Here is a 576,716-nt window from a genome sequence, read left to right as displayed (position 1 = left end):
GGCTTATTATCCACCCAAACCTGCTATTCCAGGCACAACCAAACAATTTCTCCAAGTATTCTGAAAGAAAAAGTGACTCCTCACCTTTAGACAATTTACTAAACAATGACAGTAGAAAGCAGCTATAGGACAAAAAGAAAATCTATACTCTAGATGTGAAAAAAAAAAAAAAAAAGTTACAAAAAATCCCTGGAGCCACTTCCTCACCAACAGCCCCAGCACTGAAGACACTTGTCATGTCCACATGGCCATGGCAATTCCTGGCTTTCCCAGGGACCAGTTGGACTTACTGCTCCCTTTGTCAGCACTTTGTTGCACAAATCTGGGAGATGAGTTACCTGCCGGACCCCAGCAAACAGGAAGAAATTCCTTCTCCAGCTGCACGAGCAGCCCAGCTGAGCTGCCAGCTCTGCACACCCCCCCGTTACCAGCTGTGCCATCCCAAAACACATCAGCAGAGCTGGCCATGTCCACACCAAATGTACCCTAAGAGGACACAAACCACGGAGCAAGGTGACTCCAAAAGCATCTCTTCCAGATTTAAATTCTGGGTCCATGGGCATAGCAGCTATTTGCATGCCCTGCACCACTAAGTGTATTAATTTGATGAAACAAGGTATCAAGCATGGTAGGAAGATGACTCCAACTACTGAGCACAGGATAAAGAATACAATTTTTTTCCACTATGCTCCCGAGAATAACTGTTCTCACCAAGATGCCTGGAGAATGGAATTTCACTTTTGAATTGGGACATGTGCCACCCTTTTTATTTCTGTAGCAAGATCCCTTATAGTTTTTCTATAATCAATTTCAACACAACTTTCTGTTCTAAGGCTATTTGTTCTATTTCGCTTTCAGGATCCATGCCTTCCTTGTTTCTGGAGAAACAAAAAGTGTTATTGAATTGGGCACAAACCCGTTTGTCATTTTCTTCAAGTAGGTCGATGATGATTGTTTTACCGTCCGAGATTAATCCATTCTCAAACTTAAGATTTTTGCCCAATACATTTTTCCTTCTATGACACACATATTTAATCGGGTATTGTCATAACATAACTCATTCACCTGAAAATAAGCTACATATACCGACTTTTGTTTTCCCCCTACCCACACCGAGCGATTGGCATTTCTCTTCTGGATATTGTGAGCAAATGTCTATGACTGCCCTTTGTCATGTCTTGCCTTGAGATCATAGCATATCATTTTCTTTCCCCATTTACACCTCACATACTGAGTGCCGTTAAATGTTCAGTCTCCTGCTTTTCTTTACGGGTGCAGTTGGCCAGGACAGAGCGAGTCAGGGTGCTAATTAGTGGACATCCCCCACACTCATTGTTACGGCTTTGTGCCGCAGAGCTCGTAGAATTCCTTGGGTATGGGTTAATCGGTTAATGCATACCTCTCTGCCTCTGCCTACGCCCTCTAGTTTGCTGCTAGCGGCGAGGGAAACCATCTTCTTGGCAGCAGAGGTATTCTTTAGGGGACCAACGCAAAGTCCGAGCTGCATATCGTCTCTTAGAGACATCCCACCTCGATAATTTTATCGTGTCCGTCCAACAAGGTACTTTATTTGTTCTCTGGCACTCTACTCTTAAAATTTCAGCCCTGCAATTTAGTTTCCCACTAACCCCGTGTTGATATAAGAGAACCCACTCTACAGAATCTAATTCAGCAATATTCAATTCAGCGGCAAGTACTAGAATTCCGTCAGTCAAAGACAGCTCTTTTCAAAACACTTAGTACAGAGCCCTTTAGGTCAGATCTCCCGTACACAATGTGTAACCTAAACTTCACAACAGATTTGGCACTTGAAACGAACAAAAGGAAAACATCTGCATCCAGAAACTATTCACCTTATCTGATCTAGGTTGATCATCGGCTTGTTTGGGGCAATTTTATCTTGAGGGGAGGAAGCCACTTTGCGCTTGGGTGTTTCTGGTTTTCACTCTGGAGGCGTGTGTCCAGCCTTTTTTCTGCTGTCCGGACTGCTGTGTCTGTGGTTAAAAGGACAAGAAAAGGACTTTCCCAGTGAGGAGAGAGAGAAACCTCTTTCCAGGTTTTAATGAAGACCCGATCTCCCGGCTGTATTTTGTGTATGGCGAACCCCAAAGGAGCATTTTGTGTGACAATTTCTTGTTTTCGCAATTTTTGTAAATTTTTATTTATTGTTATCAAGTAGGGTTGTATTTGTCCATCTTCTATTTTTGGATGTCCCACTGGCATCCCATGGTCATAAGGCATCTCGTGTAACATTTTAAAAGGAGATAGCCCTGTCTCAGAGTAAGGCATCGTCCCAATATTTGATAATGCTAAGGGGAGATATTTTGGCCAGGACATTTTTGTTTATATCGTTAATTTTGATAGCTGAGCTAGTCTACTAGTACCAGCAAGAATTTATACCTCCCAACCTTTGGTAACTCAGTGAAATCCACTTGGATTCTTTCAAATAGACGATAGGCTATAGGGCAACTACCCCAAATTACCTGTCGTGTCCTGGCTTTGTGAACCTTTTAGCATATCAGGCACCCCTGTACTTCCTGTTTAGCTAATTCATAAATCCCCTTACACCCGAATAATTTCAGAAATTGTTCTGCCAGATCCTGTGATCCCCAATGTGTTTGCAAATGTAGTCTCTAGAATTTTTCTGGTGCAATCCTTAGATATTAATTCCCTCTCATCTAGTAATTTCTACTTACCTTCTTCTAATGTACTTCCTATCTTTTTTTTTTTTTTTCCCCTTCAATCTCTTTTTGGGAGGGACAAGGGGGATATCCCTGAGTCCCCCCTTCTCCGAGTTCTGGGGTACTTACCGTTAGTAGTGCTGCATTTTTTGTTTCTTTATCTGCTGAATTGTTTCTTCTAATCCGAAATTGTATTCTTGTTTGATGTCTCTTCACATGCACGACCGAGATTGCTAAAGGTTCTGGGGGGTCCTGAGGGGGTTTAGAGGGTCCTGAGGGGGTCTGGAGATGTCCTGAGGGGGTTCAGGGAGGGTCTGGGGGGTCCTGAGGGGGTCTGGGGGGCTCAGAGGGACCTGGGGGTGGTCCTGAGGGGGTCCTGGGGGGACTCTGACGGGGTTCAGGGGAGCTCTGGGGGGGTCCTGAGGGGGTTCAGAAGGATTTTGGGGGGCCCTGAGGGGTCCTGAGGAGGTTCAGAGGGGTCTGGGGGGGGGCCTCTCCTCATTTACACAAGTGAGGGTTTCTCTCTGGCTGAGCTAAATTTTGGCTCCAAGCATGGCATTTACACTACTGGGAATAATATCCAAGAAGTCACGACTGACAGGAAACTTCTAATTGACTGTGATGTGATTCATTGGGAGGCTCACACTCTCTGAGTTAAAACAGCATCACTAAAAAAAAAAAGAAATCACTGAAACCCCCAGGCTGTCTGGCAATCCATTGCCCCAGGAGCCTTGATGTGCTGCTGCGATAACCATGGAAATACATTGTGTCATCTCATTTTGTCACAGAAGGAAATAGATTCCTGAGCTCCACCGCAGCCTGCAGGGATGGTGAGGGGGGAATCCCACTTTTCCATCTCCCTCTCCGGCAGGGCAGGGTGGAGATGTGACTCAACACCACACTGGGCACCCCTGGGAGCATCCTGGGAGTGGGGTCAGGGACCACAGAGCCCCTGCTCAACTCTTCTTCCCAGGGGATGAACCTGAGGCAAAACAGGTGCTTGACCCACAGCAACATCAGGGCGACAAAGCTTGCTCTGCTATTTCCCAGTGTATTCTTTTTGGGTTTTCAATACCCCTTTGAAAGCGGTGCAGCCAGCTCAGCTCTGCCTCTTGGATGCTGGCAGGCTGCCAGGCTCTAATTAAGCCTGCTGTTATGTCTAATGCTGGTGGCAGTGTTTCAGGGCACCAGCACCGAGGCTGTGGGAGTGGGAGCAGGAGATGAGGCAGCTGCAGAGCTGTGTGGTGACTTGGATGTTCTGGCTAACACACCAAAGAGTGTTGATTTTATCCTCCTCACTGGTCAGATCAGCTCGTGAGCACAGATCCAGCCAGGCTGTATAAAAACTCCTTTTCCTGCAGGGAAGAGGACAGCTGAGAGCGGAGAGCACTGGTTTGAAACCCCGCTCCTCACTTTGTGGCACAAAAGTGCTGCCAGAGAGCTCTGAAATTCCTTGGTGCCCAGGTGAGTGCCCACAGCACAGAGCCAGATCTGCAGGCTCGCACTGCACTCACCCACAGCCTGTGCCAGGGGCAGCCTGCACCTGGGAATGGGCCTGAGCTGGGCTCCAGCCAGGGGACAGGAGCAGGGACTGAGGAGGGGACAGCTTCAGTATCTCTCCCTGTGCTCAGGTCACACTGCAGGTCAAGTCTGGATACAGTAATTTCACGAATACAAGCCGCACCAATTTGACCAAAAGTTTGGTGGAAACCCGGAAGTGCAGCTAATATTCGAGGGCGGCTAATACATGAACAATATTCTAAAAGCTGCCAACACGGAAGTGAGAGCCCGCGGCAGCCCCAAGCCAAGCTGGAGCCTGGCCGGCCCCGGCTGAGGTGGGAAAACCTGGCAGAGGCGGGGCCAGCAGTGCGGGGGGCGGGCGGCAGAGCCTGGACCAGCAGGGCGGGGCAGGGGGGGCGGCAGAGCCGGGTCAGTAGGGCGGGGGAGCCTGGGAGAACTGGGGCTAGCAGTGCAGGGGAGCATGGCAGAAGCAGGAAGCCCGGCGGGTGGGGCTACCTGGCAGCGGGGGAAGCCCAGCAGAATCGGGGCCAGCAGCGTGGGGGAGTCCAGCGGTGCGGGGGCCTGCAGTGCCAGCCAGGGCGAGGAAACGCGGCGGTGGTGCAGACGGGAGGGGGCGGCCGGCGAGCCTGGTGGCGGCGGCGACGGCGGCTGGCCCGCTGGCAGGGCGAGCAAACGCGGCAGTGAGGCATTGCTGACGGGAGAGGGGGGACCAGTGAGCCCGGCGGTGGCGGCAGCACCACCCGGCCGGCCCCGTCGGCAACCATGAGCGGGCCGAGCCTTCCTGGCCCCGCCCCGAGCCAGTAAACCCCGCTATGCCGTGATCCTGTTACTAATTGGCCAATTTGTGAAAGCTGCGCACGGATTCTCGCTACGAACGAAAGTGCGGCTAATATTCGGGGTGCGGCTTATCTATTGACAAAGACAGCAACATTGTCGAGGCATCGGAAGTGCGGCTTATAATCCGTGCGGCTTGTATTCGTGAAACTACTGTAATTTTGAATTCTGAGACGTTGCAACTTGGATGCACAGACAAAAACTGCCTATTTGAAAACAGCTAAAATAATCTAAGCCCTTTCTTTCCCTTTTACAACTTTCACTAAAATATTTTAGTATCTCTACTTCAAGTTCTCCAGTTAGGATGTTTTAGCAAACATTATCAGAGCTGAGTACTTCAAGAGGTTCATCAGCTTCTATCTTTGTCAATATAACTTTTAAGAGCCAGTGTGTGCACTTTAAGAACCAGATAATTCAAAAAGCGTGAAAGGCTTTAAACCAAATGCCAGATGTCAAATGCCAGCTCCTTCCAGAGAACTTATACTTAGTAGCAATGTAACCAGGGCTTTGTGTCTTAGAGAGTTGATTTTTGATTTCGGGAGCAATATATTCTCAAGTTAAGTCATCAGTACAACCTTTTATTTCTTGTTAATTATATATTTATCTGTGAGAACTGTGTTTCCACGTAGACAATATAATTTGGATTGTATCTATTGCTCAGCGGGAACATTTGTGTCTCTCATAAAACATTGTTTAGGTGCACAAATTTCTGTGACTTTCCCTGTGGACCAATATCTATCACATAGCAACATCTGCTAAGGAATATGCTGCAAAACTGTCTTCATATTTTTCCTCTCTTCCTCAAGATATATTTGTCCACTTCTGGGAAATGAATCCAACATCTTCACAATCAGTGTTACACTCAAAATAAACAGTTGAAAATATCATCCTGCAAACAGGCAACTGGCAGGCATTTTGTTCAATGCTCTGAGTCATATAGTAGAAATAGAGGCAGTACTGAATATAAATTCTCAATTATTTGCAAGTACATATTTTAGCAGATTTTCGCAAGTACAGATAAGCATGCATCTTAAAAGTTCTGGTACTGCTGAATACAAAATTGAATGTCCAAGTATTAACAACTTTGAAAAGTCTTTATTTTCTAGAAAATGCCTTTAACTTGAAAAATATGATAAATCAGATTTAAAACCAGAAAACAAAAAAAGTATATCCCCCAACAGTGGAATTAATTTAATCTAGTTTATTGACTTGGGTTTTTTTAATATTGAGCAGCCCTCAACATAGTTGCTATAGTGGAAGTTACCCTTTTATCTTTCTTAAACATAGCTGGTATCTGATTTCTTGAATTTTCAGTATAGATTTACTCCTCAGAGCTCAGTCCCTTTCTCCTGTGCACCAGTAAACAAAGGTTTACAAAACAAAACAAACAACAAACAAAACTCAAGGGAGTTTTTTGTGGTATACGCACATTTATTGGAGCAAAAAGAGTTCTGATTTCAGAGTGCCTGTTATTAAAAGATAGATTTTATTGTAATTTTTTTAAAATCCAAAGAAGCACTCCTCTCCACATCCTGAAAACTCATTGTGGACAGAAAAACCATTAGTTTAGGTTTGGCATTAAAAATAAAAGTTTCAGAATTTGGAACCTTTCAGTTATCTACACATATTAAAGTTACACCGGGAGATAATTGTTTTACAATTAGCAGCAGCAGTGATATCTGCTGCTTGAATTAATACAGTAAAAAACGTATCCATAGGCTTTTAACTATCTAAACAGAATTAAATTGAAAATGAGGTCTTTCTGCCGGTGAGTCAGTTTTGTGTGTGGCCACATTCAAGAGTCAGCTTAGTGTACAAGTATACGACTTTGTATTCTTGCATGTAGAAACACTTAACCCTCTGTTAAACAGGTTAACATCCCCTTCAGGTTGCCCCTGGAAAGAATTCTGCTTCTGGCAGTCACCTGTCCAAGAATGACTGTAATCTACCTCTGCCTGTATAGCATGTACATTGCAGGCACAGCGTGTCTCATCATCCTGTTTTGAGGAAATTGCAGAACTAACACATGATATAATGTGTCGTAAATGTGTACAGAGTGGTGAGCAAGCTTTAAAGCAAGAAAAATACAACAGTGTCATCCTCCCCCCTGAAAAAAAATAAAGATTGTTCCATTTCATCAGTCACTTTTTCGTTATTCTCCAGGAGTTTCATTCATTAAAAAAAAAAAAAAAAAGTTTGTGTAAAAGCTAATAATCAAGAATCAGTCACTAAAATTCTAAAAATCCTTCATGGGAGAACATTAAACACCGAAATACTTTAGTAAACTGTTAACCTTTTTGTTGTGAAAAACCAATATTAACAATCGCTAATAACTAGAAAACAGTCACCAGCAGCAACAACCAAGAAAGAAAATCAAAAGAGAAGAATCCTTTTGAAAGTTACAGTAATTTCACAACTATAAGGCGCACCCTTTTGGCTAAAATTTTCCCCCAAACCCGGAAGTGTGCTTTATAGTCCGGTGCGCCTTATCTGATGTACAAAGTTGCGACATTTGCCACCCCGGAAGTGCGAACCCGCAACAGTCCCCAGCCAAGCAGAACCCACCTGGCGGCGGCATCAGACAAGCACCAGGATGGAGCGAGCCCAGCGGCATCAGGGCCACAGCCGCGTGGGAGAGGAGGAAAGTGCAGCGGTGCTGCACGGGCAGGGAGGCAAAGCCACTGGCATCGGGGAGGTGGCTGCGCGGAGTGGGTGGAAAGCCGCCAGCATCAGGGCAGTGGCGGCACGGGGCGAGCCTGCCAGCATCGGGTCACCTGGAGCGCCAGGGGACTCCCGGAGCGCACCGGCAGCACAGGGTTCCCGATGCGCCAGGGGGGCACATGACACCCGGAGTGCCAGGGAACTCCCGGAGCAGCGTGGCCCTGGGGACGCTGCACGCAGCGGCAGTGGACATAGCCCAGCCTCGCCGGGTACAGGTGGGCCCGGGGGCCAATGGCTGCCGGGTTGAGGCGGGGCCTCAGCCAGCAACCGCGCGGGGTGAGCTGGGGGCGGAGCCTCGCTGCAAAAAAAAAGGTGCGCCTTATAGTCCGTTGTGCCTTTTATGATCTACAAAGTTGCGAAATTTGCCGACTCCCGGGGGGTGCGCCTTATAGTCTGGTGCACCTTGTGGTCATGAAATTACTGTAAATATTTTCAAAATATAAATGAAAATAAAACAGTGTCAGTATGCAATATATGCTTGCTACTAAGGTAAAAGGAATAAAAATCATATGAGACAATCATCCAGAAACTGACAGGACTGCTTCCAATGAAAAGACTGCATTGCAATCCTTCAGCTGTTTAGGAATGCTTTGATTACAACTTTATATGGAAGCTATGACATTTCATTACACCATATGGTAGTAAGGTGGAATACAACATATGGAAATGCAGTCAGGCAAAGAGGAACATTAAAGAAGTTGTAATAAGTGTATGGTTGCACTGTGAATACCTGTATGTAAGGAATCATTTTGGGTCCCTTGCTGTCCATGCTGAATACACAGGTATTTTATCACTGCTCTTATGTTTAATTGATTTTTTTTTTTTTTTTTGTACATCTGTCAAGTCCCAGTTTCTTGTGTCATTCACCTCAGGCCGTTCAATGTCACTGTTCTGGAGACTCTGCCGGAAAGTTGCTTGATGGAGATATTTTGTCTTCATTTCCTCCTATTCTATTCTCCCCTTTCTTCACTTTCTTTCCACTGGTAGCAGATGCCTTTGCTGCAATACTCTTTTTCTGGTCCCTACCCTCACACTCACACATGCACTATAGATTTGAACAATTTCTAGCAAACAGGTTTTAATGAATATATTGTACATGTGATAATGCTCAATATATGTAATGTTATACTTTAAAGAATTTTATCATTCAAAGTGAACTGGTTAGATATTTTGCAGGTCTTCTCTATGCAGTCACTGCACAAATAAAACTGAGGTTTATTTTAAAATTACATCTGCAGATACTGAAATCTTCGCAACTATCCTTATTGAAATGGAACATCATACAGTTGAAAAATCCCAGTTAGCAGGATAAGGAACCTGTGGAAGGTAAAAGCTCTTTCCCTGTGCAGCAGTATTCTCTGTTGAAGGCAGTGTAATGAATAAACACATAATTTGTATTACGATAGCATCCAAAAGCCAAAAATCCATCCACAACAAACAAAGCTTCAGCTCCCACTGAAGGATTTAATCATGCTCACTCACACAAAGAGTGAATATGGGGAAATGGCATAACATATAAGCAAAGTGTCAGTAGTGTCAAATGTATTTGCTCAATTCTCATAATTGTTACAGTCCTTGAAATGTAGTATGAACAAGGTTTTGGAAAAGGAAAGGGAGAGGAGAGGAGAGGAGAGGAGAGGAGAGGAGAGGAGAGGAGAGGAGAGGAGAGGAGAGGAGAGGAGAGGAGAGGAGAGGAGAGGAGAGGAGAGGAGAGGAGAGGAGAGGAGAGGAGAGGAGAGGAGAGGAGAGGAGAGGAGAGGAGAGGAGAGGAGAGGAGAGGAGAGGAGAGGAGAGGAGAGGAGAGGAGAGGAGAGGAGAGGAGAGGAGAGGAGAGGAGAGGAGAGGAGAGGAGAGGAGAGGAGAGGAGAGGATGGCAGGAATTGACAGCAGAGAGGGAGGGAAGTAGCCCATTATGGATCACTGGTGTTGATAAATATTGCTTTTTGTTTTGTCTTCTTTAAAAGCAAAACATGTACACGGGGCAATTCCTGCCCAGATTTTTAATCATAAAACTATCCATAGGTGGCAGAGGTCGTATTTTTCCTGTGTAAGATTTACAGGAGCAAGATTTCAAAGTGTATTTCAACAGCCCAACCTAGTCATTTTTACAGTTTGGAGATTAGCCAGTTCCTAAAATTGAGCACTATATGTAGGGATTACCTCACCCATGTTGACATGCAGCCAGCACTGTTGGTAAGAAGCCACTTCTTGACTGCAAAATATTTTTAAGATGGGGAAGGAGAATAAATCTGAAAGAAACAATTCCTTTCCTATATTGGCAGAAAGTAGGTTTGAATTTTGTCCATGACATTTGGGTCTTGAAAGGAGAAACTTGACTGTTTTTGCCAGCTCCATATTAAAACAATGGGAGGGGAAAATACCCAGGATTTATCAATAATTTTAACTAATAATTTCAGTTTTCCGCAAGCATTCAGAGAGTTCTTTTTCAGGATTAGGGGAAAATGTGTATACACAGCAACCATCAATATTACTGCCACACAGGTACATTTAGGAAAACTTTTGAATAGAGGAAGCAAGAATACTGATAGCAAGGACTTTACCATATCTCAAATTGTGAAACAAGAACTCGAGATCCATGATGGCTTTTTATTGTTCTATCTTCAGACTCCTCATATTTCATTTCTTTTAGTGTACAAATTAATTAGATCAAAAACAACCCTGTTATGTCAACTCAGGCTACAATTACAATTCCCACTTCTATAAAAAGATTTGAGCTTCTGATTGACAATTATTCTTAAAAAACAACTAGTTCATTGAGTATTAGTAATTGGGGAATGGAAACAAGTGACACAGCTACAGCCCAAGAGAATGATTATTTGCTCTCGGGTCTGTGATGAGTTGCATTAGAGTCTGGAGGTAACCTCCAAAGAGTGATTGCTCCTGGCTTTCCAAAGCTGGTGTTAGCTTCGCCTGGCTGCATCCTGGCCAGCCATCTGTCAACAGAGCCTGTCCTGTTTAGCCTAGCAAAACAAAAGCTGAGAAAGATATAGTCACTCTCTATAAACACTGTGGGGATAAACAACAGAGAGGAATAAGAGCTATTAAATCTAAGGGATGACGTTGGCATGAAAACAAGTAGAAACAAACTGGCCATGAATAAATTTTGATTGGAAATTAGATGGTCTTTCAGCAGAAATACAGTTGTGAAACAGCCTTCCTACCTACCCCTGTAATTGGAGTTATACAGGTTCAGGATTTTCAAACTTGGAGTCTTCTCTGTTTATGAAGAGGATTTTATTATATTGTGTCCAAAACCTAAGTAAAATTATGCCTGCTCTGTACCTAAATATTCACCACTGGTCGTTGCTCCCATTTATACTGCCACAAAACAGTTGGCTTTGCTAAGCCATCTGAATGTTTGATTCATAAGACCATTAAATGGATGCTTTTCTGAACATATAGCTTAAAAAAATCTCATAAGTTTTTAGCACAAATTTGGTGGAGCAGCTGAGGTAAACTAAAATGACTTTGGTTCCAAGTATAGATTATGTCAGATAAGTGGCACTGCAGCTCTCCTTGCATAATTGGTGATGCCCTCACAAGTTAAACACCACCTTTAATGCAGATCCTGTGGTGCTTTAGAGGAGTTTCTATGCCATATAACCAGGAGATATATGCAATTCAATTAAAAAAAAAAAAAAGACTATGGGGGACTGGAGGGAAGATGTACATTCCATTAATTTTTTAGGTAAATCCAAATTCAACTATATGAGACCTTGATCTAGCACAATCGGTAAATTCATGATTGAATACATCTGCAAATAAGATAAAAAGACAAAGCTCAATTTCCTAATGTTTTGGGTTGTGCTTTCTTCATCTCGGAAGAAATGATAAGAGATGCAGATGTAAATCTTGGGCTAGAAGACGGAGAAGGAAATTTTACAATAACCATGAGGTCTGAAACAGTTCAAATACTTGGGGTGCTCTGATATATCCAAATAAAATATATTTGTGTCGAGAGAGGCTGAGCAATTCAGATGTACATAATGAATAACTATTTGTTATAAGTTTCTGTGACCTTTTATATAGAAATAATTTTCGTACATTAACTGCAGGTGAAAAACTCTTTCATATCTTATTTTATTTACTCAGGCAGTATGGAAGAATAGAAGACATGCAGGGTTCCTGAAATAAGAAAATAAGTGCTTTTGATTTGTTTAAACATGGGTTTTCACATATCCTTTGCAATTTCTACTTCTGATCCTGAAAAGGCATTTTCATAGAAAGCTTTGCAGCTCACTAAACTTCTCTTACTTATTGTGACAGTCATCCTGTAACAGTACATCTCCTGTACACATTACATTGGACTTGAAGGAGACAGTAAACACCAATTTGGTACTGACGTATACAGCCCTGAATAGAGAGAAAATGATGGCCAGCTCTTCCGGGAATGACCTTACCTCTTAGTGGAATTCTGTAATACTCTTCAGAACTTCAGTTAAAGCCAATGTTTCCCTCCAGTTATCAAATCAGATACCCTCTGGAAAAGTCTCCACCTGCTCTACTACTAGTGGTTACTTCTTCAGCTGGCAGGCAAAAGTTACATTGCTGACAGGAGTTAAAACTCCAGTTAGAACTGCTAGAAAAAAGCTAAGAGTTAGAGTTGGACCGAAGCACCTTCAGATATGAGTAACTCAATCTTGTGTTACAGTTTCTTACCACACTTAACATTTGCTGTTAATCTTTATCAGTGGGTCCAAAAAAGGCTCTAATTACGTAATTTGTTGACCTCACAGGAGCTAAAAGATTTGGAAACTGAGTTCAGTGATGACTTCACTCTTGAAAAGAAACAAACTTGAACTTACCTGTAAATTTTCTGTCTGGAAATGTAATGGAAATCACTTTTATGTATTAATTAACATGCAAGTATCTGAACTCATTATTAAAATTTAAAATATCAGATAGAAATAAAGGTGCTTAATGGAGCTAAAGGTGTTCTGTGGAGTCAGTTGAAAATATCTGACATTTCAAAGTGACTGATGAAAAGGTCAAAATAATCTTTAGCACTGTTACGTGAGTCCCACTTTTACCTATCTTTGGAACTCACAAAGGTGCTCTCATTTTCCATGATGGTTAGATGGTGCTGACAATCCAGGCTGTGGGGCTCAGCCCTTTGTCCAAACCCTGCCCATCCAGCACAAGGTCCCCTGGGCTCTCCTCTCCCTGCACCTGCTCTGGCTGCTCCCTGGCAGCTGTGTCTAACACAAACTGCCTAGGAAAACCAGGAAAATTTACTGCTTGGCAGGAGGAGATATTTTGTAAAGTCACTAAATAGTTAAGATAGTTTTTGTTCCACATTCCATTCAATGCATATGTACAAGCTATATACACAGAGGAAACTGGAAGGGACAAATGCCGTTGCTCAGCAACAAGAAACTGGCAGAAGCTCAAATACTCCACGTTTCCAGCAGACAATGGCTCTCTGAGCTCACAATCAATAGCATTTGATGCAAAGGAAATGCCCAGTTTATCACACTTGCCATCTAATAACACCTCAAGTGTATTTGTGGCTGGCATTCATAAAAACATATCTGAACTCCAGCTGTTTGAATAATGTGTTGAAAAATTCACCCTTTTTTTGCTTGAAAGCCAGTTACAACAAATGAGTTTGTTATTTGTAGGTATTCAGTGAATAATTTATGAAAACAAATGTCACTCTATAGGTTATTCAAGAGATTCAGTTTAACTATTCATGACCCAGGCTGTTCAAAGATTACTCAAGTCCATCATAAAATCTGAATTATTCTTCTTCATTTGTTCAATAGCCTCTTCCTTTGTGGTTCTTTATATATCACCTTGGTTTTATGCATACATAAATAAGTCTAACATTTTGTTTCTTTTGCTACACCTATTGTTTTCCTGTTTCTTTACTCCCCTTCAGTCTTTTTGTCCTTCAGGTTTTCTCTTGGTCTTTCCATAATTTCTCCTCTCCTCTTCAGGGCTACAATTATCTGCTTAGAAGATGAATTTTCATTATCCCACCCTTCTATGCAGTAAGTTCCTCCTTTGAGGCAGTGAGTTTCTGTCTTGGCAGAGGCAGGCATGGCCCCACAAGCCACCCTAAAAGGTGGAGCTGGGAGCAGCATCAGCACTCAGGAGCTATGGAGCTCTGAAAAGTACTGATGCTAGTGAGGGATACAGCACAGAAAGAGACTGTCAAGAATCTCAATTTCCTGGTGTTGAAAAACCATGGTGATGAGCCCTTCACCACAAAATGAGTTTTACTGTCCTTCATTTTACTAATAGAAACTTGGCCATCGTCTGCTTAATGCTTCTCGTCAAGCTGTGACCATACTGTCTCTCCTGCCTTAGACACCTGTCTTAAAGCAGGGTGACTCCATCTCTAGCACCACTGATTGTCTTGATAGGATATAGATGATTGCTAAACAACTTAAACAAGGTGCCTAAACTTAAGAAATTCAAAGTTGTATGAGATTAATCCCCTCCATTTTCAGAAAGGCACCAACAGCCCACAGTATTTAATTATTTATTCCTTCATATCTCATACTAGTAGTGGAGTAAGGGCATACATTTTAAAAAAAAAACAACCTTGAATTCAAAATGTTGTTTAGCGCTTTATCAGAATCACAGGTATTGAAAAATATGTTAGATATATATATAAGACAGATGTACATAAGGAGCTAAGAATTCTGTGAGGAGCCCTCTTGGAAATTTACAGTGGTGGAGAAGAGCTTTTGTAAAACATTGCAGTGGTTAAATGAAACTTCCTTGTCATATCTGAGATATGCTGAGAGTGACAAAATGTATTTATGTACATATGTTTAATTTCATTTCATTCCAGAATAGCAGAAACCCTTATGTCAATGAAAGAAGAAACACAGGAGAGTAGAAGCAGCTTAGCGTTGTGGGGTTTATATTTTAATGTTGTGCATAAAATTGTCCTAACAAATATGTTAGCGTTTAAAATCCCCCATGTTCCTTTTACCTCTAAAAAATATACTCTTTCCATGCCACTTCCAATTTTTGGTTATTAAATTATCAACACTGGTGGTATTACTAACTTGCAAAAAAACCTACAATTGTACAATTGTTCATATATCAAACACATTTTGGTTTGTGGATAAACAGGCAAAAGAATATATTTTAGAATTTGCTACCTTCATAAATAGTCTGAAAATTGCAAATTATACAAAGGATATGACCTAAGATAGCACTTCTCAGTCTTCATTCTTCGTAAGGTTAAAACAAAACTTTGTTTCCTTGCACTTATAATGAAAAAAACACATTCATATTCAAGACTAGAGGATTTTTTTTATTTCCTTTCACTGAAACAAAATTATATATCTTGAAAAATGTCATTTTTTGTCACATGTGTCTTGGAATTTTGATCCCATATCACCGAAGATATAACCTCAAAGACACTAGGTTACAAAAACAGCTATAGAAAGAATCCTATTAGGTTATTTTTATTTGTTTTCTGGAATGTGTGCCCTTATGGGCTTTTAAAGTCCTATTTTCAGGTTTTATCTATTTCTATAAAGACAGATTGATTAATAGAGAAGACAAATACAAAACTTACATCTGAAACTCTTACTTACCCAGAAAAACGCAGGAGATGGTGCTGGAAAAGCAATGTTATTGAATGAGAACACTTTAAAAGGCACGTTTTATTAGAAGCAGATCTGGGATGCTCAGTATTTGGTTTTGAAGTTTCCCATAGCCAACAAAACACAATAATTACTTGCAAAATCAGTAAGAAAAGATAAACCAGAGTTAGGAGTTTATGCTCAGCATTTCAGGTGCAAAATAACTCTGATTTGGCTGCTTCCCTGATGATATAAAATATTAACTTCTTAATAGAAGTTCATCCTGTTGATTACCCAAGTAACATGCCTATGTTAATGAACCTTAAGGGCTCAGGATTTTTCTCAGAAGCCAGTAATAAATGTAATGAAGACCGTAAATATAAATTGGCGAGATCAATTGATCCAAAATCTTTTACAGGACTGATCCCACAAGATAGTTCTTTTAAACAAAATACTTGCTTGATTTTGTTCAGGTAATTCTTCCTGTAGGAGACAGAGCATTTTTTTTTGTTTTTTGGTTTTTTGTTTTTTTTTTTTCATTTTGGTTTGTTTTTTGGTTTTTTGGGTTATTTGGGTTTTCTTAGTTTTTTGTCGTTTGGTTTTTTTTTTTTCATTTTTGTTGGTTTTTTGGGTATTTTTTAAAGATTCCTAAGAATTATTTCTTTAAAATTCTCAAAACTAACCTTATGGAAATAACAGCTGAAGAACACTGTAGTCCTAGAATATCTGTCATTAATCTCTAGAAAGACATTAATTTGCAAAGACGGAAATTCCCAAGAATGTAGAACAATAATTCCTGGTCACTTGGATCAAATTCTGTTCCTACTGTTTTAACTGGTAAAGTTGACCTAACTTTATTGGAATTATGATTTTTAATATTCATCTGTAGGCTATTAACAAGCACCAGCATGCTGCAGCTTTTCCCATAAATATTCAGATATCCTTCAGTAAAACTCCATATTGTTCCATCATTTGTTTCAAAGTATTTACAAATAATTACCTGTGTTAAGAAACATTAACAACTCCAGGAGTTACAGAGAAATTACAGGAGGCATCATCAGCTTCTTTCATTCAATTCTTCATAACTTTGGTTTCCATGACAACAAAGGAGCCAGCTCCACAAATCCAGCAGCTCATTATTTGAGACAGTTTGCTGCTTTCTCTGGAGAGGAAAGACACTTTTTTTTTAAGTCTCTTGTATGAAATTCATAATTCAGTGGATGAAATCTGAAGGCAAAAGTAATTGAAGCGAAGCCTCTCTTTGGGTATGTGGTATGTCTTGTGAAGAACACTTACTGAGACTTATATTGGTTCTTTCTCCACTCCCAATTCACTGACTTATGTTACCAGTATTTCTTCTCTTGGTTTTCTGCAACAAAATCTGATATAATTTGAGCTCTCATTAAGAAAAAAATACTTGTAAGTAGTTTTCCTTTTTTTTCACCCTAAAGCACAACGTCCAGAACTCTGCAGTTCCCCAGTAAGTGAATGCAAGTACTGTGGATCTCAGCCATGTACAATTTCTCATTATGTTAGGAAATACCTCTTGAAAATGCAACTAAGCAAGATCCCAAGTTCTGATAATAATTTTTTTAAGACTTGTTGATTTTTGTATGTTACATTTGTGAAATCCTTATATAGAAAAGCATTTTGCTATAAGAAGGCACAAATGAAGCTTCTTATAAATGTACATATATGCCCTGGTTCAGTCACTAGAAAAACATCCTTTTAGAAAGGGTGTTTGTGTAGGGAAGAATACGATATGCATATTTTTCACTAGTTCTCAAAAGGTTCTATATGCAGGCAAGGTAAGAGGATATATAAACCAACATGAACATTTGAATCATGAAATGTAAGCCAAAAATCCTTTAAGAAGAAACATTTCTTGCTATTATCCCCATTTAAAATACAGTACCATAATATATGAATATCCAGTTTCAGGATTCAGTTTCAAATTCTTCCATGGGTTTTAAAAGGTCACACTAGCAGTGGTCCTGATGGAATAAGATCTTGTAGGAAATTGTTATTTTCTTCACAGTCTTAGCATACCATTACTGAAGTGAGGTTTATTACGACAACTTTAGAAATGCTGAAAGCCAGACACTTGTTAAGCAGCAAACGTGTTTCTTGCAATGTTGCCTGCATTTTCTAGTTTAGCATAAAACCAGATAAGCTTCACAGGGGTTCAGGTCTGTTAAATCTGTATACATCCACTACCTGTTTTTCCTGATACTATACCAGGTTCTTGGAATCCAGAAGCTTTTACCAAACAATGGGGAAAAAAATAAATCAAAAGCTTCACCACGGAGAAAGTATCTCAAGTATCTTATAGTGGCACAGCAAAGTCTCTCAGCAACAACCAAACCACCAGAATCAAACCAAACGAAACCAGCAAAACAAACAAAAAACCCCTCAAAATTTAGTAAAGAGAAATGGTGCTTGCAAATGGCAGAAGGGTCAGAAGTAAAGCAGATGCAAAGGAATGCATGAGGGAACTGACTCTTACCCTTCACAAAAAAAAAAAAAAAAAAAAATCCCAAAACTATAATGTTACTTGCAAGCTTATTTTCTGATGTGGTAAAGGGCTCCAGTTCTGCTTTGATGGAATCACTACATTAAGAAAAGGCTGATTTAAAAGGGATTCTTCAGGAAGAAATACTTCTGTTCATAAGATGCAACTAAAGATCTGATATACTGCTCTAACTTTATTTTCCCTTGTTTCTGAATGTGATTTGTAGCTGCTGTTTTTTCAATGCTCAGCTGTTTCTGGCTTGACTTCAGCATCCAGACCTCAATCATAAATAGGATTTTCCAACAGTTAAGAAGACTTTATAGCTTGTGATACACACACTCATAAGGTTGCATGTACTGCATGTAGCAAGCCAACAAAATATTTCTCGAGAAACCCAAAGGCCATATATTGTCAGGCAGCAATCTGTTTCCTGGTTTGGGGTTTTTTTTCTAAAGTGTTCAATGCCATGACTTGAAAATTTCTTGCAGTACACACCATGACACACACCTCACACTCCAGCATAATGCTGCTCTGTGCTGTAGCAGGATTGTGGGCAGTAAAAACTGATTACATTACAGGCTATCAGTAACCTAGACATTTTATTATTTTTGACTGAACTTACACTTCCTTTTACTCTAGCGTGAAATCTACTGGTGAAGTTAAATCCACGAAGTAGTAAAATTAGTAACTACATAAGGACTGAGCTTCCTTTGCAGAAGCATGCAGTTTGTTTATAGAACTGAATTTTGTAAATGTTTTATTGACCTAGTGGTTGAATGGAGAAACACATGTTTATTCAGACTACACATTTGTTAACAGTGCTTTGAAATGACAGTTTGGCTTTCTCTCGAGAAAATATTGTTTGGGATACACAAAGGAAAACCGGAATGATATGATTTCTGTTAAGATTGTTAATTTTCTTTTGTAAAGGATACGAGAAAGTTTCGCTCAACTACCCTTGAAGTGAACTGAGGGTAGTTATTGGAATATACATCCTTTCTGAAATGCCCTCTCTGTGCTTCATGAAAGCTGCAGGTTCTACAGAATGTTTTCCTTTCAAAGACTTGACCCTAGGTGTACATCTGAGGTGATGCATTTTTTTTCTCTACACCTGAGGAAAGGTGACATGTTTATTACAGGATGAAATACTCGCTGTGCATCTTTACATACATGGTATTTTCAAGCAGAAGAAGCCTCTAGCTGTAGCTATTTTAAAAGCAGAGGTGTAATAAGAAATCAGCAGTTCAACACGAATTAACTGCTTTTTTTCTTTGAGTTCATAAAAATCTATGTGTTCCTTATTGCAGAGGCAGCCAGGTCTTGAGGCAGTGTGTTTGTGTTCATCTGGAGGTCTAGGAAGCTTGCTTTTACAGGTTAAAAATTACTGACACATCAAATAAAGGGTTATGGTCCACAAGATTTATCAAGTGTTGCAATCGGATCCTTGAACTCCATCATTTCAAGAAATGAAAGACTAGAATGGGAGCAAAAAAGGTTAACAAAAGAAACAGAGGTTGAAAATATAAGATGAAAATCTGATTGCCTTCTAAAGATCAAAATTGTACTTCAAGAATCAATTAAATAAAATGAAGTTAATACAAGCTACTTCATTTATGACTAATCATCGTACTTAAATACATGCTTCCTTTTTAAATATTAAAATATCGGGATAATTATACTAGTACTGTTACTGCTACTATTGCTATGGTTTTATGACAGAAATTTAATTTCCTTCTAGTGAAACAAACTTTAAAAATATCTTATGTTTTCTCATTAGAATAACACTGGTGAGTTTAAAAACAATGGAATTGTTTTTACTTTATTTTCTGGAAGATAGAGCTGCTATGGTATGTTAGCATACAATGTGATAAACAGGATGATAATTCCACAGGGCACTGCTGACCACTATGACTTTTACTTTGTTTGATTTACCTGTTAGGAGTAATGGCCTCATCCTACACTGAGATTTGCCTTACAGACTCTCCTCTTGATTTGTGTAACAGCAAGGAGGAAATCTGGCAGAAAATCCAGCAGTGGAGATTTGATCCAGGGAGCTGGGGGTTTCCTGTGATTTTTTGGGGTTTTTTTAATTTGCTTTTGATTGCTTGGTTTTGGGTTTTTTAGGGCTCAGGCTGCTCAGGCTAAGTAAATTGCAAAGCTAAAATTGTAATAGAGATCAGCTTCAAATGTGTCTGCTTCATTAATTTTTTTCACATTGAAAAAAGACAGAGGCCAAGAAGGCAAGCTCTGCTGACTTGAAGAGGAACCAAAAAGACAATCTGAAAGAGATGCTTTGTTTTAAGGCTCTCTGGAGAAAATACTGCTGTGAAGCTCTGTGACTAAGGGCTATTAATAATAAAAGTGGTGGGAAAATGTCCATGTTCATTCTTTTTTGCTTTGGAAGACAGTAAAACCCCAAAACAAGAAGCATAATCAAGGTATTGACTTAGAATGTATATTCTATTCACTCCAGAGATCTACCAGAAACATCCCATAAGATTATTCATTTTCTGTTCGTCAGGGGCTACACTTCATTTGACATACTTTTGCTCTGAGACTGGCTAAGAAAAGTTCCTCACATGATGGTGAGTGTAAAAAAGTAGCATCTTCAGATTTGAACATCAGTTTTCCTGGTTTCCAGCAGAAGGTTTGCAGGCTCTGACAAATCCAAACGAAGAAATCTTGCTCCAGTGTAGAGGAAAAGTATCTAGATATTACTAGCACCAAGTAACAAGAAAAGTAACATCCTTGAAAATATATGGGCAAAGAAGGATATCATGTACTTGAGAGGTATGCTCCAAGTGTACCATGGTTTCTTAATATCTGTTTTAATACTGTAATATATGCCTTTGTATAAAGAATGCAATTACTTGCCTGGAAGTGATCACTCTTAAAACAAACCGTTTTACAGATCCAAAGTAAAAACCAGACAGTGGAAAGTATGCAGCAACTCTGAGTATGTAAAATCTTGACATTTTAAGGATGTACACACATGTGTATGTATGTACACGTATATGTACGTACACATATAGGAGTGTGGGCATGGACACACAAAACTAGAGTTTTTATTAGTCTCACTCTGCAGGTCAAAACTGCAGAGGTCTTGAAGACTGTGGAATGCTATAGATAACATTATTATAATACTAAAATTTTCATCTTCTTTTTATGAAGGTACAGAACAAAGAATAAAAATATCATTACTACCTACTACTTATCAATCACTCTACTATTTAAAATGTTTTGATAGAATAATCAGAATGTAAATATATCATATCAGATCCTATTGCACCATAAGTGGAAGAAGATGTGCTTAATGTGCAGGCTGAATTGTGTTTCCATAAAGCACAGGGTAAACAGTGATGAATAAACTATATAAAACAGCAGAGTCTCTTATCTGCCCCACTCACTCCTGATGCCCACTAGTGCGCTGGTTCTGCTGGATGCTGTTCAGAGACAAAAGGATTCTCTGCACCACACATGAGACAGCGGAGCCAAACCAGCATCATTCCTGTTACATTCACACCTTAATATTAGCAGATGTTTAGCAGGGAGTGATTTACAAAAACAAGCTGAGATGTCAACTACCTGCCCCCTGTTCCAGTTGACATGACCATTGAAGCTTCACATGGCAGACACTACACTGGGTGTGTGAGCCCTTCTCACCCTGCTTCACTCCAGCTCTGCAAGAACTCCTGTTTTACTTCCTCAGACACGGCTCTTTTCTACAGATTCCAACCACAATTATTACCAAGCACAATTATCCTGAGCAGGTATCAAAGAAATCTCAATCTTTAGAATTCAAATTCAATGATCTATCAGGACAGTGTTTCCAAAAGCCATCTGGAACATCTAACATTTAACAAACATTCATTGTTACATGAAACATTCCCTGTTGTAAATACACGGTTGTTGTTAGAATACTGCTAGAGCTCCAGCAAACAAAGTAATCCCTTCAGTTATGCTTTTCCCCAGGAATTTTTTCACTGTATGTGAGTAATTTTACTGAGGTGTTTGTCAATCATATTATGTAAACACGCTCTTGGTGATTATTTCACTTGGAAAACATCCATTTACCCATAAGACTCGTAAGAAAAATCAAATTTGTAAGTTGCCACAACTTATATATGCTACACATTTAGTCTCTGGAGAGTAACAGTCAGGATAAAATCTGCATAAATGCACAAGGGTACTTTCTCTTGTAAATTTTTGGATTGGCTTAGTTAATCATAAATCTACAAGATAAAAGTATCCAAATTCATAAAGAAGCTGCCTCGCTATTTTACAACCTTATATTGTAATAACATTGTATTATTTACTAGAATGAAGAGATGCCTGCATTGAAGTGTATGTCAGGGTCAGTAGTTTTTTCAAGTACATTCCCCAGTCTGTAATTTGCACGTAACAAGTATAATTGAAATATAATCAAGACATGGTCACCGGAACTCAGCTACAAAAATCTATAATTCTCTGAGATAACTCAATGATGTGTTATCATAGGGTGAAGGATAAGACCAAATATTACTGAGCTGAATATTTTCAAAATAATTACATAAGACTTTTAGAATAATCTTGGTACAGCTGGATAACATTGGGTTTAAAATTTTCCGTGGAAAGGCTTTTTTTTTCCCTTAGAAGCTATATATACAAGATGATATAGATTATTTTAGAAAACAGGATAAAATACTTGTGAAAATATTCTTGTACTTCAGGATTGTTAGGCATTACAAATATAACAGCTATTGCTATTTTTATGTGAAGTATCACTGCCTCTTTTATGATGCTCATTTTTTTATAATACTAAATGAGCTGAATTTATGCACATAAATTAATACTTCTACATTTTCATTTTTATTACATATATACATCACAGAGTTGCACAGATTAATAAAAAAATCCTTTTTATGTTCAAGAGAGCAGAAACAAAGAAGGATAGTGAAATGAATATAAATAAGAAATTGGAGAAAATCAATAGAGGAAATTAAAGGATAACAAGGGAACTCCATAGCTGACAGTAAGGAAAATAAAACTAATTTAAGCTCTATTTAGGACAGAAGGAATCCTACCAATTCTATTTTGGTAAAAAACTGATTTAAAAAATTATAAATTACCTAAATTTTCAATAAGTATTTATACTTACCACTTGGGGAAAAAGGAAAATGGGATACACATTGTGTATTTACCATTTTTATTTAACAGAGTACAAGATGGGTAAGAACTTACTGGATGTCTGAGTCCAGAATGTCATGGGTTGCTACTTGGAGCTAATGACAAGTGGAATAACACGAAGGTCTGTCCTGTCTCGTCTGACATAATTATTAGTAACCTGGACACAAAACTGGGGGTAGCAATTGCCATGCTCAGAGGTAGGACTTAGATCCAGACCTAGGCAGGCCAGAGGAACAGGCAAATAGGGGCAAGGACAAATGGGAATCCTGGAGCTGGATTAGAAGAACCTGGCACCACATTGTATGATCTGAACTTGGGGGCATCCTGACCTGGAGGACAACACTTCCATGATCAAGATTTCTTTGTAATTTACACTGTGTTGTGAAAAGTAACAGAACCAGTAATACTGGAAATCAGTTCTCCAGAGGAAGGAACTTCTGCCCACGTGTCCTTGGGTCAGTGTATAGGCTGAAACCTTCCTTCTGTAACCCCACCTGAAGCTGCCCTCACTCTCCCCAATGGACTGGCCGTCCAAACTTGGATCTCGTGTGACACAGCAGAGTAACCTGGGCTCAGACTGCCCATTAAAGTGCTGTGAGTAGTGCTGTGAAGTGCTGTAAAGTGACAGAAGAAACAACAGTTTATTTTGTTGAAAGAGGGATAGTATTATTAATACAGTATCAATAGTAGCTCAAAGATACAGGAGCGAAAATACCAGCATGAAGATATGAAATGGCCTGATGGGAAACAGCAGGGAGCTTAGCTGGGGTGGTCTGTTTAGTTTGGAACAAGTTGTGAAGCTTCGGGTTGAACTGGCAGTGTTGTCAGTGTTGGTGCTGCTGGTGGCAGACAGCACACTGAAGCAGAGAGAATATGTGGTAGTGTCCAGCCTTCCTCCTTCTGACTGATTCCAGACCGTGTGCCAAGGTTTTTCACACCAGAGGTGGTGGATGCACTCTTATTTGGAATAACAGCTCATTCCTAGCTATCTCTTTTATGTTAAATGATAAGTTTTTGCTTTTTTACTGTAAAGGTGCATCTATCCTGACTTCAGGCTGTCTTTATGCCTGGCTGAAGATGCTCAAGTGAAGGAGACCAAAAGGGGGTATAACAGCATTGCAGCAGCGCAGTAGTCACATGGGTTGACCTTGGGGCACTGATTTGTCTCACAGATGGGTCAATATTTGCCAAGACTACACTTAGTAATTGCAATTCCTCTAGAGACTCTCCACAAGCATTTCCCAGGAACAAGGAGCGCAGAATAGGCATCTATAGACAAAATTACAAAGCCTGACCTTGTGGTACTTGTGCCTCCACTAACTAGAACTGACTATGTGGATATTTCTCAAAACTCTAACTAGGTCTCATTTCACTTTGTTTTTTCTTCCCACACAGTTCTACAGAAAAAAAAAAAACCAACATTATACAAAGTTGCTTTGAGAGACATCAACAGAAGAGCAGTCAATGACAGATGTCACCACCACTACAACTGACATATAGAGGTCCTGGGCTGAAACTGTGTCTAAGGCCTGGAAAAACAGATTAGGCAGGGATTATCAAATCCTATTTTGCTCAATAATTTGAGCATCTTACAGCGCTCCATTAGCAATCCCTATGAACATATGTAATGCATGTCAATACTCTGCTTTTGTCCCTTAACTTCCAGCTTCCTCTGCAAGGTCACTGACCCTGCCGAAGCAACCCCTCCAGCAGAATCACTGCAGGGGGGTGCAGGCACATCCCCTGTGGCATTTTGGGTTGGCCCCCTAACGCAGGGGCTCGCATGGCTAAAAGTATTTGAGCTGCCTGTGACACTGGGGCCACCACAATGCTCAGCCACAGCCGTCAGCACCTGTAGGAGGAAGCTGAGCCCGGGGAAGCTGTGGAATTGTGATTCGTTTCTGTTGCAAGAAGGATTGTTTACTGATACTATTACTGGGGAAGCAAGTGAGAAATGAGGGATTGTGGCCAAGAGTCTTACTTAGCATTGGGTAAGAACATAATGTAGTAGAAAACAAGGTGTTATGCAATGCACAACAGTGGTTTGCAGAACAGTTAGCCTTGCTCAGCTTTCATCTCAGAAGAGTAAAAAAATTAATGAAAGATTCTATACTGCAAGGCTTCAGGGTTCCGTCTAAGTAGCTCAGGAAGGATAAATACATATGCAACTGTTACAATATTGTTTGTGTAACTGGCACGATACGGCCAAAATTTTAAGAGAGCAGCATAAAATAAAAAGTAAGGGATACATATGAGCAATTCAAAAACCTTTCCATTGATTCTCTAGTGCAGACATAATTCTAAATTATAATAAGGAGGTTTCAATGAAGATGTGCCCAACTCAAATAGCTGTCAGGTCTTAAAGACTTCACTAAACAGGGCGACTGGGTTTTGTTCTTAAGGTCCCTTCCTTTTTTTTTTTATATTTGTTGATCTACAAATTGCTGTCTCCTGATGAAATTTAGCTCCATGCCTCCACCCAGTGGGCTTTTTTTAACCAAGAACAAAAAGCGACTCTAAAGGGTGCATGCACAGACACAGTACCAGGAGAAACATTGGTGGTGTGAATTATTTCTTTCCAACTTTTCTGTAGAGTTGTTCATCTGAAATATAGACAGGTATTTGATATTACCTTCTGCAGCTAGATAACCACTAATGTGAGATCTTTAAAAATGTTTAAATATTGTTTCCATAATATATTTGCCATTGCTACAGAAATGGTAATTGGGAAGTATCCAAAGCCAGGCAGCATTGGACAAAAACTTAAATTTCAGAGTAGGGGTTTTTTAATCTAAAAAATCTGAAATTCATTTTAATTTTTAAAATAAATGTGAAACAGATTACAACACTGGCTTGTGATTATAAATGACCCTTTATTTTGTAGTACTTAATTTCCATACTTAAACTAAGAAAAAGTATTTCCTACCCTTTTTTCTTTCCAATTGAGATTATTTATTGATTGCAATGGTACCTCTGCCTTAAACTGGAAGAACTATCCTGGATATATATCCTAAAGAGCTTATTAGAAAATGAGTTCTGTAGATGTCAATTTCTCTGTTAAAATACTCAAGGGATTTCAGATATATGCACTGGTTTTGTAAAATGGTGGTTCATACATACTGAATATTGTCTGCATTAAGGAACACATGTTTGTTACCAGTTCTCCAACTGTCTTTTCTTTCCATTCCTTTCTTTTCTGTGGGGTCTCCAGACTAAACTGTGATGTGTCATTATACATTAAAAAATACAAACTTACAAGGAAGTGCACATTTAATATATCAAAGAAGAAAACACAGTTTAGGGAAACACTTTTATGCGAAGCCAAAGAACAAGAACACATCACTTCCTCCATTCCAGACTGAGAAATAAAAAATACACTTTTCTCATCCCCCACCACTTTAATGATGACACCTTCCTTCCTTCTCATATCAAAATCACTCCAGTATAAACCGCTTTCCCATACAACAGCTCTACTACTCTCTGCAAAGTTCTGTTTACAATTAATTAATACTACCACAGAACTGAAACTAAAAGACAATGAAATTAAAGGATAATGAAAAGCTTTTCAGTCTATAATTAATCTGCAACTGTTAACAGATGAGAAAATCTGCAGTCTTCAGTACAAATTAGATTTTGGTTGAGTAGGAATAATAGCCCAAACATATTAGACAATAATTCAAACTGCAAAGAAGTCACACACTAATCTTGTGTTCTTACATTTTTTACACCACAGGTCAAAGAATCATTTCTGTATCAAGTTCATAATTTTCTAGGAGACTGCACTGTTTTGAGAGATACCTAATACAAACTGACAGACAGAGGTCCTTCTAGCTATTTGTTTCTAGGTGTTTTTGTTCCATAATGTTTTGGATTATTTTACAGCTGCTAAAGGTCTGCGATAGCTTAATTTCACATTTGCCAAATGACATTCTAGGGAAATGGAAAGTCTTACCTACACATCGCAGTTTCAGGGTAAGTTCACTTCTGATCTGATTTTTTCCTCCTTTATTTGGTTTTCAGTTACAAGTTTTTCCTAAAAGAGTAAATATCAAAATTTCACCAAACCAGTATTTTTGGTTTGTGAATCCATATCTAAGGAAGGTAATTACCTATTTTAAAAGAGTTTACAATACGACCCAATAATCTTCAGAGAGTTAAAAATATTTAAATATTGTCTTAGTGTCAAAGTTATGACTATATATTATTTTGTAGAATATCTGCACCTTTCAGAATCAAGGAATTTGGGAAACTATATTCATTTGCATTGTATATCGAGTATTAAATGTAGGTCCATCTCCTAAACAAAATCTTTAGGCTTTCTTCAGTTGTGAATGCTGAAAGTATGAACAATATTCAGAATTAACTTGGAATTTAAAAATTTTATGAAAAACTTCTTTTGGTGTGGAGATTTTTCCTAATATCCATTCTAAACCTTACCTGGTGCAACTTGAAACAGGATTTCTTCTTGTCCTGTCACTTGTTACCCGGGAGAAGAGGCTGATCCCCATCTGGCTACAGCCTCCTTTTAGGCAGTCTTAGAGAGGGATAAAGTCTCTCCTGATAGAGTGTCAAAGGCTTTGTTTTGAAGACTTTGCTGAAGTTGAGTTAGTTAACACCTACACTTTTTCCCTTATCCACTAAGCACATCACCTTAGCACAAAGTGAGATTAGATTGGTCAAGCAGCACCTACTTCTCATACTCCCATGCTGGCTGGGCCTGATCTCCTGGTTGTCCTGCACCTAATATATGATGGCAGCCAGGATGATATGCTCCATCACCTTCCCTGGCATTGAGGTCAAACTGTGAGACCTGTAGTTCCCTAGATCCTCTTCTGGTTCTTATTGTATTAAAAACCACAAAACAAAACAAGAGGTCAGAGGAACAATGGTAGGTAGCTTTTTATTTTTCCTTTTTGTTTTTCTTCCTTTGTATTATTAGCATCAAGAATGTGCTTAAGCCCCACTGATTGAAGGTGTAGTCCATTCCTAGGTGTGTTTCTTCTGAACAGACGCAGGAAGTGAGGACGTGGGCTGGAAGAGCTGCCCTGCTCCCACTCGTGTAGCTGAAAATTGGATAACTTGCTCCAATACAAAGTATTGCAGAAGTGGAAGGTGTTCCTGTGTATGTTGTAACTGCATTTTGTACCCTTCCTGCACTCCCAAAGAAAGCATTTGTTAAAATGATTATAAGTTTTGGCATGATTTATTGCTCCTAGTGCAAAGGCAATTTATCAGCACACCTCCACTGCCTTCAGAGCAGAGAACTGTATGGATTGAGGAGCAGCAGCTCACACACTTGAATGTGCAGCGACTGAAATTACCACAGAATGATACATACAGATAGATATAAGATTGATTTAAAAATAATGTTGACAATAGCAATCACTACCACCTGGACAACAAGGCACGATTTTTAAATAAAAAGTGATTATCTTAAGATATTGCCTGAAAATCAGACCAGTGTTTACAGGTAAGTATGTGTAAGCATGTGAGTGTGTAAATTACATCCCCTTTCTTTTAATCTCAAACACAGTGCAAATTAACTAGTTTTGTGTTTTCAGATCTGCAGCACAATTCAATATGTTGACACCTACAAAATAATTGCAAAAAATACACCTCAAATACATTGATGTTTAAATATCTGTTGGTTTATCAACTACTAAATGTATGTTAAGGCCTACCAGGTAACTTGAAAAGGAACCCTGTCTTCCTCATTAAACTGAAACACTATTTTCCACTGAAGATAACAGCCTTATTTATATTATCTATAAGGCACAAAATATAAAACCCCACCAAAATTAAATAAGTAGGAGAAAAAAAATCATGAATATCAGTAAAAATGTTGACACATAATGAATTCATGCTTTTTATATCTGCAATTTCTACAGAATGGACCATTTTGAGAAACCAAAAAGCATTTAAAAGCTTTAACTGCATTGTCTTACGAGAATTAAATGTATGTGGCTGTATTCACAAGTAAATATTTTAACACATTTCTCTGAGATGACAAAATGTCACATTAACGATCACAGTGGAGTAAAAAATATGACATATTACAGCTTTAAAAGGTGAGGAGACACTGCCTCCAGCAGATACATGCTCCTTGATTCTAAGTGCAGAATGCTAGGGGATTTTTAATTATCATCAGGAAATAAGATGCAAACTGAAAAGGGACACCAAAGCAAAGGGAACTACGTTTATTAAAAATATGGTTGGCTTTAATTTGTTAAAAAGTAGGGTTATTAAATATTTGGTGTTAGTGGAATTTTTGTATCCAAGAACATTGTCTGATGAAGTTTGATGACCAAACGTTTTCACATAACTGTTGAATATGCAGTAGAGTGGATGCAGACTTGAATGTCATGTTGCCAACACCCAGGGATGCTGAGAAAGCCGATTTTGTGCCATGTATGTAAACATGCTGTAAAATTTCTAGAAGCTTCAAATGCTCAGTATCTGTGTAGATCAGCTGTAAAGTTTCCTGCCATAAATCTGATGAGTCTTGGCCAGATCAGATATACTGTGTGCACATCAAAAGCAGAATTTATACGCGCACAGCAAATCCTACATGGTGGATGAGTTTCCTGACAAGGAGATGGCCATCTGTGGAGGGCAGCTTCTTCCATTCCTCCCTGGAAAATTCTCAACTGCAACACAGCAGTCCTGTCACCAGTGAGCAACCCAAAACTGGTGTAGGTAGGAAGCATGAAATACATCAGCCTGAAGACTGTTTAACATACACACTCAATTAGCACGTGAAACTCCTGGGGAAACAAGCACTTAACAGCAGCAGCCTGACTATTCTGGAGGATACTTTTATAAACAAATCTGTAAGTGGTCCTTGAAACTGAGAACAAATTAAAAGAGTCATTGTTAGGTATGTAATTTAAGATTCATTTTAAAAAGAAGTCCATTTTTTATTTATTCTATATTGTATTTAATCTAACTTAACTGGACAATAAAATAAATTGAATATCAACAACTGAATGATAAATTTTTTTTTCCTATAATCTAGCATTATCATTCTCCCATGTTTCACCACCTGAGTCTTCTCAAAGCAATGTAAGCAATGGGTAACTGATTTGTGTTGAGCATTGACTGAAAACATACAATGTGTTACAGTAATTTTAATTTTTTAATGCACTGAATGAGATTTATTTCTAGTTTTATACCAGCATTTGACTTTTAGATTCAAGTGACATGTCAGCAACTGTAGCTCATGTACTTTCCATCTGCCATCGGCAGTTCAAGACCTTGTACTTCATTCTGTCACAGAAAGAAAAAAAAAAGCAGAAAAAGGAAGAGAGCAAAAGAGCAAGAAAAAAAAGGAGAAAATGGAAAAAAAATATAACCTATTTGTTATCATTACTCTCGACCAAAAAAAAAAATTAAGGGCGAGAGAAATCACTGTCATATTTACTCACCACTTTTTGGGTCTCAGAATACCTTTCCCTACATGGTAATACCCCTTTGGTCAACTGGGGTCAGTTCTCCTAGCTGTTGTCTCCTCCCAATCTCCAGACCAGTGCAGCAACATGGAAAAAAGGCCTCAACTCTGAGTACAGTAATTTCACGACTATAAGGTGCACCCTTTTGACTAAAATTTTCCCCCGAAGCCAGAAATGCGCCTTATAGTCCGGTGTGCCTTATCTGATGTACAAAGTTGCGACATTTGCCACCCCAGAAGTGCGAGCCCACAACAGTCCCCAGCCGAGCAGAGCCCACCTGGTGGCAGCATCAGGCCAGTGCCAGGACGGAACGAGCCCGGTGGCATCGGGGCGGCGGCCGCGAGGGGAGGGGGAAAGCCTCTGGAATTGGGGTGGCCACCATGCGGGGAGGGGGAAAGCCGCCGGAATCGGGGTAGCGGCGGCACGGGGTGAGCCTGCCAGCATCGGGTCACCCGGAGCGCCAGGGAACTCCCGGAACAGCGGGGCCCTGGGGACACTGCACGCAGCGGCGACGGGCATAGCCCAGCCCCACCGGGTACAGGCGGGCCTGGGGGCCAATGGCTGCCGGGTTGAGGCGGGGCCTCGGCCAGCAACCGCGCGGGAGGAGCTGGGAGCGGAGCCTCGCTGCAAAAAAAAAACCGGTGCGCCTTATAGACCGGTGCGCCTTATCTGATCTACAAAGTTCTGAAATGTGCTGACTCCTGGGGGGATGCACCTTATAGTTCAGTGCGCCTTATGGTCGTGAAATTACTGTAAGCCCTACTCAGCAGTAACAAAAACTTCACTACCCACCCTGTGCTCAGCACAAATCCAAAACATAGCCCTGTACAAGCCACTGTGACGATAATTAACTCTACCCCAACCAAAACCAGCACATACATTTTCTCGTGAGCAAGTGTGGATTGAACAAATTTCTAAAACAGTGTTAGTTTAATTCATTTTTTTTTCCTTTAATCCACAAAGTGGGATCCTCGACTATAGCTGCTCAACTGACAAATGTATTTTCTCAACTGGGTTGATGGCAACATATTAAAATAGACACAAATGTGGGAATCATTTTTAAGCTCTCTTTTGGGGACTTGAAAATATTAATCTGAATTGCTATAAATTGAAAGCAACATAGAAGAAAACAAATTTAATGACAAAGTTATGCACAAAAAGTAGAACAATTCACACGTTACAAGTTACAAAGCAGCTTTATGAAGGGGCCAACAATTATTTTACCAAGACCTTTACATCCAAACCACTTTTGGACCTTTGGCAAGTTTTATTCTTTGTGGAGAACAATAATAGCCATCCAAATACAGTATAGGTACTTTGCTTTCATGTGTCAAACCTATCCAAGAGCACACAAAACATGCTCCTAGAATAGGCAGTTCTTGAGGCATCAAATACGTCACATGCATCACTTCAGTCCTCCCAAGTGAGTGCGATTTTAATAATCACAATAGCAGGAAGTGTTAGATTCATGGTCAGATGGTGCTACAGCCCATTATACTGAATTCAAGATGTCACACAGGTAATAGAATTTAGGTTTAGAAATACAAACCATTTGTTTTCAAGGTACCAGATCCCTTTCACTCTCAGCATAGAATACATATTTTCAGGATGAATATATCACTAGACAAATGAGATAAATCAAGGCAATAACAAAAGTAATATGGAAGCAAAAAGACATTATTTATTAAAAGTATATTAATAAAATGTCCACAGTTAACTTAAATTATATGCAGGGGCTATGTATTTTGCTGTATTTTCTGAAGAAGAAATTCTACTTGTAAATTTAGATTTGGCTGTCCTTTCTTGGTCTTCTTACTCAGTATTTTATAAGCTTCCATTTTCTTTTTCTTGTATAAACGTTGAGCTTCTTCTCTTTGTTGTTTTCTTTTTTCTGCTTCCTGAAATTAAATATGTAAGATAATGAAACAATTACGAACACTCTCTGACTGCAAAGCTATCTACAAGCAATAAAGTTCATTTTTGTATAGGTACTGGGACTGTACTGCCAATAGAAATTTCTCTAAAGCTGAAACAGGATGCTCTTTCAGCATACATTGCAATCAAAACAAATTATACACCCTCAAGATTCAAGAGAAGAGCCAAACTTTCTTCAGCAGACCATCCTACAATAAGGTTTGCTACTGCAATGTATACTATTTCCTTTTGGTGAAATGTGCTCCTTGACTCTTCTCCTTAAATGACAAACTGGCAAAAAATTCTTCACTTTCTCCTCTTGAGTGCAAGAAAGAAAAAGGTGATGCAGCAGCTTCCATGTGAGTATCTTGCCAATCCAGACGTGCTAGGATACTGGACACCACTGCATGGGATAGGCTGATAGGATATGGGATGTGTATCTGGACCATGAGTTGGGCAGGTTTGTGACACCAGGACAGCATTATCCAGGGAAAATTAATCCAGACCAAACTACTAGTGACATGTCCTCCTTCAAGCAGCAAAGATTGCTGTCTTTACTTTTAAGAGAGATGGAACAAAATCCTAATCAAAAAAACACAAAGCCTAATCAAACTTTCATCTGCAAAACCTTCCATGAAGCACACATGCAACTAAACTACTGATAGAGTGTTAACTATATATGGATGGGCTATCAACACTATATAGATAATCACCACTATGTTATGTTCAGACTTTATCCAACATCTCACACCCCCTTCTCTAGTGTTGTAATTTTATTCAGTAATTTGGGGAAACATCCACAAAGCAGATAATCAGCTTACTTCACTTATATCATGTCCTACTAAAATATGCAAGACATCACAAATCAGACTGAAAGATTGCTTCAGTTCATTTAGATAATTTCTTCTCATAAAGTTTATTCTCTGAAATGCAGTGCCATGCTGATCTCATAAGCAAGCATTTCTGCAGAATGCCTGAACAGATGATAATTTATGGATCATATTTTTGTTTTCCACAGCTTAGATGGCTTCAGAGATGTACAAAAACTAGTAAGAATTGCTCTCCGATATAAAATTTACAGGACATAACTCAAGGGAAGATTTCTGAACAGAAATCTAAGAGGCCTCAGGAAAAAAACAGGCATATGTAAAAGTATGCACAGATAAGCTCTCTCCATTCAGAATCCTTGACTTATTTTACCATAATAACTAATAAAATTTATTCCCCCTTTAAAAAAAAAAACAGAGCAGCATCAGCTCTAACTTTCCTGACATTCACTTCCTATCTAATAACTTTTTCTGCTGTTCAGCATATTCCTGTGAACAACATCCAGTTAAGCTACCAACCAAATGCTTACTTCTAAGCAAGAACATTCATCTTACTTAGACATTACTTACATTCATGTTTTTTCTGGTATTTACTAAATCCTAGCTTTTTTTTAGGCCAAAAGAGACCTTAGAGGATACCGAAATTGTGTCTTTAGGTTTATTTTTTGTTTAAAATCAAGAAAGAACTCTGTTTACGATTTACCTCTTTCTTTCTATCATGCTCAGCCTTTATTTTCTCATACTCTTCTTTTGCCTTCTGATTGGATGTTTTATTTTTAAACTTCTCTTGAGTGACAACTGACCTGGAAGGAAAAGTACACATTCTTGAGACAGTGATTATCATCAAGCACATATAACCATAGATATCACAGCCACTGCAGAATCAGAGCAGTCTTCCACTGCTTTTTGCACATTCAGGGAAGTTACCTACATGCACAGGTTCATCCTTTAACTATGAATGGGTTCTTTGCACTACTCTTACATGATGCCCAACACCATTCCAGGCCATGCATGAACAGTGAGCAAGAAAACACAACAAATTTAAACTTCTTCAATGCCAAATGCCAATGCACCGAAGATCAGAGTGCACACATCTTTTAGTAATGCATACACCTTATCTGCTGTATCTTCACACAGATGATGTTTCCTGAAGCTTAAAGACTGCCTAAAAGAGTTTTCCCCATCATTCAAGCTCCTCAGAGCTTGAAAACCTGAACATACTAGCTTGGAGTTGCATTCTCTCTTTATAGTTCCAACAAATGGAAGCAACTGCAGAGAGACAAGAACATCCATTTGGGAATAACACTCTCTCATGGAAAAAATCCGAAATTTTTTTGCTTTATTCTCATCTCCATCTGGTGGCAATACTGTGCAATGACGCCTCATTGTCTCAAGCACAAATCTAGTTCCCGTTTATTTTTCTAACAACCAGGAAAAAATATTTAAGACATAATGGCATTTTTAGTAAAGCAAATCACCACACTAAAGTCCATGTGAACTGTTAAGACCTAAAATATTTCTTTAGTAATGGAAAGAATTACTTTTTTCAAAGACATACTTTGAAAACTTACTCTGCTGCTTTATTAAGCTTTTCTTCTGATGACACCGAATCCTCTGCAGTCCTGCGCCGCTTCTTAAGCTTTTCTTCCTCTGCAAGGTAAAGATGTTTCAAGTGCTCTGGATAGGTATCAGTAAACTGATCATCCTGTTGTGAATGCACTTGTCTTCTCTTTTTCAATAATTTCCTGTACTGTCGTTCAATCTTTTGCTTCCTCCGAAATGCAAAACCTCGTCCTGAAAGCATAAGAGAAAGGGAGTTAAATATGCCTGCACTAAAGTAGTACCAAACCATTCATTGTTGTAAGGACCCTTTCAATCCATTTTCTTTCCAAACTTAAAAAAGCCACTGTGGCCTGTGGCAATTTGAACAAGGACTAGTCACAATTTCAAGGAAAAAAAGACTGTTATTAGGTTGTTCCCTACTGCAGTGTTGCAGCTTGCACAGATTTACTGCCTAAACCCCCGGAAGAGCATTGCAAACATCCCTACTTAATACCCACTCACCACTACGCACCTTTGCCAATGTTTTCGAATCCAGTGAAAACATGTATTAACATTTCACTTCACTCCTAATTTTGACAGCTTCTAAAGCAATATCAAAATAGGTTCCAAAATAAGCTCCTAAAGGCAATCTCAAGAAAACACTGATAATAACACTGGTAGCAGCAACAGCAGAAGCATGAATCAGCCGTGACACTGAGAAAAAAGTCACTAAATCATCGTATCACTCTACATCAATAATCCACTACATCTTTTCAATTAAATAGTGTTTTATTGCTACTAGTTACTTTCTCCACATGTCCAGGAAGAGCTTTTCTGGAGCTACATTTATACAATCTCTTCTGCTTAAAGGGAAAGCTCAGACATGGGCTGTTTCAGTCTCAACCATTAAAGAAAACTTATGAAAGTTTAAGTTAAACATGTTTTTATCCTAATACCTTATTTTTTATTGCATTAGTCTTAAGATCTACTGACTTTCATAATGTTCACTTACAAAACAGTTTCTAAAGGAAAGTCAAATTAGTTCAAAGTTTTCCTTTTCTTTTCTCCAAAGCTGCCACTTCAGCAAAGCGCTGATGAAGCCCATGCTCTTTTTCCTATTCATGTTTAAATCTGCGTAACTGCCTATCAATAATCCGAATCTTTTCTCAGACATGCTTCCTTTTTTAATACATACTTTTATATGGAGAAAACCCAAAAACCATCCCCACTGGGCCCAGGGGCTGCAATCCCAAGCCCCGGGAGCTCCAGCTCACACAGGCCGCCCCCAGCCAGCCCTGCAACCCCCAGCCCCGAGCCCACGGGCACGAACGCCGGGGGCGAAGATGGGCCGCGGGCTCCGCCAGCCCAAAGCCCCGCTAGGCCTGGCAGGGCTGGCCCCGGCCGGGACACTCGGGTCGAGCCAGCTCGCAGCTGGGTTAAGGACTCGGGTCTCCTTCGACGCCCCCTCAAGCCCACCGACGGCGCCGACTCACCCTCCTGGATGCTGCCGACAACGTTGCGCAGCAGGACGGGTCTCCACCGCCGCTTTCGGCCGGGCCCGCGGGCCGCCGCCGGTCCGGCCCCGTCGCGCCGCTCCGCCGCCATCGCGCTCCCCGCGCCGCGCACAGACACGACGTCACCGACCTGCGCCGCGGCGCCGACGGGCGGCGCGCGGGGCCATGTCGCGGCCGTCGCGCGCGCTCCCGCCCCAGCCGTCCCCGGCGGCGGCGGCGCGGGCGCTGCGGCGCGTGGCGCGGTTCGTGCGGCGCGCGCTGCCGCTGTGCCGCGCGCACACCGTGGAGTTCTTCACGCGCGGGCTGTGGGAGCGGCACGTGGCGCCGCGCCCCGACGCCGTGCTCGAGGCGCTGCGCGCGGCCGGGCCGCTGGCGCGCCCCCTGGCGGCGGACGCGGGCGCGGCGGCGGCGCCGTGCGGTGAGTGGGGCTGGGGGCGCGGGGACACCGGGACACACCGGGACACACCGGGACACATCGGGACACACCGGGACACACCGGGACACAGGCTCACCTCGCAGGGAGCGCGGCCGGCCCGGAAGTTCCACTGCCGGGTCCGGCTTGTGTCGGCGAGTGGCGCTTGTGACCGTGGTCTCGTGTCGTCAGTTCCATCCTGTCGATTTGGAAACGAAACTCCAGACTGTCAGTTTCCTTCACTCTGACTGACAACTGAAGAACACGATTAATATGAAAAAATCCAAAACAAACAAAACGTACGAAAAACCTTCACGAGTGGAAAGATGTAACAGTTCAAGTCCCCGAGTGCTGAAACTGGAGATGCGGAGGACAGCTGGAAAAGGCTTAAACTTTGCTGTGTATCTGTAACAGTCAGCGTGTCTGGCTCGGGACAGCAGCTGTTTTACTTCTGACGAGGTCTATTTAAGAGGCACTTCATATTTTTAGTAATTCTCACGTAGCTGAGGGGGAAGCCAGCTAGGCTGCTGTGTTGCTGGATGTGCTGCAGTCCAAGCAGGAGGGAAATGCACCGGTAATGCTCCTTCAGGCAGGGCACAGAAATGAAGATAAAGCATCTGAGAGCTGTGGTGTTTGGTGGGACTGAGCCCAAGCAAAGAGATCATTTTCAAGTCCAGGGTGAAATCTCTGACAAAGTGCTTAGCTGAGAAAAGCCAGTGTCGTGCCAAAGCGTATGGAGTGTAGATAGCTGTCATACTGTGTTAGCAGTGAAATCCTACGTGAAATGGCATGCGAGGCAGGAAGGCATGTGGAGTCCAAGAGAAGGCTCCACAGAAAGTAGCATGTGCTGCTTGGCATAGAAGACAAGCTGTGATAATGATTTGGGCTCAGAAAGAGATTGAAGAGCTGTGAATTACTGCATCACTAGCAACATTTCTCTGTTGGGTCTAAAAACCTCTCAAAATATTAACTGCAGGACTAATTTTTTAAAGGTTGAGTTCTTTGGGAAAAATGCCACAGAGTTTAGTTGTGCATGGAAAAGACACTGGGTCATGAATTACTTTCAAGAGCCAGATGGAAACGACAGTGGTCTGGTCAACAAGTAAAAGTTTTGGGAAGCAGCAAGGACAGGCTTAATGTTCTTGACATAATGTCAGAGTCAGAACTGATTCAGAGCAATAGATCATGAAACTGAATGTAAATAGAGGCTGGAACAAAACTAATTATTAAATGAAATCATCATAAAGAAAACAGAAAAGGAAAATTACTCTGATTTAACCTGTTTCAATGGGAGGGTCCATGAAATGATTCGAACACCAAGGCGGTGGCCTGTAGAGTAGAATGAGAATCAGGATTTTGTAGATTTCAAAATTGGAAAATAATGTAATAATCTGCATTCAAAATGCATGTTACAGAATCTGATGCAGAAATTACTGGAACAAAAAGACAATTTATGTCTAAAATTAAGCACGTCATTTGAAGAGTATGAAGTTTTCATGCTGTGGCTAAAATAGGACATTTCTTCTTTGGTTTCTGCAGGGATTGTTTCTGCTAATTAAAAGAAAAAAGGAAGAATTGCCCCTTTTTTTCTGACTTTATAGTATGCTATTTAACAGAATGCACTGTAGTGAATTGATGATGAAAATACTTCGTAGTAGAATATTAGTTTTCAGTGAAGATACCTGCAAACATCTATTTACATTTGCAAATTAATGCACTGCTAGCCTGTATTAAAATTAGGAGAGAGAAAGAGAAATGAAGTATCATAGCTTACTTGAGTGCTTTAGTGCTACTCAATAGCATTAGGGAATCAGAAACTGACAATTAGGGATCTTGAAACCCAACATAAACAGAAATTACTCTTCCTTGTTCAAACTCATTTCATTAGAATGACCATATGAAGGATGGAACCCTTCAGAAACTGGTTCAAATACATCAAAAAGCTGACACTGGCCATATTGCATTTTGTTTATCACGTCATTGCTGTAAATTGGACACAGGCACAGAAAAATCTTTGTTTAAGAATTTTAATATTTTACTGTAAATTACTGTTTGTACTGTAGTTCCAACTTTGGGCGTATGAAGATTTGTTTACAAATGTGTAGACTGACTGGTTAAAAGACATGCTAGATTTCCTCTTGTGAGCATCCAGAGTAGAAATGCATCAAAAAACTTAACATTTTTAATATTCATAAATAATACAAAGTTCAGCAACTGCCATTCTGTAGCTTGAAGCAAGGCTTCAGATGCCTTAATGCAGCTGGTTCCTTGATTTTCAGTTGTCAAGCTGGAACAAAAGTTTGGTGGGAGTATTATTACGGGTGATATACTAGCAATCTTGTATGAGATCCTGCTAGTTCTGTCATATTCTTCCACCAGATAACCAAGTTAAGGATTGTTATAGAGCATGGGTATTGCTGCATTGGATTTCAGTGAAGTGAGATTTGTAAGAACAGTAATCATATTTTATGTCAGCTGAAAAAGTGAAATAGATGAAGCACATCCATTTTCTTATCTTTCTGTAATAAATCTTAGAGAAGAGACATTGCAAAGCAAAGTTGCCAGTTCTCCCTGAAAACTGTGGTTTTCTCATCTCTAATACCCTCTGACAATCTTACCCTTCATGAAGACAGCACTAACTAAAGTTTGTTCAGACAAGGAAGTTACTAATGGAGAAATGTGGCTTTCTTTTTAGGTTTTTTAGCAGAGAGGAGTAAGAAGTGCTGTGCAGACAATTAACCATGTTAATTCTGGTCATAGCTTAGACAATATTTATGCTTTCTTAGGAAATTTGTTTGCTGTGCTTGTACCTTTGTGGCATAATATCATAAAAATTAACATGGTTTAGGATTGTTTTCAGTGGATTATAATATATGCATGATCTTTCATTGTGGTCATGCAAGGAAATTAGGAGCATTAGAGCTGAGATCTACCGAAATAGCTGTATCATGTATACATGCCAGATTCAGGAAGGCTAGTGCACTAGGTATGTACTTCCTCAAAATCTACCTATGACACAAAAGACAAACCAGGAGACTTTTTCCAAATCATTGTAACATTTTGATTGCTGGACTGGTTGCCTTTTATATATTGAAATGAATTGAATATATAAAAACTGTTACCAAAATTACGTAGAATTCACAAATAGTTTTAGGTAAAATAGAGAGGAATTACACAATACAAAACAATTTCAGAATGAATAAATTATTCATCCTAATATGTTTTACTTAAAAATAAATTTACATTTTTGAAATTCAGTACTAAGTAATACCAAGATGAAGTATTTAATCATGTATCTAACAAAATAAACATTGGAATCTTAACTTTGGCCCACACCTGATTGGAAATAAAAATTAATTTAATTCTTCCAGTATCAGTTACAAAACTGGAAAGTACGTGAATTGAGTGATTGTGAATCTAAACATTTCATATACTGAACAGCTGCATTCCTTAAAAACAAATCTAGCAGCATATATTGGCAGACAGGGCTGACTAGGACATGTATAATGAGCAAGTTTGTAAACAGAAGAGAAGTGATAATGTTGACTGAATTAGCTTGTCAATTATACTGAAGTATGTCTGCTGAAACAACAGATTTTGTCACATTTACACTGGTTCAGCTAAAAGCAAAATTTGACCTTGGTTCTGAAGGGAGAATACAGCTGAAGGAAAATAGTGAGTTTTTGCACTTAGGGAAGCAAGATTGATGGCTAAGTTGTGTCTGATACTAAGTATTTATTGCCTGTAATTCTCTGTCAGCAGTATTAGAGAGCTGTTAAATACTGTTGACAAAAATATTTTCCTTTTTTTATGTGCAGATGATGACATCTTTTCCAATGCATTTTGTGAAAGCTCTGAGAAGCTTATCAATGTACATTTGTTTGCCCTGGCTGCTAAGTATTATTCTTTGTCTAACCTTGGAGTGTGTACCCAATTAGAAGATGTGCTTGAAGCACTGAAAGGAGACAGTGAAGGAGCAACAGGTATATTTACATTTTCATTTTAATGTTTGCTTATTCACTGTAAGGACTGTAAGAATATTTGGTATCTATAGACCCACCATGGGATTCAGTTTTAAAGGGGATGGGACAGAGAAGTGGGCACATATCTATTTGAGATACCTTGTTAATTCTCTTTGTTTGTCTTGTCCCCGAGTGGCAAAAATCATAGTTGCTACTCATGTTTTTCTTAGAAGTATCACCCTAAAATATGGCAAGTGTTTGATGTCTTAGAAAAAAAAGATTTTAATAATTCTGTATTTTTGGGACTAATACCAATTATATGTGATAAAACAAGAGTAATTTCATTTTCTGCAGTTAAAGAAATTGAATTACAATGCTCTTAAATTGGCATCAAGTTGGACACTGCGAGTCTTACCCCAATTATAATTTTCAAATCAGTTGATAAATTGGCTTTTATCCTTACTTGGGCTGCTGTCATTTTTACTGCAAGTGTGCTATTCGTGGAGTCCTCAATATCTCAAGATTTGTCACTATCTTTGAGATTTCTCATTAGTTTTTAAGAGACAGACTGAGCAGCTCTCCGCCTTCTTGTGCCTTTTATCTCTGGGATGCATTAAAACTCCTGACATTTCTTATCCTAAGTGATAGCACCCATTATACAAATGTTGTGCATCTCTCCCATTTTCTACAGTGATCTCTTTCCAATTTTTCTATTTTTCATGGTTGGCTCCCTAGATTTTTTTCGAAGTGTTAAAATACTATTGCCGAGATACTCTTAATGATTTGTAGTGCATTCCTCTTACTTTCTGGCTTCATTCCTTATGCTAAGTCTTAGTTCATTAGAAACCCTTTTTTCTTCCTTGAGAATGGTATGCTGCTTTTCTTTCCCACCAGCTTTTAGCTATTTTCATTTTTACTGTATCTCATTCCTCATGTTCCTCTTAATTTTCTGTAACTCTCTAGTTCTGTCTTCTTATACTTGAGTTCATTCCTAGATTAACTTGTGTAGCCAAAACTTTGAGGATTCTTTCATCTTCTTGTCATGCAGAATGGAGCATCAAGAATAAGGCAATTGCTGAATATTTTGTTTTCTGTGTGGCAGGAGTGATGCTTGGTTGGGTAACTGGGGCCTGGGTTTGTACTTTTGCAGTACTTCTCAGTTGTACTTCTTGGGAAGAATAAAATGTGTTCCAAATGTGTACAGTAGAATTATAATTCAAAACCTTTGTGCTGATTCAGCAGTAAATATCAGTTAAATTAACTTAATTGAAGTTCCTGGTAATCATTTGGCAGAGGTAAAATACCAACTTATGGATTCATAATGTGCAAGTTGCCAAATGAAAGTTGTGATCTCGTAACTTTAAGTGATTTTAGATATTTTGGACGTACTTCTGTATTTCAGAAGATATGTTTGTTTCCTGACATGCTAAAGCTTGCAAGTTGAAAGAAATGTAGGTCTGAGAAAACTGGCAACTTTATGATGGTGTTGCTTATATTCTGAAAAATATGCATCAAGATAATTCCATTTATGTTTCAGAGGTTTTTAATATGTTTTCTTCTTCTAAGACAAACTGACTTTTGAGTCTATTCCCACAATTTGCATACTTACATAATTCTCTAGCTTCTTTGCAGTCTTAATGTAGATATATTGCTGTCCTTCCTGGGAATAATTGGGAAGCACAAACATTTTAAGCGTGTTGCGGACACAACTACTTGGAATGGAGTTCTGAGTCTGAAAGGTGTTCTGCTTTGCTTTGTAACCACCCAGAAGTGAGGGTTGGATTGAGAGTACTCCACTCCACAGTGTGTTTATGGCTGAGGTAATAACCATGCCATGTAGTGTCTACTAATGAATCCATCTTTAAATTCCATGTGCTGGAATATCACTCTGCCACAGAAGGGTTTTTTTTGAGTGTGTGGTTAGTCCAGTTCCTCACTCTGGATCATGGAATTAAGTCACTGTAGTAAACTTCTGTGTAGATGATGTTGTATGGTATGGACTATGGATTTATACTTTTTTATCTGAGGTATGTGAATTTCCGCAGGTAGCTGGGGCATAAAACCCCTGCACCCTGCTATAGGAGATCTTTAAAAATCTGTGTTAGCCCTGTACTGAAATAGTCTCTCCTCAATTTGCTCAGCTTCACAACTAAAGATGTGGCTATAAATGGCACTACAGAGTTAAAGCAGTTCTTCAAATGGAATACAGGTACTCGTGCTAGGGATTCCCAATGCAAATGAGCAGCGTTTCATTACCAACTAAAACTGGTAATATTAAGCGTTCTGTTGCTCTGTCATATCCAAGCTACTTCTGTAAAGTATTTGAAACCACACTTTATCTTTTTTTTCATCACAAAGGGAGACGGTTCTCTAAATTTCTGATTTTTTTTGAAATTAGTATTTGTTCTGCCTGCATCAGTTGTACACATAATAAGGAAATGTGCATGTATAATTATTTGTTCCAAGGAAGTAATTTTGTGATACTAGAAAGAATTTACACAGTTTAAGTCAAACTAGTATTTTTTTAAATTGAAATGTCTAGGCAATATAAAACAATCCCCAGATACATTTGCTTGCGTTAGTTTTTAATATCTGTTTGGTTTTCAGAATAATGTAGAAACCGATATGAATTTTGCGTAAAAAGCAGAAAAATAAAAGCAGTAATTTTCTCCAAAAAAAGTATCATTTTCCCTGAGCTGAAATATAAGCAGTGTGTTATCCTGCAAAAAGCAGGGAAAGAAGTAAAAGAATGCTTAAGAAACTTTTGCTGAGGTTCCAGATAGAAAAAGCATTATTTGTTTATATCTACATATATAGTTTATTTATCACTTCAGCTTTTCTGGTTTCTTACCATGTTTGAAATACTTGCTTTGTAATAAGTACTCTCTGACGTAGTACTTCACCTAGCATTACCCCATTCAGTCTTTTGAGTTCATAATAGAGAAAAGAGTAAAGGTGCAGAATGTGGTCATTGTCCAAAGTGACAGCGCTGCTTTGGAGAAAAAACAACTTTTATTTCTGTCAAGAAGTTAAATGTCTGTTTCTTCTCGTTCCATTTCTGCTTCTTTTTCTGATGAACCTATCCAGACACAAAAATGTTCAAATATAAACAAAAAGAGAGACCTTTTTTCTTTTTAAATTTTTTCCCTGTCTGTTTTTCTTTAACCTGATATGCTTACAAATTAAGAGCTGTTTAGGATGCTGTATAGATCTTTACAGTTTAAAAGTTAAGGGGATTCTTCAGTGAGATGACAAATACTTGTTTCTGCTATTCGTATTGTTTAAGTCTTTTAGCCTATTTTTCCTTTTGTCAGTTCATAGAGTCTTTATTAGATTTTAAGTATTGTCATAACAATTTATTATAAAAACCCCAGATGTTTAAGAAATAGACAGATCCCTTTGGGTTTGGGAAAAATAGAGAAAACACTGAGTTTCTTATGAGCTCAGTTCAATTCCCCACTCTCTTTTAAAGAAGTAGCAAGCTTGGCTCTGCTCCCAGCATGATCTGATCAAGAAATGAACATGGTTTTTGCCTAATGATCAGTTTCTGGACAGATGAATACAAACTGTGCATAAAACAGAAAATGGGAAAGTATATTAATCTGCCTAGTCTTCTTTCTAAGAGTATGCTCATCAGTAATGATCCAGTTTCTTCTACCATCACTCAGGCTTACCATCAATTTAACTAGATCTAAGTGCACTGCAGCATTGGACCCCTAAGAGAAACGTGTGGGTTTGTCCCAAGGGAGTGACTTCTGAGCTCCTGCTTTGGCTGGCACAGAGGTTAGCAAGTGAATGCTTGATGTTCTCCACAAGCAGTAAACCCACAATGGAGGTTGACTCCATCTCATTAACGCATTGTCCAGCAACACTGAAATGAGTTATTTTCTGCCACAGAGGTGTAACAGTTCTATAACAAATCCATAGGGTAAATAAAGAAAAGGAAAGTTATCTTCCTCTGTATTTTCCCAGTATTGCTCATAACTTTTAGTCTTAATATTGTCAGCAAATATGCAGCATTAACAAACTGTACAATGTGATTATTTATTGTTCCTGCCCTTATATTTCATTGAAAGGTATCTGTGATAAATGAGATAAAAATAAGTACTTTTCAATGAAAAGGAAGAAATAGTACAGTTTTATAGGTTTTTTTTAAGTTTTTTTTTTATAAAACTATACTAAAAAGTATAGTTTTATAGTTGTAGCTATTGTCTAATATCTGATCAGGTATTAAATATGCTGCATCTTAAAAAATCTGAGTTTTTAAGTCTGTTGAATGTTGCTAATTCATCCATAATTCAGAAGTTTACTCTTGTAATATTTTAATGAGTTTTTAATTAAAAATTACTATCCTGAAAATACATAAACAGTAAAGTATATATTAACTTTTTTTATTTCCTGATTGGTCACAAATCCTTATTATTACGGGTTGTGTTAATATATATTTATTTTCCTAATCTGATACAGGTTTCAAACCAGATGAGTTTATGAATAATAAGAAGTCACATGAAGTGCAGGTGATGTCAGAGCTGGTAGACAGCATAGCAAATTATTGTGGGATAAAGCAGGTAAGAAAGCATTTCTTACGGTGTAGGTTACTATGGTACCTTCCAAGTTATTCTCCTTGTTGTGTTTAAATACATCACTTTGATATTCTGTCCATGCTGTTCTTATTTTTCCTGTACATAATTAGAGCTAAAGAAGAGCTGTTTGGGCTGAACTGAAGGACAATTTTGTTTACAAATGTATTATTTCAAAGGAGCTGCCTTTCAGTGACACATAATCACTCATGAGTAATTTCAAAAAGTTATGATGATCCTCTCTGTGTTGAGTAGCTGAAAACTGTTCTGCTTTTTGGACCAGTCCTTCCTTGTTTGTCAGTATTATATTGCTAGCAGTTGTGCACATGTGTCAGTAGGAGAGCTGCCTTGTGTCATGCATGCAAGGGTGTCACATAGAGACCGATGCAGAATATCTTGAGAAATTCTGAAAGCTTCTCTTATTCTGACGCAAGATTTAACTTATTTCTTATTGTTTAATACTGTTCACCTTTATTTAACAATGGATCGAGAGCTATAAATTAGAAAATTAGTTACGATGGTTTTAGTTTGAAAAGAGACCAAATTAAGCAGAGATTTGTGTAAGAGTATGTATGAAATACATTTGGTAGAATACATATGAGGCCTGGACACCCAACACCATTATCACCCAGCAATTACTGCATGAGTTGACTGTTTTGTACATCAGATGGTAGGTTTGTGTGTGAAGAATTGCAGGATTCTATTCTCAAATTTCGTTTTAACTTAAACCTTTTCTTTATATACGTGTAATTATGATTGCACAGTGCATTAGATCACTGTTTCAGTAAAACCTTGTAGAGGTTTATTTATGGATCTGTTGACAAAAATACAAGCACCCCAGCAATACTTGATATTTTTGAGCAGTGTGTTTCACATTCTGTTAGACAAAATGCACCAATACTATTTCTTCAGTTTGCATACATAGGCTTTTTTTGTAAGGTTTTTCTGTGTTAAAGTGTGTTCGATTTAGTATCTTAGGCTTGTGCTGTGGTGAGGCTAAATTTTTCAGTATCTGGGTGAACTGAGTTTGTTTATTCATTTTAATCTCTCTAATGCTGGTAACTGGCCAATGTAGCTTCGTCCTTGCTTTAAACACTGGAGGTGACATGGGGCTCTCAGCACACATTTGATTCCTTTCTACATCTGAGCTGCACTTGCTTTCCATGCAAGGGACTGTAACTGTCAATGGAGACTTATTTCCTCCAGGTCAATATTCCCACAAAGATTTGTAGAGAACAAACTATATTTGTTTAAAAACAAAGGTTAATAAGACATGTGCCCAGATTTTATGGTGGGTTATTTTCTCTGAGTATTGTGTTTTTTAAGTAAATATGTATGACTGTAGTTTAAAATTAATGCACCTGCAGCATCCCAAGTTGCTGTTGCTCCCACCACAGGGAAAGCCCCAAAACTTGGATTCAGCTCTGAGTTGCTGAAGCTGAACTTTGGTTAGGAGGTTATTTGGCTCAGACTGAGTTTAATTTAGATAAGTAAATGATGCCGTGCTTGATAGATTTGGGTCAGGCCTGTGGCATCCTTGGAAACAGAGATCAAAATTCTCAGTCCTGACCATCTGTTTTGTGAGGAACAGCTGACAAAGACAAAATTTCAGGCAGTATTCTTACAGCCAGGATTGTCAAGTAAATAGAGAGCTTTAATTAAGGCCAAACATTACTGGCTGAGACACAGTCAGTTTGTGAGCATCTGCGATCGCTTACAGGAATGGAAGATGGTCTCTCCAGCAGCCGTGTAAGAGGCAGCCACAGTGACAAGCATGGGTGCCCTCCGCAACCCTAAAGCGGGTGTGCCCGTAAACGACCGAAAAATACTAGCAGCACATTTGTGAAAGTCTTGTATTCTGTCATAAGCATGTTTTTTGCCTTGCTTACCTTTTGTTTCAGGCAGATATTAGTTGTTTAAGTATTGAAGACTTTCACATACTGAAAAAGCTATAGGAGAGTACAGTTTGCTTACAGTGCAATAGTAAGTGGTCCCTGCATTTGCTGGAAAGTGGTGTTTCATATAGTTTTCATTTAGATTTAAATAGTTCCTGTGAGATTCAGGAGTAAAAGGAGAGCAAAAACCCTATTCAGAAAGTAAAAAAGTAAAGCCATCTTAATAACTTAACCAAAGTTTCAATGTAGCTGGTTACTAATAAAATCACAAACCAGTCCTTACTAAGTATCTGTCAATACACTGCAATTGCATCCAGTGATTATACATATCAAGTACCTTGGAGTGTCTCTATACATGGGTTTATTTTCTGCTTACTTTTTTAAAAAATTAGAACATTAAATGAAAAATATTGCCGTGTATCACTGAATATGAAATGCTGATATATTAACTTCTTTATAATGCTCTATATTAACTTTTTTCCATTTTCGTCATACGCTATAACAGTATTCATTTGTGCAAAGTTACAAATCCCTAATATATGAAAAGAGCTTTCCTTTTACTTTGGAAAATATAAAAAAGAAAAACCCCCTTCTCAGTCTTTAAAAAGCAATTCCTTTTGTTTTTGTTTTCTTTCAACTTAAAAAAACCTAGCAATTACGAATTTTTAGGAGTTTTTCCTTATTGATTTTTTCCCATACTTCTTGCAAAATAAAATATATGTAGCATTTAATTAAAAAATCTAGAGTCATGAAAACACAACACATTTTACAGCAGCACATGTCCTCAGGGTGTTTCTTTCAGATATTACAGATCACTGACAAACTTGAAAAATTTCACCTCCATTTCACCTCCATACCCATGTTGTATAATGGGCAGTAGAGGATATTGCTCTCTGTTGGTATTTTATAATGTACAATAGTAAATAAGGAAATAAAAATAAAAGCAAAAATGTTATTACCACTATAATTACTTCAATGTTAATGATTTTTAATTTAAACATTAAAGCAAAATAACTGAAGGACTTTTTCTTTCAGTAGTTTGCTGACCCTTTTAAGCACTTTTCCTATCATATAAGTGGAACTTGTTTTTTTAAAGAAGTTCTTGATTAAGCTCTGAAAAGAAGCCAGTGTTGATTCCTCTTTGCTTAAGTGCACACATTTGTTTTATTTAATGTATTGGTCAAAGTTTTCCTTGGAAATTGCAGAATGTGCAGCAAGACTTGGAGTGCGTACCGATGATATAATTCTGCATTCAGCATCCATTACATTTGTGATTTGGTGCTGGGAAATGTTGGAATTTTTGATTGTGCCAGAAATTGTGTTTAAACATAGGACCCAACTCACGGTGGATAAGACCTTTGGAGTTTATTATATCATGGAAATTTCATTTTAAAGTTTCATGCTTGTCAGATATGCTATGGATTGCTTATTACCTTTCCCTGTGTAATCAACAGAAGGTAAAATAGGGAATAATTTAATGCAGTTTATTTGTTTAGTGTAAGATAATTTCTTGCTATGTTTAGTTAACTTTTCCTTTTGTTTTTAAACTGTTCTCCCAGTGCTATTTTAACAATGTGTTACTATTTTCTATTTACTTAAGCAACTTTCCCCAAGCTGCAACTGGTCTCTTCAACCACTAGGGGTCACACTTAGGAATAATTCACTGCCCCCTCTTGGGTCCAAACGCTGCTTTTTATTGAAAAAATTCAGAACTTAAAGAAGTGGAGGTGCACATAGTCTACATAATTTTAACGTCTGTTAAATAAAAGAGTGGGTAAAATTATTCCTTCTACACTTCTCTTTCCTTTCTAGTGTGAGAATCACAGAATGGGTCAGGTTGGAAAGGATCACAGGGATTCATCTAATCCAACCATTCTACTCAGGCAGGGTTGTCCCAAAGCACACGGCACAGGGTTGCATCCAGATTATTCCTTAATATCTCCAGTAAGGGAGACTCCACACTCTCTCTGGGCAGTCTGTTCCAATCCACAGTTACCTGCACAGTAAAGAAGTTCTTCCTTATATTTAGGTGAAACTTCCTGTACATCAGTTTCCACCCATTGACTCTTGTCCTATTGCTTGACAGCACAGAGAAGAGCCTGGAAAGATCCTCTTTAACACCTTCCCTTCACATACTTATACTCTCAATTGTCTGTTTCTGGAGCACATCAGTTAAGACTTAATTCTGTGTTTTAAAGTCAGAAGGTAGACCAACAAAGCAAAAGAACTAAGTACATTGAGAAGTATGGTACTAATAAGGTAACTATTCAATCCATGCTTAAAGTTTTAGGGAACAATTTTGCACTTGAAGTGTGGCTTGTTGCTCATTAATATAACAATTGTTTTTTCTTTTTTCTCTATTATCTAGGTGATTGATATAGGTTCTGGGAAAGGCTACCTGAGTTCATTTTTGTCCATGCAATATAACTTAAAAGTTTATGGCATTGACTCCTCAAGCTCCAACACAAATGGTGCTCATGAAAGAAATAGAAAATTGAAGAAACACTGGAGAGCATATCAGAGTCGAGGAAAAGAAAACCTCAAAAACCAGCGTTTGGAAGAGGCAAATGACAGGCCAGTGGAAAGTGAAATTAATTGTAAAACGATCAATGAAGAGCTCTTAAATAATGCCAACAGTCTTCAAAATCAGGGCCAAGTGATTATCCAAGATCTAGTTTCTTCTTGTGGTTTCACAGAAATGGCTACACTGGAAACCAACACAGAAGCTGAAGCTGATTTATTGACTGGGACACAGTCTCATGAGACCAAACTTTCTGAAGAGGTTCTTGCTATTCTAAATGTTCTTCCTGCTGATGCTGTAGAAGACTTTTCTTCATCTCATAACTGCATGGAACTCTGTGAAGAGGAAAAAGTGCAAAGAAAAATGACATCTCTCCAGACTAAAGCAAGAAAGTCAAGTGAATCAAACCTATATTTTCCATTGACCTCTTTCATCACTGCAGAAACAGAACTAAATGATATCATAACAGACCTGGAGGTTATTTTACTCTAAATATTTACTGTATTTAGATTGTCCATTGTCTTTATATTGCCATTTTAATATGTACATGTTCGCTGAGTGTGCGTAGAGTGCTATCTCTGGTGTAAATTAATATTCTGGCCCAATAATGGTTTTTAACCAGGTAGCAGAAGCATGCCTACCAGATAAAGATTGTTTTTCTATTTTGATATATGTATCAGTCTTCAGAATTTATGAGGTAGATAATAATCAGCTGTCAAAGTTAACAGCATATTCAGTTATTTTGCAACTGTCATTATAGATAAAATCTAATTATTATGGATTTATTACTGTTTACCAGGTAGATGCATATATTAAGCATTGGACTAAAAGTTCTTATTTTTCCAAATTATGTATTTTTGTACTTTTTGTCATACTGGGAAGGCATAGGAGAATTTATTATGTATGGCACTCAAGATGAAGAGTTTGTAAAGAATAATTTTATTTTGACTTTACAGAATTACTTCAAGTTCATTTAGTAGTTTAGTAGCTGGCAGGGTTTGCATCTACATAAACAAGCCCAAGTTCAACTGCCCAAAAACAGTGGCATAAGTCTTGAAACTTTTAGTTTTTATGCCTGAACTAACATGTATTGATTGAGTAGATGCATTCAGACTTTTATAGAATGATAAAAATTTCTCTGTGTTCAGTAGTAACCAAACTATTTTATTCCAGGGTGTAATAATCTCTGATTCAAGACCATAGTTTTGTGCTGATGGCCCTGTAAGTTGAGCTATAAATGCAGCTTAGTATATGAGAGCATGTGGAGCAAGCTCATGTCTGTGTGCAAAAGACACCCTGAACAGCAGGGTTTATTGGTGAAACATATGCCTGTACATTTGCACAGCTGGATTTTGTATCCTCCTAGTGTGTAATTTGTACAGTGTTAAAGGTGGAAGAAATCCTGTATCACTGCCTTTCTTTATATAAAAAAATACTGTCAGGGACCGTGAAAGAGGAAAGCAGAAGTTTTACTGTTTCAGTCATGAATGCACTGTGTAATATGGGTGGGTGAGATAACTAGATAAAATCAGAATGATTAGAGAAAGCAATCTCAGTTGAGTTGAAGGTGTCAATTCTTCTTGATAGCCTGTAGAGTTGAAGGCTCTGGGGAGGCTTTATAGCACCTTCCAGTATACCTAAACAGGACCTTTCAAGAGGGCTGGAGGGAGAATTTTTTAAAGGGCATGTAATAACAGAACAAGAGGGAAGGGGCCTTAAGATGAAGGAGGGTAGATTTAGATTAGGTAGATATTAAAAGGAAATTCTTTATTGTAAGAGTGATGAGACATTGGAACAAATTACCCAAAGAAGTTGTGGATGACACTGGAAGAGTTGAAGGCCAGATTGAATGAGGCTTTGAGCAACCTGGTTTAGTGGGGCAGGGGCCTTGGAACTAGATGATATCTAAGATCCTTTCCAAGCCTAATGACTTTTTGATTTATGATTAATAAATATGTCTGGAATTCAAAGCAACACTGTGTTTACCATATGGATCCCAGCTAATAATGTCAGAACGGAAATACCTTGTTATGAATGGTGAGAAGAGAGAGAATTTTCATGGAGAAGTGGAGGGAAAAGGGAAGTTGCAGAAAAAAAATAAACTAGGAAATAGAATGGGTAGAAGAGCAGAACATGTGACGCTGAACTTCTTACTTTGTGCTGTGAAAGAGAACACCCGTTTGTTGTTGAATATTAGCAGGCATACTGTGAAACTGTCAGTACTGTTGTTTGGGTAATAACAAAGCCTGCTCTTCACCTTATACCTGTATTTAGGAAGTTGGTTTGATTTCAGCAGCTTAAACTAGCAGAAATGCCTTAGGTCCAGCCAGACTTAGAGCAAGCAATCTTTACTAAGAAAAGTAGCAGTGGTACTAATAACAAGAAGGAAGCCTAGGAAAGACATGAGAAAAGGACCTATGCCCAGTAAACATGTAGATATTCCCTTCCATGCACCTGTTACTCCTAGTCTTGAACTTCTGCTGCATCCTGGCCCATTTTCACCATATTTTCCCAGCACTGAAGAGCTTTGATTAGTATTGAAAAATGCTAGAACAGAACAGCAGGGGTCCTCATGGAGTTGGGTATTTCTACCTTACAGCTCACTATTTGCCCCATGTTTAGGTTTTGGAGTTTGTTTTTGTTTGTACTCTTTCAGCTGATGAAGGAGATCATTTATTGTTGCCTTTTTTTTTACTTTTTCTTCTTAGGACTGTATGATGGTGGGTCTGCATACATGTGGAGATCTTGCTGCAAATACATTACGAATTTTTACTGCCAAACCTGAAATCAAAGCCGTTTGCAGTGTGGGCTGCTGCTACCATCTGTTGTCAGAACAGTTTGAAAACCAAGAAGGTAATTCTTCTGAGCTTAACTTGTGCTTGCCAGTTTACATGTTGAGAGTATTAATACCTTTTAGTTAATAACATCCTTGTGTTTGTTCATTTACAGTGGCTTATTTAGTACTGATTTTATTTACTTTATGAGGGACATTCACTCCCAGATGATCTGTTGCTTTTCTGATTCCTGATATTTTTACTGAGATTAGGAACATAAGCGCATAATATTTTTATATGGTTATGATTGCAGCTGTTTTTATTCCATTAATTCACTTTTAAATGTATAGACTGTTTTAGTCCAGTATGTTTCCATTGTTTTGAAATATTTTGTACAGATTTTGTCCTTGGCTGTCTGCGTGCAACATCCCATTATGTTAAGTTGTACATATACAACGATGAGCAGAATGAAGTTTTTGTAATGTAAGGTATTACTCAAAAAAACAGTCATCTGAGTGCTGTGCTGGTCTTTGCCTGTTCAGCCCATCATAAAACAGTACATACATGAGTTTTTCTTGGGGAGATAACCTGAAAATTATTTGTGGATTCAGAATATAGTCAAATTTTCCTACAAATTGAGGGGGGGGGGGTGAGTGTCAATTTTGAGTGAAAGCTGGTATTTTTACTTGAAATTCTGAATAATGTAAAAGATTTGAGGAGCTGGCTTTCCTGAGACAAGTGGTACATAGCTGAGCTGTCTAAATGACCATCTGCTGACATCCTAGGACCTGATCATCATGTCAGTAAATCTGAGAAAGGGGTGGCTTGGCAAGGTTTACTTCAGCTCTTTCAGGGAACTTCACAGAAACAAAGGCCCAGGTATTGCTCTTTAACACAACTGCTTATATAGCTACAGCTCCTTCTATAGCTTCTATAGCTCCTATAGCTCCTTAGACAGCTACAGCACCGCTGCATGCTGACCATGACACATACTAGCTCTTGCTTGCTTTAATAATATTTTCATGGTATTTTTAATTTGCTCTACAACTATTTTAAGAGTTTTTACAATGCATTAGTCTTAGTAATTTCAAAGTGCTTCAGCTCACTCCAAAAGCAAAAGAAGGGAAAATGCAATTGGAATTTCTGTGCTACAGAAATGCAGTTAGGGAAAAAAACCATACAATTACTTTTATGTCAGAGTTTTAAGAAATTAAGCCTTTTCAGGTACTTGTCATTAAGTCTGAGTGTCTGAAACATTTGGCTGTTTCTTACTATTGAAAAGAAGACACAACTTCCTGTGCTAACCATACAGGATTACTTTTTGCAGGCCAGTGCATAAACCCAGACACTACCAAAGGATCAGGTGTGATAACCCTTTCAAATTTCAAACAAACAGATAGATGTGCATGATTAGAAGAGATACTGCAGTTTCATATCAGTATGGAAATGAAGTCAAATTGCATGTTGGAATTTCTAACTGTTTGATTTTTCTCTTTGTGAAGGACAAAATTATTCTCAAAGGAGAACATTTGGACAGAACAAAAGGAAATTACAGTATTCTTTTTCGGGGGAAAGAATACATATATTGTCCTAGTAATGCTCAAAATAATTATTTTTTTACTATTACTTAGAGAGTGCATATTCTAAAATGTATAATGCTGTTGTGTTCCCTTACTAAGTCATCTACCATATGGCTTGTTCTTAAATGTGCAGTGAAGGGCTAAGAGAACAAGGACTGACGGTATCTAAGAGTTGAGATTTTTTTCAAAGGGAAAAATGGGAAAGAATTTGGCCTGTATCTTGTGTCTGCATTTCCTATGCACGGACTTCAAACTGACTGACAAAACATTCTAGAGGATGTTAGGGGACTCTGTAACTAATCAGATGGTATTGATCCATCAATCCATTTGTACAAGCAGTAAACAAGCTCCTCTTGCAGCTGTTAGAAGCAAGTGGATTTTAATACTTCTTCCGGAATGGACTAAATCATAGCATTTAAGTAGCAAGTAACTTCTGGAGGTCATCTGAACTAGATCATGGCACAAGGCAGGGCCAATTTAGATTATTCAATTCAGGACCTTGTCCATTCATGTTTTGAATATCTCCAAGGGCAAGGATTCAGTAGCCCATTTCAATTTTAGCCCTCACCATAAAGTTCTTTTCCTCATACCTATTCAGAATTTGCAGCTATTGTGCATTATCTATTGTCCTTTTCATTTTGCACTGCCAATAATAGTCCAGCTTAATCTTTTTGGTTCTCTTTCCTTTAGGTAGTTGAAAACAGCAGTTAGATCCCTTCTTGATCTTCTCTGCAGTCCTTTAGTGCTCTTGTCACCGATAAATTCATTTCAGTCATTGTGATGGGCTGAAAAGCCCAAAGAAGCACTCCAGATACTCTCCCAAGTGCTAAAAAGGGAGAATAATCACATCCCTTAATCTGCAGGCTTCACTGTCAAGCTTCAGATTACTATCAATTTTCTACCTCTCTACCACCTGTCTGCGTCATATATTTCCATTTTGTCTATAAAGATGCTAAGGAAACCTTTCTGAAAGACTTCATAAAATCAAGATAAACTATGACTCTGCTGTCCCCTAGTCGCTGCATCACAGAAGGCATAGTTTATCAGTGCCTGATGAATTCCTACCAGCTGGGAGGTGTCAACCTTCTTCTTGTTCTTCATGGACCTGGGCATGATTTCCAGGAGAATGGGCTCCATAAACTTGTTGAGACTAACTGAGTGGAGGAGAAGATGAGTGTGGTTTTTGCCTGTTTCCTGTAATCAGGATGGACATGACCCATAATAGATGAGTATGGACTTCATTGGACAACAGTGAATTTTGTGATCCTGAAATGCATCCCATCTGGCCACATGCAGTTGTGTATTGCAGTTGGCTTGTGTGGGACTTCAGCCAATGTAACATCTGCTCTATATAGTCCTTTGCTTGCCCAGGCTCTGACACTGAACTCAGGAAAGCTACTGGCTACTCTAGGCATCAGAGATTGAGGAGACATGAAGATGCTTTATGTAGAGGGACTAGTTTGGATATTAGGAAGCAGGTTTAAAGCTACATCTCTGCAGTGATAGATAGATCTTCCTAAGAAGCAAAGAGAATTGGGCAGAATTTGCTTCAACACAGGAAATTACTTACTCATTTGAAATCAGGCCAGTAAGCAAGGGCTTACCTGCGAGGACACAGTGGGAAGTTCTGTTATAAAGCATTCCACAGTTATTTTATCTTGACTGAGCAGCCTCAAAGTTTTTCAAAATCTGTTTTCAAAATGTTGTTTGTCCTCTTTAAAAGCTTTTTGATTTTCTTGAGGTGTGGACCCTTAAAGTTGAGGTTGTGGCAAGTCCACCTCAAAGCTCTTGCCCCTAGGTAGCACATTTTCCATCTTTGCTGTTTCTTTAATGTAAACTCATAGGGTTGTTCTCATAAGCACAGTTGAAGGAGAGGAGTCAGCTCACAGAGGAGCTGCAATGGACTTACGGTTGCCATAATTTGGTATGGCTGGACAGTATGTTCTTTGGCACTTAAGATTCAATGCCAAGATCAACCTTATTTGAGGCCAGTGCAAAATTACTTTTTCACTTCATATTAACTGGAATTAACTGATATTCATAGGAACAAAATTTACCTATTATGATGCCTAACATAGTGTTTATAAGTCTGAGGTGTTGAGTTGACAAAATATCAGCAAAATGTTACTATGGTGTTTTTGTTGGGCTGCTCAATTACCTTGGTTATCACAAGTTTGGGGTTTGGTTTTTTTTTTCTGTTTCTGAGATGACTTCAGGGAATAATGCATTACATTTCTCACATACTCTAAAAATAGTACAAATATTGCAAGTTTGGCTGACTCAGTTTGCTGTTGGACCTGCTGTGAATACTTTGGGAGCATTTCTGATGAAAGTAGGTGTCAACAGTCACAATCTTGAATAATAATGCAATCAGTATACAGTGTCCGTCTATAAATAAGCTGAATTCATCTGGAAATTTTTGTAATGGGACCACATTTCCAATTACGCTGGGAATAATTTTGGACTGTTAAGATCATGAAAGCCTTTGCTTTGATTTATTAGTAGCTAAAACAACCAAGAGGTGCTGTGTAATGTCAAATTTCAACTCAATTTTAAAAAGTTAAAGCCAGTGTCTCTTAACACCTGTCTTTAAATTTCACTGCTGTTATAAGCAGTACAAAATTCTGAGTTTCAGTTAATAAGTAATATGACAGCTCTTGGAAAATTCAAAGTAGTTTTACTTTGACTCTCTCTTAAGAGAATTGTCTGTTTATGTAGAGATTCTTGTATGGATAAAATGTATGTAGCCATTAGTAGAATTGATTCCTTTGGGTGTTTTCTTCTCTTTTACTGTATTGGGTAGTCAATTACATCAGAGTAGAAAGGATTTTATTGTTTATTAGAGACATTTTACATAAACGTATTTACACTGTGAGCCATTAGGTCAGTTTTTCTGGGAAAAAAATCAGTTTGCTAATGTTTTTTATGTTAAAACAAACTGTGCCTCTGTTCAGGAGATACTCTTAGGATTTTTGGGAGCTGTTTTATTGTACATTCAGCTAACACTTTTTTGGGGCAATGTACCAGCTGGTCTATGATTATCCCTTAACAGAGAGGAACTGAAAATTTAACCTATTTTTAAAAAAAATTTTACTTTCCTTGGAAAGGAATTTGGATTTTTGTGTTCTGATTCTCTTCTTTCCATCCTCCTTACCACCAAACACATCAGTATCAGTCTAAAAACCAGTGAAATTCTTTAGTATTATATCCTCTCTTTTGAGGAAAAAACACATGAATGTTGCTTTTGCTCTGGATCTACTGTTAAGACCCACCACAGAGACAGAGTAACTGAGGTTCTTTTTAATATATCCCTTGGGGTGGACTAGAGTGAAATGAATGACAGGTGTGTGTACATATATATAAATATGTGTGTGTGTGTGTCTGTGTGTCTGTGTCTGTGTGTCTGTGTGTCTGTGTATGTAGGTATATACATTTTGGAACAATTTCATTGCAATTGAAATGTATAATGTAATGAAATGTAGAATTGAAATGAAAATGTAACCATTTTGGTTATTATCTATAGTAATATGACATCATGAAAGCATGAAAATATCACTGAAGAAAATATATAAGGAAGAGAAAGAAATTATAAGATTAGCTAGCAGAGAGGAAAGATATCACCACGCATTATTTTTGCACTTTGGGAGCACTGCACTTCAGATGTCCATTGGTTGAAGAGATGGGCACAGTCTTGATCTGTCAGGACTGGGGGAAGCCACAAAACAAACACTTCAGGGGTTAATATGTGCCTAGGTTCAGGTGGGAATGCCCAGGTACCTCCCCTGTGGGGGGAAGTTTCCACACTTCGGATCATGTGCAGTCTTCAACACATATGATCACAGCATGAAGCCTGACAGAGTTCGAGAGGTGTTTGGGCAATGCTCTCGGGCACGTGGTATGATCCTTGGGGATGGTGCTGTGCGGGGCTAAAAGGTGATCTTGATCATCTTTTGCGTCCCTTCCTACTCAACTTATTCTTTCATTCTGTAATTTGAAATAAGAGACAGGTGTACATGTATAGATACTTTCAGTGCTGGTTATCTGATAGAAGCTCTTTTTGAGGTTGGCTTAAGTACTACAAAGCATAAAGTCCAGACTGTATAAGGATTTCCAAAGTCAGGCCACTGCTGGGTAGAGGAATTCTAAAGCCTTCCAGGAAGCTGTGGAAAGTGGCTTCTCAATAAGGCACTCTGGAAGAAGTCAGCAAAGCTTTTGCTGACTAAACTTTGGCTATTAAAAGCTATTGAACAGTATTCAGGGAACCAAAAGGGTTGCAAAGGATAGTCAAAATTCACATACAGAATTTTATCAGACTTGTGAAATCTGGGAAAGCCTTGACTAAGGTGGATTCAGAGGACAAATACTCTGAAACTGAATTTTCCAAAGGATTACTTACAAAAACGTAATGGCTTTGTATCACTCAATTCCACTCAAATATGAAAAATTATTCACTGTTTCAGGGTATTAGAGTACAGATTATGTGTTGCCTAGGTATATTTTCAAAGATGTGCCAATGTCTTAAAATAGCTGCCACTGGTACCATGGCAACACAGGAAAACACTTCCAAGCAACAGATCAAAAAGCTTAATTTCCTTCCCAAGACATCTTTAGATATTGCTGCATAGGGAACCTTTCCATGTATTTGTGACACAGATAACTAGTCACTAAACCCCAGATGTTTTCTATAAAAAATGATTCTGAAAAAAATATGAAACTTGAAAAAATACTAACAAGGTAAGGTTTACCGATGTTAAATGAAAGTATTACCTGTTGAATTTATTGTGGTATTTTTCATTCATAAATGTAGCAAGAATATATTAAAACCTGGAACCATCTTATATTTGTATTTTTCCCAGTGTGTACAAAGTATGAGGTAAGAATTGAGAATGCCAAAGTTTTAATGCACATAATTAAAACATACTCTAGGTTCGGGTTTTGGAAATTATTTTGGTGATAGTTGATTCTGTTTCCTGGAATTAGAGAACATTTTTCTTCCCCACTGCTCCCTGCTTCCCCCAGCAATATTCTGCTGAATCAGGGGACTGTTTTTGAAAAATGAAAATTCAAGGAACAGTGAATTGCATGGCCATGGCAGGTTTAGTCTTTTCCATGATGGAAAAAGGCAATTTAGTAGCTACTGGTTTTGTTTGGAATAACAGAAGTAGACTGAAAATCTACAATGTTGTGGAAGATAGAGGCTATGGAGAACCTGAAAAAGGTTATTTGTGTTTTAGTACTATGATGAAGTTAACAATATATACAAAGAGACAAAGTAGGGTGAAAAAAATGAGAAGGGTAATAGAAATTAATTTCCACTGAAAAATCTCAGAAGAAAAAATGCCATTTCAATCCATTGAATTACATAATCAGCCAAAAGCAGCCATTAGGTTTAGGGTTTGGATTCAGAGATTCTACAAAGCCTACAGCTCCAGGGCTGGAAAAGGCACACCAAGGACAACACGGTGCTGCACCGATATTGCTACCTCCACACCTTTCTGATGTGGCTCATCCCATGGAACTTAAGTCAGGCTTATTTTTCCCAGTAATGTTAAAGCTTGTTGGTCCTGTTGTTTTATGAAGACTGTATTTTAATGTAAAACTTTGTGAAATAAAATTTGAATATTAGCACACTAAAAATTATAGTATTATTCTTAGAGATGAAAATCTATGGACAGCCTAATATTAAAGGTATTGAAGAAGCTTGTCCCATTCTCTTGAACTTCCTTGTCCTCATTTGTGCACGTACAGAGTTAGCAACTGTGAAAAGGGTTTTACCTTTATCTTACTTTTATTGCCTTATATATTTTTTTATAAATACCGTATCAGTAAAAAAACATGTTTTGTTGCAGTACTTGCAGCATTTTTTTAAATGTGTGATTCAGTCTTTTTTAGAAGTCAGGTTAGAGGTAAAGTCCTTGCTATTTAACTGACATCTCTTGATATTAAACACCAGTATAGCTTGAGTTCAGCTTATTGATCGATTACCTAAATTTCACCATTTTGTTAACTGTTCATGGAAGGAATTCTGATTGGCTACTCTGTACTGAATTATAACAGGATTGCTTCATATGCTGTTGAACACTTGAGCTGTTTACTGTGAAATGTTCCATGATATACTTAAAATGTTCTTAAAATTTTCTAGAATATTTTTTGAGATTTATAGAGTTTAAAACAGCTGTTGTGTTATTAGACAGAAGCACAATAAGGTATTTAGTGAGCTATATAATATTAAGTATATCTGAAACAGTTGCAGGCATGAAAAGAATTCCTAGTTTTTTTAAATGTAGCTTGTAAATATATGAACTTCTTAGCAATATATTAATCCTAAATTTTTTTAAAGTGTGCTTGAGAGCAGACTGAATGTGAAAGAATAAATAGAACTTAAAGCAGTATTGTAGATGTGTGGTCAACTTTTGATATATACAAAAAAAATCCTTTCTAACTTGAAGCATTAGTTTCCATCTCTTTTGCTCCTACATGGCAGTTTCAATAATTTAAATGAGGATGGTGCTTTGACTGATAATCTTTTTCAAAGATTATCAGAATTATGCATGAGTACAGTGCACTGATGTTGAGATTGTAGCTGACAGGGTAGTAACTTTAACTTGAATGAATGATTAGTTTGCCTGGAGGACAGGTTATAAATCGGAAGGGATTTGCTTGTAAAGATCAAGGATTTAATCTTTCTAACTCAGTTTGCAATTTTTATTTTGAAATATTTTAACATACATATTAGAAAGACAGTAGTGAGAATCATACAATAGAAAACATGTCAGTCATTGTTTTCTTTGCAATATAAATATATTTAATAAGTTCTTACTGCCATCCCTGCAGTAGAAATGTCCATGTATTCCATATACTCCATAATTAGACTTGAAGTTAATTAATATTTTAGAACTTGTCATGAGGCACTTAGAAATTCTTAGTACATTCGTAGTGCTGAATCCAATTGCAATCTGTTTAGTCAAATTTCATTTTTATTTCTAAAGAATTTTCTTCCTCCTTCTGCTAATAATCCATAATTAAAATCCTATTCTTAAATCTCAACAGTTCTCAAACCATTATTCAGTCCCTAAGAGCCTTTGGCGTTCCTCAGGGCTAAAAAGAGGGCAAAGTTGAGGTTGTCTGCAAAGGATTCTTGCCTGCTTGCTGTTATTCTCTAGTGGTCAGCTGAGACTGGGCACTTCTTCCAGAAAGCCAAAGGCTGTTACAAGTTGTGGGAAGGGTTCTTTATAATTTTTGCTTTTTCTTTGCTTAACTTCTATGGAATGTATTCTACTTGCATGTGTGTAACTCTGACTGTTGGTAAATTTTCTGCTGTCCCCTCTTTTTAAGCCCATCACATGATTTATTCTGAAATATGCCCCCGTCATCTTCCTGTGCTAAAAAGCCAGGATCTCAGCCAATTTGTGGGAATTTTTTAACGAAAGCAGTAATTCTTATTCATGATTCTAAAAAATCAGCTGACAATGTGTTAATGAAAACTCTAAACATTTAGAGTTTGTGTACATTTAGAACTGAATATTAAGAACATCTACAAAGTAATCTCTGTACTTCAGTTTTCCCACATTTGCATTGGGGTTAAACATGAATAATTGTCTTGTTATTCAAGATACAAATGATACTGAAACTGAGCACAGATTGTGATGCAAATGCTTCTTGGTGTTTTGAAGAAACAAGCAAGAGCCTTTGCAGCTGCTCTTTTCTGGAAAACAAACATTCTGCCTCACAGCAGAATGGTCTTTCAGAACTGGAATAAACAAATACACATTGTTCTGTGGAATGTTTGGAAGATGTTTGGGATAGGATAAGAAGATGATGAGAAGTGGTACTGAAGCCCTGCTGCATGGAATGACTGCTTGGCCTACATCTTGTGATTCGTGGCATGGTGTAGGTATTTGAGTATGTGCAAACTTTTCTCTTGTCCCTTTGGCTGTTTTTTCAGTGGATTTATGTAAAGGACACTCACTTAAAATTACTTTGGAAAATGTGAAATTATCAGAAATTCAGCATAAACCAAAAACATCTGTTACAGAGCAAACATGTTTTTTGTCACACCACCACAAGTGTTGATACTGGATGAGAATGGTTAGGTGTTTCTGCTACATTACCTACTGTTCATCTTTCTCAATGCATTGTGTATTGTGTAAGAGGAGTAGCTGTGCCTTTTTTGTTTCCTCCATATTGCAGAATGCCATGACCAAGTCTGGGGGTTTCCCATGTGTCAGTACTTGAAGGACAAAGGCTGGTGCTGTGGTCGCAATGCTAGGATGTCAGCATGCTTGGTATGATTCCCCTTCCTTTCTTTTTTCTACAGAGAACTTTGTCCAGATGTTACAGGATTCATTTTTTTTGGCTTCTGATCCTGAAACCATGACTTTAATCCAAGAGTCTACAGAATAACATCATTAATGTTGTAAGCATGATGAATTATATCTTAAAAAAATAGTATTGACCTTCCAGCTTTATATATTTTATACTTGCTGAAGGCATGAAAAAATGAGTATTGACAGAAATGTATTTTAAGAGTGGACAGAAAGGCCAAAATTTTGCTGAAACCTAAACAAGGTAACCCCTCAGGATAATAGTTCTTGGCCAAGGACTTAGGGAGAAACAAGGTAATTGTAGAAGGATTGCAATCAGTAACTCCCCCAATGCCTTCATGATTCATAGTATCAAATGTTCTAGCTGTTTAAAACCTGAACAACCCTGCCTATTCCAAAATTAAGAGGAGCTCTAAAATCCTTGTTGCTTAAGAGTCTGGAAACGTCTTTTTAACATTGCACCAAGAGATGAAGTACTTTTAAAGGCTTAGCCTCATCAAGATGGGATGATGAGCTGTTGTCTAATTTGACAAAACAGATAGGTACTGAAATTTTTTACCACTGTTTCAGTTAGAAGACCACTATTCCTTCCCTCTATTAATTTTTAATTTATGGTATCCAGATAAATCACATCAGGTTCTGGCTAGGCTCTGCTGCTAGCTCTGTACCTCCATTACAGACAAGAGTACAGACTAAAGACTCAGTGTGGACTAATGTATTGAGGTTATGTAAACTTGAACTAGCATGATAATTAAATGCTATCAGGAGAAAATATAGGAGGACAGTTGTTTAGGATCCATAAGGCTTAAATGTGTTACCCTTGGCAAAGTAGAAGAAAAGAATTGTTCATTTCAGAATGTAGCTGTAAAACTTAGCAGAAGTGCTTTCTAAAGGGATTTGCCTTTTCTCTTTTTCATGTCAGTGTCATACAATACCAGTCCTTCCTCAGCTGACATATTAGCTGTTTCCTCTTCCATTTCTTTTGGAAAGAAAAAGGTTGGACTGTTTTTCAGCAGTGTAGGAAGATAAATTTTATAAGCAAATGACCCCCAAGAGAGTACTGATCATGCTGTATATATCTATTTTAAATTTCTCAGAAATCACAGAAATTTGGCAATTAAAAAGTTTTTGTTTGAATATTCACAAAAGGCAAAGAGTTTTTCTGTGTAACTGGATACATCTCCTGTTATGTTTGTAATTCTCTACATGCATTTTTCATGACTAGGATTTTCCTTGCCATGTAGGATGTACAAGGGAGCCAGCACAGAGTCACTAAGCACCCATTCTTGGACTAATGGCTGGTTAGCAGAAAGTCTGCTGAGCAATGACACTCAGAGTTCAAATTGACTGAATTGCCAAGAGCCAGAGGTGTTGGGCAAGAGTTCCAGGTTCAGAGCCTTACAATAAGTCTTGGAACCCATATCCATCTCAGCAGCGGCAGATAGATGCTGCTGTGAGAGCTTACGCAGCAAAAGGCAAACCTGAGAGTTGACCAAAGCCATGAATGGAGGAGCTGCAACTGTGTAGACTGTGTTTGCAGAACAGGGTGAGATACAAGATTAGTTCTATAACAAGGGGAAGGAGGAATGGGTGATTGCGTAACATGCAGTCTAAAGGTGATAATAATCTGTAAGTGGTGAGGCAGTTTTGGTTTGCTACCTAACAATGTAGTATCAGATAATCAGATTCTGAGGTTTTGTCTTAATTTCTACTATGATCTCTAAAACTCTGATGAAATTATTGTAGGCATCTTTTTAGCTGTGAAAGAATGTTACATGCTTCTAATTGTTTCTCATTCATTGTCAGTATGCGTCAGTATGCATAAAAATCAAGTAGTCTCACATCTACATCAGCATTTATAGTATGAAGACTCTAGTGAAAAATAATGCACAGTATTTTAAACTGCAGTCTTTGAAGCTACTTTATTTGCCTGTATATCAGCAGTTCAATTTCTCTGTATATAGTGATTAAAACTGATATTGCCCTTTGCACTAGTATTTACTTTTTAATAGTTAAATATGCAAAGAGAATTATTTGTATTTCAGTAGAAATAGATGCCAGAAAAATGCATTTGTTTTTAGCACTTTCACAGAAAGAAATCTGAAATTCTTGTACAATAAAAAGAAAAACAATGAAATTTTCTATTCACCTATTTCCACACAGTTGGATGCCATTGCTTCTCCTATAAATAAACCAAAATAACAGGAGTAGCTGCTTGTGAGTGCCTAAAGGTATTAACACGTTAAAGTGTGCAAGCTCATGTTATGTCACACCATTAATCTTTTAAATGTCATCTCCTCTGACTTTTATACAATGTGTTTATAAAATGTTATGATAAAGAATAAACATATCAGCAATTTAATTCCTTGACTCTTAAAGGCTTTGGAGCGAGTTGCAGTTGGCCAAATGGTAAGTAATATTGTTTATTTTAGCCATTCTAAGATAAAATGTGATTTTCCCCCTTGAATGTTCTTAATCCATGGCCTTTTATTGAACTTCTGCATATCTGGAATCTGAAATACTGGCGTACACTATGTCAAATCCTGATAGATAGCATATGTCGTCATGAAATCACATTTTTATTGCTGTGGTTGTACTTAGTGAATCTGTTTTCTTTTGAAAATTAAGAGCCTGAGAAAAAAAAAGCACAGCTTAAAATTAAAGGCATTAAACTACCCTTCCTAACTTCCTTTGTTATCTTTCAGCTAATACATAAATTCAGTGCAAATGTCCTTCTGATGTCCCTGGTTTGGATCACTCTATCCCAATGTTTTATCAACTAATGTAGAAATAGACATTGTTATGACAAAAGCTTGAACCTGTTAGAAACATCGTCATTCTCATTTTTAATCCCTGTATATTTTTTTCCCTGTGAATATTTCGAATTATTGTTGGGCAAGTTATCCTTAAGGGATGGTGGGCACCAACTGTGGAACTATTTAAAAGGCCAGGCTGAGAGACTTCTTTCCATATTCAGTAAGCCCACTGATCCCAGCAGTCTTTTCTGAATTTTTAGTTTTTTTATTCGGTAATCATTAACTGGTTTTATGTAAACAGATTTTCCATAGCCAAATGTATGAAATTTTTAGGGTTTTTTTTTAGCATAGTGCTTTCTGTGTGGTTCAGACTGCATCTGACCACAGATGATTCAGATAGGTAATTACTCCTTTTGTCTTCAAAACAACTTAGATAATTGTTATTTATTTTGCATATTAGAATTCATATAGTGAACAGTGTGTTTTCTTCTGTTGTCTTTCTTTTCATCAAGAGAGTTTGGGTTTGGGTTTTTTTCCCCCTTGCATTTATGGTTATTTTAGAATCTGACTTGAAAACATAATTTTAACTGGATGCAAGAACATTAGTAAATTGTTGCCTTAAATCTGGTACAACTGATCATAAGCTATACAACTCAGTAAATGGTTAAGGAAGCCAATACTGGTTTTGTTACTCTGATCTTAATTTCAATGCCAATTTTAAATCCTTGCTGTTGTAAATTTTTTTTGCAGCTGCCTACAGAATCATTGTTTTATCGAGCTGTTCTTCAAGTTATTATAGAAGAAATTTATGGTGTCACCAAAAGGTAGGAAGCTCTGAATTCACGGAATACCAACCAAAGATTGATCTGATTCTCTTCTACCTCTGTGTTGTAGAGAAAGTATGTTTTGGAAAGCAGAAGGATGTAGGAACCAGTCTCATCAGATTGTATATACACATCAGTATTAAAATGCAAGATACATTTGCTTATCCTAAATCCACATTACAAATGTATTGCCCTAATTTTACCTGTAGCTGAAATAGGCTGTCTTTGGTACTGGGTACATGGTTAAAGCACATTTTCACCTGAGAACACTCAGCAAATGCACTGAAAACTCAATGCAGTCCTGAGCTGCCCTGTCATGCAGAGGTCCTGGCGGCTTTGATGCTGCAGAAGGAAAAAGGCATTTCTGTTTGTCCTGAGAAAAACTGCTGGCAGCTCGATGGCCATCATGGCTCTAAAGAGCTACTCACTGCCTGAGCCTACACTGGCAAATGCTGCTTCCTGGTAGGAGTGGGATTTGGAAAGCTGCTGCTGAGGCCCTGACATCTACATTTCACTCTTTTATGGCTACAGTTGGATTAGATTTTATCTTATTCTGTGGGATGTATGCCTGTTAGCACTTGAAGCACATCCAGAAGCACACCTTCCAGTTTAATTTAGTTTGAAAATAACCTGTTTTCTGAGCTCTGATACTAGTTCACAGTGTGAGCCAAGGCATGAGAGGTGGAGAAAACTATAAAATTAACTTCAGAAGTATACTCCTGATATAAAATACTTGGTAATGCAAATACCCTTAAAACTTTTGCTAGTTGTAGAGTCAGATGACTTACCTTTCAGAAAGTCAAATTCCTGAAAGAAGAAATGCTTCTTTATTTTAAAAGTGCATAAAATATCACACAAAAAGTCTGCTAAATGTCTGCTAAATTGTAAAGAAAAACTGTGAGGTAGATTTTCCATGTTTTGAAGGAACTATAATTTGGAGGAATAAATTAAGATTATATGTCTATAATGAACACAATGGCTACCTTGGAAAGACCTCTCCCACCTCCTTTTTTTTTCCTGATCGTGATGTTAAATGCCCATCTTCCTAGGAATGATGTAACAAACATAGTCATTAACTGATTTTTAGATTGCATCAGCCTAAATGTTTAAGTGCATCTGAATATTAAATATGACAACAGAAATTATTCTTAGTGAGTGAGGGTCCTTGACAGCTAAAAACCATTAGAACTGCCACTGAGTGAAATCTTGAAATCTTTCTGTTGACCTCAGATGTTAGTTCTGGGGTTTAGATAAGGAGATAGGTTTTACTAAGAATAAAGAGGGAGAAAAGTTTTAAACTAAGATACTCCTATCTAAGGTACTTCAGTTTTTCACTTGGAGGGTGCAGGGAGAGTCTACTTCTTGTTAAGTAATTCAGTAGCTGGAAATTGTGTACCTGACCATATATCTCCTACACTGCACATCTAGAAGAGAAATAATGTTAGACTTAGTCAAGAAAGTGAATTCAGACTAAAAAAAAAACGTTGTGTTTTATTTCTCCAAGATATTTTAAGCACGGAGAAGAGAACAAATATGAGTGGTCTGCTAGGATTCATTCTTCCTGTATGTTTTTTTAAGTTTATGCACATTATTTCAACATATTTTTTTGAAACAACACGTTTTCATCTGGCTTGAAATGCAAGCTATTGAGTTGTGAATAGGACAGAATTCTGGCTTCATTTAAATAAAAATTGAAAGGATAAGAACACCAGGTAACTAGCAAAAGTGGCATTTGCTCAGTCCAGTGGTTGGTGTGAAATAAATTACAGCAGCATTATGATAGGTTATGGAAGTAATGCGGAAGTATAGAAGGAAGTGTTTGTCAGTGAAAATAATAATTTTTATCATTCATATAAGGAAATAAAAAATGTTAGTGAATAAATTAGAAAGAAACTTCAACTATCTCTCAAAATTTTAGGTAAAATAATAACTCTACTATAACCATAATACAATTATACAGTTGCTATGTCTAGAAGTTACTTCAAGTATTAGCTAGATTGTTTTAAGTGGCAGGGGGCAAAAGGAAAATTGTTACTAACTTGGCAGTACTAGCCATCTAACTGATTTATTTCTACTGTTAAAAATATCTGAATTTCTGTTGTTGGATGTATAAAAGCCTACACCTCAGTACTGTGTTTGCAGTGATCGACATGTCGGAAAAACCTTCTCCAAATCATCATCCTTCTTAGATTATGTTAGACGGTCTCTGAAAAAACTGGAACTGGATGATTCAAAGGTGAGTCACTAATTAGTGACTGTATGAAATTGTTATATCCATATAAGTTCTTAAGTCAGCACTACAATGCAATGTTTGAGCCATTGACTTGATTTATGTCTTATATTGCTGTATGAGTATTACATTTGAAGACTTATTACCTTTCGATTAGTAAATGTTAAGAAATACATGGAGATTTTAAATCACTTTTTTAGACAGAGAAAAATAAGTAAATATAAAGTCGAGATTTAAAATCTTTTGGAGATTTTATTTATGTTCTTGGGTGTCATGTCTTAGTCCTACAACTGCTGAATTGGTCAACAGATGGCAACATAGCATTAGGCATGTAATATGTGTGAAGATCACAACGATGTTGTGAGAATGAGTTGTGCCAAGGAGACACTAGAGAGTACTAGACACATTGTTAACAAATTAAGTACAATCAAAGGAAAAGTGGGAGTGGCAAGCATGTAAAATATTTAAGGTAAAGGTTGTTGCAGCCTTCGGTAAAGTAATGTTTAAAACCTGTAGTTAAAATGTAAAATCACTTAAAATTTGCCAGGCACATCAAAGCATGAGCTAGGAGAAACAGGCAAAAAAAAATAAGCAAGTAAATTCAAATGACATCAGAATCATCCTGACAGCATTAGGAAAAGGAATTATGCTTAAAGTGTGCTGTATTTTAAAAGGATTGTTTTAATTCTGTAGTTAGCAAATCACATCTAGCAAATGTAGTTACCTGTTTGCTTTTGTGTTTGAAGAGGCACTAACAAAAGATGTGTTCACCTCACCTAGAAATAAAATTATCTCTTTCTTTATGTCACCCAGAAGCAATAATAGATTGTATAATAATCAGTTCACAAGATCATTGATTAAACTCTGCTAGTGTAGATTTTTTCACTGTTTTCTTCAAAACCAATAAGAGTAGAAAGTTTGTGTCAAGAGGTCTGATTTTAGATATGTTGCCTTTTGCTAAGAAGGGTCTGGATAAATGCAAGTTGCCCTGAGACAAAGATGTCTGTCAACACTACTTCAAGCTGCACATTTATGTGGTTGCTAAAGACCTGATTCAAGTAAATGCTCACTTTTGCTCATGTTTCTGCTCATTTTATGTGCAGCTGGCTGCGTACTGAGGACTCTATTTTATGCTGATATAAACAATATTATTTTTTATTTCCCAGCTATATTGAAATCTGCAACAGCATAAAACCAGTGCTATTTTGGAACTACTGGGAGGAAAATTGTAACTGCTCCCTTAACAGTGGTTCTGACCCTGCAGTTTTCATGGTGGAGTCAGCACTATATCTACACAAATATTGGAGAATGTGTTAAATGCCTCTCTACAGAAAAAAAAAAAAAATATGAGCTAGAAATGTGATGAGGCCTAAACACTCACTCTGAAAGACAACAAAAATCAAAGACAAATTTATGTGGAATTTGTTTTTTAAGCTCTATTTAGAAATGAACAAAAGAGCAGCTGTTCTGCATAGACCAAATGTCTGCTTTGTCTCTGACGGTGGACAAAAACTGATGCCTTGGGAAGAATATAAGGTGGGAGTAAGCTCATATGAAGCATACTTCCAGAATAATCCAAAATGTCTTTGTCATTCACAAAAAAAAAAAAAAATGGAGGCAGTTATTGTCTTAATGCATAAATATATTTAGGATATATTTAAAAAGCAGCTAAAACTTAGTGACACTGTGTAATATGACCAGAGAACTATGAGAAAAAATTGTTTCCATATGGGTCTCTGTTTTACATGTGATATTTTCTAAAATACAGAAGTCAAGAAACTGCAAGTCTCCAGTCTTTTACTAGGCTTATCAGAATATTAAAAAGAACTTCATCTCTATATGATAATAAAAGTAGTGGAAAGGAAAATAGAGGGGTAGAGGCACTGCTTCTAGGAGTCCCTGCCAGGATTTGGTAGTTTGTCATGTGTGGTAAATCTTGCATGGTTTTTATCACTGAAGCTAAATCTGTGCTGTGGGACGCAAACACTCTTCCAAACTTAATGGTTCATGATAAGCATCGCAGCTGCTTCCTTTATACACACCAATACCTCTGTTTTGGATCAAAAGGTAGCCCTGGTGCAATCCAGTCATTTTCCAGTCTGGACAATTGTGGAGGCAGGATAAAGAGTGCAAGTATACAAAACACCTAACCTGCCTTGATACATATTTTTGTAAATGTGTGCCTTTTGCTAAATGCTACACTGATGAAGACTCATCACGTACAATTATCCAAATACTAAGGTTATTTTGACTGTTGATTTTAAGTAAATATAAGTTCTTGAATCCTGCCAATAATTCATGTGAAGAAACCCCTCTGCTTCTTTCCTTTGTGAAATAGATGTGAAGTTTTTGCCTATATGAAGCAGGAATCAAACTCTTTATGAAAAGAGTCAGAAATCAGAAATGAGTTAGAGTCATATAACATAGTAAAATAGTTTTTCTATAAAAAAAGGCATTTATCAATAATTTTACACCACTCATTGTTAAGAATTACTGTTCAAGGACTGAAGTTTCCAATTAAGTAAGCCAAAATAATTTCTTCCATTCATAGTGTTTCTTTTTAGTGTGGAAGAGCCTATCAATTAAACACTTAGATGCAAATCAAATACTTTCTCCTGCCTTTTTGGTACAGGACCATTCTCTTCATACATCTCTTCACCTCAGCAGTAAAAATGAGGTATAAACTGTCACTACTGAATTTCTCACAAAACATTCTCATTCTGTGAGGGCAGAGAGAGGTCCTTTAGTATGAGCATACTGCTTCACAGGTATGGTTATATTGCTTACAGCTTCAGAATTAGTGAAACTGTTCTGTGGGCAATGGATCATAAAATCATAGAAGGTATTTAATGATCACCCCCCTGCTGTGGGCAGGGACACCTTTTACTAGACCAGGTTGCTAAAAGCCCCAGCCATCCTGGCTTTGAACGTTGCCAAGGATGGGGCATCCACAGCTTCTCTGGACAATCTGTGCCATGATCTCACCACTCCCATAGTGAAGGATTTCTTCCTTATGTAATCTAAACCTATCCTCATTCATTTTAAAACCATTCCCCCTTGTCCTGTCACTACATGCCTATGTGGAAAGTCCCTCTCCAGCTCTCTTGTAGGTCCCCTTTAGGTACTGGAAAGTGCTTTAAGGTCTCCTCAGAGGCTTCAATTCTCCAAACTGCACAGTCCCAGCACTCATAGCCTACTGGCCGCAACTCTTTTAGTGCAGCCATTCAGCAAATTCCTTATCCCCCAAGTGGTCTCCAGTTTAGAGACAAGGATGTCATGTGGGATAATGTGAAATGTTTTGCACAAGTCCAGGTAATGATGTCAATTGCTGTTTCCTTATCTACCAATGCTGTAACCCTTCATAGAAGGCCACTGTATTTGAAGGCACAATTTGCCATTAATGAAGCCATGTTGGCTATCACCAATCACCTCTTATTTTCTATGTGCCTTGGCATAGTTTTCAGGAAGATCTGATGCATGATCTTAGACATCGAGGTGAGACTGACTGACCTGTAGTTCCCCAGGCCTTCAGTTTTTTCCCTTTACGAAAATGAGTTATGGATTATGTTCCACTTTTTCCATGGGAACTTCACTAGGCTGACTTGAGTTCTTGAATATGCTGTATAGTGGCTTAGCAGCTTCATCTGCCAGTTCCTTCAGAACCTATAGATGCATCTCATCAGGTCCCATGGACTTGTGCATCATCAGGCTCCTAAGATGTTCTTGAGCCTGATCTGCTACAGTGAGCAGTTCTTCATTTAGTCAGTCCCTGTCTTTGTCGTCTGCAGCTCAGGTGGTGTGGCTGAAACACTTGCTGTTGAAGACTCAGTCAAAAAAGTTGTTTATCTTAGTATTTCATAGGCTGTGTAACTGGTCCCCAGTTTTGGAGAGTGTGCTCATTTTGCTCTTGATGTCAGTCAAGTTTAATTCTATGAGAGCTTTATCTTTCCTAATCTGATCCCTGGATGCTTGGACAATATCTCTGTATTTCTCCCAGACTACCTGTCCTTGCTTCCACTCTTGGTAGCCTTTATTTTTGTTGTTTACTTTGGCCACAAGAACATTGTTCATCCGTGCTAACCTCATGGTATTTTTGCCTGACTTCATCTTTAAGCTTGGAGAAGGTAACTCTTGGGCATTAACCAGCCTTTATGGGCCCCTTTTCCCTTCAGGGCTTTATGCCATGGTAATCAGTCAAGCTGATCCCAGAAGTCTGGTCTCCTGAGGTCCAGGATAATGAGTTTGCTGTGTGCCCTCCTTGCTGCCCCAAGGACCTTGAATTCCACCATTTCATGGTGACTGCAGCCCGGGCTTCCCCTTGAGCTCCACAATCCCCACCAAGCATTCCTTACTGGTGAGAATTGAGAGCATTGGCTCCCCTATGTTATGGGAAGGGAAGTTCTCATCAATGCATTCCTGGATTGCTTATGCCCTGCTGTGTTGTCCCTCCTGCAGATACTGGTGTGGTTGAAGTGGCCCATGAGGACAAGGGGTTGTGAAAGTGAGGCTGCTCTTTTGTGCTTGTAGAGGGTGATACCTGGAGGCCCCTGCACAGGGCTGCAGTATTTGGTCTTGATACATACCAAAGCAGTATTTTATTCCTGATTGTTTTCTTTGTCATAGTTCACTCGGTTCCTATAGATTCTGTGTTGTACAGACAGAGCATTAGGGGTCTCATAGATTTTGGATAAATTCTTTCTATCACAAGATTTCTTTTCCCTTTTATTCTCCGTTTTACCTAATTAACGTGAATGGGGAACCCTCTTTTGGGAGAATGGAGCATTCATCCCTGTCCTCTCTTCTAGAGTAGCTGGCCCCTCTGATACTTGTAAGCCTTTTTTCTTTCAAGCAGTGAGAGAAATTCTTTCCTCTTCAGCTTAGAACATGTTTCAGCTGTTTGTAGCTGCTTTGCAAATGCATTTAAAATGTCTTTATTAACTGCTTAAGGCAGTTAGTGCTACAAATAGCATTGCCACAGCAAAAAGTCCACATACAAGTACTTATGTATTTCTGGAGTTTTTAAGGAATAAAACTCAAAACCCTTTAGATTTCCCGAAGTCCTGCTCTTACTAGGATAGATTGGAAAAAGATCTTTCATAAGGGCTAGCTTAAGTGATTAAATGGAGGAAGTGCTTGCAAAACTAAGGCCTGGATGTGTGTCTGACAGCCTTTGGGATCTATTGACTTGATGCTTTTGCAAACTCCAGACAGTTTAATTTTGAATATTAAAGCTGGTAGACAATACTGAAATCAGAATTTGTGCAAAAATACCTTTTTTTTTTTTCACTAATTGCTTATTTATTATCAGACAAGTTTGTGGGGTTTTTTATATCTGGCAAGTGGAGATAGCTTACTCTTAGCTTACTGTCGTCTGTGCTTGGCTTGTAAATTCTCCTCGTCAGTGATTAGTGGAATATCATAAAATGCCATTTGCAAATGAAGGGAGATAACATGAAGATGACTGTGTGGCTTAAATTTCTTCTTGCTTTAAGAAGTGTTGAAAAGCCACTCACTTAAGACTGGGAAACTGTCAGTAGTAGAATTATGACATGAACTAACCTGAATATAGGCAGTTGTACGGGGAACTAAAAGGAATTTTTGCTGAAACTGAGGAAGAGAGGGACTTTTAGCCTGAGATTTCTTATGATCTTAATGTGTACCCCACAGGCAACCTCAGTGTGAATATCTTGAAATGATAATGAATATCTGGAACTGGAGGTCTTTGCTAAGAATATTTGTAATTTGATATGTTTTATTGTGTTCAGCCATTGGACAAACACAGAGTCAAAGCCAAAACAATTTTCTCCACTTTCCCCTGAATCCTGAAACAGCAATTAACTGAGACTAAGGAGTCAAAAAAATGAAGGTACTACTTGGATTTACACTCTTAATGCATTTTGCAATTGTTGAAGAGTTGACTTTCTTCCCTGTTTTCTTGGACAGAAGAAATTTCATCTCACAGACTTCCTGTTTCCTTTGTTACTTAGGGAAGTACTAAATGATGGCTCAGGTAACACTTGCATAGCACTCTATAAAGTGTAAGCACATAATGCTGTTTTTAAGCATAACTGTTTTTCACATAGACAAAATACTATCTCAGTTATGGTACTGTAGCATTTTACTCTGAAAAGGAGTCCTAAGAGATGTGACTTGTAATCAGTTAGGTATATTATAAATAATGTAGATTGCATTAATTTGAAATGCCTTTTAAACAAAGTTCTAAATAAGTTTGGTTTTAAAGTTCTAAATAACTTTGTTTTCTTAAGTCTCCCATTAATTTCATGATCTGTTTTACATTATTTTACAGTATATAACATTATATTATTTTTGACTACCTTAGTCATAGAAAACTTGTAAAATTTCCTTTCAGTTATGTTCTCCCGAATGTTTTGAACTGATCTAAGACACTGCTCTGCTAGAAACATTGCTGTACAGCTTTCTTGTATTCTCATTATTGTTCCTGATAGTGCTGGTACAAGTAGAGAGAGGAAACATGGAATTGTGCAGTCAGTGCAGGAAGAAGCAGTCCCTTTGAGGTAGCAAAGAGGAATTGCATCTAACAGACTGTGGAATAGCATCCGTAGGCTTCTCTTCTCTGGAGGACATGTGCAGCATTGGACAGTAAAAGAGACTTTCATTCAGTGAAAATACCCTTTAGTCTAGGAAAGGATTCAGCTCTGAAAAAATACACTCTGAAGAAATGTGAATCAGTAATTGCCCCACACCTTGGGCCTGAATATTTTCTTTTCAGCCTCTGCTCTATCAGCATGCTGTGGGACTGCAGTCCAGGGTCGGTGTGCTCAAGTGTGTGGTATCTCACATACTCTCAGAGCTCTGTGAACAGTTGCACTGTGTTCACAACGGGTCAGTGAATCCTGTGGTTCATGTTTAGTGCCATCTCCATCATATGGTATTTGTGGTATATATGGTATATCTATATGGTATTGTTACAGGTGGGTCATTGGAGACCTTGCTAGGACCTCTTGCTTGTTTCAGTTGTTTGAGTGACCACACAAATCTTCAAAAAAAATCAGTTCAAAATAAAGCTTGCACCACCATCACAATGCAAAGAGGCAAGGTCCTATTGTTCACAACCTGATAAAGACCAGAAGACATTATAGCTGTATCAGGGAAAAAATACTGGCCAAAATGAAATGAAGGTCACTTGAGTGTCAGTAATTTAAGTTAGATCTTTGAGTGCAGTCATTATTAAGACAAATGCATGTATTTGAGATTTTTCATGTTCATCATATCAACATCAAAATGTAAGAAAAAAGTTCGGTGCATATATATGAAGAATTTTTTTTTAATATATGCAAGTGAGTGACAACACAGAGAACAGTTTCTTGGTCAGCTTCAGTGACTGAATGGGGCTACCTTTGCATATGGAAGTTCAATTCTTCTTCAAAAATACCAAGGGAAACTACTCCTACTGCACCTTGGGAATAGGAAGGAGAGCTGAAGGTTGTGTTAGGTACCGAAGGCAGGTGGAAAGCTGTTGCAGTTTCAGACAAAACCAATGTAATGTAGGTTTTAGTTGTCTTCCAATAAATTGACCATATGGCTAAGTACCAGCTACCTTTTTCATGCCCTTCTCTACCAATGCTTTTCAATGGACACTTTCTCTCTTTTCCAGCTGAGCTGTTGCATTGAATTGATTTGATCACCAAACTTTTATCTGAGGCACAGTTTGGAATAGTACCTAGTCTATCCATGACAGCAGGATGTGTTGTCAGAATGTGTAATATGCAGGGAAGGAGTGGAAAAGCACATACTTGAGTATGGCAGTGTGCAAGAGACATTTTTGATTCAGTTTTTATTTGCCAAACATTTCACAGCTTGTTTTCTTTTAATTTGAATGCTTCGTCTTGGAAAATAGAGAACATAAAAGAAGCAAAGGCAGAAGGGTTTCAAGATCACATTTTTCCAAATACAGATCTTTATGTCTTAATTCCAAATAGCCTGTAATTTCAAAAATCCATTATACTAAAACCCTATTAATGCTCAGTTGAAATGAAAAGCTTATAGGGCAAAGGTTAAATAAACTCTTTTGTTTATTTCATGACTGATATATTTTAGTTGGTTTGACTGTTTAGAGGGGAAGAAAAACAAAAAGAACTCTAAAATATTTGCACAGCTTCACAGAAAATAAAATAGCAATAAGACCAAAAAGTTCTTGTTAGTCCACATTAGTACTGCTGGATAAACCACTCAACCTTGCCTTTGCAGTTGGGAAAATGTACTTTCTAAATTTAAAAAATATGACTGAAATACTACAAAAGTTTTTTCTGATCTCTTGTTTTAAAGCAGAGTTAGAATTATGCATCATTCCTGAAAAATAATATTTGTCAGATCTTCTAAAAGCTTGCTATGATGAAGATTGACAAACTTGCCAAATTAACCTCTAAGAGAAAATGTTTCTTCAAGCTTTTGGCTAGCAGCGAATTTTTTTTTTCCTGCAATTCAAGCCTATTAGTTCTTGTCCTATCCACTGCAGACACAGTGAACAAACTGTTCCCTATTTCTGGGTGATAGCCTTGTAAAAACTGTTATTATCCCCACTCTCAATTTTGTCTCATTTAGCCTGATCAGTTCCAGTTCTCTGAGTCTTTCTTCATAGGTTATGTTTTCTAGATCTCTGATCTATTTTCCCCTCGCAGGGCGTTTTTTAGACAGTTCATTTCTTTCTTTGAAATCTGATGCCCAAAAATGGATGCAGTATTCCAGCTAGAGCTTTTCCACTGCCAAAGTTGAAGGATTACTTCCTGCAGTTTGCAGGCTGCTCTCCCATACATGTCACAGAATGGTGATTGCTTTTTTTGCAGTAGCACAACTGTGACTCTCATTCAGCTTATGATCTGCTCTGTCTTCCAGACTGTCATTTGCTGCTCCTCATCCTGAGCAGCTGATTATTTCTGCCTAGTCCCTTCTGCTTTTCTGTACAGCATTTCAAACTTCTTCTCTAAGCAATGCTCCAGTTTCTGAGAGTTATTTTAAGTTCTGACAATGCCTTCCTGTTGCACATTTGCAGACTTAGCTAATGTTGTTTCTGTTCTATTGTCTGGATTTTTAATGAAAATACTGCGTTCCAAAATGGACCTCCAGTCAGCAGGTCGTTCCAGTTGCTCAAAGCCTCATTAGGAATCACTCTCTGGTTATAGTCATTCAAACAGTTTTCCCTCACTTTTTAGTACTTTAATCTGAAGCTTGTTTCCTAAATTTGCCTATAAAATTATTATGGGAAATGTTATCAAAAATCTCTTTGAAACCAAAATATATTCTAACCAGTTGTTTTTCTCTCTCATGAATCCTTTCACCCTGCTTACAACTGAAGTAAACTGACCTGTGATTTAGTCTTGATGAATTTGTGTTATTACTAATTTGCTTATCTTTCAGTGGTTTTTAATTCTTTATTTGTTCCATTTTTTCAGTGCATTGAATCTGAAATGTCTGCTCTATAATAAAAGACATATATCTGCTATCTGTCTGACATATTCTCTTTGAGAACTTCTCGGTGACAAGGAGTAGTAGTTCTGAGGTCACTTCAGTCCCTTCTTGGCTCTCCCAGGATAAAGTTTATAATACTCATTTGATTTGAAACCTTGCATATTTTTTATATGTTTCCTGGTTTGTTTCCATATTTTAGACAAAGATTTTACTTCTTTGCAACTATATTAGCCATGTGCTATCAGATGATTCTTCTAATAAAATGTACCAAAACTTCAGTTTTCCTAGTCTTTTGTCATAGAGTCATGGAATCATTTAGGCTGAAAAAGACTTTTAAGAGCAGCAGTTCCAACCATTAACTCAACACTACAAGTCCACCACTAAGCCATGTCCCTCAGTGCCATGACTACATGTCTGTCAGAGCTGTTACTTTCCTGCTAAGTTTGGACTCTCATTCCCTAGCCATGACAGAACAGCCATACTGCAAAATTCACAGTACTGCAGAAGTGCAGGCTCTTTCAGCTCTGCCCTTCCCAGCAGCCTCCATCAGCAATAATACTGGAATCCTGCTTCCCACTTCTTTGGCATGTTCCTTATGTGGCCAGCTCAAATGTCTTGTTCAGTGTCCAGGACTGTGGTCAGCAGATCAGACACATCATGACCTTCAAAAGCCTGGGAATGTGGTGGTCTGGCTGCCCTATGCAGAACATGCTTTGTGAAGAGCAGTCATGGTCACAGCTGCAGGACATGCTCTGCTGCACTGGCCAGCAAGGGCTGAAAAGGCTTTGTCGAGTTCCTGAACTGCCTGTGTAACTAATTCGTCCCCAAATGGCAGCATTTACAGTCATGATGGCAGTGCTGGCACTGCCAGTCTCACATCAGGTCATTGGGAAAAGAAGAGAGGGAACATGAAGTAGTTCAAAGTAAATAGGGAAAGTTGTTTTAAAGATGGGTAATTTTAGGCACAGGGAAACAGCATTATTTCCAGAATCTGTTGGTAGGTTCTGGAATATGAAATACCATCCATGTTACTCTCACACCAGAGTTTAATTCTCAGCTATTTAAATAAATCTCTTGGGCATGGGAATAAGGAGGGGATAATGTACATGGAAAGGAAATGAGAATGTTATCTCCACTTTACTGTGTAATTCTCATTTAAGAATGGCTGGAGCTTTCTGAATAATGAATATATCTCAGTATTTCATGTCAGTGGAAACTGCTGTGTGTGGAAACTCAGTTATTGTAAATAAGAACTGAGAAACCTGCTATTGGAAAATTATTATAAATATTAGGGAAGTGCTAATTTCAAAAATGAAACACGGATTTAATTTCTTAGTTTGACAATGTTTAATTCTAAAGTTCTCTTGAAAAAGTAACTAGAATAACTCTGGTTTCTTTTTTTTATCCCTTGCAGCTCCCAGACAGTTGTATAATGGATTACTATGAAAAGTACAAGCACAGAATGAATGAGCTTGAAGCATTTAATATGGTAAAAGTTACAGGATTAATACTGCTACCTTGCATATATGTGCTAGTCTAGAACAAAGCCCTGTTAAGTTTTATGTGGAGGTGGACTGTCTTACACTGTGGTATGCAATCTCAAAAAACAAAGCAGTTTCCCATTCCATACTTTGGAGCGTATCCCATTCCAGAACTATATTAGGTGTAAGTAAAGTAATAAAGTGAACACATGGAAGATTCTTTTTCAAGAGGGACTATTGCACTGGAAAATGGAATGTCGGTCTCCTTTTAAATCTAGACTGGTCTCCATGCAGTTATTTCATAAAATACTCTTTTTATTAAAATTCATTATTTCCGTCTTTAAAATGGTTCTGCTACATGTAATATTATTTTCTTGTTGGACAATGTCTGAAAACCAACTAAATAATATAGTTCTCTGACTTTATGACATTACATGTATTTTTGATCTTTAATACAATCTGTTTTGAAGATGTCCATCCCATAGGGAAAATTAGTAAGGTGACTTTTGTACAACAGAACCCCTAAAAAATGATTGACCTTCCTGGAATTGTTCTGAGGAAATGTAGCTGTTTGGAAGTGTATTGCCTGTCTTTCCCAAAAGGATTATAGCATCTAATCTTTCTTTCAGTTGAAGGTTGTTCTGGCTCCTTGCATAGAAGTTTTGATACTTCTGGATCGTCTTTGCTACCTCAAGGAGCAGGTATTTTTGCATTCTCTTTTATGATACCTAAAGGCTACATCACTGAAATGAGGCTATTTCAGTCAATTTATTACTGTGCAGACAAAAAATCTCTGTTGTAGAATTATTATTCTCATCATATTTGCAAAAGTATAAGCATTCATTCCATTTAGTATAAACATATGCCTAGCAGATGTTTTTATTTTCAACAAAGCAACAACAGTAAAATTTATGCTCTTTTAATTGTGTGTTAATTACTAGTCAATAGATAGTAAAAAATAAATTAATCAAAGATGTAGCAATCTCTTTTTATACAACATAATGAGATATTTAATAATTTTTAAAAATTTTCGATATGCTAAACAAATATTGTGCTACTAATACTCAGACTTCCAATTAATGTACTTTGGAACATATAATTCTAAAAATTTTGAATTAGATCCAAAATGTTTATGATTTTCTTTTACTGTTTCTTAATAAAGATTAATTAATTTTACTGCTTTTTAATTAAGAGAGAGGGTGCACTTTTTCTAACTGTATGGGTCAGCTGAGGTACATTTGACTAACATACAGCCTGGATATATTTTACAAGTGTAGATCTGGGATATAATAAGCAAATGCTACTACATTTACTCCATGATGACTTACATTATTACACTGTTTCTTCCAACAGTGATTTTGAGCTTGCCCTGATTAACTTGAAAGCAGTGGTAGTACTTTTTCTGTGGCAGTAAACGTTTTTCACGCAAATAATAATTTCCTAGGCGGAAATGGTCACATCATCCAGCTTCTGCTCTGGGCCATGGTCAAAATAAAATTTTAAAAGAAAGTTTAATCTCATTCATATGAACAGCTGTGTTTTTCTATTTTAAACCTTTTATTTTAAGAGCTCCATATTATCATAAGTGAAAACTCAGTTTCTTCTGTCACAGTGGACTTGAAACAACTGAATTGTAGTAAATGTATGCCTTTGTTCTAACTGGTATTTTTTACAGAGAGGCAATTTGAAATAGTTAAATAATGATGTATTGGCCCAAATGCCAACCATTTAAAAATTGCATAGAAATCTGTATGATTTCCAAGATGAGAGATAAGACTTGTTTCATATAGCACTGATTTACCTTTTCTAAATGTAATATATGCATGGATTTTATCTTGTACTGATTGATTCACAAAATTTGTTTAGAAAGAAAAATAAAACTTAAAAAACCCAAATGCAGCATGATGACCAGATCCAGCCAGCCTGATTCATTTGAAAAGTCGTTAATTAGCTTCAGGAGTAAAATTGCAACATAAAACAAGTATGACATGCACCTTCATTGCTTTGCTCTAGTTCAGCCAAAAATCTAAGCTTTATTAATGAAGCAGGTTAGAAGCTATCACTTGATAGCACCAGAAATTAAATTACTTTAAAATACATCCTGTTAAGGGTATCCTTTTGTCACAACAAACTTTCCCCTGATTTTTTTATTAGATAAGTGGTTTTCCTTCTTTGCATTAGGATAATTCTATTTATTTTCAATTTTGTATTTCAAAATATGGACCTATTACCATATTTTAGCTTATAAGTCAAACCCATTTTTATGCACTTCAATCATATGTCGTTTTCAGGAAAACATTGCCTGGTCTGGACTTGTGAAGTTGTTTGATCCTGTGAAGTCCCCCAGATGCTATGCAGTTATTGCACTGAAGAACCAGTCATGTTCTTAAGTGGAAGCAAATTGCGAAGAGGTTGAAAATTCTGAACTGATAGTGCTATTTCCTCCCTTTTATTGTGTTGTATTTAATTGATTCCTCAAGTACAATGTTCGCTTTTCAGATGCAAAGAAAAAAGTGCAGTGCCTCTCTGAATCTTCAGAAATAAAGATCTCCTTTATAAATATGATTGCTTCCTTATGTCAGTTATTAATGTTGAACATCTGACTTTATTGTAAATGTTACAGCCCATACTATGTGACTATTATTTGAAATAACATTTCTTTTTCTTTTTTTTAAGGTATTATACTTGTGTATCCTTTCCCTTGATATTTCTAACCTCAAGATAACCTCAGGTTCTACCAGTCTCAGACTAGTCTCACTTTTTTCTTTTCTGGATTCAGATGATGCAGAGTATAAACAGAAAAATATCCTGTACTGTAAACTAGAGGCTCATAGACTAAATAGGATTTTTGTACAACCTGTTCTTCAGGTCATCAGGACTAGCTTATTTATAGAGCAGCATAGAAGAGCCTAAGTTGCAACTACCTGCAAGAGACAATTTTATATCAACCCCTTCTTCCTTCAGGCATTTTCCTGGCATGCACTTGTTTGCCTGTCACTCTGAAACAAAAATATGTGTGCTGTAATACAGTGGGAGATTTCCCAGTGCTTAAGAATCAGCTACCCTGCTGGGATTTACTCTGTAGTCTTTGGGTTGTATTGGAAAGCTATTATCTGGCCCAAATCTGTTGGGTATAAATTTTTGGCTACCCAAATGAATTGAAACTTCCTAGGCAGTTCCTTGTTGGTTGTGCTGCATTCATGAGTGGGAAATTTATTTGTTGATGCACTTATCTCACTGGGTTGCCTAATTAAGCTTGCAGATTTTCCATCAGTTAAAAAAAGAGAAAAGTTTATTTTCTAAGTCCTAGTGCTTTTATTAGAATGTTCCAGCTTATGTAAAATGTAATTAACTACTAGTGCACAGAAAGACAGGACAACAAATAAATAATAAAATACAGCATTAAAGAAGAAAAAAAAGGGAGAAACAAGACTAGAGGAGAATACACATGGAAGATGAGAATAACAAATTTTTTTTTTATATTAATTGTATAATGACAGTAATTAGACTGAGACTGAGATGTAATTAGACTGAGTAGGAATGGATCCTACTCTGTTGCTTTTTGCAAAATATAATGAGAGCTTTTGAACATGGCTACTCAAGAAAAGAGAAGGAATGTATTTTTCTAACAAGTCACATCTTTCTTGATGTATTCACTTGGAATAAATATTTTGGTTTTATGTCTGTCTAAACTGTTGTAGAAGTCCAGTACTTACTAATTCCATGGTTCCAGTATGAGCTTCTGATATTTGTTTGGTCTGAGTATATTCAATCCTTAGAGCTGCTGAACATCTTCAGTGCCCAAGGAGATGAACAGAAGTTGCAGGTCTGGAGCAGTAGAGCTAAGAGAAAAATGCCACCTTTCATTATACAGAGAGTACTGAAGAAACTAACAGGCTGCTGGAGTTTTTTTCCCAGGAGAGGAATCAAAAGAAAGAAAATCCTTTCCTAACCTCTAAGCATCTGGAAGGAAAAAACCAATAATATCTGATATAAAAAGGCAATCTAAAGTACATGATGTTATAAAGAATAAAGGTGAACAAAAATCCTAGAAAAATAGGTTTTATTATATTATGTTCTGCTGAGACGTGATGACTACAGTACTTTCACGATTACAAGCCACACTGACTATAAGCCGCATCTCCGGGTGTTGGCAAACATTTCGTTCTTTGTCCATACACAAGCCACACCCAATTATAAGCCGCTCTGTCGTTCACAGCAAGGACGTGGGTGCAACAAAGTTGCCAAATAGTAACAGAATCATGGGATGGCGGGGTTTACTGGCTCGGCTCAGGCCGTGAGGGCTCGGGGCTGCCAATGGGACCAGGCGGCCCAGCTCGGTGCTGCCACTCAGCGGGGCCGCTCGAGGCTGGCCACCACCGCTGCTGGGCTCGCTCACCCCAGCCCGACACTGCGCCGCGGTGGCAGGGGGGCACGGAACCCACCGGCACCCACGGTGGTAGGAGGGGAAGGAGCCTCCCCGCTCCCACGGCAGGAGGGGGCAGGAGCCTGCCTGCTCCTGCGGCAGCAGGCGAGGACGGGAGACCCCGCCTTCCCCCCGAGCCGCAGGGATGGCAGCACGGAGCCCCCTGCCTCCCCCGGGCTGGGCTGCCTGAAGGAGGGAGTCCCCCGCCTTCCCCCCCACCCCGCGCTGGCAGCATGGAGCCTGGCTCCACCCGCGGCGCAACAGAGTAAGCAATTTGTAACAATCACACCGTGCCGGGTTTTACTGGCAGGTTGCTTGCCTCAGCACCTCGGCTGCACTTCCAGGGTTGGAAATGTCAGAAAATTATTCACGTATTAGCTGCCCCTGAGTGTAAGCCACATTTCCGGGGTGGGAGCAAAATTTTAGCCAAAACGATGCGGCTTGTAATCGTGAAATTACTGTAATTGTTACTGAAGTGTTACAATGTTGTCATCCCTATCTTATGTGCTGTTGAAAAAGTGCACTTGGGGAAGAAATTGCCCTTTTTTCTATTATGAGTTGGTTCTTCTGCTTTTTCAGACCAAATTCTAAAAACTGGGCATATATGATGTTTAAACAGAGAAAGCACAATTTCCCACTGAAAATAAGGGCTTAAAAGTACTTTTTTATGGTCCAAAAATATCTATTTGAGCAAACCCCATCTAATTTAATCTGAACACAGTCAAAATTGCAAAGGGTGTACAGACTAGTGTTAATTTTATGTGATATGTGTGTAATGTTAGGTACATTCAAAGTTAAATTTTTATTACTATCTTAAAAGAACATTTGCAACAGTTTAGAAAAACAAGCACATCTCTAGGATTAGCACAAGTGTTTGCCTACTGTTTTAAAAAGGTCTGAATAAATTTGCATTCCCTCCCCCAACAACTTCCCAGGCTCTTTCAGTACTTTTCATGCACTTTGTAGTCTATGCAGGCAAAAACAGAGGCAATGTGCTTCTTAGAATAATAACTATCAAGAGGTTTATATGATGAGTTCGGATTCAAGCAAAGTCAGTTGCTGTCTGCTCTCAAAAGTATTTCAAAGGTTTGGGTGCCTGAATACTTATGAGTTATTGTTTACACAGTGGAAAAATCCCTGACAGTAATCAAGATGAATAAAACCACTTTTCTTCATGGTTATTGCCAGAAGTTCTCCGATAAAGTAAACTGTATCCGAAATACGATGAAGTCTTTTGATTGGAAAGAATCTCCATTTTCTTTCAGTGTGACAGACCATTACCTACCTTGCTGTGCTCCCTAAGGAACAGATGATATACCTGCTTTCCATCAGGTGTTTGCCTGATTCTGTTTGTGACACAGCTATGCATTCTCTACCAGATTCAGAGTGTTTTATTTATCTTTCTTAGGCCTGAAACCTGTTCTTAGAGGAGGAATAAGAGTATATGCAGGATATGTGTGGAATGTTAATATTCAAGAGATCAGTGTAGCCCTAAAATCTCCAAGGCTGCTTTTGTGACAAACTTTAATTCTGCAGGTCGAGTGGGGCTCCCCAGGAGTTTGCATTAGGGCTGGTGCTGTTTAACATCCTTGTTGGAGATATGGGCAGTGGGATCGAATGTATCTCAGCAAGGTTGCAGATGACACCAAGCTGTGTGGTGTGGTCAATGTGCTGAAGGGAAGGGATGCCATCCAGAGGGATCTTGACAGACTTGAGAGATGTGCCCTTAAGAACCTCATGAAGTTCAACAAGGCCAAGTGGAAGGTCCTGTACCTGGTTTGGGGCGATCGCAACCACAAACACTGGCTGGGCAGAGAATGGATGAGCCCTGGAGAGAAAGACAAGGGGGAATGGTCTCAAGCTGAAGGAAGGTAGGTTTAGATTAGATGTTAGGAAAAAATGGTGAGGCACTGGAACAGCTTGCCAGAGAGGTTATGGACTCCTCATCCCAGGGAGTGTTCAAGCCAGAGTTGGATAAGGCTCTAAGACCTTGTCTAGTAGAGGGTGTCCCTGCCCATGACGGGGAGGTTGGAACTAGATGATCTTCAAGGTCCTTTCCAACCCACACCATTCTATGATTTTATGATTCTAGATCTTGATTCTTGACTTGTAACAAAAAAAATTTGTGCTGTTTTAGTTTCAAGGGTTTTTTTCTGATTAAATATTAGGCATATTTTATGGTAAATTATCTTCTTCATTGACATTATTCATTACTGCTAAAGTGCTTACTTAATATCTGCTCAGAGTTAACATGCTTTTGCTACATCTTGATGGACTTAAAATCTTGAGACTCTATGTCCTGTGATGGCATAAAATCTGCACAAGGGAAGCATGCTGAATGTATTTGGCTTTGTGACAGCAATGTATCTTTTAAATGACTGGAGTACTTATTGGCTTATATTTACTTTTTTCCTAAAAACTATCCTAAGTGTTTTGTTACATTGTCAGATATCACTGGTACTAAGGGCAAGTGATAAAATAGGACCAGCACCAAAAAAGTCCTCCCTGCTTATGTGTGAACTAGCCAACTTCATTGTGGTGCTTCAGACTTTCCCAGGGAAGTAGCTGAATACCACTCACTGTTATGATATTTAAATCTCTTTATCTCATGCATCTTAGCATTTTCACTGATATCTGTTCTCCTTCTTCCTGATGTATAGTGTAGTGCACGGAAAAGAGAGGAATTCATGCTGGGCTGTGGGCCGTGAAGAATTTTCAGCATTTGTAAGCAAATCAGAACCGAGGTATAGTTGTCCAGACACTTAAACAAGTCACCTAACTCTTACAACTGTGACTTTAGCTCCCTAAGTTTCTTAAGTCCGTTCAAATTTTGAGTTCTAAAATCCTGCCAGATGGAAACATGGCCTAATTCTCTGGGAATCCAGCTACAGTTCTCTCCCTCTCTGAAATAACTCAGATTGGTGCATCTATATTCTGTATCTCCAAGCAACTGCTGAATAAGTCAGTTTCTTTGAATCTGCTTATCCCTGCTTGTTATCTCTGTCAATGTTGTATTTCAGTGTACTTTGAGATAGAGTAAAATCCTTCTGAGATTTAGGATACCACAGAGAAGCTACACCAAAGTTACGCTTCTTGTTGCTTTCTCCCTTAAATTAATTCCTGGTGATCAGTAAGATTAGTAAGCACCAGACATCCTGAGAGGCATAGGCTCTTAAAAATCACTGTGCACAATATCTTCTCTTCACAAGTCCTTCTCAATTCAAGGGCTCTAAAGCATTTTCTTCACAGGAATTCCAGAGCACATTATCATTAAACTCAGACATCTAAGGAAACCCACCAACACAATGAAAATTCACCCCAAACTGTTAAAACATGCTGTTTGTACACCAATTTTCCCAGTATAAATCTACATTCTCTTCAAAGCTGTCTGCAATGTCTGTATCAAACTGGAAACAAATAGATGCTTGTCTCACATTCAGTAATGCTGTTCATGAAATCAGCAGGACAATGACATTTTAGAATAGATATGCCAAACATCCAGAGATTTCTCCTGATACCTCCTGATTTGCTGAAATCCTTTGAACAAATTTTTTCAGTCAGTTCTGTCTGTTACTTACTTCCATCACTACTATCATCAACAGGTGTACAATGTCTGTGGTTTATGTCCTACAGGTGGACCTTTCTCACAATAGACTTGTCCAAACAGTAAATTACTTCAACTAATTGCTAGGAGTGGTAGCTACTCCTAGGTTTACTTATGGATTTTACAGTAAATTTAAGTTGTTTTATCCAAGTGGAATCCTGCTATAAACCATAATTTTCTCAGAAATGTGCATTTGAAGTACACCAGAAGATAGATTCTAGATTACCAATTAAATGCAAAAGAAATTAAAATTGTACTGTGTAAGTGTGTGCTTGGGTAGGAAAGCACAGTATATGCCAGGTTACATCATGATGTGCACTGTTGGTCAGAATTTGATAATTCACAGATACAAAACACATAAACAAGATTACATGGAGAAAATATCTCAGAGATTTGCAGTTACCATAACGTATATTGCTCTTCTTTATAAACCATAGGAAGAAATGTAATTATGTTATTTAACTGGAATACAGGAAAACCGGAACTTTCAGTAAGTCACATTTTAAGCTTGCCTTGCAATTTAGGAACTAGCTGCAAAAGTGACAGTTGTTTGGGGGACAACTTTTTGATACACTGTTCACCCCAGGAAATCAAGTTGTTTCCTCCATAACATTTATTTGTGCCTATTCTATAATCCAAGTCTATGCTTGTTTTGGGGTGGGTTTTTTTGTGTGTAATAGTTGATTGTTAAATTATCTCTTTTAAATATTTTGCAATTACAGTCACAGTGGTTATGTGTAATAAGCAAGGACATTTTATTTTTCCTTGTAGCTACAACAAGATAAAACTATTTAATATGTTTACAATTAACAAAGACTGTCCAAAAGCAAATTATCACTTCTGAATTTAGCTACAGTTTATCTATGGATTAAAAACTTCTGCATGTGAAACCTGTAAAACTCTTAAGTTTTCATTACAAAATTCTTGGATTTATAAAAGTCTCTTTCTTTTTGTATCTTGACCAGTATGAACTTACTTGTGTAGATAAAGATGTTATCAGGGAAACTGGTATTGGGTTTCACATGGAATTTATCAGGAAAATCAAGATGCACTAAATCTACTGAGCCAACAAATCAGATTGTTAGACTGAAGCTGAGATGGCCTTAACACACTGTCAACTCTTTCATGACTCACTGATGAAAAGAGCAAAGCTGTCTGCTTACTGAATAACTTGGTAGTGTCTGGCACTAAAGGAGAAAATTCCAAAGCAGAAAGGAGCAGTAATCACCTCTCTGGATTATACAGATTTTCAGAAACAATAATTAAAATGTACAGTTGTAAATTTATGCTGTTTATTACACCTCCTATTATTAATGAATAAAGACTGACAGCAGAAGCAACCATGCTGTTTCTCAACTATAAATCCTGAATTCGCTTGTTAGTCTTAAAAAGGCTTAAGCCATCAAGAAGACACATACATGTTAAAAACTGCAAAAAGGGCTGTACATTGCTTGAATAAATGTCCCATTTGCTGAGTTTTTTATACTCTGAGGCATGGGCATCAATTCAAAGAACACAACTCACAAAATACTCAATGAGCAGCATATAAAACAAGTTTTATCAATTTTAAGCTCTCCAGTGTTTATTAACAGACTATTATTAGCTAAAATAAAAATGTTTTCATTTCACAGAAATTTTAGTTTTAATTTGAGAATCTGAATAATGGTAGAGAGCCACATAGTAAAAATGCATATCATTAAGGTTATACCTAAACAAATTCTAGATTTAAGTAAAAAATGTCTGCCAACAATGTAGTGAAGACCTGCATAGTCTTTTGAATCACTGGCTAATTTCTGTTGATTTCCATGGGAGCAGGCTTGGATACAAAAGCATCTACTGAAGACAAACAGTGTGGATGATCAAATACCTTTTGTACAAGGACAGTTCCAAATTTACATTTCTGAAGGTGAAGAGATTGTGTACGCTTCTTTATTCATACATATTGAAGTTGAATAGTATAGAAATGATTGTTAATGCTGGTTCATCATTGAAATCATCCTGACATATAGTAAGAGAAGGTTTAAACGGCTTTTTGTTCTTTTTTTAAATTTCAGATAATATGTTTAAATGCTTCAAAACTCTCAGGATTTTCTCTTCTCTCACTAGTCCTTAACAATGAGGGTACTGACTATAGTATCAGATTAAATGGCACGTTTTGTTCCTAAGAAAAACTGAAGTGTCACAGTCTGTACTTTGACTGAATCTAATGGTATAATTCTCATAAACACTATTATAACTGATTCTGTGAATAAAGAAAGTAAGATTTAGCCTTAATTCTTAAAAAAGCCAACACTTGTCACAGTACTTTAATAGACTATTTTCATAGCAATATTTAACTTTGTATTCACTTTTCATTTTCCCCTGTGTTTCCTTTCCTGTCTTTCTTCTATGCAGAAATTTTATAAAATATTGTAAAATGAAAATTTGAATTTATCTGAGTGGTATGTTTCACCAATTAGCCACCTCTACCAGCACTTTGTAGGCAGCACATCCCTTATTCATGAACCATGTGTTAAATAAAGGAATATTAATAACTCTTTCTGCACAGGCCATGAATTCAGTCAAACCTATAAATGTTGATTGTCAGACCAAAATTGTGATTGATTTTTATAATTCCATTTAGGATGTATTTTAAGAATGGATTTCTATAGAAAACATTTAAAAAGTGATTTTATGAAAATATTTTACAGCAGGGCTTGAAAATTGTGTAACTGGAGGTAGAATCTCAGTGGAGAATTAAAATAATATTTTAGGTTGTCTCTAGGGATCATTTAATAAAAATCTTGTTTGTTATGATTTAGCAACAACATAATAAAGTGTAAAAGGCATCACATTATTCATTCACTTCTAGTTTATTTAAATATTACAGCCTTATATGTTGCTAGTTTACTTGTCTTTGGTGAACTGCACCTAAGATTCTGGAAGAGCAAACCAGGGAACATTCATGTTTTTACACATTAGTGTGTTACAGTTCTATTGAAAGAAATAGAAGTGTATGATATGGTAAGCAATGTCATGTTTCTCCATAGAAAAAGCTGCAAAACAAATCTGAATGTGTGCAAGACAAGAATATAGTTCACAGTAAGCATTTAGTTTCTTTATCTGTTTGTCATCAGAAGTGAATGTCAGCTTAATTCACCGCTTTAATAAGTTAAGTTTTGAGACCTTCACATTTTGATTCCCCGTCTCAGGAAAGGAAAGATAGATTCACTTTACACCAGGCAAAACTGCTGTATGTCCCAGATGCCACATAAGCCTGTTAGTCTGGGATTGCCCCAGATTAATTCTATGCTCTGCAGCATCACCCAACTGTGGTGCAGTGCTACCCTGATACGATTCTACTCCTGTGTAGTCCGGGGGAGGAGCATGTATATACTCTGAGCATTATCTGGGTTTTTGAGGCAGGATAAACAAGGAAGAAGGGAAAAGTTTTAATACTCCTGTTCTCCCACCCTTTGCTTGTGTTATGCCTTCAAGTGCTTTGGGCTGAGTTTTCTCTTAGTGTCTAAGGGTAGCAGTGAAAAGCTCACACAGTTCTTGAGGGTCAAGCATTGCTGCTGCATATCTCTTCCATGTAATTGGTGCCTGGGACATGCTGCCACCGAAGGCTGGATTATTCCCTTTGTGGAAGTCAGCCTGATTTGTACCTGTTATGCCCAGTGGCAGAAAAGCATCCTTGTTAATGGAATGCTATGGTCACTTAGGGATCTGTTTTCTGCAGGAAACTGGTGCAAGATTTGCTTTGTTTTCCAGAAGTGACACTGTGCTTTGCAGTATGGTGGGGCATGGTGTTCCAGGTTGTTCTGAGCATGTTTTATTGAAATGGATTTCTTCCCTTGAACAGTGAAATCACAGGCTTGCCATTGAACATTGCAATACATCTTACCATTCTTGGGTTGCCTAGAGGACATTATTAAAAAGAAACAAAACAAAAACTGGTTTGTGTTCAGACAGGTATTTTTATGTGTGATAAATCGTAAGTATCCCCCTTTGTTGGTGAAGACCACATACACTATGTGCATTATAACTACATTTGCATTCTGACAACCCTCTTAACAACAAAATGATCTTCAAAGTGCTTTTCAAAACCTGACCTTCACTCTTGAAGCATCTCCTCAAGGCAACTATCTTTTGTATTATAAATGTAGTTTTTATCTTTGACTTCTGTGGACTTTTCACCAGTTCTTTTTGGGTTTTTTCTTCAATTGAGTGATAATGGAGTGTTAGAGAGAAGCATAATTTTCCAGTTGAAGTAAAAGTTTGTAACATATTTTTTTTAATAATTTAAATAAGATTTCATACAGATAAGAAATCTGAATTTTGTTTTGTAGATACTGAAAAGGTCTGTTCCTATTGCAAAATTTTAAACTTAGAAAGTTTTAATGTCAATATACACAGTCAATATATGCAGTTTATATGGCTTTCAGAAATAATGATGTGCTGAGCAATGTGAATTCCAGTGTTCTGCTTTCCCAAAAACCTAAGCAAATTATTCTAGACAGGCAGTTTTATGTAACAAAAATACCTAATGTTTGATATGAAAGGCAGATACAGACATATTAGTATTTTAAAGTTATTTTTCGGGATTTTTTGTGTCTAATCAATGCATCTTCTGTTGAAAGTGATCTTAGAAGTGTTTACACTCAATTTCTGAAAAATTGTGTATTGTTTGTTGGCTTAAAACGCCAGGCTTTTTACCCCTGCAATTTGTTGCTAAGTTGCCCTAAAAAGCAGACAGGTAAATTACTTCCCATACAAAGCAAGGATGCTTCAGTAAACCCTATCAGAAGAATACTACAAAGCATTCTTATTTTTTGAACTGAATGTCATCTTTCCTTGTAAAAAGAATATTTTTCATTGAGTGTTTATTTCCTACACAGGGAAACATTTCAACAGACTGATTGATTAATTTAATTTTTCACTTGGTTTATGTGAATTCTGATTCTAGGTATAAAGTACATTATCTACTTATATCTAATTTAAACCCTATCTGAAGAGCTAAAAAGCAGCCTGTGAGATTTCTATCTGATTCTGTCTCATTTTTTGCAGTGATTCCTCCCTGATGTGAATTGTACTAACAGATCCTATTTATATCTCATACTTGTTGTCTTGAAGGATACATTGATTTCTTCATGGAACAACTTGGCTTGCAGATGGTTCACAAATGGTATGTAATGATCATTTTACACTGCTTTGTTTTCTGACTGGGTAATTTTTGCAGTAAAGCAAGATCTGTTTGTGCAGACATTGGTTCATCTGCTTATCCTCACTACTTTAGTCCAGTCTAGGTCACGAGGCACTGCATTGTAGTACAAATAAGTGGGACTTATATTCCAGGATCATAAGCTAGCAACAATGACAAATTAAATGTGGATTAGTGATAGTATATGAATTATGAACTGATTTCCTGCTACTATAAGAGCATCTGATCAAAATTAGCAGTTGTGATTACTCACTTAATGAAGAGCATTAACAAAAGTATTAGTGGAACATGTACACCAAATAGGCACAAACAAAGCCAAAGAAATACATTTTTAAATGCACTACATTAAAAAGTTAAAGAAAGTAAACATTTCTGAAACATATTTACCCCAGACTTTTCCACAAGATTAATGTGGTATGTGTAATACACACATTTAATATTTATGTTTGTATCATGATCAAATTTAGCCTGCCATGAACAAATACCAGAGAATCTAGGAAGGAAATTCGGACATTTGGTGCCAGAAGGAACACTGCATGATAGGCATACTGAACATTGAAAGAAAGTACATGAAAAATAGTCAAATATGTAGTGAATCAGACATACCACAGGATGTTTTGGAAACACAGCAACAGCAACAATGGAAACTTTTTAGACTTTGTTTAGCTGAAACAGAAAACAAAAGCAAGACTGATTGAATTAATTAATGAAAAAAAATATGTTGACCATTTGGAACATAGCAAATGTAAACCAAAATAATTGAACAGAATATCATTTAGAATTGTTTCCAGTTAGTGTATCTATTTATATACATACATGTATGCTCAACAGACACAAAATCTTATAAGTAATCATCTGTAATGGGAATACACAAAGCCAATTTGGTGAGCATTAAAGATGTGAGGCTACGTGTTTGACTCAAATATGCTTGAATATAACTATTTGATTTAGCAAAATTATCATGTGTGTACTGTCATGGTGTATAAATACACCCCTTGCAACATCGTGCTCTGAATGGCACAGAGTGATGAATTTCTGTAATTGATTTTACTGTGTCTAGTTCTGTGTTTCACAGTTTTTACAAATATGTCAGGATTTGATGGAAGTGACAAAGCCATAGCAATGTTTCCATTAAGTTTTATCTTCTTTCTCTGTTTTGATTTTCAATTTAATTTTTTCAGTTCTGGACAAGAAAGTCACCTTTCCTTTCCATCTTGTTTTAGTAAATATTCTCACTGCTGTCTATTGAGTATGAGGTGAGGTAATACTGCCATGAAAGAAACATCTTCCCAATTTCAATCTATTATGTCAATCATTAATACAAATCTAAACATTACACAGTAACCCCAGGAGCTTTTAAATTCCCATTTCCCATTCCGTTATGCAAGTCTGTTTTAATGCTGTAATTCTCAGGGAAAAAGGGGTGTTGAAAATCCTTGTTAGCTTTTCTTATAATGTATTTTCTGCCTGCTTTTTTTCCTAATCCCTCCTGTGACAAATCCAGTGTCTGAGCATGTTTTTTTGTATTTATTTGGCATGAGTGAGTCTTTTTGCATTGTTCTTCTGCACTAACAGTGTGAAATACTTATGGAGGAGCTGTTTCTGCTCAGATCTGAACAAAGTCTGCTTTATGCTATCCTATCAGGCATCCAGAAGCCTGTATTTTTAATGGTGAGAGCAAAAAGTGTTATTTATTTGTTTGCTTAATGCATTTCCTGCTTTCTTAACTGCATGGTTCACCTCCAACACTGTTTGAGTTGGGTAATACTTGTTAAATTGAAGAGATCCTTTGTAGCCACTTGACTACAAGCATCTCAAGGAAAGCTGCCAAATGTGATTTCTTAGGGCTGTATCTTAATACAAAAAATACTGGCAAGAGGAAGAAAGGGTTGGAGTTCACAAGCAACTTCCATGTACCAGGAAAGTCAGCTTTACCTTCTGAAGATTATATATGAAGTGTTGCATGTTAGTAAGTTGTAGACAAAAACATTTGTGGCAATATTTTATAATTACTTTTACCAAGGATGCATGAAAGAGACAAGATTTGACCAGTTACAAAGATTTCTATTATTTTGAGGGGAAACAGAGATAAGTAGTTAAATTCCTCAGATCATATCCTTCCTCCAGTTAATGCAGTTACTGAAAGGAGATTTTTTTGAACCTTACGAAAGATACTCATTACATGTAGCACTTCTATATTAGTAGTAGTTCTGTGCATGCTCTTCTTCAAGAATTTATTCTTTTTCTTGAAATATTTTTAGATTTTCCTTTATTAGTATGACAGCTAATCACCAGCCAAATAGTCAACATTCCTACCTGTATTCCTAACAGTCCAGAATTTCTTGTGTAGCCTATGAAAAAGGAAAAAGTGAATTAATGGGGGCAGTTCTTCTCTGTGTGACCTGTATAATCAAAACTTCCTCTACTCTGTGAAAAATATAGGGAATTTTCCTGATCTTTGTACCATTTTTATGGCATGTAGCAGGGACCAGTACATTTTCTATTATAAACAAATATCAGCAATCCAGACTAGTTCTCATACAGTTTTCTTCCCAGGAAGTTAAATTAAGGAATTTTTTTTAATTAATAAAAATGCTCTTTTTATTGTAGCAATAAGCACAGGGGGCGGGGAGGAGGGGGGAGGAAAGGAGAAAATCAACCAATTTGCACAGTATTTTTTTCGCTCTATAAATCAAATTTTGAATGTCAGTATCAAGCCTTCAAGGCATGAACTTTTAAAGTCACCACCCCACATCAACTAAGGAATGTTATAGTTATCTTAAAAGTAAAATCCTTACCTTTGCCAAGAAAGTAAGCTTAAATTTGGTCTGCTAGGTTTCCCTTCTTTCAGATTTCACTGTTGGGTCTACGTACACATAAACATGTGTCATATGCTTCTATATTTTTAAAGTCCTACCTGGACTTTAAAAGTGTTACTGGAAAAGAAAACTGTGAATTCAAAGTGTTGAACTATAGGTTACTCTTGGTCATCTGGAATTGGCTCATGTATGGTTTCAGGTTCCATAAGTCCCTCTGTTAACCTTTGACTTAATCCAGTTCAAAGCATTATGTACACTGTAGATTCCTGAAAATGGAAGTGCTTGACAGAGGCTTATTGTACAAACTCAGTGTGGATTGTTTTCTCCTCAAGAAAACATAGGTTATGTTACACCACAGTAATTGCAGAAGGATGACGGTGTCACCTTGCCAGGTTTCTGGCAATTTTCCAGTCTTCTAAGCTTGCAAACCTCAGGAATCCATTTAGCTCTCCAGAGAATATAAATTTTAGTATTTGGACATGGATTTAGCTCACAACTGAATGTTTCCTGTTCAAAATTATTTTTCCTCCAAAAACAGTCAGAATACCTGTGAAAGTTCAGAGAAAATCTGCAGAGCTGTCTTCTGAGAGTAAGGGAGATGCTACAGGGCCATGTAACAAGCAATGTATTTTTTTTTTTTTAATACTGATGCGTGCTGTAAATCAGTGACTGTCACAGATAATCAGTTTTTCTCTGCTACCACCCCAGGCCTTCTATGTCTGTATATGTGACTGGCTCCAAAGGCATAGGCTTCCACATCTCCCGTTCCATCTTTTGTGAGGTTATCTTCCAGCCCTATTCACTGTAACTCACAGCATACAGCCTTTCAATGCATACAGTGATGAGTGCAAAGCTGGCAGGAAGATGAGCATTAATATGGGATGAATGCTCACTTCAGCCTTTCCAGTTCAGCATTGTGTCTGTATCCTGCTTGCCACTTCACATCCACTCATCTGCATCCTCATCTCTCACTGAGTCCATTGCTTATGCATCCAAGGGCACTGAGGCTTCACTGCATTAGGATGGTTTTATCTAAAAATTATGACACAAAAGATGTTCAGTTGTCACAAAGCCAACTCAGTTCTGGCAAAGCTTGATATCCAATCTAATTCACAGGTGACCACTTGCTAGAATCAAAAGGGCTACATGATCCCTAGAGAGCCCTTCCAGAGCTTTATCTTTATGTCTTTATCCCAGTGTATCATCTTCCACATGTTTTGCTTTCCTTATCAAAGCTAGGAAGAGCAATTTACACAATGTCAGTTTTCAAATCTTCCCAGTCCTCTAGTCAACCACTGAAGCCTTTTGTGAATTATGAAATAAGTACTGGCACTCATAGCAACATTAAAAATATGTTCATAGGTGCTCCTTCCTAGCTTTGACTCTAAGAATACTGAAATACATCTCTATACCTATTTTGCAAATGAGAGAATGAAGACCTGTATAATAAACTGTGTTCTTCAGAAGAGACAAAGTGGAAATAGATGCTCTCCTTCTACAGGTCAGCTTGCTCACTTTTAGGACAACTGCATTCACCTTTTCATGACAGGGCTTCTGAAGTAAAATGTTATTTGGTTAGCCTGCAACTTCCTCCCTATCTGCCTGTCTACTTCAGCTACTTCATAGACTAAAATTACAATATAAGTTAAAGGCATATGTCACAGGAATAAAAAGGATCAGTAGTATTTAAAGAGCACTTTAATACTTCAGTTTGGAAATCAATGTAAATATATACTGACATTCATCAAATGTATATTTAAATTGGCATTCAGACCCAAAGCTATTGTGATGATGCGATTCTGGACTCTGAAATATGTAGGCAGGGAAAAAATTTACAGACTAATGGCAAACTTATTAGAAAATGAAAAAAAATTAAAGTTTATATTAAATATCAAGAAGTCCTATATCATTGTGTATCAAGAAAAATACGCTGTTACACATCTTCAGCTTTGACTGAGGTTCCTTTGTGTAAATTACTAAACTAGCGGGGAGCTACAGATTTTTCAAACCCTTCAAAACCTGCAGGGAATGCATTGTGCTGTGATGAGGCTCATTTTCTCTGTGTGCTGCCAGCTTACAGCTCAGGCACTGAGGTCATGCTCTGACTGCACACTGGAGTCAGGTTTAGAATCTATAGTGCAAGATCAAAAATCACACAGTGTAAAAGGCAGCATTAACACCCTTGAGTGCTCCTAGTTTTTTGAAACAGTATTTGTATGACTACACCTGACCAAGAGTACATTACCGGTGATCTGGAAATGCATCGATCCAGTGTTAATGACTGGGAGATTATAACCTAAAGCAGACATTTGTCAAGCACTTTGATACTTATGCTTCCTAATGGATGCAGGATGCCAAAAAGGAAACAAAAAAACCCCAGGACAGACAGAAAAGGCACACTATGAAACTCACAGAAGTGGAGAAATGCTCTGCTTCATGTTACATGAAATGGGAGAGAGGTGTTCTTAATCACAGAATGAAGAGAGAGGATACAAGACCTTCCGACTTAGAGTGGATTGAAACACCTCAAATTGTGGAGGCTAAGTTTCTCTATAGCAAATCACACTGGAAATCTGAAACAGAAGGTACTAATTATTAGGGGATCCAGTTTCAAATCTTCAAAAATTTACTTGGATTTTTACTTTGAAGAAGTGAAGGTAATTTTGACCCAGAAGATGCAAAAGAAGATTAACTACTGCAATAAGGAAGAAATAAAGCATGTGGAGATGAAAATCAGCATACATGGAACAGTTCCATGCATTGCAATAAACAACACAATTCCTGGCCTTCAGAAGAAAATGCAGACACTGTAAGTAATTACACCACATTGTAAGACTTTACTGGTGCCAGGAGAGAATGAAGAAACAGAAATTTTTGGATGTCATTGCATCAGAAGATGAATTAACCACCAGTCCAAAACAAATGAAACATTTATCTGTTTTAAGTTGGACACAGGTGCACAAGCCTATGTGCAGCCAGAAACCACAATATAATCACTGATAAAAACCCCAGAGTTATTAGAAGGTAACAGTTAGAGTCACAGTTAAATAGGTGTGATCCTTCACTTATTAAGAAAGGAAAAAAATTATGTGGGTAAAAATTATTTGCAAACATCACAATTTCTGAACACCCTCTCCCCCCACCAAAAAAAAAAAAGTCTGTTTTTGCAAATTATCTTCTCAAGAAGAATCATTGTTGAAAGAAACAAAATACTGAGGAAGAGTTTAAGGATACTTTCCAGTAGATAACATATTTCCCAAAGGAGTACCTGCCAGGTCTGACAGAACTGACAGTTCACACTTCCAGGAAAGTTCTGCTTACTGTTAGGGATCCACAGAGGATCTCTTAGCTGGCAGAAACAAGCCTGTGAGCAATACCAGAAGCTTTGTGTTGTGCCAGACATTACGAAAGATACAGATCTAAAACCTCACAATTTAATTTGAGCATGAGGAAAGAAGCAAGGGATGAACATGGTAAAGCACATGGGTAGCCAGCCCCCTGCAAGGGAATGTCAGTCTCCTATAGTTCCCAGAAGCATGTGTAGATCAGAGGAGTCCATGGGGATCAGAGGAGGAGCCTGTGCCCACTCAGCCCCAGCTGGAAGTGCCCCTTTGCCCCACCAGCCAAGAGCCAGAGCTTAAAAATATGGGGTTTGAGGTGGCTCTGCGAGAGGCACATCTGAGAAATGAGTTTGAAATACATAAAGACCCAGGTCTAAGGTGTCAAGAGCCTGAGGGCAAAATCTTTTGGGTTGCCCATGGATACTGAAGATTCATATGTATGAGAGCAGAAACTTACAACAGCTGTTGTCATGGGACATTTCCAAGATATCTGTTTATTGGCCATTCTAGTGAAAAGGGAGAGCTCAGGCCTGGGGGGAAGGTCTGCAGAGCTTGTAGCCATATGTCTACGTACTTCTTGTTGCAGCGGGCAGCGATGGTCAGAGCTCCACAATGTCCCCAGAGAAGGATGTCCTGGTGGCGCAGGCATGTCTGTTGCCACTAAGCGATTTCAGCTCAGTTGTGAGCTGCTGGTGCAGGTGACACTGAAGAAAGGGACAGGAGCCTTCGTATTGGGTTCCATGGAGATCTTTATTCTTCTCTGCGAAGGGCTCCAGGGACGAAGACTGACCAAGAAGGTCTTAGGGAGCAGGGTTTACATGGGTGTCACGATCCACTCAACCTGAGTGGGGGTCGTGATGGGTCAGTCGACCCCAGGGTGCAAAAGACAAACAACAAGGGACTCAAGTTTTCTTCTGCAGCAAGCAACAATGCACTTTATTGAGTGACAACAACTTAGTTTACAGCAGAGGAGAGAGAGAAAAGGGAAATGAAGTAAATGGGGGCAGAGAGAGAGAGAGAAAGAATGGGGGAATAGCTACCAACAGATGGGATGTTGTCCTCGAGTCATCTGTCGATAGATGTCTTCTGTCCGTGGGAAGAAAGAGATCTCAAAAGTCTCTTCAGAAAGTCATCATTTTATAGTCCTTTTCCAAGGCGAATGGCCTCTGGCCAAAAGGTGGGGCGATTTATGGACTATTGTATGCAGAGGCCTATTGCTCCAAGAAACAGGTGCAGGAACAGGACACTATAACCAGTACTATAACCAGTCCCTTGGCAAACATCCACTTTGGTCAGGCCCGAAAACTCCTGTCCAGAGTGAGTGGTGGAGTCCTGGGGTTTTCAGTCTCTGATGATGGTCGTGAGGCAGATCAGGGAATCTTCGGACCAACCCTTACACTGGGGAAAGCAGGGGATGGGGTGGAGCAACAGGGCCAATGATCTGAGTGTTCAGGGGCGGAACAAAGTGAGAGGGCTCATGTGGTACAAAGTATCTCCATACAACTGAACAGCATTGTGGGAGAGTTTATTGCCATAAACTGAAGAGTAGCCCGACTAAGGGTTACCTGTTCAGGGGTGGATTCTGAGCTTCTTGTCTTTAGGACTTTCCCTCCAGGGAAGCACCATGGCCTCCACTGGGCCCTCCACAACTTCTCTTCAAAAAAGATGGCCTCATCCATGCTTTCTTATTCAGAATGTTCCATGGCCCTTTCTCAGGGTCCTAATGGCACCATGGTCCTCAGGATCCTGATCCCCTTCCCAGCGGTGCCCCGACCCTGCCGTGGCCTGGGTGTGATGCCGTGTGAGCCCCAAGCCCCAGCGTGTGCCCAGCAGCTCTGCAGCAACATCGCTGCCCAGCTGCCTACACGGTCCTGCCTGCAGCCCCATGGCTCAGCCCCAACCCCATCTCTAGGAGGGCCCAGTGCCCTGGGATACACTGTCTCTGGCTGGGATGGTGAGATGGGGCTGGAGCCAGGCCCTGCCCTGCTGCAGCCAGGAACCGGCCCCCCACTGCACCCCAGCACCCCAAAAAGCATCCAAGACTGGGATAAATGACACAGCCCAGCACCTCTCCAGGACTGTGGAGACTAAATTAGGAGTTTATCTTGAACCTGTGTCCTCTAATTTCTGCCTACGAATAGAGACATGATCTCTAGTCTAGTTGTGCTCTGCTGGTACCTTACAGGTGGGACAATATTTTGAAGTTTTTTGCTTCATTAACATGATTTTCAGTTACTGTTTTTCAGTTTACTTTCAGCTGGGTAAAAAGAGTGGTAAGGAATTAAACCAGAATTCAACTTTTATGACCAGAGCCATAATCTGTGGGCATGAGCACTTGGTTCATGGCTTGCTGCTCAGCTCAAAATGGTGCAGGAGTGAAAAGAGCACTCTGCCAGGCTTCTTTAGGGCAAAACCAGGAAAGGAGTTGCTGAATAAAGGACCTCATTGAGAATCTGAAATGCATTTTAGCTGGTATCTGAGTGGCTGGAGTTGAAGCTTCTTTTCCCCAGAGGCAATCCTGTTGGTATCAAATCTGAATTTTAGGGACTGAAATTTTAAGCACTCAGGAGATCTGGGTACTACTAAATAGTACCTAATATCCCTTAAGGGATGGCAGAATCAAGCATCCCCATGCATCTGCATCTCATCCTGTCTGTGTGAGAAACTTCACAGACAGGATTTGCGTTCCTTAGTTCTAATACTATTTACTCCTACCCCCTTATTCATTGTAGAATTCCTAAAAAAAAGGTCTACAAATTTTCTTGCGGAAAATTAGCAAGGACTATTGCTGGCTTTTAAAATATGCATAGCAGGTGTTATAATCACATAATAACTTAGTCTAGAAGGGACCTCTGGGGGTCAGTCCCAAAGCAGGGCTAACTGCAAAGTCAGCCAAAAGCTAAGATGAAGAAGATGTAGCAGTGTCCATTTGTCATGTGAGTGGCCAGAACACAGCAGATGGTGGGGATACAGTCTAGTCTTCCTCACATCTCTTGGGCTGCAGAGATCACAACTGTAGCAGAAAGAGAAGGAAAAAGAGAGACAAACACTTGTTTCTCCTGGCCATATTCTGAAGGGACCGCAGGCATTGCAGATGTGCTCTGAGAATGTCTCCCAGACCAGTGCAAGAGTCTTGGGCAGGGGCTCCCAATTCCATCCCTCTAGTCCTAAATTAGATGTAGCACCAGGCACAGACAGCATGGCTTAGCCCTGCCAACAAAAAATACACGTGCACATGCCAGGAATAGGAGCTAGAGATATCAATGGAAAGTCTGTAATGAAAACAAGAGTGCCTACAGAGTTTAAGCAAATCCAAGGTCTGTGAACAGATGCATAGAGGTTCACAGGATTTTTGTACATTGCCACTTACATGTGACCTAAATTTCATCTGAAACGGTGTTCTTTTCTGGTGTCTGCAGAAAAGAGTATATTGTATCTGCCATATTGTTATTGATTGTAAGACTACACCCCTATGTTTATGCAGGTTTGTCTCTGCAAGTCATTAATAACACTTGGTCACTGCACTTTCACTTCCAAATTCTGTTTTCAAATTATAATTTACAGAATAACTTTCTGACCTAATATATGTGGAATCACTTTTGTGAATGACAGCAAAAAAAGACTGCTTTTTCTTATAACTGCCGAATTGCTTGAGATTACGTTCTTCATTTCTCTTAATTATTTTATCATTGCAAAAAAAATGTCAGTTTTTATTGGAAAACCACTAGTTAAAGTCTTTTAAATTGCTTCTGCTTTCTATACCTCTAGCACCTGATTTGTGTGCCCAGAATACATGCTTCATTAGCTCCTTTCACAAACTAAGCCGTCTGCTCTTAATGCAAATCACTTTTTAATGGTCACATTGACTAGATAGGAAATGCTTTTGTTGGAGCTATGACTTGTAGTTAATTAAGCCAATTAGCATGTGGTATAAGCACTTCTGAGAAAACAAAGCCCAATAATAGCTCTCAAAAAAAGGTGGAAAACTTTCATGCAGATAGAAATGCTACAGAAGAGAAAGGGAATGAAGCAAGAGGAAGTTCAAAAATAAATTCTAAATGTATTCACTACTTTTTCTAGTTTACAGCAGTCTCAGCTGATCTTCTATGAGAAACATATTTGTGGGGTTGAAAATCTACTTACTATGTCTGTGTAAGGAGATAAAAACAGACTTTTTACTCAGCAGAGACGATGGGCAATAACATTTCTGCTGAGATCCTGCTTATATAATGAAATTATCTGATTTATCAACTGCACTTTTTACTTCCTTTCAAAAGAAGAGTTTATCTGCTTAACACCAGTAGAAAGTCTCAGCATCTGGCTGTGAGGGTAAGGACTGTCCTTCCTTCAAAGTAACAACCAAAAAGACTCCTGAGCCTTTAAAATGGAAATGTATCCCATTCCTTCTAGCACTATTTCTCAAAGTACTGAGTAACAGTGAGCCATTTTATAATTTAAACACCCTAGAAATATGCAGTCTATACATGAAGTCTTAGGAATAAGTTGCATTGGTCTTTCAGAAATTCTACTAAATTGGGTCCATGTATGACTTGAAACAGGCAATGACCAAGAGGTGTAAGTTATGATACATTATTTTTATGTACATGATACCTGGGTTTCATTTGCTGGGAATTTTCAGTGCTTTTGAGAAACCTGTTTTTGCTCAATGTAAAACAACAAATCTTTTGCATTCTTTCCTAATACAGTTTGAACCTTGTTATTGCTTTGCAAGTTGCTACTTCTTTTATATCCTGGAATGAAACATAATTCTCAAAGAAAAGTCTGATTCTGTCAGATAAAGTAGAAGTTGATTAGGATGCTAAACTACTTAATTGTTATTGGTAGTTAATTTTTATGCCCTTCTAATTAATAAGAGAAAATTTCTTTCCCCATAGAATAATCCTTGATGTTATCATTCAGTTCTGCTGACTTATCTCTTGGCTGATATTGACTTGAATAAAATGGGGGGACTCACTGCACTACAGAATTGTGGCCAATATTTGGTTAATCACTGTTGGTCTCTCAAACCTTACCCATATACACACTTAAATCATATGTAAATGTAACAGAAGTTAAATTTAGTAGCTGACAAGATTCCCTATGTCAGTGTAGTTTGTTGATGTTCTAAGGGACCTTGTATTACGAGCCCATCTACTAGATAAAGTCTTTTCATTTTTAGAAAGTCTACAAAAAAAAAAACTGAACCTCTGTTCTTCACTGAATGATCACACAATGCAAATTAGTTTGGATATTTTTCTTATGATGCAATGCTTCTTGCAAATCAGGATGCTGAAAAATACTGTACTTGTAGTTGTTATGTTACCTATTGACAATGCTACTGTACAAGAAAAGATGTTTGAAAATTCTAATGCACTACGGGAAATTACATTAGGAAAAATAATTAAGTAATTATCAGCTTCAATTAGAAACAGACTTATATGATTAAGGAGAAAAACGGTCTGGATAAAATATTTCAACCTGCTGAGTGAGAAATTAAAATCAGCACAATGTAGACATCACCAACAAAACAGTTCATCATATTCAAAGCTATTAACTCTTAATAATAACACTCTTGCATATCCACACCTGAATTTTTGTGCCAACTGTTCCCACAGTGTAACAGCTGCACATCCAGGTGAGACATGCCCTAGGGTTTGTGTTGGGCAGCTGTAGAGAGTAGATGTGGGCCATCCCTATGAAGTCATTGCTGCTGGTTTTCTCCTTGCACCTCTCTGACCCTGCATTACTGCAAGAGGCTGAGCAAGAAGGGGCTCAGGAGGGTGACAAAGGTCATCAGCCATCGAAAGGGGTTCAGAGATTACGTGAGTCATTACATGTATTTACACCCGGGAACTGGGTGCTCTGACAGTTAGGCACACCCAACACCTGCTGGTTTTGCAAAAAGTTGGATGACTTTTGCACAGCAAGACACACAGCACATAAACAACTGTGTGCTGTTAAATTGTTGGCTCTGCTTCTGTATTGACTGGCTTTAGAGACTAAAGGTTGAATTAAACAAATGTTTTATTCCACTGTGGCTTACACCACTATGATATCTTTACTTCCAGATGTCTGTGTTTTCTAAAGCTTCCTATTTGCCATTAATCTTTCTCTTACAGGCTTTCCAGAACAGAAGGTTTGAGTCAATCTGAAATGTGGTCATAATAGGATAACTGAAGCCATTGGACTGATCATACCATGTAGTTTTAGCAAAAAATCTGTATTTTGTATGTAGCAACACTTAAGGACTGGGAAAGGATATAATATTCTGCTCAAGCCTACCTATCTTATCTATACAGAGGCTGAGGTGGACTGTTTTCATTCTGATTGAGAAGTCTGAATGTGACAATTATTGAGATTAAGATTTAGGAATATGACAGAGGAAATTTTTAATGGTATTTTTCAGCACACTGGCAACAGCTCGCATCCCAGAGGAGAAATGCTTCAGATGCAATTAAAGATTAGTGCTTAATAAAGAATTCTCTTTCCAAAGGAACTGGATAAACTATTGGATGTGCTGACTGCAGAATCACATCATGGACCACAATAACACACAGCAGTTTGGTTTAAAAGAATCAAACAAAACAATCACAAGAAGATTGCTTTTCATTTCATGGACATGCATTTGCAGTAAAACTTTAAAATCTCTCATAGAAGCCTTTTTGGTGTATCACAGACTGTATTTTATTTTACACTGTCAAGCGATAAAAGAAATGGTTTTACTATTCTGCAATTCTGTGCCTTCCGTCAAGAGTATTTTACAACTTTGTTCATTTCAGTTTCCATGAATCCTAAATTTTTGAGTATTCTCTCACTTCTGAGTCAAGAAGGACTACCAGCTGTGACTGATGTGCAATTACCAAGTCCACGTTAGTGATTGAGCTGCTAAAAGCCAATAGATAAAGTGGACCTTCTTTCTAAGTGCACAGTGACCTACATGTAAAGAATTCCACACAGGTTAGGAACCTGAGACTTGGTGAGAAAAAGAATTGGAAGCTGTAAGCTGGAGGAAAATAATTATCAAAATTATTTATGCTCTTACATGCAAACAGTGCAGAGGAACAAAGTGACCAGAAGGTAAGAAAGTGTGTTGAAGACACTGAGCAAGATGCTGTTCTGCTGTTCAAGAAAGGTAGGTTTAGATAATTCATCAGCAGATGGGATGTTCAGATATGTATGTGCATGCACCCCCAAGTTTGGTAATGATGTTATCTAGCTGACAAAACTTTTAAAGAGGTATAGCTGTGACCAGATGCCCAGAAAGATGGTGTGATCAGGTCACATATGGTTGTTTACTTAGTCTTAATTAGTGTCCATCACTGAGCACACCTCACGCCAGGAAGTGTGATATCACCTTTCCTAGCTATTGATTTAGATTAGATTTCTACCTTGAGGAGCTTTCCAGTTAGGTAAATTCTTAATTTAACCAAAAATACACATGAAAAATGTGGGATCAAGCACAAAATGGTAGACACTAATTTAAAATGTAATTTAAGTTCATGATTTTGAGTTAATTTAAAAAGAACAAAAACAAAGAGTGGGAATCTGAAATAACAGTATTCACATGGTTGCAAGTGATTGCTAAAGAATGTGTGGTTGAATAAATTAGTGTGACTTTCTCATGTGATAAGCCACATCACCTAATCTAGCATCATCTGGGATAGTAAAGAAATGCCATGAAGTAGGGGAATTTTAACTGAGAAGATGGAATCTTTATGTACTGACAAACCCAGATGCAATCTACTTTTGTTTTGGGTTTTTTTCAGAAGATAGGCTGAAAAATGGTTTCACAAATTAAACTTATTTTTTTGTTTTCTGGTAAGGTATAAAGGTTTGTCTGTGGACTGAGAAACTCTCTGCTTCCATTTCTGCTCCTGCAGAGTCATATGATAGACATTAGAATACTTTTAAGATCATACTTTGGAGTGTGAAATCATCTCTGGAGAAGATCACAAGGGAAACTTTCTCTTTTTGTATAAATGTATATATCCCAAACAAAGGAATGTAAATGTCTTGCTAGCATTCTACTACTGGTATACAGATGTTATAAATCATGTTTATATTCATGAATATTCATTGCCTAAACAGTAGCAGGCATGAAAAATCTGAATGGGAAGCTTAATAGGAACAGTCTTGCATATTATTATTTATTATTCTTAAAGCAATTTCATTTTAAAAGTGACTTAAAATTCTCTTTTAAAAAAGTCTTTGATAATTATGAACACTTGTATTATGGATACGTGTAGATTGGATATTACTGGAATTTTGGATATTACTAGAATTTTTTCCTGATCTAAGTGCAGACTATCAATCAAAAGTAAATGCAGTGTCTTAGAGCAGTGTTTTTGCACTAACTTCTACAATGTTTTATGGAAAACCCTGAAGGATTCATTTTCTGAAAGAAAGAGGGAATAGCAATCTATCTTGGTTTAAGACAATTTAAAGAGGTGGACGCTCTAACATGAGTTACCTGCCCTTAGTTCCAACCAATCCCCTTCCACCAATAAGGAACAAATACCAGTAGATAAAAGTGTAAAAAAAAACCCCAAAAATTTACTAACAAGCAAAACTGCAACAGGAAAAGAATTTATAATAAATATTATCTAGATAGAAAATTGCTAAATCTCAGGAACTCCCTGGGAACAAAGAGACACCCAAATTTTTGGGATACTACCCCCCGCCGAGATGGCAGCTCCCACTGCGGACTGCACGCAGGGAGACAAAGGGAAAATGGCGGCTGGTCCTGCCCACAAAATGGCGGCTGGTCCTGCCCACAAAATGGTGGCTGGTCCTGCCCACAAAATGGCGGCACACACAGGCGACTGCATGGCTTGAAAGACAAAGGGGAAATGGTGTCAGCTCTCTTCTTTCCCTCTACCTCTCATGATGTTACATACCCTGTGTGTGCCCAGCCTGTGGGCACAAAACTGTGATGCAAAAACACTCCTTTTCCCACTAAAGCCTCCTTACAGGTTCTTTGAAGGAAATGTTCCTTACCTCTTTCCTACTGTGATGATTTTCTATTTTAAGGAAACAAAACCAAGCCAAACAATCTCGCAGATCCACAAGGATACTCTGGCATCAGTAGACACCTTGAAACTTTGTGGGTGTCTCGGTTGTGCCACAGCAGTTTGAGCAGGGAATGCTTAGCCAGGACTCCTGGGGCAGCCTTCTCTGGGGCTGCGGTGCAGCATGGAGTCATCTCAGGAATGCTGTCCTGCCCCAGGTACCACTTACTGACTCTTTAGAGGCGTCACGTATTTGAAATCTCCTTTGGCATCCTACAATAATATTCAGGTGCCCTTGTTATCTTTGAGGATTATTTTATACTGGATGAAACAGGGTGGAGTTAATTTACAGATGAAGGACTAACCTGAAATTAAGCTATGGAATAATTAATGCACCCTAATATCTTAGCCATGTGTGAGTTTCAGTATTTAGAAACAAACTTGGTTTGTCTCTCTTCTTTCCCTGGCTCCCTTGATTTTTGTTTTTATCACTTGAAAAGGGAATAGGAACATGTAGAAGAATAAAGTTAGCAAATGGGGATGTAAAGGCAACATCAATTCTTTAAAATATTTTCTCTTGAACAGAATTTTATTAAATTCTTTTTATTCCTGGGGCTCTACCAACCCCAAATGACTTTGTTCAGGCCTTGCATGACATGAAATGTGCCTGGAAGAGATGTGGCATGTCAGATGTGGCATGTCAGATGTTTTTAATCTTGAATCTATCGAAGGGTCCTAGACAAATATCACAGTCCTAGCTACTGAATCTCACTCAGCAATGGGTGCTGTCATACCTTCTGGGAAAGGATATAAATAACTTTACTGACTGGACAAGGAAAACGAGAGGTAGCCTGGAAAAGTCTTTTGTTCCAGAAAGAGAGTGAAATGGAAGGACTATTTATATTGACTAATGCATTCCCATCTTCTAAATCATCTGTCATTTCAGATTTTGAAGAGTCTGAATGTTGCAACAAAACATACGTGAGTGTAAGTCATGGATTTTGTTCTTGCTGTCATAATTTTATACTGATACAGTTTTCTTTCTGCGATAATACTGGGAAGTGAGAATGAGAGTTGTATAGAGAATCTATGGGATGCCGATAAGCTGTTGATAGCATTTTGCACAGAAAAAATACTTTCTAGCATGTTTCTATGCCTTATTGCATGTTAAATCCTGGAATTTATAATTTAGAAATCAATAATGAAGTTTTTTTCACAAAATGGAATTACAGATAGTATGTTTTATTCAATATGCGCAATTTTCATCTGGGTAAACAACAGATGTGGCCAAACACCTGGAGTTACACTGGACAGCATTTCAGCAGAAATGTTCCAACACTATTATAAATCTGTGAAAGAGGCACACCCTCTTTGATATACACTGTTTTTTCTAGACTCAAGTGGTTTATTGTGCAGCTGGTTATCTGAAACCTTCCCAAAGTAGTCCAAGCTAACATTTCAGAAAAAGGACTCTATGTTTTCTCCATGAAATACTTCCATTTGTTGCAGTGCTGTGCTTTTGTTAGACCTTGTAGGACTGTAGCAGTGCACAGGAAGCAGAGGTCACGGCACATCAAGCTCCACCTGCCTCCAAACTTCGGCTGGGAAGTGGGCTGGGCATCAATTCACATAACGTTGGCTCAAATTAATCTGAAACTCTGAAAGAGTTCTAGTCAGCAAATGGCCGCATGTGGTGGGAGGAGCACTGTAAATGCTGCAGCAGTAATTGACTTCTGGGAAAAGAATACAAACATTAAAATGTTTGTAATTAATAACCATTTCAAGAAGTTTGCCATGAATTGGAAACCTTTTTGCAAACTGTCCTGCTTAACTAATCATCCTATACTAGTCCCTGTAATTTCTCCAGTGCCTCTGAGAGAAATGCAAAATGTCTGATCTGTGCCCTTTAAAATGCATTAATAATAAAGTGAAATCCAAATGTGTTCATTTTAGCTCAGAAGGAAAGCTCAAGCTCCATGCTGAGCACAATTACAAATAATGTATGAACTATCATGATGCTAACTACAGATGTCCAGCTGGTGAAAAAGAGGGTAAGCTGTGTTTGCTAGCACACATGCTTACAAAGTTTAAAACATATTACTTATCTTAATGTATTTTGCCTTCCTAACGGTGCTGGACTTCTTGCTGGTACCACAGTGTGCTCAGCTGCAACTGGGTATTTTCATGGGTAGTCTGTAGAAGTAATGTTCTCAGTCTAAGGACAGCAATATCCATAGGACTTTAATATATCTACAAAATACAGGATAAACTTATTTTGTTTAAGAGGGGGAACTCAATAATTCAAATGTAATAGCCATGAAAATGTTGCTAACACAAAGTTGCCTAAGAGTTAACTTTTCTGAAAATACTGGAGTGAAGCATTTTGTATGTAGTCTCTTGTAGTTCTTTGATTGAAGAGGCTTCTCCATTTGTTTTTCAAACTAGCATAAGATTAAAGAAGAGTGAGTTTTAAACCAAAGTTAAGGTGTTGCTTCATCTCATGAAGATGACAAAAGTGCAAGTGCAGCTGGAATTCTGTCCATAGGTTATGTTGTGTTCTGAGACTGGTGCAGAGGCACAGCAGTCAGGGTGAAGAAGAGGGAGAAACCAACCATGTGTCAGTGAGGAGCCTTGAGGGAGCACTTGCAGAGATACAGATTAAATTTGAGATGTGAAGCCACAGCTAATTTACGAAAGATATTTTAAAAATTGTTTGTGAGTGAAGTGTTTTATCAAAGACAGAGATGATTTCATATTTATTTTGTGGCTGAGAATGGAAAGATGCAAAATTTAATGACTGATAACAGTTTTGTTCCACTCTCTCTGAACTTGTGTTTTCAGTGTCCTTTTTTGGCCATTTCAGTAATCCCAGGTTCTACATGACTGAAACATTCCTTTAAATGAAAGTACAGCTGGATCAGCACAGTCTGTTAACCATCACTTGAGACTTGTAGAAATAGCTGGTGGTATGTCTCCTAAAATAAGAAGGGGGACAACATGTGTGCCTGTTTTTCCACTGAAATACCCTGAATGGATACCTACTGTATGCATATAGCATCTCCACTCAGAGGTTCTTTAAGTGGTAGGCTGTACTGCATACTCATTTGCTGACAGGATAGACAGGAGACATAATGCCTAGATGGGGATTAAAGAAAGACTGGACAGGCTAAAGGAGAAGTGAATGGGTTGGGGCATAGGGAAATGGCATACATCCATTCTAACCACAAGTGTTTTAGGGTCCTGGTATTATTATTTCTTCTCTGCCTCTTTGGGGTTGTATCAGAGTCCGGCAGAGCCAGAGGAAACCCCATACAGCTCAGGTACAATAAAGCAACTTTGCCAGTAAGCCAGAAATCTTGCCTGAGGCCAAAACAAGTAGCAATAGACATAGTCATCTCCTTAAAAAATTGAGAAAATTAATGGTTCAAAAATAGTTCTTTTTTGACTGAAGAAAACTGGGGCTCTCCAGTGGAAGGGCCTGCATCTCTCTCCAAAGAAGTCCTTACCAAGTTGCCTTCTTCTAAAATTCCCTTTTGAGGATTGTAGCACTGAAGGGGATGATGTGGTCCAGCTGTTGTAAACAAAAATTCAAAAACATAACGATAATGAATCCAATGGGACAAATGCAGTAGAATGCCACAGAAATTAAATTACTCAATCTGATAAAATTAGTATTATAAAATATTATAGAACTCATTTCTAAAGATACCTAAAATCAGTCTAAATAACTTAATGGAGAAATATGTCCATTCTGTTGAAGGTGAATGCTAGTTCTACATTGACTATAGCAAGATTTTTCTATAAAGAGAGAAAAATATTAATTCATATTTAAAATGAGCTTTCATCCTTTTGACAGTTCTTGTGGCTGCTTAAAATTTCCTGTAGTTTTACCCTTTCTCCCCAGACTAGATAATATCAATGTATTTTGCATTCATTTACTATGCATTCCCTCTGGTCTATATATACATTATAATATTTGCAGGCAGAACATTCTATTTAACTAGTAATCTAAAGTTTCACAGCTCGCCAAGAAAACTAAAGGGGTTTCAGTGGTGGAGATTAAAATGAAGAAGAAATTCCAGCACTCTAAACTGTAAAACTTTACATCTTACAGCTGCCAGCCGTAATCCACAAGGAGACAGTATTCTTAAGCTCCCAGGAACTTCGACTGGGCCATTTTTTAGCAAGTAGTTTTGTTGTTCCTTCAGAAAGGGAAGAAAAGGGAAGACAGAAGTCCCAAACCTCAGAAGAGCCCTTACATGCAGTGTACGTAGCATTCATGAGGAGTTATTTTGTCCTTGAGTGTGGAAGGATTGTGGTGATTTGATAAGATCTGTTAAGATTACACTTCGCTTGTTATTACAGTTGAAATATAACAGCTGAAATATTACACAGGCTAAGTCACACTAAGCCTGAGAGGATTTTCACAATGTAACATTTACATAAGATAAGGACATAGTGTTACTAGTTCTTTTTAACTAAAATGCCTTCATCCTTCTATTACCACATAATTTCTATCTTAAACGAGCTTTTACTGTAAGATTAAATGTATTTGTTTTTAATCCATAACAAGGCTTATTTTGTTAACCCATTTTATTAATAACTTTATTAAATTAGCGTCAGACAAAATCCACTATGCAGTTAAGATTCTTGAAGTTACAGCTAACTTGGAGAAGTAAAGCATTACATTCAGCACTGAGGGGTGCTGGGCAGCACATTGCTCTGCTGAGACCTTCAGAAAGGAAAACCACATCTTCTTCTGAGTAAATGAGAGGCCCAACAGTGTCCTATTTTTGCCTCTAACAACAGAAGGAGCAATGGAAAACTATTTTGTGCGGGTCCAGGGAAGCCTGAATTTAACAAGTGTGGCAAGGCAAGGGAAAGAAGGGAAAGACACAGGACAACTCTACATATCTGTTTATCATGTTTTGTCCGCCTGTGTCTTTGTGTTGAGAGGGAAAAAAAGGGAAGAAAGAGGCATAAGAAATACCAAAGAATCAGTCAAAGGATAAACCTAAAGATGAAATAGCCACAAATGCAGAGCTCAGAGGGAATACTAGAAGAGAGAGAAAAACACCTTCTGAGTAAAACTGAGTGATAGTGTGTTCCTTGCTAGTGGCTGTAGCTTATAAAGAAATATCTGGATCCAGAATGAGTTTGTTTTCCCAGTGAAAATATCCCAGAGATATCCCTAGATAACCAATGCAAGCAAAATAACCTAGTATTGTACCCTTACAGTTCATCAGTTGTTGGAAGAAAAAAAAGTAATCTTGACAACACTAGATAAGTGCATTAGAAAATAAAGGGACTCTGTAATCTATGTGTTCACTAGTTTTAAATAGTGTTTATTTTTTCAAGTATTTCTTGATTGTGTCTTTAAATTGCACCTTTATTGTTAATTGATCTTGATTTTGTCTGAGGTTTCTTCCATATCTATTTCTATGGAACATATTTTTTGATTGGTACTATAAAACACTTCTGCAAAATGAAATAGAAAACAAATATCTTGTGTTATAGAAGAGCTCCATGAAGACCCTAGACTTAGTTTCCTTTAATTCCGATTCACATAGGTAGGTTTAGTGCTAGTCAAGTGTGCAAGCAGAATTAGAGATACTTCCTTAAACCATTCTTAAAATATTATCGTATCTTCCTCTCTCATTTTCAATGCAGCCATCACTTTATGACTTTTCGTCCAGTTAGAAAAGGGAGGCAAGATTAATATCAAAATCTACTGCTATTCTGTGGTTCTTTTGGTCTGAAGTAAGCCACAGGAAAATGGAAGTAGTAAACACAAGAGAGAATGGTGTCTTATGCTTGTGTTAAGCTGCATTTCATTGGTTTGACCCAGGGATAAGCACATGAAATCTAAGATCCAAAAGAAACTTGTCTATATAATTCTGAAGTTTTCTTTTTGGTCCTGAAATCCTATGAATCTAAGTCCCTTGATAGCACTTTGGAGACTGGTCATTAAAAAGAAAAAACCTTTAAACTGGGCATGGAAGGAGTCTTTTCCCTCTTAGCAGTCCGTATGATGTGGCTATAAAAAAGGTGACTCCACCACCAGGAAGCCTGGCTGTCCAAAGAGCCAGCATTTAATAAAACACATTTTTCTTGTAGCCAGTGAATGAACCTGCTAGAAATGCTCTAATGCTGGAATACAATCCTTTCCAGAAGTCAGATTTTTACACAAATTTCCCATCAGTATCACTCTAAGGGAAGGTACACTGCATTTAGTGTGAGCCCTAAAAAGCATGAACCAAAGTATAATTTGAGTCTCATGTCAAAACCAGCTACTCGGTGAGGAATTATCTCCTGGCAATAGCAGAGAAATATGAGAGACACAGATTTCAAAAGACTTCAGGACAGTTATGCTTTTCACATTTTAATATTTTCTGACACAACAGAGCTACCTTTCCTGCCATCACTTCTCATCATTGAGTTTCTATGTCAGGAAAACTGCATACAGAAGAGCTCTTATCCCCTATCTGACATCATAGATAAAGGGTCTTAAATTGAAATCTCTTAGACCATACATATTTTTCTGCTTAAATATTGAGAAAAGCTCCAGAGAATGCATTACTTTGAAATAATTTTGATAAGGAAGTATAGATGTTTGTAGAAAGAATTTTTAACATTTTTAACAAATTTCTGAGAATTTGGGAAAATACACTTTTTCTTAAAGTTTGCAGCCTTACTAGTTCAGCAAGACCTGTTGAAAGTGTTGCTTTCATAATTGACCGCTTCTACTCAACTCAGTAAGAAGTCATTATTTTTCCATTTATCTTTTCTCTGTCAAATGCAAAACCCTATTCAAGTTTAAAATGTTTATTTATTTCTAGTTATTGTTAATATTACTCTTGATTGTTTTTGGCTATTATTTACACTGACTACATACAGAACTTTTACACTATTGAGATTTATAGTGTGCGAAACTTATGTCAGTTGTGATACCTACAGTACTTTGAGTGATGAAGAGCTATAAGAGGTATGGTCAAGGAAAAGATACTGATAAACTCTGCTTTATTCACTTTATACAATTTAAGGGATAATTTTCTCATGTAACAGGTTCTGTATATTTTTCAAATACAGCCTTATTCAAAATATCTTCAATTTTTCAGTAACTATGTTTCTATCTCCTTTGTTTGATCTCCACAAACTGATCTCATTTCAGAAGTGACCCTGTTAATAATTTTTCATCTTTTCATAGAAGAATGTGAAAATTGCTGTATGTACATTCTGAAGAAGTTCAGAGTGGCATGCTGAAAAGACAGGTAACTGGAAAGAATACCTTCGCAGCTGGCCCACTCCTATTAACATTTCCAGTATGTGAATATCTCTTATTTCTTTCAAATGAAGCATGTTGTCAAGCTAATTGCTTTTATTTTTCATTGCTAATGTTTAATTTTCACTGTTAATATTTCTTCAATCGTTTTTCCAGGGTTATGCATTTTCTCTTTTCCTACAGTTAGTGTCAGTCACCAGATAAACTTGCAGGTTACCACAATGTCCTGGACATGAAAATAGCCTTAGTGCATTACTTTTTTTCCAGTATTACTTTTTTTAGACAGTATATCTTTCAAAAAAATTGTTCTCTCTTTAACTTCTTTTCCTTTTCTCAAGACCATAGTGATCTGTCAGGTTTATAACTGTATTGCACATGGATGCCTCTCCCTCCTTGGTGTTTCATCATGTATCATTTCCAAAAGCTCTGGAAGCGCTCAGGAAAGCTGAACAATATGCCTTTTTTGAAGACTTATTGCATGCAGGTTCTAAAGCTGCACGTATTTCTATGGGTGCTTGAGCACTTTATCACATCTCCCTCTCTTTTCCCTCTTTTAGTTCACCTGTGGCCCAAGATATATTATTCAACACATTTTTATTGGGGCCTATTACACTGACATTTCTAATTTTTTTGAACCTTTCCTTTGATGTTCACTGTGAGATGAGTAGATTTCCTAATGAAATGTACATCAAAGACTTCGTTCACTCATTCATGGATGTTCTTTGGAGAGACATCTTGAAAATTAAATTTAAATTACTTCTGAAAATGCGTAAACTGCAAACTGCTCATCTCAGTGAAAGTTCCAGCCAATGGAAAAGGCCAGCTGGAAGAGAAAGCCAGGTTCAGCCCATGTGAGTGGGAAGATGGAAGGGGTTAGTCAGGCCCTTCCAGAGCCAAGAGCTTTAAGAGATTTTCGCACCCACTGTCATCACTCTTCCTTCTCCCCACTCCCTTCAGCTATTCTTGAGCTTTTTTTGCCTTGAGCTCTTTTCAACCACTGCCACTTTTTTTTTTTTTTCCTGGAACAGCAGAAGCCAGCAAGCCTTACCTGTATTTGCCCCTTCTGGTCATGCTTGCTCTGCCTTGGTCCACCATCATGCACCATGGAGCACTGACCCCTCCACAGCTCACCAGTACTTCCAGCTGCCTTTCTTCAGTCTCCTCTTCCTCACATTCTGTTTGCCCTGCACTGCATTTTCACCCACGCTCTTATTCTCATTGACACAAACTCTTCTTTACATTTCCCCTGGCAAAATAAAGGATTCACTGAGCGAATAAAAATTATACCTGAATGCGTATTCGTGAGAGACAGTGAGAGGATAAAAAGTAAAGAACAAGGAAAGCTACAACAAGGCCTGACAGAAACAAAGGTATCCACTAAATCCTTTTCAGACTGCACTAAGCTAGTGAGCAAGGGAAAGGGAGACATGGAAATAATTCAAAGTGGGAAACAATAGGAGAATAACCTTAATATGAGTGGAAGAATTCATCATTTCATTGTCACAGACTGGTTTCTAATACTACATGGAGGACTGAATCAGGAATTTATATTGAAGGAACATAAATTTAAAGGAATATTATTAAGGGCCTATGAATATGGGAAAAGGGAACATGATAAGGTCATTATTCACCTGGAAGAAAAATGTCTTTAATATTTTGCTTTTAGACTCTGACCTAATATGTAGCACATTACAGAAAAAAAATTATTAATCTTATAACAATTCTAGATAAAGACATTCAGTAGCATTTTTTGCAGGGATGTAAATATTGTAGCTGAAATATAACATTAAAAGGAAAATGGAGAAATGGGCAGATGATTTAGATACACTATTTTTGCTTTATAGATAATTGTATTGATTACTCAATTGCAAGTGACATGCCCAATTATTTTGTTATATTAAACTGTAAGTGCTTCATAAATCTAGAGTGTGAATCGTGGTAATGACACACCCCCAAAATCATAGACTGGGAGACTTGCTAAATACTTGTAAAAGTTGGTTTTTTGTGTATCTCCATTGAGTACTAAAACCAGTTGTATCACATCTTGCATCAAATAACTTCAGTGAGGAACTAGAAATACCTTTATTATCACACAAGGACATTGAAGCTCTTCCATTTTAAATCTGCTAAAATTAAGGTGGGCAGTTCCACATAAAAAGTTGGACAGTCTGACTGTTTGTGGAGAATGTCTGTAACAGAGAGGTCCAAATCTTGTGCCATGTTGATAATTGTGTTCAGTTTCATTTGCAGAAAGTTGCCCTAATAGTGGTAACTACTCATCTTGGTTAAGTTATGCAGCTGCTCCAGTCTGTATGCCTCTCTTTCAGATCATATCTGAGTGGAGGCACTTAATCAGCCTCCTGACTTCCATGTGGACCTGGAGAGCCATTAGGAGATAGAGCTGCTGCTGAGGAAGGGGACCAACATACGCTGAGCTGTGGTTTTGAAACAAAGAGGTTTTGCTGCTTAGGGGTACTGACATATGATAAAAGCACTATTTGTAGTGACGGTAGCACAGAACAAAGAAAGAAATAATGTATAATGGAAACCTCAGGTCATATGCTCATCTATTCTAACATCTGTGAAGGAATAGCCTTCTCTAAAATGCAGGTGGTCCACAAAGAGAGGCATATAAGATGCCTAAATCAAAACACAAGCTTCAGATAATGGCTCAAATAGGTCCCCAGAGGATCTCCCTTACTTGAACCAACTCTGTACATGACAGCCTGTAAAAGGGAGGAAAGAAACACAGATAATTTTACAATGCTAGTTGTGAGAGCTGAGTGTCGCCAGCAGATAAGACTGCTTCAGACCTGCTGTTGTTTTAGGAGAATCCAACACTAAATGATGCTAGCAATGGTACAGATGAATCTTATAAAACACATTTAACTATTAAAGGTCTTGACAAAAAGGCAAAGTAATTCCAGCTGTCCTTCTGGACCACATAAAAGTGATATATGATGTATAACTAAGATATTCATACCAGGTGCAAGTGACCGATGCAACCAATATGACGGCAGATCAAGAATTCTTGTAAATCTCATCAGGAGAGGCCATTTATTAAGGGCTTCAGCATCTCCAGCTGTTTTCTTGTCAGCGGATCTGACTGAATTTCTTTGTTAATAGACCTTACAGAATTTCTGTGATTATCCTAGTCTTTATTCTAAATTTTTGGTTGCAGATGATGAGCTACAGGAAAGATAGTTGAAAAGTTCCTTGACACACAGATCTTATTTCCACCCCCATTTTGGTTTCTATCTGGCTGTATTCAGATATTTCCTGAGGCAAGCCTTTTCCAGCTGAGGAGCAGAACACACCATAGATATTTTGAACAACAGCAGGAAGGTATATGTGGAACTGCTTTATATGTCTCTTTTCACATTCAATAGTGATTCTGGAGAGCAAGAAGATGAACTTAAATAAACTGCATGAATCATCCCTTTCTGAACATGCAGAGAGTAGACTGAGGCATTAATTCACATCTTCCCCAGTGAAGTAAGTCATAGTACAGTCTGTGAAAGCCATGGGCTCCATTAGTTGCCCTGTGTGACTCTGCAGTGACTTTCTCATAATCCTTAGAGAAAGACTTCTCTCTGAACTGGACCTGACCTAGATTTCTACTCCAGTGTCATTGCAGACATCTTAAGACATTACAAATTAATGATAATCCTAGCCAAATTAAGTAAAACAACTGAGCTAGTATAAATTACACAGCGGGGTGAAGAATTAGTTTCTCAAATGATATTCATGTTATTGTTACACCCATTATCTGATTATTACAGATGACACTATTTACATATAATGAAAAAATGTGCTTTTTCTCAGTGTTCAAGTTTGTGTTTTCAGTTAAAATCCTTAGTTATGGGAGTAACCATGAAGTGATAAAGGCTGACCTAGGGTCAGTACACTCTGGGGGATGAGCAGATAGATGACAGCCCTGCTCAGAAGGACTTGGGAGTGCTGGTAGATGAGAGGCTGGACAGGACCCACCAGTGTGCACTGTCAGCCCACAAACCAAACATATCCAATGTATCCTGGGTTGCATCCAAAGCAGCATGGCCTGCAGAGGAGGGAGGAGATTCCACCCCTCTGCTCTGCTCATGTAAGACCCCACCTGCAGTGCAGCGTCCAGCTCTGGGGTCCCCAGCACAGAAAGGACATGGATCTGTTGGAGAGAGTCCAAAGGAGTCTACTAAGATGGTTAGAGGGATGGAACACCCCTCCTTCGAGGAAAGGCTGACACAACTGGGATTGTTCATGCTGGAGAAGACAGGGCTTAGGGTGACCTAATTGCGGCCTCCTAGTACCAGAAGGGAGCCTACAGGAAATATGGAGAGAGAATATCTACATGTAGTGACAGGACAAGGGGAAATGGCTTCAAACTGAGAGTAGGTTTCGATTAGATGTTAGGGAGAAGTGAGGATAGTGAGCCACTGGAACAGATTGCCCAGAGAAGTTGTGGATGTCCCATCCCTGGAAGTGTTCACAGCCATGTGGCATGGAGCCCATGGTAGAAGGATTGGAATGAGATGATCTTTAAGACTGCTTCCAACCCAAGCTGTTCTATGATTCTATGGGTCTATGATTCTAAGACTCTACTCCGGACAGCGCAGACTGTCTGGTGTGAGTGGCACAACTCGATACTGCAGTGACTCTGCCACACCAGTACCAGCCACGGCTGGATTATGCCAGCCGCAGACCACAAGATTTCACAAGGCACAGGCCTGACATGGTAACTCTATAGGACTACAGCAAATAATTTGAAGGGCCTAGTGAAAACAACATATCAATGAATCAGAAAATGGGGCTTTGGAGGCAGCAAGGATAGACTCACTGGACTCCCCTGAAAATCAGTTCTTTAGCTACACTGAAGTAGCTCCACTGACTGCTGAAAAATAAAGGTTAGAAAACTAAGTTGAATCTCTAAGGAACACAAATTGGTATTCTTATTTATTTGGAATTTTTGAAGGAGAGTAAAAATGAGCTTTTTTATATATATAGGGCTGAAACATGAAAAAATAATAAAGAAAATCAATTGAGGTGCAAAACTGGTCTATTACCTAATGTTATTCTAACCTCCTCTGGGACTTGTGGTTCCTGACTAAGGATTTGTTTATAAGCTGGTGATACTTTGCTCTCAATGCTACATCAATATCTGAGCTATTTAAATTAAAGTTAGCTTGCCTATCTAAACATTATATTGCAGTCTTATACATGATGGCACTGTAGATGTATATACCTCAGATCTCCAACATTCAGGTCAGTTATGGTTTGTCAAGAAACTGTTGTAAGAGAATTCACAAGGAAAGAATTGTCTTAAAAATTTCTTCTTTCATTTCTGTTTTTTCTTGCACAAAGGGCAGTCTTGTATTTTCAGTCTGCATAGCCTCAGGCAATTAACACAGTACAGAATAATAGTATTCTATTGAGAAATGAATTACAGTGAAAGGTATTGGAGAGCTCTGTAACCTCAGAGAGCATCAGAAAGTCAGTGTTTCACTGTGGTGTTGCAAAATTCCCCTTCAGCCAGGTATTACAAAGTCACAGTAATGCCTCTGTGAGGAAACCTACCTATTACTGAGCGCCTATCCAGGTTCTCCAGGAAGGACACAGGCCAAGAATCATCTATATGGAAACCTTGAGAATGGATTTAAGTACGTGAAGATCCATTACCTGTATGTTTTCTAGCCATATTAGTAGCTGTCCTGCTTTTGCAGTAGCTTAAAGCCTCTTTGCGCTTGGGGCACTTTGCCCTCCTTCATTTTTCAGTGACTTGAACATCTTTACCGAGGGCAAAGGAGAGGACAGGTGCCCCACTGCAATGCTGCTAATCAGTGCTTTTGTGCATCTACTGACTTTGCTCATTTAGGAACAGGATCATCAGGAAACCAAATGTGTGCTGAAAGCCTAACAGGAATTTGTAGACCTGTTAAGGAAACTACCCAGTCTGAGCATTCACCAGACTCTCTGGCAGTCTGGGACCAAAGCCCCTCCACCACTCCAGTGAGCCCATGGGTGTCTCGCTTGGCTCCCCAAACACCCCTCTCACAGTCAGATCAGGTTTCCTGATGGGTTTAACCCCAGGTTTCCCATAGCAAAGTCTGAGATGTCTCATTCCATAAAGCCATTTATTTACAGTGCAGTAACACAAAACCAGCCTGGGCTGGTGCCTCTGAGGAGAAACCCCCAACAAAAGAACCCCTGGGCTTTTATACCCTCACAGTCTACCCAGGCAAAAGTCTTGCTTTTTCCCTGGGTTCTCGGCTCCTGCTGTGTCTCCCAGTGTCCATCCACCTGCCTGGTACGACCTTCTTTGTGCCATTTGTTAACCAAAGTGTTGGCAGTTCATGACCTCTTATCTCAGGCTCCCTCCCAGAGCTCAAACTGCGTGTCAGCCTGCAGCTTGCAAATAGAGCTACCTGCATCAGGTGTATTCCTCAACAGACCATGCCATCAGGCTGACAACTAAGGTACTGCCACTAAAATTGGCTAAAATCAGCTTGGGCAAAAAATCATTATGTGATCATCTGTGACTGCTGCAGACCCCCTGTGCAGCTTAGTGGGGAGCTGTTTCAGCCAGTCTCATTCTAGGAAAGTAGATAATTTTGTATAGCTCTCTTGTAGATGACTTGCAGCATTTCACCATTTCTGTACCTGGCCAGTACACCTTAGCTTTGATAGATCTCTCTCTGATGCTTTTTTATTTCTTATAACTAGTCTCTAGGGCACACCATAAATTTTCAGAGAATTATTCTATCTCTTTTTCATTTGTCTTTACTTCCTTGTCCCTGCTTCCCTAAGCCCTGTGATTAGCATTTTGAATGTATTCCTTTATACACCTTATTTTGCATATTACTGGCTTTAGCCTGCATTTCTTACTTGCAGCCTTCTGAAGTCACACCAATGACAACCAATTCCTTATATAATTAAATGTAATAAATGAATGACATTCTTGTTTAATTAACAATTATTTTGGTTGGCATCATATAAAGGCCTAATCTGACAATAAAATACTTCTGATTAATTCATTGTCCCTACCTCTGATCCCTACCATTAATTTTACAGGGACTTCTACTGTAGAGTCTTCTTTGAGAACTTGTTTGAGCAAGTGTACAAATTGAGATGTCTTGCAGTGATGAGGCCTTATTCTCATTTTGGCTCAGTCACATACTCTCCCCTCTTTCTCTGGGTACCTGAGGTGTATTTATACTCTGAGCAATTATTTTAATGTATTGGACACAAAATATCTGCCTAGTTATCACCTGTAGATGAACCTGGAACCTTCCTGACCCCTCAGATTATTGTCTATCATCACCTGCAGCCCTTCTCTCTGTCAGAACTGCTAGATTCATTCCTTTTTCCAACTCTCTAAGAATGCCACTGGAAGAACCAGTGGCACTCTTCTCTCAGCAGTCAGATTTGTCAGTATAGGAATAGTTGGCAAAGTTTCTGGTTTATTATAACTTTTTTTTAAAGTATATTTTTAGAACTATCTCTTATTGAATCACCATAGGGCTCCTTGTCTTCAAAGCTCAAGTTTGTATCTCACTGTCCATGCTAGTGCCAAGTCAGAGTGGCTGAAGGATGACAGAAGGGATGTGTTGAAGCAACAGCTCACAAGCTTTTTTGGTCCATAATGAAACCTTTAACAGTCCTGTACTCTGTTCTCAACTCTAACACTACTTGGACCTACAGGTGTCCATCCTCAAGCCCCAGAACAGACACTCATACCTGTCTGCCTGCTTATTTCCTTCCCAGAATAATCCTAACTGGCATCTTCTGTGTCTCTGAGTGTTCAGGAAGGCTGCTCCCATGGGAGAATGGCGCACAAACTCTAGGGCCTCCTGTGAGGAGCTTGCAGGCCAGCTGAGGACAAAGACCTGACAAGGGGCTCTCTAAAATAGACATGGAGAGCCCTTATTAAATGTACAAATACCATGAAGTGTCAGTTGACATCATTGCTCCATGCCAAAGACAGAAAGATCCTTTTTCTCCACCCTCCGTTACAGGGCCCAAGAGCCAATACCCTCACTGAACAGACTGTCTCTTGCTCTCCAGATGTTCGCCCACTCCTGGGCAGTGACATAGGAAAATGTTTCATGTAGCAGGAAGTTTAGTGGTTCCTGCACATTCCTGAAAGCTTTTAATGAGACTGAAGCTCATTAAAACACACCCAGCTCTCACACCATGGGAGCTGAAGTAAGGGCATAAAAAACCAGATTAGTGTTTCTGCAAGCGGGAGGATACACCAAGCCTGGTCTGGAAAAGTGGAAAAATAATTCTGGCGCTACAACATTTAAGAAGTCTTCTGAAGCCCTGCTTGGCTGCACAATCTGAAGAGAGAGAAGTGTGATGGAGGCCTACTTAGGCAGTAATATGTCAATGAGACAGCCTGGCTGTCTGTCTCCTTATGCACAAAGCCTGATATTCCTTTATTCTCCCTCCTCCATCAAATCACTGCCACCACTTTCAGCAGATGACCACTAAAGTCTGCAAATCATTCACTGTGATCTGAACCCATGCCCCTTCTTATCTGAACTGATCACTCTCCTTTTGTTGTCTAGTCAACATGTGCAGAGAGCAGCATGGAAACCAAAGGCTTCTTTCACATGCTGCTTCGTGGATGAAAATGTTCAGATTAGGGAAATTAGCTCACAGATCTTGTCCAGAGGATGGACTTCAAGGGAAGTCAATAAGCAGACTGAATTCTATATTGACTAGGAGGTTCAAAGAGTCTATAAATGTAGACTTGAGGTATTTATAATCTGTTCCACATGGAATTTCCTCTTAGGCCTGCCCTGGACCTATCTCCATGACTCAGACAGAGGACCATGAATAAGGACAGAAAATATTGGGTTCTGCCCTAAGGGAGAAATCTGAGAACATTCACAGTGGCACATGATCTCTCTTTGTGATGAAAGGGCCAGGTTAGTGTACTGTACATTTCACTGAGAGTGATCAGGTGTTCGTGGTACAAGAGGTAAGTGATCAACTAAAACTGAAAATATTTTTACTTTACAACCACCTTTTTCTGTCCTTCCTACAGTGCCTGCAATACCTCCTCCATGCGTTGATGGAGTACACCTCAACTGTCTGCTTGTCTCCCTAGATTCTCAACATCCTGCACCTACAGGAGCAGCTGAACATGGCATATTGCTGAAAGCCTGTCCAAACCAGGGGAGGCCACACCACTCTGATGGGGTGTGAAAGCATCCATTGCTTGAAAGTCTCAAGCTGAAGCCCTAGATTTTGAAGGTTAAATTTTAGAAGGTGTGCATCTTTAATTCCTAAATCTTTGTTCCTGCCCTGGAGGAGACAGTGGATGAAAGCTACTAACCATAAGTCTTGTTTGCTTTCCAAACAAATCCTGGAATTTTAAGCACACTTTTTATTTGTCATATTACTTTAAAGAGTAAGATGAAAGGGGCTGTCTTTATGTTCCCTGTATATCTTAGAGCAATTTGCCTAACCCAGGCAGGAATGTTAGTGTTTATATCCTCTATATTTCACATAGTACTCACTCTGTGGCCAGAGGGTCTATGTATTATTGTTATTTTTGGTTCAGCTTTCAGGGCTTGTATATTGCAAAAAGCATTTTTTCTTTGTAAGGAGACAGTAAAAATCTTTACATTTGACAATGTCTGTGTCTCTCGACTCAGTACACTTTTGGAAAGCCATCTCCTCTGGTATTCACACTATATCATCCTCCACCACAAGACAACTTTAAATAAGATATTCCCAGTCCTGCCAGCTTTCTCTAAACAAAACCTGCGAGTCGAGAATGAGTTCAGTATATGCATGACATGTATTGGCATCGACACACGAATGGGATGGAAGCAGTTAGGGTGATTTGGGATATCCTAGGACACTTTGGGGAGAACTGTGGACTTCTCACTGGTCTTCCTTCAGGGACCTTCATTTTCATTCACTTTAATAGTGCACTTTCACCCTCAGATGATCAGCATTCACAAACTCCAAATAAAGCACTGAAACAGAATGCCTGGGCAGCAGGGTTTCCTATTTCTGCAGCTGCCACAAAGAAATGAGATGAGTAGGCAAAAGCAAAGATTTATTCTCCATAAGGTGGTGGTTTAAGATGCATCTGCCTCTGGAAAAGCCAGTGCATGTCCTTTAGCAGAGGTACAGTAAGGGTTCTGATGAAGGAGAGAGCTGCCTTTGTTTTTATACACAAAGCTAGCCCTCAACCTGATAACAAGAAATGTGGTATTCTTATATCTTTATCATGGCTAAAAGCTCTATTTATTGTTAATATGAGTCAGTTAATATACTAAAATATATATCAGAATTCACATTTTGGAAAAAAATACTACTTGACAATGTTTTTAAAAGTGCCTAAATGAACAACAAAGTAAGTAACATGAAATTCTTATTTTAAGTGTCCATATAATTTAAATACCATTGAAATATCACTAATGGTTTGAATTTTGTACAATGTTTCAGAAGCACATGCCAATTCCCTTTGACCTTAGAGCCTATGAGGCATACAAATATCTTTGCAATATGCATATTAGCACTGAAAACAGAACACCGGTTTGTGGTTTGTGTTGTTGTGAACTTTTATTTACAGGCTGCCTGTCTTTACCAAAAGTTTATCCACTGGTTGCCAGTTTTTTGGGTTTTTTTTTTTTGTTTTTTTTTTTTGTTTTGTTTTAATGTTCAAGCACTTTAAGTAGTTTTGTTTGTCCTCAGTGTAACTAATCTCACAGATGGATTATTAGGCTTGCAGAATTTGTTTACATTTATAATATTTTCTCTCATGGCTGAAACACTTTTGAGGAAGAAGTTTCTACTGAAACACTCTCTTTCTCTATAGAAAATGTACTTGTGTTTTGTTTGAAGGAGGCCACGTGCCCTGGCTAGGCTGCCATGAACTGGTGTATAACTGCACATACAGTACACAATGTACTTTATTTTGGTAATTTTCTTCATCTCTCCCAGTCTCTGCTCCTTTTGTTCCCACGAACTTTAATAAACTGAAAGAGAAATCGTATGAAGGCTGGAGCTTTCAAACCAAAAATGCAGCACTTGAAATGAAACAGTATGATCTCATCCATCCCTAATTTTTAGTGCCTTTTCTAAGCCCAGTAGACAGCTTTACTTTTATAAAACTTGAGTCCTTGTCAGCCTTGAAAATATTATTTATTGACGTTGTCACTTGTATTTACTAGAAGCTATTGCCTCTTGTATATAGCTACACACAATGATTTTCCAAACAAAATATTAAGGTTTCTTTTATGTTGATCAAGAGATCTAGTTCCAAAGTCAAACTATTCTCCAAATGTGCACAAGTGAAGGAGAAGTTTTTCAATGTACTGTGGTACAGTTTTGTACTCCTATACATCTGACATGAGAATAATGTGCACTGGGCTTGATCCAACAGAGAATGGCTTTTGTGTCTGTTGATCCTGGACATTTCCAGAGCCCCCCAGGATCTCTAGTCAAAAAGTCTATTTTTGATTCTAATGGGCGAAAAGTGCTTCCTTCTATGGCTGCAGACTGCCAAATTATGCATCCCATGCTGGCTTTTCCTGACTGGCACTGCAATAATAGCTGTAGTAGAGATTTTAGTCTTTACCTCTAAAGCCAGTTTGGCATGAAAGATTGATAAGCCGATGACTTAAAACCAAATGTAGCATTTCATAAGAGAACACAGGCAGAAAGAACTGTTGATTGTTTTCCCCTTTTGTGCAGTAAATGAAAACTAACTAGGCCAAATCCATTGTTAGGTATCTGTTAAAGGTCTTTTGTTTTCCCATAAATAACCCCTGCAAGTTTTGAAAATGAAATCAGCGATCACAAGAAGGATTTTGAACATGCCACCAGGGCTGAATGCAGTCAGCATGCTCAAGAAATCATTTTTCATGATTAAATCAATGGGCCAGAGCAAACATCTAAAGAAAGGCTGAAGTAGAATAAACCAGCATCAGGTTCCATGCATACAGTCACTTCAGAAAATGATTAATCCAGCAACAATTACATACTTATAGTATCCTGCATATTAAAGAAAAAAATGCTGAAATGGGAAGAGTACTTTATTTATCAAAATAAGTTGACCATAATGTCATAGCTGCAGCCAGAGATGTAGGCAGCAACAGGAAATTGCTGAACTACCCCTGTTGATACCTTCCAGTACTGGATCCAAAGCTGGAATAGATCCCTGGTTCACTGAAGTACTTAAGCATGTGTTTCATACCCAGTGAGTTCAAAGACTTAATCTTGTCCTTAAAGTAAGCATCTGCTTAAGTATTTAAACTGAATGAGGACCTATCTTGATCCCATTTTTATTGGAAACATCCACTTCCATAACTGCAGAATTAGACTCCTAAATAGGAGTTGCAGAACTGTGGATATGGGCTTTAGTCATTCACCTATTTTGCTCTAAGCATGTGTCCTATGTAGAGGTCCAGATTTATCCAGTCTTGGTTAGCTAACTGATCTCTTCTCTGCAGTGATTGTTGACAGTCTGAAGTTGTGCTGGGGGGCTTTAGGTTGAATGTTAGAAAAATGTTCTTCAGTTGTTGGGCACTGGAGCAGGCTCCCTGGGGCAGTTGTCACAGCACCAAGCCTGACAGGATTCAAGAATTGCTTGGACAATAGTCTCAGGCATGGTGTGACTTTTGAGGATGTCCTATGTAGGGCCAGGAGTTGGACTCAATGATCCTTGTGGGTGCTTTCCAACTCAGCTTATTTTATGAGTATTCTTACTAGAAATCTCAGCTGATTAGGATGGTAGAGCCTGACTCAGCAAAATACTTGAGCATGACTCCACAAGCTGGATAATAAGATGAAGTTGGTTAGTGTTGGCCTAGGAATGCTCTGAATAAATACCACTGTTCCCACTTAATGCCAGTCCATTTTCCCAGAGGCCAGCTACAGCTGTGGGGACACAGTTGGGTGGAACAAGGTCATAAGGCTCATGGGGTTGCAGGGCAAAAAGGGACCTGGCATTTTGAAAAGGCTCAGAGCAGAGGCCCTGCTGCAGGGGTGGGCAAGGTGGAAGCAGTGGTGAAAGTGTCATGCTCAGCACACAGGGGTTGATGGGTCTTTATGTAGCCCCATTAAAGTCAATGAGAACGAAACACACACTTTGCTCTGCAGAGATGGGATTACTCATGCGCCTAAAATTAAACATGTGGTTAAGTGCTCTGCTGAATCAGGGCCAGAGAGATGGAAAATGAGCACTGCCAGTACTGATTCTCCCCCATCGTCTTTTCCACACAGCTGCCTCCTGACGCCTGCTGACTCTTTCGTAAATATAGACTGTAGCTATAGTACTATATTAATTACTAAAAGAAACTGGGCCATATCCAAAGCCTCGGCCTCACTGAGGTCTTAGAAAAATCTTCCATTAACACCAAGTTAAGATCATAAAAATGGGATTCTGTAGCATAAGAATGGAGTTGTTCGTAACGCAATGGATGCGGATGAGGTTTCCTATAACAAAACTAAATTAGTGGGAAAATACAGCTACCAGGTAAGTCTAGAGGAAAGGTAAATTTTCTATTGGGAAATGTACATTAGTAAGCTTCTTCTGCACTTTTCTTTTGTGTGCGCTTAGTTAACTTGTCAAATCTTTTAGCATAAATAACTTACAGTACCAGAGAAAATTACGTATGTTTTGTACAGCAGATTTATTATTAACACATTTGCTTATTTTAAAGGTGTGTTAATAATCATTAATCTGGTCCAACACACAAAATAATTGTGGTTGCATCAAATTGTTTCTTCAGTTTTAAAACCAAAAATGCAAGCTAGAGTGGAATCTCTGAATCAGTGAAAATGTCATATGAGTGTGTTTGACATAAATGATTGTTCATTTGACAAGCATCTGGAATTTATGTTACATATATTTGGTAAGTCACCATATTCTTGCATTTCCTCACCATTTTCTGAATGACATTCCAAGAGTTACATTCTACCTTCTTTTAGAATAGGCTATATTTCCTCTATCCATATAGGCATCCCATTGGAAAACAATTGAGGTAAAGCATATCATACAAGAATGTAAGTGATACTACAGATATTATACCTTAATAAACCATGTGTTTTATTTTTGTATAAATTATAAAGCTATGGGTTTTCTGATAAACATTGATGATAAGGCTTTGATGTGCATTTTATTATTCTTGGAAATGTGGGCATTTCTGATTGAAATAAGCACTGAAAAGTAGACAGGATGCAGAATTTTAGGAAATGTTTTCTTCCCTTCTCACAGTGCAACAAACTTTAAAAGATTTTAAAACTGCTTTTCATGTGGTTTGTTCTGCTAAATTAAACAAATATCGGAGTAAAGACCCAGGAATTCCAAGAATTTTTGCACAGGTCATTTAACTTATCTGTTTCTCCACTTGTTACTGTGTTATCGGTGTATTACTGATAACTGCCTTTGAACCAACAAAATAAAATAGAATCAGAATTGTCAAAAGCTTGATGATATTAGATAAAAACTGATAAGTAAAAATAAATTATGATATCAAATATGTACTAATATAATATGTAGTAGACACTACATAGTAATTAATAATAACCAATAATAATAATGTAAGGCACAACAATCCTTTAAAAACCCAGTGTCTTTCATTATTGCCAGTAGATATGGGTGTGCAAGAGAAGATACTCCAGCTACTTGCTTTTTAGTGGAAAAAGTGTGTTGCCAGACTGGACATTTATCAGTGAGGCTTTGTTAGATACAGACTAACCCAGGAAATGCAGAGCTGGGCACATACTTCTGCCATGCTTCAGAAAACCATAAAGCCTCTACAACCATGTTTCAATATTTAACACCTTCTTTCTTGCTTCTTGCCTTGATAATCATCATGGAAAACGCAACCCAAGACACTTGGTCTTCCAAGTTATCAACCCTCACATATTAAATGCATAGATGTTAGGTCTGTGGTGTTTTAGGTGTAAGGGAGCAAACACAAATGTCATACAAATCAAAAAATAATTAATTTCCCTTCCCAAAATTAAAAGAACTCAGACTTTCCAATGTCCGTATCTTGCAAAAGCCACTTTTCTTTAGTTGTTTTTCCATACTTATACTTATCCAGTTGAAATCTGAAGATGGAGTGAAGCAGATCCATGTTAAACTTCTTGCCTGTAACATACAGATGAAGAACACAGTGGCTAAAACTCAAAAAGGCTGCTGTCTGTCAGACTTCCCTCTTGAACAGTAGACTGGGAGCTTGTGCTTTCTTTTTTTGGCTGTAAAAAAATCACCTTAAGCTGAGCTCAAGTAAAATGCATTTTAGAAAATACACTTTTTTTTTCTCTCCAGTATTACTGTTTATAAGAGAATAAAGACTGTTTAGGTTAGGGAATGCAATCCAGGAAAGATGGCAGAGGCTTTTTAGTGGCTGTGACTAGATTAATATTAGAGTGGCTATAACTCTTACATGACCAGCTTACTTTAAGAGATAGTGATATTTGGATGAATAAGCTAAAAGACATGGAAGGAGATAAAAGTGAACAATGCTGCACTGTAGTGAGCACAACGAATGCCCAGGCATATCCTAGGGGACATATTGACCTGTGACAGTTTACTCCTGGCACTGGGGTATGTAATTTATCTCTGCCTTCATCACAATCATCTTCTTCCCCACTTCCCCTAACCATTTTACTATACATATTTTTATTTTTACTCTGGGTGTCATAGAAAAATCTACTGTACAGGACACAGGACTACAAAGCCTGCATGATTACCCATCCCACAAGTAACAGCTCAAAGCTGGAATACCTCTGTCTATCAGTTTTTAGAGTGGTTTCAAGAAGATAAAGACCCTCTGTGTAATGTAGCTGAAGAAGCCATTTAGCCTGGAAGGCAGACAGGACATGTCAATTAAGAATGACCTAGTTTCACTGGACTGGTGGAGATTATGGGTATTCTCTGAACTATGCTGGAAAGCAACCACAAATCATACTGCTCTGCTTAGGAAAACTACCCATGAGAAGTGGAAAAAATAAAGTTTTGTCAGTTTGGACAGCTATCTCACAGAGACAGTCAGGTCTGTGCCTGTGGTATCCTCAGCTTATCAAGCAGAAGGTGCTGAGCTGAAGGGTCACAAAGCTAGATTCAAGTAATAGAAATAAAGAGTGGCTGATCATTTTAGCTTCCTGATAGAGGGAGAGCAATACAAGAGCAGGAAGTATGAGGTAAGAACCACAAACAAAGCCTGGAGGGATGATTTGTTATGGTTTAGGATCATATGAGAAATCTTGAAAGAGCCTCAACAAAATCTGGGTGTGGTAAAAGTGCGTCCTAGCAGAAGGTCTTAAAGCAGGCAACAAAACAATAGCAGGAGTTTCATGTGGTCTAGACCAATGGCCAAATACAGGAAACCACAAAGTGTGCCTTCTGGCAGAGAGGAAAAAGTGCCTGAGAACGGAAAATCGCTGTGACGGCCAAGCAATATCCAGGAGGGACCCAGACACTTCCTCACAGAACACCAGGAACTATGTGGGCGACCCTGGCTCAGTGTTCTCAAGGATGGATCAGGACAGATGCCAACAGTGAATGCAGCATCCCTGGGAGAGTGTATACAAGGTGGGAAAAGCAGAGCAGCAGGAGGGAAAGTTGAAGCTAGACAGAAATACCCATTCCACAGTTACCCATCACACAGAGTGGTCTGTAAGATCAATAGGGATCTGAAAGCAGTTTGTCCTGCAAATGACCTTATGAAGGAGAGCAGCTGGCTAAGGGCTCTCTGTCAGTTAAGGAAAACAGAAGTCTTTGGGATTACATCAGAAAGTGATTGGTGTCTGTAGATGCTCACCCCTGGATCACCATCACCCAATGATGAAGAAGAAAATCCAAGGGTCACACTGGCTGTGAGCCACAGTGGTCCAGCTGCATAAGACTGCAGGTGAGCCTGACAATCCAGCATCTGGGGAAAGAGTAACACTTACCGAGGTGTCAATGGGACTGAACAGAAAGAATCACTAGGTGGACTAGCACAAGATAAACTTGCAGCACATGTGAGTGTCACATGCTTTTTTGGTAAAAACTAACATACTGCAAAATAGAGTAAAACGCGAAACATGTAACCTTGATTTACAAGACATAGGTAACCCTGCTGTTCTCAGTGCACGCAGTTAACCTGTATAACTTCTAGTTGACTTGTCTGGTGGGGCTGAATGGCTGGAAAGCTACAGTGTGGGATCTGCCAGAACAGCCCCACAGAAAAGCATTGCTTTTTTGATTCCTGTTAGCAACTCGTGTTGTCTGAAGCCATGCACGACAGAAGCATTTGGTATTTTGCCAAAGCAAAAAAGAACTGGTGCTTTACCCAAAGTGCTTGGAAGGATTCAACTCTCTTTGTGTTTCATGCATACCTCTACAATGTACCCAGAGCACCATGGAAGCGAAGCAAAATCTATATGTGAGTCAGAGAGGTGACTGACACCGAGAAGTGATGGAAGTCGGCTGGATTTGCCTGGAAAAAAAGGGTGGAAGGAGGGACTAGTATCCAGTCCTTTGCCATCGACTAGTGATAAGGATGGAGTGACCACCAAGGGGCAGCATTTTCTTAATTGTTTTGTCCTGCTGTTTCTAAGATTGTCTGCTCTACTATCCCTATGACACCATTCAGATATCTGAAATAAATAAATAAATGAAGTAGTGGCTGTGAAAATGGCCTTGAGATTCTGTCAACAGGAGAGTGCCCAGCTATGGCCTCTTTTTAGAGGTATAGGGCAGAGAGGTCACAGAATCTGGAGAAGATTTGTAAAATGTCCTGACTTATGTGGAAGGTAACATTGATCCATATTTTACACTTTAATGTCACACATTGCAAAAGTGTGATTAATGAAACAATTAAATTCCCTTGCTTCCAGCAGAGACCTCTACCTTCATTTTGGTGAGGTTTTGTTCAGTACCATAATGTTTAGCTAGTTTAAAGGTGTTCTTTAATTTAATTTTGCTCTCATATTCAAATTTTACAGCAATACAGTGAAAAATTTTTTCACATTGTCAGCAAAAACAATTAGATTATGATCCTTTAATCAGTCATATTGAGAATGAAGTCCCTGATTCAGCAATGCATTTAACTGTGTTTTGAATTTTAATTATGTGTGACGATCATTGTTATTCAGAAAGGTGTTTAGGCGTATGCTTATATATTTTGCTGAACTGGAGCTTGAGAGCAATAAGAAGGCATCTGGCACTTACCTAAGAGCAATCGAGTGTGAGTCATAGTAGTGAAACTGAAGCTGTGGCCACAGAGAGTTATTGCATAGAACAGTCTCCTAATCCTGTACTATAATAACCAAGAAAGAAAAAGATCTGCTTATCTCAGTCTTCAGATTCTTTAAGTGTCTTTTTTTCTGGTTGAAACTGCATTATTTTACCAGGGTCCTTTCATTTCTTGTCAATCAAGGATGATGAATATGGGAATGTTTTTTTTTTCCATCACACTTTCCACTGGACGAAAAATTCCCAGCACGAAGGGGTGGCTGTTGAACAAACTCCTGCTGTAAAAACCAGTTGAAAGGCTCCTATTGATTCTGAGGAAAGCGGCTTCAGGCCCTGGGTGGGCAGCCCTGGTCTCAGCACTTCTTGTGTTGTCTCTGGTAATATGGCAGCAGATCAAGGTCTCACAGCCAGTGACTACCAAATGCTTAGATTGAGGAATCACTTCCCAATCCTAAAGCCTTCTGATAGCAGGCTGCTGCCCCTTTCTATCTGTTTCTTTCTTTCTAGATGTCTCAGTGTGAGCTACCCTAGGATGGCAGACTGTCTCTAAGAACACCTGGCAGGGCTCTGGCAAGCACTGTACTTGGATGCAAGGCATTACTGCTCCACTTGCCTCATCATGATACTAAAGGAAGAATTGAACTCCCTGTCAACTCAGAGTAATAAATGAGTGAACTCCCAGCTGATTATTAGCTCTTTTACCTGCAATGCCCAGGACCATTTAAATCTTACTATGACTGATTAAAAAACATAATGGAAAATTGATTATTTTCTGTGTTATAGGGGGAAAATCAATGCAGATTAAGAACAAGAGAAACAGTGAAAGGGAAGAAATATAACTGCAAATTCCACTGGACTCAAACCCAAAACCAAAAGTATATATTCTAAACTGCAGGAATACACACTTTCTAAAGCATCCTAAGTCTCTGTACTGGTAAAATAATCTCAAACAAACTTGAAAGCAGATTGAAAATAGATGTGATATCTGTAAGTGGAAAGAGACAGTTATCCTCCGCACCTGCTAACAAACACAGTTCCTCTTTTTGTTATGAAATGTCTCTAACTTAAAATACTGCCTGAAAGTAAACTCCGTCATCAATTCATGATGAATTCTTCAGAGGCATTTTGGAAGACACTCTAAACCATTGGCTTTATTGTAGCTTTATTTAGGATTTGAAGAGAGAGAATACTGCAATCAGAAAGGAAGAAAGACAGACAGAGGAAATTATTACCTTTCAACCCCTGTGATTTAGAAAGAATAACATGCTTCTTTCTTGATCTGTTATATTATATACTTACAGAGTAAAATTTGACAATGTGGCATTAAACTGTAACTGCCTGCTGAAGTGATATCATCCTCTTCTGTATACCAGGAACCTCTAGACCTGGAAATTCTGTGCCCTTTCTAGAGTGTATCCTCCCACTGCTTTTGGATTAATCACTGTATGATCTCCTCTATACTTTCCAGCAGAAGTGACTAATGGAAAGGGTAGGCAGCCATGCCCTTACTGCTGTGTAATCATTTCTCTTCATTTAGAATAAAGGTCAAATTTCAAAGCAATACTATTTTTTTAAAATTATTGTTTTTCTAAGTTCCTCAAACTCTTTTGACAAACCTAGGTAAGTTTTCCTCGTTTCTGAAGTTGTGCAGCCTCACATATTTATTCCTTGTGTAAAGGAGGAAAAAAGTTGTTGCTGCAGTGCTCTGAGCTGCTAAAGTACAGCACCAAGGAGGTACTTTTCTGGTGGTGATGAGTGCATATCTGTCTGAGGATGTAGAGCTGAGATTGGTGTTCAGTTTTGGAGGCCTTCCCAAACACTTCACTATTTCACCTGATAAGGAAAGTAGGCTGGGAAAATGCTGGACATTAATTGTGGCAAAGATTTTCCTGTCTCCATTTTGACAACGGGATTAAGAAAACATGATTTCTAATGGCTACATTGAGAATTAGGGATGTTTGACATCTGTTTCTGTAATTCTGCACTCCCTAAATGCTCTAAAAGGCATCCAAAGGCATCAGATTCTGTCATAGGAAGACCAGAAGAAATACCTCTAGGAATATAACTGGGAAGCTGGGCACTGCATATAATGGGTACTGGCCTCCAGAACTGCCTGCAGCAGGACCCTGAGCTCAGCGTTGCAACCCTGTTCTCCCTTTTTTTCCATCACATTCTCTGCTATGTGAGTGGTTTTGTCTATCCACTGCCAAACTTTAAACATCAGAAAACTTATAAACTCAAACTAAACCATTTGGCTTAAAAAGCTGCAATAAAAGTGAACATTGGAGAATGTGAATCAGATAAATGGGTCCCTGTGACAAGAGCTTGTTTTTTCTACTGAAAAATAACTTGTTATTCCATATGTTTTGCCACTGCAGGTTTGCTTTTAGAAAGCACATTATAGAGACTACCAGAAATCTTCTCTGAAGTTGAGTTCAAATATGTGCAAAAATTAGACATTTCTCTTTCTTGGTGTGTATATAAATAACGTTATAGCACTCTCCCCATAAAGTGTATGGCAAAGATGGAGATACATTTACAGACAACCTACCTCAGCCACACCAGCTTTGGTGTCTTTGTACTAAAGCAATGATGATGTAAATTAGCTAAGGAATTGCTCCTCGTTCACAAAATCGGCTCATGGCTCAGCTCCTTTTTGCTGGTAAATTTGGGTTACCAGCAGCACTTTTAGAGCCTTGTTTGGTAGTCCTTTTTCCTGGCTGATGCTGCTTGGTAGCCCTGGGGCAACGCTTATCTGGCAGTATTCAGGACTAGCTTTTGTCAGAACCCTTTCAAAGTTCAATTCTTATTCAACTTTGGAGGGTTGGAATTGCAAATAACCCTTTTTCTTATCTGATTTCAGCCACGGCCAGGGAAAAAAGTACTTTGTGGGTTGTTTGTGGGTTATTTGTACACACAGAGGATTGTGTGGCAGGAACCCTTCAGCCAACTACCATCTGCTGTTGCTAATGGAAACTGTCTAAACTGGCCCAAATTAGGCAAGTCTATGAGATCAAACCATCTGAAGCACGAAGAATTTTCAGTCAGTTAAATTTTCAAAATGGCATTCTAAAATGTGTGGGTTTCTTCCAATCCCTTGCTAAAATATGCTTCTGCAATGTACAACAGTGCAGTGTTGAGGGTGAATCCAGAGAAAGAGGGGGTAGCTCTGAGGTAATGGAAAAGATAGTTTCTTTGAAACAGTTGGAATATGCCCGGTGATTTGGATGGGTCTATATGTTGTGAGTGCTGGGAATAGGCTGCAGAGCCAGGAATCACCCGGGAAAATGTATTTCAGCAATGGGCTTTAATAACACGAGACAACTGAGCAGACCTACCTTGCATGTTCGTGTGATTAATAGCTGTGGTGAAGGGGTAGTGAATAACAGCCTGATGCCAAATGGATATCAATGGGATCAAACCATGCATTTGGCAGGTATAGGAAGGAGCATTCATTGTTGCACACAGAATAAAGGAGAGTGAGGCAGCAACTCCTCGAACCCCCGATAGAGTTCTGGCATGTGAACAAGAATCTGGCTGTAACCCTGCACAATAAGGACCACGCATGTACACATGTGCACACAATTACATGGCATGAATGTAACAAGAGAAAATTGAATATAAAATATTACAGAAAGCCAATAATTCTGGTTTATATCTTTCTTTCTCCTTGATGCATAAGAGAACCTGGCTATTTTTAAATCTGGGTTCTATTTACGTAGCCAGATTTAATGCTTTTTCTTGTGCAAAATATGGTAGGAAGGAATTTAGAATGTCAACATTCTCTAGACCTGTTTATCTCTTTTCATGCCTCCCTTTGTATTAAAGAATAGACACTAGATGATTGAAACTGTGACAGTTCTGCTGAAGATATGACAAGTTATACCAGCTGCAAACATGATCCAAAATCTCTGACAATGTACCTGCCCTACAAAATAAGGATTTAATCACGCAGTAGCCAGCATATGGGAAAATCCTTTTGTTGATCATGGAGGTTGCATCTTTTACTCATTAGCAGATTGAGGAAACTAAATTAAGGCCTTAACACAGGAAGTCATATTTTCCATGAGATGTATTCAGTAGGACATTGTTGTTTTCCAAAAATTCCTAATGGTAATAGAAAGGAATAATATTCTTTTTACCTACTTTATCTAGAAATTATAACAAAAACAATCTCAGGATGATAAATTTTCCTTAAGGTCACTAGAGATTGATCAAAGTCTAAGTTTGCTATTACCAGTATGGAAACACCTTGGTATAAATGGGACAGTTTGGTGATGGTAAAATTTTTGGAAGCTAGAGCTAGGTATATTGTCCAAGGTATACTTTCCCAAGCAAACAAAGTAAGCAAACATTACTAGAATAAAAAATAAGACGTGATTAAATCAATTAGAAAGCTGCTACTTTGCAAAACACACTGAATTCTTTCCTCTCTGCCATCGTGCATGAGAGGGGAAAGTACTGGAATAGAGTATCCAAAGAATTCTATTTTTGGTGTGCACTCTGGAGGTTCTAACTTTCATTTCATTGCATCCTATGGCACACATCAATGTAACTGGAATATAGCATGTGTATGCAACAGCCAGTAGCCAAGCAATCAATTCATTGTTCATAGAGAGTATACAATTCTGTATCATCTGTTCATGTGACACAGCAGGGGAGAAATCTGGGTCACCTGCATTTCCTGAGTCACTGCAGCCACTTAAAAGCTGCAAATGCTCTACTGAACTGACTAAACTTCTGCTACAAATCTTGTGTATAAAAAAACCCCTCACATGTTTCTTATTTCGCATTTTACCATATTTGAAAATAAAAGAAGGAATTGCCTTATCTCTAAATCAGCACAGAAATGTCCTTAAACCACTAAATATGCAGTAATGTGTCTATTTCATTAAAAATTTAATTTAATGTGGCTTTATTGCTAGCATGTGCTAATTATATTTTAAAGTATGGAGACAGAGGCCATCCAAGATTTTAATTCAGGATTTCATGTATATAGAGGTGTTTCTTCAAGTTGAGCAAGCAGATGAGAATAAACATTAATTCCTGCTAATTTAGTTGCTGTTTCTGCTATATTGTTAATTAAGAACCTAGAACTCCTTGAATTATTCTCTCTGGGCTTGTCTATATTGCAGTAAAAATGTCATTCAGCTCCAATATTATTATGAAACTGACTCTGTTTAGAGGGGTTCAAAGGTTTACTCCCTATAATAATTTTCCCTTGTTTATTTAACTCTTGAGAATTGTGCTTGTGCTGGTGTTAGATATGTTTTGGTAACGTTGACATATTCCCTCTGAAATGAGAGTAATCATGGTTTTCCTGGCTTTACTTCATGCTTATACAGCAGGAAGCCAGGATTGTACTGAAGTAAAGAAGTAAATTAGGTTATTCCATAGAAAATCTGCAGGGATTGAGGTGGAAATTACACTTGCGTCTTTGGCTGCTTTTACTCTGCTGTGGGATGAAGATCTGATCTTGCTGCCATAGAGATGTATCATTTTCTGTCCAATTTTCACAGCCAATATCCCAGGTTGTACATTTGAAGGACAAATAAGCAGAAGCAGACAGATCTAGAGTAAAAACTGTCTTTCAACATCTGCATCACAGGGGAAGTGTCAATAGCCTGAAAAGTAGAGGACTTACGGACAGCACAATGATTCGCTCCTTTCTAAGGGAAGGAAGATGACAAGGAACAGATTTTCAGCTGCTGATGAAACTTTTCCATCTACTGGGCAATACAGCTGCCAAGAAATGATGAGAGGCAGGATATGATACACAACTCATACTCCCTATCCTCCACCTGCACAGAATCCAGGCTGTGCACCACAGACCTCTTGGTTATGTTGCAGGCATCCATCTGTCAAGTAGGACTTTCTCAGAATTAGTGTCCCAGGCCAAATTAATCCCTGAGATAATTCCATTGTGTTTTGTCTAAGGAAATATCAATTACTGTGAATGGAAGGATGATCTCATGATGAAAGCAAGTTAATGACTCCGAGTCATGGCTGGAACCTTGAACAGATTCCTCTTCTGCTGTACAGTTCTCATATGATTTGGATAAACTGACACAAATGCCAGTTACCTTGATTTCTGCATATATAAAATGAGGTTAATTCTAATTTACTTCCAGAGCTATCTTTTAAGAATCTGTATCTTTGAGCTGTTTGGATAAAAAGAGCTATAAAAAAGTCCCACCTAACAAAACCAAACCAAACCAAATCAAACCAAACCAAACCAAAAAACCTCCAAAAACCAAAAGTACCATATTGCTATTTTTATAAAGCATGAGAAAACCAGTAAGAGGATCATGTTCTGGGAGATGACAAATAGACACATCTGCATTTAGTAAGTTTATACTGTCAACTTACTCTGAACAAGAAGGATTAAAAACTCTTTTTGATCTCTCTTTGAGCTATCTCAAAGGACATGGGAGATAAATATGCAAAGCAGATTAGGATTAGTTGAGAATGGAGTAATATTAAGAAAATAATCCTTGAAATTCAGAAGAGACTAAAAATTACCTTTTTCTCTGCTCACCTATGAGTCACACAAATGTTCCTGAATGTGTTGTGCATACAAGAATCTTTCCTTGAACTATCTTTTTTTCTCTGTAGAGAGAGTTTGCATAATTAGATTAGGTCAAGTTAAAGATGCATTCGTTTTCTCTCTCCCTCTCTCCCTTTCTCTCCCCCTCTCTCTCTCCAGCTCTGCAGCAATACTCTAGCTCCACTGACTGATGTAAAGTAGGAACTGGTGCCTCCCAGAAATGTACATCCTTAGGAAATATGTTCAGTTAAAATCTCTTCCAAGTACTGATGAAAGTTAGGTATGTTCTTGTTTTTCCTGCATCTGTTTAGTTTTTATTGTCATATTTCATACAGATTTCCATTATATTTTACAGTTTTGGAGTTGCAACTTGTTTTTACTTTGGCTGTCATTTCTGATATTATTATCATCATAACACTAGGAAAAAAAAACAAAAACAATTTCTTAGAGAACATTTCTCTTAGAAATACTGGTGTCTTTGAAGATTAACATGATCTTGTTGGGATGAAAGGAAAACAATAGCTTGGATTCTAGTCCACAGAATCCAACAACTTTACCTCTATGGATCAGTGAGTAATCGTGAAAGAAGCACTTGGCTAAAGCATTCCCCTCTACTCCTCTTTCTCCAATTTTGATCAAGTAAAATCACTTTTTCATTCCTTAGATAACACCAGTTTATTCTTGACTGCACTGGTGCTTCGAAATGCACCAAAATTTGAATTTCTGAGGTTCATTAAACTACATCTTTGGGTATCATTTGGATTGTTTAAAATTAGGCACAGTAAGTCATGACATTTCTTTGATGGCATCTGAGCATAAGAACTGGCAAAAAAAATCTAAAATCCCACTTAATTTTTCCTACAGTAACATTTAATATCCAGTTACCTCATTCTAATCAAAACCCCAGCAGCTTTCAAGGGGTTAGCCTTCCTCTTCTCAGATGCTTTAAGGAAGTTGGCACAAATAATTTTTACAAGCTCCAGCAAATGAACCCAGTGCATAGAAATTGAAGTGTCTAATCTAATCTGTCGAGGGATCTGTACCACATGCATTACTCTGACATTTAAGGTCTCATAGTCAGTGACCAGTTAACCAAATCTGTCACTGTGACAGACATGCATTTCTACATGCTGTGCCGTGACTTAATCTTTCAGGCACAGTTTAGGTGAAATATCTTCTAGCACAGTGACTCAGAGTCCATAACGCCTTCAATGAAGAAATTTCCCAACTGTTATTAAAAGATCATTTTGATTGTTGTATTTGCAATAAAGCAAAACAAAGAGAATTTGTCTACTAAGCTCTCTACACAGTAGATCAGCTGTTAGACTCTGTAACTCCAGTTATCTTTACAATTACTGTTGTTGTTGTTATTATTATTATTATTATTATTATTATTATTATTATGTGTTACTACAACCCTATACCTCTTCCCTGGCACCACAGCCTATGACTTTCTGGAGGTGAAGACTGTTTTTGAAATGTCTGTTAGTGACAGGTCTGAATTAGCTCTTCTGACACCTTGTGGTTCCTGTACATCACAGTGTAAGTCTTGTACAAATCAGAACGTTGTTTGATATCTCCCAATGATATAGTAAAATATAATGTTCATAACTACATGCATTTAATACTTTTAACTAACTCTTAGAAGAGAAGGAATTATTTTATCATTATTTGATCTCTACTCTATTGTTTTCTTTCTTGGTGCTGTTTAACGGGGTCAATAATTTTGTGTTCAATTTGTCTCCAGGTTTCTGCACCGGCTTTTCCTGGCTGCTGCCCCTGGCGTGGCCATGCCTGTGGAGCCCCAGAGCTGACAGGTGGGGTGGTGAGTGCACATGTTGCCATCTGTATCTTTCTGCAAAGCAAGTTGTATCCACTGGAGACAGCTCTTGCCATTGGGAGGAGACTTGTCCTTTGTTTATTTAGAGAAGTGTCTCCGCAAGACACAGACTTCGTGGATTGTTGTAGTGCAGCTAAATCTACTTGGACAGGCTGGTTCCAGTCACCCTGGAGCACTTGGGATGTCCTGGGGAATATTTCATCCTACCCTTTCTTGACATTTGCTTTTATTAGACAGTGCCTGGCTTTGTTAAACTTTTTTTCCTGAATGATCTATTTTGTTTCTAAAGCTTTTCAGCCAGACCTCATCTACCCCAGTCAGTAGTCTTATGTCTCTGAAGGAAAAATACGTATGCTTTTGATAGATAACAAGAGGCTTCTGCCACTATGACTCAGCAGCAATTACACTGCTTTTTATGCAGAGTTTATTAGGATGTTCCAAGGAAGGAGCTGTACAAACTTAGTGCGTGAATTCAGCGATTCCACTGCAGCAAGAAGGACTAAGTCGTGATGACTGGGATCTTGGCAGTAGGTCCAGAAGCATATTGAGAATTGGTGTTTGAAAGGAAGGACCACAGGTCTTCTGACAGAGAACCAACTCCTTAAAATCTAAGTTACTATGTTCAGTGCTTCAGGCTGAAAACTTTAATGCCAGATCAATGTGATCTGCTAATGGGTTCAATAAGGCCCCTCAAAGCTTTAATATTCTGAAAAAAATGCACCCTCCCCCTATGTGTGCAATTACTGCCACTGATGGTGATAACACACTCTCTGAATCTAAGTAGAAGCAGCTGAGATGTTTGTGACACTTGGGGCAGACTTCCCAGGAGCGCTTTAAGCATTGCTTGAAAAGAGGTCTTAATGCACTTTGTATATTTTGAGGTTGCAAAGAACAGCATTAAATAATCACATAGGGGAGAAAGAAAACTTGTTAAAAGCTCCCCAATTTATTAGACACAGCTTGATGAACAGATTCCCATTCTTCTGGGACAGCATGATGTGCCACTTGATGGAAATCATGAGGAAACAGTTACATAAAAGGGCTGGCTAGCAGTGAAAGGAGGCAATGCTTTAAAAACTCTCTATAAAAAACAAATAATCAGCTTGATGGACCCAAATCCTTTCCATAACTTCATGCCTCTATATCCCATGATTTCTGGAAGACGGTTTCAATGCATTATTTTCCACAGCTGGCTTTCCAGTCTATTTATCTGTTCTACTCAAAGCGTGCATGTCTGGCTATACCCATCCCTCCTCTCCTGGGCAGCAGTTGTGGGGCTGTCCCGAGGGAGCACCAGCTTGCAGCACTCCTTGCCTTGGGGTGTGTTTGTTTCCGACCCTCTCTGCCAAGTTTCAGTGATTTTGCTCAACTGTAAGCTGAGCTAAGAGCTCCCCATGGATGTTCACACTGATAGAGAGGGAAATACCAAACTGTGGGCAAGTGTGGAGTTCCCCACTCTGGCATCCCATCTCGTATACAGGTATAGCCCTTCTCTTTCCTATTAATCTGACCTATTCAGCGGGGCTGAGCAAAAATAAAAAAAGGGGGGGAAAGGGAAACAGGAAAACAAAGAAAATAAAGACGGGAAAAGGAAGAAGAGAAAAGGGGAACAGAGAAAAAGGGGAAAGAAAGGAAAATAAGGAAGTCAAAGAGGAAACAGAATGGAAAAGGAGAAAAAGGGGAAGGAATCCCTGATAGCGCCCAGCTGGCAGCGGGACGCGGCCCATCCCCGGCCCAGCCCGAGCCGCCGGTGCCGGAGCGGGCGCGGGGCCGCCTCGGCCGGCGGCGCGCGGGGCGGGGCGGGGCGGGGCGCGGGGCGGGCGCGGAGGGGCGGCGCGGGGCGGGCCCGTACGCAGGCGCGCTGGGAGCCCGGGGCGCCCCACGCGGGCGCTCCCAGAGCCTCGGCGGCGGCGCCCGGCTCGGCAGCGAGAGGGGCGCGGGCCGGGAGCGGAGCTGCGGCAGCGCCGGGTCGCCGCGGGAGGAAGGCGGGAGCCGGAGCCGCGCCCCGCTCAGCCCAGCCCCGCTCCGCTCAGCCAGCTGCGCTCTCGCCGCCGATCGCCCCGCTGCCATGGGGTAGGGGCGGCGGAGCGGGGGACGCCGCCAGGCTGTGGCCGCTGGCGGAGCGCGGAGCGGCGCCCCGCGCTGCCGGGGGGCGCGAGGGGCAGGCGCGGCGGGGCTGGCGCGGGAGGCCGGGCAGGGCAGGGGGCTGTCCCGGTGCGAGAGCGGCGGCGGCGGTGGCAGGCGGAGAGATGATCGCGGAGTTGTTGAGCAGCGCCCTGGGGCTCGCCCTGTACCTCAACACCCTGAGCGCCGACTTCTGCTACGATGACAGGTAGGGCGGGGAGCGGTGGGGCGGGCGGGGGCTGCTCACCTGTCGGGAGCGGAGCTTCGGCCGCCCCCCTTCTCGTGCCCGGGGCGGCGCCGGAGGGTCCCGGTGGCTCCGGAGCTCCGGGTGGCCGCGGCGGCACCCTCCGCTCCCGGGGCTTTGACAGCTCGGACTGGGTCCTCTGCAGCCCCGCGCAGCGGGAGGGGACCCACCATTCCAAGTTGGCATGTCCTGGGCTGATCCTCCTGCGCGGTGCCAGCGGGGTGCACGGCCGCCTCCCGTCCCGTTCCCCCGCTCCGCAGAGACCGAGCGCCCACGGCAAGTTGCCGTCCGCAGCCGGGCTGCGCTGGGTGGCCGCGGGGAGCGGAGCGACGCTGCGCTGGCTTGGGCTGCCCACCTGCTCCTCTCCTGGGCGTACCTGCCCCCCGGAGCTGCGGAAAGGCGCTGTTCCTGGTCGGGGGAAATTCCAATTTGTGCCTTTTCCGGTGACTTAATCTGATCGCATTTAAAACAGATGCATAATTATAATGTACTATTAGAGAGAACAGCACGCCTGGCTAAACTTATTAACAGTCCTGGGGTGATTCATGCTCCATTGGAATTAAACCATCCAAAAAGTGAGGCGGGATTGACTTTGACAGCGTTTCATCAGATTCTCTCCTCTGTGGCCAGAGACCGTCTGCCCCGGGGCCGGGTGGATGGGGGCTCTCCCGGCCCCGTCCCATCCCGGCAGCCTGGCTGCAATCCTGCGGGAGCCGGCAGCTGGAATCCTGCGGGAGCCAGCAGCTGGCCACGCGTGCGGGGCTGCCTGTGCGGGAGGGAGCGAGGAGTGCCCCTGGGTGGGTGTGTGAGCGGAGCGTCTTACAGCGCTCGGGTTCACGGTGCCAGCGAACTCCCTGAGCAGCCGTCAGGCAGGGCTGGTGCCCTGGAGCCTTTGGTGAGAGAGGAGGAAACGCGAGGAAGCACGACGAGGTGGGATGAGGGATGTGCCTGATCAGGAAGATGTTTGCTGGATGAGTTGAGCTTCCCGGCGCGCTGATGGGATGAGAAAGGGTCAGATGTGTCTTTGATTAGGCATTTGCCTTGGAAAATAACCTGCCTGTCCCGCAGTAATTAGTTACTAAACTTGGAATTTTCCTCCCTTAAGCGGTATTACAGTGCACCTGCCGTGTTTCAGATCTGTCACTGCTTCCAGAATACTCCCCCCTGTTTTCAAGGCTTGCTACTATTAAACCTATTATACTGGAAGCAAATGCCAAGTGTTAGTCCTGGTATAGGTCTCTGGCTGGGAACAGAGTTGGCTGCAGAATGTGGCAGTTCAGGCTTCAGCCCTCCAGGTCATTTTCATGTACTTGAAGCCTTGTGAGCAATTAAATGGTTTTGGGTTTCTGTGAGTCTTCCAGTTTTCTACAGTGATTTTTCTTAAACCCATTTTGAAGTTTTGAAGCTTCATTCATAAACAATAAAAGAGAAAAGTCTGCTGTTGCCCTGAAATGTGAGGTCTGAGTTGGATCAATAGGAAGTAGTGAATATTTTGATACAGTGACGCTATTTTAAACCCACTTTTATAGTTAAAAATTGCAGGAGTTGTGGAATATTTACATAACCCTACATAGCGTATATTGCAATGTTTGGGCAAAACTGGGTTGTTGAAGCACAAGCTGTTCTGCAGGCCAGTTCAAATGGACTAGGCATGGAAAGCAGTATGAAGTACTTTCCGAGACTGTTGATGTGGAGGTCAAGGTTACTCTTGATCTTGCCTGAGTGTGCTTTAATGCAGTTAGAAAAAAGTAGTATTTGAGTGTCATCTCTGAAAGTGTGGAAAAGATAATCACACACTGTTTTTGCTAGTACTATTCCCACACTGTTTAAAAGGTGTTTTAAGAGACTACTTTGTTCATGTGTTTACCTCCTAACCAAATAAAGTACTTCTCATCATTGTAGCTAAGATTCAGGCATTGACTAGAGTGCTCTGAAAGCCAGTTAATGGCATATCTGTATGTGGGGTCATCTAATTATGATGTTTTTCAATTGCAGCACTGGAAGGGACAAGACAGAAGGAGCTATTTCATGCTAGTAGTTGTTGAATTAGAAAGGGTTATCTATTCAAAGAGGCAGACTCTCAGACCCAAAGTATTCTTTTAACTGTAATCACAGAATCTTGCTGCCCTGCAGGAGCCAGCTTGAAATGTAACAGTAGAAAAGGAGGTCGATGCTGGAGCTGCAGGACACAGCGCTCCATGTGGGAGATGGATCATGCTACTAACTTGAACTGAACCAAGATTGTGCATTTAAGCTGGGAACCAGCAATGTCTTGTTTCAGAGGGCAGCATATTGCCAAGGTTTTTTTTCCTACTTCCTTTGCTATTATATTGAAATTACATCACACTGTTCTCTTTTTAATATAGTGATCAAACTTACTGCATAAAGGGTGTCTGTAATTGCTTTCTGTATTTTTTATGTAGGTTGGGCAAGATTAAGTGGCATCATAAAACTTCTTATAGCAAAATCAATTTTCCAATGGTAAGATGTAATATTTTAGCAGCAATGCAGCACTGAACCAAAGACTGTATAGACAGTCGTATAACGGACTTGCTTGTAGGGCTTTGACTATGTATCAAAGGATTCAGTATTTTGTTTCCCACCCTTTACCCTCTTAAGCTGAAATAGCTTGAATTTTAAGCCTGAGGAAGTTGAGTGAGCAAATGTACATATTCTTATTTTTTGTCATCAGCCTGCCTAACTCGTTTCCTTCAGGCTAAGCAGATACATTGCACATAATCAGTGCAATACCAATATTTTTGAGCAATTGACTTGTTGACTGCTTTGAATGAAAGTGCTTCTAGTCAGCTTCTAGTCAGCTTCTAGTCAGCTTCTAGTCAGCTTCTAGTCAGCTTCTAGTCAGCTTCTAAACATAAGGGCCAGTGTTTTGGGTTTTTTCTTGTTTGCTTTTTTTCTTTTGTTCTGTAGATGTAGACCTAGAAAACACAAGCTTTTGCCACCCTGGTCCCTGACACTGTAATTCTTACAGACAGCTGTGATGTTTCCCATTTACATGTGTAGATTATTACTGGTAGTTTCACTCCCCAGCTCAAAACCTCCTTGTTAGCTATGAGCAAATAGATGTATTTCCCCCTCTTTTTACTTATTTATTTGAAGCTGAATGTAGCATTTACTAACCCAAAACGAGATGAATGAAGAAAGAGGGGGAAATATTTAATGCCACAGTAGTTCACATTACTTGTTAATAAAGGTTTATTTATTGTTAAGCAAAATCATCTTGAAACTGGTAACAGGGTAGAGAGAAATGCAATTTCTATTACTGCGGATGTATTGAAGATCTTGCCTGTTGCACTGTGTTAAATCCAGCTTGTTGCCAAATTAAGTGAGGGCTAACCTCTGCACGCCCAGTTTGTGTTTAATATCTGCCAGCATTACAGGAGGGACACCCATTGCTGCGATCAGGCTTACACATAGGCATAACTATTTTTGCCTGCCATTTAAACCCCACCAACCCACCTGGCAATTTGGCCTGCAGGTGCCTTACACTGAAGCTGCCATCCTTCCCATGGCCTGTGCTGGCCAAGACAGGTCACTATCAGTTTATAGCTGGGGTGGGGGACGCTCAGTGCTCTGTGTATCTGAGGTCGTGCATTGTTACAGTGAACATGGCAAAAGCAACTTATCTATTGAAGAGGTCCTTTCTTGTAAATCTCAAAAGAAAGGCATACTTTGGGGAGAGAATAGTAGTAAGCTTTAACCTTGTGATACTTTGTCTCAGTGACACATTGTCAGTGTTCCTGTGCAGATTTGTCTGTGTCTGTGTAGGGCTCTTCCATGAAATCTGGTAGCACAGACCAACTTTCTCTAGCTTACACTGCATTTTATTTAGCAGGCCTGAATGGGGCAGCCTTGCTGATGGTAGAAAATATCCATCAGCCCTGTTTCAAAGTTGCTGGGCAATAATCCAGGCTGCTTTGAAAAAATCCTGTTAAATGTTTTCACCCTGTAGTGTCAGACTTGCATCATTTTAAAACAGGCTGAGCCCATAAACATTTGACAGTACCTCAGTTGGGTCTGCCACATGAGATTTAATCTAGCAAGTGACCCAAATACGTGCACTATAAGAACAAGTGTAAGTGCACTGGGGAAAATTGCTTGCCATCTGTCTCCTTGTTGTGTGTGTATATTTGATTACTAATTTACATTTGTGATTTTTATGGCCCCTTTTTGTTGTGTTCTCAAATTTACAGCTCTGAGTACACCTCTCTAGTAGCTTTGAGTAGCTCTGGTTTACAGGTAGCTGCAATCTTCTGAATTCCAGAAGTGAGGTTGGTCATGGGGAGACAGCTTGTGTGCTTTCTCTATAGTGTTTTCCCTCTGCCCCCTCTGCTCCATCTTCTGCCTGCTAGCTTCAAACCACCATAAAGATAATTTTTATAGGAAACAGGAGCTTTAACATATTCATAAAGGAGTAGAGGTAACTTGGAGAAGATGCTGGAGTAACTTAGGCTGTGTAGTGAAGATTTGTAGTTGAGTTTGTGTGGTAGCTGAGTATTAACCAAGTGAACCAGTAACCGATTGTCTAGTGGGATGAACCCGGCTCAATAATAGTCTATTAATACCAGTTATTTTTAAAATGCTGAACATAATGTAAATATGTATTTGGCTTTTGATTTAAAAATGGTTTCTATATAAAAATATATGATGAATGAAACACTTCGATCCAAATGTAAGATCTTAGTTTCATCAAAATATTGGTGGATGGTTTGTTTAGTTTTTTCTTTTTCTTTTTTTTTTTTTTTTCCCATTTGAGATCCCCTAGTATAGAGATTTTAGAAAGCAAAAAAGAAATTATATCCCCACTGACTTTATTTTAAGATTCTTGTTGCATATGTAACACTAACATAAAACATGTCACTTCTGGTAGCTGGTTCAGAGAATAAATTCATGCCTGTTAGCAGACAGAGAGACTCCCTGAGTCACTGATGGGATGCGCCTCATCTGCAGGAAGTTCTTCCAGCACACAATGGAGTTACAAATTCAAATGATCAACTTTCTCCAACATCTCCCATATGTATTCCAGCTGCACTTCTGAATCCTTTAAGTTTGCCAGCGCGAAAGTCGCTGAAAGGCTCAGAAGTATCTCATCTCAATTTGTTAACCATCTGATAGCTGCAAGAGTGATGAATTAGAGCTCCTTTGCTTCTCCCATCTGGAAGTTTGCCTTTCCCTGTTGTTTGCTGCTAGGTTTTGGCTTTTTTTTTTTAAATTCATTTTTTCTATGATTTGACTGAATCAGACTTTGGTGTTTGTTTATGGAGTTTCTTTCTTTAGCTGAAATATTTGATGCTGAAACTGATGCAAGACTTCTGGCAACCTGTGGTGAGAGTTGCTCCATAAACAAAGTTGGAGAAACAGACTAAATCTGAAAGCAGAGATGCTTAGTGTTATTGCTACTTACGTAAAGGTGAATCTTTTCTTTGGGCCAGTGTATTATGTTAGATTTAAAAAAAACCACCAAAACTATATCTAAATATTTTATAGGTTTTACTCAGTTTTCAGGATAACTGGTTTTTTTTTGAAAATAAACCTTTTTAAAATGCCCATTTCCTCCTCTGTTGTTTTTTTTAACCCTGATTTTTTTCTGAAATGGTTTTTTGGAAGGTGGAAGCATTTTATCTGGAGGCCTGAATCTTATGCAGAAAATTCTAAAATAAATTTTGGAATTTCTCTTGATTGTGGAAGCCTATAGTTTACCTTATGGCTTGGCAACTTTTCACTCCTTCTGCTTTCCCGCTTGGGGCAACTGATCATATAAACTCTCCTTATGGTCCTTTAGAGTGAGAACCTGTTCTGGGGCAGGTTAGGTCAGGATGCAGTAGGATTTCATTTCATGTCTGCTAGATCAGGTTCTTATCCTGTCTCAGGATGGTCATCCAGACTTAAGATGTGCTGTTTTTTGTGCAGACAGTCCCTCCCTAGTAAGAGGGTGTAAATTTTGCAATTTCTTTCCCAGTTTCCCCCTCTGCAGAGCTCCATACTAAACCATTTTTCCCCCAAAGGTTAGCCTGTTGGTGAATGAACCTCAAAGAGTCAGAGGAAAGTGTTTCTTTGGGATGGCATCCTAAATATTGCTTAACATGTCAACACTACTGCTCAGTTTGTTACTTCAGGACAGTTGAAACATTTTGTGGACCTGTGAATAGCTTATGACAGACATCTCCAAAGGCAGTGACATGCAGTTGGCTCTGTCTTCAGAGGATGCTTCAGGCTAGCACAGGCTTGCTGCTGTTTGTGTATGACAGCTGATTGTGAAACAAAGGAACAAGCTGGATCACTGAGGTAACAGCCAAGGATCAAGTAATCTATCAATCTCAGTTTCACTTCAAGGAAAAAGAAAATTGGTAAATCAAACTGTTTGAAACTGATAAAATTTTGTGACCCAGCCTGTGTAACTGGGGAAGGTTCATTGATGATGCTTCACTGACCATTCCTGGCCTATTCCTGGCCTCGTTAAGCCTTGAGAGGGAGAAAAAGTAAAAGTGGCTTCCTTGAATACTAATCCTTGTGTTCCCTAGGACACCGTGAATTACTGTTAGCCTTCATTGTCCTAGTGGCTTAGTGAGGAAATTTTTCAAGAATAGTGGCAGGTTTCAATTGGAGGTAAATAGTACTCGTTTACTGTCTTCATGTCCCTTATTTCCTTTACCTCTTCATCTTTTTAATTGCTTTTTGTTTTATTGGAAATATTATGCTTGCAGCATAAGATTTTTTGTCTTTTGTATCTTAATTATTTTGATTTTTTGTTTTGTCCAGTAGTTCATTCAAGTGGCCCATATTAATGCTTCATAAACTGTTAAGAATTGGTGTAATCTGTAAAAACACTGTGGGTATATATACTATCATTATATTATATAGCAGAATTCTGTTGAATGCTAAAATTCGAGACCCTGCCTTTTATGGCATCTTTCTTTCAACAGAGTTGGTTTGCCATTAGTCTGCCACAAAGGTTCCTTAATGTATTCATGGGGGTCACTGTTGACTGCCTCAGATAATTTCCTTCTCTCCAGGATTTAAGCACGTTGGCCTCAACAGCATTTCCAGTCGCATCTGGCCTGGGAAGCCAGAGACTGACAGATAATTGAATGGGGATTTTCTATATGACGGTACAAACCGTTATTTCTAGATGACTGGACTGATCTGTGGAATCCCCTATTATTCACCAACTTGTCAGTAGACCCCAAAAGCCCTGCCCTGACCTCTGACCTGGGTTTCAAGGAAGGACAGGTTTTTCTGAATTTAGCATGCTGTGTCCGGGATGGATGTTTCTGAATGTAATACTACTCCAGGCTATTTTGCTAATGAGAGGATTGTATGATTTTTAGCTCCTACATGTTTTAGTCAGCTAGTCCAGTTCGTGTTCAGGGGAACAACGCAGTAATTGGTAGCAGAACTATTGCTGAGAAGTCCCTGCCAGTGCCTGGATGCTATTTTCATGCAACTTGGTAATTTGCGTACTTAAATCCTAAAAAAGGACTTGAACTCTTGAAACAGGGTCACTATTCAGTGACCAAAATCGTCATGGAAACAAACCCACTCAACAGCAGTCAGTGCCCTTCCTACATCTCTGTCCAGTCTTCTCTTCTCATGTCTGTGGTTTTTTACATATAGCAGTTAATAATTGGAAGCTGGGCTCAGGAGACAGACTCCAGTGTACCACTTCCACATCATTGCTGTAGAATGACCTGCACCCAGTGCTTAGGTGGGAAACCAGTCTCTGAACACTCTCAAATACGTAACTGAAAGATATACCACAGGTGTTTATCTGCAGCCCCAATTTAGAGATAGCATTTCATTTCTGTACATAGTGTTTCCAATTGCTTGGCTGCCTGCTCTAAGTGTAACTTGAGTTAACTGCTTGTCTAAGATTTTTCTCTCCTTCTGATACAAGGGAATGTAGCTCAAAGTTGTATGGCTCTCTGTGAATCAGGTACTTTTATTTAGGAGGTGGTGCCTGGCTTAGTGTGTGGGCTTCCAGTGTCATGATGCACCAGCAGTGCCTTTGCAGCATCCAGCCTCCAATTTCTGTGCGGGAGTATTTCTAGTTGATGCTTTTTAAAATAGCTTTTATGTTTTCTCAGCAACTATTGAAGCTGGTAATGGTTATTTACTTTGATACTAAAAAAGCCAGCATGGAGTTCCAGTGTATGAATAAAGCACTAAGAAATAGTCTTCCACTGAAAATAGTTTTCTAAAGTTGATGTTTGGAGCAGTTTTAAGGTGACTTAATTACTTAGTGTGGGGAGGAAGAAAAACCCCTGAGTTACTGGATGTTGTCCATTATAAAGATCTTTCAGAATTAAGGAAAATAAAAACTTATCTGTAGACAGGGGTCAGCCAAGCCCTTCATTGTGGAATATCACAGTTAAAACCAAGCTCTGAAATCCAGCCAACCAGCATGAAACTGTTTGCTTTTATCAAAGAGCCCCTTGATATGTCTTCATCCAGATTCCAATAGGAGATGAAAAAAGACTTCAGGGGGAAACCTGATTGTGTGTAGAAAAGATTAGGTGTGCTAAAGTTGCCTGTAGAAGGTAGGCAGAGGAGGTCTGTCCCATTGTCATTTAAATTGTAAATATTCAGTGTGTGGCTGGTTTTGGAACCAGGTATGTTTTGGTAATTGCTGTGCCTGCATTTTACCCCTGGGTGTTTCCTAGAGGTGTTTTGTAGCATGCTTAGGGTTCAACCTGCTGTAAGTGAGGCTGTGAGTTGTCAAGTTGGAGTTCTTTACTATATAAATGCCTATACACTTGACAGGCTTTTAGTAGACATTTTGCTTTGAAACATTTGGAGGGAAACTGGGGAGAACTGGAATTCTTAATCCAGGATAATTTGATTTTTTCTTTTTTGTAAATTAATTTCAAAAGTCTGCCACTTCTGTGACTTTAACTATGGTTTCTCCCAGTCTTTTGTGTGTCTGCATAGTTTGATGTTGTTTTCAGAATGTGTTTTCAGTGGTGGACCTCTGAAAAGACATGGGAGGCTCTTGCTGCCCAATGTGCAAAGCAACACATGAAATAATACACTTAAAAATCTTCCTTTTGAAGCACACAACGCCAGTGCCTTTCTAGGCTGTTTAGTAGTTTCTCCTCTGCATACTGCTCCTGTTGTTATTTTTAGTCTTTGTGATATTGTAGCGCTTTGGAAACATTGGAATATTCTTGGTTTCATTTCACAACCTGTCAACTTTCCCCGGTCAGAATCAGTTATGTTTGGCCAACTCCTTTGTTTGAGGGGACTTGTACTGGGCTGCTTTGGGAAGAGGATTAGATCCAGTTGGAAATCCAGATGAGATGCCTGCAGTCACTTCTGGCCATTGGAGTAACTTTCCTAAGTTCGCTATTTCCAAATAACACTGTGGATTCCCCTTAGTAGACTAGAAGGAGCACAAACTATGTCAAGTGTGACTCTGTGGTGGAACTTGCTGTTGTTCTGTAGGTTATGAACCTTCTACTCTACATTCTTCATGCTTTGTATGCTTTTTAAAAATATTCTTTTGTCTTTTCAAATACAAAAATAATTGAAGGAACACCGTGCCTTGTTTTATCTTCTAATTTCCAACAGTTATGTGACAGTGAAGATACTGTCATACCTTCTCTTGTATTTGATCCTGTGGTTTTTTGATATTGCTACTTAGTGTGGCAACAGTGTAATTGTAGTATTTTAATAAGAAGATGAAGAAATTAGTCTCACATTTGAGGCAGGATCTTAACAAGGCTTATTTTGTGTGTTTTACATCAGCACTGTAGATAAAAAACAAATTGATAAGAATATTTGTATCCTGGATTAAGCCTCTCTATATTGGCCCATCTGAACTTTTTGGTGCTAGTATTTAGTTGGTGAATCATCTTGGGTAACAGATAATTTCTGGTTTGGAAGTTTGGTTCCTGAGTCTCTAGCAAAGTTGCTATCCTATATAGCTATAGCTGTTCTGCTATGCTTTCTTTGGCTTTTCAGGCCTCCTTCCAGCTCCCATGCCAAAAAGAAATACTGTTCAGTTCCTGGGAAGATACTTTTAGGTATGGTGTGCTTCTGTTTCCTTACTGCAAAATATTGAATTATAACAAGAATTTTCTTGTAATAAATTCCATGAATTTTCAGTGTATGTGTTTCATTTTCTTCAAACAGTTTCAGTTGTACTTGAGGAAACTTTTAAAGGTCATTTTGTCTGTGGGAGTTGTTTTGTTTTGGTTTTTTTTTTGAAAAGAAAAGAGAGTTGCTCTAGCAAAATTAACATTAGTTGCAGAAGAAAGGTTTCCTTTTTTTAACCAATTATTTGTAATTAAACTTCTGATATTTTTATAATTAAAGAAGAAAACCTAGGCTTTTTAAATCACTTTGATCTGAATTAAGGTTCCAGTGCCAAAAAAATAATTTAAATGCTGCATGGCTGTATAAATAAAACCTGCTGAAAGAAAAAGTAATAAGAGCATAATGAAAAAATTTAATCAAATGGCATTTTTGTGTCTAGCAGCTCTTATTTTGTAGCACAGTTCTTTATAGCTTCTTTGTAACACCAGTGTACTTGAATAAATTTTCTATTTTTGTGAAAAGATTTAGTTATATGTTCTATTCCATTTCACAGTACATTACTCATCTCTTGCATGTAAATCACTTGGCTTGTTAAAAATGTTAGTATTTCTCTTCAATAAACATCACGCTTCTGGAGAATTCTCAAAATATACTTTTATCCAGAAGATGAAAGATTTGAGGACAGAGAAAGGCCACAAAGAAAATGGATCCTCATGTTTTTGGGCTCATGGTAAAATAGCCAAGCCCAAGCTGGATCACCTGGAGTTCTGTCTGTGCTGCTGTTTGCTGCCAGGCACATTCCTGCTCTGCCTGGCTGTGGAAAGCATCTCCCACTATGGAGATGGTTGTGGTGATGTGGCTTATGGAGTATGGCTGGCAGGTGAAGCCTCAGGTGAGTGCCTGCTCCACCTGAATGAGCCTGGGGCTGTGTCAGGATGGGCACTGAGTGATGCTGCAAATCACTGCATCTCTTACCGCTCTGCTTCTTTCCTCCTCCTGCTCATTGTGACGGCAGACTTGTGACAGCTCAAGCCACATCTTTGACAACCTGTTGTGCTGGGTGGTTCCATGGGCTCAAGCCTTCATAAGGGTATCTTGACTATTTTGAAATGACAGCTTGGGCTTAAAGAAAGGAACTTGTTTTGTATATACTTTCCCTTTCCCCAAGAACTGTGAGATGTCTAGATGCTGCTTAGCCAGAGCAGTTCTGGTTTCTCTGGAGTGTGTTTTGCTGTAGCACTCTGCTTGCTTTAATTAAAAGACAAGAGGAGTTGTGGAAAGTCTCCTTCCATGGAGATAATTTAAAGCCACCTGGACACAATTCTGTGCAACCTGTTCCAGGTGAATGTACTTTATTTGGATGGAGTGGAGTGCATCTTGGACTGGATGACCTCCAGAGGTTCCTCACAAAAGTTGCAATTCTGTCAAAGTCTCACTAAATCAGTTTTGTTTAGCATTGAATGAGTAGGTTTGTGTCAGAGCCATTACCCTGATGGAGTTGAGTAACTGGAGTTTCATGCCTGACTGATATTAAAAGCAAAAGGAAGGATTGGATGTCCAGTGAACAAGGAAGCTAGTAGGTCTTCTGGAATTTAGAGCCTGCTTGTAGCACATGACAAAAGAAAATAAGATATTAATGACAAGGGTGATGTTTGTATGTTAATATCAGTAAATCTGCAAGAATTTTCAGGAAACAACAGTAAACCTGTGAGAATTTATAGGAAACTCTTTTCCCCTAGCAGACAGTCAGCTCCTTCTTTCTATTTTTCCCCTAAATGTTCAATTTTCAATCAATATAAACAATTCTGTCTGAGAACAATTGAGGGCTACCTCATTGAGGGCTGGGCAAGTGTGTGGTGAGGTAAGGATCCTACAAAGAAGGAAGGCCTTAAGGAATATTGACTTTTACCTATTTATGTGGCATATGCCTAGTCTGCTAGCTTGCCATACTAATAATTATTAATATTTGGTATTTTACTCTTGAAAAATAATGAAAATACTGACTTTATAGGAATACCTGTAGCATTTTGTCCATATATCACTAAGATAAGTGTTAAACCTATTGTAATTCTGAGCTGTTGTCTTGATGTGTGTGGAAATAAACTACTTCCTGTGTTGTAGGAAAAAAGGTTTGCTGCTCTTTACAGCTCTAGATCTAGCTTCTTGATGATAGTGTTGGAGAAGAAGACTTCTTGGAGCAGGAAATTTGCCTAGTAGAGATCTGCAGGTACCATGGTGATGAGTTACCATACGTGTCTTGAAAGGCTCTGATGCAGTAGCTTGGAGAAAGGTATCACCCTGTTAGGCACAGTTTCCAGAAACACATGCTGTGTGTGATATTTCATCTACCAATTTGTTTCTGTGCTTGGCTTGTTCTGAACATCTTGCAGACTGAAACTCGTAGATTTTGTGGAGGTTCTCTGTGTTGTAGCTTAATATAGGCAGGGGGTTTCAGTTTGTGTTCACACTATGCTCACTAATTGTTAGTACTGTGAAAAAGCACAGGAGTTTATTTTACAGCAAAAAGGTTTAAACCTCAGTTTCTTACTACTGAAACCTATTGTTAGGGTACTGTTTTCTGAATAAGTTAAATGGCTTAAAGCAAAAAACTAAAGAACTAAGACACAGGTAAATGTAAGTGTGGGAAAGATTACAAGATTCCAGGATAAAGAGTTATTTTGTTAATGCCTGTACCTCGGTCTTTCTGTAAATATTTAAGGAAAAATCTAAGTAATGTGAGAATTTTCAGTGAGTGTGATTGAAATAACTTATAATTTTTTTTCCCCTGCTTATCTAGTGTAACTGAATAAATTCTGCTTCAAAATATAAATTGCACTACTAGATCTTATGTGGTCAAGCATCTAAGGGCATCTGTTCTTTGTGTGGCGTAGTGAGTGGGAGTGATGACTGAAGGTTTTTGCTTGAACGAGGCACTGAGAGCACTTTATTTTGCATACTTCTTTCAAGATAAGAAATCGTGGGGAAACATCTGTGTGCAAAGCATGGAAATGTACAGTGTTGTACTTTATATGCTGCTGTATGCTGTATTAGTGGAGAGTATTTGTTTTCAATCTTCATTTTTCTTGGACTGAAATCCTATATAAAGTGTACAAAGTAGCAGAGAATGGTCCTGTTAAGGAAGAGCAGATAATGTCATAACTCCTAAGAATGAATCTGAAATTGTCCCAGTTAGTCCTTTGCCAAGAGTGAAGGACTTTTGTTGTGGTCTATTTTATATTGTAAAATGCAAACGAACCCTTTTCATAACAGGATAGTTGCATTTAATATGCATACTTAATTGCACATCTAACTATATATATATGTATGCACATACACACACGCACAATAAAAGACAATTTTTCATCCCCTCTGTACTCGCATGCTATCTTATGTCTGCACCAGCATCACAGGTCATGGATAAAGCAAAGGGATGGGCCCTGCAATTAGTGACTTTTCCAACAGAGTGATTAAATTATTATCCAGTTATGCCCTTGGGAGTTTCTGGGCTTATAAATATAGTAAGCAGTATGATAATCAGAAAAAGCAAGTTGTTTGTCTTGTGTTTAGAGAGTCCTTATTTATTTAGTCATTGTTCTGAATTGCATCAGGAACTGCTAAATTTTTGCTTTCTGTAGTGAAGGATCTCTTCTGACTTCGCAATATTTGGGTTGCCTTCTATTTTCTGCTGAAGGTTTGAAGTTAGCTCCTTGGGTCAGCTTACAGTATCCATGTTTTAAAATAAAACTAAATGAGGAAGCAAATGCAGAGATTATTTTTCAGGTGTTGCAAAAGAAACTGACTAAACTTTGATGTAATTGAATTCAATTTAGATTGGTTGAATATTACTGCTGTTTTAATTAAAGAATGAAGACTACACCTTACTAATCTGTTATTCTTGTGGCTGCCTAAAATTTATTCTTTTTTGAAGTACAAATGAACAGGTGAACTCTTCTGCTGAACAAAGTCAGTGTTTGTGCTTAGACAATAATGCATTAACTATTTCCTGCAGATTGGAGAGGATGATCTGCTTAGTAATATTCAAAAAGAAGGATAAATATAACTTAATAATCTTCTTTAGTGATCATCTGTTTATTTTGTTCTAACTTAGTTAAAATCAAAAGGAAAGCAAACAATTTTGTAGGTCTGACATGCTAGTAAGAGATAAAATGACAGAGTATGCTTTGGCTTTGCTGTTGGGAATTCAGTTTCACAAACACTTGGACATGTGTTCAGCTTTTCAGATGTAAATAGTCCCATTAGATGAAATCTGGGTCTAAATGGAATCAATGGTAAAACCTGTGGCAATTTAAATAAGGCTAGAATTTCATGAATGAGTTCAGTGAGACTACTTGTATACATAAACACATGGCTGAGTGTTTGCAGGACAGAGGACCTGCGAGGACAGAAGAATAAGGCCTTGCAACACAGTTTGAAGTCTGACCTGTCCTGCTGCTGAACGATGAAGAGCAACAGTGAGGAAGTAGGGAACCATTTTGTGCATAAACAAATGCGGTATATAAAACATCATAAATAACTACAATTCATAAAATGCTTGGTTGGTCCTAAATAATGAAGCAGTGCGAATGTTTATAGGATGTAGTTATAATATGTTTTTATTTTATATTTTTTGGCACAAATCATATTTCATTATTCAGAAAAACTTAGTAGCAGGAGACTTGCTTTTGGAAGAGGGAAGGTAAAATAGAAATTACAGGGCAGCCCTACCGCTCCAGTCGTAGGAATCATGCAACATTTGATAATTGTGTCTACTGTTTTAATCATCATGTATATTAACTGCTTAATTTTACACCACACTCGGTAAAGGAAACACTGTGGGTATTACCATAATTGTGATGGTTCTCACCATCTGAGGCTCTCCCCTCCAGATGTTTCACCAGTTTGCAAATTTGATTTGGAGCTACATGTGCAGCAAAACAACTGTTATATACTCCAACAGATCTGTCTCTCTTTGTGCAGAGCATCTTTGCAGAGCCTAGTTTCACATTTCTTGGTGAGAAATATTATTGAATGACTGCCCTCTTATAATCCTGTGAGATTTAGAAAAGTACAATTTTACAGGTTTTTGAGGGAGTCCTAATTTACATTTCATAACAGACACAGTAATTAGCATGAAGTCTTATGGCAGCTTGACAGTCCTTTGTGCCTATGGAAACAGATACACAGTAGTGCATGTGCAGATAATGTTATCAGGAGCCCTTTGTGCCTGCTCACTTGTTTTACCTGGAGCATACTAAAAAGCTGCAGCCTAATTCTCATTTAAACTCAGCCTGCTCTGTTGTGCAATGAACTTGCATAAAGAGAGAAATGTTGAGGTCTTAAGAAAATAATAGTTACCATTCATTGTTTTGAGTGACCTCATTTTGGCATGCCCACACTGTTTGTCTCTATGTGCGTGGCTTTGAATGCCAGTGACGGGAGGAACATAGCCTCCTAGGTGAGGTCAGATTTAGGCTGTAATGTTTCTTTCTGTCTTTGGTCTCTGTCTCCTCACAGGCAGGTTAGGGCCTTGTCTCTTCCCCAAGTTGGAGACTAATAGTGCCTATGTATTTGGAGAATGGAGAAGAGCATCCGAGATGCATTGTCCTGCTGATTGTGCAATCCAGCTGTTGTTGGGGAATAGAGACAGAGGGGAGACTTGGTGTAGTGGGGAAGAAGGTGGAGAATAAAGCAGCAAGGAGGTAGAAGGTTTGGCACTGGTACAAAACCCTTTGCTGTTGTGTGTGCAGATGACTGGGGTAAATACTTCCATACTTCTTACTCCTTGTTGATTTTTTTTTTTTAAGGTTTAAAGCATTTTTGTTTCAGTCTGATAAGATACTGATGCAATTCCATTCGCTTCAGTTACTTTATCCGGCCATGTAGGGTGCAATACCTCAAGATGCTTTCAGGAACTCTTAAGAAGAGATTTTCTGCCCCAAGGAGTTTTGAATTGAAATGTGTAAGAGGAGCAATGCATGGTAAAGAGGCAGTGTATGCAAAGTCATCCTGTGTCTTAGAGACTGAATAGTGTTTGCAGGTACAAGAGCCGTCTATACATTATGGTGTCAAATAGGAGAGGTCTGGTGAAAGGAAAAGGCAAGGCAGAAGATACAACAAGAGAAAGGTGAAATGAGATACAGACCTTGTTGGCTCTTAGGCATGTGAGATGCAGAAGATCCAAGCCCAGTACACAGGCAGTGGGAAGAATTGCTCTCAGAGTATGGGTGCTGCTGCCTTTGCTGAGAGATGTTATCCCTAGGCTTTGGCAGTCTTAGCTGTTCCTGTTGAAGGAATCCAGGCTGGATCAAACTGCTTAAGCCTGTTTGCTTTAATGGGAGCAAACCTAAGATCGATCACACCATCAGCATGGTCAGCAGGTCTGAAGGGATGACTGTTCATAGGGTAAGGGTAAGCAATCAGTTTAGATAATCTGGTCAGAGGGTACCAGGGAAGCCTGGCCAGAGAGGCCTCAGGAATTCACTCCTGCCTTTCATGGGTTTTCATCTTAATCTTCTAACCTGTTCTAAACTCTCTGTCTCCCTGGGTGGTTTTCTCCTCTCGTTTCCTACAATAGAAAGTTATGAAGAGGTATACCAAAAACAGATGCTGGAACCAAAGGAGGAGAAATAAGCAATGCCTTGCTTAGTAGATTTATGCCCATTCAAGAATCAAGACACAATATGGCCTAAAAAAGAGATAAATTGTTTGGGAAAGAAAAATGGATTAAACAATGTGACTGAAGACAGAGACTTAGCTGATGCTATGCAAAAGCTAGATTGCTACAGAAGCTCTGGTTTTGTGACTGCCTTGTTTGGCTATTCCTCGCGCTAATTCCTAGTTTGAGACAGACGGTGGTGATGCAGAGCACTGCTGCCTTGAGTTGGCCCTTGCCAAGGCTGCTGTGTGTCTAATGAAGCATGAGGCTTTAACCTCATCTTGGCAATAGTGGTTTGGATGGAAGTCTAAGCTGAGCTATCATCAGAGACAAGGCTATTTTTAGGACTGTGTGTATGAAGAAATAGTTGATATTAAGCTAAAGAAAACTCTGGAAAAGTGACCCTGTGCCTTGTGCTTTGAATACTTTATACTGAAGAAGTTTTCAAATCCCTCTCAACATGAGAACTGACTGTGAGTGTAAAATGTGGCACTCATTTATTACCCCATTATAAGATTAAATGTTGTGCATTAAGCAAGTATTCTTTTCCCTGTTTGCTTAGGTTATTGTTTTAGTGGACACATATCTTTAATTCCAGGTAGATAGGGTTTTCTCTCTCTTTTTGGACTTACTCTTCTTTCCTACCATGTCTTAGCTTCAAGGACAAAGGAAAACTTAATTTTTACATTAAAGAAGAAATTATTTGTAAAGACACATTATACTCCCAGGCTTCCAAGACTTGTGGTCTGAAACTGGAAATGTAGCCACAATTAATGTATTCAGAGACCAACTCTGTGTGGAGTTTTACTGAAATGTTTGGTGAATACTCTCAAGAGCAATGACGAAGCTTTATAAGTTTTCATGTAGTTCCCTGTATACTACCTGATGTTTAATATTGGCATGATCTTGCTAGAAATGTATTATATAATTAGATCTATCAATTTACCATGAAAAATAGAATAGCAATAATATCCCCAATCCCTATTAGCTTGTTTGTATATCTCCCTCTCTCATCCTAAACCAGGAAGAAAATATTGAGATCTTTATGTTATTGCCATTTTTTAAAAAATGCCATTTTCTTAGGTAAGAGGAATACTTTAGAAGTGCTAATGGCTATGGCTGTGTTCACCTTTAGCTGATACAGCATTTCTTATAATGCATCTGTATTCTGTGCGTGGTGAGATTGGTTTGGTACTTAGTGGCAGAATTGTTCTACATGTGGTGTGGGAGCAGCATGCTTGCACAGGTAAGCCAGTAGCACCTGCAGAAAAGGTTTTTGTGTTCCCTGGAAGTGCTACTCCCACCAAAGCTGTAGGTCAAGGTAATGCTATGAAAACAATTCAAGCTGTAGGTAGAAAATGGCAAAATTCAGAAGGCAATAACAAGACCTATCATATGTAAAAGTGAAAAAAAAAAATGTATTAAGGAATGCTAGTATTTTTCATAATGATTTTTTCACTTGTTTTGGTAAACTATCTTAAGTTCATGTGATGATGTTGGGAGTTGAGTTATCCCCTTCTTTTCTCTCTGGAATTTTCCCTGTTGTGATGTTAAAAAACTTGTTAGCTACACCCTAGGATGATGCCTAGTGGCAAAGGCGGGTAGGGAGAACACTTCGAGACCCGGGGTGGGGTGAGGGAAGGAGGTTGAGAGGTAGTTGTGCTCTCAAGGGCACTTTCTTGACTGTGCTCATTGGAGGAAGATGTCTGGAGCTGTGACCTACCACACCCCACCATCCCAACGCGGGGAGCCGCGCTTGCTGCTGTCGGCTGCTGCACAGCTGCTTTCTCCCTGCTCCAACCTGCCACCTCTGAGCACCCAGCCGAGCACCACACTCCACATAGTGAGTGGGAAGAGTCCTTCCCCCATCCTTCTCCCACCTGGGCCACTGCCGCCCTCACCCCAGCCCTCAGCAGCTGTGTGGGACCTGCCCTTCCCCACCACCGGTACTGACCACATGGAGATGGCATTTGCAGTCAAAAAGGACTGGAACTGAGTTACTCTTCTGTTTTGTCATTAATTTTCATGGCTGATGTTATTTTTGTTTGTCTTGTAGATATATTAATAAAGAACCGTTATTCCTAACCCCGTATGTTTGCCTGAAAGCCCCTTAATTTCCATTATAGTAAATTGGAGGGAATAAATTTTCACTCTTCATCTCAGGAAGGAGTTTCTGCCTTTCTTGGCAAATACTGTCTTTCAAACCTAGACAGGCAATAATATTATATTTTCAAGATGATTAAGCTGAAGTTATGGAGGCTCTATAAATATGAGGAACAACTGCAATTAACACACTGAGGCACACTTGGACACGCTCAGGAACACTCAGGCAGACTCAGACACACTCAGGCACACTCAAAAACTCTCACACTCAGACACAGGCTTAAACACTCAGGCACCCTCTGACACACTCAGACACAGTCAGGAACACTTGGGCAGACTTGGGCACACTCAGACACATTTGGGCACACTCAGAAACACTCAGACACAATCAGACACACAGGGGCACAATTCGGCACACTCGGGCACACTTGGACACACTCAGACATGATTAAACACTCCTAAACACTCGGGCACACTTGGACACACTCAAAGACACTCAGACGTACTCTGGCATGCTTGGGCACACTCAGGCACATGCAGGCATGATCAGGCACACTTGGACACACTCAGGAACCCTAGGGCACACTCAGACACACTGAAACGCTCTTAAACTCACTTGGGCACACTTGAACACACTCACACACACTTGGACACACTCAGACGTAGTCGCACCGAGGCACACTTGGACACAGGTGCATTCGGACGCACACTTGGACATACTGAGGCACACTCAGGCTCACTCGGGCGCACTCAGATACTCTCACGTACAGGCACACTTGGACACACTCAGGCACACTCGGACACACTCAGATGCTCTCTGGCACACTCGGACACTCGGAAGAACTCAGACACCCTCAGACACAAGTGTAAACAGGCACACTCCAACACACTGATACACACTCGGACACACTTGGACACACTCAGGCACACTCCCACTCACTCAGGCATACTTACGCATATTCACACACACTCAGGCACACTCAGAGATCTTGCTCATGTTTTATTTCTGATTACTTTGTGCTGTGGGTGTTGATGAGATAATGAAAATCTATATCCAGAGCATTGTTGTGGGGAAAGCAAATTGTGTGCAATGTTTCTCACCAACTATAATCAAAGGCTTGACTATTATAGTTAAAATTGCTTGCATTTAATAAAGAATCGCTATAGTGTTTTTGTTTTTTTGGTAATGTATTTAAATCACATGCTCGTAACTTTCCGTTCATGTTTCAGAAAGCTTTTGAAAAATTCTGTTTTTCAGTGTAACTATGTCTAGGAGAAAAGGGATTCGGTATTTCCTGAAGGTAGTTATATTTCTTAAATCATTGAATGAAAATGCAGTGGTTAATGTTAATAAATATTTACTTTGATTTTAAACTTGGAATCATCAGCAGTGCCACCAGCTAATCTGTGAATTTGCCTGAGGTGGTGATGTGAGGCTTTAGAGTGTTATATTTGAAGTTGCACTCATCCATTGATTAACTGAATAAAATTTGCATCTTTAACAAATACCAGCCTATAGCATTCTCTAGGTAAATAGTTCTGCACATATTTTTCAGGAGTATTTGACAATTTTTTTTCCCTTTAAATTGTTTTAACATTATTTTCTTCTGTGTATTGGGTTTTTTCCTCTTTTTTTTTATCTTTAGGGAAAGCTTGTTTTCAATATCAAACAAAACCTAAACCCTATCAGAAAAATATGTTGGGAATAAAAGCAATTTCATATCGTCATAGACCATGAACTATGAAAGTGATAAAAACTCAACTAATCTTCTCACAAGTCAGTATTTAATTTTTTTCTGTCTCCTGGTTTTTGTGATGTTGTGTTTGTTTGTTTTTTTTGATATATCTTTTTTTTATTGTTGTTATTTGCTTTGTCTGTGTTCGCTTATTCTTTCTTTCCTCCCTCACTCTTACATCATGCCTTCTATGGGCCAAGGACAAACCTGATTGGAGCTTGTACTTGTACTTGCAGGAAAGCATCTTCTGTGATGGGTTGGATTCTTTAAATGTCATTACTCTCTTCTCAAAACCTGATATTTTTATTGATTCTTATAATTCATGTAACCTGCTGCCTCTTTTGTAAGTATTTGGTCAGAATGAGTGCCAGGATTGATGTTGGTGAATACTGGTAATGATGACTCTTCTGTATTGCATGAAGTTCTTTAACGCTATGAGATCATAAAACAGAAAAAAAAAAAAAAAGGAAACCATTGTATGTATGTAAAATGTATTCTACTTATCAGTAGTGCTCCTGAGTTGCAGTACGCTCTCTAGGATACCTTTGCCAGCAGGACAGATCTGTGAGAATCTTCCTCTTCTTGGGGTCAGGATCCTCTTTAGATTTGAGCATTTGCAGTCCTGAGGATGTGCTGGTTTCCCAGAGTGTTTGCTGCGGAACTGGTGTATCAGCCTCACTGAAAGCCTTTGGCTTGTCCTCCCCTCCTGCTTTGCTTGGATAATCCTGCAGCAGCTGTCGGAGTTTCCCTTTGATTCCTCTGGCTTCAGCAAAGCTGCAGGGGCACAAGAAACCTGTCCCTGACCCCTGCTGAGCTGGTGGAGATAAGAGCAACATCATCCTCACTGAACCTGTGTACCATTGCCCTATTTCAGCTAAGTGAATGGTCAAAATCAAATCCCTGATTTGATTTCCAAGGATGAGTGACGGATAGTCCTCCCCCCATCACTGATCCCTCAGTGATGCCAACTGCATGTGCCCTGTCCCCAGTGCCCCTGTGGGTGGCGTGTGGAATAGTGATGTGGTGTCAGCAGTTCCTTGTGGTAGCATCCCTGCTTGTGACAGCTAGAGGGGAAAAGTGGGTGTTTGTAGACGAGGTTATACTCAAATTTGATTGAGACCTGCTGTCCGTTTTTGTGATCCAATGCAGAAAGTGTTGCCAGTGGTTATCTGGTTAGGAGCTGAGTGCTAGGCAGCAAGAGATCAAAAATACAGAGCTGCTGAGTCCTGTTTTATTTAGTATTATTTGTGAGGCTCAGTGGAACAGACATCCCTTATTTTAGATGATGTCTCACCCTTCCTGAAAACACATCTCTTAAAAGTTTTGCTTTTGCTATTTTTTAGCTTCAGCATGCATTTGTGAACTAACTGTACTCAGGAAGGTTGCTTTGCCATTGATTCAGTTCTTGTCCTACAAAACATCCCCACAGAACTGTTTTGGAAATGGCTTAATGTATCATCTGCAGTGTGAGGAGGCTGATGGTGAGAAGGATAGGTGATTAAATCATTCCATAAATACTGATAGACAGTTTGAGCACATACTGCTCTGATTACCTGCCTCCACTTTATGTATATAATTTTCTGTTAAAATAATTTATTTTCCTACAGGTAAAAAGATAATCTTCTAATTTTAAATTAATCTGGGCTTAATGTCTATTAGCCCAATCTACTTTCTCTTTTCATTTTAACATAATTTTCCACTCTGCTAGGCAAATTCAATAGTTTTAGCATTGGAATCTGGTACATGAGACCTTTTCAAGTGTGTAGGTATTGCAGATTGCCTTTTCTACAGCTTCCACATCACTTTGTTTAATGGTAACTTTTTCAATGTCTAGAAATGTACAGGGGTGATACAAAGATTATGCCTTATTATTTCAGTCTACAAACATTCATATTTGAGGAACTGGACTTTGCAATAACCCTTTTACCCTCAGCACCTCTGTGCATTATTAATCCCAGCGAAACTGCTGAATGGTACAAGATGGAAATGTATTTTTGCAATGTCTTGTGATGTCATGAGATAAAATATGCGTCTTCATCCCTTGGTTTTTGTTGTTATCAAAATGTCGAAGTTGTGGCATTGATATTAGGTGGCTGGTGTAAGCTTGGCTTTGGTCCTTCTGTGAGGTATCAGAAACTCCTGTCTGAAGATTTTTTCAGCTCCAAAGTCGGCTAGTCTTGAAGCATTTCTATTTGTCCTGCTGCTGGCAGTACTGATCTGACAAGCTCCAGGTGAAAGCAGCAGCCTGAGGTCCCCACTCACAGTGTGCCTGGGGACCTCAGGGGCCACTCTTGCTTCTGGCTGCCTGAGCTAAAACCCAGGCATGAGCATGGGAACCTGCTTAGGGGTGCCTGCATCCTGGAAGAATTAGTACCTAAGTGCTTTTTGCACAGTGCTATGAATACCATCCTATCACCGTTTAAAAACCCAGAGTTAAACAGAGCCTTTGTGATTGTTCCTTTGTGTGCTTCATGGCTTTTTAATTAAAAAAAAACCTAATGTGTTTGTTCTGTCTTCTTTCAAAGCAAGAAATACACATTTATGTATTGGAAAAAGGAGTCTGTATTTTATCCCTTTGCTTTTTCATCTGAAAATGTGGTAGGAAAGAAAGAGATACAAATGCGGTGTTTGAATTAATTTTCCCCTGATTTTGAAGAGGGCTTTTCTCACGTATTGACTGTAGTTTGTGCTTTGAAAAGTGATCTTGTGTGTAACTCCTAGAGTGCCACACAGTCGCTCTGTGAATGCTGGGTGGGGACTTCAGTCAAATCCTCCTTTAGCCATTCTTTACAGAGGCTAGTCAAGGTTTACTTTATTCTACAGTAGATACCTCTAGGTCTTACAGATTTAGTCTCTTATCCAGGGCAATTTTCAGGAATTCTAGTTTGTGGCATTCTTGCTACCAGAAGAATTGCCCAAATATTGAAACTTCTAAATTCACTTATGTTCCTCCTGTTTGAGGAGATAATGTACAATGGGGAAGAGTATTTTTAGCCTCTGTAAAATGCAGTTTCTCAACAGCTTTACTTTCTGGTTGCAGTCTGATATTTCCTTGATTTTGAGGTTTCATTTTTTTCTTTTTTTTTGGTTTTTTGTTTTCTATTTTTTGTTCTGATGTGGGTATTGAGTTTGTATGGGTTTTTCAATTGTGTTGCATTTCTACCTTCCTCAGATTTTTCTTCTTTTCTGTCGAAAAACTAGCTGTTAATTCCCTGTTTTTTTAATGATTGTTTTGAAAATTACCCTGGAACAAATGACACAAAAGTGGTTTTGGTGAGGCAGCTTTACCTGAGTCTTTGTATTGATGTGGCTGGGGACTGCTGGCTGTAATGCAGGCAGACCTACTGGCAGGTGCTTTAAGGCCAATATGTATTTTTTTCTTCCTCTTTTCCAGGTATTTTTGTGTTTTGATATTTACTCAGTCTTTCTTTGTAGTGGTTTTAATTTTGGGTTGCTGAGCAGTATTACTGAGAGTGCAAAGCCTGAAGAGATCTGCTTAGTCATTGCAGTATTTCTGTTAATAGTTGAGGATATATTTGCAAGAGCAACCTTCTGCAGAACACTTCCATTTATTCATTTATTTGTTTTGAAGACAAGAAGGCTAAGCACACAGTTATGTTTGAACCAGCGTAAGTCCAGTGCACAGAGGAAGAACACCTGTGCTTCAGGGTGGGATCTTTCCAGCACAGATGTGTGTAAGCAGAAGTCATAGATACATTTGCTTAGTTTGTGCTTTTCATCAAATTTTGCTTCTGTTTAAGGACTTTTCTCGACCTCTTTGCAGTTTCTTTCCAGAACATGTATGAAGAAGAACCGGGAGGTCAACTCCTGTTTTCAGAGTAATGTACTTTTAATCAAGTAGGGCTATAAGCTCTGAAATTGTGTATGACCTGTTTGGCCTTACAAATCCCTTCTAGAAGAGATAGTCAGCAAATGTATTGTAACTAGAGTCTATTGGAAAAGGTTGCAATCTGGAGAGGAATGCGCAAGCTGTACTTTAAATTTCTTTCCATTAGAAGTTGTCTTTGTTGCAAAGGAAGTAAAGCAATGATTATGTTATGGGGCTGACAGTTTTGCTAATGTTTCATGTTTTCAGAATAATACTTTGCAGTTGTAGAGGATGTTGCAAAATTCAAGGACTCTTACTAATCTTTTTGATGGGACTGAAATATATGCTCTCTCCCTAAAAAAACCCTCCAAACCTCTTTTCTCAAGGTGACAGAGGAATGGACTCCCTATTTCATGGATTTTTCATGGAATTGCAGCAAGTAATTATGTACTCTCTGCCCCTCTGGTGGTGTAAAAAGCTCCACAGATTCTCTAAGCTAGGCTCTCTTTACCGAGGATTATGTGTGTTGGAGTTCTCCCTGCTGCGTTTCCTGCTGCTCCTTTTTACAACTCCTTTGGTGTTGTAAGTCGTCGCTGGGAGGAGGAGCTGTTGCCCATGTCCCATTCAAAACTGCCTTGTTCCTGCTTTATCTCTTCATAGTGAGAAGTGTTACTTTCATCCCTTTCTTTTTTCCTTTGGTCCATACACTTAGGAAATGAGATACAGAGACTGTTGCTCTCTCTGTTGCAGTTGCCTTTGTGTGTTTAAGGGCATTGGACTTAAAGAGTTTTACTCCATGCACTGAGTATCTGTGCTCATAGTAAAATGATGTTAATTCAGGTACTGATGACTTTTCCTTCCTCTTCAAATTCAGGATGTCAGTGAAAGACTCAGGAGTCTTTCAATCTGCAGCTGAGACCATGATACTACATCCTCATCCTCTTCCCTTAGAGAAAGGGAACTTTTGATGTTGGGAAACATGGTGATGCCTTTTTAATTGAATAAAAAGGAAACATAACTGGAGGCAGTTTGTATTGTACTTTTTTCTGCTGTGCATGTTCTCGTGTGTGTGTGTGAGTAGGTGGTCCACAGTGATGTCTGATACTGATAGAATAGCTCTTGCTGTGTAACCCATGTCCGATTTAAAAAACTTGATGTCATACTAGCAGTATGAGCAAGATTTTTTTTTGCTTAACTTAATCTTCTTAAAATATTTAGGTCTAGTTGAAAGTTACTATTTAAGAATATTGCTCAGCGGGAACAAAGATGTGCAGCATGTGCAGGCTCAATGAGTTTCATTACCAGAGAGACCTTCTCCCCTTCTCTGTCTCCATTCATAATGGTTTAGTATTTCAAGTCAAATGTTTTAGAACATTTACTTCTCCTACATGCATGAGAGGATTCTATCTTTTAACTTCAATATGACTGTTTATTAATAACCTTTAGAAATATTAATTTTGGTTGATAAAAAGTGGATACTGTTTTCTTGCGTTAGAGGACAAAGATATTCAAGATGACCAAATAGTGTTGCTAAAATATGCAGAATATATCATGTTAACCTTTGTTCTAAAAATCTCTTTGCCTATATTACTATATGAGAAAACTATCACATAAAAAGATGACAAGGTAGAGAGAGACTAGCATTATTGTTGGTCTACTGTGCGCATCAGTCTTTTTAAAGCAGGATTACTAGAAAAATACCATCACAAAATCAGTGGCATCATCTTTTATCTCCCTTCCCTTCCCTTCCCTTCCCTTCCCTTCCCTTCCCTTCCCTTCCCTTCCCTTCCCTTCCCTTCCCTTCCCTTCCCTTCCCTTCCCTTCCCTTCCCTTCCCTTCCCTTCCCTTCCCTTCCCTTCCCTTCCCTTCCCTTCCCTTCCCTTCCCTTCCCTTCCCTTCCCTTCCCTTCCCTTCCCTTCCCTTCCCTTCCCTTCCCTTCCCTTCCCTTCCCTTCCCTTCCCTTCCCTTCCCTTCCCTTCCCTTCCCTTCCCTTCCCTTCCCTTCCCTTCCCTTCCCTTCCCTTCCCTTCCCTTCCCTTCCCTTCCCTTCCCTTCCCTTCCCTTCCCTTCCCTTCCCTTCCCTTCCCTTCCCTTCCCTTCCCTTCCCTTCCCTTCCCTTCCCTTCCCCTGTTCTAAGTTTAAAAGAAATAAAAAATCCAAGAAAATACCCTGCTATTATATCTGAGCTAAAGTTTTAGCTGCTGTGAGTTAATACATAGCTAGTAAACAGAATTAGGTTGACTCACAACAACAACAAAAAGAGTTCCTTATTTCAACAGGAAGACAGCAGACTGATTTTTAATAACAGCTACAATTACGACAAAGCAAAGAAATCAAAATATTCTGTAGAAACAGGGGGAGTTTGTGGAATTGTCTTTTCCTAGGCGTGCAGGAAGACAGAGACATGATACAAATGAAGTAGTTAAATTAGGTCATGGCATGAGCTTTAGTAGGGACTGCTAGGAAATAATTTGTAGAGTGGAGGAGAGCTTCCTTCCTTAATTGTTTCCACCTGATAGCAGGCTATTGTCAGACCAGGGACCTCTCTGCCCCTTGGAGCAGCACTCTGAATGAAAAATACACTGTGCTCTGCGAGTAACTTGTGTTTGGATAATAGCTATTTCTGCCTGGCTTCGTTTTACAAAGCTGTGTGGAAATGTGATAGAACAGCATTCTCCTTTCGGAATACATGCTTTCCCACTGTGGTCTCACTTGGGAGACTGTTTTTCTGTGTTTCTGTTTTTGTGTCGCTGCTTCTGCTGCTTCAAGCACCATATGTTTTCAAAGTTCCGTATAAAAATTTTAAGTGTTATATTACCGGTTAAAGCACTGTGACTTCTTTGATCTGAAAAAATGCACCCAGAATTTGTTTCAGAATGCAGTGCTTTAGTAGAAGACAAATTAAATAGAGAGTACAGTAGTTTCACGATTATAAGCCACACCATTTTGACTAAAATTTTGGTCTGAACCCCAAGTGCAGCTTATAATCAGGTGCGGCTTATATATGGACAAAGAACAAAAAGTTGCTGTTTTAGTTTGGAGGACAGGTGTCTGCTAAGAAGGGCAGGAGCTTCTCTTTGAAATGGAGAATGTAAACCCCCTCCCTCCAAATTATTGTAGTTTTGAAATCAAGGGGCTTTCAGGCAAAAATATGGAAATTAGGAATAACAGTTCTTTTCTAGGGAAATTAAAATAGAAATACAGTACTACAAAGAAACAAACTCCAAACCCTGACAAAGTCAGAGTACAACCTGACACCCTGTCAGGCAGGGTGTTGGTAGCAGTCCCATTAAATGGTGGCTGCATCCTCCTGCAGTGACAGATGTGATTCAGTTGGAGCAGTGCTCCTGTAGAAGGTGCAGTTTCCCTCCGGAGGTCCAGTGGTGATGGGGAGAAATCCCCTTTTCCTCTGGAGTCCAGTGGAGAAAGGGACTACCTTAGTGTCCCAAAACCTCTGTTTTTATTTTGGTAAGAAATGTTGGGCTCTTCCCCCTGGCCGGAGCAACTTCCAATGGGATGCAGTAATTTTATCAGTCCCACAGTGGGACTCAATGGGCCATGAGCAGAAAATGACTCTCTGGAGGAAGGATGGGTTGTGAAAAGATAAAGAACAATGCCCCATCTGGTTTCAATGGATGGTCCGTTAGCAGAATATCTCCCACGGAGATAAGGATCACTGCCCCCACCCTCAACAGGTGGTGATAGAATAGATACCTTTTATCACACTCTGTATTATAACGTGCGGCTTATAATCAGGTGCGGCTTATGTATGGACAAAGAATGAAAAGTTGCTGGCACCAGGTAGTGCGGCTTATACTCAGTGCGGCTTATAATCGTGAAATTACTGTACTTTATTATGCTCTTGATTTAGCTACTAGGAAGAAGAAAAAGGCTTGCCTAACAAAAAAAAGTGGAAGGAGCAAGCATGCATTTGAAGTGATATCACCACCTGATCTTGAAAAAATCATAATGACTTGTGATGCAACGCCTTGCTCTGTGGAAATCAACTTACCACATCTAATGCAGTTAAAAAATTCAGTCCAGTTTTAGTAGCTGAAGGATAGAATGTGAAAGTTCCTCCTTTTGTAATCTATGCCTCTTTAAAAGTGTCCTGGATTTCTACCTTCAAAATCAAGAGGACATAGAAGTGAAATGGGATAAGCTTTCCTCAGAAATCAACTGAAATGTAGATTTCCAAGGTAAGCATATAGGATTACTGCAGGCTGCCTGTGTACACCTGTTGTAGTTTTAGTCCCATTTAATTTCTCTCAAATGATGGTATTCTATCCTAATTAATAGTTTGCTATGTTTGTTGATGGACTTGAGAATCAAAAATTCAAAATGAAATTGCAGTGATTAAAGATGTCTCAGTGATGAGACTTCAGACTCTCTGGATACATTAGTAAGTGCAATCCCACTGGTTGCTGACAGCCCACTGCTGGTGTTGCACAGGTGGCTTTGTCAGGATGGAACACACGCATTCCTCACATGCATGGCATCCCTGACATGGAGCAGGAGGCAGGCAAATGCCTGCCAACTGCTGGGGGTGCTTCATCTGCCAGAGCTACCCTGGATTCCAGGAGGTGCTTGGTACTAGCTGTGGAATATTAAGCAGGGTTGAATCTGCCTCAGTATGTTGGAATGAGATTGCACATTTCATTAAAACCTAATTTGTTTTTCATGGGGAAATACCAGAGGCTTCGGCAATTATCATACTTCTAAGATTGGGAGAAAGATGCTTGGATGAAATTTAGCAAACAAAACTGTCAGTGATCATTTAGTAACTCCTTTGTGAATCATTTTGAACCTGATTTGCATGATTGTAGCAGACCCAGAGAAACTTTTGCTGCAGTTACTCAGTGATACCACTATATTATCAGCTGGAGGTAGTGGGTATGCTTCTTACAAAGCTTTTTTTCCACCATTTCTGGCCTTTCAGTCTCTTTCTCAGCCTCCCTGGGGGTATTCTGAGACAAGCTGGCACTGACTCAGAGAGGACAGATACATGAAGGATAGTCGGTTGGATGGAAGAGGGAAGTTGGCCTTTTGACGGAAGGATAAGATTCAGGTTTTTCAAATTTGAAATTGCATTTCTTGAAATCTGCAACATTTAGAGACAAAATTCTTTTGAGTTGTTCACATCCCTCATACTGAAGCCTGGATTGAAAGTGCTTTGTACATCTAGGGTTAACAATCTAATCTAGGAATTGAATTGAATCCGTGTAACTTGCATGGTAAATTTTGAAATGCTTGCCAAGTGAGGAAAAAAAAGGGAGGTGGGGAAATTAGAGAGTAAGTAGTGCCAAATAAACTCTAAAGTTGTTTTGCTTTGCTCTTTATTTCAAGTAGAAGAGTAGGAAGCTGAGTCTTGAGTTATAGTGGAAAAGGAGTTTGTGCCTTATAGTATCCTTGTGAAAGTTAAGTATTTGTAAACGACAGAGTTCAAGACTGACAGGAAAGAAATTTTAAATCTGAAACAGCAGCACAGATATTTTTGATGGTGATGAGGTAGGGTGGAAAGTGCTTATGGAGCTCTGTGGGACAATGTAATTTTTGTTCCCAGGCTATGGAAGTGGTTAGCTGTTGCTTATTGTCTGTAACAGTTTGTTCTTAATTGACAAGGTTCCCATCTTGAGAGTTTTCAGTTGTATGCTTATATCTCCTCCGTCTTGGTGCTCTCTAAACAGTTTAAGAAGCCTGGCATATCTCTTCCACCATGGCAGCAGAAATCAAATTGCATCAGAACAATCAGACATTATCAAGTGAGTTGTTAGGAAGTCTCTTTGCCTGAGATACAGCTGTTTCTTGAGCATATGTTATCACAACAGCTACGAGTCTCAGTAATACTGCATGGAAAAGAAAGAATTGTCACTGAATTACTGTTCAAAAGAGAAATAAAATCCAAGTGAGCACCAATCTTCAGAGGAACTGAAACACAGCGTGGCTTGCACTTACTGCCTTTTGGGTGTGCTTGCTTTTTATTTATTCTGCAGCATAGATGGATGACCTGAGGAAAAAAAACAAAACAACAAACAATTAAAAAGGCACAAACCATTTTCAAAGATGATGTTACTGAACTGGCTGGCTGGTCTCTTCTGTGCAGATGCAGTTCCAGTGTGCTGTTGCACGTGTGGGTGCATATAGAAAACTGACTTCAGAAGGTTAATGCTGTTCTTAGTCCACTGTTGCTTTTGTAATCACTTGGTGTGATACTTGGTATCAAAGCTGGTAGTAGCTTTGTCAGTGTGCTTGTAATGTTAACTAACATGCTCCTAGTGGCATTTTTTTAACAATTCAGAGATAATAATTTTTAAAGATATCATCATTGCTATTTAAAAGATGCGTTTGCTAAAAGCTAAAAGAAGAAAGGAAACATAAATGCTTTGAATACATAAATCTGAGCACTGTTTCATTTTAAGCGGTCATAACACTCTACCTGCAGTTTGTTGGTTTCCTGAATTTCAATATCCTTTGGTCTGATCCCTCCATGAACAACTGAATCCTCCTGGCAGCGCAGGGATCTTCTCAAGTGTTGCCATGTGCTTGCATTTCTGCACTGTGATACTGTTGCCTCCAGTAATGTTTCTAAAAACATGCCTCCATGTCTAATGTTCTTGGTTAGTAATTTAACCAATCTCCTCTATAAATGTGATCTTTTTGTTTCCACTTCATTGCTGTGCAATTGCATGGTTTACTTAATTTTATGGTTAACTGACAATCTCTCTTCAAAGGATTTGGGAATCCTTCTACCACTTAACTAGCATCTATTTTGCCATTGTGCCTATATAATGGTGTATGATAATGTAAAGCTGAGGCTCCTAAAGCAGTTTGATTATTCATTCAGATAGGAAGTCTTACCATAAGTCGTTGTTGACAGTGAAATGGAAACGGGATGGTTTTAGTGGCTTAGGTGAATGTACAATCGCTCCAGCATTCTCTTGAGTGTGCTATGAAATGGTTCCCTGTAAGAGAATTCTTACAGAGTACCCTATGACCATATGTTCTTTGTTCTTTTTTTATGGAAACAGTTTCTTGTGAAGACTGTGGCCTTGTATCTCTTACTAGGCAAAAGCATTGTTCTCTCCTACAGAGCAAAGATATAATTGGGGAATGGGTTTTGTGGTGGGGCCTCTGCTTTTTCTCTGTGTAAAGACAGGATGAGGATATGCAGTGCAGAATAAATGGAGATGTGCAAAGCCATTTAAGTGCTTATGTTCTGTAGTGAAGGAAGCATGCAGCATGAAGAGTGCACTCAAACTTAATGGTGCTTGTGTTGTGCAGAATAAGAAAAAAATGACCTTTTTGGTGTAAGCATCTTTCTCTTGAACCTTTAAGTTTCACAGTTGGTGGGAAGGGAAGGAAGCTGCATGTGGCTGCTTCATTAAGTAGCACAGAATGTAATTTTGACTTGTATTCTTGATTTATTGTTGGACACTGATAGTGAGTGACAGCATGAAGAATGCTCTTAGAAACAGAGTCTGTCTCAAACTTCACAGCTGGGCTTCAGCTTGTCTTTAGTATCTGTGTTACATATGTTGGGTGGATGCCCAGGTTGTCAGAAATGTTGGTGACTCTGCTCTCTGCATCTTCATCAGAGCATCAGGAATTCAAACAAGTGATTAGGAGGCCAGCCTGGCTTTCTGACTTCTCTTCCTGCCTTGCCTTTTAGGGGTTTTTTTTGTTGTTTTTTGTTTTTGTTTTTTTTCCTGACTGAAGGCATCCTTAATTACAGCTGTACTCTGCTGTCAGAAGTGTGCTTGGCTAGCAGGGAAGATATCAGCCCAGTTCCCACTTGTTGCCTCCTGCAGGTGAGGTGGGACAGTAGAAAATCAATTACGAGATGAAAAAGCACATTTTAAAATAAACTGAGTAGATGAAACTCCCTAAAGGATGGAAGTATTTGCAGGACATGATGAAGGTTTTGACATTTGCATAATTATATTAACATTTGTAAATCAAATGCGTTTCTTGCGTCACAGTGAGAGTCTGGTATTAAATATTCTATGAAATTTTGTTTAATATTTGATAGTGAAAGAATTTTTTTAGAGCGTGTAATTGAGTTGGATTCATGGATAAACAAGTTAAAAGTGATTTCCATCTGTATTTCTTGTTCCACATAAATCCCCAATTTTCTATGCTCTCTTGAGTACTCTTAGCACTTTAGCAGTAAAACCTTTATTTTACCTGACATTACTACCGATTTCTCAGTGAAAGCAGTTTCTACTGTTAAAGCATCATTCCTTTGTCAGTAAGAATATTGCTTAATTGAATATCCTGTCTGTAAATACTAATTCATGCTTCCAGGTGACCTCCAGGTATGCTTCTAATCTTCTTGTCAGTATAGAAGAGTGTTTAAAGACCAAAGACAGAGGGAACATTTTTGTTGGAGGGACTATGTTCCCAGCCTAGTTACCTGTAGGAATTTTTTTCTGTATCGCTTAGGACTTGGTGTCCTTGATACATGATAGTAGCATTTTCTTCCAATTTGTTTTGCAAGATTGTTAAATTATGTATTCATGATTTGTAAAATGTTAGGCATATATCTGTTGCATATTATGTTTTTATAGAGTTCTCTTATTTTGACAGTATTGTCACCACCAGTAATGTAAGATTGATTTTAAATTGAATCTGTACTGTGCCAGTGAGTAGTGCATCCAATTTGCACGTGAGCTAATCCATTTGTGTTCTGAACTCAGGGAAAATACAACCTTTTCCAAAAGAAGGCTTGATGTCCTAGAATGTTAATTACCTTTAAAATATCTTACAGACTTGTATGAACACCACTTAATAATTATGAGATTTACTTTGAAACAGATGCGTTAACCTCCTTGATACAGGAAGCCTTGCATAGTTCTTGAGCACAGATTTATATAACACTCTTCATCAAGCTAGGCTTCCGTGGATTGTTCTGAGCTGCAAGCACAGGAATCAGCTTTGTAAATGGACAGTTTCACATTTGCTTCAAAGGTGGCTTTGTAAATGAAGTGGTAAGTTTTAGTTAAGGAAGGTACATCAAAGATTTATGTGCTTAATCTTGAAATTGATGAACTCTGATGTTTAAGTCCTTGCAGCATTTTGCTTTGAGAGCCAAACCAAATCCTTGCCAGTGTCACATCACCACTGTTCAGTGTGGAAGGATTGGAAAGTGTCTCGCTAGGAGTTGTTTGGTACGATGTAGTGTCTCAGTCTTCTGCTGGAAATTATGCTTACTAAGTACAATAATGTTCTTGGTGAGGAGAAATAACATGCTATCAGGAAATAACTAAAGAAAACTGTATAGCATACCATATACTAATTGTAGGGGGAGGCAAATTCTTGGCAAGAAATTTAGAAATGTTTCCATTTAAGACTGTAAAGGTCCAAATATTTATTTTTCTTTTCTTCCAAGAAGGAAAAGAAACATTGACTTTTCAGAAATTGTTAAATGTTTTGTCCCATTTTGTAAAGTAATGGTGTTGCTGTTGACTCTCAACTGGTGAATGTAAGCTCTCACCTCTCAGGGATATGATATTTAAGATACTGTGTACTCTACATGTTAGTCATAGTTAGAAGTTCCTATCAAGGAAGCCAGCAAATGAGGAGATAAGGCTGTACTTAAAATGTACAAAAATGATTGTAGACTCATTTATCTGGCTGCTCTGGTACACTCTGCGTTAAAGTACATAATGAATAACTACATCATGGTTCATGTAGGGTTTAACATTCTTAGGTTAGGCTTTTATCAAAGGCATTAAAAGAATGAATAGCTATCGTATGTATAAATCATATGGATAAGCAGAATGTAAAGCAGAAGCAAAGTGTGCTGCACTCCTTGGTGGCTAATCTGCAAAGGATAACAGCATATGTTCCCTGTATGGTTACATAGTTACCCCTTCAGTTTGCATAGGTCCCATTATGAATCTTCAAGCTTCAAATCATATTTCTTTATAACATTTTATTTTTTGTCCGAATTTGAAGTTGTGATAAGAGAATAATGTAGAGTTTTCTCTGGTAATGATGAGTGCATACAAGTAAAGTAATTTCACGATTATAAGCCACACTGAGTATAAGCTGCATCTCCAGGTGCCAGCAACTTTTCGTCCTTTGTCCATACATAAGCCGCACCTAATTATAAACCGCACGTTACAATACAGAGTGTGATAAAAGGTATCTATTCTATCACCATCTGTTGAAGGTGGGAGCAGTGATCCTTATCTCAATGGCAGATATTCTGCTAATGGACCATCCATTGAAACCAGACGGGGCATTGTTCTTTATCTTTTCACAACCCATCCTTCCTCCAACAAGTCATTTTCTGCTAATGGCCCATTGAGTCCCACTGTGGGACTGATAAAATTACTACATCCCATTGGAAGTTGCTCCAGCCAGGGGGAAGAGCCCAACATTTCTTACCAAAATAAAAACAGAGGTTTTGGGACACTAAGGTAGTCCCTTTCTCCACTGGACTCCAGAGGAAAACTGGATTTCTCCACATCACCACTGGACCTCTGGAGGGAAACTGCACCTTCTGCTTCAACTGAATCACATCTGTCACTGCAGGAGGATGCAACCACCCTTTAATGGGACTGCTACCAACACCCTGCCTGACAGGGTGTCAGGGTTTGGAGTTTGTTTCTTTGTAGTACTGTATTTCTATTTTAATTTCCCTAGAAAAGAACTGCTATTCTTAATTCCCATATTTTTGCCTGAAAGCCCCTTGATTTCAAGATTACAATAATTTGTAGGGAGGGGGTTTACATTCTCCATTTCAAAGAGAAATTCCTGCCTTTGTCAGCAGACACCTGTCCTCCAAACTAAAACAGCAACTTTTCATTCTTTGTCTGTATATAAACCGCACCTTATTATAAGCCTCACTTTCGGTTCGGACCAAAATTTTAGTCAAAATGGTGTGGCTTATAATTGTGAAATTACTTAGGAAGAATGTAGTATTGCACTGTGTCTTTTGTTTTCTCTTCTTCCCTGCTCTCCCTCCCTGCCTTTTGTAATTTTTTTTTTTTTTTTTTTGCCTTCTGATTTTGTACTGGATAAGAAAGGATCTTGCCCCATTTGTTTGGTGTATGCTTGGAACAAAGGACACTTCTCTGGTAGAGTTTGGGCATAAAATAAAGCACATTATCAGTATTGATGGATGGTTAGCTGGTTTTCCATGACACAATGAGAACAGTGAGGAAAAGTATCTATGTTTAGTACTGTGCTTTCATCTCCTTTGCTTCACACTAGGGAGATATGATCTTTAGTTTTGGCTGGTGACCTTTCACTGGCACGTAACATTTTGGTCATCAAGTTTAATCCAGATCTAGATCTTGGTCTTGATTTCTGTATTACTCTACTGCTTTTCTTAACCACTCCTTAAATCTCTGGAACGAATGAAGTTGCTCCAAGAAGAGAGTGTGCTATCTGTTAATGGTATTCCTCACCATTGCTAGGTGACCCCTATCACTGTGTATGAGTGCAAGAATGTAGCTTGTATTTGTCTACAAAGTCTGCAAGAGAATCTGCAAATAGGCTCTCGGAAGCAGTTCTCTTCTGCTGCCTGTTACATTGAATGTGTCTTCAGGAGAGGCACCAAAAACCCGGACTACTTGGAAGGGGACTGGGCGTTTGGTTCCGAGGTTTTCTTCATGTCATAATTTACGTAGTTTCTTTTTCCTTCTGACTGGTGTGAAAAAGTCCAAGCTAGCATTAGCTCTGAAGCAGGCTGTGAAGTCATTTTGTTTTCCCAGACTTTAGGAAGAGAAGGTTATGTTGATTTTACTCTCCTTAAACTCTGTTCTCATCCATAGTCAGTGTATTCTTTGGGTTTCTGACAAGGAGCACACCTTATGGAAGAGAATTTATTTAGCTGGTAACCTTTTTCAGGAAACCCTGAAAAAGAGAGCTTTTGGCTATGTATATATCCCTGTACATTATGCTACCTGGGGCAATGTCTGAAAATTACTAGGGGGGCAAAATTTTTCTACTCCCTGAATCTGATTTTGATGATAATAGAAAGAGAATTACATTGAAGCAAAAAGAATGTAGAATGTACAAATCTTCAATTGATACTAAAAAATTAATCAAGAGGAATGGTATTCTTCCTGTGCTCTCCTTCCGCGTCAGATTTTAAAATCTAAGCATTAGAGGCTGTAGGTTGTATAAAGACATAACTGTTGGCTTTTGTACCTTAATTTTATTCTGTTTCAGTTAAACAAACAAAATGAGAACTGATCAAGTCTAATACTCCCTCTGAATTATTGCAAACTTATTTAAGTGACATCTCTGACTGCGCTGATATTTTGATAATATGGAGGTGCTTACAGTCTGATTAGCACATGCAGCATTTTTCTTCTCTCCTGCTGGGAATAAAAGTCTGGGGCTAATAAAATGTTTCCTGACCATGAATAGGAAGGTATAATATTTCTTTCTTGATAAACATATGAATGCTGGTATTTGCTGAATTTTTTTTTGAGAGGTACAGTAAACAGTACAACTTGTGAGAAAATATGCATAGTAAATTTTACTCATCTCCTCTCTTTTTTTAATGGGAATGTCTTACTTCATGAAGAAGTAAGTTTAAAAAAGTAGCTATGTATGTAGCTACCACATAATTAATAAAATAAAATGCTTATTTTGGTTTAAAGAACTTTCTGTTCAGAATTGTCCTGGTTTAGAGCAAATTGGGGAGAAAACCTCCAAAGGGCTTCCCCTCCAGGAGGCAAACTCAAGTGGCCCCTCCCTAGCCGGTTTGGGAAGAAATTTCCTCAGAGAGAAGTGGAGAAAACCTGTTTATTCAACAGGCACAGCACTTCCCAGCATAAAAAAAAACCCAAAACAATACCGAACAATGACACCTCTTGCTGCTCTGAAGAGATGACAAATTCAGAAAGTCTTTCTCCTGTGCCTGGTGGATCGATTCAGTCTGTTCTCAGTCCCTCTGGTGCAGGAAAATGTCGCTCTCCAGGCCCTGGTGGGCCACAGGTGTGAGCTCCTGGTGCTCCCCCCAGGTCCCCAGTCCAGAGCAGGTTCAAATAATCCCAGGAAAAAAAGAAAAAAACTTTCCAGGGAACTTCTCTGTTTCAGTTAGTAATGAAACTAACTAAAAGCAAAGGGGAGCTGTGTCCTGCACATGGCAACACCGTCCAGGAGACAAAGCAATGGAACTCCTATCTCTATGTTTTGAAAACCACCTCAGACATTCCACTGCTTCTCCTTCTCCTTCTCACCCCTCTTCACTTTCAAAGCCAGCCTTAAAGGTACAAAACTTATTTCCGGGCTAAACAGACAAATAGGGGTACAATTCAACATGACAAAGTCACCCCAGGACAAGAATTTATACTTAAAACATTGAAGTAAAAATAGGATAATTTTTATTTTTTTTTTGTGTATGCATCTGGGAATTCTACTTTGCATCTTCTAAAGATGGTAAATAAAAGAAGAAGGAACTAGAACATACCTGACTTTAAAAGTTTGCTCAAAATGTATCTAACAAATTTATAAAGACTTTGTCTTTCCCCGCCCTTATAATTTCCCAAATACTTTTTAATTCAGTTGTGTTTCCATTTTTTTGGGGCTGAGTTAAAGTGATATCCTTTGGAGTTTGCAATGACACCTAATAAGGGTCTGCCTACAACCATGGTTGAATTAGAAAGTGTTGGGAGTCAAGAGACTAGAGGGGAGAAGTGCCCAGCTGAAAGCATTTGAATGAGTAGATTCTTAGCTTTTCATAACAATCAAACAAAAAAAAAGTCATTACATGTTCTTCCCTCCTGGTTATGTAGCTCAGATTCCATAACAATAAAGATTATTCTAGTGTAGCAAGGTCTGCTCCTAAAGCAGCAACTTTCTCTGCTGCAGGTGGTGCTGGATGAATGGGTGGATGGATGGATGGATGGATGGATGGATGGATGGATGGATGGAAATGCAGATGCAACTCAAGCTAGGAAGATGTTTACCAGTCACTCTGTTATCCCTCCCCTCACTGGTATCTGCCTCCTTGAAGTGCTAGTTCCAGACTTTATCAGGAATCCCATTTGGCTTCCATTCACATCTGATCAAATAAAGATGAGAGAGAAATTTACGTGTTTGCTATACTGACATTCTCTTATGGATGTTTGTTTTTGGTGGCTGGCACACTGTATTTGTCAGGAAATTGTCTTTGAAATGATATTTGCACTGAGCACTTGGCATCTTTAGAACAGTATGATCTGAGACTAGCAGCCCTCAAACTTCTTCAGGAAAAGTGAGAACTTCTTCCATGTCTTGAGAAACAGGAGGCCCTTCCCAGCCCTAAGGAAGGGATTAGCGTTGTAGTCAGTGTTTAAAACCAACATAGTTAATAGCTAGCACAGCCTTATGACAGTCCTGGAAGAGGGAGGTTGGTGGTCGCTGAAAAGTGAGTCTGGTTTTGTTCTGATGGCAGCTTGTGGCCACCTCTGCTGATGTTGACTTTCTGTGACTTAAGGAAGGCAGGATGAGAAGAGCAGCTCTGGAAGAGGAGCCCTTTGTTCCCAGAGTCTTCTGGCATTTAAGGTTATGGAGAGCAGATCTACACCGGAGATGATAGCTGAGCAGGAACTGTGACGTTTTTGTTGCTATATTGTTTTTATAGTTGGAGGAGGAAGAGAGGAGGGATGCTTGTAAAAGGTGCTTTCCTCCTAGGGAGGATGTTTTTCCTATTTGATCCTGTGACTACAGCAGGAAGGAAATAGAAGCCATTGAACTTGCAGGAGACACATTTCTCCAGTAGAAAGTTGCTAATATGCAACTGTCAGCTGGACAATCTCCTAAAATGCTGTGCTTCCACCCTGATTACTCCTTTTTCTCAGTGATCAGCAGTTGGGCTGTCAACTTCTGTTTATAAGTCATTATAACTAGCTTGATTCCTCTTTCTGGGGTAGGTGCAAGATGCAGACATGGCTACAGTAGTGTCCTGTAGTATTTATTTGAACAGTTGGGTTTTTGACAAGGGAAGGCAACATTTTTTGAAAAATTCAGAGGGATTATTCGAAATGTCATCTGCAGCCTGTGCCTGGAAGGTGGAGGGAGGGATTATAGGATTTCCTGTAGGTGAACCTGCACATCTGCCTGGTTTTGCTATGGTGAAGATCAAAGGCTATTTCTGGATACATTTTGGGGGCTTTGAAGTGGTGACCTTGCTTGTGTCAGTAAGCATTGCCCATGTAAAGGTTATGAAGGTCAATCATGTAACACAAGACTGCATAAATGAAATGTACATTCTTTAATATAATCACATTGTGCCTGGTCCCCTGCTCTACTCATGTAGAAATCTTTGTTGATGGCCTGGCAGCCTATTCAAATAAGAAAAACAAACCTTTCCTTGCTTTTTCATGATCTCACACAGTTCACCATTTTCAGCTTGCTTTTATCATAACAAAAAGAGAGGTTAATTAACGTACTTAATAATGTGTCTTTGAAAACAAACTTCTAAGCATTGTTCAGTCATCATTTATGGCTCTGAACTTCTAATCTGGTGTTTATTAGAAAATATTTTAGTAGTCTTCCAATTGTTTAATACAGGCGTGTTTGGTTTTTCCTTTTTGAAGGCAGCTTTTAGCAGATCAGTTGTTTTTGAAAATCATCCCCTATTTTGTGACCGAAATTAATTCATTTCTACCTTTCTGCTATGTGTGAAATCAATGCTGTTGGAATGGAAGTCACTCTCTGTAAATGTACTATTTCTTGTAAAGTCCTCTGAAGTGATGAAGTGGTCTAAAACATTTTGTTGAGAAGAGATTGTTTTCCTCATAAATACAGGAAGTAGAAGCAGCATTCTTTCTTTTCAGTATTCACAGAACAGTATCAAAGAATTTGATGTGTACTTAAAAAACAAACATGCAGAAGAGCAAAAACTATGATACAAGGCTTTGATTCCACCCCCCCCCGGGTTCTAGTACTAACAGGCAGAAATAGGGCTCTGAGCATTATCATGTAGGGCTTTACACCTGATAGGAAACATAGGAAAGGAGTGCATTTTGAAGGACAGAATTACTTTGTTGTCTTTGGAATGGTTACTAAGCCGGGTAACAGCATGATTGTTTACAGGGAATAATGCCTCCAGGCTTTAGGCAAAGGAGTGTGAAGGATATGAGAATAACTGGCCCTGGGAGACACCAGGGAAAGACGGAGCCTGTCGGATAGGCTTCAGCATCCCCAGGCATCTGATCCACTGTGAAATTGAGCAAAAATAATGGTACTTTGTAACTCAGGTAGCAAAAATTTAGGATCCAGTGTTGCTGCTTATTACTTTCCTGAAGTGGTCTGTTGACATTTATGTTGTTTCTTTTGAGTGCAGATGTGACTCTCTGGGTCTGTGGGGAAGGCTGGTGGTAAGATATGTATGCATGCTGTTTATTGTGTCTTTGGCTCTGACACCTTACATGTTTCTTATTTAACACTTCAAACTTTTTAAATGGAAATTTTCACTGTGAATGATTTTCAGAAATGGAGCTATGTGATTGCATTAGCCTTATTAATGTTTGTGCAGTTGTAATGTGTCATGATTTTAGAAATGGGATTTACAGCACTGGGGTGAAGATTTTAGTCTTGCAGTACTACTTGGAAATAAATGTTACTAAAATGGTTAGAAAAATTGTTTATATGTTCAGTAAGCATCAGGCTGGAGTTAAAATTACTATTCTGTAAGTGAGAATTCTGCTTCTCCCAGTGTGTCCTTCTAGCTCTCTTCCACCTTTTTTATCTCTCCTCTGACTGCATGTTTAGTATGTTTTGACAATTGTTCCACAGGGAAGGAGTCTGTCCCCTGCTGACCCATGGAAAGCCTTCGAAGCTGGAAGTTACAGCATTCTGCTGAAAGATAAGAGATCATATTTTGAAATAAAAAAAGAAATAAAAAAGAGAGGGGGCTGAGTTTGAGTCCAAGTCTGGCTGGGATCTGGGAAGGGAGTGCTGGTAGCTGTGCAGTGTGGTGTCCTTCGTCATGTTTCTCAGCCTCCATATGCTAGGGAGCCACTGGAGGGATGCTGGCTCTCTGAAAGGAGTACTTCTTGCATGAACCAAAGGAGTGAGACACAGTATTTTATTTAACCCCCAATTTACATATATTAGAAGTGGAAAGGAGGAATAGTTTATACTGACCTAGGGGAAATGATCTGTTCTTCATTTTCAATATGGCTCTGCTGTTGATGTAGGGCCTCTGTCCCATCCTTATAGCAAGCCTGGGCTCTTTTGAAGTCTCTTGCACAGGAATCAAAACATGAAAGAGCTCAGGTAAATATTTTGTAATAAAATTATTAACAAAGACCTCTTACTAAGAAAGTGTTCTTCTATGTTTACGGGTGTGCATGAGGTGATACCACCCTGTATTTCATATAGTCTATGTGTTTGTATGTGTGGGCTCTCCTATTTCTTCTGTGTCACCTCTCCGTAAGTGTCATCTCACTGATTTATGTGTGCAGGGAATCCTGCGCACTAATTCCAGTAGGCATGACACTTAAAATACATTCTTACAGACAACTGACACTTATATGAAAATAATATTAATAATTAAAGTATTTTTTGAAACACTGATTTGAAATTGGTTGGAACCGACACTCAATTAAGACAGTTATGCTGAGAAACTGTTTCCGTATGTGACTTTGAACTAGCAGCTATACACACATTCTACAAAAATACCTATGCTATTATTTCCTTAGAAGTAAACAAAAAAACCTCCTCCTAACCTACACAAAGAGTAAGAGGCAGAGCAGTGTTAGCCAAATAAAGGAGGGTATAAAGCTGGTTATGCTTTCACCATGTTGTCAGTTCAGAGTCTACATGAAAATGGGACTGTGTGGGAATGGCCACAAATTTGTATTTTTGAGATGGAAAAGGTCACCGTTGTGCATTTGAGTGTGAAGGGATGCTGAGTACATTTAAACAATGGGTTGCTAATTAGTTGGTGATAGAGGATCTGATTGTGACCTTGAGCTCTACTGCTGTGAATTTTGTTTTGAGGTGTGGCAGGCTTGAATTAGCAGTTGTGTTAGCGAGGGAAGCTTCTGGCTCAGCATTTGCTTTTTAATGCCAAAATCTAGCCCACAGCAGAAAAAGCTTATGTTCTCTAAATCCCCAGATGATATTTTCTGGAGGTAGGTAATATACAGATCAAGACAGTTGTTCTTGGAGTATCTGCTGCAAAAGGTTGTATGTCAAAAAATGTTATGGATACCTAGAGGAGGCAAGCATGCTATTGCCTGTGTGCTCTGCTAGAAAATATGAAACTGAAGCACTGTCAAAGCCCAAAACGACTTCGAGTAAAATCATTAAAAAAATGTATTTTCACATAAATTCACAATGTAAGGCATGAAAGGAATGTCATGACATCCTGTGATCTGAATTATACTAGGTGCTTCTTTCACTCATTCATCCCTTTTGTAAAAGTGTTAAATTACACAAAAGTATAGTCTAGGGTTATACAACACTTCTGATTAAGTACTTCGCTATTTTTTCAGTTTTTGTTTTTAATCAAGACCTGCAGTCGTGCATCTGTGGCTCCTAGAAAGCTGAAGACAGATATATTTGCTTCCATGCCTAATGCAGAATTTCTGCAGTTGTGATCATTCCCATTCACTTCACTTTTCATCTTTCTTTGTTTAGTGTGAAAAAGAGGTGAGTTGGTTTCTTGAGCATTTGTTTGTTAAAATCTGTAGTCTCTGGGTTTTGGATGAGTTCTGCATCCCCGGTAAAGGACGTTGGTGTTTGGAGGACATGTCTTAAAAGAGCTTGAAGTGAGTGTAAGAGATGGGTTGTGCTTATAAGGGCTCTTCCTGCCATTCTGTCATTCAGAGGAAGATCACATTTTGGTCTAGAGAAAAAGACCTTCTGTGCTATCGGAAAAGTTGAAAAGCCAAATTGTCTTTCCTTCATTTCTCTTGAAGTGCTCCTCAGTGTTCACTTGATCAGCTTTCTGAGGGGAGAGGGAACAGGTCAGTCAGACTGCCTTGTAAGTGCAACAAGTTTCTATTTAGTTGACATTTGAGTTACATTATCTGTAGCACAAGTAAATAAATAATAATAATTGGAGCCAAACAATGCAATTTGAGGGCAAGATTTTATAATCTGACTCTCTACAGGAGAATTGATACATCAAATAACAAACCAATTACACACAGCATCAGGTTATTAAAAAGCCTGATGATATTTGCAGTTTGTTTATGGCCAAAACATAAATCCATAAAATATGGTTTCCGCAGAAAAGTGTAAGGCTGTAAAAGCAACACTTCTATGTAATGTGTGTAGTGTTGTTGCCTTTGCATAGTTTGATTTTTAAAAATTTTTATTTCAAACTCTTTCTAGATTTCTGTGGTGATGCACAATGCAATAATCCTATTGAATCCTGAGAAGGAAAAATGTAGTATTTTATTCACTTTCTACTTTTTTTTCCTTTGGTTGATGTGCAGCTGTAGAGTGGGAAGCTTAGTGGACAATATCAGTGCTGCTCTGAGGACTGCTTCCAGGGGTTCCAGAGAGTCGCAGAGATGACTGTCCTGCCTGAGCCCCAGTCAGCTTTTGCTGCTGGAGACAGAGCAGTGACTGTGTGCTGGGGGCATCCTCTGCTGCCCTGGGCGCTCTGGGAAGCTTCAGGATGTGCCCTGGCTGGGGCAGGGCATGTGGGTGGGGCTGGTCAGGAGATCTCTGGTCAGTATCCTCATTAGGGTGGTTCTTGGAAATGAAAGAAGACTTTGAAGATCTGGGAGAGTGGATGTGTGTTGAACTACACCAACTCTAGGAGCAAATCAAAGCCTGATGTTATCAGTTGAACCATTTTCTATCTTATTTTCATTTCCCCCCCTGTTTGTTAAGATCAGCATGCCTTTCTTTAAAAAATATAAGCATCTCTTAGTGATGAGATTCAACATTGCTGCATAAGTGAGCATTGCACTGAGGGGTTTTCTGCTTGTGTTTTAGAGTAAAATAAATTTCTCTGATTGCTGACAAGCCTTCACTTTTAATTGTATGTGAATAAGGGCACATCAAAAACTGGAAAATGAAAAAAAATCATAGGAAGGGGAAAACTAAAGAACTACTGTTAAAGACATGATATGTATGAAGTAATGAGCCCCCTAGAATGTTTTACAGTATAATAAAATGTGTAAAGGTTTTTATTACAATGTATATTTTAGTTCTTTACAACATAGATTGTCAAAGACACTCAGCTGATATTGCCTCTCGACTCTCTAGTCTGAAACAAATCTGTTAAAATAATTTTCAGTATTAGGTGAGAATCAGAATATCTGTTTTAGCAGGGCTTTCAACCAGAAGCTTCTTCAGAGCAGAATCAGTGCTTGATTACTTCATTTTTTCATGAGAAAAATGTTGAATGAGAGAATACAGATCTTTCAAAATGTGGAAATAGCATTTATGACTGTAATGTAGTCCAATGTCTTATCCTCCCAAATGTCCAAAATCATTTACATCTAAGGGATAAAAATGTTACATTTTGTACATTGAGCAGAACCAAAAAAATGGCTAGAAACATTTGTTGTCAGAAAGATATCGTAAATCCTTTTGGTCTGATTTACTGAATAAATTTTGCTGCAGCACAACACTTCAATATTGCAAAGCTGATATTCTAAGCATTATGAGCAAAATCTAACTTCTAGTATGAATAACCATGTTTGCTGTGATGTGCTGAGATTCCAGAAATCACTGATGCATTGCACTGTCTTTGTCAAATCCCAGGTTAGCCCACTGGTGTGTACTCATGTGATTTCCAGATAAGTAAACTGACTGCTTTATTATCTTGCTAGATTCTCGTTTTCTGTAAAGCTGGCAGAACTGCTATCTGACACTTGCTAAAAAGCATTTTAAAAGGATTTTTCTGATTCTCCTTTTTACCTTATTTTTCTCCTGGGCCAGTACTCTAAATGTCGATTTTAGGTCCTCACTGATGGTGATAAATTTTCATACTCCATCCCATCATCCTGAGCTCAACCATTTGCAAAACACTGCTCTACAACACCTAAGTGCTATTCTTGTGATCTCATGCAATACTGTCCTGTTTCATTTAGTTTCATCAGCATAGATTTTTGAGTAAGCAGATGGCTTAGTCTTCTCTAAGAGTCTATAATGAAATGCCTTGCCAGAAGAAGTTTGTGTTCCACGGTATTTAAATTTGCTGTGATTTAACGGTTTATAAGAGAGCGTATTCAGCTTTTTTTGTGTGGTTCATCAGCAGGGTTTCATTGCTGATCCTCAGACTCATAAATGGAGACCACAATTCTGTTGCCGGCTGCCTTTCAGAGTAAAGCCTGTTTGGCTGACAGGACGCTGGCTCCATGCGTGCCGTTGCTTAGGCTGCTCAGGCAGTCTCCTCAAAAGCTTAATCCTCTGTCTGTTTGGAGGATCTGGATGTATCTAGTGCATATATATATATGCATATATATATGAACTGAAGAAAAATAGCACAAAGACAACATTTTCTTTTGTTATTGCTGCACAATGGATAAATCCAAATAGAATAATTCTAAAATTCTATTTTAATTGCCCAAATAATTATTTTAAAAAATCAGGAGATATTAAGTTTAAAGAGTATTTAATTATTTTTGACTTCTATCATGCCATATTAGATAGTGATTAAATATAGAATTATTTAGTATGAAAATTAATTGCTACTTTTTTTCTTTTTCCAATGTATATGTTCAGTGTTAATTTTTCTTTTGTTATAAAATGGTGAATGACACTTTGAATTGCATTTTTCCCTAGTCTTCTAGAAAAAGACTACTGTCAGTTAAATATTGTTGCAGTATCTTGGATTTTACTGGATTGTGTTCTTGAGATAGTTAAAGTAGTGTTCCATATGAGGAAGAGTGCAGCCAGAAGGTGAAGGTAAACAGTGCCTCCCCTTTGGCCAGTGCCTAGGAGCTTGCATCTGGGGAATTGCATCCAGTGTGGGGCTTCCCAGTGCAAGAGAAAAGTTTATGAAGAAGAGTGAGTCCACCAGAGGAATGTTTGGGGATAAAGGTGTAAGTGCAGGGCAGGAGGCTGGGGAAATTACATTGACTCAAGTTGAAGGTGAGAGGACTAAGGGGGGAATCTGAGTGCTGACTTCAACTCTCTGAAGGAGGGCATTTAGAGGAGATAGATCTTGGACACACTTAGTGGAAATGACAGACAACAGTCACATGCTTTTCGAAGGAAAATTCTGATTAGGTAAAAGGCAAGTAAGTATGCACAGTGTCTGTGGCTAAGCACTGGAAGGGATTTCTCAGGTTTTTTTTGCTCTTGGAGCCCTTAAGTAGCCTAGACTGATCAAGGTGAAGCAAACTGATCTTTCTTCCAAATTAGCCCTGTCTGGTGCAAGGGCTTGGATGAGATGGCCTCTAATGGTCTCTCCCAAGTCGAGTATATGCTGATTCAGTGAGTAGTCCTATGAATGATGGATTTATTATTTTATTTTAAAGTTCTTGTTGCCTTATATACACTGAATAGCTAAGAGAAATTATAACAGTCTTCACTCTAATGTCTGCTTACCAAGGGAGATATTTGTAGTTGAGGGACTAGACCTAATTAATTTTGCTTACCGTTGTCCCTCCAGATTTGTTTGTGGAACTAAGAGAGATCGCACTTTCATTTTACTGATGGACTGGATAGTAAGCTTTCCTGTTTTTGCAACTCCCTAGAGGTTCATCAGTTTTGAATAAATTGGTAACTGAATAGAGCTATTTGCATGAGCAAAGATGAAAAGAAAAAAATATAGAACCTGGCTGTATTCATAAAACATGCTATAGCTGTCAAAGCTGGTTTCTCTCTTTAAGGAACTACATCTGCTTAGACAAACATATTATGTGGGGTTTTTAAAATAAAAGCTCACCATGAAGTTTTCACTCTTGTATTGTCATGTAGTCAGTATTGTTCTTGAGAATTAGTACATTTTTGCATGTATAAAAATTCATCTTTCTTGGTCGTCTCTCTTTGACAGGCAGATCAGGTACATTATGTATGTGGAATAGAAGTGTAAGAAATGTGTAAAAGAACCTTTTAGGGGAAAAGGAGCTTAAAAAGACAGGAATTTTGTTTTGAACATTTCTAGCAGCTAGTATAGTGTTACCTTCGAACTTGGGCTGTTTGACTGGATTTTATTGTTACATTTTCCCTGTGTGCAGCTTGTTGCTTTTGAATTGAATATTTGCTGAGATGGAGGGAAAGTTTTAAATTGGTGCTATGAGCAAACTTGCTTGAGCAAAGCTGTGCCTCAGCAACACAGTAATTTGGTTTTTCAGTTGACTGTGAACTAAATGTGGGGGAAGAAACTGGGAAATGTCATTGGACAGCACTGTTCCTCAGGACATTCCCTTCAAAAAACCGATAGGGCTGGTCATCAGCTCAAATTAACTGTCTGTGATTGGGATTGTTTTCACATGTCCCAGAATCTTGCTTTTTCAAAGCAACTCCCTGATAGGACTATAGAATGTTAAGGACTTTCTTGAGTGTATGTGGAGTGGAACAAGGGATAGGATTGGGGGAAAAAAATACTCATGAATTATTTTAGTATCTTTTCCATTCCCCATATTATTTTTTTATTTTGTGTCTTAGCTGGCAATCCTATTGGTCTCTCTGACTGACCTAAACCAGGGGTTATGTTATTTCATTTCCATCTTCCAAGTTCTTCCTACTTCTCCTGGGCCTGAATCACTGTCATTGTGTGACTGTAAGTGTAGCTCAAACTATACACTATGGCTCAAATATCCTTTCCCCGTTATGTGCAGTTTCTGTGGGTGGTGAAATTAGGAAGCATGTGTGGTGGAGAAATAGTTCTGTAGAAATGAGTATTCATTGGTTTCTATTTCTTCCTTATTCAGTTTGCACCATGTATGTTTTGGGGATAGTCTGGGGTGTGGAGGTGCTAGTGAAAACAGCACTACTCCCTGTGCTCATGGATGAGCACATATGAGATGTCTTTAAAAGCACTGGTGTTTACCTAGAAATGTAATAATGATAGAATCCTGCTTTCTTTCTAAACATGTGTTGAGATCCCTCACAAATATCATAAAACCTCATCTCATTTTTTTCATAGTCAGGCTATTGCCATATAGGCACTCTTCAGCTACCCTGCTTGATTCAGAGGGAAAAAAAAACCCAAACAAAAACCCCAGCAAAACAAAACCTCAAGCAAACAAACAAAACAACCCTACCAAGTCCTCTAGAAACTGCAGACAGAAAGCCTGACACCCAACTTCTGCATAGGGATATCATGAGTGTCCTGAGAGCTCAGTCTGGTGAGAAGAGTGTATAGCAAGAAGGGTTTGGCTATACATTGATGTGTACTCCCATGCCTGCCAGCCATGCCTGTCTACTGGGCACTGTTTCTGCAGTGTGTTTTGCCCTATAGTCATGATCAATAATTTGTTCAATGCTCTTGGTTGTAGATGCTCTTTACTATTAAAAAGTAAAGCTTAACTGTGGATGAAACATGTTAAGGAGAAAACAGACCAGTCATCTCCCAGCATTTTTTTAGCAAAATGGTACACAGTGTTATTTTGTCTTGACAAACTGTCCTTTCTATTTCCTCTTTATATAATTAGGAATGGAGTTCTGTTTTGTTTTATCTGCTTTTGAAATATATTCATGGTATAATTATTTTCTTGTGCATTTCCAAGGACAGATCAGACCACAAACTTAGAAACAGTGCATTTAGGTTATAAAACATATAAATGATGTAATGCATTATTAATAGCATTGTTCTATTAGATAGCTTTCACAGCAAAATGGCAATCATCACAACCACAATTACATGTTTCAGATACTCCAATTTATGCCTTTTTACGAGTGAAATCTAGCATGCTATTCTGTACCAAAAAAAAGCATTAGACTGAAAGAAGGTGTGTATTATTGGTGCAGGTGTCTCTAGGTTATGAATAATGTTAGATTCATTGGTCTTCCTCCTCAATTTAGGGCTCAGCAGTGGTGGCAGGCACAGCTTTGGTGCTGTGAGATTTGTCTCTAGCTCCACTGTAAACTCTTCCTGCAGTGATGAGGGGGCTGGGGATGATGTTGTAACTGAGGATGAAGGTCAACTAAGAAAGATGCAATCTACTGGAAATGGTAGCTTATTTGAAAAGCATTTTTATCCCATAATGACTAAAATGATGGCACCAGATGCAGAGTAGTGGTTTTGAGATTATTTGTATTGATCATCTTTGCTGGTGTCCTATTTTACTGCCTAATAAGTACTGCTGAGCTTTTTTGTCCTAAGCTGATGATAAGATAAAAGGATTGTAAATACTTTACATTATCATTATTTTGAATTTGCGTATTAACACACACATCATAATTACCCTGTTTTTCTATGGCTCTTTGTACAAGGCGAGAGGAAATAAAAAAAAATGTATTTTTCATTTTGGTGTCTGTCTGGACAATAGGATGGATGCAGTAACATGTAATCATTAGGAAGGGCTGTAGATAGCAGTCTTAGAAACTTAGCATTTTTTTCCCGTTGTTCTAACATGTGACCTTTTCATCTCTTTGATCCTTTAAGCTGTGTGCTGCATAACCTTGGATTAGTAGAAGCAAGAAATGCTGTGCATCATCTAATGACATATTTCTTCTGGTTACATCAAAAGGTTAGATAAGATCTGGTTTAGAAAATCTGCATAGTCTGCAGGAATGACAGTTTGTAGCCAAGGATACTGTGACTTCCTTTTGCAAAGAAGGATAAAACTGAAACAGTCTGCCATGCTGGTTTATCTTTAAATGCTTAGGGAAGCCTTGAACATTCTTGAAATAATGATAATTGTGTAAGAGCAGAGCTCATGTGTTCTCCTTTCCTATGTACTGACACTGGAAATACTAGTGAGAAGTTACTGAGGGTTAATATGACTTGTTCACCATTCTCAATTATTGAGAAGCTGCTTTTAATTCTCTTGGTTTTGATAGTGTGGCATTCAAAATACTTCTTGGGTGAAGGTGGTAATATTACTTGTTAGTGTGTGTTGCCCTTGTGTAACCCTGAAGGTAAATGGGTTTAACTGTATCTTGGCAAATCTGGCTTAGTTCCAGGACCATCTGTAAAATGGGAGTAATGTTTTTATGGTTTGGAGATGATACAAAACTGGCAAAGTAAGTTCAAAGATGATCTCCATTTTTAACCATACGTAGTACTTCTCTCCTCTTCAATAAAATGATATTCACTTTTATCAGGAAGAAAAATACCTAGTGTGAGAAGGAATCATTAGATAAAATTACTTCTCTCTTGAAAGGTTAAAAACAATACTGTAGTCCTAGAGAACAGAAATATGCAGGCACTGTGCAGAAACCATCATTTGGGATGCAATGAATTATTTAAAATACTATGTACAGGGGGAGACAAGCCAGTCTCATTCCGAGGTGCTTCAATGGAGTTGTTTGGAGTTACTGTGTGTGGATACAGTAAAGGTAGAGGCTGGCTTTGATGCCAGGCTGCATCTTCTATCCTCTATTTGCAGCTCTTTCCTCCTACTCCTGGCCCAGGCAGAAGTGACACCTGCATTGAGTGATAGCCCAAGAATTGGTGCAGTGTGCTGAAGTGCCCTGCAGTGAAATGCTTCTCCTCTGACAGTTTCCATCAGTCACACATTGGCCAATATTATTGAGTGCGGCAGATCTATGGTGATCTTCACATTTAATTGATGGCTTTTAAGAAATCTGTGCAAAAGCACGTATTTCCACTATACCATGTTGTGAGTGATATTTGCAGAGATGCTCAGTTGCCTCATTCACAGGGTGAGCTTAATGAAGTACAGAGGAGATACCAATGTAATAAAGTACTTATTATCAACCAACAGAATTAGGGATTTGTGAGTATTTCCCATTGTTATAACTGAAAGTAACAAATATATTCTAGAGAATGTGTAGTGATTGTAGTGAGTAACAATGAGATGACGTTACAAATGTTAAACTTCTGTTACATAAAGTTATTTGACAGCTTATCTGACCTGAGTGAGCATTTTCCTTTAATCTCAGAGTGTACCAAAGGGATTCTGCTCCCCTCTACCCACCTGCCATTACTAAATGTCTTATCAGAGATTGATCTTTGCATCTATTAGGAAGAAAAATAGTCATTGTGAGAAAGAAGTTTCCTATAGCTGGACCCTTACACTAGGAAGAGACCAGAACAGCTTTTATATGATGGAAGTATCCGTCAGCATATAGAGGAGAGCAAAAATTGGCACAGGAAAATTCAGTCATTCAGCTTAGAATTTATGTAACTAATGTTTTAAGAGGTAGACAGGATAACAGTTCAGGAATCCAGTTTGAAAGTGTTTTTGCAAAACTTCTCGTGGGAGAAGTGAGGAGGGACTGCTATTTTTGCTCTGGCATTTTAGCAAGTACAGATCTTTAGCTTTGGCATTTCTTACCTTGAAAATCTATTCTTAGTTTAAACCTAAATAGCAAAACTCATATACATGCACTGAAGTATTGGCTATATCCAACATTGAATAAAAGTGCCTACAGTAACAATGGATTTTAAATTAATAAAATATTTAGGATTTTTTTTTCACTTGGCATCACAGCTCCAGTTACCTCAGAGCAATACCTTTTCATCACTATTCACTGTGGATGAAAATGCTTCTGATTCATTGCTGATGTGGAAACTCTCAGTGACCAAACTGCAGTCCAGATATCTGGGGGGTGAGATCAGAATATTTAATGAAGTTTTTTGTTTACTTCAGGCGACTAAATTGTAAAGATGTGATAATTGTTTAAAATTTGACCTTTCATAGAACTAGTGTCAAACCATGTTTATGGGGTTCCTTTAGAGTCCAGTGTACACGTTGAAGTAGAACCTAATCACATTGATTGTAAATATAAATGGTGTTCTTGATCTCCAGGCTGGATGACTGGGAAGAAAACATGAAAATACAGCTAAGACTGTCTACATTTAAAGCGTATTTCCTGTCATACTTATTGAAATGGTACAAATGGTTGAAGTGGTTACAAGTCACTGCTAGTTGTTTTGAGCCAGTTCTTCATCTCTTTTGGCTAGTTAAGGAGCCTACAGCTACTCAATGTGTCTAAGTTCAGTATTTCAATTTAGTACAGAATGGAATGAAAAATATTTCATTAAAATACATATAGCAAGAAAGGAATTCAAGACAGCTAATACTAATTGATGTCTAAAAAGATTTCTGTAAATAGAAGAGAAAAAACATAGACTTAATAATGGGTTTCTTGGGTATTTGTGAGATCATTTGGACAAGTCCTGTCAGGAAAATGTAATGAAAAATGTATTTGGTGCTTCCTAGTTCATCGAGATTGTACCTTGGCAACATTTCACATGATACAAACAGAACAAAACTTTTGGTATGTAATCATTTCGCAAAAAAAAAAAAGAAAAAAAAAAAAAAAAGAAAAAATAGAGTGAATAAGCTTTTTAATGTGCTCCCTTTTTTCAGTTCATTTTTTAGCACTGAAAGCCTTTCCTCTTTCAAATGAGCGTGGAATCACAATTTGATCATATCCTTTCCAAGATTCTACTGTTTAAACAGATGGAGGGAAAAAAAGAAACAGCAAATACAGCTCTTTGCAGCAGATGACTCCAGCCGGTGTGTTTAGAGGAAGTTTAGCTGCTGGAGAGCTTTTCTGTTCTTTTGTGATTCATTGTAGAGCAACCCTGCCTGAAGCACTCGTGGTGCTTGCTGGGTTTTGTTCCTGGGACTTAGTGGTTTCAAGTTTCTTTTCTGTATACCACTGTAACACTGACATGGATTCTGTGACTGCAGGGACCATAAAAGATCAGCATTGTGCTGCTAATCAGGAGGGTATGGGGATGTTTGATGTGGATGAGACTGATTCAATCAAGCAGTTTTAGAGAGTGGTCAGGGTATTTCAGATTGCAAATACCTACTTTTATAAAACTGAAAAAATGGGATGTAGGCTGTAGATAGTTATAGTGTGCTGAGATTATATTTAATATGTGGTCACTTCAAGGCTAGGCAGAAATTCCTGGTTACCTTCCTGTGTGATGGTTTGTCTTACTAGAGCTGACCCTTCACTGCTTCAGCTGGTGTGGTTGATGTTTATCACTGTGGAGAATGCCTGCTCAGAGCTAGTTTAGGACCTTTGCTTTAAGGTGTGGAGTAGATGTTTTTACCTCTGGAACTGTAGCCCTTAGAGGATGCCAGTATAAAGCCTGGGAGTCGTGATATATTGCCCTTAAACATGATACTATTATCAGGGTACAGAACTGTTCTTTAATACTGAAATAAAAACAAGCATAGGAAACACTTCATACTCCTAACTGCATCTTAGTAAAACTCTTTATTCTCTGTAATTTACTTTATTTGGGAGATGCGCAAAGTGATGCAAATACAATCAAAAGACTGTTCTAAGTCATAGTGATGGAATGGGTTAACTCTTACTGTGCATTTTGCTGACAGCTGGGTAAGATGCCATTCAAATGTTAGGCACGATTTTCAATATCACCAGTGTTAGTGAAGGCTTTTTGAGCATTTTGCTGTTCTAAACAGTCTAGCACATAATTTATTTCTTAGTCTTTGGACACCAGGATCAGTGAAAGACTATGATGAAAATAGTGTGAGGTTTCTGAGTAGCACTCTAAAAAATGAAGGTCTAAAATAGCTTCTTATTTAAAATTCTTAATTAAGAAAATGTGCTCAAATTCATCCTGTGATTTAGTTCCCCTCCCCCCTTCCCAACAATAAGTAAATAGCTGCTGTCAGATTTTCTTTTTGCTATGTAACTTGGTTAGATGGATCAATGTCTGTCTTCTGGCTACAGCAACTTCCGTGCTTAAGTTAAGGATTTTACTTTTTTGACAGTGACTTTTGGCCCATAACTCGTTTATGCCATGAGGCTCTAATCTGGCATGAATATGATTCAGTACAAACTGGACACTGAGTTCTCCAAAAGATGAAAAAGTAGAGCTGAGTACAGCCTAAAGAGTCCAGAGCCAGCTGAGTCTTAAAAGCTGAGCTGTTCACTTAGCAGTTGAACTGAAATGACCTCCACAATTTGTGGCTGGGTTTTTTTGTTGGAAAAATTTGGCTAGAATCATGTCTACTGTGAGAGTGTGTGGTACATGGCTGGTCTAGAGGGATTCATCTGCTTTGTATGCCAGTATGTAACCACAAACCATATGTTCTTAGCTATTGAGTACATCTCTTATGGGTTTTAGGAGTTGGGAAGGAGCCATTAGCCTCAAAAAAATGAGTCTGAGATGGGGGAATATCTCTGCAATAGTCTGTTTCATCAGGGGCTTTTGCTTAGTAAGCATATATACCATGTTAAATAAGGATGTGGAGAAATATGTACCTATAAATCTCAGTGGCACTCTGCCAGTTTGACTTGGGGATGAGTTTTGTCACGACTTTTCGTGGCTGTGGAGATTTGGTAAGATATTAAGTGCTTGAGCAGAGAACATCAGTTTAATGTAAGTAGAAATGTTAAAGCATCCTCTTTATAGTTGTGATACATTACTCATGCTTTGGAAGAAGATGAAATCTCCCCCCTACTCATTAGTCTAAATTAATAATCTTCCTGGCTTGTCAATAAGAGGTATAGTGAAACATTGAATGTTGTCACCTTCCTTTAATGTTCTGGGTTAAAATTCTGGTTTGCCCTTCATATTGCAGTGCATACCTGAAAATCCTCCTCTGTTCCCATTACTAAACCCACTAATAAGTTCAGGACAGGTAAGCTGAACTTTTTTTTCCTGTATGACATAGAAGAGACATAAAAGGCTCTGTATAGAAGAGATACCTTTTAGAGGAAATGCTCTGAATTTCTCCTACTTTGTTCCATAGTCTTCATGGTGATCAGTGGAGTAGTTTGGCCTGCATGGAAGAAGTGAAAATAGTTGTGACTTTACCCCTTTAAATATTTTTGAATGTGATATTTAGCTCCTAGGTGCAGTAAGGTTTCAATATACAATATGGCTCTCTTCTTAAATTGGTACAAATTTCTTTATTATGGTAATTTACTTCTGTACATGGTGCATGCTGCATTGTGCCCAAGAATCTGCAAAAAGGTGCTTGGATAAGTGACAGAGTATCTACATATTTTGGGATTTATGAAAAAAAAAACGACTTTGCAGACAGAATTGTACCTCAAGGTCAGCTGTCAGACAAAGCAAATGGTGAAATGGAAGCATTGACAGGTGACAAGAGAAGTGAAAAGTTTGTCTTCATAGCACCATAGTCTACCTTATAGTAGATGAAGTTGCTATTCCTGAATAATGAGAGTGTTGCACCTTCCTATTCCTGGCCCAGACTTTTCCTGGCATATTAAAATTTTGTAGATCTCAGCATGGACAGAAGAAAGAGTGATTAGAGGCCTTTTTTTGTTGTTGTTTTTTAACATTGGAATGAAGAGGCTTATTGGCATGCATAATTTGATAAAATGAAATGGATGAACCCAGTTGGAATAGTTAGAATTCTTGTAGACCATCAGGCTTTTCCTGTTACTGTATAGACCCAGAATATTTACCTTAGTTCTTTTTTTTTTTTTTTTCCCCTTTATTTAATACTCACTGTTAGTTATCCAGAACCAAGGCTAAATAATCTTTGTGCTTATGTGAGAATACCTATTCTTGTTTTCTGGCTTCCAACTTCTGTGTAAAATGTACTGCCATTGTGATTATCAGGCTGTGTCAGTATGGTCAAGGTCTTGTTACATCAAGATTTGTAAATGACTCTGAGTGGAATGGCTGCAGAAGGCAAATATTAGAGGTATTTAATGCTACCATCCAATAATTGAAGCAAACTAATGCTGCTTGTTCACAGTATTCTGTAGATGAGCAGTAAAATAAGCATTTGATCAAAAACTGACAATGGAAAGCAGTAGCCTGTGGGAATGCTAGTCAGTACTATTCCAGAGGTTTTAAAAACAAACTAACATGTGGAAATAATTCTTCAAAGGAAAAGGAAAGGTTGAGAGAGTAACTTAAAAGTTTATTAAAACAGTAAAACATTTGGACTCACCAAATTTCATTTAATGGATGCTAAAATTGTGGCTTAATTTTAACATCTCAAGAGCTAAAAGCACATGTGATAGTATTGTAGCTAGTATGCGTAACCAGGTGCCCACAGCTGTTGTCTCATAAGTACTAAACTTGTAACTCTTCTGGAAGCAGTCACAGTTTTTTTTTTTGATTTTTAGAATTTGGGAATGAATGAATGAATGAATGCAGTTTTACTAATCAGCTGCATTTGTTGATAAAATAACATTTGCTATTTAGTTAGGTATGCAGTGTACAGTAATTTCACGACTATAAGGCGCATCCTTTTGACTAAAATTTTCCCCTGAACCTGGAAGTGCGCCTTATAGTCTGGTGCGCCTTATATGATGTGCAAAGTTTGGAAATTTGCGAACCCGGAAGTGCCATCCGCGAGCTGAGCCGGGACCCGCGGGAGCTGTGACCATGCGGGGGAAGTCGGGAACCGCGGGAACCGCGGCTGCTGGGCGGGGGAAACCGGGAACCGGAGCGGCCGCTGGCTGGGGAGAAGCGGGGAGAAGCGGCGTGGCCGCAGGGAAGCGCCAAGAAGTGCCGTGGGAAAGCGCTGAGAAGTGGGGAGAAAGTGCCACGGGAAAGCGCCGAGAAGCGGCGAAAAAGCGCCGCGGGAAAGCGCCGCAAGAAAGCACCAAGAAGCAGCGAGAAAGTGCTGCGGGAAAGTGCCGAAAAGCGGTGAGAAAGCACCACGGGAAAGTGCTGAGAAGCAGTGAGAAAGCGCCGCGGGAAAGTGCTGAAAAACGGCGAGAAAGCACTGCAGGAAAGCGCTGCGAGAAAGCACTGAAAAACAACGAGAAAGCGTTGCGGGGAAGTGCCGAAAACAGCGCCGCCGGCCCCGTAAGCAGCAGCAGCCACATCCGCCGCCTCGACCCCGCAAATGGGGCCACTGACCCTGTAAGCAACGCTGGCTGCGTCCGCTGCCTCAACCCCGTAAACAGTGCTACTGGCCCCGTAAGCAGCGTTGGCTGTGTCTGCCACTGCGGCCCCGTAAACAGCGCCGCTGGCCCCGTAAACAGCGCTGCCAGCCCCGTAAACGGCACTGCAGCGACCCCGAAAGCGGCACCGGCCACCGCTGCCACTGTGACCTCGTAAACAGCGCTGCCAACACCGTAGACAGTGCTGCCGGCCCCGTAACTGTGCCACTGGCCCCGTAAGCGGCGCTGCAGCAGCCCCGAAAGCAGCACCGGCCACCGCCGCTGCTGCGGCCCCATAAACAGTGCCACCGACCCCGTAAGCGGCGCTGCAACGGCCCTAAAAGCAGCACCAGCTGCCGCCTCTCCAACCCTGTAGACAGCCTGACCGGCCCCCGCCATGACCACGACCCCGAGCCGCTCCGAACCACCACCACTCTGAGCCCCGCCTCGGCAGCCAGCACTGGGGGCAGGCGGTAGTGCCGGCCCTGGGCACGGGGAGTGCACTTGGGACTGCGTTTAAAGGCTACACCAATCTGTTAAAATGTTTCCAAATTGAGCACCTGTCAGTAAACTCCACTACTAACTCGTTACTTTGTTGCGTGCAGCAAAAAAAAAGTGCGCCTTATAGTCCGGTGCACCTTATGGTCATGAAATTACTGTATTTTATTTAGACACTTTCCAGTTAAAACCTCTTGTAGTTTATAAAAGGATAAGTACACAAAGCATTATCTGTCAAAGCAGCAAGGCTGTCATTGCTACCCTGATAATCTGTTCCTGTTTTATAGATGCTGCCCTCTACTTGGCTAGTATAGGCTTTGTTTTCTGAAATTTGGGAATATATCTCAGCGTACTAAAGGATATTGTTGTATGTCCCCTCTGGGGACATGCAATATTTAAAAAAATTGTCATTCTCATTCCCATAAAATGTCAAGATGCTGGTTATTTGGTTCCATATTGAGGTAGTGTAGTACCTGAATAACTAACTTATTTAGTAAACACTGCACAAGAATTACTTCCTAGTTCAGTTCAGCTTTTCATTTTTATATACTCAAGTAAGCATATTAATAACTAATCTCAAAGTTTAAAAAACGAAATGCCTGATCTCTGATTTATAGAGGTCTCAGAATTTGTTTAATCATCTTCTAAAATGTAGGTAAACATGGTGTGCCTCCTGATGGACTGAAGGCTGCTTTTCTTCCAGATGAAGCTAGTAGGCTTTGCTGTGAATTTTTAAAATGAATTTCTCCTGTGATATAGGGGCACTAGTTTTGTTTTTTTAATGCAAAAATAGAAGCAAATAATTTATTATTACAGTATTTAACCTCTTAAAAATTTCTGATTTGCTATCCTGCAATATATGCTAATGTTTACAAGCAAGTGGAGATCTAAGCTTGATACAGTTCCTCTCAATTTTGCATGGTTTGAACAATCATCTTTGCTAAGTAATTACTTGAAAAATTTGTGTATAGTAATTCTTCCTGAAAATATTGGATGAAATATTGGATTGTTTCACTTTGACACAGGAGTTGTATTATATGTATTGAGCTTTTGTGAGTATAAGCAAGTTTTCTTTGACTACAACATCTTACTAACAGTTTGTATGATTTGATGGAGCTTTTGGAGACTGCAAGAGCATTTGCCTGTAGGGTTTCAAATGAAATGAGCTTTCTACAGCTGTTGCCTTCCTCATGCCAAGAGTCCACAAATTAAACTGTTCCTTGTTGTTTTAAAGAAAAATCTTCAAGCATGCTTGTAACCCCCTACAAAACCCCTCTCCCTTGATATTAGCCGTATCTGAGAATGCAAGCAAGATATGTCAAGTGAAAATTAAGAAAATATGATCTTCTGTATATATTTCAATATATATTTAAACTTGAGAGTTGATGTTGAACGTACAAGTCTTGTTCCCATCAGCTGTCTACATTAAATCATGTAACAGCTTTAGCTTTATATTTAGGATGTGGAAAAATTAGTTCTGTCAAAACAATATGAACATTTATTATGCAAATATCCAAGAAGCATATTCTGAACTTTTGAGCTTTAAACTTGTAAGCTTTTGGTGTGCATTGTGTAAACAGGCTCTCCAATAGGATGTTAGGATCCTGGATTAAGAGGCTAGGAAATAATTCATTCTTTCTGGAGACTCCTCTGGATCAGACATTCTCAGAGTTCTTACACATATGGTTCAAGCACAATCTTTCTAAACCTTAAAAGCCTTTATGCTCTTTTGTTTCCCCTTTCCAAATTGTATCTTCAAATTAGGTTAGAATAATTAAAATGAGAGTGCACATGCCTTCGCTGTTCCCATGTGGGCTTTTGTGAAATACCATTGACAATTAAATCCTATATTGTATTTGGACCAATTTTAATTTTATTGCTACGTCCAAATATACATACCTGCCTTACCTCTTCACTTATTAATGCTTAATATATGTGTTCAAGAGGAGACTTAAGCTGTGTAGTTTCCAATTCCTGCTTCTTTCTCTCTCTGTGGATTATTTTAATGCTCTTCATTTAGCAAATGAGGAAAGCAGCATTATTTAATACAGCTCACCCACATTAATTAAGTTGGCAACTAAAGAATTTACATGTTATAATGATGTGCTTGTGTACAGCAGGTTTTAAAAGAATATATAATGAATTGTAATGGAAAAAAAAGGTATGATGAGAACAGGTAATATATGTAGTGGGTGTGCAGTCTGTTAAGACTGCAGAAGGTTTTCCCTCTGAGAATGATACAGTTTCTTCAAGTATTTTAATTTTCCTGTTTTGTAATCTCACAGAAGAAAGTTCTCATTTCTTTGTTATTTGTTTTTCAGAAATACTAATCAATATTGTTTTATACTTTATTACAGCAAAGTCTCATGTAAGTCCAAGACACAGGTTAAATTCCTATTCACTTAATGAGTAAGATTAAATATCAAATAAAATGGCGTAGACATTGAACTTGCTTCAGGGAAAACAGTCTTGCTGGGTTCAGAGCTGATGTTTAGGTACAGTAAACAGTCAGAGCAAGTGAATTCCAAAGAAGGATGGTACCAGGCCCCTTATTCCAGGTTTAGGCTTGTTGAAGTAATGACCTGGAATGTTTCTCAAACACTATTCATTAAAAATCTGAGCAATTATGTCATTATAATAGGATGCAATGAAGAGCACTATCAAATTTTTTGGGAGGTTCTCATCAGAGCTTGGGTTCAAGTCCCAAAGATTTAAGTCTTCATCATGTGCGCTTTGCAGAGAGGGGTGAGCACTGAGCAGGCTTTGTGAGAGGTGGGTGCTTGCCAGGCCAGGCTGAGCCTTGCTGCCTGAAAGACTCATATACTCCTGTTGTTACCTGCTCATGGCTTAAGTTTGAGTGAAGCAGAGAGAGGGAGCTTCAGTGTCTTGTCAGTATTTCAAGACGAAGAGGTATCCTTTTTTCTTTGTTTTGTTGGTTAAAAAAAGGAAAACAAAAAGAAAGGTGTCGTTGGAAATTGTGACCTGGATGTATTCACCAAGTTACTTCCATAAATTCTTCAGACAAACCTTGTTAGAGGTCACAAGGCTAAAAGAATTGTCAGAACTTGAAAAGGAGATAAGGGTAAAAGTAATGACAATGATTTTGATAGTAGAGGAAATTAAATTTTTGAATCCTCATGTTGATGATGTAGAATTCCCTACAAGTTGTCACAGCTTCTCTCATTTAGAGAAGTAAATCAAATTTATGCTGATATTTAAATTTCAAAGCATATTGCACGTTACAGCGATGTCTTTTGATCTAAATGCAGAATATCTGAAACTTTGAATGGAAGTGACACTCCTTGCTGTTACTAAATTAATAAGGAATAATCAACATAAAAGTAATTAGCATCTTCATGTCCTCGGTCTAAATTCAGAGGAACTGACTTGCAGAAACAATAAGAATCAAAACTTCTTCCTGTATGCTGAAGAGCTGCAAATCAAAAGATATAATGCTGAACATACTCTTATAGACAGTTCTTTTCTTCTTTGAGGATCATGTAATGAAATATAAGCAGCTGCAAATACATTAATGTTGTTAGTGAAATAGAATAAAATTTTTACTTGCCTACTTGCAAAGAAGTGAACAAAATCCTTACCCTCCTCTTCCCCTGCAAAAACCCCTCCAAACAGACCAAAACTTCATTATACCTTACCTTACCTTACCTTACCTTACCTTACCTTCATGCAATCTGTTTTTCATGTTGTCTTGGGAACTCTGGATATGATCTGTAATCCGGCCATGCAAACATTTCTAATCTTACAGCTTTATTATAGACTTAGTCTACTTGCATGCAAAAGAAACTTGCCAATTAATTTTTCTTCTTAGGGCTGCAGTCTTTCTTTCAGTCTTCCTCGTGATCGCATTCACCTACTCTGAATTAAATTTAGGACAAAAAATTGAAACTATTTACTTCCTCCCTAGAGACCTCTTGTACAGTGAGATTGATTCTGCCTAATCAGAATTAGGCCTTATGAATTCAAGGAAATACTGTGATTTCAAAACTGGTTTCTATGTTATCCTGAAGAAAAATATGAATGAAATACTGGACTCTGTTCGGTCTGTCTCTGGGCCATAATATGCACAATACAAGTTCAGGGAAAGGACGGGGGCAGGGTGTGAGCAGTCCCAGGGTCAATTTTGTTAAATAAATAAATAAATAAATAAAATTCTGTTTATGGATGTTCTTTTGTAAATCACTTTAAGAAAGGAATGTGTTGAGAAAGCTGTACCAGCCACAGGAGGAATCACTTGTCATTTAAAGAAGCTGAGGGGAGGATTTTCTTGCAGGTAAGGTGGAGGTAGAGCAGAAAATCTCTGACCGTTTAATGAGTTGTCAATCAAACTCTTAGTCCTAGAACTCTGGAAAAACGAATTGTGTATCTTCACCTCTTAAGTAGCTGAGTGGAGCTAATATAGTAATTGTACTGTTGAAAGGAAAGACTTTTCTGAACCTCTGGAAATACCTCCTGCAGTATGGTGATCTGTGATCTCAGGCAGTAATCTTGTCAGATTGGTATGAATGTATAATCATGCCTAATGAAAGGCAATTTAGGGCTGAGATAGACATTGCATTGCCTAGTAGTTGCTTTCTGTAGCTATCAATATATAAACTGTTTTGTGAATGTATACAAAATACTTCAAACATAGAAAGGAACTTTACAATATCATGTTAATTGACCAGTTAATAAAATTCCCCACTGAAAGTGTAGCTGTAGCTTGAGTTCTATGAAGCAGAGAAATGTTTAAACTTATCAAACCATGTAAAAGTGTATTTTCAATAAAATATGCAAAAATTCTCCTTTTCATTTAAAGTGAGTTTGCTGTTTCTTTTCCCCATGTACGATGGATCTGATGTGTGTATTGTATGAACATTTATAGAAACAAATAGTAAATTCAGGAATACCTTGTTCCTTTTAGCTGTAGATGAACTGTGTAATATTTAGGAAAGTATTGGAGGGGCTTCAGTGTGTTGCAAGATGTCTTTGCAGTGTGTTGTGCTGTGAAGTCTTGCATGTGAGATTTGTTTGCATGTACCAGCCCCAGAACTGTCTGATTTACTAAGGATACTTGAAGAGTAAGGATAATTCATAATACAAAGCAGAAAATATCCAAGGTAATGTTATGATCATGATGATCGTCCATGTCCCACATTTCTTGCATTATTGATACATGTTTTCTGTACCTTCTTTCCAAAATAGCAGATAACCTTGATGTCCAGCAGAGTGCCAGTGGCTTAACATTTGTCGTCCATGTGATTTGTACTGGTGAGTCTGTTAGGCTGCTGGCTTTTGCAGAACTGTTTGGTGGTTTTGTGGTGTGAAACGTGTTGTTTTATAGTCTGAACAGTGGCCAGCAGGTTCACTTCAACTTTGACCAGAGCCTGATTCCAACCAATTACCCCAGAGAATGAATCCTGGCACCATATGCCAGTACTGTTACTGTGATAGACATCAAGAACAGATCCAGGCAGCTCTGCAGCTTCAAAGTTAATGCTGTTGCTTTAGTGTTCAGCACTGCTGTCACTGTAGACACATTCTTGTTCCTTGTGCTTGCTGAACTGCAGAAAGGTGAGAACTAACTACGTAGTTAAAATTAGAGGAAACATTTTCAAGAAAAGCACTCAAAATTTGATTCACCTCCAGCTTGTTTGCCTCTCATATGTTTGAGTGCTCTTCATTGACTGAATGTTGTGTGCTATTTTTCCTGTGTAGACCTCTAGGGAAAATTTTAAGTTAACTAAGAGAAACTTGTTAATACAAATTAAATACTTCTTTTTCTTTCCTTGGTTGACATGCCATTTCCCTATCTGTCAGTTGCACAGGGGTATTGAGTGTTTCTAAAGTCTAATTGTTATTTTCTTTAGCATGAGTGCTTTTCAAGCTGTTCTCAAGAGTTGAGCCCCTGTGTTCTCTCTAGAGTAGCTTATACAGCGATGACTTTAAGTTTTAATCAACTGATACTTGTTCTTGCTTTTTCTTCCGGCTCTGGCACTTCAGCACTTGCAATTCTGACAGTGTTTTGGCTGAACTTAGCATGCATATTAGTTTTGTGTGGTCAATAGTCTCTTAGCTGTTTTAAGTTACCTATAATATTACCAGCTTTCACAGGATCCCTGGACATGTTCCTTGCTGTCTTTTGCCTGCTTGCTTACTTCCCCTACCTCAAGTGATAAACAGTATAATAATTTTCTTGGAAAATATGATCCAAACTCCTAAGTTTATCAAGAAATCCATATTCCAGGAATAAAGCAACTGTACTCTTATTATGTGTCTGCCCTATGATGTACTCCTGAAGACATTTATCATTCCGTTTTGATAGTTACTACATGCTAGTTGTTTGATGATGCCATGAGCAATCAATGCTCTAGTCTTTTTTCTGTCAGAAAAAACATTTTGGGGAATGTGAGCTAAGGATAATTGATGCTAGCATGCTACAAAACTGTGTAGGAACTATTTTAATGTTGGAACGCTTCCTGCTTTTTCTACTTCATTGGATCCATAGAAATGCTGGTTCTAAGCATACAAAGCAGCATGTAGCTACATACTGCACTGCCATTGGTATTGTGCGCCACTTGCTTATGAGAATGAGGAGAATAATGTTTACTCAAGTTTGCTGAAGCTATGGCTTCACATAGAGAAGGGAAAGTTGCAATGACCATTTTCGTCTCTGCACTAGGATAGCTTTTGAGTAAAATAGGAGAGTGTTCTTCCTGGGTCTACCCATGTAGTAATGGTTGTGCAGGTGAGCCTACTAAGAGAGGCTGGGAAGGAAAGAGCTTGTTAGGGGTAGGAGAAGAGCCTGTCGGAATATCCCTCCAGTTTTTATTATATCAGCTCTGGATCCTTATTTCCAGTTTTGAGGCATGGATCTCCATGAAAACTCTCTTTGTAATACGCTTGCTAGAATGTCCACTGCTACTGTCAACATTTCCCACTGATCTGCCATTGCAGTAGTCAGCACCAACCCTGTTCTACTTGTTTGAGGAAACACTGGAGTTTGGGCATGGATGAGTGCCATTCACAGTATCTTAAACTTTTGGAAGTTGTTGTTACCCAGGCCAGAGTACATGGCATTAGGAAAACAAACTCGAAGATTCATAATAGTGAAGAAGGACATCATTGTTTCTGTTTTTGTTAAACTGATATACCTGTTTTTGTTATACTGTTTTTGTTATACTGATATACAAGAAGTGGAGGAGGAAGGAAGAGAAATGTTTTATCTGGTCATGAGGATGATGAACAGTCTCCCTGGTATACCGTGGCATCTGAGATTTAAAGTAAAATTCTGGTATTTTTGATGATTTCGCTTGAAAATGAAACAAAATGTCTTGTTCTCTAGAGTCTCAACAGGAGTCTTACCTTATGTATTTATTTTCTCTTTAAACCCAACTGCTGTTGTTGAGCAACTGAAGTGCTTAAAGACAGTGCTTGTGTTGGAGTTGCTCAGTAGCTTAAAGTAGAAAGCCTTGTGTAATTAGGAATAAAAAGGAATGGAATAATGTATATCTACTCCAGTTTTCAGTGAAAATGGTGAGATGCAGAATTTTCTGTCGAACATTAGTCTCTTATTAGGGAATAATACTGACATGCTTGTTCCCCTAATGATACTCTGAGAAACAATTTTTTAATATCCATAATCATATATGACTCTGAGACTGGACTCTAATCTTGTCTCTGAAGTACAGGGGCTTTATTATTATTGTGATATAATAATAGCTTGTCTTCTCTTTGAAATGTAGATTTTTTTTTTCTTTTTTTACTTTTGGTTATGTGTGGTTGAGGTTCTTGTAGGTTTTCCAGCTAGAGCTATTTGTGTAGTTTAAAAAGTGTGAGAAAAGGGAAGTCCATTCTGCCTTGTCCAGTTGGACTTCTCTCTAGTTCCTGAAGTGGTGCAGAAGAGAAAAGAAAGAAAAATTCTTATTATGCTTTTTAACATTGAACAGCTGCTTTTTAAATTACAGTAAATTCACGAATACAAACCGCACTGAGTATAAGCCGCATCTCTGGGTGTTGGCAAATATTTCAGTTTTTGTCCATAGATAAGCCGCACCCGAATATAAGCCGCTTCGTCGTTCGCAGCGAGGACCCGCGTGCAATTAGTAACAGAACCGCGGCAGGGCGGGGTTTACTGGCTGAGCTAAGGCTGTGCAGGCTCGGCCCGCTAGGGGCCGCTGACGGGGCCAGGTGGCCCAGCCCGGTGCTGCCGCTCGGGGCCCGCTGCCACTGGGCTCGGTCACCCCGGGTCGGTGCTGCCCCGCGGTGGCAGGCAGGGACGGAGCTTCCCCTGCTCCTACGGCAGCGGCGGCGGGCGGGGACGGAGCTTTCCCGCGCCCGTGGCGCCGGCGGCAGGCAGGGACGGAGTTTCCCCGCTCCTGCCGCGGCGGCGGCGGGCGGGGACAAAGCACCCCGTCGGCTCCCCGAGCCGCGGCAATGGCTGCGCGGGGCTCCCGTCGGCTCCCCGGGCCACAGCAGTGGCTTCCGCGGAGCTCCTGTCGGCTCCCCGAGCCGCAGCAATGGCGGTGCGGGGCTCCCGTCGGCTCCCCGAGCCGCAGCAATGGCGGCGCGGGCTTCCACCCCCCTCCCCGGGCCGCGGCAATGGCAGCGCGGGCTTCCCCCCCCCTCCCCGGGCCGCGGTAGGGGCAGCCCGGGTCCCCCCTCTCCTCCCCGGGCCGCGGCAATGGCGGCGCCGGGCCCCCCCCCCCCATCTCTCCCCTGGGCTGTGGCAGAGGAGGAAAGAGAGCTCTCCCGCCTCTCTCCCCGCCCCCCCGTGCTGCCTGCAGGGAGCCAGGCTCCACCCGCGATGCAACAGAGTAGCGATTTGTAACAATCGCAAAATGCCGACTTTGCAGCTGCTCGGCTCAGCACTCTGGCAGGCACTTCTGAGGTTGTATTAGCCGCTCCTGATTATTAGCCGCATTTCCGGTTTAGGAGCAAAATCTTAGTCAAATTGGTGCGGCTTGTATTCGTGAAATTACTGTACTATTATTTATTTATTCTTAAATGTACATTCTGGCATGACTCACAAGTGAGTTAGAGTATATGGGATTCATCCTCTTCGCTCTGGGGACATTTGTCTGCATCAGAGAAGTATCGCACATTGTGTCTTCTGCAGAGACTGAGTGCTGGAACCAATGGGTAGCTGTAGATAGGGAGTAAGCCATACTGGCAAAGATTTCTCATGCATGCACTGCACCTGCCTTTACTGTGTCTTGATCTGTCCCAGGCCCTTAGCTGCAACAGCAGTATAGGAACCAAATTAACGCTCTGCTTCACATGAGGGAGAAAAGAATTGAGCCATTCTTGCAGGGTGCTGCAAAACTCCACTAGTGGCTTTCAGATTTAAATCTGTAAACAGCCAATGTGCAATTTGAGTGCCCTAATGAAGACACTGTAAGGATACCTTAAAAAGCACAGTCCAACAAAATATTCTTACTGAGTTTCTGAATGGCATCCATTTTGTCCTTTCCTTAATAAGCGAACATGTTAATAAAATGGTTTTAGAGGACAGTATAGATACTTATTACATTATGTGGTGGCTTCTCTGAAAGACAGATCATTGTTGCAGTCATTTGGATTGTATTTTGCAAGCAGAGCTGTGTTTCAGAAGAAATTACACTGGCAGTCAGCAAACTGGCAGGTGAGGAGTGAAGAAGTGCTATAATCAGTATTTTGGTATTCAACTTGCTTGTGCAAAGCAGGCTTCTATCCAGATTCATGACAACTTTTGGACAAAAAGTTTCAAATTTGTGGAGGTTTTTTATGTCATTGCAAAATACTAAGCCTGTTTTTCCTTTTTAGCGAATCTTGCTAAAGGCTGTCTTCACTCAGGTTTGCGCTTCATTCAATCGCATTCTGGTTTTGCTCTTTTAAAGGTTTGGTTTTGCTGCAGTATAACTTTCAGCATCTGCAAGGACTCTCTATGGATTGGTGAACAATAGGGGGGGAGTGAAACCTTTGCCAGCTCCATACGAACTGAAGCCTACATTTTAAAATGTTTTGATCTTCAGTGCATCCATCTAATGTCAAGGTCCTGATTGATCAGTGCTGGGAATAGCATCAAATTCCAGCTGGTTGTGATGTGCCAGGTAATGATTAAACTGTCTCATTTGGGAAGGGGGAAGGAAAAGGAGATTAATAAATACATATTCTGCAATTCCTTAAGTCAGGATTCCTGTACAGGTGTGGAATAATTTTGGCCACTTACTCCTTAGTACCTCAGAGCTTTTCTATACTGAGGTCAGTGAGGAATGGCCTTATGGGATCCAGCTGTTGTTAGAGAAGTTGGGGTATGTTGCTACCTGTGATTTTTCTGTATGAAACCTGCAGTATTCAAGTCTGACTTGACAAAATTCTGAGCTCTTCTCCAAGCTGTGCTTTTGCCAGCTGTGGAATAATATTGCAAATAAGTTTTTATATGTAACTTAAAAAGCAGAACAATTGCATTTTGTTTTGTGTGATTAGATGAGGAATCCTTCAGTTAAAGACCTGTACTAAATGAATCTCTCTCATATAAATTACATTAAGGTTTTATGCATGTTGTCTCAAAAGTTTTTCTTCAATAAATGCTTTTTAAGAAAAAGAATATTGAATTTTGGTGTTATTAGATATGTTAAATGCAGGTCCTGTGTAGTAAAACTTTAGCTCAGCATAAAACAATGCATTTGTTTTATTTCTTCCAAAAGCATAAAACTAGTAAGTATGGAGCTGCAGATCAGAATGTGAATGTGGTGTGATGTTTTTTAGTGGAGGCGTGAGTGAATTCACCAACAAAATAAGAGCAAGTTTGTAGGTTTCCAAATTATACTTAACTATAAACATAGCCACTTCTTGTGTCAAGTAATAGAAAATAGGAAAAGCAATTATAAAGAAAATGAAGATAATTTGTTAATTAAATTTTTAGTTAGTGGCCGTTGCTCCTCATCCTTTTGCTGCACACCACTGAAAAGAGTCCATGAGATCCTGTCTCAGTCTTGTCCAGAGTAAACACACCCAGCTTCCTCAGTTTCTTCTGACAGGAGAGATACTCCAGACCCCTCATCATCATTGTACCTTCTTCTGGACCCTTTCTAGCAGCTCCTTCAACTATGAAGACTGGAATTATTGATCACGTTATTCCAAATGTTCCAATATTCCAGATTAGGGCTGAGCAGAGGGGGAGGATCACCTCCCTTGGCCTGCTGGGCACACTCTTATGATGCTCCCCAGGGTACCATTGGCCCTCCTGGCCACAATGGCACTGCAGGCTTGTGGTCAGCTTGTCATCCACCAGGACTCTCAGGTCCTTTCTTTTGGAGCTGTTCTCCAGTAGATCAGTCCCCAACCCCTGAGTCCTTCAGTTTAAAGCGCCTCTCACCACTCTGCCCAAGCTGGCTGCCAAAGAGTCTCTTGCCCTTTTTAGGCAGGTCCCATCCCATCCCTCCCATCCTTCTTTACCAGACTACAATCATTAAAATACAATTTCTGAATTTAATTTTACAATCTATGTTCTTCCTTTTCAGTCATAACCCAAAATGCTATTTGGAAAGGTGCTGATGAATTGCTTAAGCCAGAGTGGGCATTCTGCTATTACAACATTTATTCTTTAATTTCTTTGATTGAAATATTTAACACAACTTACTTCTTGCTTATCTTAGAAAATGCTGTGGTTAATTGTCACCTCCATTCTCTGTCTTTTCTCCCACCTCAACTTTGCTTAACTCATTGATTTAAAGATTAATGAAAGTAGGTCTCTTGAAGCTTCAAAATAATTAGAATTTTGCTTTAATGATAGACCTTGAAAAGGGAAGTTAGATGGGCTTTCCCTGAGGTTTAAATTCTTCTCCATTCTTTAAAGCAGCATAGTGCAATACTGCACATAAGCAAGGAGAAAAAAAATATTGTTTTCCTTATTATATGCCCTATTATGTTCAAAACTGCTCCTTAAGGAAAAGCTATTAAAAATAAATTGCATTAAAAATTTTTTTTGTTTTTCAAGACAAAAATGTACTCCAAAATCTGAACTGTTAGTGACTTCTTAAAAATTCCTATCTATGACTGAAATGAGAACTGAATGTATGTTTAACACATTATACATATGGCATGTATTAGGCATATATAGGACTACAAACATAAGTTGGGTTTTTTTTCTTCTTTCCTGGAAGAAAATTTCCTGAAAGTCAGGCACCATGTTAGTTATCACTCCTAAGACATAGCAGGAGGTGTTTCTTAAATTCTCAGCTTGAACCAATAGGAATATAGATCTGCATTTAAATGTTACCATCTCTAGAATATTCCCTGTAGTTAAATACATAATACAGAAAATATGACAGTAAGTAAACAGTTAATATACAGGTGTTATTTTAGAAGTGGCCCCATTGCATTGTTCTGTTTAGGAAGGTTATTCCCTTTCTAATTCATCTGTCTGTAAACAGCACTCAAAAATGTGAAAGCAGTGATTTATTTTAATATGCCAAACTGCTGTTTCTGACCTATATTATTCTGGAACATCAGTTGCCCTAAATTTTTAGGTTTTGAAGTAGTCTGAAGCCTACAATATTTAGTCAGGTCATGTATTGACTTTCTCTGGATTTCCTCTTCAATGTTAATTTTATTTGAACGGTGACTTCAGATTAGACTCTTATAAACAAGCCTTTCTTTCATGTTCCCAAGGCTTCATTTCTCACCTCCCTCTGTGAATTTAGAGTTTTAGAGTTATCTTAATGTTTTGGTCAATTCCTCTTGGTCATTGAGCTGTGGCTCCATTCATGTGTATCCTTCTACTGTGTTTGGAGCAGTGACCACCTGTTTACTCTTACTCTCATTATATTTTTGGCAGTCTCTTCATTTAGTCACTTAATTATTTTGGAAAACATATTAAATGATAATTCCTGAAGCATGCCAAAATGTGGAAGTATTTTAAAAAACACATTATTTTCTTTCCTTTTAACTTAACATAATGTTTTCCTATTTGTTTATAAGTCCATGGCTTACAGGATTAGCAATGCAGTGTATACCTCCTTAAATAAAATAATTACCTGATGTCTTGCTATTTATTCTTCACATTTTGGCAGGGTTCCTTAACGGATTACGAGAAGACTGGAGTCCTTGGTGGAAGTGCTTTCTTATTGGTTTTTTTTTGGTTTTTTTGGGGTTTTTTTTTGTTTGTTTTGGGTTTTTTAAACTCTCTCCAGTTAACAATGGATGATAATTTTTATTCTACATTTTATAATAATCAAAACACCAAATACAGCTGGACTCATAATATCTTTGGTATGTCATTTCATTTCCCATTCAGGGTTTTTTGATGCCCTGCATTCCTGTGTCTTTCACTGGTCTGGCTCTTCCCTTGCTCTCCTACTGCCTTAGCTTCCTTCTCCTTCCCTGTGTGTGACCCTGGTTTTTGCCCTCCACATCTCCCCAGTATACATTCATTTCCCATTGCCATTTCCTGCCTTTGCTGCGGCATTATACTGAGGTTTGGCCCTTTGGGCTTAGAGAAGTTTGACTTGATGCCAGGGAAGCAATGAGAAGTGATGGTCCTGCTGGCTGATGACAGCTTGTTCCTGAGCAAAGCAGCTGCAGGTAAATTTAGTTCTCTGATGAGAGCAACACTTTTTTCTCCCCTTTTAAATTTTTTTTTTCCACAGGGAAATTTTGAAAAAGGACGAGCATTTCATCAAACTTTAAGGAACTTTATGAAATATCCTAATAGTAACAGATTAGCAAAACCAGACGGTGGTGTGTTTACCTCAATTTTACATGAAATTTGAAAAACAAAAAGAAGTCCACCAGCACCAGAGCTTCAATGTATATGTTAGCATCTAAGCAAGGATTCTGGACCCTATTCAAAGCCGGTGGAAAAAATAGGCAATCTGGGCATGACTCGTTTAAAGCTGTTGTTGAAAATAATCGGATGAGTGCTAATTTCTCAAAGGTAGACATCTGAAGTTTGAACTATGTTATCTCACTAGAGAATCTCTTCAGGGATGAGGAGCATTTATATAGGAGCAACAATCAGTAGTAATTTTGCTTTTGGGAAACAACCATCTGAACTTAATATACTCCCTTAAAAGAAAAAATTCATTGAAGTATCAGTCTTTGTAACAAAATAAATCAGAGTAGTTGAATAGGTGCAATTGATTCCTTACACAAATGTTTCTGTGTAATTTCTGTCCTCTATATAATAAGTATGAAGTTTTTTAGGGAACATTTGTACTTTCTTAATGCTCAGCTAATTGGGCCCTTAAATGTAACATAAAATTTTTAGGCTGGAAGTGATGTGGACTTGGCCTCTGTTTGTGGGTTTTTTCAGGTAATTGTAACTGCAAATTAGTGATCATGTCACTGTAACAACAGAGCCATTTAATTTTGTTTTGCTCTTTAGGAACGGTAAGGCAGTGAGGGGGAGAGGAGAGTTTAGAGATTTCTGCATAGCTTATTGTCTACACAGACAAGGGGCTTTGCTGCCCTGTAGCTTCTGTATTGTCCCATAGAGTTTTGGTGGCTTGACCTGCTCTTCAGTCTGTTTGACCCTTGTCTTTCTACTCCAGCTTGTGCCTGTCTGATGCTAATTAGAGAGCTGCTTTCAGCCATGTTCTCCTGAAAGCAGGATGTTGTCTAAAGACCACAGTGGTGGTCCCAAACAGAGTGATCCAACACATTTTCCCAGTTGCCCTCTCTGCCTGTGCTGTGAGCATTTGCCATAGGAGATGCATTATGTAGTTATTAAGCAATGAGGTTAAGGTATCAAGTGCTCAAACACTGTAGCATTGGCTTGCTCTCTGAGTAGGTAACGCATTCAGCAAGGAGCATGCTGATGTCCTGCCTGTCTGTGCTCGCATTTTGGTTTAATTTTTTTTTAAATGTAGCTGTTGTATCAAAACACAGAGAGTGCCATATAAAAGACTATTATGTTGAAGATTCAAATAGTGCAAGACTTTTTGTGTGCTGGACTGCCTTTGCATTCCTTGTAAAAGTAGCACAGAGGAACTAACAGGCATTTGGTGTCAGCACTTCAGAAAATAACTTGAATATTTTGAAGTAGCTGCCTGAATAGAACCAAAAACAATGTATAAATTACCCTCAAATGTATAAATTAACCTCAAACCTGTTTTCTATTCTTTCTTTATTGTGCAGGACTTTGTTAAAACTCTGAATCTTGCCTATAGGACTTTTGTTTTTTGAATAATAAGTATAATGTTCTTATATTGCACCTATCAACTAGAATATCCTGTAAATATATCATAAAATACTTGGATGGAAAACAGTTGCCTAAGTCCATCTCAGTAAAGTTACTGTCGACTTCACAGGTATGTCCTTGGATAGCTAAGACAGCTTGGAAAGCATATTAACTAAAACTTCTGTTTGTAATTTTTTGTCTTTTTCTTTTCATCACGACTTCACATTTTGATAAAGGTTAGTGATGGTAGCATTCACAGACTGCTGATGCTTCTGATTTTTTTCATCTTGTTTTGAGTAGTGTTATGAATGACGTGATAAGTTTGTTTGAGTCCATTATAAATTAAGAACCATTTTTAAAATCCAATCTATTTTGTGTTAGCAAAGGCACAAAAATTAATTTCTGTTAGATTGCTTTATGTATTTATCAAATGAATAATTGCAGAATATCCATACTCAAAACCAGTTGAAACAGTTTTATATGCATATTTGCAGGTGTATAAATCTTGCTTAGTCAAGAAAATAGTCTGCCAAAACATGAGAAATGTGACAAGTTTTGATTTCAGAAATTTTGTTAGTGAGACCTAAGTGATTACTTGAGTTAAGTTTGTGAGCAAAAAAGACTGTACACAGCTCCTTTTTAATTAGTAGCTGTGGGCCTTATTATTTGGGAGTGATTAGACAATGCTAAAAGACTCAGCTAAGATGGAAAACTTACTTTCCTCCTGACTATTTTTAAAAATTCCAAATACTAACATAAAGTGCAGTATGCTAAGGGTGATCATTATTCATAGAATTGTAGAATATCCACAGTTGGAAGAATTATCCACAAGGATGATTGAAGTCAAACTTCTAGCCCTACAGGAGAATCTTAAGAATAAGACTGTGTGCACAACAGCATGGTCCCAATGTTTGAATTCTGTCAGGCTTGGTTCTGTGACCTCTTCCCTGGGCAGCCTGTTCCAGTGCATGACCATGTTTTAAGACAACAACCTTTTCCTAATATCCAACCTAAGCATCTTCTTACACAACTCCAGGCCATTCCCTTGAGTCCTGTCACTGGTCACCAGTGAGAAGAGATGTGTCTGCCCCTCTACTTCCCCTTGTGTGGAATCTGTAGACCGAGAGGAGGTCTCCCCTCAGTTTCTTCTTCTTCAGGCTGAACAGACCAAGTGACCTCAGCTGCTTCTCATAAGGCCTCATCTCCAGACCCAGACCCATCCCCATTTTGATAGGCTTTTTCTGGATGCTTTCTAGTAGCTTTATATCCTTTTTTTGTTGTGGTACCCAAAACTGCCCCCAGCACTGGAGGTGAGGCTGCCCCAGCTCAGAGCAGAGCAGGACAATCCCCTCCCTTGCCCAGCTGTGATGCTGTGCCTGATGGACCCCAGGATAGGGTTGGCCCTCCTGGCTGCCAGGGCACGGCTGAGTTGTGTTCAACTTGCCATGGACCATAACCCCCAGGTCGCTTTTCCATGGCACTGCTCTCCAGCCTCTCATTCCCCAGCCTGTCCTTACATCCGGGGTTGCCCCATCGCAGGTGCAGAATCCAGAATTTGCCCTTGTTGAATGTTATATGGTTGGTCATTGCCCATCTTTCTAATTTGTCACAGTCTTTCTCTAGGGCCTCCCTGGCTTTGGGGAAGCCAACAGCTCCTCCCAATTTAGTGTCCTTTGCAAACCTGGTATCCCTTCCAGTCCTGTGTCCAAGTCCTTTGAGAAAATGTTGAAGAGCACAGGACCAAGGATGGAGCTCTGTGGAACCCCACTAGTGACCCCATTCACTGGCACCCTTTGTGCCCTACCCATGAGCAGTTGCTCACTTATCATATGATATGTTTATCCAGCTGTGTACTGGACATTTTGTTCAGAAGGATCCTGTGAGAGACAGTATTGAAAGCTTTACTGAAATCCAGAAAAATTACATCAGCTTGCTTTCCTCTATCAACTGGATAGGTCACCTTGTTGTACAAGGAAGTAATTTTGACAAGTAGGACTTTACCCCCATGAAGCTGTGCTGGCTGTGATAGATGACTGTGTTGTCCTTCAGGTATTTTTCAATACCTTCCAGGATAATCTTCTCCATAATTTTACCTGAGCTGTTACTCTGTTTTGTGTTTGAGCATAGTTATTATGTTAAATGCTTGTTGGTGTGCTTGAATATTTAGAGAAGTTCTATAATAAGTGGATTGCCGTGAGTCATCTTGATTGTTCTTCAGACTGAAAAATTACTCCATAGAAGAAAAATTACAGGACTAAAACCTTCTTAGGGCAGGTATTGGTAGTTTGTAATGTAGGAGTGTGGATTTCATGTGTGTGCGTTTTATTTCTGGTGTTTTTGCTGTGAGTGATTACTGCTGAGCTTCTGTGATTCTATCACAGCCCCAAATTGCTCTTAAACAGGAAACCTTGTCCAGTCATTTTTAAAAAAGAGTGCTTTGGCTGATGTATTTGGCATGTACCTTGTCTATGACTATAGTTATAAGATACCTTATTATTAAGTGAACAAGAGGAAGAACTGTAATAAAGAAAAATGTCATGACACATAAGATCTCTTCAGGTTTTTAATCACAGTGCTGCTTTTCTCTTACTAAAGCAGTAACAATGTTTTCACTGCTCCATCACTCTCAGGTTTACAGATACCTTCCTGAATGTGACTTTGCTTCCAACCAACTTCATTTTTACCTTATTAAAGAAAAAAGCAGTTAGAGTCTTCTCAACTTGGAATCTGTGACTCTGAACTCTTACTTGAACATTTTGATAAAAGATAAAATACTTCTTGATGTTGATTTCAAAACTAGTATGCTCATACCATTTGATGTAAGGGCTACTTTAAAAGTTTGTTTAAAACTTTGTGATCCACTTATGTGGGAAATGTCCCGGAATGTTTTTCCTCTAAAAGTGAGTAAAGTTATGTAAAGACTAGTGTGAAAATCTGATTTTGTAGCTGACTATAGACTGCCTAGAAGTTGTTTAAAAAAATCCTGGCATTTGAGTATTGATACCCTTTGTAATTCTATTTTATATTGCTACAGTTATGGATGTTGTTCTCATCACTGTTGCTACTCTTACCAAACTGTTGTAGTCAATATCTTCCAAGAGTTAATTCCACCTACTTCACTTTCTTGCTTCTCCAGTGAAATCTGTTCTTTTTAATTTTTGTCTAAATTAGAGAACTCTCTTCCCCTGCTAGTTTCATGTAAGGGTATTGTTTCATTATTCCTGTTGCATCCTGAATGTTTTATTTATTTATGTGTTTCTCCAGTGGAGTGGGGTTAGAAAAGGTCAGTAAATAATTGGGCATTTTCTCTCCCCTTTTTCTTGCAGTAAATCAGGTCTTAATGCTCAATTACTCTGCAACTATTCAGACTATTGCAGAGTAGGTATAAGTCACTGTGCTCTAATTTGGCAGTGTTTTAGACTTTCTCTGTTGGCTTTTCTACCAACACTTCTGCTATTGGTAAAAATGACTGTATGATGCAAGGCAAAGCAGAGTCAAATTTGAGGCGAGGCAGAATCTTTTCTTTAATACCAAATTTCTAAGTCTGAATCTTTTGCTGAAGTGCTGGTGCCTTCAAGTTGTCATGTGCAATGCCTTTTGTATGACTATGGTTAAAATTATTAGTAAACCTTTTAAGCTGAGTAAGTTCTGTGATGTTAATTATCAGCAGCATTTGACTTTCATATTACAGCACTTAAAACCCAGAAAGACTTTTGTATGAGGCAGGTTATTGTTTTTTAATGCTGTCTTGTAGAAATTTTAACCTCCAAGTTGTCATTTCTTTAATAATGGTTGTTACCTTTTTTGTCCCTAATAGGAATGCATGAGTGGTCATACTAGATCAAATTGCTTATCCCTCTTATTGTAATGCTCACAGGAATGAACAGCAGGTGAAGAAGGATGTGAATGAGAGCAGAGGAAAACCTAGTATCACCTTAATACCAAGGATCTGCACTGAATACCTATATTATTAGTGAGTGTTAGGAAGAATAAAGCAAAAACGTCACTTTGTAGTTCACTTCCTGCATACCACCAAATGTTTACACATAGCTGCTCCATGGAATTTTTGTGGGCTTTTTTTTTCCCATTTTGAAAGTTCTCAGTCTGTTGAGCTGCTCCTTACGAAATAAGTTTATCTTTTTTTTCTATCTATATGATTTCTTGTTTCCTTTTTAAGAGAAAAAACAAAGAGAGCATGGGTTCTCTAAATCAATAAATAAATAATTGGGTGCGTACACAGGTATATAGTGTGAGATTTAAAAAAAAATCCTTATATTCTACTTGAAGTTTGTAATAAATCAGCATTAAAACACAAGCTTATGAATATCTAATAACTCCTGAGACTTCTTTTTCTTTTTCATGGGCAATAGCTAGGCCCAAGTCCATTACTTTGTAAATAGGTATACTCAGGGTATGTTCTGCTTGACTAAATATGCATCTATAGAAGATGTTAGGATTTATTAATTTAATAATTTTCATGTAGTGTATAATTGCCTGCAAAATACTCTAGAATGCTTTCTGCAATGCTTCAGAATTGGCAGTAGTTCTTACTATTGGATTTAACCCAGCAAACTTTTTTTTTTTATTTTCACTCTTACTTCTTTTTGCTCCTACACCTGTTTTTCAATAATTTATTAAAACGAGAACAGCAGAAGTACTTTTTGGATCTTTCTAAACACATTCCAATGGGTGTTAAGAATATTTTGAGCCTGTCATAATCTTTATGCCTTTTTTTCTAGCTGTCTTGTTTTAAAAGTAGCATTTTCTTTTATTTGCATCCTTACATGGCAGCATTTTGCTCATGAACTTGTTATTAAAAGCAGTGTGTGGTTCTGGAAATTCTGACTTTTTGAAAGACATCCCCAAAAATGAATTTGTTAGGATGATACCAAATTTTTAGTTTATTTATTTGTATTATAATACATGCATTTTTCTATTTTAATCTTTCTTCTATTGCATTTAGCTCTGTTTGAAAGTAATATATCGGGTTCTCCTTTTGTTGAAGTTTTGTATCAGGATTTAGATCAATATAAATGGTTACTACCACTTTACGCAAATCAAAATGACTCATTATCTTACTTGCACTAGCCATGGTAGTGAACAGATTTTTGAGAAATAACTGTAAACCTAGAAATGTATATGCAGTTTGTCTTTCATGAAGGTACACAGGCTTTATTTAAATATGCAGGAAGATTTACCTCCAGCTTGGTTTTGCTAGGCTTCTTTAGAACGTAGCACAGTGCTGTTTCATCTTGACTAACCTACATAATTTCCTGCCATCAGCATTTTTTCCGTCTCCTCTAGGTCGTTAATAAATACAAGGAACAGTATAAGTCTCAGTACAGCTCCCCAGGGCACACCACTGTTAACTTCTCTCTGTGCTGAGAGTCTGCCCTTTATTAAGCTCCTTTGCTTCCTACCTGTTGGCTGGCTTTCAGGCTATGACAGGGCTTTACTGCTCACTCTGCGGTTACCAAGGTTGTGTTTTGTTTCGTTTGTTTTTTAAACTGCTTCTGATGTAGGACATGTAACCTACATTCAGGACTGCTTCCTTGCACACTGTTTTCTTAACTCTCCCGAAGAGTTCTAACTGTGGAGGGAGGCCATATTTCATTTGTAAGGGCTGTACTTCTTTTCATCCCTGTAATGCTCATCAAAATGCTTTATCTCTCCATGTAGATTCGACCACACAGTCCTCAACATCCAGATATTTTTCACTTTTAAGTATGCTACAGCTTACCCTTCAATGAAAGAGGGTTCTATCAGGAAACCGTAATTCAGGTTGATGTCGTGTGGTAATGAGTGAAGCACCTAGATATTTTCCCATGAAATTGTAGCACTAGTGTCCTCTTATTCTGATGCCTACTAGCAAAGAAAGTGAAATTGTATCTACATAGATTTAAGGGGTTTTTCAGTTGCCTTATTTTGTAAAGAATATACATTTTGTTACATTTTGAAAATTACACCCTGAAAGTAATTTACAGGATTTTAAACTTCCTGAATAAAGAAGCCCCCTTCTTCCTATATGCCATATTTAATCTGGCATACTAGAAACTGTAAAATAGTTTCTTTTATTAATTTGGTGCTATTACAGTGTTCCTTTTATGTAGTATTTATCTTCTATGGTATCATCCATTTGGCTTTGAATTTATTTTCTCAGTTTTTCACTCCTTTCAACAGTTAACATAGTTGCTATTTTTTATTTTGGGTTCATTGCTCCATTTCACACTTCCTCCTGATTCTCTCAAATCTGAGAGCTAAGTAAGCTGTTTGCCTGTTTTAGCTGAGTTGCAAATTATGGAAAGAAAAACTTTTCTGTTTAGCAGCAGGCATAGATGTAGTAAGTTTTATAGCTGATGTGTAGGCAAGCAGAGCTGGGTTTATCTTTGTCTAAAACATTTTGACAGGGGCATTGTCACTGTCAGTTGAAATTCAAAACCGTCAAAATTCTGTCTTCAGTCTGTTTTAATGTAATGTAAACTTCCACATTAGTGGATTCATGAACAAGGACCTTGCTATCATGGGATTTGTGTGCATGCATAGACTAAATGTTGCCATATGCAAACCCCTTACTAGTTTAATATTCAGAAATTTTGATTATTTTGGGGTAGACCATTGATATTTTAAAGCATGATGCATGTGTTGCATACTTGAATTTCTCATCTGATGCTACTGAGATTATAAAATTTTTGAATTTAGAAAAAAAAAATCATGTGGATGAATGGAAGACGGTATATCCTTGTGTTTCATTATTTAAGTACACTGTGGCACCGATTACATGTGTATATATGGGGATATGGATGTGTGGATCACTTAAACTTGGTTTTTTTAAGAAAAGTACTTTAAAAGAAGAAGAATAATGATTTTACACTAAATGTTATGATGGATTGCTCCCTGAAGAGTATGGGGAAAAATAGTTTTGAGGGGGTGGAGAGGGTTTAGTGCTATTTATAACCTGGTAATAAATTTCAATGTCAGAATGCGACTGGGAAGACCTTGTCCTTTGGTTTCATTTGCTTCATTCTTTGTAGGGTATGTTCCTTTGGGAAATACTTAGGTAATACTATTTATTTAGAGTGATTGAGGTAACAAAGTAATTCATAGCTTTGAATTGATAGAATGCTTTGATTGATAATGAGTGCTGCTGCTTTTTGTCTTGATGTACTATTTGCAGTGACATAGTCAGAGACACATAGCTGTTCTTTTGCATAGGAATTAATGTCTTAAATGTCTTAAAGCTCAAAGTTGTTCTTTTTCACCCTCAATTGCCTCTGCCCAGCTGAGGTACCATATTCCAGGTGGAAGCACCCAATCTTCTCAATAACAGTGAGGAAAATGAAGAGGTCTCTTGTCACTTGTACTTGCTCCAGAGTTGTGAAGGGTTCAAGTTAAGAACAGACTTCATTGTGTGACATCTAATGTGATCACACCCAAGAGAAAGACCTTCTGCTGAAGAGATTCATTCAAATAGAGATAGATCAGTGCAAACCAAGTAGAAATAGATTAGCCCAAACCAAATTCTTTACTTTTTTCTGGGATGTTCTACTACTCTTCAGCACTCAGAGGTGACAGACTACCATCATCTTCCTGTGAGTGCAGTCAAGGATGGCGCTCACCTTGGAGGTGAGCTAATGCTTGAGGAGTGGTTTTTCAGGTAGGTACGTGTGCATGGAAGATGCAGATGTTAAGTGTTGATGCTTTCAAATGCTCCTTCAGAAGACCCAAGAGGTAAAGCTAGAGAACGGTTGTGTAACTTGTTTCTTCCCCATTGTGCTTGAATTCCAGCAAGCAGCATTGACAAACCCTGTGGGTGTGCAGATGCTGAACATGAGAATGATCAGTCTGAGCTACCAGGTCATTCTGGTCAGGCACATCCTCACTGCTTGAGATGTGGAAATGATTTTAATTCATCTTTTTTGGTCAGCAGAATTACAAACAAACCAACTTCTCTCACCTTCTTTCTTTATTTGAGACTTGATTCATAGTTCCTGTTTTTTTTCTTTCCTCACCTTTAGTAGTTTGGTGATAGCAGGGAAAGGTGGCCATGCAGGTCTTTATGATTGTCCTTCTTGAAGGAAGATAATTGGCTATATGTGGCTCCAAGCAAGAGGTGACATATACTGAATTGGGCAGGTGGCTGCTGGGGGTGGCACAGTGCTTCTTTCATTTGTTCAGCTGTTAAAAGCTTCGAGGATGGGCATGCCTTCTGTATAGTGCTTGTCTGCTGTTGTTCACTTGCTGTTGCTGTAAAATGTACTTCATAGTTTTGTTTCTGCTGAAAGTTGTCACTAGTATATGCTCATTCACACCTAAGTCATCATGTCTTTCTGGCCAAAAAGTAATTCTGTATTCTCATAATAATAAAGAAAGCAAAAAAAAAAGCATAATAGTCATCGGTCATTTGTTAGAGGATGACATCTTAGAGGTCAGAGCAGGCAAAGAGCTGGCTGCTATATTGATTTGGAATGCCACAGAGTATTTCTTGCAGGCTGGAAGTCATTACTTTTACAGACCTGTTATGTCTTATGTGCTCAGCATAAGCTTACTCTTTTGGCCCTTGCTGCATGCTCTCCTGATGTGGTCCAAGTGTTTCAGACACTGGCTGTACAGCCTTACTTCTGCCTCGTGTCACACACTGCTGATTCACAGATCTGTGACCTTTCACTCATTTACTGGTGTATAGTCCAGATATGTGGGAGGGACAGGGGGGCTCTGTTACTCTTTGGAAAATGTGTTAAAAGAAACAGACTTTCAGTACCAGCTTCATAAACTCGGCATTCCCTTTCAAAGGGTCTAATTTGCCTTTGGCTGAACAGCCTCTCAACTCTGCGTGTTGGGAACCCAAGCATAAGTGTGTGTTTTTTGTGTGAATAGATGCCTTTTTCCCTGGATGCTGCTTCCATGGAATGATGTGTTAGACTTTTACATGAGATTTCTTTGCTGCTTTTTCAGAAATTACTGAGCTGCCACTTCTTCCATAGTCTGACTAGAGAGGTAGGGAATAAACTTAATAGAAAGTTTTAAGAAAACAAAGCAGGAATTTTCAGGAGTGTAACAGGCATAATTCAAGGTAATTATTAAGAAAAAAGGAGTGAAATTAGGAGGGCTAGTACTGATAGTTTTTGCTTACAATTGTAGATTGTTAAATTAAGATGTTATCTGCATGCATTCTGTCCTGCTTTCCATACTTTTAATTTTGTTAACTGGATAGCTTTTGCCTTCTTCCACCTGCTGCTTTTTCCAGACAGTCTTTGAATGTTATGGGAAATGCATGCATCTTGTTTTTGTGCTTGAAAAGATTTTCATGTACCATCTCACTTGGGGTGCCATAAAAATACTACTGGTTTGGTAATTGCAGACTTCAAGTTATTTCAAGTGTGTGGTGAAACATGAACATTTCACTTAGTGGCTGCAGAAAGGGACAAACAAGATTTGTTTTTCTAAAAATAAAAGTAATGTTTTGATATTATAAGTAATGTACAATCCATTGTTTACAAATAAAGGGTGAATATATGAAATGTACATGTGAATAAAGAATACTGTACATACAGGGCAAACTCTGGGTATATATGCTCATTAGCAACCACTTCCAAACTTCTATCAAGTGAACCAGATTTTAAAGGAATACATGGCTAACATGACTGATATTTTGTTATTGTGTTGGTCATAGTCATAGCAGCAGCTCTTGCACTATATATGGTATTTTAGAAGCCTATAAATTACTTTATGAGCTACTAGGAAACAAGAAGTCTTTGAAAGGCGTATTTGGTATGAAATGTGATTGTTTGCAAATCCAACTGATACATTGCTGAACTTCCATTTTTCATATTGCCAGGCTATTCAGAAAAATCCAGATATTTCTGAAACTAATTCATTGACAAAATCCTACTTTCATCAGTGAAGTAAGATCCAGATGTGCACTTCTGTGTATTCTTAACTCTTTTATGTGTCTTCTCAATTTCTCTGCCCTGAAATGTTCAATGGAAATACTAGCACTTAATATTTTTCTTCCAGAGCTATTATGTTTGCCTACATAATAATTTTACTCCTCTCCATCCTCAACAAAATAAAGAAAATTCCCAAATGGAATCCTCTACAGTGATGAATGCCTTCAGTGCAAAGCTTGAGTGGAAGCCCAAACACTGAGCTGCTATTTTTCTTTTCAGCAGGAGAAAAACATGTAATGCCTTAGCAGTGTTACTTGTAGTCTTCCCTTTATTGATGTAATTCCTCTGCATTCCATCAAACTAATGTCTACCAACGAAAACACATAAAGGAAAAAGGAAGCACTATTTGTTATTATTTTCATTTGTCAAGCAAGTTAGTGCTTGTTCTGTCTTCACTTCTTGCATTTGAAACTGAGTTCTCCATCCTACATCATTATGCCATTTTAGCTCCTCACAGTCTTTGTGGCACTCATCATAGCAGCACAGTAAATAATTTTTTAACATTGATTTTCTACAGAGAAGTAAATGGGTCAAGAAGTTTTATAAGATACATCTTAAAGAATTTCTCTCTGTATTTCGGTGATTTCAGTGGGCATTAAAATTCTGGTAATCTGAGTTATGTTCACTACCAGACCTAGACCTGCATCCCCTTTGCTTGATGTGAGCATGGCAAATGGTAATGATGGGTACCAGGCCTCTAAGGAGTGTTCCATTAGACCACAGAGGTAATGAGTTTGGCAAAGCCAGCTATAAATTCTCCTCCAGGTTGGGAGGTTTCTGTTGGTCTTTGGGATATGGAGACACAATTTCATCCTCTTCCAGATGGTTCACTGTGACCTGAAGCTGCAGCAATCAGCTGATGATAAGGGACAAGCTTATTACCCATTTCCCTAACAAGATGTACAGCACATATCAGCACAAGCAGTGAACCAGCAACAAATTAAATAGTTTTACTGTTCGTGACAGAACCTTAATTAATAAAATCTGACTCCGAGTGAGCAATTGTGCCCCTAGGCAGAATTGTAATTAGATGTTTTAAAGACTCATGGTATTTTTTTTCATGCGTTGTTATTGTAATTGTTGTAGTTTTGGTCTTCGGTTTTCATTCGTGCATTCAAGAATGATTCTTGCATTCAAGAATCCTGAAGATCTGAAAACGTAGGGAAAGGAAGCATTACTGATGTGTGATGAAGTGTTGCTTACATTGTTCTTTCTGTTTGTGGCTCATAGGGGTTTTATTTTTTCCCTCTGGTTACTTGCCACTTTATTCCATGGTTGTTGTAGATATTTTTAAATGGAAACTGAGAGTGAAGTATAAAATGACTGAGGGATAGATAAACTGCTTCAGTAAATGGGTCTGAAGATTTTTGACTTGTCTCTTCAGGGCAGGTTTTGCAAAAAGCCTGGGACAAGAGCACTGTACCATTGCTATTATCAAGATAGTAGCATTATTCAAACAACTTTAATTTAAAAAAAAAAAGTACATGAAAAGGCGGGGACTCCATTGAGATTTTAAAATACGGGTTTTTTAAAACTCAACATTGTAAAGTGAACTTCTTTTTAACTTAATAACAGAAAAACTATCACAGAACAACTAACTCTTGAGGTGCTAATATATCCAATTTTTCAAGTATTTTATTTTCATGTGGAATGACAGTGAAAAGTAATGTAATGGAGGATTGGAGGGAGTATTCTAACTATAGTATTCTAGGAGTGCACTAATTGCCATTAGACTATGATAATAATTTTATTTTCCAATTACTTAGATTAGTAATCTATTAATCCTTTTCTAAAGGGAAATTTTACACTGAAAATGAAACTGGTTATAGTCGGTGCTGATATTTGCCATTTTTGGCCCTCTGTCCTGGCTTTAGTCAAGTGTTATTTCTTATAGACTATGATTTATACCTAAATGTGAGAAGTCTCTGGAGACTTGGAGGTGCCAATAAAATGGGCCCTATCAGATGTGGTGGACAAATTTAGACTATAGAAATCAGGTGCATAAAAAGCACCGCTATTAGGAAGGGGTAGTGGAATGTGTGACTTGTCTGAGTGGTGATGGCAGAACCCAGCACGTGTTTAGGTGTCTTCTCAGGAATGGACCCCTAAACAAACGTCTGACTGACTGCTATTGCCTTCTATGAATACAAAACTCACTGGTGGTGAAAGTTACTACTAAAGTCTTAAAAAAAGGAATGATATTCTGAAATGAAGTCATGCCTCTTTTAATGTTAGTGTTGAAGCCAATCATCTGGAACTAGAGATTTAAATGAAATGTGAATGCCAGAAACTCATTTCTTGTACATCAAACTTTGACACTGCTGTAGTAGTACCAGACATTTGAACTCTGAAGTGTATTGACTTCTGCACAATATAGAAAGCCCTGTTTATGTTATCTGGAAGTAGTAGCAAAGAGAATTGAGTTGATTTCCTACTAATTTTCTGAGTGCATATTCAAAGTATGATATTTTTATTTTTGATGTTGTTTTGAAAATGTGAACTGCTTAGTGTAGCTTTTGATCAGCTTGTTAAATGAAGCTATATTACACACCTGTGTCAAGTTTAAAATTAGGTATGTTTCTGCATATTTACTTACTTAGTGTTTACAGTACATTTACTGATCTCTCTGCTGGAGGCATGATGGAAAAGATCAGTAATACCTCTATATGCCTACATGGAATAGTTGGAATATTTTCAATTCTTTTTGGTTCCACAAGTATTAATAGAAATCTTTCATTTGTTGTTCCAGTTGCAGGTGGTCACCTCAAGTTCTTTGTGCAATTTTGGGTACCACAACATAAGAAGGATGTAAAGTTATTAGAGAGCATCCAAAGGTGTGTCACAGGAATAGTGAAGGGTCTGGAGGGAAAGTTGTATGAAGAGCAGCTGAGGTAATTTCGTTTATTCAGTCTGGAGAAGAGGAGACTGTGGAGGTGACCTCATTGTGGTCTACTGATTATTCATGAGGGGAAGTGCAGGGGCCAATGCTGATCTCTTCTCTGTCGTGACAATGAAAGGACCTGAGGGAATGACATGAAGCTTTGTCAAGAGAGCTTTAGTTCTGATGTTGGCAAAAGTTTTTTTCCTCAAGGGTTTAGTCAAGCACTGAAAGGAGCTCTCCACGGAGGTGGTCACAGCATCAAGCCTAACAAGTTCAAGAAACACTTGGACAATGCTCTCAGGAGCATAGTGTAATTTTTGGGGTTGTGTTTTGCAGGGCCAAGAGCTGGACTCAGTGATCCTTGTGAATCTATTCCAATAGAATATTCTATGATTTGAAGTAGTTACATTAGTATATCTATCCTTATGTAAGTTCACCTGGTTTTAGTAGTCCATGTAAATTTAATTGAATTGCCAGTTATGTTTAAACCATGACAATGAGAGACTATTTAATATTGGAATAAATTCTCCTGTTAGTGGATTAAATTTTTTTTTTGTAAGTAAGGCATAATGGAATGTTTAACCTCTCTGTTGGGAAGCCTGGCCAAGTGGAGGATGACTGACAAGAAGCTGGGACAGTGTATAAAAACATTGGTCCTTTCTTGCAGACTCATTTCTTCTGTTGAGGAATTGGCAGTACTGTCCAAAAGTGATGTTTTTCTCCAACTATACAGTTTACTGCAAGGTTGATAAATATTCTTATTGATTCAATTACTTGGATAAATAAATCTATTTCTGTCATTGGTAATGGTTATGTATGCTGCATATAGCAGGTAGATGCTATAGCATGCGTGTTTATTTTAGGTGGCCTTTCACACTTTAAAACTCAGCACTGGTGAAAACCAATCAACATCATATTATTGTCAGAAACTGGTGGTGGGGAGGAAGGAGAAGAGACCATGGAACTGTTAAGGGAACTTCTTTTTCTACTGCAATGAGTTTTTCAGGTAAGGAAGATACTAGCTTCTTCTTGTGACTCAGTTAATAAATGTTGACCTCTACAATATAATTCAAAGTTCACAGTAGTTAGAGAAGTCTTATTGTCCTCTATGAATTTTTGGGTTACAGCAGCCAAAAAGGCACTTATTCCTTGCCCTTTCATTTGGGAACTGTGATTTCGTGGGGGCTTCCTGTTCCCGTGAGGTGACTGCTCTGAGTTGACTTTATTCAGAATTGATTACAGAAACAACTCGAGGCTGTCCGTGCTTTTAGTGTGCTTGTCAGTGCCTATTATTGTGTTTGTCAGGCTTTTTATAGACAGTCTGTGAACTTTAAAAATATAAAATGCTTACATTCATTATGATGAATGGGATTTAACTGAAATACTCTTATTAACTGGAGTATTTATGTAGTATTTTACACTTTTGAAGTGCTATACTAAGATTAATTAATTTTCAAAACACCCCTGTACTGTAGGTGAGAAACTTTGTGTCTAAGTACCATGAGCAGTGCTGAGAATGTCCCTAAAAGGCTATAAAAAAATGACTGAACAGAGATGTTATAAATTAAAAGCTTGTTTTAGTTAGTTTAATGTAATTTGCTAACTCTAACTTTTATTCATAAAGAACAGTAGATGACTGTGCTTGCTCTTAAGGCTCTTGGCTCTCCTGGGAATAATGGGACAGTAGTATACAAGAAACAATCCCACATTTCTTTGCTTCCTCCCCCCTAAATTATGCTGAATGGTTTCTGCATAAATGTATTTATTGTGTTTGTGGTGCCTAGAGAGGGACGCTATAAGGTGTGAAGTTTATACATACATTAAAAAAACAAAAAACCTACAATGTGCTTGATGATAAATCTGTTGATGTAATCAGGGAAAAAGAGATGGTGTGTATTCACAACAGCCTACAGTCAGATGTAAAAGTTTTCTAACCTACTTTTAGGAGCAAGATTTTAGAACTTGCTATGAAGACTTTTTTATTAAGAAGTGACATAAACCAAAAAGGCAGATTGTTTGAAATTTTGATCACTTGCTTAGTAGAGTGTTTAAGACTGAGACTGATCACTGTATTTTACATTATCACTTGGTCTGAGAGGGAAGAACCTCTGACACTCAATCCAACTGTCAACAAGGAAAAAAATATTTCCTGTAAATTGATTAATTTCTAGATTATTGTGGCATTTAAAAAGAAGTGATTTAGAAATAAAAGTTTGTGTTTTTGACAAGGACCATCATGTACAGTAATTTCACGATTATAAGCCGCACCATTTTGAGTAAAAGTTTGGTCCGAATCCGAAGTGCAGCTTATAATCAGGTGCGGCTTATATATGGACAAAGAACAAAAAGTTACTGTTTTAGTTTGGAGGACAAGTGTCTGCTGAGAAAGGCAGGAATTTCTCTTTGAAATGGAGAATGTAACCCCTCTCCCTCCAAATTATTATAATTTTGAAATCAAGGGGCTTTCAGGCAAAGATATGCGAATTAGGAATAACAGTTCTTTTCTAGGGAAATTAAAATAGAAATACAGTACTACAAAGAAACAAACTCCAAACCCTGACAAACTCAGAGTACAACCTGACACCCGTCAGACAGGGTGTTGGTAGCAGTCCCATTAAATGGTGGCTGCATCCTCCTGCAGTGACAGATGTGATTCAGTTGGAGCAGTGCTCCTGCAGAAGGTGCAGTTTCCCTCTGGAGGTCCAGTGGTGATGTGGAGAAATCTGGTTTCCCTCTGGAGTCCAGTGGAGAAAGGGGCTCCCTTAGTGTCCCAAAACCTCTGTTTTTATCTTGGTAAGAAATGTTGGGCTCTTCCCCCTGGCTGGAGCAACTTCCAATGGGATGCAGTAATTTTATCAGTCCCACAGTGGGACTCAATGGGCCATTAGCAGAAAATGACTGGCTGGAGGAAGGATGGGTTGTGAAAAGATAAAGAACAATGCCCTGCCTGGTTTCAATGGATGGCCCATTAGCAGAATATCTCATGCGGAGATAAGGATCACTGTCCCCACCCTCAACAGATGGTGATAGAATAGATACCTTTTATCACACTCTGTATTGTAACATGCGGCTTATAATCAGGTGCGGCTTATGTATGGACAAAGGACGAAAAGTTGCCGACACCCGGAAGTATGGCTTATACTCAGTGCAGCTTATACTCAGTGCGGCTTATAATCGTGAAATTACTGGACTCGGACGATTTAATGAGTTTGTATTGAAATTTCATTTCTTTGGCATGAGGAAGTAATTGTATTATTTATTGTGTAACATTTTTCCCCCAGTGTGGTTTAGTATTCCTTCATTCTTAAATGGAAATAGTAGAATATAGAAGAAAAATAATGGAGGAGAGGGAAATGTCTTCTAATCTGATGTAGAACTGAAGAAATGTTAAAAGGTTTAACCAGAGCAGAATAAGTCTGAAGTCTTACGGCCGAAAAATACTTGAGTCTCAGAAACCATAGTTCTTGAAATTACAGTGTGTAAAGCCAACTTGCCATTATATTGAATGCATATGCATGAAAGCACACTTACAAGAAGAAAATTTACTGTGTGTTAGATTCCTGCTGCTGCTGTAATTTTCTTCCTTTAGATTATCTTTGTTTAGCTAGATGAGTCTTACAAAAGGAAAATTAGTCAATAATGAATCAGTCATGTAGAAATAATCCTTTACAGGAATATTTGTCTTGGAATCCTTGAGATTTTATTTATATTAACCACTTTACCTCCGCAGCTAAAGAGCTTCCAGATACCTAATTGTTTGGACTTGTCTCCTGAACACTATTTTCTAGTGGCTGTTAAGTTACTGTGCCTTTTCCTAGAAGTCATGGCATTACAGAATCCTTTAGGGTGAAAAAGGTGCCTAAGATCATGGAGCCCAAGACCACCGCTAAATCATATCCCTAAGTTGCCACATCTACATGAAAAATGAGTCTAGGAAATTTGGAATATTTTAGTTGTTTGGATTAAAAAAGAAATAATCCCCAGCAAGTTATTTTTCTTTAAAACAAGAACTGATTTACTCTTAAAAGTTGGCAGCTTAGACGGTGTTAATGGCAAAACAAGGAGATGTAATTTTACATCATAATGTCCCTTTGGCAGTGAATTTTGAAGTTCAAAAGGTGGTTTCTGTCATCTGACCATAACCACACTTTCAAAAGGGCCAAGTGACTGGTTAAAAATAACCCACATCAGCTTTATTAAGGGTGCTGAAAAGTGGTGTTCTCTGTCTTTATGGTTCTACCTATTATATCAGTTTTACTACTGCAGAACAGGTACTGTCATGGGAGGCTGAGCTGGTTCATACATCACCTAGAGACTTGCTAATGAAGTTTCAGCTGCCAAAGTCTGCCTGCAAATTAGAAGGATAGAACAGTTTCACCTTGTTTATGTGACTATTTAATATTCTGTTTTGCCTTTTAATTTCTAATGAATCTGCTTGCTCCTCCAAAGCCTTACTCTTGTTTTTATGTTCAACTCAAACTGATTGTCCTGTACATTAATTTTCAATGTTACTGTTTTGAGCACAGTAGATGTACTCCTATGCATGTCTTATTGTGATCTGTGATGTTTAACACTGTATTATATAAATGTCGCTGCAGTTGTAATTAGTCCACCAAACTTTTACTCTTAAATCAAAGGCCATGTAGGCTTCAAAGGGGAACAGTTTGATTTACAGAACCTTATTTGATTTTGTACAGCTAACAGCTGGAGATAGGTAGCTTCTTTTTGTGAGCACATTGATCTGGATTAGAGGGCTATAAAACTAGAACCAGTCAATCATTTTTGCAGTTTCTTTTCCAAGAGAAAGTGCTCTTTCTTTTCTGGTTAAATGGCATAGAATTAAAGAACAGTGACAGATGAGGGAATATGTCTATGTGCAATTCCTCTGTTTTATGAATGGGAGCTATAATTGCAGCTATCAGTGTGGATTAGAACTTCCATTTTGTAGCAGAAAACCTACAATGCCTGAAGACTTGAAAAAGGGGCATGAAGGGAGTTGTCATTGATGAGTAGCTGTAATGTTGTAGAACATGGATTGTTTGAGGCAGGCATTCATTTTTTGCCTAATTTCTGTCCCTGCTGTTCTCCAGCATGGGAAAACCTGAAGAATGAATAGAACAGAGAAAGGTATGTTAGACTGCTTTTAACACTGATGTTCTAGGACTGGAATCCAATGACTTCAAGAGAGAAATAGGAGCAGAGATAAACTGGCTTCTCTTAATTCTAGTTCTAGCTAATAGCTTTGAATTTTCTTCCCATATTGTCTTTCATTCTCTCACATTAATCACGAGTTTGATGAATAGAATTCATAAGTTTGAGTGATTGTTTCTGTGGTCAGGGATGCTATTTCACTGCTCAAGAAAGAGGGTGGAATGAAGCAGTGACAGGATTTTGCCCTACTCAGGCCTGATGGGAACACTCAAGACTCATTGCATGTGTGCTGTTCTCTAAAAATAAGATGCTCTTCTGGAAAGACAGTAACAAATTTTCTCCCACTTTCCCTCCCTTGTCTCAGCTAATAAAATGAGAACCAAAGTGGTGCTTGGTAGCTCTCTATTCAGAAGAGCTCTAAAAGCACCTGGGTTTAGGAAATTAGCTGCAATGCAATAAGGATTTCACTTTTATATGAGGAGCTTAATTAATCATAATAAACTATACAATTTTACAGTATGGAGCTTTGCATCTTCCTCACTGTATATCTGTACCTATAAAAAAGGTTCAAAGGTTATTGCTGGTTACATATGTTGTTCAGCTTCTCTACTGAAATATTTCTGGCTATATTCAAAGAGCAGTTATCTACTTAAGCAAGGGCTTTTTAATGTTAATGACACTGAAGATTGCCTTGAAATATGTACCAAAAATACTTTTACAATATTATATTTAGAGAGAGATCTTTGTGTATTTGTAAGGGTTTCAGAAGCTATGGGTAGACATGCAAATATTTGAATACTTTAATAATTTAAATAATTTTATTTATTTTTCCTATAAAATCACCCTCCTAAAGCCAAGGAGTAATTTGTGTATATCAATACCAAAGAGGAATTTGCTTTGCCTTCTTTCCAGACATAGATATCTGGGGATATATATTTAGACCTGATCTGAATAGCAGAGATGAAGAGGGCTCTGAACTTACAGGGTTCATTTGTATAGGGAGTTTTTACATCACAACAATGTTTTATTTCCCACAGTTGAGAAAACCTGCAACAATCCATGCTTGTAATTTTCTAGTAGTAAAACCCCCAGAAATGTAGAACTAAAAAGCCTAATTATAATTAATTGAAAAGGTTTTCTGTAAAAGCTAGTGGCAGTGATTTGCATAAATTCTTGTTAAGGTGAACAATATATTTTCTTCAAGATACATTAAACAAACTTTAATCAGTTGAGCTTGAAAAACATCACCATGAAACTTCAGTTTAAATGTAATTGCACAAAATCTATTTAAGTTCTGAAAAATTACAAAAACATATCTAAGAGACATCAGCATCCTTTGCAGAGTAAGAAACCATGTAATAAATACTGAGGAAAGGTGGATTGTTGTTCCTGGCTTTAAGTTAATTCCACAAAGGCAAAACATGCCTGGTAGGAAGGAAGCCCAGTGGTGTGTCATATCAGAGTGAGATATCTGCAAACTACTTTTTGTGCTATTTTGATGAAGATAACATAATAAACTGCAGGTATACTACAAGAATCAGTACTTACCACCACTGCCTTATGGGATGAATACCCTGCTGCAGGTTTAGCTTTTGTTTTTTTTCCTTCCCTTTTGAACAGTTAAGCTGAGCTGGCCAATGAAACATTTACACAAATGTCCAATTGCATACATATGTCTCTATTCTGTTTTAGTTTTCAGCATTAAGTCAGATGCAGTCTTTCAGATCCCAGGTGCTAACTGGTTAGATGCATTGTCTTTAGCCTGTGTTTAGTTAACAACTTTTCTTTCTAAGTTAATCCATTTGATGTTAAGGGCTGTGTGGAATTCAGTTTGGAACAACCATTATCTTTTTTTAGCAATCTTTGGAAGCCAGGAAAGGTGGAGTTTCAGGAACTCAGAGTCTCTGCTGTTCTTGGCAATACTTTCCTCTCTTTATTTAAGGCCATAGAGAAAAGACCATTTTTTAAAAAGTTCCTCTAATAATACTAATAATAGTAATAACAGTTCAGTTTAATTAATTGATATTTATTATTGCTGAAAGTTGCACTGAATCCCTTCCTTGGCATTTTGTAAGAAGTCATGCAGATGTCAAATTGAAACTTTAGATGCAGGTACTGAACTATCTAAAACAGCAGTTCCTCAATTGCAGTGTATGTCACACTTGTATAATTTATTGCACACTTTTCAAAGTGACAGTTGACCTGGCTGGAACTGGTACTGCTGTAATTGATACTTGCCAACCTTTGTTATGGTACCTGTTCAAAGAAAAAATCATCACAATTTTGTCCTATTCTAGTACATTTTTCTTGCTGCTTTCTTTTGTTTGATGACTTGAAATTACAGTCTGAAATATAGACATGGGGCATGCATTTGGCAATGGATAAGAATGACTGCTATTAGGAAATACTAAAAACTTCATTCTCTTTATTTGGGTTAATATGACACTTGTTGTCTTTGAGAGATACCTTTTATGGTAGATAGCAATATCACTGCAAGAAAACAGAGAGTAAGTATAGCTTCTCTTATGTGTGGTAACAAGTTTGACACATCTTTCTTCCTGCTCATCCTTTGGCATAGCTTTTTTTCCTTGTAAATTTCTCTTATTTGAGAGACTTCAGCTGTAAAGATTGAAATAAGATAGTCTGATGTTTTCTTGTACTATGAAAACTTCCTTAATTAAGAATTACCAAAAAGTTTGAAGCTTCTGAATGAAATATCATTCATGATTACTTTTGGGGCTCTGAAGCCCAGAATGAGAAAATGATGGGATGTTTCTTCGGTTAACAGAGTGTCCCTAAGACTACTGTTATTTGTGAATGTTCAAATATTAATTTGTTTTTTATTTCCCCACATCATTGTGGTGTTTCTGATAATATGAGTTAGCTGTTGCAGCTTCTTTTTGTGACTCTGGAGAAGAATAGGAAAAAAGAATTTATTCTATTTATTTCAAAACCCCAAGACCCAAAGAATGAAAAAACAAACCCAGAAGACCCCAAAAACCCCAGTATGGTGGCCTAAATTACTTTCTTTGTTTTGTGATAATTATCACCATTATTTCTTGTTTTATTATATTGGACAGTTTTGTATTTCTTTTGGTTGTATAAGGGCTTTTGGGTTCTTTATTCTGCTACTGTAATTAAACCAACCCCAAAATATTGCCTGATGCATCTGTAGAGGAATATACACATTAAAACGTCTCTAGATAAACCCTGTTGTGATGTTTTTCCCATTGCTTCAATTTTCAATGATTTTACATTACGTTTGAAGACGAGCTGGTGTCCCAAGGATAACTGGTGTATGCTGAGATTCAGTTGATTCAGCTCCTTTAAATGTTATGGGAGGTCTATAAGTAATGGGTGGCCCAAAACCCAAAGTCACCATTCTATTCAAATAAACACACAAAGGAAGTATGTGCAAGACCTTTAACTCTTACAGGAGCTTGGCTTTGTGCCATGCTACTGACTTAATGGAATGACTGATTTCAGGGTTGCCTGGGGCCATAACCACAAATAAGCATATATATCTCTGAGGTCATTGAAACCAATTTTATTATTTTCAGACTTACTAGAAATAAGTCACCTGGCTTATTTATACATAAAATTGCAGAATAACAGCCTACAGAAGGGCTGTTTAATTAAAAACTTTCACCTGTTTTGTTGCCCTGCAATATTAAATTAACAGTTGCTTGTGTCTCTAGAAATACAGTTTTATCTTTCTTAGAAGTTGATGTTAAGCATTCACTGTAAGGTTGGGATTTAAGTTGAATGACTTAATTGAAATAAGTGAAATAAGACTCATATGCAGAAGCTCCCGGTTAGGGTGCTGCTGGGGTGGGACTTCCATCTTACAGTGAGTTTGAAAACGTGATGGTGAGCTTTTGGATTTCCTGTGGACTCCCAGTGCCTCTTATGAGCCAGAAGCTATCTCTGTTCCACAACAATTTCTACATGCTTTTGTCCTAAAAGACTAAGATGAAGAATGAACTATAAGGGGCAATGAAGTTGATTTGAACGAGGCGTTTATGACTGATTGCATTCATCATCCAGGTAATTTTTTCTAGAATAGTTGGATTGCAATGTCTTACTCTCTCAGTATTTCTTCAGATTTCCTTAAAAGGACATGGCAGCCCACACTGAAATCTTCATAGGCCTTTGCTGCCACTTTGTCTTAGTGGATGATACAAATGGGTTGTACAGCTGTAATTATTTATTAGCTATGTCATAATTAATTTCTTGGTGTCTTTATGTACCACAGCATGTGAGTAACTTGGGAAATTTATGATGCATACACAGCACTGTATTATTCCAAACAACTAATTTCATGTGGTAAGAAATAAATCTCGAATTCCTGATGATTTTGCAGCAAGATCAATGTAGAGCCTCAGAAAGAGAAGCAAGTCTCGTAGAGCAGAAACTGCTTATTCTTTAGGCTATTCTAGGTTGATTTTATTATGCAGAAATAATACATCCTGGTGTTTTATATGGTCTAGCAAACTATAGTTTTCTTCATTAAACTTTCAATGGTTTACAGTGCCAGGGGAGACAGATAAATAGGGCTCCTGAACTCTGAAGAGGTAACCTTCCGCTAGCTTTGTAGGCAGTAGGTATTTGCTCAGTTTATGTAAAGATTCAAATGGCCCATTGCTCTTTGAATAAAAAATCCTTTCTTAAATAGTACATAAAACATGTGTTTTATATATCATCATATATCATACCATACATCATTGTATATCATATCATAACATATATCGTATCATATCGTATCATATCATATCATGTCATATCATATCATATCATATCATATCATATCATATCATATCATATCATGTCATATCATAGTTTTCATGCCCTAGCAGAAAAGAATCTCAGTTTAAGCTCAGACTTGAATTTGAAACTACTTCTCTCCCAGGTGAAATTCTGCATTTCTCATCCTCTTACATATGGATAGAAGATACTTGAAGAGAATATGTTTACCTTGCCCACAGATGCAACAACAGCTGGTTTTGTTTCTTTTTGAAGTCTGAAACAGCCAAGTGACCTCTCCAAGGCAGCGTGTTCTCTGATTCGTTTGGGTCAGCTTCATTGCACTCAGTTGCATGTTTTTCTCTTAAGCTCCCTGTGTTTTTTCTCCCACGTTTGAAGTTTCTTCTTGCTGTGATCTCAAACAGTCTTCCTGCTTTGGCAAGAGGAGAAAAATTATTACTGTTCTTTGTCAGTACTGGAATTTTGAAAGATAACATACAATTTCTGTTGTGCTCTCACAGACCTTTTTTTTTTTTTTTTTTTTTAAATGAAGATGACTGAAAGAAGCGAACTACTTACTTTTTTAAAGCTTTCATAAACCTTTGTGTGTGATGACTTTTCCTCTGTGGGTCTCTCCCTGCAGAATTTACAGCTGTTGTCTAAAGACCAGTGTTATGAAATACTGTAACCTTGTGTGGCACTCGGGTTTCTCATCTGCCAGGAAAAAATGCAGTCCTCTCTTGTGCTACTGTCAGGGGTGGTTGTACTGTAATATTAGAGTGGGCAGTTAAGCCTAGCAGTTAAATACTGGTTTGATCATCTAGGAGATCTTCAGACTTACCTTTATAGAAGGATACTGCTTTGGAAAGTTAAAGCTGCTTGGGAGAAAAAAAAACCGAACAAGAGCACAGAAATCACTAGTGGAGAAGAATTGCAAGTGTTTGACTAGCGTAGAAAAGATTGGAAAGACTTGAAAATCTGGCATGTTTCAGTTCAAAACTCTCTGCTTTTATAGTTCAGCTTGACTTAACTCTAGTTTTATTGTCAAGAAAGGTTGATCAGTTTTGTGATTCAGGTAATGGCTTCAGTTTACCTGAGTTGCTGTCTGAGAGCCTCCTTGCTAACTGCCTGCCTCCTGATAACTGTTCTAAAAGACAGAAAAGAATGGGGTTTGGTTTTGTTTTTATTCTTGGAAGTCTTAAAAGTGTTCAGAAAGGCTGTAAAAGCTTATGCCAATTGCAGTTGATTGTAAAACCTACTGGTTTCAGTGACATAAAGTGCAGGTTATTCCAATACCAAAGTGAACTAAAGCTAATGTAGCAGAAATCAGAATTTGATCCCGTGTGTTCTGATAACATAATTCCACTAATTTGTCATTTCCTGCCTTTGACTACATCCAGTAAAACCTTGAGAGTATGCTTGATATAAACTTGCATAGAATGGTAGCTGTAAAGCACATTTTTATTCCAAAAAAACTATGATTAGTTGTCTTGATGTCACTCCCAAACTTTTACCTACTAACTGGGTGCCCCTAACCAGGCAATTCAGAGAAAATAAACGCTGCTGTGGTTTCAATTTCTAATGTTTCACAATTACTGTGGCATGTCACAAAACTTGTTTTACTCTTGTGGATCCCTGCATCTCTATAAACTATTGAGGCACAAAGGTGAAACAAATCAGTAAAAGTAATTTCTATCTTTTTCAGTAGGATTCATGCTTTCCAAATGAGTGGGTGCCATCTGCTCTGTTAAAGTACATTTTTGAAGGGCATCCCACAATGCCTTCTGTAAAGATGTTGAAGAGCAGAAAAAGCATACTGCGTTGTTGGAATCATTAAGGCTTAAAAAGATCTCCAAGATCAAGTCCAACCTTTGATGAAATACCACCATGCCCACTAAGCCTTACCACAGAGTGCCACGTTTACTTATTTATTTAATACTTCCAAGAATGTGACTTCACCACTTTCCTGGGGAGTCTGTTTTGGGACTATGCTGAACAGTCTCTCTATTCACTAGAAGTCATTACACATCTTCCTCTGAACAAATGTTGTTTTTAATTATCTGGGTTGTTTTACTTATTTTTGGTGAGAATTTAGTTTTCATAAAAATTGGTTTTGACATAAGTCTGTGCCAAGTTCCATTTTTGCCCTCCTAAAAATATAAAATTATAAAAATGCTTACAGGAATTGGTCTGACATGTCTGTGGCAAAGACTGAAGGTAAAGTCTAACTCCGTCACAAATGCTTTCTAACCAGATTTAAGGCCGTCTATATATTATGTAGGAATTTTGATTAATATGCATCTGAGAAGGAAAAATGCTACATTTATCTTAAAAATTTGGAATCCTCTCAGAAGGTACTTAAAATATTTTGGTTGATTCACTGGCGAGTAAACTATCATCACTGTGAAATGTAAGCCTCAACTGTATGTTAACATTTCTTGCTGCTTTTTCCATCAAGTTAAGCCTGCTTTGCTTTTTGTGTTTCCTCAAGACTATTGCATTGAAGTGGCAGTACTTGGTTCATGATAGTGTAGCTGGACTTTGTAGCTGACACAGAATACATTTTAGTAATCCTCAAGGAGGGTTCCCTTGCCCTCATTATTATTCAATATCTGCCTTTGAATGGGATGGTGACTACAAGCATCATTGACTGCATATCAGGCAAACTAGACTAGGAAGACAGTAGTGACTTGAAAGACAAGTGGTATCTATTTGGTTTCTTACACCAGACTGATTTCAGGAAAAAAAAATTAAGCAGAAGTTGCTGTCTAAAAATGGTACCTTTTTTAGTGTGCTGATATACTTGTGGGCAATCTTTTATGTACATAATTCGGCAACTTGTGAGTGCATTTGTACTCAAAATGGACAATACTGCAAGAAAAAATATGCAGGAGTTTTAGTTTCTTGCCATACAAAATAGTCTTTCAAAGCCTCAGCATCAGTATTTGTAAGATATGAAAACAGACTTAAACTAAATGGAAAATGCTTATTCTGTACATTATTATTAAAAAAAAAAAAAAACAAACCCAAACAACCCACCCTGCAAATCTGCTAACATGATAGATACCCTTTGGTTAGGAAAAGCAATACAGGGTGTACGACTGACATGTGTCAGAACATTAGTTTTATGCATTTATGTATCTTATAGTGGGGCTGGAGGGAGGGAAGAGAAGACTTCTTGGAGACATGGGAATTTTGGGTGAGCACATGTCTGATAGTTTGTAGTATGGCACAAGTCTGTACTTGCAGTTCTGTAGATAGTTGAAGCCCAAGTGGATCTGACTGCTCTCCGAATTGAGTGAATAACATGAACATGACAAAGGATAGCTGGGTTTTTTCCCCTCTCCACCAATATGGATATTTCTTCAATATGAGTTCTAAAGACAGGATGAAGGTTAAATTGACCTCTGTGGATATGCTTGCACCAAATTGTTTTCACTGAGTCATAGGCTTAGGCATAATTCTGTACAATCTCCTCAAACTCCCTGAATATGCACTATCAAAAAATAGATTAAATGTGGAAAAAGTTCTTCCAAAATTAAACTGCTGAACTGAATTTTCTCCATAGTCTGCCATATACTGAAAAAAGAAGCAGAGAAGTGAATAGTCATGGGACTGATGTATGGCTGATAAACTCCTTTTTGTAACGCTACAGTATGTGTGGTTCTATTTTCAGATAATGGCTTAAAATGTGTGTGTCTTGGAAAGGCTTTATGTATATTCAGAAGGTCACCTGTCAAAAAAAGCAATATCCATACTATTAATTTGGGTAAGAAAATCATCATTTTTACTCTTACTGTTATATTCTCAAAGCTTTAAATATTTGTCCTTGTACTGGTATGAGTGGCAAAAATTATTTATGTTTAATTTTTTCAGCAGGAAGTGAGGAAATGAAATAATCTGGTGCCATATTGTACTGCACAACAGTGAATCTAATAAGGCCTTCTGGGCACACTTTTATAATCTAAAATAGATTTGAAAAGGACAGCAGAGGTTCCAGCTATGAATTCTAACCATGCTTCAGAAGCTGGTATTACATACATATAGAAAATAAACAAATTGTGAGTTAATGTGAGGCAGTCATCAACAGAAGAATGTTTTAAAGAACAACTTCAAATACGTGTGAAAGAATTTTTATCAGGTGGAAGCAAAATATCTTAAAGTTTCCAAAGAAGAGAATTAGCAATTTTGTGTTGCAGGGTGTAGTTGAGAGTCGAGCTAGTTTATTAAATAGCCATGAGAAGAGCAGAAAGCATTTCTGATTTAAGAATTAAAGTATCATTTCACAGACCTATGGTACATGCTGTGGTGAAGAAAGTCAGGGAGCAGAGACAAAGACAGGAGCTGTTCTTCTCCTAATGTTTTTATCAGTTTCCTCTTAAGAGGACACTGATGGTGTCCCATTGTTCAGCATATGAAAGTATTAATTACTTCTTTCATTTCCCTCCAGTGTGATTTTTTTTTTTAAATCTGTGCATGAATAATGATATAATACTATGCCAGGCAGTTGGAATTAATTGAGGTTTCAAATTTTACATAGTCTTTCTTTTAGCATGTGTTATGTCAGGCTAAATCTTAAACTGAGGGAACTGAGGTGCATTTAGGGTTAATATTTAGGCCATATTCTTTCCCCATAGGAGGACATACATAGAAATGGAAAGGCTTATACAATGGAGAAAGAGTTCAAAACCTTTTTACTTAGTTTTTAAAATATTTATATTCTGGGTGGAAAAAAATTTTTAAGGCCATCTCAACTTTCTTGTAACCTAAATATTTTGAACTTCTAGTTACATAATGATTTCAAAGCTCTCTTAGTCAATAAGAAAATCAATAGATGCAGTGTGCTTCAGTGTATTTAAAGCAATTCCTAATAGCATTCAGTGTTATACGTAAGCGTTGCCACCACTTCCTTCTTTTGAATAACATCCTGCATCTTTAGTTGCAAAATTACGAAGTTTGGAAGCATGCAGCTGATAGGCTGCTGGATCATAGCCAGTTACTGGCAGACAAAGTCAAACCACAGCAGATAAAGTAATTGACGGAAACAAACAAGGAACAAGTTATTGCTTATTTTAAAAGATCAATTTCTCTAAAAGACATAATGCAGTATAGAAAAATCTTAGAAAGTTTGTGTATCTTTGTACTGTGGTACAAGACCGTAAGCTTTGTGTTTTTACTGTTCTTCTTTGTGATTTTATGGTTTTGTTTTCTTTAGTATTTTTGTTTCATTGTCTTTGTTTTTGGCAGTCATTGCCATCATCTAAGGGTATAGTTACAGTTGTCTCAGTCATCCATCTTTGCACTCTTTTTATACCTAATTTGGGAAAGTCTCATCCAAGAAAGTTGTACATATAAAACAGACCTGTTACTTGTAGCTCCTGTTTGTTCTGGTACTAAACTGAAGTTGACTGTAGAATTACTTTCATAATCCAAAATACAAAAATAGTATTATGATTTGTTAACATATTTTCCAGAGGTCCTGTAGTAACTCTGTATAGAGTTAATAGCTTTCACTAGTAATTACATAAGATAGGAAAATAATTTTAAAACTATATGTTGTCTTCATTGTTTGAACTCCAAGTTCAGCTGTTGTTATACACTTAGAAAAGGACCATATTACCGGCAGAAACTAACTGGATACAAAGTTTTAGTAAGAGTAATTTCCCTTTTGTGATGTTATGTTTTCCTTAAATTAGTTTAAAAAGTTGAACCTAGGTATTTCCATCAAAATCTGTATGTATAGACCCATTCTCAGAGCCAGCTAGCAGCTCAGGATCCTATATGTCACATAGCTAGTTGCTGCCAAGTATTTCCTTTCTGAAAACAGCTGAATTATTAGATTTTCCTTAGAGATTCACCTAAGAACAAATTTTCTTGAGACAATCCAAAAGTTGCAACTTGAAACTCAGAGGATGCACAGATTTTGGTCTTCTTCAGATGTCCTGGTTGATATAGGCAATAGAGGTTTGTGGTTTGGGGTTTTATTTTGGGGTGTTAATTTTTAGGGGATGGTGTTCTTTTGTTGTTGTTTTTGGTGGATCTTTTTTTGTGAAGTGGCATGGGTAAAACTTTACTACCTGCTGGATTTGAAGGTAAATTCCACTTTAACAACTGTTGAGAAAGATGAACTTTAATACACAACATGTCAGACATAATTGCCAGAGAGTTCTACCAGAATGGCAAGTAGTTCCCTTGAGTCTATAATTAAACATTTAGATGAATGTGTTTTCATGTACTTAAGCTTATTACTTTAAGACATCTCTACATACTAAGTAGTATTTTCTGACTTTTACTTTATCCTGTCAATACAGACAATGTATATATATATATATATGTATGTGTGTATATATATATATATATATATTAGTCTGCAGGCTCTACTTCCCTGCATTCTGCTCACCACCTACCTAAGAACCTGTAAATAGTTGGGAGGATTTACCTAGCTGCTGTGTGTTTTGGGGATGTGAAGCTGTTTGTACTCAGCAAGTAGGCTCTTGGCTGTGTTTTCAGTCTTGTTGTCCTATATAAGTAACAGATACTCTTGAAAGCCTCCTAAGGGTGTCTCATTAATATCCACTGTAAAAATACCCTAGGGTGTTTTCCAATTGCTATTCAAGAAAAAACCCACTAAATTAATACTGTTTAAAAATAACTGAGGAAAAACAACAATGAACCTCCATGTTCAACCTTGCCAGTCCATCACTGACTATCTATTTTATGTGAGAGACGTCTGGTCAATGGCTTCCTGCATGCACAGTTGGGAATTCTCCTTTTCCTTTAAAATATGTTTTCTACTTCAAATACTGATGGTAATTTTCAGCATATGGGGACCATTAGCAATATTGAAGCTGGATATAAGGCTTAACTCGTTAAATCACTTTAGAATGTCGCATCTGTTTTTTTTACCCTAGTGTTAACACCTGGATCAGTTTAACACCAGCACAGAAGTTTAGGACATACATAGCTGTTAATTTTGAAAACATCTGGAAATTTTTTTTGTGTGTGTGTGTGCATGTATATGTGCACATGTGAATGGTTGTATCTCTGGCATTTTTAAGTTTGATGAATAGAGGCTCAGTGAGTCGTGCTCAAGGTGTGTACTGAGCTGTGGCAAATAAGTGATTTATGGAAGAGGCAGAAGCATTGTTTCAAGTGGATTAGAAATTATGATTTTGTCTTTACAATTTTTTTGTCTTTTTTCAACTTTCTGTTTCTGAAGCACTGATAACCGAATCTAATTCCTTTCCTTCCCCCTACCCCCAGCATGTCCATTTGTTATACACTGAATAAGATATCCCATTCTCCTGGGATGTGTGAAATCGGCAAGCATTGCAAATTGAAGAAAGCAAGTTCCCTGCCTGAGTGTGCAATCCTGTTCAGAGGCTACTTGGAAGTAAAAGGCCAATTGTGTTGGAATTTTGAGAAACGACTTTCTCAGATGACCTGCTGCCTTTTAGCAAAAGCAGAGTTTTCAGCTCTGGTGAAGAATGATGAGTTGCTTCTCTTATGCCCATTAGCAAAATTGGACTAATTTGAAGTACATAACCTTAAGGTAAACTGTGAGTGAAGCAGGAAGGAAGGCTAATAAGGCATTTTGTAATTTCCTTTATCCCAGAATCTTTTCTTGAGCCAGCAATTACTATCATTTTCTATCTGCGGAGAGTGAGGGTGGCTACTTGCACAGGAGGCTTTACTGGAGACAAGCTCGCACTGCTACCAGGCTGTGAGGATGTGTTGCTTGCATAATTTCTGCTGGAACTGGAGACCAAGCAGGGTTAACAGCTTGATGATTCAGTAACCAGAGAGAAAACAGAGCCAGGAGCCAGGGTAGACCAAGCTCTGGGGATTGGGCACTTCCCTGGGGAAGGACAGACTGGGATGCAGGTTCAGCTCAGCAAGACCCTTGTCAGGGTAGAGCCTGCGTAAGCTGAAGCCCTGGGAGGTATCAGGGGAGCCTCGGAGACCTGACATGAGGTCATGGCACTGGGGGAAGGATTTGGGAATCTGGGGAGGAGGATCAGGCTGTCAAGGCTCATTAGTGCCCTTGGAATCATACAGAAACCATACAGAAAAAAATTTTAACTCTATTAAAATTTTGATCTGTAGAAAATACAGCATTTGATGTGACTAAAGACTGAGTAAGATGGAACTGTCAGCTTCTGTATTCTTCATGCTGATGGCAGGTACTGGAATTTGCTGGGATTACTTGCACAAGAAACTAGGAGTATTATAGAATTGCCACTGAAATCTATACCCAAAAACATTTTTGATCAATATCGTATCTTCAGGACTTCCTCTTGATTTCTGTTGTGGTAGGGCTTTTCTTGTTGTCTGTTTCTTTGTTTTAATTTTTAATATGGACAGGTCTAAACAGAAAAGGATCAAGGATGCATGAAATTTGTTGCTAAAACTGTGAATAAGATGTGACTGAATTAATGCCTTTGGAATGTACAATAGGTTTTTTAATGATACAAACAGTTTACTTTTGGTGGGGATGAGTTCAACATGAGTGTCTGCTGCATTGAAACTATCAGTTTAGCGAGAAGGCAAAAGAAATACTAAAAACTACCATTTCCTGGGAACGACCTTGGAACTGTCTGGGCTTTTTGCAGAAGAATGCTCTGCCTCAGAGGAGAGTGGTTGTGCTGGCAATGTTGTTGCCACTTACTTTCTTATTGCTTCCCCAAGAAAAAACACTTTTGCAGTTCAGGGTTTCAACTCTAAATCCTGACACCTGATAGCCATTCTCAGCCTTTGGAAGCTTATTGTGTAATATATTATGTTTTTCTCAGAGAAAGGACTCTTTCTTGCCTGACACCTGCTTTATTTTTGCCAGATTCCTGGGTTTTTGATAGTTGTTCTGAGTATTATACTACAAACAGAGGAATTAGGTTTCAAGAAAGGACAACACAGAAGGACATGATAAATAATGTGGAAACAACGATCTTGTTTTCCTCCAGTGTTCTTTTGTGACTCGCTTAAAATGAGAAAAATGTGTGTGGGGTTGGGAAAACAAATACAGTCAACCTGATCCAATGCATAAGCAGAAGTAAAAATGAAAGTTTTCAAATATTCTAAAAAGCATCATCAGATCTTTAAAGGATTTAAGCTGACCTTTCTATAACCTCTGTGTGCTCAGAGACAAAAGGGCATGCTGAGAGGAGGCGTGTCTGAAAGCATTACAGCAGGATGCTCTGGACAATGGAAATGCTGAGCTGTGTGGTATTTGGAATATTTACATGGAGATTCTGTGGTGCAGTGTATCACTTTTGAGCATTTTTCTTCCCAGAACAAGACAACATTCCTGAAATTAATACCACCAAAAAAAAAAAAAAAAAAGATTTCCATACAGGTTCTAAGGAAATGGAAATGGAGAATGTGAGGGGAGTCTTGGTGTATGAATTAGTTATGCATTTTAAATGGCTTGAGTGTCACACCTTTTTTTTTCCTTCCTAATCTGAATTGAAAAATTATTAATTATAGGACAGTCTTTATTGGTAAGGTGGATAGAGGTTTTTAATAGAGAATGAGATAAAAATCATCTCTCTTGTTTAGTATTTTGAATAGAAGAGTCTTGATCTGGCTGGATTCTTGATTACCCTAATAAAATAAATGCTAAATGAGTTAAGATCAGTAGTAACAACAATGCATCTTTAAATAATTGCTTAAATAAAAGTAACTAATTAAATTCTAGTCATCTCTTTACACTAAGCAAGTCTCACACCTCTCCCACTGCGTAAATCTAAATGCAAATCTTTGGATTTGTGCAAACACTGTAAGAGACAGATTTTTACAGTAACGAATTAAACTTAGACACTGCTAATGGCTGGCATGAGTTCTTGCCAGTGTGGTTGTAAGCATAAATGCTGAAAACTGCAGCATTTTTTTTTCTAATCAAACTGACAGACTTGAATTCATAAGCTAATGCGATGTAAAAATGTTTTTTTCCCCTCATTTGGAAATACAAGAAATTGAAAAAGAAAGTGTATTTTAATCTGTAAAATATTCTGTTGTCTGTCTTCAGCAAAGAGTTGCAGAAAATGTTGTCAGTCAAAATATGCACAAGAGAGAATTATACAAGGGGAGTGCCCTGTCCAGAAGCAGAAAATTGCACACTCCTACCAGCTTCTGTATTTATTGTTTATCCATGTTAGCAAAATCCATTCTAATATCTAAATTAAAATTTCAGTATAAAAGACAGTTGGGGTTTTATTTCTGATTTACTGGAGGATCCATTGTTTCAACAATAATGTTTGCAAGATTTTCATATTTCTTTTACATTTTAATTACAACTCATCAAATCTTAACTGATTACTCCTGGATTGGATTCAGAAGAATGTCACTGAAGGGTATTTTAATTTAATGGAAACATCATAACGTCTGTTTCTAATGCTTTAAAAGTCAATTTATATGGAAATTTTGCTCTAGAAGGAAGTCAGTAGATACATAGTTTTTTAACACCTCCTGTTAAAATTCAAAACTGGAATTGAAGCAGCACCAAAGCAATACCATTATTTTTCTTGTAGCAGTGTGATTGCATTTTCACAGCCTTTTATTTGTAGCCATTTTGTTCTGTTAAAATGAAGTTTTTATTTGTCTTTTGTAGTCGAGCTATCAAGACAAACCAAGACCTTTTGCCAGAGACGCCGTGGATCCATATCTTCTACAATGACTTTTGGGGGACGCTGCTTACTCACAGTGGGAGCCACAAGTCCTACAGACCTCTCTGCACACTTTCCTTCCGCATTAACCACGCTGTTGGGGGAATGGACCCATGGGGCTACCACCTTGTAAATGTCCTCTTACATGCTGCAGTCACTGGCCTTTTCACAAACTTCTCCAGGATTCTCTTCGGTGATGGGTACTGGACCTTGATAGCAGGCCTGCTGTTTGCATCTCATCCCATCCACACGGAAGCCGTAGCAGGGATTGTAGGGAGGGCAGATATTGGAGCCTGCCTCTTCTTTCTGCTTTCCCTCATGTGTTATGTGAAGCACTGCTCTACCAGAGGTTCCTCACCAAGCACTTGGGGCTGGATCTTGGGAGCAGGGCTGTGTGCAGGATGCAGCATGTTGTGGAAAGAGCAAGGAGTGACTGTTCTGGCCATTTCAGCTGTGTACGATATCTTTGTGTTTCATCGACTGAAAATGCATCAGATCATTTCTGCTTTATACAAGGTGAGTCTCCTTTGTGGTAAGCTATTTGAGAGGCACCATTCACTGTTAAACAGGTGTTAAATGAGTTTTTGAGTACACAGTAATTCTTAGTAGTTTAGTCAACTCCCAAAAATAAGTTCAATGCTGAAAGAACACTTTAAGAGCTTTAGTATAGTCTTTTTACGTTTTGTTTAAGCAATGTGTTATTAGCTGTTGCTATTGCTCTGTGCTGGGGATTTTTTTTTCCAATTACTTTCCTTAGTTCCAGCAGCTCCCTCATTCTCTTTACTGTCAAGCACTGGATATCTGAGTTGAGCACTGAATATCTGACTTCCTTTTGCAAAGAATTCATTTATGCTCTTATCCTCTTGTATCTTGCAAACTCAGCTTAGTTTGGTCAGGCGTGCAAGTGCAGCTGATATCATCAGCTTTGCTCCCTGAGGCCAAGATAAAACTCTTATTGTTCTAGTTTAACAGAGATGCACAGAACTTGGTGCATGCCTTTGGCATGGATTTTTTTCTTCCCCTATTAGCAGCTCTGACTTAAATGTATTATTGCCTTAATAAAATAAGTATTTCCTATTTTTTAATAGGCATTATTTCTTCTTCTGCAAACAAGTAAAATGAGCAAACAAACAAGCTCGCCAAATCCCCTAGCTTCCCACTCACAAAACTGTGTGTATTTTAGTGGTATTCAGAAACCCTAGTTAAAATCAAGAGTCCTTAACAGCAGTTGCTGTACAAATGAATAAGCTGAGTATATGTAATTTTGTTTTCAGTTAAATGGCTGTCTTTCAGAAAAATACTGTATTGTTGAAAGGACAACAGTGTTTCATATGGAAATGTGTTGTCACATTTTTCAGTGAGATGTAGATTGCAAAAATATATTTTGTTTCATTGATTTTCTTATTTATCTCAAACACCTTGATTTGAAAATTTTGATTTCTCTTCCAAATGGATTAAAAAGAAAGTGTAGATTTTTGATAAAGCAGTGATGATTTCTGGTTTTTTTTCACAGACTTTATAGCTGTAATATTAAAGGAAAGTAGCAGTGTTAAAAACAAACAAACACCTAGTCACTTGTAATTTCCTTTTAAACTGCTCTAAGGTGTTAACTTAGTTATTATGTTCTTTTCTGACAAAATGGAAAAGGAAAGAATAGTTTCATGTATATACATAGACGTATTTGGGTTTTTTTACTCATGTATAATGACATATGCAAGATTTCTGAATGTCAGTAGCCAAATACTGTATTTTGCATTGTGCATCTAACACTAAGCAGAAATAAATAGGAAACTGATTAAGTTGTTGCATTAATTTTTTCCTTATAGTACATCTGCAGCAGCAGGCTTTATACTGAAAGGCACAATGATGAGACTTTTTCATGTGCTTCAAGGAGTTTAGTTAATAACTCAAGTGTTACCCTATCCTATGGAATTAAACAGTAGTAAAAACATTCATATGACAGAAAATTCTGAACCTCTAGAAAGTTTTTATTATTGAACACTCATTGCTCAAACCCAAAATCTTTGCAGATGTTTCTGATGAACTTTTAATTAAGAAAAACTTGTTCTCACCCTTTTTCTCCTTTTCCATGCCAGGGCCAGAGTAAAATTGGTCCAGAAGAGATCTGAATGACATGTGAAATCCAAGCTTTCACACCCTAACTTTTTGAACACAAGGTCTCTCTTCCTAAGTATGGAGCTCTAAATTTGAACACCTGGCTTGTGAAGTTTTTTTGCACCCAGCTTCAGAGTTGTCTTGGACAGAAAGTCAGTGTCTATGAAAATTTATTTTTTCATCTGTAATGCTAGAAATAGTAATTTGTAGATTACAGATCTTTGTGGAGATTTGCTTTTTGCTGGAGACAGTTTAACAGGGAGAGACTGCATTGAATGAAAATATGAATATTTTGATTATCGACCAGAAATACATTTTTTAATTCACTACATTACAAGGCTGCGTGTTTCTTGCACATATGTTCAGACTGAGTGCTGCTCAACCTGAACAAGTTAGAAAGAATTATGTCCGTATACCTGTTCTGGAATTTGTTCTTTGTGTTTTCCTATTGTAATACTGGGAGAGGGCAATTTCAGGAGAAAGGGGAAAAAAGACATTAAAAAGGTCAGTTGAGGAAAAAGTTGTAGTCTTTCGTAGTTTGTTGGAGGGCAAAAGTGTAGAATGGAGCCAAGGAAGAAAGGAAAATAATTTAAAAGTTGGTGAGCTCAAGCCTGTGCTGGTAAGCAGTAACTGAATGCTTTGTAATAGAACAGTAGAAAGGTTCTCTGTCCTCTCAGTCTGCCTAACCTTAAGCTCGGCCCTGTCCAACTGAGCTGATATAGGTATATCCTAGGCTATGCTGCAAACTGAACTGAGAGGAAATACAGGTGAAAAAATAACCTTTAAACATCTCACCCCAAATATCCCAGATACATCTTTTAGGAGTTACTTTAAACCTGAATCAGTTCAGCTGTATTCAGTCCTTGACATTGTGCTACAAATAGCTGTACTGACTAACAGTGAGAGGAAAGTTGCAGCATGGGCACAGAAACAAGGAATGGAGAGAGATGGATTTTGGGGAGTGGCTGGTTAAGGACCTGGGCTGGAATGCTGCCAGACTATGGCTTTCAACTTTGAAAACTATGACATTTTTTTAGAATATACCACTGGGGAAACTGAGACACAATTATTTATGTTTAAAGAATAGTAAAACTACTGACCATCTTCAGGATGGTCTGTGAAGTATGAACTGGTACAAGTAACTTGAAAAATGCTCCTGTTGATGGTAGGGTATGGTATTGGGTGACAAGCCTATTTTTTTCTATTGTGTTTTTATCTTTGGGCTGAGTATCCAATGATATAAAATGATGGCTGCTACACAAGAGCAGTTATTGTGTGCATCCTTATTTGTTACATTGAGAACATGAAAACATCCCAGTGCAATTTGAGTAAACTGGCATGGCTTCTAAACAAGGTAGCTGCAAAGCTGGACCACTAGCTGAGGAGATTAATGCTGCCCCTTATTTAGAAGCTATTCTTGAGGCATTTTAAAAATTTATACTGTAGCCACTTATTAAACTATCCAGCTCTTTTCTCTGTCATCTATATACTGGTTATTCAGCAGAATTTGGCTGCTGATATTTTTTTCTTTTGCCAAGTCTTGTATTCCTGTCTGCCTGTGATGCTCTCACTCTGGCTGGAAAAGTTGTCAGTCTGGACTCCATTTCATTTGGTTAACTCTATTTTATTCTGACTGGCTGGCAAGAAGGTATGCACTGCCGTTGAGTCAGAAGATTTTAATGGAATTGTATTTATTGCAGTCATAAATGAGTTGTCTGAAATGAAAGTATTTGAAAAAGTGGTGTTCTACTGGGGTAAAGCATTCCTTGTGGAAGTAAGTTAGACTTTTGTTTTTCAGGATTTTAGACCTTGAGTAATTTCCAGCATATGTTGCATAGCAGGTATGCAGATTGATTGAGTTGTGAGGTGTGATAGGTATTAGAGATTGTACCTGTCAGCAGCTGGAGTTGTGCAAGTTAAACCACCAGAGGTGCAGGACTGGGAGGGCGAGCTTGAATATGGGAGAGAGCTATGATCAAGTTTGTTATTACAGAAAACATGCAAATACAGAGGCTTAATTGTTTTCTACTTGCAATATTCAGCCTGAGTACAGAAGCATTAATCAACAGTCTTCTGTCCAATTAACAGTACAAAGCTAATGCAAGCCCTACTGTGCTGCTCTTTTTTCATCTTGTGGGATTTTTAAGTTTTCTTTTGTTTGCTTGGTTGTTTTGTTGTTTTTTTTTAAACTGTGGGTGGATCCGAATAATATTAGCAGTTGAAAAGGTGGAGCAAATGCACTTAAACCTAATTTTTAATATGATGGTAACGATAAAGTATTTATTGTTCTGTGGCTTATGTATACAAACTGCCATATAAAGGAATAACTGAACCAGATGTAAGTTCTACTAATGTTGCACTGCTACAGTACATTAACATTTTACCATACCAACATATTGTTAGTACAGGGGGCTTGTTATACCAAAATAAGGAAATATATCTTTTCCCATCACTTATTTGATTAAAATCTCCCCCCGGGAGGTCTGTCTCACATGTGGAATTAGTTATTGGTGTCTATAGCTTAACATGAACCACAAATTTGATTGCAGGATGCAGTATCTAGCCTCCTGTGCTATTATTACAGCATTGGTTTTGTAAAAGACAATTTTATTGGAGGCCTATGTTTTATTTAAGGTAATGATGTAAACCTGGGGCCTCCATGGATGACGTGGTCCACCACCAAAGCAAGTTTTATAATACTGTACTTTCTTTTACGGTCTTGGAACGGTCTTAGTTGTGGATGATATGCTGCTGGGTATAAGATAAAGCTACTGATTTTTGAGAGCACTCTAAACTTCACATAGGCTACTTTCTTCTTTCTTTAGTCTTTGAAGTTGCTACTTTTAGAACTATTGTGCTTTAAAAACAATGTCAAAATAAAATACTGCTCTTGATTTAAATTTGCAGTTTTATCCTTCTCTTCTGAGTAGCTCTAAAGCCTTAGTAATATAATAGTCAGTGTTGCTTATTGTTCATCTCTTCTCCAGTTACAAGTTATGATGTTCTGCAGTATTTCATCATTATTTAAAATCTAATTCAGTGGTTTATTTTCTACTAATTTCCCACCATCTAAGGAAGTTAATTATGATGAACTTGCCCAGAGGTCTTGATATTTTGGCACAACTGATTTGAAACCTATTATTTTTAAAGTTATTTCTCCTTTGGATGGGCATGGTCCAGTCTTGTCTCCATGTCTTTGAAGTATAGTATTTACAGTGTTTAGACTGTTAGGGCAGCAGCTACTCCCCTGCAGGACAGACTTCATCCTTGGAGTCAGATATTTAAATATGCTTTTCATAGAGATGCTTTTATTACAGTTAAAAATAATAAATAACTTACAGCTTCAAAACATGACCTCTCATGGGTTCTTTTTGTCTAACAAGAGCCACATATTCAAGTGCACTGAACTGTTAAATATTGCATTTATGGGCTGAGTAACCCTTAGCATTTCAAGAACTGTGGAAGAGACTGGGGGCTCCATTGCCATCTGGGACCCTGTTTATCCTTAGCATCTCTCATGCTGCAATAGTCAGCTGGGGGTTAATTTTCCTGTCAGCTTTAAGGCTGTACAGAATGCTGGAAATGGTGAGACGAATGTGCCTGCACATACATTGCTCATATTTGTGGATGAGCCAGTCTAATGCTTTTTTCTTCACTCTGCAGGATGGCAGCAGCATGAGGCCTGTGTGGTCTTGACCATTACTCCCCCTACCCCACCAGATATTTCCTAGACAAAAGAAGCTTTTTCCAATTTACTTCTCCCTTGACAATTTCAAGTAGCTAATACTGCTGTTTCCTGTAGTTCCCACAGCTCCTTGCTGCTTTTCTGTTTGATCCTAAAATAAGAAAAGCAAGATTGGCCTCCACTATCTTCTCAGTGATATTGATCTCCTGCAGGTCTCTGTGATGTCAGTGGAGTGGTACTGAATTGGACATCAATATGTATAAATAGCTGTATAAATAACTGTATTTCCTGCAAATATTTTCATGGGGGGATTTAAGCCACTGGAACAGATCACATATGACAGAAATACAGCATCCAAAGGCAAATTTATCAGAGTTGTATCTTGTTAAAAATGAGGAATCATAAGATGTCTTGCTGAAGTTGCTGACACTGGCATAATAGAGATTATATTTTAATATTAAATCTGTAGTGTCTTCATTGGAACTGCCACTAAAATCTCCATTACTTTTATCCGTCCATGTGAAGTCTATAGTAATATTTCAGAACCTATATTTGAGAATGCCTCTCCAGAAGGATGAAAAAGGCAGTCTTCTTTCATAAATGAATAAGTAAATAAAGAAAAGAGAAGGCATTTCATATTTACAGGAACTGTGGAGAATCTTTAATTTACCAGAGAGGTTAATTTGCCAGAAAAAGGTTGTTACTGTCTTCAGTCCTGCATAAGATTTGTACTGCATGGTAACATACAAAGTGTGCTGTGTTGCTCCATTCTTCACTGTTGTGGTTTAACCTCAGCCAGAACCTCAGCCTCGCAAAGGCTGCTTCCTCACTCCCTCCTCTTAGGACAGGGAAAAGGAAAACTCAGAGACTGAGATAAAGGTAGTTTGATAGGTAAAACAAATGCTGTGTGTGCAAACAAGGCAAAGAATTCATTCACTGGTTCCCATGGGCAGGAAGGTGGTCAGCCATGCCCAGGAGAGCAGGGCTCTCTTACACCACCACTCTGAATATCTGCCCCTTCCTGCTTCTTCCTTAGCTTTGTATGCTGAGCATGATGCTGTGTGTCTGAAACATCCCCATGGTCAGCTGTGCCCCCTCCCAGCCCCTGTGCACCCCCAGCCCCCTCACTGGTGGGGTGGTGTGAGGGGTAGAAAAAGCCTTGATGCTGTGTGAGCACTGCTCAGCAATAGCTAAAACATCCCTTGGCATCAACACTGTTTCCAGCACAAATCCAAAACATAGCCCCATTCTAACTACTATGAAGAAAGTTAACTCTATCCCAGACAAAATTAGCACATTCTCCCTGGCTTCAAAGGGATCTCTTTAAGAGGGAGAAGGGAAGAAAGTTTCCACAGGCTATGCATAGTTTTTGTTAGCATTTTTCATTCTGAAGTTACATGCCAGTTACTGACATCAACAGCATGACTTTTTCATGCTGATTTTCCATTACAGGGTATTGGGGGGCTTGCTACTTTCTACTCTACAAAATCTTTGCAAATTATACCAATCAGAAAATGTTACTTTTCTGATTTTTAATGTTTTCATGATATTTAAAGAACCAATTGAAAGCGCCAAGCTTATTGTATTGTCTAACAACTGAGTTTCAGAATACTAGGCGTTATTATAGATGTAGGTTTTTCATCTTAGTGATTAGTAAGCTCCCTAATTAAAGAAACTGTTTTCCCTGAAGCTGACAATTTTCCTGTTTAAAATATCACTATTAAAGAACAGTTTAATTTCATGTTTTTTGGTAGGGTTAGTCAATGTTTAATACATTTAATACTTAAATTTATTTTATGCAGTGATAAGGGGACTTGGGTTTCTGCAGACTTTGAGGGATAAGAAATATATGTAGCTTTGGCCAATCTTCAGTTTTCCATTTGTTCACTAGCTAGAAAGCTGTGTTCCTTTCCCCTCTGGCTCTGCTTCTCCCATGGGTCAGCCGACCGGGTATTGGCCACAGAATGGGAAAAACACCATACAGTGCTAAAGCTCAGTGGTGTTTTAGAGTTAAACATTTCCTGGGGTAATTCCTTTTGTGCAGATTTGCTCTGGGAATTACGCCTTTCTGCTGGTTTAGTGCCATGGTTAAAACGCATGCATTCATGGTTGTATCCATCAAGTATGGACTGTGTTTGTTAAATGCCACATAGAAAGTTTACACCTGTGCCTGTGTGTTCAATCATAAGTACTTTACATTAGCCTCCTAATGGCATGTTTAGGCACCTAAATGTCCTGTTTTGATGAAGTGCAGAATGCTTGTATCTCCTGGTGAACTTTTCCTAATTAACCGATTGCACTTGGTCAATCACAACTAAATAGCAAGATAAACCTCTTGCTCCCAGAAGTCAGGGCATAAAATAACAGTGTCAGAAGAGGGAAAACCTGGAAGTATGTCCTCAATCAGAATCAGATACATTAGGGAGCAGGTGCAGCTTCTGGATCCTCTGGCTTCTGATTTCCAGCAATTTGTTACAGAACCTTTGGGAAAGATAAGGCTCTGAGAGTGTGAAGGTCAGGCTCCTGGTTTTCTTGAGCATCTTAACTGTGGTCATCTAAGTTTCAGCACTGTAGTCCTCTGACAGCATTGCCCAAGTCTATTCTATAGTGCTGCATTCTCAGTTGTGTTCCTAGAGTCCTACCTAGAGTCCTACCTAAGAGTTCTACCCATGGTGCATGAACATGAGCTCTGGTTCTGAACCTGAGAGAACTTATTTTGAAGGAACAGAACCATAGACAAACCTTGAGCCAAAAGGGAGATTTTTTTCTGATATTATGTTTAATTTTGCATTTTCTGGCTTTTGCTCAGTTTTATTTAAATCGTAATGATTGAATGGTTACATACATGCTTTTATAAAGTGAGTGGTTCTAAACATTAGCCTGTGTATACAGGTACAATATTAAAAAGGGGGGAAGTACAAGTGTCTAAGATTTACAGTGGAAACAGCCAGTTGTGATAAAGACAGCAAACAATTTTTGGCATATTTAGTGGAGGAACTGAACAATATTTTGTACCTATTGCATGTATTTCTTTTCTCCAGCTGCAGTATAGATTAGGTATGGGGATGGAAGGAACCCATGCTTGCAATCTTGTAACTGTCTTTATTGGTCAGTTACTAGGAGGTGAATTTCAGCCTCACTAACCTTGAATGTTCTTATAAAAGAGAAGAATCTCTTGATACTGTGGATAGTCCTCATTGGGAAAAAGGAAAAACGAAATACTTTTTATTCTTGAGTTTCTTGGAAACTAATTGAAAATGCGCATGCGGAAATTATGTTAAAATTATCCAGAAGATTGTGGGGGAAGGGAGAGAGAATTTTTGTACTTGGCTTTTAAATGCCAGGTAGAACATATGTACCTTTTTATGATCAGAACTGTAAGACTGAATTTCAAACACATACACAGATTTTTTTTTAAGGCTGTAGATTTGATTAGGTTGTGCAAAAGTCAGAGCTTCTGTGACATTTAATCACCAAAATCTCATTTTTCTCCTTGACAATAAAATATGGAAATAAATTCCCATAGCAACAAAGTCTTTAAAGTGAGTGTAGGGACATATTGAGTTAATAAAGGCAATGAGGGAGCAAGGGAAAAGAGAGGGTAAAATTGTATTGAGTCTCTGTAAATTCTTCCTCTCCCAGAAAATCGGACTTTGGGGGCTATGGATAAATTTTTTGCATGTTTTAGTCTGCATGTTTTAAAAGTATCCTGGGCAGCTTGTATTGCTGTAGAGTACAATGAAGAGGTGGCATCAATAGCAGCATTCATTTAGTAGGGATTTTGGAGTTATGGTTTATTCTTAAAATATATGTTTATTATAGTTCTATCTCTATACTTGGAAACTTTTCTCCTTAAAACATTATTAAAAGTAGCAGAATATCACCACAAAATAGCTCTCACAAGTTTTAAAACAGAATAAATGCCAATTTTAAAAACTTTAATTTTTGCTTCTTTGGACAAATTAATGTATAGCATTTTTGGCTGTTTGTAATCTATGGAAAGTCAGCATTAGCAATCTTGTGACTTTTCTTTGTTTGTTTCTTTGTTTAAACAATTACATTTTTACCTCTTCTGATCTGAACTGTTAGCCAAGAACTTGATTGTTTGTGAGTAACTCTGGTTGAGAATACGGATTGAAAGATACCAGGTTCCAATCCTGTTTAGTTAGAAAGAAAATCCCAAGGATAATTTCTTCCAGAACAAAACCTACCAATGTACCTTTATCCCAGTCGTAAATCCCTTTCAGCTAGAAGATACCTGCATAATATATATTTTTACCTTGCTTTCTTTGCACCTTCTCTGATCTCTTACTAATTCACATACATGTAATACCATACCAATCCAACCCAGCCCTTCCCACACCAATCTAGAAAAGAAAAAAAATCCCCACGAAAAACAGAATTAAAAAATTCCCTCAAAACAAACAAAAACCCCCCAACCACATCCCCTCCATATATCTTTGTTCTGGTTGTGACATTTTTGCTTGGAAGAGCACAATTAAATTTTTCAGTTAACTTCTGTAAAATCTGACTCACTCTAGAGGCCTTGGTACAGGCTGCAAAAATGAATTTAAATGCAAGGTAAGTGGGTAGGGTCCTTGGCTGCCTTATACTAGACTGATACTAGTGCACAAAGTTTGAGACTGGCCAGATGGTATATATCTGCTAATTTTATAATTTGACCTAAGTATTTATTTTAATCAGGACACCTTGTAGTCAAAATAAATTAGCACTATTATCATCTCAAGCCTTTGAAAATAGGAAGGATGTATTAATAATTTAGAGGTAAACTTTGGAAAATTTTAATTTGCTTTCTGTTTTGCAAATCTGTAGAATAAATCTTGTCAGGATTTCATCTCTAATTTAGGATAATTTCAGATAGAATTATGTCCTGGCTGTAGTTGTGGCAGTGGGATCTGTAATCCCACTTTTAACCTGCAGTTACACTTTAGGTACTATATGTAACCTGAATTTTTGGGAAAATAAAACAAAACAAAAAAGAAGAGCAAGCACAATTGATATCTGTTTATATTTTAATTATTGGTTTGACAGCTCTGTGTTGAGGTATTTTGAAGATGTGGTTTCTAAATGCAACTTAAATGGATTTAAAAAAAGGTGTTTTTTCTAATTTTCAGACCAGAAAATTGTTTGCATTCCAGCATAGACCACCATATATATAGTACTATATTAGCTGTAGATCTTATTAAATAACCATTTCTGCCTTGGCACTGCCCTGCTCATGAGATGGCGCGTTGTCAGCAATCCGTGGTCCCACTGTGCACTTGTGCACTGTGTCCTTGTGTTCTCAGGTTGGTCTCCAAGGCTCTGAAATACCCAGATGGCTCCTCTCTACTCTGATAATTACCCCTGGAATCATGAGGTGAAATACTGAAGATACATGTGTCAGTGTAACTTCTTCACTGTTAATCTGCCTTATTCCTTTTTGTGACTGCAGATCTACATCCAGTAAGGAGGTGGTATGTCTGTGTAATCAATACATGGCATAGATATCTCCTTCAGGTATAGCCTGATCTTTCTACTGGAAATTAATTCAGTCTGAGACTAAAACCTTACTCTGAAGCAGCAGAGATTTATTAGTAGGTTTATTAATGAAGACAGTGCTCTTTGACTTAGTCCTTATTGCACAGCGTTTTTAGCTTCAGGTCTATACCAATCCTAATTAAAATGTTTGGTTTTCTCCCTGTGATATTTAGAATAAAAGAGTTTCAGTGCCTGCTTAAGTCCAAGTCTTTGGACTATCTGATGAAATTATAAGGAAAAAAAAGGAGACAGCAAAGGTGGAAAACAAGCACATTGATTGGAAAGCTGAGTGTATGAAAATTTGGGAGCCTATACAGGTCAAATGTCTTTGTGTTAATCAGCAGAATTATTCTTATCAGCCAGATGATAAATCTCCTTTTCTCAGTCCTTATTGTATGCTGTGTTTGTACTTTTTCTTGTAAGTTTTGGCAGAGGAACGAGAAGTGAAGTTTTAGAAAATCTTTTTTGATATCTGACTTTCCATTCCATGGCATTGGTGGTTAGCCACCAACATACTGCCTCCATGGGGTTATAAATTCATATTTTAATACAGTTATTTGTTTTGCTTGTAGTGCAGCAGACAACTTCAAACCCTCAGGGGGAGCTTTATAAGTCTGTCTGTCAGGTCTCTGCTTTGCTATTTCATCCTCTGGGCATGGTTACATTATTTTGATTAAATGTTATATTACTGAGATACACAAGTAATTTCAAATGCTAATATTTTTTCTAAAAAAAGGTATTTAAAAGAACCCCAAATGTACGTGTTGGAAAAGGCAGGCTTAACCTTTTTGTGAGTCCCAAAACCATACTGCTTCTCATCAGCAGACTTCTTCCAAGACTGTCAACATGAAGAGATGCAGCAAAATGGCTCCAAAATTTTCTATCTAGAAATAATAGAAGGCTTTTTAAAGGAAGCTAATTTTTCTGTGCATTAAAGGAAAGAATAAGAGTTTTTCCCCTTCATTTCCCCCCTGTTGATACTGTCAGTAGCTGTGAAAATTTAAGTCTAAAATTTAATATTTTCTATTGTTGTTTTTTGGTAAGCTGATGTATTCTGCCAGTAGCTGGCTGCTACAGCCAGTTGTTAAGTGCAGAAATACAAAATTCTTGTGAAAGCTACTTAGATGTAAGTACCTGACAGCCAGGAGGGCTGGCCTGGGGTGTTCTGGGGGACATCAGGCACAGCATGGCCAGCTGGGCAAGGGAGGGGATTGTCCCCTCTGCTCTGAGCTGGGGCAGCCTCACCTCGAGTGCTGGGGGCAGTTTGGGTGCCACAATATAAGAAAGATCTTAAACTAAGAGAAAGCACTCAAAGGACAGCAACAAAGATGATGAAGAGCCTTGAGCAAAGATGTGTGAGGAGTGTCTGAGGTCACTTGGTCTGTTCAGCCTGGAGGAGGCTGATGGGAGACCTCACCGCAGTTACAACTTCCTCATGAGAGGAAGAGGAGGGGCAGGCACTGATCTATTCGCTCTCATGACCAGTGACAGGACCTGAGGGAATGGCCTGAGGTTGTGTCAGGGGAGGTTTAGGTGGGGTATTAGAGAAAGGTTCTTCACTGAGGGTGGTTGGGCACTGCAGCAGGCTCCCTGGGGAAGTGGTGGCACCACAAACCTGACAGAGTTCAAGAAGCATTTGGACAACAAGCATCTGGTGTGACTCTTGAAGATGATTCTGTGCAGGGCTAAGAGGTGATATTGATGCTTGTGGGTCCCTTCCCTTATGTGGGTCCCCGCAGCATATTCTGTGGTTCTGTATGTTGTCCTTTTACTAGAAAGAGGATCTGAAAGGGGTAGGGTTTTTTTTTTTTAGTTTTGACATACTAGATTCAACAACTGTGCCTCTTTGCACCTTGCCCATCTGCTGCAATTTTTATGATGCCAAATGTTTCTCTAACAGGTGCTCTGTTAAGGTCAAATACACATTTGGAACTGGAAGGGGGACGCAGTTTTAATGATGTGCAATTTCAAAATGGCTTTAAGAAATCAGAGTGATTTGCTTCTGAGGAATTATAATTTGAAACTAATGATCACAGATGTTCACTCAGGTATAAGAAATAATTACCATACCTAAAGTCAGGATATAACTTTGTCATTCCTATCTTCCACTTAATGCTTCAAAGTATTGCTGACTTATGCTATTAGCTGTTACTTCAGAAGATGCCCTTGGGATTGCATTAAAGAGGGTTTATAGTCCTGTGTTTTATGAGGACATATGCAACCATTTAGAAACTACCAACAAAAATTTATTAGAAATATGGATATGAAAATTTGTTTGAAGAAAGTGCTAGTAAATGCAGGGGATTTGTTTGAAAAAATGACAGCTCCGTAAAGCAAAATACAAACTGGATTTAGAAGAGGCATCATTTGAAGATGCTGATTGTGGAAGTGTCCCCTGCCATATCTTCCTGAAGATAAGGATCAGTGAATTCAACCTGAATATCTGCTTGCAGTGGTAGGACAGAAACTGTCATTGAAATAGATTCTGTAGATTCTGTGAACTGTGTCATTCTGCCATAACTCAAGAACAAAGTTATTTCTTTGTAGATACCATTTTAATATTTAAAAGCCAATTTTTTTTTTCATTTTCTCCACATAAGATAATTATGGGTAAAAAAGCAGCATAAAATTGAGGGCTAGATGCTTTTAATTTATTTTTTTTAATAAGGGAAATCAGAAAACAAAATATGCAGGTTTAGCATTATGATGACAGTTCACTGTTAATTTATAAATAATTGAATAATAAAACATAATGCTTGAAGCGACTTTCATGTTCTCTAGCAAGCTATGAACCTCTTGTACTGGGTTGTCAGAATATTCCTTCAAATTAAGATGAAAGCCTTTTATATGGTGTGAACAGAGCCAGATTGGAAAGGCTCATTATCAGAAGGAAAAAAAAGATAGATAAATTGTGGAAGTGGAGTGTGTTCCTAATTCATAGTCTGATGTCTTAAGATCTTGTCTTTACCTTCGTGCTTTGTTAGAAGAAGCATGTCCTATAAAAATGTAAATCTTAAGCAAAGAGAAGTGTAAATACAAGTTAGCTATAGAAGCTTATTGGCAAGATGTGTTAGTCCAGACTCTGTCATAAACATACAACAGATCAGGCCAAGATGTGAACAAGATTTTTATTTAACTAGTTTCTGCAAAATAGCCCTTTGCTTTAGAAGATCAATACAGGCCAAACCTAAATATTTCTAATATATATGTGCCAAGACTGTAAATTTGCCGTAGAAGACTTTCTTTTAGGAAAGACAAAACCCAATTGCTCTCATGTTAGCTCTGTCCCAAGAACCCCAGTCTTTATTCTTGTTTTAGTGTGGTCAAAGATAACCTAAAGCTGATGAGTTTAAAGTCTTATCTAAATATGTAATCTTCAAAATTCCAGCAAGGAAATGAAGTAGGAAAAAAATTGCTGAACCTGAAAGACCTGCTAGTTGCCCACATATCTCTTGTCAAGAGTTACTTGTCAAGAGTTACTTGTCAGTAAGATTGAACAGTGTGTGTGTGTTGCTCTCTAGGTCTAGTAGAGTGTTTTATTAGAAAGAAGGATTTCAAAATGTGTATTTGACCAATCTTCATACTGTCAACTATTATTTGGGGAAATATTAACAACCGATTAGCATGCTTGGACAACTGAGTGACAGCAGATTTTTTGAGTTCAAGCTGAATAAATTTCAGCTTATTTTAATATTTTATTATTTCTCTCTGGATATTACCAACCTCTCAGAAAGTTATGCTGTTATATCTCTCTTCTGTCAAGTAAATCATCATAAAAACATGTGAAGCACTGGGGGGGTTCTCACTCTCTCTGCCTGTCAATCCTAAAAGGGAAAATAGCATCCCTCAAAATTGATGAATGTTATGTTGCATTTTTACAGAAAGCCTTCTGTTCTATGAACTACATTTTGTATGGTACCAGTTTAAAACCAAACTTGTCAGTCTGAAGGTAACATCATTAATGCAAGTTGATCAGTCACTATATTTATAATGCAGTCTTCAGGCCCCAGGGCTCTTCTCAATTAGTAAGCAAGAGTAAAGCTTGTTTTCTGCATCACTGAGACAGCTTAAGAAAAATTCAGTGCAAAAAGATAAACAGAGAGTTCTAGTGTCTAATCTGTAAGTGCACACATGACTGCTGGTAGCACATTTCAGATATGAATTAGGAAAGTACCATCCTGTCAGCCCAGCACTGAAAGGGGTATCAGGATGTGTCACAATCACTGGGGGCTCTAGGAATCAGGGGAATCGACTATTCATCAGCAGAATTCCTTCTGTGGAGGGGCCAGGGGATGACATATTTAGAAGCTTTCTTCTAAGAACCAAACAGCTGATGCCAAGTACTGGAAGCAGATAATTTGTTATGAGTCAGAGAAATAGAAATATATTAAACCCCATGTCTGGCAATTACAGGTGATTAGCGTAATTGTTTCCTTCTGAGTTTCCTCCATTTCTAGTTCTTCAAGTTGTTTTGTATTCTAGAAGGAATTTAATTTCAAAACTCTCCCTGATAAAACTTGAAACTGGGAATTTTTAGACATCTCAGTGTTAATTTCTCCCTACCTATTCAACAAAATAACATTTTTAATACTTTCCTCCCAGTATCCTTCTAAAGTGGCCTTGACAAACAGATGTTAGTTCCAAACTTACTTCTAGAATTTATAGCCTACCTATAAATGCTGTTTAGGTCAAATTTTAGCACAGATCATAAAGTGACAGAAAATAGGTTTGATGTTCCTGAATTACAAATAAAGTTTTCTAATTTTCTATCTCGCAGAAGATCTTTAGAAAGTTAACAATCTCTGGGCAGTGTTGTCTCAGAAACTAGTTTTCATGCAAGCTTATTTTAGAAGACACAGATTGCATTTATATGCTTGAAATTTCTGTCCACCTTTCTACTTACTTACTTTAGTGTCCATCAGTGAAGGAGAAGCCAATTTGACAGAGGAACAATGTCCTCAAAGGTGAAACACTTAAAAGTTTAATTAAAATTGTAATAGGAATGAGAAGAGGCAAGTTTCCCTGAGAGAAAAATAATTCAGGAGCACCTTTTTAGGTACTGGAAATTCAAGCAGCAGCAACACATTCTGAGTTCTGTATCAGGAATGAAGTCTCTTGCCATGGTATGTGCATTCAGGGGAAAGCAGGCTTCATTAATGCTAATGTTTGCAAACTAATTGTGTGTAGATGGCTTACAATTTTTTTTTGCTTGTTTCTTTCTTTCCCACTCCTCCAGAAATACATAAGCGTTATGCTGATACATATTCCTACTCCCCAAGGGCAGAAGTAGGGAGGTATTCTGTTGAAACATCTAAATTGAAAACAAAATTTTCTTTCAATCCTCACAACTGATACTCAAAAACTTCCTCATTGAAAATATTCAGAAACAAATAACTAAATAGGATTTGCCAGAAGGTGTGTTTTCAGTCTGTTTTTATTTTTTTAAATTTTATTTTCAAAGGCAATGTTCAAAACCAATTGCTATGAAACTAGTCCTCTCCTTTACAGGCCTGTGCTCACTATGACCCAAGTCATGTTATGTTCTCCTATAAATTTGCTTTCTCTTGCTTTTGCATGGGAATTCCAAACCAATAGTCAGTGTACAGTTTTGGGGAAAGTTTGAATCCTATGCATGTGCATGAAAATTCATTTTATACAATATGAAGAGAAATGTTCATCAATTAGATGAAAGTTTCTCCAGTTTGTGGTCAAAGTTTAAATACCTACAGTAGCTATTAAAAATGCTCTTTAGATTTTCTACTATTTATTAATCACTATATAAAGGAGTGATACTTAATCTTTTGTTTGACACATAGTCACTTAATCCTTTGGTTTTGCCAGTCTACTTAAAAATGTTACCAAGATGATAATTAGCAATTGTTTTCCCTCTCTTTTTTCCTTTCTTTGTAATGTTTATGACAGAATATTCTCTGTGGCTACTTGATCAAAGTTCTCAGTCTCTTATAGGTTTTCTAAAGCTACTTCAGAACTTTCAAAAAAAAGTGTTTCTTTTTGCTTTGAAAATAAAATAATTAATTGTCTGTAGCTGCAGGAAATGTTTCTTGAAAATGGTAAGCAGTTTTTTAAATGGTTTAATATTTTAGAATAATAGATTTCATTTTACTTTGTTTTCTAATAGTTACAGAAGCTTTTGTCAATTCTAGAAAATGCGAATAATAATACTATGTGAATAATATTACTACTGTTCTTGTAGCTGGTTATAATAGAAATTCACCAGAAAAAGGAATGTTTATCTCACAGGGCAGTGTTACAAAGTGTAGATTTTCCCCTGAATGTGACAATGTTTGCCTTTTCCCCTCTCTGTTTTAGTATCTCTGTTGAAATACTTTCCACGTGCTGTGTTGACCAGCATGCATTAAACTGCTGTGGCAAGATGAGAAGGATTTTTAAGAATGTCAGGTTCTGTCAGCTTCTGCCATTGATGCATTATTACCCTAGACAAGTTCATTATTCTGTCTAGATTCTTTCTCTGTGGATTCCGAATGATAATAGTAGACTGTTTCCATGATTCCACAAGTAGCTATCCTCTACAAAGCTTAATTTCTATAGGCTGGTATGATATAAATTTATTGATATATTTTTGGAAGTAGTACAATTAAACAGCTCACAGAAGTTCAGGGTGAGAAATAGAAAGGAATGGGATTGTCTGTAAATGGTATTTATGGTGTAAATTTGTCTTCCTTGAAGGATGTATTCTGTTTGGTTTTAGCTTCCAAGTATGAATGGAGTCCTTTTATAAAGTTTATAAGAGACCACCAATTTTAGAAGACGTCTTTTGTCTATGAGATTCCTTTACTGAGAAATTTCCCACATAGGACTTAATCAGAAAAAAAGATATATGGAACATTCAGTCTTAAAATTTTGGAAATTAATTTGTGTCAACAAAAGGTCTGGTGTTGCAAGAATTTCAGAATATGATTATTTTGTCTAGTGGTAAAATTGGAACTTTTCAATTTGTAATTTTATACTATAAATTAAACTCCATTATAAGAGTTGTTTAGTAATTTTTCTCCTCTACCTCTCTTTCAGATGGCATTAAGCCTTCATTCCTTCAAGGGGAATGCCAGTTAAACTAAGTGTAGATCTTCCCCTTCTATATAGGTGAAGTATACCAGACTCCATTCAGCTTTGTCAAATAGTATCATTTACAATAACCATGAAGAAAGCAGTGTAAAGAATGGAAATACCTTAGTCTTCAGAGAAATGTGATTTGCACATATATATATATATATATATATATATATATATATATATATATATATATATATATATATATAATATTTTTGGAAGAAATATCTGTGCTATTCAGTGATAAGTTTTTTTCATTCATGCTTTATCTGCTGCACTGGCCACTGTAGCATTATGAAAACCTGTTCTATCTCTGTACTTCTGTTAATACTTGCAGTTACTCAGCAACAGTTCACTCTTTGCTGCAGCTATGTTAGTCTGGCACAATGGAGGTTTTCTATTAAAGCAGTGGTTGTTTCCCACCTGCACAGGTCCTTGCTGGTCTGCAAGTCTGGGGCCTCTCGTGGGCCATGTTTGCCTATTGTGCCAGATGTGCAATCCATTAGGAACTTGCACTGCAACATTTCACACATACTTAACAAAAGATTTCTATAAAATAGCATGGCTGTTGGCCACCTGGGACAAGGCAAAAATCCAAGGAGGTGCCCAAAGCAAAAGGTCAGATTCCACAAATTTGCCCAGTGCCTCCCCTGCTGCTTCCTTCCTCCTGCTCTCTGTACGAGTGCTGCACCTGATAAAGCACCACCCAGCATTTCCCAGCAGGATCATGAGTCCTGAAAGCCTATCAGGAAATGATTGACAACTTGATGGAAGTGCCTTAACTCAACCATGATGGCCAAACCAGGCAGAACTCCCATTAGACATATTTATCTAGGAATTAATACAATTACTTTAATCCACTGGACAAGTTGTCTAATCTCATAGGTCAACAGAGAGGAAGGTGTCTTTAAGAATGTCAGCGTTGGCAATGGAACTAACACATACTCATGCTTTTCAATGGAAAAATTGTGTGGGGTCAGACGATCACTTTCTAAATAATTTCTTAAATTTGTTAATCTTCTTTAGGGTTTCACACAATAATGTGTTTATTCTGTACAAAGTACTTGTTATATGGTGTCGAAAAAAACCCCTTTGCTTTAAGTTATTCATGAAAGTATTTCTTTGATAGTAGGGTCTTACAATAAATCTTTGGAAGACAGCAACATTTTGTACAAGCTCATTCTAGTTGCCCCGTGGCTGTACAAAGCAGGATCAAAGATGGACATGAGAAGGTAAAAAAAGCTAAGCTAATTCCTAAAAAAAGCTTAACATTCCCAGATACATATGTTACATTTTCTAGGCTCATATTCCTGTTTTAACTTTGTTTCCAGGGTAAAGTATGAATTGTCTATCATAGTGTCTATGAACAGGGCTCTGTGGCCATGTACCATGTGCACATCTCTGTCTAGGTAAGAAGGTGAACTCAGCACTTTCCTAGAAGGCTTGGCTTGTAGAGAACAGCAGGCTGGTGATGGAGAGATGCTGCTTTGCAAAGTACACCTCTTGTGGACATTTCAGTAACTTTCAGTGTTTTCATATCAAGCATAGGCTAACTGTGCAAAATTTCTCTTTGTGTTCTTCACCATATGTTTTATTTTCTAGATGCAGTGGACGAATGTGGGGTAACTTTGAGATCAGTTATATGTTGGCTGAATGATTGGGTCTGTTCTGATTTTCAGTTGCTCACATCCTCATAATATCTTCTTTCTTTTATGGGCAGTACTTTTGAAAAGGCATGGTTATGGCTGTGAAAACAGGAGTTAGACATATCCAGTAATACTTTTTTTTCCCAATCTCTTTACAGTTCGGATGTACTGGCCAGTGAAGGCTTAGGGGAAACTTTTGACTTCGGATAACATAAAGACGATTAGCCAGCCAAAAATATCTCCAAGTAGCTTCCTTCATTCTTCATTTGTTCATCCACCCCAAAACCTAAGCTTGGATTTCTCAAAGCTGTTTTAACCCTCTTTAGATTCTGCTGGAAACTTTCAGGCTTATCCCTAAGCAGTTAATGTTAATGAAACAATGAAGGTTGTTAATTCGCAAAAGGAGATCAGTTTGTGTAAGCTGATAATTTTTGCCAGTTGGTAACTATCACGGTCAGCTAAAGAACAGTTGCTTTATTCAGCCAGATAAATTTACAATTGCAATGGTAGAAAACCAAACCAAACCACCAAAACCCCCTAAATCAATGAAAAAAATTGTAGTCTCTTTAGGTGTTGTGGAGATTGTATGCCTAGCAGAATGGGAGAGCTCTTAAGTAGTTATTCTAGTAGCTCATCCAGCCAAATCCCTGCCAATTCACTGTATGTGTACTCTCTCTGCCTTCAGTATCTGAAATTTTTCTTCAGTCTAATACAGTATAGTCTTAACAAAAATGTCACAGTGCTAAACACCTCTTCTTTAGTCCACTTACCAGCCTGGTTTTATTCAGGGAGAGTTGTTTCACTGTCACACAAATGCCTTGCAAAGCTCCTTCTGCCTTGACGTGCTTACTGCTGCCCTGTCCTGCTCTTCCCTTACTCCCTGCCGATCTGCAGACAGAAGAGCTGTCCCAGCTGGGTGCTAAAGAGGGAATTTGAGTTGGGACAGCTGGTGGGAAGGGTGAGGAGAGACGAAGGGTCTGAGAATCAAGGTGGGCATGAGCGGAAGAGCTGGGACTGATGTGGGAGGGTGAGGAGGGAAAGAGCAGTTTGCTGGAGCGAGCTTTTAGATCCTGCTTTTGCTCAACTGGAGGAAACACAGCAGGTCTCAGGAGCAAGTTCCTATACTTTGTTTCAATCCCACCTGTGTTTTGTTCAGTGACATTTCTAATTTCAGGATATCCTTCCTGAAAAGTTTTGCAATGCCCTTTGAGAAACATGTTAAACTACTGGTAAAAAGTTTTACTGGGCGTGTGAAGGGAAATTAATTAAATATTATATAAAAAAAGAACATAAGATTAAAAGAGTTACTTTATTGCAGAATTATCTGTACGTAAATTTAATCTTGGTATAGTGATCCCCAACTGTATACTTGGTGCTTTTGCAATTTTGCAACTTCTTGGTGGGTTTTTTGTTAGTTTGTTTTTAACTTCACTAACAGAGTTTTGGAATGGCTGATGTTTTCTTTCCTGAGTGTATTCATTTTGCATGCTCTCACAGTCTGCAATGCAAAATGCAATTATAGTGCAGAGGAAAACAAGCATATTTTGGTTATAGATTTATTATTTTCTGAGAATTTCAGTGGCATAACTTAGCAGATTTATCCTGGCTAGTCTGGTGGTTCAAAAGGTGTTTGAAGGGTACACCTTCAAACCAGGAGGACTTTACAACTGGGTCATTATGATTTCATTATGATTTTGAGAGTATATAAAATCACATTACTGAGTCAAAGGAAACCATTTTTCCTCCCATCTGTCTTGGGATGGAAGGAGAATTGTCAGCCTGTCAAATTGTTTTAATCTGAAGAATTTTGATTAAAATTTGGAAAGAGCTTGCACATTTTTAGTTGGTGTAAACACAGCCACAATGACGTGTTCAGGACTGCAAATGTCTTTTCTTATGTGGAAACCTATACTGTGGCAGAGGCAAAATAAAGTTGCAGAGGATTTAAAGCATACCATTCTTCAAAATACATTCTTCTCTTGCTTTTACAAATTTCTTTTCTCCGGAAATCAATACTCTGCATTTATTAAAACAAGTTGAAATGGTCTTCCTTTATTTTTCTTTCTTTTATTTTTCTTTTGTTTCAACTCGTCCATTAATGTCTGGCACAAAGCAGTTGAACAGAGGGGCTGCATAATGACACCTAATATGTTTATACTTGAAAGAGCAGTATTTAAAGTACTCAGTCATGTGGATCTGTCCAGATCAAGAACTCAGTCAAAGCACAAAGGGTTTTAGGGGTTACATTTTTAACATTCCTCACATAAATACATCAAAGCTCAAGTATTTCAAGAACAACCCAAATTCTTTATGCTTCCACACACTGATGCATCTGTAGAAAAACCAATATGCCAATTCTCCATTTTTTTCTTTTTTTCTTTTTTTGTAATTGAAGAAGGGATATTTGCAGGAAAACAAAGGTCCTTGTGCAGTGATCCAGGTTAACTTAAGGCACTATGACTGTGCTGAGGTGTCAAAGTGAGTTTCCTGGAGCACAGTCTTCGTTAAATGAAATTTCAAGAATCAAGTGTCTCTTAGACGCTTATTTTCCTCTTCTAACCATACTTACATATCCATAAGTCTCATCTGAATGTATTTTTCTTTAAAGCATGCTCTCAATTTCACAAACCTTTTCCTATTCACTATGTGTATTGTCACAGAACAATAACATGAGATAAACAGTGCTGAAATCTTTGGTAGCCATATTGCATTTTTTGATTTTTATTTCTTTTCAGATTTTGGAGGTCTCTATTTTAACATACAGAGGAAAATCTTTTCTTTCTCACTGGTTTGAAAAATAACCTTTGCCAGGCTATAGCTACAGGAGGGACGGCATGCTTAGCATTAATAACATTTTAAAATATAAATTCCACATGAATTGCAATTATGGTTTAAAGGAGAATTTTCATTCTAAGAAGTTAGCAAATGTTCTAGCAATAGTAGCTGCATCATCAGAAAAGGTTAGATGCTACCTTTCTGTGAGTCCACTGCTGTCTGACTTTGTAAATAATTGGGAAATATTCCAGTGACAGATTGACCTAAAATACAGCTTTCAGGTAGCTTCAGGGTAAAAATGAACAAATTAGGGCATTCAAAAAACAAAGCTCAAGCACTTTCTAGTCAGTGGTTCTCCTTCCCAATAAATAATTTTATTCCTGCAAAATCCTTAGATATGCTACATTATTCTGTACTCATCCACAGTAATTTAAAGAATTTTAATGTGCATTTCTGGTGTTTCACCACCTTCCCCCTTACGAAGCTGCCACTGTTGTCACTCTTGTGTTTGTAGAACTAATTCTCTGATGTCCTGAACCACTTGTAAACAAACAGGTATTTGATGAAATATTTTTCTGGTTACACTTCTTGTCAGTATTTTTTTCAATGAAGTTGGACTCTTAAATGGTCAAAATTTGTTATTAAATTCCTATTCTTTAGGAAACTGATTAAAAAGCAATAATTGAATCTGGTGGGGAAGTGGGAGGTCATGAACAAGCGTATTCAGCATCTACACACTGACATTGCAGTCCTGGGCTGGTGGAAACCCTGCCAGGACTGTATCCTAGCTTAGATCCCAGGCAAGGCAGTCCAGCTCTCTGGGCATGCTTTTTAATCTCTGCTCTCTGTGGAGCTAGATTTCCTCCTACGCTGATTTTGCTAGTGACCTTAGAAATGGAAGGTTTTGCTGCTAGTTTCAAAATGCTGTATGCTGATTGATCTTTTCTATTTGAAAAATCAAATCTCTCCTAAAGACAAGTAGGCCTTTATTCAATGAGGTTTCTTTCTGTCAGGGTCAGTGGCATTTTTAGAACAAAGGGAAGCCTCCATGTAGAAAGAATAGTTTATTGACAGTAGTAAAGAAAGCACTTCTTTGCATCTTGAGAAAGAAGGCTCATGATACAGTTCCAATTTGTGTGTCAGTTTTCTTAGCATTTTCTTCTGTAGATCTAAGGCCAGTAATGCCATCTCAGAGCTCTGAGAAATGTCCTGTCTGGATATTTCCATGAGACAGAATACACTAAGGATCTTTTATATATATATATATATATATATATATATATATATATAAATATATAACGATTAAAATATGGCAGAAACTCACGAAAGAGACAGCAGATTTGCTGGGTGGTGTATATTCAAATAATTGTGTTTGAAAGCAGATTTAATCCTTGTCTACTGTCATCCTTGAAAGGGAAAAGCCTCTTATTTTTCCCTTGTTGGGTCTTTGTGGTAGGTCTCTAGAAAAGTCTTCAGTTGTCTCTGAGATGTAGTTCTCCTTGTGTGAAGCCTCCTGTTTCCATCCTCGAGGCTCATTGCTTCCCACAGCTTTCCCTGTTGAGCCCTGCACTGCAGCAGCATTTTCCAGTTTGGTCTCTCTGAGAGCAAGCTCCCTCCTCCTTGCCAGCATCCAACTGAACCAGTGCATAATTGCCTGGCAAGACAAACTGCTAGCCCAGTGCTCTTTTGACAAGCCACAGCCCTTTAACAAAACATACACGTACGGTGGACTGTGAGCAGCGAACTACACACTTGTAACATCTGTCCCAGTGAGAATCTCAGCTTTCACAGGAAAAAACCCCAAACCAAACTGATACGTGTAGTCATCGTGGTTTTGGCCAGTGCTTAAGAATGTAAACCTCTTTAATCTGGGATTTCAGAAAGCAAGTAACAAGAATTAAAACAAAGTTGGTTTTCTAGCCTTCCAGTTATTTCTGTGATAAGATTCAAAGGCTGACTGGGGGTTTGACTGAAGTGAGGTCAGCCCCAGTTGTTAATACTCTAGTTCCAAGGGAGGCCTGTTGTAGTAGGAGGTGTTCTTCGTAATTTTACTCTTGATTTAAACTCCTCTTTGTTTATACTTGTAGTATGTGGAAAGTATGTAAACCTTGGCCAAGATGCAAAGGAGAAGGTAGGGACACAGTTGATTCTATACTATTGCATTACCCAAGTCCAAAAGTTGTGTCTTAAGGTCCTGTTCGTTTGTTGCTTGCAGCTGAACAGAATCCCTGCATACCATCCTTACCTCCTTTTTGGCATACACTAGTTTATGAGCAGTGTTTGTAAAGCCTGTCCAACCATGCATCTTTCCTGTCAGGATGTTTTATTCCTCTTGTGCTGTAGCACACCAGGGTTGCTGTACACATGGTGAGCTCTGAGTGATGAGAATGTGCTTAAATAGATACTAAAATACTTATCCAGTGAGATGGCATAGCTCAGGTGTCCTCCAAAACAGAGGACTCACATCATGTGCACTTGTGGCAGTCTTTAGAAGAGAATGTCTGTGTAGTCTGGAGTCTATCACAGATAATGTGTAGGGGCTGAAATGCAGATGTTGAGGTTTTCTTCTCAAAAAGAAGGACTTTCCATAATATTGGAAAGTTACTCAGCAAAAGGAAGGAAAATACACAGTCTTCTAAAAAAATGTCCAACTGCCTAATTCTCCTGTTTGTGAAATTAAGACAAATAAGGTTTCTGAGGAACTTGGAGACTGACTAGCCGTGATAAAGTGATGGTTTCTGTGGAGCCTCTGCTTTAAGACATTTCACTTTCAAATGTTTGAAATGTTGATACTTTTAAACTGGTGGGTGATTAAAAACGGATTTTTGTCATTGTGATGTTATAATTTTCATCATTTTCATCGTCATCTTAGTATTAAAAACATTAATCTCAGAAATCATCTCAGACAAACTCAACAATGCTGGGTTTGTTTGAAAGAGCTACAAATTCTACTGCAGGGCTATTTTTACAGTTTAGTTTCTGTTTAGATATATGAATTGTGGAAGATGTAGTTTTTAATAACCAGAAAAACTTCAAGGTCCCTTCATAAAGACTCTTGAAAAATTTATCAGTTGTCATTTCTGTCCCGGAATGTATTTTGGTTAGTGATTTTTATGTACTTCTGTAGATAAGAAGGAATTTTAATGAAAATTGTAGGTGCATAATTTGAAATGTTAGTTTTTTTCAGTCAAATTTTTCATCACTAAAATGAATATTGTTAGCCGGATAAATCAATTATGTGGGATTATTCCTAGTCTTTAAAGGTTATTCTCATTTTTTTTTCTCCAAGCAATGCCAAGAAATGTTATTTGTTCATTGACTGGCAAAGGTGAGAAGAACGTGATTAACAACTTCTGAGTTTTTTGCTGCTCTGAGCAACCTGACCTAGTTGAAGATGGCCCTACTCATTGCAGGGGTGTTGAATTAGATTGCCTTAAAGGTTCCTTCCAACCTGAACTATTCTGTGACTCTATGAATATTTACATGGGTTTCCTAGGATGCAGTGTTCAGTCTTGTTAGATTTTGCAACACACTGGGTGGGCAGCACCATTTTGAAAAGCACCATTGCATTTCAGGGTAGTATTTGACAAAAGCAAACAGAGAAAGGAGCAAGGGGCAAAGAAAGATGAAAATAAAGTCATCGACAGCTGCTACTTAGGCTGGATAAATATGCAATAGATGACAATTTCCAGATACAGTAGAAGAGTTCACTGTTGTCTGTAGTGCTTAATTATTTGTATAATAGATACTTAAGTAGAAGCAGAACCCTCTTAAATTCATAGAAAGCATAATTACAAATTCCTATTACTGTTAGGAGTGCAGTGTCTGAATTTTGAGGCAGTATGGGAGGATTAGAGCTAAAGGAGGCTGAAGGTGGTTAAGCAATATTCAGCATATCTGTGTCAGAGCTGGTGACAGAAGCATCACCTTGATCTGTTATCAGGTGCATTTTGTCATGGTACTTACAGCAAAACTTGGAAGAATATTCACTTTTTGGAGTGATTTGAGTGTAACTACCATCTATGATGTATAGACGAAGAAGGTTTCATAGGAAGAGTTAAGGTGCTTTTGACACGAGAGCAATGAGCTGATGAAGGATCTCTGGGTTGGGCAGATGGTTTGAAGTGCAGACAAGCACAACAGAGAAGTTCATCCTACTATCTGAGGATTATCATGAAGCTGAAGATGTGCATACTTCCAAGGGGCAAGGAAATACGTCACAACTTTTATTAAAGATTCAGAAATTTGGCCTTTGCTGTTATAACATCTAGGTAACCTGTGTAGTGACCCTGAAAACAAGCAACTGGTGTAGAATGAATATTCAAGACTATTAGGTGGGGGGGATTTTTGTGGCCATGTGATCCTTCTTTGTGCATGATAGCTCAAGGACTTCTCATTTTAATGCAGATTGTGTATCTTCTGTTCAGTGGGACTTGTTTATTTTTCAAGACTTAGAAAAATGAAATGTTACTTCTTGAGGTATAAGAGTTACAACTGTTCTCAGATAAGTATTTCTATTACAAGTCTCAGTTTACTGAAGAAGCAGGGATGGCTGTGTGTTTTTGTACCGTGCATGGAAGATTGCAGTTGTCCTAGTGATATTCTTGGAAATCACGTTTTCAGCTTCCCACTTTTATACACTGTTCCCTCCACTGGACTGACAACAATGTCATTCTGCACAAGGAGCAGATCACTCTGGAAACAATAGGGGGGGAAAAAAGAGTTCCCAAGGCATCATTACTGTTTAAATTCTTCTACTGTTAAGAATGTACTCACTCAGAAAGTGTCACAGTCTAAATTTACTCCTTAGAAAAATGCAACCTGAATCAGTTATGCCTACATTTTGATCTTAAGAATTCTGGCGTACTCTGCTCCACTGTCTTCTTCCCACCTTCTCACTGGCATCCTTCCTTAGCAAACTCGACAATCTAATCTGAAAGCCAAGGTGGATGATTCGTAGCATGCAAAGCCCTTATGTCTCCATCACATGCATAGAGATTACAGTATATAGTTTACTGAAAATGTATTTATTTTTAAATCATTACTGGAGGCTGAATGTAGCTTTGATCTGGGGGTTTATTAAGGGGAGGTTTCAGATTTGTGTGTAACTCATCAGCGCCCTTAGTGCTGCAGGGGGGAGTGCTGTACAGAGCAGGGAGTTGGAGGCATCTCAGACCTCTCCTGAGCTTACTGAGGAGGGGTGCCTCTCTACTCTTTCATTGTGTCTTTGCCAAACAATGTCTTATTTCAGGGCACATTTTTTCTTGTTTGCTCTATGGAGTGTCTGACCTTAGGCAACCTAGTGTAGCTCATTAAACTTTACTAATTTTTTTTATACTGAATTGTGTCTATCTGCTAATCTCTACAAATCCATGTTTTACATTTGAAAGAACTTAGTAAAAAATGAGCCAAAAACTCAAGATAGGAACAGCTTTGAGGATTTTTTTTTCAGTGGTTTTACTGTAGCAGCAATGTTCAGTGATGTGGGTGCCTGCATAATGTAACACATCCTATTCCAAATCTTGCCTTTTTTGAATTCTTGAAGAAACCCACACTCATTAAATAGCTTTCTGTTATGATAACTTGCAGAGAAAACTGCTATACTTTAGCCTTCCTACTGAGTGACTTCTCATTATAAATCATATCTTTATGGCTCAAAAAGACTGTGCTTCTAAACTCCACTCATTAGTAAGACTGGAATGAATTTAAAAATAAATGGGTCTTCACACCAGAGCTTCACTAAGGAAAAACTGTAGCATTTATGTCTTTGATGCCCAAAACATGTTTGTAATGCATTAGACCTGGACAAACCAGGAATTACCAAGGCTAGCTCTGTTTGTGGGTGTAAATGTGGATAAGTACAGGCAGGCAAAGTGATTTCTGTTGGCACTTCTTTTTCTTCTTCTCTGTTGTCTATAAAAAATGAGAAAATTATTTAAAACAAAGATTTTGATAATGGCACTGAATGTATTTAAGAAAAATAAATTTCCTCCTTTCTTCTAAAAGAGTATGTAATTTTTCATTTCCTTCAGAGAAGCTGGATTCTTTTACAGGTAGATTCATTTGGCCACAGATCATTACCTCACAGGAAATATTAAAGATCTTTTTTTAAGCGAAACAAGGTAACTGTACAGGATTTCAAGTAAGTTTAATATATTCTGTTAAGGGGTTTTAGCATACCTCTTACAGTACCAGTAACTGACCTCTTTTAAGTACTTCACACCCTTATAGTTGAGAAGTATCTCTGTATTGGTTCACAGGAGATTGCTACTAGCTACCTCATTTCTTCACATTAGCTTAATGGAGAGTAATGACATTCCATGTCATGAAATAAGCTTTGCCATCCATATTCTGCTTCACCATTTTTAATCTCTCTTTTTTTTTTGAATTATTGAAGATTTGGTGTTGTAATACAGAGGTCAGTAAATGCTTTACCTTTTACTCTATCTCTGATTCAGGGTCTAGTAATGCAGTTTGTGTTTTTAAAAGGCTATGCTTAAATAGCCTTTTAAATACACCTTATAAGGATCCCTAGAATAAGGGGAGTAAGAAATCAACACCAATATTTTTAATATTGTTTTCTTCATATATCATGTATAGGGAAACAAAGTAGAGGACATCCTATTCCAGGTATTCTGTTACTTCTATCAAACATACTTTTGAGAAAATTTTCTGTTGAAGTGTTTGCTGTTTTAATTATTGGCTGAATGTTCTTATATTTGAGCATTTTTACTCCTGTGATATCTTTGCAATACTCTTCCCTATCATTGAGCAGTAATTACTTTATCATTGAGCAGTAATTACTTACATAGTTAGCCAAGACTGTTTGGTGCAAAAAGTTTAATTTGTTTTCTCTATTCATTTTCTGATAGATTTTCATTCCCATTTCTGTTTAGTGTATTCCATAGGGAATGAATGCAAAAAGCTTCCCCAGCAATTAACATAGAAAACACCAAGCTCTCTCTTCTTTAAATTAGTCTTCAACTGTAACCAGTTCTATTAAAAAGCTTGCAATCTAATGAAAAAGGGGAACAAATTAAGTTCTGATTAAAACGGTAGTTTTCCCAATCTTGCTTCTCATAATTTCAGTGCTTACTGGTTAGGTCTTAAAAAAGTTGTTTGTTTAATTTATTTTATGAGGCATTGTTTATTTGCTTGTTTGGTTTGGGTTTTTCTGGTTGGTTGGTTTTTGTTTGGTTTTTTGGGTTTTTTTCTGTTTTGTTTGTTTGTTTGTTTGTTTTTACTCCAGTGTATTACTCTTCAAATTTTCAAGCACATATATCCAGAATTTAATTGCTAGTGCTTCATAGCTACTTGGTTAGCTACGTGGGAGGCAAGACTAGGTTAGGTGAGAAAAGAGGCATGTAGATGTGCTTCAGACTGCTTGTTTTGACTAGGAATTTGAGAGAAGTTCTTGTCAGTACACCTGGGAACAAAGCTTTTCTTCAGTGCTGGTGACCTACTATTTGTCAGCATTCTTTGTGAGTTACCTTTCATCTGCTGTTGGTGGGGCTTTGAATCTTGAAGGTGTGTCATTCTCAGTGTAAGTCACTTTTGTTAAGGCTTTCCAAGACTGTTAGGCATTGCCGTGTTGGCTTTAACTTCTCCAGTTCTTTGTGCTTCCCATTTTTCAAACTGTGATGCTAGTGGAGCATAGAAAAATGAGTAATTAAACAGAGATTGCATCCAGACTGCAGGAGATGTCCTTCAGGCTACTATTTATAATATGCACTGCATCTGAAATAAATGCCCAGTAAGTGGTTGATACTGTGAAATTTATTCCTACTCCTAAAGGGTACTGTCTTCAAACATAATACTTACCTGCTTGGGAGTGTCTGCCATCCTATGGTGCCTTCTCATAAATAACTGTATTTCGTGGGTGTAGAAGGAAGGTGAGTTTTTTAAAAATAACTTTTTAGTTACAACATAGCTTGTATTCAGTTTGCCCCACAGATAGATTCTGAGTCACCTTATCTTTATCTTTAAACTGCTAGATCTGAAAATAAAAAAACTGCTCAAAAATCAGCTTTCATTTTTTTTTTAAGGAAATGAGTGTCGACTTGATCTTAAATGAATTTTCCTTGATAGTATGCCTTCTGAGTTGATAAGCAGGTTCTGTGTTTTGCATGCTTTCGATTCTACTTGTGTTTCTCTTTGAAATCTTGTAGGCTTTTAGGCTTTACTAGAAGAATTACGATTTAATGTTCAAAACTGTAATGTATTTTCTTTGTTATGAGTATAATTTCAAGACTACTTTGCTGCTTGTTATTTTGACATATTTTAAAAGCACAAGTAAAACAAAACACCTTTTTTCAGTAGACAAAGAGAAAAAAAACCAAACACAACACATAAAATGCTGATTGTTATCCATGATCCACTCTAGAATCCTGTTATCCACTGTAGCAACTGATTACTGTGTTTGATGGGCTTCCAGCTGATAGACTTCTGTCATACCTAGAGAGGTTGTTCTGTCAAGCTTGGAGCCAACTCGCAATTTATCCCATGTGCAGAAACTAGTTATTGATGATGTTCTTCTACTGGATTGGTAATGTTGCTTAGTCATTGCCAGAGGCTTAATGTGGGATTTAATGACATTTTTGCTCATAAAATCCATTGGTCAGTATGAGTCTATTTAAATTCAAACTGTGTGTGTTTTTCTCCCACTGCCTAGCAAACCACCTCATAGGCTTTAATTTTCCTTTCTTGCCCTCTTATTAATATAGGAAACATGAAATGGGCCATTACAATTTTTTGTTAGGTTGGTAGGATTGTAGTCAGTGATTTCAGGAGCCATTTTACACTTTGTTTCTTTTTTCTTAAGCATGGCAGTACATTGTACAGAAGAGGAGAAGAAACCGTTAAGGAGAAAAACTGCGTATCTCTCTATTCAAATAAGCAGAGCTTTAGTAAATTGCAAAGTCAGGTCAGATTTACTTAATGTGATGAAGGAGATGTAAATTATATCGTGAGCCTCAGCTGTTGGTACTCATTTTCATGTATATTTGTTGCTCAAGAGGTTGGGCCAGCTATATAGCAGATACAGCCTTTGTGTTCCCAGTGAGATTGGGGCAAGGCTTCCTTGCTCCTTGGGGCTCTGCTGGCCTCCTGATCCATTTGCTCAGGTGTAGTGCTGAACTGTGTTCCCATCTCAGCTGTTCCACTCATCTATGAGACTGATCTACTTCCCTGTAGTCCATGTGGCAGTGGCAGAAGCAAACTGGTTCCATTTTACACAGCTGGAATCTTCCTTTGGTTCCTTTTGAATTTCCACAAATCACTCTGTTGTGTTGCTCTATCAGTTCCTTCTTTTATTTCTGAAAGTTCTGTGTTGGAACCAGATCCTTTTAGGATTTATTAGTACTGAGAATAGTGGAAGGATTACTTCACACCTCGTGGAGGATGTGCTTTCATTTGTAACCTCAGTACAGTGTTTGCCTTTCTAGCAGTGGTTTAAAAGAGTTGCTTGTGATCTGTGATGATCCCTTGTGCTTCTCTGAAGATGAACCAATTACTTGCTCCACTTCTTATACTTACGTACCTTTAAGCAAACAGTATTGCCCCTGCCTTTTATACAAGCTTGTTTTTCTGAACATTTCTCTGTTATTTCAAAATCATTTTGAGTTCTAGTTCTGCCTTACAACATACTTGTGTGTTCAGTGAGCTCTTAGTGTTTTGTCTGTCATGGAAAGTGCAGCACTCTTTCTTTGCTGCAGGACCTCTGGGTGAGACAATGCTTGTTAAATGAAATGCAGGTGTGACCTGCGGTGGTAACAGTAGCGCTGGACAGCATCCCTTAGCAGTCCAGGAATGTCTTTTGGTCCCAATGGGTTTCTAATCTCCTGTGTAAAGTTCTTGCTGCTGCAGATAGATGGAGTAACTCCAGGTAGATATCCATGGCATCACCATTGCCACACAGCATTTAGCTATGTGAACTTAGAGAAAACCATTCCTTGCACTGATCATGAAACAGATTTATCAAGCTACTGTGTTTTCATACTGAAATTGGCCAGATATAAACGTTCTAACACAGATTTGAGTATTACAAAGCAGGCATTCTTTATTGCAGCTCTGGACATTTAAAGGATTGTTCCACTAATCAAGTATCCCAAGTGTTACACACTTATCATACACACTAATTACTTATCATTAGCTATCCCTGCTTACTTGAAATATATGTATTACTTTATTTACATAAATAGGGACTTATCAGAGATCCTGTGATGGTTCTTTGGGGTCTTCTTTAGTGGTCTTCAGTGTCTGGTGTCCTTTTCAGGTGACTGAAACCCAGCCTTGATCCTTACCTTTGAGTACAGTAATTTCACGACCATAAGGCGCACCCGACTATAAGGCACACCCCCCGGGAGTCGGCGAATTTTGCAACTTTGTAGATCATATAAGGCCGGACTATAAGGCACACTCTTTTTATGCAGCGAGGAACCACGCGGCGTGCAACAAAGTAACAAATTAGTAACAAAATCGCGCCATCGGGGGTTTACTGGCATGTGCTCAATTTGCAAACATTTTTCACAGATTGGTGTAGCCTTTAAATGCAGTCCCAGGCACCCTCCCTGTGCCGTGAACCTTGACACTCCCGCCTGCCCACGGTGCCAACTGGCGAGGCGGGGCTCAGGGCTGTCACGGCTTGCGGCGGTCCGGGGTGGCTCGGGGCTGCACGTGGTCTGGGTTGGCTCAGGGTGGCCGCGACTCATGGCTTCTGTGACTGCCCACTCCCGCCTTCCTCGTGCAGCTCGCGCCGGGCCAGAGGCGGGGCTTCCCTCTCTCCCTGCTCAGCGGTCGGGACCTGCGCCACTCCGCTCTCTCCCTGCATGGCTCGTACGGGGCCGGCGGGTTACCACTCTCTACCCGCGCAGCACATACGGGGCCAGGGCAGCGCCGCTGTCTACCCGCGTGGCACGTACGGGGCCGGGGCGGCGCCACTCTCTCCTCGCGCAGCATGCACGGGGCCAGCGCGGCGGTGCTCCGCTGTCTACCTGCGTGGCACGTATGGGGCTGGGGCAGCGCCTCTCTCTCCCCGCACGGCACGTACGGGACCTCCTTCTCTCCCCGTGCCACGTCCGGGACCAGCACCCCCTCCCTCTCTCCCCGCGTGGTGGCCGGGGCCGGTGCTAGCTCCCTCCCTCCCCGCGCGGCTCCTACCGGCCGTGGCCGCCCACTCCTGCCCCGCCTTGCGACTTGACGTTCCCGTGGCACTGCACCCCCATTGCAGCTCACAATTCTGGGGTGGCAAATGTCACAACTTTGTACATCATATAAGGCGCACTGGACTATAAGGTGCACTTCCGGGTTCAGGGGAAAATTTTCGTCAAAAGGGTGCGCCTTATAGTCGTGAAATTGCTGTAAGTGTGATATCATTGTTTTGCTTTGTCAGTCTTGCAAAGCTGAGCTGGCATCCTGCTTGTGTTTTGCATGACTTCTGGTTGCCAAAGTTACATATTTTATCTACTTCTCCAAGGCTTTGTTATTTTGTTCTTCTGTCTATATCAAGTCCTGCTGCTCTAGTACTATCTCCAGTCATTCATGCAGTTTCTGATTTTAATGCAGTCTGTCATTTCCCCTGTAGTCCTTATAACTATTTTTCAGTGGAGAGCTTAGAGTCTTTGTGGTTTTGGATTTTTTTTTTTTGTTTTGATAATTAAAATTTCATATTAAAGAATGAAGGATTTTAAAGTAAGATTCTAGCATTTTTAAATGACAGTATTTATAACTCAAATTAATGTAAGGTAAGTCAGTAGTAATGACTGTTTAAGTTGTGCTACAGACTAATTACAATAAAAGTATGTACAGATAATCTTTAGCTGTTTTATGAATGCACTGACTTCCTTGTTGAAGAACTGTGTGGGGTCATAACACTAAAAGTAAATGTCATGAAGTATGCACAGTTGGTCCCAATATTGGACAAGCTGTTGTCAGATTTCCAACTTTGAGGAAAAGCACACCTTCAGGTCAGTTGTTGCATCACCAGTGAAAATGAGTAACCTCATTTAGTGCTAGCAGGAGCAAAGTGGGCAGGTGATCAGGCAGCGTTCAGTGTCAGTACTGTGACCCAGCAAGGGTTGTAGCAAATAGCTTTATTCCTGGTGGGGATATGTTTTGAATTGTAGCTTGGCTCCAGCTTGGCTGATCTGTTATCCAGGAACCTCTACCTACTGTGGGAAGAAGATGCTATCAGTCTAGTGATCTGGCAGCATTTTACTCCTTTTGAAAGTCCCAGTTTTCAAGCCAACATATATTTAAGGAACTCTAATTTGAGAAAGAAATTCCTGTGAGTAATGCCTGATGACACATCTTCTTTCATCTCTGCATTTCCTGAGCTCTAAGAATAACATTTTGTGTGTGATGATTTTGATATCTGGACTGTCTCAACCATGTGCCCTATTTAATGCTGCTTGTGAAATGGACAATATGAGGTTAAAAGAACAGTGTCTTTTGAAAATGCTTTGGATACCACTTAGGTGATGACTGAGTTTTGGCAGTGACTGCCCAATTAAGAAATCTGCTGCAGTACCTTATTTAAGGGCAATATAATGAGGTGGGGAATTAGGATTTTATGCAAGGGAAATGTGCAATGTGGGTGGGTCATGCAGATGGATTTTGGTAGGGTAATGGAAAAGGTTCCTACAGTCACAAAGACTAAAATTGCAGTGGTGGTACTTGCATGTTAGCAGGCAGGAGACATGTTAAATCTGATCTAAATCAGTGCTTATTTTTTCCCTCAGATGAAAATGGCTACTTATGAAAGGTTAGAGGATTTATAGGGGTGTCAAAACATATGGCAGATGGCTGGATTAGGACTCATGAGTGTAGTAATCCAAATCCTTTCTGCCAAGCATTAGAGAGGATCTCTTCTGCTCCTGGACTGAACTGAATGTACACAATCAGATCAGAGTAGCACAGCCTGTCAGGAGGCTCAGAAGAAGAGTTACTAGTGAAAGTGCTTGTCTCATCAGAGTTCATTTTGAAAGCACTTCCTTTGCAGGCAAAAGTCTACTGGGGAACTGGCTATATTATTTAATTTTAATAAACTGCTGGGATGATTTTCTTCCAAACCTTAAAGAAAGTGAAGCCAAAATATGTGCTAAACCTTTCTCCTTATCTGTGACTATATTAGCACAGAAGGATGAAAGCTATGCAAAAGTTATGAATGTTGAGAGAGGAAAAAAAGGGAATAAGTTTGTCTTTCCCTTCTAGGCCAATGCTGTCTGTGAGATTTGGAAACCAAAAAAAAAAAAAAAGGAAAAAGGCATCCTACTTTAAATTGTTGTGACAGACATTTAAGTGTTAAGGACAGATTTTTCTTGCCTCTAGACTGAGTCTCTTCTGAAATCTGAAAAGTCACACTGGCATGTCATTGTTATACAGGTTATTTCGAACTGTACTTAACATGTAGTTAATTTTAAAAGGTTGTAATGCTACTGGCTATTGAAAAGATCCACGTGTGAAATCTGGCAAAGAATGCAAATCATTTATGTCTGAGGCACCAATAGGACATTTGCACTTCACTCCTGTGGTCAGTTAACTGAGTTTAAGAATCTATCAGAGCTCAGTCTCCAGTTGACTAGTGCCATACAGCATGATAAATTGATATGCTGGTGTGGGAAACCTGCTCAGGTATCTCTGAGCTCTGTGAGTGAATGCTTAGATATTTCATTTGAAAATTATGTTAAATTCTTAAAAAATAGCAAAAAAAGTTTTGTTACAGCATGACACACAAAACTGTATATGGATGATCTGTGTTCTTTGTAAAACCTACAAGTGTGAGGATCCAGGTACTACAACCTTAAATGTAAAGCTTAGTTGAGAAGCTGTTGACAGTTACTCCAGCAGTGAAGACTGATTAGCTCTGAGCTACAGATTGTTAATATTTTTGGGAAAAAGCAAGAGGCAATTGTTAGTATTTGGTTAACATATGAGGAAGACCTGAACATTTTTAGAAGGTTTTACTATTATCCATGAGGAATACCATATCTGCTCTCAAATGCTTTTGCAAGAGAACTTGGGATTTAATTGAAAAGTGCAATGGTTAGAACTTCAGAAAAGTGAGATTTTCTTCCAGTTGTTAAGTTAAGTATTAACAAAATAACAAAGCAGCCTAATCAGTCCGTGAAAGCTCAAGTTTCATCTGTTAATCAAGTTTCACTTCCTTAGTATTTGCGATATCTTTATCTTTGAAGCGGTATATAGCCTTCCAGAAAAGACAATTTATAACTCAAACAAAAAAACGTCTTTCACTTCCCAGCTTCTTTTTGTCTTAGAAGCCTCCTCATAAGAGGTTCATAAGAAGGATGTATGAAAGAGCAAATAGGTCACATTCAACATTTGAGAGTTGTTTATATATATGTTTGAAGGAAATGAGTTTGAAAATTATTAAGTCAGAAGGGAGGGCAGAAAAACTTTCATGTAGAAAAATATGATGAGAATGAAAGGAAAAGTTGAACCAGGGTTATGAGGTTTTATTGGGAGGACATACATGCAAATCCATGAAATCTGAATAATCTTTTTATTCCAAATAGAAACTTAGTAGGGAGGAGTTTCAGTGATAACCAGTTTACACAGCTTTATAACATTAAAAGCGTTTAAATAGTTTTGGCAGGCATGGATGAAACTGTATGTGAAGTGAACTGTGAAGTATTATCCAGCTTACAAATAAAAGTAAGTTGTTCTAATAGGCTTTCAAGGGAATGTAGTTATCATGCTGTGTAAGATGAAGGTTTTGATTGATATATTACCAAAATATTGTGGATTATCCAGGATGTAAAAAAGCTAGTAAATCAAACTAGTATTAATATGGCAAATTAAATCTTGACCAGGCTTTACTTTTTGCATAAAAAAGTGTCAGCATTTTTTAGATGTTCACAATCCAAGTGCATGAATGTTTCCATTATAAATGTGTTTGTTCCCTACTAATGCCTCCATTAAATTCCATAATGTAGCATAACTGAATGAATGAATCTAACTGACATTTAATATTTTAAACTTCACAAGGAGGAACTCTACAGAAATGTGAAAATGTATAAATTTCTTCCTGATGTATTATAAGATAAACTATGAATTATCATTACTAGACTTTGTCTCCTTAGTACAACATCAGTAAACTGTAGAAAACTATTAGTAATTGACCTAAAATGGAGCAACACAGTCATCTGTAATTAATGATATTAAAGGTTGAACCCACCCACAAAAGAGAAAAATTAGTTGTTTTGTAGAAATAAGATAAAACATTCTATTGTGAGATTCTACTTCTGAATAACTAAGTAAACATAGAATAATCATCCCAGGAATGTGTAGTGTGAAATGGAAAAAACCAACCTAATAAAATGAAAAATGATTGACAAATAATTCTTTCTAATAATGGAGAAAAGATTAACAAAGCACTTATTCTGTATCTGGAACTATTTGGCAAATAGACTTTTTTTCTTTCCTTACAAAAGGTGTCTGAGAAATTGAAATATAAAAATACATGTATTTTAACTTCTACGTATAAAGAGAGTAATGTAAACCAGCTTTCATTAAGGGTGCCCACATAAATGAGAGCAGAATTTACCCAAGAAGCGGCTCCTGCTAGAAAATGTTGAGTTATTCCATAAATAAATGCAGATTCTTGAAGTTGCTAGCATGCTACCTGCTTCCCATAGTGTTATTTTAGATGCCTATGAAGATGTAAAAGGTTTTGGAGCTCTGATTATGGTGTGCTTGAAGAAAAAACCCCAATGTATTGTTTGGCTCTGAGATCACAGAATCACGGAATTGTTAGGGTTGGAAGGGACCTCTGGTGATCATCCGGTTCAAATCCCCCTGCCAAGGTAGGGTCACCCTAGAGCAGGCTGTCCAGGAACAGGGTTTTGAGTGTCTCCAGAGAATGAGAATCCACAACATCCCTGGGCAGCCTGTTCCAGTGCTCTGCCACTCTCAATGTAAAGAAGCCCTTTTTCATACTAAGGTGGAACTTTTTGTGTTTTATGAAAAATAGATTGGGACTTTCAGTAGGTAGGTCTGACAGCTTCAAGTGATCACTGTAGTTAATAGGTGACCTAAGAGACCTAAACGTGGGATCTGTTTTCTTCTCCTGCTTTCTTGGAAATTATAATCAGTTCTCTAGTGAAATGCCTCAGGAGACACTTTGATTAAAGAAATGGAACTGGAACATCCTTTAGACTTCAAATCTAGCTGAAGAAAATTGGTGTTTTGGTCACAACCAGAAAGGATTTGGGAGGTTATGTAGGAATCAATGTAAGATTGCATAAATTCCCTAAAATAAAATTCCCTAATTTGCTGTTTCCAAAGCATTACACAACTAAATCTTAAGCAAGGACTGACAGCCCTAAAATGTCTGAAGGTTTGACTCTGATGCATTCTTGATACAGCTTAAATGAAAGAGCCCGTTCCTTTAGTCTCTAGTCAACAATGTACCCCAACATGTCATGATCCAAATTTCAGAGATGGAGGTCTGTTGTGTTTGTTTCCATTACTGAAGAAAAGTTGTGTCAGATATTTTTTTGGATCTTTTTTTGTGTATAATTTATACAACTAAATATCTAATGTTGATTTATCCTTTTTTTTTTTTTTTTCAGAGAAAGAATTTGACCCCGTTCTTCAGCATTGGTTTATTGACCTCCTGGGGAGCTGCATTGCTGGGTGTTCGCTTATACTGGATGGGCAACAAGCCCCCAAGTTTTTCTAATTCTGACAATCCAGCAGCTGACTCAGACAGTCTTCTCACACGTACTTTAACCTTCTTTTACTTGCCAACCAAGAACCTCTGGCTGTTGTTGTGCCCAGATACCCTCAGCTTTGACTGGTCTATGGATGCTGTGCCTCTTCTAAAAGCTGTCAGTGACTGGAGGAATCTACACACTGTGGCCTTCTATGCAGGACTCCTCCTCCTTGCCTACTTTAGCTTGAAGGGCTCCAGCAATGAGAGAGAATGCAATGGGAAAACTGTAATGAATGGCAAGCAAAATGCTAATGGGCATAGCTGCCACCCAGAGATGGAATACAAGACACTGGAGGCGAAGTCAAGCTTTGCATCAAAAGAAGAGAATGGCCTAAAAAAGCATGAAATTCAGAAACTGCAGCTTCCTTCAACCGAGAACATTGTCATTCTGTCTCTCTCTTTGTTAATAGTGCCCTTCGTTCCTGCCACAAACCTGTTTTTCTATGTTGGCTTTGTAATAGCAGAGCGTGTGCTGTATGTTCCTAGTATGGGCTTCTGCCTGCTGATTACAGTAGGTGTCAGGGCCCTTTATGTCAAAGCCCAAAAGCGCTTTCTGAAGAACTTGGTTTTTTGTTCCACTGCTGCATTAATTGTTTTCTATGGACTCAAGACTGTTGTCAGGAATGGGGACTGGCAGAATGAGGAGATGCTGTATAGGTCAGGGATAAAAGTAAACCCTGCTAAAGGTAATTTTTGCTCTTTATGGTGAATGCTTTATTTATTCCCATCTGTCTTTGCCTTTGAATTGTCTGATTTTACTAGCTACATCTAAAGAGGATACCTTAAGAAATGTCATTTCAAGTTGCAGTGGTATGTGCATTAGTAAAAAATGGGGAAAAGCAAGAATGTGTTTTGATTAGGTGTTACAGGTTTGGCATTAACATGGAGAAAAGGTAAGGGGATACTTTCTTTTTCAGTGGTACCAGTTCTGTATTTTGAAATTAAAGATGCATTATTAGTATTATAGAGCCCACCCTGGTGTTTTTCCATTTGGAATCTGGTATATAGCATGCTAGTGAAGATTTTTCGTGAGTTTACACAATGTTCTGTTTTCTATGATTAGAAAATAAAAGAAATAGTAAGGGACAGCATCAGGGAAGTGCTGTTCCTTTATTTCATCTGATGCAAGTAACGTCAATACTACATAATAAAAATGAGGAAATTAGGTCATATAATTCAACCTAGGAAATGACTGTAGTTCCCCCTGCCTACGAGTACTGTAAAGAGTTATTGTTGAATACTTATGCCTTCCTGTTCATGTGTAAATATCAGCTATTTGTAACATTGCCCAGCCACGTCTCAAAGGTTATATCTATGCTGTAATGAGATGTGACCACAGCTAGTGTAAACATATCCAAACAGGCAGTAAACCTGCCAATTTAGGTATCAGTAACAATGTTTAGCTGTGGCTCTGTGGTTTCAAGCATATATGGCAGATCCAGCTTGGATCCTGAACTCCATGCTGCCTGGCTGTACTGCTCTTGGCACGCATGCAAGTTTCTATGAGAATGGTCAAAATATCACCTGTGAGTGCAATGTAGACATTGACTAAGCCTTCCTTATTCACAGTTCATCAGAACTGAGAAGGGATCAGTTGATTGCTTTGCCTGTCTGTGAAAGAAAAATTTGACAGCACTTAAATACTAGAGCTTTTTCAGGCCTCTGCTCAGCAATCCATTATATGATGTGAAGTCATCTGCTGATAGAGTTGTGCTTTTTGGTTAGACAGTTACATCATGCCATAGTCTAAAAGCTGTGCTAATGAGAGGCAAATGCAGGTAGTTACTGTGAGCTGATAGGGAGTGAAAAAGTAGATTTGGCACATAAAATGCCTAGCAATGCAGCATTTTAGTAGTTTGTCAGTCTGATTTTGTAACTCTTCTTTTTATACTTTCTCACTCTAGGAAAATTCCTAAACTTGCTGCTGCAGTAAGTGAGTTTTTAAAGTTGTGAACCAGCACATCCTATTTGGTTTACTTTTTTTTCCAAAACTAGTCAGGAGAGCAGAAATAAAGTAACTGAACACTGAGCTGGCACACCAGAGTGTTTATATGAAACTCTGAGACTTACAAGCTTAATCTTGATATAAAACTTGTATTAAAACACGAATTCCTTGGAAATAAAAGTGTTAAACTTGGTTAGTTAATACATGTTCCATTTTTGTCCTTGGTGGAGGTCCCCAGACATTAATAGTTGTCTGCTTGCAATGAGACAAATTTTGTGATCAAAAAACCACTATGCTAGTTTTTTCCCAATAGTAGAATTGGCTGCAGCATTGTCTGGAAATTAGACTACTGGGTATTGTGCTCCCAGGAGACAAGGTGAACTATTTTCATCATACACACCTCAGTATGTAAAGACTCATGTGTATATGATCGTCTGGTTTCTTGCCATAAGCTGACATTAAGTGTCTTGTAAGATGCGTAAAAGCAAAGACAGTATGTCAGTGCGGTGATATAGACATGACTGAACTGGCTTAAGTGAATCTGCTTAAAATACCCTGTTAAACTTCTGCTGAATATTTACTAGCCCACACACATTGAAACAAGGCTGGGTATAAGAAACCCCTAGCTAATGTGACTTGTCACCCAACTCTATTCATTATTGTGAATATTTCTGAGATTATTCCTGGCTTTGACTATGCTAATTTTATTTTCTATTTCTTATATAGTTAGGCAAGCCTGACTGGACTAGACTGGATGCCAATCCTGCCAAGGCAGGAGATCAACTATTCAAACTACTCTTCAGTAATTAAATGAGGTTGACATAGGAAAAACAATTTATTTTTGTTTGCCTCTTTTTTCTAGTTTTATGAATGCTGGTGATAAATAGGCTATTCAGAGAGTGGGACAATGGGCTACTCAGTCAAATGGTAGAGTGGACTAAGTGTTTTCCTTATTTTTAGGCTCCTAAGAAGAGGCTGTCACTCCTCATTTCTCTGCTTTCCTGAACTCTTAGCAAGTTTTTGCTCAAGAGTATTTTTTTTAACTTTGGAAAATTGTGGAGTGGCAGGATCATTTTCCCTGATAGTTCTGCTTTTTCTCTCATCTGCTGCAAAGAGCTGCTTCTGAACAAGAGCTGCTTTTGTTGTAATCTAAAAAGCAACGAGGTATCCCTTAAAAAACTTGCAGTGTGGATACCGATAAAGAAATAGAAATCTGTGAAGACCAGCTTTACTAAAGCAGAAAGATGAGTGTTTTGTTCAGAATCCATCTGTATTCTGGGTTAGCAGGATGAATGCCACTGATTGGCTGAAGGGTGTGCACCACCGAGCTGATGTGCTGTAGTCATCAGGGCATTTGCGAGGCAAGCTTTTAGCATGGGTGCATTTGTGTACTAATGTGGCTGAACTGCTTTGGAAATGGAGTTGTCTCATTTGGTGATGGTTTATTATTAGTTCCTCTGTGTTCTGATACGTGTAAAATGATAATCTCATCTGCTGCTGTGGGACTTTCAGGCGAACATATTCAGCAGCTTCTGCATCTTCAATCCTCAGTGAAGAAATGGGTTATAATCACCTCACTGATACTTTCTTCTGGTCCCTTCAGGGGTACCTTGCAGGCAGTGCAGACAGAGTAGTGTTCTGCTGCAGGTGAGAAAGCCTCCTACGGGGAGCCACAGCCTTTCTGCAGTTTACATTTCTCCAGGCTGTTTTTGTAAATCACTGACAGGGTGGAAAAAATTCTTCAAAAGCATGAGGCATGGATTGCCTCTTTAAAAAACCTGAAAATGCACTGTGGGAGAGTCAAGTGAGAAGGTGATGAAGCTGCCTCCAAACTACCCTGAGTGTGCCAGCTTTCCTGGCTGCCTCACTTTATGGCAGGCAGCTGCCATCCCTTGGCTGAGGGAGTCCTGGTGAGGACTTGGGATGCCTTAGCTGCATCTTTACTGGTCTCGTTCTGCTGTTTTGGTTATGAATAGTATTTCAAATACCTTTAAAGTGGTCCAAGCAGTACCTCGTTACAGTTTATCAGCACTTGAGGAAGAAATATGCAAGACTAATTTAGTTTATGGATTCTGAAGTGGGTGTATGCATGTTTTGACCGTAGGGAGGGAAAGACATAAGTGTTTCTCTGTTCTGCCTTCAATTTAATGAGCAGCCCAACTGATATAAAACCATTCTCATTATCTGAATGTTCTTTAACAGCAAAGGAAGCCTCCCAAAATGTAAAAACAAACAAAGTTTAAAAGTGGGTGGTAACTGTCACTTCTTTTTCAGTTAGACTGAGGGTCATTCTGTGGTGATGATTACCTTGTGTTAAATATAAAATAGTAATGACACACGAAATAATTGTGCTTATTATGCCTCATTAACTCTAGTTTCCCCCGTGGTACCAAAAATAAGCTTCTAAAAGTGTAATCTTCCTCTGAGTAATTTCATACCTTGCAGTCCACACCTGAACATCAAAGATCATTATGATTTATTTCCCATACCTGTACAGACATTGATTAAGGAAGTAGAAAATAGAGGGGCTTAAACTGCTGGACTGCCACAGAGATATTAGTTGCTTGGTCACATTTACTGATTAAATTTCAGTCTCCTGGTACCATTGCATTTGTAAGTAGGCTTTGAGGATCCTTCCAGGAAATAGCTGACTTGCTGCACAAAGTGCATGCTTAACTAAAAATTCATTTAACAGTTCAGTGAGAAAAAACAGTTACTGTACTTTGTACTAAACTAGAGAAGAAGGTGGAGAAACCATATTTACCACAAACAAAAAAGATGCAATAAAACATTTTTTTCCATTACTGTTGTATCACTACTGATGACTGGAAACCAAAGGAGATGAAATATTTTAAGGTACGGCATTCTACAAATATGCTTATTATTAGGAGTTTACATTATGCTGACAAGATCTCCTCTAATACCTTTAGAGCTTTGAGTGGCTATTGCTCTAACACACAGCTTGTTGTTCACTATACATTTTTTATACCTCTTAAATAGAGTGGTGTATATCCTAGTAAATACCATGTAGGGAATTTAAAAATAGTTTGAGCATTTAGAATTGCATTTCAGGGTTTTGGTGTGTATATTCAGGTTTTTTATATGCAGCTTTTCAGTTAAACTCCAACTCATGTTTGGCCCAACAGACCAAAATACTACTCTGTACACTAGTTATTTCTTTTTCCTTTGGCTCATTTAATGTCAATAATAATAAAATTAATGGTGTGATTAATATAACATTGCACTGAATAGAAAATGTAGGTTTGGGGAAAAAAGGCTTGAGAGAGAAAGTGATTTCAATACACAGATTGCCATATAAAACATCTGATTTTAAAACCTCCTAATAAGTACACCTAAAAGTTTTGCATATTGTCACTTAAGAAATACCAGTGATATGAGCATACCATCTGGAGTTAGGTATTCATGGCTTAGTTTTGATTTTGCTAATGAACTCTTCTTTAGAAGAGAAGATATTAGAACTTTTTTTTTTTTTTTTTAATGATGATTTATGGTGGTTTTAAAACCTCCCTATATTTATGGAAGTATAATATCCCTCCTAAGCCACTTGATAAATATATATCAGAGTTAGAATATAGTCATTATGGTGATTCTTGACATGCTTTTTACTTGATATTTTTAGAAATTGCCAGAGAAATAGAATAACAAGTAATCATCCATTTTCCCAATATCTTTGCCAGAACTTTCTAATACTTAGTCTTTTTGGACTAATATTTAGTATTTTTTGATATTTTCCTTGACTTCTGTAATAATTTTCAACTTTAGATTTTAAAGAAGAAATTACTTTAAGGTATCATTCTTCAGTGGTATGAAATGTTTCCAGCCACCAGTAAGAACCTTTGTAACAGCTACTGTATGGCAGATGCAATGATTGTATTTAGATAACAAAATCATAGGTTAGAATTGCACATTAGAAGTATCATTTATAATATGTAATGTTATAGCTATATAAGTCTGTTATAAATGAATTATACAGGATATACCATAATAAATTTGGTGTCTGTATTCATAACAAAAACATCTGAATTTGAAGGATAAATGTTCTACAGGGTTCTTAAAATAAATTGGAAGTAGGTTTTATATCCGCCACTCTTAAATGCTTGTTGTGGTTGAGGAATACTGCTCCCCACCCAGACTCTCCCAATTGCTTTCTTTCTCCCCTGGCAACAGAACAAGAGAGATCTTGCAAGTGATGGGAGAATAACCTTAGGGTCTGACTATGCCTGCCAGGGTAGTTGAGACCACAGACACCACCTTACCTGGCTCCTGTAAAAAAATTAATTCTGTCCTGGCCAAAACTAGGACTCAGCTTGGAAAGAGTTAGCTCAAATGAACCGCACAGAATTGTTTGAAAGTTAAATAAAAAACCTGCTCCCTGAAAACAGTGTGGGGCTCTCTAAATGGATAGTTGTGCCACCCTGGGTGATTGGACAGTGTAAAAGGAATGGTCATTTGTAAGTTGTTTGGGAAACAGCCATAATTGTTTAGGGTATTTGAGCATGCCACAGGCAACCCACTCTCAGCAAAACAATCTGGTTATGCCAAATATGGTGAAGAGCTGAAGGAAAATGGTTTACAGTTCAATTCAAACTCTGAATTTATTCTGCAATGCGAGTGTTCTCTTTCCCAGTTCTTTAGAAGTGCTGTAATTTCCTCTGAAACTCAAATCAGTGTGGGATTGATTCTTCTTCAGCAGGATATGAGAAAGCCTGATGTTCTTCCTTTATGTATGTGTAGAGGTCTGGAAACAAAGATTTTCTTTTTTCCCCTTGAAGTGTAGTACAACAGCATCTCTAATCTGTGAATCTTAAAGTGCAGGGGGTTAGGAAAGAAACTATTATTTAACTAATAGTTAGGCTTTTCTTAAAGAAACAAACACAAGACATTGAGACATAGGCCAATCAGACTGTCACTTCTTCCCCATCTTCCCTGAGGTGCTCTGCAAAATCATTCAACCAGCTCATCTGGGCTGAAAACTACAGTGTAGGAAAAAGAAAAAAACAAAAACAAACAGGCTCAGTCAAGGAGGAATCAGCTTTTTGACAAGATGAATTTTTGTAGCATATCAAGCAAAATGACATAAGTTATTGACTTTGCCAGAAAGTTATAGATTTTATTTTTCAGTTTGATTAAAAGAGAGACCCTTGGTCCATATTTGTGTGTTCTGCAGTATTAGCCTGAGGTTTTTTTCAGAGGTAAAGAATTACTTTTAATTAGAGGAAAATGAGATTTTTCTGAATTGGTTCTCAAGTCAAGCATGTTTGTTTAAGTGCATTAGATAATCATCCAATTGTTTCATTATTTTGCCTTTTTTTCAAAATATGACAACTTGGAAAAATTTCTCCTTATTTAAAATTTTTGCCATGAATTACATGTCATCATTTTCCTACCTGCAATGAATTTTGTATCAATACATATTCAGGTCCACTTACATGAATCTGATAGAGAAATTAACCTTTAATAAGAACAGTGCAGTAATCTACATATAAGTTTTTTATACCACTTGTGGTAGGATAAAATCCCAATGTAGATAGATAGATAGAAATATTTTAAGATTTCAAATATCCCTCCTTTGAACAGGGGGTTTTATTACTTAAGCCTGAACTGTCATCATTGCCAGTCCTCATGCATCCAAAAAGTAAATGGTGGCTGATGTAATTGCAGTATGCACAAGAGGCTTGTGTATAATTTTATTTTAAATTGCAGAAAAAATCATGAAATAGAAAGACTGAATTCTCAATGCCATTTCCTTCTCTTTGTTTAGATGCTCTAGCACACTGAACTTTCCTCTGAGGTCTTAAAATACAGAAGGCATTTTGAATATAGACTATTAAAGATGCTAATTAATAGTTACAATATCTTTAATTAGTTTCACTGATAAATTAAGGAGGTAATTTTATGACCTACCTACCTACCTACCTTCCTGCCACCTATATTTCCATGCCACTGGAGATATGTTTCAGCTGGCAAAGCTTGACAGGCTCTTGTCTTGCCTTTCTAAGTGATTTAAAGCAAAACAAACAAAACCAGACAACTTGAAGTGTTATGAAAAGCCCGCTACTTGGATATGAACTAATTAGTGTTTTCCAAATCTTACATATATTGTTTGGGCACATCTGAAGATTCTCTTGATTTGACAAATCCAAGTGCTGATTTTCTTCTTTCTATGGCTCTTCTGGGATGTTTCCAGGACACTGTACTCACTGTTCTCCTTTTCTGGAAACAGGCCAACAATGGTCCATCTGCGCTTAGCTTGGAGGACCAGGACTGACATTTCAGTACCCTGCCATTGCTGCAAGAACCTGGCTTGCAGTTTATCACTTGGAACATAAGTGATAATTTTGAATGTATCTTGGATAATTTTTTTAGCAGCCTACTCTTAAGAAGGCTACATAATTTGACAAATTTCGTACATGGTCACCTCTTTGCCTGAGTCACTGTAAGGCTTTGAGGAGTTTCTCAGGGTTCATCCTGAGATGTCTGGGATGCCCAGACACATCCTCTTGTAATAATCCATCTATTTTTCTGTTCCTTTGTCCTTTCATTTTCTTGCATGATTTATATCCATTGCTTCTATATAATACAGTTTCTCATATAGTGAGAGTTTCAGATCAGCAGCGTTCACGGCTCTGTTCCTGACCATTGTGAAGTTTCATGAAGTGGGAACTTCGGGGCCGTAATGTCTCACAGCGTTCTCACACTTGCAGTGCAAACTTAGCTAACCAAGCTGTGAGAAGGTGTGATTGGGCTCTGCTGTGAACAGAACAGTGAGTCGATTCGACGGTAAAGGTACTGTGATCATCCTTTTCTCATTGTTTTCCCTAACTTGGATCAGTTTATTGTCTTTTGATACCATACTCTTCACAAAAATCATTTTAGCATGAGGAAGGCTGTGGCAGGACTTGATTGGCTGTAGGGTGGAAGGTAATGGTGAAGCCAAAGAACACTAGCTGCTCCTCAGTCTCATCTCTCAGGTTCATTGAGCTGCCAGAGTCACTCTGCTATCCTTTGAGGAGGAAGAGTTAATTTTCTCTAACAGGGAGGGTGAAGGGGGTGTATCAGCAGTAGAACAGGTCATGTGTTCACATTTGCATCAGGATTTCGGAACTGAGAAACAAAACCGAAGCACTGCCTGCCAAATGTGAGTTGGTTAGTACCCATACTGACATGTTGCTGGATAGCTTTCAAAGCAGTGCACAGTTTTCAATTCTGTTTTTCTTTCACCTGCTGTCATTACAAAAATCCTGCAATTGATCAACAAATGAACTCTTGAACAAATGATGGAAATAACGACCTCAATAAATAGAAGAATATGTAAAAGTTAAGATGTGATAGATTTCTAACGCAATCTATCTCAGCATTACCACATATCCACCGATTAAAAAAAAAATCAATGTGCAAAATGCATAAATTATGGTTATGTAGAAATCATTTTTACTTTAGGAAACAAGAAATTGTGCAATTTTGTGGTTGAGCTAGCAAAAAAGGTAACTTGATCAAAATGTTCCATTATCAAGTGAAGTTTTTAGAGGAAAATTACTGCAAATTATAAGCATGAAATTATTACATATTTTTTAAAAAATATCCCTTTGAAATAACAGGAAAAATACAAATACCTTATACAAGCCATGATACAGAAATTATGCAAAACCGGTCCAACCTTGAAAGTAGCAACCTGTAACATTTAGATGAATTTTTCCATTCTCAAACCACTTAATAAACATGATCTAGTTGTTCTTCTGGCTGTCTTTGTGAGTGGTAGTGGCTCTGCATTGTAGAAAAACTGTTTTAGATGTAGAACTATTTTCATTATGTTTTTATGAATGTGCAGTTGAGATATCAGAAGTTATTTTTGGGGAAGCCTGTCATTCCTCTGTTGGTGAAACTTTCCCCCTTGAAGAAAGAAGTGAAGGCTTTTCTTTCTGGACCAACATTGCTTCATCCTTAAACACTATTGAAGAAAAAAAGTAGAGATTCTAGTTGTCGTGCATTCACTTCTTTTTCATAGGCAAGCCAGAAGAAATGTGGAAGGATTTTAAAGAGAGGGAATGCAAACTGGAACTGCTGTTTCTAATTTCACAAGCTAAAGAATAATAAATAACACACAAATATCTGTAAAGCTCCATAGAGGTTTTCTTGACTTGATGTGCATTTTTCTGTGAACTAAAGTTCTGATTTAGAACTGCTGACAAGTGATTACAAATTACTGAGCTGTTCCCTAAATACTCCAGTCTTTGCTCAAGTAGTTTGTTTTACTCAAATAATAATCTAGTTCACGCTCCATAATGTATTCATCAATTTGCGGATTAACTCGTCTAAGTATAATAGCATAAGGTGAGAACAGTATTACCAAACTTCAGTAATTTCATGTGAATAGGGAATGTCTTTTTTAAGTCTTGCATTTTCTTTCATTAGTTTTCAAGTACAGTAATTTCACGATTACAAACTGCACTGACTATAAGCCGCATCTCCGGGTGTCGGCAACATTTCGTTCTTTGTCAATACACAAGCCGCACGTGATTATAAGCCGCTCTGTCGTTCTCAGTGAGAACCCGCATGCAACAAATTTGCAAATTAGTAACAGAATCGCGGGATGGTGGGGTTTACTGGCTCGGCTTGGGCTGTGAGGGCTCGGCCCCCTCAGGGCTGCCGACGGGGCCGGGTGGCCCTGTTTGGCGCTGCCGCTCAGCCGCTCAGGGCCAGCCGCCGCTGCCGCCGGGCTCGCTCGCTCTGGCCCAGCGCTGCCCTGTGGCGGCAGGCAGGGATGGAGCCCGCCGGCACCAGCGGCGGTGGCGGCAGGCGAGGACGGAGCCCGCTGGCACCCACGGCGGCGGCGGCAGGAGGGGAAGGAGCCCCTCCTCTCCTGTGGCCGCAGGCAGGGGTGGGAACCCTCCCCCTCCCCCCCGGACCTCAGGGCCGGCAGGAGGGAACCCCCGCCTCCCTCCCGAGCTGCAGGGATGGCAGCACGGAACCCCCTGCCTCTCCCCCAGGCTGCGCTACCTGAAGGAGGCAGCCCCCTGCCTCCCTCCCCCGCCGCGCTGCCGGCACGGAGCCCACCTGCACCCGCCGTGCAACAGAGTAACCAATTTGTAACAATCGTGCAATCCCAGGTTTTACTGAAAGGTGCTTGGCTCAACACCTTGGTTGTAGTTTCGGGGTTGGAAATTTCAGAAAATTTTTCACATATTAGCTACTCCTGAGTGTTAGCCGCATTTCTGGGGTGGGAGCAAAATTTTAGTCAAAATGGTGCAGCTTGTAATCGTGAAATTACTGTATGTTTTCATAACATACAAGGAAAGGCAGCATTTTCCTTTTCCTTGCTATGTTATTTTTAAAAGTTTACCAGGATGTATTTGAGTGATTTAATAGGCAATTCTAGTTGGATTTTTTCCTCTTCGTGTTTCAGCAGAAGTGTTTGGACAACAGATATATTAATAGAATGGCAGTTTCCAAATAGATTTCATTATTACCTAATTTTTTTGTAGATTGAATAGGGGTGCCAGGTAGGAGTCAGAATTTAATGCTTCAGGTTATCTTTGTTAAGGATTTGTGATGTTAATTTTTTTAAAATTTAAAACAAACTTTTGAATCAAGAAGTCAGCATACATACTTTTAACCCATCTGACTACTCTTCTAGACACTTTGTTGCTTTATTCATTTCACTGAATAGCATAGCATGATCTTCAAATCAGAAGAAACATTTATTGAAATGAAGATGTTTGTAGACATTCATTTCCATTTCTCACTTCTTTTCATAGTTCAGTTGCAAGCTGAAAGTTTGCTAGTTTTCTTTAGCAAATGTGCATTTTAAATCCAGGCAGATTAGAGTAGACAGTGTTGTTCTTGTTTTTGCTGTTGGTTGTCTTGCAGTCTTCCAGAATGAAAGTGCTTAGAGAAGGTTTAATACCAGCCTGGTATTTTTCAGTCTTGTTAAATCTTAATTGTCAGTTTGACTGAGATAGTTGAGAAGTTAAACATGTTAAATGTGAAACTAGCATTTGTCATATTCATTCTCATTTTGAAAGCACCTGAATGCCTGAGAACTTGACCTACTCTCGCTGCAAGGAGACGTTAATGCAATCTTTAAAGTTTGATAGAGGTCTTGTTGGATATGGCCAAAATTATAACACTTAAACAACTATTTATTTTCCTACTTAGCACCACATAGTTCTTCTGCTATATATTTTTTTAAAATCTAAAACAACAAGCAGAAGAACAAAATCCCTTTAAAAAACTTCATTTTTCTGCAAAGATGTGTAACTAGCATAGGAGTTCTCAAATATTAGGAGATTCTTCAGTTTATAACTGACTTATGATAAAGCTGATGAAATTGATTTAATTTTTAATGTGCCCATTAATATTGAGTGTGATCTATGGGAAATTAAGCAATTAAGTAAAATTTGAATGGACTGACTGCTTTGTAGGTGAGATGTAATTGATACATTTGTTCCCATACTGTGATAGAATATTATTTCTTAAAGACCTGGGTCTGTTTTGCTCTCATTGTTCATGGGCACAGAATTAAGCAGCAGGCAAAAAGTAAATATTGCAAAGCTCTTTCATTCACAGCTTCCTTTTTCTCTTGTGCTGAATAGGGTCTTCAATATGGGGAAATTTGAATTTTTAAGTAAAGGATGTTAAATGTTCCCTTTTGGAACTTAGCTAATATAAATAAGATATGCAAAGAAGAATTGCAGTAAAAATTCATTCTAAATTCCAGAATTACTGACTTAGTTTATTTTTCTTTTAAGATTTTTTTTCTTTGTACAGATGGAAAATAGTTGAGTGCTAAAATTTAGTTGTAATCATAGGGTGGACTTTTAACACGAATGTGGATTCACTTAGGTGCAACCTTGCTTATGTTTCTGATTGTGCCCATAGTTGAACCAATCTATTACAATTTTGAAGAAAAAATGTTGTTTAAGATATGAAAGTTAATAATTTGAAATTTTTCTTCCCTCTGAAGGTTAGTTACTTAAGACAAAGCAGGAGTGAAGTTCCATGAGTAGTTCATGTAGCCTCTTCTCCATGTGTGTACACCATCCTCTTTTGCTCTTCCTCACGTACCCAAACCCAAGAGGACGTGGTTAATGCAGACACTAGCTGTTTGTAACTTCTAGGGTGTATGAATATCATAAACGTGCTTTATGTAGCTTCATCACCAACCAGAGCTAGATCATTCTTCTAACTAGTTCTGTGTTTAAGTAGACGTGAATATTTATATCAAATTTATATAGTTTGAGTAAGTGAAAAGACCTCGGTTTTCATATTTCCGTTAATGTTAAATTGTCATATTATCATGTTTTATGTTTGCTATTTTCTGCAATTGTCACTTCTTCTAGGGCATCACATAAGGTTAATAATTCACAGTTTTAGAGGTTTAGACAAAAGTCAAAATGGAATAAATTTAAAATTAAATAATGTAGATTAATTAATGAGTAATGTTAAAAGCTTGACACAGATTGTTTTGCAAAATGTAGATTAAAGTATTGTCTTAAAATTTATGTTAACTCAGATAACTATTAGAGCCTGAGGCATGGAATAAAGTGTAGAGGAGGAACTATTACGCTGAACAGTGTTAACAGTGTCTTTCCAGTTTAACAGATGAAAAGATGAACTGAATCTTCCCTTTATGCATCCTTTCATTTACTGAGCTTCAGAATGGTTGGGAGTAAATAGCTATGTGGCAGGAAATTGTTATCAATAGCTCAAATGGTCATTTGATGCAATGCTCTGTTATAGATGAGAGTGAAAATAAAAGTTCCTATAGATTGTATGGAACATGTAGTTATGGGAAACTAGATGCTCATTTACTGCAGAAGCAAAATAAGCTTATGTTTTCACAAATTACTTTTAAAAATTATATGTAAGTCTGTTTTTTTCTTCCAGGGGTTAATGCCTCCAGACTGGCTAGTCAGCTTCATTGGTACTTCCAAAGTGTTTTCTGTGTATAAAAAAGGACGAGTAGTAATGGGGAAATTTCAGAATTTTGCATATATGCTAGCCAAGTGTAAAATTTTAGTGAACCTGAGAATAGTTTTAGCAGCTGTATTTGAAAATGATGGAATATTTTGTGACTTCTGTTGATTTATTGATCCATAAATATTGATAAATTTTTTTTTCACTAAATGCTATGGTAAAATGGATTGACTCACTCACTGATAGTTTCTTTCCTTATGGAAATATTGCATATATTTTCTTTCTTTGATTTACAGATTTCAAATTGTGCTCAATTGAATTGTATGGTTTTTATGACTTCTGAATGGATTTATTAATTTTTTTTTCCAGCAATGACTAGTTTTATTCTGCTCAGAGGAAAATGTGTTTGCTTCTGCTTCCATCCCTGTGGTAGGATGATTCTGCAACAAACCACAGCAGCTTGAAAGTGATTTTTTCTGAGGAAAAAAATGCCTATCTCAATTATCAACCTACATAGCAGTGTTATATTAAAACTACCCTGACATTTTTGCATTAGTCAGAACTCATGCAAATTCTTACAAAAAAAAGAGCTCGAGTGAAGTATCAGAGTTAGTTGCTACTTAAGCTAATGTTTAAGTGCATCTGAAGGGAAGAATATTCCAACATATATTGTGTTTAGTGGAAAGGACACACATAATCTTTCCATTGGTTTCTTTCATTTAAAAAAGTAGGAAAGTAGAACTTTTTTAAGAAACAACTTTGCATTTATAAGCATAGTGTGAGTTTTTTTCCATCTTCACACACACTGTAATTGTAATTAGCTTCCTAAATTCTGAGTAACAGAGATTGTATTTTTATAAAATGTTAGTTTGAATTCCTTTTTTAAGTAACTTTTGTGCCACTCAACAAACTGCAAAGAGAACACATGTGGAACTTTAAATACTTTTTACCTAAAGTTCTTTATAGATGAGCTATAAAAGCACATTTTGTAACATTATAAATTGTAAGGACCTAGTAGAAAAAAATGCATTTTACTGATCTGTGTAGTATGTTTATATCCATATGGTGTATTTTTAATCCTAGTTACCTAACTTTTCTTTCAATTCCCGTGTCATATGTCAAATTTTAATACTTCAGTGAGGATTATGTCTACTGTGGAAAATTTTCTTGCTGTTTAGAGTCAATAGGATAAAAAAAAAGTTAAAACTAGGAAGATGCTTCAGTTCCACATTTGACTCTGGAAATTTTTATTTATAGGTGGCATGAAATAAAATGGTTCTTTCCCTTTGTTACAGTAATTTCTAAAGACTTTTTTTTTTAAAAAAAAACCTTCTTTTTCCCACCCAAAAGCTATATCCATGCAGAGTGCATGTAAATCGCCTCTATGAAATGTGAGTCTCACAATAAGATGCAGAGAACCAGAGGGCTGGGGAAAATAAAACACAAAACAACTTCTCCTCCTGTTCCATAAAAATAGTTTCTTTGTGGGGTTTGTCTCCCTGAGAAACTTCCTGATACTTGCATACTCTGTCATGTATAATTGGATTGTAGCTCTTTCTGAATACGGTTTTCTCCTCTTGACAGCATGGGGTAACCTTGGAAATGTTCTCAAGAGCCAGAGCAAGATTTCTGAAGCTGAAAGCGCCTATAGAAATGCCTTGTACTACCGTAGCAACATGGCTGATATGCTTTATAATTTGTAAGTATGTGTGGCCTTCCTGGGGTCAGATTGTCTTTGAAACCTGTTGTGAATAGAGCTACTGATTTACTTGCTGGAAATGGAGACAATGTTATTTGTTGCTTTGTAATAGTTATTTCATTAATTGTACTCCTTAAACTATGGGGTGGACAGGGTTTTTTTCTTGGTCAGCATTACCGTATATACACATAATGGGTATGGACAAGGTAAACTTACAAATCTGTTTGCTTCAAAAGAAGAAAAAAAACCCCTACACTAAACAAAGTACCAATAGATGAGTTGTTGATCTGTAGCCCTCCCATCTGTTTGAGACTCAATTAAATTGGGAGGTGTTATTTAGACTTCTTTTTTAAGTCTGAATAACACTTGGTGGGCAGATTGGGTGTAAACCTAAGCATAGACCAATACCCTTCCCTTAGCTCTAGTGGTCTGAAATGTTAAAACAGCAAATTACTTTTCTCCTGTGACTGACTTCAGAGCAGCATAGGTTATAAAAAGTTTAATTACTTGAATCCTGTTGTAGGTGAGTAAGGGGATAAATAATATGAGCATCAAAATAATTATTCATTGGGGAAAACGTTTCCCATCTCAATAATGTACCAAATCATGAAGACAGAAGTGAGCATCGTGCCAAGCTTTGTCCTGAGGTGGGATGGTGCTGTGTGTCCCATCAGGAAGGGGCTGATTCCTTGGCTGTCCCAGCTGGGTGTCACACCTGTGCTCTGCTCAACACTGCTTGTCCTGCTGGCTCTCACCCCTCCTGCTGTGACCTAGCCCTCGGAGCATGGCTCTGCTGCATGACCAGCTGATCACCTCCACCAGCCACATGCTCTTGTTTAGTGATGTGTGTGCAGAACAGAATCCAGGTGGCTACTATTCCATAGGTATCTGTTTGAAAATAATATCCTGCATGCAGCAGCAAAGTGTGACTGTAGGATAAACAAAATGTGCAAAAACTGCATTCAAATAATAAACCTCTTCAAGTCAATCAATCAGTCAATCAAAAGGTAATGTTCTGCCTGTAAGTTCAGTTTCAGCAGAAGATTTTAGGAAATAAAGTGAGAAGATTAATACATGTGTATTTGCTATATGCTATTTGTTTTGAAGGTGAAAATTATAACTATTAAATTTTTTGTATACCTGTACAGTACTTTTGTCTCTTACAATGTTGTAGAGAGAAGCTGAAGTTAATACCAGGGTAAGAAGAGGAAAGGGGGCTGGATGACAAAGACAGGGACATAAAAGAAATCAGATTTTTCAGTCTTTTGGCTGCTCTCAGAATGAGTTTCTAGTCTTCGAGTTTTCCATTGATACACAAAATATATGTCTATAAAACTTCATCTCTGCTGAACAAAAACGTTTTTGAAATTCTACTGAATTTGTGTGGAAGGATTTTAACTAAAATTCTCGTTGAAATGTATATGGCATAAGAAGTAAAGTTTAATTCTTAGCCTTTCTATTGCTACATTGAATACAATAGAATCTCATATTTAAAAAAAACCCAAACTTTACAAAACCTTCAGTTACTCTACAGTAGTTGAAAAAGCTTGCATCATTTTTTCTTTTCGTAGGTTTTATCAGTGTTGGATGCTACAAAATCCAGCATGAAAAATAGATTGTAAATGAAGTGTCCTTTGATATTACACAAACTAAACACTTCTTTAAACACAAACCCTCAAGAGCTCCTTTGCAAGTTAAACCCATCCTTGGCATGTAGTTCTGTGGGAGGGTTTTACAAAAATCTTCTGTAACGGAAAATGTGTCTTATATGTGTTTACAAGAGGCCAGCCAGTTTTGCTGTTTCTGGTTCAGTGTGTGCCCTTGAAACTAAAATAATCACTCCATAGAACTCCTGGAAAAAAGTATCTTTACAGTTATTCAGAAACACTGTATATGTTTAACGTGTTCCTTATTGTTTCTAAGCACTTATGCCTCAGTATTTGATGCAAATAAATTGGCATGTGCAGCTCAGTGTTCACTCATAGCAATAACAAATCCAAGTGCTCTCTGCAAAAGAACAAATTATTAAGGTTTAACTCACCATTTTAATGGATAACAAAGAGAGAAACTACATAAGCAGAAGTGCTTGATCTCTTTCCTTCTTTTTTTATGAATTGAAATGTGAGGTTAGCTTAGAAGTTGACTACTAATACATTAGCATCCAAAGAATTTAACGGACTAGGTGAATGGCTGAATTCAGTGCTGTATTTTTGGGTTTTGACTTATACCTTATGACTCTGAGTTACAGCTGCTTTTGACATTTAAAAAATTTTAAAATGCATTAAATCATAGCTACGTAATCTACATTTGAAGATTTGCTTGGTTATGAATATGTTATATTTGTGTTCTCAAAGCTGTGTAGCTCTGCTGATTTCAACTAAATTTCATAGGCTAGTAAATCAGCATAAAATGACCTATCTTTCTCTGCTTTTTTTTTGGCCGAGAAAACCATACATTTTAATACTGAATACTGTGAAGTACCAAGGACAGAGCTGTAGAGAAATGACAGTTTATTCTTTCAAACAAGGTCACACTCAGTAGATTAAAAACAAGCTATTTTAGTTTGCTTTGACTTTTCAGTCTTTGTTACTTTATGATTGTAACCTAAAGCTTGTGGGGTTTTTTGTATTGTTTCAAATTGCTTATAGTGTCTAAAGTAAGATTATTTATCAGTGAAAAGACCGTTTTGCATATAGTGTTTCGCTGGTGTTTAGGCCTGGCTGTGCTTAGAGTATTTTTCTGTCATCTACATAGTAATCTATGTTGCCTTGAGTTTCTCATGTGATTATAAGAATGTTCTCAATCTGACATAGATATTGAATATTCCTTTAAAATTATACTAATTGCTTGAAATGTCATTTTGTAGTATACAGTGCCCTAAAAAAGATTAATTTCTAGCAATCAGCCATCCCCTTGCTTCTCTCCTGAAGTATCTAATATTCCCTTTACTGATATAACACTATGAGTACAAGTTTGTTATTCAAATAATTTAATTTCTTTGAATAAGGCTGGATTGTGAATTCGCATAAACTTTACATTGGAACACTTAGGGTATTGTATGAATAAATTTGTATTTTTTTTAATGTTTCTGTTAGAAATTTCAGCCTCTATTGAAGATTTCCTATCCTAGAAACCATAGGATTGCAGTGTTTTAGAAGCAAAGTTCAATTAACTCTGCATCCTTAGGTAAAAGTCAATATAAGCAAAATTCTTCCTTGTCTGTTGTTGTTAGGCTTTATATGTTGGCAAATTTGTTCCCTGCCTTTTAAGGGTGCTGGCATAAGAATCTCCTTATCAGAGACAGAAAACTCTAAAAGCAGTATGACCTAAAAACATGTGCTGAACTGTGATTGAACCTTCTCCAGACAAAGTTCCTGCAGCACCCATCTAGTAGGAAACAGGTCAAGGTTATGGTTCCTCTTCCTTAATAGCCCAGAAATTTTTATCATTCCGGATGTTGAGTTAAAAAGCAAAGAGGATGCGTCATCTGGTGTCTAAGTACTAAAAACTCTTATTTTTAGTGAATGCAAACTTGTTGCAAACCTGTTTGGAATTAATCTCTGCTTTGCCGCTAGTTCTTCCTCTGTCAAAGACAGCAGCTAAAATTTGTGTCTTGCTGTAACCAAAGATGTCTTGATAAAATCCTGCTGTGTTTTGAGACTGGCTCTTGAGGTAGCACCCAAAGGTCACTTATGTGACTGGTGGTTTCCCGCAGTGCAAAACTCTTCTCTGGGGCACTTTGTAGGGCCTGTATGAAGTAAAGATAGTTTTCAAAGTCATGAGAGGTGAAAGGCATTCAATGACCTAGCTATTCAATTACATGTCTCAATATTTGAAATTGTGGGCACTTACAGTCCTTGAATAAACTTCCACCATTTCCACCTAATTTCCAAAATTAAGAAAATAATGGCTTGCATCTGCCATTCAGTTTTAAGAAAGACTCCTCTTATAGGAACTTCTTTCCAGCTCTCTATCTGTATTGACTGCTGGGGCACATGAGAAGGATAAGGCTTCTGGTTTGAGGACTGCAGACAGCACAGCACTGCCCATTGTCCAGAGCAGTGAGAAAGAGAGCAGCAATGCTATTCTTCATCCTCATAGTAGCCCTCCCTTTGTCAAGGAAATAGGAGTTGTGCATGTTGATGTGGTTCTGAAAAGGTAGTATTCCCAGCCAAACTGTACCAGTAACAGAAAAAAAAAAAAAAAAGGAACTATATTTGCTGACCAGTTTGCTTGCATTTGGGAAGCTCTTCACCAGATGAGGAAGAACATAACAGTTTTGCTGTGCTGTCTGAAAGACTAGAGGTTGTTTTGGGGGTGATAGTTTAGTTTTGTTTTTTGGGGTTTTTTTACTACAGGAGTGATAGATTGCTCTGCAATAGGAAATTATTATTCTCTGTATTTTTGGGTTCTTAGTGATAAAAAAGTATATTTTGTGGTAGCATCCTTACCTTTCTACCCACTAGTCTTGCAAATGTCAGTGAAAGAGTTGCCTTAGGCAAAGCAGATCTGTTCCTGCTGTGTGACTGGAGACACATCTGTGTTGGGAATAAAAGAGGATTTTCTTCCATTCCTTTCTTTGTTTGCCAGTGCACCATTTAAGTAGATATAGTCCTTTGTAGATAATCCCACCTGAAATCAATGGGATGAATGTGGCTTGAGGCATGGAAGAACCCCAGTCATGGCAAAGTAATAGCTAACAGGCCCTGTATTAGTGGTTGTAAACCAGTAAACAAAATTGATTAAACTGTTTCAATGTTGTACCTGGGTTGAAAACGTTATAAATATTTCACTAACACACGTTTATTTTGACAATTACTGTTCCTGTGTATTGTACTTGGCCACTTGATGCCAGTTTTAGTCACTGAGGAGTTTGCTTTGAAAGCACACCAGCTGACTAGAGTAGGACTACCAACAGGAAGAAATTATTATGAAACTTGAGAAAGACCATAGACTAAATACTGCTTTTTTGTATTCTGTGATTGCCTTCTGGTCTCTGAAAACATTTTTGCACCATTCGTATTTCGTGACTTTCATTCAAAACCATAGCAGACAAGGAAGACAGGAAGATTTTTTGATTTTAGTGAAGCAAGATAGGCAAAAATTGTCAGCTTAAAGAATTCGGGAAGGTTGCAAACAACACATTTTGGGGGAAGTGTTTTCCTGCATGAACTAAATGAGCAATTCTATCCACAGGAATTATGTGCATAATTTCCAGATATTCAGAAGTTGCTTTTCATTTTTTTTAATTTTAAATTTTCTTCCTATTAAAAAAAGCAGATTTCTGAGCTGCTTCCTAAGTCACTTGGAGAAGTCTACTACTCCTACAAGCAGTCAGCACATATCCTCCATTTCATAAATGATTAACACACCATGTAAAAGTAGATGAAAAGAATGCAGGCAAAAAAAAAAAATCCTATTGTAAGGTTCCAGAATCTTGCTACTTATGATAGTTAGAACTTGTCTCCTAATTAATCCTAAATTAATTCCATAGCAGTTTATAATTGTCCACTGTGTGTCCTGTGGTTTAAGTAGCTTTTTCTTTTCCAAATACATTTATCTTTATGTATTTCACAGAATCAAATAAATATTGGAAGTGATCACAGGGGATCATCTGACCCAATCTCCCTGCTCAAGCAGGGTGATCCCAGAGCATGTGGCACAGGGTTGTGTCCATACAGTTTCTGAATATCTCCAGTGAGAGAGACTCCACCAGCTCTCTGGACAATCTGTTCCAGTGTGTGGTCACTCACACAGTGAAGACAACCTTCCTCATGTTCATTTATTCTTTCGTGGTGCTTGTCTTACTAAACTATAGAAGCCACATTTTTTCCAGTTATGTCAGTAAACTGTCTTTGAACAGAAGTTTCATATTTCATTTAACATTTTCATTTGTCTGCCTTACAACTGGGAAGGTGAGATGGAGAGAGTAAAACATTTTGGAAGTATCAACTTGAAGCATCTGCATTTTGGTTTTTTTGCAGAGGAATTTTGGCAGTTAGACTTTTTTATTTAGTTTGCTTGTCATTTTTAGTAACTGTAGAAAGTTAAAAGTGACAGAAAGACTTTAAGGTCTTCATCCAACTTACTCTTTTGTATTAAGCATCCTTACTTCAAGGATGTTCTTTCCTTTGTTCATCCTTGAGTAAGGAAAAGAAAGGCTTTATGTCTTTGTAACCACAGAAGTTAGGTACATACTCAACATGTGTCAGTTGCTCTACTCCACCTCAGACTTATGTTCAACATTCTCACTGTATTGATGCCTTTGTGGTCTTTCTGCTCCTTCCCTTTGCCAAAAATCTCCAAAGAGCAGTTATCATTTTGCAGTGTAAGCAAAGAAGTGAAAGGCGGAACAGATCTGCTCCTGGCTACAGTGGGCACTTCCTTATACAGCCAGGTACCCTGGCCACTGGGAGAGGTGAGGTACTGGAATCTGCAGTGCCTGCAAGGTGTGAACTCCAGTTGAGGGATGTTCTTCCACTGCATCTGGAGAAGTCAGCTTTCTCCTGATTTTGTTTAATCTCAGACTAGAACTGGACACTCAAAAATCTAATATTGTTTGTACTGCCAGAAGCTACAGTGAAAACTAGTGATCAATCAGGACAATTTTCACAAGTAGAAGAGGTAGTCATACCTTGGTAAGATTATATTCTTTCTCTCTTTCTTCTCCCAAACTCATAAAAAATACAAATAAAACACTAATTATTAGGTGGAATAATTCCTTCATCAGTCCTTCATCTGAGCTGCTTAGGTTATATATATGAGAAAGAGAGGGGGAGCAAGAGAGGCACACACAAACACACACTGACAGACTGACAGTTAGTGGAACGGCTTTTGAAAGAAAAATGTCTTTTAGAAGAGAAGTTTAAAAAAAAACCCACCTCAAAGTCTCAAGTAATAAATCAAAAGTGTCAGTATTAGAGCATGTAGTGAATGCAAAAGATGCATTCATAATAATTACAAATAAAAGTTCTTTTAATCACAAACCTACAAATGTTGTACACTTACCAAAGTAATTTGCTTTGGTGAAGTTGACCAATTACTGTATTACTTCTCTCAATATGTTACATTATTTATTCCAGAACTAAAATACGAATGGAATTTCTTAGATAATTTTTTTCCAAAACTGTGTGTGAGAATGTTTTTGCATTTTGAAAAATTAAGAAGCACCTTAAACATCAGACCATGCACCTAATTTTTTTTCTGTTAATTTTCCTGCTATCAATAGCAAACAGGATCAAAGTACTATAATTAATCTTCCTTGAAGTAAGGACAGTGTATAAAAATTTTTAGAGTAAACAAAATTCAGCTTCTAGAACATTTACAAAATGTTATTTCTATCCTAATGATCATACCTCTTGTCATTTGCAAGATACTTGACAGTAGTTACAAACCTTAGTGCCATGCCAAAAAGTATCCCAAATGTATTCCCTCATTGCTTACTTTACTGCAAGTATCTACTAGATATAAGTTCTGTTACTATTCAACATTATTTATTACCTAATCTGAAGTTATTTGGGAAACAGTTTCAAAGTGAGGTCATGTGATGCTGATAGGGTAGTATAGAAGAAAAAGAGGATATATTCCTCAATTCTTTTAAATCCTAGCTTAGTGACAAGAAGCAAACAGCATAGATGGTGGCTACTTTAGCTAATTGCCCTTCTCTTTTCATCTCTTGAAGTTTACTGGTTTAATTTAAAAAATCTTCCTGAGATGTTAGAGGGAAATAAAATCTTCTCTGATTTGAGACTGGAGATAAAAGAATACCAAACTCATTACAGTTCAAAAGGCTATCAGCAGATAAAAGCAATGAGGAAGAGAATAAAATTGCTGTAGGTAAGGGAAACTACAAATAAATATGGTACTGCTTCCACCTTAGAAAAACAACTGTGTTTTCCTGGATAATTTGAGCTATGTGACAAAGAATGTTTAGCCCTGGATACTGAGGTCTGAGTCTCCACTCCAAAATGAGTATTTTTAAAAGATTTTTAAATCATTCTGGTTTTAATATATTTGTATATGCTCTTTTCCAGTCTTCTGAAACTTAGGAAAACTGTAATGCTTTGGGCCTTCATTTAAGTATGCAGTATACATTCATGTCAATGATGTCCAGACCACTTCTCAGAAATTTGTGGGTAGCTGGTATAAATCATAATTCGCAAGGACATTTGTCATAAAAGCTAAATTAAAGTCTATCTATTGTGATGCTGAAAATAGTCAGTATAATTTTTAATACCTCTTCAGTTAGTAAATTTGTTCAGAGTGTAAAGATTATAGGAAAAACCAGAACTGTTGGAGGTGCTTGCTTACCTGTACAGTGAATAATCTAGTGAAATTGCTTAACAATGGGGCTCCTTAACATAACACATGAAGGGCTGGGTCCTTAACTTAAGGTATTTGAAAAAGACCTGCTTATTTCAGGTCAAGACAAGAAGCCAGGCTAATAATGAATGACTTACAAATACCTGCATCATATTCTATCCACTTAAAATGCAGGCTAACATTTTCTCAGCTGAGTAAATGAATCTCCTGGTTCCCAAAAAAGTCCGAACTATCCTGTTTAATATCTGCTTTGTTAAAGCCATATGGATGCACCTGATGTCTATGAATCCATCTTTATACATGGAATAATTTTTACACTGAATTGTTTTGTGAGTGCCTATATCTCTGAAATACCAGTAATCATACCTTTCTTTGTTACCCATGTTTTGTTTTCAAGTTACTCTTTGTAGTAACCACACACCTCACTCTCTCTTTTATTTTTCTGTTTTTTTTTTTTTTTTTTTTTTTTGCCATATGCAGAGGATTACTACTTCAGGAAAACAGCAGGTTTTCAGAGGCATTGCATTACTATAAACTGGCAATTGGTAGCAGACCCACACTAGCTTGTAAGTATTTTAACTATACAAGCTTGTATAATATTGGCTATAGTTTTCGTAGAAAATTTTCCTACTGTTATATAACACTTTCCTTTTTTTCAGAAGCTTTTAAGTCAGAAAGCAAAAGGTGAAATTGTGCTCTTGAAAGCAAATGTTTATTAGTAAGCAACTACATTTAATGTGGTGCAAGTAAGAAGCAGGTAATATATTAACACTCAGCAGCACTACTGGAACTTTAAATGCTTCTAATGTGGGGTGTTGAGCCACAGATACTACTGCGCAAATTTTCAGACTTCTGTTTTCTGTTTCTTACAGCCAGTCCCTGATATTTATGTGAGTGTGAATAATACAAATATTTTTTAACTCCTTTCATTTTTTCTTGCTTGCCTGGGGAAAATGGAGAATAATCATTCAGGTGTTGCCAGTAATAGGTTCCAAAATTTAGTGGTGCTATTTAAGATGGCTGAGACTTTTGTACCTTCAGTATTAATCTTCTCTGTATGTATATATGTTTTTATGTATGTGTATATTTTTTGGAACACTTCAAACAGTGGTGCTGTATGCTTTTTACACTCCTAAAAAGAGGAAAGAAATAGAACACCCTGCCTAACCAGCGATTCCTTCCCTCCATACTCAGTCTTTATAGTTACCTTCTTCTTTCCTTGTCTCTCAACTTCTACCTTTTATATGTTCACATATGTTACATGTTCACACTCACACCAATTAGTGATTTATGCTATTCAAAAACCAAATTAGATCTCCACAGGATCACTACCAGATACTACTTAGAACTGAAGCAGTAGATATAGCATACTAGAACTCCATTAAGAGATAACATTTTTTGCTCTTCACAGCTGCCTATTTAAATACTGGTATCATCCTGATGAACCAAGGGAAGACAGAGGAAGCCAGGAGGACTTTTGTGAAGTGTTCAGAGATCCCCGATGAAAATTTGAAAGATCCTCATGCTCATAAAAGCTCTGTTACCAGCTGTCTTTATAATTTAGGAAAACTTTTTCATGAACAAGGACACTATGAGGTAAAACTCCAGATTTGTAAAGAATATGTTTATAAAATCTTCTTATACAAATAATACATACTGCTTCCACACAGACTTTCAAAATATATCACATGCATGAATTTATTTGATTTCACCAGATTAAAATTAGCATTCTCTACAGAGAATATTTGCTCTCTATAGCCACTGGTGTAATGCTATTAATTAGCAGCATGATGTTTCCATGTCAGAGTCAACATTAGCAGTGGTCACATCTGATACGTGTTAATTCATTGGTTTTGGCTTTGTACCCATAGCTGCTATGCAAGGATAAAACCTGATTAAAGGCCAGTCAACCTAAAGTGTAGAGGCATTATAATTCAAAACACAATAAGTCCATCTTTAGCTGGAAAAGTGCAATTATGCATGCATTTAAGTCTCCAAAAATAAGACCCAGTTGAAATAATTTAAAACTTTGGTGATTAAAAACATTCCATTGTGTGTTATTTTCAGATATCTTGATCTAAGGGGTTGGGTATTTTTAATGTAACAATAAACTGCACCCAAGCTGTCCCATCTCATTTACACATGCAACTGTGACTGTTGTGACTCCTCTCCATTTTCCCTGATGAACTTAGCTGAAACTGGACATTCACTTGAGGTTTGACCTTTAGCAGTATTTGAAAGAAATTCATTCTCTCTTTGCACTGTCAGGCATACTTCAGAACAGGAGTTGTGAGTGGTTTTGATCCATGTAAAGTATTCCTTACCATGGCAGTTATGTCAGCTGTTTAAGATCAGGCATTCACAAGCTGGACAGATTCCCTGTCTTCTGTCTGCTGCTTCCAGCTCTGTCAAGTGGAGTTACTAATTGGTTAAAATACAGACAGATAATGCATATATACAGAGAAGAGAACAGCAGCATGTTGTCTGCACAGGAGTTCAGTGCCTGCAAGATAAAAGGGCTTTTAAGAATATAAAACTTCAGATTTCTTCCTGGTGGCCATTGCAGCCTTCATAAGCTGTGACTGATGCAGAGCTAGCAGACTGACCAGCAAGCATCCAAAGTAGTGAATGAATAAACGCGTGACCAGGTAATTCAAGACACAGCGTATTTGCAAAGGGATTCCAGTCTTGGCTTTCTTGACTTTATACTGCATCTCATCCTTTCTGTGGAGCAGACTTCAGTTGTGAGGATTATGCTTTGTTATTGTTTGGCAGTAGACAATGATTTCTTTATTTTTAGGTCACTTAGTGTAGTTAATCATCAAAATGTCCTTTGTCTCCCATGCAGTAATACTCCATATTCTTTGACAGCCTATAGAATTTTATGTTTATAAACTTATCAGTCATTAAGAGGTATGAAAAAATGTCCTTGTTACTTTTGCCCAGAAAAGAAGTTGCAATATTTGAACTAACTTATCTCTTGTCTATAAGCCTCACAAAATTTGGTAAAATTAAGGTAAAAAAAAAAAACTTTTTAAAACAAGAAATTTTGTACTCTCTGTGTAATTTTTGATGCTGTTGTGTTTTCTCTATACCTTTCATTTGGGGAAGGAAGATAATTTGGTTTTACTTTATATGTGAAAGGATGCTTTTTAAGTTGGTGTTTTCCCAGCTGTGTGTCTCTTTTCAGGAGGCCCTCACGGTTTACAAAGAAGCAATACAGAAAATGCCAAGGCAGTTTGCACCACAGAGCCTATATAACATGATGGGTAAGTGCATTGTTAGTGCTTCAGAATGATATTTGAGGAGTCAGGGTGAAACAAAACACCTTATCCAGGCAACTGGTGCTCAAATTAATGAGCTAATAAAACCCAAAAATAATTACCTTCAGTACAAGCCAAACTAGGTTCAGAGCTTAAATGCCAGCAACTGCAATGCTGGAAAAGGTGCAATAAATGATGAGACTTTTAGACATTGGATGCCTTTAATAGTGTCAATGCAGTAGTTTTATGTTTAGAATGCGTGGATTAATGTTTTTCTTTGTCTCTAGAATCTCTCATCCACTACTCATACACTTTGAAGGCCCCGTGTGCCCACATGTGTGTCAGTGTTAGATGTTGACATTCCTTGTAAACCAACAAGGCAAACAGACCCACAGAGATAGTTGGACTTTTTTTTTTTTTTTAAGGTTGTGCCAAAAACTTATTTCCAGCTGATGTACTTTAATTTAGATTAATGAGAGAAGTCTTATTTTTCTTCCAGGACCAGCTATCTGTCCTTCATGATTTTAAGAGTCCTTTGAGTACTGTTAAAAACCATCAATTTATCTGTGAGGTGTTTCTGTTTAACTTCAGTTCCTCATATTCTTCATTAAATTTTTATAAGGGATACATTTAACGGATAAAAGAAGGAAGATAATATAAATTATTACTTATAGTACTCAGATCTGAAAACAAGAGGGCTGGTTCTTATTGTTCCAGAGATGCATGTAAGTGGAATTCTCTCTCAAAGCTCATGTGTTTCTGCTAAGGAACCTCAGTGTTTGGCCCAGTACTCTCTTGTTTGGAATAGAAAGGGATGTAAGAGCCTTTACTTTAAAATAGTTCAAAGTGGAGCAATTAAAAATATCTGTGGAAACAATTAGGATCAACAGGAAGCATATGGGGTTTTGTGTGGTTCCCCCTGCCAATGCCACGTATACAAGGGAATGTATTGGTTGATACAATTGCTTTCACACAGTTCTTGACTACTTTCTAAGGAAAGACATCTATTAGTACCTTACAAGTACTAGGGCACAGGAAAGCATAAAATTGTAGATGTAACTGATGCTGTATGTTTGAAAAATGTAAATGCTAGATTAAATAGTTCTCTTGCCACAGTGACAAAATATCTAATGTCAGTCTAAACACTTTCTTAGCAGTTCGTACAGTTCAATGGAGAGTTACTTCTCCCTGAACACTAAGCTTTACCAAATTGATGCCAATAGGTAAAATCCATAAATTGCACAAATTGATTATTATATATACTTGTGCCCACTCTCAGTCTTAGGGAAATTATTGTTTTATCAGTTTTTATTTATCAGCATTTGCTAATCAATTTGGTGGTGGTATCAACAGTCCCCACTGTGTGAATTATTGGTGTCCTGTAGTGACTTCTCTGAAGTTTGATTGTCCTCTTTAGCGTAGATACATTTTTCATAATTCTGATAAAAGTGTTCGTCAGAATACAAAATTGGAAGGCATAGACCAGTGCTGTTTCTAGCATGTAATGCTTGTCCCATTGCAAAGCAGGCTTGGGCTACCCTTTTTCAATGAACAGATGCTACCTTTAAAACCACTATGACCTATAAGTTTCTTCAGATTTTTCTCTTTTTTTGGTTACTTTTTTAGGTTCAGGAGGCCTTTCTCAATTTCCTTAGTAAGCACAGTCTGTGATGTCCAAGTTCACCATGTTCCTGGTGTTTACATTTTTCAACTCACAAAAACACAAAGACTAGCTCAGTCCTTTGCCCAGGCTTGGCTCCTGATATACTTCCTCCCTTCTCTCCTTAGCCCATACTCTGGTTTCTGCTTCCTTTAAGCTGCTGCCAGCACTTCATGGATGTCGTGGTGGCATAACAAGACATGGTCAACTGAGTGTACCTTAGCTCCTTGGGGAGCTCTGAGAATTTCAATTTACCATTAACATAGCTTATATTTGTATTTTGGTTGCTGCTGTGATGGCAGCTTTTGCAGGGAAGACAGAGCTTGCTTCACACTGGTTGCTGAAGTGTTGCTTGTAGGTTATGCTGCAAAGGTAATCCACAAGGCTACATGAAGTTGGGTAGTGACTTGAATGGAATGCAATGCTACTGTATTAACAGGACTCAGACTGATTTGTTCAAAGCTGTCCTGGATGTGTCTGGATAAGCCTACCTGGCTGCATTTAGTCTCTTCTACCTGAGGTGACAAGACAGAGCTAGGTAGCTGTGCTACTTTTTAGTGTGGAAAGAAAACCATGCCTCTGGGGAGTAATGAAGCCCTTCTGATTTAGACATCTATTTAAGATTATACACATAATCCCTGCAAGCATACTTCTCTAAAAGGAGCTTGCTAACTTAGACTTAGTAGCTCAAGTTGGATGAGATAAATCCTAGATACCTTTTCAGTCATCTCTTTGCTTTGTGTGTGACAGGAGAACAAGGCAACTGCATCCATTATCAGGAGTGCATCCGCTTTGCAGCTCATGCGGTGTCACTGAGTATCAGAAGGCCGCCTGGAGTGTTTATTTCTGTTTTGATGTTCAAGACAAAATTATAAACATGTTCGCTGTAACACTTTCTTTGATAAACAGCATTACATAAACTTGTCTGCCCACTTCTTGCCTTTAAAAGGGAGACTAGAGGAACTGAAATAGGCCAGTCCTGTCTCATGTGCTTGCAATTGCATAAACCTGACTGAGCTCTCCCCACTCCTTGTATGCTCACTGCTAGGGAGGAAGGGGGAGAAAGTAGCAGAAGGAAGTAATCTTCCCCATCTCTTTAAATGTGGAAAAAGTCTTCACAGCTTGTCATGAAATCCAAGAGAAGTCACAGTTTGAGGATTAACCACTGTGGTTGTTATTGTGATGGCTCTGGCAATCTCTTTGCTTGGTTGAGTGGCACACATATTGCTACATATTGGCTTATCATATAAGGAAACTGTGTGTTCTCTAATTGTTAGTAAATGCTCATTCACGTAATTGAAGATTTTTGGAAGGTTTTTTTACTCCTGTATGATGTACATGACCTACTTGAAAGAGAATAAACAGGAGATGAACTGTTTAAACTGAATCAGGTTTGAACTCCAGCACTCTGAGTGCAGTAGCATTAACACTCCAGCAGTGCTAAGCCTTTACACCACCTGCTTTCCCTGTTTGTTACACTTCTTTTCCTGTGCTTGCTTCTATTGGCCTTTTGCTCTGACAGCCCCAGTGACTCATTCCTCTGGTGTGTCAGTCTGCCTGACAGACTCTCATCCTTTAAAGCAATCTGTAACTTCCCTCTTAAGGGGAAAAAGAAATATTGGGGCTCAAGAAGCAGGCACCCATTTGACTTTGCATTTTTTTCATGGCACAGAAGACGGGGCTGTTATACCAGCATCAGATGTTCTAAGTTTGTGCATATGAGAAAGTTGCAAGGAAGATTCTGGTCTCCTGTTGCTGTGATTTATTTTGCCAGGTGTGCAACAACTCAGCTAAGGAAACCATATGTTTCTCTGGCATTGTACCAAGAAATAAAACCTTTTCATTTTTTTTCCTTAGGAGAACCCAAACCAGCTAAAAATTGAAACTTTAAAACTGGAATCAAAATAATTATTCAACAAGCTATATAAGGTTGGCTTGGTATTTATTTTCTGTATACCATATTGCTTTGATGTAAATTAAAAAGTACATGCTAAGGTTACACAGATTAATTTGCTTGGCATGACAGCTTGCACTACAAAGACCAGAGTCCAGCTCAGCTGTATTAAATAGGTAATATATTTTGTTTAAAGTTTCAATTAAAGCTTGAGGTCAAAAGACAGAATGGTCCCTGTGGGATCTTGAGCACTTTAATGCCAATATTAGGATTGCTTAAGAATCGGCCTCTGCTCTAGATGTCTTTTGTGTTCCTTGAAATCTGATATTGTACAGTTGATTGTATTACATTGCTTTTAAAACCACACTAGCCCACCTGCTACAGTAATTCATACTCCTGACAGTTAAGTGGTGTGAAGTGGACCATGGAGGCTTTATTTTAATACCAAACAGTAACAAGAAAGATGGTGGGGTGGCATTGTTCGGGTTTAGATTGGCAAGATACTGTCATAAAGACAAATGTCTTGATTGCACTTCATCTGCCCTTGCAAACTAACATCTGAATATCTATTTTCAAATGCACTTCAGGCAAAGCCTTAAAACATTCTTTATGAGAAATGCAAGTTACAAAAAAGCTAACATTGCAGGAGTGAATACAGTTCATGATGCACAAAGTTTAAATTTCTCCTTGAGAATCTGCTGGATTGCACACGGACAGAAAACAAATCATACACAAGTGTACAGTTCAGAAAAGGGGAGCCAGATTTTACATCTGGTGCAGAGGTTTATATCATAAGTACAAAGGCTTAGCATGCAGAGAGACTTTCAGTGTTGATGATTATAACATAGCTATCACTTTACTTGATTATACTTTTGGGTGGACGTGGCTGTTTCTACAAACCTGTTAATATTGTTAAGGTTCCTATCCCATTTACCCCTTGCTCCCATTAGATGTTTTCTTATTGAATTATTTTGAAATACTGTTTAGAACTCCAGGAAACCTTTTGGTATAGTTTTACTGTGCATGCTGAGCAACACTTAATTTATAAGATCCAAAGATGATTAAGCTGTGAAATACATACCCCACATCATAACTTATGCAGAGTATGGTACCTGCACTTATCTAAGCTTTAGTCATCAGTGTGCTTCCTGTGCATCTCATGAAGTTTTACTGGTAATTTCTTACTAAGTATACATTATCAGTCTTTTCTTTTTTTCTTTTAAAACTAACTTGGATGGGAAAAGGGTGGTTTTTTTCTTCCATATGTACATTTTATTGCATGCTCCATGGAAATAAGAATGGTGTCCTCTCCAGTGGTGATGGGAATAAAATGCTGGGCTTCCTTCTCTCCCCCTTCCCACCGTCATTCTGATCCTTTAGCCCTTCCCCCTCTGAGACTTTGCAGATTGTGGTAGTTTATATCTGGTGTCCAAAGCTAAGTAGCTAAGTGTTGGATCCAGCTGGCAGCAGTCCCTGGTGATGTTCCGCAAGGCTCAGTATTAGGGCCAGTCGTTTAATACCTTTACTGATGATCTGGATGAGGGAATTGAGTGCACCCTCAGTGAGTTCACAGATGACACTAAGTTGGGTTGGGGCTAGTGATCTGCTGAAGAGCAGTAAGGCTCTGCAGAGGCACCTGAACAGGCTGGATTGATGATAGGTCAAGGCCAAGTGTATAAGATTCAATAAGATGAATTGCTGTGTCCTGTACTTGGGTCACAACAACCACAGACGGGGGGCAGAATGGCTGGAAAGCAGGCCAGAGAAAAAGGACCCGAGGCGTGTTGGTCACCAGCAGCTGAATATGCACCAGTGTGTGCCCAGGCATACTGGCTTGTACCAGAAATAGTGTGGCCAGCTGGACCACAGAAGTTACTGACTCTCTGTTCTCTGCACTGGTGAGACTACACCTTGAATCTTCTGTCCACTTCTGGGCCCATCACTACAATGAAGATATTGAGGCACTGGAGAATGTCCAGAGAAGGATAGTGGAGCTGATGAAGGGTCTGGAGCCCAAGTCCTACAAGAAACGGCTGAGAGATCTAGGCATATTTAGGCTGGAGAAGAGTCAGGAGAGATCTTATCACTCTCTTCACTACCTGCAAGTAGCCATCTGGGGGTGGTCTCTTCTGCCAGGGAACCAGCAATACAAGAAGTGGAAATAAGAACAAACTGTGCCAGGGGAGGCTGGACATCAGGAAGTATTTATTCACTAAAAAGGCTGTTAAGAATTGGAAATGGGCTACCAGGGAAGTGGTGGAGTCACTATCCTTGGAAGTGTTCAAGAAGTGACTGGATGTGACACTTGGTGCAGTGATCTAGTTGACGTGATGTTCAGTCAAAGTTTGGACTTTGATGTCTTTTTCAACCTAAATGATTCTATGTTTCTAAATAGAGATCTTAACCAAGCTGGGTAGGAAGGTTACAACAGTGGATTGCTGGAGATGGTAATTGATTCAATGTTTGAGAACATGTTTGGGTTTTTTCCCTCAGGTTCCCAGATTTTCTTAGTTTTATCGCTTTGGACTATTGATCTATATTTTAATGTGAAATCCTTGAGTTTTCTTGGGAAATAGTCTGAAAAGGCTGATTCTAAGGATGAAAGGCATTTTTCTTTTAAATATGCAGGGTTTTATATGAAAATAAGTAAAATCATAACATTCACAGACCAAAAATGTGGTCCAATACTGAACATGGACTACCGGGATCCCAGTTAGGCATGATTCTAATGGAAAGTGCTTCTATTAATAGAGTTTTAAAGAAACCTATACTGGCATGAAAATGAAATTACAGTAATTTCACGATTATAAGCCACACCATTTTGACTAAAATTTTGCTCCCACCCTGGAAATGCGGCTTACACTCAGGAGCGGCTAATATGTGAAAAATTTTCTGAAATTTCCTATCCTGGAAGTGCAAACCGAGGTGCCGAGCCGAGCCCTCACAGCCCGAGCTGAGCCAGTAAACCCGCGATCCCACAATTCTGTTACTATTTGGCAACTTTGTTGCACGTGAGTCCTCACGGCAAACGACAGAGCGACTTATAATCAGGTGCGGCTAATTTATGGACAAAGAAAGAAATGTTGCCGACACCTGGAGATGCGGCTTATAGTCAGTGCGGCTTGTAATCGTGAAATTACCGTACCTATCTTGTGCGAACTCAATGCCTCTGTTTTTGTCAGTATGCTTCTTTCTTTGGAAGCCTTTGTATAGCAGGAAAGAGCTGTGCTGTGTCCACACTGTTCCATGCTGCAAATGATGTTGTTTTACCCTTCATTTATATCTGTTTTCTACTTCAGGTATTTTCCTTCAAAAGTAGCTTAGTGATCTAATTAAATCAGATAAGGCTTTGCTTCAGCTAATTGAGGCCTTTAAGAATTTGTACAACCAAAGTAAATGTGGATTTATTCCCATCCGTCAAAAACCCTGGTAAAATACAATAAATTCTTTGGAATCTTCAAGGAGATTATTCTGTAAAAGGAAAAAAATCGACCCACAATATGCTTAGTCTATGCAGAATTTGATGCTCACTATGTTCACCTGCTTCAGCTGTTTCAAGGAAGATGTCCATGCACTGCATATTTATAAACAAAACTGTTAATCTGTTGCAGTATATCTTATACATAAATATAGTGTAACATCAAATTGTGCTTCTTGTTATGTTATGTTATGTTATGTTATGTTATGTTATGTTATGTTATGTTATGCATTGGTGCAAAAGGGGAAAAAAAGGGAAATCTTATATCAAGACAGGTGCATTTACAGTAAGCACATCTGCCACCTTGATTTGGACAAGAAAGCTTCACAGTCAAATTATCAAGGACACAAACTCCTTGTGGTATTGCGACACACAGGGACACAGACCTCTCCATCATTTTCTAATTGTTTTACTCCCAGTTAAAAGAAATTATGGAGAAATTAAGTTTAAATTCTGATGGAATGTATATATTAGAGATTTTTATTTTCAAAGGGCATCTCCATCTTCCTTTGTGTTTTGATGTCTAGTGTCTTGTCCATGTCAAATTTTATGTTTTTCCACCCTGAAATTTGAGGGGCACATAAGTAGCATACATAGGGATGATGCAAGGCAGATTTACCCTACATTGTCTCCTTTACGGAGATAATTTTGTGGCAAGTAAAATCCACTTGAGTATGAGGATTTTAATTTTGGTGGTGTAAATCCAGCTAAAAGGTATCCTATTTCTGATTCCTTTGAAAGTATTAATAGAAATGTTAATGAACTTTGTATGTACTTCTTTAAATGGTGTTTCAATGGCATATTAATGTTTTTCTTTCACTACATTAGTAAATGAGAATTACAGTTTAATAATATATGATCTCTCTAGTAGAATAAGACAAGAAATAGTTTCATAGAACTCAGAAAATATTAACTGAACTAACCCCTGTGAAGGTGGAAACAGTTTTGAAATACTGATTGATCCGATTTCACTCCAGTCTGAATTTATTGCCACCACTCATTGTGCAGGCAATGCTGCACATGTCTGTGTTGGTACAGATTAGGGACTGGAAATAACTGACCATATATATCTTAAGGTTCTCACTGCCATGAATTTCTTTCTCTGTTGTTGTTACCTCTGTTGAACTTTACAGATTTGACAAGTTTTATTAATAAAGTGTCTGTGTGTGATCTTTCAGATTTTTAGCATGAGATTTGAAAGGTTTTTGCAAAAAAAGTAATTGTTAAAGTAAATATAGAAATCTGCTTACGTGTTTGTTTGCATATTTTCTGCCAGTGGACACTCTTGTTATCTTTCTCATGCCTAAATCATTTGTGTTGCAAGTTTATAAGAATGCATGATTGTAAATGGAAAATATTATTTTTCTTATTTTAGTCTCAGACACCCAAATGCATCCTGAATTACAGAAATTAATTCATACATGTTTTCTCTGACATTTTGTTGGAAAATTATCTCAAGGTGGCATTGCTATTATTAAATGGTATCAACCTAATGCATAAATTCACTTGATTGAATTAATGGTTCATTTACCTGTTGCTTGATTCTGTCCTGGGTTTTGAGTATGGCAGTGGTAGGAGCTGTTGTCAGTTTTCAGCTTTTTCGTTTTTTTATTTAGAAGACAGAATTAATAGCAGACCCCCTAACAGTGCTTCCTTCTGTAGTAATCTACATTCTAATTATTTATAACATCAGAATTCCTGATACATGTTCCTCAGAAAAAAATATTCAGCTATAGAGAATTACCTGCAAAGAGTCACAGAATCACACAGTCAGCTGAGTTGGAAGACACCCACAAGCATCATTGAGTCCAACTCCTGACCCTGCACAGCACTATCCCTAAAGGCCCTTCACCATCCTCATTGTCTTCTGCTGGGCACTCTCTAATACCTAAAGATCTTTCTTCCATCATGGCATTGGAAACTGCCCCCAGCACTCGAGGTGAGGGTGCCCCAGATCAGAGCAGAGCAGGACAATCCTTTCCCTCGCCTATCTGGTGATGCTGTGCCTGAAGGACACAGGACACAGCTGGCCCTCCTGGCTGCCAGTGCACAGCTGACCCATGTTCAACTTGCCATTGACCAGGACCTGTTACGCAATGCTGATTTCCAGCCTTTTACTCCTCCATCTGTCCATACATCCAGGGTTACCTCATCCCGGGTGAAGAATCTGACCCTTGTCTTTGGTCAACTTCATATGGTTGATGATTTCCCATCTCTCTGGTTTGTTGAGGTCTCTCTGCAGAGCCTCCCTGCCTTCAAGGAAGTCAACAGCTCCTCACAGTTTTAATCTGTGAAGTTCAGGGAATAGTTTCTTTCTTTATGGTTTAATATCTAGATTGACATCTTACAACTTTGTTTCTAGATTCCCCACTCAGAAATGTGCTCAGAGTTTTAGGAGTTCAGTTTGTGAAGTAGTTGCTCTCTTAAAATCTATCAAAAACTGAATTTGCAAGTACTCCAAAGTTTTTAATCTCTTATATCAGAATCCATAATGATAAATAGATGAGAACCTTGGATCTATGTGATATTTGGCAGTGCATTCAGCCTTTACTACCTGCAGATAATAGCTCCACCTCTTGTGGCTGCTTACATTACTCTTAAAGCATCTTGTTTAAATTGCTTGAAACTCTGCCAAGCTGCAACAGGTTGGGGTGGAATTTTCCACTTGAAGAAAAGAAAAGGACAATATGGATTCCTCGATTCCTCTATGCTAATGAATCAATGACCTGTGGGAAAAATAGTATGCAATCAAATAATTAATCATTCTGCATTAAAGCATGTTTCTAGGGAGAGGAGTTGAGGGGAGCATACAGCTTGACTTCAGATTCCTTCTGTCCTTTCAACACTTAATGACTTTGTTTTGTGCAGATAAAGTATAATGTTATGTCACTTATTTGTGAGTGCTGACATAGTGAAAAAAATCACATGTGATGTTACTATCACTGAATTTGATGTTCATATTCTTTGGGGGTTTCTTACCTGTTTGGATTTTTGGAATTTTATTTATTTATTTATTTTTAATTTAGCCTTGGTGTTTTTGAAGGGAATTGTTCTATCTTTTTGGCCCTAACCAGCAGCAGAATTACTTGAGTGCTTCTGTGTGTATGATCAGATATCCAGACCAGTGCATGAGTATGAAATGCAATGCAGGTCTTTGATTTAGAGCAAGTAGAATTTTTTCCCAAACAGGGATGCAAACCTCTAAGTATAGCAGGCTTTTTTGAAAAATGTCTATTTGTTCTTAACAACTATGTTGATTTCCCTTAGCCTTGGCTCAGTCAGCATAACTTCTGTCTCTGTATCATGCTCATTTTATCTGAGGTCTGAAGTTTGCTGGCACCACACCCTAACTCCTGAAACTCAAAACACAAGTGCCACATTTTGCCCGGGATCCTTCTCCTCTGGTGACAAAGACAGAAAAAAAAATCTGACTTTCTATGAAGAAAGTCTTCCATAGCCTCTGTAAATATTCAAGATAAAGACATAAAGTAACTACCATGCTATGAGTTACTTGTTTTTCCTCTTTGAGAATCTTTTTCTCCAAGTTTTGTGGGTGTGGTAGTTGGCTTCAATCTTGATTAAAGAACTTTGGCCCCTCTGTCTCACTGGTATCTTCACAGTTATTAATTTCTGTGTAGTGCAGAGCTGGAGGCTGTGACTCATTTGGGGGGAGCCTTAGCTGATCTTTACTTGGGTCAACTGTAGTCTCTTGATCCTCCAGCATTAGTATTTGATAACCTGTAACTTCATAATTTTTGGAAGATACTTAGGCTTTTATTAGAAATGGATCAGCTGCTGGGATGATGAAATCCTGAATCTTCAGTTGGCATTTTCAGACTGTCATTGACGTAGGCAAGGCCACATTTATATCTCGTCCTTGTGAAATAGTTGTGTAATTACAGAGTGTTAATCTGAAAGCTGTTATTCTTCACCACTACCTACTTGTTTCATATTGATTGTTTCCAACCTTTGAGGAATTTGCTTCTTGAAGAAAAAGATTTGCTGCGTATGCTGAACTCTTTCTCAGAAACTTCATTACTACAAATATCTAAAACTAATGTAAAATATGTATAGAATTAAGAATAGGCTTTCTGATATCCCATTCATATATTGTTCTTCAACATTTCCTGCCTCAGCCTCTTATTGTAAAGGATTTCACTTTGAGAAACATCCAGTTTCAGTCATTTTGTGTGTGACTTCTTAAGATTAGCAATTTTAAAATAATGGGTGTTGTTTTAATTTAAATAAATTGTGGCAGATTATCTAAAATGATCTACATTCAGAGATTAGATTTTTTAATGTCTTGACCCTCCCTTCAATATACTTTCAGGACTGGTTTCTTAAACTTCGCTAGTTTTTGAAACAAAATTTAAGTTCTTGAGTTATTATGATTAAATGCAAATATTTTCCATGTTCTCCCTGCTAGTCCATACTTTGCAATGTAGAGCAATGGAAAATAAGTAGTTTTTTCTAAATTAGATGAAGTAAAATTTCTGTTACTTTGAGACTTTTGACTGAAGCTTAGTAGGTGGTGCTGTCTCTGGCGATTCTATTCCAACAATGGTTTTCATCTCCGCTGTGCTATTTCAGCCCTAATAAGGCCTTAACATAATTTCCTCACTCAAGTGTCTCCAAGGCTTTTTGTGTCAGGGGTGGTTGCAAGTGTTCAAATTACTTCACTTTCTTCTAGATCTCAGCACATTTAAAACATAGAAAATTACAAGATAAGCAAATTGAAGCCTTGAGAAATTTGTGGCATCACTAGCATTTGTTTGACCCTGCAGGAGAAGCCTATATGAGAATGAGCCGGCTGCCTGAAGCAGAGCACTGGTACGTGGAGTCATTGCGATCCAAGAGCGACCACATCCCAGCCCATCTCACCTATGGAAAACTGCTGGCTCTGACGGTGAGTTTATCAGCACCTCCTGGGAAGTGGTCTCAGGTCCTTTCAGTAGGTTAGGTAAAGGGATGGGAAGACTTTGGCCTGAAAATTGCTTATTGCCCTATTTGTCACACTGTTTCAGTTATTCCTTTTAATGAAGGACAGGACTTTGACAGCATTGAGTTTGTGGTTTTTTTTTTTTTTGTGATGCATTGCATCTATTCTTGAGGTAGCACCAACTCTGTGCTGGAAAAAATAATTTATAATGGCACAGGAACTTTGTAATGCACAGTAAGGAGCTCTCTTCTGAAAAAGCCTTTATTATAAGTTCTTTGGATGACACGTAATGGAATTAATTCTATAAGATATTCAGTGTTTGACTCAGGGCTCTTGGAGCAGCATATGGCTGGGTGTCACCTATACTTTGTGAATAACATGCTTTGAATTTACACTTCTTTAGAAGTATCTCTTTGAGCATGTGAAAGGAACTACGTAACTATTAAGAGCTAGTTCTAAAAAATCAGAAGACTGGGACTTCTTTATTTCTGTAAATTTTACTTAAGTTTTGACTGCGGGTGTGCTTGTAGCTTCTAACCCCAACCCCATATGATAGTTATAGCAAAGTGCCAGCCCTTCCTTGATGTTCACACATTTTGAAGATGAAAATAGATTTCTATTTTATCAATTCAAATAATTCTGGTTTAAAACTTCCTACAATTTGTTTTTTGTTTCTAGTTCCCATTTTTCTTTTGTTTTTATCTATTCTACGTTTGCTGTCATTGTTTACCTTAGTGGGTTCATATTTGTTTTCTGTGCTCTACTGATGCACCTCTCTTGAGTCCTTGTGCCACAGTCTGAATATTCCCCAATTTAAAGTTCCTCAACTTTTCACCTTGTGATAAGTTTTTCTATAGTCTTGATTGTGCTGTCCAATCTTCAAGGAAAAAATATCTTTTATCCAGTGGGAAACAACAGCTCATGATTAATTTCAGGAGATCCATTACTGGTAAAATTATCTGATTTTGGAAATGGGGAAGGAATTAGAACAAAAGTCTTCTGTATGAGTAACAGGTGACAACGTAGTTTGAAAGACTTAAAAAATGTTATCATGTAATTGTGTTATCATGTAATGATAAATGTGTTATCATGTAATGTTAAATGCAGAGTTTTATTGAAAACTGCCTGGAAGGGAAGGTTTTAACTTGCAATGGAAGTCAAGGTGGTAATGTTATTTCCCCCTGCCTGTCAGCTCCATGTCCTGAAAAGGCTTTTTTTTTTTTTTTAACAATTTCAAGTTACTGTTAAAATTGCTGGGGTATTGACAAATATATGCACCCACTGTTTATCTTCTTCTGGAATAGAACTACAAATAGGTTGTACAGGAAAATTTCCTTATGTACCTTACTTTTCTAGCAGATATCTTTGTATCTTGCACCTAAGAATAATAGCAGAAAGATCTTTAACACAAGCGTGTTAATTTATTGGAATTGCTGAGGGGAAGTGTTGTGGTTTAGGAATTGTATTTCCCAATTTAGTGTTCCCACTGTAACACTCCAAACCACACACTGCTTTCTCACTACTTCCTCTCCCTCCCGCTGTACCAGGCTGGAGAAGGAGAATTGAAGGCACAAAAGGTAAAGACCATAGGCTGAAATAAGAACAATTTACTGCAAACAGTAATAAAATAAGAAAACAAATAGTAAGAGCATCAGTGGTAATAACAAAGTGTACGAGATAGGCAAAAGATTCAGATGGGAATGCTCACAGCGCAGAAACCCCTGGCGATATCCAGCTGTGAAACCATGCTCCTTGATCCAGAAGCGACCCCTTTCCCCCTTTCCTGGATGGGGAGGTGGTGAAGGACAACCTCAGGGTCCTGGCCATGCCCCCTGCTGGCTACTGCAAATATTAACCCTGTCCTGACCAGGACAGGAAGTAAAGAGTTTTCTTAAAATCCAAATGTTTGTTTGTTGGTTTGTTTGTTTGTTTGTTACACACACACCTCCCCTACCCTGGTACTCCTCTACTTAATTTTTTTCAACTGCCGAGTGTGTGAAATATGAGGTCTGTTAGGGAAAGTCTTGCAGTAGTTTTGGGAAACAAGGTCTCACAGTTTTCTTCAAAATAACAAAATCCCCAAATCCAAGAAGTGCAAACACATTGTGAGCCGCTAATTCATTTTTTTTAAATTATGAAAGTGCAGTTATAGAATTAAAATTTAATGTTATTATCTCACTTTTAGAAAGAAGCAATGAAAAATCTGCTTGAGTTGTAATAGTAGAATTGAACTGTGTACATTTCTCTGGGGATATAAAAAGAAGATATGTGGGGGGGGATCGTGCCTTGAGCATCTGAGCTGTGTTTGTGGAACAATGTGTCTCAGCAAAGAGAAGAACTGTATACAGCTTTGAACACTGAATTCTGCACTATGATAGGCAATAAAATACCTTTTCCTTTCTCAACACATTTGCTTTCCTATACTTGCTCTGTGCCATAATTGTGGTCTAGTCTCCTCACATTTTTTATTATCTCCTGGCACTTTTTTTAATTACTTGTGCTTCTCATATTCATGGTAATAGTACAGAAAGAGTTGATGTTCATTCTATTGACAGCTGTATAAGCTGAAAAGATGGTGCTTATGTTCTGCTGACTTTCAGGAATTCACAAGCGTATAGCAAGAAAATGACAAAATATTTACAGATGGCACAATATTTTTCTAATGGATACTTCATTAATGAAAAATAAATTTCCTTTATCTTTGATCTATTGAAAATTGGCATTAATTCCAGTTAGTTCTTTGAGCTACAAGTCTGAAAAAATATTCAACACAAAAATGGATTAAGAGATTTGGCAGTAAAATATGTATATGTGGGTTTTGTCTCCATTTTGGTCACTTAATCAATTTTGCAGGTTACTGTCTGCTCAGTGATTCATAAAATGAATTTTGTCTAGTTTCTGGTTTACTGAACTGACCAAGTATTAGTTCCCATCGCAAATATATAATTGCTGTTACTGACTTCCTGGAAGTCTTCATAAATTTCCTTGGGATTTGGAATAGAGCTTCCCCCCTTTGGCATAGCTATTTCAGCCCAATCCCAGCTTGAGCTACCCCTGTGATTTATTTCTCTGTTACACTTTGCTACCTGGGTTAATGATAATTTTCTCATAGCCTTTAAATTTAAGAAAGAGAAAAGGCTACTTCAGTTTGTTTTTGGATGTTAAAGAAGAGATTGTTACAGGCTTCTTTGTCATCTTCTGTTGGACTCAAACCTTTGAACTTTTTACAAACCTTTTTCTGAATATAGGTAGAGACAAAATAAAACTTCTCTATGTCTCTTTTCTAGGAAAAAAATGTGAAGATGAAATGGGAGACTAGTAAAGTGAAGGGTGGATGTAGATGCTAATATAGATATAAAACTTTTCCATCAGTGAAATTGGGGGTGTAAGGGAGGAGAGGAGGTCATTTCCAGACAAGTTCCTAAATTCTAGCCAAAGGCAATTTTAATATAAAACCCCCTAGCAGTAAAGTCAGACCTGTAAAGTTCACAAATTCAGCTCTGTTTTACTTCCTTACTTTAATTTCAAAGTAGTGGCTTAATTTTAACCTCAGGTTTTCTGCCTTCTCAAGCCTGTTGCCAGTATTAATGCTTAATGAAAGCAGCATCACATAGAATCAGAGATTCATTTAGGCTGGAAAAGAGACAAGTAATACCCAAATGGACTTGGGCATGTTGCTGTATATGCAGGAAAAACCAGACAAGCTTAAGAGCTCCAGAGGAGTAGCTAATGAATTTACAGTCCTGTTACCTAATATCATAAGTCACAAGAATTTCCTAGCTTCTATATTAGTTCATGTTATATGTTTATATCTAAGAATTACAGCCCACTAAGCTACAATTTTCTTGAAAATATGTTAGGACAACATAATTTAGTGGTTGAAAATCATGATGAGTAGTTCAGTTACTAGAATAATTGGAAAATAGCCAGTTGTCTGGGGCTTAGGTTTGTCCTTGTTTTATATTTTTGAAACGACATGTAGCTGTTTAGAACTGTAGTGCTTTAGCATTATGTGCTTTTCATACCTTTAACTTGCTAAGCTGTTTAAATTACTTGAGGATTTTATTTTGCAATGTGACATGTTAGTTGACATAGCCAATCTTCTGGTAGCTTCCTACTGCAGCATCTGAGCCTCATCCTTTGCTTAGGTAATTTATTTCTACATTACAAAGAAAAGCATAATTTTTTAAAAGGCTTTGAAATTGCAAGACTCCCAGCTTTAGGATAAAAATGAGTCTGTCAAAAATGATAGTGCCAGGTGATGCCTTGAGCATCTACTGTAATTCATTTTCCATTATATGACCTGACCTTCTAGAAGAGAAGGCACTGCCTGTCATGCTAAAAAAATCATTTGCAAGTAAGGCTTTAATTTTTTTTTTTTTTTCCTCTCTACTACTACTTCCTCTCTACTACTTTAGTAGTCCTCAAGAGAAGAGCAAGAAACCTTCCCTCCTAATGTCTGGCCTCTTTGCCATCAGTCAGTGGTTGGTTGTTACAGTAGCATGCTAGTCTGAGAAGCTTAATTTAAATTAAAAATAAATGTTTTTAAGTTTTATTTTATCTATTTTGAGGGAAGTTGAGCCCTCAAATGACTCTGCATAGTTTGCAATAGTGACTCTGATTCCTAAAGTACTTAGGGACAACCTTATATTGTAACATTTAGTGTGTTGCATCTAGGAGCTACAGACTTTGCTATATTTCTCTGGAAAAAATTGCGCAGTATTTTCTTGCATTTTACATGGTTCCACACAGTGCTGTTAATCTCCTATTTTTTACTGACTTGAAAAAACATCCAAAATGCCATAAGAAAAAATTACTTTGCCGTGTAAAATTTCAGTGCTGGAGCTCCAACTATTTAATTCAGCAATAATAATCCTAGAAGATTCCCTATGATATAAAAGATTTTATTTTAAGATGTTTTCTTCAAAAGGGGATTGGGAAAAGGCAGTCATAGACATGATAGAGACAGGCAGCATTTTGGATTAATATAAAAGTAGAGTAATTTCACGATTATAAGCTGCACCATTTTGACTAAAATTTTGGTCTGAACCCAAAGTGCGGCTTATAATCAGGTGCAGCTTATAAATGGACAAAGAACAAAAAGTTGCTGTTTTAGTTTGGAGGACAAGTGTCTGCTGAGAAAGGCAGGAACTTCTCTTTGAAATGGAGAATATAAACCCCCTCCCTCCAAATTATTAGAATTTTGAAATCAAGGGGCTTTCAGGCAAAAATATGGAAATTAGGAATAACAGTTCTTTTCTAGGGAAATTAAAATAGAAATACAGTACTACAAAGAAACAAACTCCAAACCCTGACAAAGTCAGAGTACAACCTGACACCCCATCAGGCAGGGTGTTGGTAGCAGTCCCATTAAATGGTGGCTGCAGTCCCCTTGCAGTGACAGATGTGATTCAGTTGGAGCAGTGCTCCTGTAGAAGGTGCAGTTTCCCTCCGGCGATCCAGTGGTGATGTGGAGAAACCCCATTTTCCTCTGGAGTCCAGTGGAGAAAGGGGCTCCCTTAGTGTCCCAAAACCTCTGTTTTTATCTTGGTAAGAAATGTTGGGCTCTTCCCCCTGGCTGGAGCAACTTCCAATGGGATGAAGTAATTTTATGAGTCCCACAGTGGGACTCAATGGGCCATTAGCAGAAAATGACTGGCTGGAGGAAGGATGGGTTGTGAAAAGATAAAGAACAATGCCCTGCCTGGTTTCAGTGGATGTCCCATTAGCAGAATATCTGCCGTTGAGATAAGGATCACTGCCCCCACCCTCAACAGATGGTGATAGAATAGATACCTTTTATCACACTCTGTATTGTAATGTGCGGCTTATAATCAGGTGCGGCTTATGTATGGACAAAGAATGAAAAGTTGCTGGCACTCGGAAGTGCAGCTTGTACTCTGTGCAGCTTGTAATCATGAAATTACTGTAACAGGATTGTGACATTCAAGTATCAACATTGAAGTTTAGTACCTTTCTTTAGTTTTGAGATAATTGCTCCTAGGTGAGTGACCCTACTTTTGCCTGCAGTTGATTGTTGCTTTTGCTTCTGACAAACAGAAGACCAGTTAGGTATCCTGCCATTTTTGGTTAGTTCTGACATTACTCAGTGTTGCTATCAAATACCCTCCTGTATTCAGTAATTGGTGTAGCGCTTGACTGTCATCTCAAAACAAATATAAATAAATAACAACATAGAAATAAATGGAAGATAGGAAGAACAGAAAAGAATGGGACAGCAGGGGTGAAGGAGAATGGTGTACAATGAATAGACTAATTCAACATTTACTATTCCTCTAATTACTTGCTGCTGATGTTTCAGCACAGAAAGGAAATTTGCATTTCTGTTGGAAAAATCTGTCATATTGTCATCTTTAATGTCACTGGTTCATTGCTACTTTTTTTTGTCTCTCTAGATTTGCACAAATGGGAAAAAAGCAGGAATGATGGAGAACAGTTACAATGTCAAAAGAATCGTGACTATCTTTAAGACATAGCAGTTGAAATGCTCTATGTTAAATCTAGACATGATCTTCTAGAACAGTTTCTTCTTTTAGTAATCAACTCCTTTAAAACAAACAAAAATATTTCCAGTAATACTTAGGGGACCAATAAATGCCTACACACAGAGAAATCTTTAATTAGTGAAAAGGCATTTTCTGAACAGGTCAATTTTAATTAGATCAGCAAAGCTCTTAAGTATTTTGTTTTGGGAAACTATATCCCTTGGCTGTTAGTACTGCTTCTAGGAAGATTTTTTTTTTTTTAAATTGGATATGTCCGTTAAAGTCACATCATGGCAATATAAAAATTACACTGAATTCATGAGACTACCTTGCCTAAGAAATCAAGTTAAGCCAAGCAATAGCCTCTACTCCTTTTTGTCTTGTATTCAGTTTGTGTTTGGTGCCTGGCACAGACACTGTGATCTTTCCTGCCACTTGAAATCTGTTGAGGGTTAAAATTGATACATGCACAGTTTGTATTTAGTTCTGAGTTTGCAAAATAGGAGTTGTTTTCATTTTTGTTTCCACCTTATATGCAATTCACTTGCAGGGGCTAGAAGGAACAGGTTTCCCTCTTCAGTGGGGAAAATCAGTTTTACTGACTTCAGAAGTGTGAACCCTTTTTTAAAAGGTTTTGTTATCTGGTGTATCTGGAGCTTTAACACCTCCAGTCTAAATGACAGGATTTCCGAACTACAGAAGTTTCAATAGCTGACATCTATTGAGCTTGTGTTTCTTCAGAGGCTGGCTGCATGCCAGAAGTATTCCATCCATAGATACACTTTCCAGTCCCCTTAGGACATGTTTGGCTGCATGCCAGTTGTAATAGAATTAATTGTAAAACAGAGTATTTTCATTTAAATATAGCATATCTGTCTAGTTAATAAATGACTCTGGAACAGGTATTTAGGCACATAACCCCTCTGTAACCTCCTTTAGGGATCTCATCTTCGGTATCATGTTTCTAACTTCCGGTACAGGAAAGGGGGAGCCCTAAACTTCTCACTTTACTCAACATAAATTTAAAGCTTGTTACAGAGAGCATCACTGACACAGGATGAACTGCTTTCATGAAAGAATAACAGACCTCTTTGGGTTTGGAAGCAACCTTAAAGATCATCTAGTTCTAACCCACGAAAAGAGAGATCTTTTTTTATTATTATTACATGGTTGAATATAGTTACTCTGTGCATAGCAATTTTGTCAGCAATTTGGAAAAAATAGGCCAAATTTTGCTTAGAATAAATTCATAGGACTCAGTGAAAACAGCACGTGAAAATACTGAATTTATATTCTACTGGCTGGCCGGTAACATAGGAGCAGATATTAACACACTTCTTTATCAGAAAATATAAAATGTGGTTTAAGACTGAACAGAAAAGAAAGAGACTAACCTGGAAATTTACTTCACATTTCATTGCATATTTTTGATACAAAATGGTCAAAGTTTAATGACTGAAGTGAACATTTCAATAGGGCTTTAGACAGTAAATAAATCACAAGGTATAGAATGAAATCCATTCTTTAAAAGTTTACTTAAGACTTTACACAATATTTCTTGGTTCCAACAATGATGTAATGAGGTAAATTCCTTCCATACTTCAAGTTACCACAAAAGAAAGACTAAAAATAGATACATCCTTTAAAAGAAACACCAAACAAAAACCCCCACCACAACAGAACAACTGAAAAAAGACTTCCAAGGGGAAAAAAAATATGCCTACATTTCTTTTCTATAGTTTAGAATACTTTAATAGAACAAGATTTTGGTTGTAGGAGACACATAAACCAAGAAAATTGATGTCAAATAGCTTTAATATATTATTGATTAATTTGATGCATAATACTTGAAGAAAATGTCACCTTAATAGTCTCTCAATCATGTCCCATGCCAGTAAAGTTTTGAGCTGTGCTTTAAATTTCTAGATCTGTGTGTCAATTCATATGCAGTGGTGTCACATTCACTAAAGCTTAAGCTCCAGTAGATTCTTGCCAAAGTCAATGGGCACTGTTTCAATCTCAACTCTCTGGTTGTCATGCCTTTAATTATCACCGTAGATGCATACTCAAGAACACAGTTTATGTTACTATTCTGTCAGTTAACCTTGGCTCATAGAAGAATCACACTGACTTCAGCAGTATCTCAGTGAAGCTAGTGGATGGATTTTTACTCACCAAAAATCTGCATGTGTTTGAAGGAGGAATAATGTTATATATTAAGATGGAAATGAACCACTTAAGGTGCAAGTAAAGGATTAAACTAAAATAAGAGGTTGCATTTTATTGATTCTACCAAGGCTTATTTCCAAAAGCAACTAGGTTATGTACTGGGTCATGCAAGCTGTATGCAATGTACTGGATTATGCATGTGAAGACCCTGGTCCAGTGAAATGATTGGGAAGGAGAATGTTAGTCATGACCTCAGTGACAAAAGTTACATGGCTATGTCACACTGGGAGAAAGTTGCTCCACATTTATTATAAGGTTTAATATATGATGAATTATCTTGAAGTGGTAGATGAAGATTTATAGTGTAATTTCCTCCAGAGTAATCCGGTTCATTCTCCCATACACTGAGATGGTTTTCCTGCCATGTTTGGTTGTCAAATCTTAATAAAGATGATATGAAAAGGCAGGATTTGTCTCCTTAATGCACAGGAAGTATAGAGTCCAAGTCCTGCATATTTCTGTTGATGTAGCATTTCACACACAAGTTATGGTGCAAGACATTTATATTGTAATTCAGAGTGAAAAGAAAAGAGTTGTAGAAATAACAGGAAAATGAAGGTGAAAAGAAGAATCCCTTTAGCTACTAAGTGCCAGATATTAAAGTTCGTTTTGAACTTCTAATATTTACAGCCGGGTTGGAGAGCTTGTCTGTGTCAATGACGTCATTGTGAGATGCAACTCCAACTCCAAGTTCCTGTTTCATTAGTCCAGCTACATAAAAACTTTTGAATTTATGACTCATTTACTCAGTATCACACCATTTAAGTTGTGTTTCATCTCACTTTTTTGAGGCAAAAGGAACTGATTATGAAACAGGATATGCAGGTCGCAATAACTTACACATGGAAAGGAAGTCACAGGTTCAGTTCAAACTCTTTTACTATCACTGAATAGCCTGTGACTTTAAAATGTTCTAGAGGAAGAAAAAACATGTAACATAATACTTGTTTTTCTCTATTCATTGTGCACATTTTAATCAAATTTCCATTAATAAATCTTTTCATAATTCAATCTGTTTTATTAGAAAAGTGAATGCTTGCCAAAAAACAAACAAACAACAACAAAAAAAAAACCCAGAAGTGGAGAGTGACAGTCAACTGCATTTGTGGCATAAATTAAGTTCTTTATGCAATCACATTATTACCAGTTAAAATTGGTGAAACTATATTGAAGAATGAAGTCTGTGTCCTAGTGATAAACCCTCGTAAGTTTTGAAGAATGATGAATATTTATGTCATATAAAGTTGGCTCAGATTGCAGAGACCACCTAATTTGTTGAACCACCTTACAGCTTGCCACTGTGTCATCATAGTTTCCACAGGAGGGTTATTCAGAGCTGCTCAGCTGTATTAGTCTTTCCCAGTTTTACTACCATTGCAGGGTCCCTAGGCCTCCAGCAGCCTGAAGTACAACAGCTGCCTCAACATGAATTTGGCACAGTTACAAGAAAAGTGAGGAAAAAAGAATTTGGGTAGATAGCAAAATGCTAGTTTTGCCCTCAGCTTTTTACTATTTTAAGGATAAATTCAACCTTCTACTAATGTATGAACTGCCCTTAGCTGGCTCTCTTTCATTTGTTCTTGTGATCATGGTAGTCATTTATGTTTAATTTGTATCTCAGATAACCTGTATGTCCAATCATATTAGCAAGCATAGATACAATGTTTTGGTCTCTTGGGAAGAAGCAACCAACAAAACAAAAACCTCTTGAAGTCAACTGCAGAGAACTGATCTTAAAAATCAAACCCCTGAAATCATATTTAAACAATTAAGTTTGTTTCCAAAACTGCAAGCACGCAGTCATTCTTATTTAGAGTCTGCATGATTTGTGGAGAGTGAGGTGTTTCTGAAAGCTGCGACACCTTACATGTTAGTTTATAAGAGCCCTGTATTACTTGCCTGCACTTTTTAGACTTTTTTTTTCCTTTTAAATTTGATGGTGTTGCTGGAAGATGGTAATCAGGGGCAATTCATCTTTATTTGGACATGAGATAGGGGAGTGGGGGACTGATGTTTTCTTTAATAATGGAAAACTCCAGGAAGTTTATCCTCATTATGTGCTTTAGGTCCAGATCCAGTGAAGCAAATATCAGCCAGTCTTCCAAATCAATTATTAAAGTATCTTCATTATGTTCAAGTCCTTTTCTTCAGCAAGGAGATTGACACTGATTGTTTTATGATTCTGTCTTGTTAGTCTCTGCACTGAAAGGCCATAAATATGCTAGTGCATCTGTGCAGAGGATCTCCATTAGGGCTTGGGACCACCCACTAATTTCTCCTGAGCACAGCAGTAGCTGTCATATAGCACCTTTTCATTAGCTACTGACCTGGACTGAATCGAAGCTGGTGACCAAGAGGAGAAAGGTATCCCAATATTAATCCTCAGGGCTGTCAAGTATTTTCATTAAAATTTTTGAATAACTTCTTTATCCTTCAAGTAAGTCTGCTATCGTGTGGTTGTAAACTTACAGTTTTATGCTTTGTAAAATTGCCAGAGCATGTCATTGTGCATATATGACTGCAAACCCTGCTGCTAGAAACTGGGAGGTTGCCAGTGGCTCTCAATTCCTGCATTTGTATGGGTCAATACACGTAACAGTGAGCATGCACACAAAATGACTTCCTGCCCCAAATCAGTACTTTTCAGCTGTTTAAACAATTATTTGGATTTTCTTTAAAGGTTATAGTTTTATTCCCTTATACCATCTGTTTTATTTAATCCTGAGAACATATAGAGTGGGAATGGGACAATGACAGGATTGCTGTCAAGTAAACTACACAGTGTCTGCATCCTGTTGAGTAGTTAAGATGTATATTGGATAATCGAAATTGATAAATACTAAGTTTTAATTGTGAAAAAACGTGTTTCTGTCAAGCAGTTATATTTTACATATTTTGACACAAAAAATAATGTGTACCAAATCTATGTCGAGGTATTGACATTTTAGCAGTAGACTGCATAAAAGAGGACATTTTAGCTGGTGTGATGCAAGGTTACTCACAATGCCAGTCTGCAAGACTTTTATTAATTTTTTAAAATAATTTTTGACAAATGTGAATAAATGGAAGTGATGGCCAATGTGAACAAATGGAGCTTTGCTGATTGTTTTTAATTAGATAACTTTATGCTCTAGGTTGATATAATTAAAGATTTTTCTCCCCTTTATCTGTGAAATGACCATTTGAGCCTGTAAATAGCACAATTCTTTTGATGTTATGTATGCTGGCACATGTCATCATTGTGTGTTGTAGGTCTCCTGACTAGCCTGAACTTGAGTGCAGTATGCCATTTGGAAAGTGCCAAAAGGAGTAGAGCAGTCATGTATTTTTGGTGATTCCAGTAAATAAAAATTAATCATGTTTGACAAATCTTTGTGGCCTTATAGTTCTGTAGGTAGAAGCTACAATTTTATGACTGTATTCACTGAACTGTGCTTTGATGTTCTAGAAATAGACACAGAGTGCAACCAGCTAAAACTAATTGTGTTAGTCTGTTAAAAAAGACAATTATGCAAAATCTGTAGATGTTCATTCTGTCAGTATTAATGATACATATGCTTAGTGCCTCTCATTTTGAAGCCTCAATGCTAGACTTAGATAAGCCATTATAACTTTTGCCAGACCACAATTGCCAGCCATAGATTTAAATATGCAAAATGTGTGTTTGACTATCACCTCACTCTGCCAATTGTTTTAATTTATGATTATTTTATTTTGTTCTGTGTGTGTATGTGTGTGTCTTTACTGCGCTAGTAAAAGAGGAAAAATCAGGTCTGGGCTATATGTCATATGTTTTTTTGTCTTGAACTTTTTGTTTGTGGGTTTGTTGTTTTGTTGTTTGGGCTTTTTTTCCTAAAACAACATGAACCACTGCAATATAAGATAGTGTACTCTATCATGTGGTTGATGTGCCATGTGGATTTGGCTTTAAGGAATATGGATTCACCAAAGAAAGTTTGCTAAATAATAAGGCTGAATTCTTGCCTCCAATGAACATGCATTTTGTGAAACTGGAATCCTGTAAATGTTAAGCCTGCTCATATCTTTGCCAGGATGATCTCTTGAAATGTGGCCTCTGTGTTGGTTTTGGTGGAAGCTGGTCTTCATATAGTTTTTGGTGTGCTGCACAACTTCCTTCACTCTATTTTATTGTCTCTAAGACCCCAGAGGGAAATACTGAGAATCTAAAGCAGCTGTAATCATGAACAGACCTCATTATTATTCCTATGTTAACTTATGGGATAGTGCAGGATGTATGCCATGTCTGTTTCCAAACCACAAAACTTGAGAAAGCCTATATGGCTGTATCTGTAAAATAACACTCAAGGCAACTCAAGAGGTGCAGACCACAATGCCTTTCTTCCACTGGGGTTAAGCTTAACTGTTCTTTATTCTGCAGGCTGCCTATTTTACAACACAAACCACAGCAGCTAATTTCGTGGGGACAGGGATAAACAGGTTGCAGGTGTCTTACTGAATATGATAGTGATTTGTGTTTGAGTATCAGACTAGACTAATCCAATATCACTGTTTTTTTCAAGAGTAATGATCAGTAATGGATCTGCTTTGGCACTTCTATACCATAATGGACCTATAGTGATTTGGTGATTCCAATGATAAGGAAATCTCTGTTTCAGAAAATGTCTATTCTTTTTACCATCAGTTCTATTAGGCTTTGGTTTTTTATCCCCTGACTAGTTGTCATACCCTTGACCATTGTCTTTAAAAATTACCATTTCTATTACGATTGTTTTATGGTTGTCAGGATTTATTTCTGATAAAATCTGACTTTCCACACTAAAATCAGAAATACTTTTTTTTTTTTTAACTTCCCATATTAAACCCTAAAATATTTTCTATTTATGTACTTTCATTTTTGGTAACTTTACCTTTGTTTGTGTATATAGTGCTATTTAGGATACATTGAAAAGAAATGGGGCTGCATCAGGGGACATTCAGAATGGATATTAGGAAAAGATTTTTCACTGTGAAGGTGACTGGTCAATGGACCAGGCTCTGCAGGGAAGTGGTTGCAGCACCCAGCCTGTCAGAGCTCAAGAGGTATCTGGAAAACACTTATTCACATGGTTTTAGGTAGTCCTGTCTGGAGCAGGGAGCGGGACTGAATGATATTTATGGGTCCATTCCAACATGAGAACTTCTAGGTTTCTGTGATTTCATAGAACCATAATATGCTTTCTCTCCCACAACCCTCACCAACGTTTTTTTTTTAAGAGCATGACTAAAGCTCTAGTTTCCCTTCTGATTTTAGCTTGGGTAAGTATAATGCTTGTCCAGAAAAGTAGCATGAAGCTGATGTTCACCCCAAAGCCCTTTACAATACTTTTTGCAATATGTTTCTATCACTTCCTTACTCCTTGGACATTGAGTATGTAGGATACCTTTCTTCCTCAGTCTGGAGATCTGCACCATAAAGTAGCTGACCACAAAACTTGCCATAGCACTTAAACATTCATATTATTTAGGTTAAAGTCTAGTGATAACAATAGTTGTTTTTCTGCAGTGCTTGGAGTTTGGAAATTTTAACTGTACATGATTGTGTCAGGGTGACACAATTTTAAAATAATTTCACCCCACGTTTTTTTTTTTAGGGACGCAAGAGTGAGGCAGAGAAGTACTTCATGAAGGCTATTCAGCTGGATCCTACCAAAGGAAACTGCTACATGCATTATGGTATGTTTCAGATAGATAGGATTTCAACATATATTGCAGGCTTGCTTTTAATCTCTCCAAGTGATTAAAGATTTGAAAAGTTTTACTGGCAAAATATCTTCTTTAAAAGGAAAGAAACTAATCTACCATATATTACTTCATTACAATTTTTCAATCATTGTAGAGGGAGAGGTGAAGATTTTCATATTTTGAATAGCTTTTCTCCTATGAGAGGAATTTCAATATTGCTGCCTCCCTGGGAAAGAACTAAAGTGACTATTGCCATATGTAAAAGTTTCATGGCCTAGAATATTATTCTTAACAGTTTTGGCCTGACTTCACTGATTGTTGGTGGGTGGGCAACCAGGAGTTTTACTTTAGTGTGCATGAGTTCCATATATTGAAGTGTCTTACAGACCTTACATTTACCTTCTTCCCAGCACCTTCTTGGCTTGAAGTTGCAAAGTACTACAAAAGGCTTTGACAAGTTGGCTGTATCACTCCTTTTAAGCCATGCATGTTGCATAAAGCACACAGTTAATTTGAAGGTATCTTCATAACTTTGGATTGTTTTTGCTAGATGTGCAAAAAACATTTCCAGATGTGTTTAGTCTCAAGGAACCAAAATTATTTATCTTTATGGACTTCATGTATTTTAAAGCTGATAATGGACACATCTTTAAATGCAGGCTGTGTTGTGCCAATTGGAACGTAGAAAGTAATGTTTCATCTTAGTTCAGAAAGATGGTAGGGAACCACAAAGCACACACTATATATATCTTTTTGTATTACTTGAATTCCCTCTTCTGATTCTACATAGTACAATAAATAAAAATGAATGGGCAAGAGGTAAAATCAATCTCACATAATAACCATGTTTTTACTCTGTGATATCTTTGTCTGAATTCCTCACATGTTGCATTTGTTTGGTCCTATGCAGTATGGAATTCTGTGTGCTAGATTCCCAGAAACAACCTTTGGACTTAGAACATGTATTGAAATTAGTGTAGCCCAGTGTTGCATTATTCTGCATTACAAAACATTGCGGTTCATAGCCTTGTCTTCCATTTATGCCTGTGCAAGTAAAGATGATAGGGATATTTGTGTATATAAACTCCATTATTTCAAGTGTATGAAAGAATTGTGTATATCTCAAGACAATGAGGAAAAGTTACAGCTGGTTGTTTCTTGAAATCCTACTCAAGATCCTTCTAGCCTTTATTATTAAGAAATTTGTCCTTAATTATTAGGAAATCTTTGCATACAAACTGAATGCTTGGTCTCAACAGTTCATCTCAGCAAATGATGTTATGATTTAATGTATTTTATTACAGGTCTAGAATTTTTTTTCTTTTTTGCTCATTGCTCATCAACTTACATGTCCTTTCCTGCAATATTCCCTCTGTCTCATTTTCAAGCACCCTATAAACTAAAAGCATGGTTATCCAAATCATCATTCATGTCTGATATATTGACTTCTTCATTACCAGATTACAATATTCATGTGGTGTGCTATTTCCTAATTAAGATTATTCTCTAAAAACATTGGAAAACTTTTCCTTTATTGTACCTCAGGTTCAAAAAGTGGGTTCTCTCAGAGGTGATAATTGCAACATAGGTGAGGTTCTACTCAGCAGGTTAGGAGTGAAGGGTGAGATTTAGTCAGTGTTTGAAATAACAGCATACTAAAATGGGATGCTGAAGGGCAATAGACACAAGAAGGTTCTCTCTAACAGTCACTAGCTCTTGGAGCGTTATACTCAGAGAGCTCTTCTGAATGTGTGTGAAATCTTTTCATAATGTAACTTCTGATCACCTCACTGATTCTGTGATGTTGTTCTACATCTATATCAGAGTAGCTATGAGAAAGATATGGTCCTCTTCTGTTTGGCTCTTGTGTCTGCGTAATACAGCTGATCTCAAATCCTTATCACTTTGGGCACAGGACTTTATAAAATTTGAAATAAATTCTTTGCCTTTGAAATAAATTTCTTTCCCTTTTTCCTTTCTTTTCTTGCTAGCTTTATTTCTCTTCTCTTTTCCACCTATTTTTTGAATTAATGAGGGCTGTGTGCTGTGTGTTACCAGGGGCATTGCAAATAATCTATTGGAATCTCTAGTGAACACTTCAAGCTTTACCTCTCCATCTCATTAATTTGTTCCAGCACCTTGTCACAGGTACATTCTACATCCTATATGCCAAGAGTTTAATTATGGGGAAATACATCCATATTTTACATGTAAATCTTAGAGAAAATCTTAGAAAATCTTAGGAAAAAAATATTTTTTTTTCTCAGCATGAAGATATTGGAAGAGAGAATAAAGTAGTTGGCATCAGTCCTAAAAAACACGTACCTCTCATAGCAGCCAAATGAAGAGTGGTCAGCTGGGACATGACAGGGTGTTGATGGAGTAGCAGGAATAAATGGGCCGAAGATTTTCTTCCAAGTGCACATGGATTGCATATACTTATAATTTGTGCTTCCAGGTTGTGCAGATGTTCTTTTTGACTTCTAACCTTCTGGACTGTTCTTGGAGCTATGAGAAAAACTTTCAATATGCTGTAACTTTTAAGAGGCTTACCTTTGTATTATTATGTTCTTTAATTCAAGCTGTAAGCCAAAGCTATTTTTAGGTATGACTTGGTCCAGGAGGCAGCTTATTTAATCACATGAAAATTTGGAGGGAGTGGAATACTTTCATGGCTGCTTCTTGAGAGATCCAACCACAGCATGTTTCTCTGCTCAAGCTGGCATTATAATTAGTTTTCTATAGGTACTTGGCTGACTTTGGATTTAAGGGGATTTAAGTTTTAAGCATCATTTCCCAGACTCATTATGCTTGAAGATGTCTGAAGGGAGAAATAGTGGAAAAGATGAAGACATATAAATCCCTGTAGACTGCTGACATGATGCCACTTCACTGGACATAAGGAGAAATGGCTTTTACTCTAGTGACCAGAGAGGGGATGGCAGTCCCCTCTCAGATGGAAATGCAGGATGCTGCTTGCCTGACCATCTTTCTTTTGCCCTTCCTTCCTTCCTTTCTGCCTCTCATATGCCAGTTATCTGAACATGTGAAGTTGGTACAAAACCACTGTCTTACAAATACATGAGTATTGATGAGTGATCTGGTACAAGCTGCTCAGGTACACATTATGCTACCAAAAACACCTCACAGGTGGAAGAGAGAAAATTCTCATGGATCAGGAAGAAGAAAAAGTGAGAGAGGAAAGAGTGAAGAAGCATTAATACTTTTTTTTTTTTCCCTATAAGATTTGCTGCTTTTAATTGGGTATTTATAATACACATTTTCTAAAGACTGCCTAAAATGAACACTTTTGACTAAAAGAGGTCAAACTTAACATTTATTTATTTATTAATTTCCTTTTTTTCTCTCTGGGAAAGTTTCCTTCTAACTGTCATACCCACATCTAGTCAGGATATTAGCAGTCATGCATCCCACTCTACTTTGAACATTTAACTCAAGCAGGCCATTTTGAATCCTGCAAATCTTGGTAGCATCAGTCATCAACAGATGGTTGACATAATTGCTCTCCATGGACTGTTGATTCTCTCTGAGCTACTGGCCTCGATGAAATGAAAGGGATGAATCTAAGTCTCAGTCTGAGAAACCACGAAGAGCTACCTATGAACTAAACAAGTTAACAGGAGCTGTCCTCAAAATATTTTAAGAACATAATGGCATATAAAGTGTCAGTATATCAAATCTGTTAACAAATGTGCTCAACACAGGGATGTTCAGTCAGGTCAGACAAGTAAGTGTCCTTATGGCTCAGAGACTATGTACAGTAATTTCACGACTATAAGGCGCACCCTTTTGACTAAAATCTCCCCCCAAAACCGGAAGTGCGCCTTATAGTCCGGTGCGCCTTATCTGATCTACAAAGTTGCGACATTTGCCACCCCGGAAGTGAGAGCCCGTCGGCATCGGGGCCTCCCCCGTGCGGGGCGGGTCCGCCGGCTTCGGGGCCGCCCCCGCGTGGGGCGGACCCGCCGGCTTCGGGGCCTCCCCGCCGGCATCGGGGCCGCCCCCGCGCGGGGCGGACCCGCCGGCATCGGGGCCTCCCCGCCGGCATCGGGGCCGCCCCCGCGCGGGGCGGACCCGCCGGCATCGGGGCCTCCCCGCCGGCATCGGGGCCGCCCCCGCGCGGGGTGGACCCGCCGGTATCGGGGCCTCCCCGCCGGCATCGGGGCCTCCCCGCCGGCATCGGGGCCGCCCCCGGGGCCACCCCCGCGCGGGGTGGACCCGCCGGCTTCGGGGCCTCCCCACCGGCATCGGGGCCTCCCCCGCGCAGGGCCGTCCCGCCGGCATCGGGGCCGCCCCCGCGCGGGGCGGACCCGCCGGCTTCGGGGCCGCCCCCGCGCGGGGCGGACCCGCCGGTATCGGGGCCTCCCCGCCGGCTTCGGGGCCGCCCCCGCGCGGGGCGGACCCGCCGGCTTCGGGGCCTCCCCACCGGCATCGGGGCCTCCCCCGCGCAGGGCCGTCCCGCCGGCTTCGGGGCCACCCCCGCGCGGGGCCGGCCCGCCGACATTGGGACGGCTCCCTTGCGGGGGGTGTTAAAGCCGCAGGGATCGGATCGGCTGCTGCGCGGGGGGGGCAAAAGCCGCAGGGATCGGATCGGCTGCTGCGCGGGGGGGGCGAAAGCCGCAGGGATCGGATCGGCTGCCGCGCGGGGGGGGCGAAAGCCGCAGGGATCGGATCGGCTGCCGCGCGGGGGGGCGAAAGCCCCCGGAATCACGGCGGCCGCCGCGCGGGCGGGGCGAAAACCCCCGGAATCACGGCAGCCGCCGCGCGGGCGGGGCGAAAACCCCCAGAAGCACGGCGGCCGCCGCGCGGGGGGGGCGAAAGCCCCCGGAAACACGGCGGCCGCCGCGCGGGCGGGGCGAAAGCCCCCGGAATCACGGCGGCCGCCGCGCGGGGTGGGCGAAAGCCCCCGGAAGCACGGCGGCCGCCGCGCGGGCGGGGCGAAAGCCCCCGGAATCACGGCGGCCGCCGCGCGGGGTGGGCGAAAGCCCCCGGAATCACCGCGGCCGCCGCGCGGGGGGGGGGGCGAAAACCGCCGGAAGCACGGCGGCCGCCATGCGGAGAGGGGGAAAACCGCCAGAATCGGAGCGGCTGCCACGCGGGGAGGGGGCAAGCAGCTGGAATCGGGGCAGCGGCGGCACGGGGCAAGCCTGCCGGCATTGGGTCACCCGGAGCGCCAGGGAACTCCCGGAACAGCGGGGCCCTGGGGATGCTGCACGGAGCGGCGGTGGGCATAGCCCGGCCTTGCCGGGTACAGGCAGGCCCGGGAGCCAATGGCTGCTGGGTTGAGGCGGGGCCTCGGCCAGCAAGCGCGCGGGAGGAGCTGGGGGCGGAGCCTCGCTGCAAAAAAAAACCCCGGTGCGCCTTATAGACCGGTGCGCCTTATCTGATCTACAAAGTTGCAAAAGTGCCGGCTCCCGGGGGGTGCGCCTTATAGTCCGGTGCGCCTTATGGTCGTGAAATTACTGTAATTTTGGATATAGTATTTGGATATATGACAAAGGAGGTAAAAGTCTCTATTTCTATCTGCACTGAGCCTATCTCAGGAGAAGTTGAAGAAAGATAATGTATAAAATTTGTCAGTGCACAGAGATGAAATGCATTTCAAACAGTGACATACTTACATGCTCATCTCCTTTAAAAAAACAAAAAATCAAAATAAATTCTTCAGTCAGTAGGATGCAGTGTATTTGAGGACTTTGAAATTGTTGAAAGCCTTCTCTACTAGCTTTCCTTTAAACCAGAAACACCATAAATCTACAGTGATATTTGTTATGTAAAGAGTTTATCTCCAGAAGTGTCTTCTTTTATTTATATTTTGCTGTTTAAAAACAAAAATAGAATAATAATAATCATAATCATAAAAACCCACCAAGCAAACAATAAAACAAACCAAAACAAACAAAAAAACCATACACACACAAAAAACCCAAAAAACAAAACAAAACAAAAATGAAACCAAACAACTCCAAAAAAACTGCCAAAGCAGCGTTCATTTTACTTGTCTGCTAAATATAGTTTTTCCACTATGTCTCTTAAAGTGCATTTAGTGTCCTCATTCCAAAATGATGAAAATGGAGTGGGGAATAAAAGAGACAAAGAAGGAGTGAGATTTCAAGATAAATGTGTGTAGAGGTCCCTTCTCCCTTCTATTTATAATGACTTCATTGAAAAAGAAAAGTCTAGAACCCAACAGGTTGTTCAAATTAACTCTTTTTATAAATAGCTGTTTGGACTTCCCTTTAAAATAGTTTCCTTTGAATAATACATTGTTTCTAATAACCCTGAATTGTTTAAAGATTCCTTTTTCATTATAAAAAATTACTATTCTCATTATAATAATTATGCATTCACTTAATTTGGCAGTTCACATTGATCATCTGCCTTTTTAAGTGCACTCCTAGTTAGAGACGTGAAACAAAAAGAAATTTTCAGATTATGTAAAACTAAAGTGTATTAGCTACATCCTTATTGAACTAAGACATATTCCCAAACACACTTCTGTTTTCACATTCTTTCACTTTTGAATTTGTGTTAATTTAGATGTTATTTTTATAGATTTTCTGGCATTATCTGTTTCTTTTTAAGCAAACTTAACTTCTTAACTGATGTTTTTATTATTTTTTAATTTAATCCTAATCTTTCTAATCATGGTTACTGCAAAGGGCTCTTAGCCCATTTCGATGCCTGAATTTTCACCTAAATTTATGAGCACTTTGTCTCTGTCTTACTTGCAAAGATGGTTGCTTTACCAATTCTATGTCACAGCCTGAAAATGGGTTGGAATTACTGTGGTTTAAGGATAAAAGTATATTTCATTGAAATATGATAGCAGGGAGTTTTCAAGTACCATTTTTTTAGTCTTTAAGTCTTAGACTTACATTTGTGAGTGTGAGAATTTCTTCTTTGATTGAGGTTCAGTAAGGTGAAGTGCCAGGTTCTGAACTTCAGTCACACCGACTGCATGCAGCACTGCAGGCTGGGGGCAGAATGGCTGGAAAGCTGCACAGAGGAAAAGTACCTGGGAGCGTTGGTTGTCAGCAGCTGAGCATGAGCCAGCGTGTGCCCAGGTGGCCAAGAAGGCCAAAGGCATCCTGGCCTGGATGAGCAATAGTGTGGCCAGCAGGAGCAGGGCAGGGATTGTCCCCCTGTACTTGGCACTGGTGACTCCACACCTCCAGTTCTGTGTCTGGTTCTGGGCCTCTCACTCCAAAAAAGACGCTGAGGTGCTGGAGAATGCCCAGAGAATGACAACAAGGCTGGGGAAGGGTCTGGAGCACAAATTATTGTGAGGAAGAACAGCTGAGGAAACTGGGGTTGTTCAGCCTGGAGGAAAGGAGGCTCAGGAGAGACCCTATCACTCTCTCCACCTATCTGAAAGGAGGTTTGGTCTCTTCCCCCAAATGACCAATCACAGGATTAAAGGAAGTGACCTCAAGTTGAGCCAGGGGAGGTTCAGATTGGACATCAGGAAAAACTTCCTGACTGAAAGGGGAGTTAAGCTCTGGAACAGGCTGCCCAGAGAGCTGGTGGAGTCACCATCATTGGAGGTGTTCAGGAAAGCACTGGTCATCGCACTTAGTAGTATGTTTAATGGTGGATGTGATGATCATTAAGGTTTTTTCCAAACTAAATTATTCTTTTTACTGTATGTATAATATTTCCATGTAGTCACATTGTTCTCAGTGCTTGAGCTTTGTGTTTTTTCTCTTCATTGATTGAAGAGCAGCCTAGGAAAAATTAATATATTTTCCCCAGTATTTAAGAAAAACCTCCTAAGAAGAAAGCAATGAACTACTGAAAAATAGAGGATCAATATTGTATTTATAAGAAAGAGAAACATCAACTGTGACCTGGTCATGAAATCTTACTAATTTCTTTAGGGGAGTTTTACATGGATGGTAGAAATGTCACCCTAGTCCACAGATAGGTCAGTGTTCAATGAAATGACTAAAACTTCACAAACCATAAATCCAGTGAATGAATTATCCTATTTCTGACTGACAGGTGAGCTAAATGCAGTATATACCAAATGATACATAAAAGTGCATGGATCTTCTGTATTGGGAAGCCCAGATGCTACATGGTGATTTTGTATTGAGAATTAGATCCCTTGATGAGGTAGGGTCAAACTGAACCAGATACAGTATGTCCATCACTAAGTCACTTCCCAATATACACTCATGAACCTTTCTGCCAATCACAGAGGTTTTCCCATTTTAAGTCTGGAAATCCTAACATTAGTATACAATGATTTTGTAGGGAAGCGATAAACAAGTTAGTGACACTCAAATAATGCATGTTCATAGAACATATGTTGTCTTTGGAGAAAGGGTTTCTCTGTCTTCAACATACCATGTGCCATCAAATCAGGGTCCTGACTTTGGTCTGTGGCTTATACCTGCTCCTGCAATATCAATGAATGTAATTCGAAGACAGGATTTCTAGACCTGAAACAGGAAGATGTCTTGCAGAAAGACTATTAAGCTTCTGACCTTTCTGCTCCCAGAACTCTCTCTATAAACTTTTAAGAAAATCTTCAGCTCGTATTAACCAACCAGTATTTCTTACTTCCAAAATGAGGACAAAAACTGAGCTGTTCAGAACAGTCTACCAATTTAAAGTCCTTTTTGTCACTCTCTAGGCTATTGGTATCATACAACATTAAGAGAAGGTTATTACAGACCACTATAATAACTACTTTTTCCAAACTCCCTTTAGAACCAATCACCAAGTGGAATGCAGTGGAGTATTTCCAAACAAGCTAGGTCACTGACCTGTAATGCTGTGGAATTTCCATGCTTCTGGCTCGTCCCTTGGGTTTAGCCTTAAATCTAATCATTCTGGCATCTCTAATACGTGGTCAACTCTGCTTCCTCAGCACAATATACTGGACTTCTTCAGAGATGTGAAATAGTGCAGATCAGAGACAAGGTTAGAAATGTATCTGTATGCTTCTTCCATATTGCCAAAATGGAATGTTTCTGTAGAGACTGAAAAATGAACACAAACAATGCTGAAGGCTTTGTGGTACAAACAGTGCTGGGGCTTCTTTGCTAATGGTCATATGTTTTCACCTGTGGGGATTTTTGTAGAGATAGCATGAAGCTGCTACAAAAGTGCAGCTGGATAGTTCTTTTTCAGCCAAATTTTACGTTTCCAAACCTTATACATCATCAGGTGTCTGGGAAATGATGTAGTGCTCAGGATCTTTCTCAGTATTTGTAAAGCATGAGATCCTCTGTAGTATATATTTTCATCTTTTAGTTTGGTGAGAGCTTCCAGTGATCCAGATGTGGTCACAGGTTTAGTCGTCAAGTCCCAAAGGTTTGCTAGTTAATGTTTTCTCTCTTATCTGTGATCGTTCTCTGAATGATATCCAGTGGTATATTTAGCAAAACTGGAACAGATAAGTTTTTCAGACAAAGAAAAGGGCTAATAAAAAAGACTATTTTTCAAGCCAGTGCATATGACAATGCAGAACCCACTGGCTTGCTTAGTGTTTCATTATATTTTATTTGCATGGAAGAATTTTCTCTAGAAGAAGTAATTAAAGGGAGAAAGTCTCCAGAAGTCCTTCCAGCAAGAAACCAAGAGTACACCTTTAGATTAAGATGGAATTGGATACAAGAACCAGCAAAAATTGAAATGCTGCTACCATTTAGGTGATTGTGATACAAGTTACCTTCGTTTCTCCTATCACATCTTCCATGTTCAGCAAAAAATTGTCTAAACAGGTCAGGAAAATGAACATATTTTATCAAACAGTCCCTTGCTCTGAGAACTGCTCCTTCACAGCCAGTGAATCTGTTTTGAAACTCCTAAAGGAAACAGTTATTAGGTCATGTCTATTGACTTTGCATCTTGAGACATTGGTTTATCACCTGAAATAGTTTGGAAATCAATTAGAAGACCAGATATCTTCTCATTTCTTCCACTGAATGCAATTTAAATTTTCCATTTTGAAATTTCTGGCTGCATCATCTCTTTAGCTCTGCGTTGCTGCAGCAGAGCTGAAGTTGGTAGTAACTTCAGTGATGGTTCTGCTCATGCCACTGAGAATATAATTCTGCTCTCAGGACATCATCTACATCAGACAAGATACAATGCCTTGAGTCAGCCAGAATCTGCTCCCTCTTCTGATTTCTGTTGAAACTTGAAATGCATTGAAAGCACCAGCAGATATTCAGCTTCAAATTCTCAATGTTGAATGTGCTGAAAGAACATCTAGTGAAGTTTATTACAAACAGATTTTACAGTTGAATCTTGATAGGGACACTTTTCATGTTGTGGAAGTAAAATCTTTTGAAGAGGAAAAGAAGCAGAAGACTTTAAAAGTAGCAAATTTCAATTAGGATGGCATTGGAGGTTTTTTTCATTATTATTCAGGAGATAGTCTTGCTTAGATTACTAAAGATATCACCACACAAGTCTGTCATGGCAACCTAAGTAAATGCAGAACCAGCAGCATTCTGAGAACATTCAAGGTAGTTCTTTTCAAAAGCAACACTAGCAAGATGAGCTATTTTAGAAATCTGCTCTGTTCTGGGATGGAGTACCTTTGTATGTTTGCCAGTGAGTAAAAGAGGGAACATTTCAACTAAAAGATCAGTGCAAATTGCACTTTTATCTAGTAAATTAAGCAAATTGCACTTTTATCTAGCAAAATAAAGGCTCACAGTGCCTGCAAGGAATAGTTAAGCCCATTGTAGAGGAACACACTAATGCCTTTGTGCTGTGAGCATAAAAGATTTTTACATGCAGACATATCCCTACCAATTAATACCTTTCTTGTTACAATAAGGCAGCAGAACTACCAGTTCAGATGTATGGCTTTTAAATTGGTGGTGCATGTCTTAACAAATGCTTTACCAATGTTCATGATTGTTTTAGGGAGACAATTATACAGGATAGCAAAGTATATGCTTTCATTTATGTGGATTAATACCTTTTAAAAAATGGTAAAAGTTGAAAATAAACTGTTCTTTTCAATTGCTGGGAACTGGAAATTTTCTGTTCTTGTTTAAATTACATACATACTTATATCTTACTTTTCAGTAGATTGCATATATAGCCCCAAAACTTTTTGGTCAAATACAGACTCAAAACCACTGTTAATGGTTTGCAATGAAAAGTAAATTTGAACAAGGCTGCAGGTACAGATTTCAGCAGCTTTAAAGCTATTTCTGATTATAGATAGTTTAGGAAAAAATGACTAAGAGGATTATGAAATACTGCATCAGTTCTCTGCTATCAAAGGTCTTTAACAACTCTTGCTCTTTAATGACTGCACATTTACTCTCACCCCTATGCTTTCTAGCAAGAAAGGTAGGGTTTTTTTTCTGAAAGTCACATCTTTTCCTGAACTATGGATTTCCCATTTCCAGTTTAGAAGAAGAGTAATGAAAAATATTCTTTCCTCTAGATAGGAAAATGTGATATTTGGAGCTGTTTTTTTAAAAGCTGTTGTGATTCCAAAAAACAGTCAGGTTACCATAATTTATGTTGTTGGCAAGAGCTGGAATCGTTACACCTGCAATAAGTAAGCTCTCTATGTGATGCTGGGCAGTGTCTCATAAATCATGAGGTTTGCCAGCTGCTTTTCAGAGAAGAAAATCCTTTATATAAATTTAGACCCACACAAGTGGTTCCTGGATGCAGGGGCTTGCAGATTGTACCTTCTGATCCACCTTCAACACCTTGCCAATATTACACCCTGTAGTGCTATTCTCTTGGGAAAACTCTTTATGGCTGTGACAGGAAAGGTTCAGAAGTCTGTTTTTTTAATGAAGAAATGCAGCAGTAAACTGCCAATCCAGCTCATTCTTGTGTGAATTTAGTATATCAGATTGAAAGGAATGGCAGCTAATATTTTCAAAATGGTATTTTTCTACTTAGGTGCTTTAAATTAAATTGAGACGTGTGAATAAAATTAGTCTGCCGTAGGAGAACTTGGCAAATCAATTTTCAACTGAAAGTTTCCACCTTGTACTGGGTCTGGCTGGGATAGTGTTAATTTCATAGCAGCCTGGATGATGCCTTGTTTTGGATTTGTGACTAAAGCAGACTGGAGAGCACACACCAATATTTTGGCTGTTGCTGAATAATGTTTGAGCATTGTCAAGGCTTTATCTTTTTGGGATGGGACACAGCTTGGACAGCTGATGTGAGCTGGCCAAAGGGATAGATGTAACAGTCCATATAACATCATGTTCAGCAATAAAAACTGGGGAGGAGAAGCAAGAAGGGTTTTGGCTTCAGAGGTGGCTTTGTTTGGAGACTGGCTGAGCATCTCTCTCCCTGTGAGAAGTAGTGAGAAATTTTCTTCACTTTGCTGTTTGGTGTTTTAGTTTGGGGTGGGGGGTGCTTTCTTCCCCATATTAAACTGTCTTTATCTTGATGCAGAGATTTTCTTGATTTTACTCTTCTGTTTTCTCCCCTCACCCTGTGTGAGTGCTTGGATACTGGCAGGGAACAACCCACCATGTACCTGTACACTCAGGTATTGACTTTTTCACTAGACTGAGAAAGTTGCAGTGTATTTTATTTGTAGCCCATGCAATTAAGGAAATCTTTGATCAGTAACCCTCCTCTGGATGCTCTCTAATAGCTTCAAGAACTTCTTATGTTATAGTGCCCAAAACTGCACACAATATTCAAGGTGAGCTCAAACCACTGCAGAGTAGAGTGAGAAAATCACCTCCTCATCTGGCTCAGAGTGCTAGGGTACTGTGACTCATGTTAAACTTGTCATCTACCAGGACCCCCAGGTCCCTTTCCGTGGTCCTAGCATGAAACCTAAAAACCTTTCTGTGGTTTCTAGCGTATCATTCCCCAGTCTGTACATCCCACATGCAGAATCCAGCACTTGCCCTCAGAGGAGCTGACAGCTTCTCTCAGTATCATGGGCAAACTTACTTAGTATGCCTTAAAGACCTGCATTCAAGTCATTTATGAAGATAACTGGCCCTAAAATGGAGTTCTGGAAGGGCTTGTATATAGTGGATAATAGTGTTCATATTTGTATAATCTGCTACTTACCCACTCAGCATGAGTTATTGCCACCTCCAGCATAGGAGAGAGACTTGTGTATTATAATGTACAGTCCTAGAATTTTGTTTTCTGGAGAACTGAGAGTTTTACTTATATCTTCCTTCTTCCCCTTGGCTGAATGTATTAGTAGCATATCCACTTACCAGTGTTTCACTCTGCTAATCCAGGGATTTCATTAGCAAAAGTACCTTAATGTTAACATTTTATGGCTGGTTTGCTTTAACATGGACTTAAAGATTAGGGATACTGTTTTGCTTCATTCATTGGAAGAGAGTTGGAATATTAGTTGGTCAAGCTTATCTCAAAATTTACTCTTTAAAGAAGATAGGAATTCAGCCCAAATTGAAATACACAAACTATTTTATTTAGTAGATTTACTTGGAGAATTTTCAGATTCAAAGCTGAATTTGTCCTGTTGTATATAAGGCATACCCTGATGTGATACCCAAAAGAAAAAAAAAAGAAAAAAAAATTTAAAAAGTAAACCTTTAGGTTTTATCAGATTTTTTTTTCCCTCTAGAAGAAATTTCTGTTAACAGTTCAACCACTGATTTATAATTCTGAAGACAAATTAATTTCTTGTGGTCCAAACTGTTCTCAAGCTATGTTTTCTTTTTATGTTTTCTTCTTATTTATTTATTTATTCATTTTCCTGTGAGAGAAGGCTTTTTTTGTAAATCATCTGATTTTGGGCACAATAAGCATAAAGCATTGTACTGCATCAAAGTATGGTACATATTAGAGTGTGAAAGAAACTAAAGCCAGCAAACCTTATGTTGTGAATGCAGGAAGGTACCACAATGTTTTTACAAGTCTTGCAGATCTGAATAATTGAGATATAGGAGACTGAGAAAATAATCTGCCTACTCTCCCAAGCTGAAATGTATCTACAGAGAAAACAAAAAGCTAAGAAAGCTGCCTTTCATCACTTTTTGTATTGAAATTATTCCTTCTGCAAAGGTCTTTGCTGTACCAAAGCATCACTGGGTTCATGATGCTCGTACAGACCTTGCTAGCTCTGGTTAAGGGAATTTTTCCTATAAGCACACAGCAAGTATGTGAGCAACAGGGGATGCATGAAGAAAGGGGTAAAGAAATAAGAGAAAATCCCTTACCATGACAGGATATCATTTGCTCATGGTATATTGTCCCTGATGAGGCTTGTGGTTAGTGGTGGCATGGTGGAGTTCTGGTTGAGAGATCTTCCTTGACAAAGTAAGACAAAAAGAGAAGGATGGCATTCTGGAATGTATAGTCACTAGGTTTTATGATGGCTTTTCCAAACGTAAAGTTATGCAGGCACAGAGACTAGATGTTTGAATTCCCCAAAAAATTTGTTTCAAAAAATGACACATTTTACAGATCAGGTGTGAAAAAGCATTAAAAGGAGCAAAAATAAGGTTGAGTACCTTCCAAATTCTTTTTTCCACCTTCTTCAAAGGTAAACTCATTTTTATGGAGTTGTACTGTATGTTACATGTTTTGTTTTGAAACTACTGAACTACAGTTAAAGCTTATTTAATGCTAAATTATTCATTCTTTTCAGTTCATACTTGGTTTAATGATAATGATAATTTTATTTGTAAAAAGTGAGTCACTTGATTTTAGCCATCTTCTATTTTTGTTTAATGTGAGAGGTAAGTATCATTAAGAAACCTGTAAAAAGCTACCTGTTGTGATTCTTTCAGTATTAATGGAATGCATAATAAAATACAAGTCCATTAAGATATACATATCTATGATGATTTTAAAGCAAATACAACTAAAGGTGAAAAAATGTTATCATGCATGTACAAAAATGTATCATTTTATGTGATTTCAGGATATACTTCTAAAACAAATTTTGGAATATGCTTTGAGAATGTGTTTAATTTGTAGATACTATTTTATTTCAATTTGTTTTGAAGAAGCAAATACCATGGTAATTGTATAGGCAGAAAGGCATGTTCTCAAATGGCAGGCTTCTTGGGGTTTGGAGGTATTGTTTCTTGATGTCTGAGTTTTACTCCATCATTCTCAGTTTTCTTAAATATATTCAAAAATGTTATTACTTGTCATATTTATTGCATTTTTTCTACATTGACTGTATTTTAAAGATATTTAAATACAGAGCAGATCAGCAAATAACTAAACATTGAATTTGAGACTTTGGTTTCTTGCTTGGTTTATTAGTTTGGGGTTTGGTTGTTGGGTTGTTGTTTTTTTTGGGGTTTTTTTCTGTATGTGTGTGCTTCCTTTTCCTGACTGTACTGTCTGAAGTGTATTTCATCAGTTATTTTCTGTGAGTTCATGTTCATGCACTCCATTGCAGGTCAGTTCCTCCTAGAAGAATCCCGCCTAATAGAAGCAGCTGAAATGGCAAAAAAAGCAGCCGAACTTGATAATACAGAATTTGATGTTGTTTTCAATGCAGCCCATATGCTCAGGTTAGTGTTTGTTTTGTGCTTGCTGCCTCACTTCATTTTCCTCTTCTTATGGAGGAAAAAAAGTCTTTATAGCCTTTGCTTATGCAGGATTCTTTTTAAAGCCCAGTAACTCTTTTGAATAATTCAATATTATTGCTAATAAGATACCAAGAAGTGGAATTAAATTGTTGCAGCATTTAGCACTTTGCATTTCTTAAATTCTGTTTATTCTATCATAATTTCCTACCTTCAAAACTTCTGCTGTTCTCAAGCAGATAATGCAATTTGCTTGCAAATGAGAACAAGTGTTTCCTTTGTGAAGAACCTTCTATAAGATTTTCTTTCACCTGATTTTTAAAATTTTAGTGTGCATAGCAACTGAAAAGAGAAGACCATATTTCTCATCTGGATATAAATAGAGAATATTGAGACTTTCTGTTAATATCAGTAGGGAACATTATGATAGTTAGAAATCTAAATATTCCCAGGCTGATCATCACTTTGAGATGCAAAGGAGCACTTGGTGTTATTCTCAGAATCTGTGACTTAAAATGTAGTCTTATATTGAATTCCATTCTATCTGAATAGAACAAAACTTTGGACTTCTATTTTAGTTTTTAAAGCTCTCAGACCTAGTTATTCAGTAACATTAAGCTTCTGTCTGTGAGTTTAACATTATCATTAAAGTCACATTACTGTAATAGGTATCCTCCATATTTATTTCTGGGATAACTATCTAGTTATTGGCTATTGTCCACTTAACAGCTATAAGAATACTTGATTTCATTTAAATGGTATCTAAGCATAGAAAATGCTTAGAAAAAGGAAATAGAAAAATATATTTCATTGGCACAAAACACTTCTTGAGATAATCTCTCTGCTGCAGATAGCTTACTAGGCTCCTTTATATTTTTAGCATCTTAAATAAGAAATGAAAGAAAAAGAAAATAGTATAAAAGGGAAGGTAGAATCAGCTTCAGGCAAGTGACCTGTGTTTCATAATTATGGTTTCTATACCATGATTTTGAAATAAGTCCCAACAGGTTTTTTTAGAAATAACTTACTGTTTGTAGATTAGAAAGGAAACCAAGACAAATGGCTCATTGGAAACAACAGTTTGACCTGACAGAGGTGTATGAGCTCTTTTAAGGATAGCTCTTCCCTTCCCTATAATTATTTTGTGAACAATATCTCTCAAGACAGAATTCAGTAATTTGAAACATTTAGATTAGTATTACAAATTCACAGATAGAAGCATAGCAAGTTAAGCATGACAGCTGAGTTTAGAAAGGTATGGAGAAGTCAGATTCCTGATTTTACTGAGTGAGTAGTAGAAGGTGGTTTGGTGGTATGATTGTGTGTATTATAAAATGTGGTGGTGTATGTAGATCAATGCTATTTTGGAAATAGGTTTAATAAATCTCCTACTTGCTCTATGAGCACTGAATGTACCGTTCAAGGTTTTTGAGACACATATATTTACATCTGGATATGAGTATTTTTTCACTTTTAAAGTAATAGCTATGCTGCTGTGCTGTACATCAGCCATGGTTACCCTGCTTGATCTGGTTGGGAGTATACTGTTTTTGGGAGGGCTTGACAAGCAATGAGCTCAGTGATTCTAAGCTGCATTCTCAATTTTTACTGTAAGTGTAAACCCAAAACCTTGAAAAACAAAGAAAATGCACCAAACTGAAGCACTTTAAAAAAATAGGCCTGCTTCAGTTTAGCTAGAATCCCCTGTGCTCCTTTGGGATACCCAGTTGATCTAATTTTTCGCATAATACTGAGCTCTCTTTGTGGAAGATCGTGTCTTCCTAATACTCTCTGAGAGTCTAAAGTGGTGTGTAGGATTTAGCAAGAGTCAGGGTGGCAAAGCTGAGTACATTGCTGACAAATATTTGCTTAAAACCCCATGTGTTAGCATCTGTCTGATTTTTGCCAAATGTTATGATTTTGTTGCCCGTTCACTTGTTCATTGCTTTACTTAGCAATTAATTCAAATATATTGCTTCTGTAATACTTGTTGGACAAGGGCAATGCATATTCATTCGTTGTAACAGAGCAGCTACAAATCCACCAGGAGTCTGGCTCTTCAGAAGCAGATGATTTTTAGGATCTTTAGAACAATGGAGAGCTGAGGTGATTCCAAGAGGGAAACAGATACCAAGACACAAAGGAGGATGGAAAGAAGGGAGTACTCCAACTGGCACGGAGTGACACTGCTAGAAACTGAATGCTAAAGACAGTCATAAATGAAAGCCTGACATAATTTCAAGTAGGTGACCAACTGCTCTTTTAGGTACCCTAGAGAGCTATAAAAACTGACTGGTAAGTGAGTAAGAATTTTGAATGAACTGCACAGCTGTGAGATAGAAAATACATTATAGAAGTTCACAGAGCATGAAAATGAAATGACTCTTGTGAGAGACACGGGATAAATTTTAAAGACGTGTTGTGGAATAAGAGACAGAAATTGATATTAATGTGGATGATGCAGGGTTTCCAAAATGTCTGCAAGATAATAACAGAAGCTTAGATTTTTGCATAGATTCTGATATTTTTCTTTTTCAGACCAAAAATTTTACACAGTGATGTATTTTTGAATTAAGAAGGAATCATCTTTCCCTCCTCTCCTACTATTGTTTCCACCTTTAGCCTAAGGAGTCACAAGACTCAGAAGTATGAAGAAATTTCTTGGTTTACAGCTGTTTTGGATGGAAAATAAACATACCGCTGTCTCGCAATGCAATTTATTTTCCTAGTCTAGTGCTAAAATATTTTCCTTTTCTTTAAATCTCCCTACTTGCTGAGACAAAAAATAAAATGCAACAAAATAAAAATTAACAACTTCTGAAAATTTTGAGCTGAAGTGCTGAAAGTTAATTTTCTTTTGCTTAAATTTGCAACAGAATTGTTAACTGGATCCAAATGCAGTAGCTGTATTTATAGATAGCCTGTTCACTGTTTAGCAGTCACAAGAAGAATGTCTGCTCTTCCAATCAGATATTTCAACATTGCTGATTTCCTCTCTTTGTGACTGAATCTGAAGTTTAAAAAATTAATTATTTAGTTCTGTTTGCATTATTGAGAGACCTCCCCTTTCCTAATTACATTATACTTATTAATTTTTTTTCTCAAGTGACTTCTGTAGCAATCCATTAATGCAATGCAAGATGATTGAAGTCATCTGTGAAAGGGGTGAGATGTGGGATGAATGCAATTAATTTCTTTGCAACAGTCTGGTAACTTTTAACTTGCATAATACTTGTCTGTAAAATTCATTTTCTCAACAAATTTGTTTTCCAGACAGCTTTCTTCAAGGGTCATGCAGCCATTTGGGTGGCTCTTAAAACAGTATCTGGTCATGTGTTTTGCGTTTGTAGCATTTGCAGTGCTCTTGCTCAGAGGAGTTTGCAGTCTCTCAGCAAAGCAGCGAAACGTGTGTGCGACGCTGCATGGTGGCTGCAGCTTCAGTGCCTGAGCCATGTGTTAACAAGGGCTGAGTTCACTTTGCTCTCACAGACCAGGTGAGCTGCCACAAGCTCCTTCCTGTGGGCGAGGGAATGATTATTTCTGGAATGAAGGATGGCAGTGTGGGGGCACTGCCATAATAATTAGAAAGAGGAAAAGAATTTCACCTTGCCTCCACATGAAAACAAATTTAGGGAAAAGGCCTCTTTGCTTAAAAACACATTTTGAAGGAATCATTCATTTTTCCATGCTTTTGTGAGAGGATTGTTCTGGGAAAATCTCATGTGACATGAAGTTACAGGATGTTTATTGGCTGTTGAAAACAGAAGTCTAAATTATAGCAGTATTACATGAGATGGTCTTTATTTTTCAGTGATTTTCTGCTGGAGTATTTTGGCTGTCCAGAATACACTGACCGAACATGGAATGTAATTGCTGACACAGTATCATAGCCACAAATTAACTCTGTGTTATTTTCTGAATAGATTATATTCATCCTTTATATACTATCTATGTGCTTAAATGTATATGTATGTATGGCAAAGCATATAGTCTATACAGATTTTTTAAACAAAAAAACTGGATGAATGGTTCATTGCAACAGAGCAGCTAATTATAATTTCATTTTTACACAAAAAGGTCCATTAAGAATGCCAAGTATCTGCATTCAAAATTTTTAAATAGTAATTGCTACAAAGAAAATTTCTTTGTAGGCGTGCTGACATCTATGATTTTACTGTAAAAATCAACAGTCTAAAGCCTTGTACCAAGCATCAGGCAGGTTAAAACTAACCCTTTCCCACTCACATGTATCTAAATCAGTTAGCATTGGTGGTGTTTTTCCCTTACAATAGTATTTTTTCCAGTGAACAATGCAAAAATCAAATTAATTTAAACTGATTATAGCTGGGTGTTAGGAGAATCTAAGAGAGATGTGTTGCCAGGCACATTTATTAGGTGTCACTGTTAGCCAGCTGGAGCTAAATATGGGGAATTTGGTTTGGAAGCTCAGGTTGAGAGATATGAAAATAAAAACTGGAAACTTTTTTACCTTTAAAACTATATTAGATGCTACTTGTTAGTGGGGAAAATCAGATACGTTTTCAAGGTCAGTCATCATCAAAAGATTTAGGATAGAGGTTAAAATACAACTCATAACTATGAAAAATACTCTCTTCTGAACCTCTCTCTCTTTCCTTCTTCTCTGTTTTTTTTATCAACATTTTATCCAATATTTTACTCTAATGTGAGTTATGTTACTTTTAATAGTGTCCTTCCTTTATTTGACATTGATCCAGAGCTCTTTACTGCTCAGTGGCATAGGGTTACTGCAATTTCCTACCTCTGTGCTTTTAATTTTTCTCAAGGGAAAGCTGTTTCAGAGCTTAACATAATTAATTTCTAGCTTAGATTTGCAGTGAAAATGGGAACCAGAACTCTGCAGCATCTTAACTAAAGGAACTGTTGCTGAATGTCCCAAAAAATGGAACTAGAATTTTTCTCACCAGGTTGCTGTGTTGTGCATTCATTTTTATAAACTGTTTTTAACGGAGATCTATGTATTCAAACTGATTTCAACTTCGCAATTAATGATCCTTGTTTCAAGACGTATATGTAGCAGGAAAGCAATTCATGTATTTCCACTGGCCTAAAGGGGGGACAGGATTTTAATGTGTTCCACACTCACATGCCAGCAACTCTTTTTGGAGGTGAAGTGTACCATTTGTATTTGCCTCCTGGGAAAGGCACCTTGTTTATTGTATGTTATTTCACCACTTTCAGAAGTGATTTGTATCCTGACAGTTTTGTGCAAACTGAAAAAAAAAAAAAAAAAAAAGAAAAAGCTCTGTAAGATGTTTCATTTTATAGTGCCTTGTTGTAAATCCTGAAATTCCTAAGTACGAGATTATTATTTTTTGCAATCGTTTCAAGTGCTACTGATGCCCAGCAGGAGTGATTCAGAAGCAGGTGGAATGAATATTTTTAGACATTCAATCTTTTCTAACCACTGCAACTGCTGAGTCAATGATACATGTGCAAAGTAATTTAAAACAGTTAACAGGTATAAACCAGGTTCTATTTAGCAAATTGTTAGTCATGAAGTGGTTTCAGCTTGCACGGGAATTACGTGAGAAACTTCAAAGGGATTGTCCTTTCTCCCTTTCTCCTCCCAGTACCAATAGCTGTCAAAATATGTTGTTTAGGATTGCATGGCCTATCCATGTATTGTAGCTAATGTTTAAAATCTGGGTGGATAAAAACAAAATTAGAGCACAATTTAATGGCAAGTCATGTAAAGGCTCGTGTAATAAGCAAGATAAAACAAGTGCTCAATTTAATGATACTTTTTGAAGTAGTAACTGCAAAAGCAGCAAAAGGAGGCAAAAAGAAATCAAACATCCTTGTTTTCTGATGTTTCCATTTTGTGTCACAGTAATGCATCAGTAATCACATAACAAACACAAATATGCTGAAGATCTCCTGTGCTAACTCTCCTATGAAAGGACTTAACGCTTCATAGCACAGTAGCAAATTACTTTAGCAGAAGATAACTGTCCACCTGAGTCCTGCTTGGTTGTTCTTACAGATTTGCCATCTTTCTCTTGACATGTATGTGATCAACTGATACTCATTGGACCAGTGGCCAAAATGAATAGTTAAGGGGAAATTGAGAAGGCGGAGACAAAAGGAGGAGAGAGGAATTTGAGAGAGGTGATAAAAAGGGCCTGGTGAGGCAAAAACATGTTTGGATTTCTTTGACAACATACTGCATTTTTTTTAAGACATTAAACTAAAAACTCAGGAGAAGAAATAAAAACTAAACTATTAGGAGCTTGTAGATGCTGGCAGTAGTAAGAAGAAAAAGTGTTGAAGTAATACTGTGTCAGATACCCGAAAACTCATCTTACTCTCTTGGAATATGAGATTTACATTTAAATGCCTGCTCAGAATTACGTGAGTAAATGTTGAAATCAGAACTCTTTTCTGAATTAATTCCCTCAGTCATAGAAACCTAGTTTTCAGAAATCTTTATTTTCCCTGACGTTTTTTTCCCCCCTTTTTTGCTGTAATTATGGTGGCCTTAGGAGGGAACAAAGTGAGAAACTACATTATGGTATAATATACAGTTTCAGAATTTAAAGTATGTTTGATAACAAAAAAAAAGGCATGTTTTCTTCTGGTAAAGACTGGTATGTTTCTGTTTTTGCCTGAGATGACTATTCAGCGTTCTGTATTTCTTTCCATTAGGTACTAATATCATTGCAGAACTAAAAAGAGAATGAAGTAAGCTAAGAGGATAAGAGGATTTGTGCTAATGGACATTCTGAACTATAAGAAAACTTTTAGATTTACATATTTTGTGCATTTGTTAGGGTAATATCCTTAAACAGAAGGGAATAGTTGCAGTGTTTAGTTTTCAGCTATGCTTCTTTAGGTATGGTTTCATTTTACCACGAGAAAAATGAGGTGTAACTGTGTTGTTCTTTTCCATCCTGATAGACAAGCCAGTCTTAATGAAGAGGCCGAGAAGTATTATGAAATGGCAGCAGGATTAAGACCTAATGTAAGTACCTTCTTAATGATATCCATTATTTAAGTTGATGAACATGCTATGGTACTGAGCCCTTTGTGTTGAGGAGAACTTGTTGAAGCATTTGATCTCTCGGCCTGTGTTATATATGTTCTTTTAATAGTTAATTATTGGGTAGTCAGATGAAGCCGTTCTTCTGTCAAACCAATCACTGCACTTTCAAATTGCCTCAATGAAGTGGTCTAGCCGTAAGTCTTACTTGGTTAACATACTTGGAAAAGACTTCTAGATTTAGATTTATTTATCTTTGTTTAAATGTGTTAAGTTTGGGCAGCTTTTCCAGTTCCGTCTCTTCACTTGTAAAAGAGAATGAAAGGCTATCCTGTGAGCTTGACTTTAAGGCATTTTTAATAATATATTTGTGCATTTTCATCTGTCATGAACTTCTGACAAACTTTGTTCAGTAAACATAAAGATGTTTATCTCTGATGTAGTTGTATATTGGCAAAGAAATACTTATTGTTTGAGCAGATACATGTAGAAGTAAGTGACAGATGCTTTTTAGAAGGGAAGCTCGTTTCCAATTTGCATTATATCAGGAATTAAAGAAATAAAATACTTTTTGCTTACCTTTTCAAGGTATGTAAAAAGTATTTTATTTCTGTTCAATTACCTTCACATTTTGAGGACAAAATCATTAATGTAAATGGGACAGAATTTATTTTAGATACTTAACACTTTGTCTATGCAATAAATCAAATCTAGGAAAATTTCTGTCACAGAAATCTATAGTGTCAAATTTGAGCATATAAGTCAGAAAATGCAGTAAAAAAAAATAGGAAAAACCCAAATTAAAAAAAAAAGACAAAAAAGAGTTTTCAGAGCTAAGAATGAAAAGCAACGACAACTACGACTCAAAACAATCTAACAAAATATAATAAAAAAACCCCATAATGATTTATTAATATGAAATTACAGATATTCATACTGTCTCTTAAGAACTCTCAAAAACCTACTTATTTCATTATTTCATACTTTGTGAAATAACAATATAGACTGTGATTCATATTGCTTGCATAATGCAAAACTTTTCTGCCTTTTTTTCTGAGACAATACTTTAATGTTGAAAGTATTCCCTCCGTTGTCTGCAAATTGATATGATTTATCTCTTCTGTGCTTCACTATATGCTCAAGATACTTCTCAGAAACAAATAAGTTTATTGTGTATAACCCTATATAAATATGGTTATATGTGCGAGGTTTCTCAGAGAGCTTTGGAGTGACTGACAGCAAAATCATAGCAATAGTACTCTAAAGGCTAGGTATTTCTGATTATTGATGACAAGCTTTACATGTTATGATTGAAGTATCCTTTTTGAAGAATAATATTTTCAAAACAATTTATTGTAGAAACTTTCTTCTAATTTTGATTAGTGTAAGTAAAAATCTAATCAGTACTGGTGTTCATCTTTCTTCAAAAGATAGTTATACTTTTATATTCAAGATTATAGTTTAATTTTCTAGCTAAGCATATGGTTCATGACTTTTTGAGAGTATTTTATTGGTGCAGAGTGGGAAACTTGTATCCATTTTCACAGCCATTATCAACTGATGATTTTACAGGAGTATGTCGCAAAAATGTCAACAAAACCAGAAGTAGTCATACATATTATTGTTATTGTTATTAACTCTCAAATTTACCATACTAGTTTCAGACTGGGAAGAAAAGAAGCCACTTGAGGGGGCTTACTTGGTTTTAAGCAGTTTGATGCCTGCATGGTAGGATAGAAGCTCCCAATCTTTCCAAAGTAATATGGAATGAAAAATTATTGAAGAACCATGTACTTCATGGCTGCATCTGTACCGATAAATTAAATGTGCCGAGAACTATTCTCTAGTGCTGATTGTACCAGCTGCTTAGAGTGTGTCCAGGTATTGTCCTAGAGATGCAGTGACCCAGTGCAGAGTGGTGTGGAAACCATATTCACAGCCTGAAAATGACCAGAGTTGATTTTGACCTATGTATCCTCTCACTGTCTTACAAATATTAGGGATCAGCAAAATTATATGAGTCAAGATGATAAAGAAATATCATCAGAGTAAGTGCTTGAAGGATCTTGGTTTGTTCTTTCATTTTTTTTGGTATCCATCTCTAGTGGTCTAGAAACATTTCTTGACAGAAAATTCAAAGTGCTAGATGTATTCATGTGATGTAATATACAGATTGCTAACATTCCATGTATGTAAAGACATACCTATATGTATATTTGTGTGCATCTGTTTAGTTGCTAATAGGTCTGTCCCCAAATTGCCTCTCAGTGAGAATACTGTGGCAGCATTGAAGTCTCATTCTGTGCAGTGGATCAGCCTTATTACGAGTATAATTAAGTGCTCAAAGGGTCTGTTTAACAAGTCTTCCTTCTTCTGGTGCTTTGAACAGTACTGTTTGATATGAGTGAATTATGGAGCAGAATCCCAAGTAAACCAGCACTGCTTTTTTTTCAGTATGACTTTTTTTCCTTTGGTTCTCCAGTCACTTGGCCAGATCCCAAGTTGAAGATTCATTTCTTTGTTATCAACTTCTTTCTTTCACTGTGCCAAGACAATTAAATAATCACTTACTCTTTAGAATAACTTTAGACCAAAGCCTGGCTCCTGGAAGATTTCCATCTAGCACAGCCTGAAACAAAACTCAGATTTCCACTCTCTTGTATCTGTTTCTTTACAAATGCAACATTTTGTATGGTATCTCTAATATCACTACTATAAGATACAGTCCTTAAGATAAATAAGAGATTTTAATAATCCTGTAAAAGCAATCTTTTACTGATTGTTAGTGAATTTTTAATGCTCGTTTAGCTATTGTGACACAGTTTTGTTCTCAGCATTCTGTTTTCCTTTTGCATCCCTTTCTTTGGTGTCTCAGCCATTCTTGTTGCTTTTGGAATTAAGCAATACTCTATGCACAGCAATTCCTCATCTGCTCCCTTATGTATAAGGCCTTTGGATCCAGAAACTGCTCTGCTGAGCTTTTCTACACCCATGTCCATTTTAAATGGCCATCTGATTTACTACTTTCAGAGATACTTAATTGGCTATTTTAGTGCTTTTTCCAGACAGCAGTCTCCACTCTTGCATTTGTTTCCTAGACAAACCCTTTTATTTCAGTGTCTCAGAATGGAAGAACAACACAGAGCACCAATATGTCTGCATGTCTGAGCCACATTCTCATTCAACTAATCCATTTTTAGAAAAGTTGTGACTAAGGCAGCTAAAAACATTGCCAGAAACACAGTATTCAGTTACAGAAAATGTAACTTCTCTGAAACTTGTAGGCTATTGTTTTTAAGAAAGCAAGCATAAAAAGATTTAATTTTTGCAATATTGGGGATGATTCATTCATCACTGAACTAATTCTGAGGTCTGAGAATACAATTTATTTTTTTCAATACAAGTCTTATTACAATGAATAAAAGTATTTGCAAGGAAAATATACTCAGTAAAGGAACAACTGATTACAGCAAAGTTGTGTTAAAAAGTATATCCACATCTTGAATTCCATCCTTGCTTTTGGGTACAGATTCTGTCTGCAGATGACAAAATAATTGAAAAACTTTGATACAATAGCTGCACCAGCTGAAAAGAGGTTTGGGTGCAAATTAAAAACAAGTCTGGCTGTAGTAGTATTTGAGATACAGACCTAGCTGTTTTCTTAATAATGTGCACAAATGGCCTTATTTGCAGTAGGTGGGTATTTATACTCCATGAAAGTAATTTCCAGACAAATTTCAGAAGAGCAGTATTTTCTGTAGAACTCAGTGCTGCTTTAAAGATGGGAACAATTTGTCTTTAAGTCTATTGAAGAAACAAGCATTCTCAAGGTTATGTCTATTTTAGCTTTCAGAGAGTCAACTTCCCCTGGACAGCCAAGGGACAGAAAGGAATTCAGGAAGCAGTTCGGAAAACAAACCTACTTTTATTTGCAATTAATTATTTCTTACAGGACTCTCTTTTCTTCCTTCAACTCTGTAGGCAACCTACAAAGATTTGTCTCCCTTGCCCTTGATCTTTATGAATGCTTTCCAAAAAATATGTTACTGCATCGTGTGTTGTACCATGCTCAAAACAAAATCATTTTAGGGCCTTCTCAGTGAGAAACACATGTGTTTGTTCTAGCAGTGTTGGCTTGAGTGTATATTAATCACATTAGTCTAACAAACTCATCTGCATGAAGAAATGAAATCATAAGTTTCTTGGGCATTTATACGGTTATTATTCTGAATGTGAGTATTGTTGAAGAAAAGCTGTATTCAGAGATGATTTCTGGGTGCCCTACATATTGTAATCTTCACAAACCAGGAAATTGTTTTAGCAAGTCGTTAGGCACTCTAAAAATGAGCTTTAAGCTTGCTTTGTTGTGGAAAAATCAGCCATCCGGAAGCTGTCTTTAAACTGGCATTCTTTACAAGAATGTGAGATACCAACTTAAGCCTTTGTTCAACTTTTAAGGTATCATTTGTGTAATAGAGCTGCGTTTCTAATTTTTTAAGCCGGAGCCTGAAGCAGCCAGTCTTTAAAAAGCTGCTCTAGAACCCCCACATCTGGCCAATGGCTTTTGAGAAGAAAGGGCACTTTGAAGTGTGACCTCAAGAGTATTAAATGAAAGAGAGCTCACCAGAGCCTTAAGACTTTGAGCCACCACCTTGAGCTGATTGGCTTAGGAGCATTCCTCAAGGAGGTGCCATGACCTGTAAGCCACTGCCATCCCAACCACATATTAGTGCTGCTTGCAATCTGGAGCTCATGACAGCTCTAAGCCCCATGTCATCAGCACATTGTCAGATACAGCTGTTTCCACTCTACCACTTCAAAAGGGCTTGATTAAATGTCTTACTGTAACAACATACATAAAGACACACACAGAGAGTGAGGGGGAAAGGAGAAATGTACCTATAAGCAAAATAAATACGATTTCCACTAGATGGTTTAATCATAATGTGGGAGACTAAACCATTTTTTTACTTGAAGGGCTTATGTAATCAGTTAACACAATATCATATTAAAAAGCAGTTTCTGCAAGTGCTTCTTTTATTTTTTTTCCCCAATGCTGGAGTACAGATTTCATGCCAAGGGCTCCAGGCTTGCAAGAAGCCCTACCTCAAGCTGTCTAACTGGTGAAAGAAGAATGCAAGTGATTTCTACATAATTGACTGTAATTTCATAGGCACCTTAGAGATAACATGCTTTCACTGCCTTCTTAGGGAAAGTGTTCATAATTCATGGGGTTTATTCATGGCAGGATTTCTAAAAGAAAATACTTCCAATAGTACATACATCTTTAAAAAATAAAGTAAATGTAGCATTTTTGTCTTGAAACATCTGTAATCAAGATCTGCTTTATTATGTATTTTTTTTTTACTTCAGTGTTTCTGTGCCAAATTTTCCTATTTGATTTTCTCATGAATTGCCTCACATAGCTTTGCCAGATTTGGAATAATTGTGAGGGAAAAAAAACTTAACTTAAAAAGACTTAAAAACTTAAAATGCATTTTACCAGCTTTGTTAAGGACATGTTTTTGCCAGGGAGAATTTTCATAAACTTTTGTAAGAGCTTCTGCTATGTCAAGTCTACTGACAATGGCAGTAACGGATGTGGTAACAGATTCTTGCGTTGTCTGCAGCTGATCCTCAGTTGACAGAAAAACTGGTTACGCTGGATCGATCCAATGTTATTGCTACACTGCTCCAGGGACACAGCAGATCCCTCACCAGTAATGTATCTGTTGCTCCTGCAGCTCTTTTGAGCAGGTCTACCTAATCCCTGTTATTCCAATGCAACTGGAGTGCCTTGCCATCCAAGCGCCTGGTTTCTGGACCATAGTATTGGTAAAGCTGACATAATTCCCTAGAAGACCAGTATATACATGGTTTAACACTATCTATTATTACCAGTGAAGCATGACAATTTACAGCTGCAAATCCTTGTTTTAAAATGTTTGGCCTGTTTACTTCTTTATTCAAAACAATGAACACATGGTAATATTTCAGCTTTATCTACTGGTGCTATGGCATGACCGCAGAGCTCTATTCTTGAGTCGTTAGCATCAAGCAGATTCATCTGTTCAGTTGTCTGCCTGTACTGAAAATTGAAAAGTGGGCCCTGTGGAGCAGAAGGAGCTTCTGTTAACTTTCCACGTGCCCTCCGAGATACTCCCAGCTTCTGCTCTGTGTCAAGTCTCCACTTCTTCCTACTACCAGCACCAGCTGCTGCTAAGCCTCACATTGTTCAAGACTTCCTCTCAAGTATGCCAAACTTTCTGCCTCGACAATGTGAATGGCTGTGGATTCCTTCCAGCCCAGCAGCGCTCTTGGCATCTTGAAAATGCCTCTTTTCTTTGCTCCTGTTGAAGGTGTGAGGAAAACAGAAAACTTCCCAGGATCTAGTTCTTCCTCTCTTCCTTGCTAAAGGCTGAACCAATTGTTACAGGGCATACAGGACTTTAAGGCACTGAAATGGATGATGTGGCTTCCTAATATGAAGAATAGGTGTGACTGATGAGAACTTTACTTCCAGATGACATATTTTTAATAGTGTGAATTCAGGCAGATAGGGGGTGGGATGCTTAAGCATGGATCAGGCTCTCTCCAAGGGAGAGGAGATAGTGGAACACCCTTATTGGATAGAGGATATCACTCTCTGATCTCAAAAGGTTAAGAGAGCCTTTTCTTGGTTACTGTAAATTGGTTAAACTGTCCCTGTTGAAACACCATTAAAAAATGACTCTGAGATTTGATATCAAAATAGCTGTGACATTTTTCAGTCTGCATAGTGCAAGGGTGACCTAGCCTAAAGGTTGTGCAGAATGGAAAAATTCAAGAAAATTAATATTAGCTGATGTAAGCTTCCCTTTATTTCAGGTAGAAAGACTCTTCAGTGTTTGCACAGAAATAACACTACTTCCCCATGTAAAGAGTTTATCCATGCACAAAGTCTCTCTGCTCCTCCTGAGCTTTTTGAGATCTTATTAGTCCTCAACTCAATTTTCTTTTGTTGATGTTTTACTTCACCCCTTTCAGGTGCTTCTTGTCAGGGGCTTAGTCCACAGCAGATACATTAGTTACATACAGCTATTTGGGGAAAACAGTGTTTATTCTTTTGAACAAAACTATTTCTTTCTGTATTTGCCATTGTATTTGTTCACGGCCCTCCGAAATATTTTTATTGCACATTTAGGGGTGGATTTTATGCACAATTGTTAGCATCATGACAGACTTCCATACAGGCTGTTGCTCTGAATCTTAATGTATTCCTACTTTAGCAGAGATTAGTGTCTTCCACCTTAAAAAAAGTACAACAGAGTAAACAAAAACCTCATATAGTGTTTTCCATCCTCATGATCTCCATCAGGGGAGAAAGAAAGAATACAGGCTACTGGAACGGTGATATTTACCTGTACCTGAAGTACAATATCAGAATGAACTATATAATTTGAAAACCGATTTACTCAGCTGTGGAAAACTCTGAATTTCCTTTGGGAAATACATGAGAATATTTATTGCCTTACCCCAGAAAAATCATACATGTGTTTTCTCCTGCATTGTAGCAGCTCTGTAAAAGCAAAGATGGAATGTGTTTTAGGGCAATTATAGAATACTTAAATCTAGTGCTCAATATTGTGATCCTTCTTTGTGTAAGATGCAGATGAACAATCTGGAAATCCTGTCATTACAGTTCTCATCTTCACTTTTGTGAGAGCTAGGTTATGGGGAGTTGATTTGTACTTTTGTGATTATACCAACAGTTAAACACACAAATTTCTGAAATCTATTGGTTTGCTCAGTGTAATTTGTAAGCTTTGAAATTGAATCAAAATGTGTTTAAGTCGCTGTTTATTTCCCATCTAGAATGATTTGTTGTACAGTAGTTTCACGAATACAAGCCGCACGGATTATAAGCCGCACCCCCGGTGCCTCGACAATGTTGCTGTCTTTGTCAATAGATAAGCCGCACCCCGAATATTAGCCGCACTTTCGTTCGTCGCGAGAATCCGTGCGCAGCTTTCACAAATTGGCCAATTAGTAACAGGATCGCGGCATAGCGGGCTTTACTGGCTCGGGGCGGGGCCAGGAAGGCTCGGCCCGCTCATGGTTGCCGACGGGGCCGGGTGGCCCAGCTCAGCGCCACGGCTCGGCGGGGCTGGCCGGGTGGTGCTGCCGCCGCCGCCGGGCTCGCTGGCCCTCCTCTCCCGTCAGCACCGCCCCGCTGCCGCGTTCGCTCGCCCGGCTGGCAGGGCTGCCGCCGCCGGGCTCGCCGCTCGCCCCGCTGCCGCTTTCGCTCGCCCCGCTGCCGCTTTCGCTCGCCCTGCGCCGCGCCTCGCGAGCGCCGCGCCCGCCCCGCCCCGCGGCACTTTCGCGAGCGGCGCTTCTTTCGCGAGCGGCGCTTCTTTTGCGAGCGGCGCTTCTTTCGCGAGCGGCGCTTCGGCTCGCCGAGCGGCGCTTCTTTCGCGAGCGGCGCTTCGGCTCGCCGAGTGGTGCTTCTTTCGCAAGCGCCGCTTCGGCTCGCCGAGCGGCGCTTCTTTCGCGAGCACCGCTTTCGCTCGCCGAGCGGCGCTTCTTTCGCGAGCGCCGCTTTCGCTCGCCCCGCCGGCAGGGCTGCCGCCGCCGCCACCAGGCTCGCCGGCCGCCCCCTCCCGTCTGCACCGCCGCCGCGTTTCCTCGCCCTGGCCGGCACTGCAGGCCCCCGCACCGCCGGGCTCCCCCACGCTGCTGGCCCCGATTCTGCTGGGCTTCTCCCGCTGCCAGGCAGCCCCACCCGCTGGCCTTCCTGCTTCTGCCATGCTCCCCTGCACTGCTAGCCCCAGTTCTCCCGGGCTCCCCCGCCATGCTGGCTCAGGCTCAGCCGCCCGCCCCCCACACTGCTGGCCCCGCCTCTGCCAGGCTTTCCCACCTCTGCCGGGGCCGGCCGGGCTCCAGCTTGGCTTGGGGCTGCCGCGGGCTCTCACTTCCGTGTTGGCAGCTTTTAGAATTTTGTTAATAGATTAGCCACCCCGGAATATTAGCCGCACTTCCGGGTTTCCACCAAAATTTTGGTCAAATTGGTGCGGCTTGTATTCGTGAAATTACTGTATATTGATATTCTAATCACTGCAGAACTATTTTGTCTTTGCAAGTTCTAAATTACTGAAATGAAAATACATTCAAGTTTCTTGTACTTATACAGATACTGGATTGCAATACCACCATCGACTTGTTTAGAGTTGCTTCTGTTTCTCCTGCATATAAAAGATAAATTGAACTCTCTGTGTTCTGATTTCACATGGAAGTGTGCAAGCAGCTATGAGCTGTCCTTAGCTTAAAGCTATCCAAGAAGTAAGCTGCATACAAGAAACACTTGACAAAGTAAGCTAGAAACTCACTGTCATGGTAATTCAGAGTGTTTTTCATTTCATTTTTAGCTATAAAAATGTTTTCAGATTTCCCATAAATATTAGTCCTTCTACAGTCTAATTATTGACATAACGTATTTTCCAAGTCATTCAACTTCATGAACAGTATAGGCATGCTTTTACTTAACAGGGGAACACATGTTGGAAATAGGCATCTATATACTTACTCCCGTTTTCTAAATTATTTAACCTTTAGAACTCCATTAAATTATCAATTACTCTTACCAGGAACTGTTGAAACAGTAATTTTGTGCTAAACATCTCTCTTGGGAGAAAGAAACTCTCTGATAATTCATACGCTATTCACTTAACACATAGGTCATACCAGGTTTTCAATATCAATGGCAATCCCTTCCTCTTTGGTTCTTCCAGTACCATTAGGTGATGTAATTCTCCTTGGATAGCTCACAAATTCTCCATTGTGAAGGCACTCTCATACCAAATAATACTTGAGCTGTTTCATTGTCAAAAGTTTGGTTCAGAAATTTTCTAGGACTGCACCTCAGTTAATTTGAATGGGAATCTTGCTTTTTTTAAATATATGTATTTTCATTATGCCAGTCTGAAGTCTTTATCTCATGCATAAATATGTTCAGTCCACCATCAAAATTACTTGAAGATGAAAAAATATGTGAAGTCAGCTAAGCCTGTCCCTTGGAGTGCAGATTTGTTTCATTTAGCATTTTAATATTTTTTTGTCCACATCTTAGTAGACAGATACTCCTTTTTCTTGTGCTTGCTCTTCAAGAATGAAAAAAACTGCACAATGGTTGTGTTTGTACTCAACTGTGATGCTCCTTTACTGAATAATTTGAAAACTAGGTTTTTGAAGCTAATTAATAGGAAACTAGTCTAGATTTTTACTACTGAGTTAAGTAAAACAAATCTTTATGCTTTGAGATGATGAGAGGCAGTAGTTCGTAAAGATGCAGTCTCTGCTGGAATTGTGGAATTGGAGATGGTGTATCATGGATAGATTTATGCACTTGATTGTGATTTACAGTCTGATAGTAACAGGGCAGGGGATACTGTGCTGCCTCGATCAGTTCCTGGAGAGAGCAAGATTGCCTTTGTCTGGTAAATTTGCCCTTGGTGTCAATCGGAAATAAAGTGCCGTGAAATAGAGAACTCACACCAGTAGATTAGCATTTCAGAAATTAAACCATCTGTTTGAACGCAATTAAAAGAGAATCCAGCAAGGCTTTTCCTAATAGAGTATTCTAGTTCTGATTCCAGAAACAATGCAATGGATTTATCATGCAATTAGAACTCATAAGAATGTGGATTTAATGCCCATTACATAAACCCAGCAACCTAACATTCTCAATAGGATGTTTTGCGATAAATAACTTAGTAATTTTCTTCCTAATCTGTAGTTCTGATGTGTTTCTCAATTTAGGAGTGATTTTTAGTTGCGTATTGACATATGCTACTCGATTTTTTCCCCCCACTAGTTCTGGAGAAAGTTTCTTTCTCACAAAGTGGTTTTGCTGTAACTGTTCTTCTCCCCCACACTCCCACTCCTTTGGGTTGAATGTAGTTTTGTGTATAGAGGAGAAATGCCCTGTGGTGAGCCTGGTTTTGGTCTGAGATCTGCCTGAGAACAGAATATTTGCAGGCTGCTAGGAAGGGGATGGGTGGCAGGTGTCTCTATGAAGTAATCTACTTTGAATTTAAGAGTAACTTCAGTATCAGTTTGAATGTATTTTTGCCTCAGAAATTGGTCCAGAGATCAGAGGCCTGCAAATGAGAAGATGCAGTGGGGAGAGGATGGAGAGTTGCTTGTTTCCCTTTTTGAGACTGTCTGAACTCCACTGTTTATTGGTTACCTCTTCATGTTGCATTCACATGATTCTGTTTACCACAGTTAGTTTTACTGGAGGGCAAATGTGCATTCCAGTGTACCTATCCTATTGAAATGTCTCCCGTGCAATGAACAGCTTTATTACTAAGCTGAGGAAGTTTTACTAATTCTTCAGGTGTTCCAGTAGGGATTGTCTTCCTTAACAATAAATAACTTTAATCTGACATTGTCGTTTGTAACAGTGCCAGTTGCCTTAACATCTGGCTGCCTCAAACTCATTGCAAACAATTGCAACATGAAAGAAAATATAAACCTCTTCCAATAAAACAGCAACAGTAAATAAAACCCACAATAAAACCCCTAGATTAAATTCCATAGGAAGACTTGCTGTATGTCTCTTGGATTTTAGGAGGGGATGATTAATATATTTATGTTGGAGTTATTTGGTGGAGTTTTACTGCAGCTCAGTAGTTCTAATTCATTTTTTCACATTCTGACTGCATTTAAATACACATAAAATTATCAGACATTTTCTGTCCTTTTTGAAATATCCATGACCTTTCATTAATTCTGTTTGGAAAATTCTATTCAGATAGCTCCATTGATAGGGTTTTTTGCTGATTAGCTCACAAATTGAATAGAGGAAGAAAATTCTCTCTGAACAAAGATTGTGGAAATTACACAGGAGACAAACTTTTTGATTTGAGTAGAAAAGTGAGCTTAAACAGAAAGTTCACTGGTAGAATTTTCAAAGTTGATTTCTGTGGGATCCTGTGGTGTTCATATGGAATGAGTGATAGTAGTAAAAACTGAAGCAAAATAACCTCAGATATCAACTAAAAAGTTGCTTAGCAATTCTACTGGCTCCGGATTATACTTTGCTCCAACCATAGAGGGCTTTTTCTGGTCCAGTTTGGTGCAAGCCTCTGGTTTCACTGAATAATTTCTAACACTGAATTTCAGAGGCAGGAATTAAACTTTGATTTCTTGCTGCTAGTCCTGCAAATATTAATTGTCCTCTTGTGCCTCTAAAAGTAATTAATTTAATGCTTTTTTAAAAGGAAAGACTTATTCAAATTGTTTCTTCATGTGTCCATTTCTTAAAACATTAGTTTGACAAATACAGAAAATTTCTGTTTGATAAACAACATTTGTCAGCATATGCTGCATCAAGTGCAGTCTTTCAGAGTGAATGTGTAGATCTACCACTGAACATGTCTTGCTATTATTGATATTAATTCCTGTAAACGCATGGGTCACTATTCAGATGTGGTAAGTAAGGCTGCCGTTACTGCAAGTAATTTAATTTTTTTAGAAGTCACAACCTTGTAAAAACCTAGTGAGCAATTAGTGGTCTGAATTATTAGCAATCAAAAGAGGAAATTTTAGAAACTGCAGTCCTGAAATATTTAAGCTGTAAGAATAAAAATTAAATCTGTGTACTTACTGTGGAAGTTAATAATTTTAATATGTACTGTGCATTTAATTGCTAAATACTGTACAGGGAATACCTGAAAATTACTGGCTGCCAAAAAGTAAGGCATGGATTTTTATGAATTACACAGAACATTGTAATTCAGCATTTTGCAAAGGACCTCTACTACGTGCCTCTCTTCTCAGCTGCTCTCATAATTCTGTGCATAAAAATCAAACTCAAGGAAAGTTTGGGCATAACCTAATTGCATTAGGTAAAAAGCATGGAAGTGATAGGAGCCAGATGAAAAAGGACGAAAGAGGGAAAAAAAATGCAATACCTCAGAATCTCCTAGTGTCTTCTTTTCTGTAATGCTCTAAAACCCCACTTTGTCTGTGAAATGTCTTAAAAATGATTGTGCATGATGGAAGCCTTAAAACAATTAAAAATATTATTGTTCTTTGTGCTCAGAGCAGGTATGACAAGTTCCATAATGGTTTACACAATGCGCCTGAAGGCGATGCCTGACAAGTACCAAAATAGTTTGGGAAAACATACAGTCATACAAATATTAATCTAATTCTCAAGCATTTAATTCAGTTGTCAGCCAAATGTGCAAAGGCTTGTTGAAAATGAAAGGCTTGTTGTTCAACTGAAAATTTGAGTCAAAATAGTGGAAATCTCATTATATTGAGATTCCCCTAACTAGAATTTTAATTAAATTTTCAAGGCTAGAAATCAACATTACTTCTTTCTGAAACTGCAGTTGTTGTCTATTCTACTAAAAAATAGAAATTCTAATACAATATGCCAGTTGCAAGCATCTTGGAAAAGCTTACAACCTTCTCTGTATACCAATGTATTTGATGAGTATCTGGACAAAAATAAATGGATAATGCATTCATTCTCAGCGGACATTTTTATTTTCTAATGATATTTTATTTGATTGGAAAATGAAGGTGTTTTAATGCTAATAGTGTGATTATAATTGTGATTTAAAACTCTGATTATCTGTATATTAGAAAATTAGACAGTTTTGATTGTATTAATGTGGACAACTATTCTAATCAGGCCTGCATGTGAACTGCTGGGGTGAAGTACATTGTTTTTTTAAAACATTTTACATTTCTTTTACATTAAAAGTGGGCTTTGTCTTTAGGCAACAGCACAACGCCATTTGCTTTTCTGTTTTCCAAGGTTTAAAAAGAAAATGCAGGCAAAAATGCATTTACTCACAAATTGATTTTCATTTTAATAAATTTACTTTCTCTTAATAGAACAAAATTCTGCTAGTGAAAGATTTTGAGTAATTTCTGTTTGTCATTATGATGGTACAGATGACATTTCTGTTCAGCAAGTTTTACATTTGCTGGAAGTATAGACATACTACTTACTATGCAGAATATTTGTGGTGGATAAGGTAAATAAGTTGTTAAGTGTTTTATAGCATAATCGTAACTATATATTAAAATAATCGAATTGCAGATATTAGGCCACAGTTGGGTTTCTATAAACAAAAAAATAAGTAATTTGATTTTTTTTTGTTTTAAATGGAATCCTGTAGTGTGAGGAAAACTGGATAAGATTATTCTATCCTGTACTGATTTCAACATTTAATCTGGAAAGCAAAGAAGTTTCATTAAAAACACTTTGAGGTCTGGAAAATGTTACCTTCCTTTAATTTTTTATTTTTATACAACCGTAATGTGAAATGCTCAATGTGTGTTCGTCTTTAGCTTTTACTATGGTAATACAAGTGTGTTATCTAAAAATGTCCATCACAGTTTCCATATAAACTGAGTGATTCCTAGGAGACTTCTTAAGCATAAACCAAAGCAATTGATGCATGACCATTGGAAAAAATGTATAGATACACAGAAATTAAAAGTGTAAGTGCATTTTTGTGGGATGTTTTCAGCTGTTGGGATCCACAGCCTATAAGCGCTGTAGCACATGCTTTTGTTAATTTACCAATCTGTAAACTGGCCTACCCTGAACTTACATAGAGGCCATACGTAAATAGTTTTTCAGCATCAAGATGTAACATGTATCCATATATGGTTATTTGGTTTTGTATGATTGTGTTTATGATGCGCTAAGCAGTCTTGGAGGGAAGAGATGAACAAGATGCTGAGGAAAAAAAATCTCCACTGGCTGGAGAACATTGATAGTAAATTGTCCCCTACTGATGTGGTAATTTGAGAAAAAAAGTAGACTGCTTGATGCTTCCTTTCAATGACAAGTCTAGAACTCTTCCCTGACTCACAACTATGGGTTTCCTTAATGATGCTGCATGTCTTTTTTTTTTCTGCAGGGTGTTCATCTTCGCTGGAAATCAATAATTTGTTTGTTTGGTGAACAATGAATGAGGTCTCTTTCTGTTTAATTATATGTTAGTAAATAATAGGTAGGGTTATTCTCTATTTGGTGTTTAAAGCATACTACCCTTTAAGGATGATGACTAAATCCAAGGATCTACTCCCCTCCAGAGCCTTGGCTTATTGCTCTTTAGATTTATATAGCTATTTATGTTACTCGTTCTTAATGTAATTAGATAGGAACACAGGTTCCCTTTGCAGTAGAGATGTTTAGGCCCATTTCTGACTAGTACAGCAGTGGAAACTGTGCCTTGTGTTCAGATCAATACTGGCAGGGTAAATGTTTTTCCTCTCCATTTCCCCTCTTAATGTTTAAACTGAAAGCTGTTGTTGACACAAAAGCATACTTACTAAAATTGTTCATAAGCAGATTTGAAATTTCAGTGATGTACTTAACTATTGTAGAGGAAAAGTTGCAGAGCATTTTTCCATTTTAAAGGCTTGCAAAGATGATTTTTTTGTGTATTTGTTTTCCAGCAGAACTGAATGTTTTGCTATCTGGTTTCATGACACAGGAAATAACATTCAACTTTGAATTTAAACTTTTTGTTCTGTCTAATCCATACTACGTTGCAATGCATCCTGTCATCTTGATCCAGAATGTTTTTTGCACCAAATTATCAATACCTAGACAATTGGCTTTTGTTGTCTTAGCCAGCTTACTGGAGATCAGTGTCTTAGTTGTTGTTCATGTACTGTTTGGGACAAAATACCAGACACATCACACACAAACTGCAGTTCTTTAGAAGCTTTATAGAGTAAAGAACCAGGGAGAAACATGCGTCTTTCTCCATAACTACTGCTTGGTTTATCTGAGAACACCAAATGACTCAGATAAAAGGTCTGCTTCCCTGTGCCATTGATGAATTTCGTGCTGTCAATATATTACACTGGGAGTAAGATCCAGTTGGCAACAATTGTCTCTTAGCATGTTGCTCCCCTGCTTTTTCTGCCACCAGTAATAAAAGCAGAGGAGAAAATTCTTTCTATCACTGTAGGAGGATAAAAAAGGGCATGACAGCATATTTCTTGGTGGCCACTGATCAGATGCAGCAGTCCCTCATGATTTTCTCTCATGCCCAGTGAACCATTCTACAACTAATACTCTGCTGTTTGATTACTCAGTCATTGTACCTATGTGTCTTCAGTTATCAAAGAGAAATATCTGAATTCTTCACCCCTTTTGAACTAGAAGTGCTGGCATGAAATATTAATTTCTGATTGATGTTTTGTGTCTTTTTAACTGAAAAGAAATCCTTAAAAGAATGTGTCCTTAATTGCACTTTTTAAAAACAACACAGAGCCTTTGTGTTTCTGGTAGGTTGGCCACACTTATTACAGTATTTATTCAACAGTCCTGGGGATATTTTGAATCATCTACAGTTTCAGACATGACAGTAGTTCCTTAAGAGGAGGATGGATTTTGGCAGCATCTTTTCAGTAGCTTTTTAAAATGGATGATTGAGAAGTATCTTGCGCTTGGATTCTACTGGAGTAAAAATTGCCATAATGTCCTTAGAAATACCCGAGCATCAACAAAATGCACTTTAATCTCAGAATCTACTGCACTGATCTCTGTGTTGTTGAGCAGAGAAGGTCATCTGTAAGCAGAACTGTGAGGAAAATAATTTTGGATTTCCTTGCTTGTGTTTGGACTGTTCTTTGTTCGTACTTTTCTGCCATGCAGAACGTATATTTGTGGTAGATTGGGTGTTTGTGTATTTGTTTCTCTCTCTCGGTAACTTCTTTGACCATGTAGGAGTAAAATTGTCTTTTTGTGTTTGGGACTGTTCTTCTGCCATGGCATTTGCTGTATATGGAGCCAGAGGTGACAAACATGGAGGCAGTTCATCTTCTGTATCATTAAGATTGATTCTGTTTGTGGGTCCAATACTGTATATGGTTATCACAGTGGTGTAATCTTGAACTACTACTCAGAATGATTTTGAATTACTTGAAGATTCTATAGTTCTCTAATTTTAGAGAGGAATTTTTGATAAGATTTTTGCATGGCTCAGTGCTTTCCTTTTATTTTGGTACTCAAGGGAAAAAATTTTAAAAATTGTCATCAGTGTAAACCAAAACCACCTCAGGCAACTAAATGCTTGCCTTGTGTTATTTCATTATTCATTAACTAATCTGTTGTTCCTTTCCCCTCCTCCCCACGAGCACCTTCCTCCACCACCCCCAAAAAACCACTAAGGAAACAAGCACACCATGATAAAATGCTAATAATGGGAATTATTCCAAATAGACCATAAAAGACAGCATTTATAACCTCAATAGAAATGCCAGTCAGCTATTTCTGATGTAAAGCATCTGTCTCCAGAAGGAAATGAAGGCAGGCCTGTTTCTCCTTTCAAGTCTCTGAAGTAGTAGGTGGTGTCATTTGTTATACAGTGCTACAAGTCCCATGTTATTGCAGTGGTAGCTGCTGACTGCCTTTGTTAACGTACTGAAAAGTTTTATCAGCTGTCTTTAATAAAAGACAATCTATGTGAAGAAAAACTACAGCAAATGTCTCTTGGTCTCTTATCCTTTGACCATCCTTATAGATTCAAGAGAGCAATGGCACTTACATAGAATCTTGCAGATATGCAAAATTTTTATGGCTGTTACAATAAGCCATAGATATCAGGGTGACTGATACCCTAGGAAGTTAGGGAGCATTCTTTCCAAAATCCTGCGTACTTCCTTATTTGAAATGTAAAGTTGTTGGAGTGAACTTCCAGTACTATCTCAAATGATTTATCGGTTCACATTTTCCGTGGATACCTTTGTGTAGAGCATTAATGACCTAGAATTTGTTAGGTCTCCAGGAAGTCAGAAATTATGTATAGAAGTTGGAAAATTTCAGTTAAAAGGCATGCAGTTTGTTCATTTTATTTGTTTTTGTTGCTCACGCTTGTGAAATGATATATCAAATTAAAGACATGATGGTAGAAGAGTTTCTTATCTAGGCATATAGTCTTACATATGTGATGTTCTTGATTAGTCCCATACACACACCATATTTTCAGGAGGATATGGAGGAAATGGAGAGGAGTTCTGGAAGCCATATGAGACAACTCAGTTATTTCCTGCACAGTAAGTTTTGTGAATGCTGTAGAATTAGCCCTGAGCACATTTCAACATGTGTGTTATTTATATGAGTGTTTCTAGGTTTAAGAATTTTTAGTCCTTATCCATTGTAAGCTTTGTCACAGTGCAAGCACGCACATAGTTATAATTCAAGTGAGAGGATAGGTCTGTGTCAATAACTTTAAGAAAAGCTCTTTCATTCATGAACTCTCATTAAACAAAGAAATAGCATGACTAGAGGGAATGGACATTCCTACTCACGATTTGAGAAAATTCTCTCAAACCATCTGTCGTCTAAAAATGCATTTGATATGGGGGTATTTAGACAGTCATCACTGCACATGGGAGCTGATTTCCAAGAGTTCTTCACTTTAGTAACATCAGTTAGCACCTAGACACCTGTAATTAGGGAGTATATTATTTCTTTGCAAAACAGTACGCAAGACTGGCACTTCAAAGGTGGAGCTATGAAAATATGGCTGCCAGTATGAGTTACTTGTAGTGTAGACTACATTTCAGGGGCCCACTTTCCCTTCTTTTGAAGAGTATTTAACTGATAAAACTGTATACAACTCAGCTGGCATTCTTTGTTTGGTTCATTTGCAGTAGAATTAAGTAACTGACTTATGGAAGGTGGAAAAATCTGTCAGGGTATGGCAAGAAAAAGTAAATCTATAAATTACATATTCAGGTTCCTCTTCACTAGCATTGTGATGTTTACAATAAGGAGAGCTGAACTAATTTTGTTTTGCTTATTTTGAAACTCTGTAGACCATTTGTTCTGAAAATTTGGTGCATCGCAATTCTTTATGAGTTTTTGTGATGCACATATTAATAGGTTAAGAGAAGCAAGAAGAAAGCTGAAAAGGTATGAATATATAGTATGAGGATATAAAACATTGGAATTATCTCAACAACATTTCCACCATATAATGCAGGTTTTGGGCATAAGAATTATAGGCATTTTGTTGAAGCTTGATTAAAAAGGATAAGAGGTAATGAGTTTAACTTTGTAGTAGAGAGGTTTGGAACAAAGGTAGGTCTTCCTCATCGTAATGATTTCCTATTACCACATCAGTCTGGAAGACCAGACATATTTTATTGGCCTTCTACCTAACATATTTTCATAAAATAATCAACTGGTTTGGGTTGGAAGGGTCCTTGAAGATCATAAATTCAAACTTTTCTGACATAAGTTCCCAGACCAGGCTACTCAGAACGCCATCAAACCTGGCATTCAGCACTTCCACAGCTTCTCTGGACAACCTGTTCCAGTTTCTAACCATTTTCCTGATGTTATTGTCACTGGAGAGCTCCTACAACATAGCAACACACCCTCACAGTAGTCTGAACTTGATAGGCCATGTGGCTTCACATTTTGAATATTATTTTGAGTGGAACACTGATGAGTGGTGGCTTGAAACACTTATCCTCTGAGGCAAAACTATGTGACTTCAAAAGTGACTTTTCCTAAAGCTCATTGAAACTTAGGCTGACCTGAGGGTGAAAACCATAGTGAACTTTGTGTGGTATTTTTTCCCCATTTTTCTTTAAAATGTAAGGTACTGGTTTGACAAATGCCTTTACTGTGCTTTCACTAGAATGGTGATTTTGATGCTTGCCAAAAGGTAGGTTAGACTTCAGCTTCATAAATGTGCTTTTCTGCCCTTGTTAACCCAGTGATCAGGTATGTTTCATAATGGAATAACTTAGAGATGAAAAAAGTAAAATGAAACTAAAGATTTTGTCTTAGGTAAATATGAAATAAATTTTAGTTACATAAGCTTTTAAAATTATTTGTTACAAAATGTTAACGTTTTTGTTATTAAAATAGTATTTTTTCCACCATTGTTAATTTTATTTACTCATTCATTAAGAAATAAATGCCACAGCGGGAATCTAAGTGGATATCCTAGAACCCCTAAATATCCTTAGAATTTGAGAGCAGGCTGTATTTTCTACCAGTTAAATTAAGACAAAGAGATGAAAGGGATAAGTTCCAATGTGTTAGCTATTCCAAATTATTATAAACTCTTTATTGGCAATGGATTTGATTAAAATTAAATTCTTGTTGCTAATTCACTCTTGGATAACTTTAATTTTCTCTTGAAACCTGTGTTATGGCAACATTATCACATTTAAGCCTTTTGGAGTTCTGTTGTTTTCTCATTAAAGAAAGAAGTCTTATGACTGCAGGCACCAGAGCTTGACCTATTTAAAGCATAAACTACGCAGCAGCTGTTCAGAAACTTTCTTGTTATCTGTATTTGCTTAAATTACTAAATTGCTTCCATGAAAAATCAGCAAACATAAGGGAGTAATTTAAGTGGAAGAAGATTGTCTAAATAGAAAAATTGAAAATATTTGTAATATTCTTCCTTTTTTTTTTAATTGGTACCAGTATCCAGCTGCCCTTATGAATCTTGGAGCCATTCTCCATCTAAATGGCAAGCTGAAAGAGGCTGAAGAAAACTACCTCCTTGCTCTTCAACTTAAACCTGATGATGTCATCACCCAGTCCAATCTTCGCAAGTTGTGGAATATCATGGAGAAACAAGGTTTGAAAACATCCAAAACATGATGATGAAAATTCTGAACTTCTCTTCCTTAAAGTGATTAAACCCAGGAACTAGAACTTCCACACAGTTGTCAGGTCAGAGAACTTGCTGGACTTGACTGCAAGGATCAGAGGTCCTAATTGCTGCTAGGAGAAGCTATTCTACTAGAGAAATAGAAAAAGGAAGACTTTGAGGGTTTCGTTACACAACAAAAATATTTGGAACTACGGCACATGAGAGAAGTTGTTTCAGTATATTTGATAAACAATTGCAAATCCCATATTGCTTAGTTTTGGGTGGGTACTTGAAATGTATACTGTCATAGAAATATGAAGGGAAAATCACACAGTATACACTAAGCCATATGGGAGTTAGAGTGGTAACAGTGGGTTAAAGTATTTTGCTGATACTGTAACTCATTAAAATGTGTACTAAATCCAGTGTGTTTGCAGTTTGTCTTAATGCTGCTGTATCTCACTTTTGAACCACTTGCTTATATGGCCCATTTTTTTTCAAACCTGTCACATGATTAGATGACAGCATTGAAAGATGTTTACTGAGAATATGCCTGTTACTTCAGCTTATTAACTTATAGTGCAGTTTTCTTGAGAGACACAGTCAAATTTCTGTGAGGTAGGCAGAATGACCAAGGAGCTGTCTGTATTCTACATCAGATGTAGTATGTAGGCTGGGAAAAAAAGACCAGAGGTGTGATGTAGTAATACAAGCAAGAGGGATGTTTACCATCATACCAAAACAGTGTGGTCAGACTGTCATCTTAGGAAAAAAAATTGATATTATAGAATAATGTGTTTGACTCTGTTTGCTTTACTATCAGATAAGTCCAACTTTAAATTGGACTCTGCATATGATATTTTTGCAATTAGTAATCAAAATGAAATTTGAAAATACTAGTGCTTGGGTAGGCTAAAATGAGACTTCATGGAGCAACTCAGAGAAAAGGGAATGCTACGCGTTGATGAGTCTAGCAAATAACTGAAGGGACTCGATTCGATCATACTTAAAATAGTGTAGATAAGAGGAAACAGTAATGGCTGCCAGTTACTTTTCATATTGTTGGTGTTTTAAACAAACCTATTCAGATTCTAACCAAATATTAGCATTCTGTTTGTATTCTGACACATGCTAGCAGCAGAGCTGTCAAATATCTAGATATGCTTTTGGTGAGGCTCAATTTATTTCTCTTTCAGAATGATTTAGCCTCATTACTGTTTTAGTCTTCAGATTTTAAATGTAAAAATAATTTATTTTAAATCAAAGAGTATGAAGCTTTAGTAATTTTAGTAATTTGTTTTTTTCCAGGCCATTTGTTAACTGCTTTCTTTCTTTGGAATAAGTATTATTGCTTGTAAGAAAATGTACTATTTCATTTAATGGCCCTTTGGTATCTGCTTTAGTATTCCTTTCATGATGATAGATAACGTGGTAGAGCACCTTGAACTGAAGCTTTTTCAGGATCTTCTGTTAAAAACTCTTTATTACTGAGAAGGGCTTTGGGATTTTTAGTTTATGTATTCCTTTTTAACTGTTGAGCACCATTCCAACAAAAACATAGAGAACACTTTGCTGTATTTATTTATTTATTACTTGACTGCAGCAATGTTACCTGCCATTAACACAACAGTCTCTAAGTGTTGCTATTTCTTTTATTTGGTTTGCATTTGTTCTGTGGTTAGTGTATGTACTGAATGGAAAAGGGAACACTTGACTTATATTCTACCTTCTTGGTCATTCTACCCTTACACTTGGATTTTAAATCTGTATTGAAATAGATTGGGGAATAGCTGTTTCAAAGTCAGTATAGCAGAAAAACTGTAGTTATATGTGTTTCCTTTTCTTTCCTCTTGCTCACTAAAAACTGTAAGTAGCTAAATTTACAACTGGCCCATCAGAAGGGCCAGAGGGGTGAGATTGTTTGGTTTTGTGAAATGCGTCAAGTTTTTCTCAAATAATGTTCTTGCTAGAAAAGCAAAATTGAAGGATCAAAAATTGAATTTCTGCTTGATCATTGAAACCAGTGTTAGAATACAATGGTAGCTTGAACTTATTCTCCTGCTTTACTGACTTTCTGGGAAAAGATATAGAAATAGGTAGTAACTGTAACTGAGTTTGGTATAGAACTGTGGAATCCTGTAGCTTTATTTGCTCAACAGCCATCAAATTTGGATGGCTTCTTGGTCTTAACCATTCACCAGTTTATTTGTCTCCTTCAACTTGTACTTATTCTTGTTTGGTAATTTTTATTCATTGCACAGAAGGGGAAAGAGGGGAGCACTCCTGTTATACAGTGTCATTCTTGCGTTGATAACTGATTTTGTTTGTTTCTTTAAAAAAAAAAAACAAACCAACAAAAGAAAAGGAAAACAAAAAGAGAAAAGGACTACCATAAATTTACCAAGAATGTCCCTGAATACATTTTTTTAATATAGGTCTGGGCTTGATAACTTTCTTCTTTTGGGATAAATTTAAAACATGTTTAAAATATGTCTCTCTGCTCAGGGATTTGTGGTGGATTATTGCAGACAGTGCTTAAAAAAAAAAAAAAAAAGAGCACAAGACAAGTTTACTAAATTAAAATTTTATTTTTTGAAAAACTGTTATTTGTATAAATTATCCGATTTGTAGGCTTTCCTTTTTGTAGAAATAATTGTTTATGTGCCAGATAAAAGAATTTCAATTTTGTTTTCAATAATAAAGCATTGATAACTAATACCCTGTGTATTCCTTTGTGTTACTGTAACAACACTTTGGGTTTTTTAATTGTTCTAACATAATGAGCAATCTTGATTATTTTATGTATGGGAGAACTGTATAGCATAAGTAAAACACAACCTGTCACGTTTGGCTTTCTTCAATACTCTATTGAAATTGCACTTCAGTGGATATTTTCATAAAGGTTCCCTGAAAGTACTTTTTAATATTTATACTCACTATATCTAGCCAAAGGGATGTGATAACTATCATTTTTGATTATTGTATCTAAACTGTAAGAATAAAAGCTGATTAATATATTTACAAAATTTTTTTACATTACCATACAAACATGAGGTCAGTAAAAACTATGCTAAAATCTAATTGGTTTCAAAAGCTGAAGAGAAGATTCCTCCTGTGTACAAGGTCTTTTACATGCATGAGATCACCTTTTCCTCATGCTGCAATGTCATATGATGAGTTTCATCTTCTACCTTCCCATGCAGAGATGTTTCTTTGGCCATGGTTCTTTGGCCTTTTGGCTTTCTCTTAATCTATGGACAGAGCCTTCTTAGCTCAGGGCAGCACCAGTATTCTTATACCGTCTTACTTCTGTTGCATTCAGGTCCTGAGCATTGATAGTTTTGCTCTATGATCAAAAAACATGCATGGGCACGAGCAGAGCAGTCTTTCGATCACTGGCTTGCAAATTCACCTGTCATGTCTTATTTTATTGAAGGTCATGCTTCACCTTCAGCCATTCCTTGCCTGAGCAAGTGTTGAAAAATGGCAGATGATGAATGCAGGGTATGCAGAGAATCATCTGAACTGCGTCACTTGTTTCTCATGGAAATAGTCTAAGCATGGGCTTGAGCTCCTGCTCTGGCACCTTAGCCCTGAAGTGAGATCATGTTTTGTTTGCCTTGTGCTGTGCTTCCAAGAATCACACTTTTCAGGCAACAGATACTTGCTACATCTCCATTTCTGATGAAGGCACATGACAGCTCTCTGGTAATTTTTTTAGTTCTGCTTTCACAGACCCATCTGACCTTGTCCTTGGTATGGATAGCTGTATCACTTCTGGGATTTCAACTAGGATAAAGGTAAGGCATTAGACGATTCTGTATAAGTATACCAGCTCCTTTGGATCTGGCTTGGCACTGTGTTGTAGGCATGGTCATAGCAGTTCTGCCTGACAGAGGTGAATGCAGGTAGCATGAGAGAGACACTGCTTCCAGTTCACATCTGATAACAGGCACCAGCAGCTGAATTACAATCAGATAGGCTCCCTTAGGTAGACTGATCCTACTATTTGAAAAGTCCCTGCCTTGTTTCACACAGACATTGAACATTTAATCTCCCTGAGATTCAGTAGTGTGACATTGAAAGAATGGGGTTAGAGGAATAGAATGCATCTGAAGTTCTGAAGGGATATTATGAGGGAGGTTGGGAGCAGAGGCAGACATTTTGGGGGAAATTAGTGAACCTTTAGAGGGACAGACTTTATTCCAAGAGCAAAGAATGCACCCAGAGATCAAGTTATTCTAGGATAAACTATGGAAAAGCATATGCATCAGCAATTTTTTTTTAAATACCACAAAACAAAACCCCAAAGCTATACAGACTTGTAAAAAGTTATAAGTTCTTCTGTTGTAATAATAAATTGAAACCAAACATTACCAACAGGAAAAGCTGGCCTTGGAACATAGTACTGTGAAGTTCAGGACATAAAAATATATTCCCCATTGTGCTGATTTTGGCTGGGATAGAGTTAATTTTCTTCACAGTAGCTAGAATGGTGCTGTGTTTCAGATTTGAGCTAGAAGCAGTGTTGATTTCAAGGCATGTTTTAGCTATTGCTGAGCAGTGCTCACACAGCATCAAGGCTTTTTCTACCCCTCACATGGCCCCAGCAGCAAGGAGGCTGGGGGTGCACAGGGAGCTGTGAGGTGACTCAGCCAGGACAGCTGACCATGGGAATATTCCAGACCATTTGGTTTCATGCTCAGCAATAAAACTGGGTGAAGTTTGGCAGGGCCAGCTGTTGCTTGGGAACTATCTGCATATCAGTTGTTTGGTGGTGAGCAATTGTTTTTCACTTGTATCACTTGTGTTTCTTAGGGTTTATTTTTCTCATGTTTCTATAATATTCCATTATTATTATTATTATTGCTGTTAATTTTCTTTAAAGTATTAAATTTATTTAAATTTAATTTAAATTTTAATTTTTTCCCCCTAAATTCAGCCTATGGTCTTTCTTTTACCTTTCCAATTCTCTCTTCCGTCCCATCAGGAAACAGTGAGTGAGTGGCTCTGAGGTGCTTAGTTGCCAACAGGGGTTAAACCATGACACCCATGAAAGTCTGAAAGTGTGACCCAAATTATGCCACTTAATTAGAAAACCTTTAAAGTTGTATTTTTACTCACATTTCAAGTCAATATTTCTCCCTTCCCTTCAAGATAAATCCTTTCTCTTATTTACCCTGTTGTTGTGCACTGTCTCTTTAGTGGTTCCACAGTTTTAGAACTGGACAGCTTTAAAGCTTATATATGAGGAAGCATTTCAGAAGGCAAAAAACACCACAGTGCACCTTCTGGAATGGCTTAAGATGAAATAGATTAAATCACTCTTGCTGTACATTCAAATTATTTTGAATATAGTTGCAGTAACAAAACCTAGTTTTACTTGCTAAAGTTATTGAGCTTACAGATATTTATATGTAAGGATGGAGATTAAATTGTTTATACATACTAATTTCTATCAGTTTGTGTGCATTTAACCACAGATTGGTGTTTTTTTAAAAAATTTAGATTTCCTTTTGCACAAATAGGTGTGGAAGCCATGTTTTGAGAACATGCAGGGTTTTCTTCATTTGATAGAACTGGTGTGAGCCTGCCTTTCCTTGCAACACTGGTCCTTTTAGCTGATGACATTCTATTTCTGCATTGATATTTTTGCGTTTTCTCTCTTGCAGAGTTTCAATAGTTTAAGTTACAGGTTCTGTTTAGATATAGATAGAAATGGAGCTTTGATGGCTGAACTTGAGCTCAGCTTTGATTTCAGTAATTATTTAGCCCAGGTGAACAGATTTTTCAACTTGATAATACAGTAGTTTGCTGCAACAGGTAATCCTGGAAATCAGAGATTGTTTGAGAGTCTTTGTTGTTCTTTAGTTTTCTCCTGTCAGCAAAGCATTTTTTATCCACTTCTGGAGAAATATTTTATTTCATTTCTAATTTTCTTGAAACAGATATTCCTGCATGCCCAGTATTTTTCTTTATTGCAATAAGAAATTAGCTTTTCATAGAATTGGGGTTTTTTTTATTATTTGGTCATCTTTGTTGCAACCATAACCCTAGGTTTCTCTACAGTACATGAGTGTATAATTTAGTGTATTGTTCCTTATATTAAATCAATTCCCTCTTCTGATTTTTACTGATATGCAAAGCACGTCATTGCCAAAGTGACTAATTTCTGCACACCCACAGTTTCTGTAATCAACATTGCTTTTCCTCTCATGATAGAGAATGTTTTGATATGACAACATGAAGATGTAAGATGGCAGAATAGGACTTTTTAATTTTTTTCAACCACCATCATTTCATAGCGTTTTTTGTCCTTTACCTTGATGAAAGACTTTAAAAATTATTTAAAAAAACAAACTAAGAGAAACGTAGTATTAATAGCAATAGAGGTCAGTGAATGGCACTTAGTGGCTCTGTCATTAAAATCTATTATTTTAATTACTATTCCTCCCTCCAAAATGCCATTTCCCTGTGAAGTTTTAGTGGCAATTAATCTTTTAAGTATGTAACTGTAAATTTGTGTTTCTTGACTTTTTAAAAATTGAATATGTCTCCTGATAGTTCTCATTAATTAAAAAATGCTTTAGATATTCTTGCATAGAAAATTGTCTCCCCTATCTTCTGTTAGTTTTATGAATTATTTAGAGACCAGAAGAGGAACAACTCTCCCTGAAGCGAAAGGCAGAGAAGACCTTTGGTTGAGCTTCTACATCAGTTTTATGCTTTTTAGCCATAGCCAAAAAGAAATAAAATTTGTTTTATTTCAGTTTGGTTTGGTTCGGTTGCTTACAATTAGCTTCAGCATTCTGAGAATAATTGGATATGCTGATGATGGGTTTTGCACTCCATTGTGCTAAAGACACACTTTGCCTGCATGTGAACACCTGTGTGTCCCACTGGCACCATCACAGCCTGATAATCTTCCTGTCAGTTCTGCAGATATCTACCCAATTTATTCTCAATCAGTTATTTACTGTAATGTTTATTCTGATTGATATGAAAACTTCCTCTCTGGCACAGGAAGAAGGAAAAAAAGTCATGTGAGATGATGAGATGGGTACTGTTGAGGATTTTTCTGGACTCTCAGTAGTGATATATAAATGTCAGTTAGAGGTGAACATATAAAAGTAGATTTCTCTTTAACTCGATGAAGATCATGATTTTGAAAAGATAAGGAATCCTCTGCAAATAGGATTTTTAATACTTAGATTAGTGGACAGATTAGTTACTCAAATTTTATACTTTTTATACTGATCAGTGTAATAGTATTTACTAGAGTTTTGTTGTCCTTTGTAGTCTGCTTAACTTGGTTTTTTCATTGCCATTTCAGTTATGGTGCACTTTTTAATCTCCTATTTTTAAATTAAGGTATAAGATTTTCAAATTTATTGAGAAATTACTAATTAAAGATGTCATCAAACAGATAATCTTTCCAATATTTCTCTTCTTCTGAGGAAACTTTGGAATAAGAAGTCTTGTATTTAGTTACTTTTTTAGCTTTGTTCCCATATAAATAAATAATTAGCTATACAAAACCCTGAGAGTTCCACAGAAAACTGACACATGCACCTGGGCCCAGGTAACTCCAAGTGAAGATAAGAAAACATCTCTCCCTGGAAGAGGCACAAAATTATGGAGCAGGATCTTCACTCTACAATCACACCAGCTACAGCTTGTTGGGACATTTTCCATAATTTTGCTAATCCTGAAATCAGGTGAGCCCGTCTGAGCCTCATGATCAGGTCTGTTTCTGAAAGAAATGCATAAACCAAATGATGGTCCTCCCTGGAACACCTAGGATATAATATACTAAGTATTAAAAATGGCTACTGGCAAGAATTACATCAGAAAATTTTCTTTTTCCTGCATCTTTTGAGCTGCAACACCCTTCTGGCACGCAGAGCAGGAAGATGTGGAGTGTGTGGGCGTGCTTGGGTTCTCTGATTGCTTTAGCTGATAGCTTGTTGCATTTTGTGAAGAGTTGATCTCTAAACAGGCTATGCTTGGAAAGATTACACAGGGACTGCAAATGACTTACAGTAGTTTCACGAATACAAGCCGCACGGATTATAAGCCGCACCCCCAGTGCCTCGACAATGTTGCTGTCTTTGTCAATAGATAAGCCGCACCCCGAATATTAGCCGCACTTTCGTTCGTCGCGAGAATCCGTGCGCAGCTTTCACAAATTGGCCAATTAGTAACAGGATCGCGGCATAGCGGGCTTTACTGGCTCGGGGCGGGGCCAGGAAGGCTCGGCCCGCTCATGGTTGCCGACGGGGCCGGGTGGCCCAGCTCAGCGCCACGGCTCGGCGGGGCTGGCCGGCTGGTGCTGCCGCCGCCACCGGGCTCGCTGGCCCCCCTCTCCCGTCAGCACCGCCCCGCTGCCGCTTTCGCTCGCCCCGCTGCCGCTTTCGCTCGCCCTGCGCCGCGCCTCGCGAGCGCCGCGCCTCGCGAGCGCCGCGCCCGCCCCGCGGCGGCGGCGCTTCGCTCGCGGCGGCGGCGCTTCCGCGAGCGGCGGCGGCGCTTCCGCGAGCGGCGGCGCTGCTTCGCTCGCGGCGGCGGCGCTTCCGCGAGCGGCGGCGGCGCTTCGCGAGCGGCGGCGGCGCTTCCGCGAGCAGCGGCGGCGCTTCGCTCGCGGCGGCGGCGCTTCCGCGAGCAGCGGCGGCGCTTCGCTCGCGGCGGCGGCGCTTCGCGAGCGCCGCTTTCGCTCGCCCCGCCGGCAGGGCTGCCGCCGCCGCCACCAGGCTCGCCGGCCGCCCCCTCCCGTCTGCACCGCCGCCGCGTTTCCTCGCCCTGGCCGGCACTGCAGGCCCCCGCACCGCCGGGCTCCCCCACGCTGCTGGCCCCGATTCTGCTGGGCTTCCCCCGCTGCCAGGCAGCCCCACCCGCCGGCCTTCCTGCTTCTGCCATGCTCCCCTGCACTGCTAGCCCCAGTTCTCCCGGGCTCCCCCGCCCTGCTGGCCCGGGCTCTGCCGCCCCCCATGCCCACCCTGCTGGCTCAGGCTCTGCCGCCCGCCCCCCACACTGCAGGCCCCGCCTCTCCCAGGCTTTCCCACCTCAGCCGGGGCCGACCGGGCTCCAGCTTGGCTTGGGGCTGCCGCGGGCTCTCACTTCCGTGTTGGCAGCTTTTAGAATTTTGTTAATGTATTAGCCGCCCCGGAATATTGGCCGCACTTCCGGGTTTCCACCAAAATTTTGGTCAAATTGGTGCGGCTTGTATTCGTGAAATTACTGTACATAATTTCTACTGTAAATGCATCTAGAAAGTTAACAAGTATTCACTGACTGTAGGGAGAGGCTGAGCTGGGATAAGCAGGCTGGACCTTGATAGCTTCCCAAGGAATGGCCCGTGAGACAGGAGAGAGAAGCTGGCCATCATGCATGGATTTCATTTATCTTATTAAAAATTATGATATGAAAAGGACCACCTATATTGATTATATGAATTTTTTTCTTTGTGGAGGTAGAATCCCAGCAACCTCATTAGGCCTGAGGTATAAAAATACAAAATTATAGCAAAACTGGAGCAAAGTGTCCTGAAAGCATTTATAATGAAAGTGTACAAATACAAAATGACTCTTTTTTTAAAAATTAGAAGAATTATTTCCTTTCCAAGCTATGCAGTAGCTCAGACACCTCACTGAACCTACTGTCCTCTTTTGCTAGAGGGTTCAAAGGCATGTTTTCTGTTGATTTGGGTTTTTTGCTACCTTCAAAATTATAAAGTAGCCATAAAAACTCACTAACATCTAAAGAAGAGGCACGGAGGAAATCCCCATTTTAGTCCTTATTGTAGAAATACCACTTGATATTTGGGCTCCTAGAAATTTGGGTTGTGTGGGACAACATGACTACATTTTTTGACAAATCCCAAATTGACATACTCATCATGACTGTTCCCTGCTTAGAATCTCAGGAAGTGATAAGATGAAGAGATCATCTCTCAAACTTTCCTAACCTTAATCTTCCCATAACCCCATTCCTACTGTTGGCTCTTGTCCCTGCTTGCCCTGCTATGTTCATTGCAGACAATACTGTCGTGAGAGCAGTGATTTGTTCCTTCCAGCTGGCTGTAAAGTGCTCTAATGGGACTGTATAAATAAAAGTAATTAGTCTTTCTGCTTCATTGAAGGGACTATAAGTAAGACTAACAGGGTACACAAATCTAACTTTTATATAAATTACTTCTTTGCAGGGTTAATAGTTTTTTAATATGCACCTATTATTTTACTTCTTAAATGACAAGACAGTAACACCTAAAATATAAAATGACCTCAAACATTTCCCATCAGAGAGACTCAGAAGGCTGTAGAAATGATAGATTAACTTATTCTGAATAAGCAACTTGGTGTTGATTTCTATTTTTAATTCAACATTGGAATGGTATAACCATACTCTGTACCTCGTAAGAGGAATTGTACAGGTTCCAGCCATCTGTTAAATTAAACATTGATGATTACTATGAACATGTAGAGCAGACCTGGTACAAGGGGAATGATAATTCTGTACACATACCTAAGTCCTTGGAGCCTACTTGATTCACAAGGTTGGATACCCAGTTAGAAGAACTGAAGGGTGTTTTTTTTAGTGGAGTGTCACTCACTGCAAAGTTCAATGGCAAAGGTTTGCTCCTATCCTTCTATATTAGATACAGAATATCCTGTGTCTGAAATACTGAAATGCTGGAAAAGGCTCGGGTAGTTATGTTTTTTAAATAAATGCTTTAATATGTTGGCACTTTTCTGGAAGTAATTTCCCCTACCAGACATTTCTGTCTTGGTGATATTTTGAAAACTGGGAGAGGCAATAAATCTCTTGGAGAGAGACGTTTTGATTACTAACAAAATCCTAAGAGAAAAAGACATAGCAGTAGATGTGACAAACCTGGGAAAAGAAATAAACATACTATATCAAACAGGAAACTTCTCAAGGGTCCTTCTACTTAAGGACCTGCTCCCAAAAAACAGAAGTTGTTGCTGTACAGTTTCTGCTGCTTTTCAGACAATGTGCTGCTGTTTTTCATTTACTTGGCTTGTATGGAAGAAATTCTCTTCCAGTTGAAGATGATAATGGTTTTGTCACTGACTTAAGTCAGTGGTAAAAATTACTCTTACTCATACTTTGTTCAGGAGCAGAGACATGAAGTGGTCTTTACACAACAAACCACTCAGGTACAATGTGTTTTTCTGCTGGAACTTACTGCCTCACTCAAGCAATGTGAAGCTGTGTTATTTAAGAACATCAAGACAGAAGCTACTTTAAAGCATCAGTGCTGGTGCAAAGAAAGGCTGGACACAATCACTGAGTTGTTTTACTGTACAAGGTCACATAAGCCGCACCCTTTTGACTAAAATTTTGGTCCGAACCCAAAGTGCGGCTTATAATCAGGTGCAGCTTATATATGGACAAAGAACGAAAAGTTACTGGCACCCGGAAGTGTGGCTTATAGTCAGTGCGGCTTATAATCGTGAAATTACTGTAATTTTTATCCTTGTATGTTTGGGAAAATAAAATTTATTGAAAGATACATTCCTTCCAAATGTTGGGAGAGCTTCTGTTGTTAAGGCAACTGGAGCAATCACCTAAGAACTAATTTATGTTTCAGTTTGTCAAGTGCACATTTGTAATTATTTCAGTGCTCTACTGAATTAATGCTAAAGCCTGATAAGAAGATGATCTGTAATTCCTGTGTATAACCTCTTCTCCCCCTATTCTGCAAAATCCATTTGTTTTTCATTGCTTTCAGTATAACTTCTCTGATGATGGGCTTCAAATGCACTTCACAGTCCACTGAGCAATGTTTGAAAATTGATTTAAAACTGTAATTATTGTAGGAGGAACATAATCATGATTGATAGGATGAAGCCAAGTAATCAAGGGGAAGAGGAGGATTCTCACAGTGAAATTTACTTCTACTCTAGCAAATTGTAATTGAAACAAAAAGCTGTATTCTCTGAAAGTTAGATGAGTTCTTTTACTGGTGTTTTTAACACACAAAAAGAGAAATCACAAATGCAACCATCACACCTAATAAATACCAAGCCTTTTGAAATTATGTGGATTTCTGCAACTCAAGTTAATATAAAAAAGAACAGGTTCTAGTTGGTATAAACCAAAGAATCTAGTTCTAAATATGCTGTCTCATGAAGATGAGGGTAAAATGTATCCTTAATCTCGGTTACACATTTCCTTTGTAAAGTCCAATTGTAATAACTCCTGTATGTTAATAATTAGTTTTCTTTTATCACAGACCTCAAGAACAATCTTTTCCACTGAAATGCTTTTATGTTATTAACTTCTGGTGAAAAAATGTGTTCCTCACTTTATTTACCAAAAAATATCTAAAAATAACTTCACTAATTATATCTTTTTCAGTCCTAGTTTCATTTTTTCAGTAATTAGATTCTTATCTTTAGTTCTTTTCTACCTTCATTGTCACAACTGTGATTTATTGTACAATAACTCGATTTTTCTAAAATAATTATTCCCTCCCCGATTTTTTTAATAGCCTCACCTCCCACCTCTTGAAAAGGTTCAGGTTTTTTTGTTTTCTACCACAGTGCTGGTCATTCAGCTGGCAGATTCCAGTTTTACCGGATATGGCAAAGCAAACAATTTTTCAGCTCAATTGAAAGATTCAGCTGAAGAAACAATAAACTTCTTTTTTTAAAAATTCATGAATCATGTGGCTTGTTAGGGGGAGGGATAGTCTTTTGAATCTAAAATGCAGTACTTTAATCTTACCTAATCTTCAGTTTAATATTGATTATGTATTGATGAATTCAAGCATTTCAAAGAGCTGTTGAAAGGGTTAATTGTTGTTGTGTATGTGGATTACCTCTCAGCTTCACGGGGACTTTCTCAGCTTCACCTTGACTCTGACTTTGCTGTGTAGGTCTGTGCAATGGCAGGAATGAACTTTTGGGGAGCTTAAAGCATCAGGGCTTAACCTTCTTGTGGAGGTATAGATTCAACATATCTACCTGAGGTGTGAATGCTTCCCACTCTAAATTTCAAACCCAGTAGCAATGACTACACTTTTCATTACAAACTTGCTTGTTGGATTTACAAAGTTTTTTCTGGTACTTGACGTTCATAGATCTCATCATTCACAACCAATTTACAGATAGATCAATTACTGAATTTTTTGGTTTTAGCTTTTCCTTTAAAAAAATGCCAAACTAACAAATACCAAACCACACAAAATTTACACTTGATTGCAGGGTCGAAATTTGCCTTTAAACTGTTGTGGCCAGTACAGGATGTTTTCCAGCTGGGGTTCAGTCACTGTCAGCATGGTTGATTTAATTTTATTAAGGAACAATGCAAGAAGCTGAATTTAAGGCTAGTAACTTCACGTTTGATGTGTCTAAACCTTTTTTTTCAGGGATGTTTACTGTAAGTCAGCTGGTCTACAGTAATTTGTGTAGTAGTATGCATACTGAGATCAAAAACCTACTTTTTGGTGAAGCACGAGTTAATGTGACTGGAAGTGATATGGCTGGATCCTAGACTGACCTAGAATTATATTTGAGAGTGTTAACAAAGCAAATTGACAAGTTCATTTTGTCGAAACTGCTTCTATAATTGTAACAGTTGAAGTCTTTCATGCTCACAGCACATGAATGAGGACAATTATTCCATCTGAGAAGCCAGAATGATTGGAATATTGATAGGCCCTTCCTTAATGTAATCTATCACAGTACTGACTCCAGAATGGGTAATCGCTAATCCTTTATGAAACATAATGCTCAGAAGCAAAACAATAGAAGTATTTTCTGCATAAAAAAGAGGACTAGGAAAACCAAATTGTGATACAATCACCTCCATTTTAGGTGAACTCAGTGAAATCCGTTGTGATCAGATAGGACAAGCAGTAGTCTGTCTGGGAAAGCACGAGCATAGCAGAGCACTGACTGAAATACACAGATCATTTGAAACTGGTCAAAGAAAAGCTCGTGGGGCCTAATGCAATCCATCAATAGTAAGAGGAATAGGACACATCAAGGACAGAGGATGTCAAGTGAGAATGTATTACACAACAAAAATGGCCTTTATATTGTATCTGTTTTTCAGCGCAGTGCTGTAATAAGGATTAGATGTGTAACCTTTTGAAAGCTAGCTATCACTCAATTAATTAATCCCACATTCATTGTATTGTATAGCAATGCCCACACATTGCACTTCCATATATAGAAAAAAGCATAGGGTCCCACTACAGGCTAAGGCACAGAATTGAACCTAAAGATCCCAGGGTTTTCTTGTTATTTATCATGTAATTTATTCCTCATAACAGGTAATAATTATGAAACAATTTTTTTTTTTTTTTTTTTGTTACTGCATGCTTAAAAATGAAAGTATACTAAAGAATGAGTGTTATTAAACAAGACCTGGATTTATTTCCAAGTAAGCCCCACACAAAACCCCACACAAATTTAACAGCATCTTTTATTCACTAAAGATGAATCAGTGATGACAAACACATGCCAAACTCTTTGAATAGGTACCGGCTCTATGTTTGATTCTGTACTTGCTAATCCTTGTTTCATAATGCCTGCAAAGAGGCAAAAAAGGAAATTACTAGTTTTAATTACCTTCATACTGTGGGTTACAGACAGTAATATTGCTAGTCATTGCATCTTGCGGCACTTTTAGGTTTCTAAAGAGGTTTCTTGTTTTTCTTACGTTCAGAGTCAAGATAGTTCTGACTGAAGTCGGCCATTCACAGAGCTGGAGTGCTCACTGATTGCCTTTGATACTAGATAAATGCATTCTGGAGTTGGAGCTTTACAACAAAAGTGAGTCTGACAAAATATATCTTAAGGGAAATTGTTTTATGGTGAGAGCAGGTCTGATTTCACCCACAGATCTACTCCTCTTGTGTGATTTAATGATACCTCATTTCCCACAACTACATATAATTCAGAAGACATTTGATTTAATTATATTTTAAACTTTTTTTGTGCTTAGGACTTTTCAAATAATCAATTCTGTTTAAGGGTAATTTATGAATATTAATTCTGAGCTAAGGATGAATTTTTTTCATACTTACGTGGTTGTATCTCAGTGATAACTCTAGCACTGATGTTTAACAGCCTCACTTCTGTCTCCAGTTTGGAGGACACCAAGCCGTTCATTTTGAATATCAAGAGAGTTGAGATGACACACTGCTGTCCCCATGACAAAGCGTGCAACATCTCAGTGTTTTTGAATGTGGACAGGACTTGCTTTCTAAAGAATTAAATAGTCTGTGTTGTTCCTAATTCCAGGTCTCTGATGTTGTCTAGTTGTGTTTGGCACATATGAGGTAATGATGCTTCATTTTTAATGTTTCATTTAACCTTTAACATTACTGAGAAATTTTGTCATGCTTTCTGTTTAGTGTATTTTTAAACTGCTCTTGCTCCCTTGATAGATTTTTTTTCCAAGTACTCTTGACTTTGACAGAATTATTCAATTGCTTAAGAGGCAATCCATTTCTAAGATATTTTGAAAACATTCTCAATTTAAAATTGCTCAATAAGTATGTTTCTTTAAGAAGTTTGTGCTCTGTTACTTTAAAATATCAAGATTACTAATCATTATACTGTTCTTTTTAATTCTATTTAATTAATTTCATGCATTTAATGAAACAATTTACTTCTACTTCAGAAGCCTCTAACAGAAGAGTCTAAACCATTATTTTGACACAATAGCTTTTATTCTTTCTTTGTGATTAGCCTGTTTTTGAACTCCCACATTTAAAAATTTGATGACATCTTTCATTGTTGCTTTTAAAGTGATGAAGGAATTGCATTTCTCCAGAACAAGTGAACTTACCTAAACAAAGACTATCAAATGCTGACAGGAATATAAAGAAACGGAGAAAGGAAAAATTACCTGATGCACAAGCCTTTGAAAGAAACCAGAAAACCTCTCTATAAATTGACGTTAACAAAATGTTCTACCCAAAGTCAGGTAGAAAAACCCCTTTATCAACTGGCATGCATGAAGTTTACCTTTCTTGTCTCATTACTAGTTTGCCTCTTGAAGTGACTGTTTCCTTGCACACTCTTGGATCATGATGCTGTGATCAGTATGATGAAGAATTTCTTTCTAAACAGAAACAGTGATTAGGGAAGACCAGCATCAGGTAGAAGACCTTGGAAAGATTTGGCTGGAAATACAAGGATATGGATTAAGTTTGACTTCTCTTTTAGTGAGATGAGGCTTACATTTCTATCCTGCTGTTACCACCTTGTGATGTTTCTTGGCCAAATCCTATCAAGAGGACATGCATGTAACTGTACTGCTAGTAGCCAGAAAATATCCAGCTGGTACAGAAAAAAAAGATTCTGCTATTGTGCTTTCCCCCATCCTCCCCTCGCTCTGTCCTTTTGGGAGAGAAATGTTGAAATTAAATTCAGACTGGAGGGTGAGAACGTCAGTGTTGGAAAACAAGAGGCTGCACCTTTTTGGACATTAGGGGATCTGTCCATAGGCACAACCCAATGGAAACCAGCCCTCGCTAGTTCTGCACTTCACAGGTCTGTTTTTCTAACGTATAGAGGTTCAGTTGTGCTGGCAGATTTTTGTTCTGAGACTTGAAATCTGGATGCATAGTTTTGGGGTGTACACTGCAAGGTATTTTGGACCCAATTTCCGGCAGTGAAGGAAAAATTCATGTAGTGTAATTGTTGTGTATTTGATATTTTTAAAACTTCCATTCCTTGTATGATAAGCTGAGAAATACTGACAGTCTCCTCATGCACTGTGTGTTCCATAGATTTCAATGTCACATTAGGAGCTTCGATATAAGAGAAGGTTCAAAACACCACTATTTTATTAATACTGGTGTATTCCTTAATATCTTTTCCTGAGGCTATCAGAATATTTAAATGTCCCATCACTCCTGCAACATACGGAAGGGTCATAAAGTGATAGTTTTCCCATGGCAGAAACGCCTTTGAAGGAAAACAGAGCAATATTTAACACTTCAGAGCAACTGAAGCTCAAAGGCTTTTGCCTTTGTCAATGAGAAACAGCACTAAACCCAATTGCATCTGCCAGAGGAATGTAGACCAGAAAGATGCAATTATGTGTCTAGAAATTTTGAAAGATAATGAGGTTAGTCCCCTATTCTTGTACCAAAGACCCACAAAGTTTTTAGAAACCACAGCTGAGAAGACACTCTGTCTTAATTCTTCTTGGAAAGAGAGAATCCCTGTGAAGTTAGCTGCTTTATAGTGTTATGTTCAAGGTTCTGTGCAGTAGTTGCCTGCTCAGTTACCCACTTCCTGCTGCAATATGGGATTCCTGGAGATCAAGGGAGGTCATGAGATCAGTGTAAAATACTATAACAAAAATCTTCCAATAAACAAAACCATATTTTGAAACTGACATCAAGGAACAAACCATCAAAAGCAGTGAACTAGAAACTGACCACCCAGAAATAGAGTATCTTGACATTGTATCTTTCATCTTACTGTATCCAAAGTTATTTAGAATCATAACAAATGGGGATCTCCTTATTTTATGCAGCTGCTTGGGAGGTGCAAAATTATAGACTCAATGGGAGCATGGACCATTGGAATTTAATATCATGTTTATTGCAAAGAGCTTAAAGTACTGGCAATACTACTGTGCTATCTGTGTTGCTATTTTTTTTTTTTATTTTATTATTACTTTGTTTACAATAGTATCTGAATATGTTCTGGAGGTTCATAAACTGACCTGAAAAACTGACCTGTAGCTCATTTTCATTTTCTTCCCAGGGGACAAGAGAGTACAAATGTATGTGAATGACTTAAATTTATAATTGAAATCTGCTTTGTAGTTGTTGTTCTAATAGTTGGATATTTTAAAAAATATCATTAATGTAGCTTGTCCTATTCGGTGCTTATGCTGGACAATAACGGCACAAAAAGATGTAAAATAGCATCTTAGAGTGGAAGCCAGTGAGGGCTTTGGACCTTTATTATATGAAAATCTGTAAAAGAGTTTCAGACTAGACTGTGTTAAAATGTTTTCTAATGGTTGGACAAGACTTATCCTTGCTTTGAAGTGCTCTGTTGTGCCAGAAAAGCAACACTGTATACCATTATTTTTGTCAAGGGGTTTATGTAAACATTTTACATGCTAGACATAGATATCTAAAAACTTACTTTCTTATTGGCTAGTCTGACCTGAAACTTGACTCTTTCCACTGAAGAAAGCCAAGGATAACTTTTCCTAGTCTCTACGGTTCTTAGATGAAGAAGCATGTTTAGCATTAGTAAACACTACCATAAGCGATGGCGATTCCACAACAGGACAAACTAACATTTTTTTACTGTTCAGATGTGGTGTGATAGCAGCATGTGGTGATGAGCCTTCTCGATAAAATAAAGATCATTGATTTTTCTGCAGTTTGGGAACTGGGGAAAATGCACTGCTGTTATTAGGAAACCTGTCTCATTATGGGGCTGATTTATATTACACTTAGTTCTGACTACTGCTTCCAGATCAAACCTAAGATGTGATGATCTGTGCATACAGTGAGTTTAAAAGTGTAGTTCATTCCATTTGTAAGTGAAATTCAGCAAGATTTCAGCAAAATTCAGCACGTTCTTTAGTAAAGCTAATATTGAGTCTTTATCAGTCACTGGTAGTTTCTTGCTTGCATGTGCTATATAATCTAACGAGTTTAATCAGTTTATGGTCTGATTACTTAGCAGAGTCTTTTCCACAAGAAAAGAGATGGAAGCCCTGCTGACCACCAGCACTTAGCTTTTGGGGCCTTAGGAGAGCACACATAAATACTTTTAATGGCTTTAGTGTGTTTTCTTTGGGGAGCATCAAAACCAGGCTAAGCAGGATGAGCCAGAGAAAGCAGCTGAGGCTTTGTCTGCACAGACGGGTGCAGACAGTCACGCGTTTGATCTGCTTGCACACTGAGCTGTCTGAATGGAAGCCAACTCTGGCCTGGAAGCCATAAAGACATGTTAATGCATTGCCATGCTGGAGCTCATAAGCCTTACCAGCGCTAGGGCTACTTTTGTTTCAATAACCTCTCTATAACTGTTTTTTTAATGAAGTTGCTCCCATGGTTTGTTCCAACTACTATATAAAATACTCTATGTTAACAGGACCACAAATCACATTTTCCAAGACAGAAAGCATGAAATGTTTTAAATGCTGCAAACTTATCAGTAGTTATTATTTGAAAATTTTCATTTGTTTCTGACTCTACTTGTGAAAAAACCCGTCAAATTTAATACAAGACCCAGGTCTGACAGGAGTGCACAGAAGGGAGATAAACCTAGCAACCATGGCAGTTGTTCTAGTAAACAGCTAGTGATCATAGTTTTCTGTCTGAAGTATCCAGGAGTACTTCCACTTTGAAGTATGTATGACATAGCTTCAGCCTCTAATTAGTGCTCTAGATTAATAACAGGCATAACTTGGAGCAGCCACCCATTGTCCAAAAATTCTGTACCCTGCCACAGTGATTCCTCCATGTGGATGGCAGAGAAGGAAGACTTTGAGCACAGACTCTTGAGGTTTCTTTATAAGGAGGCAATGTTAAGTTTAAAAAAAAATCACATAAAAAGGCAGAGAGGATGACAGAGTGAGTGTGATAAAAAACAGCAAGGAAAAAAGATGTGAGCTAAAATAATAAAATGATATTGTCATAACACCCACAGGCCTCCCTTCTGGAAAGAACAGGGAGTAATTGTCAGGAGCTAAACTCAGTGTGCTGCAAATTCAGTCTCAAACTATCATTAATAATCTTGAGAAATGAGTCTGGAGGATAGAACTGAAACTGGCGGTATTTCAGAGGCAGAGTTGTCGTCAGCTGTCATCCCATTGAGAGACATGCCCTGTTAGGCCTGTTCATGTTGCACTCCTGTCAGAGTGACATATAACATTACATGTTAAACAAGTGGCAGACAAGACAGTGTGGAGGCAAATTGCTCAGCAGATGGCACAGACTACTTTACTTACCATCTAAAGTCAGAAAATAAAGCAAGTGCCTTTTTTTTTGCATTCACTCTCTCATTCTTTTCAAATTCTTTTCAAATAGTAGTCTGGGTACTGCTCTGCAACTTCCTTTGTTCTGGCTGTTGAGACAAGAGGAACTTCACAGTATGATTGCAATAGGAGATATGTCAAGTAGAGCATTAATCATGTGCATATACACGCACATACACTTTGAGCTGAAATTGCAGCATAGTTTCTGAGCCTCACTGAATGAATGCTCTGAGAGTATCTCTAGATATCTGCTTTGAGCTGTGGATCTCCTGTGGTTCATTGTGCCTTGGTTTTTTTCAAAGTTTCACAGTTTCTAGACATACAGACTTACACTATCCTCCCATGTTCTTAATCCTTGAGGAGAAACATTTTCTTTGGGAGCCAGAAAACTAACAGTTAAGCAGCATGATAACTCTTTTGTCTTTTAGAGTTCAATCTCCATCCTTTTGGAGTAAATTATGATGTTCTTATTGACTTTGGTAGTGTTGGACTGTGCTCTTTCCATGAACTGGCCTCTTAGGAGAAAAGACAGTCATCAGCCATGAATTTGGGACAACCTGAACTGAGTAAAACTTTCATATTGACCACCTTCTAGATAATCCTGGTTCAGTTTCCTGGTTGAATTGGCTTTCTTCCTCTAGCCCAAGGCAGGGGTAGTAAAAGACATAGTGTAGCCATTGTTGTGCAAAGTGACAGAAGGGGAAATGCCATAATTTTACACCTTAGCAAGTGTTTTACTTTTCACAACACACAAGATGCAACCTCTTGTCTCAGGAGTTCACAGACTAATTAGAAGAGACAGAAGTGTTCAGATGCCTCTTCGTCATTCAGAAGAAATCCCAGTCAATGGTTTGAGAAGACTTACAAAGGGAAAGTGGAACCAGTAGCAAATTCTAGTCCTGCAAAGTAGGAGAAAAAAGGAAAACCTTACTTTCATAGGCAGAGTTCATTGGCTTTAGTTATACACATACCAAAATCAGTATTAAACAAACACAGGCAGTTTTTGCAGTTCTGTAATAAGTGTTTCATGTAATAATGACTTTTAAATTATTTCTTGCTACACATGAAAATGTAACTGTTGAGAGATAAGCATAATGTTCTCTTCTTCTACATCCAACATACAGGAGTTCAGGAATGTGGTAAGTATACCATTAAAATCATTAAAGTCATTGCAATCATTACAATTCTGGAAATCATAGATTGATTTCAGTAGTGACATAACACTACTAATACATAAAAATCTACAGTACTGTCATGTGTTTCAGTTATTCTCAGCAGTCCACAAACTCTTCAGGTGTTTCATGTGCAGAAATTCAATATGAAACATGATGATTTCTCCATTTTATTCCCTGGTGATAATCATCAGTAATGTAACTAAATGCAGATTTATTTAACAGATTTTTACTGGGTCACATATTGCTCTCATCTTAACAAAAGATTTAATAAAGACATTTATGTTAAAGTCAAGGGATCCCTTAAAGATGGGAGCTTTCAAAGTGTAAGTGTTATAAAATCTTTATCAATGTAAACAAAATTTCCATTTCCTTTTACCAGCAAGAAAATTCATGCACCATTTTGACAAGTCTGTTTTAATGAAAAGTTATAATACAAATACTTTCTACCTATGACTGCTGATAGAGCAGTAATTTCTTTGCATCCTCTTAAGAGTCTTGACCTTGGTTTGTACATTCCAGCTAATTATAAAACTTTATCTGTCCCTGCAACATATCTGTTAATAATCAGCTGCAGTTTCAGTGTTAATATGTTTCTGGATAACATGACATATATGAAAAGAAAGACAAATGGCAGTTGTAATTATTTTATAGTTTACAGGAAACAGCCTGAAATTGTTACAGCTATTTTTACATGGGAAAATTTTGGAGAAGGATATTCACAGAGGCTGATATAAAACTCCCTACACTCTTGCTACAATTTAATTGGGAAAGATAGACCTGATGTAGCTCTTCTAAAGGGCACTCCACCTTTTTGAATTGAATCTACAGAGGGACAGACTGGCCTTGTTAGGATAATGTTGGCCCTTATAAACAACCCTCGTAGAGATGAATAGGGATGAAAGAGAAATAAAGCACTAATACATGTTTAAACCGCTTCAGAAAAGGTTTTAAATAAATCATGTTTTCCAAACTATTCCAAAACCTTTACATACAATAAGGCCAATTCTATGGCAGACTTTCAGTTTCCCAAAATGAGGTAATACAGAATGTAAAAGGGATGATATTGATCTCCAGGGGTTTATAGCCATTCTGTGTGGTTTTCCATTAATTAAGTACGTCAATTCAAATAATAATGTCAAGTAAAATTTCACTTCAGCTCTAATTTCCTTAACATGTTCTGTCCTTTCCAAAATCTTTCCAAAAACCACTACTTTTTGACTGATTGACAGTAGCTATTCAGATATTATGACACCGAATACAGAGACTAATGAGCCCATATAGCAGACCTTTGAAACTGAGGGATCAAAATATGACTGTTCTCAGGAACCAAGCAAAGAGTTTAACTCAACAAAAATCTCACATGGCTAGTGTGGAGCTACTGCTTGCAAGAAAACCCTTGATGAGTGACAAAAACAGCTTGAAAAGGTGCCCAATCCATTGGAAATATGAGAATACACTCACAAATAAAACTAAGTTCAAGTGCTCAGACAGATGATGGTGAAGGCAAATAATATTAATACCTGCTTTCAGAAAACGGATCAAGGAAAGGAATCAAAAGGAAAGATTAATGGTTTTATCCCCAGATTATCTGGAATCAGTTGTTGATAGAACCACAAAGGGTGTTCCAAAGTTCTGGTTTAATTAAGAGATAATCCAGAATTATCACATTTAATTATCTTGTAAAGGTCGTTATGACTTCTGTTTTTTTCAGCAATTTAAAGGGAGTGGTCTGTTAGAGCAGAAGAGAAAGAACATATTACTTCAGTAACAACACTGAGCAATGAATGTTGATGTATGTGAGCAGCTGATGTTCTTCATTAGAGTATTTACAAATGAAGCTGTCACATTCTTGAGCAGGCAAAAGTACGAGTAATTAAATCGGGTGATTCTGGATTATTTTATGTAATCCAGTGTTTAAGAATGGTCATTATTGCAGAATCAGGCTGATCTTCAGTAATCTCTAGACTAGGTAATTAGTCATCTTACCTCATGCGTGTGATCAAGGGTTACTTTTATGGAGGGTTTATATTCATTGCTACTTCTTCCACTTCTCCCTTTTTTCTTGGGAGTTAAAGATCTTGAAATAAAATAGCCTGAATTATGATGAGATTTCTGCTTTTATTTTTCTACACAAATGTTGGCATTCAGCATCTCTTGCAAAAGTCCCAAAGCAGTTCTAAAGTTCATTTGCCTGTTCTTTTATTTGTGCCCCTCAATATCACAGCATGTTTTTCTATTGAATATTAAAAAGTAATATTAATTATCCAACAGCAAGGAGAAGATATTTGGCTGGTATAAACAGGCTCCATTGACTTCAATAGATCTGTGATAATTTATAACAAAAGAAGATCGTGAAGCAAATTGCCTATTAAAACTAAATTAAATGTATCATTAATTGCATGTGGCATATCACTTATAGCATTGTGTGGTCTGGACGTTTCTTTGCATGATATCATTACTATCTGGTAAAAGATCTGAAATCTGCTGTTGGAAATTTGGCTTCAAGTTAATCATAGCCAGTGGATGTCTAAACAGAATAAGTGGGAGTAGCAAATCTGTTACTTTTGTTACCTAATCTGTGTTAAATATATAAAAATTGTTGAACTGTTATTATTGTAATGCTAGATAATAATGAAATACAATTTATGAAAATTGCTTTTAAATTTCTCCTTGATTTAAATTTAGTTGAATGAACTTCACCTTGATGAACCCATTCAATATTGGAAGCCTGATTCCTCAGAAAGCCAAGGTCAGTAAAATATAGAAACAGCATTGTTTTCACTCTCATTTGTGGAACTGGTACTGCAGCATATTCTGATTATTTGAATAGCTTGTTGTTTTAACTGGATGACAATTTTGATTTTTTATCAGAATTGTAATCTTAGACACATAAAATTGGGACAGAAACATTTAGCTTTCTAAAAGCAGGCGTCTGGTAGTAGGATCTAAAATACAGACATGGGAAGAAAATTGCTATTTGCAAAGCACGAAACAACAGCCAGATTGTTTCTTGTTCACTTACTGTGCACAGTGTGTGTTGGCACCATAACGCAGTAGCTCAGTAATCTCAAACTGTCAGGAAAAACAAACCATGCCCCACAGACAGAATAAAAGTTCGAAGAAAAGGCACAAAAAGGAAACCAGGAATTCATCTCCATTTATCAACAGAATGCTGTATTTGACAACAGTGTGGTGGAATCTACTTCTCATTCATGAGTCATGCATTCCCAGTTACTCCTTTCTAAGGCTGCTCTTGTCTCTTCCATCAGCTTACAGTACTAAGCTTGATTTAATGGGCAGTGAAACAAACAGGAGGCACATCATTCATATTGATGTTTCTTAATTGCATTCTAGTCTGTTTGTTTTTAAAGATTCTCTTTCATATTAGATACTGAGCAAGTATTCTAATTGTTGAACAATCCAGAATTGTTTCATATTTGCATGTCTTTTCTGCCTTTTTAGGAGAGTTTGGTTTTATAAAATTTTGGTTTTGCACGAACGAGTTACCATTTCTTCATTAGTCTACTTTTTACTTTTTATTAAATTACCAGGGTGTCTTGGTTTCAAAGACAGGTTTTTGCCGAGAAAGGCAAATAGGATGGAGAGTGCAGATTCCCTCCCTCCAATTTATTATAATTTGCAAATTAAGGGACTCTTAGGCTAAGGTATGGGTTTAGGAGTAACAGTTCTTTACTAATGTAACTAGAAGACAAACAAAAAGAACATCAACTATGAAAATTAGAGACAAAACAAAGCCAGTAACTCAGTTCCAGTTCTTTTGGCTGCAGACACCGTCTACCTGTACTCAGTCCTGGGGTGCTGGGGCAGGGCAGGTCCCGCGGAGCCCTGTGGAAGGCTGGGCTGAGGACAGCGGAGGCCCCAGTGGGAGAAGGGTGGGGAACGACTTCGGTGGGAGAAGGGTGAGGAACGACTTCCCCTGCTCACCGTGTGGAGTGTGGCACTCGGCTGGGTGCCCAGAAGGGCAGGCTGAGCGGGAAGGTGGCAGTGCCCCCACCCCGCCCAACTCTATATCCCTAGTTATCACGAACTGTGTGCAGCCTGCCAAGCTTTCCTAGCATAATCATGGGGAAAATTCCACAGTGAGAAAAAAGTAGGGGAACAAACCCCCAACACAGGGAAATTAATTAATATTATCCTGAATATTATCAATTTGGAGGTCTGAAGCATGTAATGCAGTAAATTATGTTTTTGTACCTCAGCAGTATTTGATAACCTTGTTAAGCCAAGGCAATTTTTCACTGATGTGGTTTTTTCCTTGAGAATTTTTTTCTCTACATAAACTTGTATTTTTTTTTGTTTTTTCCCTTTTTCCCCTGTTCTTTATGTCTATGTACGATCTTGCATATTTGCAGCTATGCATAGGTCTAGCACAGGCCAAAGTGTCTAGAATTAAAAAATGACTGATCAATGCAACAGATAGAGTAAAATTCTTCAGCATTTAGTCATCCAAAGCACTTACCATGTCCACTGGAAGGTTGCCAGGTACTTGAGTTGTGATAGGAGGGAATGCATGGAACAACCTGCACCTGCACCTGGTGCTTTGTGAATGAGCATCCATTCTGCTGGCCGTGGCCACCCGCTCCCGCCCCCGCTCGCGACTCGGCGCTCCCGCGGCACCGCCCCCCCATTGCTCACACTTCTGGGGTGGCAAATGTCGCAACTTTGTACATCAGATAAGGCGCACCGGACTACAAGGCGCACTTCCAGGTTCAGGGGAAAATTTTAGTCAAAAAGGTGCACCTCATAGTAGTGAAATTACTGTAATCCCAAATGGACCCTTTTTACTTGGCTCCATATCTGTGACTTAAATGCAGACCAAAAAAATTGCACACTTCAAACAATAAGTGAACTTAAGCAACAATGTGATGAAATAATTCAGATGCTTAGGAAGTATTAATTCTTGCAGTCTAAAAGGAGGGCAAATTGCCTCCCTGCCCTTGTTGGAATGAGAGGTTCTAGCTGGGAATAAGGCATTTTAAAGATACTGTTGTTTTAATTGCTGAAGTGAGCATGAGCCAGTGTGCTGCTCTGTGATTATGGTTTTGTCTCCACAACCTAGTTGTTAGGGCAAATGTCAGCATTTGTATGTGTAACTGAGCATTGAAAATGTGTAAATTTAATTGGTACTTACAATTACTGCAGGTGCATGATTGTGCCCATAAAGCTAGAGTTCTTAAAAAACACCTAGTTCAGCAAAATAATTGCTTATATGAAACAAAATAAAATCCTTCTAGCACACCTCAGAGCTAATCGCAGAAGACACTTCAGGGTTCCTGGGAGATGGTTTAGTGGAATAATGCTAGACTGTCAGTGTCAGGTCCCACACAGGACAGTGGAAAACGGGCTAAGTTTAAGGAAATTTAAAAGCTACAGCCTTGTCACATTTGAGATGTTTTTCATTGAACAGGAATAAGAAATAACCACAAATATTCTTTCAAATAACTAGGCTCTTTCCATATCATCAGTAGTCTTGCATAATACTTTTTGACAATAAAATACTACAGCTATTGTATTTGCCCATATGCAGGTACTCTGCTAGATTTGTGACTGACTAAGTAAATAAGAGTCAAAGGAAAAACCTTGAGAATTTTTTCTTAATCTGATGAACAATATTCATAAAAAACAAAAACCTTGAAAAAAATCATAAAGAACAATGCTTCATTTTGTCAGTTTAAGAATTAATTGTTTTGGTGTTTGCTTCAGAATCAATTGCTGCTCAAAAATTGTATGTCAAGAGTTAATGACTCTGTTTAAAAACTAGTAGTGAAAAGGAAAAGCAAGCAAACTTCTAGACTCAAATGAGTTGCTTCTTGGGTAAAATAAAGCCTCTTGCTAAGTCCAAACTAATATGTTTGTTTACAACCCTGAAGCTTCCTCACAGGTGAGGTGTTCTCTGACTGGGGCTGCCACCAGTGAAGGGTTCTGACCCCTCAGTGGCCACTGGTCCCACAGTACAGCTTGGGATGTCACCTAGAACTGAGAACAATTGGATGTTGAATGATGTTACCTTGCTGAGAAAAATTGGGCAGGAGTCTTGGAGCAACTGCTTTCTCTTGAAAAATTGCTTAGTTGTCAATATTAATATTTTTACTGGATTTGTATGTTTGAAGAAAGAAAAAAAATCTGTCTGTAGTTTCTTTTCAAGGAAAATTCCTGAAAAACTCGGGGTTAGGCAGGATGTGGGAGACCTAGATTAAAATCCTCCTTTAGTCTTATCCTTCACTGTCCAAAGAAGATTTAATTATTTATGGAAAGTGGGACAGTTCAAACAAATTTGGATGACTGAATTACGACCAGTCACCAGAGCCTGGATTTCATACAAGGCAGTCTGCTATTTACAGGCGGGGGAAATAGGGATTTAGTGCAGATCAGGAATTTCTGAAATCTTTTCTTGCTCTTTTAAGAAGCAAATCCAATTCAAATTTTCATCTGTCTGAAGCTCAGGTCTAAGTGGAACTATGCTGGACTGAACATCTAAACCAGAGCTTTCAGTGTATTACTAGAATGAAATATTTTAAGTGTCCAAAAAATAAGATATAGTAGGGCAGAAAGAAGAACATTTTCAGGAAAGATAGGATCATTAGTCATTTATTTCAAAATTCCTTTGCTTCATGAGTCACAAAACATTGTAATGACAAAGAGTTAGATATACTTTTATAAGCTTTCAGCTGTTGAAAAAGTACATCTCTTAGTGCAGCCAGATTGTACTCCTTTTTTCCCCAATACTGTTGTAACTTACTTCAGCTTAAATCAATAATTCTTTGGGAAAATAAATTCTCTACTTCTACTATGAACAGTTTATTTTAACAGAGTAGAAAACAATATTTGTTTGTGCTTTGAATACCCATGTGGGGATTCTAAAGATATAATTTATATATTGCATTTATTGTACCTTCTGCCTGAAGAAATACTAAGGGAAGGGTGGGGGTGGAGAGATGGTGGTGCTGATGGTGAAGAGAGGCAGGGAGATAGAAGGAGAGTGAAAAAACAAGAACTTAATATATTGAAATAAGCACATTAAAAATATCAATAATTGCCACAATTTCCGAAGACATAACAATAGCAGAAGGAGAGAAGCTAGATGACCCAGGAGTATCATAGGAGAGAAAACTTCAGATACAGTAGCTGTTGCTGTAAAAGTCCTTTAAATTAGACCTTCTTTTATGGCCCCAGGATAGTAGAAGTTTAAAATAATAATAGAAAAATAGTTTTTGGTTTATTTTGTAAGAAATAACTTGCAAAACAAGAATTAAATGAGAATTAAATGTACAAAGAAAAGGTGGTGCTACAAGCCTTGCTGGCAAGCCTAAAGAGAGCAGGAGCAGTCAAAACAACCCATGTGTGTGTATTACAGTCCAGGAGAGGTAAAGGAATCCCACTAAGCTGACAGGGGACATGCTCAGATGCACACTGATCATCTTTCCTCGCTGATCTTACAACCTTATCATGAAAACACTGGGTAAATAACTGCAACCTTAGATTTTCCCTCATTGTAGAAAGCAGGCAGGCATTTCATTGGAATTCTTCTGTCTTCGCTGCTGTGATAGGTGAGCTATGAGTAAAGTCAAAGCACTGAAACACTTCATTGTTCATGAGAATTTACTTGTTAAGAAGAAAATTTTGATTAAATGGAAAGCAACCTAGCATGAAACAGTCTGTGTAGGCAACACAGCCATAAACTGTCCTGCTTTGACTTGGTAGTCTTGGCCAAGGAGAAAATTCGAGACACTTAGAGACAACATTTTGTCTTTACTTATATAGGCTATTTTTACATTGTGCCTACAAGGTACAGTGAGTGTTGATAATTTCTTGTTGGCTGGTTATTTTATCACCATGCATTGGCCTGATGAATTCTGTTCAGAACCCCAATTGCTTTAATTTGTTTAGTATGCCCTGCTTTATTTTTGCAAGGACTAGTATTGACAAAACCAACATTGTGGAACCAGAAGTGACATCAGTACTCTTCAATTTCCTTTAATGTAAGGGTTCTACATCAGATTGCATCACATCTATACGCTTTTAACTTAATCACCTTAATTTAATTGCTTCTACCATGCAATTCTAGAAAAACACATGGAGATCAGTACACTCTGGTCACTCGTACCTTATCTCCCTCTATTTCTCTTGTTAACATTTTTCTTGACCTTTAACTGAATTGAACTACAGTACTCTGGAAAACAATACATGGATTTTAGTTGCAAGGAGAAGATATTAACTCTGTTGTTCACATTCAGAGTCCACATTACAGAAAGAGTCGGAGTAACCAAAATTTGTTTGTGTGTTTGTGTGCCAAAAAAAGTATTTGAAACTCGATAAAAAGTTTGACTATTTCTAGAAAATCTCACAAGACTTCAAATGCTGCTGTTGTGATGTTCAATAGTTATTTCCTATGGTTTTGGAACCAAACCAGGTGCAGGAGGTGCACTATATGCTCATCTGCACAAAGATATACATTTCTGTAAGTCAAAGCAATGGTGGGATAAACATCTACAGTCACTTTGGTCTACCAACCCTGACAATTAGAATATTCTTACATCAGCATCTGGATTTTTTATTATTACTCATGTGAAATGTAGCATATTATATTGATCTGCCACAATATGTCATCTCAAAACTGCTTTCTGTAAGTATCTTCAGGCATTAAAGGTACTTTAACACTTTTTTGAAGGTAAGCAATATAAGGAGCTTTAGGACCTTCTTCTGATCAGGAAGGCAAATTACACTGAAGACAGCAACATCTAAACATTTCTCCTATCAACAAAATGGGGGATTTTGGTGCTATTAATGTTGGTGGTAAGACGAAGAAGTTCTCCACAGGATTTTTGGATGAGTAAAAGTCTGCTATAGGTTTCTCCAGTACTCAAAGTAGTGGGATGATTGCCTTCTGTTTATCACATAGTGATCTCAGTTTACTCTCCTTGGTATATGGCATGTGCTTCAAGTGAGGTAATTTTATTTTGGAGAACAGACAAGTGAAGGAAATTCCTTTATGAGCAAATCCAAGACCATTGAGGAACTAGTCTGCTGTCTCAGGGAAGAACTCTGCTTTTCAGTTCTTGTATCAGTTATCAGAATTTCACTGTTATGGCCCTTGTACAGAGTATAAGAAAATGTTCATTTTTTTATCACTCCTTTCTTTCTGTTTCCATGCTGGAAACGGCTGATTCCTGATCCAGAAAAATACAAAAAGTTGCTTTAAATAGGCAGCAGAACCATATTTTTGCTATGCCAACTGCTGGGTCTGGTTGCTGCCATTCTGCTCAGGTAATTTGAACCACAATGGAGACCAGATTATGCTGAGAAATTCCTGTTTTTATGCTTCTCTGAGATTTGTTGGGCAACCAGCATTCCTTTGATTATTTTTGTGTTGTTTATTTGTTAAACTTCTTTGAAACTCTTACACATTTTATACAAATCCATTCTAATAATTTTCTAAGCAGAGTTGTTTTGGCTGATATATGAAATAGAAAATATAATTTGCCTTTCTATCTTTTAGTTTAGATTTACCAGGGTTATCAAAAGTACGATAAAGCAACTTGCTTGTGCTTCAGTCTACATTTCTTGTGAATGCGTGTTTCTTTTCTGTTTAGAAAACAGTCAGATGTGATCTTCACAATCTATAGTGTTTCCTCAGGAAATCGTAGTTAATGCAATCATGCTAGATCTCCTCTTTCTCAGCATTCTCATGTGTCTGAATGAATGACAAAAACGTTACTTCCAGAGTCTTAAAAGGGAGTACAAGTGGAAGCAATACTGCATAAAGCTGAAATTTTTCTTTATTTTTTATTCCATGTAGGCCATGTCCAGCATAGGTAGGACCAATAATCATACGAAAAATCTTTTCCAGAGAGAATCATCTGGGTACATAAAGGGCTGGTATTGAAAGGATGTCTTAGTGGGACATTATGAGTTTTCCTAACTGGCATTGAAAAACCCCCAAACAAACCAGAATGAATGAGATGATGAGCAACACAGCTAATTGAGCTTATTCTGCTAAATTTCACTGAAAATTACATGGTATTTTTCACCTGAGGATAAAAAACTAAGTAGAGAGACCCAGTTTGTTTTTAGAAGTCTTACTTTGAAAGGAACTAATCTCAAAAACACCCCAAAAGCTATTTTCCAAAACAAAAGAAAGAGACTGGTACTTTCATTGCTATCTGTAATTTTCAGGATTACTTAGCATTTTTCAAATAATGCAAAACTTTGGACTTCCAGATGTGTGTAGTTTATTTTCAGTACACCTCTGGTATACAATGGTTTTGCTGTGGGGTTGTTTTTTTTCATCTCATGAATTTCCTTACTTCATCAGAGGCACATGAGGGTGCACAATTTGCAGTGCCTGTGAGCAGGTAGGAGTAACCTCTCCTGGGGAAGTGAACTCTGGTAAATCGCTGTGACCTGTCTGCTCAAAGGGGTGGACTTGGCAGAGCACAGAAGAACATGTGCAAAGTGGTTTGATTTAACTGTACTGGCACTTCAAAAGTGCTCCTCAAAAAAGGGTGCTGCTCTGTTCGTTTATGAGAGAAGTGAACATTTATAACTGAAGGTTTAAGGTAGGGATGGTTTTCTACTTGTAATTACCGTTTGAATACAGAAGTGCTATTAGTTTCTCTGAGCTGTGCTATGCAAGCACAGGCTGTGGTCTGACAAATATAACCTCTTAATGGTTTGATATTAAAATCAGGGGATTTAGTCTCTCAAATTAACAATTTATATTCTGTGTGGTTGCTACAGTAGTTTCTGTATTTAAATTATTTATGCAAAGGGTTCTGTTCTCATTTTTATTTCAAATCACACTGATCACATGCTCTGCAAGGATAGAGTTTCCCTCCGAAATTCTGCACTGGTTCAGGAGTGTATCTTTATCCTGCCACTGGTTGTGTACTGTGAAGAAGATGAATTGAGATCACACAGCACTGCACCTCTCATTGACACTGGAAACAGAATCAGCTTTGTGTGGAGATAGTAAAATCTATGGCAGTGGAGAATTCCCGTTCCGTCAGCCACTAACACTTCTTTTTGACCATAGAACCGAATCCTTCAGGGGATGAAACCAAGTTCAGAGAGTGATGTGGGCCTGTCAATACAAATCTGCTTTTAAGAGGTAGAGAAGACAAGAGGAATCCTTGTAGCTTCCCAAGAAAAAAAGAAGAAAACAACAACACTGACAGTATTTAAGAACAAATTGAATAGAATTGATGCTTGTGGAAGTAGGCAAATAACAAACAGACTCTCCATTTTCCAGGATGGTTGATTTGGCATGCTAAATTCTTCGAGAAGAGAAAATTCAGTGCCATCTGCAGATCAGTCACTTCAGCAGTGTCTTACATATCCACTTACAATTGTGTTTATTTCAAAAAGCCTTAAGTACAATTTTTTCTGGTTAAATAGCACCAGTATAAATAATAATTTCTCCCACAAAAGTACAGTTTCTTTATATGTTTTTATCACACCTTGTGTACTAGGCTTTTCAGTTATTAATGATTTGTATTATTTTTAACTCAATTATTTTTAGATCAAATCTTAGCAGAATATTGACTTACATGACTGGTCTGATTTTTCATGCATGATGTGACACAATATTAGCTTTTATACATCACTAATTTCAAACTAGCCCTTAAATTTGCATAGGCTGATGGCTGGCTGTCACCTCTTTTGTCCTGTCTCTTTTAAAATGTTTTCTGACTCTTTATTCAGAAAAATGTACCATCTTCTTAAAAAAAAGAAAAAAAAGAAAAAAAAAATAGCGTAAGTTCTTCCTTTCCTTCTGTGGTACCTATTTTAGGATACAAGCATCATAAGAATAAGGCTAAGAATAAGAGTAAATGTTTCTGTCCAAGCTTATGTTGCCAAATCTCTACTCTGGTCTTCTCTCCAGCTGTATCCCACTCCAAAGAGCATGTAAGCCCTGGGTGAGCAGGAGTGAATGTCTGCTCAATTGTCACTGCTCCTTGTTTGGTACCTGATGCTCTGCTACTGTTCCTGATAGTACGGATCAAGTTACATTGCTAAATGTGCTCTAGTCATGGGAATCTCTTTCCTGATTGTTTCTTTTTTGTCCATTTTATTTCCCTTATCTTATAAAAGTTTAATCTGTATGACTAGAGTACCGAGATGTAATAGTCTCTGTTGGTGAGGCATTACTACAGCCTCTGGACAAAAAAAACGGTCTGGGGAAAGAATTCTGGTGCTCAGCAGTAAGTGTAATCAGAGAGGCTACAAAAATCTAACAAGACTCATAACAGGGGACTTCTGCTACCCATTTGTAACATGTACAAATGTATAGTGCTTGTGAAAACTATTTCTTGACACTTTAAGTGGTTGCTTCCTAAAATGGATGATTGCAGAGAGTGACTTCAGAGGCTATCCTTGCTTAGTCTGAAGTGATTCACCAGAAAGTTCATTCAATTCACAGCTCTACCTAAACACCATGATAAAGTTCAACACACCTAAAGGACAGCAAGTGACAGAAGCAGGAACTATGCTGTAAAAGGAGATTTCAGTTAAAAGAGGGGTCTAATAAAAAACATCAAACCCCATGCGTATAAGTAGATCAAGTAAAGTCTTCAGAAGTTTGAGAAAATTTTGTAAAAGAAAATAATGACTGTTTATGGAAACAACTATTGTATTACTGGATGTTAGCCACTTACTACTGGCCCTCTGGTATAGAGGATTTGCCAGATCAGAAAGGAAAGGAGTCCAAAATTTTCTGGGCTCTTGAGTCAGGACAATGTCCCAAAGAGACTGTTCTGGCTGGTGCAAGAAATAATAGATCAAATCAGATGAAACGTAAAGGAAAAATGGGATCCTGAAATAGTCAAGAGGCAAGACAAAGTTTTGGGTGTTTTCTTTGTTTCTTTCTTTGTATTCTCTTTGCCAGAATTTTGGAAAGCTGGCCAAGAAAATTTGAACTGTTGCCAAGAAGTGAAAGAGCCAAAGAGGAAGCTAAAGTTTAGGCAGATCTCTTGTGACACTTTTATATTCTTCCCCTTAGGGGAAAGCCTGGCTGGTGGAAGCCAAAAGGAGAGCTGTCATGGATTTCCTGAGAGCAAAACTTGCATACCATGTCCAGCTCTAAACAAGTTTTATAAATATGCATGCCAAACTGTGTCCTTGGGCACAGGGACAAAACCTCCCCTTAGCATGACTTCAATTCATGTCTTCAGAGTGGAAAGCTGGTGTCAAAGAGTACCTTCAACCCTTCAGTTGCCAAAGGAAACAATATATAATAATCAGTGACTCCAGTCACATTTTGAGCAATATTTACCATTCATGTAATAATACAATTTCAAGACAAGAATAAATATCATTTCTATCTTCTCTGCAAATGAATTGCAAGGAATTCCTTCTCAAGTACGTGAAAGCATCTTGCAGTTTGTACAGATAGGCAAGTTAGTCTTTGTTTTTGTGTATGTGCTACTTCTCCACAATTTACAGAGATACTTCATTATATTTTCATATCCATTCTCTTTTCAGAAAGGAGAAATAAGCCTTAATGATGCTTCTTTTCTAATTGCTAGATATTTGACTCCTTATTCACCCATCAAATTCCATAATGATATGAGCAATCTCAATGATCACAAAAGAATTTATTATGAAAATTGAGTTTCTTATTCACTGTTTTAAAGAATTTAAGGTTTAGCAGCTGGGGTTCTGCATGGTGCCAATCAAACTGTTGGAATGTCTGCTATGATGGAGTTGTTGCTATTGCTCAAGTACACTGAATAATTGTCATCTGGTAAAGAGGATTCACAGAGCTGCATTTAATGGTACCTAAAAGCAGAAGAACAGTTTTAATGCCAGTGGGGTTTAAGCAACTTGTGGTAATTTATTGGATTTGATTAATGATTTTTTCAGTCATGAGAAGAAACAGGATATTAAGTTGCCAATCCTAGTGATAAATGACTATGTAATAATGTTTTATTCTAATAACATTATTTGTTTAAAGTAAATAGTTTATTCCTATAGTCATTGACTTAAGTTAAACTGTAACATGTAAGCATGGTTTCATTTATTTAAATACTACTGCAGCCTGCTATATGGAAAGTATTAGCAAAATGTTTTGTAATCATTTATGAACGCTCAGTGTATGTTGATAAGTTATCCAAAAGGAGACATGAACTATTGCTTCAAGGGAACAAGCACATGTGAGAAGATTTTCAAACCTTGCAACATAATTATGTCATCATTACTTTTTAAAGCCCTAAGAATATGTAAATACATATGTTAGCAGACATTATTGGTTTATTGTCTTAGAAATATGTATGTCTGGGATTGCCTGCCCAGATCAGAATCTTTATGCTTTGTCAAATTTTCTTCTTAAAAGAAACAAGTATTTAAAATAGAAAGCCCTTTTTAGTTATGATTCACCAATAAATAAACAAATTTGGTAGGATTTATTTTGATTTAGCCATATGACAATTTCCTACAGATAGAATTTTTTTTAAAATTTTAATCAAACAGATTTTTCAACACCTGTGATATGTTATAAACCAATAAGGGAGAGAAGTGGGTTAGTTAATGCTAACTGTGTGTATGCAAGAGTGTCTGGAGGTCCTAATTCAAGTCATGTCAACAACTTTATTTTTCCTTGATATTTTGCTTCAAATTTGTCATCTGTTCAAAGATGATACTACTTTGTGCATATTATAGGAGATGTGAAGCTTCATTAGAACTTGATAACACAAGAAATTAGCTATTCTTGAATAATTCCACAGGAGATCCATTAATTATGTTGAAAGGGAATTGCATTTCAAAGTGGAATAACTATTGAATTTAGAAAACACTCTTCCTTAATACAAACAATTTTTTAGCTGGGCTAATGTGGTCATTCATTAAGGTTTTCCTAAGTGTGGAAAATCAAATCAGGAGATTACAGTAACATGTCCTATTCTTATGCATTCAAAATATCACATATGAATTAATTTATGCATACCCAACTGATGCCTACAGGATCTTCTGTCTACATGCATATTGTCTTAAGTAGTGGTGCTCTTGTGAAGCAAAATGTATTTGGTAGATATCATCATTCAATTTTTAAGAAAGAAGCTTTATGATAACTTTAAAAGAGATTTTGTCATATTAATGAATATTCCTGTGACATTATCTTAACCATTTTAAAACAATTCTCTAGTAGCATTATGATGTGGGGAAACACTTCTTGTCAGTTCTGTGGAGATAAACTTGAGAAAAATGCAAATGTTGCCAGCTGTTATACTATAATGAAGTCAATGACATTATAGAGTTTATTTGCATCCCAGTTCTGATAAAACTTAAAAAACCAAAGGTCTTTCCAAAGAGACTGTTGAAATCTTTTTTAATTCAAGATGTTACCACCTCTGCATGTGTATTGCCATGCATAGGCTTGCATGAAAAGGCTGCATAACCTTTGGGCTAGTAACATGTTGCAGAAAACTGTTTATCAAATGGGGTATTTATCATATGGGAGCTAAGTTTGTAGATGAATAAAAGTATTTTCAATACTATCTACTTTCCATTTAAGAATAAGTCTGACTCAATGATACTGAGTAGCAAACCACCACATGTGAAACCTATCTGGATCCTTCAACTGACTTTTTTTCTACATTTCTGTTGTTGCTGCAAGGCAAAAAAAGATTTAAACAGTTCTTAGTGGGGTGTGGAGGGCTTCTCCATGGAAAGTTCTCCATGTGGAATTGTCTGCTGTGGAATTGACTAGCATGGATTTAAAGCACAAAGGCTACTCGGAAGAAGTTATTCATAAAGACTTGAAATTAAAGTTTTTGTCCAGCTAATCTTACTGAGACATGTATGGAAATGGAGTTTTAATCCATAATAATTGTATGTAGGAACCTGAGGGAGAAGTGTTGGGTGAAAAACCAACAATCTTCTGATAGTGGTGGCTTTCCTGCAAGGCAATCACTATCAGTTTGACTCCTGAATTCCCTATTTCTCCTCATGGCACAAAAACGTAACTCCACACAGTCCCACTGTATCTACCCAATGCTACTTGGCAGACAGTGAGAGATTGAGCTAGAAATGGTCCTGGTACCTCCTGGTGTTGGGGCAATGCTCCGTGCCATGCACATGGGATTGTGGTCCCTGGGCTGGGCTGCAGGAAAACATGGCTGGAGTGGGCTGTGTCAGACTTGCAGGCCCATGATGGGGTCTCCTGCCATGGCAATTAGAGAATGTGTGGAGAAATGGTGGGTACTTGTGTTTTTCCCTGAGGAAAACAACTGGAAAGAGTTCTCAGATCTTGTAAATGTCCAGGGCTATTTGAGAGTCGATATTATTTTTGGTGTGAAATGTCTCAGTTTTGTGAGCACCTAGCAGCTTCCCTCTTTTCCAGCACTTGAGACAGTTTAGCTTGAGCCAGACCTTCCATGGTCACAGGTAGGAAGGGTGCAGGTGTCTGAGTGGGATTGCATGCTGAGTGTGCCTGGCATACCCAGGAGCAGAGCTTCTCATGGCAGGCAGCGCCCTGGTCTCTCTCTCTGCTGGAGTCCACAGGTTGTGTGCAAGTAATTGTCGAGAGAAAAAGCTGCCCAGGTACAGCAGGCAGGCAGAGATGGAGACCAAATTAACAGATGAGACACAAAGGGAACCACTTCTCACAGCTACCATTGCCTGGAGCCTGTTTCTTATGTTACTGAAAGAGAAAAGGAAGCCTGGAAAAGAAGGAAAACTACATCTTGAGCATATACACCTTGCATCCCAGTATGCAATTTCTTCCTTAGAGACTAAGCAAACAATATAGGACCATTTGTTTGGGCATTTTTTTGTTTTATTTTGTTGTTTTGTTTTGGTTTTTTCCCCTCCAGATATGTTCTTTACAGTCTCTTCCCTTTCCTTGAGTCCTATCCTACAGGATTTTTATACATGTTATTTCTAATTTCTTGGGAGAAATAAGGCTGGCAAATTTAATCCTAGGTGAATGGCTGGGTCAGAATAGGAATTTAGTGAACAGTTACCTCTCTAAGGATGAGTCAGGGTACTTTAGAGGACTTTGAACCAAATGAGAGATTCAGTGGTACACAGAGGAGTTTGGCATTCACAGCAGTTGTAAGTAGAGGATTCAGGGATGTGACAGATAAAATTTGAAGGAAACAGGTAAGAAATAACAACTGGCTGCTTGAGCATGGTTTTGAAACAGACGGCTCAAGATGGTACTTATTTTTAGCTGACTTATGTAAGAAACTTCAAGAAGAAATTGGAAAGGAGACAAGGATTGTTGGGTGAACTTCTGATAGAGAAAATAGGGGTTTTGTGACAAGGTGAGGCATTTTCAACTGAGGAATTAGTGTTAGGATGGGCGTTTGGACAAATGAGGATATGATGATCTTTGCTATGGTAGGAATCCAGTGTTTCAGTGCTTTGAAGATGTGGTAAAGTCAGAGGAGATTTCTCATGTCATTCCAAGCCACTCATGGTATAAGGGAGAAAAGACACAGGGCCTTGGATCGTTTATAAGAATTGGGAGTGAGCTCATAAGAAAAATATTTGGGACAGAAGACAAAGGATAAACCCCATGTTTTTACAATAGGTTGTCTGAAAGACTGTCAAGTACCCTCTCTCCTTCCCTACTAGGTTTTTCTTTAGACTACTGCTAGAAAGAATTAGCGAGAAGATCAAAACCTGGAATTAAATTTCCAGTTTAGGGAAATGGAGAAAGTTCAGGTTTAACAGTTCTTGCAGGAGGGTTCTGGGATTTGAAGGTCTTCTGGTTTATCCTTCCCTGACCAGAAATCCATACAGAATTTAGCTTGTGTGGACAGAGAATTTCGGGCTGTTTGCCCTTTCACATTCCTCTCTCTGCTTTCTGAAACATAGCATCCTCACACTGAAAACTTTTTCCTCTTGCAGAATGTAACTTATAGCTTAAAAAGTAATCAATTGAAATACAAACCATACACCCTTTAACATCTGTCTGTTTCTCCAGGTCAATATTTGAACAAGAAGCCTTGGAACTTCAGAGTTCTACTTTGACCTGTAATTTGTATGCCTTAGACATCATGTATCTTTGACTTTAAAAGCTCAAAATTTAGAGTGAACACTCTGGACCTCCTGCTGCTGAGTCTGAGCACTGAAGTGCTGCCTCAGAGGAATTTACTGCATTTGTTAGCGCTGGTTTGACATTAGGTATTCAACAATTCAGTGAGTGTGCTGTGCTATAAACACCTTCAGCATCTTTTGTTCTATGCTTTAGAAAAATGAGATGAGCAAGAGGAAAGTGAGCAGCCCTTGCTTTTAATATTTTTATTGGACTCTACCTTAACATTTAAAATACTAACACATTGACCACAGAAGTCATTCTCCTTCCCCACAACCACCCACATACACACACTTCCCTACTAAAATATTAAAAGGGCAGAAATTCAAATGACCAGACCGTGAAGTCACTGAATCTGCACAAATTGAGCAATTGCTTGATAGCAGCAACAGAGTTGGTACTTTCAAAAACACATCATGAAAGTGAACTTGCAAGCTTATCTTTTACCCCAGGCAGAAGGACTTTTAAAAAGGCAGTTATTGTTTTAGTGAAATGTTTGGACAATAAACTTCCAGAAACTGAAATGTAGGATGCACTTTGTTTATACAGAATCCTGATTAGTGTTCTTTACAAACCATTTATCCACTGGATCTTGTTGCAGAGCTGTTGACAGGATGTGTTCCTGTGATTGAACAGGTCTGAAGTGGGTGTTTTTTCTTTGAAAAAGGTATAAATTGTTTTAGAAACTATTCTGCTTTGAATGATGTGAATCAACAAAAAAGGTAGTTTACTGCTTAAGGAAGTAACAGGATAGTGTTCCTACTCGGAATTGAGGGTTGTATATCAGATACTTTTTATTTTATGTGGACTTGTAAAACGCTTTTTTCCCCCCTTTAAGTATGAGTGTTAGGACATAAACTATAAATTATCCTTCAGCAAAAGGCTTCTATTATCTACAGGCATATAAAAAAAAGAAGGACATTTCAGAATCCTTGAACATCAGTTGTGCAAAATATACATTGATAAAATAGGATATTTTCAGAGTCTAAACCAAACAATGGTGGCATTTTAATAGATTATTTTCTTCCCTATTTTCCAGTATTAATTAAATTAATGTTCCTGCATAATCATCCATGATGTTGGAGTTGAATGTTTTCACGGAAGAGTTTAATCAAGATATTAATTACTTGTCATTAAAAATAGTCTCCTGATGATATTTTCAAGAGGAAGTGGGATAGCTCCATTGTTCTATCTAAATTCCAGCTCTGCTAATTGCACTGTGCTTATCTAAATTATGCCAGCTGTAGATTCTCATGAATGTGTAGATTGGCTGGTAGCGACTGATACATTCTGTCGTCCATATTTTCATATCTTGCCAAATTGATGTCTAAATGCTGAAGAATGTTTTTGAGCTCACTCCACCTCATTCTGTTGTTCAGGAAATGGCACTCACCTTCAGCCCTGTGAGAGTATTTCTACAGTTAATGAGAGAGAGACTAAGGTAAGAGTTATTCCTGTACTGCACAAATTAAAGCCAAGCAGTCATGCAAGGCAATGTGAGCAGCAAAAGAAAAGAAAACAAAAGAAAACAAAATCCATTATCAACCTAGAAAATTAGTTTAAGGAAAAAATTTGACAACCGGTTCTGAAAACTGCAAAATATAAAGGTTAATAAGTATCCAAAGTAAAAGTATACCTGTAAACTTAATTCCTTCCTCTAAGCAACTTCTTTTACTTCTTTTATACATTTGGTGTGAAGAGTGATAATTAAGCCAGGAAGGTAAGAGGATTTCCATCAAAATTAAGGCTATTGGATACTAGGAAGGCTGTTTCCTCTTTCCAGTGTCCAGAAATGCACACACACCAATAGAAGTGGTACACATTTTCTCATCACATGATCTGTTTTCATCCAAGTGGTCACATCTTTCTATCTAGGTGTGTCAGACAAGATTTTCTGATAATTTCCTTTCTCAATATATAGGTTGGGACCCTTAGCTGTCTCTTCCTTCATTTTTAAAGCATCTTTTTCCTACCTCAATATGCAATTTTAATATTACTTTAACATAAAATTTAATATTACATGTCCATACTTGTAGTAAAAAAAAACTCCCAACAATTTTCCAAGGGAAGTAAAAAAGCAATCATGCTGACTAAAACTATAATATCAGTAAGAGAGAAATATTAGATGGGTGGGTTCAATGACCTTAATATTCCCTCGGCAACTGTTGCATAATGAGAAACTTTGAACAGATAGCCTATACCAGCTAGAATGCTTCTATGAAATCAAAAATAATAGCAAAATAGTTTAAAACTACTGGCAGGCCACCTTTGCAAAAAGTTTCAATATTCAGGGTATTCAGCACAGATCCTTCCACATTTCCCTGTGGCCCCTAGAGAAAATATCAAAGTAAAACTACAGAGTCTTCAAATTCGCAATATCACCCAGAAGAAGTACCTAGCTGTGTGCACATTTGAAAAAAGAAAATTTCACTTTCTCCTGTTTATTCTCAGTACATGAAGATGATTTTCCAATAATTGAGAAACCAAACCCAAGAACTGTACTGAGAGAGTGAGTAGACTCTCATAAACCCCTAAAGATCTCTAGAACATTTTAGACCTTAAATAATTATGAATAGAAATTAAGCTGTTGTGGCTTCCAGAGATTATTTTCTGTAACAATTAATTTAAAAAAAAAAAAATCTTCATTTCCTGGTAAATGTGTCCTTGTCTTTGCTAAGCAAAAAATTAACATTACCTGGTCAACAGGATAAAAATGAAAATAGTTCAGGTATAACATCCTGCAATATAATTGAATAATATTTTATTCAATCAGTGAACTAATGTGTTTTTTTAAAGGAAAATATACTACGTTGTTGCTAAATAGTTTTATCAATTTTTTGTGTTCTTTTATACCAAATCTTGCACTTTAGGTGCCTTTTTCTCATCACTAAGTGTGCCAAACCATTTATGAAAACCCATACATGCACACACGTACACACACTGTCAACACTATAATTCCCCAAGTCAAATTCAATTTCGCTGAATTATTTTAGCACCTGCCTATCAACTGTTTCCTTCTGAAAGCCCTGACATTTCCTTCTGTTGTGTTCCACGAGGAAAAAACAAAGCTATAAAGCAACTTCTTTCCATGCATCTCACTGCTTTGTTTTTGTGAAGCGCTGGCAAAAAAAAAATAAATTCCACTTCAAGTTTTCTAATGCATCTTCAGAGTTATACCAAAAACAGAAACTCTTTCATGAATGAAAAAAAAATAGTGTTGCAAAAATATTAGTGAGAGTTGTACTTATCTGAAAGAAAGAAGTCTCTCCCAGCCTGAGATTGCAACATTCATGTTTTTACCCTTCTCCAAATCTTCACATACATTAATACTTCAAAATCTTATCAAAATTTTAAGTGATTTGATAACCCGTCTCTCTTCCAGAAGATTGATGTTTTTAAGTAACTAATACTGAAACTTGGGGTGTATGTCTGGGTTTTTTGGCCAAAAAACTGGAAGGGCCTCAATAAAGAAATTGAAAAAAGGACCAAAAAAATGTCACAGGATAAAGCCATTTTCACAGCAATTCAGTCTTCTGCTGGTTCTGAACTAGGAATTAATCTATTCCTTCTAACTGGTGAGCTACTGTTTGACAAGAGTTTATCCCTAGAGCATTGGTTTAACACAAGGGACTAAATTAAAGATTTTAAAAATAATAATCCTCTCTGACCCCTTGACCCAGTGTTGTCCCACGAAATTGGTAAAAACACTTGTGAATTCTGGTTCCTATCTTCAAAAGTCCATTTTGTCCAGGTGGTAAGCTGTAGTAATTGGAAATTTCACAGTTTTACACTCCTGGCTTCCAAGTAGAAAAAAACTATGCTGCAAAATGCTTCCTCTTAAATGATTTATTCTTTTAAATTTTTTTAATATATTATATAGTCTGTATTTAAGAAAAGCATGCCATTAGTTTGCAATGGGGAAAGCGACATAAAAGGAAATAAGAACTTAACTTTAGGAGCTGGACAGTGATAAATGGGCTGTTTGTTACCTGGTCCCACATGAAGGAAAAATTTGAACTCATTTAGTTAAATACATGTCTGTATAGACATAATCACCACTTCTGACAGAGTTTTTCAAGGTCTGTTTTCTAGCTAAAACATCAGTAGATCAGGTTCTAAGACTTTTATCCTAATGAACCAAAACTGAAAAACAACCCAGGACTTCCTGTTAAATCTAAGTAATGAAATTCACATTTCATCTATATTTCCATTTCAGTGAAACAACCTACTGTTTCTCTAGAATTATCCCTTTTCATAAACAGTCACACCTACTTAGCTTTTTCTTCATGAACTTACCACTACTGAAACCACACCTCCATGTCTGGTACTCTGTGGCAGAGACATATTTTAAAGGTAGGGACGTACAGCTAAGAGGAACTGAATGAGAGCTACTGAATAAGTGGAAGGTCTCCCTGACCAGTATCACACTTTTAGCACTCCTCATCACTGAGCTAATGCATTTTATCTTCCAGCCAGTATGCAAATTGTTGATCAGGGTAAGATAATAATATTTAGTCATGAGTCCAGAAAATCTGAAAGAAAAACTACTTTTATGAAAGGAAGATAGACTAATAGTTTAAAAATCTTAAATTCAAAGCATATTTTCCTGACATAAAGGTTACTGAATGTCAACATGACAATAAGACACATATGGGCTTTTTTGTATGCCATGCCATATCCACATTTATACCTTTTTAAAATCTAAGTGGAGAAGAAAAGGTATGTGTACTTTTCAGCAGTAGTGCCAATTTCACCTCAAGCTTCCACAAGTACCTGTATTTACTATATAGTTTGAGAGTAATAAAAACCTTTGCCACAATATTTGAGGTTCTGTTGTGAAGATTGAGTTCTAGAAAAAGAAACTGGTGGTTAAACTGCATTCTGATACCTCCTCTTTGAGTCTGAACTTGTTATTCAGCAGGTTTATGTTGCTGCCAGTGATTTAAAGCCAGGTGCTACAGCATATTAGAATACTGACGTTTTATGGAATAAATGCAAATCAAAGGTGAAAGCATAGCTGGCACCTTTGAGTATAAAACATTAATGTTGCTGCTAAACTGGCTATAGATACCAGAACAAAACATGTTTGACAGTGAAAAAAGTCCTTAGGCAATGCAACTGGCACCGTGTCAAAGGGACAATAAAACCATCTTTCTGTTCCGCATGGTTATTGATCACTGAGGCAAAATTTCTGTGAACAAAATGCATTGACTTCATCAGCCTCTCCCACTCTGTCTTTTCCAACCAGGCCACTGACATCTTTCAAAAGCGTGCAGTTTGTCACTTGAAAGCTATGTAAGGCTCCAAAGGAAATGTTAGAAAAAAATCATTCCCCCCTGCCCCGAAAGTGTTAATTTTTCGAGAGCAGTAAGATATATACTGCATATCTTGTCACTCAAGTTTTGATGATTGAGCTGTTTTGTTACATTTTGAATTTAGATAAGATTATATGTGAGATACCCTTGAACAAAGAAATTACTTTTGACTTTCAATCTGGCTTAATAGTATGGCTTTGCTGTCTCAAGAAGGTAGTGGCTCTTACTGCCTACCTGGTGCCTTACTATAAATACCACTCTTTAAAAAACCTATCTAAGTACCATTTTATTAGATTTCTTGTTTTGGTAGGATGTTTAGAGTCAGTACTGGTCATTAATATATATCCAGTTTGCACATGAACATGGTGCACAAAGAGTGAATTAATACATATTAGCAGAGGGAATAGCTGGACAAGGAGAGAGGCAGGGAGGGGGAGCAGAGAGTCTGAGTGAGACAGAAACAGAAATCACTTTCAGGGACCAGAACCAGCAGGATTCCAGGTCCAGAGAGCTTACTAGGACAAGAGATGGGCCTTCTCTCTTGAAATGGATAAAAGAGAAGGAAACAAAGTCCCTGGAAGGCAAATGCAATCCCTAAACTTAGGATGTAGCTTTAGGATGTTTATTTTAAAATGTTTAAATTTTAACAGGCCCCTGAAAGGCACATGGATTTAAACTATGTTACATCATCAGACATACCACTGGAATTTTTGTGGTTAATTAACATGTGATATTACCAGAGGGGAAATTTTAGAGGTAATTTTTTTTTACCCTAAGAAAAACAGAAATGTTGACATAAGGTATCTTTCATATTCTTTTTCTACCAGATACTTAAAAAAGATGTTGCTAGTATATGTTATTAGAAAAAAATTTAAAGTGCATTCATATTTTATTTTCTTTAAACAAATAAAAATCATGAAATACTTCTAAAGATAAATGACAAAGTAAAAGTTAAATGTTTTCTATTTCCTAGTTTCAAAGTATTTACATTTACTCAAAAAAAAAAAAAATCAATTTCCTGTAACTCACTAGCTACTGTTCCATCCATGCTTTTCAAACTATAAAACAGCCTATTTTCCACATCATTCATGAACACTATTGTAAAAAAGATTACAGGTTAAATTAATCATTAAGGAAAGAAGGAAATTTAAATAAACTGTTAAATAACAGTTGCCAAATATTACTCTGAAATATTTTTTAGTAATTTAAATTATGAATATTAGTAATTTGGCCATATTAAACAAAATGTCTAACATTATGTGAGTTAAAAATTTTCAGGGAACAATTCTTTCCTCATCATTTATTTCTTCCTCTTCTTTTGTGTTAGGCAAAGAATACACAAAACTTCTGGTTAATTTTCTCTTTTTTTTTTTTTCCTTTTTTTTGATAAATTTTATACCAAAATCAATGTGTGGTTTTCTCAGGGAAGGAATTCACTTGAAGGCTAAGAACGTGGCTTGGATGGGCTTGGCTTTCAGTTGCTTCACAGTACTGTTTGACAAAATCTGAGTTTGACTGGCTTCAAAAACACCTTGCTTTTTATTATTTTTTTAAATTTTTCAGTTACTTTGATCTGACAATTAATTACATGATATATTTGTACTTGCATAGGAAGCTTTTCCCATTGTAATGCTTTAGCACAGTGAGAAATTGCTACCAGCTGATCTTTGTTTACTAATACTGAGCCAGTATTACTAAATGCTTGCTGGTACCAGCACACAAATGATCATAACCAGCACCAAGAAAAGTTTGTGTTAATCAGCTCTTGGGGAAATTTAGGGGGCAGGAACAAAACCCCTCAAATTAAATAATGCTATTTTCTTTTTATTACTTTTTTCCTTTCAGATAAAACTTAGGGCATAGGCATAGTAGCAGTGGATAAAACTTGTATTTTTTCCTACTATGTTTTGGGAGTAAATTCAGATTTAGAGATCAGGGTGAGCAGTATGACATATTTTGGAAGTGTTTGAGTTGAACATGTATGTAACAGGTTCCATTAGATTAACAGGCTGTCTTTCTTTCTGTCTGTCTTTCCTTTTTCTTTCTCAAGAGCAGTATTTATATCTTCATTACCATTGATTTTTTGTTGGTTGAAAGGAAGAACTAATTCAGACTAGATGAATGTAGCACAATTTAAATAAATTATTCTCAGATAATATTAATACAACAAATCAAGGCATTCAAGGAGATGGAAAGATGTTTTTCCATCTTATATTTGACAAAACTTGTTCATTTTTTGGAAATTCATTTTGTGAACAGAGGAATTGTCATACATTTTCCAGTAATGATTTCACTTGAAGATCTTCTAGTTAAACTGGACTTCAGAAGAATTGTATACAAGAGGATGAACAAGGCAATGGGGGAAAGGCAGTGAATGTATGCATACACTACTTTGGAAAGCTTTGCAAAGGTGGGTCTCAGGTCTGACTGGACTCAAAATTTCAGAAAAAGTAGAAAAATGAAAATAAAATAAAAATAAAATAGATAATCAGATGCAATTCCACAAGGAAGAACTGGATAACCTAATCAATGATAATTTAAACAATATAACATTCCATAAAATACCATGCATGATGATGCATGTGAAGAATATGTATGTTTTAATTTAGGGAGGGTTTGCTGTGAGCTATCAGCATGATTCAGGTCTGAAAGTAGAGATAGCAGATAACACTAGGAGAGGCATTTTCACTAGAGAAAGTAATGCAAGATACTGGATTCATTCTGGGTTCAGTTCTGCTCCCCCACAGACTAGAAGAAGTTCGGATTCTCATGAGTATAGAGAAAGGCTATTGGATGATTACAGTTTGGAGAACCAATCTGAGAAGAGGCTAGAACGGATTATCTTAATTATGGCAGTGAAATTAAAAGCTGGAAAATATTTTTTTCACTCTAAAAAGCTCATAAAGTTGAATAAAAATGACTATTTTAGCTGAAAACTAGCGCTTGGCATATGAACATAGATAAACAAAGTGGTTGTGTCTAGGTCTAGGGTGAAAATTAGTATAGAAGTTTTTAACCATTAGATGAGTGAGGTTTGGAACAGTCTACTACTTTGCAGCACTGGCAGCCAAAAATGCCTAAACGATTTTAAGGGGAAGCTTAAGAGGACTGTGCTGTGTGATTTACTTCAAGAAGAAGAATGTATACTTGATGTAATGGGTGGCTCCTTCAGGTTCTTGCTATCAACAAATTGAAACAATCAATCAAATAAAACAAAAATTGAAAAAAAAAATTAACAAAATATTAGTGACAGTAATATTTAGTTTATACATTGCAATCATTTGTATTACAGTAGTAGATATTTTAAAATTATAATCTAACCATATGAAAACAACCACTTTGATAAAAAATTCAGATTTCGTGATCAACTCTATTGGTATGTGTTCTCTAATTAGATTACAGCTACTATGGACCCCAACAAATTATAAAACTACCTTCCCTGGATTGAGAGCCTTCAAAATCCATTTGTTAAAAACATGCTGTGGTATCATAAACACACTTATTTGGTTTTATTGTATTTATGCTAGGTTGTGTACAAGGTGTAATGGGTATTTATGTTCTTGGAAGAGTGTGATTAGAGGGGTAGGATGTGAAAACAAGATACATTTCCCTGTTTGCGCTAAAATTAGACGCAGACTGAATTCACTAAATTTCAGTAGGTGACATATAAATCAGAATTTTCTGATGAAACAATATAAAGTGAGCTTTCTAATAACAATGGCTTTATGGTCTCAATGAGTCATAAAACTCCCTCTGCAAAAGTGTGGTATTAATTAGACACCCAACAATAATTCATTATTGTATTGTCAGAAGGCTATAAACAGGGAAAAAGGCAAAGTCAAGTCCAACGTCACCTAACAGCACAACACATTAGCAAGAATGAAAAAATAAATTTCCCATATATGCTAAGTTACAAGCAGTATGCATCTCCATATGCTGACTTATTTTACTGATGAAGGAACTCAGGAACAATTAGAAAGATCATATGTTGTTAGTGTTTAAATTTGCCTAAGATATCTAGTGTTACAGAACAATGTTTGAAGAAGGATGCCATCTGATCACACAGAATAGTTCATCTTCTCTGAATGGTAAATAATTTGGTTTCAATTTATTGTGAACAATTGAAGTTTACTGGCTCTTCCAATAGTCTTAACTATGCTGAAATTATCTGTTGTATGTAGGGGTTTACCAGAACACAAATAATTTGGAGAGTTGCCTCAGAATTGTTTGGAAAAAATTATTTTTGGTCTTCAGCTGTGCTGTTTTATTTTCATTGTAAGTTTTTTGTTCCCCAACTTAGCCTTTCTTCAAAGAAAGAAGTCTGTGTGTTCCTAATGCCAGCAGAATTACTTAAGCAAGCAAGTCTGAGCCCAGATGTAAGAACTTAGGGAAAGAAATTGATAGTCCCCAACAGAAAATAGGAATTATAGCTGTTTTCTTTTCTATGAGACACTTTCTCTCAGGTCTCAGTTTGGCAGAATACTGGGACCTAAAAGAAGGTGTTATTTCAAGGAAAGAAATAGTTCTAGTTTACTTCAATGGAACTACTCCTGTACTAAGGGATCACATGGGTTTAAATATCTTACTGGATCAGCCTTTTAGGTTTCGGAATTTTCACTGGCTGGATGGGGACTTACTATTGGGTCATTGTTTTTACTACCATGGCAATAAAATTTGAAACCCCTATGAGTAGACTGAGATGGGGAGTTCCAGACTAAAAATGGAAATGTGTGAGATTCAGTTATTGTTCATGCATTTTCCTCACACTCAAAGCTTAAATCTAGCAAGTAGTTATGCAGGCATTTTCCCTAGGCACACTTTTAACTGCGTATATGCATTTGTATGGATGGTCCCAAGTCATCATTTTAGTGATGACTTAGTTCTATAAACCAAGAATGAACACTTTCTACTGAAAAAGAGTGCATCTGGAAGCTCTGGACTCATTTTGGTGGTGTGGAGTACTTTGCATGGGGTAGTAACTTTCTTAGCACAGATTCACATTAGACACTCCTTCCAATGGCAGTGGAAGGAGTCTCTGTTGTTGCTCAGACATAAACCAAAACTGCATATGAACACACTATTGATCAACTGAGCGTTTGTTGCTAACTGTGCTGAGCTATAATGTGTCAGCTGAAACCTCTTTCCCTGAGCCTGTCATATTCAGTTGAAGCAGAGTAAATCTTGAAGCTATAATAATGCAGTCATGAGCAAGAGCCCTTTTAAATAGAAATTTGGTACTTTTCTTAAAGAAATTTGCAGGTTTTGAAGTTCAAGCAGGATATGCAAAGGCAACAGTGCTTTGTTTTTTATCAGAATGTAATAGATTGGGTCGGGCACAAAACCCTTTATCTGAAAAGCAACTTTTAATGGTCTCTTCTGGCAATACTTTTTAATGGCAGGGTATCCTTTTGGTTTTTTGGCTGTCTCATTCACAGAAGCAGCCCTGCATGTGCAAGTTCCTTAATGTAGCTGGTATTAAAATATATTAAATGATGGCTCTGCTTTGAGCAAAACTTGAACTGAACAGTCTGCAGAGGTCCCTTCCAAGCTGAGAAGTTCTGAATCCATGAGTCAAAACTTAAATTTCAGTCGCCTTGAAGGTGGAGCTATCACGTTCAGGCACTGATTTCTTCATTACAAAAGATTGACTGTCTTTGCTGTATGATGAGGACTTTAAGGGACTGTTGTGCACTGTGTATTTCTCTTATTGTTTTTAGTGCAGAATGAGTTCACTGATGCACAGCCAGAAAGACACTGACCATCCAATTCTGCCAGTAGCAAAGCACAGCCATATGCTAACAATCTCAACATCCAGGTCAACATACAGCAGTCACAAATAGTAACTGAATAATACATAATCCGTCACATTCAAGCTAAAGAACCAGATTTAATAGTGTAGTTAGATTTTATAAGCACTTGAAATAGCACTTGGTTAGTAAAACCCAATAAAACAGAGCTTTTACAGTAATAGAGTATATATGTATATATTACACAGCTCATCATGTCTGAATTTGTTTTTAACAATCAGTATTTACTGATTGTAGTGTCCAATTGCTGTCTGGCTAAATTCACAACTGGAAAACTTAATTTGAGCTGTCATTGTAAGTTTCTCATTCAAAGTGTCTCTTATTCAACAACCTAGCTAAAACAACAATAACAAAAAGAAATAAAAAGTCCAATATTGTAAAAAATATCAAAGCCACTGAAACACAGATATTGAACGAGATTGCTTGGTTTTATTCTTGAATTTATTCTCAGTGAGACAAGCACAAAATAATTTCTTACCATTTGAGCAGGAGCCACAATTCAGAGCCTGACAGTTCATTGAATTTGTTTCTGTATCTATGGAAAAGAAAGAAATGACATTGCAGAGAATGGCTGGGTAATGTACTCAAACAAAACATCAGGAGTGCAGTATCCCTTCCTACCACATTACTTTGCCAAAAACTTTATGATATTTGAATAGTGTACAGTGTTGGGGAGGGAAAGGAGACATAAAATTTCCACATAAAGCTTTCTCTAATGGGCTGTCAGTGACATGAAACTCAAATGTATATGTCTGCAATTGTTGTGGGAGTGCAGGGAGTGTTGTCTTGCTTTCAGTAAAGCAAGCAACTTTGTTTTCAGTATTTGCAATGGGAAAAATCACTAGTTAGCAATTGCTGGTAAAACTGGTTTTCTGTGTGATGTCCAAAATCAGGATCCTTCTGAATCCTGCGCAAAATGAGGAACAGAAGGCTCCTGCAGTCTCCTGAATGAAATTGAAACTTTCACATCATTTAATGGTGAACACAGATTATAATATAGCCCAATTGCCTTAAGTGGCTAATATTAATGATGTTTGGCTTTGTTATGGACATAGAATCCAAATATTTAATGAAGTACTTAAAATATGGAGGATCTGGACTCTAATTTAGATTGTACTTTTGGCTGCAAGGTAAATGTAGCAGTTTAGATACCCTTCAGGAATGTTTCAGTTGCGGTAAGTTTGGCGAGCTGAGACATAAAAGATCTTGACTGTCTATTTGTCTTGGTCCTTTCACAGTGTATGATGTTTCCAGTGTATAAAAACATTTTCTGTGAGACTATTGCTCAGTTCTTAGAGCTGCAGTGGAGGCACACAGTCACTGTGAAAAGAATGAGAAGAAACATACAACCTGACAGCCCAAATACATGTCCAAATGTATATCCAGTCACCCAAATATGGAGCTTCTATATACCTACGTATATATAGCAAATGTGTTTTGTGTCGTATTGTATCAAATCCAATTGTTCCATTAAAAACTTTGAACATAATATTTTGTTAAATTAAGCTCTTTTCAATGTTTTTGCACATAATTTTAATGCAATAGCTAATAGAACTTTCTCATTGCAAGGGACATGATTAGAAGAACCTGCCTGGTGAGCTGACTTTCTGCTTTATTTTGTATATCCCTCTGTAGGCTCAGTAGCCTTTAATGAGTTCAATTAAGCATCTTTGTTTTCAATTTAAAATATATTTACTTATACTTTAATGCTCCATCTGGAAGCCCTATGTTTCTGGAAGAACTGGTTTTGGACATTTAAATATTCAAGAAGCTGGCAGAAAACCTGTGAAGTTAAACTGTATTTTGAAAACAAAATTCAGTTCTATAATCGGATTTGTTATTATCATGCATCTACATCTGAACTAGCATTGCTCTAGAGATCTTTTTTACACAACAAATTGTAACAGGCTGTATTTTCATCAGATGTTGAATGCCATAAATCTTTTTTCAAGTATTTAAAATCTTTTATGTACACTAAGATATCTTAGCATATCATATGTGAAGATAAGATAAGGCAAAAAACCTGTCGGTGCTTAACAACAACCTTAGGTAGAGTAATCCAGGTAGGACATGCAGCAATGGCTGTCTGTTCCTAATAGCACCTATAATAAGATGCTGAGTCCTCCCTTGGGCTCATCTGCCAGTATATATATATATATTTATATATTTATATATTTATATATTTATATATTTACAGTAATTTCACGATTATAAGCCGCACTGATTATAAGCCGCACTTCTGGGTTTCAGCAACTTTTTGGTTTTTGTCCATACATAAGCCGCACCTGATTATAAGCCGCATGTTACAATACAGAGTGTGATAAAAGGTATCTGTTCTATCACCATCTGTTGAGGGTGGGGACAGTGATCCTTATCTCAATGGCAGATAATTTGCTAATGGGCCATCCACTGAAACCAGGCAAGGCATTGTTCTTTATCTTTTCACACCCCATCCTTCCTCCAGCCAGTCATTGTCTGCTAATGGCCCATTGAGTCCCACTGCGTGACTGATAAAATTACTGCATCCCATTGGAAGTTGCTCCAGCCAGGGGGAAGAGCCCAACATTTCTTACCAAGATAAAAACAGAGGTTTTGGGACACTAAGGTAGCCCCTTTCTCCACTGGACTCCAGAGGAAAACCAGATTTCTCCACATCACCACTGGACCTCCAGAGGGAAACTGCACCTTCTGCAGGAGCACTGCTCCAACTGAGCCACATCTGTCACTGCAAGGGGACTGCAATCACCATTTAATGGGACTGCTACCAACACCCTGCCTGACGGTGTCAGGTTGTACTCTGACTTTGTCAGGGTTTGGAGTTTGTTCCTTTGTAGTACTGTATTTCTATTTTAATTTCCCTAGAAAAGAACTGTTATTCCTAATTCCCATATTTTTGCCTGAAAGCCCCTTGATTTCAAAATTATAATAATTTGGAGAGAGGGGGTTTGCATTCTCCATTTCAAAGAGAAACTCCTGCCTTTCTCAGCAGACACCTGTCCTCCAAACTAAAACAGCAACTTTTCGTTCTTTGTCCATATATAAGCCGCACCTGATTATAAGCCGCACTTCGGGTTCGGACCAAAATTTTAGTCAAAATGGTGCGGCTTATAATCGTGAAATTACTGTATATATTTATATATTTATATATTATACACAGGAGAATTCAGACCACTGGGCATTCCTCTTAGGCTTACAGTTGACACCACTAAAGACTTGATACGTAGAAGAAATGCTGCAGTTTCTCATTTAAAAGAGTCTCTCTAACTGTCTTTAAGTGCCTAATGAAGCTATGTGAAACTTGTCTCTCCCTTGTTCTTTCAGACAAACTGTGCATTTTTGTCATCAAAACAAGATGCTGCTGGCCATTTCTCTGTTCTAGACTGGAAGTTAATTCTCCTGGATCAATTGTGAACCAACCTAGTATCACAAATACCATAGCTATAATATATAATGGCTGGCTGACTGCCAGTCTTAATAAATTCTTGTTGCTAACTGAAGTATGTAATTTATATTGTATTCTACTTTTTGCAGAAACTGCACTCAGGTAGTTCTCAAAAGATACTTCCTCATCAAGAAATAATTTTATGAATATTAATAATGTGAAAAACCGCTAGACAAGTTTTATGGAAGGTTTAATAACCACTTTAAAACACAGTCTTTAGTTAATTGTTTTAAGTATAGGCTTGCCAATCAATATACAGAAATGTTCATGGCTGCTAGCAAATCCACTGTTAGAATTTTAACTTGAAAGGAAATCTGCGTTGATACTGTGAAAAGTAGAGAAAATTGTAGACAAGTAATTGAAAGTTCCCCATTGGAAACATGATTTTAAAGTCAATATCTCTTTCATGACCTCAGAGCAATGAGGAAAGGAAAGACAGGAAAAATGCAAGAAGTTTGATTCGGTAGATATTTCAATGCCATGCATCCTTTTGTGGTTGTCAGTGTGGGTGAGTTGTTGGCCTGGCACTGCATAGTTCTATCAAGGATGGTTGGGTTTTTTTCAGGAGTTGAACTTGTATGATTCTTATGGGTTCCTTCCAACTCAGGATATTCCATGATTCTGTGATTCTACGATTTACTCATAGGGAGTTTATTTAGCGGATCCTATAATGCATTTATAATTGATTCATCCTTGACTACATTTATTTTCTTAGAGGAGGTTTTTGAATTCAATAACAATGTGGAAAGCTTGGCTTTCAGTCCCAGAAAGTGAGTGGCAGTAAACATCTTAGAGCCAATTGTATTCTTCTAGGGGTTAAAGAAAATATATGTAAAAGAATATTTACCTGATATATGCAACTAGACTGCTAATAAGAATTTTTAAAAGCTGGAATTTTGCACCATTAAAACCTGTAACAGAAAAAATCCCAAACACTTGTATATAAATTCAATACTCTTTTTATATTAGTTATAATAATCACTCGAAAGTATAACGTGATTTAATAAATTAGATTATTTTATCACTTTCGCCAAAATGAACATATAAAGCAATTCTTTGTTATTTATAAGCACTATGAAGTACAATGGCATCCTCTACAATGGCATCTTCGTCTTCAACATTGAAAACTGCTAAATTATTTGGTCAGAGACTTATGTTTTGTCATTAGGGAATTAGATGACACAAAAATCCTTACAGGGTTCAGATACTACAAATTTCTCTGTCCATGGAGCCATTATATTTTGATGTTAATTTAATTTTTATAGTAGATTAGGCCTTGAAATGACATAATTTCAGATTTCAGAATGATTACTGCTGTATGACAGTTCAGCCTATTCCTTCATTCTTACATGGAAATAAGTTTAAAATGCCCAGAATTACAATTTTTGCATAATTGACATAATCTCAAAAAACAATTAAGGGATATTTAAATAATTTCTGGAACTTAATTTGATTTAAATTTAGTACAGATTTACTTTTAGTCTTAAAAAATCCTCACTCATCTTGGTAGACCAGGTGATTTGTAAGGAATGCAAATTATGTACATTGTTCAGCAAAACAGGTTTAATGTGTTGAACTTTGCAGTCCACACACATATAGAGATAAGTTTAGGGCATATTTGGTACTATCAGAATGGAGTAGTTGGCAGCTCACAAATGATCTGCAATAATTCTTTTCATACTTCATTAGCTTTCACTGCTCCTGATACCACTTCCAGTGATAAATTTCAACAAACTCCTCATTAGATCACTTTGTAAAATGTGATAATTTTCTTTTAGAATTTCACCTTGAAAGAATATTTTAGCTTGATTGAACAAAACATTTCTTCAGCTGTGTCAAAGAAAATAGGTGCACTGACTGTTCCCTTTCTTCACCTGAACACATTAGATGTTAATGGGTTTTTATTTGTCTATAACCATTTTGAACAATTACAAGTCTATACCATAGTTAAACAGTTTGATGGTATTTCTATCAGATATTACTCATAAATAATTATGTCTCTGAGATAAGCACATTAAAAAGAATTAATGTATTTTATAATACTCAGGCTGATACATTTATCAAAACTATGTCAGACCATGCTGTTTAATTTAAATTATGCATAGACGTTCCTGTCCACTGTTCAGATCCCTGTAGTTTATCAGATTTTTTTCCAACTCATCTTCTACCCTCCATCTTTAACATAATCCTTTCATTTTCAACTGTGCTCTTGAAAAGCCTATGAGTACTTATGTCAGAAAATACACAATTAACTTCATGCAATACATATTTTTCCTCAAAAATAAACCTTTTTTTTTTTTTTTAACTTGGTATTAGTCATATTATCCCAAATAGTTTTTGAGGATATTGATTTTTACACGACCTGAAGTTAACCGATTTTAGTATTTGAGCACTATTTATTTTTCTATTGTAAAAAATATCTACGTAATTACCTTATTTTCAACATAATAAGAGTTTTTAAAATTATTCTTGGGAATGACATGCCATTATTACCTTATATTGCACTAATCAGCAATATACTACATGGGAGTTTGGTGTGTATTTTTCATCACCTTATTTATCACAATAACTTGAATTTTAGAACAATGTAGTAGTAACACTTCTGAGATTCCTTGCAGGTTTTAAATTGCTAGCGCTATAGAACAGTGCTGTGAGCTGATGCCAACCTATGTCACTGGAAACATTTATAATAATAAAGCGTCAGCAGAGATGGTAATGGCATAAACAGGGCAAAGGAAATACCAGAAATGCAGCAGATGCAATTGATTATATGCCTTGGGGAATATTCCACTTATGTATTTTAGGCCCTGTCAGTGTAAATCAAAAGGAGGTGATGTGGTCAGGAAGATATAACACAGTCAAAATAATATGCAGTGACAGCATTCTCCCCATGCTGATGGAACAGATCATGATTTTTGAAATGAAGAAGACATCCATAACACAGTCAGTATTATAAACCAGGGGAAAATAATCTGATTTAAATGCCTGAATCATTGTGAGCTGTGATCAGATTTATACTGGAAGTTTATATGACTGATAGGGCCATATCAACTTTATTTTAAGCTGATAGGGCTGCTTTATGTTGAGTTGACTGGTGTGTTTGAACTTGATCTATGTTTTTTCCTGCCCTAAATGTTTGCAGCTTTCATTATTCCTCAGGCTTGTAAATCTGGAAGTTGAGCAGTTTTGAGAAACTGGAATAAATACCCATCAAAGGCAAGCAGTGCTCAGAGTTCCTGTGATGGTAAAGTACAGCATGGGCCTGAAGAAAACCTTTTCTTTTCTTTATGAATTCAGATCACCAATTTTGGAATTAATATTTTAAACAGACAAGTAAAATATTACATGCTTTAAAAAACTTTCTCACTCTTCATTATAAACAACTATTATTATTGTATTCTAAAGAATTCTGTGCTAAGAATTGAAACCAAGTTTGCTTTTTGTAATATGGAAATTCTCACAGACACTCCAGAAATTCCCTTAAGAATAGAAGATTAACTTTACAAGTTTGTATAAAATAGGAGTAATAGAAAATTATTAGCTATTCTATAACTAAAGCATATTTAACGTGCATTAACATCTTTGAAATTACATATTAAATGAACATTTATATAAAAAGATGTTTTCTTTGAATAAACATTTTTAAAAAATTGTAATTTTTCAAGTAATACTGACATATAATCTACTAGAAAATAGACAGATTTTTACCTTATCAATTAATAAGAGATAATTTGATAATGAAAAGGTTGAGTTCCTCTTTTTTTTTTTTTTTTTTTTAAATTACTAAACTGTATCTTAAAAATGGTAGCAGGGAATAGACAACATTCTGACACTGTGTAGTTAAATCAAATCTCTTCTGGCTGTTACCTAACTCTCAAAACTTGGAGGTTAGTGAGAAAATCAACTTGTGCTCACCTATCAGTGGAGATGGATGGGCAATTGTCTTTGCCACCTGGTGCAAGATACTATAATTTCCCAGGTTTTAAGTGGTCTGTATAGTTTTGAATAGCTGATGTGATGGTAATGTATGGATCAGCAATTAATAGACAGTTTTTAAAACTCATCTACATTGACTGATTGAGTGGCTCCTTTAGGTAAAATCAATGCTTTCAAAAGATTGTACTGAATAGATTGCAAAAAACCAAAAAATGCCAAAAATTATTTTTAGAAATTATAAGAGGAATGTGAGCTTTCTGATTCAGAAGGAAACTTTTTCTGGAAAAAGAGACAAAAAGAAGTGTCAGGTTGTGGATAGCTTTCCCATCTGAGTTTGCATATTTTGTGAATTTGGCCAGATTTTGATATCAATTATGCTGCAATAATCTACTATCTATCAAGCAGCTTTATATACCCTATCACTTAATTTAATTTCCCCTTAACAGAGTGTAGAATACTTGCAGCAATTATTGCAGCATTTTGATTTATACAGATTTTTTTTTCCCATAAAATTGCTTATACTGTGTGAAGGACTATCTCTAGAATATCAGATATCTCTAGAATATCAAATATTTGGTGCTAGGAATAGCATTAATGAAGATTCACATAATTTGCACAGGGAATTTTTTTAATAGGCTCTCTGTAGTGACTTAATTTCACATGAAAACTATACTCGCTTCAAAAACCCCTTGATTTTATTATTAAATCATGGGATTGAGCTCCAAAGATTTACAAGTCTCTCAGCTAACTCATGAACACATGATCCTTTATACCTTTATTTTATTCCCCCTGTACACCTTGGAATGCAATTCCCAGGTATATTCTCATCGTGGAATAATTCATCAGGTTTCATGGCAAAGTCATAAGATCAGGTGTTAATTTACAGGGAGTCTCTTCAGGTTCCTTGAGCATTTCCAAAGCAACCATATGCAGCAATTTCACACTACGTAATAACGAATTCAGCATGGTGGTGGTTTTTCCTATCCCTACTAGATGTGACCTCAGTTAGGTAGCAAGCAAAGGTCCCTCTGATACTGCATGTTTTTCATTAAAGGACGGCTGACATGTATTAATTTCTTGCTTAACTGTGACACTCACCATAAAGGGCTGCAGCAATCGATTCATCCATTTTGCTGGACTCAGAAAATAAGATACTCAGGTCTTCCTGCTGCTGCCAGTCATTTATATCTGGTAACTTTCTGGACACATTACTCTCTCCACAAAGATGTCTTTGTTGCACATGTTTTAAGATTTAAATCCAATTTTTTTGATGTCCTCAAAATTCCAGGTTATGAAAGCAGTGTTTACAATAAAGGACTTGTTTCATATAAATCAGGCTATTAGCATTTAGTGATAACTAAACTCAAACCAAAAGTAGCCATGCTTTCCCTAAATATTAGAATTATGCTCTTTTTTGTCAAGGTTGGAAACTCTCATAGTTATCACTGACTTACCATGGACTCATTTTTTCCTACTCTATCATAGTTAAACCCTATCATGCTACCTGAAGCTGTATCTAATTTTATGATATACAGTAGTTGAGGACTGTGATTTAGGTGTAAAATCTGTCGGCTGCTCTCACATATCTTTGAAGGAAACCAGAGGACATGAAATAGGTTTTCCTTTGATGACATCACACTGGAAGATGTGTTCCAGGTGTGCGCTATTTTAGCAGCTAATTTTCTTCAGTTATAGGACCAGCCTCAGTGCCACAAAATAAAATCCCAGAATATTTACAAATCTTAGGACTGAATATTTCAATGTACAGGTCTCTTCTTAGAAAGCTGTTTCTTTTAATTTTCTTATTAATTATTATGTCTGATTTCCTGATCCTTCAGGGGATGATTGAATGGATGGATGGATGGATGGATGGATGGATGGATGGATGGATGGATGGATGGATGGATGGATGGATGGATGGATGGAACTCTGCTTTTATAAGTAAAATATCAGTTTGATTCTTGATGAAAAAGACTCACTAGTCCTACACTATTATCTCTTAAAAATTAGCATAGGTTTGGGAACTGATACTCCTATAAAATCAATGGGAGTAAATTTTCCTTACACAATAATAAAATTTGTCATTTTCCATCTCTAAACGCTTGTCTTTTCTGGTCTTATAAATCTCATAATCTGGCAATTAACCACAAGATTTTATCATGCTTTGGTAAAGATTTCAGTTCAAGTCTCTGTTTTTTGAAGTGTGTAGCACTGTAGCTTATTAATTCCATTTGAATTCATAACATTCAAAGGTGACTGTGAGCCTTTTGGACAGGTTTTGATCCTATTTAGTGATTCCACTTCCTTATAGAAGTTACAGTCAGGCAGTGTTGATACAGCAGTGAAATGCTGCCTACTGAAAAACATTAGTGTCCTTGTCATTCTTAAAAGCAAGGATCTTTGATAAGAGATAAGATTAAAAGATATTAACTTAATAGCTGTTATGTTACTACTGTTTGTGAATAAGGATGTATAATTACATAAGATGTATTCCAGATTCATAATTGATCTAACTACATGGATATATTTTTGAATTATGATATGAAATTAAAATTATGTGTAATCCTACTAAAGTATCAGAATTACAGCAGGAAGAAAAAGTATGCTCATCAGATATGAAAACCTTCCATGTAAGCTGGCAAAAAAGGCTTCATTATGTAATTAATTATTAAGAGTATACAATAATATTTATAATACTTCATTATGAATAGTAATACAACTATTTTTCATTAATTAAAAAGTGTGTAGAAAAAGAACTACATATTGCATTTGAATCTTGAGAAACTGAAAAATCTGGGAGAGAATGTACATCTGTACATATCTATAAAATGTACATATTTGAATGCATCAAGGTCTGCATAATATCTGCTGGTTGTAACACTTCCCTCTTTTTGCCTCTGTGTTTTCCAATGTGTAGTATGTCCAAATTGGGGTGAATTTCATCATCAGAATTACAGTAAATTTTATTATTTTCTTATTATAGGCCAAACAAAATTTTATGACAAAGGCATTTAACACAGATTTTTAAATACCTTAATAATAATAAAGGTCTTTTTGAAGACCTTTTAAAATTTGTAGTGCATTTTTTCCTCATATAAGAAATAAAGCATTCTTGAGTTACTTAAGTTTAAATTATATAAATGACAAAATATTGCAGACATGAATGAAATACCCGAACACTGTAAGATTATTTAAACTGCAAAAATTAATATTAAAGAGTTATCATTGATATTAAATTTCCCCAAATAGTTGTAAAAGCATGAAGCAAATTTTCAGTGTTAAGAGCCAAAAGTTATGGTTTCTTGGATCACGATGATACGGTCATCTGTCCATCCAAATACTTCTAAAACATTCAAGACTGACAGAAACTAAGAGTCTTCTATACACAAAGTGCTGCTCATGTGCCCCACATGGAAAGTATTTAATCTTTTTCTGACATGAAAAGGTCACGTATAGGATTTTGAAAGATTGCTATTTATTTTAGTTCTCCTTCATGAGAGTTCTTTGACCAGTTGGAGTTGCAAGACTTGCTGTGCAACAAGCCACTGAAAACCAGCTCAGATAACACTGTCCAAATTAGATATTCTAAGAAAAGTGATATATGCTTACAGATTCTTGCCCCTGTGAGTTTGTTCTCATCCAAATGCTAGACCTAGCAGAACTGAAGGATTATCGTGTTATCAGTTTTCCAAGCCAAGGAAATTAGGATGTTTTTCAGCAGTTGAATCTACCAGCTTCACATTATACAACTATCATTCCATAAAAAATATATGAGCTGCTGGCTGTGATAAGATTCAATAAATAATAGCTCTGCAAGGCTGAACTCTCTAAATTATAAGTGCTTCTCGAAAGGCATCTTGTGTGTCGCTAAGAGAATTAAAGATCCATGTAAGAGCCTTGTGAAGGAAGTTGAAATATTTTATTAGGTGCTGAAATTCTGAATTGCTTATTGTGAGGTTCTGTGTTCTGCTGAAAAGTTAAAGAGCAGTTTGTTAATCTCTCAGAAAAAAATCTTCACTCATACCATCACTGTTTATAAAGATTGTAAGAGACCTTGGTAAAGAATTTCTGATCCACTATTAAAGGTCCAAGGAATAGCTTTGTTGTAAAACATTGCAAGCAGACATCTAAATCTATGGCATTATGAAATGCAACTTAGAGCGTCCTAAATAATTCAGTTGTGTTACTTATTTTTCCATCTTTTCATAGTCATTAACAGAAGTAATGAGATCAGAGTTAGACATGTCATGGAATGTATGGAAGAATGAATAACTCATGTCTTCTATATGGCTGCTAACTCTTGGAAATGCCTTATGTCTCTGCCACTACTGTTTCATGTACATGTTAGTAAGGGACCATAAGTCAATGTGAAACTGGGTTTACTACTTTTAACAAGTGAAGATACAGAACTGCAATTACCAGAAATGTTGAAAAAATCCAGGTATGAAAATATTAGTAGCTATGAACTGCAGGCAACTAAGAGAAGTTCGTTTCAGTTCTGAACTTTATTCTGAAGGTCTGGTGGGACTTATCATTCACTGAGAAAAAAAATTTAAAATTAATTAAGTCACAATTGATTGGAAAAGCGTTCCAGTCCTGGGAAGAAACAAAGCAGACAAGTTGACAATGCTACATATTCATGGGTGCTGTCTGATATAAAGTAATAAGGAATCTATTTGTCTAGAGAAATACAAGACAAAAAAGTGAGATCTGTGGGACTGTATTTAAGAATTACTTAAAAATAAGTTTGCTTTGATGAAGGTTTACCTGTTGCTTTGATGAAGATTTACCTTGTATATTTGACTAAGAGAGAATTCATAATATGAAAAATACAATAACCTATTAGTCATTCCTATGTTCATTTTTAAGCATAATTGTAGAACAAATTTTTGGAGAAATTTTGAGTAGCTGCATGATGGCTTGGAAAACCAAAAATTGGCATGTGTAAGGATTGGATCTGATTTCTGAAGTTTTACCTGTAAAATGTAAAGGTAAATAAAAGGTAAATATGCTATGGACATATTGTCCACAATGGAAGCATTTTTGAAACAGACTAAAAATAAGAAGGAAGTTCCATTAAAAGGTGTGGATTTACCACTCTTTCTGGGAATTGAACTCCAGATACACCTTTATTCCACTTCTTTAATACAATTGCTACTTGTATTTCTCATCCATATAATTAAAAAGCATGTACCTATAGAAAATACCAGCACAAAATAGATTATTCAATTTACTTAATGGCTGATGCATTCTGGCTGAGTTGCTCTAGATCCAAATTACTGTTTGTCCCTGTTTTGTAATTTGTGTAAAGGTGATGGAAATCTTTAAAGTGAGTTATTCAAAACTTTCTTTTCTTAGATGAGATTCTGAGTTTCTTTTTACTTTGCTCTACTTAATTAGTCTCAAAGAAATTTCTGACTCTGTTTGCCTACTAAGGTTGAATTTCTGGGAAAAAAAAAAGAGTATGAGCTAATAATTTTAGTTCAGGATAAGTGGAAAGAAAAGAACAAAACTCAGCATCAGATGCAGCGTCATTGCAATGAAAGTTATTTTCTTAGACCATAAAGCCCAAGAAAAATTACAATTCAGTGCATTGCCAGGAGTCCTGTCACTGGATACCAAGGAGAAGAGACCATCAACACCTTGTTCTGCACTTCCCCTCTTTGGGAAGCTGGAGAGAGCCATGAGGTCATCCCTCCTGTTCTCCAAACTAGACAAACCCAAAGTTCTCAGCTCCTCACAGGACGTTCATTTCAGCCCTTTCCTCAGCTGCTCTTGGTGCCTTCTTCTGGATGCACTGAAGGATTGCACTGAAGGATTTCCCTATTCTCAAACAGTGGGTCCCAGAACTGCACACAGTGCTCAAGGTGAGGCTGCACCATCAAGTACAGAAGGAAAAAAAAGGAAGAAAGAAAGGAAGACGGATGTAGCTGGAGTAGGACTGGAAAATAACTGTCCAAATTGTGGGAAACTTTGTTGTGAGAAGTTCTAAGCTAAGGAGGGGTAGAGGCCCTGTAAGGCTCAGGCTTTATTTAAGATTGGAATTAGGCAGAGGGAAGAAAAAAGGCCACAACTGTGGATGGGGTGGGGCTGCAAAGGCTCTGTCAAAAGAAGGAATACATGGAGAGAATTTTGCTATCAGCAGAAGGCTGTGAGGGCTTTCATAAGACTCGTCCTTCAATCATGGTTTGAATTAAACTAATAATTTCTCATATATATCCTGTAATTTCCCTCTAAGGAAAAATCATTCAAATAGTCCTGCATATGCCTAAGGTGACTGTTGCTTCAATTAGGCCAGGGACTAACATTCAAATGAAAATATGCCAGTCTTTTTTAAAAAAAATAAGCAGAGATATGTCCTAATTTCCCATGTTTCAAAAAAGGTCCAACACATAAAACTCTACCTAATGTAGGTTTTTCTCATGAGTTTGTTTCCTGGAAGATAATATGTCTTCTGGTGAAGTACAAACCCCATGACTTGCTTACTTGGTAAGGAGTTCTGAAGTGCCAAATGGAGTATATCAGATTTATAGTCAAGTCCTCATTAGCTGTTTTTGTATTATTGTATCATCTCAAGCATGTTAGCTTGAAACTGTTATTAAAATAAGTGCTAATAAATGCTAGTTTTGTAAACTAAATTCAGATACTGTGTTGCTATCTAAATAAAAACTAAGCAAGTTGAACAAAGATATGACTGGGATCAGAGGGGCAGTGAAAATCAGGTGATTACTATGGGATGTTTAGGTGGCAGGTTGAAGGTAGAGAAAATGATGATTCAAGCAAGACTTGTGTGAGATTGGAAGGAATTATAACAGAATTGTGCCACATACAAACAGCTGCTGGGTGTTCACTAGGCATATCTCTGAGTCTATGACTTCATCATCATCATATGTTCTATACCTTTCTTAAATACTATTTTTGACTACTGTGTATGTGGCCTCAGTCGCTCCAACTGGTACTGGGGATAAGGAAAAGCAGAGCTGGGGCATCCACAGGACTGGGGCAGAAGAAATCCTACAGGTTCTGTAGTCAACCAAATTCAACAATCTTAATTAAGTTGAACTATATTCAGTTTTTCATATACAATGTGTTATAAGTAAATAATAAATTGTGCTCACTGTTTGTCAGTGTTGATCATCATCTATGTGACGTTGCAAATTTTAATCTTAGTATTTTCACTTGAGTCTCTGAACAAGGGAAAAGCACTGAAGGTATGCATCTTCATGATGGTTCTCAGGTAACTCACTGTTAATTCTAACACGTGTGGCAAATATTTCACTCTCTTGTGTTTTGATCTGTCTCTTAAAAGATGTGCCATTCAGGGATATTCCATGCCTTATAGTGGCAGCATGCATACCTAGCTTAAAGCAGATGTTGGAGTATGACAGAATTGAAACAGAAACAGCTTGTGACTCAGTTTCTGTGCTAAAAGATTATTGTTAAATAAATGTTCAGATTAAAAAAATAAAAATATAACCCCAGACAGGAGCTACTTTATATATTAATGAAATTTGATATTGATGTTGTTTTAACTACTACGATAAAAAAGAAACAGTAATTAGGATAGGAGTATTTGCAGATATATTTCTAAAACTATGAAAAATATAGAAAATAAATGAGGTTAACATTGCATTCTCTGAATTCTTGCTTTCATTATAATTCCTGATTTCTTCACCTACCCCCAGATGGAATTCCATAAGTACCTATATGGGAGCACTGGGAATGTAGAACAGTGTAAATCAATGTCTGACATTTGTGAGAGTAATCTGGAATTAGTTACACAGACCTCTTCTCTTTCATAACTGTGATACACAGCTATTTGTATTAAGCTATTCTTAAAAGTAATTTCTGTACAGAAGAAGAGGCTATATTTTCAGATGAAGTTTTGAAGGAGTGCACCTGGGCATTGGCCTCAAAATCCAGAATTTCATGTCCACTGTCTTTGCTCACTTGAATCTGACCATGCCTTGGCCGTTTCCTCTAGGCAAATTTGATATTGTCTGATGAAGTATGTAAATATCTTACCAGAAGTTTTTATTTGTTTCTTTGCGTTATTTATTCCTTATTAGAGTAACATGATAATAATTCAGAATTATTTCTTAACATGTGCTTTTTGCAGATGAGACTTATATTAAGCCATCTTTCCTTCCCTCCTGGCTTTATTTTTGCTCATCCATTGTAGGATTTTTGCTGTTGTGTCAAAGCACTACAACTATCCAGAATATGTCTCTACAAAGACATAGTAAGATGTTATGATTTAATTTTATGATTTAAAAAAAATGCAAAAGAGACCATAGACATGTGTCATCTTGACTTTGTATGCATAGGTCTCTTGAACTTCATGAAACCATGCTTATTTGCACCTGCTGCAGAGTGTCCTGGACACTATTTTTGATGTCACTCAGGATGCTACTGGCCCTCTTCGCCACCTGGGCACACTGCTGACACCCCTGTGCCCTCTTTCCCCATGCAACTTTCTAGCCTCTCTTCCCCAGTCCTGTACTACTGGCTCGGGGTCATTGTGATCCAGCTGTGGCACCTGGGACTTAGGTGTAGTTCCAGTCCGTTCCCAAGCTCTTCCCAAGAAAGATTTCCAGAGACATTTTTCCTCATCACAATCTCTGCTCTATGCAGTAACATACATCTTTTCATAACTCCACTTTCCTCTGGTCTGTGCAAATGCTGTAGGGCTGGACCACAGGCTCTGAAAGAAGTCTCTATTTTCTGCTGCCTATTATATTTCTGTTATAGTGACATTACACTTTATACCAGAGTCTGGTTAATATAGGAAGAGCATTAATGAAACAACATAAATATATGCTAATTTTATGTTTCATACCACTTCCCCCAGACCTGTAAGTTAAAATTAGCTAATAGTTTTCTTCTTAATGAGAGTTTGGTGGCAAAAAAGTTGTTTTACAATGGGATTTAATTTTGTCATGGTTACACATTTGGCAGATATTATCTTTTTTTAACTGTTTAGGGGTTTTTTCTTGAATGAATTATAGAAATTAAGAAACCCAAATTATTAATTGACATGATTTGTTAAAGAGAGTTTAGACAAAAAAGAGAAAACTTTTTCAAATCCTAACTATCACTTGAAGCTTGTTTTACATCTTTTTTAATTGCCATTTAATATTATGTTAAATTGTCGTTATTAAATGACATTATATTAAAATACCAACTATAAAATTGCCATTTAATTAGGGCACAGTTCAATAAAATCACATTATTTCAATTTATTTTCTCCAGAGTTGAAAGAGTTTATTCTCAGAGTGGGCTGAAGGAGTTAGGGAATGCTTGGCATCAATGGCTCCCAATAGTACTTGTGGGATGAGTGTAGTGAATGCAGATGACACAAACTCTTCAAAGGGTAACATTAAGATCATATTTGTTTTCCAATGCATTTTAATCTTGTAGAAGCATGACAGTTGCTATTAACTGATGTAAGAAATATTCACAGTGGGGGCATTTCTGGAAGAACAACTACACAGACTTAAACTAGCAGTTTTTACAAATGTAAACCTGAAATTGAATAATGATTGTTACCAGCCTTCTAACTTATTACATCGCTCAGAGAAAACAGTGCTTATATCTTTATGTCTTATTTATTTGCTTTCTGAACTCAACAGTTACACACTCCATAGAACATAATGGCAAGTCTTCTTTTAAGAGTGAAGAACCCGTGACAATGACCAATCATATGAAATTCAACAAAGATAGGTGTCAGATTCTTCACCAGGAATGTGATAATCCTGCATATATGGACAGAGCAGGGAATGAAATGCTAGCAAGCAGAACTGCAGAAAGGCACCTGGGGGTCCTGGTCCTGGCAAATTGAACATGAGCCAGCAGTGCCCTGGCAGCCAGGGGGGCCAACCTGGAGTGTCCTGGGGGACATCAGGCACAACATCACAGCCAGGCAAGAGGCGCACTGTCCTCTCTGCTTTGCACTGGGCCAGCTTCTCCTCGAGTGCTGGGGGCAGTTTTGGGTGCCCCAATATAAAACAGAAATTAAGCAATTAGAGGGTCAAAAAAGGAGTACCATAAGATGGTGATAGACTTAGAGGGGAAGCCATATGAGGAGTAGCTGAGGTCACTTGGTCGGTTCAGCCTGGAGGAGACTGAGAGGAGACTTCACTGCAGTCTGCAAATTTGTTGTGAGGGGTAAGAGGGGGCACTGATCCCTTTTCTGTGGTGCCCAGTGACGGGACCTGAGGGAATGGCCTGAAGCTGTGTCAAGAGAGGTTTAGGTTGGATATTAGGAAAAGGTTTCTCACCCAGAGGGTGGTTGGGCACTGGAACAAGCTCCCGAAGGAAATGGTCACAGCACCAAGCTGACAGAGTTTGGGAAGCATTTAGACAATGCTCTCAGGTACATGGTGTGACATTTGAGGATGGTCCTGTGCTGGGCCAGGAGTTGGACTCGATGATCCTTGTGAGTCCCTTCCAACTCATCATGTTCTGTGTGTGTGTGCGCTATGAAACTTAAATGAATCAGTGATCCTTATGAATCCTGACTTCCTGGTTCAGATTACTTGATTGCCAAATACTCTTGCACAAATAAAGCAGGATATTGAAAATTCGGCTACCATTAACCTCCAACCTTATGGCTGAGATACATACTTCAAGTGAACAAAATGGAATACAGCTTTTTTGTTCTTTCTTGAGTTTTAATGATAATTGCAAATGGGTTTCCACACCAAATAATTTCACTTTCTTCTTTCTGGAATACAGTAATTTCACGAATACAAGCCGCACCAATTTGACCAAAATTTTGGTGGAAACCCGGAAGTGCGGCTAATATTCCGGGGCGGCTAATCTATTAACAAAATTCTAAAAGCTGCCAACACGGAAGTGAGAGCCCGCGGCAGCCCCAAGCCAAGCTGGAGCCCGGCCGGCCCCGGCTGAGGTAGGAAAGCCTGGCAGAGGCGGTGCCAGCAGTGTGGGGGGCGGGCGGCTGAGCCTGAGCCAGCAGGGCGGGGCAGGGAGGGCGGCAGAGCCTGAGCCAGCATGGCGGGGCAGGGAGGGCGGCAGAGCCTGAGCCAGCATGGCGGGGGAGCCCGGGAGAACTGGGGCTAGCAGTGCAGGGGGGCATGGCAGAAGCAGGAAGGCCGGCGGGTGGGGCTGCCTGGCAGCGGGGGAAGCCCAGCAGAATCGGGGCCAGCAGCGTGGGGGAGCCCGGCGGTGCGTGGGCATGCAGTGCTGGCCAGGGTGAAGAAACGCGGCGGCGGTGCAGATGGGAGGGGGCTGCCGGCGTGCCTGCCAGCGGCGGCAGTGCCTGGCCCGCCGGCAGGGCGACTACGTAAACAACGCAGCGGCGACGCGGCCGGCGTGCCTGGCAGCGGCGGCAGTGCCTGGCCCGCCGGCAGGGCGACTACGTAAACAACGCAGCGGCGACGCGGCCGGCGTGCCTGCCAGCGGCGGCAGTGCCTGGCCCGCCGTCAGGGCGACTACGTAAACAACGCAGCGGCGACGCGGCCGGCGTGCGTGGCAGCGGCGGCAGTGCCTGGCCCGCCGTCAGGGCGACTACGTAAACAACGCAGCGGCGACGCGGCCGGCGTGCGTGGCAGCGGCGGCAGTGCCTGGCCCGCCGTCAGGGCGACTACGTAAACAACGCAGCGGCGACGCGGCCGGCGTGCCTGGCAGCGGCGGCAGTGCCTGGCCCGCCGGCAGGGCGACTACGTAAACAACGCAGCGGCGACGCGGCCGGCGTGCCTGCCAGCGGCGGCAGTGCCTGGCCCGCCGTCAGGGCGACTACGTAAACAACGCAGCGGCGACGCGGCCGGCGTGCCTGCCAGCGGCGGCAGTGCCTGGCCCGCCGTCAGGGCGACTACGTAAACAACGCAGCGGCGACGCGGCCGGCGTGCCTGGCAACGGCGGCAGTGCCTGGCCCGCCGTCAGGGCGACTACGTAAACAACGCAGCGGCGACGCGGCCGGCGTGCGTGGCAGCGGCGGCAGTGCCTGGCCCGCCGTCAGGGCGACTACGTAAACAACGCAGCGGCGACGCGGCCGGCGTGCGTGGCAGCGGCGGCAGTGCCTGGCCCGCCGTCAGGGCGACTACGTAAACAACGCAGCGGCGACGCGGCCGGCGTGCGTGGCAGCGGCGGCAGTGCCTGGCCCGCCGTCAGGGCGACTACGTAAACAACGCAGCGGCGACGCGGCCGGCGTGCGTGGCAGCGGCGGCAGTGCCTGGCCCGCCGTCAGGGCGACTACGTAAACAACGCAGCGGCGACGCGGCCGGCGTGCGTGGCAGCGGCGGCAGTGCCTGGCCCGCCGTCAGGGCGACTACGTAAACAACGCAGCGGCGACGCGGCCGGCGTGCGTGGCAGCGGCGGCAGTGCCTGGCCCGCCGTCAGGGCGACTACGTAAACAACGCAGCGGCGACGCGGCCGGCGTGCGTGGCAGCGGCGGCAGTGCCTGGCCCGCCGTCAGGGCGACTACGTAAACAACGCAGCGGCGACGCGGCCGGCGTGCCTGGCAGCGGCGGCAGTGCCTGGCCCGCCGTCAGGGCGTCTAAGTAAACAACGCAGCGGCGACGCGGCCGGCGTGCGTGGCAGCGGCGGCAGTGTCTGGCCCGCCGTCAGGGCGACTACGTAAACAACGCAGCGGCGACGCGGCCGGCGTGCGTGGCAGCGGCGGCAGTGCCTGGCCCGCCGTCAGGGCGACTACGTAAACAACGCAGCGGCGACGCGGCCGGCGTGCGTGGCAGCGGCGGCAGTGCCTGGCCCGCCGTCAGGGCGACTACGTAAACAACGCAGCGGCGACGCGGCCGGCGTGCGTGGCAGCGGCGGCAGTGCCTGGCCCGCCGTCAGGGCGACTACGTAAACAACGCAGCGGCGACGCGGCCGGCGTGCCTGGCAGCGGCGGCAGTGCCTGGCCCGCCGTCAGGGCGACTACGTAAACAACGCAGCGGCGACGCGGCCGGCATGCCTGCCAGCGGCGGCAGTGCCTGGCCCGCCGGCAGGGCGAGTACGTAAACAACGCAGCGGCGAGGCGGCCGGCATGCCTGGCAGCGGCGGCAGTGCCTGGCCCGCCGGCAGGGCGAGTACGTGAACGCAGCGGCGGGGCGGTGCTGACGGGAGAGGGGGGCCAGTGAGCCCGGCGGCGGCTGCAGCACCACCCAGCCGGCCCCGTCGGCAACCATGAGCGGACCGAGCCTGCCTGGCCCCGCCCCGAGCCAGTAAAGCCCGCTATGCCGCGATCCTGGTACTAATTGGCCAGTTTGTGAAAGCTGCGCACGGATTCTCGCGACGAACGAAAGTGCGGCTAATATTCGGGGTGCGGCTTATCTATTGACAAAGACAGCAACATTGTCGAGGCACCGGGGGTGCGGCTTATAATCTGTGCGGCTTGTATTCGTGAAACTACTGTAATTTTTATTTTCATATATTTTAATCTGAGGGGATGAGGTTTGAGGCAAAGCGATGAATTTCCATGATCTCACACTGCTCTTGACAAAGTAATGCAGGACCAGACTGGCATGGCCAGAGTTTAAAAAAGTCTCTATATAATGCTCTAGTGTTGTAATGACTGAGAATCATCTAGACTGTCTTAAAAATCAGATGTAGTTATTGGTACCTTTTAGACTTTTTCACAAGCAGACCTTATGTCCTACTGTTTATAGAAAGTCTTAATCACAGTCTACATGTGTAAACACATTTGGTTGGTGAGAATGCCGAATCTTAGTTTTCTAGGGAGAAGCCACAATTTGTTCTTTTGACAAAGTAACACATACTGTTTAGCATTTTATGACAAGGGTGGTGAAAACCCTGTTAGCTTCCTTTAAAAACCCAGGCTTAGTTGTCTATATAATTATAACACTGGTATTCTTGATCAAGTTCTGGCAGGACATATTTCTGAGAGCTCTCACAGCTAAGTTGTATGTGCTCCCAACCTTTTATTGTGCATAGCCATGAAAATTTCTGTATATTTTTTGATACATTTGTTGTTCTTTCCTGTCTATTTCTACCCAGAAACTTTGGAAACTTTTGACCTCAGAATCTGTGGCATTATTGTAAAAAGAATTGTTCAAATCCCTCATCTAACAAGGGCAGAAGTTCTAAAGAGAAAGAAAACATATATGAATTATAAGAAAAATAAATTCACAATCAATGTTTTTGCCACATTTACTTACAAAATTCCTTAAAGGTTCATTGCCATGGTACGATACAGGAAAAATATTCCATAGAGATATGTGAACGCCTTGACATGAGCCTTTGTATTGTAACTAGAATATTTTTATTGTTTAAAATTCAGAAATGTTGTATATAATCTATTTTAATAGATACATCAACCTTTTGTATGTGTATGTATTTATCAATCAAGGCCAAATGCTTGGAAAATTAGGCACATGCATACATTTTGCAGATATTTATGTTAGTTATAAGTCAAGACTGAAATAACTTCTCCTCCTTCAATTGTCATGTGGTGTGTTTAGAATGTAAATTAAAACCAACCAATTGTGTCTTTCTCTTAAGTTCACCAGAAGGTTAGAAATGAAATTGTCTCTAAACAGACATGGAGTAAGCCTGTTAAACCAGATGGCTCTGTGAGTGACCATGGAAAAAATCTATTACTGGCAAGACATTAACGTGCACACATTTGCAGTGCCTCAACAAAATTTTTCCTTATATTAATCTGGAGCAGATCTTTTCTGAATTAAATTTTCATGTATTTTTTTTTGGAACATGTTAAGGGATTGCCTGTATTTATGCGGAGACAGGAACTTTTCTTTATTCCTGATTTTGCCCAGAAAACTAACTGCGTCCTGGGCAGCATCAAAAGATTAATGACTAGCAGGTCAAGGGAGATGATTCTTCCTCTCTGATCTCATGAGACCTCACCTGGGGTAGTGTTTCTAGGCTGGGGCTCCCAACACAAGAAAGTCATGTTTCTATTGGAAAGAGTGTAGAAGAGAACTGCTAAGATTATCACAGAGCTGCTGCAACTCTCCTATGAAGACAGGATGAGAGAATTGATGTTGTTCAGTCTGGGAAAGAGGAGGCTCTGGAGAAACCGTAGTGCACTTTCCATTTCCTTTTAAAGGGTGCCTAACAGAGAGATGGAGAGGGACTTTTTAAAATGGTGTGTAGCGACAGAACAAGGGGGGATGGATTGAAATTGAAGGGGGGTAGGTTCAGATTAGATGTAAGTAGTTCTTTGAAATCTTAATTTTTAATTCAGCAAATCCTTTGCTCTGAGGGTTGTGAGGCACTGAAACAGGTTGACCAGACAGGCTGTGGACTACCCATCCTGGGATGTGTTCAAGACCAGACTGGATGGGGCTCTAAGGAACTAGGTCTAGTGGAGGGTTTCATGCTAAGGCAGGGGTTTTGGAGCTGAATGGCACATAAGATCCTTTTCAGCTCTAACCATTCCATAATTCTTTGACTCTATGAATTTCCAGATGCCATCTCTGTGTACTTGAAGAAAACCACTCTGGTTCCATTAGATTTGACTGGTGGAAAGCACAGTCTGCAGCCTCCAGCAGCAGAGAACTGACACTCTTCCATGCTTGTTCTTGATGCTGACTGTGTCCAGGACTGCCTTGGCTTTTGCCTCAGATTCAAGAAAATACTGGTCACGTTTTGCCTGTTAGTTGTTAGTGCTCAGATTAACAGGGCTTTGAAATAGCAGACACCAATATTGGTCTTGATTCAACAGAAGAGTGAGACCCTTGTATTACCTCAAGTGTTCTATGGGAAAATAGAAAGAGTGACATTTTTGAAAAAATCCATCTCTTTTCTGTACTTATTCTGCCATTCTAAGGCATTCTTTATCCTGTTCTGTTAACTTAATTTATCTTTGCAAGATTACAAGTATTAACAGAAAATGCTTTGGAAAAGAATACAAAGTCCTGAAGAAGAAAATTCAGCTATATCTTGAATGCCTGGGATGAGACAGAAGTTCAGGTAGGGGAAGCAGTTATTGGTCTTAGATGTTGGCAAACTTTCAGAAAACCCTAGGAAGAATTTAAAAAATAAAATTATCAGAATTTTGTTGAGAAAAATAGAATGTGGAGGCTGGGGGGGAAATCCAGGCAAAGGAATATGTTTTCCAGGGCATTGAGAGGCATGAAATTGGTATATGAAAGCTACTTCCTCCTATGAAGGCTATAATGATATTGAAATGCTTCAGAGGAGCCTTTTTGCTTAGCAACAGTGACATAATGTTTCCTTGTGAATATCATAAGCAAAATTAGGATTAATGGAGAAATGCAAAGGTTGTTCCTATTATAGTCGGAGTATAGTCCTCAGGGATTGCTTTTGTCTGCAGGGATGTCAGGTTCTCTTTGAAAGAAATGCTTCAGCCTCTCCCTGTGTACATGTGCAATGGGAGAAACTAGTAGGAAAGAATTTCCTTCATTCATCCATGTGTCTTTCTGTCTGTCTGTACATACGTATCTCAAGTGTGTAGACACTTAAGTACCTATAGTTTCTATCTATGGTCAGTCTGTGCACACAGGATAGGTATATGCATACACAAGCAATTATATAGATAATTTACTGTAACCAGTGTCTCGAATTTGCAAATGATTTTAGTAATTGAATTAGAAGTTTCATTTTAAATCCTTTAAAAATATACATTGATGATGGATCAATACTAAAAATCTGAAATAACTATATGTGACTTAAGAATCATCCAGGAGTTTCAGAGAAATGAAATTGAAAACTTACTACTATAGCAATTAATACATCATTTTAGATATCTGTTTTGTCAGACAGTCAAGCCTAGATTGTCAGGTTGCTTAAGCAACTATTTCTATCTTGTGAAAATATAGGATCTATGAAAGATTTCCTAAAACAGGGACTGAGATAAATGTTCCAAAAAATATGCACAAATGTAAGAGAAAGTGCAAGCTATATTACCTCGCTGTAACACAGTTTCAAATTCAAAATAGTGGTATTCTGGAAATCCCTGTGGAAGTCATCACTTAAGTCATCAGATATCATGACAAAAAAAAAAAAAAAAAAAGCTTTTTATCCCCCTGCTTTTTCTTTCCATTCTCCTTTAAAAAGGTAAGGTCTAACCATCATGAGTCTCCTACTGCATTTGTCTCAACTTCTTACCCAGAGAGAAAGACTTAAGGAAACCCTCTGTAAGAACTTTATAGCTATAAAGATAAGAAAGATATGGACTGTTTCATGATACATTTTAAGATTATTGTATCACCATTAAAAATTTATCTTGCAAAATTCAAAGAAAAATCCAAGTTTCTCAGCTTATCTTAAGATACCAAATGTTAATTTTCTGGTTTCTGGCCTGCTAAATTTCTTACCCTACACTCAGGTCCACAAGAATGAACTCCTGCCCTTACACTTTAACAGTGGTTACAGGGACACTGTATGGGCAAAACTTTTTTCACGACCACAGCCAACTCATTCATACTTAAGTCCTAATTTATGAATACTTCTTTCATAATTGATAAGCGAGCATATTCTAGACAGTGAAATGTGTTTATAGTTCTTAAAATCTGTCCTTCAGCTTAAGATGATGGGAGCACAAAGATAACTGAATTTAAAACATAGAATTGTCCTTATTCTTCCTCAAAATCACTGCTTAGTTGGAAATACCATTTGGAAAATTTTTTTTTCTATGGGACATGCTATGTGGTTCTAAAATTCTGAGGAAAAATTTGTTCAATTTCATTTCAGCACTCACCATCTACAGAAAAGTTATTAGTGACTGTGTTTGCATCAAAACTACTGCATAAAAAGCTTAGAATGTGCAGTGGTTGGTGAGAACATAAATCACGTTTTTAAACTCATCAGAAAAAAATCCATCTAAACCAAGCACTTGCTCAAATCCCAGAGCTTTGAAAAAAAATTATTTTTCCAATTTATGAAAAAAAAAATTCATATCATCCAAAATTCTATTTAGTAGATACCTGAGAAAATTCAAAATGAGAAGAACAGCTGCTGGCCCGAAAGGTTAACTGACCTGACCTTATAAATCACAAAATAAATAAAAGATATTCTTTAATGTCCCATCATCATTAAAAAATAATATAAAGTTTGAACTTTCCAGTCTCTTTATTGGTCCTGCATTACAAAACTAAATTGAGCAAACGTGACTCCATGGTTAAGAGAGCTCTCTATAAACCGATGCTTTTTCTTCTTGAATTAAATTATTTCAGCTTGATTGCTTTTGATCACTGCCACTGAGGGTTGTTACACAGGGGATAGAGGTTGCAAATACAAGGCAAGTCCTGGGATATCAAATTCTGCTTTCTCTCCCTCTGCTCTTTTGAGGATTTACCATTTAGAAATATGAGATATTCATAAGCAAGTCTAGCAACCCAAGTTATGGACAGTTCCTTTTCTTGCTAAAAAAATTGCTCTCAAGAACACATATGAAATTCATTAACTCAAAGAATCTATTCATTTAATCTATTTAATTTGAAACTTCAGAGTGGTTCTTATGTTAGAGATTTGGTCCATCTTTATTATCAATTATAGATGCAATGTTCTTCCAGAAGAAAATTTTTGCTCCAAATTAAAGATATTTTGAGCAAACTTTTGTTAAAGTAGACTCTACTGGAAAGTTTCTAATATTTTCATCCTAAGAAATTCCTGGTTTTCTTACATGTGCAGTTGTCCTTCTTATATCTAAATGCAGTCATGTTAAACCTTACATATTTTTTCAGTTTTGGCCTGGTTATAACTGTGTGATTAAGTCTGTAACTCCTGCAAAAGTATGATCATGATGTTCTTCAGGGTGCTGTTGCATCAGGTTCTACTGTGGATAATGATCCATGCAATATATGGTGCTGGTGCACTGAGAGTGATGAAATTGCACTAACCAATATGTGTGGACTGGGGAAGGCTATGTCCTTCTACATCTGGTGCGTATTACATTAGTTATGCTGTGTTTGGGGAATTTTATCTGAGCCAGATTTAAGAATGGGTCAATGTACTGTTAACATATACATCTCTCTGACATTTGAACAATTCCATAATCTTTTAGGGAATTTTTCCTTGATCTTTTTAATTTTAAAATTTTTTTTATTTCCCTATCTGTGATTGTTTCATCCATGTGATTAGATGATATTTATTGTCAAATGTAGATGATGCATGAACTGAGGAGAGATACAAGTCAGACACTACACAGAGCAGACTCAGCTTTATGATAAGGTAAGAAAAAAATTTTCCCCAATAGTGGCACAGCAGAATCAATTTTGCAATTATTGTAATCACAGATAGCTTTAATAAGCTGATAACATCTTAAGAAGTTGCAAGACATTGTGAACCCAGAGAGAGTATGTTTTGTGTGCTGCAGAGAACTTTTATGGTTTTCTGAGTTGGTGCACTTAAAGAAGGAATAAGTCAAATCAGTAATGGCTGTAGAGAGCAGCATAAGACATAAGCATTTGCACACGCAGCCCACAAAAATGCAAAGGGAGGAAAGTTGCTCCAAACCTAGACTGGTATCACAGAAATTAAAAGGAAAAAATTGAGCCTGCCAAAGTGGGAAAGGGGAGATTTCTGTAGGGAGGGCTTCCTTCTGGCTGATGGGACCATTGGACTAGAGAGGGTTCTCCTCAGCACAACCCCAACCAACACATTGGTCATGCATTGCAAAACAAAATTGAGCAGACCTGACTCCAGGGTTAAGAGAGCTTTCTATTAACAGATGCTTTTTCTTCTTAAATTAAATGATTCAGCTTGATTGCATTTGATCACTGCCACTGAGGGCTATTACACAGGGGTAATAGGGGTTGCAAATACAAGGTAGGTCCCGGGATATCAAATTCTGCTCGGATATCCCAACATGCCCCCAATCAACAACTATATTGAGCAATCCCATTCACACATTTTACAAGCTCTACCTTAAGACTGCTGAGCTTTGCTGCACCTAGGCATTGTTACACTAGAGGAAAACCTTTCCATATACCTGAAGTAATTATAATACTCTAAAGTCAGAATAAGGCCATGGCACCACTTTCCATTCTGCTTCCTGCTCTTAAGATGGATGTAAAGACCACAAGGCACAATCTGCTTCCCTATTATGAGAGGCTGAGCTTATTTAAAAGAATAATTGGCAAGAAAGTAAAATATTTAAGTGTATTCTTGACACAAGAATTGTTTGAAGCTTGTAACTGAAAAATATGAAAGTTAGATATGTATGGTTAATTTAGGAAACCAATCCACTCAACTAGCTGATTAGGACAGCCTCTCTGTGGAAATGACAAAGCCCAATAATAATATACTAAGAACAAGAAAGCAACTCAGCTTTATTATTTCCATTTAGATTTTTTAGTGATATTATAATTCTGTAACTACAAATTCCTGCCTCCTTTCCTCTGGGTAAGTGAAAGCACAATTTTACACTACAAAATAAAAGACTTAGGGATTAAATGGAAACTAAAGTAACTGTTTAAGGAAAAGTTTACAGTTCATCAAATATGACAGCCTCTTAACACATCTTAGCAAAAGAGTCTCAATTATTTCTGAAAAGTGAGTGCTAAAGAGCATCCTGTTGACAGAGCTACACTTCTAAAACGAACTTTTCTATTTCTGTGTTACAAAAGAAAAAAATAATTTCTGCAAAATTAAAATGAATATCAATAAAAATATATCCAAAAAAGGTTGGTATATTCTTCAGTTCATCAAAAAGGAGGACTAAACATACAGGTTCATAAATATGCATAATTTTAGTATGTTAAATTCAACATAAGCAATTCTAGTTAGAAAAACAGGGTACACTATTGATGAAAATTGCTGTAATAGGGCTGAAATAGTGGTAGCTCACAACATAGTTCCTATTAAGAAAAAGCTATTTAGATGCTCTGTTGCAAACTCCTGTGCAAAGAAGACTGTGAATTAGAACAAGTAGGTTGTCAGGACAACCATAAAGCCATGGCTGAAATGCAGAGTAAATTTATTTAATTACCAGGCTGGCTGGAGGATCTTAAAGTAAAACCCAGGCTGAGCCTCCAGCAGGAACAACAGACTCTATTAGGCTTAGTTGATCTCAGCCCATGGCAGGCTTTGTTTCCACCACTTTATCAAAAGATTTGCACACATGTAGTTTACCAGTATGCCGTGTGCTTTTTGTGATCTCTGAGCTTTTGATGTCTCTCTCTACCCCAGCAGGAGGCTCAAGCACATCTGTGAGAGTGTGTTATCTCTGCACAGGAATTCTACTTCTCAAGACAGGCGGAGGATAAAGCAGGAATAGGTGTAATAAATGGAATTTTCCCACTCTGGTATTCCCAGCTGCAAGGTCACTTAAGCAAAACCACTCCCTTCTTTCCAAATCTGTTTTGAACCCTTTCCCTTAATTAATAATGTTTTTTACCAACCTAACTTCTGCTGTAGTGAGCAAGCTGAGATCATAATCTGCAAGGGGATTCTGATGTCTAAAGTGATTGCAAAGGAATTACATAGATACAAATTCTGAAAGTTATATGGGTGTTTTTTGCATCCCACAAAGTGTAAAATACAAATACTAAAAGGACAGACATGGATTTGCATGGACTGTGGTCTTACCCACTACACTTGTGCTTCAATAGTGTAATATTTCCATAGCTTTACTTATCCTTCCATAATTGTTTTTGTGATTTAGAAATAATCAAACTTTTATCTTTTTAATTTGGATGGCTGGCTTGTGATACTCTTGAATCTCTACCTGGTGTGCTTGATAATTAGATCTTGAATGAATTCAGTAGGTTATTAAATCAAGCTGCTTGAAATTTATGTGCTCTTTTCCTCTGCCTGCACTTTCTACAATTTCCATGCCTAGCTACACTGTATTTTAGCTCAAACAAAAGACCTGGGAAGAGTATGATGCAGTGTGTAGTCTGTTGGCCTAGATAATTTCAAACACTGATGCAATAGGTTAAAAGACCTAAAAAGCCCCACAACAAAATCTCATGAGAAAAGTCAATAGACATTTAGGATGCCAGAAGCTTCTGTAAGTAAAAAGTGTGCCTTTCAAATGTCAAGTTTTCCGTGGTATTATTAATATGTTTTAAATGGTCTCCATGATGAGAAGAAGGAGAGTTCTATGATGAATTATGTGGACTAATTGTGGTAAAGGTGCAGTTTCATGCTCTTCTCTGGCATGTGACATACCACAAGAAGCAGAATATAGATAAATTGTGAGTGATTATAACCTGAGGCAGTATAAATAGATAATCTGTGCCTTCAACTGAATAACTTTTCCAAAGGTGTATGAAGGAAAGGCAGGAGGAGGATTGTACTTGAACATGGTCACAAAGACGATACAGACTGAAAGCACTCAGAAAGGCAAAGCAAGATTCCTGAATTAGCCCACTAATATTTATTATCACATTTCAGCTGTATATTTGCTTTTTTACTACTCACATTCTTATTTTCCTATTATTAAAGTTTTATCTTTCCTTTGCTGAAAATAGAAAAAAAATATATTTAAGTATAATTGCCTCTTAAAGGGAACTTTGGTGATTACAAAGGTGGAATGGATTTTTTTCCTTGGTAATAAAAAATTCAGTAACATAAGAAAGCCTGCCTTCTGATGGCTGTAACTTGGAGTGTTTTGGCCTGTAAAAAACCCAGAGTTATTCTGAAGGGAGGTATTGTCCTATGCTAATATGCAATAGTAAGAGGTAAAGTCTTCAGTGAAGTAGCACTCCCCTGATGAAGGAATAAGCCCTGCAGAGACAACTCATAACTTCATGACCTATTTTCCCAGACATCAACATGTATTTGAATAAATGATTTTCTACTCAGTATTGTGCACCTATTTTAGAGGTATGCAAAATGCATCAAAGAATTTAAGATCTTCAAGGCATTTACATTTAAGAACACCTAATTGTTGAATTTCCAAAGACCTGGTTATTAAACGGATACAGAGTTGCTCTGGTCAATCAAGACAGGAGGAGATCTTGATAAACCCAGCCACAAAATTTCAGTTTCTTAAATATGTTTAATTTTCAAATTTAAATTACGTGGTAGTGTGAAATGTCTCTCTAAACTTTTGTTTCTAAATCAATCCTAAACCATTTTCTGTTTGCTTAAGTTTTCTATCCACATACCTTTTTCACTTGGTCCCTGGCACCCTAGTAGTGAGCACAAAACTTATTGGATGTGCTTTTTGGTATAATGCTAAAGGTTGTCTCTACTTGGACCTGCCCTTTGAACACTATGAACAGTTTGGCTGTAGTGTGTTTGTGGACCCTAAGGTCCATTTTGACCTCTCTACATGCAAGCAAATATAAGTGAGTTTTTTTGCTGGAAATCAGTGTGAAAATTATTAGTAGAACCAAGAATATAACTGATGAATCTTTCGTGGGTGTTAACCTCTATCACACTGACATTTGTAAATATGAAGCATCTGTGATGACATATCAAAACCATTTGGCGTTAGCTGCTGAAATCTTTGTGTCAGCTGTATATGTTTTAAAGCAGAAAATGAAAGATAACTTTGCAAAAAATGTAGATGAATTGGAAAGAAATTTAAAAGGATTGTTTGGCCCATTAATTATGTTCCTGGTAGTTCTCTTTGAAGTAACTGTCTCCTTCCTGTCTGTTAGACATAACCCACACAATGAAATATTACTTTCTCTTCTTTTTTGCATGGATCACAAATGTGAATTAGAAAACCAAATAAAATACCTGTTGTATTATTTCTATATTTTACCCAAAGGTCCATTATACTCTGAAGTAATCTGGAAATGGCATACTTGGGTCACAGATCTGCCATTTTTCAGTGTTGAAGAAAGCTTATGTATTTTCTATTCCTTCACATATTTGTAAATTGTAAGATGATTAGTTGAATTTTTCCAAGTCTCCCAGTTAATTCTTGTAGAAAAACTCCTCTATTAGCATGATGAATTAAATTTTTCACATTTTTTCTTTATGCAGTTGAATCATTTGCTTGTCAGCTGTCATTCAGAGATGACATGTGCAGAGAAACATTTTCCTTACCATGACAAGTTAGATTACCTGTGTGATGCCAGATGTGCAGAGCAGATAATAAGCTTCCAGGTTAGTGATGATTCATTCTAGAAATGCTGGCTTACTGCAAATATTTATTAATAACATTGGTAAACATTTTTAAAATGTCCTAATTATTATTTTTAAAAATGTGGTTGTTCATCAAAATCACTCTTCTTTCAAACCTCTAAAAGGAAACTAGAATTTTCTAAGTGTCTTGCAGGTCACATGAGTTGTACAATTTTAGTATGAGTAAGAATTCATTGAATTGAGTCTGAGCTCACTAATGAAAGATTATGAGCATTGTTATTTCTAAGTGTGACTACATGTTTGAAATGGGTGCTTGTAGTATTATACATATGAATATCTCCTTTAGTTTTGCAATATCTCAAATGTAAAAAAAATAAATTATATGCATCATTCCAAAGGCGATTTGAAAACTTCTGGTGCTAGATCAAGCACACAACTGTAACTATTCTCATTTTGAAAAAAAAAACCCTTTAATTTAAATATATTTTCCCTGCCTGTACATGTGGGAAATGTCACTGGCGTAGGCAAATACATCAGGATTTTTCAGTTCATGTTGATTTTTGTGAAAGGTGTTGCAGTACATGTACAAACCCACCATTTCCACCACTGGTAAAAGTGGCTCATATGTATAAAAATTAGGTAGACACACAGGAAGAGAGTATAATGCAAGTATCTGAATGAAAATGTTTCCAAATTTTGAACTGATCCTCAAGGTGACTTCACAATCTATGACATAAATAACACTGAGATATAACTATTAGAGTAGGTTCATAACTACCCTGGTTTTTCATTTATCTGCACTTTCTGTTTATGGAATTAAAAGGATATCTGGAAGAAAATTTCTCTCTGGGTGCAGTAAATGCCTTTCTGAAAAAATCTACAAAATTAATTGTTTAGACTTCTCTTTTAAACTCTATGCTTTAAAAAAAATCAAAAATATTTCATTTTGTAGTTGGGCAGTCATGTTACCTTCACAGAATATTAAAGAAATTTGTAAAGGAGGCCTTCTGAATCCCAGTAAATATAAGGCAGAGCACCGGGAAAAATATGAGAAAAAGTTATGCTGCTAGTAAAAAGTTTTCTTTAAAATGCTATTTTATTATCAACATTTTACTATGTTTCCGTTGTACTGAATGCTCTATTTAACTTATATATTTTGATTAACATCTGGTTGTAAGAATACAGATTTGCTTTCGGACCAAAATTGTTTGAGATTTGATCTAACCACTCACCCAACAGGATCAGACCTAAAATAAGGCTAAGTCTATATGGGCACCTGCATTCTCCCTTGAACTCTCTGAAATCCTTTCATTTTACTTACATCCATGTGCAGTCTGTAACCTGGGTAGAAATTGCAATCCATAGCTGAAAGTCTGTAACAAGTAGCTACGACCCTCAATTGCTGCCTTTTCACACAATGTGCCTGTGAAAGTTGGTATTGCAATCCAAATTTTGGAAAAAACCACACATTCTGTGAACTCTTATTTTTTTCACCACCTTTGTAGAGCATCCCAAGGAAAGGCTGCATAATTCAGAATGTAGTTACTCAGTCTTTAGGCTGAGAAAGTTTATGAAGATGATGTTATGGGGCTCAGACCAGAATTTCCTACTTGCTACTATTCCCTCCTTTCTGTCGGTGTAAGTATTTATGAAGACACACAACTGAACAGATTTGGGAAAATAATCTAAATTCAAATATTCTTGATGAACAAAAAATAATAGTTTAAAAAGCAATTGGAAAAATATGCTTGTATTAGTACATGTAGTATATAGAGGGCAAGAGTGAGAATTATGTAGCCATTTTGTCTTAATGCTGATTTATGCATGTTTTAAATGTAGTTTCATTAAGTGGAAAGAAAACAAAAGTGTCATTAAGGCAGGTATTAATTTCCTGTTTCATAGGTGACACAACACTCTTGACTCAAGACCATTATGCATAATGACAAGGTCAAAACTTAGTGTAAACACCAGAAAACCACACGCCTGTGAACAGGCCTAACATAAGAAAAAAAAAAGAAAAGGGCACAAACCCCAACATTACGTTTAGCCTAACTGACTGAAGCTGTGTCTCTGCATCATAAATAGGAAGCAGCATAAATAGGAAGCAGCATAAATAGGCTGGTGAACTATGGCAAGGATAATGATCACTTATACTGAAACTGCTGTCCAGAGAGACAATGGGTGAAATAATCAAAGGCTTTGGGCTCAAAATACAAAATTGTTGTAAAGAATATTAAAGATTTATTCAGATCAGACTTTGAGGTTTCAAGCAAAACTTGGTCTAAAATAGTATTCATTATTCATCTCCTCTGCAGCTATGTATTTCTGAGAGCAGCAGTCCTAATCCCAAACTCCAATGCCTGTAGGTGTTCTCCTCAGGAAGTGCATCGCCTTTTTCTTATTTACTGATAAATACAAAGATCACAAAACACAGCTCTGTTGGAATGTGAAAATAGGAATGATAAACCTTTTGAAATAGGTTGGGTCAGCATCTCTGCGGCAGATACACTTTGCTAATCTTTTTGTTCTCTAGCTGGGTCTGAAGCTATCTTAATACATCTGAAAGGAGGTGCATATGAACTTTACATGCCTAAGGTAAGCAGCTGCAATATCACCAATATTTCCAAAGGCTGTGTTTATGGGTCACTTCACTGGTGACCAATTTTAGCATTGAAGATGTCCCTAGCAGCACTTCACTGCTGTGCTATTATCAAAGCTGGAAGGCTTGAATTAAGTTGTCATCACTGCTGCTTCTTCTGAGAGTTGGTTTGGCCAAATACAGCATCCATGCTGTTATATCCTCAGGAATATTTTACCACAGCCTAATGAAACACATCATTGCTCTAAGAATATAGAATCTTTTCTCTGGGTTGGAAGTTTAGTACACAAGAGCCTGGTCATATTATTACCAACATATGTATATCAGTGTAATGCCTGATGTTATTTGGATCCACCTTGAAAACATTATCCTGCATAAGAAAGTATACAGATGCTGGGAAAACAGTAGTGCTGGCTTTACCTGGAGGTATTTGGTGCATCGTATTTTTTTGCATGACTTTAACAGCTTCATTCTGTTCCTCAAACCCTGCTCTTTTTGAGAACTTAATCCAAAGCCCAGTGAAGCCTCTAGAAATAGGTGTCATTAATCAAAAGCATATTGTGGATCACATCCTTACTTGAAATTTGTGCAAGATTTAGTTTTTTACTCATATGAAACACGTAGTTGATTAACATGCACTTTTGTCCTGCTTTTCATATAACTGGCACAGCAGTAAATAAAGTAAAATGTAGCAAAAAGTCTACTGCTTTTCAGTTTTCAGATGTTCAGATGCTGTGGGTAAACATCACCCAGATAAATTACACTTAAATTCTTCCTTTGCAGCTCAGCTCAAAAAAAATTATGTGTCACTGGCAGAAGATAACAGCAATTTTCAGTTATTTCTCTTGATTAATTTTGATAACTTGTGTTATATTGTCCTCTTTATCTATTACTTACATTCCATAGATAGTCAGACACAGATTTAACTATACAGCTACAACTCATGACACGTTTATATAAATAAGGGAGTATTAAAATGTAAAATAACTATTTATAAGTAACAAACCTGGAATCAGCTGATGAAGTCTGCACATAAGATAGAAAAATACTTTTTCAACGACATGCAAAAGAATGTCTGTTGCTCACAAGAACAAAAAAAAAGGAAGGAGAGATAGAAAAAAATGCATCCTATTCCCCCTAATGTAAAAAAAAATCTCTTGGAGGTTCAGCAGAAGAGAAAAATGCTCCACAGGAGCAGACTGAGTAAATTGGTAGAACTTGGAAACGTCACAAAGCATATGTGAGTGAATGAGAAACTTCCTGTTGAGTTACTATATGACATATGGACAGTATAGATGTCTTATAGAGAGTCCAAGAGGCAAATTTCACTATGCCACATGGACTTTACTTCTTAGAAGTTCTTGATAGAGAAGGATGAAATATGTACTTACAGTTTTCCTGCAAAAATTACGCTCTCAGGACAACTTCTTACCATAATTTCTTGTTTGTTTCAGAAATGACAAAAATTTTTGAAGAACATTTCAAAATAATCCATGCTATTTAGTTGATTTTTTTTTTTCAATTTGAAGTTACCTTGTACTTTACAGTTACTTCAGCTTTATATCTTAAAAAATAAGTTGCTATTTTAGGCTCCCTCTTTCCCACTTGTTCCGCAATGAAAACGAGACAGCAGCTATGGTTACAGATGTAATTCATAGCACATAGGTTATCTATAATCAATAAAAACTCATTTGAAACTTAGTTTGTAGGAGTGTGGACAAAAATGTACTCCAATTTGCATCCCTCAAAAATGAGGGGGAGGTTATTTAAAAGAAATGTGAGGATTCTGTTTTCTGTTTATCCATGTGTAAATGAAATCTCAAGACTGAAAACATGAACTAAGGAACAACAAATACTTGGCTAACCAAAAAGCTTTTATTGTTAGCAGGAAAGGTAATCTAGGAACTTGTTAACTATCAAACTTCAAATGCGGACTATGAATGGTAGTATGAATGCCATTGTCAACTTTCTTGACATTTGAAAGGTACATCATTTGGTCTATTCTCCTCTTTCTCTTCTTTCTAAATTGACTTGCTCTCATAAATTCCTCTAAGACTGAAGCATAATCCAAACTTTCCCATTTTTTAGTGGAAATCAAGTAGTCAAGACTATGTAATTTTTCAGTTTTCTTGAAAGAAAGTGTAACATTTTATGAAAGAATCAATCATGACAAGGCTGTCTGAATTATAAACTTCCAAAATTTTAATCGCCTGTGCTTCACTTGCTTCCATTCAATAAATATTGAGACCTGCTAAATGTCTAACAGGTTCAGAGCTTGGCTGGTGTGAGATATCTTCTATCATGTTTGAAAGTAAGGCTTTCTAATTATTTCTTCTTTTATTAACCAGCTGGCTTACAATATGCATAAAAACATTATTTCCTTCTGTAACCATGTACTGGTTTGCAAAATTATTCATGCATTTTACAGCAAATGTGGTAGGAAACTGTATAAGGTAAGTAGCTGGGTAGTGCTCATTGTATTGTAGCAATTTTTTGTGGTTTGTTTTTACTACAAATAACAAGATAGAGATAATTTACTTCTTTGAAAAGAAAAGTGTGTAGGGGGAATAATTCCCATGCAGTTCCTTGCTTTTGCGTTTTTAAATTTTAATATTACCTTAGCAAATTGAGCTGAGTGTATTGATACGAAAAAAATTAATATTCTCCAGAGTTTCAGGTTTGTTTCAAGTATATATTTCCTGGAGGTTTTTCTTGCTCTCAAAGAGCTTTAGTGAATCAGAATGAATACAACAGGATCTAAGAAGAAATGTGTTTAATGAACTGCATCACAAAATGAAAAAGAGAAGATAAAATGCTATAATGTAGTGTCCACAAAACCACTGACTTAATTAATGATAGCCCCACTGTATATTTTATTGGGACTTGTCCCACATTAATCGAAGAAGCATTTGTGGAGCTAGTCTTGGATCTGTTAATCTGGAGAGAAGCCTGAAACATAAAGCAATTTGAGGCATGTTAAAGTAGAGGTGTTATCTGTTGTATCCTACAAATTTAATTTTGTGCATACAGCTGAGAGTCTTGTACAGTTACCTAATATGTGCTTGATAAATGCATTACTATGGAGATATGCCTGAATCATAGGTGGGCTCATATCTGTAGCAAGGCATGTGTTTCTCCAGAACATCCTCAGGAATACACACAGTTCCTTATATGTAATTTGAGCTTGCACAGAGTCCTCAGTGCTGAGAGAGACTTCAGAGTTACAGACTCCCAAATACATATGCTAGGATGTCCATAGCTTGTGAACTTGAATATTGATATTTTTGTATATGGAGATGTGATTTGAATGTTTGCAGTATCAAGAAATCTTTTGATTTTCCTTTCACAGAATTTCAGAGAATTTGAGTTTGGAAAGGAGCTCTAGATGTGATCTGGTCAAAATTCTTGCTTATTGCATTATTCTAGAGCTTATTGCCCAAGACCATGGCCAGACAGCTTTTGAATATCACAGGGAGACTGCACAGCTGCTCTGGGAAACTCATGCCAGTGCTCAGTAAAAGAAACATTTCCTGATGGTTCATTTTGCACCCACTGCCTTTGGCCTTGTCATTGAGCACTATGGAAAACAGTCTGGCTCTGTCTTCCTTAAATCCTGCTTTCAGATAATTGTTCTTGTTAAAGAGCTTCCTCACTGAGTCTTCTTTTCCAGGCTGAATAGTTCCACCTCTCTCAGCCTTTCCTTGTAAGGCAGATGCTCCTGCCCCTTAATAATTTCTGGTCCCCTTTTTTTGCCTCCCTCCAACGCCTGTCTTGCACTGAGAAATGCAGAGCTGGACACAGCATACTCCAGATACAGTCTCACCAGTGCTGAGTAGCAGGGAAAAATACCCACCAGGACCTACTGGTAGCACTGCTCATGCAGCACCCACTGTCTTTGCCACACGAACACATTCCTGACTTATGCTCAACTTGGGAGCCACCAAGACCCTCAGTCCTTTTAGGCAAACCTGCTTTCCAACTATATTTGCACATGGGGCTGCTCCTCCCCAGATGCAGGACTTTGTAGTTCCTCTTATTGAACTTCATGAGACTCCCCTCAGCCCATTTCTCCAGTCTGTTGAGATCTCTTTGGATGCAGTACAACTCTTTGGTGATACATAAAAGCCTGATATATCATCTTCAAAGGACCTGTGTCTCTTGTGGGTCATATGTCACATAAATTGGCACTTATTCTAGGGTCAAAAATGGCATGAATTTTCTACTGTTAGGCTGATGAAGCACTGTCTATGTGTCTACCAAGCTATAATTGTTCTGCTCTTCCTGGAAGATGTGAAGTTTCTCCCCTTTACAGACTGGACTATATGAACACCTTATAAAAAATAAACATATGATATGACATCTCTCTGTTTTCTATGTAAGTCACACAGGAGTTTTCTCTCTGAAGGAAATTAAGGAAATTTTTATATCAGAAGATATACAAATCTCTACAATTTCTCGGAATTACTGTGCATCAAGTATTCTGCCTTCAAGGCATGTTTTCACTTTTCCAATATTGTTACAAAACTTATCCATTAATTCCAATGTTATTTCACTTGTATTATCCCAGCTGGCTTAAGTCTCATTATATATACCCATTACATTATTTGAATTTCTGCAGCAATTTAGTACTGAAAATTTTGCTGACTGATGAATATGTTAATTTACCATGAGTCATCATGTTCTTCCTAGAATAGATTGCACATTGCATGATGCTATTAAAATCTTCACATATATAGCTCTTCACTGATGTTCACTATAAGTTAGGCTTAAAATTTTAATATGCTGCCATTCTAGGCTTAACATTCTTAAATTACCCTACTGATTGTATTAAAGGTTGAACTTAATAGCAATTCATTTCAATTTAGAAAATTGCTGAGTCAAAAAAATGAAAATAATCATGCATAAAAGAGGAACTGTTCTATCTTAATTCAAGTTACTGTTCTGCTGCTATGTATTCTAAATTTCTTTATGTGATTTCTCAGCTATTACTTTGCACCTCTCTGGTGTTTGCTTAGAGATCAGAGTGGAGAGAGTATCAAGAATGTTAAATGAAGAAAATCAGTAATGCCAAAACTTGCCATCAATTTATAATCAACGAGTTAGAGTTCAGCACACAGTGAAAGGGACAGAGGGAAGCAGGCAGTGCTGCAATGTACACACCAAGGTTATACCCTGACAAGTGGCACCAGTCAGGAGTCCCATCAGTCAGGTACTCTCAGCAGAAGCTGCAAACATGGAACTCATTTTGTCAAATGATCACTGTTCACTAGCCAGCACAATGGGATTATCTCATTTGTTTTCAGACACCAACACACCTGATCTTTGAACCTAAAACTGATGTTGCTAATAACACTTGCTATTGTACTCTGCCCATGCCCAATTGTAGCAGCCCCTTTGAAGTACCTGCTCTGCAAATACCCTGCTGGAAGTAATCTTTGCCCAAAATAGCCTGCAGCCTAATTTGAAATTGATTCAGTGTGTAAATGAGACAGGAAGAGATATCTTCAGTGTTACTATGAAGTAACAAGTTATTCAAAGCAGTTGAAAGGTAAAAGAGAAGCCACTTTATAAACTTGTTTTGAATAATAGTTTTTGGAAGAAAATGTGCAATGGGGTCAGAAAAGTTATGCAAGTCTATCTCATAATTGCAAAAAATGCTTTTGATTGGAAACTTTCAGTGAGCTTGGGAAGTCCCAGAAATCACCATAAACTAATATAAAAGTTTTTAAGGTGACAAAAATACTGAATTGTATAATGAACTCATAATTTGATTTGGTAACTGTGTGGACATTGCTTCTTTGGGGAGCATTTTGACAGTCTTTGCTTTTGCTCTTCTTCCTGAAATACTTCTACATAGCCCTTTAGATTGTCATGGAATCTGCAGAGTTGCAAATCAACATCTGAGTCCATACTTGTAAGAGTTGTAATGCTCTGAAACTCTGGGAATTTTTGAGTTTAATCCTTTTTTTAATCTCTGGGGGTTTTTTGGGGTTTTTTGTGGGGTGGTTTTTTTTTTTTTTTTGGTTGGTTGGTTTTTGTTTGGATTTTTATTTTGTTTTGCTTGTTTGAGACACTTAGATACCTCAAGTCTGGTTTTTGACACCAGATGTGAGGTAAAAATTATGTATGCATATGTATAAAAGTGTGTATGTATGTGTGCATATATATATATATTCATATTAGTATGAAGAATAATGTCAGTTTAAAGGCATTTTTATAGGTCCTGTATCTCCTGCTAACATGAAATGAAAAAGACCAAATCGCTTCTTGCAGATTTCTCCAAACTGTTTCTTCTTTCTGCTCCCTATCTTTAAATTTCCTGTGAAATTTAGTTCAAATTAGAGCATCTTCATTCTCCTCAGGCTACTTGTCTTCCTAGCTCTTCAGTAAATAACATCTTAGGAGAGGATAGCAGCTGGGAGAGTGGTTAGGAGTTGTCTTAATCACCAGACAAAAATCCATCTCTTCCAGCTTTGATGCCTGTGGGTAACTGGGAGCTATTTTATTTACATTAAATTTGCGTGAGTTTCTACTGCCTTTTGCAAGCCCTTTCTTCTTGCAGCCTTTGCTTCTGCTTTCCTCACAAATTTTCTGTAGGTTGCCAAGATACAACCATAAGATTTTGAAAGTATTAATTACATTCTTATTATATGTTATGAGTTCAGCCATATCTGGATAATGCAGAGAAATGTCAGAATATTACTAATGAAAGAGAAAAGCAACGTAAAGATTTTTTTTTTGTAAGTGAAGTTAATGGCAAAATGAAAACTAACAATTTACAAAACATAATTGAAGAAAGTGAGTTTTCCTAAGGAAAGATCTGAGACCTTTTTCCTTCATCTACACAGTCTTTATTTCTCACTGCTTGTGGAAAGGCTTAGGGAGGGTACAGAGAATGCTCTTCAAACTGGTAGTATACACAGGAATCAATAGAATTACTAATACCCCATTGTTTTACCACAAGTTGAAAAAATCAGTCTGGTATTTGGTTCAAAATCAGTCTGAATTTGGAATCATTTGTAAAATGATTCCTTTTACAAACACTGAGGGAGACAGAGAGAGAGGTAAACTGCCCCATAGTCAGAGCTTGGCAGGACATAATGGTATAGGAATTGGTACTCTGAGTATTTGGTTTGGCTAAGTCCTGCACCCCTAGATGAAGGGGGAGGGATTTCTGCTCTACCCCCACCTCAGGATGTCTTACATGCTATTGTTTCTTCCAGGACTCATATGTACTAAAGACACGCTCAGTGCTTTTTTCCAAATACCCTGTTGGTAAATGACCTTTGTAGTATGGCACATATCCTATTTTTCTGATGCCTATTTCCTAACTAAATTGTTTTGTTCTGCACAGCCTATTGTTTCCTTCTTTTCATTTATCTTCAAACCAAATAATAATGCACAGAGAAAAGTGGTATTTTTGAACTGAAAAACAATTAATTTCATATGGGCTTTAGGGCTTACAGGATAGCAGACATCCTGCTGTATGTCTACAGATGGCTCTCATTTGGATTCACATACAGCATGCTGGATTTGGACATCCTGCACCCTCTGTTACTGGCCTTGGTAAAAAAAAAAAGAGTTTGTCTTTTGTGCTGGCACTGGCACTGTGATGGTGTCTGTGTTGAACAGATTAATGAGAAAAGAACAGAATAACCATACATTTAGAAAACTTACATAACCAAAGTTGATAGCTAGACTTTCCTGGACTCCCTCTTCAGGACAAAATAAAAGTCTTAAGACATCTTCATGCACGGGTGAGGTGATCAGTACACACAGAGAGCCACAATGAATTCAGGAGCATTGCTCAGCATGAATGCCACCCCTACATAAAACAAAAGCTGTGAAGATGCTGACATTACCTTGCAATCATGCAGGAAAAGACTGTACATCCCATCTCTTCAGAGTGCGACAAACCTGCTGTTCCAATTCACATTTCTGCCCTTTTCAGGTTTCTGCTGTAGTGTAGTCCACTCCTCATTACACAGTGCAAGCCAAGGCTGGAAGTGACAACCGTGAACATTGGCATGCCTCAGAGAGGGGGAGTGAAGCATGAAAGACAATCAAAATAAATCTAGCATTTAGAGTGGAATGATTTTTACATGGCACAGAGGCAAAATGCTGTAACTGGAGACAGAATTTAGTCATAGATCTGTTTGTATTTTTGTTTTAAATCAGCAAAACCAGTAAAATAGAAGTTTTTCTAAGGAGCAAAATATTTATTTTCTTTTTACATTAAAATATTTCATTTTTGAAGCATAGAAGCATTTATGCAGTGTTCAAAGACTGAAATAGTCAGTATTTTAATTTTGATTAACCATTTATATATTTCAGATTTACATGCATAAAGTAGAAAATAAGAAGACAAGATGTTTAAACATTCCTGAAATGATCCAAGGATGCCCTGACATTTCCAGTGATTTTTTGTATTTGTTTGATCAATACCTTGAAAACTTCAGTCTGAAATTGTCCATTTCAGTCTTCCTCTCCTCTTTCACCTTTCTGAAAATTTCTTGGTTTTGGTATAAACAGTCAATTTTTACTACTAATTTATTTGGTGAATTGATAGAAGGACTGAAATATCACCAACATTAGAAAGAGCGAGATTAGCATGTTAATATCGTAAAATCTCTTTCATCATCAAACTGCCAAACACTTAATTCATTTTTATAGAATGATGTTCAGAGTAGAAGTTAATTTTCACCCTCTTTGACTCAAACACAGTGGGAAAAATTACTGCCTGGTCATCTAACAGACCATCTAAAGCCATCAATCTCTAAGGCAAGGGCAGCAACAGGGTGTTCCTCAGCAGTCCTCTGACATCTGTCTCAGCACCTCCTTCATGCTGATTTCATCCTATGCCAGTCAGAATTGTACTTTTTTACAGTTGTGCAAATACAGCTACTTTTTAAAAAAATCATAGCAAACAATATCTGCTTACTGCTGTTGTCAGACATTTAGGAGAATTTACAGTAATTTCACGAATACAAGCCGCAGCAATTTGACCAAAATTTTGGTGGAAACCCAGAAGTGCCGCCAATATTCGGGGACGGCTAATATATGAACAATGTTCTAAAAGCTGCCAACACAGAAGTGAGAGCCCACGGCAGCCCCAAGCCAAGCTGGAGCCCAGCTGGCCCTGGCTGAGGTGGGAAAGCCTGGCAGAGGCGGGGCCAGCGGTGCGGGGGGCGGGCAGCAGAGCCCGGGTCAGCAGCGGGGGGAGCCCAGCAGAACCGGGGCTAGCAGTCCAGGGGAGCCCGATTGCACAGGGGAGGATGGCAGAAGCAGGAAGCCCGGCGGGCGGGGCTGCCCAGCGGCAGGGGGAAGCCCAGCAGAACCGGGACTAGCAGTCCACTGGAGCCCAGCAGAACTGGGGCCAGCAGTGTGGGGGAGCCCGGCGGTGCGGGGGCTTGCAATGCCGGCCAGGGCGAGCAAACGCGGCGGCGGCGGTGCAGACGGGAGGCGGGGGGCCAGCGAGCCCAGTGGCGGTGGCAGCGGCAGTGGCAGCACCGCCCGGCCCCGAGCGGCCCCGCTGAGCCATAGCTCCGAGCTGGGCCACCCGGCCCCGTCGGCAACCATGAGCGGGCCGAGCCTTCCTGGCCCCGCCCCGAGTCAGTAAACCCTGCTATGCCGCGATCCTGTTACTAATTGGCAAATTTGTGAAAGTTGCACACGGATTCTCGCTACGAATGAAAGTGCGGTTAATATTCGGGGTGCAGATTTTTTATTGACAAAGACATCAACATTGTCGACGCACCGGAAGTGCGGCTTATACTCCGTGTGGCTTGTATTCGTGAAAATACTGTAATTAGTTATGACTCACATCAAAACCAAAATAAGCTCAGTTGTTTCCAGTACAAAATAAACTAACTGCCCCATATGTTCAAAAGAGTCCTAGACATTCACAAAGATCATGCAGCTACTAAATTTGTCAACATGGTAGGTAATTTTTCTTAAATGGACGAAATAGTCCTCTAATAGATGCTTCTTTTGACAAAAATTCTAGATGGCAGAATATGCCTTGGAACAATTCCCTACAGAAATATATGTTTACCTGAGAGCACAGTGAAACCTCAATAATTGCAGAATGTAATTCCCCACCTCTCTTTTGTTGCAAATATTCTTCGCAGTGACAGACTGTTGCTTGCCTTTATCCAGATGAAAAGGCAACTGGGTAGTTCCACAAAGATAATAAAATTCCAGTATCTACCATTCTTTTAGAGTTTTGGAGGCCTTTATTCCCATTTTACACAGCTCCAACTTGCTACTGGTCAAATACATGCCCTTCAGATATAACCATCTGTCAGAAAAATCTCTTTCAATTTTTTAGACCAGACACTAAAATGATACTCCCTTCCTCTTCTCTCCATATCAACATGAAGGTAAAACAGTAATTAAGGCTTGTCAGGTCCTACCTTTCAAGCATCTGTTATTAAGCAGGGAACAAACAGGCTTATTTTCTATTCACCTAGCAGTTGCAGGCAGCAGTCAGGGTTCATACTATTAGATAAATTGCCTGCAGCTTGTCACCTGCTCAGAGTTTAAATGAGCATAGGTGTCTGTCTCAAAAGGATCTTAAGGAAATTTTGCTAGCCTCTTTTTTTGATAAGCCACAATTCTTCTCCCATTTTTTTTCTCATGGCAGAGCACTTGACCAATTCATTTTCTCCTTTTTTTCTGGCCTTGGCAAAATTAGTCTGCAGTCTGTCTAGAAAAATGTTGGTCAGAAACTGAGGAACAAGAACTCAATATTCATTCAGCTATCAGGCTCCTACTTGCCCTTCCTGTCACGTTTTATCTTGCTTCAGCTTATGCACTGAGACAAAATAGTACATAGCAGATAAATTGAGGCATGCACATAACATCACACACAAGATGATGCTGTCTTCCCCCGCCACCTCTTCATTTTGTCCTTGTGCACACTCCCAGCACATTCCCCCACTCCAAAACAAAACCTTCTCAGTTAGGTTCAGCAACACCTCCATAAAACTGTATCAGCCATTGCTGCCTTCTCTTGAACTTCGAAGTCTGTTCTGGTGTTATTAAATGGGAAATTTGAAAAAAAAACTGTGAGCTTTTATAGAAGTATAAAAGTATTTGCCAAATTATGCCTTATTCAGCTATTTGAAAAATCCTTTGCTTATGCGCAGACTCCTGGGTATTTCTCAACTTTTGTTTATGTGCTTTATTGTAAAATTAATGGTGACTTTTTTTGAAGGAATACATATTAATGCTGTTTATTGAACTTACTATCACAAGACAAATATTTTTTATTATTTACAAACTTACTTTCACACTTTTATTCCTATACAATATTCTATCCTATGCAATTATTTCCTTTTTATTCCTTTTAGTATTCTCATAAACCAAATAGGTTATAGCATAATAGTTTTTTCTATATTCCTTCTTTCAAAATGAAATATATTAAATAACTGCTACTATAAATTAAATAATATCTAAGTAGAATTCTGATCTCTTTCATTTTTTCCTGTAATTTGTTGATTGATAAAGAGCATTTCTCAGTTTATGTGATGTCTTCTATTCCCATCCTTTGAGTCAGAGCAAGATGTAAGTGGAAGCGCTCTAGTTAATAGAAGTATACTCTCCTTATGAGGTAGATGTGAATGGAATGACATCTTTTAGGATAGAAGTAAAAAAAAACACCTTAAGACATTTGCCTTTTTTGAGCATCTGATACAGAAAATACATGTGGCAGACTTAAAGCCCTTTAGAGCTCTGATCTGAGTGCAGATATGTTCAGCTTCTTCCTATGTTCAGATTCTTAGCTGAACTAACTACAACTTAGTCCAGAGGTGGATAGAAATTTCCCAGTTGTACAGCTCTCCAGCCTTTGGCTAAAGCAACACCTTTATGTTTGCTTTTACAACAATTATTTTTCATTTTGTTTAACATAGCTTTGTCCAATATTACATGGAAGATGTATTGCCCTCCAATTTTATTTAATGATGGTGTCCTTCCTCAAAAGTAAATTGATTTCCATATTTGAAAAATAGACTAATTTTAAAGTGTTTCAGTTCCAAAGGGAGCATGATTGTGCACTGTGACACAAGTTCTTTTGGTTCTTTTGCCATTAGTCGTACTGTTTAATTTCTTCCTTAGCATTGTGGTCTAATGGAGCTCACCTGTACTATATTTTGTTCCAAAATTGTCTTTTCATTCAGGAAAACTGTTTCAAGAATTTTCCTGTTGCAATGCCTACAACAGTCTAAACCAGTATTTTTGCTGGGTGTAAACAACCTTCACAGGAAATACTAAGCTTATAATTTTTTTTAATTGTTGATTATAATGTTTGCCATAAGAACAAGCAGCTATGTATGCTTACTTCCTGATGTGTTTTGTGTAAAAAGTCTATGATTAATACAGTCATCAGCACAAAAACAGTAACTTGGGGGCCCTAAAGATATACTCTTATTGCTGCAGTGTACTTTATTGGAAAAATGTATTAGAGGAACTAGTATATTAGTCATTGTTACTCTCTAGATTTAAAAAAAAATTGTCAAACATTTTTTTGGTAGCACTAAAATTAAAAAAAGGAATTGGCACTGACCTTTCCCATGCCCGTTTGACTTCTGCCTACTGCAGTCTATGAAATTTCTGAAGTTAGTATAGTAGAATAATTCACAGTCAGCTTTTGCAACTTGTTTTATTTTTTATTTAAAACAAAGAACTTATTACTGTAAAAATCTGTCCTAAGGAAAGAGATTTGATGATTCCTTTTTATGCCATGGTGTTAATAGGATATTTGCTTTATGTGTAATTTCTTTTTACATTGTCAAAGATTAAATGATATCTAAATGTGCATCAGATCCAGAGATCCTGATTCAATTTCAGACATAAACCTACATTTTATGGTATCTTTTTCTTTCTTAGAATAACAGTAACATTACATCAAGATATATTCTTTGGTTTTGGGAGATGTGTAATCTCTGTCTCACAATGAGTTATGGGGATACCAACTTTACATCATGGGTTTTCACTGTCAAATGATAAAAAAGTTGATGTTATCATCACTCCTTCTGGGATATTTGCAGGTTTGATTCTTGTAATTTCTGAAGTGAATCTGCTGGAAAAATCTGTGTCTGTATCCATATTTCCAGTCGGGAAAAATGAATGGACTTTTCCTTGGAGGAAGGACTACCTCAGACATTTTGAAAAATTTTGAAGTGTAGATTTTGCTTACATTATGTAAAGTCTGAATTCAATGCAACTTTCATTGGTTTTAGTCATCCCTTACTTTGGGCTGAAGTCCTCTTGGACATTATGGGCTTTTTCAATGGCTGTGTTTTTATGTAAAGGATGCCATGGATATTATGATTTCTTTCAGTAGAGTGTCTACCTGTAACTAGAACATTTTAAAGAAAAGTTAACTGTAGATTTATAGTGCTTATTATCTGAGATCTTTGTCTCTTTTTTATACTTTATTGGTTTTATTGATATGAAAGAAAATAGTTTTTAACATTACTTTGAATATTGAAGAAAACAAACACAGGCCATTGGTATGTTTATTGTAATTTCTTTTCAAAATTTCTTTCTTCTGCATGTTTTTATCTCCAAGGCTACAAAATGCAATCATAACAGTTTCTGGCACAATTTCATCCTTGTGATAGAAGACATATTTTCATACAAACAGCAGATTCCTAGGATACACGTTCTTTTTGGTGTTTCTAGTTAAGTAGACTTTTTTTCCTCATAACTGAAAAGAAATACTCTGTCTTGCTTTAAATTGTGGGGACATGAAGTGCTACAAAGATTTATAACATGTCAATACCTCTCTCGTGCACCTACTATATGCTTTTCATTCTTTTACTGTTTCCTAATCTAATCAGGTTAAAAACAATTTTATATCTTTTGCTTTGGTATGTATCATGAACATACTAGGTTGTTTTCATCTACAAAGGTAGAAGTCCTTTGGTAAATGCTTTCTGCTCAGAGCCAGTGATTGTTTTCAATCTCTTCTACTCATAGGACACAAACCCCAAAACTTCTTCCTTTCTGAACTTGAATTTGCATCATGCTTTGGAAATGTGTCTCCTCTTTGCTGAAATACTACTTGACACAGAAGTGAATACGTAGATGAAAAATAAAATCATATTAACAAACAGAGAAACTTTGTACAACTGCCCAAACAAAGGAAGGAGTCCAAAGAGGAGAAGGATGTTTAGAAATCTATCTGCACAGATATCATGACCAAATGTTTACTTAGATTTTGGAAATGGCATACATAAATAGTGAAGTTAAAGGAATTAACAACAAACCTGGATAACTGAGGAACTGTGAAAGTCCTATGAAGGTGCAGAGTGGAAACACGGGGTTGTTTTTCTTCCCATCACCTCTGTGGATGATGCTTCATACTCCTCTGAATGCTCATGACACACCATCACAGATCTGTCCAGAGAACCACACTCTGGTGAATAAAACTGTGTGTCCTTTCTTTCTTTCTTTGAACAGGTGCGAGAGGTCATGTTTTCCCTTCCTTTATACATAGAGATGCAGACACACAGTTTTTCTTCAGTTATATTCTTTTCTAAAAGGAAAAAAAAAATCATTATCGAAAATAAATTACTTTTTAAGCAGGTGACTTTTTAAAACAATATACATTGGCAATATGAAGCAAATACTCCCTATGTTCTACACAAGTCTGAAAAAAAGCAATGCTAATTGCATATGTGCAAAATAGATTTAGTTTCTACTAAAATAATGATAATCCACAAGAAACAAGTAAAATACAAAATTTAATAACAAAACCAGTTGTTGTGAGGCTACCCACATACCAAAACTGGAAATTAGTGATGGGAACCTGAGTGAAGACCCCAAAATCTGGGAGGAAATGGTTAGTGACCTGCTCTGCCAATAAGACACCTACAAGTCTATGCACCCAGATGGGATATACTGAAGGGTAATAAGGGAGCTGTGAAAGTGCTTGCCCAGCCACTTTCAATCATTTCCCAGCAGTCCTGGTTAACCAGAGAAGTCCTAATTGACTGGAAATAATCAGATGTAGTGTCCATGTACAAGAAGGTTCAGAAAGATAATCTGGGGAGCTGCAGTCTGTCAGCACTCTCTCAATACCCAGGAAAGTCAGGGAGATGTGTGTGATCACTCAGCATATGCAGGACAACCAGGGGATCAGGCCCAGCTGGCATGGGTTTGTGCAAGGCAGGTCCTGCTTGGCACATGTTATTTCCTTTCTTGACCAAGTGATGTGCTAAGTAGGTGAAGGAAAAGCTGAGGATATCATCTACCCAGAATTCAGTAAACCGTTTGACACCATCTCTCACAGCATTCTCCTGGAGAAGCTGGATGTTTACGGTATGGGTGGATGTACTCTTCACCAGGTGAAAAACTGGCTGGATGGCTGGGCACAGAGAGTGGAAGTGAATGGAACTGGATCCCATTGGTGTCCAGTCACGAGTGGTGTTCCAAAGGCTCAGTATTGGGCTGGCACTGTTTAACATCTTTACCAATGCTTTGGATGCAGGGATTGAGGGCATCCTCAGCAAGTTTGTGGATTACACCAAGTGGAGCTGTGGGAGGGTGGGAAGGTTCTGCAGAGGGATCTGGACAGGCTGGATCGATGGGCTGAGGCTAACTTGATGAGGTTCAATAAGGTCAAGTGCTGGGTCTTACACTTGGCCACAACAACTCCAGGCAATACTGCAGGCTTGGGGAACAGTGGCTGGAAAATTGTCCTAAGGAAAGGGACTTGGGTGTGCTGGTTGGCAGCTGGCTGAACATGAACCAGGTGACCAAGAAGGCCAAAGGCATCCTGGCCTGGGTGAGCAATAGAGTGGCCAGCAGGACCCAGGAAGTGATTGTTCCCATGTATTTAGCACTGGTGAGGCCACATCTCCAGGTCTGTATCCAGTTCTGGGCCCCTCATTTGAAAACAGATGTTGAGGTACTGGGGTGTGTGCAGAGAAGGGCAACAGAGCTGGTGAACGATCTAGAGCAGAAGTCCTATGAGAATTGAGTTGAAGGAACTGAAGTTGTTTCGTCTGGAGAAAAGGAGGCTCAGGGTCAGAATCTTCTCTCTTTAAAATGACTTGAAAGGATTTGTAACCAGGTGGGACTTGATCTCTTCTACTTTGTCTCAAGTGAAAAGATGAGATGAGATGAGATGAGATGGATTTAAGCTTACCCAGAGCATGTTGAGATTAGCTATAAGAAAGATATTTTTTATTAAAAGAATAGTTAGACATTGGAATAAGTTGCCCAGAGGTGGTAGAGTCTCTGAAAGTGTTCAAGATGCCTCTGGATATGGCACTTGGATATATGGTTTAGGAGTGATTTTGGTGGTTCTAGATTGAAATTGGAATAGATTATCTTGGTGATCTTTTCCATCTTGATGTTTCTGTGATTCTGTTAAACCTGCAGAGACCATTCAGAGAAAAGGAGGGGGAAAAAAAGCAGAAAAAGTTTTAAAAGCAGTCTGGTAACCTGCCTGACAGATTACCTATTTTTATATTAGTAAAAAGCAAACTGGACATGAAATGTAAAGAGATAGTTCATGGAGACAGCTAATGTCTTTAAATAATGGTGCAGTGAACTGCCAGGTTGTTCAGGACTGGCTCAAGTACAATCCTCAAGTTTGAATATGTTAAGTAATCAGTCACAAGGACCTGTGTGAGTAATATTTTCTCCTATAAAATTTAGGAACACAAACCTGACTTGTAACGACGTGATGAAGTGGGACTTTCTTGGAACTTCATTTTGTACCTGGATAGATGAGGAATAGACAGGAAATTAGATGTCTCTGATTAAAAGGAAAACCAAATTGATGACCATAACCACTAAAATACTAAAATACCTGTCATATCTATTCTGATCATATTAAAGGTGCTTCTGACAAAAAAAAAAAAATAAATCTAATTGACTTTCTAAATATTAACTTTCATAACAGAGTTAGAGGCAACACTGACTAGAAAATATCAGAACAAATGGTTACTGGAAGTATCTTGGGCCTTTGTCCATGACAGGTTTCCTCAGGTTTCTGCTGATAAACCTAACAATTTTTCTTTATTTGAATAAATTACCTCCTGAGCTGGCAAGTGTGCTTCTAATAATATTTTAAAATTTAGTTTCTGCTAGATATGCAAATGCAGTTGCAATTTCAAAAGAGTTGAAACTTATGTATCAACATGGTGATTCTGACCTTTGATTTATTAGCAGTTGTCCCGGTTTAAAGGGACAGTATTACCAGGAAAAGGAAATTCAGGAACTCGCAGGCACAAAAAAGGTATAGGTTGGGAATAACAGTTCTTTACTGATATATCTATAAGACAAACAAAAACAGCATCAGCTATACGAAAGAAAAAAACAGTGACAGAACAGAACGGAATTCAGTCCCAGTCCCTTTTTCAGTCACCGATGGCTCTCTGAAGGAGCAGGGCGGGCGGCTTCTTAGTCGCGGCTGCTGCAGGGGCAGGGGAGGGGGCCAGGTGGCCTCACCACCCCAGGTGGAAGAAAGGGTGAGGAAGGAAACTCTGCTCACCGTGGGCGTCCCAGTTCCCAGTTGTTCAGAGGAAGCAGGAAGCTTTAGCAGTCCAAATCCAAGAAGCCTGATCCCAACAGGAGAAAAAGAACCTCTCTCCTCGAGTTCGGCCGGCGAACTGTAAGAGTTCTCCTACCCCCAGTGTCCTCTTACTTACCGAAAACAAAAGCAGGACTCCACCTTTCCCTAATGGGGCCATCAACTTGCTTCAGCTAGTCATTTGTCTCCAGCTCTTAACGGCTAATAGGAGAGCCATCCCGGCTAGCTTAACGTAATAATGGGAAAAATTTCTAAACCTCGCCAACCCACAACAGCAGTGTTAATATTACAATATTAATTAAGCCTTTTTGATTTTAAAAGTGAGGAATCCAGTGGGTATTTAAGCTACTGCTTCTTGCCTTTCAAAAGCAGGCTTCCTTTCTACTTCTGAAACCTGAGTTTTTTTCCAGGCAAGGACATCTTATTCTAATATTGAAATGACAAAATAAATACTGAAGTCATAGGGAAGAGCCTTCATAGGAAAGGAAGGGAAATAGTCTGGAAAAATTAGGTCATGGTAGTAGTGGGAGCTTCTGCTTTATGGTAGTTACCAGAAGGGTTGTTGCACTTCATCTTACCTAAGTTCAGATGAATAGTATTTTTATATTGTTTCAGGATTCCAAAAGTAAAAGCAGAATATAATTACTTTTCATTCAGTTCAGTCTTCAGAAAAATAAAGACCAGAGTAAATATCAGATAAGAATGTTCCATCTCCTCAATTTCTCTGACTTTTATTAAAATAAATGTTAGTTTAATGAATTTATTTTGAGCATTACTCACTTCTATGTAAAGACATTCTTTCCAGCAGTTTTCAGTAGGTGTCCTGTCTGACATTTATGTATAGCATCTCCCAGGAATAATAAAATCTCTTCCATGCCTGTAGGCTCCATTATCTACCTTACTTTTCCCCTCACTTGGAATAACTACCTTTGGTGACTCACGAGGTCTTAATAACACTGAAAGTTAAGAGAGCCTGTATTAAAATGTAGTGACCCTCAACTTCTCTGCTTGGCCAAGTGACAGCAATAATAATCGGTTACATGGAAAACCTTATTACTGATTTTCATCTCCTGCTAGCTCAGATTTGATTTCAAAAAGGTTGAAAAATTAGGGCCAAACCCAAACCTTGGCTCATAGCCTGTCTTGACATGATGCTTCACTTAAGGATAAAGAGTCCTGCTCAAATCAGAGCCAAATTCAGCTGGCCTTTACAGCAAATCCTGAGCAGATTCCCAGGTCATTGGTAGGGAAAGACACCTGACTATTGGAGGATTGCACCAGAGCAAATGTTGAGTGGCAACAAGCCTAGGAAGCAAATGTCACATTGAGAGGCTAGGTGCCTCCAGCAGGCAGTAGCAGTGAGAGATAACCATGGTTTGTTGATGTGTAGTGTGATGGCATGGATGCACCTTATTGGGAAACACTAACACAGTTCTCTGCATCCCCAAGTTTGGGAATCTCTTTATGTCAGATCTCCTTGAAATAGGGGTGAAGATTAATTTCATGTCTCCTTAACATGTCTTGTGCATCAGGGAGAACAGAAGTGCTAACTTCAGATAGTGTCCTTATTTCAGTTGGGATAAAGTTAATTTTCTTCTTGGTATTTAATATTTTACTTTCTACTTCCTTGTACCTGGTACAGTGCTGTGTTTTGAATTGAGTCAAGAGTAATGTTGATAACTCAGTGTTGCTTTGGTTGTTGCTAAGTAGTGCTTACTTTAAGTCAAGGACTTTTCAGTTTCTGACATTTTGCCTGTGAGAAGATGCACAAGAAACTGAGAGGGAGTATGACTGGGACAGCTGACCTGAGCTGAACAAAGGGATATTCCAGACCAAAGATCACCATCCTCATTATATAAATTGGAGAAGTTGTTTGGCAAGAGCGAGTTGCTGCTCAGGACTGGTTGAGTCAGGGGTGGTGAGCAGTTGTATTGTGCACCATCAGTCTCTCTCCCTCCCATTATTAAAGCATTTTTGAATTTTTAAATTGTTAATCTCATCTTAATTCAACACAAATGTTGCTTAGTTTCCAGCTGGGGTTCAACAACAACACGTGGATGCAGATACAGTGAAGTTATCCTTGCCAACAGATTAATAATTTCCCTGATGACATTAAGAAAATTCAATCCAGTATGCATATATTGGATTGCTTTTAGTTTGTAATTAAAACAATGTCATTTTGATTGCTACTTTTCTCTGAGATAAGCATTTTATTCCAATTCATTGCAGGTTTAACACTGTGAAGACTCCTTAAATTAGAAGGATTTGTTTTTGGGGAAAATTAACTGCATTCTAAAATAGCTTGATATTGTGGAAATTAAGTTTCTGAGGTCAGAAAAAAAGAGTATATGCAAAGGAGATTTTTCTCAGGAATTAGTATAGAGCTGCTCTGCAAGGTACAATACATGGTAATAACCAGTCTCCAGAGCTTCACCTTATTTAAATTGGTCACCTACTAAAGAGCCTGGGCTGGATTTGTGGAGCATATTAGGTGAATAACACAGCATTGCTTTATGGCAAGTGCATTTTTTAGCTGCTATAAGGTATATTACATATAATTCTTTGATGCTGACTTATGGGCTTGACAACACACATCAGGCTGTTTAAATCATTAGAGTGTTATTTTTCTTCCCTGGAGGAATCATAATGGGAAGCCCTGCTAACCTGTCAGCTCTACTTTGCCCTCCTTTCCCCCTTTGCTGTATGAAACTTTAAATATGTAGGTGGGATTCCTGGAGCTTGGCTGGTTTCAGAGCAGAGCAGTCTGGGGACTGATTTGGTTGAGCTGCCCAAAGCCTGTAAATTCTGGACAATTGGATGGAAACAGGAGGCCGAGTTCAAGGGTAGAAAGCTGGGTGAAATAGTCTGATGATTTGCGTATCCTCGGCTTTCAGGTGGAATGTTTTCCCCCTCAGTCATAAAAAGTAAGGGGAGGTGTGATGTCTTAATGTTACATCTGTTATTAAAAAAAAAAAAAAAAAAGGCTAACTCAAGCTTGGGAGGAGAATTTAAACTGAATTGTGCATTGTTGCAGTGGAGGCTAAGTTTTGGGATCCTGCCAGAGGAGGGGGAAATTTTTTGCATCACCATAATGCTATTCACAACTGTAAGGATAAGTTATGTTAAGACTGGGAAGGCTGACGAAAAACTGTGGAGAGTATTGACGTCAGAAAGCAATGAGATAAAAAAGGAAAATCCAGACTCACATAAAATGAAGTAAGATTCAGGGCTTTCCTGGAAAATAGAAATGCCCCTAAACATACAGATTCAGAAGTATTGCAGCAAGAAACCCTTGAGACTATAAATATATACCAAAATCCCCCAACCTATTACTTGTTCAATAAAAACTGCATAAAAATACTGGATATTACTGTTTATATAAATTATACATTTGAGTCTGTTGTGAAATTTTGTCTGAGGAGATGACACTGGAAACTTTTATTTTATCTGCATTTTCAGTCTAGTATTATTCATGTTGAAACATAAAACAACTTCAGTCAAAGGGTCATCAGATGAACAAGGCACAGAAAAGCAACTGCTCTCCAGCGACATCTCTTTAATTTCATTCACTACAGACTATTTTTCACTCTGTCTGGAATAGGTTAAAATAGAAAAAATACCTAAACCCTTTTAAAATTTTTATGATTTTTAAAGTTCGTCTTGTTCCTCAGGGTTTAAATTAGAGAGTTATGATATTTTTCCTTGATATCATTAAAACAAATGGAAGATGGATATTTTCTGCTCATTTCTTTGATTTTGCTCTAGGCTACTGAGCACAGTATTCTAAATGCTTTCTAAATTGCTTTTCCCTTTTGTGTTTTCTTTTTACTTTTTCCCTTGCTATTTTTTAATGTATGCTGCTCTGTAACTTTTGCTAAATATTAGATTCTAAAGGATTCCTTAGAGACAGAGTTAAACATTTTTTTTCCCAAGTTCTTCTAAGGAGAGGCAAAATAATAAAATTCAGTGACTCCAGATGTCTGTCACTTTTCAGATATAAGAATTCTTCATTTTCTTGTGCAACAGGCTTGGACTAGCACTCTACAAAGGGCAGAGGCATCTTCTATTGTTTGAAAGGTCTGATTTGACTGATGGATGAAAGCGTGAACTGCAGTTCTTGTCTAGGCTTATACATGGATGGGTAGTCCAGTCATGGTGAACTTCTCTCAACACTGTGAGAAGTGTAAAATTTCAGTTGCACAAATACCATTTATAAATTTAGCATCCTGTGTTGCTGAAGAGCCATGAAAAGTTGTGACTTTATGTGGATTATTTTAAAATGTGTTATCAAGGGCATTATTAGATGAATTTAAAATGAGGGATCTCAGGGAAAATTGAATCAACTTTTTTTTCAATACTACTTGAGGACTTTAAATGCAATCCTGATTTAAATTAGCTAAATAGATGTTTTCAAAAGTTCTTGTCTTTCCTGAGCATGGAAGCCTTTAAAATATTTAGTAACCAATTTAATTTTCAAATCCCTTGAAATTAGCAAAAGAACTGCTCTTAAAGACTATTTCATTACATAATTTTATTTTTTTCTTATTTAATCAAGAATATATACACTACTGAGATTACTTCACCTATTGTTTTTCTCACTTTTTGTGTTCAGACACTGATTCTTACTCTCTACTTTCATACATGCAAATCTGTACTCAAACAGATCAAGTTTGATAAAACTTAATTAAATGAAATAATTCTCTTTCGTATTTATTTCTACCGCTATGTATTTTCAGGTTCTGAAACATAGAATTTCCCTTTTCTTACCTAGCATGTTGAATTTTTCATCTGTGCATATTTCTGCGATTATGGGAACCAGCAAGAATCTGAACTGTACTGTACATTTTCCTACCAAATTTTGCTGACTCTGGAGCTTGGGATAAAAATTCATATTTAGGGACTTAATCAAGCTAGGTACAAGACTGCAGCTTTTTTATGGATAGCTATTAGTTGTTCAGCTGTAGAGTAAGAAAAATTGCTTATTACTTATTACTCACAAGTAAGATGTCAAGTGGTTTTTACTGCTGTAGTCTCTGTGACAATATATGCTATCAGTATACTGTAGTATCACTGAAGCTTCCAGGGTGTTTTATGTAGGTAGCTTTTGCTATCAAGGGTGTTCATTGAAATCAATGCTTCCATATCCATTGGTACAGGCAGGTGAATTGTGCTAATTAATTTCTGTAGAAATTATTTTATAACTATGTAGAGGGAGAGTCACAGCAATGGAAGAAGTGAGAAAAACATGGGAAAACAGAGAAAGTTTTGTTTGCAATCATTGCAGACCTCGAAGGATTATAATTGTGGGGCTCCCACAGGTAGCCAAGTGTAACCCCTCAAGAAGGCTTGGCTGCTGATGTTCAAGACCAGTTTTGCTACCTCATAACTTTGGATCTGACCACAAAAAAACCTCAGAAGTAGTGAAAAGAAGTGAGGGCAGACGGATGATTTACATCTTTGATTCTTACCTGACCGACCTTGCAGCTCTGCCTGTGCCAGTGCTTGTGCCCTTAATCTCTCTGGCCTGATGCCTCCATCCTTTCTGGACTGACTCCCTGACTTCACCTGAGACCTCCATCATTGCTTCAGACCTATCTGACTGTCTGGGCTGTGGCCAGCTCTGGCCATCATCCCCAGATATACTCTGGCCTCCTCGTCTTCAAAACTACCAGGTCTTCCTATAGAAATTTTATAATTATTCGATAAATTTTATAATTGTTATGCATTCTAGTTTGGATCTGGATTTATGAGAATATAGTAGTAGACAGATTATATTAGACAGTTTTGGAATGAGGTAATCAACCTAATAAGGTAATAACCTTGGTCTTCAGGTTATTATATCCAAACTAGAGCTTATATTGCCTACATTCTTCACTGTTTTGTTACATTAAATTTTGATATCCTGGGTTGCCCAGGCATGAGGTACTTAAAGTATTATTCTTGATAGTACAGTAGGAACATGTTCTGTCAGTCTGCAATGGCTGTAGCCTGGAACCTTCAAAAAGCATTCTTAAAAGGACCTCACACAAGTACCATGTAAAATTGCAGGCAGATTGGCTGCATTATGCACCAATTTGTCGCATTTAAATTACAAAGTTAAGACAAGCCCTAGCCCTGAGGCCCTGTATTACCTTTGCAGAGCCTGTGGCCAGTTCTCAGTAATGGCAATAATGTATTTACTGGGTTACAGGAGTTTATATCCTTAAATCTAAGCCAAAAATTTGCATTAAAATCCAAGTCTGTAAGGAGAGCAGATGTATCTACAGGGAAGCCTCTTTTATTCAAGTTTACTCTTATCTCATGCTTTGCTACTCAAGAGGAAATCTGCTGTTGGTACGAGACAGCTAGATAATTTCCTTCTGACCACTTTGATTCTTCTAGAAGCTTGTGGAGATCCAGGCTATTTGCTACCTATCTGTCTAAGGTTGAAGGAAGATGGAAAAATGATTTATGAACTGGTTTGTCTGATCAGCTGATTTCTCTGTCAACTAGCATGAATGATGATGGTCTCCATGAGAAGATAGGACTGCAGTGCCTGAGAAGGAGCCATGGCAAAAACAGTTTTTTCTTCAGAAGAGGAGATAGTAATAGGATGTGATAAATGTTTATTTTCTATGAAAGGCAGAAAAAAGAGCCTTTTGCTTATCCACATCTGACTATCATTTTCATATTCCTCTTGATTTCCCTTTTCAGAGCACAACTGGGCTTGGTCTAGGAAGGAGGAGCAAAGGCAGGAAAACCACTGCAGGAGGAATCCTTGCAAGATGGTCCTTTTCACTCTTGCACTTACTTTTTGGGAAACTTGATTTTTTTTTTTGAAAAATGCATGTTAAAGGCCAGAAGCTTGACTCATAAATCTCATTAATATTTCAGCAAATACATCCAAGTTGGCAGTACTGGAATATTTCTGAGATATTTTGTAAGTCAAAAGACAAAAAAAAAGTAAACCAACAAAAACTCCCAATGCTCTGATACTTTTACTGTCAACACTTGCCAATAACTTCTGTCTAATCCTGTTCCATTTCAGTCCAAACTCACAAGAAAACAAGCAGTGGTCATTGCTTGGATGATTGGGCTGTGGAGATAGGAATATTTCTAAAATTTACAGGCTATCAGTGGACAATTCTGAAGCATTTAGAACTCACCATATGTTGATATGCCTGGAATTTGGACCATTAATCACTGGAGCTGTTGATAACATTTCACCTTGGAACTATTCTAACACATGCCTTTTGTAATAAATAACCTTTTGAATTAGCTTCTTGACTTGTACTGCCACTTTTCCAGAGTAAACACGCCAATTTTTCTAGCAGTTGTACCTACAAGGTTACAAAGCCAGAGGAGAAGCAGTGTCATCATTTCAGCTTACACATAATAATACACAACTGCAATAACTTAGTTTCCCTTCTAACTATGCCAGTGTTCTTCAATTGTGGTGGAATAACCCTGTGTAGCACCAGAATCTTATAAATGATAATCGGGTGTTTGAAGAGACTCAGTGAAGAAATATATTACGGAAGAGGGAAGAATGGGGAAAGTGAAGAAGTCTGGCAGCTGTGATTAAAGTATAATCTTGAATTCTGGTGGGCAAGATATGTATCACATTCAGATTTTCAAGCCTGTCTGGCAGACTTGATGGTGGAACTGTCTCAGGAGCTGCAAATGGTGAAGTGCTACATGGAAATCCTGGCATCAGTGGAAAAACTTCATGCCCTTACTGTTTCAGGAATCTCACAGATGCAAACTCAGAGTAAATTAAGCTCTAGATGTGAAAACCTAGTTTATGATCCTTCCATGTGAAGAAGTTATTTATTCCTTAAAAGCCCTGTTGCATATTACTCAGTTTTGCAGATGATTGTTTTATTAGAGCTAATGTGCAAGAGAGGGGACGGGCATGATCTTCTTGTTAGCTAAAGAACATCAGTCAGGGATGTCAGGGATACATAAACTAAAGTAGAATGAAAGAAGAAAAAGGATGGGTAAATAAGAGAGAGAAATTAATAAGAAAGTATATTTCTATTTTCACCGGTTGCTGTTTTGTTTTCTTCCTTTGGTAACTTTTTTATTTTCATAGGTCTGCTCTCTCTATTTCTGTTTTATGTTTTTCATTATATGTTCATAGAATGGATGTTGGGTAGAATACTTGAAGAAAAGTAAAGGAAAACCAAATGTCACTTATCTTGGAACTATTAAAGCCTTCCTTTTGACTCCAAGTTAATTCCTTCTTTTGTTGACTAAATGTGGACAGAAAACAAATAATCTTGAGGCAAATGGAATATTTCAACCAACAAATATATAAGAACTATTGAAAATTTCAAAATATACATTGCTTAGTTTGCAGTGTGTAGTGCTGAACCAAAGCTCTTCAAATTAATATCCTTCACAACAATCAAAGTAGAATCAGGATTTAATGAACTCTAAGAAAACATCCACCACTCTGTCCTGTCAGAAATGGTTTCTGGAGATATCAGGCAGGGAAACACAAAAAGACTAGAAGGAATGATTGTACCAAAACAATTCCCCACTGAATGCTGTGTCTCTCTTCCCCTTCTTCATTCTTCATTTCTTCTCAGTGAAACCACTGTTGATGCTACTGGTATCAGAAACAATTAAAATTACATGCTTTATTTAATTCATAGTCTAGTTCATAGTAGAGTTTCAACTGTTAGGTTTCAAGATGAAGCGACAACATTTTGTCTCTTAGAAATCAAATGAAAAGTCTTCCTTTGGAAGGAAAATTCTTAGACCTAAAACACACTATGTCAAATTCAGTATGTATTAGATTTAATACACATCAAGCTTAAAATCCCAAAATCAAACAAAGGAGAATATATTCAGGTCTGTGTGCTGAAACCTCAGTTACCAGTGTTAAAGATTTCAACTGGTGAGCCCCAGATGGTCACACATCTTTAAAACTCCCATGGTGATCAGAGTATGAAGGGATTTATTGCTCTTGCAAGGGGTGTTTTGAAATCCATTCCTGTAACAATATAACCCCTCTCCCCTCTCCATTTTCAGGCACTATTTCTACTGGCAAAGAGCAGAATCTTTGAGCATCAGTCCATCATACAAGCATTTATACATAGATTAACCTCATAAACCACTGGGACCTGATTTGTTTTAGAGATCTTGCCCCAAAGGCTATTGACAGTGCTGTGGATGGGAGATGAAACTGCTGATACAACAGGATTCCTGCTCCCCATCCTCCTGTAGAGGCTTGGCAGGGGTTTGTGGGACTTTAACTGTGCCCTCTCAGCAAAAGAAGAGATATACTGCAGAAAAAGCAGAGTGAATGGAAGCTTTCTGATCACTTCATCTTATGTATGCATTTCAAAATACATGTCATAACTTTAACATCTGAGTATTCAAAAAAGTGGTGTGCACAATGTACAGAAGTATGTAAAGATACTGAACTTGACATGAGATTTTGCCGAAATATTTTAACTGAAAATACAATTTGCAATATAACAGATGTGCTATATATGCTTTTTCAGCTAAAACAGGAAGATGCTGGCTAAGATAGTGGTTTTGCTTCATGGCATGTGCTGGGAAATCCATGATTTCAATCTCTCAATTGCATAGATAAATGGAAAATTTTAAGTTAGACAAATAAAATTAAACCATTTCATTCCGTTCTGCATACCACTTTAAAGTACAGTAGCTTCAAATAACAACTTCATAAAAAAACATTGGCTGTCTCTCATGAGGTTCAAATATATCATTACTAGAGAGTTATAAATCTGCAGACAGCGGAGGTTCCTTTTGCGGAATAGACTTTCATCTAAAATGGCTGTGAACTGATCAATACATTTGTTATTTATAATCTCTTTTAGACCTTGGGCAAATGTGACTTAGCAGTTTTGACAGAAATGGAGCCAAGTGATGCTTTAAAGATTTGAACAATCTTGTAGCTGGTTCAATGAGGTGAAGTCTGTAATTGACCTGTTGAATAGTGAGAGGAATAACAGAAAAAATAAAGTAAAAGTAATGATACAGCGTCGATTGGACTTTTAACTGATTTTTTTATTGGATGTGTTTCTAGTATAAAAACATGTGGTGGTAGCTTTTCTTATTAAAAAAAACTACAGTGAAATTACAATAAACTTATTTTCATCCGTTTTTGTGCAAAAACGACTATATATTAAATGTATTGAATCTTTGACCTTTAAAATGCATGTTGCTTCTCAGACCCCTTAAAGGTGGCTAAAGAAATGGAAGGCAGTTTCTGAAAAAAATAGCAATTCTGTGCCTCACCTGGCACAGCACTGAGCATCTGCATCCCTCACTGAGGTCAGAAGAAACCAAAGATGAAAAGTTTTATGTCAGTTTATGGCTTATACACCATTATCAGAGAGATGCTTGAATGTAGATCTTGAATTAATAAACTATTATTATAGATGATTGTTATTTATTATAGAATAATAAACTGTTATTATTTAAATATCATTAACTAGTAGGAGTTGCTGTCCTAACCAAGGTCCTCTCCATTGTCTCACTCTATGGAGGGGGTATTTAGTATGCAAGAAATTCAAAAGAACAAGATATTCAGTGAAGGAAATGAACTAGATAGAACAAGATATAAAGAGAAGAAGCATGCAATTTCAATGTTTTGGCAAAGATGAGAGAGAGAGAAACAGTATCTAAAACCCCCACATCACAATAGTCAATAAAATAGATCTCTTGTTTTGCCTGTTCTGGTTTGAAACCATGTTATTTCCTATCTGCTGCTATTTTCTACAACCTTCATTGACAAATCACCAAAGTCTCACATATTTTTGTGACATATTTTTGTGACATATTTTTGTGATTTTTACACTTTTTCTAGACCTGCACAAGTAATTAATATTTAGACCAAAAGGGGTGAATCTGTACCCCACAGCTTTGAACACAGGATGTTGAAATCAAATTATTCTTGCAATACTCCTGAAATTATTTCTGCAGGTTGTGACAGTTCTAGAAAAGAAGTCCACCTGAGAATAGCCAACAATATGAGCTTGGAGGTATCACCTCCAAGTCAGGGATATTTGCAGACATCAACCTACTGTCAGCAGCCGGCACTCAGCAGATATTTCCATATAAATATCTTGCATTTCACTTGGATGGATTAACTAGAGTATTCTTGAAGGCATATACTCATCTCTGCTGATTTGGAAAAGGATTCATTATTTCTTTCAGCAACTGCTGCCTATATCATCTGGGTGTGTTTTTTTCCAGAAGTCTGTCCCACTGATGCCTTGAATCCCCATACTAATGACACTGTGCAATGATCCTATGTCACATCCTTGATGAGTGAAACATCTTACTAACTCTTGGATTTGCTGTTATTAGCATATATCTTTTGTGTTTCTGGCAGCAGACCAATAGGAGCAAACCCTGTTATATAAGCAGTGGGAATTATTGCACTTGACCCTTCTCTTTTACAGAACTGAGGTTGCAGGGAAGCTGAAAGTGACTTATGAACCTTTGTAGTTTCCAACGTAAGTGGTGGGGTTGAGATGTGGTGAAAATGATATGGCTCTCAAACTAAAAATCTAGCATTTTTGAGGAAGTATAAATTTAATATGGAAAATCTGAACAAAGAAAAATTAGAACTGTGGGAATGTGATAGGGAGTAAGATTAGAAAACTTCAAAGTTATGTTCACATTCCAACAGAAGTTATAACAACCTGGAAATTAGAGGGTTAAACGCAGTTGCTGCTTCCAGGATGGACTGTAACTGGCATGCAGGAAATCCATTCCATGATAATTCACCACACACAGAGCCTGCAACCTAAAGCACAAGCTAAGACGGATGAAAGGGAAGGTGGACCAAAGTGGAGACTCCTTGGCCAGGCTTTGTTGAAATCCTTGCAGGGATGGGAACCCAGTGGTCCCGTGCAGCCAATAAACTGCACAGCAGCTGCCACACAAGGCACAGAGGAGATGATGTCCTGCTGCTGAACCAGAAGCTGGGGTGAGATCTCTCTTCTTGGGTGAACTTGGTCCATTATAATCTGATTGCAATACCAACATACACCTCCATTCCAGAGTTACACCTCCCAGGTATGACCATCCCACTGGGCATGCACCTCATACTTTACTGATTATAGTTTTGAGACTGAAGTGAGAGAATTTTATACCAATCAATATATATGTGTGACCAGAGCAACTAAAGCTCTCCCTAAATGTAGAGAAGTAGTGTAAAAGTGAGTTAGGGATAAGGAGAAGTTAGGGAACACTCCATTGTAACTTCAGGGATCAGTTGATTGGTTTTGAACTTGCTTTCTTCCATGTAGGGACACCCATTGGGTAAGAACCATATTCTGTGGATGCTAAATTATTATCTTGATCTGGATTTCAGTAATGATTAGAGTTGGTCTGTATGTTGCTTTAAATCTGTCCTTACAGTCCATCACTATTACTGTCAATCTCTATACCTTAACCTGCCACAATTCTCTTGTATCAATGTGTTTATTAATAAAGTGGGTAATTTTGTGAAGTGAATAGAGTGAGTCCTTCAAGGGCACCAGCTCTTTCTGGCCATGGAGAGCATATCTAAGAGTGGGGAGATGCAGGAGGAGGTCTCTCTTTCTAAATGGCAATAAAATTTCACTCCAATACACGGTTGGTGCGTGTCCCTGAACAAGCTGGTCAAGCTGCTCTTGGCTACAGCAGGCTGTTCACTGGGACCCCTACACTGGGGCACTGACAGACTGGTTGGGCATGAAGTTTTCAGCCTTCATGGGACATTGACAGACCAACCAAAACCACAGTGTTTGAGGAAACCCTCCATTCATGTGAGAAGGACACATAATCTTGAAATCCTACCTTTGCAAGTCCTACCAACCATTCTCCAGTGTGAGCAAGGAAGCAATGGTAGTCTTACTGTCTCACAAACAGCAGAGGCTAAACCAAACACTGAGCTGTAGGTAATGATTAATTTCTAAATTCCAGTCTTCAAAAGAGGTCTACCTAAATGAAGGCTCAGTGAAAACCAAGGAAGAAAGTCAGGGCTTGGCTCAGGGTGATTTTTATTCATCATTTATTCCAGTATCCTTTATGCTCTTATTTCCAATGATTGATGACTGTTTGTGTATCAAAAGTGTCCTTTTAAACTGAAAACTTGATTGCCAAGCCTAGAAGCTATGTCAAGACATAGAAGCAATTCATTTATAAAAAAATGAAGTAAAAAATCAGTGGTTCACTGTGTTTATAATAAGTTATCAATATAACTTGTGTTCTGCTGTACTGTGAGTAAAAAAAAGTAATTCTGACCAAATGTTATATAATAAAGAAAGGTATGATTATTTAGGCTTGAATTCTGTTGATTTTGGGTGGATGTTTTGGGTAGTATACAAATTTTTTTAGGCTGTAGTAATGAAGGTTGAGATATGATCCCTTATGATCCACATGGAACAGAATATTCTCTGCGTTCTTACCAAGAATACTTGATTTTTTTTTTTTTATTAGTAAAAAAAATTTTCCATGAAAATTTTGTAAATCCCACCCGTCAGTTAAATAGGTTTAAAGATCTGTGCTATGGCATTTATGGAATGTTGTGAATGATATGAATATGATACTGCGACAGAAAGAAAAAATCCTCTTGCCAAAAATGCTAAGCACCTAAAATTTCAGTGCAAAAAAAATTCTCTTCCTTTCTGCACAGTAATAATGTCTTCCTTTATCACTGATCATTATTTTGATTAGCAATGTAATACAAGAGTTGTTTGCTACAAAACAGAAAAATACTTTTATCAGAAAATCAGCCCTAATACTGCAAGATGATTTACAAAAGTGTGGACATAAAGATAGACCTTTAAACCTCTGGCTCCCTTACCAGAGCCAGAGGAGAGGACATACGATGCAAGGACAAAAGTAATAGGGTTATTTTGTAATTTTGGATTTAAGTTAGGACTTATATTTCCTTGATGGTTTTTATTACATGAACAGATACAACTCACATGCCAAAAAACTCTGAAATATCTGTTAATTTTCTTCTCAGGACTTCCAACTCAGGTGTTTTTTTAGTTTTTATTTTATGGACAGATCCAGTTCTCCTCAGATGGAATTTTGCTGGTGTAACACTTCAGGACTCCTATTGCAGACATACCATTTCAGTTTTCTATTATATTTTTCAGAGGAAAATTAAGAGGAAATGGTAGTTATAATAGAAATTAATAATTTTATAATAAAATATTGAAATACAGGAAAATACTGTATTTTACTATACAGTTTATGTATGAGTACAAGCACACTCTTGTTACTAAAAATAATTTTATTATTTAAATTTGTGAGAGAAACATAGTGTTTTTTTAGATAAAATATTATATTTTCTGTCTAACTGCTTAACATTTCCATTAAAGGGTCAGGAAAGAAGACTTTCAAAATTCAAGATGAGGACGTCTAAGCATTTTCCTATATATATTTAAATATGTATATAATTTTAAAATCAATAGCATTTTAACTACGAGAAATATACTTGCTATTAGGTACACTGTTTAAGTCAGTAAAGATAAGAATAATATTTTCTTGTTCATAAATATGTATGTAGTGCTTTATAGCTGTGAATAAGGACTTAATTTTGAATTGTTCCACATAAGACAAAAGGGAAAGAAAAGGGAAAGAAAAATCCTTGCTCTTTCTGAGCAAGCATTGCCCTGATCCATGATCCAGTCATATGGAATAAGGAACATTTTTTGTCTTTTTCTCTTGCAGAACAGATATTAGGGACTGTGAAAACTGTTTCTCTGTGGCTGATCCAGCGTCCAGATGAACAGAGCTAGCACATTAGAAAAATAATTTACCAATGATGTTGCAACTGTGTTTCATATGATTTAGTAGAAATTATCTCTTAGAAAAAGGGACTACCTTTCTTTCAATGAAAGTCCTTGGTTTTTTCTTATGATTTTTCATGTCATTCTAAGGAAAATAACTGTTTGCATTTTTGATGGCTTATTTTCTGAAGCTATTTTATAAGGTTGTCAGCCCAAGGTGAGAAACTGTGAATTATCATTATTAAAGGGAACTCAGAAAGAAAAAAAAAACATGTTTAAAATCAATTAACACAATTGTAGTCCAATAAAGAAAATCTGAGAGTTTTAAGATACATAGGACAGGAGACCTCTTTTAACACAAAAGTTGTTGACATCAAATGTTAATGTGCTATCGTCCTCAACATGCAGATGACCTATAGTATAAAAGTCTGTCTCACATCCATAAACCAGAAATACACAGAGACTATATCCTGTCCCATAAAATATTGACTCATGTTTACTCCCTTTCTTTCAATGCAGTTTCCTATCTGCTAACTTGAAAAGCAGAGTCTTCAAAAGATAGCCTTCTGGAGAAACAAAATAAATACCTTCCCTATGGTTCTTGATGAACCAAAACTGGGTAACCTAAGTGATGTACATGAATCAGAAGTTTTGAACAGACTGAAATTCTACCTGCTCCCAGGAAAAGAAATTTATCTCTTGAAATATGTCACAGTGCAACATCAAGTGGCAGGAGCAAATATGATTGTCTCTTATAAGCTAGTGATTGCCTTATTAACTCTGGGTTTAAAAGTGCACCTGCACAGGGAAACTCATTACTGCCAAGAGATGTATGGAGCAAGTAAACAGGCGTTATTATCCCAGAGGTCACTGAGAATAGCAGGAAATAAGATTATTGCTGATGAGACAGTGAACAGGAGGCTAGATAAATGCAATTTCAATACTAATTGATTTGTATAGAATTGATTTAATAACATTTAAAAGGGCATCCACTGTGTTAGTAGTCTCTGTGGCCACCCTGTGTTCTTACGATAATATCAGTCTTTTGCTTCTTTCCCCAAGCACAATGTGTTACGGTATCTGGGGACCCTGGGACCCTGTGAGAACCGTAGCAAAGTCCTCCCTTGCTGGATACCTCAGAGACTGCTGTGATTGCTCTCAAGCTGTTTCTCTGCATCCCTGCCTTCCTATTGTCAGAAGCTGGCAACCCATGACCCTGATACTGACGCCTGTGACTACGAGTACCCCCTGAAATCTATCAACCCCTTGATTCTAAATTTTGGATTGCATGGGTTAGCTTTTCAGAAGCAAATATTAAACAAAAAGCATATGTTGGTAATTACACTTATGCTTTACTAGTATAATAACATAGTAAAACACATCCAAATACAATCTGCCAAAATACGCAAAATATACTTTTTTTTCTCACTACAATGCAGTTCATTTAATGCTCTTTGAATTTACAGAGTCTTTCAGTTCATGTCTTGCTCCTGCATAGTCTTTCCTCTCCATGTTTGGCTTCAGTGTTTCCCCATACATGGTGGTTAATTCTCTCAGCTGACCTTGCTCCCATGGGGACCAAGTTATTTGTGTTCTGCCTCTACAGCTCTAGGATTCTGATTAATTTCTTCATCAAAGATAGAAATACTATGCTCTGTATCTGCAGTTATGCACTTTCCACTGCATATTCCTTATTTCTTAAAGGAATCATAGTCTGAGGATTTTTAATAAATAAGTTGCTATTGATACACCTTTTTGCTGTTATGGAAAAGAGTGTGATGTTTCATTTCAGCATATACTGTAAATGGAACTAACATCTTAGCCAAAATCTGACTTTGACTACATGTTTGACCAAGAAAGGATAATTGGCAGCCTGGGAAATGTAACAGTGCTCTGCAGGTAAGTACCATAATTTCTTTAAAGATAATTTTTAACAAGATTGCTTGTAGACAATGTTATATATAATTCTGAAATATCTGATTTCCTTCAGAATATGGGCACAGTCTGATAATCTGTACATGAAAGAAGAGACATTCCATCTTATTTATTTCTCTGGACTGGGCCCAGAGAATGAGCAATATTGGAACTGCTCCATGATTAACTAAGCTATGTACTGAAGTTAATGGATTTTACGAGCATGACAATTCCATATTTATTTGAGTACATCCAATGAACAAGTTAATTCTTAACTCATTGATCTGTTATCTAATTTCTGTCACTCTCCCAAGCAAGCTGTTTTAGTGGATTTAATACATTTTTAAAATGGATCAATCATAGATTTGGTATAGAAATTTGAATGCATTTATAATGACAAGATGACCTACTACAAATTCTGTGGTACTGCCTGCTGGATCATAGACCTTGCTAATTTTCAACAAGTTACTTTATGTTCTGATTGGTTAGTGTTTGATGATGGTTACTCCCATAGCAAAATATTAGTCTCAGCTTTTGAGAGTTATTGGAGAATATATGGAAAATAAAATGTGTTAATTAAGTAAAATTCTCACATCCTAGAATATACTTTATTTCCTGCATGAGAAAGAGTATTAAAATTGTACTGTAGCCAGAGGGAGAGGATTTGCAGTACCTTTATTTTATTTTGGACTCGTATTAGTTGTCCCATTTTTGCCTGTGAACAAAGTAAATTTTCTTTCAAGTAGGTGATAGTAGAGTGGTGTTGGGACTTAGTGCAAGAAAAATGTTGATAACACACTGCTGCTTTAGTGTGGCTAAGCAGTTCTTACTCCAAGTCAAGGACTTTTCAGTGCCTCATGCACTGCTAGTAAGAGGCTGCATAAAAAGCTGTGTGGGAGCATGGCCAAGACAGCTGACCCAAGCAGCCCAAAGGAGTATTCCATGGCATAGAATTTCATGCCCAGCATATAAACTGTGAAAGTTTTACATCAGGGGGCTGATTGTGGGATGGTGTGGATCTCTGTTAGCAGGTGGTCAACAGTTTTATTGTGCATCCCTTGATTCTCTTGTGTTCTGTTACTCTCTACCCCTCTCCTTATCATTACTATTACTAATATTATATTTTGTTTCAATTATTAAACTGTTCTTATGAGGTTTATCTTTCCCTTTCAATTCTCCTCCCTGCTATGGGGGCTGGAGGCAAGAGAAGTGAGCAAGCAGCTGCGATGGCATTTAGTTGCTGTCTGGGGTTAAACCACGACAATAGTCTACAGCAATTTGAAATGTCGTAAAAATTAAAAGCAAATTTCTTTAAGAAGATGATTTTCTTGATAGTTATAAAGTGTTTATTTTGAGCAGTAATATTAGATAAAGCAAAGCTTATATTGTCTTAGATTAGGCTCAGATCAGCCTGAGAGACCACCCTTGAGTAATGTTACAAGCAGGTGACACCTGAGCCTGGGAAAGTTTCCTTAGGAACAGGCATGAACTAGAATTCAGAAAGTTAGGATGGGAGTTGATATTGTAGGGTTTCACACTCTACACTTGATCTAACTTGATCCCTCTGCAGACTTTGTGGCACTAAGTCATAAAGAAAAATTAAAGGTTCAGATCCTTTTCTATATACGTGTGGCAAAACCCCCTTCTATGTGCTATGAAAAAGACAGTAGGACTCCCCTCTGTGTAAACAGAACTCTCAACTAAAGTAGACTGTGATTATTTGTTTATGTCTGAGATTTGATTGCAATTGTGGATCCTGGAAATAGAAAGAAATAAGTGGTGTGAACAAATGCAGTCTGGAGGAGCATCTAATCAAGGGATACTCAGTCACAGAGTATAGAGTATTTCTTTATGATTCTCACTGCTGAGACTCAGTCTAAATGCTACATCTGTTGACACAAAAATAAAAATATAGATAAAAATAAAGAATTATAAGTTGAAAACAGGAGCATCCCTGATCACACAGTGTGGCCTGAATTCTGCACTTTCTTTTGCCAGTTGAAATGAAATACGATTTACATCTGTAAAAACAGAAGAGGAATCAAACATTTTTAGTGTGCATTTTGAAGAATCCCCTTTAGCCATACAGTTTATTTTTGAAGCTTAAGAAATTTTCTGACTCAAACATTTGTCCATAATAGGAGTTTCTCACAGGGTGAGCTAAAATGCTGTATTTATTTTAACGAGTCTTTTCCCATAATTGAATAAATCCTTCAGAATATGAAAGCATGTAACTGTTCAATATGGTAAGTATTAAAGACACATTGTCATTTTCCATTGTTTTATTTTTATGCAAGAAAAATGACCCAGTACTATACGGTTCTGTTAATCACTTACTTCCTTGGATGCTAACTGAATGCCCTGTTTTAATGGTACTGTAGCTCTTTCATAATTTAATTATCTGAGTTGATTTTATTTTAGGGCTTTTTCACTTTTGGTCGTGCATCACCTTATGTACCAAGGACCAGATTCTAACCTTGTTTGTTTCCCTTTTGGACTGCAAGGGTTTTGTGAAGAGGCTACAAAGAAACAATGAAAAGCAAGTGGTGATTCTTTTACCATAAGGAAATATTGTGTTTCTCTGAGAAATGTGTATGAATCAGTGTCAACTTGATCAGTTGAACTCAGTCTGTGGGTTAGAGATGGAGGGCAATGGATGGAACATGTCTCAATTAGATGCTGACTTTCCTTTGTATAATTTATTAACAGTAACATCTTTTTTCTATTTGGATATATTCAGAATAAAATTTGCAACCAGAAAAGGAAATTACACAATGCTATTAAAAGAATTGCTTCCTGCATTTCTCAGTTTTGAAATTTAAAATTACTCATAATTTTGCAAAGAAGTCAGTCCTCCTGAGATGAAAAACTGGGAGGGATATACCAATTAAGGTTTTGAGTCAGTAGTTGTCTAATTTGGTTAACAGCGCCCCAAACCCATTGTAAAGATAAATGTTCTGACATTTGTAATTGCTGAAATAGTACATAGGTCATTCTGACATCAATGTTAATGACAAGTTAACAAAACATCATCATCTGTCACCTTCATGCCATGGGATGGCTTGACTTCCTATATTATCAGCTGGAACAATGACTGAATAGGTCAAGCAGTCCCTGGTTGTTCAAGCATACGCACCATACTCTAAAACAAATAGCAGGTGTTTCACTGAGATTATAGGGAAGAGAAATCTTTGTGTGCCTTATGGCTGATGTCTTCATTTCTGCTCCCAGAGGACATATAAGTACAGCATCTTATCTGACATAAATTCAATTATGGGTAGGTCTACCACAGAAGAATAACTCCTGAGTGTATACTAATTGACTGAATAGGAACCAGAGCATATAATGGGGCTTTTCCTTTGCTGAACCTAACACTGCTGCACAGGACAAAAGGGACTTTTAGAATTACAGGGCTCAAATACCTATAGATATGTAATAAAATATTAGATGGCTTAGCATTTTTGTTACGGAATAACTCCAAGGATTATACACATGCCAGGAGAAAATTGTATTGACAGGACTATTACAACTAGGCATGTACTTATGTGTCTTGCAGACTTTTCCCTTCAACATGATCAATTCAGTAAAGAAGATTGAATTTCTCATCTTCTTGACTTTTCAAAATTCTAGATCCACTGTATGCACAAAATGTCAGTTCTCATTAGTCTCATGTTGCTTCTAGATAAGTACTTTGTGTCCTGTCACAGATAAGAGACTGTCAATAAATTGTTAGAGTTGGCAAACTATGTAGGCTTTTAATAAAGAACCACAACCCAAAGTAATTGCACAATCCCTTTTTTCCTTTGAAAACAAGAAAAAATTAATTTTATACACATCTATATTTCTTTCTGTAATACAGTCAAAACTGAAGCTTCACTAAAACTGTTTTATATTTTGATGCTTGCACCAAAATTGAGCAGGATGCAAGTATTCATCCTATTAATATTTGATCCAAGTTTAAAATATGAAAAAAGAATGTTTTCTAGGAGTGAAGCTGCATGTTAAATTCATGTATTAATATTTCTCCAGAAACACTTTCAAGTTAGACAAAGCCTAGAGGATGCTTGTTCAAGACATTTATTGCAGGAGCTCTCTGTTATCAGGGATTGAAAATTGACTAGCAAAGGAGATGGAGATTAATTTAGACACAAAATAATTTTTGCATTCAAATATTTTTACGTTCAAGAGAAACCAAAAGGCATGGCTCTTATTAATTTCCATGACTATGTATATATATAATGGTACAAAGTTCTCACATACAAAGCACTTGCATGGATCTAGAGTGCCATTTCTTTCTTTGTTATCCATTCTTTCATGATTTAGTCATATTGGCAACACTAAAATTTTTATTGCTGAGAATTCCACAGCAACTTTAGAATTTGTCAAGACATGTTGCAATTTTCTTGTGACAAAGAGGATTTAGTGCAAAGGTTTTATTTCAAACACATCCACCTTCTGGAGAAATTAATATGGAAAGCCTATTAATCTACACTTCAGTTCCCATAAGCTACTCTGCAGTATAATGTGAGTTGTCACAATAAAGCATCATGAAAGGCAATGAATACCTGGGGGAAATATTCAGACAGGACTGAAGCACTAGTCTAATGGGAGCTTGCAGAAACTCACCCTGGCAGACCTGTTCTTCTTTTTAAAAATCAGATTCATTTTTCCTGGCACTCCCTCTGGTAACATTTGAAGCAGGAGTACCTGGCTGCTTTGTCTGAACTTGAACTACTTTTCTCAGCAGCAGCAATACCAATACTCTTCAGAGAAACTATCTACTTCATTTTTTTTTCTTCAGCCTTCATCTCACAATGTTTCCACTATTCGTCCTCAATATATTCACTTTTATTTATTTATGTATTTTATCCAGAGTTTCTGGACACCCTGATTCACATTTTGTTCTGTCACCAGCTACTCTGTGCTACAATGTCCTGAGAATTCAGGCTGGTTCACTTAGACCATTGCAGAAAATAAACTTCTTCCCCTCTTTCAGGAAAAAAACCACAAAACCAAAAAACCTACCAAATGGAAAAAAACCAAAAAAAACCCAACAAAATAAACAAACCATAACTTATTTTTTAATACAAAATTAGCTTTAAAAAGAGGATGTCTTATTGCACCTAATAGGTAAGACTGTCATAAAACCACTTGTGTTTCTCTAAACATATGCATGTAGTTCGATTGAAGAGTAGATGGAATTCAGAAGTGTTGTACAAGGTAAAAATGAGGAGTAATGCAGACAAGTAATGCAACTTTGTTATATTTACTCAGAAGATGAGATACTAAAAATAATGGAAGCAATCCAGAGAGTTCAGTAGATTTTTTTATACTCTTCCTTTTTTGAGTCAGCGTGAGTGTTTCATTTGTATTTCCCTCAAAAAGTGTTTTTGGATGGCTTGATTCTGCTGATTTGTAAATATATGGAGCCAGGCAGACCTGCAATTAATGCAGCTAAACTATCTTTGAGTTGAACTAGCCCACACAGAGCTTATAGTTTTACATGGTTTATCTATGAACTCGCCAGTGCAACCACAACCAGCAAAATTACCTCAGATCTGTGTCTACTGCTTTACTCTATCCCTCAGACCTCCTGTACTTAAATCAGAGTTAGCTCACATAATAAACAGCTAGGAGAAAGCATAATTTATTGAAATGGATGATTTAGCTTACTCAACTCCTTTCAACTACTTTATGTGAGAGTTATATTGTATTACATTGCCTTTCACATTATGAAGAGCAGAGTATGAAACACTGAGGGAATTCAAGTGAATACTATGAGATCTATCTTACAGCACCTTATATATCACTTCTGAATCTGGCTCACAGGTCCACTGCCTTGAGAAGAGAGAACAAGACACCCACAGCAACCAGCCAGGAAACAATAGCTTAACATCAGGGAAAAATATTTAGGTAGACGTTGTTGTAATGTGAATAATTATACAACAGTAATTTGATAGGGAGTAGAAAAAACAGCTTCAGACTTAATCGAAATAGCAGTTATGTAAGTATGACATACAGTTAAGGCTGATCTTTAACCCCTAACTTTAAGGTAAGGGCATATTAAATTATCACTGCTAGGAATGACTTCTCTGGACAAAGTTTATTTACAGCAACTCTCCTTCACCAGAGTAGAGCACATGGAAGTGTAGCTGGAGAAACTCCCCTGAAGCTGAAGTTCTGAGGCTTTGCACTAGGCCAGTCTGGAGAGCCACAGGCATGACACTCACTGACTGCTGCCAGGACTAGATTTAGAGGGTGCACACTCTTTAGATGACTGTCAGGCTCTTTGGTTTGTACGACTCTTTGAAATACTCAAAAAGCAGCCTGACATGAATTCCTAGAATTATCCCATTATTCCTAGAATTCCATTCTTCATTGCAGCTTATAGAAGTAGTATGTATGAACAGAAATATGTATACTGGAAAAATATACCATGTCACTTAATAACATTCAGTGATCTTCAGAGAGTCATGTGATTATAACACAAAAGATATACCACTAAATAATTCAGCTGTGTCCATCAATAAACAGAAATGCTCTTTATAATGGTCAAACAGTATAGTTAATATAATATTTTTTCAATGAAAGTAATTTTATTCTATGGAAATTTAACACAAATTTCTGCCTAAAGTTTTTTTTAAAATTACAATACCTTAAATAGATAATTATATGAGTGCTGATCTGAGCACACTGATTTATCTTTTAAATGCATCATAGGTAAAAAGTTAGAACATGTATTTTAAAATGTGCTAAAACACCACTAAAAAAACCCAAAGTTTCTTCATAATGGAATAATTCTTCAAATTCTTATTCATAATAACAGTAACAAGAACAAAAAGTATTAATATTAATAATTTATGAACTAAATGAAATGTTTTTATTTATTTTAGACATCCCATGGTAGAGAACCTGATGCCTGTGTTCATATGTGACTTGCAGTATCTTTGAACAATTATACTCTTAGTAGCTTAGCAGTTCTCCCAAGAGATCAGTGGAGAAACCATTGGTTTCAAAGGAGGAGATCAAGACTGACTAAACACTTTTGAGTATTCACTCAGTTTCTTTGAATTGAGTTCTCAGTTTCAAAAGTTGTAGGCATAATACTTTAATATTTAGTATATACATCACTTTGGGGTGTTATCTATAGCAGTGAAAAATAACAGAGAAAAGTCAATCAGTTGCATGCATTTGCTTCCATCCATGGTAAAAGCATACAAGGATTTTAAATGTTAAAACAGTTAATTTTAAAATGTAGAGGAAAGCAAAGTTTTACATGAAGAGTTAGAATGTGGAGCTCATTAACACAAGATAGGCATACAGCCTAGTGATTTAAAAAGCATATTTTGGCATCATAAAAATGAGAAAAGCATTATCCTGGTAGTTTTAGTATAAAATTTTAAGGGCTATCCATCAAGTTTCAGAACACAATGTATTCGATAATTATGGTCAGGAAGAAATGTTTCCTTTACTTTCCCGCATAACATTACAAAATGCAACATTTCTGATGAGGACCATACTGAATGATTCAAAGGCAATTTTAAACTTTTCAGTCAGGCCATTTTTTGAAACATCTTGGAAAAGATAGGTTGAAAAACTTAAAATAATAGTTTGCAATTGTTCCTGCTTGTTTTCTTTTGTTAAAAGCATGATATACAAATGGCTAGAATATTCTATGAACTGATGAAACAACAGGAATCAGAAAATTAATCTGGACTATGCAAGTGAAAATAGACTTTCATTTTTTATTTAATGACTTGGAGAAACTTTTAGTTTTCTCTATTTATCACTGGTTGTTGATTCACTGAGTATCATGTCCAAACATGTGACAGAAAGCTTAAGTATTGAGCTTGCTTGAATTTGAAATGTATGGTTGTGATATATAAGTGTGAATTTGCATTCCAGCACGTCTTTGCAGCTGTAGAGGTATCCTACTGACTGCACTATATTTGGTAGCTTCCCAGAAATCAACGAATAAAATTTCAAGACTCAGTCTCATTTTTCCCCTTGGGTCAGGATGGGTTGTCATATTTCATTTGTTGTCTTCATTTTTCATTTGTTGTTGTGCATAGACTTATACAGCAATTTTTAATTCCTGTTTTTTCATCTAAAAATCTCTATCAGAGTTTTTCTTTGAAGCATTTCCCAACTTCCTCTTCTGTCTTATTTGTATAATGCTTTCTAAGCCTTATAACATTTTAGCACCTTGTACTACTTAGGAGCAGAAGAAAGAGAGAGAAAGAGGAAGATGATTGATTTATTTCTGCATCTTTAAATATGATTTTGACCTGTTTTTTGTGATGACTGATAATATTTTGGGATAGTTTATTTTAGTGCAATTTACATAAAATCTTCTAATTACATGAGTTAAGAACTAAATCTGCTATTACTTTTCTCAGATCAGCTTTTCTTTTTTTCTTAATAATTAATTTTCAATTAAGATCACCTGAATAACTTCCGTTTGGAGAGTGAAATAGTTAGGATGTAAAGTAAAAGCTAATTTTTGTTACTGCAAAAAATTTAATAGCAGCAAGTGAATGATAATTTAATAGAGTTTAGACAGAAAGTTTATGCCTATATCTGGTTCTACCCTCCTGTAAGAATTAAAAATGCTGATTATTTTAATGCAATTCAATGAGTATTCTGCATATCAAATTACTTTCATTCACATTTCGTGCACAGTAACCAAGGTATGACAGTTGTTTCTCTATGATAGTGATGAAGATCATCAAGAAAACTTAGACATCCTAAACTGGAAGGTGGTTTTAAACTGAAAGACTGTAGGTTTAGATTCTTCACTACGGGAGTTGTGAGGAACACAAACATATTGCCCAGAAGAGTTGCAGATGCCCCATCCTTGGAAGCATTCAAGCCCAGGTTAGATGGGGCTTTGAGCAACCTGACCCAAAAGATATTCCTGTCCATGGTGAAGAGGGACTGGGGAATGGATGAACTTCAAGGTGCTTTTCAAACCAAACTGTACTGATTGTAAGTTAAGAGTAGATATAATAGTTTTAAACAGTAAGACAACGTAAATAAAAGTTCAACCTTTGGCAAATGTCTTAATAAAATAAATTTCACCCAGAATTTATATTTTCAATATTTTGTGCAGAATAGACTTTGCAAAAGGATATATTGATTATATATTCAGATCATAGGCAGTTCCAATACTACTGAGGTTACTTGTACAAAATAATTCATCAGTGAAAGGTGTAAAATACCTTTATGTTAATATCTTCCTGATTTATATTTGTTTTGTTTGTATAAACCAAGTTTAATAAAACGGTTATCTGAAAGAAGTTTCTTCCTTCTCCTTAGACTGCATTGCATTTAAAGCTACTCTTAGCTAGACTTCAGGCTCCATTTTATGAGATAGACTTTATTTTACAACATGAGGCAAAACAAATTCAAGGGCAGAAAATTAGACTTTCAGAGAGTTTTAGAACTGATAGGGTATTTAATGTGATGAGTTCAGGACCTACCAAAGCAGAAATGTGGCAGTTTTGTTGGAGTAGCTGTAAAATGGAATGATGAATGACGACAATGGAGGTATTTAAAAGAAATCTGAACAATAGATTTGATTGCTTAAGACTGCAAACTTCCACTTAATATTATAGATATTGTTATTGTAGGGTTTTCTGGCAAAACCCAAAACAGTTTTTTGAAACTTATTTTCCAAATGCATTTTACTTTCACTTATCTGTGATTCTGTGATCTTTGATTTACCAATATGAAACCATTTAGATTACAATTTGAAGCTGATTAGTCTTAAATTAATACATAAATATACATTTTAAAAATAAAAAACTCGTATTTGCTTTAGTTTGCATTGTATGAATGTGGTTTTCAGGTTTTAATTTTCCTTAGCCCTTGTGGAGACCTGTAAGGATTTTTAAATTAATTCAATCTAGTTATTCTCCTCCTTCTGAGGAAGAGCAGATGTCAGATTGTCTAATCATCAGAGAAAAAATTTATATCTATATTATGAATAAATTTAGAGTTTATGTTATTCTGATTCCACACATTCACAAGTGCTGCAATGCATTCCATCACAAGTAGTACACTAATAAATAAAAATTACTTGTCTGTTGAAATCAAGATTGAATCCAACTCTATTGTTAAAAAAGAAAAAGTATTATCTTTAAAAAGCCACCACAATCTTTTTTCCACTGTTTCCTTATAAAAGAAAAAAAAGCTATCTGAAACAATGTTTTTGAAAATAAATGTTTATCCTCAAAATTTATTCCATTTTATAAGGTAGTTCTTTTGAAAGAGCTACTATATTTATTCCTCATTTTTTTCATACTGATAGGACTATATAGTGAAATTTTAGGTTACTGATCTGAAAGAAACAGAGACTTTTTCTGCATGAAAGCATTCAAGTAGGATTATAGATGTTATTGCCTAGCAAATTAAATCCTTGTCCTTTGACAGTCTAATCATTATTTTTTTACTTTTGGAGTATTCCAAATCACATTAAAATACAGCTGATATGAATTAATGTAGAGCTATTGCATTTATATTTTGGATTTAAAAGCAACATAAAAGCATTAGCAGGAGTATATGCACAAAACAATATACGAGGATACTGCTGCACTAATCTTGATAAATGAATTCATTCAACTAAATGAGTTGTTGCAGTTACGTTGAAGAGTTTATGGGCACAACTACTTCTCTCAGGACAGCTCTCTAGCATTATTCTGGGAAAGATGTTTTCATTGTTGGTGCACTTAAATGTTGTAATTATGGACTCAAAGACATTTTCTCTTCCAAAGGGTTTTTAAAAAAACTTCCCTCAGGTGTATATGAATTTGCCATGGGTTATTTCATTACAATCAGATCATGAGTAAAATACTACTGAAAATGGAGAAAGTGAATAAACTGAAGATCAGAAGCGATCAAAGTGAAATTTAGAGCTATTACCTTCTAAAAGGCATTTAAGAGCTTCGCAGTTGATTCCGATCAAAATTTAGAGCTGAAATTATAAATAACCCTACTTAATAGACCCTTGTCTTTATGCATCTAAGTACCCTTTAAAATCCATCAGTTAGCTGGATCACATGGCTTTCTAATAGCTTCCTCTCGAGAACAGAAATAGCACTGAATACTAGAAACTAAAACATGACCAGAGGGTGAGAGTCATTGTTGAAGGACAGTTTACTATCTTAGACTTTGCACTGTAACTCTATACTTACAGTGTATAGACAACTCAAGTCTTTTCTTGTCCATGAAACTGCTCCGCCTTCTCATGAATGTACATTGCTCTGTGAATTCAATTTCGAAGACATGCAGTAGGAGACTTTTTTTGCAATGAAGGCATATCTGATGACTTTCAGGATATACTGCCATTAAGAATAGGATTTCTACTGTTCTTCTGTCCAAACAGATAGATGCTTCTTAAGAGGGTATTCTCTACTAAGAATTTGTTGTGGTTTCATCCCAGCCGGCAACTCAACCCTACACAGTTGCTTGCTCCCTTGCCCTGTTGAGATGGGGGAAAGAATCAATATGTGAAACACAAAGCCAATGAATTGATATAAAGACAGTCTAATAAATAAAGCAGCAGCTGTGTCTGCTATCAAAGCAAAGGAGGGAACTAATTCATCACTTTATGTGGGCAGGCAGGTGTTCACCCAACTCCAGAAGCACAGGGCTTCATTATGCATTATGGTAACTTGGGAGGAAAAACACCATCACTCTGTCTCTTTCTTCCTCCTTCTACAAACTGTACATGCTGAGCATGAAGCCCTGGACCATTTGTCAGTTGGGGTCAGTTGTCCTGTCTGTGACACCTCCCAGCTCCCTGTGCATCTCTCTTGTGGAAAGGGGGAGAGGTAAGAAGCAGAAAAGACTCTGTGTGAGCACTGGTCAGTAATTGGTCAATAATGAAACATCTCCTAATTATCAACACTGCTTCCATTATAAATCCAGAACATAGCCCCATATGTAAACTGCTGCATAAAAAATTTAGTCTACTTTTGCCAAAACCAGCATAATAGTTACAAAAGAGAGTAAGAATTATATTTTTTTTTCTATGTTATTTTTTGTGAAATATTAAAAAAGAGTAGCATGATGTTCTCTTTAAGAGGACTAACTAGGACAAGGTTAAGCAGAACCCAGTTAGTTATTTAAGATTATACATGCATAAAAGTATTGATGGGAATAGAGTGCCATGGGTGTCATTAGAAATATAATCCAAAGACAATGAAGCTACACACTTGTAATTGAGGTGTAATTCGATGCACAAAGTCTTTATTAGTCTATTAAAGGAAGGAAACAGGTTGTCTTTCACGTTGTTTGTGTGGCTGGCAGGGGGGGTTTTGTAATATTCACTGCTAGCAGTTTTGTTATTGGAATAACTGGGACATAATGAACAGAGAGATAAATAATCACTTTCAAGGGTAGGGTTGAATTTAAAAAAACCCTAACCAATTGCTGAGGGAAATGACAGTAAATGTTGTCCAACAGAAACACAGTTTGAATAGGACAGCTGTGAATTTAAAAGAGGAAGGGAAATATTGTGTGTTATTTTTCTTAGAAATCAGTCATTTATGAAGGAAATACTATTACCACCTCAGCTTTGAATTCACCTTACTTCAGTGTCTGCCTCATTGTGCACCTTTCATTGTACTACTAAGCCTTTTCCCCAGTCCGTCTTGTCTCCTTGTCTTCTTGTCTCCTTGTCTCCAAGGCACCTTTCAAATGTCTGGTATGGGACAAGGGAAAGTAGTTGGCTTTCTTACAGATACTTTGTTTACACCTTTTTAAGGAAACACATATGTGAATTAAATATTTATGAAGTACTATTCTAAACTAGATCCTGGGATCTTCTAAACCCATATCTGTTTTCTCACTGTATAGAGTGACTAAATATCTGAAATTGAGGGAAGGCACAATCGGGTTTGTGAAAGATTCAGAATGAAGGCCAGTGCTTAGAGTTCAATGTTAATGGATGAAACTTGATCTTTTTTTAAGTCTCATTTTTCATAACTGTGACTGTTATGTCATTTCTGGCCAACAGAAAATTTAATTAAGTGACTAGAATATGAACATCAACAGAAATATTTGTTTTGAAACTGCTTCTCTTAATCCAGAAGAATGAAAGTCTCAGCATGATGATTTTTTTTTCCTGGTGCAGATTGGCATTTCAGGGACAATTTTCTGAGGGTTATATTTATCAAATAACAGATTACATACAACTGCAGATAAAATTGTACCTATAATTCTCGTAGTAATAACGTTTTTCTCTGTGTGTTATTTTATGTAGTGACTGCTTTTTATTCCTGCATGTATTATAAAGACCTCAATTTACAAATGCTGAATGCCAGGTTGGTATTTAATAAAGTAGAATTAATCCTCCGCTATTAATTCTCTGTGCAGCTGCTACTGAGATGAAGATTCACCTTTTGTTGGTAGGGTAAAGACAGTGATAATAAAGACAGAGAAAACCAAAAAAAATTATTTGGTTTTGTGTTGCATTTGAACACTTTTTCCTTTAAGAAGTACATTGGTTGATTAAGAAGCTATCAGTTAATATAAAATATGCTTTTTTTTTCCCTTCCTCTTCCTCTTCCTCCTTGTCCTCCTCGACTTCCTCCTTCTCCTCCTCCTCTTCCTCCTTCTCTTCCTCCTCTTCCCTTTCCATTTAATTTTTCTTTTTTTATCTTGATTTTCTATTCTCTATTTTCTCATTTATTTTCCCTTTTTGTTTCCCCTTTTTTTGCTTTAGAATTTCTCCCACAGAATAAGACTACCATATATTATATGGTAGAATTCTAGTTGACGAGTGGAAAGTTCTTAGGTATTACCATATTACAAATCAAAATTTAAAAATTCATGGCATCATGTGTAGGTTGTTTCTGATTAATGTTGTCATGAATCAGTGTTTTAAGGTTTCTTAAAGGACCACCATTTAAAAATAGTATTGATAAAAGCAGGTTTGATATACAACCAAAAACATGACAAAGTTCATTGGCAAAGTTTGCTCTACTGCTTACTATATGGTTAAAGCACATAGAGGAAAAACAAACTAAAATCTAAAATCAATCAATCTAAACCCAAAATCAATTTAAAAAATAATCTATGTGTCAGCTGGAGGTGCAGGGAGAAGGAAAGAATAGAATTCATCATTTAATCACGAGATTTAGACTAGACCTCCTTGCTAAACTGAGTCCCAGACCTGACCAACAGCTAAAGCCTAAAGGTTTAACAGCACTTAAAACAGTACTTATTTGACAACTTAAGTTAAATACTTTAACAGAAGATTCATATTGAATTTACTACAGCTCAACAAATCTAAAGTACTGGAGAATCCAGCAGAGCAACATTCATAGTACATGCTATATCATGTTCACATCCACACACACACACAGATATAAAGGAGTATGCACAGATCCAGAACAGGATGTGTAGGACACAATGCATTTTAGAGGGTTTGAAAGATGAGGAGAATACATAGCCTGTGAAGAGTTGTTGCAGCTTTGGGAGTTTCATCTGACTCAGCAGGACACCAAATTAAACCCAACGCAAACTGCAGTGAAAATAGTAAAAAAATCACTGAAAAGAAAGCTGTGGATATCATTTATTGTGACTGCAGAAATGCCTTTGACACTTCCCCGTAAATGCCTCAGAGAGAAGCTATTGATCTATGGGTTGGATGTACAGACATTTAGTTGGACTGAAAACTGACCAGATATCTGGGTCTAGAGGGTGGTGCAGTGGTACAAGATCTAACTGGAGGCTAGTAATTAGTTGTGCCACAACTCAGGGAACCATATTGGGTCCAGTCTTGTTCAATATCTTCATTAATGATCTGGATGAGTAGGCACAGAGCACACCTCAGCTGCTTTGCTGATGACACAAAACTAGGGGAGTCCTGATACACCAGAGGGACCTCAACAGAATGGGCAGATGTACTGGCAGGAATTTCATGGAAGTTTCATAAGGGGAAGTAGGAAATCCAGCACTGGGGGAGGAACAACCCCATCCACCAAAACACCCTGGGGTCAGACTTTCTGCAAAACACCTTTGATGTAAAGGACCTGGGGGATGTGGTGGACATCAAGCTGAACATGAATCAGCACTGTGCCCTTGTGTCAAAGGTGGCTTGCGGTATCCTGGTTTGCATTAGGCAAAGTATAGCCCAAGGTGCCAACAGCTGTTGAGGCTACACCAGGGGTACTGCATCCAGTTTTGGGCTTATTACCAGAGACCAGCATACTGGAGAGACACCAATGAAGGGGTCCGAAGATGATTAAGGGACTGGAACATCTCTGCTATGAGAAAAGACTGGAACAGTCTTTTTAGACAGCTGGAGTTGTTTAGCTCAGTTCAGGGAAGGATTTATCAGGATATATAAATACCTGAAGCAAAGGTGTGAAGAAAATGGATCCAGGACTTTTACAGCAGTGCCCAGCAACAGCACCAAGAGGTATTTCGGTTTACACAATGTTAGTGTCTAATACTAATGTAACACAGCTAGCAATGCTTTTCTCAGGTTCATCGTGCTTGCCATTGTTCACCTTAGCAGTATTTCCTCAAAGAATTGTGTACCTTCTTCTGATATGTGGCATATTTATGTTTTACTCTATGCATTTCTCCCTTATAGTTTACAAAGACCAGAGTGCATGAGAACTTTTCTTAAAATCTGTATTCTGTATTTATGTCTGCAAGAATTAGGGGAAAAAATTTCCTTCCAGTACAATCAATCAAATATGCTTGTAAGAGTAAATACCTAAATAAGAACAGTAATAGAAATATGATGGAAAAAGTCTTGAAAGGATCACTGCAAGGTCACCTCAACCAGTTTTTTGATACTACACAGGATTCTATATGTTTATATGATTTCGGGTGCATATTTAGCTAATTCCTTTTTAAAGCCCTCAGTGATATATATTTAGAGATATTCAGCCAACTATTTTAATGCTTTAATTTTCTTTCGGGTTTATAGAAAACTTTTTAAAAGTTCAATCTCCCTTTTTTTTAATATTTAGTTATGCAATTAAACGTATTGCTTTTTGGTACACAATAAATGCAGAAAACACTCAAGATACTTCTTTAACTGTAAATGTCTTTGGTTTAAGATAAATAATTATTTTGATATATTTTGTTGGACAATATTCGATCTTTTTTATTGTGGCTGTTGTTTCATTGGTTTTTTTTCCCCTCTGGACTGCATTTAATCATATAACATCTTAAAGTTCACTGGAGTTGAATGCATGAAATACTCTAGCTGAGGACCTACATTGAGGAATGGGGGAAAACCTCATGACTTTTCCAGGGAAAGTTCCTTTTTCTGTCAGTGGGAAGAAATAGTGGTATTGAAGTAATTAACATTATTTTGATTTACCTTACTTAAGGTCTGGTAATTAATCAATACAAATGATTTAAGACATCTCCTAAGATAGCGTAACGATTTAGCCACATGTTTTAGCCACGTGTTTCTTTCAGTTGAGTCATTTATGAATCTTAATTTATACACTAACATACTGAATAGTAATGATGGCAATTTCCCAATTGCCATTGCATGCAACAAGCAGAAACATTATTTATGAGCAACCTGCAATCTCTAAGCAATATATTGACAATGTAAATCATGAACTAAAAGTAGATTGGAAACCTTTAGAACTATTCTGAAATATAATGGTTTTTAATTGAGTGGAGGAAATTTGGTGTGTATGTTTAATTTGTATAAAAAAATCATTAAAATGCTTTATTTACAGATAAGGTCAGCATTCAGATGGAGTTACTAGCCATTTCTTGCTGCCATACTTACCTGGAAAGAAAAAAGATCCTTTTAAAATGATACACTTATTAGTTTCTGTAAAGAAAATTTGACCAAATAACATAAAGAGCAACCTGTATTTGGATGGACTATTGTCTATCTCATCTAATCAGTTTCTTCCATGTCTGGTTTTTAATAAAACTATTCTCACATTCAATCTTTCCACTTAAGCTCAATATTCTTAATCACCAAGCAGAACCATACACATTTCCAGCCCTTTGACCAATAGCTAGTGATATAAGGGTATATCCTAAATATTGCTGTGTTCTCTCAAGACTGAACAGCATCATTAATTACATAGATAGTTTTTTGGTGCTTGTTAAATTTTAATAATTTAAACATGGATTTCTTGAGAAAAATATGCAGGTTTCTAAAAAATAATCTGATGGGCTAAAGTTAGAAAAAACTAGCATAACAACCATCTGGCTTAATTTGTAACACAAGGATAAGTGTCTTTTACATAGAATTCCTTTTGTCTCCTACATAAGAGGACATGTTCAAATAGTATTTCCAGTTTAAAAAATCACAGAATTACTTCATTCCAAATTAAGTAGGATTTGACTGCTTTACACAGATGAGATAAAATGTGTCTTTTTGTTTTTAACATCTCTTCATTACTTAACAGCTATTTCTAGGTGTAGATGGCCAGCATTCTGATTGCATGGCAAGAATGCATAGCAAAAGCACATAAGACATCGAAAAGGAGAAAATGCTTCACAAAGTAATTTGGAAATCTCAGTTCCAACTTTCTTGTAGTATACAACTTGCCAAATTGTTGCAGACGAGAAATAGCTTGTGCTTCTAAAATCAATATTGAATTGGGTGCAGTGCAGACTGAAGCTTGATTGTGAATTGATTTACTGGATTTTTTTGTCTCCCATTACCAGAACAGCAGACCCTATTTATTATAATAACTGGGTGAATGCAAGCTTGTGACAGGATTTCAAATAATCAGAGATTAATTAAAAGCAAAGGAGATAATTCTGATCACAGTGTTGAGTGTATTAAGGCTATTGAGGCATTCCGGAAAATGTGGCTGCCCTTTTTGTAACATTAATTACTATTTCTGCTGTCACTTTTGTGGAGAGTCTGTTAAATTAGTTTTCAAACAAGTTTCAGACTGTACTTGCACTGAGTCTAAAACTCAGACCTCTGGTTTACAGGCCAGGTAACTTTATATAAGGCTTCAATTTCAGTGCTAACTCCATAATAAGTTGCAGCCAAGCTAATACATCCAACAGTGCCTTTGTAGCACTGATCCTAACAGAAACAGAAGAAGAGTACCTGAGAGCTCACTCGAGTTCTCTCCTTTTAACTTGTGATAACATCACTTTTTTGCATGACTGCTGTCATTCCAGTATCTCATAAGCCTAAAGAGTTATCATTTTCCTTGCATTCTGAGAAAGAGAATAATTATTTATCTGGTTATTAACTGAAAAAATGCTCTTTATTTGCTTACTGTTTATTCCCTATTTCCAGCTGTGACCTTTTGGTCATCTTCTGGCTCACTGATTTAGAATTTGGTTATTTTTTTCAGTCTTCATTACCATTTTCCTAATCTTAAATAGTTCATATCTGTAACACTAATACTTATTTCTTAAAAAATCTCCAATATCATTCTTTTAACAGTCACATTAGTTTTCTGATCATCTTAGCCTGCATAAAATCTTGTGCAGTAAAAACATCTGATACCAAATCAAAGGATTCCTACTGTTTTTGAAGGAATGACACTAAATTTATATTTCAAATTGTCACCATGTTTCCTCCTTATTTTTTCTACTTCTTGTTTCTTGTATCTTTTATGAGATTATGTAGCATACTTCTGCATAGAAAAATGTCTTTTTTTTTCCTTTTTGCATAAAGGTTTCAAGCACTGAAACCACTCTAAAAGTATTTTTGATGCAAGTAAAATTTAGTCCATAATCTTAATCTAAAATTAGCCCATAATTTAATCCATAATCAGGGGATTTTCTCTCTCCCATGAACTGATTACAGGTGATTGTTGTTTGTAAAATCAGTCAAATTTGCAAAGATGCAACTTTCTTATATTTTGTAATTGTTAGCATAAATTTCTGGGTTTTTTAATCAATTTTTTCAGTAAATCCAAATCACGCTAGAGTTGGATCCAGAGATCCAGGGAAGCTGTAGTGCAAAGCCTTCAGCTGTAAAGAATAATGTGAAAAAGGTTTCACACTGTGTTCTTTGTCCTTTGGTCCTCTAGTGTGCAATAAATTATTTGCAAAGACTGTGTCTTCAAGATCCAGAGATTGGCAAACATACATTCAGAAAAGGTACGAACTAATTATCTTTAGAATTATAGTTTTCATTAAATAAAAACTAGAAGGTAGAGTAAATAGAAAGTTACTATTTCTAACAATGAAGGTCACATAGGTGTTTTTTTTTCTGGACACAGCTGGACTGATATACAGAAGGCTGCTTTAATTATAAAGAAGCAGACTCTTCACACTAAATGGTGTATGACCAAACAAGCTGCTTTCATTTGACTTTCCAGACAGCTGGAGTTGAATTCAGAAACAGCTAATTGCCGTGGGGACTTTTCTCTGGCAAGTAGCCCGTTGGTACTCTTGAGGGGTGGAGAGGGTTCACATAGAAAGCTTAAAAGCATCTGGGCTGCTGTTGTGCAGAATGCAACTGCTGACAGATTTACCATCTGTCTTTGAGAAAGACAACAGCTTGGGAAGCCCAGATAACACTATTCTTCAGTAGAAAACCCGTTGTCAATCAAACTCTTCTCATTACAGCAGAGAGAACTTGAATTACAGCTAAGTGAAAAAGAAATATCAAGACATTAGTTTACATTTATTTGTGTGTGGATAGATGAAAAATCCTGGAACACTAGGAAACAGCAAAATGTAAACACATTTGTATTACCCATCACATAAACTTTCTCCGTGAGAATAGTTTTACAGACTTACCAGGAGTAAGCATGTTCATATCCCCACAAAAAAGAGTCATGTTGGTTAGTGAATTCATAATACATACTATACTATTATCAATACTTCAGATATTTATTTTTTTGTAAACTTTTGTCATTGAGTGCAAAAGGTCATTGGCTTCACTCCTATGTTTGTAGGCAATAGGACAGATTGCATCTATTTTATAAAAGAACTTCAAAATTCTATCAATTGGTATAAGAAAAAGATATGCAGTCATTCCTGAATATTGTGTACTTGCTTATACACAAAATTATATCTAAGGCCTATTATAATTTACAAAGAACCAGTCAAAATCAGGAACAAAATGTAAATGTTTTCTAAAAAACTGCAGTACAGATATTTTCAGCACACAAATGTCCATATATAAACATATGTCATTGCATAATACCTGCAAGTCTGAAAGACATTCATTCAACCCAACAGTTCATAAAGATGTCAGGAATTATGAAAAATAGAATTATGGATTCTATAAATAGTAGTCTTTCTTAATTCTTCAAGTGAGTACATATATTTGTGGAAGAGTTAAGTGCCTTCTTGAACGATGTAAAATAATTTGCCCAGTTGTTCTCCCTGTATTTCTGCTTTGACCATTGTGTACTGCATGTTTAAAATTAGTAAATACTTTATGGTTCTTCATGTTCTTAAAAACCAAGCTTCGGTTCAATGGGAACATCGAATAATGCTGAACATTTCATATAGTTGTCATGTAGTTGAAACCATATATATAAGTGTGTATGTATATTATTTATCACAAATATATAGATAACTGTTGTACAAGTAGCTGATATAAAATGATTTTTTGTGTGAGAAATTTGCATGATTCTTTTTATCCCAAGTACTTTACCATCTAAAGGGAGAGAGGAGGAATGTATTCCAGGATTTTCCTTCAAGCTCCATGACTGCAAAATTCTAAAATCTAACTTCTCCCTCTACATGCATGCAGTATAGAAAGAATGCATTGCCAGATGTAGGAAAAGATGCAATTTAGTAATGAGGCCTGAACACTCTGCCCAGCACATTGACATGACTCCTCTGTGAAACAAAAATTACACATTATTAGTGACTACAGGTCTCCAATGAAAATCTGAGTACTGGTTTCCAGTTGCCTTTTCTAGGTTTGTTTCTATATTTTAATACAGAATGCTTAAGCTTAGGGCAAAGGCATACATCTTGGAGACAGAAAATTCAGATTCAGTGCTCCACTGCTGAGGGAAGGCCCTGGGGTCAAGCACTTGAATGAAATACAGCTTTACCACCATCCATGTTTAAAAGAAAAGGGAAGTCGGTTTCTCTTCCCTCAGGGAAACAGCTTAGTTTTTCTACTTCAAGGAAAAGGTTCAGAACTTCAGATTCCAGCATAGTAATTTCACGATTATAAGCCGCACCATTTTGACTAAAATTTTGGTCCAAACCCGGAAGTGCGGCTTATAATCAGGTGCAGCTTATATATGGACAAAGAAGGAAAAGTTGTTGTTTTAGTTTGAAGGACAGATGTCTATAGCAGCAACAGCTCATCAGAAAGGTATAAACTGTTACAATAATTTACTTTGATTATCAAGAATGAACATAACTTCAGAGGAAGAAAAACAAGTCTATTTAAAAAAACAAAACAAAACAAAACAGAAAGAAACAATGTGTAGATGCTGCCTTTTCTAGTCTATGAGAAGATTTTCAAGAATTAATGTCTTTTTGAAAGGCCATGATTTAGTGCCATAGTCCATATTTTTAATTTTTTCATGATTTCTTTAATGTACAGAAAAGCAAATTTACTGCTGAGGCTCTTAATATCAAAAGAAACCCAAGGAAGCTGCAGGTTCTGCTTAATTGAATTACTGTTATCAATACATTTGGAGGAAATTGAAGCAGAGCAAACATGCATAACATTTTATTTGCAAGTTCTTTTTCTTTTTTTGAGAAAACGCATGAAATGGTGCAGTAGCTGTGTTATTGCCACCTAAATTCAGAAGAAGTTCAGAATGACAGCACTCAATTTGAAACCACCACATATGTACACACTTGCAGCAAACTTCCTTCTTGAAAACATACCTGAAAACTCTGATATAGATGTGACGTACATTTGAAAGAGAGCCCACTGATAATACATCAGATTTGTGAGTGATGTCTAAATAATGTATGTAAACCCAGGAAATTATTTTTTAGATTTTTCCTAGTACTTCCTAACGTGAAGTCATGCTTTCAGTGGTTTACATAAATAATGCTGTGTGATAATGCTGTATCTTTCACACCTCCTTCACAAACTCAACTTGGATGCAGGCCAGCTGTTGGTAATTGGATCTTACATTTTATTACTCTTGCATCTTTGGTATCACTCATCCTTTTTGAATTCCATGGCTGAATTTTCTTCCTCTTTTCACTACATTTTATTTGTGTATTTAAAAGGAACCATGCAAAGGAATATTTCCTTAACCATGATGACACTCTAACACACTCAAAGTACAAAGGTAATAAGGTAACTCTACCAGATTGGTATTTTCTGTGACCAGTTGCTGGAAATTTAGTGCTTTTTTTTAATTTATTTTTTTTTAATAATAAGAGAGAGAATGGAATGTGCTGAGTATTTCCAGATCTGCTTAGACTAGAGTAACTACTATAAATTAATACAATACTTTTTCAACAGAAGTGATGAGCTGTGTGTGTAGTTTTTTGGGGTTGTTTTTTTTTTTCCCTTTTTTTTTTTTTTTTTTTTTTTGGTTCTATGCTTCTAATCATGTGAATACATTGTCTTTTTCAGTATTTAATTTTTATCACCCATAATTCTATAATTCTGTTACCTTAGGAATCGATATATCTTTTTTTTCCTGGTGGTATATGAAGGTTTAGCTTTTTTTTCCCCTTGACAATGTTTGAGAATCTGTATTTTCAGCTGGGAAGCCAGGGTACATAAAATGTGGACTCAAATACAAAAAGATATTTACATAGCTTATCCCCACTGTCATTGGTAGCTCTTAATTGCTCGCATTTCTGACCAAATTGAGTCATAAGAACTAAGGTTTAAAAAGAAGTTTTCCATGTAGAAAAGATCTTTAGATTTTCCTTTAAGATCCTACACTACTGTCTTCAGTAAAAGAAAATAAACTGTTCCTAGAGACTGCAAAAGTGAAAACCAAAAGAAATACAAAATATACATGCTATCTGAAAAAAAATCATCAAACTTGTTATTTTGAGAATCTGACTGGTTTTGGATTATGAAAAAGACAGTACCTGTGGGCAAGTATTTGAGCATTGACTTCTTCTGCTAATTATAGGTCCAGATGTATAAAGGCAGAAAGTTACAGTGTAAGCTTACAGCACTTCACAGTTCCGTGTTTGCTAAAAAACCTTGCCTGTTCCCACAACCTTTTCTTCTCTACATGATTCCCGGGAAAAATGAAGACTATTAAAAAGTAGTCTTAATAAGCAGAATCCTTACCTGCAATGGGTGCAGCATAGTAGTTACCACAGTAAAACAGATGTGATAAAAGCATTGTGTTCAAACATTCCTATAAAACCTCTTTAACATACCTGCTACTATGTGATTGCCAAGAATTTACTGCTAAGATACCACACTAGATAACCATTTAAAGCCTTTTAGGTTTCTTTCTTCTCTATCCTGACTAATCAGAACTTAGACTTTAACCCCTAGATCACAGGGTTCCTAGACCATTTCTGAAGTTCACCAGAAACACTCTAAACAGCAGATATTTTAATGCTTCAGTAGGCAACATATTACCATTAAATCTCAATAATTTCCTGTTGTCTTGTTGTTAAACAAAATTTCTCTCTGCATTCATGTTTTATCCATGACTTCAAGGAATACAACATACACATAATTTTTACAGATCCTTGAAGAATTTCTGGTACATAGTTTCACAGCTGACTTGTGATACAGATTTGTGTAATGGAACTGTGGAACATAATGATCTGTGCAACAGAACAGCTGATGCAGTTTTGATTAACACAGCTTTATCAGGTCATACAGCTCTGCTGGAGTAGAAACCATAGCAGTAGCTCTAGACAATTGTGAATGAAATTGGTTTTAGAGCAAAAACAAAATTCTGTGTGATGATTGTCTCACTCCCACACCCATTTTGAAGCTTAACAACAACACAAATCTGGGAAAAGATTTATGAATTTTGACAAATTGTTAGTCAGTAAACCCACTCTATAATCAAGAGAATAATATAGTTTTCAGGAAATTTGTAGTAATAAGAGAAGTTAGAAGTTGGGCTTATGTTTCATCCAAATCAAAGTGGACAATCACTGATTAAATATCACATAAAGATACACTCATTCCGTCTCTTGGAGCATTTGACTCTTTCCTAATTTGAAAGGTTGTTACGCAAATTAAATGCAAACAGAAGGAAGGTGTGTCTGAAAACAGCTTTACTAATATATTGCATTTTGTAATTGATTTGATCAACATCAGACTCCTTGTTACACGAAACCAGAGTCAATTTTACTGAGAAGCATTGCACTGATACAGAAAACACTCAGTGACATCCTCATTAAAATAATTTCAAAATGTTTTTATTTACTATATTCTTAGAACTATCTTATTACATTATAATGTTGATGAGAACTACATACTTAAGCAATGAGGACCTTCAGTCAAATCATCCTTGCTTCTAGAAATATTTCTTAATCTCTATATACAAATATTTTGCATAAGGTAAGTTTTGAAAACTAGAAATTTTACTACTTTCAGGATTATTCATCTCTCCAAACTCTGTTTTTAAAAAGTATTTCCTTTTCTCCTACCCACAATGCATATAACCTTATTATGCTCCAGTGCTTAGTAATGTGAGATGTTGAATCAAATTTACACAAGCATAAGCAAGGCTTGGAATGTGCTAACTTTTCCATGTTCAAATAAGGTGTGTTTAGACTTACAATTCAAGAAGCTATTTAACTGATGCATTTTCTAGTAACTGATGTCTCATTAATAAAAGGTGCAGCGTTTAAGTCTGTTAATCATCTTCCAAGATATCTGAACTAGATTAGTAGTATTATCCCTATTTAATATCAGGTTAAACTGTGGTAAACATTATGGGCTGACTGTGACAGGTGTACATCTTGATTTCAGGGGCAGAATTTCTTTGATCCCTGGCTATCAGAGGTGTTATGCAGAGTTGAAGTAGAACATACTCAAAAAGTTCCATGTTCATGGATGCAACAGTCTTTTGTCTCCCTCTTAGACAGACTGGCTGACACCAGTCGTGCACTGAACTACAGAATTATTTTTCTCCATCCTGGATTTCTGTCTTTGAGGTCCCATGCTCCATATCTGTTGACATAATCATCAGTACACTGAAAATCATACTGAATTAAGGGTATTCTCAAGGCTATTTTTTTCTTTTTTGACTCAGACACCTTTTTCCGATCTCCTGTTACTCCAACTTCCGTTTGCCTATTAATCCAGCCCCATTTCACAGCTTTTAAGATACTGCTGCCACCTGGTCAGTACCTTTAAAACTTCCACTTCAAAATGTAAAATGTTAGTAGATGCTCAAAGGAAGTGTATGAAAGTCTATATTAAGGACACAGAATAGCTTTCACACCCACTAGAAGCATGTCTTTTGCTCGTGTGGTGAACATATGTAGTTTGTTATCTCAGAATTTAAACTTAGGCTTGCCTTGCTTTTTTTATTCTCAGGAACATTCTCATTTCGCTCTGCATTTTCACTCCACAGTTTTCTTTCCATGCTGATTAGGCAGGTGGCATTTTGGGAAAAAAAAAAAAAAAAAAAAAAAAAAAAAGACTAAAACCCAGTATTAGCCAGTTCTTAACTGTGGTAAATATATTGAAAAATATAGCAGTGGAGAATCGCCATATTGTTTAAGCCTCAATCAATATGCTCACAGATGGGGTTGTTTAAAAATCTTTGACATTATTTACTAAGTAGTTCATGGTTTGATAGAGTTTCTTTCATGAATAAATGTCTCATCCTGGAAAAAAATACAGTGACAAATATCAACTAAGTAAAAAAATTAACTTCACAAAAAAAGAGTCACATTCAAAGGCTGAGTTTCTGCACCCTGAATATTCTTTTCAGCTTTATGCCTTCAGCAACTCGCCCTGTCTAAGCTTAGCAATGCCATTTAACCAAAATAGATAGCTTTAGCTGTATATTTAAAGGGGAGTGATTAACAGTAAAATGGTGAGCGGATTCAGCTAATTAGGCCTTGCATTTAACACTCCATGGAGATGAATGGAATCTTTCAACGGTAATCTTCAAGCCAGTGTTTGTCTGTACCTGTCATAAATGTGCATTATTCTGCATTGTCAGGGTTATCTAACTACACAGAAAAATATTGTTTCAGGAGAAAGATTTTATGGTGGAGCTCTCTTTAGAAACACACATAGGAAGAAACTAATTCCTTGGAATTAATGAATTTTTCACACTAACAAATTTCTTTTGTTCTTGCCCACGGGTATTTAATTTTTGCCAGTGTCTAATTAGCAGCTGTTGTGAGTTTCTTTCCTTCTTTTCCCCCTGTTATAGGAAAGTGATTATTTTAAGTTTCTTTCCTATAATAGTTGTCACTGTCTTGACAGGCCCCATAGAATTTGCACAATGCTTAAAAACCTGATGTTCTTTCTGCATTTGATGGTTCATTAATATGTGACTATTAGTGAATAATAAACAATTTAAAATGTTATTACTGTTTATAGGACACGTACACAAGGAAATAATTCAGTGGGAGAGACAGCTAAAGAACTGATTATAAAATCATTAACTTACATGTTATAATAATGAATTCTTATGCAGGTATAGATAATGGCCTAATTCTTTCAAGATAGTAGAATTCTTGGATGTAGTTAACTCTTTCCTAGTTTTAGATTTAAGCCAAGTATAGTAGGTTGAATATATGACTGAGCATCATGGGAAAACTATAGCTTGCTTTAGTGAACTGTCTGAAGTCTAATCAACTACATTTAATTGAGTCAGGTGAATGTTTTTCAGACCTGATTAATCTCATCCGTCTGCCTTAAAATAGATAAAATATATCAAACTATATAGAATTTTTTTACCTTTATTTACTAGATTACTAGGACCGATTCAGACAACTACTGTGTGTGAATTATAACACACTATCAGTAATATAAATCAGAAAGTCCAAGTTAGTTTTGAAATAAAAGAAAATCACCTGTATTTAATGAAAGATAACTTGGGAAAAATAACATGGCATATATGATATACCATGCCGTGACACTGCAAAAGGATCTGAAGAACAAGAACTTTAAAACATAAATCTCTTTTTTTTCTGAAATAAATGCATTTTGTAGCAAATAGATGCACATACTTGCTATACTTGCTCAAAAAGGCAAACTGGAACTCAATACAAAAAAGAAATATTTTTCAGTGGGCTGCAAGTGATAAAACAGATTCTTTTCTAGAAAAAAAAAAACTAAGTGAGGCTCCCATTGCATGAATCGCAGGGACACCAGGCAAATAAACACTTTTCTTAACTGAGACATCTAAGTCTAAAATTTCACAAGATTAAAACTTCCCCAATTCCATTCAATTTTTATTTCAAAGCATAAATGGAAATTATGTGAAATTATTGTCTCTAATGAGGACTATATCAGCAGTAGATTCTACTTACATTAGTGCAAACCGACACTATCCCATTTTCTGAAGATCTAAGGAAAAAATCAAGCTTTTGTTATGTGCAAGATCAATACAGTTACTTTTCTGTTTCTAGGCAGACGATTATTTGACTAATCTCTGGCATACATTTCTACTCATTCATCTTCTGAATACTAAACCTGTAAAACCATGTGCAATGCTCAATTTGATATATTTAGCACTTTCCAGTGTCTTTTTTTCCCCTTTGTTTTCAGAAATTACTTGAATTCTCTTCTTACTGTGCAGACATAGCCTCTAGATCTGTTTTCAGCAAAATATAGTTTTAACCTGTTCATAAAATTTCAGGATATTATTCAGGGGCTTTACAGTAAATACTCTTATTTGCCATTGGCTCTCAATCCCAATGGACAATGAGACTGATGACACCAAAGCGCTGTTAATCAATCTATTCCTAGAAAATATTTACTTAGGTGTGCCAATGCGACAGTCATGTGGCCAAGAGAAAAATTTTGAAGTTACTCCACTTTTCTGAGCAAATGTCTTTCCTGGAGATGTGTGCCTTAAGTGTGAAAGTCAGAAAGCTCCATTGGTAACTTATTAAGTTAATATACAGGAAAAAATTAGACCATAAATAAGTTACTGACAAATATCTTCTTTGATTATATCATTGCAATTAATTTAGCTGAAATTATGTAATAATTGACTGCGCTCAATCTTCTGTTGCACTTCATGTCACCAATTCATGAGAATGCTTTTTTGATAAATACAACAATTCATGGTAAAAATTATTTCCACTCTTCTTTCATATTTCTTGTTTCCTAAAAGGCATAATTATTCTGATTTTAATATAACATTATCATGTCAGATATCGTTGATCAAAGGCATTTGCCTGAAATAACAATGAACCTTCTGTACCTTAAAGCACTGAATCATGGTGTAAAGATTATTGTAGCTAGGAACACTAGGTAGAAGTTCACTTTCTTGGTTCTCATTAAATACTGTGCTCAATTTGCTGTAAGCTTCGTCTTTCTCCTAGAAAGCAGGGAAAGGGGAATGATGATTGCTTTATGAACTTACCTGTAGTTCTACCCAATCATGCTTGTCATATGTGCCTCTTCACCTAGTTAGCATGGTGAAAGAAGATGAACTTTGATCCATTAGTTGGTTAACAAATAATTTTAAAACACAATAACAGGATGGATTAGCCAAATTCTTTTGTGAATGTGAAACTTGTAATAAATTGAGTTTGGTATTGTTAATGTTTTAGGTAATTATATTTCAATGCTACATATGTGTACATACAGGTAATAAAAAGGCATGTTGGGACTGGAATACAGAGTCCATGGTTTGAGCAGCAGAACTGTCCTGGGACAGTCTTGCTAACTTCAGTGGAATTTCACAGAGAAGAAAACACCCTTATGTTCGTGAACTGATGTCTTAGATTTCCCCTTAAAGGTAACATATGGTGAGTATCAAAACGCTGTTTCCTACTAATTTTCAGCTTGAACACAGGAGATGTTAAATGATATAATACAGAAATGTGCAATACAAATGTATTGGCTTGCATTGCTGTGTAGACATCAGGTCAATGAATGTTGAAGTACACCTCCAGAAAATAATTTCATTTCACCTAAAGTTATTTTTTTGAGGCAAGAAATAATAAACAATATCTGTAGACTTTGTAAGAATCTAAAAATTTGTGTTTAAAAATGGTACATGGATATATAGTAGATCTGAAATTTGCAGCAATTGTAGATTATTTGTATTTGATTTTCTCTCTAGAGAGATTACATTTTAAAAAGGAAATTTATTTTCAGTCCTAGAGTACAATGATAGTTTTATTGATGTTAATGACACTCTTATTCTAGTCAAACAATTATTCAGGTGATATACTGCTAGACCAAAGTCTTTGCAGTGGCTGTGGATAATAGATAAACTGTGACTTTGTAGAAATACTTTACCAATGGCACACTGAAAGAGCCAAGAGCAGATGGCTTTTTTGCAGTGCCCCCAATGCAGATTGTAACTCAGCCACAATCTTCCTTCTGCCAACACCTCTGGATAGAGCAGACTAAAACAACAGCTCCATACTTCATGCAATTATATGGCCAGGTGCCACTGTGTTAGTGCAGTTACATTCTTGGGGAAAGAAATAATATCAAGGCTCAGTCTACTCTCTTCACACCATTATGGAAAGGGGAAGTAATGGCTCTGCAGAGGTTGCTTTCCCACCTCATAAATGAGGATGGTTTCCCACTGGTAATGTAGACAAACCTGTCTAACAGGCAAAAGGAAAGTTACTGAGGCAACATTAAGTGGACCTGAGCAAAAATTAAAATTACTGTTCCTTGGGGAAATTCAACTATTTCAACACTTGGGTTTTGTACCTAATTGAGCTGAAAAATTGGACTTTGTCAAAGACCAGTATGCTGTAAAAGCTTCTTTGATTGTGAGGTACTGACATTTTATTTTGAGTTCACACAGCATTAAAATGCAATTCTCTATTGTTCCATATTTCTGTATAGATCCTACAATATATGTGAATGTATATGTTAATGATAGTGCATCCACTGGGACATAGGTTTCAGAGGGTGATTGACCACTATACAAGCAGACAAATTTTGATGATAAGAGTTGTCTGGCAGTATCAGCATTTTAATGCATAGAAACTGTCTGCAAGTTTTAGTATTAGTGTGCATTTGAACAAAATCTGATTAAAAGTGAAAGGTAGTAGATCTTCAAATAAGAACTCTAAAAAGACTCAATATGTGATCCACTGAAAATCCTTAGCTACTTCTGCCAATTCTTTCTGCTACTTAGACTTAATAATTGCTACCAAATATTTTAATATAAATGGCTGTGTTGTGCTTGAAGGCCTTGTTTCTTTGCAAGGAAGTGGAAAGAAACTAAAACCTCATCCTAACAGCTGGTAAAATGAATAGCATTCCCATTAAAATCTAGCACCATGCTTACAATCACTGGAACTATACTGCAAAGAACTCTGAAGAGCTGTGCAGTAATAGCATATCTTAGCTACCTGTGAGTAAGGTAGCCAGTCAATCTTTTTAGCCTGTTAAAAATATTCCTAGAAAAAAGCCATCTGGTGCAGCAAAACCACGAGGGAAATAATAGTTTTTATAAGTTATTCCTACTAGAAAAATAGCAAGGCCTTCTGTTTATCATTATACTTATGAGGTAACTGCAATGAAATCATAAAAGTATTATCTTATGAACTGAAGAAACTTTCATTTATTTTTTTCAAATCGCTAAACAGCCCACTCTTCCAAGTGTATTGCAAAAAAGGAGTCAATTTCCTTTAATAAATTTGGGTTAAAAGGAATGAGATGGTTGGCTCCCTTTATAGTGGGGGGGAAAAAAAAGATTTTTGTATAGATTACAGCCAGCATTTTCTCTGAAACTTTTATGAGAGACCTGTCATTAATTTAATGAACTCAAATCAAATTTTCCTTGTTGTATGGTACATAATGATGAAATATATGCAGAGATTTTAGATTTACTTTAATGTCCCTATATATGAAAATATACACGAGGACATTGCAGATGGCAAAATCCATACAAATATCAGTAGCAATTTTACTGCCTTTTTCCCTCTGTCTCTTTCTTCTGCCAAAACAAGCACCTAATTTCAGAATGCCTTCCTGGGAACTATTCCTTTATTAAAAGTGAAGGGAAAAAAATAAGGTGACATTTGCAAAGCAGTATGCCTTTTTTGAAAATTAAATTAAAACTTTAGGGTGCCATTTTCAAATCATGTGAGTAATTTAAAAATGAAAAACACCTTCACAGACTTAGTTTTTATATTTGATACTCAACTTTATTTAAAACAGTAGATGAGTTATTGCATTTAAGCAACTGCATTTTTCATATGAGAGGGTCCTGTTCGGAAGATTGTGAGAATTACAGATGAATTAACTATCTGCTGGTAAAATGTAATTTCATAGTCAGGATTACTTTTCCACAGAAATAGTCTTTTAAGTATGCTCACTAAAGAGAGCTAAATACTTAGGTTATAATGTCTTGTCTGACAGCTGACAAAGGGAAGACACTTATTTACTTTCAAGACAAATTACTTTTCTCTAAAATGGTTTTGCAAAATGATTTTTGCACTTACCATTGAACACAACTGTAAAAAATATGGTTCAGTGAGTTAGCTGCAGATCAAGTTTTGTGCCATTATGTCACTTTGCAGGGATTGAAGACCATCGATGGGGGGATAAACATAGAATTGGAATGAGAATAAAAGAACAAATGGAAATAAGTAGGGAATATTTAATGTAGGAGCTAGGCTTTGTGCTGGACGATGAAGAATCACCGCATCATAGGAATGGCTGAGCCTCTTAAGTAGATATAACTCGAAAAAAGTGAAGTAGAAATGCTGCAAATAATAAGATATAAGATTCCTAAAAAACAGAAGGAATTTGGTAGAGCAAAATTTTAAATTTTTAAAGCAGACCTCACTAGATCACTTACCTCTAAAATGCCTACTGCCTCTCATGAGAGGCTGTGCATTCAATGCACAGAGTGAGGTACTCTGCTTCAATTAAATGCATTTACATTTTTGGGGAAACATGAATGATGAACTGCGCATTAATGCCTGCATGAGTCTAAAGAAAAAGTGAACCTTAGGGTAGAAGTCATCCTTTCATAATCTTCACTTTCTTCTACAGCCCTTAGAATCTTTATGCAGATACTAAGAGCAAAATAATTACTAACTATAACCTTCCTTTAAGTTATGCATGGGCAGCTGGGGTTGTCTGGAATGCCCCTCTTAACCCTTCTGAGGGTACCTGCCTACTCAGAAAGAATTTGAAAATTCAAATATTGCTTCACATTCACACATGTAGAACTTAAGCAACATCTGATAAATGTAAGTTGAGAATATCTTCATATTTCTACATTTCACCTTTGGTTAAAAAGAATATATTGGAGATTTTAGTCAATTATTTTGTTATTATTAAAAATATCAAAAAGATATTTACTGCTGTATTTCTCTATTATTTCTTTGGAAGTTTTAATGAGTAACTATGTGGCAAACTTTTCAATGACTAAACTTAGGCTATAAAAATCCAAAAATTAATTTATTTGATGCATATTTACAATAATGATATATATATATAATTTTATATATATATATATATATATATATATATATATTTAGCAGTGATATTCAAAAAGCTGTTAAATATAACCAGGTGCACTTACTAAAAGAGACTACAAAAATATAGCATGCAAAAACACCCTGAAAAAGGGTTTATATTAATTATTGACTTATGTCTATATTAGAATTGTTTCTTGTTTAATTGCTGTTTCATAGACATTTCTCTTGGTTTTTCCATGTAGAAACAATTGACAGAATTTATTTTTTAAACCATATCTGGAATAGTTAAGTCCTCTCCTAAAATACAATCCTTGGTAGCATTTCTCTTTAGAGAAACCTTAAAGGGATTTCTCTCTATATCCAAATCCAGAGTAAAAAATAAAGTATTTTCTTTAATTATTGAAGATTTTACTTTTCATTCACTTTCCGAGAATCAGAAAAATTCTGATTGGCAATATGTATAATGTTCCATTGTCATGCAGGCAGTAGTAGCAAAACCATTATGAAAATTATAGCCGCACTAACCCTTTATTATTTTCTTGCAGTCAGAATCAAATGTCAAAGTAGTAGATATTTTTCCCATCATACAGATGGAAAATAAAATATCTATTTAGTGCCTCAAAAGGTATTCTAAATAAATATCAAATTAAGTGAATAATTAGCAATAAAAAATAAAACAGCTTTCCTCCATTGCCCCCCAATATTGCAAGTATAAAATAGTTTTCTGAGACAGGTTTCAGCATTAAGTGTCACATGAATGGAGCCAGATGTAACAAACAGAGATCTGTTTTATAGTTACTCCTGCATTTTGTAATGCAAACATGGAAATAATTCCCACAGCTATTGAATTTTGGACAAATGTCAAGAATATTAAAGTGATTTGAAAAGAGAAATTAAAAGTTACAGTCAGACAGAGTATATTTAGAATTTTTGCTGCAAAAGGGAACTGCCAAAGAACATCTCCTCTGTCTTGAGATGCAATATGTAATAATCAGCAACATTTGTGAGGTAAATTGTTTTCTTACAAGAATGAAATACCAGTGTCTCTCTGCTAAGTCTGAAAGGTTAGGTTAGTGTGTGCATAAAAATGATTTACAGATGATGTTGCCAAAAGCCTAGAGTAGCAGTTTAGGCGCCATCCAAAGTCATAATACTATTTGAAGTTTGAACTCTCTTTTTAATTCCCTCATCTGTTGCCTCCAAAGAGGTAGTCATTTATTGCTTTATTATACAATGAATAAATGAGCATCACTCTACCTCCTTTCTATTGGGTATCATTTCATCTCCTTCCTTTTGGTTCTGCAACCATGAGATGAGTCCAAGATTCATATTGTCCATTCCTTCATGCGCAGTTGCTTTTGAGGATAAGAGAGTGGGTTCTTTCATTCCAATGTCTGTGGACTTAAAGTCTGCTGAGAAGAAATGTAAGAAGAATATTTTTTTGGTCTGATATACTGCTGTGGGAAAGAAGCCCTAATTTATTGTTGGGCAGGTTCCTTCAAAACATCAGTTTTACTGTACTGATATTGCTCAGACATTGTGGAGCAATGGATTTTGGGGTGGCACAGATTCTGCAGAAGCAACACAAGCTTATAGAAACTCTTTCCACATGTAACACAGTGCACATGTCTTTGCAACTTATAAAGGATAAGAAACAGATGGTATTTCATGTTTATAATTAATAATTCTGAAATTCTGACATCCACCTTTAATTTTAATTCACACGAATGCCAAACCTCTCAGTTTTGTCCTATTTTATTAAATTCAAAATGGAGTCAGATATTTGTTCTTTCTGTGAGTTTGGGGGTTTTGTGTGTGTTTTGGCTTTTTTATCTTACTGGTAACATTGAGATAATTTTCCTTATTTTGTACTTCTGTAGCAAAACTCATTGGGTCCTATAGGAATAGTATCACTTAATTTTTTCTTAATTATTGCTATTAAATATTGGCAACATTGCTTATATTGTCAATATTATATATTAGCTGATAATGTGCATGTTGTGAAACTTTTTATTCCATTGCAATTCAAATCTGTTTATCAAACCCTACAGCAAGGATCTTTAAATATATTTGAATAAATTGCCAGGTGAAACTGGTATCAATTGGTATTAATGATGTGGGGTACATTACTGATAAAAATGAATTTTATTGTGATAAAGCTTTTAAAACATGAAAAAACCCTAATTTTAAAATTAGTAATTGTTTCAATTATTCTTGGCTGCAAATGTTTAGTATTTAAAGGAAATTGTTATGGAATCATTTGTACTGAGAATTTGAAAAGGCTAGAAATCATGAAACGAGTCAAATTCACTGATAAACTGAAGTACCCAAATAATTTTTACACACTATTAAATATAAAGGTCAGTTTTGTGTTGTATCTAGTGCTTCTCTGCAATGAAAAAAAAGATTAATTGTTTTGTGTATACATCACTGCTGCAAACACAGGCTTACTAAGCTGAAATGAAAGAATCCAAAAAGATTTCAGTGTATCTATCCTTTGTCTTTGGCACCCACTAAATTTATATACTGTGTTGATAACAATGTATGCACACAAAACTTCACTTTCCATTAAGTGTAGTCATGCTATCTGTAATAAAGAAAAATGAGGCAAATGTACCATAAGTAGATAGAAATGAAGCTTCCATTTAAAGATAGATGAAAAAGCTGATTTCAGTGGGTGCTGAAACATGATTGCTTTCAAAGTCATGACATAACATTAAATGGGGAAATAAAATGGCTTTTTTTGACAAAGAAAGATATTTTCTAATACAAGGAAAGAGTACATTTTATCTTTCTACACTCTTTGGATTTGAGGAATTCACTACAGATTTTTCTCGCTTCTCCTTCATGCCTTTTTTGTAGAAAATAGATGTAATGTTTTCATTCACATAAAAATCAGTTTTCAAATTTGGATGCCTTTTTCTCTCCCACCTCTTCTTTAGTTATTTCTGCTTTTGCCTTCTGAAGAGTCTGAATGTTTGTTTTCCTTGCTTGCTTTGTTTCAGAACAGAAATGTCCGCTCCAACACTTTTATTACAGCTGATATATTTTTGTTGTATTTTCCTCGTCTTTATTTTGGGTTGTTTTTGGTTTTGTTTTCTTTAGGTTCAGATTGATGCTGTATTGTACCAGACATTACTCCAGATTTCTCTACCAGTATATCCATAACCCTGTTTGTCCAAAGATGAGTATCAAATAAGTTTAAAACCTCAGCTGTTCCACATAGCATGTCACTGCTATTTGCTCATTTTTCACATATTTATCAACCACTATTCTTGGAGGGATCTTGATGTATAGACCCTTGCCTTGCCTTGCCTTGCCTTCCTCTTCCTCCTGATTTCTTTCTTTTGTGATTGTCTCTACAGAAGTCGTTAACATAGTATGAGTGACCAAAGCACAAAATTATACTTTCAGACATTTCTGTTGGGGAAAATATAAAGATTAATTAGGCAGCTCTTGTGACTCCATGACATATGCTTTTTGAAAACTGGAATCAGGTTCACAAATATCAGAGAGGAAAGGAAATATTTATATGTGAGGTCTTGATTGATTCACATGGAGAGCCATTGCAGAGTACCTTGAGCTACTGTTGTCTTTGCTACTTATATTCTATATTTACTGAAAAAGATATTTTAAGAAAAAAAATCTAAAGTAAAATGATAAAAGGGTTTCTACTTAACATTTCAGTTGTTGTTTTCCTGTAAATTTCTCTCTGTTTTTTTCCCTCTGTCTGTTGTTAATTACAGGTTTTGAGTTACCAATTTGTTGGCACCTAGTTTGCTGAATAGAATACTGAAGAGCATTTCTAGCACCTATTTGACATTTCCAGTGTGAAACAAAAATTGTGCTAAAGGCCATTTTAAAATCACTTCACCTTCAGAAACCACTGAGTTTTGAAAAATTCTCAATCAAAAGCAAAATTGATTATCCTTAGCAAATTTTGAAGATTTTTAGTGTCATAATAAATGTGTTACTCCATTTTCCTTGCAATGTGCAGCGTCAATATTGTTCTGCCAAAAGTGCGCATACCTGTGAAATCACTGAAATTAGGTACAACAAAAAATTACAGAACAGCTGAGGGTGGAAGAAATATCTGGAGACCATCTAGTCCGCTACACAGAACAGATGCATCAAGAGCCAGTTCTCAGCATGTGACTGACTAGCATGTTTTTAAATTGTCTAGTATGGAGACTTCACAACTTCTCTGGTCAATATACTGGAGTTGCAGTTAGCATTCAGATTAGAGGTTAGTTTTTACCACGTGGACATAGATCTTATGGCAAGTGAATCTGTAATGTCAGTTTGCTCTTCCATACTCTTCTTGTTTGCGCTTCCATGTAAAGGAACTCTGACTAGGTAAAGATTAAAGTAGGTAAAAGTGGTTTTAAAGTTGTTGACAGGGAGATTTACCTTGACTCCATACTGGCAGGATCAGCTTGTCCTCCACCTAGAGCTCACTGTCCACTGGGTTTGCACTGTCGAGGGAAAAAGAGTTCTTCATCAGAGGGAGAAACAGCAACTTTTGATCTGTTCATCCCCCAGCCTGGATTGATATTGGGAGTTCTCCAATCACAGATGCAGCACCTTGCACTTGGCCTTGTTAAACCTCATGGTATTCCCATAGACTCATTTCTCAGTTTGTCCATGCCCCACTGGATGGCATTCCAAACTTCAGGTATGTCAATCACACCACTGAGCTTGGTGTCATCTGGAAATTGTCTGAGGGTGCACTCTATCCCTCTATGTCATTAAAAAGAAGATATTAAGTTCCACTGGTCCCAGTATGGATCCCTGAGGGACACCACCTGTCACTGACGTCCCTAGGGACTTTGAGTGATTGACCATTATCCTCTATATCTGACTGTCCAACCAATTCCTAATCCAATGAACAATTCACCCACTGAATCTGTCTCTCTCCAGTTTAGAGAGAAGAATGTTCTGGGGGACCATGGCAAAGGCCTATAACATCCCATAATAGTTCCACAACTCTTCCCATCAGGCCTCACTTATACCAATGATGCCAATGATGACATAGCCAAAACTTTTTCTTCCTCTTATTTATTCTTCATATTGTTTGAATTAAGGTACAAATATTTCTAATGCACTCCAGTGTACTCAGTACACTGTGGGCCACAGTGAAAAACCTTACACACTGTCATAGAGTCCCAAAACTTATCACTCATATGCCTAATTTTATCCCTTCCTTCCTTTGAACTGATTTTAAAGCTCTTTTTCATATTATTTCTCAATTGTTTGTTGATGGGTACAAAATGCAAAATATTAGTCACTGTCATTTTATTTTTTCCTGGCCTCTGAGGTCTTGAAAGGATTCGTAAGAATCATTCCCTTTTAACAGTATGTATAAAAAACATTTAATATCATATCGACAAATATTATGTCTAAGTATAAAGCATTAATATTCATAGACTTCTAATAACAAAGTAAGAAACTTATTAACAGTAAAAAATGAAGACAATTACTTTGTTCACAATATGGAAGTTGAAATGCTCTTTTTCCTACCATCAAAAGTCTAACTCCTTTGATATTGACAGGGTTTTATACACATTGCAAATTTCTCTTTTACCTTCATATGTTAAAATGAAGTCAAGCAACTAATTTGCTTTTGTTGGAAAAGAGCCAAATAGAGTGTTTACAAGGCTAGAAGGTGAAAGGTCTCTGTGTAAAAGGAAGGGATGACATATCTGTCTCATGAATACCATGATTTAATTCTTTGACCTACTGTTGGCAAGAACTGGTTGTATGGTGAACACTTTCAGGTCTGACACATCCATTAAAATAAAACAACCTCCAGACCCCTCTCTTGGCAAAAGACAAAGCAGAATGTTTAACTTTTGTCATGTTCCCCTCCCCTCAGATGATCTATAATGTGACTTTGAAGGCTGACTTAACAGAAAAAAGGTAAGAAAAGGAGAATCTCTTTGCTTACCTTCCCCCTCTCACAGAGGCCATGCAAAATAATAATAAAAGAAAATGATAAGGGAAATATTTTGAAAGGGATATAATGTAAACACAAGCAGCTGGTTTAGACAGTCTCACATGTGCACAAGGACACATCAGAATATCCACACTGAAATTAATTTTAGTGGCCCAGTAAGAAAGGTCAGAAGGTTTAGATGTTAAAAGTAAGTTAACTCTTTGCTTCTTTGACCATTAAACTGTCAGCATGAAACTATGTTTTAAACTTACAATGGTCTGAAATCTCAGTGGTAAACGAAGTCTGAAGACCTATTAACCTGCCCAAGATGTGAACCAGAGGCTGGTTCAGCTTCACTGCTATCTGCACTAGGTCAGAAGAACGGATAGTAAGAGGTGGAAAAAACATCTGACTTGCATCTTTGCTTGGCAAAGTTAAGCAACATAAACTACTGTCAGTGCCAAATTTGGATTAATAATATATCTTTATGTATCTTTGCATTACTGTGAGACTAAGTTGATTTCACACATTTACCTATAAAATGCTTGCGATTTTATTTCTAGGCATTCCTATTTAATGTATGCTATGAAAGGGCATTTGAATAGCTTACTCAGTTTAGCCTATTCCTTTTAAAAATTATTTTGAATTTTCAATGTCAGTTCATATAGTGATAAATTTAATTGCATCTATTAATTGATAAAATTTGAAGTCTATTAATTAAAAATATTGCCGAAGTCTTTGTGTTTACTTCCCCCCCAGTATTCATCTAACACTTTGTTTGAGTATAATGAAGACTACAAATAAATAAACAAATAGCTATGCAATGTTGTATATGATTTTCTCTGTGGTATGTCTTAAGTTCCAGAATATACTTTAGTTTGCTATTTAAAAAGTGAGACATAACATATCTATTAAAAATGATACTCAGGTACATGTATATTCTTGCAATTAGTTACATTATTAATCACAAAGCCTAAGCAAAATGTAAACACCAAAATACAATAAACGTCAAAGCACAGTCAAATGAAAGGCAAGTACAATGATCTATAATCATTCTCTGTGTGTAAAATCGATGGAAACTGATTATTTATTGCTTTAATGCCTAAGATACAATTATAATAAATAAACCAAACATAATTTTAAAAATCTGCAGTAACTTTTTTGCCTACTGAAGCTTCTAAAATCCCCTTTCAGAAACATAATTGCTATATATAGAACTCCTTTTGTCATTTTCTTAAGTGCCTTTGGTCAAGCTGGCAGCTTGCCCTGAGGCATGGCCTTTACTGTGTATTAAATCTTTACTCCCATTGACAGGACAAAGACTCAGGTGCCCAATCTTGGTAATATTTGCACAGCATTGGAGTGACAGCCAGTTGAACTCCTGGTTTGAACTGCATCATTTCAAATGGCTGCATTGTCTTCAGGAAGTCAGTATGGATGTGTATCAGTACGACAGTGAAAAGAATGTTATTCTTCAGAATTATCCTAATCCTACTTTAGTCTATCACTGTCTAATAATTTCTGGGTTTGGGTTATTTTTTTGTATTCTTTCCTAAATGCTCTAAAGGACTCTCAACTGATCTAAACTGTCAGAAGTCACTAATTTCCATGAGGAAAAACAAATTGTTTTCTTTAGGAAATACCAAGAATGAAAGGAATGAGAGACTCTATGAACAGTGCAATTTACTCTTTAGCTAACTATTCAATCTCCTGGCTTGACATAACCCAAGGGCCTAATGGAGGGTGTGGGATGTGAATGAAAAACATCATTCATTGCAATTATAGTGATCACGGACGTTTTCATCCACCACTTCCCAATATTGAATGAAATTAACTCTGGAGTGAAGAAGAATGAGAATTTTAATCTGTCTCAAAATAGCTTTTTTTTTTCTTTCTTTTTTTAAAATACTGCTGATTTCCTGCTAAAAGGTTCTGTCTTTCTAACTCACAAGTAAAACTGTGCTATAAAGCAATTACACAAATTTCATCACCCTCAGAAACTTCCTAAGCAGAGGGACAAGTGTAGCTGTGTTTTAATTAGCAAATTACACATGTCAGAGCCTGTAAAGTGACACTGATGTCAGTCATCACTTTCAGGCAAACCTCCATGTCATAAAGGTCTTTTCCCTCTAACACATGAAACTGATTGCTGGGAGTAGTTAGTCCATGACCCATACTAACCCTTGAGCTGTTCCTGAGAACTGTTTGTGTCAAAAGCTGGTGCGGGCTGAAACTGTCTCAGGAGCTGTTTTAGCAATTTAATAGTGATGGCAATCAAGCTTCAGAGGCTGGAACATTCTCTGACACTGCTTAACTTATTAGTATTGACACTGTCTTCAGGACTGCTGCCTATAGCACTTTGGTTTGCTGTAGGCATTGGCTCTATTTATGAAAATTCAAATAATAATAATGATACTATTATTAGCATTATTAATGATAACAATAGTGATAATAATAGTAAAAGTACTATTTTGATCTATTGAACTTCCTTCTCTGAAAAGTTAAGTCCAAATAAAGCCTCCAACTTCCTAAGCCAGAGTGACTGTAACTATGACGCCCTTGGAGGTTCATCACTCTCACATACTGTCCTCCCAAATGTGGACAGACACAATTTTTCCTCATAGGAAGAAAGACTTTTCTTCTTTTCAAGATAGACTTTCTGGTTTTCAGCTCCCAGAGAGTACAGAATTTCTTGAAATTCATTGCCTCATTCAGGTCAAAATCTTTAGAAAATTTTAAAACTTAGCTCATCTAAGATTCCAGTTCAGAGGAAACCAAAAATATGGTCAGTTATGAAAGCAAGATATCTTGATCCCAAAAATAAACTCATAATTTAATACATCTTTTCTTATGAGTAAAATCAAGTAAATTAATTAATTTTACCTTGGAGTAGTAATAGTTATGCCATATAACATATTTTCACTCTGGTTCACACTCTGTTAACTTCCACCCTGGAAACTCAGGTAGGTAAAAAGTAAACTCTTTTCCATATTGAAACCAAGCCTATTGAGAGCACTTCTGCCGTCTGCATGAACCTACTTAAGGCAATCAGTAATTTCTGTAGATGTATTAGCCTTTGTGGTTTTGGTGATGACACTAATAACACCTCCTCTTCAAAATTTAAAAATGTGGCTTTCACTGATTATTTTTAACCACTTGAATCAATGTAGTATTAATTAAACAACAGACAATACATGTCTTTATTACTCTGCTGACAGTTTTTCCCCACTTCTTGCCCAGAGTGCTTCCTTACATGAAAAAACATACACCGTAAATATAAACATAAACATCTTTTTTCTGGACAGTGTTTGACACTAAGTGCAAACACAGCAGTGGGAAGTCAGTGAGTTCTTTCTAAGCATTGGAAGTGCAGTCTTGCTTCTTCAGGTGACAATAAAGAGATAGGGAAGAGCTGTGAAATAAACACCTTAAACAAGCTAAATCTATGCCAATGTTCTTCAGCTTTCAAGTGTTTATCTTGCTTTACATTATTAGAATATCCACTAAACAAATAGAAATAACCATCATTAAAAAGCATATAATTTAAAAATATAACATAAATAAATCGATAAATACCATCTGAATTTCCTACTCTGAATATATAATTTGACATTTCTTAATTCAGAATACTTCAGTTTTGTTCATTATTGCCATTATGGATTAATGTTGTTACTGTATTAAAACAAACTGTTAACAGATATTCTCTATTGACCTCTGCTTTACTTGAACCTAAAATACAGTGATTTGATTTTAGTTTCTTTGTATAGTTGACTATGCTAAAGTAAATTAAACATTTGATTTGAAAAAATAAACTCTTTGGGAACTTTTATATCTTTAAATAAACACCTAAAATGTACTAAAAGCTTTTAGAACATTCAGTCTTTCTGAAAATGTAACCCCAAAACTAAGATAATAGTTCTTCAGACGACTGTTCTCCTTTCTTTACTGTTGATACGATACCTCAAAGTCCTGTTTACACACTGTTCTGTAGTTTCACTTAATCCAGATCTGTTTTATTTCAGAGTGCAATCCTATAAAAAGGTAGCTCATTGTAGCAAGGCTGTCATTGTGTCCTAAATTAATTGCCACACAGCAAAATGAGTGTTTACACACTACACAATGAGGCTTTTTACAAGGAGATAAAGATGAAACCTATTTACAAAAGAGATAAAAAAACATTCTATCTGTGGTAACCTGTTCAAAAAATGAGTGAAGTTTAAAGTCTGGACAAAAATATATTCATACTAAAACTTATAGTTTTATCATGAAGCAGGAAAAGTATGTAGGTCACATTACAATTAAATTATTTACTTACATTTCCTCACACTATCTTTTTCAGGAATGCATATTTCCTTCAGTATAAGTACTTGGTAAACATCCTAGGAATAATGACTTTTCTTTTGAAGTGAAACAGAGAGTTTTGCATGATGGAAAGTCTTTACTTCCTACCCTTTTTACAGCATGCTATTTTTTCTTTTTATCTTTCTTCTCTTAATACTTATAATTTTTGCTATATAGATGGAATAAACAAACATAATAGATTTTATCTTTCTTGTTTTCTACTATGTACAAATAAAACTGACATCTGGACATAAAAAAATTTTCTCAATGTAATTTAGTGGAGTTCCTGGAAAATGTTTAGTTAATTAAAATAACCTTCAGTTATATGGAGAACATTGAAATATCCTTCAGTTTTGAAGAGTGGGAATTGTTTAATGGCTCATATTCGTACTCTAGGAAGCTGTAAGATTTTCTTCCTCTCCTTCTGAATGAGTCCTGTCTTGGTGGATTGTGCAACAAAAATATAGAAATCTTAAAATTGGATTCACAATTTTTCCTTTAACTCCAGGACTTTTAATCTACCATGTGTGGTATAAGGAAAACATTTGCAGTTAAGAAAACTATTCTATAATTAATCTGGGCTTGATTATATGATGTAATACTAGTACATTATGAAAGGATGAATTTGTATGCAACTCATTTAGAGCTACTAAACTGAATATTTTCATAAGTATGTTCACATTTTGTCTCTTATACTTCTCTCTTTGTATACTTTTTGAGTCCACTTTGAAAAATGTTTGAATCTCTGTGGCAATATTGTTAAGGTAGTTAGGAAATGTAATGAGATTAAATAAATACAAAACTGGAAAAATTATGTTTATTTTAAGCATAGATATTTGTACTTAGACTGATAGAAGATGCTGAAAATGCTACCAAGGAACTGTAATCTGCTATGTATTAATATAAGAATTGCAAACAAACCACATAAATTTCTTAGAAATTTCTTTGCTGAAATAAAATCTTACACAAAGCATGTAAAAACATTCGAAATGGGTTTAAATTTTCAGAATTACTGGATTGGTGGAATTTAGAAGCCTAATGCTTGTTTTCTTTCAATTGATTTATATACCTTCAAAATACTAGTGATAAATAGTGATACTATTGTATCCTCTGTAACTGTACTATGTATTTCTGTTTTTCCTAGCAGGCTTTTGATAGACTTAGAGGTTTGGGTTTACAAAGCTTGTCTTCTGTATTTATTTTAATCAACTTTTTGTTCTATATGTTTTGCAAATTAAATGTCTGGAGTTTGGGTTTTATTCCCCTGAAAGTAAGAATGTACGACCTTTTGTTTATTCTCTAGACTTCATAATATTCATGTTCAGCTCAGTTAAGCTATTTATTAATACTTCCTTCCGAGAAAATTCTTACGTTTACAGACAAAATTCTAATCTTTTATGCCTTTCTTTGACATAACGTATACTCTGACTATCTTATCATTCTTCAGTGCTTTTTACTTCTGGCTTTGTAGGAAAAGAAGAAGGTTAGAACATGAATCCATCAGCAAGGCAGAACAACCAGTCAGAATTCCCATATACCCTAAATGGTCATTTGTGCTATTACAGCTTCTACAAAACTTTCGGTAGGCCAAAATTCTCTTATCTGATGATTGCATATGTTCCACTGACTTTTATGGGAGGTTTGAGAAGAAAAAAAAAAGAATAAATCAATTTGGCTCATTTAATGCAATATTTAGAACACTTCGGATGAAAATTAGCTACTGAATATGCAGCAAACTTTGCAAAGTTTAATATCTCATCCATATTGTGTATTGCTTTACTGCCAAATCTTGTACTTTAAGTAGAATATGAAACTATCAAAGAACCATCTGTAGATCTAAATATTTGGATACTTCTCAAACACATTCTGGATTCAGTGTTGCTAATGGCAGTGATCGTTTTGACGGAGTTGGCACTTAGCTAATAGGAATAGTGGAACGGGAGCACAATTCCACAGACATAAACCAATACAATTAAAGCCAGTTTTCATAAATTTTCTGAAACTGCATTCCACGACAGGTGCCAAAATTTTAACCATTCGACTCTTTAAGAGAGTATATTATAAAATAATCTCAGCAAATAGAAGTGACAAATACTGCAAGTTCAAGATTTGGCTCAGTAAATAGACTCTTTCTTATAATTTACTTCTCTACTTTGTGTAACCTGGTTTCAGACCTTTCTGAATGACCTAGTTGCATAAGACATGTATATCACACTTATACCTACTGGTGGCAATATAACTTGTTTCCAATGGATTTCCATTGCACAAGCAGTCCTTACAGTATTTTTTTTTTTCTCACCAGTTATATCTCAATGTTTTGCTAATTAGTCTTAAGAGAACATATATTTTTGTATTACCTGGTAATAACAGTGCATAATATCCTTCATAATGTAGCATTAAATATCAAAAGGCATGAGCCAAGGAAATAATTTTGTATTATCTCAGGGGTAAGAAGGTGATTGAAACCCATCAGCGTGGGTTATGAAGGGAAAATCAAGCAATGTCATTGCCTTCTTTGAAGATATGATTAGCTTGGCAGATGAAGGAAGAGCAGTGGATGTTTTTTACCTTGACTTTAGTAAGGCTTGCAACCCAGCTCCACAACTTCCTCCTCATTTCAAATTGATGCTGGGCCATAGACATTGTGTCTGGTACAAATTGTACTAGACTCTGAGGCACCACACATAGTGAGTTGGACTGAAAGCCAGATGAATTGAATATAAGAAAATCTTTTTAGGGTGAGATTGATCAAACCCTGGAACAGGTTGCCCAGAGAGGTCATGGAGTCTCCATTTTGGAGATAACTAGAACCTGACTGGAGGCAGCTCTGAGGAGCCTTTTCTACTGGCTCCCGCTTTCACAACAGAATTGGAATAGATCATCTCAGGTGTCCCTTCCAACCTCAGCTATCCTGTGATTCTGGGACTGTGTGAAGGACTTTTTTATCCATCAGTTTCTTACTTAATCTTGAATATAGACATTCATATAGTAATTTTTATCTACATAGTTTTGCTGAACCTTTTTTTTTCTTGTCAATAGTCATACTTAAAGCATGAGTGTTTGGTCTACTGCCTGATTGAAGTTCTTAAAAATGTTGTGCACCATGGTCAGGAGAGACTGGTGGAGATTTTCATCAGAACATCATTGCAGTGCAAAGAGACAGTAAAATAGATGCAACAGTGTTTTCCACATTTTTCTAGGATTAGAAGGAAATCCCTGATCCTGTGACTTTATACCATTATCATGTAAAATATATAATGTGATACTCCTTGTGTTTCCTCATTGTTTGAGTACACAAATTATTTTGGCACAAATATTTTACACTTTTCAAATTACTTTCCTGAATATCCAGAGCTCCGGAAATTGCTTTCCTACATCTTTTGAGCTGGTAAATTTGATCATAAAGCTCCTCAAGAAAAGTGAATGCGAAAGCTTGTAAGTATATCTGAAATTCATTAACTTTGAGTGAATTTTAGCAGTTAATACCTAAATAATTCTGTATAGTCTGTATATAATTTTGATACAGAACTTTTTGAATTAAATAATCAAATTCACTGAGGATCCATTGTCCTGGAATTTGGGTAGATAACTGATGATTTTGGAACATCTACCCAAATGAAAATCAACCATTTCATTTTCAAATATACCAAAGTTAGGCAACTTGTAATTGTGTCCTCAAATAAGTGTTACTCAGTACACAAAACCTCTGCAATTTTGAGAACTACAAAATGGGTTGTGCTTCTCTTAATTCTCCTGCTGAAAGGTGAAATGATGCTACATTTTACAGGTTTTTAAATTATACATTTTTTACCAATTGCATTAGATTTTATCTCAGTGTGTAGTCAGATTCTGTGCAGTAAAACAGTCTCTAATAGGAGAATAATAAGGAATATAATGTGGAGAATGAGGACTCCAAAGAGGATAAACTTTAAAAGCTGGGAACCTGCACCTTGTTTAGACTTCCAGAGTTATATTTACCATATTTTTCATTTACTTTGGAACATTAACTACATTTCCAGACAGTGTGCCTGCTGAAAGGAGTCCAGTTGACCCCCGCTTTTATGCAAATTGTTTGTTTTCTGACAGAGAAATAATTTAATTTAAAAGTGAATTTTCATATATTCTATCTGACTCTTCTGATCATTTTGAAGAGTAAAAGAAATTTATTGTATGAAAGCATACAAAAATACTGTAGGGAAAGAACAAGTTCATTGAGTACCTTTTTAAAAAAATTAATTCAGTGACAGAATGATAAATATTAATTTTACGCTTTCCCAATGGCACCAAATGTAAATAAGCTAGTTATGACCTCCTAAATGCAGTTATTAATCAGTTCTGTTGCTGCATTTTATTAATACCCGTATTTATGCAAATATTCAGGTTTGTTTCCCAGATGGGTTTCAGCCAGTTACAGCAATCACACAAAGTGGACTAAATACTACTCTGTGCTACCTTAAGCATATACAAATACACAAACATCCCAACAGAAAAAAAAAAAAAAAGCGAACAAGCAAAGTAAACACACAGATGCATGCATTTGAGTTTGTAGATACATACCACATATATGAAACACCCAGAAAACCTATACTAAAATAACATCCAAGAGCTGGTATAGACCAGATAGACCAATAATGTTCTATGACATTTTGGTATGCTATTTGTTCCTTTCCTTTTGTTTTGTTCCTTTAAGTAAAACTTGAGGATTTCCAGTAAATTTCATTTTTCTGGGGGACACAGTGTCTTTAGACACCATCACAATTGTTTCTCTTTATTCTTCACAGACTACTTAGATTAGAATCCATGTTCTCAGGTTAATGTTTTAAAACATTGTTCTGTATTAAAATAATGCACTTCCACCATACAATCAAGGAAATACTCTGTGTAAATTACATGAAGGAAGGTGCATTCAACAGATCTCCAAATGCATCTAACATAATTTATACCCATGAAATCAAAGTACCTTAAAATTTTAAAGTTCAAAGTTTTCCTTCAGCTGTATCCAAGTGAGCCTGTTGACTACAGGACTTTAACACAAGATTAGGGTAAAACTTGGCTTGACATTTTTATCATTATATTCTGGAAAGATACATGTGAATGCACTCCTTTCACATATTTCACTGCTTCCTTGATTCCAACCAAAAAACTACCTACTGGAGTTTGGCTCATTACACTCCAGAAAGTTCAGCCACTGTGGTAGGTCAGAGACAGTTACAACCTCCTCTGGTAAGCTTCAGTAACAAGCTTTCAAGTTATTACCTCCTATAGGCTACTAATTTCTACAGAATTATAGAACCAGCTGTCCATAATATAAAGCTAGCACTGTCTTGAAACTCCCTGCATAAAGATGGCAATCTCTCAAAAATTTTGTATTATTGTGATGATTGAAATCTCACTTAGAATGAAATACTGTGAAGTTGTTCAGTGCCTGCAGTCTTAAAGATGTTGCACTATAGAACTATTTTAGATGTTCAATTCTTATGCTAAACATAGCTGAAATGATTTTTCAAAAAAAAAAGGAAAAAGAAAAAAGAGTTCATAATTAGTTTAAGGTGAAATAAGTGTGGGTTCATTGTCAGAAAAAAAACCACCTTGGTGTAATTGATGCCTTCTGCAAGCAAGAGACTTTCTGACACAGTCATTCTATCAGTAACTATAAAAGAATTGATGGATATTTTGGCAAACAGTTCTTTAAATTTGCTTAGCCTCAAGGAATTTTTTTTGTATTTAAAGTTTGTAGGAAATTGGACTCTAACCACGTACTTCAAGTGCTAAAAAAAGCATTTAAAATCCAATTGCTGACAAGGGATGACTAAGAACTTGTTGCCAGCTTTTAGTGCACAAAATGTTTTTGCACAAGAGAAGAAATAAGTCAAAGGTTAGGAAAACTTATTACCCTTCATAGAAACCCAACAGATTTTTTTACAACTTTTAATCAAAAGCAAAATAATGGACCAGATATGAGTACAATAGAGCTGCTGTGGCCGTACAAAAACCTGGTGAGTAATCTCTGCTGAGACTTCATTCCTTAGGATGAATCTCAGCTGCACTGGAACTCATAGTTCAGTACTGAAATTTATAATAGACTTTTTTTTCTTCTTTTAACTCATAAAAAAGAAAAGAAAACAAAAGAAAAGAAACACTTCCTGAAAGACTTGGAAGCTAGTACTGAGCTATGTAGTGAAGGATGAAATGAGTCGAGGTCAGAATTTTATCCAAGCCAAACCTTGCAGTAGTTGGCTACCTCAAATGGATTTTCAGATTTAACTCACAGTGACACCTCTGGAACTGTGTCCAGCTTTCTTTTATGTTCTGCAGCCTGCTGACCTGTGCCTCCAGTGGACATATCTCAGTATACTTGTTCTTATTTCCCAAGAAATAACTTCACCAATTTCTTCTACATTTGGGATGTACAATGGAAGGACCTACCTCTCACTCTGTGTTGATCCCTGTTCTTTTGGGACAGCCCATGGCGAAGGCATGGCTCTGCACTTTGGGTGAAAGATGTCCTTGCTCATAGGCACCTGGTTGTCTGTGCCTGAATGTGGGGTCCACTCCACTTGTTGTTCTTTATCACTGGTATTTGTTGCCATTTAGTTCTTGTAATGAGAAAAGTGAAAGGGGCAAGGTCTATGGTTGAACATGTTGCCTTTGGCTGTTGGAGTCAATGCAAGGAATCAAGTATTAAAAGAGTTATGAAATTGTTAAGAGAGAGTTACTTTTTTCCTTTTTTCTATTTTTTTTCTTGTGGAAATAACTAAGCAGGGCTAGAACTGTAGAAGTAACAAAAAAGACAAAATATACTAATTTATACCTCCTTTGGTCTGCTCCATCTCTCAGGGAACCCACTGGGAACTTCAATATTTTAGAGCTGTAAGCAAACATCACTTCCTAAAAATGACCAGCTTGCTGAGGTTTGGTTTGGGATGTTTGTGCCTGGATAGAATGGCATATTAAAGTCTACTTTGTTAAGCTTCATCTTTCTGGGAAAAGATGAGTATTAGATAAACAGCTTCCAGTTTTGAGCTTAGAAAAGAGTTTTGGAGCTTGAGGTGCAACTCCTGTTTTTAATTTCTTAACCTTAAGTTTCCAGTATCTTCTGTTTTGTTTTTTTTTCTCACATGCCATTTTTTCTTACTGCAACAGAGCTGTTTCAAAACTCTTCATTCATCATCACCTGTAATATTAGTTCCATTTCCTAAGAAATCTTTGACATCTGGTTAAACACTGATACTTTTCCATTTGCATGGATATTTAACTCAAGCTTGATTTTGTGTCAGATATACTAAGTCTTGAAAGGATACCAGTTTTTAAGGATAAATTATGACTTTTTAAGCTCTGATGTATTAGCATGAGTTTGAAGCATTAGTCTCCATATCCTTTCCACACAGGAAGTAGAGCTGAAGTTAATTGAAACTGCCAGAAAACCAGATGAGACTAGCTAAAGGTGTCTGCCACCTCAAAGAAGGAATACATGGATTGAGTATTCTGAACTCTTTATTTATCAGGTAAATTTTGTGGGGACATTGCTGGAGACCTTGTTCAGCACTCATAAGAGTTAATATGAATTAATATTTTTATTTTAATGGATTTTTGATTGTTAGATCAGCCAAAATATTAAAAATCCCAAAGGTAGCCTTTGAAAAAGGAAAATGTCATTTACCCCATGGTTTATGCACTGTCTTCAGGGAGTAAAAAATGCCTGAAGCTATTTGAGGAGTTACAAGGATAATGTGTTTAAATGTGTCACCTTTTCTTACCTTCTCATGCTGTATTATTTAAAAGACAGAAAAAAGATAACAATTGTCAAAAAAATCATGTGTTGTGAAACTTGAAAATAAAAATAAACTTTATATATTTAATTTATTTTTTTCTGATGAGACCTGAATATATTCTTCTATATTCTGATATTTGCAATTTCTGCTTGTACTAACATAAAATTACTATATTTCTTCTCATTAATATTTCATATAGTAAAGATGTGTTTGTTTGTCATCTGGTAAAAAAAGAAAAATCAGAATGAAGTTTTACACACATGCTAAGTAAAGAATACAGTAATTTCACGAATACAAGCCGCACCAATTTGACCAAAATTTTGGTGGAAACCCAGAAGTGTGGCCAATATTCCGGGGCGGCTAATACATTAACAAAATTCTAAAAGCTGCCAACACGGAAGTGAGAGCCCGCGGCAGCCCCAAGTCAAGCTGGAGCCCGGCCGGCCCCGGCAGAGGTGGGAAAGCCTGGCAGAGGCGGGGCCAGCAGTGTGGGGGGCGGGCGGCTGAGCCTGAGCCAGCAGGGCGGGGCAGGGGGGCGGCAGAGCCCGGGCCAGCAGGGCGGGGGAGCCTGGGAGAACTGGGGCTAGCAGTGCAGGGGAGCATGGCAGAAGCAGGAAGGCCGGCGGGTGGGGCTGCCTGGCAGCGGGGGAAGCCCAGCAGAATCGGGGCCAGCAGCGTGGGGGAGCCCGGCGGTGCGGGGGCCTGCAGTGCCGGCCAGGGCAAGGAAACGCGGTGGCGGTGCAGACGGGAGGGGACGGCCGGCGAGCCGGGCGGCAGCGGCGGCAGCCCACCGGCAGGGCTAGCGAACGCGGCAGCGGGGCGGTGCTGACGGGAGAGGGGGGCCAGCGAGCCCGGCGGCGGCGGCAGCACCACCCGGCCAGCCCCGCCGAGCCGTGGCGCTGAGCTGGGCCACCTGGCCCTGTCGGCAACCATGAGCGGGCCGAGCCTTCCTGGCCCCGCCCCGAGCCAGTAAACCCTGCTATGCCGCGATCCTGTTACTAATTGGCCAATTTGTGAAAGCTGCGCACGGATTCTCGCGACGAACGAAAGTGCGACTAATATTCGGGGTGCGGCTTATCTATTGACAAAGACAGCAACATTGTCGAGGCACCGGAAGTGCGGCTTATAATCCGTGCGGCTTGTATTCGTGAAACTACTGTACACTAGTTTAAGGCTTCCAAACTAACCATAAACTGAAGTTGTTGTCTTACAAGTTAGAGATTGTAATTAATGATGTAAGCACTACTTTGTATTAATACATTGAATACCATAGGTAATCAGACTTGGTATGTTATTTAGCAGCGACAGATGGGTAGGAATGTGCAAAAGATAATTTGAAGCATCTGCACTGTGAGGTCTCTGTCCAACTGGTCCAGATGTCTACATCTGGTGAGCTGGTGAGCTAACACAGTGTTTGAGGCCTCTGGAAGTGCACAATGCCCACTGTGTAAGAAGGAAAATTGGAAGTCCGCTAGCCCCAGTGCCCTGCCTACTTGACTGCCAGCTGCAATATTGGGGTCTATGACCATGAGGGACCACCAGAGAGAAGAATGCACGCATAAAGGGGAGGAGGAAATATGTTAATGATTTTGGGGAAATGATTATTGTATGTATGTTTAGTCCAGGGCAACCAATGAATTTATATGTAGAATAGACCATGTAAATAGAAACTTTCTTGTACTCAGCATGCACGTGTTTGGGAGCAGCTGTTCCCCTGTGCACCCAGCCAAACAATGTCCGCTTCTTAATGCTACATAGGTGTTAACTTTGCATTGGAGTTCTTTTAATTTTACAGATGTTTTAATAACACAACAGCTGAAGGGAAGTAAGGAACAGGGTCATCACTTATTGAGCAATTTTCAGTTTGATTCACGTCATTAGAGGATTTTTCTTTTGTTTATTTGACCTTCTGTCTGCATGACAGCAGCAATTCCCCCATTAAAACATGTTCAAAAAAAGACTGAAAAATCCTTTTAGAAATTGTTGACGTAATACTTTTAGAAATTGTTAATAGGTCTCAGATTGATCATGTGTTTGGAGTCATTAAAAATGTGAGCTCCTGTGACTAGTATGGTTAGATTAAAATCCATTTTAACTGGTCCTCTTGTATAGAATATGTCACCCAGTAACCAGCTGACATCTCCCATTTTGTGTTCCCCATCCATCTCCTAATTTCTTCCTCTGCTGAATTTCATCACACCTTGGAGATTTTGACAATGCAGATTCTTTGTAAAGAAACCGAGACTGAAAATACATGCAAAGAATTAAACTTGGAGAATGAGGCTGAATAGAAGAAATAAAAATCATGATGAACTTGCAAAATTCTTAGCAAAATAAGATAAATGTCTCTTGCTCTTGTTTAGAAAATACTTTTTAATCACTATCATTCAACTTCAGAGTCCTTTTCAGTGCTTTCATTTTTAAATCAAAAACTTAGTTTTGTACTTCACAACAGCTCTTAATCAAGAAGGTAATTAGAGTTTTACTCTGAAGACTGTATTTTTACTCAGAATTAAAACTCATTTGATGGATCTCTTTACCCTGATATCAGCCAATCTTCAGTCTACAGCATCTTTACTTCTGTTTTGGTGTTTGCAGTTTAAAGTTTTTCTCCCTTGTCTTGTCGCTACATGGTTTTGTAAATAGTCTCACCACAGACCTTCCACTTTTTCTGGGTTGAATAAACCCAATTCTCAGCCTTTCTTCCAGTGGTGCTTCATCTCTCTGATCATCTTGGTGTCCACCTCTGGACTGACTCCAACAGATCCATGTCCTTCCTGTGCTGGAACAACAGAGGTGGATGCAGCCCTGCAGGTGGGGTCTCACCAGAGCAGAGCAGAGGGGCAGAATCCCCTCCCTCCCCTGCTGGCCACACTGCTTTGGATGCAGCCCAGGACACGTTTGGTTTTCTGGGCTGGGAGTGCTCATGGCTTGGTCATGTCCAGCCTCTCATCCACCTGCGCCCCCAAATCCTTCTGCGCGGGGCTGCTCTGATCTGTTCATCCCCAGCCTGTGTTGGTACCAGGGTTGCTGTGACCCAGGTGCAGCATCTTGCACTTGGTCTTGGTAATCTGCATGAGATTCCTATGGGCCAACTTCTTGAGCAGGTCCCTCTGGATGAAATTTCAAACCTCAGGCATGTAAACTGGACTGCTCAGCTTGGTGCAATTTGCAAATTGCCCAAGGTTACACTCAATCCCTTAGCCTGTGTCGTTGTTAAATAATATCGGTGCCATCTCAATAATCTCTTAGTTCTTGCTTTCTGACGTCACAGTTATTTTTCCAGCTAGGATAATTTCCAAAACATAAGTTAGAAGCAGAATATAAAGCAATTGTCTAAATGTCCAGACCTGAAAGCCAAAATATTTTTTATTTTATGTCTTTCCATATGATTCTCAGCTGCCCTGTTTAAGAGGCACTTCAGTTGCTGCAACCAGTTCTACTCTACTGCTGATCCTGAAGGATCTACTTGGTCAGATAAAATTATTATCTCCATAGCTAAGTAAGACCTGATGACTGAATCTTGAAAACACCCTTACCATGGTTTCAGTTTCTCTGTGGGAAATTAACTAACATGTCAGCCAGAGGTCCGAGGACTTTGTCCAAAGCTCTTTTTCATTATTGTTCTGTCCAAAACTGTTGTGTTTTCATAACTCTTAGTGGCCTGAAATTACTACTACTGTGTTTATTTTCAGTCTCAACATTGTTTCTAAGTTTATATTTCCTTACCAGAAAAGTGGAGCTACAATGGTAGCAGCATTCCAGGTGATAAGCTAGCTGGTGTTTGTGACCCTCCTCAGCATTTATGATTAGACCCTCCATTCAGTTTTTGAAGATCATAATGTATCTGCTCACTGTAAAACTGAATCCCATCTGTCTGTCTCTGATATATCCAGAAATATCTTCTACTGTTTTGATACCTTAGGGAAGTCAGGTCTTATTTTACTAAGCACAAGGGTATACCTATACCTAAAAGATATATCAATAAAGAAAAGAAATTTGACCAGTGGAACTTTATTAAATATTATTACTAAGATAATTTAACTTTTAAAAGTATGTCAATACTTTTCAGTAGTAATTTTTGAAAAGAAGAAATAAGAGAAAGCTTTTCCTTCTGTTGTTACTTTCTTGGAAACCACACATTCCTTCTACTTACTATTTTACTCTTTTTTTTTTTTTTATTAACTACCATTCCTTCCTAAAAATCCGGTAGTTTTTTATTATTTGATTATTTAGTCACCCTGGATTTCAAACCTGCTAGCCATCTTAATCTTCTTGTAATGCTGAAATGGAAATGTCTAGAAAACAAATTTCCCTCAGCCTTTCCAGCATTTTCTATTACAGAAGAGAGAAATAGTGCCAAATAAATTTATTTTAAAATTTTCAATAGTATTTGACATTTGAATCAGAACATTGCTAGTAATAAAATTGCCCACACACAGGCAAAAGGGAAGAAAGTTTAAGTTTTGAAGACATTTGCACATTAACGCATTATTAGTATCTGGTCTGTAATTTTACTTTTTTCCCCACAGATTCCCAAAATTTCTGAGAAAAAACATAGCAATATAAATAATATAATCCTTGAGTAACCAATATAATTTGGTGTATTTCTGTGCAACTGTTGTTAGATGAGAGCTTTAACTCCCTAAGCTGTTTGGATATAAAACAGGCTTGGATAAAAACTCTACAACTCCGTTATCACAAAAGCGAACGTTAATCAAAATCCCTACTACTGAGCCCTGAATTTAAAGATAAAGTACATAAAGTACAGTGCTATGTTAATGCAGCTGTCTGGGAAGAGATTAGTTTTATCTGTACATGTATGTACTCATTCAGATGATCAGTAATGGTAAAGGATACAAGTTCAGAGCATTAATCTTTAAATTCTCAGCTAATGTATAACTTTCACCTACAAATGCGTTTATGTTTCTCACCCAACTGCTGAGCAGTGTTAGATTTTGATTCCAGGATTTGGAAATTTACCTTAGAAACCATATAACAGTTTATTTCATGCAAAATGGTGGAAGCATTTCATTGCAGAATAAAAAGGACTTTTAATTTTCAGAACTGGATGTATTTCTGTTCTTGCAGTATCTCAATTACAATAACATTGTTTTAAAAGGTTTCCTTTCTTTGATTATCTACAAAATACAATTAATGCACTGACAAAAAGCATAATGTATTTTTATACTTCAGTGACAGAATTTTCTCACGGTAAAATTTGCTTCAAAATCTTGCTATTTTCCTGGTTGCATTCTGCTTTAAATCACAGAAAATTGCCCACAGTACTTGAAAGCACAGATGGATGGGAAATGATCAGTCTCCAGGCATAATAAGAAACTATGAAGGAAAAATCTATTTCCTTTGATTACTTTAATTCAGATGGTTTTACTGTGCGGGCAAGAATTGTGAATCCATACCAAACAGATAGTTTACTTAGCAGCAATCATCCTTTCTCACAAATTTCCCCAAAGTAAATGCTTTAAGTAAATGCTTTAAGTCTGATACAGTGTAATAGAAGACACCAGGTGCAAAGAATTTCTGCAATTAGACCCAGATATCTTTGGATCAGTCTCTAATCAATTTTCTTGGAAAAGCAAAATATCTTCCAAGTAACTGCAAGTTCAATTGTGAGATACTGAGAAAAACAGTCACACAAAAATAGCCTAGATTCACAAAACAAATCTTATAATTTACAGTTATACCAAAGATTCCCAGTTGCTGCTTGTGGGATGGCATTTCTAATGACAAAATGATTTCTGTTATAAAGTCATCTTCACATGATAAAATTTTAATAGCTCCAAGGTTATAAAATGGCTATTTCATTCTTTTTAGGATCCCTGAATGGCATAATGTCCAAAAAGACATTGTTTTCCAAACCCTTTGTTTGTAATTCTAGGTAATCTTTCATAATTTTTCTGCAGTTTAAAATTTAAATAAACATTTTTAAATTTTTTTCTAGGCAAACCAGTTTGGCATTTATTTTTAAAAGCATTTAGAGAAGATAAGAACACAATTCCCTTGTTCATACATACGGAAAGAAAAGCATCAAATGTAACTGCTTACCTCCTCATGAACCATATATAAGAAAGCACCTACATCTTCCAAGAACTGTCTTGGCTCAACTCTGTCCAGTTTATGAAATCTGAGAGAGCACAGCAGGTGTTAATTGCATCCCATTCTGGGATGTTTACTTTGCATTACTATATGGAGTAAATGGAAGAAACATAACCGTGCTAGAAATTTCCAGGCTAGCAAGCCAGAATTTTAGCCCATTTACCTGAAGTTCTGTGGCTTCACAGCATATTGCAAGTTCTCTCTGAGGTTAAATTTACATGTAAAATTCTCATCTTTATAAGGCATCAGAGCTAGTGTAAGAAACTTTAATACTGTGAGGCGTTTTTGAGCAATATCTTTCATATTCCCAAATTATAAACTATGACAATTCTTGTTTTTATGTCCTGTGATTCTAGTATCTTCAAGAGAATTTTATTGTATATTGAGATAGTAATGTCTTAAATGTGTTACATGCCAAGTCATTTTTATTGATGTCACATCCCACCACAGGAAAAATAAATTGAAATTTTGGTTTTATAGAAGATTTATCATCTACTTCCATTAATTAGAAGGTCTTTATCTAAATTTTATTTTAATTTATGATTTCCTACATTTTAGCAAAGTCCCATATTTTCTTTTTCCTTAGAAATAATAAAGTGGACCTTAGATGTTCTCACACGTGCTTAATAGTACTCAAGGTTATACTGTCTGTCCAGAAAACTCAAAATTAAATTTAACATGGAAATAAGAAAGACCACAGCAATTTGAGCATTGTGCCTTTAAAGAGAGGATATACAGACCCTAAAGAATTTCAGAAGTATTTGAATGTTTCCACAGTCCCTCTTCCTCTCTTGGGAACATGTGCTGCAAAGACTTTTCCGTAAGGCATTTTTTACAGACCAGCTCTGTTAAACACGCTCCAGAGGAGACACTGAAAGACAGGATGACTGTTTTCTATATTCTTGAATAAGGCTTGTCATTTAATTACAAAGAAATTCCTCTTCACTTGCAGTACTTTTATTCATGTCTTTAATACCCCAGAAAACTAGAAGTTCTGAAGTGATGCAGCTTTGCCTTGTTGCCTTCCCAGCTGTACAAGACTACTATTGCTGATAAAAGTGCTCCACAATACAGATTTGCAAATTGTTTGGCTTAAAAACATATTTTTCTTCTGCTGTTAGTGAACTTAAGGACTCAGTTCCTGAAAGATGTCCAGCAAATGCAGCTCCTGTAAAGTCAGCACTCTACATTTTACAGGAAAAAGATGTACCAGAGGACAGTGACTTCTTCTGTCTGAACCTAACCTTGGTAACCCATATGCCTTAATACAAAATGGGTTATATTCTGTTGTCTTACTTTGAACTTCCTGTGTAAATTTTTCCATTTTACCACTAGAGTAATTTAACCTAGAAGCTCAGAAGATAAGGGGTGAACAAAATCTTATTATTATGGTAACCTTACGTTGCCTCTGTATTTTTTATATAAAATGTGAGCCTTTCAATTGCTAGTATTGTATTCAGAGCTTCATGAGTGGGGAAAAAGCTCTCAGAAACACATAAAAATTGAGAAACAATTTCAGGAAGTGTAGAGCTGTGGCTTTCTTACACTGGTCATATCTATCTTAGATGCCTGCGTTAGCCCTTTGGAAATTTCCTCTGTCTGGGGTAAGGAAAACTTCTAAAACTTTGAGTCTAACCTGACAGGAAGTCTGAATTTCCTGTATTTTTTAACATACAGTTTTACATCATTCTAAGGATTCCTACTTAGTGAAATGTGCTCCTAAAAAAGATAAAGGCATAAGTGTCTTGATTTGATGCTGGAATCAGCAGGCCGTATCAGGCAAGAAAGAACAGCAGGAAACTTCTTTCCCCAGTGCTGAAAGCAAATTAATTTGGTTGCTTAACAGATCATCTGGGGTCCATTTGGAATACCCCTGGAATTATGCTTTTTTCCCTTGTCAAGGAGACTGATGCTGCTGAAAAACTTGTGTTGGTCCAAGGAAAAACACATCTTCCACTGAAAAAAATTCTACATGTTTCATTTTGGTTTTTGAGTATCTAGAGTTTCATCTGTATTTCATACAACCAAGAATTATGTTGTACTTCAGTCCCAGCAGTATTTTAGAGTTTCAGTGATCTCTTTCCAGACAGAAATTTAGCAGAACAGTATTTAAAGGCAAAGGTAACTTTAGCCTATCTGAAAAACACTGCATTTTATAACCTCTCAAGTGAAGAGAAGGATCTTTCTTAAGCAATATACATGTTTGAAAGAATATTTACAAAACACAAGGAACTAATTTACTCTTCAAGTAGCTAGAAAGGTTACATGAAGAGAAAAAAAGAGATTTTTAAGTTATCCTTATAAAGAGGTTTAATGAGTTTTAATAAAATCATATATCTTTCCTGATACCATGAATTGTTCAAAAACGTTTTAGAGATACTATCCCTACCCCAATTTTGCTTGTTTTGTCTTTGGAGGGACAGTAAAATAACTAATAATTCAGAAATAAATGAAGTTTTAAACATTATATTAGTTTTCTAATGTACATCTCAAGACATTAAAGTTAGTTTGTTGGGAAGGTCTAGAAAGATTTCAGCCATACCTCCTGAACTAAATTTTGACCTTTGTTCATCTCTTTTGATGCAAATACATCTAATGCAGGATGTACAAAGAATATAAGTTTCATAAGGCTTAAACTAAAACAGTATCTTTAAATAAAAGTCTGTTGGATAGACAGTGGTAAGACTTTTATGTGGAGATAGAAATGTTGTAGCAACTATATTGTTTGCTTTTGCAGAGACTCTGAATGAAGATGCCTTTACTGGAAGAGACTTTTATACAAATTTCTCAGATGACACTTTTGTTCTAGGAGTTAGGAAATAATAGTAGACAAAATCCACCAGTTCTTGCTCCTATCAATTCACTAAGTTTTGCATTGCACTACTTTTGATTTATGAAATGTAAACCACACGTTCACAATGTAAAGCAACATAAATTATAAAACAGCTCAATAAATTATAGAAATTAAAATAGGGGGAAAATCCAGGATGCTGCATGTAAGAGCATTTGTGTGGGTCCAATTAACATTCCTGAACATAGAAACAAAGTTAAAACATTAGGCAACATCAATACCTCCAATACTTCTTCCATATGCTCTTTCAGCTTTTAAACGTTGGATGTGACAATCTGTTCAGACACAGCATACGGTTCAGTGTAAACACAGTTCTTAAAGCAAAGCTTTAAACTCAAGATTTCTCTTTGAAGTGAACAATGTGCTCATAAGTGAATGAGATACTTACATATTCTGTGTGAGTCTCTGAGCAACCCTCCATGTTTAGATCCAAAGACAACATTCTCACAGGGCTTTCCATGAGAGCATTCCATCCGAGATGGAAACCATGTGCACTTCAGACATTCAGGGATCAAACCTCTGAATGAACCTATCTGGAGGACACTTCAGAAGCATCTTAGACCAACTCTGCTAAAGTTAATGTGGAATTCTGAATTATGTCAATGCAGAATTGGTTTAACTGTCAATTTGTAACGACTTATTTGCTGAATTTTATACTCTATAGAGCCTTATTTATTCCCCAAAAACATACTCTTCAGGATCCTCCTGAGAGTACACTACAGATAAACAGACAAATACTTTGCTACATTAAAAATATGGTATAATCATACTTAAAAAGAAATAAACCAAAACAGGACAAACCAGAAAAAGCAGGAAAATGTGCATCTGTATTCTAGTAGTATTCCTACTCTTTTCTTTGTTTTAATTTTAAGGAATGAGGCCTTTGGGAAGGAGTTTTTTACTCATTTTCTTTATCACATCTAATATTATATTGCCCAGGCATGTCTGCCATCAGAGATTCTTGAAATGAAAGTAATAATAAATAAGTTGCTAAAAATCTCTGGATATTAAAAGAAACATAGAAGTAATACATACTAAAACAAAGACAGCCTTTTTATTTTCATTTTTTAATGCACCAATAAAACTGTGAATTGCTCAGGAATCTATGTTTTGCTTTACTTTTTTCCACCATAGAAGGAAAAAGTGACCAGGGATACAGATTAGTACTCATGTGGAAGTACTGAAATATAATTTATTTTTAAGGCAACTACCTTAGTTTTTGTAATTCACTTAGGAATCTGTGTAAAGGTTTTGCATGCATTAAATTATTTTTTCACATTTCATTCAACTCACAGTGGGACAATCAGCTTCAGGTTTCAGCTATGATTCAGTCTTGATCACAGCACATTATTATACCCACACAACCGTCATTTGCTTTTCTTTCTCCAGCTAGAGATGATTGGGTTGCTTGCAGCTTTCTTAATTAAAAATCTGCTTATTTTTACTGGACTTAGGTTAAGAAGATTAAAGGATATGATGAATATACAATTTATGACTGAAATGGAAATTTATCTGGGAAGTAAAATGAAAGTGAAGTATAAGAATACATTCTGCAAATATAGCTTTGTACAGAACAGGTCACATTTTCTATGGAAACTTTATTGCTGAATTTAGACATCTAGTTTTATATTTGTAGAACATGTTCACCAATTTAAGGTATTATACGTGCACATAGACAGCCTAGAAAATAGATGGATACCAAGAGATTGATTGTACAATTTAGCAGCAGGTTTTTAAAAGCAGGGCCTCTATTCCACCTCATTACAGAGTTAGCCAGACTTGATTTTACCAATTTCACCCTCCTGTTTTTGTGAGAACTTAGTTGAGGTAGAAGGGGATTAAAAAGGGAGATGAAATCACAAATATTTGCTCCATTATGCCAGTTGAACGAGGTCAAGACAGCATAGCTAATACGTAAAAAGAGGGAATAAAAAAAGCAAAGTAACGTATGGATATGTATTTTATTTGGCATTCCTTTTGTATTCATAAGAGCAGAGGAAAAACCCTAGCAAGTCACTAATAAGACTCTGAGAACATAAATGGATGGGATAGCAAATATTGGTCCTCTCAAGCCACATGGAAAGACTGAATGAAGACAATGAATAGACTAAGTCACACTTCTTGTTAAGTACTCGTGCTTTATGTGTGGGACATGTGAATGCACACCTTTCTACTGCTAGAAAATATTGACTCTAGTGTGAGTACTCAGCAGAACTTATCAATGTCCTGGAATAACCTGTTCTCTGCCCTTCTGCTGGCAATCACGTAGATTATTTGAACCTTTAAATATTTCCTGCAGAGAAAAACAATTTTGCATGTCAGTCATTTTATTGCTTTCAACTCTATTCTCAACTATAGCTAGGAATATCACTTGGATTGAGGACAAAAAATTACTAAATAGTCAAGATAGTAAAGATACCTGAAAGGAAAATGCCTCTAATTTATATGGGAAGTTACTTGTTGGTGGGAATTTTTTTGGTTTTTGTTTTGGTTTGTTTTTGGTTTTTTTTTTTTTTTTTTTTTTTTAATGGGAGTAAAAACTAGGATAAGATATAAATACACCACTAGACTTTTTTCATGCAGATATAAAATTTTTGAAGTTAAAGGTTTGGATAATTTTATGTCACAAATAGATACCACCTTGATAAAATTGGGATGACAGACAATAATGAGATTGGCATTTCAAATTTTGCCATTTTTACATAAAATAAATGGTGACTTGGACAAAAAGAGTGAATGTGCATCTGAAACAAAGATACTACATTGGATCATAGATTGTGGATAAGCAACAGATGTGAATCAGTTGTTTATTAAAACTGTTGGTAAAGAAAAGCTTCTGATCAGCAGGAAGAGGATGGTCTTTTCAGCAGCAGGTGCTACTTCTTAGAATTCCATCACTGACTGCTGTTATGAAAACAGCTGCTAAAGTATGAGAACTAGGGACAACTGAGGACAACTGGGTTTCTGTTTGTGAAAAGAAACACTTTACTTCTGAATTTTATGTGCCCTCTTCTTTTCCTATTGTCCCTTGAATCAGAGTTATGATCCTGATGGAATTGTGTCATGAATCACTGGTGGGATTGCATTGACCTACATCTACAGCATTAAACAGAAAATTCTAGAAATGTTTGAAGATCCAAGCACACTTGATGTGCTGTAAAGATGGTGACATTATTAAAGAAAACTGCTAGGAACTAAGAGGAAAACCATGTATATTTAACTGAATTAAAGACATGCAAATGCAATGCTGAAATCTCTAAGCTAAATCTACATAGTAAACAGAAATAGTGTAGAAAGTGTTCAGTTGGAGAAAATAGGTCATTCGAGGTGGTTTCTTCTTCTTTCAATTTATTCATAGAATGGTTTTGTATTTTTTTTTTTTTAATTTGCTCTCTGCTTACAGGAAATATTCATTATGCTCTGAAGACCCAGAGTGTTCTCCCACAGGGAATCTTACTGGCAACAACAGAAACATGCTGCAAGGCAGTTCAGATTTATACAATTTATACCTTTAAACTTCCATCAAAAAGATGCAGTCACATTCTTCACACATACACAGCAGCTTACTGCTGCTTCTTCACAGCTTCCTTGCTTATGCTACAAAAGCTTTCACCACCTCTGGAAGGTGAATGTGCTCTGCACTCTGCCTTGTGTTTGAAATGCCCTACAATGCCCGCAGTTCTTAGGAGCTGCACTGCAGTTTTGGTTGTTAAGCTGCTGTAACAAGACTGATGAGAAAACATCAGAGTCCCTGTGTGATACAACACACGCCAGCATTCTAGGAACGTTTCCAAATGCCAAAAGAACTTTTATGGAAACCTGTGGGCTTCAGCTTGAGTTGCAAGAAAAGAAATTCAGAGACTGATATAGCCAATGTTCTGTTGTTTACTGTTGACAGATTATTTTGACCTTTGGGATTACATAGATGCTAAGTTGTCCAGATCACTATATCAGCCAGCAACATTCTTCTTGTCATATTGACGTTTTACTTAATTAAGAATCTCCCACATGAGGAAATGTAATATTATCCATGGAAAATGAAACTGCAATACGTTTAGCAAAAGGGCCTCCAGGACAATGAATTTGCAAGTATCTTCTGATTTTTGTGGATTTTAGCCAGCAAAAGGATTGTGCTAGGTTGTAGTCTGAAATAAATATGTTACAATTATGATGAATTTAAGTGTACCTCAGCATCATGCTTAATATTTTTAAAAATGTCAATATGAAGACTTGTAAGTTCTCTACTCTCAGGCTGGTGATAAATGAACTCGTGTAACACTGCTGAAAGTGGTTCATCTCAGCTGTGTATGTGGGTATATAATGACATCTGGCTAACCCATCACAGTGTTACAGGCAGAATATTAATCTAAATGAAAGCTGATGCTGAAAATTCTAAAAGCAAACAAATTGATTTATTCACTTTAAAAAGGAATAAACAAATGAATGCTAATTCTTTTACAAATCTTTTAAAAACTCTAATTCCTGTCAGGGGAAAAATCTAAATTTTAATTCTAGTCTTTTTCAGAGAATCACAGAACGGGTATGACTGGAAGTGTTCACAGTGGACCATCTGGTCCCACCTCCCTGCTCAAGTAGGGTCTTTGACATCTATCTTCCCAAAACTTAATATGGGAAGACAATTCTTTTTCACCAAAATTTCAACCTCCATATTAAAACTTTGAATCCAAAAGATTTTCTCTAAAAATACCCTTAAAACCACACTGATAGGACAGGATCTATATATTCAGTTATTGAAAATCTGTTGTGGATCAAAACTGTAAAGATTATGGTACTTTGAAAACTATTAAAAACTGAAAGAAATTTATTCTAAACTTTTTACATCTGACTGTCTTAATGAAACCCTGTTATGAAGTGAAGACTAATGTTGCAATTTTCACAATTGTTAGGGGACCTTCAGATGCAGTTCCCACAATTTTAAATTTGTTTCCTGTGGATTTCACAAAATTGCACTAAAGAGAATACCAAATATATGTAGATTGCAAAGTGAGCACAATTTGTGAGATTTTTTTAAAAAGTACCTAAATGATTGAGACATTTCATGTTTTCTTCAACCCTGGCTACCCAAGGGACTTTCCATATCCCTCAGGCTGCTTTTAACATTTAATTCTCCACTTTCCATTTCACACTACAATTCAATCGTTTAAGAAATAAAAAATATGTAAAGCAATACTAACCTTTACAAAACAAAAAAAAATCCTCCTAAAAGCCTTTGGAAAACTCTCCTCATACTTCAGACTAAATACAGCAATTTATAAAATTCCTATCCTCACAGTTTCATATACCCATATTAACAAAATTGTACCACAGATTCAACTTTTATTTAGAAAATTTTTGTAATAAACTTAGATCCCATTCAAATTAATAAAATTGGAACAATAGCTGGTATTCTCAATGTAATAGCTGAAATAATTTCTTTGTGAATTTATGGACATATCTCAAAACAATATTCCAGGTTAATTTTGAATATATCTTTTAGGAATTATTGTGCCTGAGCACCCACACAAAAAATTTGAATGTATTTTACCAGAAGTAAAATTACAGGTTATAGATCAAAAATACTGGTTAAAGATGTTTTGGAAAGGGCTGTCCTACACAGTTAAGAAACAATGTTTTATGTTTACTAGAAGCATATGTTTCTGTTTTCTTCCAACACTTTAAGGAAAAGTTGGGAAATTCAGATAACCACTCTTTCATTTCTTCAAATGTATGGTTGAATAATTATTTGATGTTTTGTTTCTTCTATGCCTGTTCACTCAGAAAATTTTGCTGTTTGCAACAGTATATGAGTAAGAGATATTTTGTGGCTGACTGCCACAAATTCTTCTACTTTTTCATAATATTAGCATGGACAAAATTAATGGTCCTTTATTTCATGCTCCAAGACAAACAACCTTGCAATGACAAGTATTTAAATTTTAAAAATTGATAGATTATACTTCTATTGTAATTCTTTGAAGGGTGTTAAAATCTTTCGGCAATTGCCTATAACCAGTTATTCCTACAATATCACAAATTTCAATTTTATGGAAAAGTGATCTGCAAAGGATGCTTGTTTCACTGATCAATCTTTAATATAACTTTGCATTGTAAAATGTAAGATATTCTGTATCTATTGATAATGAAATAGCCATTGTTAATCACAGTAAAATATTTAGCCAACCTTTCATTTTTCTTGGTTACTTTGTGTTTTATTCAAAGTTTTTCTTCTTATAACAAGCAGAATCTGTGTGCCTGTCTTCAGTTCTTAGCACTTACTGCCTGGGGTATTATTTTAAAGCAGTTTGTTTTAGTATGGTATGAGTTATACCAGTCAGGAACCTGATGAATACTAGGTTTATGCACTTGTTTTCTGGGCATTACCACTGGTATCAGGATAGAAGTTAGCTGACAGAAATAATATCTTAAACCACTGCAATTAGCACAATGTTAGTTGATAAGATGATTATAAGAAATACAAAGCTTATCAGACTTCTAAGCTATAATGTTAGTTATTTTTTTAAATTTGCTTTTTCAGTCACACTGATGACACCTTTTTTTTTTTTTCCCCAGAATCTCAGATCATTTTGATATGTGTGGAACTTGGTTTCTCCTTTTTTCCCCAAAATAATCTTTATATTATTTTTTAATCAATCTCTTGTATTTATAATTGCTGAGATTCATTTTATGTAACTTTAAATATCTCAAAAATATAATCAGAGTGTTGAGCTATTTTCTAGGTTGCTTTCTAGGGGGAGATAACAAGCACTCTGAAAGTGCTGTGTCTGAGTCATAGAAAACTATCTAGATAGGTATGACTTGCACATACAGGTGATAAATGTGTTTGTGGGATGCACTTGAAAACTATCAGATATTCAAGTTTATCTCAAATAGTCGAATATCTGGGTCAAAATATTTGAGTTCAGACTCCCTAGTTTGATGATTATGGAAGATCAAGAAAATTCTCCAGTATTTGCACATGTCTATCTCAGTGTTTCACACTAAATATTTTGAGAAAACCCACACAAACCCAAACAAACAAAAGAAAACCAAAACAGATTAAACTGAATTTGCATAATGGTGTTCAAGGACAGTAAAAAGTTAGATCTGAATTCTCTCAGTTAGGGGAGAGAACAAGAATTAGGAATGCCTTATTTTGATCAAGTGTTGCCATAGGAATGTGATCATGAAGTGAAAAGAGAGGACACGGCTCTGTGCAATTTTTTTTTACACCTTGCAGATACCCAGGTGCCAAAGATATTCTTCAAAACTGCTGGATCCAACAGCACTTGTTAACAGAACATAATACTTTTTCAGATAGAACTCAGATATGATTTCTGAGTGGCTTTAGGTAGGTAGGTAGGTAGATAGACAGACAGACATATGTATGCCTGTTTGTATATCTAGGTGAATTTTTGCAAAGAGACACCATTTGCTTTGCCTGGCTCTGAGTATAATAGCTGCTGGCCAGCTCCAAAATTATTATATTGAGGAGAAATCTGAGCCTCTATGAAAAATTCTTCCTCTACTTTTAAAAAGATACATATTTTCCAGTCCCCTTTTATAATATATTTTACCTATTGTTAGAAGTAAAAATGAGCTAAAGCTCAAGTTAAGAGAAAGAACAAGTTCTACCTTGGCCTCATGCTATATCCGCATAGGAAATGAGTAATTATTCCTAGAAATTTGCGCATTCAGATATTTCTTCAAGATTGTTTACTGTATTTCTTATTCATAATACTTATCAAATATTTGTTGATAAATATTTTCACAATTTTTTAGAGGAAAAATCATATTACATTGATTGTAGAAAAGACAAAAAATGGTATAGAGATGTTGTCGCTTTGTTCTAGTCCTATGATTGTTATTATGAAGAAAATCTGTGAGGGTTTATACATTGCTAGAAACAAACAAGGAAATCCTCCCTAACTCAAACATGCCATTACAAATTTTAATTTTGTGGTTTTACTCTGTGAATAAAGGGAAGATAATGTAAATGCAGAGGGGAACTGAAATTTTTTCAAAAGAAGAAAACAGTAGAAAAGGTGCTTTAAGTTTGATCAGATTTTACTTTTCCATTCAAAAAAACATTTCCACTGCAAACTTAATTTTGTGTTTGCTTTATTTACCTAGTTTCCTGATACATACTTACATTTTACTAGGCCTAAAATATCTCTAATTTGATGAACTTCAATGCATGTAAATGAGATAATTTGTCAAATAGAAGTTGGTGATAGAGTTGACGACTCAACAAAATTGGGTTTTCACTTCTGTAAGTCTTGTTGCAGAATATTCTTTCTTTTAATAGTAACATTGATAACTATCTCTGATAATAGGCAAGGTACAGGGTTTGCATTCTTCTAGGTTTTACCCTCTTTGCTATCTTTCTCTATGAGTCTGACAAATACAGTTTTCCTCCTCTTGTAGTTGCATTCTCAGGCTACTTAGTCACTTTCAGCCCAGAACAGAAGGATGCAGGTATGGTGTCTCTCTGGGAATGAGCTTGCAGTTATCCCTTTCCTGAAAATATGAATTTAGGAAAATTAGAAGCAAATATCTATTTTTAAATGTTTTGCAAAGATGATTGAGCTTTCGAGAGTCTGAAATCTCATTTAGTTTCTGGTGTTTTCCTTCCCCCTTTTTCATTTAAATGATGGAAAAGGCTTTAGGCTTTTCTCAGTTCAAAGTGGCATTTTCAAATTGTAAACTTTCACCTGGTACCTCCTTTGACACTATTATATTTTTATAATGAACTGTTTCATTAGAGATGTAATTTTTCAAGAATTTGTTTAGGCATCTACAATTTAATTTGCTTTAGATTTTATCCTGACATGATTGTTTGTTTACTGACTATTATTCAACTGTGTATACAAAGACTGAACGCTCATTTATATAGAATTGAAAAGGAGTGTATATTTATAAAATAACCATACAAAAACCCCTTGAAGTATCATAGTTTTGCCAATGGTTTTAGGTATTTCAGAGTGGGTTTGTCCTCAAGCCTAAGCACACTGCTTTGCACGTTATTTTTAACTGAATAAAGGGGAATTGTAAGGTTGAAAAATATGAAGAGAGGGGATTAACCCCTTTATGGAAAATGTGTTTTATTAATGTGATCAAAAAACATGGGAGGAAATTAGAGTAAATTCCACTTGATGTATATTTAACACAGGCAGAATGGACCCTTATTTTCTACTTCATCAATCTGTATTCATGTTTTCAAGCCCAATTTCCTAGACCTCAGATATCCAGGAACAACTTGCATAGGACTAGATGTCTCTGTATAAGGTACAAATCATGCCCCAGACAGCTGTAACCTCAACTATTAATGAAAACTTTTCTGCTTAAGCAATCTGCTGCGCCTGACACCAAAAGAATGCTGCTTGTTTGGCTTTTATGAAACATTTCAGATCAATCCTTCACCATCTCTTACTGATGCCTGAATTTCTTGGTGTCAGTGACAAGTAAATAAAACCTCACACATACTTGCTCATGCAACCTGGTGTTCACCAACTGGTAGGGTGTGATACCCTAGTTTATGTTCATATTTCATAAGATTTTTTTGGGTGGTTTCCAAAGCTGCTTAACTTCCAAGATCAGACAAGAAGAGTTGCATCATAGTGGTTTGAATTGGATTAAAAGGATCAAAAGATACAGCGAACTTCTTGGCAAAAATAGTTTTGTTTTTCTGTTAGTGGTTCAAACTTCTCCTAGGAAAGATTTGTATAGCTTGAGGCTTCAGTGCAAACTTTTTACAGAGTACCATCAAAAATAACTTACTGAGAACCACAAAAGGGTCAGTAATTTGGTTACAGAAAAAAAGGAGTTGCTTCAGAAGAATGTTTCTTTTTTAATTTTTTAAAGTTTAATAGATTATTATTTTATTCTCAAATTCAAATCCTCCCTGGATTTTTCTTTGTTCATATGCCTGTGCATATACTTCTGTGCAAGAAAGACATATGCATTCCAAATACTGAACTGAAAATCAAGAGATGGACTGCATGGAGAGTCTGCATTAATTACCCAATGTGTGGGCAGACAAGGAGACGACAGTGGGTTAGAGCCAAAAATTTTAAAAGTACCTTATGGACTTAATTACCAAAGTTCAAAAAGTCTTCAAAAGCCAATTAGAACTGTTATTTGTAATAGCTAAAGCAATTAATATGGAAATATAGCAAGAATGAGCCCTTTAGTTTGAGAACCCTGAGGAATACTTTGTTACAGGTCTTTCAAATCACTTTCAGAAATTTGGACAGAAAATTGAATGGGGATTTCCTGCTGTTGTGGAAGATAAACAGAACATTTTTCTGCATGAGTAACACACTGTAGTTGCAACACTGTAGTGAAATCTCATATCTGAGTGAAACAAAAAGTTACAGAAAAGGTATAACTGAGGACCACTAACATTAGTCATGAGCTAATGGCACATTTGAGAATCATTTACACTGGGAGATTATTATTGTCTTCTAATAACATTATTAAGACTCTATCAAACAGACAAGGGCTCTGGAAGTGGGAAGAATAGAACTTTTAATTCCATCTACTAGATTTAGTAAAGGTAATAACAGAAGGATATGTTTTTGGTGTATCTAAGCAGTAAGGGAAAGAATTTATTACTTTTGTGACAGCATGATAATTTTAAAAAAAGGTCTGAGAAAGAATCTTATTACTGTCTTCGTAGCCTTGAGTGTGTTCCAGACCATGTCTGTTACACTGTTGGGTACAGCGGAAATAGAACTCTATTCACACAAATGCATAAAAGTTAATTTCAGGAAAGGGCAAAGATCTCTCCATACCTATTTCTATCTGTGATTTTTTTCAAATTAAATTTATATAATTTCTTTAAAGAACTCTGAGAAAGACTTTCCAGCATTCTAACGCAAAATGAAGGCATGGAACAGTATGCATTTTTTCAGGTATCTCCTTCAGCCAAGCCATTAGAAGCATCATCTCAATAAGATACACCAGATTCTGTCTTATCTATGAAAGGGCAGGTAAATTGCAACTGCTGCTATAGTCAGCTACAATTTTCCAGTATGATCCATAGGTTTTATCATCTGTTGCCTGTACATGAGACAATGGCACAAGTATATACTTAAAAGAAAACATGGAAACAGAATTAAAGGCCATCTCTCCTGACAAAAGAAAAGATAAAATCCAGTTAATTGCATTCGGTGGATACCCTAGATTTCTGTTAACAGAGTTCGTTTGGGCAAAGGCTTTTGTTTTATCTAACTTAGCAAAATACTCTGGAATTTAAATGGTCTGCATTATTTTTCAGTACTTATTGCACCTTGGAAAATCACATCTTTTAAGTTTTCAGTATATTACTGGTCTTAAAGATGTATTTTTTTGCTTTAGACATTTGGATTGTATGAAATATTTTCTGTCTCCAATCGATCTTCCAGGTTAGTAGGTGACTAGCAACAAAACAGGGAAGTTTGCCACCATACAGAACTGAAAAGCATATACAAATATGCTTGTAAAATAAATAATAAATTATTTTCCATAAATATGTATCTGTACATGTTTTAATGGTGTGAGATCATGTTTGAGAACTCAAAAATAGTATTTGGATCTTAGAACTAATTTCTCCGGAAACTGTGTCTTACAAATGCAGACAAACCTTATATTTAGTATTTTCTCTTTTTTGGCATACAGTCTAATGTTCTTTTCACCTTTTTTTCCTAAATAGACCAAGAAAATATGGTGGAAATACATCTTGAGGCAGATCCTGAGCTGACCAATACAACTACTATACCAGGGCTCATATCAGCTGAATATTTGGTCCATTCTTCTGCACTGTGCTATGTTTCATTGATTGCTTCAGCAATGTTTCCTTGTATTTTGCTGACCACCTTTGTGTAGCCATCACCATTTAAAACATGCAGATGGCAATATATAACTCCTTTAACAGTGACAACCACCTGAAAATTTGTTGCTGCATGTGTACACCTAGGATGAGAATCCTCATTACAGTGCTTTTTTATTTCAAGCTATGCTAAATAAAGGGATTAAAAGTTCCAATGTACATCACATTCTGCAGGGGATGTTGTTTTCATTGGAGATGTGCATTTGAGTGACTCAAACCTGAGGAAGTAACCCACAAGAAAAAATAATTAAACACCAAATTGTGAGGTAAAACCAAGGAACATCATATTTAATTTAAAAATCTCCTGTGAAAAGAAAGAACTGACTCCCTATACAGTTCTTAAAGGAGTGGGCTCAGAAACTTAACAAAAAGGATTCAGTAGGTTTTATGCTATATGAAGAGAAGTTTTAAATTAGGTACTGAGATCTTTCATATCCCTCTCTCAGCATTTTTATTGGTTTCCTTGAGATATTTACCCAGAATACTGGCACTAATATGTTCCATTAATTTCAAATTAACTCTCTTCAACTACTACATTGTTAGGTTAGTTGTCTTTGTAAGGATTATGAATTCATCCAGCTGTTCATGTTAA

General features: G+C 37.7%; 3 protein-coding genes across 3 annotated transcripts; 2 read left to right on the top strand and 1 right to left on the bottom strand.

Moving 5' to 3' along the window:
- Positions 1-31,571: 31,571 nt before the first annotated feature.
- Positions 31,572-36,354, bottom strand: CCDC59 (coiled-coil domain containing 59). The gene is made up of 4 exons (XM_033059188.1): positions 36,228-36,354; positions 34,764-34,986; positions 33,896-33,995; positions 31,572-32,349 (listed from the first exon to the last, which is right to left on the bottom strand). The coding sequence occupies exons 1-4, from the start codon at positions 36,337-36,339 to the stop codon at positions 32,188-32,190; spliced, it is 597 nt and encodes a 198-aa protein (XP_032915079.1). The 5' UTR covers positions 36,340-36,354; the 3' UTR covers positions 31,572-32,187.
- A 59-nt stretch (positions 36,355-36,413) lies between these two features.
- METTL25 (methyltransferase like 25) lies at positions 36,414-81,596 on the top strand. The gene is made up of 12 exons (XM_033058453.1): positions 36,414-36,666; positions 40,479-40,643; positions 45,090-45,190; positions 49,466-50,095; positions 52,327-52,471; positions 62,163-62,257; positions 64,676-64,705; positions 65,803-65,876; positions 68,019-68,112; positions 78,968-79,042; positions 79,664-79,735; positions 81,326-81,596. Exons 1-12 carry the CDS (start codon positions 36,414-36,416, stop codon positions 81,422-81,424), a joined length of 1,833 nt encoding a protein of 610 aa, XP_032914344.1. The 3' UTR covers positions 81,425-81,596.
- Positions 81,597-143,504: 61,908 nt separating this feature from the next.
- Positions 143,505-389,012, top strand: TMTC2 (transmembrane O-mannosyltransferase targeting cadherins 2). The gene is made up of 12 exons (XM_033058311.2): positions 143,505-143,647; positions 249,904-250,474; positions 289,399-290,227; positions 305,008-305,122; positions 313,925-314,010; positions 314,856-315,040; positions 316,635-316,713; positions 328,524-328,645; positions 343,026-343,107; positions 358,499-358,613; positions 365,568-365,631; positions 386,123-389,012. The coding sequence occupies exons 1-12, from the start codon at positions 143,565-143,567 to the stop codon at positions 386,300-386,302; spliced, it is 2,511 nt and encodes an 836-aa protein (XP_032914202.1). The 5' UTR covers positions 143,505-143,564; the 3' UTR covers positions 386,303-389,012.
- The last annotated feature ends 187,704 nt before the right edge of the window (positions 389,013-576,716 follow it).

Source organism: Catharus ustulatus, chromosome 4 (genome assembly GCF_009819885.2).
Source record: "Catharus ustulatus isolate bCatUst1 chromosome 4, bCatUst1.pri.v2, whole genome shotgun sequence".
NCBI lineage: Eukaryota > Metazoa > Chordata > Aves > Passeriformes > Turdidae > Catharus > Catharus ustulatus.
Note: the sequence above shows the minus strand (reverse complement) of the source record. Positions and strands in the feature narration are given on the sequence as shown.

What these genes read in the sequence shown, in the direction of transcription:
- CCDC59 (XM_033059188.1), bottom strand. Translation starts at nt 36,339, where the DNA reads ATGGCGGCGGAGCGGCGCGACGGGGCCGGACCGGCGGCGGCCCGCGGG. An exon ending in AAGCTTAATAAAGCAGCAGA is followed by an intron (nt 33,996 to 34,763) that starts GTAAGTTTTCAA and finishes TTTTCCTTCCAG; the next exon opens with GTCAGTTGTCACTCAAGAGA. An exon ending in AGCATGATAGAAAGAAAGAG is followed by an intron (nt 32,350 to 33,895) that starts GTAAATCGTAAA and finishes ATTTAATTTCAG; the next exon opens with GAAGCAGAAAAAAGAAAACA.
- METTL25 (XM_033058453.1), top strand. Translation starts at nt 36,414, where the DNA reads ATGTCGCGGCCGTCGCGCGCGCTCCCGCCCCAGCCGTCCCCGGCGGCG. An exon ending in ATATCATAACAGACCTGGAG is followed by an intron (nt 50,096 to 52,326) that starts GTTATTTTACTC and finishes TTTTCTTCTTAG; the next exon opens with GACTGTATGATGGTGGGTCT. An exon ending in ATTTATGGTGTCACCAAAAG is followed by an intron (nt 65,877 to 68,018) that starts GTAGGAAGCTCT and finishes CTGTGTTTGCAG; the next exon opens with TGATCGACATGTCGGAAAAA.
- TMTC2 (XM_033058311.2), top strand. Translation starts at nt 143,565, where the DNA reads ATGATCGCGGAGTTGTTGAGCAGCGCCCTGGGGCTCGCCCTGTACCTC. An exon ending in GACTTCTGCTACGATGACAG is followed by an intron (nt 143,648 to 249,903) that starts GTAGGGCGGGGA and finishes TGTCTTTTGTAG; the next exon opens with TCGAGCTATCAAGACAAACC. An exon ending in GAAAACTGCTGGCTCTGACG is followed by an intron (nt 328,646 to 343,025) that starts GTGAGTTTATCA and finishes TTTTTTTTTTAG; the next exon opens with GGACGCAAGAGTGAGGCAGA.